Source organism: Schistocerca serialis, chromosome 3, assembly GCF_023864345.2.
Source record: "Schistocerca serialis cubense isolate TAMUIC-IGC-003099 chromosome 3, iqSchSeri2.2, whole genome shotgun sequence".
Classification (NCBI taxonomy): Eukaryota; Metazoa; Arthropoda; class Insecta; order Orthoptera; family Acrididae; genus Schistocerca; species Schistocerca serialis.
This window is the reverse complement of record NC_064640.1, coordinates 646,467,695-647,044,410: the sequence shown is the minus strand read 5'-3', so window position 1 is coordinate 647,044,410 and position 576,716 is coordinate 646,467,695. Positions and strand designations below refer to the sequence as shown.

Below are 576,716 nucleotides of genomic sequence, written 5' to 3'. Positions count from 1 at the left end.
ATTTATGTGTAATCAGTGAAGAGCGACATTTTGAACTGGCGGCAGTTGAAATCAGGGACGAATACAGGTGTAGGACTTTGATTATCTAATGTATATACAGATCTCCTAGTGGAGACTTCAACATCTTTTTCTCCAAACATAATCATGTTCTTGACAAGATATCCACTCCAAAGAACCACATTCTCATATGTGGAGACCTAAATGTAGATAAACTGAATCCTGATTCTACATGGGACTCATTACAAAGTCTTGCTCAAAGTTTCAATCTAGTTCCAATGGTTAACAGTGCAAATACTCAAAGACAGCTGTTGATCAGGTATTAACAGATTTAGGCAAAGAAAACTCTGAGGTGGTGGTAGCAGAGCTAGGATTATCTGATCACTCAGGCCAAATCAGTAATATAAAAGTGGCTCCAGAAGAAAGAAAGAAAATGCATATTTACAGACGAATTTTTTCTAAACAAAGTAGACATGAGTTTGCCAAAGAGATAGCAGGACAAACATGGGACTCAGTATACTCAGAGGTAGATGCAAATGAAACAATGCAAATGAAAAATTCAAAAATTTCATCACATTGTTTAAATTAAATTTTGAAGAAACATTTCGTAAAGTATTATGTCCATTATCAACAGCAGGAAAAAACAAGTGGGTCACAAAAGCCATCAAAAAATCGTCTGAAATACTAAAGTACCTGAGCTCCATTAAACACAGCCAAACAAATCCTGCTTCTCACTCTTTTATAAAAGATATAGGAATACATATAGGAAAATATTGCTTGCAGCAAAGAGAGCTCATAACTCCAAACTGGTGCTCTCTGCTGAAAACAAAAATAAGGCAGTATGGAAGATTGTGAAGCAGGAAACTAGTACCAGGAAAATGAATCTGTCAAACTGAAAATCAAAGAGGAAGGGTCTCTAATAAAAGACCCAATATATTTGGCAAACTATATAAATGATTATTTTAGTAGCATAGGAATAAAATTACACGAATATTTTCTAACAGCCCCTCAGGTCAAAAAGTTAAATAATGGTGTATCACACTCAGTGGTGTTATTCCATACAACACAGGAAGAAGTCTATAAAGCAGTCAGCAAACTGAAAAACAAAAACTCAGCTGGTTTGGATGAAGTCCCCATTTTTAAAAATAAGGACTGTATCAAGAGCCTACTTCCACCTTTAGTTAATATTATAAATCAATCTTTCAAGCAGGGCTACTTTCCGGACTATTTAAAATATGCGAAATTACTACCTCTCTTCAAAAAAGGTGATGCAGGAAATATTGAAAATTATAGGCCAATTTCTCTACTGTCATGCTTTGCAAAAATATTAGAAACTATTATGAAAGATAGGCTAATGAATTATTTAAATAAATGCAACTTACTGTCTGTTGACCAGTTTGGATTTCGATCAGGGAAAAGCACAGAATCAGCAACAGCACACCTCACAAAACACATTCTAGAAGCATTAGATAAAGGGAACTACACAACAGGTATATTTCTTGATCTAACTAAAGCATTTGATACAGTAGACCACAATATATTGTTAAATAAGTTAGATGAACTGGGAATAAGGGGACTTGTGAAAAAGTGGTTCCAGTCATATCTAAAAAAAATAGAAGACAGATAACTGAAATCTTACATATTTCAAGTTGCTCAAACTATACCGTAAAGTATACTTCAGACACAAATTATGTAAATATAGGTGTCCCACAGGGTAGTGTCCTTGGCCCAATACTATTTCTCATTTACGTAAATGACTTCCCACAGAGCATCAAGCATGGACAAACAATATTGTTTGCAGATGACTCAAATGTTCTAATCAGTGACAAATCACCAGATGCACTGAAAGAAAAAGCCGAAGAAGCACTAAACAGTGTATGTGAGTGGGCATCCAATAATAAACTAACACTAAATTTAAAAAAAAAACAAATGCTGTTAACTTCTATGTCTGCAAAAAACCACACTATAACAACTTTAAGCTAAACAATAAAACTATAGAGTGTGTAGACTACACAAAATTTCATGGTATGCATGTTGACAGTCAGTTAAAGTGGGAAGAACATATGAAAATACTTAGTAACAGAATCACTACAGCATGCTATGCTCTTAGAATTCTGACTGCAGTGTGTGATACTACATGTGTCAGATCTGTATATTTTTCTTATATCCACTCTGTTATTACCTATGGAATAATATTTTGGGGAGTCAACAGTAAAAATATTCAAATAGTTTTCAAATTACAGAAAAGAGCAATTCATGTAATAACCAAGAGTGGCAGTAGGGCTCACTGCCTTGAACATTTCCAAAAGCTGGAAATCCTAACTGTCCCCTGTGAATACATTTTTCAAAGTATTATCTATGTAAAAAAAATATTGACTGCTATATGAAAAATTCTTTAGTACACAGCTATGAAACTAGAAACCAATACAACCTGCATCTAGAGAGGAAAAATAAAGTTAAAACTCAGCAGAGCTTGTTGTACAATGCCGTTAAATTATACTGGGTGGCCCAAAAAGGATGGTCGGATTTGAACTGCGTAGTACCATTGAAAGGTGAGGAGGGGGGACCACTGCCGGCCGTCTGCAAGTCGGCCATTACACCCAGTTTGCCACGAGGTGGCGCAGTGGACGGTCGAGCATCGTGTTTTTGCTGTGGAACAGTTTTTCAGAAATGATGAATCGTTTATTACTGTGCAACGATTGTTTCGACAACGTTTTGGTGTAGCGCGTGATGGACCCATTCCAGATCGCAGATCCATATCACGTTGGGTGACTGTATTCCGGACAACAGGGTCTGTCAAAAGTGGTAAATCTACAGGGCGTACACGTACGGCAGTTACTCCACAGAACATTGATGATGTTAGAGCGTCAGTGCTGCAAAGCCCGCGTCGTTCAACTAGGCGTCGTGCTCAAACTTTAGGCCTCAGCCGTAGTTCGTTGCAGCGTATTTTAAGCCGTGAGTTACAGTTTCACCCATACAAAATTATGATCACGCAAAAGCTGTATGATCGTGATTTTGAGCAGCGAAGACGATTTTGTGAATCAATGCTTGACATTTTGTACTCTAATAATGATGTTGTGCTTCTTATGTCAGATGAAGCCCATTTCCATTTAGACGGCTATGTCAATAAACAAAACTGCAGGTATTGGGCAGCAGATAATCCCAGAGAATTGCACCAAAAGCCTCTTCATAGTGCTAAGGTAACAGTCTGGTGTGGAATTTCAAGATTGGGGATTGTTGGTCCTTATTTTTTTGAGGAGAACAACGCTACAGTCACAGTGAACTCGAAACGTTACGTTAACATGCTACGTAGCTTTTTGGTGCCGAAACTGCGAGAGTTACATGTAAATCGAGATCGAATTTGGTTTCAACAGGACGGGGCCATGGCCCACACAGCCAATGACTCCATGTGTGTTTTAAGGCGGATGTTCCCCCACCACATCATCTCGCGTTTTGGAGATGTCCACTGGCCCGCGAGATCACCTGACCTCTCAGCCTGTGATTTTCTTCTTTGGGGATACCTAAAGTCAAAAGTCTACGTAAAGAAGCCCCGAAACTTAATTGATCTGAAGGAGGCAATCAGTGCGGAAATTATGGCAATTCAAGAAGAAACAGTGGTGAAAGTGATGGAAAATTTCGAGGAAAGACTTGTGGAATGCATCACCGAGGAAGGACACCATCTTCCGGAAGTCATTTTCCGTACATGATTTTTTGTGGTTAGTTCTTGTAATTGGGTGCCTGGGAGCATTTAGTTACGTAATTGAATAAAATTAATTTGTAAAACTGATGGAGTTATAGTTATTTAAAATGTGACCATCCTTTTTGGGCCACCCTGTATAATAATTTACCCCAAACAATAAAAGATATTGACACGATTGGACAGTTCAAAACAAAACTAAAAAATTTTTTATGAAATAAAAGTTATTATGCAGTAACGGACAATCTGAATTAAAACATGTAGTGTAATTGAAGTAGCCTGCATTGTAATACATGAGGAAAATTATAATACGAAATCCAGAATTGTACAGTACTATAAGAAAATTACAAATTACATAAGGATATAAAACTAATTTAAGATACTTCAAAAATGTGTGTAAATACTAATTTTATGTGTATAATTGTAGGTATATTGTATTGTATATGATTTTGCTGACGAAATCCACACAATGTAAATTGTTACATGGATTAATAAAGAAATCAGTCAATCAATCAATCAATACACTAATCATATTTATTTCTTAGAAACGCAGGGCATTAATAATTTCTATTTTATATTAGGTTAATTTTAAACTAACAATGATATATTGTCATTGGTAATTCTAGGTTCATTGACACTAACAATGTCAACTTCCTTCTCTGGTTGTTTAAAATAATCTGCTGCATTTTCTGCCAGATATCTGAGGTCTCTAAATTGGGACGTTGTTGCTTCACACTGAATGTAAATATAGCCTTCATTAAAAAAAAAAATCTGTTGCTTTTTACAAGTTAAGAATGCAGACCATTTCCATTCTCTTTTTACAGGCTCACTATGGATAAATGTATATGCAATCAACATTTTATTTGATTTTGATATATGTGAAGCAATACGGTGCAATATCTTGCTTTTTGCATTTGTGAATAGATTATATATTTGAAGATGGGATCAACAAACAGTATAGTAATATCCTTATCTTGAGGTGCTATATTTCTGAGGTGTAGTATTATTAAAATTATAGAGAGATTATGTGTGGTATGCTATGCCGTATCTTCATCACCACACCTGGAAGGTCAGTGTTACTGAAAGCTATGTTTAGGACTTGAGTTTTATTCCTCATAATGAAAGAAATTTTTTTTTTTTTTTGAGGGGACTTGAATGGAATGCAGTGAGCCTCATCATGCCAACTGAGGAGCTACTTAACTTCTGTAACTGCGGTACAGTTACATAGGCAAAATAGTAACTGCAATATAGAACAAACAGTATGTTAGTGGAGTGTTCTTGATCTTGATAATGGCTTAGGTTGCGTCATTGTCACCATATTAGTTGACAATCAGTGGAACCTGTTTACTAGAGGACTGATTATGAATTCATAAACTCATGTGAGCAACAGGAAACAATTGTAGTTGCTTAAACAATATGGTGGGTCGTTTAAATAAAACATGGTGTGCATGAAGGTTCCACAGTGACATCTCTTTTTTTCCTTAATTTATTTAAGTGGTATAATGTAATGTTCTCATAACTTTAAAAAGGTATTGCATGTATTGTATGTTGACATTACATCAATTGTGTTCAAACACAAAGCTTGGCACTCTAGAGATGCTGTACAACAAATCTGTAATAGTTTTATAGTTGTGCATTTCATCAGCTCAGTGTGTCTTCTTTATGGTGAGTAGAAATTTATTCTTTCTGTAATACTATTGATAATCCGAACTTGATTTAACGTTGTTTAGTGGATTGTCCTCATTAATTATGTATAGATGATGTGATTAGAGATGGATAACACCCACCAGACAGTACAACCTCATCATTGTTATAACATTTTGAGATGTAATTTTATCGTTATTGAGGCAATTATTTAAAATATTCCATGTTGTATACATATCTCCATATGTAATTAGATATTTTGGAAATTTGTGGTAAGGTCTTATGGGACCAAACAGCTCAGGTCATGGGTCACCAAACTGCTGAGGTCATTGGTCCTTAAGCTTACGCACTACTTAATCTAACTTAAACTAACCTACGCTAAGGATGACACACACACCCATGCCCATCAGTGGACTCAAACCTATGAAGGAGGGAGCCGTGCGAGCCGTGACAAGGTGCCTCAGACCGCATGGCTACCCCACATGGCTACGCTGCACGGCTACCCCTCACAGCTGTAAGTAGATAGCATGACAAATCTGTTGTTAATAAATTAGTGGATAAATGTGAATATATTAATTGGAATGAAATGGGAGAAGCTCTGGCAGTGTTCCATGCATGATGGTTCTGAGTCTTAACACTTAAGCAGGATTTTCACATCTCCTAACCATTCTAAGTGAAACAAGTGACAGAGGTTATGTGGTTATATTAAACTGTAGAATCCAAAAGAGAGATGCTGTTCAGCTTCTAACATATCATGCTTTCCTGTGTTGGCATAGATAGTGATGTTTCAGATAACTGAATAAGATGACTGAATCGATACCTGAATTTTCTGTCAAACATTGCCATTGTGCATCTGGAGATCAAGAGGTCATAAAAGTGTATTTTAATGAGTTACACCCTCCTGCTTTCCTGCTTCCTAGTGGCATGCCATCATGTCTGAAGCAACTACAACTATGCAGGTAAATGTAAAACTTTTGATTCCAGAACCAGTTGCGTTTGGCATCATCTAAATGGTCAATAATAAATCAGCTTTTTGGATTTGAAGTGTCATCTGTAATAAACTGGTCTAATAAAACTACATCAGTTTCAATGTTAAATATGAAAAAGAGTCCTGTGCTCAGTGATTTCCAGTGAAACCACTTTAGACAGCATCTCAGAAATTGTAGTAGATTTGCATGAAAATATATATTACAGTGTATCCTCTTGTTCTAAGTGTTTGTTAGGGATAGAACAAGCGTAATATCAATGACAATACAGATTGCAGAAATATCGGTAGTAAGTTGCTACCATTCTATCATTTGTGTCTGTATTGCTATGTTACTCCAAAAAAAAAAAAAAAAATCGATTCTGCATATCCTTTCTTTTCATATCAGTGCATAACAGTCTTCCTTCATATAGAAGCCATAAATTGCCCAATATTCTCCACTTACCTATTTATAAGATAAATTATTGAATGGGTGTCAGACTTAACTCGATCAAGAATGCAGTCATTGTAAGGCAGACAATTCTGTAATATAAAATTTATTTTAACATTCACCTTATATTTACCTAGTTTTATTCTGAGTTCACTTTTGTGACAGTAGATGAACATATGGAACAAATATTACAGCAAATATTTGGTAAACTACTTATATGAGCCTCCTTTTGCTTACTTTTGTGTCTTCACTCTCAGACACTCTACTTGAAAAGTGAATTCCTTTGGTAACAGATGTTTATTTTGTACAACAATCATTTTCATGTGTTGGCAAAACATAACAAAAATTTTTCCTACCTTATATTTCAATTACATTTCTCATAAGACAGATTTCTTTTCATGCTAGTTCACATCCTAAAATTATCCTCTTGCTTCCCAAGGTGCATGAACAAGTTTGCTACATTTTGCAGTGTATGCTGGATACCCATAATTGGAGAGTTGGTTGTTTCGTACTTAGCATCTCAAAAGCATGTATACAAACAAGCCTCTTTCTGACTGCACTGTTTAAGAATACACTTTGTCACTATTGCCTCGTTGCACAATCATCGATGTTAAATATAACTACTGTCTGCTTTTACACATTACCTTGAAGTATGTGAATTAGTGTGGTGTGATAATTTGTCTTTGTCATTTGTGCAGGGATCAAATATTTAAACATGGATGTCAACCACCTATCGGAAAATACCTGATGGTGGTTAATTTGATTTATTAGATGATATGTTGTCAATACCGAGAGGAAGACTTTGTAAAATCTACTGTGTCATATTGTAATCTATTTATGTAGAAATGAAGGGTCATAGCATATCTATTTATACATTAGTGTGTCAGTCTGAATGTATTAAGTGTTTTGGAAATGGAAACACTTGGTCAGCATTCATATCAGTCACTTGTGCTTCTTAACACTAGAAGTGGACCTTTACAGTCCAAAAAACTTCTACATCAGTCCACTTGAACATTAACCTACAAATAACTGTGGACATATTCTTTCACAACTACATGCATCACTTATAACACAACTTCCAACCATGCCTAATATTTGTTTCTTTTGGTAAGTTGAAACTACTTTCTCTCTATTCACTCATCCAGATAGACAGGTAATACCAGCTGTTAATGGGGGATGTAACAAGCTCTTCGTTTGGGTGAGTAGAGATATTTTAATCAAAATATTTCTATTGTCTTACAGACAACTAATGCTTTTAGGTGTTTGGAGAGTTTGTGACACAACAGATCACCGCATAAAATGCTTGAAAATTTGGTCTAGAATATCAGGAGTAAGAAAGATTTCCTGTACAACGTTGTCAAATTTCAGGTTGTAATCAACAATTATTAACTGTTTACAATTATGTCTTGAGATCCTCTGATCCTCTCTTCCATCTCCTGACTATGCTGGTAAATAGCAGTTGTTACTTGAAAAATCAGCATTGTTTAGTGTGTTGTAAATGGTCAATGAGAACTAAGCTTTTGACATTGTTACTATATGATCAAATAGAGAAATGTAAGAAGTAAACATCCTTAGTCATGTTGAATATCTTTGTAAGACTTGAGCTAACTGTTTTCTGGTGTCATACAACTAAACACAAAAATATCAGAACTTCTGTGAATTTCCTCATGAAGAGGTTTAGTATTTTGTACCCTGTCACTGTATAAGTCTGATTTAGTGAGAGCATGAGTACAACCTTTCTATGACTTGTGTTGTTATTGGTTAATTAGTATAACAAAAGTACTATGACACAATTATCATTCCCTCATTTTTCACATCAGAACATAATAGTATTCTCACATGCAGAAATCACAGATTTTGTTATAGGCTCCTGTAACCTACTATTCTGTTGCACTGTTCCATTTGTTTCAGTCTGAAGTATCACATGATTCCAGACTGTGTATGGCACTAATTCCATGTTATGAAATTGTTAATATGAGCTTTATATGTAATTTATTGTATTTCGAGTTCACTCTATGTTGCCATGGGCAATTGTTGTTAGTATTGGATACAAGTGTCAGTATGTGTGAACCATAAGCATTAGTTCCATCTAAGTCCTCTTGCATGCTCACTTGGAGGATATTTGTGAGGCTCTTATTGCTTCATAATTAGTGTAACTATAGTGTTAACCCAAACCATATCCTATTTCACTGTACAAATTGAAAATGCACACCATTTCCATTCTCCCCTTGCAGGCTTCCCATGGATAAATGTAAATGAAATCTGTTTTCTTTATTTCAATGTGTTAAATGTGAACTAATATGGTGCAATATCTTGCCTTTGTCATTTGTCAGTAGGTGAAATATTTGATGATGGGTTTTACAAACCGCCAGAATAAACTCCATCTTGAGATTCCATATCTCTTAGGTAAAGTGTTATTAAAATGTAGAGAGACATTATGTACAGTCTGCTATGTCTTATGCCCATCACCATGGCTGAGTGGTCAGTGCTGGTAATAGCTATGCTTAGGTTTCACGTTCCATTCCTGATACTTCTAGGAATTTTTTCTTGATGACATTAATTGAATGGAGTGCAGTCATCCTTGTCATGCCAACTTTGGAGCTACTTCATTTCAGGAAGTTCAATAGAATTAAATAGGCAAAATAGTAATCATTTCTGTATATCATAAAGTTCCTTCTGTTTCATATCAGTACATAATGATATACCTTCTTGCAGAGGCCATAAATTGCCTAATATTCTCCATTAACCTAATTCTCAGATAAACCATTTAATGTGTATCAGACTTAACTATATTAGGATGCAGTCATTGTAAGATAGTGAATACTACATTATAAAATTAAGTTTAATATTGACCTGATGTGTGACTACTTTTAATTTGAGTTCAGTTTATGAAGCAATAGATAAACATATGGAAGAGACCATATGACAAAGATGTGTAACCACTTACCTTAGTCCCCTTCTGCTTACATTTCTGTCTCCAGTTTTACACTCTCTTCGCAATAGGCAAGTCTTTCAGTAACTGATCTTTATTTCTTACAGCAGTACTTTTAATTTCTTGAAAAAACAGGGTAGTAATGTTTCCTGCTTTATATTTGGATTTCATATATTATAGGACAGATTTATTTTTCATGCTGGTTCTATGTTCACAGACACTAACATTATCCTCTTCCTTTACTAAGTGTTTGAAAAAAGTTTCTGTTTCTTTGAGTGTATTCTCCATATGTGTATGTGTGGAGGTTGTTGCTATCTATTTAGCGTATCATTTGCATGTATCAAAACCACTACATTCCTCACTACACTTCTTAATAATACATGTGGTTATTATTCTCCTATTGTATATCCATCAAGGTTAAATAAACATGTTGCCTCCTGTTACACTTAATCGTGAAATGTGTGAAGCAATAGAGTGAGTTAGTTTTCTTTGTCATTTATGCATAGGTGAAATATTTAAACATCTATATCAACCATCTATCAGAAAAAACCCAGTCATGATGAATTCAATTTCTGAGATGAAATGTTATGAACAATGAAAGAAAGATTTGGCAAAATCTGCTGTGTCATACTGTAATCTGTTTATGTATGAAGACAGTGCAATGGATGAGGGATCAATACGTTAGTGTGTAAGTCTGATTGTAGTAAGTGAAGAGCAATTATGAAAACGTTGTCACTGTTGTATATCAGTGACTTGTACGTCTTAATAATGAACCGTGGACGTATCATTGCACAAACACAAATATCACTGCTAGCACAACTCACAACCATGTCTTATCGTTTGTTGCCTTTCATTGACTGAGACGAAATGGTCTCCATTCATTCACCCACACAGATATGTAATACCAGCTGTTGATGGAAGTTGTAACAAAATATGGTAATACGTGAGTACAGATAAGTTAATCAAATGTTTTCTTCTGTGTCAAAGATAAGTATCACTTTTATGTGTTTGCATATTTAGTGACACTTCAGATCACTGAATAAAATACTTGAAAATTTGTCTAGGGTAGCAGTAGTATGAAAGATTTCTTGTCTCATATTGCCAACGTTCATGTTGTTGTCAGCTGTTCTTAACTGTGTACATTTATGTTTTGGGCCCCTCTGATCCTCTCTTGCCTAGTTATACACCATTGCATTTCTAGATAACTATGATATTCTGTTAGATAGTCAGCTTTTGCTTGGAAAATCAGTTTCGATTGGTGTCTTCTAAATGCTCAGTGACAAGTCAGCTTTTGATATTTTAACTATCTGACATAGCTAACAGGTGTAAGGAGTGAACATCTGTGGCTATGTTGAATATCACTGGAAACCTGAGGTAAGTGCTTTTTGTTGTTACACATCTAACAAAAAAAATCTTAATACTTCTACTGGTTTTTGTGTGAAGAGCTTTAATAATTTGTACACTGTCATTGGATAAGTCTTAATTAGTGACAGCATGATAATAACAGCAAAACAATACCAATTTTAGATACAACTTAATTTTTCACCGCTCTTATACGATATGTGTTATCACTGGTAGATCAGTATAACACAAATATTACTACATACCAACAATTTCCTTATATTTTACATCAGAAAATAATAGTGTTCCCACATGCAGAAATCACTGAATTTGTAATAGTCTCCAGTACACTACTTTTCAGTTACACTGTTCAATTTGTTTCAGTCTCAAGTGTCTCATGTTTGCAGACTGTGTAAAACAGTTATTCCATATTATAAAATTGTGGAAACTTCCTGGCAGATTAAAGCTGTTTGCCAGACTGCAGGTTGAATTCAGAACTTTTGCCTTTCACGGGCAAGTGCTCTACTGTCTGAACTACCCAAGCATGACTCATGGCCCATCCTCACAGCTTTACTTCTGCCTTTACCTCATCTCCTACCTTATGAGCATGAAACGTATATTAGATCCCAGGGTTATTCGTGGCAGCTCAAAGGGGCACTGTCACATGGTCCTTCTGATGACAGACGGCAAGAGGATAAGAGAGTGCCGATGAATAGGTGATCAGTAAAACTATCGGTGGAATCGGAGGCACAATGATAGCAGCTGGAAATTGGGTGATGAGCCTCTGAAGACACTCAGACCTAAAGTGGTCTTCTTTGCCTCAACTGGAACAGGTCTTGGGTTGGCTATCGTGTATAATGACTGTGCAGCACCTGCTGATTTGTAGGTAAAATGGCACATGTCACAGAGATCAATGGTGATCTGCCGTTCATCGTTAACAACGGGATAAATTTGCAATTGCGCCCAGCGCTCAACAACGTGACCATGTACAGTGACATGGAAGAGGAAAGCAGTGATAACATCTTCCGCTGGGAGCTCAAGTGGTAGTTCGAAAAGTCATACGGTGCACATGCCCAAGCCAATGTAGTTGACAGTGACCGCGCCGACATTACCATCGACCTGGAAAAAGCGTACACCTTGACTGGTGTTATTAAATCATTGATGACTTTGAAGTGCACCATACAGTTTAAGATGGACAAAAGTATGCGCAAAATCTCGGAAGCTGGGATTTTAGCTGTGGCGCGTGGGAATCGTTCCACTTCCAAAGCCTTTGGACGGGTGTAGGCCTAATGACTGCAGAAGGTTAAACGCAGAGCGGATTTTCAGAAACGGTTGGTCATGCTTTACCACTCCTAAATGACACGTAAGTGGTGGTCGCTAATAGTAAACAAAAGCGAGTGCACGCGCCCCACAGGCGGAAACACAAATCACGTCCACACTTCATGGCTGCGAAAGCTGGACCCAGTGCCCTTTAACCTCTACGCCATTCTACCAATAATGTACGTCTCATTTACTAAATGATATGATAAGGTCTGTGATGCCATACCTAGTGAAAGCCTCGCAGGGCGCCTTCGACGGAAATTCCATGAAAGGGGTTATGAAGAGCATAATTGAAAGTGATGCGGTAGGTATTCTGCTAGATTTTATCAAACCTACGTATTTTGGAGACACATTGTGTGGGTGAGGTTGATAAAATTAATAGCTGCTAACGCAAGTGTCTTACAATTTCGTCACAGTAGCTACGAAGTTACTCATGTAGAATGTGCTCATGCAGAAAAAGGCTTGAGAATCTTTGAAGCATGTAGTCTACCATTACGCTTGAAATGTACAGAAGATGCAGTTAAATTATACACTTTCATATCTATCTTACAACGAAAGTTTTAATGTAATGGAAGAAAACTCTTTCTTTCAGTCACAGTTGTGAAATGATTTAAGTCAAACACAAAGTAATTAAAATGCATATTTACAAGGAAAGAGTTCCTCTTCTGATGCAGATACATAAAAAAGAGGTGAAAAATCTTGCAACTTTGGTATACAGTATGTTGTCACTTCCATATTTACCTGAGTATTCATTGCCCCAGCAACGTTTGTCCAGGATGATGATCTCCTAAATGACTAACAACACAAAAATTACTGTCATTTAATAGTCCCGTGGAGCCTTTTCTGCACCTTTCTTGTGCTGTTTCTCAGTATTTCCTAAATAGACACTTCTACCCACTCATACAATGTACTGAGTAGATGACGGGCTTATAATGAAGAGCTTGTCTTAGGATTTGGTTACTGAATTTCATTCTGGCCAGTTACAGATCGAATACTGAAAATGAGAAAAAGAGTTACAAACTATACTGTTGCTCGAGCAAGATCCAAACCGACTTGTACATCGACCAGCACATTGGAAATCGAGTGCGTTACCACTGAGCCAAAATGATACTCTTGTGGTATACTTATTTTCATTATGTCCATCTTTCCTAATGTAGATGAGGCCTTCTCGGAACTTGACAGAAGAGAGCAGTCGAAGCTTATGAGCCAAACGTCAAATCTGGATTCAAACAATGAATTTCACTTACTCAGTATCACATCTGAAACGGAAGCCGTTCAGAATATTTCATCTAAATGATAAGAAAGTACATTATCAGACATAAAACGTGGCTGCTGGCCGGCCACCACAGAGATGAAGTCCGAGTCGTCCATTTAAGGCGGAAAATATTCCCGGCCGCCCATCAGAATTCTAAGTCCCGCCATACGCACGATCTGGCAACACTATGGGATTCGGAAATTTATGGAAGAAGCCTTCTCGAGGAGTTACGGAAACGTATCTGCTAGTGGTCTAGTGAGGAACAAGAAGATTCGACGAAGAAGAAGAAGAAGAAGAAGAAGAAGTGGTAAGTTTCTTGCTCTGTACATATGAAGTCGTGCGCTCGGGTCCACTCGATTCCCTAGATTCTTTAAATCGCAAATTGGATATCTGCCAAGGTTATCAGTCTGATGGAACCGCAAACATGATTCGTTTCATTTTCTAATCCACCAAAAATGGCAATAAGTTACAGAAACATGTCCAACAGACAGCTCGTTGCTGCATCAAAATCAGCACAATTTACGCTCGAGAGTTTCCTCGCCCCACAGCAGCTACTGGTTACCTGCCATACGCAGCCCGCCGCCAACATTAGACGCTTCCGGCCAGGTGAACATGGCGGTGCGCTACGAGTGTATTTATCAACGGTCATTTTCTTGTTTGAAGTTATCCTATTTACCACCCCCTCCCAACAGTTGTTGTTGTTGTTGTTGTTGTCGTGGTCTTCAGTCCTAAAACTGGTTTGATGCAGTTCTCCATGCTACTCTATCCCATGCATCCTCTTCATCTCCGAGTAACTACTGCAACCTGCATCCCTTTGAATTTGCTTACTGTATTCATCTTTTGGTCTCCATCTACGGTTTTTACTCCCCATGCTTCCCTCCAGTACTAAACTGGTTATCCCTTGATGCCTCAGAATGTGTCCTACTAACCAATCCCTTCTTTTAGTCAGGTTTTACCACAGTTACGATTGGGATTTTGCGTATTTGAAACTTATGAACGTTGTTTAAGTGCGATGAATTAAAGTTGCAAGTGGAAAAAGTTCTGACATCTGCGACATATTGTTCGATTTGGCTTTAGCAGAGGGGTGAAGGCAGCAGAGACTGCTCTGAATCTTGATATTGTGTGTGATGCGACAGCTTTTCGGCAAAACACATTAGCAAAACATATTTTTTCTTCAAGAAATATCGTTCTGGCAGGAATGATTTTGCACATTCAAGAAGCCCCAATAACAGAGACCCATAACGAAGTGCGACCATTTTACCGTCGTGCGACATTTTCACTCAATAGACAAGGTTCAAAAGTCGGGAGCATGAGTACCGTATGCTCTAATTTAAGATAACAAAAGCGTTGACTATTAATATATTTTTGATCGATCGTCATTAGCTGGCTCAGTGAGGATTGCAACGCAATATTCTTATTGGTGACTAGTTATAATGCCTTTACAAAAACATCTTAAGAAGAATTAATGACCGAGTCCTAATAAAAGACAAATACTCGAAAAAAGGCAGTGTGGACATAATATTTTTCCTTTGGCGACTCGAAAAGTCTGTGGTGCATTCTGAAAACCTCCCCAGGGTTGGTTATACTGCAGCTGGTATTTTTTGCCAACGACTAAAACAAGTAACGATCTCTGTGTAAGAAAAACGGCGTACAAAAATTCATCACTTGTTGGTATTACGCGATAACGTGGTCTGCCGGCTTTACTAACAAAACTATCCAGGAGTTTCAAAAGTGATCCACCACGCACTTATTCTTCTGACCTTACGTCCTCAAATGTTTATCTTTCTAGCGCCTTATCGATAAACAGTTGTCTCTGGTTTGACAACATCTTTAACTGGGATCTATTAGGTTTCTACACGCGGGGAATCGGTAAACTGCCTTAGCGTTTAAGACCGTTTTAAACAAAGCGAGAGAAGATACTGTTGATGATTAATTTCCCTCTGATATTTACTACTGTGTTCAATTAAGTAACGGAAAACTCTTTTAAAATATGCGCCGTGCTAATTCACATGAAATTCATATTAGTCCGATATCCGTAGGATGAAAGTCTATTCCAATAAAACATAAGGTATCTGTAACAGGAGAGTGCCTAATCACCACAAATTAGAAAGATAGTACTCATTCTGGATTTCGAAGCAGTCTATGTTTACCTGCTGTGTTCTGTCACAATGAAGTAGTATGGAAATAGGGCATTTCATAAATAAAAGAAACGAAATTTCCTTACTGATCACTGATCAGACTGCTTGTAGCTCTGTCTCGAAATGGCTAAAAATGTATTGTTCAGCGAGGTTGGAAGGAGGAACAAATGCTGCCCCCACTTTACAGACCAGGTTCCTCACGTACTGCAACGATTTTGTTCCAGTGCTGGCTACGACAGATAAGGTAGTAACGTACGCTATTAGATTAACTATAATTTCGAAGTCGAATGATTTGATTGGCTTCAGAACCTTAAATTGATAACTTTATTTCACAGCTTATATGAAAAATCAGTCAGATTGTTTAATGGAAATAATGCAAATACATAAAATTAATTTTATTGGCTAATTCTTCGTCATCCAGTAAGAAACTCGTCGTTCACATATTTGCCAAACATATCCTGAATTTGCTTGATAGGTTCCCGGGAATTACGCCGGATAATATTGTAGAAACCGCACAATATTTCAGCGAGACAACTGCCCGCCATCTTCATTTGCTACTGTCGCGTAGCTTTTTTTTTTTTCTTTATTGATTTTCAATTCCCCCCGAAAGGGGCCGGCTGGCAGCAGCTTAGTACGCTGCTCTACAGCCTACAGACTTTTTTTAAAAACGCTAGAAGAAAAGAAACAAGAAAAACAGACGATAAAACGGTGACTTAAAGTGTAAAATGGCGGAAAAATGCGGAAAGTTAAAACAGAAAGCAAAGGTGGTGGCAATGTTAATAAAATACACAGGAAACAGACAAGTAACATAGTTGACACCCAATTAAAAAACATGGCGACAGTCTGGTTTCTGTTCACAGGAGATAAAAAATCACACCCAGTGACAGTATGATGGCCCTTCGCAACACTTCCCAAAAGACACAACACAGAACACTCACTGTAAAACACTGCACGAAGATGGCGGCATAAAGATGACACTTCAAAGGTAGATGGGGGGGGCACTTGGAGGAGGGGGAAAAATAAGGAGGGAGGAGAGGAAAAACGAAAGGGGGGGAACCAAGGAGGGTGTGGAATCATAAGGGGGGAGAGGGGCAAGGCAGACATGAGAGGGAATGAGAAGAGGCAGAGGACAGAAATGCAAAAGGACTCGGGGGAGAGAAGGGGGCAGAGAGAGAAGAGGTGGGGGAAAAAGAGGATGGAAGGGGGAGACAGGGAATCCAGTAAAAGGACAGAGGAAGGGAGGGGGAGTGAGGATCACAGTTGATAGGAGGGATAAATGGAGGGAGAGAGGGCATCATCTGGGAGGGGGAGTTGATGGAAGCCACCTTGGGAAAGGAGATGAAGGGTGTAGAGATGGAGGGTAGGGGGGACACAACAGTGAAGACGTGGCAGGGGGCGGCGATGGGAGAGGAGAGGAGCAATCAGGGGGTGAGGGGGATCAAGGCGGCGGGAGGTGTAGAGGATGCGGATTTGTTCCTTCTTTCCTGGAACATTTGAACTCCCTCCATCCAAGCACCTGTTTCACCATGGAGGTAGAAAATGATGGTGAGCTACCGTTTCTGGATGTTTTGGTTCGTAGAAAAGGAGAGGGCTCCTTGGGTCGCAGTGTGTTCCAGAAGTCTACGCACAGACTTGTATTTATAAGCTACGAGCTGTCGTCATCCATCACAGCGCAGCAGTGTATTACGGACGCTAGTGCATAGGGCTAGAGCAATCTCAGATCAGGACAGCTTATCGGCAAAGCTTAGCCATCTCCGCTCTGTGTTTGCCCAGAACAGGTACTCCGAGAAGCAGATCCGGAATGCATTTCGACCAGCACGCTCCAAACCTCAAGAACAGCCTGAAGAAACAGAGAACACCACAGGGTTGGTTTTTCTACCGTATGTCGGTGGCGTGTCTTTTAAGATGGGCAGAATTTTCAAGAAATACCGGATTAAATGTGTTTTCCGGCCTCCAGCACGAGTGCAATCAATGCTGGGCTCTGTTAAAGACAACCTCGTCCTGAGGGGACCAGGAATATATAAAATCCCGTGCCAATGTGGGAAGACCTATATTGGCCAGACATGTCGTACGGTCAGAGATCCGACGAACATAAACGTCACACGAGATTGGGTCAGCCAGAGAAATCTGCGGTTGCTGAATACTGCCTTGACACGGGACACGGCATGAATTATGAAGAAACCAAGATCCTCTCGCATGCTTCCACATACTGGGACTCTATCATCAAAGAGGTGGTCGAAATACGTATAAGCAGTGACCTAATAAACAGAGACACGGGGTTTCACCTGAGCAAAGCCTGGGAGCCAGCCTTGGCGGCACTAAGGAATCGTCAGCCACAGATTAGCAACCGCACCGACTCAACGCAGATGGGAAGCCTTAGCGCAGATACTTAAATCGCGCGCCAACACCTTGCGCGCGCGGGCGGTTTCCGTCGTTCCCGGCCGCATTTCCCGCGCAGCGGCTCGCTTCCGCAGACCGCGGCCCATTTCTCCAGCAGAGGTCTCTGGTATTCGACGCTGTCTACGATTGGTCTTCGATGACGTTATGCCCCGCTGGCTCCTGTGCTGTTCTAGAAAGCCAGCATATAAATTGGCGAGCTTCTCAGCGACGCGACAGTAGCGCCTGAAGATGGCGGGCAGATGTCTCGCTGATATATTGTGCGGTTTCTACAATATTATCCGGCGTAATTCCCGGGAACCGATCATGCAGATGCAGCGCCGGGAAAGCCTCAAACAGCACATATGCTGCATTGTTGACAAGATTCAGTTATACTTCTAGCAGGGAGTATACCAACCTTGGGAAGTCTCGAAAATGTGGCGGCCGGGGGCTGAAATACCCAAAGTAAATGTCAATGAGTCTTATCTGAGTTTCTGTAGCTGGGTTTACGGACTAGAGTGTTGGTACTAGAACATCTCCAGCAGTTACAATGTAAAATTTATGAGTAGGTAAGAAACCTTTTTTATAGTAATTGACTTGGAAAACATTTTTTGAGGTCGATTTCAATGACACTATCCATGGAAGATAGGCGCACAAATGAAGACACAACCACAGAGCATCGATTGTAAAACGCAACATCCACGATGAGCCTATGTATGCTACGAATAACGTGAAGTTCCAAATTAAGAAAGGCTTTTCATATTTTTCTTTTTGCATCTGTAGCAGAAGAGATACATTTCCTTGTAAATATACATTTTGATTACTCTGTGATATACTGGAATCATGAATCATATCCAAACTATGCCTGAAACAAACAATTTCTTTCATTTCATCAAAACTTTCGTCGTAAGATAGATATCGTAAGTGTGAAATTCAACTGCATTTTCTGGTACATTTCAACCATGTTGACAGAATATATGCTTAAGAGACTCTCATACCATTTTCTGCACGAACAGATTCCACATAAATAACGTTGGTTTCACCGTGTCGAATCTGTGTGGCATCTGCGTTGGCAGCTATTAAGTTTCTCGCACTTTGCCACACGCAACATCTCCAAAATAAGCAGCTCTGATAAAACCTAGCAGATCACCGTTCGTGTCACTTTCAGTTATCTTATATTCTTCATAGCTCCGTTCATACAATTCAAAGTCAGATGAACAGTCTGCATTTCCGTCGAAGACGCCCTGCGCCACTTTCACTCGTTGCTTCATTTATTTTTCATGGAAAACGTGTGACATCACAAAGCATATTACACCATTTCGTAAATGAAACGTAAGCTATTGGTAGAATGACATAGTGCTTTAGGTGACCAGTTCCTACTATGCAGTAAGTGATGCGAATCCTGTTATTCTCATGATTTTTAATTCGTGGTAAGAGTTATTAATTTAGCTGGACAACGATAATTATGAAGAATTCATAATTTTAAAGTATTCATAAGCATATACCTGAGGATGTAGAGGACTGAAATGCTCGACTTTACGTCTACCCGCTGGTCTTGCATCACTCTTTCTCCTCATGATTTGAGTTTGGCGTTAAATGGAAATGACATCTCCTTTGTGTTTTCGTCGGTATTGTTATTCTGCCTGCATGTAGATAAAGAGAACACAAACTAAAATGACACTTCTTCTCGACGGAAAAACCACTAAGTACTTTCTCTTTGATGCCTTCATTAACACTGACGTCATGTGTCATGGGACAAAACAAAAACAGTTTCATGTTTCTCTCAGTCTTTTTGATCAATGGTAGTAAAAACATTTGAAATCAAGAGTCTATTGAGAAAATAGAGGTATAGAGGAGGGGGGGGGGAGAGAGATAGAGATAGAGAGAGAGAGCGCTAAGACATACGAATTTCCCTCTTCTTCGAGGGAGTACAAAACGTTCATTTTCCGTAAACAAAATTTTCTCGATAGCAACACAATAATTCAGTACCGTGCCCAGTTTCCACCCTGCTCTACAACTGCATTTTGCTGCCGGAGAATGGAGATAAAAGTTTCTGGACGAGTTGTTTTTCTGTGACAACACTTTCCTCGCGTCACGAACTATTTCGGACAGCTCCGGCATGGTAGACGGTGCTGGTCTTCCGCTCCTAATAATTTTCTGCATACATGCTACATGCGACTGAGGTCTGCATCTTGGGAGGCCAGTCCAACAGCTCGTCTACATTCATTTGAAACCAGTGTGTTACACAGCTCGCTGCGTGAGCAGGAGAATGTTCATGTTGGAAGATTATTCAGCCTCCGAAAATCTCTGACGAACAAAGAAATCATTACGTTATACAGTATTTCGTAGCAGTAATAACTAGAAAACGGACGGCCCAATTGCCACAAAACGCCGCAACCACTAGCTGATATCCAACACCAAATTGTGACAACAGTTTGGTCATCCCTTCGCCGATTATCGTCCATACCGCCCTTTCTCGTTGAGACGACGACGAATCGTGACCTGCTCACACTTAGCTAGAGGATGTTCCTAATTTCTGTGCTAGTCGTGAAAAGGTCTTCTTTACTGCAGTGGACTACACTATTGACTTGATCCTCTGTGGTAGCCTCTGTACGTCCAGGGCGACAAAGATGGTTGACGTTGCTTTCCTCCGCCACCCTCTTCACCTAGCGATATATCGTCGAATTGGTGTAACCTACGGCACAGGAATGGTGCTGATACAGTATCTATCTTCACAAAGCGCAAGAATGCGACGTTTATGAAATTCCTCGAACTGTGACGTTAAGCAAGTAAGAACCCATGACTGGGCAGGGGGAAGAGAAGTGCAATAGAAGGCGAAGAGCACTTTCTTCGCCTAAGAAGTCAAAATCATTCCCGATTACATGCTTTGAAAATAGATCTAATGAATTAGTTCCTTGTGAGTATTGTTTAGAGGATGATGTAAATGTATGTGTCTCTACACATCATATGTAGTGATAATAATGACACCTTTCCCAGAGATTGAAGGTAAAATTTAGATTCACGTTGTGGTGCGGATCATGTTGCTCTGGCTGGAGTATTTTATATTATTAATCGTTTTGTATTTTTAGCTGTGCAATACCTTAAGAGGTTTAACTCAGATTCAACTTACGATTGCTACAGTTTCAGGAACACAACGTGTGATGCCGAGTTCGTGTCTCCGTCCGGCACACGGTTTTAATCTGCCAGGAAGTTTCATGTGCAAATTTTGTTTCTCAAACCTTTTCCTACCTGGACAATAACCTTTTTTTATTCAGTAAATTTGCGAGCGTTACTGCTTAAGTTGTTTTAAGATTAAACTAAATTCCTCCACCTACAACAAAGTTAAAATAAATCATCTTAACAGCACTAAATAGCAGTTTATGAAGCGATTAGTGGCCACATTTTGCTGCATTTCGCTGATTACAATGGGAAAAACTTACTACCCAGAATACTCATCTCCCAGAACGAAAGGATCAACGAAATGAAACCTCTAATGTTGCGATCATGCGACTTTCATTTCAGTAATTGCAAAATCACATTAAAGAAACTACGAATTTTGTAGTACGCTCACCTGTTGCTGTCAGTAAGGCGATGCAGTAACCGGCGTTTGAAATGACGCGGAGCCAGTTTAGGTCGAGAATTTATAGAAATGGAAGCCATGGCACAATTTAATACTGCGATTCGTAAGCATTGCTTGCACACGAAATTACTGTTGCAGTATACCTATGGAGTCGAATAAATCAATTACGTATTTCCCGGTGAGAAAGACCAGTGGTAAACAATCTTCGCAAAAGCACTTTACTGAAACTGGTGTTCCACAGAGCTAGAATTTCAGGTTGGCAACTAAGTATAAACTCTCTCAGTCGGACGTGAGTTTTGCCACAATGAAATGCTTTTCCGCAGTGTTGAAGTGATATTACAATTAGAGTAATTCTGGGAAAATATGAATTTGGGCCACGTAGAATGAGTGTATTACAACGAAAAACTGTTGATCTTCTGCAGTATTTTTTTCTTTCCTCTATTTGAAATAGGTGGCATCGACCATATGGAGATAATGAACAGAAGATATGAATTAACAGAAAATACGAAAATCCTCTGGCTTTGAAAGTGGCGTTTACTGCCAGTCTTAGCAAGCGTCGCTGCTAAACCCAAGTTCTTGAAGTAATACAACGCAATTTGTCTTATGAAGTACCGTGTTCATCAGCTAATTTAATTTTAATGTTGTCTAAGAATAACTAGAGACGTCCGATATTAACTTGTAAAGTCTTCACTAACTATTTGTTACGGTACAGTTGTCACACAACGCCGCATCCATTTGCTGCGAACTAAATATTCACCTATTTTTTGGGAACTGCTTGTAAGAATAACCAAGAAGCATTACATTCTTTCTCAAGTACGCGGATAGCAGCAGCAGAATTAAAAATTTAATTGCGATAACGGCAGTAATAATAAACGTATTTGTTAATTCATACGGTGCAATGGTATATCTCGACCTAAGAAATTTCTTGAAACAGTTCCCGGATTCCGCTTAATATGTCAGGCGTCCACTATACACAGGAAGCGGCTACACGTGTAGCGGGGGCACTGTGGAAGGGACTATGAGTTTTTTTAGATTAGAGGGTCTCAGGAAACCACAGAAAGGGCGTCTCCCTAGGGGGCAGGTAAAGCACACTAAGGTATTTGTAGAAACGATCGGTATTGCAGTTGTAAACGTCGTAGCTGTGTTGGAAAACAAGAGCTCCAACCCTTATTAGAGAGCTCAAATAGTAATAGGTACAGCAAGCTGGCTAATGCCAGAAATAAGTTTAGCCGAAATTTTTTCAAACGATCTAGCAGTTTTCAGAAAGGACAGATTAAATACAGTTGGTTGTGGAGTATTTATTGCTGTCAGAAGTAGCTTACCTTGTAGTGAAATTGAAGTGGATTTTTCAAAAATGGCTCTGAGCACTATGGGACTCAACTGCTGAGGTCATTAGTCCCCTAGAACTTAGAACTAGTTAAACCTAACTAACCTAAGGACATCACAAACATCCATGCCCGAGGCAGGATTCGAACCTGCGACCGTAGCGGTCTTGCGGTTCCAGACTGCAGCGCCTTTAACCGCACGGCCACTTCGGCCGGCTGAAGTGGATTTTTCCTGCGAAATAGTATGGGTAGAGGTTATCCTTGACACTCGCACTAAACTGTTAATTGGATCGTTTTACCGGCTTCCTGACTCAGAAGGTATAGTTGCTGAACAGTTCAAAGAAAACTTGAGTCTCATTTCAAACAGGTACCCCACTCATTCAATTATAGTCGGTGGTGACATATCTACCCTCGATATGCTCGAAAAATTGTACATTTGAAACCGGCTGCAGGCATAAAACGTCATCCGAAATTGTACTGAATGCCTTCTCAGAAAATTATGTTGAACAATTAGTTCACGAGCCCACTCGAAGCGTTAATAGTTGCGAAAGCATAGTTGACCTCTTAGCAACAAATAATCCTAGACAAATAGGGAGTATCGTGACGAATACAGGGATTAGCGATCACAAGGCAGTTGCTGCTAGGCTGAATATCGTAACACCTACAACTATCAAAAAGAAACGCGAGGTATAAGTCTTTAAAAAAGCTGATAAAAATGCTCTTAACGCCTTTTTAAGAGACAGTCTACAGTCTTTCCGATCTCATCATGTAAGTGTAGAAAAGATGTGGAATGGTTTCAAAGAGATAGTATCGACGGCAATTGAGAGCTACATATCAAATTAATTAATAAGTGATGGTACTAATCCCCCATGGTAGGCAAAACAGGTCAGATCGCTGTTGCAGAAGCAACAAAAGAAGCATGCCAAATTTAAAAGAATGCAAAATCCCCAATATTGGAAAAGTTTTGCAGAGATTCGAAATACAGTGCGTACTTCAATGCGAGATGCTTTTAATAATTTCCACAATGAAATTCTGTCCCGGTATCTGGCAGAAAATCCTAAGAGATTCTGGTCATACATAAAGCACACCAGTGGCAAGACGCATCAACACCTTCACTGCACGATAGCAAGAGTGAAGTCACTGATGACAGTGCCAATAAAGCAGCGTTATTAATCACGGTTTTCCGAAACTCCTTCACCAAAGATGACGAAGTAAATATTCTTGAATTCCAATCAAGAACAACTGCCAAGATGAGAAACATAGAAGTATATATCCTCAGTGTGGCAAATCAGCTTAAATCACTTAATAAAGTCAAGGCCCCCGATCCACATTGTATACCACTCAGGTTCCTTTCAGAGTATGCTGATGCAATAGCTCCATATTTAGCAATTATATAAAACCATTCGCTCACAGAAAGACCCATACCAAAGGACTGGAGAACTGCTGAAGTCACACTAATACCCAAAAAGGGAAATAGGAGTAATCCGCTAAAGTGCAGGCCCATATCACCAACGTCGATTTGCAGTAGTGTTTCGGAACGTATACCGTGTTCGAACATTATGAAGTATAAAGTAGAAAACGATTTATTGACACATAGTCAGCACGGTTCCTTCTTGTGAAACACAGCTAGCTTTCTATACTCATGAGATAATGAGTGCTATTGACAGGGGATGTCAAATTGATTCAAATTTTTAGATTTCCAGAAGGCTTTCGACACCGTTCCTCACAAGGGTTTTCTGACCAAACTGCGTGCCTATGGAATATTGTTCCGTTGTGCGACTGGATTCGTGATTTTCTGTCAGAGAGGTCACAGTTCGTAGTAATAGATGGAAAGTCAGCGAGTAAAACAGAAGTAATATGCGGAGTTCCCCAAGGAAGTGTTATAGGCACTCTTTTGTTCCTGATCTACCTTAATGACATAGGAGACAATCTGAGTAGCGCTCTTAGATTGTTTGCTGATGATACTGTCATTTACCGTCTTGTAAAGTCATCAGATGACCAATACAAATTGCAAAATGATTTAGATAAGATATCTGTCTGGTGCGAAGAGTGGCAACTTACCTTGAATAAAGAAAAGAGTGAAGTTATTCACATGAGTACTAAAAGAAATCTGCTAAATTTCGATTACGCGATGATTCACGCAAATCTGAAGGCTGTAAATTCAATTAAATACTTAGGGGTTACAATCACGAATAACCTACATTGCAAGGATCACATTGATAATATTGTGGGTAGAGCAAACCAAAGACTGCGATTCATTGGCAGAACAATTAGAAGATGCAACAGATCTACTAAAAAGACAGCTTACACCGCGCTTGTCTACCCTGTTCTGAAGTATAGCTACGTTATGTAGGCTTCGTGGAAATCAGGTCTACAAGTTTATGGAAGGCCTAATATGTAATTCTGGGAATATGTGGTACATAATGTTAGAAAAGAGTGATATAAGTAAAAGGACCACATGTGTTCTAATGGACGCACTAACTAAAGTACGATAGTATCAGTCGGCACAATCACAGACAGGGAACATCAATCGAACGAGGTTGTGCTGATTAAAACAGACTGGGATTCTGCCCTTCAAAAAATAGTTTTTCCGTAGTGTAAGTATTTATGCATTCGAATTGTGTTGTTTTGGTTCTTATGCCATAATACTATGAAACGTCCACTACCCCTGCAAATGAGGGACACAGGTAAATAAAACTGTTACTGCTGTTACCTTTCGAATTTACAGCCACCACAGACTTAGAAACGAATTACATTAAAATCTCTGCTTTTTACTAGGTTGGTAGTCATTGGAAAGACTGTGTATTCGAGTAGCATGTAACAGAGCTTTACGTGTATCAGTAGTTGAACACAGTTGATTTATATCTCCTTTAATTCTTTCTTGAACGTAAAGACGACGATGTTTCCCATTCTGTTCAGGTCCACGGTTTGCCTAGTCGAGCAATTCATTCGATTCATTATTGCGTTAGTCGGAGCACGATGCAAAACACACGTCTTCGACAAGCCATTAATAACCATCGACGACAACCGTGCGGGTGTCTAACATAATATTTTTTTTCTGATTTCGCGTGAAGTACTGACGACACACAAATACCATCACTTTGCTCATGATTTCATGCTTGATCTATGTTCAGTTTATGATGGGCTATCAACTGGGCATTGTACCACTAAACCTGAAGCGGGTGCGATGGCCTGCGTGGTGACGTCACGGGCTCTTTCCGTCCGAGACTACTGAAGCTCAGTACGGAGCAGTGCGGCGCCCGCTCGTTAGACGGGCCGCTTTGCGGGACTGTGTTCAGAGCATATCCCTAGGATGCTCAAAACTAAATTCTGGTGCCCAACAGAAAGAAGAACCACTCCAAATGATCACGCAAATTATTGATAACAACTGTATTGTCACGCAACGGAAAATGTCTTATTTAAATTAATATCTATAGGGGCGACCCAATTGAGCATGATATAAATAGATACCGCACCACTCATATAGAAAAATTAGCTACGAATGGAAACAAGTGGACACTATACAAGTAGATTTATTGATTTTGAAAATGAAAGTTAGGGAACTGACGTCTTAAAAGAATCATTAATAATTGGACAAGGGAATACAACTCTAAGTATATCCTCGGCACATGTGGTTAGGGACGATAAAACAGAATCAAGTTAGGACTTAACAGACATGACCAGTGACTACGTAAGCTATTAATTAGATGCAGAAAGTACACTGCAAGGTAGGAGCAAACACCATTAGATTCCAGAAAATGTGCACTGAAATCAACAAGCTGGATATCTGATTTTAAGATTGCATACTCGGCTCCTGAAGGGGGCGGGTTAGGTTTGTTTCTAAACTGCTTCGGCAGCCATGACGATGTGCCATCTTATCAATCGGGCAAGGCGTAAATAAGCGGCCTGCCCGCAGCAGCAGCTGGAAGATGTGATGTCGGCTCCCCTTCTGCACTTAGTGTAGGGTGTCCATTTCATTTTCATTGAAAAAGGGGGCATTTGAAAGAAATTAGAGAAAAACCTGGGACAATGAAGGAAAAAAAACGGGACATAAATACTGCATTGACTAAATTTAATACACATACAAGTTTACCTTTACAACGTGCACTCAGATGATCCCAAATCACTTTTTACAATTATTCTGCCACACTATCACCGTACTTTTCACTTTCATGTACTTTATCAAGAAGTGCATTTTCGTTTGAAATTGTATCATAAAAGTCAGTACACAATACACCATTAAAGTGTGTTTTGACAATGAGCAAGGCCCTCACTGTTTCAACTTTCATTCTGTTTTTTTCATCTGACACTAACGAAAACACACGTTCCACAGCAGCATTTGACCCAGGAATTGCCAGACAAAACTCCATAAAATGAATCATGTTTTTCATGTTAATGTTTTTACTTTTTAAATAAGCAAATATTTTACACCACGTTGCACTAACACTTTCTTTGTCTCCTTCTTCACTCTTTGTGAAGTTCTGTGCACATGAAAATTCATCGAACAGTTCGCCTTCATCAACAGGAAAACTTGGTACAATACTTTTAACAAAAACAAAACAGTCCTGAATATCGTTCCACTGTACTTTCTCCTTTTCAGTATTAACCCAGTCAAATACTTTAAAAGGTGTGAGAAATGGTAAACACTATTCTTTAATATACTCAGTGCAAGACTCATAGAAGATGTCAGCATAAATATGAAATTGTTCTCGGTAATTTCACCATCTTCTTCCAGCTTCCTTAGAGCCTCATGTACAAAGGATGTGAGAAACCTTCCACATTTTCTACATTGTAATTTGCCCAATAATTTGTTTATTTCTTGATAAACTTCCACTGTTGTGATTTCTTGTTTCTCAAAACATTTAATTGTTGTGGAGAAAGGTTTTAGCTGGCTAACAAGAAAATGTAGAAGGAGAATAGACAAAGGGTTATCAAACAATTGTTTAAGGATAACAGGACACTTATCAGGGGATATAAAATATGATTTCAAAGCAGGAAATATCTCTACAATTCTTTTCAATGCTGGTAGCAGAGATAGTCACCTTGTCTTCCTGTGCCCAAGTACAGTTTTGTATTCAGTTTCAGTAAACTTACAGAATGACTTCAGAGAAAATGTGGAAGTGCTGGTAGATTTTGTTTACAATTAATTGGCTGTCGATGGGTAGGCAATCTGAGCCAGTTTGTAAGGAATTGTGCACCACATGTGCTGGACAGCCAACACCTACTATATTATTCACTGTGTTCTGTTGCAGTTTATAGAACAAATCGTTTTTTCCTTTCCTCTGCTTACCACCAAAACTGGTGTTAGTGTTGTCTGCAGAAACTGCAATCACCTTTCCCTCAAGATCATATTTCTTTAAAACCTCCAGCACGTGATTCTGAAGTAAATCTGAAGTTTCTCCAGCTAAATTAAGCAATTCGAGCACTTTCACCGTGATGCCATTTTCAGGGTGAAAATACCTGATAAGGAGAAGAACCAACTTCAAATCCAGATGATTCCATGTATCAATCATTACAGAAATGAATCGAGCACTTTTCAGTTCATTTAAAACATGCTGAGCTGCATACGGTGCAATAACATTTGAAATGATTGCATTACATTTTGTGTGTCCACATGTGAATTTAGGATTGAAAAGTTTTTTAACAACTGCTGTAGTACAGTCCATTGACTTAAAGCTATGGTTATGCATTGCACTGTGGTATGCAAACGTAGCTTCTTGTGCTGCCAACAGCCTGTCCATTTCTGTTACTGATTTTAAGTATACATAGTAGTCACTCACGCATTTATTTGCTCTTTTCGTTTAATCACTCATGCGATGTTTCTTCGTCTTAATGTGATTCACAATGTCAGACCTTCCACCATGACCAATAGCAAATTTTGATCTGCACAACGTACATTCTACAGTTTCTCCACTACCAGTGATAAAAGGAAACTCGCCTTTTATATTGCTGTTAAAATTACACTTTCGTTTTGGCATAATGAAACTGATTGCACAGTGCAAAACATTAACAGTGTGGTGACGAAAGCCAGAGAGCAAGTATCAGTGGTGTAGAGTATCTCTGGACCGAAAGGACGGATTCAGTGGGTCGATTTAGAAGAGAAGAATCTTCGTTGTTATTCGTAGCCTATAGTGCGTTCAAAATTACTTGCGATTTTTGACAGTTCGGTACATGTTTGGGGTATATTGAAAGTCATCACACGCTTCCTAGCGCAAATAATTGCGCAGTTAATAGCAAGTCAAACAACCAGTAGCGTAAAATACTCTAGCCAAGCGGAATCATAAAAAACGGGACATTTGAGCATCCCCAAAAAAACTTTCAGGACAGCAGGACATTTTGGTAAAAAACGAGACTTTCCCGGGAAAAACGGGACGAATGGACACCCTAACTTAGTGCTTAAGCATAGACATCTTTTCTGCGGTAGAGAGGTTCGTTTCGTTCATCATCTCTCCTAACCTGAAGTGTTTATACTCTACAAGAGCATGATAGGTGTTTTTACTCTACAAGAGCTTGAGAAGAAGTATTTTACAAAATCCTAAGACAAAGTGAGTTCCCTAATAACTGTATGAAACTCAACTACCTTGCCATTAGAACTTGGAATCGCCGTCAATGAGCACAGAGATTCCGAGTTCCGAGGAATGAAATAGTGTTAAACAATCTGCTACCCTTCTCTATTTCATTTTGCTGTAGCCAATCGCTCAGAGGTGGTTAGAGCCTTGAGTCTACTCCCATTCTATGACATGATTCTGAAAAGGAAGAATGAAAGTCTCCGCATGTAAACACAGCGCAGAAGTGCGGGTTCTGCCGAAAATGACAGCGGAGGTTGAACTCTGAAGTTTAAACTGGACGTTCCTCCGAGGAATCGAAATGAACATTCACCCACCTCAAGAGAAACTACAACAGGATAAAAGAGCTTTCCGAGGAATTCGGGCTGGCCGTGCGGTTCTAGGCGCTATAGTCTGGAGCAGAGCGACCGCTACGGTCGCAGGTTCGAATCCTGCATCGGGCATGGATGTGTGTGATGTCCTTAGGTTTGTTAGGTTCAAAGTTCAAAGTTCTAGGCGACTGATGAAAAATGGTTCAAATGGCTTTGAGCACTATGGAACTTAACATCTATGGTCATCAGTCCCCTAGAACTACTTAAACCTGACTAACCTAAGGACATCACACACATCCATGCCAGAGGCAGGATTCGAACCTGCGACCGTAGCGGTCGCGCGGTTCTAGACTGTAGCGCCTAGAACCGCTCGGCCACTCCGGCTGGCATTTGTCAAGAACATTATTTTCACACGGTGAGGTTTAAAAATTTTTGCGACCGTTCTCTAGAATGTTCCGTATTACATTGTAATGGTTCAAATGGCTCTGAGCACTATGGGACTCAACTGCTGAGGTCATTAGTCGCCTAGAACTTAGAACTAGTTAAACCTAACTAACCTAAGGACATCACAAACATCCATGCCCGAGGCAGGATTCGAACCTGCGACCGTAGCGGGCTTGCGGTTCCAGACTGCAGCGCCTTTAACCGCACGGCCACTTCGTCGGCTTACATTGTAGTGACCTGTTATAATTTTTCCTCATTAAGGTTACTGTTTCTGTTTGTAGTACTTTCACGCAACAATTTATTAATGATGTCTACTCTGTAACCATTATTAACCGCTGTCTTCTTAATTGTGTTAACTTCGTTTTCTTTATTCTTCTTGCTCATTGGTCCATTGACTGGTCTGTGTACTGAGGTACGAAAAGTAACCTCTTTATAAGTCTGTAGATGGCATTAGTGTATCGGGAATTAGAGTATTCGTCCGTATCAGCTTCCTTTAGACGGTAGAAGCATACTTATTCTGCACTGCCTCTTAATGTTCAACTCAAGGAATCGTAATTTGTTATGCATTTCGCACTTCGTGGAAAACTCAGGTTTTCTCTGGCACTCGTCAACCACATTTATTATTTCTCCTATATCTTCCTCCCCCCCCATGAACCATGGACCTTGCCGTTGGTGGGGAGGCTTGCGTGCCTCAGCGATACAGATAGCCGTACCGTAGGTGCAACCACAACGGAGGGGTATCTGTTGAGAGGCCAGACAAACGTGTGGTTCCTGAAGAGGGGCAGCAGCCTTTTCAGTAGTTGCAAGGGCAACAGTCTGGATGATTGACTGATCTGGCCTTGTAACAATAACCAAAACGGCCTTGCTGTGCTGGTACTGCGAACGGCTGAAAGCAAGGGGAAACTACAGCCGTAATTTTTCCCGAGGGCATGCAGCTTTACTGTATGATTACATGATGATGGCGTCCTCTTGGGTAAAATATTCCGGAGGTAAAATAGTCCCCCATTCGGATTTCCGGGCGGGGACTACTCAAGAGGATGTCGTTATCAGGAGAAAGAAAACTGGCGTTCTACGGATCGGAGCCTGGAATGTCAGATACCTTAATCGGGCAGGTAGATTAGAAAATTTAAAAAGGGAAATGGATAGGTTGAAGTTAGATATAGTGGGAATTAGTGAAGTTCGGTGGCAGGAGGAACAAGACTTCTGGTCAGGTGACTACAGGGTTATAAACACAAAATCAAATAGGGGTAATGCAGGAGTAGGTTTAATAATGAATAGGAAAATAGGAATGCGGGTAAGCTACTACAAACAGCATAGTGAACGCATTATTGTGGCAAAGATAGATACGAAGCCCACACCTACTACAGTAGTACAAGTTTATATGCCAACTAGCTCTGCATATGACGAAGAAATTGAAGAAATGTATGATGAAATAAAAGAAATTATTCAGATTGTGAAGGGAGACGAAAATTTAATAGTCATGGGTGACTGGAATTCGAGTGTAGGAAAAGGGAGAGAAGGAAACATAGTAGGTGAATATGGATTGGGGGACAGAAATGAAAGAGGAAGCCGCCTGGTAGAATTTTGCACAGAGAACAACATAATCATAACTAACACTTGGTTTAAGAATCATGAAAGAAGGTTGTATACATGGAAGAACCCTGGAGATACTAAAAGGTATCAGATAGATTATATAATGGTAAGACAGAGATTTAGGAACTAGGTTTTAAATTGTAAGACGTTTCCAGGGGCAGATGTGGACTCTGACCACAATCTATTGGTTATGACCTGTAGATTAAAACTGAAGAAACTGCAAAAAGGTGGGAATTTAAGGAGATGGGACCTGGATAAACTAAAAGAACCAGAGGTTGTACAGAGATTCAGGGAGAGCATAAGGGAGCAATTGACAGGAATGGGGGAATTAAATACAGTAGAAGAAGAATGGGTAGCTTTGAGGGATGAAGTAGTGACAGCAGCAGAGGATCAAGTAGGTAAAAAGACGAGGGCTAGTAGAAATCCTTGGGTAACAGAAGAAATATTGAATTTAATTGATGAAAGGAGAAAATATAAAAATGCAGTAAGTGAAACAGGCAAAAAGGAATACAAACGTCTCAAAAATGAGATCGACAGGAAGTGCAAAATGGCTAAGCAGGGATGGCTAGAGGACAAATGTAAGGATGTAGAGGCCTATCTCACTAGGGGTAAGATAGATACCGCCTACAGGAAAATTAAAGAGACCTTTGGAGATAAGAGAACGACTTGTATGAATATCAAGAGCTCAGATGGAAACCCAGTTCTAAGCAAAGAAGGGAAAGCAGAAAGGTGGAAGGAGTATATAGAGGGTCTATACAAGGGCGATGTACTTGAGGACAATATTATGGAAATGGAAGAGGATGTAGATGAAGATGAAATGGAGATATGATACTGCGTGAAGAGTTTGACAGAGCAATGAAAGACCTGAGTCGAAACAATATTCCATTGGAACTACTGACGGCCGTGGGAGAGCCAGTCCTGACAAAATTCTACCATCTGGTGAGCAAGATATATGAAACAGGCGAAATACCCTCAGACTTCAAGAAGAATATAATAATTCCAATCCCAAAGAAAGCAGGTGTTGACAGATGTGAAAATTACCGAACTATCAGCTTAATAAGTCACAGCTGCAAAATACTAACACGAATTCTTTACAGACGAATGGAAAAACTAGTAGAAGCCAACCTCGGGGAAGATCAGTTTGGATTCCGTAGAAACACTGGAACACGTGAGGCAATACTGACCTTACGACTTATCTTAGAAGAAAGATTAAGGAAAGGCAAACCTACGTATCTAGCATTTGTAGACTTAGAGAAAGCTTTTGACAATGTTGACTGGAATACTCTCTTTCAAATTCTAAAGGTGGCAGGGGTAAAATACAGGGAGCGAAAGGCTATTTACAATTTGTCCAGAAACCAGATGGCAGTTATAAGAGTCGAGGGGCATGAAAGGGAAGCAGTGGTTGGGAAGGGAGTAAGACAGGGTTGTAGCCTCTCCCCGATGTTGTTCAATCTGTATATTGAGCAAGCAGTAAAGGAAACAAAAGAAAAATTCGGAGTAGGTATTAAAATTCATGGAGAAGAAATAAAAACTTTGAGGTTCGCTGATGATATTGTAATTCTGTCAGAGACAGCAAAGGACTTGGAAGAGCAGTTGAATGGAATGGACAGTGTCTTGAAAGGAGGATATAAGATGAACATCAACAAAAGCAAAACAAGGATAATGGAATGTAGTCTAATTAAGTCGGGTGATGCTGAGGGAATTAGATTAGGAAATGAGGCACTTAAAGTAGTAAAGGAGTTTTGCTATTTGGGGAGCAAAATAACTGATGATGGTCGAAGTAGAGAGGATATAAAATGTAGGCTGGCAATGGCAAGGAAAGCGTTTCTGAAGAAGAGAAATTTGTTAACATCCAGTATTGATTTAAGTGTCAGGAAGTCATTTCTGAAAGTATTCGTATGGAGTGTAGCCATGTATGGAAGTGAAACATGGACGATAAATAGTTTGGATAAGAAGAGAATAGAAGCTTTCGAAATGTGGTGCTACAGAAGAATGCTAAAGATTAGATGGGTAGATCACATAACTAATGAGGAAGTATTGAATAGGATTGGGGAGAAGAGAAGTTTGTGGCACAACTTGACCAGAAGAAGGGATCGGTTGGTAGGACATGTTCTGAGGCATCAAGGGATAACCAATTTAGTATTGGAGGGCAGCGTGGAGGGTAAAAATCGTAGAGGGAGACCAAGAGATGAATACACTAAACAGATTCAGAAGGATGTAGGTTGCAGTAGGTACTGGGAGATGAAAAAGCTTGCACAGGATAGAGTAGCAGGGAGAGCTGCATCAAACCAGTCTCAGGACTGAAGACCACAACAACAACATATCTTCCTCAGAACCTTGGTTAACTTCACACACTTGGAGACCACATCGAAACAAGAGGACACAGCCCGATGTGGTGTGGGGTGTCAGATGGGACGACTATTGACTGCAGTCGAGGATTTTAATGGAAGACGTGGGCTCACGTTCCTACGTACTATTTTCTATTTTAATTTATGAACGCCGCAAATGTGTTGGTAAGCTTTTCAGCGGTTAACTTCGTGAGCTACGTTTGAAAATATGAAGGTAGCATTGTCTCTCAAAAGGCGTTATTGAGTCGTGTGTAGGACAAAAAACGGTTGAATGCTAACTTTTATAACTGCACGTATTTCGTACTAAAAATGCGCAGTTGATTTTGGTGCCACATGTAGCAGATATATTGATAAAGTGGAGCTACTTAACGAAACAGCTACTACCAAGTTCCGTTGAGACGGCTTCCCATTACGATACAGGTATGAGAATATTTACGATAATGCCAGTGATTGTACAACCTATTGTGAACACAATTTCGGCAAATCGAAGATCATAAAATACTAGTTAAGGTCGAGTGTGAGTGAAATCAGAGAGTCCATTTAGATTTCTTAAGGACAGAATACGAAGCAGCTGAGTAGCTGGGCGTAATGACGTAATCAATGAGTAGGCTTCGCTGAGAGCAGCCGCGCGATCTGAGCGCCTTAGCACGGTTCGCGCGGCGCCCCCCCCCCCCCCCTCACCCTTTCGAAGGTTCGAGTCCTCCCTCAGGCATGGGTGTGTGCCTTGTCCTTACTGTAAGTTAGTTTAAGTTAGATTTAGTAGTGTGTAAGCCCAGGGACTGTTTCACTTCAGCTGTTTGGTCCCACAGTAACTTACCACAAATTTCCAGTTTCCGCTCAAAGCAAGAAAATGCAGAGCAAAATTATAATAAAAACACGCTTTCGGGAAACTGATACATTATTATATTTCTAATTACTAATGTACAGGGTGTTTCGCAATTCTGATCGAAAAAGTGTTCAAATGTGTGTGAATTCCTAAGGCATCAAACTGCTGAGGTCATCGGTCCCTAGACTTACACACTACTTAAACTAACTTATACTAAGAACAACGCACACACCCACGCCCGAGGGAGGACTCGAACCTCCGGCGGGAGGGGCCTTGCAATCCGTGACACGGCGCCTCAAACTACGCGGCTAATACGCGCTGCCACAATTCATGTTACATTCTTCTAGAGGTTGTAGAGGGGACTTAGATCAAGTTTTACATGGGAAGCGATATCGAGAAACGTCATCCAACGACGCTACAGAGCAACAATTTTACACGTGCCGGCGCCTGTAGATGTATGCATATACAGGATAATTCCATGATGATGTTACAGACTATGAAAGATGATGGAGAAGGGTAAATATATCAATTTGAGACAAGGAAACCTGTGCCAGAAACGAACCATCGAAAGTTACAAGCGGAAACCGTTCTGATACCTCTGATACTGGAATAGATGTACTGATACTGTTGTTGCAACATTCATATGTGGTGGTATAGACCAATATAAGAAAAAATAGTAAATATGGGCCTAAAATACAAAGCTGAGCAACTAAGAGCACTTGTTCATCTTCGCTAGTGTGAAACGTGTCTGCTCTATTGAACAAGTGCTCATAACTCTTAAGCTATGCATTTTATAGTCCATGTTTACTAGAGATATTTTCTTGTTTTGGTACATACTATCACCTCTGAAAGTTGCCTATCCTACAACCTTAGCAATGACAGTACCAATACATGTATTCCACTGTATGAGGTATTAGAATGGTTTTCGCTTGTAACTTTTGAGTCGTTCGTTTCCAGTACACGGACCCTTACTTCAAACTGATACATTTATTCTTGTCAATCATCCATGAAAGTGTGTGACATCATCATGGAATCACTCTGTATATACACACACTTACAGGCACCGGCGCTTACAGCTTTGGCGCTCTGTGGCGTCGTTGTATGACGTTTCCGGATATGGGTTCCTACGTTAAACTTGATCTACTAAGTCTCCTCCCAACCTCTAGAAGTGTGTGACATGAATTTTAAAACACTCTGTATACACTTCTACCAATTTATGAGCAAATAAAAACTGTTCTTCGACATACTTCATACTATTATCAAGGTAAAGTAGCTTCTATGAACCATAATATATAGAATTTTTACTTTTAATTTTTTCAGACTATCTATACAATTTCAAATTTGTTTACTACAATAATACATTTTATTTGTTGTGTTCAAAACATCTTGTCAGTGTACTTCATTCTGCAATATTTTCCTGTAAGGTCTGATTTTTTATTACATCTTCTGACAGGGCGAGAGGAGGGCCGCCATTATGACATTTCTGCCAGGGGTGCAGGTTAACCTCAGTATACTCTGCAAATAATTAAAACATTAAATCCGTAAATTTTTTTCGAGCTTATAATTAAATTTTTAACAATGCCTGCGACGTTTGCCCGAACCTATTTCACGTTGGCCGGTTTCAGTACAGTGTGACGCGGAATCAAATAGCGGACTATGGCGCCGCTCAGACCACACCCTCGGCACGCCTTATTGATCCTTTCGCGGCCTAACATTTGAGATTACCCTTTGGGATTCGAAGATGTATTTTGGCCACTTGCAGCTCACATCTGTGCAAACTGACGTTAGTTACTATACATTAAAAGAGAGAAGGTCAAAATAAATTCGTACAATTTTCATTCAAATACTTTGTTCTTACTTCATGCACTGTTCATGCCTGTGCTGCGATCTATTGTTGGCGCTTGCACAGTCACCACACCCTAGTAGCTCAGTAGATATTTTAGGAAAATCACCATACTTTTTTGCCACAGATTGTGGTTAGCCCACAAGATTTCCAACTAACGCTCTTGTTCTTCAACAACAGTTTCACTCGCATACTCTATGGATGGCTGTTCATTTCCGCATATGGTGTTACATTGACGTTTCTAACATACAATGAAGCAACGTTACATCGCTTCCTTTTCCCACTTTTAGCTATGTAAGAACAACCCATTCGAAATCGAGATGCACAATTTCGAAATCTGTCACGTTTGCAAATGTCCTTGCAATGGCCGCCGAAATATAATTTATTGTCTCCTGAAATCTCACAAACATTGTTATGTCGAAGAAAATCTTGACATTGTGACTATCACTCACGTCAGTCTGAGTATTCTGAATGATAATATGAACCTATGCAACTTTTCGTAATCTGATAGCAAAATAAAGGTCATATATGTTATTTTCTGATCACTTTTCCTTTCTTTTTCTCTTAACGCCATCAAACTGTTCTTACATTTGTGCAAGGCCAAATTTCAGAGTGTTTTGTTGCCTGTCCTTCACCACAGTGTTGAGAGCGTTCTGCCTATATGCCATCACGAGTGACAGAATTCATTACATCCTTTGTATTAAACTAGTCAGTGCCGTTTGGACTTTTTCATTAAATCTTCTAACAAAATTATATAATTTGCTATATCTGTGGAAAGAGTTGTTACTATGATTTTACGAGAAAAGTTCATCGGATAATAAGTCAAAGTTAAGGTTTTTGTTGTCAGCCTGGCTGAATAATAGCATACAATGTAGTAGCATGTAATTGGGTTGCGTGGGTTTATACAATAGAATTTGTGGTGCCTTAGTTACTGCCAGGGTAGCGGCTAGGTTTGACTGCTCCTTGTGTCTAGTAACCAATTTGTGCTGGACTCAATTCCTCAGTTCCTCGTATTGTTGCATTAGTTCAATAGCTACATTACGAATTTGTCCGGTGGTAGACAGAAGATTGACCTCAATTTGCGCGATCCACACACGCTGGCGTGCAAGGGTTTCATGGTGTTGGCCAGTAAAAGAATAGACTTGTGGAAGAGTTTTATCCCAACGACCAGCGTCAGCTCGGTCGGAGGTGCCGGATGTTATGTTCATTACAGCCCTGCCCTCGTTGAAGCAACCTGACTTTGTGCGTTGCAGCGGTACGGCGTCCGAAATGCTTCACAGCTGTCCCTGGGTGGTAACAAGCACCTGTTTAATGTGCCTTATGTGAAGCGTTTCGGTTTAGCCCTAGCTTCGCAAAATTGTTTCGCATGCCATTCATCGATTGGTGATTTTTTGTAGTGCTACTTCTTCTTCTAAAACGGCCAAGTCCAAGTCAGCCACTATATTGACCTAGTGAGCAGTGTATAGCTTATTATCCAACGGCTCAAACATTAAACCTGATGACGATGGGTGGTTTTGGAACGGTGGGGCACTTGCAACACTGGTAAGTAGAGAAACATAATACAGCACCTGTCGGTAAGAATCTCAGCAGCTGATTTAGAGCGCAACCGTGCTGAAGTGTCTCGGTGAATGTAGCTATCACTTGTTTATGAGGATTTAGTTACAGCACCGTCTGATACTAGTCAGGATGCCTACGGTAGTACACACCGTGTTACGTTAGTTCTATTATTATTTCAGTTAATTAGCTAATAGCGCAGAAGATTTACTTCACATAAGAGCGTTGCTATGTCGTTGAACGAATTGGTGAAGTATGCTGTGTGGACTGTGTCATCGTGAAACGCTGAACTTGGACAACAGCCAATAGAATGAGCCACGTTCATGTGTTAACGATAATACTTCCAGTCAACCCAGAAGTGGAAAAGAGGGGGCATTATATGGTATTGTGCGGATCTGAATGCTTACCAATCACATGATTTGGTGTTCGTCTGTAAGCAGGTGTATGCTGCATATGAAATTTGCTAACAAATCAAATGGTTCAAATGGCTCTGAGCACTATACGACTTAACTTCTGAGATCATCAGTCGCCTAGAACTTAGAACTAATTAAACCTAACTAACCTAAAGACATCACACACATCCATGTCCGAGGCAGGATTCGAACCTGCGACCGTAGCGGTCACGCGGTTCCAGACTGAAGCGTCTAGAACCGCACGGCCACACCGGCCGGCAAATTTGCTAACATATTGAAGTTTTCTATAGACCTGTCACCAATCTCGAGAAAACTGATCTGACGTAGTGCATTTATTTGCGATCGCACCGCGCCAGCGATAAAGACAGAGTGAAATATCCACAACATTTCTCATATTTCATAAAAGGGTTGAGACATCGAAATGAAATTTTGGCAAATGATATCACAAAAAGAGGATATATTTTGCCGTATAGTTATTGTGCAATACTTCATTATCTACCGTGTTATTCCACTAACTACAGACTTTTTTGATGAACGAATGCAATTTTTAAGGGCTATCGATAGCTGGTGTTACGAGAAATGCTATTAGTTTTGGAATAACGTAAATGAAGTCACTGCATGTTTTATTTTTCATAAAATTCTGACGGTACTTTTCCTCAATTCCTCACCTGATGCCAGCCGCTGTGACCGACCGGGTCTAGGCTCTTCAGTCCGGAACCGCGCTGCTGCTACAGTCGCAGATTCGAATCCTGCCTTGGGCATGGATGTGTGTGATGTCCTAAGGTTAGTTGGTTTAAGTAGTTCTAAGTCTAGGGGACTGATGACCTCAGATGTTAAGTTCCATAGTGCTTGTCGCCATCTGTTTTGAACTTCACCTGATAAACTTAATAAACCACTGTTTCCGAATTCTCTCGTAACTGCGTCTGCACAATGTGTTAGTGAGGTGAGACTATAAAATCCTCTGAGGTTTGGCAAAAGAAGCAAATTTTAACATGGCAGCAAGAGAAACATGTAGGTTTTACTCGAAATTGCCCACATGTGACTCTTCTCTGAAAGTTATAAAATAGGAAACTAGGCGAAAATAAATCACTGGATTTTCGGCAGAGTTCTTTTTAGGTGCTAACCAAAGAAGAGACGACAGATTTTTCTGAATGGTCACTATGCAAGTGTGGCTGTGCAGGGGTCCTACTTAATATTTACCAAAAATGCGAATATAGGCTTCAGTTAAGAATGGCAATTCCCTCCAGTGCTAGGCATTTCCCCTACAACGCTCTGAGCGACCCCCACCACTGCCGCTCTCCCATGCTCCCCCGGCCGACTGTGCATCTAGTGGCCACGGCATTTTGCGTGCACTGTAGCATGGGAACCCATTATTAGATGTGGTGTAACCCTGAGGAGCCAGAAATTCAATTTTATGTACCATTAGCGGTAGAATTACAGCAACAAAGCCAAATTATTTTCTCTGATCAAAGTTGTTAGTGTAAAGCGTTGTGCTGTATACAAAGCATACTTGGTAGGGTACTAAGAAGTTAAACAGTGATGTTATTAATAGGATCACTCATTATAGACTTCTCTTGTCGCAGGTGACTACTACCAGTTCTCATGGAAATAACCTACGCTAAATTGCGCTCAATTAGAATTGTTGCTGTAACCCAAATCAAAGGGCAATATGGCAATTCGCGTTAGAGTGCGCGTATTCCATCTCAAATGCACCTCCACGAGGGAAAATAGTAAATCACTGAATCAGTCACAGCAATGGAAATGAAGCTGGCGTTAGAGGGAAGCTTTCCCTTAACAATGTTATTAATAAATGAACCAATATGAATTGCCAGACTTTACATACTTTCATCAAGACATGTTCGCTCATACTAATCATATCTAGCTGCATTAAGACAGTTCCCTTATTTCATTATCGGCATACTCATGACAAAAAATGTACTTAAGTCTATGGCTAAGCTCAGAGGGAATGAAAAACTGTCACTCTTTATATAACAAAATAATAAAATCTAATATACATAAGAACTGTGGGACGGAGCTAAATAACCTTGTGCTAAACGCAGTCTACATCTACATCTACATCCATACTCCGCAAGCCACCTGGCGGTGTGTGGCAGAGGGTACCTTGAGAACCTCCATCGATTCTCCCTTCTATTCCAGTCTCGTATTGTTCGTGGAAAGAAGGATTGTCGGTATGCTTCTGTGTGGACTCTAATCTCTCTGATTTTATCCTCATGGTCTCTTCGCGAGATATACGTAGGAGGGAGCAATATACTGCTTGACTCTTCGGTGGAGGTATGTTCTCGAAACTTCAACAAAATCCCGTACCGAGCTACTGATCGTCTCTCCTGTAGAGTCTTCCACTGGAGTTTATCTATCATCTCTGTAATGCTTTCGCGATTACTAAATGATCCTGTAACGAAGCGCGCTGCTTTCCGTTGGATCTTCTCTATCTCTTCCATCAACCGTATCTGGTACGGATCCCACACTGCTGAGCACTATTCAAGCAGTTGGCGAACAAGCGTACTGTAACCTCCTTCCTTTGTTTTCGGATTGCATTTCCTTAGGATTCTTCCAATGAATCTCAGTCTGTCATCTGCTTTACCAACGATTAACTTTATATGATCATTCCATTTTAAACCACTCCTAATGCGTACACCCAGATAATTTACGGAATTAACTGCTTCCAGTTGCTGACCTGCTATTTTGTAGCTAAATGATAAGGGATCTATCTTTCTTTGTATTCGCAGCACATTATACTTGTCTACACTGAGATTCAATTGCCATTCCCTGCACCATGCGTCAATTCGCTGCAGATCCTCATGCATTTCAGTACAATTTTCCATTGTTACAACCTCTCGATATACCACAGCATCATCCGCAAAAATCGTCAGTGAACTTACGATGTCATCCATAAGGTCATTTATGAATATTGTGAATAGCAACGGTCCTACGACACTCCCCTGCGGCACACCTGAAATCACTCTTACTTCGGAAGACTTCTCTCCATTGAGAATGACATGTTGCGTTCTGTTATCTAGGAACTCTTCAATCAATCACACAATTGGTCTGATAGTCCATATGCTCTTACTTTGTTCATTAAATGACTGTGGGGAACTGTATCGAACGCCTTGCGGAAGTCAAGAAACACGGCATCTACCTGCGAACCTGTGTCTATGGCCCTCTGAGTCTCGTGGACGAATAGCGCGAGCTGGGTTCCACACGACCGTCTTTTTCGAAACCCATGCTGGTTCCTACAGAGTAGATTTCTAGTCTCGAGAAAAGTCATTATACTCGAACATAATATGTGTTCCAAAATTCTACAACTGATCGACGTTAGAGATATAGGTCTATAGTTCTGAACATCTGTTCGACGTCCCTTATTGAAAACGAGGATGACCTGTGCCCTTTTCGAATCCTTTGGAACGCTACGCTCTTCTAGAGACCTACGGTACACCGCTGCAAGATGGGGGGCAAGTTCCTTCGCGTACTCTGTGTAAAATCGAACTGGTATCCCATCAGGTCCAGCGGCCTTTCCTCTTTTGAGCGATTTTTATTGTTTCTCTATTCCTCTGTCGTCTATTTCGATATCTACTATTTTGTCATCTGTGCGACAATCATTATTAGTAGCTAGAGCAGCGTGGACATAGTCAACTCTTCCATTATTAATTCTGATGTAATCTCCAATATTTTTTATTTCTCAAACTCTCGAACTTGTGAAGGTACTTTGAAAATTCTGCCTCCTGTGAGGGTACTGATTCAAGTCTTTTAATCTCGTGTTATCATTGCTCCTTGAGTCCTGTTCAAAAAATGGTTCAAATGGCTCTGAGCACTATGGGACTGAACACCTATGGTCATCAGTCCCCTAGAACTTAGAACTACTTGAACCTAACTATCCTAAGGACATCACACAACACCCAGTCATCACGAGGCAGAGAAAATCTCTTACCCCGCCGTGAATCGAACCCGGGAACGCCGGCCGCGGGGGCCTTGCGGTTCTAGTCGCTCCAGTCCGGAGCCGCGCTGCTGCTACGGTCACAGGTTCGAATCCTTCCTCGGGCATGGGTGTGTGTGATGTCCTTAGGTTAGTTAGGTTTAAGTAGTTTTAAGTTGTAGGGTACTGATGGCCACAGCAGTTGAGTCCCATAATGCTCAGAGCCATTTGAACCCGGGAACCCAGGCGTGGGAAGCGAGAACGCTACCGCACGACCACGAGCTGCGGTCTCAGTCTTGTTACTAAAGAAAAACTGTTTCCTTGCATCGGTTTAAACTATTACTAGCTCTCTAATGTGCTTACTTCTGGAACCTCCTATCGTCGTCAATGGTACTTAGAGTGCCATTATTTCAAATGTGAACCCTCGTTTGTTTTGGCACTTCAGTCACTTGTGTTCAACTTACCTGCAACTATAACACACGGCTGTGCTGGATCGACGACTCTCGTAGGCACCATCGAAAGTCCTTCGGTGACGAGTTTAAGTGTGTAGATGCGTCCAGCAATGGGGTCTCAGCAATAAAGGTGATATACGCAGTAGTATTAGACCGGCTTGGTGCGAAATATGTAGGTTTTATCTGTCTTTAGGCGAATAAATCAAAATAACTTGCTTCATGAATATGTAGTTCGTAATTCGTGTTCAAGTGTAGAGTGTGTCATGGTATTATCAATAACATGACAATCAGTTTTTCACTATTGGGTTTACGTGTAGTGCTGCAACATATGATTCATCCTCAGTGTTTGCAGTAGATTTATAGCTCTTCCAGTGTCATATTGTACGATGTAATAGGGCAGAATGTACAAACGTAAAGTGTATCTCCAGTGTGGTCGGATACAGTGCTAATTATCAATAATTTGTAACAGCTTTAGTACTGTGTTTCATCGCTAAAGGTCAACTATGTCTCCAAATTCGTTACTCCAGTGTGTTGTACTAGTGTCCTTTTGTTCAAAAGGTCGATTAGCCCAACGAGATTGTCCAGTAGGGACTGAGTAATTCCAGCCGTAGGGTGCAGGTTCGCTATGGGCTTGTAAAACCTTGTAAAACCTCTTTAATCGCGGTTTCTGCTAGTAAATCCACTACTGTAGCCGGCCGCGGTGGTCTCGCGGTTCTAGGCGCGCAGTCCGGAACCGAGCGACTGCTACGGTCGCAGGTTCGAATCCTGCCTCGGGCATGGATGTGTGTGCTGTCCTTAGGTTAGTTAGGTTTAAGTAGTTCTAAGTTCTAGGGCACTGATGACCACAGCTGTTAAGTCCCATAGTACTCAGAGCCATTTGAACCATTTTGAACCACTACTGTAAGGCGTGTAGCAGTAAGCATATTAAGAATGAATGTTGCATCACTTGCGTATTAAATAGTGGATAATGGCTTATATTATCAAAGTTCTTAAAGTCGATTGTAATGTGTGGCTAGTGCGCTCTATAGCGTCTGGCTCGTGGAGCAGTTTGTTGCCTATCGGCACCTGGTATGTGCCATCGTTGCGGGGTCGAGTTGCGCACCCAACCAGGCGGCTTGGCGCGGTGCGTCGTTTCGACTCCTCAGATATTAGTCACGATGAATATTCACGGCAATATTCCATTTTATTAGGCGGCATCAACACCTATATTGATTCGCAGTACACGCAATAGGTATGCGTGGAATTCCTGTGTGTGCAAATACAGAAAGATACAATCAATATTTAGTAATTTCTAAGCTGAAAGTCGATAGTCTCAGTGGCTTCGTAGACTGAATACACAAAATTAGTTCCGGAAGTTCAGGGTTTTAGTATGGAACTAATCAATACTCAACTGTTTCATCTTGGTTTGATCTCGAAATTAGAGATGGTAGTCTGGAATAAGTACTGGTTGGACTGTAGCTCGAACAAGATTTTATCATAACCGTAATTTTACTTACAATGCTGTTAAGGTCAACTATTTCATGCATGGTTCGGATATTGGCTTATCTTTCTCTTAATGGGTGAATCACGAAGATGCACACAGTAGCAGGGCCTTTGGCAATATATGGACCTCTATTAATCACCTACGTCAAGATGATAGGTAATAACAACCAAGCCAATCGTTGGGGTGGCAATCAGATGTCCTAGCAGGGAGGAAAAGGTATGTATAGGCAACAACTAAATTGACCACAGTATTAGTTCCTGGGATTAAATCGCGAAATCAAATTACTTGTGGAACCAAATAAAATCTTTTCAAAGAGGCTTACAAGAAAGTCTAGAAAGAGTACTGAACGTTCCCGGAAATGAGTCATGAATAGTTTGTTCGGTATACGACAATGTAACAAGCTATTAATTTGATGCCTAAGTGTTGAACATAACTTTAAATTTGTGACTAGTTCAGAATTAAATATTTACCTTTTACTATTTGTTTTCTATTCTTTTCTAAGAAGAACGTTACGATGTAACTGTAATGGAATCAAAATCGTGTTTTTCCTATAGGGTGGTAGTATTAGCCATGGATGACAGGGTGAAAAAAAAATGTCTCTGAGCACTATCGGACTTAACTTCTCAGGTCATCAGTCCCCTAGAACTTAGAACTACTTAAACCTAACTAACCTAAGGACATCACACACCCCCACGCCCGAGACAGGATTCGAACCTGCGACCGTAGCGGTCACGCGGTTCCAGACTGTAGCGCCTAGAACCTCTCGGCCACCCCGGCCGGCTGATGACAGGGTGACTTAAAAGTTTCTTCACAGTTTGTTTTCCTCGTAGTCGCACATGTACGAATTTACGGCGTGACCAAACAAATACGCGAGCCCTCCATTGTGTGGAGATTGACTATATTCCGAGTGAAGAATACACGCTTCATGATGGCCGACTTGCGATAGAGAAGGGGGAAAAAAATGAAATGATCGTATGGCAATGTAGGCCGGGAGGCCCCATCCAGGGAACTTCGGCCACCAAGCGCGAGTCTTATTTCAGTCGACGCCACATTGAGCGAGTCTCGTGCCGGTGATGAGGATGAAATGATGATGATGACAACACAAGACCCAGTCCATGAGCGGAGAAAATCTCCAACCCGACTGGGAATCGAACCCGTGCCCGCTGCATAGGAGGCAAGCACGTTACCATTTTTCTTTTTTTTGTTGACCTAATTTTCTTCATGATTGTTTGTTCTACTTGTACGGGGCGGTTGTCCTATAACGCTTGTTCAAGTTCATCGCCGTTCCATTAACTCAGTTTATTTATTTATTTTTTTTATCACAGAGGGCGGCTAACCCAACATCCAGCTAAGCAGACGGACGGGGAAAGGGAGAACCCGCGCAATAAAAATTCTCGCTCGGTGTGACGTACCTGTGTGGCGTCCCTCACGAAATTTATTGGTATTCTCAGCATATAACTAGGTTACTGTGTCCTAGTGGGATATCATTATGACGTTCTTTAGGTAATCCATGGGTGAATAGCACGGACACATATTCTCGTAAAATTCCTTATGGTACTTTACTACATCTCTAGGACTGGCAGAAGTAAACTTACCTTGGTTGACTCCCTAATTCAAAAACATGTTCCTATTATTGCAAAGACATGGATTACTGAGTGTGGAAAAATTGATCAAAATTGATTCCTTGCAAAACAACTAGTTAAAAGAGTGTAAAGTGGTTGACAATTAGGTCACCCTCTTCACAATAGGTTTTCTAAATAATTTGAACAAGTGTAATTACTTTACCTAGCATTACTTGTTTCAGCGACTGTACTTCGATTTAACTGTAAGTCTTCCTAACTGACGCTGCCATTTAGATGTTGCTATCTCCATATCCGATTAATGAAATATACCAATTCAGCAATGTAATCCTATTTTGTCGACGTTCTACTGTATCCAATGGGTCGTTGCTTGGCTGGGTAGTCCATTAACTGGGAATGAAGACTTAGTGTGCAGTGATATAGTATCAAGCTTGCTATATGTCAGTGGAACCAGTGTGGAAGCTCAGCATCCTATCTTCCTGGATGAGTCTTATTCAACCAGTTCATTATAATAAATTCGTTGGGTTTCACTGAGAATTACATGAAACTTAAAATGGGTACACTTCCTACCAGAAAATAATTAATATCCTCTGAGCGTACACAGTTACTTAGGTAACGCTCATATAGGACCTAAGTGTTACTGTGAAATAAATTACTGGTAAGCATGTGGAAGGCACTCCGTAACATTTAAGCAATCAATCTGTTTTGATTATATTCAACAACTCTATCTAATGTTTGTCTGTAACAAAATTGTATTGTGTTCAATTCAAAGTTATTTAAACCAAACGGTAAAAACGCAGTAAAATTTGTAAAAACCTATCTTCCTCAGTACGGAGCTTTGCTGCATACAGTCTAGGTCATTCATAGTTTAACAGTTGCTATCCGTTTGACTCAACAGCTAATGTTCCCAAGGGCCTAATATTACGTTCACAGTTTTTTCTCGACTACTTGGTACAAATTGCCACAACTATAACAAATGTTGTTGTTCAGTAGATCGTCACTTTACTCTTTTTCTCCTTTAAAACAGCACAGAGTATTTATCACTGCTCTAGATACTAATTCTTAAAACTACAGCTTATTCTACAGTATAGAGCACTTACATGTGATAAAGTGGCTAAAGCGTCTTTTTCTATCATTTTAGGGGCGGAATGCTTCTCTATTGCAGTTAAAACTGTCTGTCTGACACATTTTTGTACACATAATTCAAATGACAATGCTTTCTGGTACTCCAGACTTCCTCATACCTATACACAAATTATTCCCTTCGTCATACCTGTACACAAATTATTCCCTTCGTCATACCTGTACATAAATTATTCCTCACATTTTTATTCTCTAATTAATCTAACAATGTATTTTCTTTTCTGCTTACAGAACAAACCTAGTCCCTAGACCTTCTGGCATAGGGGTGCCTATTTCTTAATGCGTAATGAGGAGACACAGGCAGTGGTTTTTCCTTCATTTTATTTACATTTATTGCAGTAACACGTTTGCTTGGAGCAGTTCTAGGTGGTACAGCTGGCGGTGGCACAGCTGGGCCTTGGTACGGCTTAAGCCGGTCAAAATGAACTACCACAGTAGGATCAGACAATTGAATCTCCTCGTTTACGGGGGATGTCACTCGTAATACAGGGTAATGGTACTCATACTGACGAGTGAATTGTTTAGTTCTTCCCTTTCTTACTGCTAGATTTCAGAGCAACACAGGATCATCGGGTTTTCTCTGCGGAAGTGTAGCACTGTTGTTAATTCACTGGAACTTTGTTTGAGTAGCTTTACATTTTCCTGCTTAACCTATTTCCAGATTGACTTAAGACTGCAGATCAATCCCTTTACCTCACTCATATTTACTCTAGGTGGGGGTTTATCGAGTTCAGACGGGCAGTTCATGTGCCTTCCATAGATTGCCTCGCAGGGCGTATACCCAGCTGATTCGTGCATAACTTCCTGCGACAATCTGATAGATGGGGCACTGCTGAGGCAGTGTGTTATTTGATTATTGTCGACTGTTCCGCTGTGGACCTAGTCTGTATCTGCGTCCCGCTTGCAGTGCATCTGAAGCTTCTCTACTGGTTTGAAATCACCCTGCGTTTTTGAATGTGTTAAAGTGTGTTTTTACTTGAATTGTGGTGAAAAGCAGTATCAGTTCCAAAGATCCGGGTATGTACCGTTATTTATAATTACTTTTATACATATTATTTATTACTTGTGTCAGTAATCATTATTTTTGTTATACTTCAGGGTGTTTCCTTACAAATGTGTTAATACAGTGTGACAGAAAAATCATTCCTCTACTGGAAATTTAAAAAAGCAGCCGCTGTGTACTGCAATTTGAATTTCTACAATTCTTTTACGTTAATAGCTTACCACTTCTAAAAAACGTCATCTACGAAATGAATTCTGAAAGCATTTTGTTTTTATCCTAGGTCCTTCAAAAGTCAAAATTATGATAAGAAAGCGCCTCTATGACCTTATGAAGAGATGTTCTGAGGAAGAGTTTCTAAAAAGTTTGGACTTTATGGAAAATTGTATATCATCAGTTCCTGCCTTCCATGATTATGAAAAGAATGGTTTTAAACATAAACTGTCTTCACCAAAGACCCAATTAAAGAAATGATAGCTTTGTTTACAGAAAGTTGATAGCACTTTCTCAAAAAATAACCATAATTAGCTGCAAGGTACCATTAAAATCCCATGTTGCATAACTTCAGCTTCTAGGCCATCAAAATCGTTAATAGAGTTGAGCGAACGCAGTTAAATGCATAAGACACAGGTACTGCGAAAGAAATTTGGAATCGCAGTATTAACGTATGCAAGTGAAATGAAGCTCCGAGAATCTGGAAATGGTAAGGTTTTCAAAGTAATTGAAGACAGTACTTCATCTGCTACGCGGGGTGCTAAATACAGACAAGCCCTATATCAGAGTCATAGAAACTTACAAGAAGAAAAAGTACTTCACATATCCAGGCCTTGTCAAACTTTGTGGAAGCTTCGCTGCCAAGAAACAATACAAATAATCCGAACAACTGGAAAGGAGGGCTGTCCCTGTTACAGCATCCTTCAAGAGCCACCCTGTGACTGCCGCATGAGATTCAACTGCAAGCCTTGACTAATCACAAATGCGAAGGATTAATATTAAATCTGGAAGAGGATTTAAATGATCTTCCAAATGATTACTTATCTCTTATCTCTAAACGGGGTTGTGGTGGATCACAGCGAATTCAGTTTACACAAAAGTTTGAAACCACACATTGCCGATTACTATGGTAGATGCAAAGGTCTGTAATGCAGCAAGAGAGTCAGCATCGTGAATGAGATGCTACATTTACAGGGCTGCTTCAAATTCAGCAACCAAAGTGGTAAATACAGAAGCTCTTCAGCTGCATCTGTCTGTACTCCATGCCCGAATTTTCGGATTGTTGTTATAATTTCCCTATAAAATAAACATCAAGAAGTGGCAAATCAGCTCAAAAGGGAAAAAGAAACTTGCTCAAGATAGGAAAAAAGTCACACGAGAAACGTTTGGAAATCGATTGGGATTAACTATATATGTTCCCAAGCAAGACAATGGAAATACCAATGATGGAAATACCAGTAGAAGATTTTTTTGAAGACCTCGAAACATGAGCAGAAATAATAAATATAATTCTGCAACTCATCTATCGATTCGGGTATATTCTGAAAGCTATTTCCAGTGGACGTAAGATAGACAAATTTTCTGCGTTTACTGTTTAAACAGCAACACTATATGTTGATGTATATCTCTGGCATGCTGTGTCTCCCACTATGTACAAGATCCTTATCCACAGGCAGTTTATCAGAAGAAGCAGCTGAGGTCGAAAATAAGCAGACAAACAGACCAATGTTTGCCAGGAAATTGTCATAAGAAGAACGCAGTCTGGGCATAATAAATAGACTACTACTGACAACTGATCCATTAATAACAGGTATTAGACAGAAGCCGAAGAAAACCGGCGAACCTTTGTTAAAACAATCGTTACACTTACTTATATGAATGTGTAGCGTCTGTTTTTCGAAATTGTCCGAAAGAACAGACACCACGCATTCATATAATTGATTCACCTAGATGGGCAGTGAATCAATCTACTTCAGTGCAAATGAACAGATACGTCCGACCACCAGCGAGAATCTGAGAGTAGCGAACATGGAGGAAAAGGGCAGAGACTGTGGATAGGTGGCGCACAGTGGGAGTGTGAATCGGCAGACAGACGTGGCAAGATAGTTTACGAAGGTGCGAACGTCATTGTGTTACGTGTGGAGCCGTTGTTAAAGCACCTGCGTACTATGCAAGGACTCGGTGGTTCGAATCCTGGTCCGGCACGTATTTTCACTCGTCGCCGCTGATTCTGTGTAAAGTCCCGCTGCAGCTGAGATCAGCAATTCCTTTCCTTTCCTTTGCTTTCTCTCCCCTCGACCTTAAATTTAAATATAATTGCATTTACTGCCCTCAAGCGAAGGATGGATCTGGCTGATCCCTCAAGCTTAAAATTACGGTGAAGAGGGGTCTCCAACAAAGCCAGACTGCTCCGATAAACAAGACTGGGAGGCATCGAGTGAATTATTCATATTACTGTCGCTAAGAAATAAAGAATGTAATAAAATGCCAATGACGTAATTGGAAAATATGGAACTCGAGATACATATTTGACGTCGTGTTTTCATTCATTTCAATCTCACATACATGGACGAAATTTCACTAAAATAGGAACTACGTATTGTTGTTTCAGAATAAATGACGCGATAGTGTACTATGTACGACATAGATAAGCATTTGAACTGATAATAAGGTACTACACTTAAGTTGTTTTTACATATGTCACTGTATAACATGAACAAGAAAACGACATTTTTCATATTTGACTATTAAATAGTCGTTAAATTTAAAAGTAGCATACTCAGATCGTGAAGCAGAAAATATATATTTATTCGACAATTACAATTAGTTTTTCAAAGCAGCAGTACACTTTAAAGGTATTCCTGAAGGCACTACGTATACCAACGAACATAACACACCATAAACCTAGTATTAAAATAATCATTTACAAAGTGAGAGAAATGCATTTATTCAGTTACAGGCGTATATAGAACACAACACCGTACTCAACAACGACCTGCAACAGTCTATGAGTGGTTACGACTGATCATGTGTTTGTTTCGCATCCTGGGAAGTCATTGTCTGTCGCAGATGCATAACCATCAACTATATTCTTCAGCATTTCTGCATTGTTGCCTCGAAGGAACTTCAGTAGTGCGAAGATACCTTTCTTCTTCGCATCCGTAACCCCAGGACGAGACGTCTTCGTCGTCGCCATGTCCGTCTTCCACACTGGCAGTGTACATCCTCGTTTCTTTATTTGGGAAGGACTCAATGTTCCTGTATAAGTTAACGAGTCGAAAAATGCGTTTCCGTTATCATACAAAATGACACATTTCTATCTTCCAGATAGTGTCTTTCCTTTGGGTTCTGTGACGTAATATGGTGATAAAGGTGATGCCCAGTCTTTCATAAGGTCCACTCCTTTCACCACCTCAAAGGGTGCAGGATTCTTTCTGCAGCTCTGAAGCACTGAAATATATTGGCCCACATTCTCAATGTTTTCAATATTGCTTAGCATTTTTCCATATAAGACGAAGTTACGGTCGCATTTGAGATACGAATTCTATGGTTACGTTGTTTGTTTTTGAAAGCTAAGTACAAAATCGTACAACGCTCATATTTTATTTTGTCCTTCATACCCATCCAATAGAAGTATAATAGTCTTAATATGGTTTGGCGCCTAGAGTTTTCTACTTATGAAGTCATATAAAAAGGAACAAATAGAATTTGAACTTTTTCCGCGGATCCTTCAAGATACCAATAAAATGTACTTGACTGGTCATTGTGACAGTGAACAATTAATACATAGAGCCACAGTAGTCTTTTATAGAATTGCGCAGTAATACTCGCTTTAGACTGTGGAATGTTCCTTGCGTAATCAAACTCTAGCACTAAGGTATCTGTGTTGTCAAGTTTGGCCTACCTTAAATACTTGTCCTTGGGTTTATTGTACTCCGCAGCGTTTAGTTTGTGTTCTTCACAAACGTGTTTACTAGAATCATTTGCACTGACATTCAATATAGCTCCACACTCCCGACAAAAATCACAAGTATCAGTTTTTGACTTTCGAAACGAATACAGACTATTTTCCCTAACGAATTTATAATAAGTTTTATACTTGATATGAAGTACCTATTCATTTCATGGAGAAAATGATCTCTGAACGAAGTGAATAACTTTGTAACACTAAGGTAAGGGTTATCAAAATATTTCCTTTCGGGCTTGCTTTGACAACCTTCCCTCTTTTGTCTTCTACTGTAAGAGCAGTAGCATTCATCGCCTTTAGAACTGTCTTCAAACGATCCTCGGTAGCTTACAAAATACTTTGGAATATGGATTTAGAGGATACTGTCTTATTATTGTTGCATTTTGGATGATATATCAATGTGGATTTAGGATTCCGACAAATCTACTGTATTAGATGTTCTGGACGGTGTTTTCTCTTCAATTAAACTTAACACGAATGTATCTTTTGTGTTCTTGTCACCTAAAGCCCAAAATCGTTCATGGATCTCTTCTTAACCTGTTGGGCATATTATTAGATAAGATTCCTTTGCACAGCATTTCTTACTGACTCTAATATTCTTACAACAGACTTCCTTGCTGATTTTCGGCGAAACATAACACTGTCCTGAATTCCACTTCTTCTTCGCGACCTCTTTTTTTCCGCTTCAGTTCCTGAATTTTTCGTTTCCTTCCAGTTAGGTGGCTCTCATAATCACACTCCGTACTGGATATACGATCACAATCACTTCCCATATTTTGTTTACAGTCACTGTTTTCTTTCTGTGTGACGTTGGAAAACGTAAATTCCACGTTACAGATATCCCGTCTCTGACAAATACGTCTCAGCACATTGCACGGTGATACAGTGATACGAGCGGCGAGGAAGTTGTCTAGTGGGTATGGGGGTCGCTGGAACAACGACTTGGAGCAGCACGGCCGTCAAATCATTCTAGGGAGCGTTGCGTCTGTCGGAGACTAATAATAATTTGTGAGCACAAAGACTATTCGTACACATGCAATTACTGCAGGAAACAGAAAATCGACTTAATGTACGTTAATTCGTTTTTCCAGGGCACGTCTCAATTATATAGTTTCATTATCAACCTACAAATATGTTCTCTAGGACCACACAGACAGAAAACACCAAAGAGTAATTTTGGTCAACTTTTAGCATGAAATATCCCTTTGTAAGTCTATGGATCACTACCATAAAATGTTGTGCTCCAAATGTATATTGTCAGAAATTTCTTCCTCAAATTAAGGCCTACGCTTGATACCAGTGGACTTCTCTTGGTCAGGACTGCCCTCTTTGCCTGTGCTTGTCCGCATTTTATGTCCTCCTGGCTTCGTTCTTCGTAGGTTATTCTGCTTCCGAGGTACTTCGTGATCATCAATTTTGCTGTAAAGTTTCTCGCTGTTCTCATTCCTGCGCTTCTTTATTACTTTTGCCTTTCTCCTGTTCACTCCAATTTCAAATTCTGTACTCAATACACTGTTCATTACATACACCATATTTTTACATCCTTTCACCTTGAATTTTAATCTCACTCTTGAACCTTTAGTTTATTTCCGTCATTGATTCTTCGATATGTGAACTGAACAATAGTGGTGAAAGACTGCATCCTTTTCTTACACCCTTTTTAATCTGAACACTTCGTTCTTGACCTCCCAGTCTTATTGGCCCTCTTGATTCTTGTACATGTTGTTTGTTACCTATCTTTTCTTATAGTTTACTTCTATTTTTCTCAGAATTTCGAACATCCCTTGCCATTTTATATTGTGAAACGCTTTTTCTACGTCGATAAATTCTTTGAGCATGTCTTGATTTTTCTTCAGTCTTGCCTCCATTATTAAGAACAACGTTGGAACTGCCTCTCTGGTCCCTTTACCTTTCCTAAAGCCAAACTGGTGGTAATCTAGCAGATCCTCAACTTCAGTTTCCGTTCTTCTGTACATTATTCTTGTCAGCAACTTGAATCGACAGCTGTTAAGCTTATTGTTTGATATTTCTCGCAGTTATCTGCCCTTGCCATCTTCGGAATTGTGTAGATGTTAATTTTTTGAATGTCCGACGTTCCGTTGCCAGAAATTCAGTTGAAATGTTATCTGCCCCTTCTATCTTATTTGGTCTCAGGTCCTCTTGATCTCTTTGAGCTCTTCAAATTCTGACTCTAGTACTGGATCCGCTAAGTTTTCCATATCGATTACAATTTCTTCTTCTATCATTTCATCAGACATTTCCTTCCTATCATAAATGACTTCATCTTACTCTGTTAACCTACACGCTCTCTCCTCTGCGTTTAACAGAGAAATTCACATTTCGGTCATAATGTTACCACTCTTTAATTTCACAAAAGGTTCTTGTCACATTTCTGTATGCCGAGTAAGTCATCCTGACGATAATTTATTTTTTGATTTCTACACATCTTTCCCGCAGCCATTTCACCTTGGCTGGCCCGCATTTCGTATTTATTTTATTGCTAAGGGATTTATGTTCTTGTATTCCTGTCATTCCCTGAATATTATTCCACTTCCTTTTTTCGTTGAGCAACTGTATTTCTTTTGTTGACCATTGTAACGGAACAATTACATCCAAACACATTAAAAATATTTCTTTTTAAAATCGCTTTCGATACAGCTATTGATTAATCTTGAGACAATGTGTCGAGGTTCACAATAGATGCATCTTTGCATTCTTGTAAAGTGTATTAATTTTTACATTTGCTTTTATTTAAGATCATGAAAAGATGCAACATCTATTCTCTAATTGTAAGCGACGGCCCTACTCCAAAGATTTAGACACCAAGTTAATTAAAAATAAAATTAATACCGCAAAATTGAAGTAATCGGATAGAACGATAGGCTTGGTGTGTACCGTTGTGACATGCACAATAGGAGAGGGAAGGCAGACAGTTACGAGGCCTTGAGTAGTGAAGGCGCTTTGTGGCTGCCGTGTGTGTAAAATTGTTGTGGTGCTACATAGTGCGTCTAACCTTCATCTAAATGGTGTGACTTTTCACTTACACCCTGTGCAGACGTCTCTGAAATCATAAAGTCGTGCATAGAATAATTTCCGGACTTATGACGCTGTGAAGACCTGTGAGCCATGACTGCTGGTGCAACAATGGCTCTGGCAAGTGTCATGTAGCTTGGCATATTTTAACTTATCAGACACGTTAAGAGGTCATAGATCGCGACCGTTCTGATGACGCAACCACCATCAAAACATATGACGACATAAGCTATCACAAGGCAAGATTTTCATTTTTTTCAAATGGCTCTGAGCACTATGGGACTTAACTTCTGAGGTCATCAGTCCCCCAGAACTTAGAACCACCTAAACCTAACTAACCTAAGGACATCACACACATCCATGCCCGAGGCAGGAGTCGAACCTGCGACTGTAGCGGTTCCAGACTGTAGCTCCTAGAACCGCTCGGCCACTCCGGTCGGCTCATTTTTTTCAGTAAAGTAAAATTCTCAATGTAGTAACACTCAAGAAAGGGCAAAGTGAAATAACAGAAATTAATTGTACATTTCAGTTTACTAGTAAGAGCGATCATACTTTTAGTTTATCACTACATCACTATTCTACACCAAAAACTGTGTGACTTATAGCAGATAATTACTTGTATAAAAACTACGATCTTTTGAATCGTAGTATTGTTTCCAGAACATTGTACTTCAGAATACAAATGCGGAACATTTAAACATGAAAAATTTAAGCTCTACGCTTTCGTCGCCTTTAGTTTTATATTTGTTGTCGAAAATTTTCTAATTGTGAGTTGACAATTCAACTAAGAATTTCAGTCATTAATTACGTAAAACAGTTCAGAGATAGCTGCCACAACATGGTATTAGGATTAATACGGGTTACTTCCATCTTAGAGTTTTGAGGATAAGTCACAGTAAATAGATTAGCTTTTAAATTCACAGTAAACTTCAAAGTTAGTTATAACTGAAGTAGAGCCTTCAGAGTTTGGTGACCGTGAGAATCTAGACATAATATTTCTTTACTAAGGTGAGACACAGTCATCTCTTTCTCTGCGCTTGCGGCATAAGTTGTTCAATAGATGGATGTATTTACAGAACCAAAACGATACTGAATTTAGGCAGGGCTATTTTTAAGGTAGGGGCTTTATAATAGTGCGTGATTTTTACGGTCGAGTCCCTGCGTCCATCAGTTACTTCGGAAATAGTAGACGATCCTCTTAATTGTTCAATAACAATCCATTTAGTGAGCTCACAGTTCGGTTCATAAAGAAAGGTTTTATTAATTTTGTTATTTGTACAAATAAATAGAAGGCAAATACTCTAGTGAGTTATAGGCCGAATCTTTTGTGTACAGTGATCACTTTTCCGAAGGCCAAAAATTACGATCTGTGCTACAGTCAAGGCCACTGACCACGGCTGTGCAGATGACAACTACAGTGTCCGTTTGCGCGTACAGCAGCCGATGTCGCAGTACAATAATTTCCGTAATCGAGTGTAAAAGTTTTAACCACACAGGTTGAATTTAAACGATATTAATATATCAGACACACATTTATAAGATTAACTGTTCCCAGAACCATGAGTTCTTTGTAAGTGTCAAACAAGAAACGTGAAGCGATTTTACGCAGTTAGTTGCCACTTAAAAGGACAAAGTGAATTTCCGTAAAATCTCGAGGGTTCCGTCACACATAGCTCTCTCATGACAGGACTTACAAGAAACTGTGAGAAAAAGTCCAGTTGCGCGATTTGCCCGTGACAGGACTTCCCTAAATTTTGATTGCATGAACAGACTATGTTTCAAAAAATTCCAGTCACATAGACTGACGTAACGGAAAATTTCGATGCAAATCATTCGCACAAAAAAGCGTGTATTTAAACAACATAAAATGTTTACGCTAGATTTCGATGAAGTCTAAGGACGTGAAGTTACAAAACAGTGACGGAAAATTATTCCAAAACGTAGCGAAAATATTTATTGGAGTGCATTCACGCAACAACGCGCAGGAAAGAGAGTTACGAAACAGGATGCTAAACCGTGACAAAGACGTACGAAGTCAGAACCATGCATTCCACGTCCAGTGGATATGCAAACGGAACCTGAAACTCGCGAACCAAAAAACAGTTTACTAGACCAGAGCGTAATAGAGGGGCAACAACCTTTCAAGACCAAAATAAGGGAAATGTTTAGGCACCTCAAGGGTAATATAGGTGTGTTAAACAGTAATTTGCGTGGTTTGCATAACTATTTCACAACAAACTTAATAGAAAATAACAAGGAAATGAAGGTTAATCTGAAAGAATTGTAAACTGATTCTTCTAGTTAGTTTAAAGAAAATAGTAAGAAACTGGAAGACAAACTGAGGACGAAATTACCTATTTTGCCGCAACAAGGCAATAACCTCACACACCTTGAAAAATCTATGAATTCAACGAAAATATAATACACTGGCGGAAAACAATTAGTACACCCTCTTAAAGACTTCCAGTTCACTCAAGATTTATTGTTGCAACAGTGTATATGGAGTACATGAAATGATAGTGTATACAGACCGATACCACAATCTGTTCTTGAGTAGCAGGTGTCGACCTGTGTGGTAACAACCACATTAATGCGTGGTGTAGCCTCGAAAGGCGGCAATACAGGCCCTGACTCCGGCATCGGATCGATCGTACGGACGGCAAATACTGTCCTGCGATACGTTATGCTACGCCTGCTCCACATCACATGCTGACGTAGTTCTGTAAGAGTCGCTGTTTGACGAGTCTCAGAAATCACTTCTCAGTCTATCATATCCCACACGTGTTTGACTGAAGACAAGGCTGGAGATTGTGCTGGCCAGGGAAGTTGCGCCACATCTTGCACAGCACGTTAAGTTTCACGGGGATAGTCCTACTCTTAATAACCGCTTCCTTACGACTCAGAACGTTATGTCGGGAGTAAACGTAAAAAAATTCGACGAATTTTTGGAAAACTAGATAATGAGGAGCAGTGGCATGAAACTCTGGGCAAAGTAATTTCAGGCAAGTGAATGTGTCTGACGGGGTTGGCCGAAGTGGATAACAAATTAATACCGTAAGAATACGCAGTAGAAGTAACTTCGCTAATCATGGAAGAGGTAACTTCCGCAGTAACAGAACGCACAGTGATGAGGAAAACTAACTTGCATGCAGGCCGAGGGCCAGGTGGGTGCTGGTTAAAGTAGTTAGGCCAAACACGACAGGAAACTTACAATAAGGTGACAAAAGTCACAAAAGTGGCCATTAAGGAGCCATTATCAGCTGGCACAGTAGGGCTTCCTGGGGTCTGCGCCACACTCTAACCCTACCATCAGCTCTTCTCAACTGAAATCGGGACTTCTGTGTCAAGACCAGGTTTTTCCTGTCATATAGCGTCCAGCAGTTATGGTCACGAGCCCAGGAGAGGCGCTGTAGACGATGTCGTGCTGTCAGCAAAGGCACTCGCGTCGGGCGTCTGTATCCTGAACCCATTAACGCCCAAATTCCGCTAACTGTCCTAACGGATACATTCGCCGTGCGTCCCACTTGGATATCTGCTGTAATTGCACTCTGTGTTACTTGTCTGTTAGCACTCACAATTCTGCGCAAACGCCGCTGCTTTCTGTCGTCACGTGAAAGGTTCTCGGCCACTGCGTTGTCCGTGGTGAGCGGTAATGCGTGAAATTTGGTATTCTCGGCACAATCTTGACATTGTGGATGTCAGAGTATTGAATGCCCCAACTATTACCGAAACGGAACGTCCAATGCACCGAGTTCCAGGTACCGTACCGCGCTTAAAGTCTATGACTTCCTGTCGTGTGGTCATAATACATCGGAAACCTTTTCACATGAATCACCAACTCGGTCAGATATACGACGTGTTTCAAAAATGGGCAAACGAAGAAGATAGTAACATGAAGGAGGCTCTTCTGGCAATGTAAATAGGTAATGACGGAGAGGGGCATAGCGCAGAGACGGTGGCAAAGATGACGTACACAAAATAAGCCCATTCGCAGATTCTGCATCTGCATGACTACTCTACAGTTCAAACTTAAGTACCTGGCAAAGGAATCTTCTAATCATCTTCAGACTATTCCTCTACTGTTCTACTCACTCACAGTAAGTGGGAACAATGAACACCTAAATTATACTGAACGAGCTCTGATTCTTCTTGTTTTGTTATAATGATCATTATTCTCTAGGTATGATGGCGACAATAAAATATTTTTACATTCAGAGGAGAAAGTTTGTGATGCAAATTATGTGAAAAGATCTCGCCGTAACGTAAAACTTATTTGTCCTAATGATGCCATCCCAACTCACTTATCATATTCATGTCACTGTCTCCCCTATTTCACGATAGTACAAAACGAATTCCCCTTCTCTGAACATTTTCGATGTTCTCCGTCAATCCTATCCGGCAATTATCCCTTTCAGCACAGCAGTACTGTAACAGACGACGAACAAGCGTAATGTAGGCAATCTCATTACCTTTTCCGCCAATAAAACTTAGTCTTTGGTTTGCATTCCCCATAACTTTTTCTATATGTTCATTTCATCTTAAGTTGTTCGTAATTGTAAATCAACTATATATATATCCAAACTAGCAGCCTTTCAGTTTGTGTAATTTATAGTCTAATCGATCATTAACGGATATCGTTTTGTATTCATACGGATGACATCACACATTTTCTTATTGAGAGACAATTTCCACTTTTCCCACCATTCAGATATCGTGTCTGAGTTGTTTTGCAATTAGTTTTGATCTTCTTATGACTTTACTAGACGGTAAACGGCAGCATCATCTGCAAACGATCTAAGAGGACTGCTCAGATTATCTCCTAAATCTTTTATCTAGATTAAGTACAGGAGAGGCCCTATAAAGTTGCTTGGGGAATGCTGGATATCTCTTCTGCTTTACTCAATGACTTTTAGTCTGTCACTACGTACTGAGACCTTTCCGAGAAGAGATCTCAGATGCAGTCACACAACTGAGGCGGTATTCCATAGACACGCAATTTGATTAGAAGGCTCCTGTGAGGCACAATGTCAAAATCCTTCTGGAACTCTAGAAATGTGGAATAAATTTGAGATCCACTGCCGATACCAATCATTACTTCGTGAGAACAAAGAGCTAGTTGCGTTTCACAAGAATGATACTTTCTCAATCCGTGCTGGTCCGAATCCTGATCCAGTACAAAAATATTCATAATTTCATTTCAAGCCCTATCACGTGCACACCGGCCTGCTAGTGAAAATTAGCATGCATTTTTAATGTCTGTTCATGTGTTGCCAACAATCGCAATAGGTGTCGTCATTTCTGGTCAAACACGCACACATCTTACTGTTGGTGAGTAAGCAATTGATATTTAAGCTTTATTCATGAATGATAAAGAAGGACGGTAGGTGTGCGGTTCGATTGTCGCTCAGGCACAAGAATTTGTATCCTTATTTTGGATTCAAACAACTAGCAGCTGGTAAGAAAAACCGATATGAAACATTTGATTTTACTTAGTTAACAATCCTATTACGTGTTGGGTTCGTATCTCCGTCACAGAACTTCACATCATGCGCTTCATCTTTAAATGCATGCACACTTTGTTATTTCTGAATGGAGGTATATCAGACATCTTGCGTTGTTAGTCAACAGGGACGAAAGGGTCTTGACAGGAGTCCTGGTTTATTACAAAAACTGTCGTGTTTTATTTTCAAGTTTACATTTGGTTACTGATATTGGCGAAAATTTCGGTAATTCATGACTCTTCATGGCTAGTGTAACGTTCCCTGGCAAACTCACATTATTAAAAAACAAGAGTTTATTTGTACCATAAACGCCGCTCTGGGCAAGTTGTATATATCGTAATTATTGAACAAAAATATTACTGAATGTGGTGTAAAAGACATTTGTTATTCTCCTTATATTTTTTGGTTGTAATATTTCTCTGTATTTAGGATAGGAATTTTTCTGTATTTATTATGTGATTGTAAAATGTGTCAGTATTTGCGATAGCAGAGATATGTTGCCAGAAGAGAATAATATCGTCAATTTGCAAAGAAATGTTAATAGTCAGCAATACTATTTAAGCACAATGCATTATGTATTCTTTGGTCTTCTCTGTTCAGAAGTCATTGCGGTAGGACACTGTGAAAGAGTTTTTTACGAATGAGTAGACTTCTTTTGTCTCTGTCTGGACTTAGCCGCCATTAGACGATGCGTTACGAATTAATGTGAGTTGTATTGTTGTTTGATCTAAATATATTAGAGTTTATCAAAAGTGTGAATTATTTATGTAAATTAGCTTGCCCACGTCATCTATAAAATTTCTTTAAGAATTTTTCAGCATTTTTTTTTAGCGGTGTTGCTGGGCTGTGCCGCGACCAACAATACAAGCGGCGGCATATTTAAAACATTATCAAACCCGTAAATCGGGAACAGATGCATAAAAATCAATAGTGAATTAAGAAATTGTTCTTCTTTTTCAGTGATCCTGTGGCTGATAAAATTTGAATTAATTATACGTTTGTGCATTCGTAGCCGGATAGCTAATGTTAGTTAACATTGAAATTTAAACAGTTTGGTTCTTTCAAAATATCTTAAATGTGTAATGAAGTAGGTTTGATCAGTGATAAATGTCGGCTTGACAATAATTAAAACATTTTCTGCTAACAGAGGTAATCTTGTGTTCTATGGCTAGTGCCGGGATAAAATTCAGTAAAAATATTTAACAAAAAACCCACTGCATCTGGAAAGTGTATGCCAAGGCCGAATGATTTAAAGGACTCAATTCTCAACCTAATATTCTTAACCAGTTCATATGAGTTCACGTAAATATTATTTTTCCTTTAAATGTACGTAATAATTAAGTAAGCAAAAATTTTTATTACCACACGAAAATAAGAGAGTGGTTCTACAACAAAGTTCGCACGAAAGAAAATTAACTTAAAAGCAAAAGATAAAATTTATTATTCTTCTTTAACGAAATTTCAAATCAATCCCATTCATTACGACGATTTCGTTAAATTGGCGCCCAACGTGGGGCTCAAATATGCAGTGGCCACTAAATACCCGTGAGATAACTGGGGAATTAATATAGTCGAACTTTGTTGCAGAACATTTAATAATTTTTCTATGTATTGTATGTATTGCATAACCAATATTGTGTGGTAATACCTGTGTATGATTTTTTGCATGAGAACACTATGTACCCAGAGGCAAGCTGAAGAAGAGAGCTCAATATTTCGAAAAATTAATTACCTACCACAATATCAGGGGGCAGCTGCACCCAAGATAGATCACCAAAAGGTAAAGCTACAGTGTAGTTGTCCTGTGGGTAGTAAAGTAGCCGCAGTGCAGTGTTCTCCGATCATTAGTGGTGTGCTTGTTGTTAGTACTTTGTTTTAAAATAACAGGACATTTAGGTAGTTAGTCATTGTAGTATATAGTAAGTGTGTATTAGTTAATATCCATTTCTTGTGTGATTATGTCAGTGAAACCTGAGTGTTAGGATATTTAGTTCAGATTTTATTTCTTTTGTTTACTATGGTTAGATTGCGTAGTCAGAAAGATATCAACAGGGATAATGAGCAACAGTCAGTAAGTAGTGATACTGAGTTAGAAAGTGGGACACAAAGTAATGTTAGTGACGTAGTTCAGGAAGTACAATGTGAGAATCTGGGGGCAGAAGGACAAGAAATGTTGCCACTGCCACCCAGTGATTCAGTTGATAGCGGAAATACTGTGCCATCCGCAAGCACTGGACACGGACCAGAGAGTGGTGTGATGTCAGAAGTGCAATCATTAAGAGTTATGTTCGAGCGCATGCTCAATTTCCAAGCTGAATTTGTACATATGCAAGCAGAGCGTGACCAGAGATTGGTAGCTGAATTTGCATGCAAACAAGCAGAATGCGATAAAGAACGTGATGCTAAACAAGCAGAGCGTGATAAAGAACGTGATGCTAAACAAGCAGAGCGTGACCGACGCCTGCATGAGAGGGACTTGCAGTTGATGCAAACTTTAGAAGTTATGCAAAGTGAGCTTGTTAGTTTGAAACAAAAATATGAAACCATACCCAAAACAGTGCATGAATTAAGCGAAAGAGTAGATAGTGTTCAAGTGGCTAACGCCAATATCGTAGAGGAAATCAGTGTCCTGACTAATAGGGTCGAACAACTAGAAATTGACACAATTCAAGTAATTGAGAACAAAGTGATCGAACAAGTGCACAAAGTAGAAAATGAAGTCATAAAAGAAATAGATCAGAAAGTGCACGCCGCAATTGAGGCCAGAGATGTGGGCTCAAGGGCGGATGTGCAGGATCTAAAAAAGATAGTGCACAAAGACATTCCGCTGTGGCAGCGGAGTGTGGACCGTCGTCTTGCCGAAATGGAGCGTAGCTTGCGGCATGACGAGGCGCAGGCGTATGTCACGCCAGCCAGGTCCAACAATGATAGGCATATAAATACTGCAGTAAAAAATTGCGACTGCGAGACAGAACAGGCAACAAGTGTAAGCGAAACAAATAAATGTCATTCCAAAGTAGTGATTGAAGAAAGCTTGATTAGGAACCGACAGTTTCAGATCTTTACAACGGAGAAGAGATCTGTTCACCCTGTAGTGTTTATCAAGGGATTTAGAAACATTTTGCCTAGCGTTTGGAGTCATACCCAGAAAATACAGTTCGTTATGTCTTACATACAAGGAGATGCTGCTTTATGGGCAACCGAAGCAGCTGACACTTGTGATACATATGAGCAATTTGAAAAAGCATTCTTGGCCAAATATTGGTCAACATGTATCCAGGAGAGATTACGGAAGGAGGTATATAATCCAGAGCCGTATTCTCCACGACTAGGCAATTTGCGAAAATATTTCGAGAAGTACATTAATAAGACCCGTTACTGGGACGAACAGATTTCATCCCGGGATTTGATCAGGCTTTTGAAATCACACTTGCCGATACATGTAAAGGAAAAGCTTATACACGTGCCTGAAAATGATATGGAACATTTCTTGTCTGTTCTGGACTCAATTGACCTGATTCAGGAGGACGTTAAGGCAGCCTCTGAACAGGCTAGAAGTAACGGAAATGGTTATAGAAATGGTAGAAATAACACGCCTCCACCAAGTAATGGAAACGGCGGAGGTAATAATAGGAGACAAGAGTATGCACAAAACGGAAATAGAGCTAGAGACCGGAACGGCAATAGTCCGCCGGTGAATAATGACCGGAAAAGGAGGTTCGATGACCGGTATGAGACAGGCCCACCAAGCAATAATAGATGGAAAAATGCCAGGGGGCCGAGCAACACTAATACTTATAATGATGCAAACCGAACTTGGCCGCAGAACCAGAGGCCCAGTCCGGACCGGCAAAACAGTGATAGGTATGACAATAACCGACCGCCACCACAAAATGCGCCAATTGCGCAACCGTGGCGGCCGACGCAACACAACGTGCACATAGTGGAGGTTAGTGACACAGAGCAGCCACACCCATCCACTAGCAATAATTCAACAAACTAGATGCAGCCGAGATACGCTCTCCATCGTCGGCTGAGGTTTGGAGTGAGAGCAGCCCGACACAGAACAAAACACCGAACAAAATCTGTATCCTTAGGTATAATGAAGGGGTACAGATGGGAGATGAATTAATAACTGAACCATCCACGTGCGTAAAGGAGCACAAAGACAAAGTACAAACGATAATAGAGATCAAAATTAACAATATTGATGTGCAAGCGGTCGTAGATACAGGTGCTACTGTCAGTGTTATGAGTATGGACTTATTCAAAGTACTGGGAAAGGAAAGGCGTATGCTGACTTTTCCAGTGAATAATTGTAAAGTCACTGGAGCCATAAGTGCACAGCGACAAATAATTAAACTCCAAGTGCGGGTAGAGATGTATTTAGGGGATGAAGCCATAGCGTGCTCATTCCTGGTAGTAAAGGGTTTAAAGGTAGCCTGCATTTTGGGGGTAGATTTTTTAAGAGAAAGGGACGCAATAATCGACCTTTCTCGGGGAAAATTAAGCTTGATGAATGCTGGTAGGAGAATAGAATTGTCCATGCTCAGATCTGAAGAGGTACCTGTACCTAATTGTAATGCTATTAACGTAAAATGTAGGAATCAGTCGATACTACATTTAGACAATCATTGTCTAGCACAGAATCTCTATTATCCTGACGTACAATGTGATCAATCAAAAGCAAATGTGGACGCATTAGTGAACAATGTATCACAGTCCGAGAATTTGAACTCTATGCAACAGCAGGAGTTGGTACAGTTATTATTTAATTATGCAGATGTATTTTCTGAACGACCAGGAATTGTTAAGGGATATCAGTACAAGATCGAGGTAAAGCCTCACAAAACTTACTGTCGAGCCTCATACTCCATTCCTTGGCCCAAGAAGGAAAAAGTTTTTTACGAACATTTGGAGAGTTAAATAAATTTTTCAGGTTATACATTGTATATAAGCACACAAGATAAGAAAAGCAGGGTGCAACCTTACCAGGTGCGCTCAGAAAAGGAAAGAAAAATATAATCGACATGTGACGAATAACCAAAAATTTAGTGTTGGGGACTTGGTACTCTTACGCAATCATCCTAAGTCCTCGGCGTCCTTGAAACAGAATAGCAAGTGGCAATTGGTGTACAATGGACCTTTTAGAGTAGTAAGTGTGCCACATGAGTGTAGCTATCTCTTAGCAGATCCCCACTCAGGGAGAGTACGGGGACTGTATCCGCGTAAGGATGTAAAAGCATTCCTACAGTAAAAGACTAATAGTCCTATGTGGACACCATTCTTTTGTAAATAATGAACATTAATGATGTGTGATCTTTAGAGATAATGTACTAGTGTAGAAGTGTTTAGTTATAAGAATATGATTGACTTTCTCATGTGTATGGATATTTGTGTTATGTACTCTTTTAATTTGTGTTATCTAGAACATGCTCTAAATGTTTGCACAGATAATCTGATTAGTGCAATTATTTGTAGTGTTAAGCTGTGACAGAGTTCAATCAAAAAGAACATTTTAGTAATGATTAGTTAGTGTACTACATATTTTCTATGTGCCCAAATTTGAAATATTTCTTGGCACAATCTTTTCTATTATGTGTGTGTATGTATATATGTGTAGCTGTCAGGTTGACAGACTCGAACCCAGAATAATATCAATAATATGAGGCCCTGAGAACTTTATTATCTCACCAATGTTATTAGAGAAAATAATGCACCCAGTAGTGACCCGAGGGCACCACGGGAGGCAAACTTGCTGCAAATTTATGTAATGCAAAGTTACGCACAAAGAAGCTTCAATTGAAGCATGTGCAGATTCAAACAGTAAAAAAGAGCTAGCCAGATACAGTCCAAGTCAATTTTTGCCTACAGAGACTACACTGTAGTTACGTAGGACGTTGATAGTAAAGTGTGACATGAGTTCAAAGGAGTTATTGAACAATATGCCTGAATCCGGCTGGAATGCACAAATAAAATCTACTCGAACACGAATATAGATGACTTTTGGGCAAACTAATACCAAATTTTAATATTTTGTTACCATGTACGCAAATATCACACCTTGGTAAAGAGTTACGAATGTGCTATTACAAAAAAAAAAAAAAAAATTGCACAGCGGACATTGTAAATAAAAATAAAGGAACTTAAACAAAAGTGCAGTATTGTGCGGCAGAGACAGACAGTGACTGTTAAACCTGCAGCAATACGTCACGGAGTAGTTGAGTATAAGTAATAAAAAACTGTATCATCGCCGTGTGTGCAAGTGGACAAGGAACTAGCACGACACGAACAGTGAACCGATAACGGACGGTGGATCAAGCTAGTGTCAAACTTTAACTCTTTGTGTGTCAAGGGACGTTAGGAAAGCGCATTGACTACAGAGATACATTTTGTCCAAAGGTGAAAACTTGCGTGTGACTAATGACAAGTCATGACATGGTGAAAAATATTGTATGCCCATAAAACGTGTTACTGTGACAACGAAACATTGTGCAAACCAGACTAGTGAAGGCCTACTGAGTAATAACTGCCACTAACTGTGTGCGTTCTTTCCCACAGCAGGAAAAATGCCTATAAGGATAGTACACTGTTTCTGAACTTGCATGTTTCCTGGAGCACTGCAAGAAGACGTCGCACGGGCGAGCGGATATCCAACGCGCATCCGGCTACATCAGCTATGCAGCGGCCGCAGCAGCCCGTAGCAGACCAGACAGACAGACACGCCCCTCCGCGCCGTAGCTGTCAACGCCGGGGGCGGTGACCTACACGGAGTCAGCGCGCCGTGTCGAGCGCCGCTCAACAATCACTCCGCACCGCTCACCAAATACAGCATTATTGATTTTTTTTTATGTTCACATAAACTGAATAACATGTCAATGACTTCATTTCGATAAACATTGAACATTTACTACGTAGGACAAGTGACCTTGTAGTGTATCACAAGAATAATAGTATCACACACAAAAAACTTCAGTCGAACTGTATGTGACTGTGATATTGTGTAATTGTGTAACCATTTGTGACGAACTGCATTTAATTCAAATGAATAACTGCTAAAGAGACAATATTAACCATGAACCAACTGGGATGGCTGGGCTCCGGCACAGTTTTGCCCAGGTTTCCTGTTTGCCTACGCCCAAATGGGGGAGCCATGAACTTATATAACCCTGGGACTAAATAAAAGAGCCATTCCGTAAAATATACAAGTGTAAAGAACGTTACTGGCACCATTGTGTCAAAGTGTAAAAACTCTTTGCCAAATGCTGCCAGGGGGCAATGTAACGTTCCCTGGCAAACTCACATTATTAAAAAACAAGAGTTTATTTGTACCATATACGCCGCTCTGGGCAAGTTGTATATATCGTAATTATTGAACAAAAATATTACTGAATGTGGTGTAAAAGACATTTGTTATTCTCCTTATATTTTTTGGTTGTAATATTTCTCTGTATTTAGGATAGGAATTTTTCTGTATTTATTATGTGATTGTAAAATGTGTCAGTATTTGCGATAGCAGAGATATGTTGCCAGAAGAGAATAATATCGTCAATTTGCAAAGAAATGTTAATAGTCAGCAATACTATTTAAGCACAATGCATTATGTATTCTTTGGTCTTCTCTGTTCAGAAGTCATTGCGGTAGGACACTGTGAAAGAGTTTTTTACGAATGAGTAGACTTCTTTTGTCTCTGTCTGGACTTAGCCGCCATTAGACGATGCGTTACGAATTAATGTGAGTTGTATTGTTGTTTGATCTAAATATATTAGAGTTTATCAAAAGTGTGAATTATTTATGTAAATTAGCTTGCCCACGTCATCTATAAAATTTCTTTAAGAATTTTTCAGCATTTTTTTTTAGCGGTGTTGCTGGGCTGTGCCGCGACCAACAATACAAGCGGCGGCATATTTAAAACATTATCAAACCCGTAAATCGGGAACAGATGCATAAAAATCAATAGTGAATTAAGAAATTGTTCTTCTTTTTCAGTGATCCTGTGGCTGATAAAATTTGAATTAATTATACGTTTGTGCATTCGTAGGCGGATAGCTAATGTTAGTTAACATTGAAATTTAAACAGTTTGGTTCTTTCAAAATATCTTAAATGTCTAATGAAGTAGGTTTGATCAGTGATAAATGTCGGCTTGGCAATAATTAAAACATTTTCTGCTAATAGAGGTAATCTTGTGTTCTATGGCTAGTGCCGGGATAAAATTCAGTAAAAATATTTAACAAAAAACCCACTGCATCTGGAAAGTGTATGCCAAGGCCGAATGATTTAAAGGACTCAATTCTCAACCTAATATTCTTAACCAGTTCATATGAGTTCACGTAAATATTATTTTTCCTTTAAATGTACGTAATAACTAAGTAAGTAAAAATTTTTATTACCACACGAAAATAAGAGAGTGGTTCTACAACGAAGTTCGCACGAAAGAAAATTAACTTAAAAGCAAAAGATAAAATTTATTATTCTTCTTTAACGAAATTTCAAATCAATCCCATTCATTACGACGATTTCGTTAAACTAGTCAGCAATATGATATGATTAGATTAGATTAGATTAGATTAGATTAATACTTGCTCCATATATCATGAATACGACATTTCGTAAAGATGTGGAATGTGTCATTTTAATGAAAGATTTCTTTACATGCCATGATTCAATTTCTGTACAACAATTTTTTACTATCTCTCTCTCATTTTTTTTATTTTTATCTCTCTCTCTATCTCTCTCTCTCTCACACACACACACGCACACACACACACACACACACACACACACACACACACACACACACACACACACACATTCGTTTTTTAATTTTATTTATTTGTTGACTATCGGCGAGGCACGAAAACGTCCGTGAATGAGTTTCTTAGTTTTGAGTACACTTACGAAAGACATATAAAAGCAACTATGAGAGTTACTGATTTATGATACCTAGTTTGCAGTCAGTTCTGAGTATTATTAGTAACTACGCTCCAGTCCCTAAACCTAGTTACAGTAATGCGAATCAGACGCTGTACAGCCCGCTGTAGGATCGCATCGGTACGTCTTCTTCCATCTGGTACTGTATCTGAGATTTGGCAACAAGGCCAGGTATGTTTGGCAACTCTGTGATCGACAAGTTACTTCCTGGCATGCACGGAATTAAGCCTCAAGGTTCACTTGATTTTTCCTGTCTCTTCCATTGAATAATCTGAGTTATTATCGCTTGAGGTGTAACAAAAATTTCTAAATTTACGGTTTTCAGCCCAGTAAAGTCGTTGGACGTGGAAATCGCAACTAATCTCTTCCTTTAAATAGCGGTTTACGAGTTCTAGCCACAATTATCATTGTAAGAGCATGCTTAGACACATCCCTCTTCGCTAGCTCTGTGGTAACGTGCTGACCTGTGATAAAGCGTCTATTACGGTTCGCAGCAACCACCCCCCATTAACCATGGACCTTGCCGTTGGTGGGGAGGCTTGCGTGCCTCAGCGATACAGATAGCCGTACCGTACGTAGGTGCAACCACAACGGATGGGTATCTGTTGAGACGTGTGGTTCCTGAAGAGGGGCAGCAGCCTTTTCAGTAGTTACAGGAGCCACAGTCTGGATGATTGACTGATCTGGCCTTGTAACATTAACCAAAACGGCCTAGCTGTGCTGGTACTGCGAACGGCTGAAAGCAAGGGGAAACTACAGCTGTAATTTTTCCCGAGGGCATGCAGCTTTACTGTATGGTTAAATGATGATGACGTCCTCTTGGGTAAAATATTCCGGAGTTAAAATAGTCCCCCATTCGGATCTCCGAGCGGGGACTACTCAGGAGGACATCGTTAGCAGGAGAAAGAAAACTGGCGTTCTACGGATCGGAGCGTGAAATGTCAGACCCCTTAATCGGTCAGGTAGGTTAGAAAATTTGAAAAGGAAAATGGATAGATTAAAATTAGATATAGTGGGAATTAGTGAAGTTCGGTGGGAGGAGGAACAAGACTTCTGGTCAGGTGACTACAGGGTTACAAACACAAAATAAAATAGGGGTAATGCAGCAGTAGGTTTAATAATGAATTAAAAAAAAGCAGTGAGGGTAAGCTACTACAAGCAGCATAGTGAACGCATTATTGTGGCCAAGATAGATACGAAGCCCACGCCTACCACAGTAGTACAAGTTTATACGCTCCGCAGATGCCGAAGACATTGATGAAATGTATGATGAGATAAAAGAAATTATTCAGATAGTGAAGGTAGACGCAAATTTAATAGTCGTGGTTGACTGGAATTCGATAGTAGTAAAGGGAAGAGAAGGAAATGTAGTAGGTGAATATGGAATGGGATTAAGGAATGAAAGAGGAAGCCGCCTGGTAGAATTTTCACAGAGAATAACTTAAGGATAGCTAACACTTAGTTCAAGAATCATAAAAGAAGGTTGTATGCATGGAAGAAGTCTGGAGCTAGTGGAAGGTCTCAGTTAGATTATATAATGGTAAGACAGAATTTCAGGAATAAGATGTGGGCTCTGACCACAATCAATTGGTTATGAACTGTAGATTAAACCTGAAGAAACGGCAAAAAGGTGGGAATTTGGGGAGATGGGACCTGGACAAACTGAACGAACCACAGGTTGTAGAGAGCTTCAGATAGAGCATTAGGGAACGATTGACAAGAATGGGGGAAAGAAATACAGTAGAAGAACAATGGGTAGCTTTGAGAGATGAAATAGTGAAGGTAGCAAAGGGTCAAGTAGGTAAACAGACGAGGGCTAATAGAAATCCTTGGGTAACAGAAGAGATACTGATTTTAATTGATGAAAGGAGAAAATATAAAAATGCAGTAAATGAAGCAGGCAAAAAGGAATACAAACGTCTCAAAAATGAGATCGACAGGAAGTGCAAAATGGCTAAGCAGGGATGGCTAGAAGACAAATGTAAGGATGTAGAGGCGCATATCACTAGGGGTAAGATAGATACTGCCTACAAGAAAATTAAAGAGACCTTTGGAGAAAAGAGCATCACTTGCATGAATATCAAGAGCTCAGATGGAAACCCAGTTCTAAGCAAAGAAGGGAAAGCAGAAATGCGGAAGGAGTATACAGAGGGTTTATACAAGAGAGATCTACTTAGGACAATATTGTGGAAATGGAAGACGATGTAGATGAAGATGAAATAGGAGATATGATACTGCGTGAAGACATTGACAGAGCATTGAAAGACCTAAGTCGAAACAAGGCCCCGGGATTAGACAACATCCCATTAGAACTAATGACAGCCTGGGGAAAGCCAGGCCTAACAAAACTCTACCACCTAGTGAGCAAGATGTATGAGACAGGCGAAATACCCTCAGACTTCAAGAAGAATATAATAATTCCAATCCCAAAGAAAGCAGGTGTTGACAGATGTAACAATTTCCGATCTATCAGTTTAATAAGGCACGGCTGTAACATACCAACACGAATTCTTTACAGGCGAATAGAAAAACTGGTAGAAGCCAACCACGGGGAAGATCAGTTTGGATTCCGTAGAACTGTTGGAACACGTGAGGGAATACTGACCCTACGACTCATCTTAGAAAATAGATTAAGGAAAGGCAAACCTAGCATTTGTAGACTTAGAGAAAGCTTTTGACAACGTTGAGTGGAATACTCTCTTTCAAATTCTGAAGGTGGCAGGGGTAAAATACAGGAAGCGAAAGGCCATTAACAATTTGTACAGAAACCAGATTGCAGTTATAAGAGTCAAGGGGCAGGAAAGGGATGCAGTGGTTAGGAAGGGAGTGAGAGAGGGTTGTAGCCTATCCCCGATGTTATTCAATATGTATATTGAGCAAGCAGTAAAGAAAACAAAAACAAAAATCGGAGTAGGAATTAAAATCCATGGAGAAGAAATAAAAACTTTGAGGTTCGCCGAAGACATTGTAATTCTGTCAGAGATAGCAAAGGACCTGGAAGAGCAGCTGAACGGAATGGACAGTTTCTTGAAAGGAGGATATAAGATGAACATCAACAAAAGCAAAACGAGGATAATGGAATGTAGTCGAATTAAATCGGGTGATTCTGCGGGAATTATATTGGGAAATGAGACACTTAAAGTAGTAAAGGAGTTTTGGTATTTGGGGAGCAAAGTAACTGATGATGGTCGAAGTAGAGAGGATATAAAATGTAGGCTGGCAATGGCAAGGAAAGCGTTTCTGAAGAAGAGAAATTTATTAACATTGAGTATAGATTTAAATGTCTGGAAGTCGTTTCTGAATGTATTTGTATGGAGTGTAGCCATGTATGGAAGTGAAACGTGAACGACAAATAGTTTAGAGAAAAAGAGAATAGAAGCTTTCGAAATGTGGTGCAACAGAAGAATGCTGAAGGTTAGATGGGTAGATCACGTAACTAATGAAGGGGTATTGAATAGAATTGAGGAGAAGATAAATTTGTGGCACAATCTGACTAGAAGAAGGGATCGGTTGGCAGGACATATTCTGAGGCATCAAGGAATCACCAATTTAGTATTGGAGGGCAGCGCGGAGGGTAAAAATCGTAGAGGGAGGCCAAGGGATGAATACACTAAACAGATTCAGAAGGATGTAGGCTGCAGTAGGTACTGGGAGATGAAGAAGCTTGCACAGGATAGAGTAGCATGGAGAGCTGCAGCAAACTAGTCTCTGGACTGAAGATAACAACATCATGTAATTTAAATTTGATATTTGCTAACTGGTACTGTCTAAAATCGAGGTATATCCCTCTCTGTATGGCTAGTCAGGAATGACTCTTAGTTTCCAGCAGTCACGAAATCTTTGGGTAGTCTGCATGACCTGGGTTTGAATCCATATGCAGAACAAGACGGTTCGTCGTGTCATTTGAAGTTCATACATATGTTCAACCAGCTGCTCGTGATTTAATTAAATTTTTAATGTCATTTTGTGGTAAATAATAAGTACGGCATGTTACTTTGAAGAGGAAACCATGAATATGACGAACTTACTACATGCATTACCTATTTGACGTAGTAATGTGATTGGTAACATTTCAGGTTTATTGTAATAAATGTAGCTTACAGGCCTTAAGGACAGTCTTATCTGTGATAAGGTGTTCCCTGATATTTTTAATATCGTGGTACTACTTTACATCTTGAGTTATTGCGATACAGAGTAGTGTTTTCTAGTGGTGACTTGTTGGAACCATTCTCATTAGTCAAACGACTGTACTGAGGTGCGATTAGAGGACCTGCTAGACATCTGTGTTATGCAGGTTGCATGTGAGTCAGGCGAAATACAATTCTGGTCTTTCGGATACTTTTTGAGCACTGCTGTAGTTGTACACCATAATTACTGTACTATGCAGACATTTGGGAATACACACGTCTGGTGTGAGGTGTGAGACGTTCCCAGGGGGAGGGAGGGGAGTGGGTACTGGGTGCCGAACAGCACAATAACCTTGGGTTCGGTACTGGGTGGCGGTGAGGTGAGTGGACTGCTGTAGCCCGTTGTGAGGTTATGAACCACTGAGTGCTACGGCGGGGACGAAGCGTCTCCATCATTTCTGGGTCTCCAGTTCAATAAAATACAATACAATACAATGTACACGACAAATTATTTTATCTATAAATACGAATCTTCATGAACATCAAAAATTAATTAGCCAGGCAGATAAAAGTAAAACTTCCATGATAACACAAGGGAGCCATTATATTGAATAATTGCAATAGTTTTTAACTGAAAATCATATCCTAAAATGTAAAACTGACTTTACCGTAGAAAATGTAGTTAATTTAAAGAAGGTACACAATACTTTTAAAATTTTCCTTAAAGAATTTCAGGAAAAGAGACTTACCCAGACACCCAAACAGCCCATAAGTTAAGAGAACAATTTAGCTACATAAGTATAATCTGCTGTCAGACCTTTAAGTAATCCAGAGAGGTTAGGAAATTACATAAAAAATTCCTTTGCCAAATACCTTAATAAACATTATAGACTTCCTGCAATCTGTTATGTTCAGTACAGAGAGAATCGTATTGAAAAAGTAGTCAATTTATCTATTACGACAGGAACTTATGTCACTGGACGTTCAGAATATGTATCCCAACGTTCCCTTAGACGAAGTACTGGACATCATTATTAAAATTTATGAACAACACTAATTCGCTTGCAGATGAGATGAATGACCTTCTCACGCTACTTGATACTGTTTTGAAATTTAACTATTTTAGTTTACGTAATTATGCTTAGATTCAGAATTAAGGAATGGCCATGTAATCAGTATTGGCATGCTATTTGGCCAATATTTTTATGACTACCTTTGAATATGACGTTATGACAAATTTTCCAAGTCATCCAAAAAATATTGTAGAGTAGATGTGTGGGCGATATACTGGTTTTATACAAAGGGAAAACGGATGATTGTTGCAATGTCGTGAATCAGTTAAACTGTTTACATCGGAAAATCCATTGCACAGTCCGGTATAACGGGAATGAAATGCTTCCTTACTTGTATCTTTTGACCACTACAAACAATTTTAACCTTAATTCGATATACACAGGAGAGCAACTACTACCGATCTTGTTATTCACAACACCTGTAATCATCAATCAACATACAAAATGGCTTCATTCAGGCCACTGCTTTATATGATGTAAAACTTTCCCTTGAAGAGGAACGCCTTAGGAAGAATATATGATTTCATTCAATGCAAGGTGTACAGCACTGGCTAAATGCTAATTCTGAGAATAACATTAATAAAGGCATTTTTAAAAAGGTAATGCCACCCACCTTCCGTCGCTCTAGGTGAGATTATGTAACCCTGATTAATGCAGACCGTGAGATTGAGGATGAAGATATATATTGTTGGTTTCCACACTTCAGAAGAATATCGGAGAAGATAGCTCCAACCATTGTGCTAAAAATATAAAATACTCCTGTTCCATACCCGATAATATCAGTAGCAGATACAGACACAAAGAATGTACCGCGAGCCGAAAGTAAGGTCCAAGACGTACACTGACCAAACGGGAAGGGATTTTGACATCAGATTTCGAGAAAATCTAAATTTAACCGATTCAAAATCGGCTTCGAGTGCGCACTTCCATGGACAAAGGCCTTATGTTACCAGTCTGTCGAATAATGTAATCATTTTATACAGTGAAAGTAAAAGTAAACCCTAAGTATTTTGGAAGAAATTGAGATAGTACTTTTCCACAACATACACTAAATGGTCAAACTGATATGAGACATCGCAATCCTCTTGCAAATTTTGAGTGCCTAAATATGCTTACTTAACTTTATTCATATTTTTTCTGTTACAGTACTGTGTTTTATGTTCCGTATTTTGGCCCTATTTTCTATACCTTTTGTTTTCTCCCTCCCACGTACATTTCCCTCAATTGTCTTTCCCTTAACAGCATTATCGAATAACAGTTTTATCCTCTTCCAGTTCTTGTGATGTCCTTTGCGTTTATTACCACCTTAATCTTGAGTTTTCGTCATTATTTTAAGCCAGTGACTATTGACTAGTTGTAAGTTTTATGTTGTACGTACATTGTACATGTCCCACATATTTTATATTTTGCTGTCTTTGTGTTAGTCAGCTATATAAGGGTGCCACTTAACTTTCTCTGTCCCATTACATCATAGCAGTTACTGCATCTGCCACGCTTATGTACTGTCGCCTATTACCTAGCCTGCAGGCGTTGGCCTTCCCATTCAGCTTCTTGCCCCAAACCCACTCATTGTTCCTCCCACTCTCAACTAAGTTTGTTCCGGCTAAGTGACTGCCTGGAATTTGCATTTTGGAAATTTCTTTAATACCACCCTTCTTCAATTTTTCAGTGTGTGCTTCCCACAGCGCTGCGAGATTCCGGGTGCAGCGACAGCTGTAAGTATGGCTCCGACAAATTGACCTTAATATAAAAGAAACCTATTGTAACTTGTAAAACGCATCTTCTGGGTGGGGAATGGGAAAATGTCGACGATGACCTGGGCGCTAACAGCGTTAAGTTCACCACTTAGCGGGAGGAAGCCGTCCGGGCCTTTTTACGACAACAAGGAGTGAAGCCCATTCGATCAATTATACAGGGGTGATAATCTCGAGGGCCTACAATCTGTCCAGGTTCGCCTTAACTACGTCCCATAGGACGCGTAGAACCGGCGGGCCCGCGAGAAGCGAGGCAAAGGACCCGGTTTCAAATGAACTTTTCTAGCTACATTCGCTGCCCCTACTAAATCAGGGAGGACCAGATCTAAATATGAGGCAATTATGTCACCAGTGGAATCACCATGGAAAACAAACACGTATTGTTTCAGATGGAAAAGGCCAACTGTCTGAGTGCAGCGAACCGATACTTATTTTCCCCATTACCAGAAGTAACAACCAATACTGAATGATTCCTTGAAGTTCTTTTATGGGACACTTGCACAGCATAAACACGTTTCATGTGGCTGTCATAGCCACCACATGCCGTTACTTTCCGACAAGAATGCTGTAGCGGAAGATACCCTCACACAACACAGGTAATACTATCCATATAAGAAGCAGATGCGCCAATATCCACCTGAAATAGGTTTACAAACCATTCACTCGCAAGAAGATTATCAGGTAGACAGGTTGGTCTGTAGCAGGATGAGCGAACTCTTGAATAGAATGCACTGTTCCAGTTACAAGAGTTGTGACGAGATCCCACGAGAGACGAGCTGGGAGAAACAGCTTCCACACTGTACCCATAGTTGCAGGCATCGGACGACCAACGCACACCAATAATAGAACCCTAATGCCGCATGCGAAGCAAGTAGCCAATCGATGTGGTCAGAGTGAACGATGGTGTCGGTGGAAGCACTTCTGACAGGAAGGTAGATGACATGGATTGGACTTCTGTCCGGATGGAGAACCTAGATAGGCTTCTGATATTTAGTTACTAGAGAGAGATCGTTTGGAGACATCTGGAGTGTCATTGCCCTATTCGCGTGCCTCTGAGCCACTGCGCTGATATGGCATGATGTGTATATTAGAGCGGTCAATATGAGCGAGTGACTTCCTCGTGTGGCTACAAGTGTTAACCGCTGCATGTAACGACAGACGCTGAGAATTGAGCCGCCCACTGCATTTCGGTTTCGTGCGAGAATTCGAAAGATTGAGCACTTTTAAAGACTTCATCGAACGACAGATCCGCATGCTATAAGCCTGTGAGCGGACAAACTTGTTAGGCGAATGTTGGAGGAGCAAGTCCAAAATCAAAGAGTTGGCATATGGTCAGCGACGTGATTCTACTGAGAACATAACAGCACAACGTCACTGATGGTCAGTGACCCAATCTTTGTAGATTAGCGGCGGATGCTTACCAAGCCAGTAAAATTTCAAGTGAGCTAATGCCACAGAGGTTTGGCAGACATAATGATCCGACAGCAGATCACGAAGTTCATGCAAAAGGCTAACTATCAGGGTATTTCTTGGGGGACAACTTATGAAGTAAAGTCAGCACTCTATGTGAAGACCACAAAAGATAAAAATGACCGTTTCCTATCTGAATAAGTTACCGTGTAGGAAGTGAAATGATGGTGGAGGCGTAGTAAGTACGTTTCCCAATCGTCAACGCTGTCCAGAAACTTAGGAAATGGTGGAACTAAGGAAGCCGTCTCATTCGTGATAGATAACGCCGTAAGCAGTCGTTGCAGTAAAGCCCACTACTGTTGCTGGTTTTTCAGTAATTGGAAATCAAGAAGGCGCTGTCACTGCTGTTGCTGGAGCCACTGCTTCATAAACTCGGATTCCATGTTGTCTACTGAGAGTTCGAATAGACTAGTCGCCACTGTGAAAGTCTGCAATTATGAGCACAATTTGTTTGGCTTATTACACTGACACAGTAGAAAGACGCAGTAAAGACAAAAACATATAAGTTCGATGTCACACGAATAGAAGATTGCAAGCCTATATTAAAGTCCATATGGAGTCCAAGATCAAGGAAAAAGTTGTCAACAGACAGCGACCAGTGCAGTGAACATTCCATCAAGCGAATACACAAGAGAGAATGAGTCCTCTGGGCGGCAGGGGCATGGTTATAGCCGATCAGAGGTCACAGAGCCCCTCCAGGTGACGTGACTTGAGATCCAGGGGGTGGTCTGTTCCCAGGGAGAGGGCTGGAGATACCGTCGACCTACAATAGCTGTGACACCTCCATGTCGATGTTGGAGACTGTTATTACACGTAGGCTGGGGTTAATCCTGCAAGATAATTGTTCTCTGAGCTCGAAATACTTGGGCTGAGTGTTGCTGTTCTTTATAGTGACAACATTCCAAGGACCTAATAGTAGGAGAGTTATGCCTTATACCAACAGGTAGTTAAATGTCACGTTTGTGGGGGGCTGTTGGATAGAAAAACGGAAACTCCACGTCGATACCACTGTCATTCAATGGGGATGTCCTGTGGTGCTGCTCACAATGCATGTAACTTGAAGTTCAAGGTGCGATGTCGCATGCCCGTCTTCTTCCATAATTGAGGTGGGTATGATGTTCACTTCCTTGTTGAGTACTTGGGTGATTTCGAGGTCAAGGGTAATATGGTCAGTGTCCTTTTTCGCAATTAAAAGGACTACGGTTCGTTCTCCAAAGGAATCAAGTGCACAATAACATTCCATTCCATCAATTCATGCACATATCTCTTCAGAAACTTGCTGAGACCATGTGCCAGGAGGGTGTGAACATGACCAGAGACGCATATCCTGGTGATTTAATGTTTTAGTTTGTGGCGAAGGAGGGCTTTATCCTTATGAATACCTGCATTACATCGAGAGGCACCCCAAAACCACATTGTCTGATATGACTGCGTGCACCAGCAAACTTACAGGCACTGCCATAATCGATATAGAGTATAGGCAGGAGGTTAATGTTTGGCAGGAGTTCAACATCTGTGATTTAGAGGACATCCTAAATTGTACATGGAGACAGATGTGAGCTTATTCACAGCTGTTTCTGAGAAATTCTGAAGTGTATGCCTTGACACATATTCTCTGGATCCAGCCTCCTATTGCTCTGCACTAGAGAGTTCCTGTGACACAATGTTAAAAAAGACACACATCAAAATTGAACAGTTCACAGACCGACCATTAAATTTCGGACATGCAGCCGCGCAAATAAAATTTCCTCCACTGACATTTCGGCCGCGTATCGTCCGGCCATTCTTAGAGTGAGTCACAAGACTGACTACAACATGCGGAACGCGGCCTTAAATACTCCACCGCGGCGGTACTGCGTATGCGGGTCACAGATGCTGGTAGGCAGTACAAAAATACGCTTACACATGCGCCGCCTGTGGCGAAGGCGTACAGACATTCGATTCGCTTATTGATGTATGTTTGGCGGTCGTGACACCATGACGACTTCTCTGCAGTTTAATTACCCCGTTAACCCGATTCCATGCTTTGTCCAAATGAAAACCATTACCTCTATTTATTAAATTATTAGGTAATCTAATCTCTATAGCTTCCTTGAAGACAGGTTCCAAAAAAAAAGAGGTGGATGTTGAAACCTTCACATTACTGTAATTCATTGAATGCCCTGTATCAATACAATGTTCCGCCACAGGTGACTTGTCTGGCTGTGATAACCGTCTGTATCTTCGATGCTCCACACATCTCTCATGAACGGTGGGCGTTGTTTGACCTGTGTATGACTTCTCACAATTTCCGCAAGGAATCTGATACACACCCGCTTTACGAAACAGTAAATCGTCCTTTACAGATCCGAGTAAAGCTGCAATCTTCATGGGGTCCGCAGCTCGTGGCCTTGCGGTCGCGTTCTCGCATCCCGAGCACGGAGTCACGGGTTTGATTCCCGGCGGGTTCGGGGATTTTCACCTGCCTCCAGATGACTAGGTGTTTGTGTTGTCCTCATCATTTCATCATCACTCATGAAAGTGGCGAGATTGCGTTGAGCGGAGTTTGGGAATTTGTACGGGCGCTGATAACCGCACAGTTGAGCGCCCCTCAAACCATACATCATCATCATCATTCTTCATGGAGGGCTGGAAGATCACCTTCACACCGTGTTCCTCAAGAATACGGCCTACCTTCGAGGAAAGAGCACCCACATAGAACAAAAACGCACTTATTCTGAAGGAATTACTGTCTTCATCTGCATCACATATCTGCATTCTAGGTTTTGCATTGAATGCTCTACGGATCTGTTGTGGAGAAAATCAATTCTCTTTAAAATTGCTCTTGAGGTATGTGAGCTCTTCTTGCTAATTATCGGATATACAGTGCGCCGTATGTATAAGCGTACTTCTTTGCCGTCGACCAGCATATCTGAGACGCACGCTCAGTACCGCCACGGTGGAGCATATAAGGCATCTTGTCGTCAGCCTTGTGACTCACTCTGAGAATGGCCGGACGGTATACGGCAGAAATATTAGTGGAGCAAATTATTTTATTCCCCAAATTTGATTGACTATTCATTACGCTACGAGAAGTTGAAAATGCACAGTTTATTGATGTCATTGCATACACAGATGTGCTAAGGGGGATAAGACATGAATGAATAATGAAGAATAAAGGCCATCTGGGGATTTAAGTTTACATCCTTTACTTGGATGTAAATAATCTCTGCAGGCAACCCTTTAACAAACTTACCCATTTGGAGAGCTTAGATGGCTGTCAAAAGAAATATTTGATAGAATGGAAAAAAGATCCATCGTATAGCTGTGGGTGTTGGTGAGAGGTATGTCCTGGAGGAAGACGTGGAATATGTCACTGGTTTTCATCTCGTACACAGTGACTTGGTGCTGTACTTTGAGTGCACGCTCATGCAAAATGGGACCCCTCCCCCCCCGCCCACACACCCCGCAGCTTATGACAGAACTGTGGAATACATTCTTCGCTACAAAAACCTCCAGCAGTGTCTCAGGTTATGCATGATGCTTATTAAAATCACCCATGGCATGTCCTTCAACCAGTGTCCTGGCTGGAGTACACTTATATTAATTCCAGGAAAACGGCTCTTGGGACACTTGTTTCTGAAAACGATTTTTATAAATTACTGAGTAATTCCGTTTTTGACAGAACCATCGAAAATGTTAGAAACCATCGTGGAATTCGTTTAGTTTACCACTGAACTGAGCATGTTGGGGCAAGAGATTACAGCTCTACGTAAAGTTATAAGTGGGTTGTAATCGTCAATGAAATACCAGGAACTAATGAAAAACAGGCAAATGGCTTGCAGATTGTGGTGTTTTTTGGGCTCACATCTAAAATGTAATCACACCGTATGGATGCAGGAGCCAACCAAAAGGGGGCTAAGGATGTGAATCATGCACCCTTTCCGGCTGTCACAATTGAGTGCCTGTATGGTGGTGATATATCTCCGTCTATGTTATACCAAGTAGTCTTCCACTTGCATGGCTATGAGGTAATTACTGAACTGCATCTGGCAGTTGGTCTGTCGAGACTGATGAGAAGTGTTTCATTTCTAGGTATTTCCCAAACACAATGTGTGCTTGCTAGTTGTATGTATCATTACGTATAGCGAGTACCAGTTTTTTGCAAATTATGTGTCCTTATATGTGTTCTGTATATGTGTGTGAATGTGTGGTCCCTTCTTTCTTGACATGCAGCGCCTCGATCCCATACTGTATAAATATAGAATATAATAACACATAGTAGTAGTATTAGTACAATTCACCTCAGTATATTAGTAACAGGTTACTGTTAATTATATAAATATTGCACAAAACAATAAAGTGTATTAATGTGCTGCATCTTAGCATATACAAGTAATCTGATGAAGCTAGTCATGTATATATTGTAAATAAAATAATGAGTTGTCTATGAAACGTGTCTCCTTTTCTCTTAGTATAAGCGTGATATACCTCTTCATCCAAGCAATCTTTTAAAAACTATTAGTAAGTGTGTTATGTCGCTGCCATTATTTATAAAAGACGACCATCATGAATTATTGTTGCTATGCTAAGGTAGGGTTGAAAGAAATAAGGAAAGCTTTTATTTATTCTACAATTTTTATTTGACATGTATAATAACACAGTTTTACAGTATTTTTCGATCAACTGTCTTTTGTGCGCCTTGAATTCAGTCTTAATTGTATAGAGACTTATAGATGCAAGTAGATACATAGGTATTCCTTCGGCTGTTTCGGTCTCCATAGTTTCAAAGCTTATAAGGATTTCAGGTGCATATTCTTGTGTTGAATGAATACAAGCATTTATGCACTGATATAATTTATTGAAATCCACTCTGTGCTCACCAGCAACATCACTTCTAAGGCTATTTTAATTTTTATAGTTCTATAGCATGAGTATTATCATTTGCAGTCTCCACTTTGTAGTGGTATGATCAGCATGAAATGCTGCCACCAACAGTGATCAGGTAGAAAGAAAAAGAATATCTGGAAGTATTTTGTCCATCCATCCCGAATTATTATTTTTATTATTGTTATTATGAAATAAATCTTTCTAGTGCTATCAGTTAAGCTGTTTAAATTCACCAAACTTGAATATTTAATCTACCTGACAGCACCCCCCAGATTTTAATTCAAGCACTACCTGTCCATATACGTATTAACAGTTGGTGCCGCACTCTGTAACATACAGGTGTTAACCGGAATATATAATGGGATGTATTCAGTCGTCATATATATCTACATGTAGTCTATCATGCTACACAGACAGTCCAATTTCTGTAATACATGCAGCAATCTGCTATCAAGATGTTGAAGATTTTCTAGTCCAATCATCACATCCAACTCATCATGGGGTGCTAAGCCTACATTCACATGCTTAGATCCACTTACAGTCAAATTGTACATATTGGCAAAAAATTGCATTTTGCTAGTATTTAACTGAGACTCAAGTTCTGGCTGCATTAGTGCTATGGCGCAGTCGAATGACATGAGGTCGAATGAGTCTGGAAAACGTCCTGCAGAGACGAACTGCTGCTATTGAAGCCCGAGTATTGAATCAGGAGTCCATTGGGCTGTGGCCAGTTGCTGCTGCGACTGTGGTACTGCATAGTTGAGCAACAGCAGGTCCGATACGTCAGGATGCCATCCTGCGGAAAGAGCCTGCTGCTGCTAAGGCAATAGTACATAGTGAAACACTTTTGCATCCTCGTTTGTGACAATAATAACACACACAGAAGAACGTATTAATAATAACAATAATAAAAATAATAATTCGGGATGAATGGACAAAATACTTCCAGATATTTTTCTTCTTTCTACCAGATCACTGTTGGTGGCAGCATTTCATGCTGATCATACCACTACAAAGTGGAGACTGCAAATGATAATACTCATGCTATAGAACTATAAAAATTAAAATAGCCTTAGAAGTGGGTAGGGGGCCGCCAGTGGCTGAAACCTCAATCATTCAGTGCTCTTCCGCCCCTGTGATTGGCTAAGAACATGATGAGACACATATCGAGGTGGTGGGGAGATGGGAGTGGAGGAGGGAATTCCGTGGATACTGATACGACATTCATAATTGCATCAGCTGTAATATGACACCAGATGTAGAAGTCTTGATGGATGCTGAGTTACCTATTTTTGATAGAACTCCCGTTGCTCTCCTACGTATTCTTAGCTCCTGCAGTTTAGTGTCAGTCATCACGTATTTCAGTGACCTAGTTCTGTTTCCTCCTTGGAATTAAGGTGATATTATGAGTGCTTTGATAAGTTGTATATTTTGTCATGAGAAAGGGGTATTATGATCTGAAAATTTTCAGGCAGTACGCCAGTACACACAGATTGTAGATCACGACAAAGTTTCAACTTCACCATGGTTTCCATCAAAATACGTAAATAAATTTTATTGTCTATTTTTTAAGTAATGAGGTAACTAACACCTAACACCTAACTGTGTCTTGGTAACTCCTTTGTAAGATATGAGCAATACAACGCCATCACAAAAGTTCATGATCACCAAAATATAACTTCATAGCTGTCTCGTACTAAATATTGCATTGTTATCTGAGGTACGGACGGCTTTTGTATGTAGTGGAAAGATAATAGAAAATAAAACTGTCACTGATCCTTTTCGAAAATTATGTTTAAAGAGTCTTTTCAGTTCATAAAATGCTTCTGCATTCTTTAAGTTTTTTTCTGCGCAGTCAATGTGGCTTTATCACAAGGGCTAACAGTATATAAACTCTTGCGTTACTGGTGTAAGAAGTGATTTGATGCTCAACTACAAAAATTCATCAATTTTCTTTACAGTTTAAGACAGGTATCTCTTGGGCGAATACGGAATGAATAATGAGAAACCTTTGGTTAAAACATGGTTATGTGATGTTTAGTTAGGTATGTGAGTGACCAATGAATTGCACGATGCTGCTTCTTGTTATTTACTCCGTTTTTCACTGGACAACTCTCGTTTCACATCAGATGCTGCTGTGCAGTGCAGAGTCAAACTCGAGAGATTGCATGAAAGTGTCTCTCTAAAGACAGGTACCTATGCTATAGTAACATCAGCAGTCACTAGAGCTTTATAATAAAATTAGATGTTGTGTGGGAAAGATGTGCTGGATAGTTAACTTGCGTCGTCATCTACATTTTCTCCTTCTGCGCACACAATTTTGAGTGTTCTCTGTTGGGTTATATTATCAACTGTGATGCGATCCCCCAAATAGGAATTTAGTGAATTTTTCACTCCAGTATATAGAACTCTGAGGAAAGTTGCTCCTATGTGCAGCTGTTGTCGACTGAACGCGATGCAGCCTTTTGCATCTAGGTACGCACAATCGAGAATAAAGCATTTTAGGGAAAACATAAATCACATTTTTCTTAACTAACTGTACTCTGAAAGCAAAGGGATACCAGTGCATTCAGGCTTTTACAAGTTGTGATACAAAACTGGTCATTTACACTAACCTGTTGTTCCAGCACGTGGACAGAAAATGTTAAAGAGTATTTTTATGTTAAATATGTACCAAAAATTGAAGTTACATTTTGCAATCTCAAGATAATTCGGAACACTTCTGAACTTTAAATTCAGTTTCCTTCAAACTACAAGAAGTGTGGTTATATCCTTTTGCTTCTGACCCACTCAATTCCCCTCCCTTAATATAGCAATTAGGTAAGTCTTCTTTTTGTTCAGAGCATTGCAGAAAAATGTAGATAATTTGTAAAGCAATGTATAATAGAGACAGACAAAATTGTTCCTTTCCGAGACTGGATCATAACTGGTCACTCATGGGAATGATCTAGTTCTTTTTCATAACTCACCACTCAAACATTCATCCACAAAAATAAGTAAAATGAAGGTACACTGACTTTTTAACATATGAAGAGGAGCAATAATTTTGTGTTGTGTCCCTAGTATTTTTCAGATTTTCAAACACAAAAGTTTTAAATTTCGTCTACTAAAAAAGTTATAAATATACAACAAAATTCTAAACACCTTTCATCAAGTGGAAAAATTGTACGAATGAAGACTGATTCTTGTTACAATTTGATATTATTCTTGGAAAAAACATAATATAAGAATTATAACAACTGTAATTGAAGTGTATCTGTAGTCATCATTTACAGTCAGTATTACCATAAACGTATGTTCCGTTAAAAGAAAAATTAATCAGTATTGGTATTTATGAATAAAATTTGACCCAGTTTAGTCAATGTGAATCTCTTTTTCTTCTCGGACCATATTGGCCCTGCTTTTGAAAATAATCGTTCACAGATCACTGATGTTGCTGTGATGCATAATAATTTTAGAATTAACGGATACAGCGCTGGCCATAATTTATTTGTTTCCAACCAGTTTGAGGGATCGCTGTTTCTAGCCAAATATCCCTCCACTAATTATTTGTCTAATTCTACAACTGCTGCATTTTCTGGGTTGTGACTTGCTGGAAGTTGACTAATAGTGTCATTGAACTCCTACTAGTTTGAAGAGGTTTCAGGTGTGACGGTTTTAACCGGTTCAGACAGGAGCTCTGTTTTTCTTATTGAACAACTAAAGCTTTCATTTCTGTAACAGCCCTCATGTAGCAGTCCTGAAATGTTTTGTCATTTGAAAATCCTTGCATTTGAATCAGGGGTCCAGCAATGTTGCCTGACTAATCATTTCGTTGCTGGAGATAACATGAAACCACTCTGATAGTCCTTGAAGCAAATTATCAACGAATGAGTTTGTTTCTGGAGGATATTCTTTATTTTTGTCTTTAAAAGGTTTTAGTTGCCATTCGATTAATCTTCGCAAGATTTTCATTACTGAAATTGAGACTGTTTTCTGTGAGGGCACCTCTTCGATTAAGTCATCCGGTTTCCGACCTAAAATAACGAGGAAAGAAAGTATGGGATCTTTATTTAAAGTAAATCTTTTCAACATTTCGGAAGTAGTTCCATCTGGTTGGGACATAACGTTTGAATTTTAGTCGGTATTTTCTCAAATTTCCTTGCATTTCAGCAAGTTTGCTTGTAGCAAAGGGTTTCTCATTAGGAAAAGCAAAAACTCATTTGAACTCATCTACTGGTTTCTGTATGAACTTGTGAATTGCGCGTTGTGCAGTAGGGGTTAAAGAATGTGCAAAACAAGGGATATGTGGAAGTTTTAAAAGCATGGCAGTTAATTTCGTATTTGACGCATTTTCTGATCTTATGGAAGTGATTTAACAATTGATATTTTATTTGGAATAACAGACTTTACCCAGTTTGAAATGTTTTCAGCAATCTGTCTGTCTTCGAATTGTGAGCACTCTAAAAGGTATGACTTTAGTTCACTCTTCTCAGACTAATCTTACTTACACTCGCCCACGGATCAGACATACGGCAGACTGCCTTTCCGGTGGCCGAAAAATTTTTAATTTTTGCTGGAAATCATTTTTAGTAGATGTACATCTAATAGCATAGATTTACTTAATGTGAACGGCTTTATAATATAAAAAAAATTACTTATTTGTTGTAAACGAAAAGCAGTTGAGGGTGAGGGCGTCAGAAAGGAGACAGATCAGTACTTGGTCCAGAACCAGACGGCATTGATGGGCTGCATAGCGCCGGAGACTCAATTTGCCTTTTTGGGAGAATACGGTCACCGAGGTGGAAGCAGCCGTCGGTGACGACAGTTCACGAGAAATGAGTTCTCGAATTTCTCCATCGATTAATGGCGATCTTGATCGGCTTCCTGACCCAAATTGTTCCAGATGGTCTTTAGGATGCTTTGATTTTAGATGTCTCTTCAGGTTTGATGATGAGCCAGAAGCCATGTCAATTATCTGCTGACAGTAGCGGCATTTTCATTCTTCTTACATTTTGGTAAAATGGTACCGAACATCGCTCGTAATTCTTCTAGGCGAGGACAATGTGGATGACATATTGTTGTGGAGCACTGAAAGAACACTGGTAAAATGAAAACATTTGTTATTATCATAGCAATTTTACATAGTAAAAGCTTAAAGTGAGAACAAATATGCATGCAGCACATTCTATACTCAGAAGTTATAGAGTAGTATGTGGGAAGTAGTGGTTCTCGAAACCTAGAGCCACAATCGTGAAATTTGTCTCATAACGAAAAGATTTGATACAGTCACAGTGATTATGAAACTTACAAAGACAAACCTGACAATATAGGTGGAATTCAATGCTGAAAGATGAAAATTTTGAATAATGTGTATTCAAATTTGTGCTACGTGGCGTGTGAACAAGAGATGACAGGATAATGGTGCGGATAAAGGCTGGAAAAAAGCGGTGCAAATGAACTCTAAAGTATGTGCTTTATAAGCTACGAACTTGTCCAAACATGCAGACACTATTTCTACCATCGTGTTGGTATTGTTATTGTAGAACATAGTTGGCAATCACTTTCAACTTATTTCGACGAACTCCACCATATATTTCAGAATGTCGACATCCCTGTCTCTCTTCTAACGAACGTGGACACTTGGCTCAAGCCGAGCGTGCTGTCCAGTTTCCTAAATATAGAATTCACTGTCCTAAGACATAACAGGAGTAACAGATGAGGAGATGTAGTAGTGGTATACAAACACTTCGACTTTTTACCGACCATGCTACTCACATCCAAAACTAATGAAGACAAACAAGATAAATATATGTTCGTAAATATCCAACCCCATAAAGAAATTGCCTAATGTGCGTCCTCTAAAGGCCTCTGGAAGTAGGTGGGATAGCCTACTTCAAAATTGACCATTCAAAATTCAATTCGACTTAGGAACATATAAATAATGCTAGGAAAACAACATAAATATTCTGCCCCTTCACTGTGAAATTCAAGTGTCTAGTTTCTCATTCAAATCCAACAGTATTTCAACTTTCACCTGCTCATAACGCAGCCTATAGTCCGGCCCCCATACATATATTTGCCACGAAATCCACAAGCACAGAAATTCGTATCTGGAATATCAGCTCACAACATCATTACCAAACTAACCTTGTTACATAATAAATATGCTCCCCAAAAGACTGGAATCCTGTATGGAAAACCTGCACCTTGGCAAACGGAAGAGCTAAAACAGTCCATGAATGTGCGAGACACTGACTATCGGACTCACAAGATACCTCCTACCATTGAAAATAAAACTGATTACATGCAGAAAGCAAACAGAATCAATCAAACTGAGAGAACCGATAACTAAGAGATGCCAATACATTAATATAAAACATAAAGACCAGATACTCTATGGAAAAGTTTGTGTGATCTAGGGAAGAATAGGCAAAGTAGAACTTGCAGCTGACCCTATTGTCCCAACCAAGGAAGTAAATCATTACTTGTTGTGTGTGTGTGAATTCTTATGGGCTTAACCATTAAGGTCATCAGTCCCTAAGCTTACACACTACTTAACCTAAATTATCCTAAGGACAAACACACATACCCATGCCCGAGGGAGGACTCGAACCTCCGCCGCGATCAGCCGCACAGTCCATGACTGCAGCGCTTAGACCGCTCGGCTAATCCCGCGCGGCGAATCATTACTTGACTTTAGCGATAATCTTCATTTAACCGTAAACGAAACATAGACTTACTGATTATTTTGCGTAGGTAAAAGATGGTAGTTGCGAAAGATGCTTTCTTGGGCAGACAAGACTATCGAAAACTCCTTCAGCTCATCATTTACTGTATAGGACGGTGTCGTAGTCAAAATACTCAAGCTTATTGTTGATCCACTACTGCTCTTAATACATACTGCTCCCCAGACCTTGAAGTTCTTTTCTGGACAACACAGTAGAAATACTTGTTATCATCAGAATACAAGCACTAGAGATCCGATTGCTAAGAAGAGTAGCTGAGTACATTCTGTCTGAGGGGAGAGTGAATGTAGACATCAGAAAACAACTGAGAGTGAAAAACCTAAATGAGCAGGTTAGAGAATATAGAAACAACTGGAAGGATTGTGGCAAAAGAATGGAAGACGACAGATTACCAAAACTACCCATTGGGCAGAAGATATTGAGGAAGCCGAAGAAAAATCAACAATTTCAGCCAAGAGGACGTAACAGACAAATGCCTTCTACCTGCAGAGAGAAAAAGAAGAGATATCATAAAAAAATATGATAATTTCTTAAGTAACTGTGATTTTAATAAGTTTTGTAATTACATATAAAACTCTGGTCTGCTGTAAGAGGACTCGTGAGGCGATTAATTTGTTCATGTTAAATGAATAAATAAAAAAATAAACAGAATATACAAGTAGTCCCTGGATGAATGGTCAGCACTCAGGGACATGACAGGAACGATCACTTGAAGTAAAAACTTTATGTCCACATATGCACTCTTTTGAATGGTTTCCGAGATACATTGTACATTTTTACCTATTTTCTTTATTATTCAGTACATTGTCGTTGTTTACAATGTAACTTAGTAGTGTAGGCGAATTCGACAAGAATAATTTGATGTAGGACACTTGGTCCATCAGGTCGAGAAACTATCTCAAACTGGCTTACCTACATCTCAATGCATGCGCGTTGTGCAAGAATTTCAAAACTGTCTAGCTCTCTTCATGAAACCTAAAAGTCATTGAGAAAAAACGAATAGGAACCTTTTAAAGGAAATTTAATGTAGTTTAATCTTGTACTATGACAAGTTTCCTCTTGAGGCTGCAAATTTGGTGTTATTCAAGAAAAACATACACAAGTATCTTCAAATAATGTTTCGTCTCAGAAACTATTTGGAATAGGACATATGTCCATATTTACTTTGTTGCTTCAAATGATCGTATCTGTCATATCTCTGAATATTGACCATTCCTTCTGAGACAAAATGTGTACATGAACAATCATGTATGTCACAATAACTGTTGCATTTACTATTCTATCCATCCAGAGTAATTAAAAGGTGCATAAACGCTTCCATCACACCAAAAGGAACTATAAATGCAAGACACATAGAAGAAGACATAATAGTACACCTAAGAAGAACACTCACCCAACAATAAAACAGAAGAGCACCAACACAAGAAGATGACGATTAGAACACATCAAATAAGGATACTATAAGTATTAAGTGCTGAACTCGGATAGAGACATGCTCAGTCATGAAAGAGAGGGCAGAGCACAGAGTGACCCATAATGTAGTGTTGTGTCTGGTGCTGTTCTCCTCTGCGTCGAGAGGTGTGATTTTAATTGCGTGTCGCGCGGGATTAGCCGAGCGGTCGAGGGCGCTGCTGTCATGGACTGTCTGCCTGGTCCCGGCGGAGGTTCGAGTCCTCCCTCGGGCATGGGTGTGTGTGTTTGTCCTTAGGATAATTTAGGTTAAGTAGTGTGTAAGCTTAGGGACTGATGACCTTAGCAGTTAAGTCCCATAAGATTTCACACACATTAATTGTGTGCTGGACCTGTACATGGTATTCCTGTCAGTGATTGTTGTGTGCTACGCCGTCTGTCTATACTTCTGTGCTCCAGTCATCCCTCGTCTTGTGTTCTTTTAATTGTCCCAGTGTGTTGTTTTTGTGTGTGTGTGTGTGTGTGTGTGTGTGTGTGTGCGCACTACTTTTCATGGTTTTTATCTCCATTTTAAAAATGGTTCAAATGGCTCTTAGCACTATGGGAATTAACTTCTGAGGTCATCAGTCCCCTAAAACTTAGAACTACTTAAACATAACTAACCTAAGGACGTCACACACATCCATGCCCGTAGCTGGATTCGAACCTGCGACCGTAGCGGTCGCACGGTTCCAGACTGTAGCGCCTAGAACCGTTCGGCCACCCCGGCCGGCTCCATTTTACAGTCGCCTCTTTTTGTCTCTTGTCTTCCATAATGTTCCCCCATTTTTTATATCTATGTACACCATGTTTTGTTCCTTACGTTATTTTTAAATGTCTATTGTATGTTTTATGTCTTTCGGCGGAAGAGCAGCGTATATGCTGCTGCCAGCCCACCCCGATGGGGAATTGCAATACAATTAAAAAAAAAAAAGAAAAAAAAGAACGTTTTCGCCAGTCTGCGAAGGCTCACCAGAAGATGACTGGTAGGTGCCCAGTTGAAATATCGTGCGAGGTTGCAAGCCCGAAATTTGTTTGATAAGATCACGTGATGAGGATGCCCAGGCTGTAGGAGAATGGTCGCTGATAATTCTAGAATTTCCGAAATGGCCTGTTAGCAGCTCCTTAACTGGATTTGCAAAGTGTGGAGTTGCGCAATCTTGCATAAAAATGATCCCATCCATACATTCACGCTGTTGGAGAGGTGGAATGACGGGGTTGCGCAAAAGACACTCATAGCGCTTAACAGTGACGGTACAGGTAACAGGACCGGAAGCACCTGCCTCTTCGAAAAAATATGGCCCTATTATAAATGATGCTGTAAACTCGCGACGCCGGCCGCGGTGGTCTAGCGGTTCTAGGCGCTCAGTCCGGAACCACGCGACTGCTACGGTCGCAGGTTCGAATCCTGCCTCGAGCATGGATGTGTGTGATGTCCTTAGGTTAGTTAGGTTTAAGTAGTTCTAAGTTCTAGGGGACTGATAACCACAGATGTTTAGTCCAATAGTGGTCAGAGCCATTTGAACCATTTTTGAAACTCGCGCCACACAGTGACCTTTTCAGGTAATTCTGTGTAATTGAAACATGGCAATAGGCTGTGCACGAATGACCACGCAACAGATAAGCAATAGTTTTAAGAACTTCATTAGATAGCTAAGAAATGAGGTGGATTCAGAAAGAAATCCGGTTGTTGTACGGGCAATGAAACTGAAATTGTAGACTTCTTAATTAAGCGAGCGCCGATTAGAATGCAGCGGGATAGCAGACAGCCATCCGGCCAGAGCGGGGGTGGTGTGTACGGATCGCCAGCATTTGCACTCCCGCTAGATTACAAAGTAAGCTTTGCTTTTTGGCTAAATCTGAATAAGACCGTGACAAAATAACGTTCATGCAGGTGGTGAAGTTATTTGGCCTGTGAGTGAATGTTTATCTTAAAATGTGACAACTACTGAGGCACAGACGCAAATAGGTACTTGAGCAAAGCTTAGTGCGTGCAACAACATGACAGTCACTGAAAACAGTAAGTCAGCTACTGTGCTCACTCCTGCTGTTGCAGTTCTGTTTTTGTTTTCTGCCAATGATCATTATGACCAGTTGGTTATGATCATGCTTATTTTTATTTGGCGTATCAAGTGTAAGTAAAGACTGAGTTCCATGGCATCCTGTAATACAGGATCCTGGCCTTGTGCATTAAAAGATCCACATGGCAGCTGAGTGAATGATATTATATGATCACAACTGGGATTACCCTAATTGAGACAACAACCAAATGCAGTCAGTAACCGACAGTGGTCTTGAACCCACTTAATGGGGCATACCCGTCTGATCACTATTTGGCAGGATTCTGGCGTGTAAACTACGAATTTACAATTATTTTTTGTAATAAATTATATCAAAGGAGTTTAAGGCCAACGCGTCTCTAGAATATAACTGCTTTTATCAGAGCTTTGTTGCATTATTTAGCAGCATCGACATTCCCTCCAAACCTTAGGTCCACGTTTTTGATAAGTCCAGAGTCAGAGGGTGCCGAATAACGTATGAGGGGATGAACTGCAGGCAAGGGCAGGTAAGATTACAGGTCGAGAAAGTGAGGAGGCTGATTACTCTGCCATCGTGCAGGTAGGTCACAAAGAGGACTTGCCATGCACCTCTATAAATCTGCCGCTTACCATACCAGACAGTCCAAGGGGTCCAGTACGTTATAAGTTAGGGTTTGTCATTCCGCAGGCGGGATGTTACAAACTGGTACATCAAACGAGGGAATGTCACATATTGACATGTCCATTTCCATTTCCATGCGAGCAAGAAATTCTAAAGCTAAGGTCTCTCTTGCTGGCAGGTCATGGGTAATAATGTTTCATAGGATTTTACGCACAGTGCTGAAGGGGATGTCCAGTGTTCGACAATTCTCCGTGCACTACATGCTTGCATATCACTACTCGTTTCCTCCGGCATTGCTGTCGCCACTGCTTCTACTGACGTCGAATCAGTTCGTTTCCTCCCTCTACCAGGTTGCAGACCAAAATAACCCATCTTTTAGAATTTCTGAATCATTTTCTCCAGACCAACGGCAGCCATCAGACCAACGCCTTTTTTTTTCAAACCCTTCAGTGTCCGGAACTTCTCCAGAGCGACGTGTACACAGTCATCATTCTTGTAATACAGCTTTACAAGCAGAGCGCGATCCTGTATCGAGACAGTCATGGCAAACGTGGCAGACGCGACAGTAGGAAAAGCCGCGTACATGGCGTGTTTATACCAACTTCAAGGGGGCGTGTGCATGACAAGTGTTTTCATTTACATATTCTGACACATACAGTGCATCTATTGATCAATTTTCACACTATTTTTTTCTCCTGCCATACTTTTCCCCCTTCTCCGATAATATTCCGTTGCAATTTGACGTCATTCTCACCAGTGGTGTTATTTCTACAGCATTTTGAAAGTTTAACTTTAATTATAACCACCCTGTGTATCTACCACGTTCTACAACCTGTGTAGAGACAAGCTAAGCTGAGTTAGCGTGACAGAAGTGTGGTTTGACCCTTGGGAGGAAACTTGAACATGTCCTTGCTCTGCCAATCGTGTAGGATGTATAAGGTCAGTGCCAAACGAAGCCCACTCTTGCAACACGAAGTAGTACAAAAGACAGTACAAAGAGTTATGGTGGTGTTTCTTATTGGGAAAATTAGAAAGACTCAACATCACACAGGTACGGCAATCCAAAGCGAATCCGCATCCTTCTGGGTCCATTCACATCTATCACTCCAACATTCTATCATCGTTATTCTGTACCATCCAACAGAGAAAAATTACGAACTGTAAAAGCTCCGCTAACTTAATCTCACAGAGAACTCGATAAGATTTTGACCGCACCTCTCTCTTCCAATACATTGAAAACAAACGCCGCCGCTGTGGCCGAGCGGTTCTAGGCGCTTCAGTCTGCAACCGCGCGACCTCTACGGCTGCAGGTTCGAATCCTGCCTCAGGCACGGATATGTGTGATGTCCTTAGGTTAGTTAGGTTTAAGTAGTTCTAAGTTCTAGAGGACTGATGACCTCAGATGTTAAGTCCCATAGTGCTCAGAGCCATTTGAACCATTTTGGAAACAAACACTGTATGTGTGCCGGTATCGAGAACATGCAGCGGTCCTATTAAATATACGGGATTGATCATTGCACAGACCTGCGTAAAGTGTCAACAACCGTGCTGAAGGAGAATGAGCCCATCCCACAGACTATACTATCAGTCGGAAGAGAGGTTCCCTGTGTTGTTGTTTGAAACATTGTTTTTTTGGAGCAATACGTTTTTTACACTGCCATACGTTTTGCTTTTTCTACCAAGACTTCGAGGTCTTTGTCAGTTTTCAAACTGACATTAACACGTTGTGATCCAGTGCCTCTCACAGAAAATTAGACATCGCATGGTGTAAATCACGTTGTTGCTGCTGATACCACAACGCACACACACTCTGGATGATTTTAAATAAAAGACAGTCACAACGTAAGAAAAGTGGAAGTGTTTTGCGGCGTTGAGGAGCGTTTCCAATCTGCTGTCTGAAGATGACTGACGGCCTCTATATTTAAAGTCATCTGTCACAGTGACAGGATAGTTAGTGGCTCTGTGCTGTGTTTCGAATGATTCCTCATATTGCAGTCACGTGCGCTGTCGCTATTTTGGTGCTAGCCATACCCAGAAGGTGTTGCACCTCAAAAAATGGTTCAAATGGCTCTGAGCACTATGGGACTTAATATCTGAGTTCATCAGTCCCCTAGAACTCAGAACTACTTAAACCTTACTAACCTAAAGACATCACACACATCCATGCCCGAGGCAGGATGAACCTGCGACCGTAGCGGTCGCGCGGTTCCAGACTGAAGCGCCCAGAACCGCTCAGCCACTCCGGCGGCTGTGGCCCCTCCACCAAGAGTCTTTCTACATTTCAAACAAGCGATATCAGTCAGTCATTATGTGGTAATCAATAGTGTACTGGTGAACAGATGGGATGGAAAAGACACCGTTGATGTACTGTAATAATAAGCATCACAGTTGATTGTGCAAACAATTTTAGAAATTTTACCGTAAATTCAGCATCGTCCAACGACGAGGCAGCATGCTTCCCAGATTCTGTATCATCGCTAAACCGCTCCTCCTCTACTTTGCGAGTACCACTGAAAATGTAGATAGGCGATTGTGCAGTACATCTATTCATTGTTAATTCTCGAACATACACATCAAAGTATATCACACAGCGATCTGCGTAGTACTAGCACTTCGAGCACAGTACGTAATTTATGATCATTCTCTATGCAGATGGGAGTCACAGGGCATTCTCGCATTCTTAGGATAAAGTCAGAAACTGAAACATCTCCTCGCACTGTCTTTGACCAGCCCGCTCTGCATCACTGTGACTGATTTAATCTGCAGCTGACCAGAAGTAGACTTGTAGATTCAGCGTCTCGTGTAATAATGGAGCCTACCGAGTCTGTAACTGCTGTTCTGCACCCATCCAAGTGCACAACATTTCTCCAGATGTGCATATGTCGAAGGGTTAGTACCCCTTATTGGTGTATAGTAGTATATATGAAAGTGTTGTGATGTAATAGAAGACAGTTAAGAAGAACAAGTAACGGGTGGTTTTTATGCATAACGGTGCTTCAGACAGATGGCGTTCTAAGCATTTTACATAAATCAACTACGCTATTAATTCTAAAGTATTGTTCTAATGCCTGGTAACAGAGAACATGAACACATGCAGTCCTAGGGCTACACGATTCTGCACTTAAAACGCGCTATAATGTTAGACTGCAGCAGTTTGCGACCTATTAGTCATGTGGAATGCAATACTGATAATATTTCAATGTTAGAATATACACTCCTGGAAATGGAAAAAAGAACACATTGACACCGGTGTGTCAGACCCACCATACTTGCTCCGGACACTGCGAGAGGGCTGTACAAGCAATGATCACACGCACGGCACAGCTGACACACCAGGAACCGCGGTGTTGGCCGTCGAATGGCGCATTTGTGCACCGCCGCCGTCAGTGTCAGCCAGTTTGCCGTGGCATACGGAGCTCCATCGCAGTCATTAACACTGGTAGCATGCCGCGACAGCGTGGACGTGAACCGTATGTGCAGTTGACGGACTTTGAGTGAGGGCGTATAGTGGGCATGCGGGAGGCCGGGTGGACGTACCGCCGAATTGCTCAACACGTGGGGCGTGAGGTCTCCACAGTACATCGATGTTGTCGCCAGTGGTCGGCGGAAGGTGCACGTGCCCGTCGACCTGGGACCGGACCGCAGCGACGCACGGATTCACGCCAAGACCGTAGGATCCTACGCAGTGCCGTAGGGAACCGCACTGCCACTTCCCAGCAAATTAGGGACACTGTTGCTCCTGGGGTATCGGCGAGGACCATTCGCAACCGTCTCCATGAAGCTGGGCTACGGTCCCGCACACCGTTAGGCCGTCTTCCGCTCACGCCCCAACATCGTGCAGCCCGCCTCCAGTGGTGTCGCGACAGGCGTGAATGGAGGGACGAATGGAGACGTGTCGTCTTCAGCGATGAGAGTCGCTTCTGCCTTGGTGCCAATGATGGTCGTATGCGTGTTTGGCGCCGTGCAGGTGAGCGCCACAATCAGGACTGCATACGACCGAGGCACACAGGGCCAACACCCGGCGTCATGGTGTGGGGAGCGATCTCCTACACTGGCCGTACACCACTGGTGATCGTCGAGGGGACACTGAATAGTGCACGGTACATCCAAACCGTCATCGAACCCATCGTTCTACCATTCCTAGACCGGCAAGGGAACTTGCTGTTCCAACAGGACAATGCACGTCCGCATGTATCCCGTGCCACCCAACGTGCTCTAGAAGGTGTAAGTCAACTACCCTGGCCAGCAAGATCTCCGGATCTGTCCCCCATTGAGCATGTTTGGGACTGGATGAAGCGTCGTCTCACGCGGTCTGCACGTCCAGCACGAACGCTGGTCCAACTGAGGCGCCAGGTGGAAATGGCATGGCAAGCCGTTCCACAGGACTACATCCAGCATCTCTACGATCGTCTCCATGGGAGAATAGCAGCCTGCATTGCTGCGAAAGGTGGATATACACTGTACTAGTGCCGACATTGTGCATGCTCTGTTGCCTGTGTCTATGTGCCTGTGGGTCTGTCAGTGTGATCATGTGATGTATCTGACCCAAGGAATGTGTCAATAAAGTTTCCCCTTCCTGGGACAATGAATTCACGGTGTTCTTATTTCAATTTCTAGGAGTGTATTTCCACCGATGACATACATCCTTCTTGAAGGTTTATCTACGATAAACTGTGGTTACAAATTGTAAATTCCTTAAAACATCGATTATGTGTGATACATGCAGAATATAGTTTTCCAGAGGTGTATACCGTCCACTGTTCACATCCGATCACGGTTCAGAATTTGTGCTTCGCTTGCATCAGTCCTACAGATTATGATCGTTAGTGATGGAGAATACCTCTTACAAGAAAACAGATAAACGCATTGCAGTGGTGTTTGGCATGTGAAATTACACATCACGCCACTACTAAATCTGTAAACAGACAATCTGTCAAGCAGATGTATACGTGAGGATTGCAGTACCTCACAAACACCTGTCGCTAACTTAGAATCATCTTAGTTATGAAACTGAAGTCTCGATTTTATATCCAAGATGTGACAGGAGGATGGAGTACGTCACATTAACCTTTGTTCGTTTAGAGGGATGTGTCGAAACGAAATGGTCATGTTTCATCACACATGAGATGGAAGTCGTCTGATGACCGGGAGGTTTGCTGTTAACAATCGCAAGCAGACAGTGCTCTAAGTCACAAACAGAACATGCGGTTGTATACTAGTCGAAAGCAGACTGTGTCACACAACTGATGCATCCTGACAGAACAATGGGAAATAATGGTCAAATGACCTACAACAACATCTCCCTCTCTGTCTATAATGCATTCTCAGTCTACCATTAAATCGTACCTCGTTACATCTCCATCTCAACCAATCACTCCATCCATTTTCTGTCATCCTTTAACCCAGATGCAAGTAAGTTTAGAGGCAGATGGTTCTCTGTTTTCCAGGAAAGCATCAGAGACAGCAGTCAACTCGTGTGTATCACTATTACCTCAGTAAACATACCGTAGAATGTGCCTCGACGGAAAAAGATGACTTTCTCTGGTTCCCGATGCTTCCTGAGAACGTTTTCTCGTTTTCCTCTTGCTGCCGCATACTTGTTTACATGTACAAGAATTTTTCTGCGCCAGCCAGAACACACGCAAGTACTTTCTCAATTTACCTGCTTTCTGGTATATTTTCCCTCAATTTATACGTATTTTCCGTAATTTTTCGTAATTCTATCGATTTTATGTCACTTCTACCCATGGGACCATGACATCAGTTCTCGTTCCGTGTTCAAAAATTTCTTGTAAATGTTGTACAGATGCCAAAACCTAGTGCAAATGAACAATTTTTCTGGTCTGGCGGCATAGTATAGCACTGTACTCGAATGCATCCAGTCACCTCCACCCACATATTCTACAGCTGCTGCGCGTTTGCTCTGTTTCCTGTGTGCTTGTGTCTGTGTGTGTGTCACCGATGGCCCCCGTGAAGAAGTCTTCCCGCTGGTGGACCAAATTTCGAAAACAGAACGCGACCTCAGACGTAACGCGTGGTTGGTCCACCTTCGAGCCTTCTTACATATGTGACTCATGGTGGATTCGCCTCTGAACATCGCTCTGGACATTATGTATGGCGGACCCACCTTCAAACCATATCCCGGATGTGGCATATTGTGGATACGTATCCCACCATCTCTCTGGATATAACGCACAGCGGATCCACATTTGAACACAAACTCAGGTCTACTGTGGGTCCTGAGAAGTTTCGTCTGCAGAGAAAAATAGCGAACAGTGCTCCCACATTGGCAGCATCAGTCTGGATATAACGCACAGCGGATCCACATTTGAACACAAACTCAGGTCTACTGTGGGTCCTGAGAAGTTTCGTCTGCAGAGAAAAATAGCGAACAGTGCTCCCACATTGGCAGCATCAGAAATTTGGCGGGTAATTTCAGTAAGAGTGAATCAGAATGCTCCATTCATTCAAAAGACACCATTAACGGTGATTTCACAGTCTTGCACAGATATGGTGAAGGCTTTCAGTGAGGAGAGTGTTTACCGTTTCTGAGACATATGTAGATAGCAGGACGTTACGATTTCCGGGAAGGGTAACACGTGATGGACGGGGTGCCTCTTTAGAACCTTGAGGAAAGATGCTGTCAATGTTATTCTGGGCTATTTTCGTAAACAAGTCCTGTTAAGACAAGAATTTCCACGCAGACGAGCTTAGACATCACGAAAGATCCTACAACAACAAAAGCGACTATTAACTGTTTATGTGACACTTTACGATTTCCAGGAAGATTGATTTGTAATGGCCAAGCTGTCGTGATAGGATCGCTAGGAAAAATGCATCCTGTGTTATTCTGGGATATTTTTGTAAACAGTTTCTGAAAGCATTGCAACAGATTTATATATCGCGTCCAGAGGGAGACTCACCTGTTATTTACATAGACTTGTGATGTTAGTATAACACTGACAACCTTTAAGCTGCACCTGCAAGAGTGAGGCGCTTTGCAAACAGCAGGTACAAAGGCTGTGTGTCAGCCACAGTGGCTAGGTAAATACTTGTTACGACAGAAATTACTCAGGTGTCAAGAATGAAAAGGATGCCACCACCTCATCCTTGTGGGACCCAAATGGACAGTTGCAGGTGGCTCAGCAGGTGACGGCCTCATCGTCACTTTGTGGGGCAGGCCGACCTGGCGTGTGAGCACCGCCATGGTTTGCGCTTTGGAGATCTGTAGGGAACTATTCGCTGATATGTTGAGGTCGTATTTCTTAATGATCCTTCGAAAGCTTTTTTGTGTGCAATCAGTGTTTGTACACTACATTATTTTCGGCTGTTTAATCGTTGCAAGTGTATTTGCATAGCGTTTTACATTCATTATTTGTTGACAATTTTATGTGCGGTGAATGTGTCTGCACATCAGTGTACTGCATTATTTTGGTAATTTGCGAGCAGTTTGCGAGTCTGTAGGCTATGTATTGTGACCCCATGCACATCACTGCGACTGTTTTGTATCAGGATACTAAATAAACTACAGGAAATTCATTCCTAAATAAATTGTTCCAGCTTTCCACGGATAGTAAATGAAGTACACTTTTTTCTCTCCAGCAGCTGGACACAGAGTGAGTCTTTTCCCACCATTTCTCCCCAGAACTCAATCTTGGATTAAGACGCAGGAGGGATAAAAGTACCCTCTGGCGGTGGTACAGTGTACTAGGTCAGTTTGACTCCAGACCTCATGTTGAACAGACTGGATGGAGCTACTGACTGCTACAACTCCATTTGTTTAAATAAACACTGCATGCAAAACAAAGACTTATTTCCATCCTATCCAGCAGCCCATCACAGGCTGTGTCCTTTTTCCACCAATTCCAAGGAAGAGGTGGTGGCTGGATGACTTAGGTTAGTTTAGGTAGCCCAAGTGACCTATTTTCCCACCATTTTCTGAGGCTAGTGGAAGTAGTCCAAGTGACCTATTTTCCTGCCACAATTTGAGCTTCTTGCTATTATCTTGGGGGTGAGAGGGGATAGGAGCAGGGGGTTAGCTTAGAGGAGGTAACCCAATTGACCGATTTTCCCACCAAAATTTGAACTTCCCACTATGACACCATTGCGACATTGTCACATCTATCGCCGCCATCGTGGATACATTTGGCAACAGTGCAAAGTGGGGTGACACCAGCCTTGCCGTACTACTAACATTAACTTTTAACACAGTTCTTGCTGTTGTTTTTACTGGACGGCGTACAAGATAAGCCTGGTGCAGAGTCATCTTCACCTAAGTGATGTTGTTTCGAAGTTACTTTATAAAAATAAATTGTGTGTGGCAAATGAAATATGTTTCTTAGAAACACAGCAAATACAGATCTACATCAACGACAAAAACTACAATTTGACCACTATATCAAACTTCACTCGCAAATTAACTTTTACCTCTAGTCCACTAACAAACATAACAACAAACACTACTGCAGTACTATCAAACTGCCATCACAGAGCCGCAAATCCACACATGGCAAGGTTCGGTTCTTAGACAAGTGCAATGGGTACCATTTTGCCACACGAGTATTGATGCGATCGAGCTGTTGACGCGTGATCCGAAGCGTGGCTGTAAAATGCCAGTATACTGCGGAAATGGTAATGTACTGGACTCTGTTGGTTCAGTGCAGGCAACTGCCCAAGCATTTCTTCCACACAATGATGAACACTGAAAGGTGTGTAGCTCAGATACAGTAGTAGAAGTGGAAAGAAGTGCTGTGGAACCCAAAAAAAGTTCAGCACCACAGTTAAAGATGTATGGAAAATTAGTAGTGAAGAAATGCAGATACCAAAACGAAATCAGGTATCCATTCTCTTTAGATCGGTTCGATTGTTGAAATCAAGAGCCCGCAACTAGATAATGACATATGAGTAAAGTTTCTCATAGTAGCTCCCAGAGTCATAAATGCTGTATCATGCATTAGTCTGTTTCCACTTCGCAGTTATCAGGTAACAGTTGTTTCATCCAGTAACATACCTCTCTTTTTGGCTTATTTCTGTTTTTGATTACATTATACAACATAAAGAAGGCAGCTGATGCACGTGTACTATCTAATTTCTATGCTGTACAGGTGTGGCGAGCTGACATATGAGCAGGCGATCACGGGGCAACACAGTGGGCGCATCACGCAGCAGAGACGAATGTGTATTGGTCTGCTGTGCTCTGTGAGTGAACTTCATTACACAGGGAAACTGTGTGCCGTTGACATGCAGAGTATGTCCCTACATGTAGGATTTCCTTTTCACAATGCATGGATGAATTTCTGATTTGATTAGGATACGTGGAGACCTTTTAACTAAGGAAGAAAAAACACAAAATAGGTAAATAAAGAAGTTAATCTTTTATAAATTTTAAATGTTGGCTACGTTATTCACTCTTACAAAATCAACAATCGATCCCTTACAGAAATGGTAGCTTCTTCGTTTCATTTCTTATTTCCGTGACAGAAATTGCATTTGCGTCTTTGGTTCGGCAATGTGTGTTCATCATTCGGTTAACATAAAATAAAAGAACACCGCTAAGAGTCGCTTACTGGCAACAGGAAGAAGAGATTTGCAACGCCGCCGTGGAGATGGGGTGACAATACAAGAGGTAAACTGCAACGTGAAACAACAGCTGAGTTCTGCATTGTCAGCGGTATCGCTGGCGCTTCTGCTGCACAAAGTGAAAGTTAAGGACAGTGAGTGATATACATATGAAGGCTTTATTTGTTGAGAAAAATGGGCATAAATCATTGGTTCCTATCTAGTGTGTCCATAGCACACAAAGAAAATAGCGCCATGCTAGGATATGAAGAAGGCGTTATTTCTGATATGCCATGACCACAATATATACCTCAAAACGAGCAGCTTTGAAAGAAATTTCGTGAATGGTAGCGAAAAGTATAGGCGCTGCTGGGCCGTCACATGCTGACATTTATTTTTATTTCTTTATTATAAAGTGACGCAGCTCCACTGACCATAAAATAAGTATTATTATGACTTTGAATTTATTTTCGGTCTTTGGTGATAGGGCTCCTAAGCGATCTCCACTTGTTACTGCCGTATCGGATTTGTTACTAATTTCTGCAGACTGGGTTCCTTTTTATTAATAATGAGTCTTTCCTTAAATCTGTTTTCTAACTGTGGACTTCTTTTAATACAGTTATATTTTTGCAGTTCGGAAGCTGTGGCGACTGCTCGATTTGATCAGCACGTGCTTCTCTTAGCATAGTTTCGTACATTGGTCATCTGTAATTACAGCAGGTGCTCCGTCATGTGTTTTCTAACACACAGTGTTTTAATGATTTGCTTGGTTTGGCGGAAGGCTATTTGATCCAATCCTTTTAACAAAAGTGATCGGGTAACAGAGTGTTGGTTCTGACAGAAACATTAGTGTAAGAGACGCAGGATGAAGACTTCAGTCCATTGTTAGGATATTAAGAAAATACAATCAGTCCACGAAGGAGTCTTTTCTCAAAACGCTTGTGCGACCCACCATTAGGTCACAGAGACTTCTCATTATGTTTTTCCTGTACAATTATAAAACAGATCGTTTAGCCTGAAATGTCTCCTGGACTGGCTTACTGCTTGGTTGTGTGTATGCACATTTTATTATACTTTCTATGTCTGCGTGTTAAATATCGTTGCACCGGAAAAATATATTTTACTTTGGTGTCAAGTAATTCACTGAGGTATAAAGAACAAATACATTGCAAATTTGGGGCATTACTGCTGGAAATTTGTTCTGAGTGGTGACTCTGTGACTCATTATAATTTTATTTTCAATTGAGAACAGATTTTTTACCGAATTTGCTCCCATATGCAATTCTTCTTTTCTTTTTACATGTTTCATTGACTGCACTGTATAAAATCCAATTACTTATAGCTTCTTAGCCACTTGGAGCACAGTATAATTTCTAACGACAATAATGGCAATATTATCTGAGTTATCAATGGATTGAGTATGGCATGATCCTGGGAACAGAAAGAAAGACTTAAGTCTTTACGATACTATGACATAGCTAGTTATTATTTCCGTGGTGATAGTAGAAGAGGCTTTCTTTATTCATATGGCTTGTTGTATTGTTATTATTGAGGACATTATAGCATCACGTTTGCTTCGAAGGAATTCGCTCTCTGTCCCAGATGATGTCATATCTGTTCGAGAGTCGTAGCCATTCTTGTGATTTTATTTGAGTGCTGCTGTCCACTACACAGAACGCTACTAGGGAGAACATCCAGTGTGCGGTCACCTGTATGAACATATTGCTAATAACAAGTATTACAAGCCACTACTTAGAGAAAATGGTAATGGCTGTAACACTGCGATGGATACCATTTAGTTTCAAGTTTCTATTATTTGATATCGTAACAGTTGCAGGGTCACAACGTACTTAATACTATTCAGAGATGGAGAAGGCACTGTGGGCCCGGAAAACTGCTACTGGTGTGTCCTCAAAGTAAATTTGTCGTAACTTCGACTACTAGTTTGAGAAACACTGTGATTTGTGGCCACAGTCCTGTTGGTGTATGTCTTTTCCTTCCTCCAAGTTGAAGAAAATCTTATCCAGCCGATTTCTGATCACCACGATATTGACCATTGGGCGTTAGTAACTGCTGCTGAGTACTCAGCTGTTCAACCTACAAGACACGGCAATCTCGTTTCACACATCAATCCCAACACGTTCCTTGTATTTCCTTAGCAGTGATGTGTGTTTCTCTTGAACCTATGAGCTGTGGGACAGCTGACACCTTTGGCTTGAGAATAAAATATATTAGCTGGTCTTTATTAATACAAGCACTGATCTGCTACAAAAGAATATAGTTGCCAACTCACACTAGTATATCATACACATGGAGTTCAGAATAAACATCATGCCAGGATTTCTTTCATTACTGAGAATAAGAATCAGGAATATTGAGACTAGATATATGGAAACCTAAGGGCAAAGGGAGGTTGGGGAGGGGGTAAGAACATTTTTCATGTCTCTCCAAGAGGATGTGGACTGCTAATTCGGCGCAGTGTGTAGCATGGTTTTAAAAATGGCCGTGGGTTTTTCTTTAGCACCTCTCAACTTTTTATTTGTTGGTGACGTACGACAATTTTGAGCAACTATTTCCTTACTTCACTGTTTATTAACATGCGTGCTTCCACGTTGAAGTTGAGTGTGACAAGTTTTCTAATATCTCCTTCTCACATGAGAGCAGTACTTTCAATTTGAGAAAATGTCCCACACCTTGTTTGTAGACTTCAGGAATGATCTAACAAAATGTAAAAGTTTATAATTTGGGTCAGTTTCGTCTCTGAAAGAACATTAAATCATTAGACAACGAGTAGTGTCTGTGCAACACTTTGGGTGTTTCTGAAACGCGCTATTATGTTTCCAAACATACACATCAATGTTTTTAATCGAGCAACAAATCGAACATCCAGCCTGTGGTTGTTTTCGGTATTCAAATTTGTTTCTGTTATGGCCTCACCAGCATTTATCTCGCAGGCGACTTGAGTGGAATTTTATCATGATGTTCGAGGACACACCTTTCCGCTACAGGTACGACTTCACATCCCCTAACGTTGTTTGCAAAATTTGTTCTCATATATTTGCAGTTCTTCTTGGGTGACGAACTGTAAGTAGCTGGTTCGGATTCTGTAGGTGGGAGAAATGTATCTTACCCATACTTGGCCAGCGTCATAAGGGTAGTTAGCGATGTACGATTCCAGATTACCAGGCTGTTCGCCAATATCCTAGGTTAATTTTTAAACCTGTCTGCAGTGTCTTCTGAGTGAGGATAAACGTTGATGGTGACACATCCTCTCAAAGGGATAACAAGCTCGATAACCCTATTGCTGCCATTCAAGAGGAGCAGGCCATATGTTGGCCCAAGGTACGACCGTCATATTTCCTTGTAATCCCGTAATCATCCACAACAATACAAATGTAATCTTGAGCTGCACATGCACACATGCCTAGCACCATATAACAATGTTAAACAATAGGAATGTTGCGCTGAGAAAAAAATTATTCTGTGTTTCGTCCTGAGAACTGACTAGGTGTATTGCGCAACACCAAAATATGACAGTCTCACCAAATCTGCTGTTTATCGAAATAATCTCAGGCAACCTTCCTGAATAATCAGAATTTTCAGTAACCACTCAGTTGGTGTTCATTCCTTCAGAGGGAGAGAACTTTTCATTTTCTATTACATCTTCAGTTTCTGTGTGATGATGTAATCATCAAGGAAATCAAGCTCTTTTTAGGAACAACAAGGTTGGAATAATTCTAATCATCATACCCCCATCTAGAATTAGACTAAATGTGAATTTCCTAATACTGTTCAGCTGAATACGGAATTAATTGATGGCGAGACGGAGTTCAAAGCCAAACTTGAGCCTACCTGGTCTATTGCTCCGTCTCTAATGACTTCAGTGTCGAATGCCACTCCAACTGCAACGCAAATTAATTTTTATACGGAAGATCACGAAAGAATTCAGGTTTTTGAGTAACTAAAATCAGTTAGTCAGGTTATTCCTTTACTTTACCTTCTCCTTCCTTTAGTAGTTCAAGGCTGAACACGGCAATGACAGCTGAATTATTTCGTCTTCCTGCGTGTTATTGCAAACAACTAATGTACGTGGGGTGCAGCACCTATTCGCAGCTGCATGTTCTAGATTTCGAAGGTGGCTCTCAGTTAAGAGCAGATGTTCGGTTTAGTACTTCTCTGACGGTGACAAGTCGTCAAAAAATTATAGCAGTGGACTTGAGCACATGTAACCCTTTCTAAATCTCACTGATATAATGCCAGGACACGTGGACCGCACACTTGTACACTGCTGATACTTAACACTCTCTCTCTGTGGCCCTATTGCAACAGGAAACACGTCTGTAATTGTGAGGTGTAGTGCCTGCAATTAACTAAGTAGACACAAATAAAATGAGACTGCTCATATTATTATTTGTTGTGGTATGATAGTATGCCACTACTTTTCGAAACTAAACCATATCCTTACGCAGTTTCATCACACGACCATCGCAGGTACTGTACGGCAGCCGTGTTCCCGCTCGACGCTAGACGGTGTAGTGCTCGAGATCTGTCACGACAGGAAAGAGACTACTGCATCTAATTTGCATATTTGTCAGATATGTTCATTTTGGTAGCCTTATTCAAAGTAAAACCCATTTGAGTCTAGTAAAACCCATTTTATCACTGGTTAACAGGCTGCAAGAACTCACATGTAGCAAAGTCCTCATTCTTAGCCATTGTGTAGCAAAATTATTACGTAAACTGTAACAGCGAAAGCACACAGATCGAGATCGAAAAACTGCGGTACACCAACACGGCATGACAAAGAGTCACAAAGGGCGTTTATTTGCATGTCTGGTAACATCATGTGACCCAGTGAATGTCATCATAGCAGTCCACACAGCTGTATGCGACTGGTGAAGTTTGAAACGTTTCCAGGCACCCATATGGCTTTTATTATAAAAATATGGCATTACATTGTGGACTACATATACTAATACAGAAAATAGTACTCAGTTTCGTTATTAAGCCCATGTACAGTGAATAAGTGAATCAGAGCGTCATTAATTACTCTTCCTCCGGTGGCAATTCTCCTTTTTCTTCGGCCAATAATCTGGAATGAAAAAGAAATACAGAGGTAGATAGTTTTATGATATTTTTTTACATATTACTATGTGGCAAGTTGAATTGCCTCTAACTACCCCTACTGATATTAATGTCACATCTGTTATTCAACATTATCAGTCAATAATATGTCAGAAATCACAAAACTAATACCAAATGCTGACACCAGTTTCATCAGGTATCCAAAACGTTTGCCAGCACTGAATTTATACTATGCAGTGACTCTAAATTACTAGCAACGCTAATTTCAAGAATTATTCCCTTATTTAAAATTTTAGTTTTTGATATATAGAAAATATCTGTGTAATGTCAGTTGCCCAATGTGTTTCCAAAATGTAACAATAACAAATACGCATATCAATAACTTCTGGAGTTTTGGCAACTTTTCATCAGTAATCAGTATTGTTGAATAGATATTAGAAATCAGGGAAATAACTGATTATTGTTCCTGTGTACCTTCTGTTGACTACTTTGCTGTCGATCATAAAGATACTTCACACTTTCTGAATTTGATTTTCAAGAGCAGTCATTCCACTCTGTTAACTGACCTACTCTGAAAGCAAATATACAAATAAAAACAAAGTCATCAACATAGATTTTAATGAAGTTCAAAAACTGGAAGTGCAGTTACTGGCAACAGTGAAGACATATATACAGTTTTTAAACAGGAGTAATACAAGAAGTATAGGTACACTTACACAACACCAGATATAATATGGTATATTGTAAAATTAAGTAACAGAATTTGGAACCAAAATAAATTATGGGAATACGGAAATGTGGTTTTGCGTCATATTTACAAAAATAAGACGATTAGTTCAAAAAATAATCTACTGCCTTATCATAAATGCAGTGCTGATAGGCATAAACTGAAGAATTTAATCAGCACACAAAAGAGGGTGTCTAGAACTTAAATTTAGACTGAATCGTAATATTTGTGGACTCATATTGTTAAATACTGAAGCATTTAAAAATTGTGACGTTCCAGTAATTTTAAAAAATCTCCTATTTTTCCATAGCAAAACGGTTGACATTATTACCAATGAAATCAGATTACTCATTACAATAGATTGCAGGGATGTAAAATTACTGGTGTATAAAGATTCAGATCAAAACTTAAATACTGCTAATTTAATACAAAATAGTTAATACCTCTGCAACTGAGCTCAGAAAATATTTTTAATATGAGTCACTCAATGCCTTACGATTATTCTCGCTAGACTCTCTTTACTTAGGATGTCTCAGGAGGGATGGTCAATATCCAGGGATATGAGTGGAAAGATCATTCGAAGCAACAAAGTACAGTGAACTGTCAGTGTGCTCTGTGGAGCTCTGCGTCTCCACAAGGCCTCTCTGCCAAGATAATATCAACTTAACTAACTAAGTGTTGTCATACATACCGTAGAAAACAACTGTTATAAATATCGTATCGATGTTGATTTTATGAAAGCTACTTTTCATCTAAGTGCCTAATAGCTGAAAATGACTTGGCAAGCAGCACAATAAATCTATAATAATGCTACAAACAAAAACCATAAACAAAAGAATTTAGCTGATACAACAAGGTATGTGGCGACTCAAAACACATCTCTACACATGCATGTAGTGGCCACGCTGACACTTTCTCCCTCATCTCTTCCACCCCCCCCCCCTCCCTCTCTTGCCGCAGACTGTTTAATTTACACATGCCACGAACATTCCACTGTGATTTATCTACCTCTCTTTCATCCAAAAACAAGTCGAATCGCCTCAAAGGATATCGTGACTTTACTGACTATGCTTCAATGCACAGGGCTATATACTCATAAACCTGCACCGAACAGCACAAAGTACAGTTCCAACTCAAGTTTGAGCTTAGAGCACACAGTTCAATTCGCCACGGCGAATTCGCGGACCACTCTCGGACAGCATTATATTCACTCCACGTTTCTTATTCAACGTAGTTGTAAAATTCAATACTCTCGGTCGATATTATTTCAGGTTTGCTATAAAATCAAATAAAACTGTTGTTTCTAAAAGGCAGCATCGAAGTTCAAAGATGGAGCATCTGGAACATGTCCCATAACGCTCAAGGATTTCCGATTAAGACAACGAAATTCACGAAGGCGATGTAACGACTTCAGGCTCCACGTCTTCAAGCAGTAAGATACATAACAACTCACTAAAGATGAAAAAAAAAGTATGCCGAATTTTACAGCCATCTCGAATTTGTTGACTCTAACTGCTCACCACTCTGCAAACTACATAGCAAGCTACTTCCGAATATTTCCATCGTACTTGCTAAGATTCAGCGGTATTTAGAATCAGTACTGCCCGACTGTATTGTCAATAATGAAGAATTTTTTATACGTTAAGAAAGAACAATTATTAAGACGTCAAAAAAGTATTAAGTCTGTGATTCAAACTGTGAATGAAGAAGTCATGGAGGAATCGTATTTGGTCAGCTACTGTTCTTCCCATGTGGGCGAAGTGCACAATATCGCCGAGAATTTAATAAAACCATATGTGAAAGACAAAACTCAGAATATACTCGTTTAAAAATCTGCAAAGCCGTTTCCTACAGTTGCATTTTCTAGCGACATTGTTTTCGTCGAATTAACGATGTCGCAGGTTACGTTAAACAAGAACTAAATGCTCCACTGCCACACAACAAATTCGTCTTGCAAATGGGCAAATTGTCTGATGTTGGTGAACTGGTCATCTTACTGACAACTATACGTATCCATACAAACATTCTGTCGAAGACGACTTATATATCAGTGCACAGCTGCGACTGACCCTACAAGATATGACATTTTTTACTCAGTTAATGGTTGTCTGAAATAAACAATATCGACTGCAACAAGTGTGTCGACATTTCTATAGATGGCGCCAAGGAAATGCCTGATAAAACAACAGAGCGGTATCACTAGGAAAAAGTTAACTGTAGTTCAGGCATTGTGTCATGCAGAGACCAGAACCTCTTTGTAACACATGCGTCTTTTGAGACGTATTTTCCTGAAGACGTGAACTGAATTTATGGGTTGATATTGTCTTTAACCTGGAATTTCAGAAGCTAGAAGTTGTGCCAAATGAATTTTTGAAGTGATATCAGATCCAAGCATAGAATCACTGTTCAAAACAATGTCAGTGATGCTTTTTGCTGCAGGGTTTGTGATGGATATCCACAACCTTCCACACAATCTCTGTTCTTTTCCTGTTCCCAAGTAGTAAGGCACTGGGCTTCTGGTGGGAATGTTACTGACATCAGCATCAGCAGTTTTTTAACCGTGGGACAAATCATAGCTGACACAATTCCATATGTTATGTTTCACTAACAGCATCATTCAGCACTTCCATATCATTCCAGTAACTATTTCCCAAGGCCAAGAAGGGGAGGGGAGACATCCACACCCCACCCCTCCCACACCTGCTCAGTAGCCAAATACGATTATGTATATGAACTGCCAAACATTTTGTCAAATATGTTTGCATTACGGACTGATCAAAAATTCTCTTAAGCACCAGCTCACAAGTCACATTGATAAATTTCTCTTGAAGCTAAAAATAATTTTCCATGGAATATTGGAACAAGTAGACAACATATTTTTCTACGAATGATTAAAATCAAGTACTTGCTTGCAAAATATAAGTAACGAGTTAGGAATTTGTTTTTAAAACATGAGTTTTACCTTAAATACTATTCGACAAACCCTGATACTGCAAAGTAAAATCAAGTGTTGGTTCACATCACAGTTGCTCTTGTCACCAGCAGACGGTTTCATTGAATAAAACAAGCAACATTCGATATTCGATCCACTATTTGTTGGAAGCTATTACTGCCACTAATGGATGCTTGCGCTGTAGAAACGTGGGTAGTTCATTCTTTGAATTATGGGTAGTTCGTAGTATCACCGTCAGATGGTACCACAGTTAAATAACGCAGCAGAGCCGTAAACTAACAACTTTAAACACCTTAGATCTCGAAAAATTCTAAAATGTATGGAAAGTACGTAGGTAGCGCAAACAGTATGATGTTTACACCGATTATCCAACACATGGAAAGCACATGAAACAACAATGAAAGCCTAAAATCAAGTAACGTGACGTCATAACATACATATTGCAAAAGTACATGTCCATCTGCAGTTTCAAAAAAAGTGCAAGTTAACTTCCACATGTAAACATATTCGCCAAATTAGTGTTCGCAAATCTAAAGTATGCTAGATTTTCATCCCTAGTAACAGTTGACATTTTAGGAAGTATGCCTAACGATTAGGCTTATAATTGTAGAAAAATATGTGATATATAAATTATTATGCTAAGCAGGCAATTGTGGGGCTGGCTTTCTGAAAAGCATGCAACGTTACCGGTAGATGTGTGGCTTCCTATCACAAAGGTGAGAAAGATTATTATGCCTTATGGGCAGGGAAACTTAAAACCTACACCCAAAGATGCTCACCGTCTGTTATCGATCGATAATGGTCATTTAACCATCTTGGGATGTGTGTGTGTGTGTGTGTGAGTGTGTATGCATGTGTGTGTGTGTGTGTGTGTGTATGTATACATGGTGTTTCCATAAGAGCATAAAAGAAATTAACAAGGCATAGAGGATGCTACACTGAACAATTTCAGGTAGGGAACCTGGGGACAGAGTAGCCAGATTAAGGAGGTAGTAGGAATCAAATGACATTACTGTGTACTTTCTTATTTGCATTACTTACAGTTAGTTGCAAATACCATCGCTGAAACAATGAATGTACCATCTGTACTGTATTTTAAAAAAATGTCAGGTGATTTCGGATGCCATATAATAGGATCTCCCCTTCCAATCCAGCGACCGGGAAATACATAACTGAGATGGTTGCAGACATCCACTCTCAAACAAGCACCCATCGTGACAGATGATGCCTGTTAGGAAACCACTGCCTGTATAGCCTTTCAGCAGCGAGAGAATTGCAACACACTTTCCCATACACAAGGTGCATGTCAGTGAGCTCTGCGAAACGGTACCGGTACTGCTCCATCGCATCATACTGTATGTCTCTGAACAGCACTGAGTAATGAATGGATCTGCCGTTGATTCATAGCACATTATGTCATGGGACAATGTAAATATGATACAAGAGAGCCATCATATGGACAAGTAAAGTAAACAAATCCTGCATCATGACTTGCTAGTGATCACGCTCGTCCTCGTTGTTTCCTTGCCAGAAATAAATAATGTACATGTAAATAAAGCGCACAGTATGTGCTAACTTGTATTCATGTTAGTTGTAAATAAGCAGGGAAACAGTAATACCAGACAAAGCGGTAGAAAAGTTTAATACCTCTTTAAGCTGGCTTCTCTGACTTAAGGTTCCCTACCTGACATTGTTACATTTTGAACACTTGTGTAAATACCATGTATATACACTCCTGGAAATTGAAATAAGAACACCGTGAATTCATTGTCCCAGGAAGGGGAAACTTTATTGACACATTCCTGGGGTCAGATACATCACATGATCACACTGACAGAACCACAGGCACATAGACACAGGCAACAGAGCATGCACAATGTCGGCACTAGTACAGTGTATATCCACCTTTCGCAGCAATGCAGGCTGCTATTCTCCCATGGAGACGATCGTAGAGATGCTGGATGTAGTCCTGTGGAACGGCTTGCCATGCCATTTCCACCTGGCGCCTCAGTTGGACCAGCGTTCGTGCTGGACGTGCAGACCGCGTGAGACGACGCTTCATCCAGTCCCAAACATGCTCAATGGGGGACAGATCCGGAGATCTTGCTGGCCAGGGTAGTTGAATTACACCTTCTAGAACACGTTGGGTGGCACGGGATACATGCGGACGTGCATTGTCCTGTTGGAACAGTAAGTTCCCTTGCCGGTCTAGGAATGGTAGAACGATGGGTTCGATGACGGTTTGGATGTACCGTGCACTATTCAGTGCCCCCTCGACGATCACCAGTGGTGTACGGCCAGTGTAGGAGATCGCTCCCCACACCATGATTCCGGGTGTTGGCCCTGTGTGCCTCGGTCGTATGCAGTCCTGATTGTGGCGCTCACCTGCATGGCGCCAAACACGCATACGACCATCAATGGCACCAAGGCAGAAGCGACTCTCATCGCTGAAGACGACACGTCTCCATTCGTCCCTCCATTCATGCCTGTCGCGACACCACTGGAGGCGGGCTGCACGATGTTGGGGCGTGAGCGGAAGACGGCCTAACGGTGTGCGGGACCGTAGCCCAGCTTCATGGAGACGGTTGCGAATGGTCCTCGCCGATACCCCAGGAGCAACAGTGTCCCTAATTTGCTGGGAAGTGGCGGTGCGGTTCCCTACGGCACTGCGTAGGATCCTACGGTCTTGGCGTGCATCCGTGCGTCGCTGCGGTCCGGTCCCAGGTCGACGGGCACGTGCACCTTCCGCCGACCACTGGCGACAACATCGATGTACTGTGGAGACCTCACGCCCCACGTGTTGAGCAATTCGGCGGTACGTCCACCCGGCCTCCCGCATGCCCACTATACGCCCTCACTCAAAGTCCGTCAACTGCACATACGGTTCACGTCCACGCTGTCGCGGCATGCTACCAGTGTTAATGACTGCGATGGAGCTCCGTATGCCACGGCAAACTGGCTGACACTGACGGCGGCGGTGCACAAATGCTGCGCAGCTAGCGCCATTCGACGGCCAACACCGCGGTTCCTGGTGTGTCCGCTGTGCCGTGCGTGTGATCATTGCTTGTACAGCCCTCTCGCAGTGTCCGGAGCAAGTATGGTGGGTCTGACACACCGGTGTCAATGTGTTCTTTTTTCCATTTCCAGGAGTGTATATAAAAGAGTCTTCAAAAATGGAACAATCTGAGGTAGAGAACCTGAGGTCAATGAAGCCAGTATACAGCTAGTCCCATCTAAACTTTCCACTGCCAATAATATCTCTGGAACCACAATAGATATTAGCAAACGGCTTTCACAGGAAGTAAATATGAGACATTCTAAACAGTGTGCAAATATCGGTTTCAACACAAACTTATGTTTTTTTAATGAACACCCCACATTAGTCCAGACCCAATCAATAACATGAGAAATCACAATTATAATGGTGTTATTTGCATCGAAATACATCAATTACATCCCAAGAGACTGGATCTCAGAGTCAATTCGTGAAATGAACTAAACACGCCGCTATTGCACTTCCCTCACATCGTTTGTAATCAAGATGTGGTTGATGTATATATTCTTATTGTCACTGTTATCATGAGGGCTGAAAGCAATAATAGTGATTCCTGCCACAAATTTTGATATAATATCATGGTGTCCTCGTACATGTTGTATTTGTCTATGTACAGACTACCGATCAGTACTGACTGGTGTATGCTGCTCCATTACACTGTCCAGAAGAACTCTTCACCTCTGCAATTGTGTATTTGTGAAATGGAGAGACAGATGGGAATTCTTCAGACAAGTATGATGTGTATCCAGCAAAGGCATAGATACCACCATTATCACATGGCAGAACATCAAGTCCTCATGGCAACGGCTTTCACAATACCCTGCAATACTGTCAATGGGTTCTGTGGTGAGGCCATTATTTTATGTGTAAGATACAGTTTACCAATGACCACGCATTTACGAATCATGGGAATGTCAACTTACACAATATGCGCTACTGATCACCAGAAAGCCCACACTAGATTCGCCAGGCTGAACATCAATGTCAATAGAATGCAAATGTAAGGTGCAGTATTGTCGGATGCCACATCTTTGGTCCATATTTCTTTGGCACTCTTAATGGGCAACAGTATTAGTGGTTCTTGAGATGTGACTTAGCTGGAGTGATGGAAAACCTACGACTTCATTTGCATCATATAATGTTGTATCAACATGATGGATGCCCTGTGCACCAACAATTGTCACATTGACGGATTGGATGGGATAGACTGATTCAGGTATTTCCAACATGGTTGCTGGACCTCACCCCTATGCATTTTTTTCTCTGGGGATTTGGGAAAGATGTGGTGTCTCCTCGATGGAGCATGCACAGTGGTGTTGGCAAGCAAATGGCTATCTCTTCGAACACTCGTTGTAGCGTTTCGACTGTGAGAAATGTGATTGCACTTCAGCATACATTTTGTCTATTACAGAGAAGAGCTATGTTTGTTTTGTTGGTACTATTGTACATTTATGTATGCATTACACCATTAGCTGTGTCGCAGTTGTTTAAGATTTTCAGTGACATGCAGCATTATGTAATTCACCTATAACTTGTTCAGATAGCATGTATCCATCTGTGAGATTCTTTGACAGCCATTAATTTTATTTACTCTGGCCAGAGGTCAGGCGTATTTCGTTACCATTATATACCTTTTAGTACTGCTGAAAAGTTCAGTAAAGCACGTATGAGTAAACTGTGTCCTTGTTTTAATTGTGGGTGATTGGACATCCATATTTTTCTCAGGCCACCTACTAACAGTGTACATAGTAATATGTAAGTACAGTGTTTGTTGCATCACAGTATGTCAATCCCGTTGTGATAACGAGCAACGTGAAGATCACTCTTCAATTGCAGGAAGTGTAATAGTGACTTGTTTTGTTCATTTCATGTGTCAACTTCACATTCCAATTTCTTCGGATGTAATTGATATTTTGTGACGAATTCAATGCCATTATTAATGGGATTTCTCATATTATTGATTTCATATGGAATAATATGGGATATCTACTTAACCAAAAATAAAAAACATAAATTTTTGATGAATTGGCTGTGTGTGTGTGTGTGTGTGTGTGTGTGTGTGTGTGTGTGTGTGTGCGCGCGCGCGCGCGCGCGCGCGTGTGTGTGTGTGTGTGTGTGTGTGTGTGTTCCAGAACAGATCCCTCAATACAGTTCAGCTGCAATCATTCAGCGATCAGTGTGGCCTAAATATATTACACATGAGGCTAGATCAGTATCATTCTACATCTACATTTACATCTACATGGATACTCTGCAGATCACCTTTATGTGCCTGGCAGAAGGTTCATCGAACCACCTGTACAATTAACTATTATTCCAATCTCGTTTAGTGCGCAGAAAGAACGAACATCTATGTCTTTCTGTACGAGCTCTGATTTCCCTTATTTTATCGTGGTGATCGTTTCTCCCTATGTAGGTCGATGTCAACAAAAAAGTTTCGCATTAGAAGCAGAAAGTTGGTGATTGGAATTTCGTAAGAAGATTCCGTCGCAAAGAAAAACTCCTCTCTTTCAATGATGTCCAGCCCAAATCCTGTATCATTTCTGTGACATTCTCTGCGATATTTCGCGATAATACAAAACGTGCTGCGTTTCTTTGAACTTTTTCGATGTAGTCCGTCAGTCCTATCTGGTAAATATCCCGCACCGCGCAGCAGTATTCTAAAAGAGGGCAGACAAGCGTAGTATAGGCAGTCTCCTTGGTAGATCTGTTACATTTTCCAAGTGTACTGCCAATAAAACGCAGTCTTTAGTTAGCATTCCCCACAACATTTTCTATGTGTTCCTTCCAATTTAAGTTGTTCGTAATTGTAATACTTAGGTATTTCGTTGAATTTACAGCTTTTAGATTAAACTGATTTATCGTGTAACAGAAGTGTAACGAATTCCTTTTAGCACCCATGTGGATGAACTCACACTTTTCAATATTTAGGTTCAACTGCCACTTCTCTCACGATTCAGATATCTTTTCTATATCGTTTTGCAATTTGTATTGATCATCTGATGACTTCATTAGTCGATAAACGCCAGCTTCATCTGAAAGCAACCTAAGACGACTGCTCAGATTGTCTCCCAAATCGTTTGTATAGATAAAGAACAGCAAAGGGCCTATAGCACTACATTGGGGAACGCTAGAAATCATTTCTGTTTTACTCCATGACTTTCCGCCAATTACTACGAACTATGACCTCTCTGACAGGAAATCACAAATCCAGTCACATAACTGAGATGATATTCCATAAGCACACAATTTCACTACAAGCCGCTTGTGTGGTACTGTGTCAAAACCCTTCTGGAAATTCGAGAAATACGGAATCGATCTGAAATCCCCTGTCAGTAGCACTCAACACTCCATGTGAATAAAGAGCTTGTTGTGTTTCACAGGAACGATGTTTTCTAAACCCATGTTGGCTGTGTGTCAATAGACAGTTTTCTTCCAGGTAATTCACAATGTTTGAACACAATATATGTTCCAAAATCCTGCTGCATATCGACGTTAACGATATGAGCCTGTTATTTAGTGGATTACTCCTACTACCTTTCTTGAATATTGGTGTGACATGTGCAACTTTCCGGTCTTTGGGTTCGGATCGTTCGTCGAGTGAACGGTTGTATATGATTATTAAGTATGGAGCTAATGCATCAGCATACTCCAAAAGGAACCTGATTGGTAAACAGGTCTGGACCAGAAGACTTGCTTTTATTTAGTGTAGTTCCTTCACTACTCCGAGGAAATTTACTTCTATGTTACTCATGTTGGCAGACGTTTGCGATTCGAATTCTGGAATATTTACTTCGTCTTCTTTTGTGAAAGCATTTCGGAAGGCTGTGTTTAGTAACTCTGCCCTGGACGCACTGTCTTCGATAGTATCTCCATTGCAATCGCGCAGAGAAGGCATTGATTGTTTCTTGCCGCTGACATACTTCACATACGACCAGTAGCTCTTTGGATTTTCTGCCAGGTTTCGAAACAAAGTTTCGATGTGGAAACTGTTGTAAGCATCTCGCATTGAAGTCCGCGCTAAACTTCGAGCATCTGTAAAAGATAGCCAATCTTGGGGATTTTGCGTCTGTTTAAATTTGGCGTGTGTGTTTCGTTGTTTCTGCAAAAGTGTTCTAACCCGTTTTGTGTATCAAGGAGGATCAGCTCCGTCGTTTGTTAATTTATTTGGTATAAATATCTCAATTCCTGCCGATACTATTTCTCTGAATTCAAGCCACGTCTGGTCTACACTTACATCGTTAATTTGCAATGAGTGGAGATTGCCTCTCAGGAAGGCATCAAGTGAATTTTTATGTGCTTTCTTGAATAGGTATATTTTCCGCTTATTTTGGAGGATTTTGCGATTACAGTATTCAATCTCGACACGACAACCCTGTGTTCACTAATCCCTGAATCGCTGTTGATGCTCGTTATTAACTCAGGATTATTTGTTGCTAAGAGATCAAGTGTGTTTCCACAACCGTTTACTATTCTCGTGGGCTCATGAACTAACTGCTCGAAATAATTTTCAGAGAATGCTTTTAGCACAATTTCGGATGATATTTTATGCGTACCTCCGGAACTAAACATGTATTTTCTCCAACATATCGAGGGTAAATTAAAGTCACCACCAACTATGATCATTCCAGGAGTGACCTCTTGCTAGTCAGCAGCAGCTGGATGAGCTAAGTGAAATGTAGTACTTTTACACCAGTAATGGTGACAATGGTGACGAAACAGTGTGTCTTCATTATAGTGGTGGTTTGAAGCACTGACATTAAAAGGATGGTCTATGGATAGCACATTCTGTGGTTCTTGAAAGGCACGTTTCTGATTCGTCTGAAGGACACTTAATTTGGAATACTATCTGTGGACAAAAACTATGATATTTACAGCAAACTATTAAACTTGAGGATGATATTGCGTACAAAGTAGTATCATCTGAACAGCACGTAGTAGAGGGTACTTGTCCATGTAAAATTTGCTTACTGGATGAAGTGGCGCAGTATTCCATCCACGTAGACCCCTCAACCTGCATTAAATGTGCACTCCCCATTTCCTCGTGTGTTGCACGCTAGGAGCCAGTTACAGTATTCGTTCAACATACTCAAGACAGTAGCAGCAGTATATTCTTGCCATTCCTTTGCAACATGTGAACTCCACAGTTTACATATCAATATGTATCTGTTGTGAAGCAGAATAAAAGTTCTTTTGTAATATATGTACACACACACACACACACACACACACACACACACACACACACATATATATATATATATATATATATATATATATATATATATATATATATATATATATCCATGCGAACTTTATGGTATATTGGATATCGAAAGCCATGGCTTGAGAACACTGTGTCAGTAGTAGCGACTTATTGTTGATCACTAACATCTTTGCAGTTCCACCTAACAGGTACAGTCACATTGTTTGCAGCAGATGAAAACTGGACGACAGATGGTGAATCATGATGCTCTCAGAATGAAATTTGCCCTCTGCAGAGGAGTGTGCACTGATATGAAACTTCCTGGCAGATACAAACAGCTTTAATCTGTCAGGAAGTTTGATGATGCTCTCATTTGTATGATATTTTACACTCTCTCAATTATAGCAGTTTCCACTCATTGTAATTGAGCACCCAATCTGGTGATGTGTCTCCTACACTTGAATGCTGCGACTCCATCAGTTCTGCTAGTACTGGATCTCCAGTCCCTTGGAATATGATGGGTCAGGCAGTATTATGTTGCGACTTGATAGGGGCGAGTCCTGATTAGAAGTACTACTCCTCTCTGCCAGTTGATTCCATGTGATGTCAATTAACGAATAACTTACAGAACAGTCGTTGTGTGGCGTTTAACAACATTTCTGCTGAGAAGAAGTACTAGTCCTCTCTGCCAGTTGCTTCCATGTGATGTCAATTAACAAATAACTTACACAACAATCATTGTGAGGTGTTTACCAACGATTCTGCTGTTTGTATACTGGCGTACAGGTAGAAGATTAACTGCAAATCTTGTCTGCATATGGTTATAATAAGCTACTCTGACACTGGCAGAAGAGCTACATTAAAACTGGGGATGGCGGTGGGGGATGAAGGGAGAAAAGGTAGTTCTCGACAATGCCATGAGTTGCATGCTCTGTACATCACGATTTGGCACTCTGTCACACACAAATTGACCATTAAAGTATCCTGTTACATTATTACTCGTTGCCATTTTTCTGGAATATGCTACGACATCATATTAATTTATGAAAAGTGCATGTGGGATCAAATAAAATTCTGCCTCACTAAACTACACCATACATCTATATTAATGGAACCAGCCATCCTCAGTAGTTCTATAAAGTTTTTCTAGGTGGAATGTATTGTCTGATTCGACATGATATCTCGCATATACAGCAACACTGGGAGTTATGTTGTATAGTATAAGACAGTTATTGTAGACTGTTTAGCATGGATGACCTTCAGTTGTAGAGTAAAACTCATATAATCTATTATATACGCCAATCCCAAACCCAGTCTAACGTTATTGGTAGCTACCTTACAGATTTTGTAAAGTATCAAGACATGTGAGTACAGGAAATATTTTACGTCTTCCTTGGCCACAGAATATGGTATTACCAGCCGGGAAATTACCATAGAAAATGTTCAAATATGTGTGAATCCCTAGGGGACGAAACTGCTGAAGTCATCGGTCCCTAGACTTACACACTAACTTAAACTAACTTACGCTAAGAACAACACACACACCAATGCCCGAGAGAGGACTCGAACCTCCTGCGGAAGGGGCCACGCAACCCATGACAAGGCACCTCAAACTGCGTGGCCACCACGCGTGGCAACTGCAGAATGAATTTTGTATTTTACCACTCTGCAAAACTCTTCAGGTACATAACGAGTTGTATCTTTCTTTTTGAATACTCTGTTGTGAAATATAATTACATCACGTCGACAGTTATTGGTAATTCCTCGTCGCTATACCTGATGTAATCACTTTATTTTGTCTCTGTTTTTTGTGTATTACCGCGATGATATTTCCGTCTCTGCAAACTGGCAGTCATGATGAGGTACCGTACATTGTAATATTTACAGCCACTTTGTTTAAGCTTTGATTATTGGAAGTCCGAACATGAACGATTTGGTTGAGGGCCTTTTATTACTTGTATATTTCAGCTCCGGCAGCGTCATAGATTGGTAGCATCTTCAACGTCATTCCCGCTTATGACCCCCTAAATTTTGAGCATGTCATCTTCCACATCTACCTCTCCATATCTGTGCGTTTAAGAGAATAACATCAATTTGTGCTGCGATATTTGTTTATCATTTATAGCAATGGAGGTTGGTCGTTCAATGTCTTGTGTTAGGCGTTAAGTGCATTCCATGGCTAATTATGCTTTTAAGGTGCGTGAAATAGAACTTTCGTGGAGGTCTTGCTTATATTATGATAAGCATGCATTTTAACGAGTAACAAAAATAGTTTGAATGAAGCAAAATTTAATTTTTGGTGCTTCATACTTCTTGCAGAGTGTGAGAGACGTCTCGCCATAAATGGTGAGTACTTTTATTTATTTTCGAGATATTGCCTTTGTCATTGCCTTTGGAAATGTTATATCTCTTACAGCTACCATCTTTGGTCACATGTTTGTAGATTGTTCCGTAATAAATCACCTTATTCCTTCTTTCCCTAATAAGACAAACCTGTGTGTGTGTGTATTATTTTCACGAGCCACTGTTTCCCACAATTGCAGTTGCACTGATTCAATACATATTTTACGTAAATATTGCTACAATGTAAGCATTACAATAACTAATATTTTCTAGAATATTGTGCCATATTGTATTGGCATAATATCTGTGGAGAATAATACAATCTATGAACCTTTTAAATAACATTCCAACTGTAGGTCTGACAACAAGCTGCCGTTATTTTACATACCCTTCAGAAGGCCACTGTCATTTCTAATAACAGCGACAATGGCCAATCAGTAGCATCGATTATGTTTTCTTTCCAGTGAATAACCTGAGGCATTATATTTCTTCCTCCTAAAATGATATCTCAAAACAAATTAAATGTGTAAATACTTAACTTGAGAGCGTATTATAACGTGCATGAACAGTAGGCGTAATTAGTTCCATTCAGATGGTGAATTTGCTTCCATGCACGCCTGCGTAGCGTAGGAATTTGGCTAACACGTATTTTTCTTCAGTTATTAGCTCGGCCAGGTTACGTTTATATCAGATCGTTACGCATACTTTCTAAAATGCCAACTGTTATTAGGCATGGAAATCTAGCATTAATAGAAAATACTTTAGAATTTCGGTTACTAATTTGGCTAATATGTGTACAAGTGGAATTGACTTGACACTTTCTTTTGCATTGCAGACTTTGATGTATTTCTGCAATATGTATATTATGGCGTCATATTACTTGATTAAGTCTTACATTGTTGTTTCTTGTGCTTACCCTCAAGTACGCCTTGGATAACCGGTGTAAACATCGCACTGTTTGTGCTTCCTACGTATTTTGTATACATTGTAAAATTTTTCAACACCTTACATGAGGAAAATAATTAATTTATTACTCTGTTGTGTTTTTCTAACAGTGGAGCCACCTGATACTGGCAGTGAGAACTACTCATGGCTCAAAGATCGAACTACCGACGTTTCTACAGAGCAGCCAGCTCTTGGTAGCAGTAACACTCTCGAAGAAATTTTAGTACAAGGATCGAAAGTTGCTCGTTTTCTACAGTGTAGCCAAGTGCCAGTGACAGGAGCTCTCGTCTTCTACAATGGCAGCCAGCTGCTGGTGGCAGAAGCGACTGTGATGGTAAACAAGAATTGATTTTGTTTGACGTTTTCAGGGTTTGTGGATTAGTATTTAATATAAAAATCATTTTCAACAAATACGAATCCTAACTCATTATTTGTATATTATAAGCAATGTTTGGTTTCATTTATTGATAGAGAAATATGCTGCCAGTTAATTCCAGTATTCTATGGGGAATGATTTGTAGTCTGAAACGAAATTTACTAATGTGACTGATGTGCTAGTCTTAAACTACGATTTAAGTCCCAACAGCCCAGGCCCAAAATGGAAACATAACTGCTAGGTTTTTGAGCCATTCAGTGGCCCAGAAAACTGGTACGACATTGTATCAATTGCGCGTGGCTTACGGAATATAAATACATGTGTCATATTCTGCCGGTTTAATTCTGTGAAATATTTTAAATGTAATGAGAAGCTCATGTAATAACTGTGTTAAAAATACCACAAAAAATTTATTATCAATCACTACATTATAATATAAATCAATACCATTCATATATAATTCCTGAAAATGCTCACAATTCGCATAATTAGCACTCTTACAAAGAGCAACAACAGAAATCAGTTAATAGTCTTCAAGGGCGTTATACCGTTCAAAACATATGGGTACTTGTAATGGAACTACGTGTCTCTTGCAGTCTCACATTGTTTCACTACGTTTTTTGTTCCTCATGTAAACTTTACCTCACTGAAGTACCACAAGCCAGATGCATGCAGTTTACATTTCGCCTGACCGATGTACCACGGGCCAACTTATGACTATCACATTTGGCCCGAATACTGGACCAAGTGTCTCACACATGGTTATAGGCTAAGTATCTAAACCAATATTTGGGAGTCAGTAATGCAAACACAGCTGACAAAATTTCAGCAGTTCAGATACGTTATCACATATGCTTGTCAAGCAGGGTGGCAGAGCGTGGGGGTGACGTGGATTCCTCCTCCTTCTTCCCCCCATGGGGAGAAATGACAGGAAAGTGGTGATGCTGCTGGCAGCGAAATATAGCATGCACAATTGTCTCTGCCACAATATGACACCACAGATAAGAAAGTCCTGATGCTAATGTCAGCAACACTCCTGCCGGAATGCCCAGTGCCCTGGTATTCATACTTCTGTGGAATAGGAGTCTTAGCATAGGGTTCTCAGACTATAGAGACAAAGAAAAAATTCAGGAGTAGACAGGATGCTGGTGGACCTGACATACGTCTTCAACTCTCTTCTATCAACCTTCACATTAAACAGTCGTTGAAAAATTAAAAGAACTTTATACCTCCCTTTAACTGGAAATCACTTCATCAGCTTACAGTGGATTCAATACAGTGGTAACTTATGTATTATATAATTGTCTATTGTTTTGTAATTTTGTTGTAGAAGTCACTTGTGTGTACTGTACCTATTTTGTATGATTTTCATTAAATAATTATAATTAAAGAGGGAATATAAAACCAGAATTTGCTTATTTTAGGGCACTGTAAAATATTTAGTATTTCAAAAGTCTTTCAGCGCAAAAAAGTTTGAAAACCGTTGGTTTAAGAACTATGAGCGGTTCCTCTGCTTCCATACCGTGAAACAAATCTCTTGTACTGCAAGCTCTTTGCATTCCATATTATGGAAGACGGAAAAACGGGTGAAAACAAGAAAAAATTACCGATAAATATTGGCTCTAAAGTGCATTCCTTAAGAGCTATGAGCACTTGTTCAGTAGAAGGGAAGTGGTCTACAGTAGCGAAGATGAAGAAGTGCTCATAGCTCTTAAGGTATGCATTCCAGGACCCATGTACACTGGACAGCTTTGTATGTCCATTCTGCCTCCCCTCAAAATATGGAAAGCAGAGAACTTGCAGTAACAGACTTTTGTTTCACAGTATCGAAGATGAACATGTGCTCATAGCTCTTAAGGTATGTGTTTTAGAAACCATGTTTACTAGACTAGTTTGCTTCAGATGATCGTTCATGTCTTATCCCTGAAAATTGACTACTCCTCCTGGGACACCCTGTGTACAATCTTTGTTGAGCAGTAGTATGTGTAGAATTTGTTCAGCACATGTGAATAACAACGAATATGGGACTGATTTGGATTGCAATAAAGATTTTGTGTATATTATCTGATGGAAAATATAATAATGATAACTGTAGAGACAAGAGGGTGTCATGAAACTATTTAGTTGAGTTAATACTTGAAATATGTGAGAAACATGGAAATCCTCTTTGCAGCAGAAATCATCCTACTAGACAGCTGAGCTGAACTTGACAACAAAGAGGAATCATGAAGATAAAAAATGATAAGTAGAATGTTAAAAACTTAAACTAAATTGGGGATTTCAAGTATCACTAAATTCTTAGCTTTTTCCCTTTTCAAAGCACTAAGTATAGACCAGAAACACACCTTTCAAAGCGGCACTCTGAGGTTTGCTGACTTAATATGAGACCTTTAATTTTCATATACTTGTAGTAAGGGAGTGGTAACTTGACACAGAAATAAGTAAAAAGTTGGCTTCTCCTGTTGCCATGGGAATCACTACTGAGTCATAGGTGTGGCTGAAAACTGCTTTTCAGTTAACTGAAGGAGACTGTTCCAGTAGTTCTACACCTGGATATGCAGTTAGATTAGTGAAGCGGAAATACCGATTTAGGATTTCCGAGGTTTCCTTAAATTGCTCAAGTTCGATGCTGACTCTGAGTGATATTTCTTCTCATGTGCATACTGAACTGAAGACACATATCATAGTTTTCGAGTACTTGGTGTTACCACGGAGTTATAAACGTGAACCGAGCAGTAGACCAGGCAAAAACTGTGAAAAACATACAGGATGTTCTGTATTCCCTGATAATCTGAAACCTTAAAAAAGTTCCATAGATCTATAAATAGTGCTTTGAAAAAAAAAAACTGTGTCAGATAGGTAAAATAGAAACGAAAACTAAATTATTTTATATCGTTATTACGGAACATAATGATAATGTTTGGAGTAAAGTGGACAATTGCAAAACTTAGACCATAGGTATAATCTTTGAATCTCATATATTCTTCACCGCGCTTTTATCTTATTTCAAACGTTCAGAAGGAAAATACCACCGATAAATGAGTTAAATGGATTATCTTATAACAGTGTATTAAAGAAATACAACTGAGTCTCCAAGGTTTCATTTATGCACAGGAATCACACAAAAATGACAGTGAAAAAACCTGTTGTTATTATCTGAAGTTAAACGAAATATACTACTAACTGCACACGAATCTAGAAATAGTTAATTTGATTCAAGTAGTACATAGCTCTTAGTGTTTTTTGAGAGCTGCTAGTTTTCTGCTTACTTACATTAGATCCTCTAGCGGTATCTCGTCCTCAAGTTGTCGTGGTCTGCATAACATGCGAACCCAGTCAAGATGAAAATAAAGAAATGCCATGACGGTGAGTACTGAAACAAAACACATTTATTTTATACCTCATTTATCTTATACATTCGCTCTGCAGCTACTCTATATAGAAAGAATCAAACAATAAAACAGTCAGGCTAAAGCTGCCTATCTTACAACGGATATCAACAAAAATTGTGATTCACTAACGAAAACAAATCATTACGTAATGTATGACATGGCAGAGGGATGCGTGGAACAGTTCTTAGTGTTTTTTGAGAGCTGCTAGTTTTCTGCTTACTTACATTAGATCCTCTAGCGGTATCTCGTCCTCAAGTTGTCGTGGTCTGCATAACATGCGAACCCAGTCAAGATAAAAATAAAGAAATGCCATGGCGGTGAGTACTGAAACAAAACACGTTTATTTTATACCTCATTTATCTTATACATTCGCTCTGCAGCTACTCTATATAGAAAGAATCAAACAATAAAACAGTAAGGCTAAAGCTGCCTATCTTACAACGGATATCAACAAAAATTGTGATTCACTAACGAAAACAAATCATTACGTAGTGTATGACATGGCAGAGGGATGCGTGGAACAGTTCTTAGTGTTTTTTGAGAGCTGCTAGTTTTCTGCTTACTTACATTAGATCCTCTAGCGGTATCTCGTCCTCAAGTTGTCGTGGTCTGCATAACATGCGAACCCAGTCAAGATAAAAATAAAGAAATGCCATGGCGGTGAGTACTGAAACAAAACACATTTATTTTATACCTCATTTATCTTATACATTCGCTCTGCAGCTACTCTATATAGAAAGAATCAAACAATAAAACAGTCAGGCTAAAGCTGCCTATCTTACAACGGATATCAACAAAAATTGTGATTCACTAACGAAAACAAATCATTACGTAATGTATGACATGGCAGAGGGATGTGTGGAACAGTTCTTAGTGTTTTTTGAGAGCTGCTAGTTTTCTGCTTACTTACATTAGATCCTCTAGCGGTATCTCGTCCTCAAGTTGTCGTGGTCTGCGTAACATGCGAACCCAGTCAAGATAAAAATAAAGAAATGCCATGGCGGTGAGTACTGAAACAAAACACATTTATTTTATACCTCATTTATCTTATACATTCGCTCTACAGCTACTCTATATACTGTAGAAAGAATCAAACAATAAAACAGTCAGGCTAAAGCTGCCTATCTTACAACGGATATCAACAAAAATTTTGATTCACTAACGAAAACAAATCATTACGTAATGTATGACATGGCAGAGGGATGTGTGGAACAGTTAGTTCTTCCCAATATTTACATATGATTTTGCAGATAACTTCAATAAACTGCGTAGGATCGTTGACAGGCTATGCATTGATCTCTTAAAAGAAATGTTGTCAATCGCAGGTTGTGATTCGCGGCACAGTTAGTAAAAAGATTAGTGACTGGCACCACTTACTGGGACAACATATTATGAACAAATTTTCGAAATTGTCTTACACTATAGTATCAGTGGAACATGATTATAGTCAATGAAATTGTTTAAGTAGCTAGGTGTTACTACGACATATTATAAGGAAAGAAAAAATGTGCCAATCTTATGAGACAAATTGAATGGTAGGTCTTTGGGAGATTTTTGAAACAGGTAGCTCGTCAACATAAGACATTTATTTATTTATTTATTTATTCGCTTCTGTAGATCCAGTATACAAAAGAACTGCATGGATATGGAACAAGTCACAATATAAATTAACACAGTAGCCTACTTGTAAATGCTAACAAATGTAAATTGCAGTTGGTGTATAAGAAACTAAGTATGTTAATAGTTACAGGCTAAAGCTTTTTCTATAGTAAAACAGAGGTATAAAACTTTAAAATAATTAATTACAGTTTTCCATATTATAAACTATATTTTAGCAGGAATTTGATAGTGCCAATTGCCAGAACACGAATTCCCATACTGTTGTAAGATGTAGTAAGTTACAAAGTGGAAATAGCAGATATTACAAGTAAAGTATTACATCTAAGTCAGAGTGTGCCATTAAAGAATTGATGAAGAGAGTAAAACGCTTTTTCCAGAAGATATTCCTTTAATTTACTCTTAAATTTTGGAATTTCACTGGCAAGACTTTTTATAACAGACAGGAGTGCATTAAGCACCTTTATGCTCGAGTAATATACTCCCTTTTGTTTCAGAGTCAAGTTTTTTCTGTCAACATGAAAGTCATGTTTCGATCTTCGTCATGATAAGAAGTATTGGGTTTGTACATGTGTAGGTTCTTAGCTGAAAATCACATAAGGGAAACGATATATTGTGAAGTCACTGTTAGTATTCTGTGTGTTTTAAAAAGATTTCTGCATGAATGATTCCTGTTAACTCCACTTATAATTCGAATAGTTCTTTCCTGAGTTACAAATACTGTATTTGCCATTGATTGGTTACCCCAGAATATTAAGCCGTAGGATAGCTATGAATGGAAATAGCCAAAATAAGTAGCCTTAACAGCGTTAAAATTAGCATTTGTTGCTATAATACGTAGAGCATAAGTTGCTGAACTAAGTCTTTTTTTCAAGTCCCAAATATGGCAAGACCAACATAATTTATTGTCAATGTGGAGGCCTAAAAATTTTGTCGAATAAACTTGACGTATATCTTGAGCATTACAGCTAAAACTTCTGCCATCCTGAACTTGGTGAGACTCATGGAAATGTATGAACTGTTTTTTTTTTTTTTTTTTTTTTTTTTTTTTTTTTTTTTTTTTTTTTTTTTTTTTTAGATTTAAAGTTAGACTGTTGCATCTGAACCACTTATGGAGGTCATGGAACACCAAGTTGGCAGATGATGAAATATCATTTTCAGGTGTTTTTTCAGTTACAAAGGATGTATCATCTGCAAAAAGAGTAAATTTCCACTGTGTCAGTTAAACCATAATAGGCTGCTTTTGAAAGGACGATTTCATGCCTCACACAGTCAAAGGCTTTGGTTAGGTCGCAAAAAATACCAACTGAAGCCAATTTATTGTTCAGTGCATCTAGAACATTATTAGTAAAGGAGAATATGGCATCATCAGTTGACAGGCCTGTTTGGAAACCAAACTGGCGTTGACTAAGAGCCTTGTGGGAATTCAGTTGTTCTACAATTCTCCTATGATCAGTTTCTCGAGAACTTAGGAGAAGCATGTTAAAAGGGATATAGGGCGGTAGTTAGAAGCATCGGTTTTTCCCCCTTCTTGAACAGTGGTTTCACATCAGCATACTTCACTGTATCAGGGACAATACCTTGTCGAAGGGATTCATTTAATATATGGCAAAGTATTACACAAATGGCATTATGACAATGTTTAAGTACCTTAGTGGAGATATTATCAACGCCAGATGACATTTTGGTTTGCATTTTAGTGATGATCTTTTTTACTTCACTGACTGTAACTGGGACTACGAGTATTTGATTAATTTTGCAGGGAACAGATCCTTTCAGAAGGTCCATAGCCTCATTGACTGAACACCTACAGCCAGTTTTCTCAGACGCTGTTAGAAGGTGCTCATTTAAGACTGTTGCAACTGCATTTGTTTCTTTAATTAAATTACCGCACTGTCTTATTTCTATACTGGATGCACTCTCCTCTTTCTTTCCCAGCTCCATTTTCATGACATCCCAGATGGTTCTTATTTTGTTCTTAGTGGCCGGCCGGTGTGGCCGTGCAGTTCCAGGCGCTTCAGTCTGGAACTGCGAGACCGCTACGGTCGCAGGTTCGAATCCTGCCTCGGGCATGGATGTGTGTGATGTCCTTAGGTTAGTTAGGTTTAAGTAGTTCTAAGTTCTAGGGGACTGATGACCTCAGATGTTAAGTCTCATAGTGCTCAGAGCCATTTGAGCCATTTGTTGTTAGAGTTGTCTATTTCACTTTTAGTATGTAAGGTTTTGGAGCACTTTATAATTCTTTTTAGGATTTTACAATATAATCTGTAGTGTTCTTTTACTGCAGGATCTTCAGAACATCTTTGTTACATGTATAACCATTTTTTTGTATTACATGATATTTTTATCCCTTTTGTAATCCAGGGTTTGACTATGCAATTCTGAGGGTTAATTTTAATACTTTTCTTGTGAAATGCTGCTTCTAAGAGGGACATGAATTCATCTGTGAATAGCTTGAATTTAATATTAACATTTCTTTCTTTGTGTATTGGGCTCCAGTCAGTCTGCTGCAATAGCTGATTGAAATTTTGTAAAGCGTCCACATTGATTGTTCTGAAGGACCTAAAAACTGGTTTATATTTTTTAATGCCAGCACATAAGTCATTAACAGTTAGCAACTGCCCAGCATGGCCTGACAGACTATTAAGAATTTGATGTACAGTACTAAGACTACTACTAAACTTAAGAATAAAGATGTTGTCGATAAGGAAATTGAACTATTGGAGTTAAAGTAAAGGTTTCCAATAAATGTTCCAATTCTCTTCTACTGTGTTGCCTGTAAGGAAGTTTACTTTAAAGTCACCCATAATGACTAACTGCTTAGCCTTTGAATATGTATTTACCAAAACTGATTCAAGCTGTTTTTAGAAAATACAGATTTTCCCTACGGGAACCTTATAAATTGTTACCACTACAATAGACTTCTTACCAGCAAAAATTTCAGATCCACATGCTTCAAAATTAAAATCTTCACAAAATGTACTTAAGTCAAGTGATTTATGAGGTATAACCTCTTTGACATAAGTTACATATCCACCTTTCTCTCTGTTCGATCTACAGTAACTATCAGCTAAAATATAACCTTCCAGATAGAGCATCAGCATGGAAGACCTTACATGGTGTTCTGTAAAGCACAATATATGAAGTTGGTTTTCATTTAACATGAGACCCAAAAGCTCCAATTTTCCTCTAAGGCTCATAATATTTGGTGGAATATACGGAATTTATCTTTCAATACAGATTTAAAGTTGCAGTTTATGGGTGTTAAGGGGCCTGCTTGTGCACACATTACTTACGGTTTGACTCGTGCTTTGCTCTGTTTCTTGATGCAGCACTGATCCCATAAAAAATAGTCTTCGTGAACAGCAGGTCTTCTACTTCTATGGGTCTTTCTAGGATATGTGGAAGCAGACATTTCAGTGGACAGTAGAAGCTTTGAAAAAGGTGTCTCATTGTTCATCTCTTCTTTTTCTCTTCCTTCAGGTGATGCTGGAGATGGGACCTTGGAGACTGTGGTCGTGGCCTGTTGAGATGTTGATGGTGGGGTAAGGAAGTCTTATATTGGTGCTGATATTGCTATAGTTTCTTCTTCTACCAAAGTTGTCGAGGCTGATGCTTCTGTCATTGGTGATGCTGGCATAACATCTGACTCTGGTAATAGTAGTTGTGATGTTTGTTGGGGTGACAATAGTGGTTCTCCTGTAATTACTGTTGTTTCTAGAGAAGGTAACGTTGCTGTTGGTGTTGGTGACATCTGTGTTTTATCAGTAGATATTGTCGATTCTGCTGCTACAGTTGGTAAGGTTTAATGAGCTACTGTTTGTGGCTGGCAAGGTAAACGTGGTTCTCCTGCTATCAGCACTTTATTAATATTACTTCTGTGAGCTGCAACCAACAATTTAATAATTTTATAACTGAGAAGTTTCTTGCCCTTACCGTTAAGGTGCAGTCCATGTCTGGTAAAGCATTTTCTCTCCAGATAGTTCAGAGGCAAGAACTGGGTGTTTTGATGCATTGTACAGAGCTTCTCAAACTGTGTGTTGGCTTCATTGATTTCTTTATTAACACACGAGTCATTTATAAGGTCGTGTCTATGAGGTATTCCAATGATGATGAGCTTGTTTTTTGTATTAGATTCCAACACTAACTTTAAGTTATGAACAGCACACGATAATTCATTCTTGTAGACATCATTGGCACCTCCCATTATTACTGTAAACTCATTACCATTTAGTGAAGTTCCAGCTTTTATATTATTTGTGACTTCGCACATAGGTGCTCCAGATTCAAGATTGCTACAAGAGTTAAAGCCATAATCCGAACGTAGAACTTTCGCGAGTCCGCGTTCGTGACTATCCGAATGAATTTTTACATTAAAAGATTGCTTTCCTATAATTCTTGTCACTTCCGTTGACTCATTTGTATTTGTAGTTTCATTTGCACACTTATCTTCTGCACTTTTGATAGTCTCAAAGTTACTGCGAATGTTTATTGGTGTATCGGTAACTTGAAACACTGTTTCACTTTGAAATAGGCGAGTGAACTTTTTAGGCCTAAAATGATCGTCATAATAACTCTTGTTTGTTACCGGTACAGCTTGCAAAATATTTGCACAGTCTGAAGAATCCAAATAAACCAAGTTCTTTTGTAGAGTGTGTTGATTATTTTTTCTTTTGTAGCTAATTCACAACGGATTTCTTCGCTGCAAGGACTCGCGTCTGCAAGTTGATATGAGTCCCTTGTACTTACATGTGGTTTATCCGGTACTTCATCTTGACTTCCAGTGTTTCTTATTAAAATATGGCACGACACACACAGATTATCATAAACAGCATTATATTTCTCACACAGGGAACATTTAAATGCGCAGTTTTTTCCGTTAAAAGCGGAGCTTGCGAATTGTACACCTTTAATGGCCGCCATCTTAAACTTATTCAAACAATGCATACAAGAAATTGGTGTTGCCAATTCTCGTAGGTTGTGCGCCTAATAATGATGCTTACTATTTAACATACATATCCACACTTATTATAAATGTGTATGTATGTACGTATGTGTGGACATTTTCTCCTACACCACTGGAACGGATTCAACCAAACGTTGCATACACATCACTTCTGTCTGGAATGAACCACTATGTGTGTGAGAACTACCTACCTCTCAAATGGGTGGGTGCAGGATGAAAAAGTAGCCTCCCTTCCATATAAAATTATGAAAGGAAAATAATTTATCTCTTACTAAGTTTTTTCTTTTCATGCAGTAAAGCTGCCACATCAGATATGAGATATGTGTTAAATATGTGAAATATATGTCACAATTACGCATGTTGTCAAAGCTGCAAGTAAGGATCTACTTCTAAAATCCTGGATCGATTTCAAACATACTTCATACACACATTACTTACTACCTGGAAAGAAATACTGTGGCGGTGAGAACCAGCAACCTCTTTTCTTGGGATGTGGGGTGATAAAGTCGAGAGAGAGAGAGGGGAGGTGGAAGGGCTGGATAGAAAGAGATAGGGAAGAATCAAATAGAAATGGATACATATATGGTGCAGGAGACGGTGATGGTGATGTTTGATTTGTGGATCACTCAGTTACACGGTCATCAGCACCCGTACAAGTCCCAATTTTTACACAGTCCTTTTTTTTTTTTTACAAAGTCCAATATGGCCAGTGTCACGAATGATAATGATGAAATGATGAAGGCAACAGAAACACCCAGTCCCTGGGCAGAGAAAATCCCCAGCACAGCTGGGAATAGAACCCAGGGCCCCGTGATCCAGAGGCAGTAACGCAAGCCGCTAGACGATGAGCTGCGGACCAGGTAGAGAGGCAACAGGAGATCGACAGGGAAAAGAACAAGGAGGCGGGAGATGGAGAGAAGGGGAGGAGGAAATGGGCAGAGAAAGGAATGAGGAGGAGAAGGATGTACAAGGGATTAGGAGGTGGTAGGTGCGGCAGGAGGAATTAGAGGGGGGAGGAGAAGGTGTACAGAGTGGGGAAGAATAGATGGACAGAGATGGAAGGGGCAAACAGACAGAGAGAGAGAGAGAGAGAGAGAGGAGGACCATCTGGATAGCGAGAAATGTAGAGTAACTGATACAGTTCCGCACTGTCGCCTGATAAACAAAGTAAGAGCCTACGGAATATCAGACCAGCTGTGTGGCTGGATTGAAAAGTTTTTAGCAAACAGAACACAGCATGTTGTTATCAATGGAGAGACGTCTACAGACGTTAAAGTAACCTCTGGCGTGCCACAGGGGAGTGTTATGGGACCATTGCTTTTCACAATATATATAAATGACCTAGTAGATAGTGTCGGAAGTTCCATGCGGCTTTTCGCGGATGATGCTGTAGTATACAGAGAAGTTGCAGCACTAGAAAATTGTAGCGAAATGCAGGAAGATCTGCAGCGGATAGGCACTTGGTGCAGGGAGTGGCAACTGTCCCTTAACATAGACAAATGTAATGTATTGCGAATACATAGAAAGAAGGATCCTTTATTGTATGATTATATGATAGCGGAACAAACACTGGTAGCAGTTACTTCTGTAAAATATCTGGGAGTATGCGTGCGGAACGATTTGAAGTGGAATGATCATATAAAATTAATTGTTGGTAAGGCGGGTACCAGGTTGAGATTCATTGGGAGAGTGCTTAGAAAATGTAGTCCATCAACAAAGGAGGTGGCTTACAAAACACTCGTTCGACCTATACTTGAGTATTGCTCATCAGTGTGGGATCTGTACCAGATCGGTTTGACGGAGGAGATAGAGAAGATCCAAAGAAGAGCGACGCGTTTCGTCACAGGGTTATTTGGTAACTGTGATAGCGTTACGGAGATGTTTAATAAACTCAAGTGGCAGACTATGCAAGAGAGGCGCTCTGCATCGCGGTGTAGATTGCTCGCCAGGTTTCGAGAGGGTGCGTTTCTGGATGAGGTATCGAATATATTGCTTCCCCCTACTTATACCTCCCGAGGAGATCAAGAATGTAAAATTAGAGAGATTAGAGCGCGCACGGAGGCTTTCAGACAGTCGTTCTTCCCGCGAACCATACGAGACTGGAACAGGAAAGGGAGGTAATGACAGTGGCACTTAAAGTGCCCTCCGCCACACACCGTTGGGTGGCTTGCGGAGTATAAATGTAGATGTAGATGTAGATGTAGACAAAGAGGGGGCGGGACGAGTTGGACAAAGAGTGGGCCTATCGGAGTGGCCGTGCGGTTCTAGGCGCCATAGTCTGGAGCCGAGCGACCACTACGGTCGCAGGTTCGAATCCTGCCTCGGGCATGGATGTGTGTGATGTCCTTAGGTTAGTTAGGTTTAATTAGTTCTAAGTTCTAGGCGACTGATGACCTCAGAAGTTAAGTCGCATAGTGCTCAGAGCCATTTGAACAAAGAGTGGGTGTTGAGGAGGTGGACATATAGGAGGGAGAAAGAAATGGACAGAGAGAGAGTGAAACACAAGATAGACTAATAGAATTGGAATAAATACATACCCTGGCTACGCTGGGTATGCACCTAGTTTGTATGTATAAATAAAATTGTTCACTGTAAAGTAGTGTCGTTTACAATGGATGTATTTGAAGGCAAGGCTTCTGAAACTATATCATATGTCCTTGTTAATAAAAATGCAATGTATTGTATGATGAGCTGTTTTTAAAATTTCGAAAAGCTGACACTGCAGATAGTATAACGTAATATAACGCTCCAATATACAGAGTGTTTCCAATTCCCAATAAACACATAATGCCTCCCAGTGATAACGAGTATGTATCATTCAGAATAGGAATTCGTGCCCAGAAACGCACAGTTTCCATGCTGCGGAACCAAAGAAGCAAAACAATACGAGTTATTCCATTCCGTTGAATGAAAGAGGGATGATAATTTTCTGCACATCTGGTAATTACTAGACATGGACATGGACCAACCGACCTTATATGTTAACAATGCTCATTGCTAACTATTGTTATTCTCGTGTAAAAGCATGTGGACAACCAGTAGATGACAAGATTCTTAAATGAGACACTTGCATACTATTCACATAGTTTGCTCCTTTGTATTCGAAATAACTACCTATTAATTATGTGGTTGCATACGGTTGTAGAGCTATTTTTCATGTCGAAGACATGGTTATGTAGAATATATTATTTTATATGCCGTTTGTTTAGAAAAGAACTCCTGTGTAAAATTTTAAATATGTTACACAGCGATCTCACGGTGTAAAAAGCTATTGTCATTTTCACATTCATGTACGACTGTGAAACTTGGTGCTCTATCGCCAAAAACTTGAGTGCTTCTACCAGTTAGATACGTCTTAAACATCAAACGGGATAAACCATGTAACCAACACTACGGTTCTCGAGGAAAAGCTTGTAAACGGCATTGAGACAACAATCATCGCTAACCAACTGAGATGGTTTGGCCATTTTCAATGCCTGAGTGATACCAAGCTTCCCCAACACATCCGTTATGGTGAAACCTCCTCTGGCAGTAGACCTTTTGACCGCTGTAAGGACCAGCTAAAACACATTATGAAAACGACTGTTATAAACGTGCAAACATGGAAAGAATGTGCTGTGGACAGCTTATTGTGGAAAGGAAACGCCGCAGAGCCGGCCGAAGTGGCCGTGCGGTTAAAGGCGCTGCAGTCTGGAACCGCAAGACCGCTACGGTCGCAGGTTCGAATCCTGCCTCGGGCATGGATGTTTGTGATGTCCTTAGGTTAGTTAGGTTTAACTAGTTCTAAGTTCTAGGGGACTAATGACCTCAGCAGTTGAGTCCCATAGTGCTCAGAGCCATTTTTTTTGAAACGGCGCAGACATGAAGAGGCCAAGTGACAAGCAAGAAAGCCCCGTCAATTGCAATCCCGCCCGCTTCCAATCATTTGTGTGGACTCATGTTTTACGCCAAGATTGGTCTGTTCAGTCTTCGGAAACACATCGATAAGATGAGCTGAAACGTTCATTCTATGCAGGAAGACGTTATGCATACTCGGAATGGAGTTGCAGACGACGACGACTTTGTACCTACTATAATCTTTCGAGAGTGTTTCGTACATCACGTATGCATATATCATGCATGAACATCAGTGATTACTTTGAAAAAATGAGGATGTACACTGAAAAGTACCAGAAGAGCAATTAAATTTCTTCTTTGAATTTAATAAGATGGAAGAGAAATTTCGTACTTGGTCAGGTACTTCCCACCACTTAAACATTAGGATATGACTTGGCTACAGTGCATTTCTTAAATGGATTTAGCCTTTGTAATCACACACATTTGTCTCCTGAATCTCAAGGAACAGACTGAATGTGGTTGCGGAGACACTGATCTCCAGAAAACACAGTTCTCTACCGCACAAACAGGTAGGAGTGCCCGAGCAACTGGTAGCACAAGATGGACTACCTTCACCAATACATGAGCGAGGAAAATCAACAGATTCAACCCAATTGAAGGCAATATATCAGAGAACTGTAGAGAGAATGCAGACAAAGGAAAGACACCAAAGACTGTGAAGAAATGTAGGTAACATGCAGATTGAGAAAGATCAAGTTAAACACAAGTGATAGTGAAAATTATACCTAAAATAGCTTGTATAACGTAGTTTTTCAGTAACATGTGTGTATACATTTCAGATAGCAAAAGATAGTGTACAACAAAGATAACTCGGAAAAACATTGAGCTTAAATACTCAACCCTACAAGACCTGTTGAAAAAGAAAGTACCGACAACCACACTAAATGCAAAACTAACACCAACGAAACAATTAACAACGTCATACTAAGTCCCATAGTAACATGATAAAAAAAAGGTAACTTAATACAGACGAACATCTGTAACAGCTGCTCATGAAGGACTCTTATGAGAGTAAAGTGGTCTAGGGAGCAGGAGAATAATACAGATACCAGAATGAAGTGTTGCGTGTGGACGCACTGCTCGTAATCTGTTCAGAACCCCGGCGTTGCTGGAACGCTCTCAACCTCTGTATCTTTCTTATCCGTCCTCCTCTGCAGCGTTTGTAGATTTAAAAAGAAGCTTTTGGGAGTGTTTAAATGAATATACTCTTTGAAATTCTGAACTTATCAACACTAAAATACAGTTACGAAAGGTCATGTACAGTTTCTGCAAACACCAGACTCCAGTCAAAGAACTGAACGACATAAAAAGGAGAAATATCTGAACGGGGAATGAGACAAAGTTGTAACCAATTTCTATGCTATGTACTCTGTGCACAGAGGCGAGAAATTTTTAAACAGAGCTAAAGTTCAGGAGGAAGAAATAACAACTCCAAGGTTTGCCAATGATGCGATACTGTCGAGACGGTCATGGACTCAGAAGATCAGTTCAATGGAATGGATGAAGTTTTAAAAGAGGTCAGAGGATGAACATCAACTAAAATAGATCAAGGTAGTGGTGTGTACTAGAATTAAATCAGTTGATACCGAGTGAATTGTGTTAGGACATTAGCCTCTAGGAGCGGTAATAGAGTTTTGCTGTTTAGGGAGCAAAATAACAGATGATGATAATCGTAAAGAGCAGACTGACAGTAGGAAGAGTGGCGTATCTAAAGAAGAAGAATATTTTCAAATTGAAAAAAAAGTGTTTGAAGATATTTTCTGGAAGTAATTGTGTGGAGCATTGAAACATGGACGATAAATAGTACATACAGGAAGGTAGCACAAGCATTAGAAATGTGGCGCTATAGTAGAATGCTGAAAATCAGTGTGGTACCTAGAATAATATACAAGTACAGAATCGAATCAGCGAAAACATACATTTATGACACTACTTGACTAAAAGAAGGGACAGGTAAAGGGATTGGGAAACAACATGGAAACACCGCGAGAAATTCACGCTTGAACATAAATGCAGTTGCTAGCCAATCCTGCAGGTCATTAAGACAACTACCAGTCGTCTCAGAATGGATCAATACGGATCCTGTATGGTTTTCAAGCGACCACAAACGGCATATGAACAATGTCTTCACTACCGTACGTTTCAAGTGCCATTCGTGGTCAGAGCGGTGTTTGTGTAGTTGTGAGTGCATTATGTCGTAGAACGTGGGTAAAATGTTGGTACTCGTATGTGGGTGTGTCCATAACCAATGTAGCCTAATTGTTCTGTGTTTCAAGAGGTTCCGTATCGCAGATTTATGTTGCTTACTGGAAAAAAGGAAAAATATCGTCTTCTAATTCATAACGGAGACGGGAGTGTATGTTGAGTGATTTTGATAGATGGCCATTGAAGAGGATTGCGACGAAAAGTAAGAGGATGAACAGATGCAAAAGTCACTGCAGAACTGAATGTCGCACCCGTGAACACTGTCACCACCAGGGAAAACAGCCAGGGAGCTCAATCAGCTGGGAACTGTTGGCAAGCTTTCTTCCAAACATCACATACCAGACAAGCAAACGCCTGTAACAGTAAAACGTGTTGCTGAAGCCATCAAACCTGGACTATGAAGCAATTGAAGGAAGTCATTTGGTGGGATGTCTCTTGTTTCACACTGTTTACAATTTCTGGCTGAGTTTTCACCCCAAGAGTGAAACATATTGGGGTTCGTGATGATTTTGGCAAGGATGTTATGGTGTTTCTCTGCCAAGGATTTTCCCAAATTGAGATGTGTTCACATCGTCCAGGTCAGGTGGCACCATGAGGAAGGATTGTCACAACCAGCTGGGCATCACAGTCATCAGGTCGGAATATTATTGAGCCTTTGTGGTGTAGTTTAGAGAGAACAGTACGTATTCACTATCCATCTCCAACATTACCTGGTTCAAATGGCTCTGAGCACTATGGGTCTTAACTTCTAAGGTCATCAGTCCCCTAGAACTTAGAACTACTTAAACCTAACCAACCTAAGGACATCACACACATCCATGCCTGAGGCAGGGTTCGAACCTGCGACCGTAGCGGTGGTGCGGTTCCTGACTGTAGCGCCCAGAAGCCCTCAGCCTCTCCAGCCGGCCCAAAATTACCTGTTCTTGCTATTATTTTGCAGGAGTAATTGTATAATATTCGCTTGAAAACCATACAGGATCCGTATTGATCCATTCTGAGACGACTGGTAGTTGTCTTAATGACGAAGATTTTCCTAAACGGTATTAGAAAAGGTAATGCGTTATTTTGCTTAATTTTGCACCCTCTGTACATACAGGGCTATTACAAATGATTGAAGCGATTTCATAAATTCACTGTAGCTCCATTCATTGACATATGGTCACGACACACTACAGATACGTAGAAAAACTCATAAAGTTTTGTTTGGCTGAAGCCGCACTTCAGGTTTCTGCCGCCAGAGCGCAGTGAGACAAAATGGCGACAGGAGCCGAGAAAGCGTATGTCGTGCTTGAAATGCACTCACATCAGTCAGTCATAACAGTGCAACGACACTTCAGGACGAAGTTCAACAAAGATCCACCAACTGCTAACTCCATTCGGCGATGGTATGCGCAGTTTAAAGCTTCTGGATGCCTCTGTAAGGGGAAATCAACGAGTCGGCCTGCAGTGAGCGAAGAACCGGTTGAACGCCTGCGGGCAAGTTTCACGCATAGTGATGTGAAAGATTCAGTGTTTAAACCTCCTCTACCAAGAAACGTGCCAGAAATGCGAGCTCGCATCAACAATGCTTTCGAACTCATTGATGGGGACATGCTGCGCCGAGTGTGGGAGGAACTTGATTATCGGCTTGATGTCTGCCGAATCAGTAAAGGGGCACATATCGAACATTTGTGAATGCCTAAAAAACTTTCTGAGTTTTTGTATGTGTGTGCAAAGCATTGTGAAAATATCTCAAATAATAAAGTTATTGTAGAGCTGTGAATTCGCTTCAATCATTTGTAATAACCCTGTATTTCAAATGCTGAAGCAGCAATAAATTGTTATGTTCTTATTGTATGGAAGTGTATGATGTAAAAATTGTAGGAGAACAACAAAGCTTCCCTACAGTAGACATTTTCAAGTGGATGTAGGTGTAGGCCACAGCAGTCATGCACAGATGAAGAGTTTAAACAAACGTTGAGAGACACATCAGAGTAGTCTTCTTTCTGAAGAGCACAGCAACAACACATTTCGATATCCTTTAATTTAAAACTTATTTATATGTTCGTACTCCGCCTAAAAGCTCTACAAAAATTGTTCAGGTAACACATGTATCACTCCTGTTGTCACACCAGAAACATCTATTAAATGGCTTTCTGAAGGAAACAGGAAAGAAGGTCATACAAAGTGACGCTTCAAATTATTTAAATAATTATAATAACACCACTTCTTGAGCCACATAGTGACTTTTCGAGTATCACTGTAGATAAAGATTTTTTAAATAAATTGGAAGGTAGTATGCCTTGAAATGGATAGCATAAAATACGTAATTCATTCGTTAAAGAGAAAGAAAATTTGTGTATAACAACCTAGCAGGGAAATATAACACAGTGGTTTCCATAAATTACGCAAAAATCGTAAAAACACTAATAGCTGCAAACTGTTGAAACGAAATTAGTCTAAAGTGCTATAATAGTAGTTTTTGAAAAGACTCCAGCCTGAAAATTAGCACACCTTCCATTATATTACTTCATTTCTCCATAGTAAACAACTGTATGTTTGAGAATAGGATACATGCTGCTGCAGGTGGAGTAAGAATATGCAGCTGAGAGAGTCGACTTACTCTCATGGCTACAGGCATCATTCTAAGGAGGCATACGCAGTACAATTAATTTCTAAGCAAAGGTCCAGTATCCACAAGGTTAAGGTTTAGAAGGTCAAGATTTACGACGCGCGCCGATGGCTCTCCCTCACCAAAACTACAGGCCTCTATTGATGCAACTAAATGAAGTCGGGAACATTAAGTACTGAATACAGAAAGTTTCAAGGTGGCTTTATGTATGCGAGGCATTTAACCACGTGTGTACGACTTAGAGGGGACACAAGCAAGTCGTTGAACCACAGAGCAATCCTGGTTTATTTCTCAAAGTAACAGCAGAAATATCCTGAGTTGGTGTGAAGCCGGAACCTGTAATCATCCAAGAAATATCTGGGAGATAATGTATTCAAAGGGGACAGTATCTGTGTATAGGGTGCAACGTTTTCAAATGGGGGAACGGACTATCATATATTTACATACAGAACTGTGAAGCACGAATTAAGACTCCTTTCCTACCGCACCCATTCTTAAACAACCACAGAGAAAAAAAATTGTCTAAAGAATCCTCATTTTCTACTTAAACTCCAAAGGTACATACGTCCAATCAAATATTTCGGCTTGATTGTCTCTTACATATTTCTTCGCCCTTCCTATCTTATTGAAACTCCTACCACAACCAGTAGCTTCCACCCACTCCTATACTACTAAAACTCCTACTCAAACCAGTATCTTCCATTCATCATCAGGACTGCACCGAGGTTCCCTTCTCTACACAGGAGACCTGCCCTAGTAACTGCTGATATTCTCTGCAGTCTACCTTCCCCATTACACTAATGCATAGCCTTCCTTGCCTTCTGGCGTTCAACAGAAAACGAGTCATCTTCCTTCTCTGATTTCCACTGAACCACATTCAACCATTCCATCTGATTAACTAATACATTAAAATAAACTGCAGGAAAAAAATCACAATACCAAAAATAATTAAAATAGAGAAAATATGGGGATACTTTTTCTAGATAACATATTTAAGTGATTAACACAGCAAGATCAGAGGTTAGTGTAAGAGCGGGATAAGCCATTGAAAATGTGAAATGCTAGTACATTGATAACTGGTATAACTGCCAGATGTTGAATGCAAGCGTAAAAACGTGCTTTCGTTGTGTTGTACATGTCCCAGATGTCAGTTTCTGGAATGGAGTTCCATTGCAGTTGGACTTATTCAATACAGGGACGGTTGATGCTGTTTGTGGATGACAATGGAGTTGTCGTCTAATCACGTCCCGTACGAGCTCGATTGGAGACATATCTGGTGATCGAGCAGGCCAAGGCAACATATCGACACTCTGTAAAGGATGTTCGTTTACCACAGCGGTATGTGGACGAGCGTTACACTGTTGGAAAACAGCACAACAAGTCGAATCACCAGACTGACGCACCAATTTGTAGTCAGGGTGCGTGGGATAGGCACGAGAGTGCTCCTGCTGTCGTACGAAATCACATCCCATACCATAAATCAAGGTGTATGTCCAGTGTGTCTAGCACTCAGACATGTTGGTTGCAGACCTACAAATGGCCCGCTAATCAACGTATGTCCATCACTGACACTGAGGCAGAACCAGCTTTCACAACAGCCCTTTACCCTGTCCCCAATGAGCTCTCGCTTGACGCCACTGAAGTCGCAAACGACGATGGATTACCGTGGTGCTCAGATTGCTGCTGCAGACGTAGTTCGATTCACCAAAGCCGTACGTCAGACATAACGGTCTTTCCTCTTGGTAATGCCACGTGGCTCTCTGGAGCCCAGATTTCTTGTGACTGTAGACTCTCATGAGCACCGCTACTGGCAATCATGTACAATGGCTACGTTCCTGTCGAGTCTTTCAGCAGTATCTCAAGAGGAACATCCATCTTCTCGGAGCCCTACTACACGACCTCGTTCAAACTCAGCGAGTGTGTTGATAATAACGTCTTTGTCGACTTAAGGGCATTCTTGACTGATATCAACTCATCACGTCCAATATCAAACGTAACTAACACTCACGACAGTTACAGGATGCATTTAAGCAAATCTGATTTCCATCCTCATAGTGGAGCTAGTAGAGCCACTCTTACGCAACTGAGGCGAAATCTGAATAGACGTCGTCTTTCAGATATGAGACATGCCTACCAACTTTCGTTTATGTCACATATCTCCTTCTTGCTATTGCGATTTTTTTCCGTAAGTGTATATGGTACGAATTTTAGAACTAATATTAGCCAAGAATCCAACACACAAAGTGTTCAGAAGAAAACTCAAATTAGACCAAGATTACTAACGCTGATAATCCAAAACAAAAAAAGATAAAGGGCATATATACTTCAGCTGAAATTCACACTTATAGCAACCGTATTGTATATATACATATTTCTACCAGTTTTTGTTAGATCTCATTGTGCAAGTTACTGATGGTCATTCTCTCTGGCCATCTATCCACTTCAGTCCACCCCTGTGCAACACTTGTCCTTTACTCTTTCTTAAAGTTATAGGCCAACTCCAGAAATCGATGTACCCCGTAAATGTGAGCAGCAGATTCCATAGTTTGCCATTTCATTGTTGAGTTCGAGCTACTGCTAAGCTTGTAGCGCCACATACCTTGGCAACTATTTATTTCCACATACCGTACAGCCTATCTGTAGGTACAGAACAGACTCCCAGTTTCTGGTCACAAAAATGGTAAAGACATACACCCATGTTATCAGATATATTGCCTCCTCTGCAAACCACGGCGATGTCATACTCTACCCTGTAATCTTATTCTGTACTTATCAGCCACATCAATAAGATCTCACTCTGTAAAATCCACCTTGTTTCTCAACCGCATTCACAGAGTTCTGTTCCACACAGAGTAAATGAATTCTCTGTTTTTAAAGATTTTTTAAGGATGGAAGAAGTATCTTAGCTGTAGAAATCCTAAATTGTAGCAATGCTCCTGAAGTGCTGACATTTGATTCAGCACTGTGAGCATGAAGTTTCTATCGGGGCAGATAATATCAATACATCATAATAATATTAAGCCTAATACTAATATTAATAACAACGATATTAATAATAATAATGATAATAATACAGATTAGTACAAAACAGAACCGAGAATCTTTAATTTTAATTTAGAGATTCTATACTCACTTGCCAGTCCCTGCAGTAAGCACAACATCGTATCATTAGTAGTTAAAACACACGTTACCACGAGAAATATCACCTGTGAAAGAGGAAAAGTAATTACTCTCTAATGAGTGGTACAAACAGCAGTTAAAAAGAAAGTAAGCAGCATCAGTTACTCAAACTGAGGCTATGCATAGGTTACCCATGGGTCAACTACACAGTATGTCTGTAAACAAAAGCACACTGTTTCAGAAAATTACGTCATCATTCATAACAAGCCTACAGGGTATTTAAAGCTGAGTCTGACATGTAACGGATTATAGTTATAGATCGACAGCGCATGTATGAGTTAGGCAACGGATCTAACAAACCGCAAGGGGACCAACATATCAAAAGGAAATTAAAACCGTACACAAATGGGCGATTATTTTGACATATTTTTACTAATTATAACTTTTTACATATCGAAATATTGAAATAAACATTTTTTTGTCATATTACCAAAAGATGTATCTAGCAGTCTGTGAGTGATTAAGATAAGCAGTGTGCAGGGAAATTGCATGTCCATGCTCAGGGTGGATCTAAGCGCGAAAACATGGGGAACTGTGCTTAACTTAAGGCCACACAGCTTAGGATTAGCAAAAGTAGATGGCTTGTACTTGCAGCTACACTCTTACTATCGAAAGTATGATCGCAAGGGTAACACGAGAAATTTTTGACTAGATTGATTATTTCTTTGCAAGGGGGGACGCACAATCTTCGATGGAGAGACATAGGCAGATGTATAACTAACTGAAGAGTGTGCCCCAGGGTAATCTGTTGAGACCCTTGCGGTTCATGTTGTATACCAATGACGTTGTTAGCAGTAACCACACATTTTTTAAACACGATGTAGTTATTTATTATAAAGTAATGACTGACGAAACTGCAGATATGTTCACTCAGATCTTGATTACATTTTTACGCCACGTAGAGATTGGTAACTTGCGTTACATGTTCAGGAAGAGAAAATTGTGAACTCCGCAAAATGAAAATAGTAGTATCCCATTACTGCAATATAACTGACAAGACGACCTCAATGCACTCGAATATTTAAATTGTTCTTGTATTTATAGCAACTGAAGTTCATAACTCAAAAATTAAACTCCCACAATAGTTCAATGCAACACTCAAAAACTCCCGACAAAATCGACTAAAGCAAGGTCAACTTTTCTCGACAGGTCGTGTGGCTGTGAGGTAAAGTGTTCACCTATCACGGGTTTGCAGTAGGTTCACTTCCTAGCTTTCCAAAACTTTAAGTAAAGGTGCAAGTTCCGTGAAAATCTGCGTACAGCATAAATACGTACGGCTGAAAAAGAATTTAATTTGTAACGTTTTTTAATACGAAAAGTCTTTCATAAAAGATCGATGAATAAGAATTTATATTTCCAATGAAAAATGGATTTTTATGTGCGATGTGTAATTAGAAATAAGAAAACGTGTATACAGGGTGGTCCATTGATAGTCACCGGGCCAAATACACTCCTGGAAATGGAAAAAAGAACACATTGACACCGGTGTGTCAGACCCACCATACTTGCTCCGGACACTGCGAGAGGGCTGTACAAGCAATGATCACACGCACGGCACAGCGGACACACCAGGAACCGCGGTGTTGGCCGTCGAATGGCGCTAGCTGCGCAGCATTTGTGCACCGCCGCCGTCAGTGTCAGCCAGTTTGCCGTGGCATACGGAGCTCCATCGCAGTCTTTAACACTGGTAGCATGCCGCGACAGCGTGGACGTGAACCGTATGTGCAGTTGACGGACTTTGAGCGAGGGCGTATAGTGGGCTTGCGGGAGGCCGGGTGGACGTACCGCCGAATTGCTCAACACGTGGGGCGTGAGGTCTCCACAGTACATCGATGTTGTCGCCAGTGGTCGGCGGAAGGTGCACGTGCCCGTCGACCTGGGACCGGACCGCAGCGACGTACGGATGCACGCCAAGACCGTAGGATCCTACGCAGTGCCGTAGGGGACCGCACCGCCACTTCCCAGCAAATTAGGGACACTGTTGCTCCTGGGGTATCGGCGAGGACCATTCGCAACCGTCTCCATGAAGCTGGGCTACGGTCCCGCACACCGTTAGGCCGTCTTCCGCTCACGCCCCAACATCGTGCAGCCCGCCTCCAGTGGTGTCGCGACAGGCGTGAATGGAGGGACGAATGGAGACGTGTCGTCTTCAGCGATGAGAGTCGCTTCTGCCTTGGTGCCAATGATGGTCGTATGCGTGTTTGGCGCCGTGCAGGTGAGCGCCAAAATCAGGACTGCATACGACCGAGGCACACAGGGCCAACACCCGGCATCATGGTGTGCGGAGCGATCTCCTACACTGGCCGTACACCACTGGTGATCGTCGAGGGGACACTGAATAGTGCACGGTACATCCAAACCGTCATCGAACCCATCGTTCTACCATTCCTAGACCGGCAAGGGAACTTGCTGTTCCAACAGGACAATGCACGTCCGCATGTATCCCGTGCCACCCAACGTGCTCTAGAAGGTGTAAGTCAACTACCCTGGCCAGCAAGATCTCCGGATCTGTCCCCCATTGAGCATGTTTGGAACTGGATGAAGCGTCGTCTCACGTGGTCTGCACGTCCAGCACGAACGCTGGTCCAACTGAGGCGCCAGGTGGAAATGGCATGGCAAGCCGTTCCACAGGACTGCATCCAGCATCTCTACGATCGTCTCCATGGGAGAATAGCAGCCTGCATTGCTGCGAAAGGTGGATATACACTGTACTAGTGCCGACATTGTGCATGCTCTGTTGCCTGTGTCTATGTGCCTGTGGTTCTGTCAGTGTGACCATGTGATGTATCTGACCCCAGGAATGTGTCAATAAAGTTTCCCCTTCCTGGGACAATGAATTCACGGTGTTCTTATTTCAATTTCCAGGAGTGTATCTCACCAAATAAGCGTCAAACGAAAAAACTACAAAGAACGAAACTAGTCTAGCTTAAAGATGAAAATCAGATGGCGCTATGGTTGGCCCGCTAGATGGCGCTGCCATAGGTCAAACGGATATCAACTGCGTTTTTTTAGATGGGAACCCCAATTTTTATTACATATTCGTGTAGTACGTAAAGAAATATGAATGTTTCTGTTGGACTACTTTTTTCGCTTTGTGATAGATGTCGCTGTAATAATCACAAACGTATATGTACGTGGTATCACGTAACATTCCGCCAGTGCGGACGGTATTCGCTTCGTGATACATTACCCGTGTTGAAATGGACCGTTTACCAATTGCGGAAAAGGTCGATATCGTGTTGATGTATTGCTATTGTGATCAAAATGCCCAACGGGCGTGTGCTATGTATGCTGCTCGGTATCCTGGACGACATCATCCAAGTGTCCGGGCCGTTCGCCGGATAGTTACGTCATTTATGGAAACAGGAAGTGTATTTCATACAAATTACAATTATTTATCTGTCACTTAGCATATATTTGATGAATTCTATATTTAAATGATGAAGGAATTCGAAATGAGTGGGAGAAAAACGAAAAAGGTTCAAATTGTTCAAATGGCTCTGAGCACTATGGGACTTAACATCTTAGGTCATCAGTCCCCCAGAACTTAGAACTACTTAAATCTAACTAAGCTAGGGACATCACACACATCAATGCCCGAGGCAGGATTCGAACCTGCGACCGTAGCAGTCCGGCGGTTCCGGACTGCAGCGCCTAGAACCGAAGGTCACCGCGGCCGGCAACGAAAAAGGATAATGACTGAAACGAGACTCGAACCTTCTATCAACGCCATTAGTTCTGTGGCACTGTTGTGAGTCACTAGTCGACTGAGCAGTTTAACTACACTCCACTGCCTCATTCCGTGCTCACCATTGGATACCTCCGGTATTGTGATTAGCAGCCAATGTTGTGGTTGCATGGTAGATAGTATGTGCAGTGTCGAATGCTGTAGGCATCATTGGCCTTTTGCGATCTCACACTCGTGGGCTTCCTTGTCATATATTTAGTGCTTCCCAATGTCTTACCCACTATGGAATTTAGGGAGATACAGTGTATAGGACTGAAACTACAGATGTACCACCCTTCTTTTAAAAGGGACAGCGACAGTCCCCTGATAAGTTACAGACAGCGAAAGCTGTCATAGATGGATTGTTAACAAAGGTCATCATAAAACATTCCAATAGCCCATGAGCTTTCCTCACTCATTTCGTTGAGAAAAAGATGATATATTACGGATGTGCACCACAGTGAACATACAGGACTTCTCACATTCTTTATCAGGTGCTGTCGCCTTCAGCATTATAGACTGCCAATAGGTTTAATTAAAGACACCGCTGGCATTAGATGACTTTCTAAAGACTGCTACAACTACCCCATTTGGATCTTCGAATTTTTGAACTTGCTATTCGTTTGAAAAACACAGCACAGACTGACAGCACTTCACTGATTCTACTCTGCGGAAGCTTCCCTTACTTTCTGTACCTTTATAACGAGCTACATGACATGTTCGCCACCAGAACATGAAGAACATCTCCAGCATGTTTTCAATATGCTGGATAGTTAGGTGTGTTGACGAACCATAAAAATGTCAATTACAGCAACAAACAATGACATTTTTTAGTCATTCCGTGTTGCCAGCAGGGATCAGACTGACGGAACAGAGAACTGAGCTACTGCAGTATGAGTGACACCTACATCTACAAAGGCTTTCAGGTATGACAAACTTCTATTGACGACATGTTCAACAGGCTGCAAAAATCCAGGCATCACTAACCATCACCCTGACTAGGAAGTATACTTAGGTGAAACCAACTGAATGTGCCACTGAAAAAAGTACGCGCCGACAAAGGAATAATGTGTCTAAAAAGTGAAACAGTTTACCGCCATACATGTGTAAACGTAAATTCAAAACGAAAGACTTTGTACTGTTTGAATTGCTGCAAAGGCGAAACGCACGAAAATGTAAACAGCAAATGCACTAAAGACGATATTATGGCGTTCCTATTACATGAAATTCGTGGATTAAAACTAAAAAATGATGAACTTAAACAACAGTGCGAATCTCCATTGTACAGTGATGTGGTAACAAAAAATATGATTAGTAAAAATACAGGGGACGGGTGCAATACACATTGTCGAAAATGCCAGAAAACTGCGAGAAGTGATGTTGAGTGCACGGAATGTGGAAACGTATTTAATTTTCGATGTGGAAAAGTAGATCCCTCACTAAAGGGACAGAGATAACCATAAAAAACTGGAACTGTGACGAATGTCGGTTGAAAACTATTAGGCCTAAAGTATGTAACATACCCGATTATAATGGATCTGAGGATAATGAAGTTCACAAAATCACGTCTGAAGCCAAACACACGAAGCAGAACAATATAGATTGCGGCACAAAAAGCACAGATGTATTAAAATCATCGAAAAAAACACAGCAAAAAATCTTGCAGCAAAGCAGATTTGATGGTGCCTGTATTGAAATTGAATAAAACAAACAATGTATCAAATGCAGCAGATAAAGAACAAGATGGAGCACAGAGTCAAGAAATACGAAGAGAAAAACAACACACATTAGAATCTACTCTGATGGTTTTGGAAGATGGATCGCTACAAAAACAATGTGTGATCTTTTGAATGAATTGAGAGGAAGGTCAAAATGCACAATAGTTATTGATGACTTTAACCTTAATTTTAGGAAAACTAATAAGAACAAGGTACCTACAATTATTAAATCTGTTTAATACATACAACATGCAGCCTACTGTGCAGGAAATTACCAGATATGCAGAAGGGTCTGAAACAACATTTGATCAGATATTTACCAACAAACAAAGCTGTGAGTACAATATTGAAGTAACAGATACAGTCTTTTCTGAGCATATGGCTTGAAAAATGATGATAAGGAATGAGAACAATAAGAAATGCACAGTCACTGAAAAATACGTACAAAGAAGACTTATTAATGCAAACAATATACGGGTATTTAATAGTATGCTAAAAAGGGTGCAGTGGTCCATAGAACAAACTGATGATGTAGACAAAAAGTATGACAGGTTTCTCATTGATTATAAATATTGTTACGATGTAGCGTTCCAGGTAAAAAGAATTTAAGTCAGTGAGAAGATAAACATGTGGGTAACACAAGGGATTTAAAAATCCTAAGCAAAAATCCTAAAACAAAGACAACAATAAAACCATACTATAGGAAATATAGAAGGGCCTATAGGAAAGTTTTACAGGCAGTAAAAAGACTAAGCAATGATTCATACATTAACAAGGGAAGCAATAAATCAAAATCGATTTGGAAGGTTATAAACAATAGCATAGGAAAATGTAAAATGAAGCCCCGTAATTTCAAAATTAAAAGTGAAGGTATAATGATAGTGGGTAGCCAATATATTCAATGAGCATTATGTGAAAATAGCACCGAACCTAATTAAAAGTCTGTGCAATTCCTGTAACAAAAACAAAAAGTACCAACTTGTGAAAAGAGAATGTTTTGTTCCCAGTAACAGAATGTGAAGTTACAAATGCTATTAGCAAACTAAAAATAAAACGTCTTGTAGTACTGACGGAATTCCAGACAAGGTAATCAAACATAGTTCTATCAGTATATATACTCGCCTAACTGACATTATTAATACTTCATAAGGACAGGGGTGTTCCCATCAAAACCAAAACTCTCCATAATAAATCAACCTTTACAGAAAGGATAGTACAATGGACATAAATATTTATAGGCCAATGCTTATCATTATTGTCAGGTTTCTCTAAAGTAATTGAAAGAGTAAAGTATGTAAGGCTAGCTGACTTCCTGAATAAAAATAAAATACTGACTAATGCTCAAAATGGGTTTAGAAAGAACAGATCCACAAAAACAGCAATCTTCCAAATCACGAAAATGGTTCAAATTGCCTTGGACAAGAACGAATTAAGGTGTGGGATGTTCTTAGATTTATCTGAAGTGTTTGATTTAATCAGCCATGACTTATTGCTTATGAAACTTGAATTTTATGGGCCCTGGGGACTTGCCTTCAAATGGTTCAAGTCTTATTTCTCTGATAGACAACAGAAAGTACAAATAAGTCATGGAGGCAAAGAGTATCTTTCAGATTTAAAAAAAAAAACTAGCTATGGAGTGGCCCAGGGTTGTTTCGTAGGCCCTCTGTTGTTGGTGGTGTACATAAACGATTTGCCAGACCATATGACAGTTGCAGAAACGGTGATATTTGCTGATGATACAAGCATTTTTTTTAAGGGCATCCTGAGGAAAATCTACAGCAGAGTGTCTCTAGGACAATAAATGAGACAGGAAAATGGTTCAGCGATAATGCTTTGATCATAAATACGGATAAAACTGTAGTGACGAATTTCAGTAATATTAAAAGTAAAGCTAGAAGATGAGTAAAATCTGAGTTAGGGAAGTATGTTATTGAACAAGCTCCATACACAAAATTGCTAGGTATATGGGTGGATGAGCACTTGAGATGGCAAAAGCATCTAGAGGTTTTGAGTAAAAAATTAAGTAAATGCTGCTATGTGCTAAGAATGCTTCGAGAATGTTGCAATACTGAATCATTGCTGCATGCCTATTATGCTTACATGAACAGTTTGCGTAGATATGGTGTGATCTTCTGGGAAAATACCGGTATGACAAAACAAGCTTTCAGACTTCAAAAAAAAGGAGAAATAAAATAATGAAAGGAGTTCCCTGCAAAGTGTCATGCAGGGAAACATTTAAAGATTTTAAAATAGTGACTCTTCCAGGCTTATATATCTATGAATGTGTATGCTTTCTGAAAACTCACCAGGATTTTCAACATTAAATAATCAGATTCATAACCATGAAACAAGGAGCAGGGATGATATTGACAGAGATACCCACAAAGCAGCACTCTACCAAAAAAGTGAAAACTACCAGCCCAAAATACTTTTTATTGCTTTTCCTTCTACAATAAAGATTATTAAAGAATCTCATAAATTCAAGGTAGATCTTAAGCAATTTTACTAACATATAGTTTTTTTAACACTCAAGAATATCTGAATATGGAATAGTAATGTTACTTATATATACTGATTTAAATATTTGTATTTATTATCCATGTTTTTGAAACAAATTAAATATAAGAAACTACAATGTAACTGACTATATCCATACAATGTATATTGTTAACACACGAATAAAGAGATTGGATTGAATTGAAGTCACTTTTTGGGGTTAACTGAGATATAACAATTTTCGGTATCCATGTACATAGACACACATTCTCAACAGAAAGGTTCCTACATCACTGATATTGTAAGAGTGACAAATTCTATACGAAAACAAGCTGCACTGTAGAATGTTTCCTAAATCACTGACTTACGTACTTTCATGCTTTCCTACACGTGAGCATTAGTATCACCAAAGCATTCATAAAGGTGTATAATGGCGGAACACGAGACTGTGCTTCAAGTTTCTTCTGAGAAAAGGAAGAACGGCGTTGTAAGAAGTGAAGAATCTAAAGGAAATACTATTAAGAAAGCATGTGTAAGTGGTGAACCATACATTTACTATATTGTAAAGATGGTGCCTCATCGATAAATAAGGTCAAAATGCAGGTAAATATCAAGATGTTTGAGTTACTGATTTATCGCTTCAAATTGTAGGTGCAATAAATAATACGTTTAGGGAGCAACAAATGTTTTTTTTACCTCTAAAACTAAATAATTTAAAATTCAGTAGGAAATAATTGAGAGACATTTTTCAAAGGCCGACATTTCATATTGTTTTTTGGGTAGACCTATTTGTATGTCTTTGTCTGTACAACAATGTTTAACTGTAAATGTTAATATTGGTAGTTGTGGCAGCATTCACTAGCTAAAGGCACAATGAGAATAAACAAATTAAATTTAGAACCATACTACATTTGACTTCTTTGCCCGAAGCAACAACATGATGTCACAGCTTTTTACTTTTAGTACGAAAAGCTATGTATGACAACTGATTTTATAGGATCATGTTCGGTTTCTTAAGTCACAAGTGCCATAAGAAATGTTATACGGTTTCCTCTGAAGAGGAAGAGGAAGATATGTTCTTAACTGTCTATAATATGAACATAAAGGATGAACATGATCGTCACGTGTATGAAATGATTGAAGTGGCGGATATAGAACAATACAGACCACACAAAAAACACCCAACTCTGAGAGCCAAACAATTTAAATACAATGTATTGTTTCGCGAGGAGAAAGTGCAGATTTTCGGTGAGGACTTCTTCTCCTTATACAGTACGTCTGATAAACGCATAAGAAGTCTTCGCAGATCACTACATCTGTGACAGTCATCACATGATGCAAGGAGCGAGGGATCCTGCAGGAATGTTATAAAGGCAGAGCAACTGAGTCTTTTCCGGGAATGTATTGAAATGGTTGCAGGCTAATGTGAGCAAGACGGCCACGAGTCTTAAATCACTATGTAAATTATGATCATATTCCGTCAGTGAAATTGTGTTAAAGGGATTAAGAATTTGTGCCTTCAATCACAAATGGTGCCACAGCCATTGTTTCTCACGGGTGGAAGTTCAGAATAAGTGCTACTCTGGTATGGAATGTAACTATCGGTACAAGGCCATTGAAATGTACAGTGCAGGTTTGTAAGTGAATGTAGAGAATGAACTTATGACAGAAATTGAATTTCTCATAAAATACGCTAAAACGCTTGAAAATTTGGTAAGAATAGTGAGTAATTCTTCAAATTCTAGCCAACATGAGTTTTCCAGTGTCAGACTAAAAAACAATGCATGACCTATATCAAAAACTGCAGAACTTACCACAGAACTAAGTAATAAATTTAGTGTGCTTGAAAACAACACAGAGAAGGAAGAACTGTCGAACTGTACTACCATCCATATGGACAGTTTTATGATCAACACTAAATTAAGTCTGCAAAACAAAACAAATAAGTCCTATCTGTAAACAAAACAAAAAATACACACTGGAAAACAGATATGAGACCTTTATTCTCTCTGGCAACCATGGAGAAGGTATACCTGAAATTATGAGTACTAATAAAACAGGATTCAAGGTAATAGGCATAAGTCAACTAGTGGCTCCACTACGTGAAGTTTTAAACAGCTGTAAAAAATCTCTGGCGAGTGGTTGCACATCTGAGATAATTGGAGGTGCCAAAGATATTATGTCCCAATGAAAGTAGACGTGCTACGAAAATCTTAAAGGAAGTAATCTGCAAAACACATTTTCGTTGTCAGTATTCGTCAACGGTATGATCCCATGGACAACTCGTGCATGACTACTGAGATTATTACTGTCAACAGACTTTTAGCCAAGATATGTTGAGGTTATCCTAATGCTATATATGTAAGGGTAAATAGTGATTGCAGAGAGCATTTTACAAAGCATGGTCTTCACAGAAACATGAAAGGGAAAAAAGCCATCAGTGCTGAAATACTGAATGCTATCACAGACACTAAAATAATGCAGCGCACTATCACACCGTCTGATAAAGAACTTAGTACAGTATCAGCGTCAGTGGAATCAGAAAGTGTTAATGTTCCTCAATCACTGGTAAGAATAGATGAATCTTCTACATTAAATGAAGTAAAACAATCTGTCTCTGCAGCTGAAGTATCTCCCAGTACAGCAGCCTCAACAGGCAACTCGTCAGTGGTGTTAAAATCATAAATAACAGCAGAACCATATGCATGAGCGGCAGACTTATCACTCTCTCCAGCAAATTCAACTGCAGGCCTAATTTCAGTGACTAGTCCAGCAATCAGAAGAATAGAGTCAAGACCAGTGCCACAAACTACCATACAGACATCAGCCACAGCAGAGGCCTAATCATGATTAACACATCAATTATCACCTTCAACTGCAGCATAAACATAATTTGAAACTCCAGTGGCATCTACAGTTGAGGCTGTCAATGAAACTACAGCTTAAGCAAAAGTTCCAGTATCCACCAAAACATTAGCTGCCATAATGGATTCAACATCAAAACTGGCAGCATTCCCAGCATCCAGTTCCATATCCACGGAAACATTAGCCACAACATGAGATGCAACATTTAGAATGTCAGCACCTCCTGGGGTAAAAAACACAAGGAGCAGGAAACACATAATACTTAAAGATTTTTTGGGCCCAGCCTCAGCAAGGAACAGCCGGTAATATTGGATAGCTCCTCTCAATCTATTTCTGATAAATTTAGAATAATGAGCCTCAATATACAGGGTATTAAAAATAAAATATTAGAACTTGCGATTGAGTGAAGCTAGCATAAATTGTATTTGTGTTCAAGAACATTGGTGCAAGAGTTATGAACTAGTTAACATGAGTATTTCCCCATATAATTTAGTCAGTCATTATTGCAGGAAGGAAACAAGACGTGGTGGTATTTGTGTTTATGTAAAACATAGAGCAAAAGTTAAAAACTTTTCTGTAGCTGAGTCTATGAGTGAAGAAAAATATTTTGAGGTTGCAGTAATACATCTGAATAAGAAAAAGAGTAAATTAATAATAATGTCAGTGTACTGATCACCATCTGGTGATCCTACAGTTTTCATAAATAAGTTAGAGGCATTGCTCAACATATTATATGATAAAAAACAACAATAACTATAAGTGGAGACTTTAATGCCAACTTGTTATCTGAAAGCACCTCTAAAGATCAGTTCCTGAATGTTCTACAGAGCTTCAACTTGTATTTGCATATAACTAGGCCTACAAGAGTAACAAGCTCTTCAGAAAGTGTCACAGATAATTTCTTTGCAAATATAGGAGCCATAGATACAGATGTAAATAATGCCAACCTTGGAATATCTGACCACACTGTACTAATCCACAAAAGTCTCACAGCCCCAGTGACTAAAAATGCTTCACATCAAATGTACAAAAGAACTTTATCCTCTAACAGTTGCAGTCATTTCGTAAATACACTGCTTAACCAATCATGGGCTTGTTACAAATAAGCACAAGTGCTGCATATAATATCTTCTCTTCTGTCTTTATGTTAAAAAATGTGTTTTCCAAAGAAAACTTGTCACAACAAACTAATATGGGTATTTACATACTAATTCCTGGATTACAACAGGTATTAGAAATTCCTCCAGGACAATGCTTAACTCTACACTTTAAAGTTGTACTGACCCCAAAATGACATGAAATAAACAACAAAAAATATGTAGAGAGGTAATTACAAAAGCAAAATTACTAAGTTATGATAGATTAATAAGAAAATCAGGCAATAAATCAAGAACTACTTGTAAAATAGTGTGACGGGAAACAGGAAGAGCCTTGTGAATCAGGAAATAGTATTAAAAAATACTGAAAATACTGAATGAAAAGATGAAATTCTGGCAAATGACATTAATGACAATGTTTTAAGTTTATCTGTGTCGTTAACCAAAAACCTTACCAAACATGAGAAATTAACTGCTTCAAAAGTAGACAGTAGTATGATTGTAACACCCACAAATAAAAATGAAGTATTATAGGTGATAAAGAGTCTAAAACCAAAAATGTCTGCAAATGTGGATGAAGTTCTTGTGTCACCAATTAAAAAAGTTGCCCAACAGATTATAACGAACCTGGTACATACTGCCAATTTGTGATTGAGCGAAAGTATGTTTCCTCAGAGGTTGAATATCTCAAAGGTTAGACATCTGTTTAAAAAAGGAGATCCATATAAGGTAGAAAATTATAGACCAATTTCCCCACTCCAATCATTTTCCAAAATTTTACACACATTAATGAAAATCAGACTAATAAATTGCTTAAATGCATACAAACTTCTGAACTGCAATCAACATGGCTTCCGTTTAGGCCACAGCACTGAATCAGCCATCTGTGCCTTTATTTAAGGGACTATAGGAATCCTCACAATAAAAACTGTTTAGTGCGAATTAACTATGAGATTTTTCGACAGTCTTTGATTCAGTAAATCACCAAATTTTGTTATACATGGTGGAGGCAATAGGAGTAAGAGGGGTCATTTGGAAATAGTTTGGATATTACATCCAAGACAGAACTCCGGTTGTAGAAATCACCTCAGATCATAATAACCAGAAAATCAAGGGGTTTCAGATGCAAAAAAGTGGATAAACACATCCTGCAGGGCAGTGTTTTTGGTAGTTTATCATTCTTGCTTTATATAAATGACACAAAGAATCCAAATATTGCTACCAAAATTATGTTGTTCGCAGATGACATCAGCGTTATTATAAGTGATGATAAAAAGTCACTATGTACCACAATGGAAACAGTATATGCAGTATGGAAAAGCAACACAAGGAAATGACCTCCAGTTAAAACTGAGTGATAAAGAGATGGAAAATGTCCAATCTACAAAGTTTCTGGGCGTGCATATTGATCAAAACTTAAGCTGGAAAGACCATATCAAGTATTTATGCCACAGGCTCAATTCAGCAAGTTTCGCATTGAGGATAATATTTAGGGTATGCAGCATAGAGTGTGATAGATTAGTGTATTTTGCTTACTGTCAGTGTATTGTGTCTTATGCTATAGTATTCTGAGGTAAAACTAAATCATGCTTAATAGGTATCTTCAGACTACAGAAAAGAGCTATTTGATTTATAACATATAATTCTCCGAGTACTCACTGTAGGCCCCCTTTTCAAACAATTACAAATACTCACAATACTATCACTGCATATATTTAAAAGCATTCTATGTACAAGGGCACACCTGAACAATTTACATACCAATGAGGACTGCCACAATAATAATACATGTAGAAAGAGTAAGGATAACAATCCCAAGAGCCTGAAAGTTATTTCCGAATAAAAGTTTGTACATGAAAGAAATAACAGATGAAGTAAAATTTGAGACTGAGCTTAAAAATCACCATTTAAGCAAAAGCTTCTATGACATAGATGAGTAATTTCAACATCTGTAAAATTTTGTCTTAACATTTCTGTACATGTTCATACCAAATGTTGTATTCTAAAAAAATAAATTTAAAATATCTATTTAAGTGATATTCTGTTATTAGGTTTGTATTACACGTAATTTGCATGTTAATTACAGTTTTAACAATTCCTACAACATTTAAATGATTTACAAGAAGATAATAAAATGAAATGATAATTATTCTGGAAAAGTAATATACTCTTTAGATGCATCCTTGTCTATTAACTAACTGTAAGTTTTATATCAACTACTTCAATGAAATATTTGCATTGTGGTTTGAATGCCCTCAAGTAGATGTGTCTTGGGTTTTTGAGGTATTAAACAATAAAATTAAAGACCCAATGTGAATTAAACAGCCAAATTAGCAGCAGTAGCTGAACTAGTAGCTCAAAAAAGGAAAAGCAATAAATTTTACAGTGATTTAATGGAAAGCGAGGAAGAATGTATGAATAATGGAAACACTGTGACCTTAACGTTTCACTTCATGCAAAACCTATACCTGCCACGAATACCACTTCTTCTGATTTCCTACTTGAAGCATTTATCCATCAGTGTGTTTATAATTTAGAATCTGAAGACAGAAAAAAATACATTTCTATGTGTACCACTAGGGACATAGGAGAAAAGGTGCAGATGAAGTGGCGTCATTTCTTAATGATCATATTGACAAACTTGTCCCAAAGAACCTATCAGAAATACACTTATTTAGCAAGAAATGTAGTGGATAAAATAACAATAACACACTTATAAGGTTTTCTAGGATTCAACCAATACGAATCGGTGATGATGATGTTAGGTTTATGGGGCACTCAACTGCACGGTCATCTGCGCTCGTACTGAGTCCCAATTTTTACACAGTCCAATTTGCACACAATCCAATCTAGCCACTGTCACGAATAATGGCAATGATGATGAATTGATGAGGATAACATAAACACCCAGTTCCTGAGCAGACAACATCCCCAACCTGGCCAGGAATCGAACCCAAGACCCCGTGATCCAGAGGCAGCAACACTAGCCACTAGACCATGACCTGCAGACATGAATGGGTTTGGTACTATGATCCACTTCTGTCCACTAAGTGGACATTCATTGTTACGATGCACTTGGAAGTTTGGGATCATAAAACATGCTCTTAAGAAAGGAGACAGGATTTACACACCCTATGAATATTGCTAGCTTATTGTTGCATCTTCAAAAACTGCCGCACTTATTTTGAAAATTGATGAAACAAATTATATTAAGGATTTTACCACATACTGGCCTCAATTTTATGGAAAGATGATGGTATCCCTACAAACATCACAAGCTTCTAGGGAGAGAAAACAGCACCTGAGTGTATCTCATTTAGTAATTTCAAGTATTCAAAAAAGAAAGTGTGTATTGTAACAAGCACCTGGATTGGAGGGTAGGTCAAACACACATTTCATCTGTCTCATTCAGGAAGTGCTGTTCCACACAGGTTTCTCACTCGAAACAATAAAGTTTCTATAATACTGAGTAGGATGGAAGATGCCCGCCCGGCTAGCCACACGGTCTAACATGCCGCTTCCTGAATGGGAAGGTGTGTTGGCGCGAATCCACCTGGCAGATTAGTGTCAAGGTCCGGTGTGCCAGCCAGGCTGTGGATGGTCTTTAAGTCGGTTTTCCATCTGCCGTGGCAAATGCCACACCATAATTACTGTGCTACGCAAACTTTTGGGGTTACACTCGTCTGGTATGAGATGATGAGATGTTCCTAGGGAGGGCGGGGCGTCCACTGGGGGCTGTGAGTGCTGAACTGCACAATAAAACCCTGTGTGGAGCGGCGGTGGTGGGGTGAGTGGACTGTTCTAGCCTGTTGTGGGGTTGTGGACCACTGAGGGCTAAGACATGGACAAAGCCTCTACGTCGTTTCTAGGTCCCTGGTTTAATTCACATGCAATACACAAGATGGAAGATGTTCGGGAATTCATAAGACATATTCCTGAATAATGTATTAACTTTTATGAACAGATTTTATCCTGGCCGCATCTTGACTCTTAGGTATTTTGCAAATGACTAAACACAGGTATTAGGTTTAGTATACACACAATGTTATCAAGGAAATGCAAAGTCAGCTTATCTGAAGTTTCGATTTTGCGTGTAAAGCAAACAAAAATAATATTTTTTGAAATTGTTTTACTACCTGAGATGTTATCCTATTAATGTACGAGGTGCATTCAAGTTCTAAGGCCTCCGATTTTTTTTCTCCGGACTGGAAAGAGATAGAAACATGCGCATTGTCTTAAAATGAGGCCGCGTTCATTGTCAATACGTCCGAGAGATGGCAGCACTGTACGGCAGATGGAATTTTACCGCCAGCAGCGAGAATGAGAACTGTTTTAAATACTTAAAATGGCGACGTTTTCCTTACTTGAACAGCGTGCAATCATTCGTTTTCTGAATTTGTGTGGTGTGAAATTCATCGACAGTTGAAGGAGACATGTGGTCATGGAGTTATCGATGTGTCGAAAGTGCGTTCGTGGGTGCGACAGTTTAATGAAGGCATAACATCGTGTGACAACAAACCGAAACAACCTCGGGCTCGCACAAGCCGGTCTGACGACATGATCGAGAAAGTGGAGAGAATTGTTTTGGGGGATCGCCGAATGACTGTTGAACAGATCGCCTCCAGAGTTGGCATTTCTGTGGGTTCTGTGCACACAATCCTGCATGACGATCTGAAAATGCGAAAAGTGTCATTCAGGTGGGTGCCACGAATGCTGACGGACGACCACATGGCTGCCCGTGTGGCATGTTGCCAAGCGATGTTGACGCACAACAACAGCATGAATGGGACTTTCTTTTCGTCTGTTGTGACAATGGATGAGACGTGGATGCCATTTTTGATTCCAGAAACAAAGCGCCAGTCAGCTCAATGGAAGCACACAGATTCACCGCCACCAAAAAAATTTCGGGTAACCACCAGTGCTGAAAAAATGATGGTGTCCATGTTCTGGGACAGCGAGGGCGTAATCCTTACCCATTGCGTTCCAAAGGGCACTACGGTAACAGGTGCATCCTACGAAAATGTTTTGAAGAACAAATTCCTTCCTGCATTGCAACAAAAACGTCCAGGAAGGGCTGCGCATGTGCTGTTTCACCAAGACAACGCACCCACACATCGAGCTAATGTTACGCAGCAGTTTCTTCGTGATAACAACTCTGAAGTGATTCCTCATGCTCCCTACTCACCTGACCTGGCTCCTAGTAACTTTTGGCTTTTTCCAACATTGAAAGACACTCTCCATGGCCGCACATTCACCAGCCGTGCTGCTATTGCCTCAGCGTTTTTCCAGTGGTCAAAACAGACACCTAAAGAAGCCTTTGCCATTGCCATGGAATCATGGCGTCAGCGTTGTGAAAAATGTGTACATCTGCAGGGCGATTATGTCGTGAAGTAACGCCAGTTTCATTGATTTCGGGTGAGTAGTTAATTGTAAAAAAATCGGAGGCCTTAGAACTTGAATGCACCTCATATTGCTATGTGGCTAATGACAAGGTTCTTGAGATAATAAAGTTAATCTGTAAAAATAATTTCATTTGGGAATGGCATCTAATACTTTCAGTGCCAGAAGTAACCTGTCAGCCATTTTCCATATTTTTGTACACTACACTATTTCATTAATGAGCACTTGTCTATACAACATCTATTCCATTTTATTCGAAAATTAACTAGTAATTTATTGTCGTTGTATATTCCTTAGTATTGAGGTGAACAGTATTTTGCTGTTCCTCAAAATTTGTTTCAAGTGATTTAAGTACATTTCTACAGCGGCAAGAGTCTCCAATGTAAATGACAGTAAGTTATAACATTAGGTTTTCAACAAATCACTTCAAATGAACTGAGTGTAAGAAAGTTGTGCTATTGAGTTACCTCACCTTTAAGGGTAAAAAATACCTAGATGAAAAGTAAACTGGAGAAAAGTAAATGCAAAGTCAGGAAGCTAAGAGATTAAATGGAAGAGCTATGTATGGGAATGTTGTTAAAAACACTTAACATGGTGCAATAAATGTGTAACAAACCACAAACAACTTATAATGCTCTATGAAAATCAGTTACTGTTGTTGTTAAAAGGTGGGGTGGGATAGGAAAAAAAAATATATACGCATTTAACTAAGACAGTAACATAAATGGAAACTCACAGAAAAATGTTATGAATAATGCTTTTCCTTTATAGTACTGATTGCTTTCTGTTGCTTCTGCATACCATCATGAAATGTGAATATAACAGGTATCAAAACAGTTTACTGGCTGCACAAAATGACAGTAAAGTTAGAATCAGAAAGTATAAAACAAACTCTGCAACCATTCTGAAATTATTCATGTAAGCACTCGACTCTTAGCTGTGGCATAATTTTTGTGGATCTTGTAAACAAAACATGGATATAGTCCACAAACTGCAGAAAGGAGAGCTGTTACAGAGTAATAACTAAAAATACTACTGAAATCCCTGTAAAGATCCATTTAAACAGCCAGGGATTCTAACTGCAGCTTATTAATGATAAAGAAGATCAGCAGTTCTCTAATAAACTGTACACTTTATGACTGTGGAACAAGAGCCACACTAAACTTAAATTACATCGAGTGAACAAACAAGAAACACAATACAGGATTTTCTACAAGAAAATAAAATTATGCAATAAATTTGTCAAGGAGATTAAAGGGGTAACTATGATCCACATATTAAAAAAATTAGATCAATCATCCTTCTTAAGTAAACTGAGGTGACAAAAGTCACGGGATAGCAATATGCACATAAACAGATGGCAGTAGTATTGCATTTGCAAGATATAAAAGGGCACTGCATTGGTGGAGCTGCCATAGGTACTCAGGTGATTTATGCGAAAAGGTCTCTGACACAGTTATTCCCACACAGTGGGAATTAACAGACTTTGAACACAGAATGGTAGTTTGAGCTAGAAACTTGGGACTTCCATTTTGTAAATAGTTAGGGAATCCAATATTCCAAGATGCATAATGTGATGAATGTTCCGAGAATACCAAGTTTCAAGCATTACCTCACACCACAGACAAACAGTGGCTGACAGCCTTCACTTAATGACTGAGTGCAGTGGCATTTGTGTAGAGTTGTCAGTGCTAACAGGCAAGAAACACTACATGAAATAACCACAAGAATCAATGTGAGATGTATGACAAAAATATCCATTAGGACAGTGGGGAAACATTCGGTGATAATAAGCTGTGGCAGCAGATGACTGTCACTAGTGTCTTTGCCAACAGCATGACATCACCTGCAGTGCGTCTCCTGGGTTCATGATTTTATTGATTGGATCCTGGTCAGATGAATCACACTTTCACTTGGAAGGAGCTGATGGTAGGGTTTGAGTGTCATGGACTCCTCAAAGTTATAGACACAAGTTGTCAACAAGACACTGCAAGCTGGTGGTGGCTCCAAAATGGTATGGTCTGTATTTACATGGAATAGATTGGGTCTTATGGTCCAACTGAACTGATCAGTGACTAGAAATGGTCGTTTTTGGCTACTTGTAGACCATTTGTAGCCATTCATAGATTGCATGTTCCCAAACAATGATGGGCCATGTCACCAACCCACAAATGTTCACAATTGGTTTGAAAAGCATTGTGAACAATTCAGGCAAATGATTTGGCCAATCATCATCACCTGACTTGGAACCCATCAAACATTATGAGACTTAATAAAGGAGTCAGTTCATGCACAAAATCATGCACTGGCAACACCTTCACAATTATGGAAGACTAGAGGCAACATGGCTCAATATTTTTGCAGGGGACTTTCAGCCACTTGTTGAGGCCATGCCATGAGTCGCTGCACTATGCCATGCAAAAGGAGGTCTGACAAGATATTGGGAGGTATCCCAAGACTACTGTAACCGTAATACGTACTAATAAGTCAAAGATTATATAAGCAACACAGAACATGGAATGGTCAAAAAATGACATTATTTAATAGTAAAGAACTGCCCTTCTGCAATAAAGTGTCACAGATTAATGAAGCTTACTGAAAAATTGTATGCCCGAGGTTTGTGTTGGAAAATTCTAACTTTGTTCCATTCTCTTGATCAGATTATCTCATCCTTTGGGTCAGGTGGTTACTCAACTTTTCCTTAGGAGTCAGGAGGACAACATGAAGAATTTGATAAAATGATAGAAGCATCGTCAATGTCCTGATACCAACTGGAAGACAGATTTGTGTTTGTGTGTAGTGATACAAGCAGTGACAAGTGACACACATTAATAGTGAAAACTATGTTTCCGTAAGATGACAGTACTCCATAAATAAATGAGTTAAACTTTTAAAAACTCTTTTCCTTTTTACGTAAGATGATATGTATGAAACCATTCATTTGGTACATGATCTATGGATGGATAATTAACTGAATAAATAATCCCTCAATTTAGGAATCAAAATATGCACTCAAATGTTGTTAGCATCGGGACTGGCACTATCTTGACCACATACTCACCACCCGCAGTCTTGCTGATAACAGAGTATTCCTTTCCCAACTTTTGACAACAAGTATGATAACATCACTCCAACAGTCAAACATAGGGGTATTTGAGCTGGTGCTTCATAAAAATCTTTGTTGTGAAGTAAATAAGGTGTGATAATACAAAAACTGTAACCTTTTCTAATGGTAAAAGTAGTATATGAAAATGTTAGGACACTAATGAATATTAAGTGCATTTAAGTTCAATAAGAAGACAAAGGCAAAGGAAGAAGCATGTGTGAACTTCTTGTAACAGAACTGCTGGAAACTTAAGTGATGATACTATGCTGCAGGACCCTGTTTCCAAGATTCAATGTTGTGACACTGAAAGTTCATTTTAAATCATCATGTACATTTTATAACTAATAAAGGTATTCCTGAAATTTCACTAGTTTTAAATAAACGATTCCTGTATTAGAGAAATTTAAATAAAACAATTCACACCTTTAAAAATGGCGACATAAACTATTGTCACTAGGTTAGGTGTGAGTGTGGAAATTACTGGCTTTTAAGAGAGATTATCAGTGTGGTCATCAAGAAAAGGTTGATTTTAAATCCAACATTTACCTGTTTGGGAGGAAATAATCTTGCCTTCCTTGTACATGCAAACCATCTGGTTTTACTTGTAGGGGACATGCAGTTCGGTTTTCTATCCAAATCAGTGTCGAGTACATGATGTGGTAGGGTACATGACATGTAGTGTACTAATGTAAATGGCAGTTAGTGTAACAACTTGAAAATATTCCATTTTAACACCCACTGATGTACTAATGATGTAAAATCTCATTTACATTCCCAATATCAGTGTTACTCAATCTTTGCATTGCCAGAGCTGCAGCTGTATGTACCTCTTGCCATCTTGCATTTACTGTAAGAGTGGCAGTTTAGCTTCAGAAACCATACATACAAGGTTATTTTCAGAATGAAATACTGCTTTATAATTTGTAAGCAATCCTCTTTATACACTGATAGCATTTGCCCAGTCAACTACAAATAAACCAAAGTGTATGAACTGCTTTACCCACAATTTCACCAATGTAACTGTTTTAAAGATCACTGAGTGTTGAATACTAGTGCCCAGATATTACAGAAAAGGTTCCCTGTTCCCTCAACAGTACAAGTTGCAGGCAATGTGCTGACAATAATAATAGTAAACTATTTTCTTCCAAGCAATGATCACCAAGGTACACAGAATTTATCAACATGGAGAATGATTTCCACAGCTTGGTTTACTTTTCCCTTTGTTAGCAAATTCTGAAATACAGTGATATTGGATTCACCACACTATCTATGAGAAATGACAGCTCTGTCAGAGTACAGATCTTCTGCACTTCTTCAAAAAGTGCTACCATAACAGCGAAACATAAGAATAGGAAGCTATAAGTTTCTAAATTTGCTAGTGGATACTGACACCCAACACATCATTGTCAAACTAAGAAGCAAAGTGAGGTATAGAGATTTACACATGAGGTGAACTAATAGCTTCATATTGTGGCTTCATTTCAGTTGTGCTCAAGCCTATGCTACTTTTTGAAGTACTGAACAAACAGAAGTCATGTACTGATTTCCTCTTTTAGTTACAGGCCATATTCATGAAAGCCAATAATAATAACAGAGGTATGGGGATAACCAAAGTGCTTGCTCACGACTGAATAAATTTTACCTATCACTTCTCCAAGCACTCACGAAATGCATTTGTCACCAATGTATGTTACACAGTGTCCACCTCTGCTATAACTTACTTAATTACCTTTCATTTATAGGGCCTAATACATCATTGTGAATAATGGAAATTCTGTGATAACTGATGTGTCATATCTTGTTGAAATGCCGTCATTGGTCTATTTCCTTCTTGTATGATTCATTTTTCTACGTTTGTCCAACATTTTTCCTTAATGCAGGGTCTTTACTCAATGAGGGAGACATTTTTATAGGTCTACAGGAGCCTTTTGCCCTGTGATAAGTCTTCATAAGTCTGGGGCAGCTCATGCAAAACTTTACACATGTGCTACAATATCTCAAAAATATACAGACTGTGTTTTACTATGGCATCATGACAGGTGCAACTTAATATTATTGTGATATTAGCTTTAAATAATGCACTAAGCTCAAATATGTTGTTTATATGTTTATGACTTGTTCTTTATTAAGCATTAATATGTCCTAGTTCTTTTACTCCAGCTGTACCCGAAACATCACTGTTCCAAATAACAAATTTGGAAAACAAAACTGTGCATTGCAAACATCATACCCATAGATCCCACTCTTTTCACACATTTTCACACTAAATTTCCTGGTACAGTTTCCATTTTTACAAGCACCTATAGCCTTTTGACTTACAAGGTTGGTAATCATAACTAAACTGAATATTAAAACTCGAATGGGTAGTATTAATGTTGCACAATAATTGTGGCACATTAATGTTGTGTAGACAAGTTTTTAATATGTCTATGTCCCTCCAAGAACCAATGGACTATTCCATAAATATTAAATTGAATGTATTAGATTTAGGTATATAAACTGAACTTTTTAAATTTTATAATTAACTGTTTATCATTGATAGAATAAAAAAATGAAAAAAAAAGGCTGTGGCAGCAGGAATTGAACCCAAGCCAACAAATTGCCAGTCAGTGTTCTTTACCATCTCTCATACTCTAAGCCTAAATCTTTAGAGAGCATTTTATCTTTTTGTATGGCCCAGTCATGTGAAAATTTCTAGGAACTAGAAGGGCATATCTACCCACCCCTACACAATCAGTTTGAGCCAAATTGGTGAACGCTATCTCACACCCTCCTGTTCTTAGATTTAAATTTGGGGCAGATCCACCTAACTTTTTAACTGTCACTCTCTCCTCCAAAGATATACTGAAAAAGTACCTTAACAGATCATTTACTCAGACTTTATAGTTAATAGATCAACGTTGTGTAGAAAAAAAAGGAAAAAAATTATGGTAGCTGCATGAACTGAATCTAAACTGATGAATTACCAGTTGGTTTTCTTGACCACAGTACCAAAATATCAACCATTCCTCAAAACTCCCACATATTCCATGCTTGTATGATACTTTATGTGTAATTTCAAAGAAAAATATTGACCTGGTGCTGTGAACAATGTAGCACTCATAATGGCAGAAGGGATGATGCCAAATCAGAGCTGCATCCCTTCTCTGAATTGATCGTAGCAAGTCTGACCATCATTTCAAAGATCAACACTGGTTTTTAGTTACTGTGGAGAGTGTGCTATAAAACATTTTTTCATCCATTTTATTTCCATACCACCGTGCATTCAGAGAGAAATGGCATGCTTTCAAGGTAATTCCCTGCTTGCATTTGAAGAGAAATGGCATACTTTTAATGTGATTTCCAGCTCGCATTTGAAGGGAAATGGCACAATTCAAGTGTGACATTTACAGTATGTGGAAGCACATTAGCACATGACCACCAGCTGCCACAGTGAACAATGCAAATTTAGCTGTAAGCCATGGCAATAAGGAATACATCTAAAACAATGTGCATGAATCACATTAAAGTGGTCACTGTTTTGACTATCAGTAGTCAGTACTGCTACACAGCTGAAACAAAGTTGATGGAAAAATAGACTAAAGGACATTAAAAAATGCAATAATACAGCAAAGAAAAATATGGAGGAGAGACAGAAGTGGAGCTTTAGAGGAGACTGGATTACTAGATTAAGAATTTAAAGAATCTAAGTTGATTGTAACAAATAACATGATAGTGGCAATGAAGAAGAGGAGAACACCTACACCCTGTAAAATCATACTGAAAGGAGAGAACGTTAAATGTGTGAAAAATTTCAATTATCAGTGTAGTGTTATATCAAATGATGGAGGTGTCCTACTAGAAGATTTATATAGAGTAATGAAAGGATCCAGCTTATTCTACCACATAAAAAACCTAATCTGGGCCAACGGAGCCCTATAAGAGCTAAACAGACCACTTATAAAAACTATCTCCTTCCAGTCATGATGTATTGTCTGGAGACCTGTGTCATAAATAAGAGAAAAGGGTGTCAGGTAAAAGCATGTGAATTGAAGATCCTTAAGTCAGCCCTACAAAAACCAGGAGAGAAAGAGTCAGGAATGAGAGATATGCAGGTGACCTTGACAATGGAGAATATAATGAGCACTGTGAGATTGAAGTGGTTACGTCATTTGAAGCGGATGCACCTGACTCAAAATTCCATGTCAGTATTTGGGGATGTACGTATCAGGAAAAAGACCGATTGTAGGGCGTAGGAAGAGATGGGAAGACCAGATTAATGAAAATCTCAAGAGCAGAGGAATAACATGGGATGCAGTTTAGAGATAAAAGCTAAAGAAGGCCACAAGAAAATCCTGACAATAATGGTTATGTACATTTTGTTCAGAGTTGTGTACGATTTTTGAAAACAGTTATGCATTTGTGCCATGACCATGGAAGTGCTCTGAACAAGCAACACTGTTCTGACATTCTCTAAAAATTACAACAAGAAGTTAATATTTTTTTCCTGATCTGACTGACTGTCAACTGTAGTGGGTGACTGTCCAGTGACCACACTAAAAAAGTTCCCCTATAGCTATTATCAAGATATTAAAAGAAATAATTAGAACCCTCAGAGCAGTCAAATAACTATGACGTAATACTTAATTGTATGAAGTTCCTAATTTTCACCAAACATCAACCCTACACAATTCCAAAAATATTGAAGCAGTATTTTGTTGACAACATACTTAACACTCTGTACAGTGGGGGCAATTACTGAGTGGATTTATCATTATAAAATTTAATTTTTATTTTTCACTTGATGTTCGCCAGTGCCTTCTGCCTGGCGGCCAGTTGCAGTATCACAGTCACGTTGCCCAGAACAGGATAGACCCCCTCTGAAACTCACATGTTGAGCCATCAGCAGCTAAATTCTCACGTTGCTGATGAGGTAATGCTATCGAACTGCCTCCAATAGGGAGGCTTGCAGGCAGTCAAGTGGGGATGGAACCGCGGCCAGCTGCTGGGGGCGGACAGGTTGTTCGCTCTCTTCTGCTGGCAGCTTCCGACCCGACCCGACGTTGCCTTCTTCTGCTCTTTTGGGCAGCTGCCCATTCAGTCTCGGCAGCTTGTCTATGACTGCCTTTTCTTTTTACTGCAGTAAACATTCATACAATAACAACTATGTTTGATTTTTCACCACAACGGGTGCCAACTGCTTCCCCCCCCCCCCCCCCCCCCCCCGACCAATCCTGACACATTAACATCTGATGTCAGGAGTGGGATAGCTCACTGTTAAGCCTGTCGCATTTGAAGTTAAAGCAGCCGTACCTAATGCAGCTGCCAGCAGTACTTCATGCTTAATGCACCAGATGCACCACGCGATAACAAGCCACGCATTTGTGGTTCGCCACACAGCGTTCCGCCGTATCGGTGCCTTTTTCCAAGCAGCTGCCGCAGCAAATGCCAGGCCATGTGGAGACGCACCTCGCCACCAGTTGCCGTGCTGCTGCCAAACCAGACTGTCCAGTAGACTTGGCCACTGTTTCTATGTTTCGATACAGAGTATCGATACGTGGAACTGTTTCAGTGTTTCGGAACGGCTGCAGTTCACTGTTTCGAAATAGTGGTTTTTCATTCCGCTCTGTGTCGGACAAGATTCGGGCTCGGCACAGATACTGAAACACAACATGCCACTTCATGAAACACTTTCAAGAGTGTCGAAATATTTTTGACAAGCGATAGCATGAAGCTAAAGATATCCGAAAATAAAGCTTCGTTTCTAGCTGACTGTCCTATTTCGAAATGGCGTAACATCTGCTTTATAAACACTAACGAAACAATAAAACAATGCATACTATTCACATTCAAAATAACAAATATGTGAAAATCATTCAGTTAAATTACTCTTTTTTTTTTTATAACTTACGCTTCTCTGTTCATGTACAGTAATCATATTAAGAAACGCAAGTAAGCCTACAACAATTTGAATAAAAAAAGGCGTAGAGTGACAGTTATTAGACATATACATAAATTTGATGTAGGTATAATTGCAAGCAATCTGTTTGACCTAACACTGATAGTGTAATGGTGAATGGGAAGGGCTGGGAAGCATGGTGAATTTATAGTAACGGTTCGAAACACCTTGAAAGACAAATTTTTTTCTGTTATACTTTGTTAATTATTCGAATTATTTGGCGTTATTTGTGAGTCTATAGTCACTGCGCCTATTATCCACAATGATTCCCTTTGTGCACATGGAAATTAGCATACTAACGGAATGTGTCCGCAGCTCGTGGTCGTGCGGTAGCGTTCTCGCTTCCCACGCGCGGGTTCTCGGGTTCGATTCCCAGCGGGGTCAGGGATTTCCTCTGCCTCGTGATGACTGGGTGTTGTGTGATGTCCTTAGATTAGTTAGGTTTAAGTAGTTCTAAGTTCTAGGGGACTGATGACCATTGCTGTTAAGTCCCATAGTGCTCAGAGCCATTTGAACCATTTGAACTAACAGAATGTGGGAATCCCAGTAGCATATCCGTTGTTTCTGCAGTTTGCTCCCAGCTCCACTTCCGTTTGTGGTGGTTCTTCTGTCTTCAGCTATGGCTGTCCTCAGCCAAATGAAAAGTATGAAAGTCACACGACACGAAAGCAGCGCATTTGCTGCAGGAAATACGAAACTGCCAGACTCCTAAGTGATAGTTTCATGCTTTCTGCGATATGATTATTGCTCTCACACCTCATTTTTGTTTGTATGGACATACTTATACAGTAGACATTCCAGATGATAAAATGTGTAGGTTTATTAGATTACAAAACACAAACTGTCTCATTGTTTTGAAACAGCGTATCAAAGCACTTCATTGTACTGTTTCATTTGTTTCGAAACAGTTACGTGTTTCAGTTTGCCCATCTCTACTGTCCAGGACTATGCCACACTGCAGAAAGCTGCCTTCCGCACCAAGCCGCAGTATGGTCACATGCTCCAGCTGGTTAACTGGGATACAGTGCCCAGCTGTTGACACCGCCAGCATCACCTTTGCTGCCGATTCCTGCCACCATCACCCAATGCAACACCGCCGCAACTTCTGTAAGTTCAACGCTTCATTTTTCCATGCCGTCACCTCCATGCTGTCAGCTACACTGTCGTCCCATCCAATATAGGCCCTTTCTTTTCTTTTCGTTCTCTAATTGTAAAGTTTCCAGCGAGCACTAGGTGCCCTAACATTGTAACCATGCCTCAGACCTGAAGTACTGCCACTGACAATGACAACTCCCTACCTACAGGAAAACCAGACTCAGTAGCTATTCTCCAAGCAGAAATCAATAAATTACTATTACAGAAGATAGAATTAACGGAAGAATGCCACAAATTGGCTCAAACCCAGTCTGACAATTTAAGTGTGCCAGAAACTCACCTTGCTGCACTGCAAATGACAGCTGAAAGCACCTCCAGTAGCATAGTACCCCAACCATACATTGCAACCTTGGCTAACAGTTTCCCTGCAGTCAACTTTATCCCAACATTTTCCAGGAAATCCAATGAACAAAATACACTCATTTTTGCAAACTGTCCAAGATGTAGGCTCTGCTTGCCCTTGGCCAGACGATTTCCTGTTGAATGTACTGCACCTTAAATTGTCAGGCGATACCCGTACCTATATTGAATCAGCGTACACCCTTAGGGACACAACTTCTTTCACCACGTTAGAAGCTGGGTTGAAAGAAAGGTATTTGGACAGATGTGACACCCGCTATTACAGGGACAAGTTATCCACCCATCACCAGAAGCAAGGGGAGGACATAGAAATATTTGCTGACCGAATTTGCATTGTGGCTTGCTGCACTGACATGCTGGGTTTGGATCCCGCAACTAATGAGATATTAATCAATGAAGCGGAAGCCCGCTTGATTGATGTATTTGTACGTGGAATCGACCCGTATGTGAGAGAGGAGGTCAAAATAGCATCACCTGCATTGTTGCATGATGCCACACGACTTGTGATGATGCAGGAGGCGGTAGCACATTCCATTGCCAGTTCGGCATGCCCAGATAAACAGCCACATCCAATTTTTAAATATGAGCAAGCATGTCAACACTGTTCAAAGGCAGGCCATGCTGTCACACAGTGCCATGCAACTTATTGCTCTCAGTGGGGAATCATAGGGCACATGAGTAAAAACTGCCCACAGAAGTAGGGAAATGGGGGCCCCTTGTACAACCAGCAGAGGGAACAATTCACCAACAATCCACCCTGACCACAAAGACAGCTGGGAAATGGTCGAGCATCAAGTCATGCTGCCAGACCATGCCCCCTGCTTTTTTAAAAATATAATTAAAACAATTTAATGTACTTTATACACAATTCATACACAGTAAAGAAGATACTTTAATAATAAGTATGTGTTCCCTCTCACTCAAATTTTAAGACTGTCCTACATCAACAGTTCAATTGAATAATAATATTTATGTACCAGTTCCCTATTTAAGTTTCTTCATCAATTCTGAATCAACTTTGAGTAGTTATGTTCCTCTTATGTTGCAATAAATTGTCGTACCCCTGCAAATATAATGGGTCTAGTGGCAACAAATAGACCTGACCTTTTTGAGGATGTCCGTATTAAAACTGGTATTACTGACCATAACACAGTCGTGGCAACAATGATTACCAAACTACAGATTCTAACTAAAACAAGCAGAAAGATTTATATGTTCAGTAAACTAGATAAAACAGTTAGTAGTGTCATATCTCAATGAGGAACTTGAAACTTTCAACACAGGCAGGAGTGTGTAGAGTAACTGTGATGCAAGTTTAAAAGAATAGTTGACCGTGCACTGGATAGATATGCACTCAACAGAACAGTTCATAATGCAAGAGAACCTACCTGGTGTACTGTCGCTGCAAGGAAACTTGTAAAGAAACAGAGATTACTGCATGTTGGTGTAAAACAAAGTGTCGGGCTAAAGGTACGGATATGCTGAATGAAACATGTCTGGCATTCAGGAGAGCAAAGCATGATGCCTTCAATGATTACCAAAGCAGAATATTGTGAAATGATCTTTCACAGGAAGCAAAGAAATCCTAGTTGTATGTAAAGGCTGTTAGTGGCACCTAAGTTACTGTCCAGTCCCTTGCAAATGAGACGTGAACTGAAACTGAAAGTAGCAAGGCAAAAGCTAAAATGCTTAATTCGATTTTCAAATGTACTTTTACAATGGAAAATTCAAAATAATTGCCCCAATTTAATCTTTGTACCACTGACAAGGTGAATGCAACAAGTATTAATGTCAATGTTGTTGAGAAACAGCCGAAATTGTTAAACTGAACAAAGCTCCAGGGTCTGATGGCATCCCTTCAGATTCTATACTGAATTTATTAGCCCCTCTTCTAACTATAAACTATCATAGATTCCTTGAAGAAAAACCATGGCCAGTTATTGGAAAAAAAGTACAAGTCACGCCTGCGTGCAAGAAGGGTAGTATAAGTGATCCACAAAACTGTCATCCAATATCCTTGACACTGATTTGTTGTAGAATCATTGAACATATTCTGACCTCCAACATAACAAGGTAATTTTAACAGAAGGACATGCTCAATGCCAGCCAGGATGGATTCCATACACATCTATCATGTAAAACCCAATTTGCGCTTTTCTCAAATGACATACTGAAAGCCTTGGATCAAGGCAATCAGGTAGATGTAGTATTTATTGATATCTGAAAAGCATTTGACTAAGTACCATACCTATGCCTATTGTTAAAATTATGATCATATGGGATATCAAGTGAAATTTGTGACTGGATTGAGAAATTTTTGGTTCGGAGGACACAACATGTGATCTTTGTTGAAGAGTCTTCATCAGATGAACAAGTAACTTCAGATGTGACCTGGGGAAGCATGTTGGAACCCTTGCTGTTCAGATTGTATATTAATGACCTTGCAGACAATATTAATAATAATATCAGTCTTTTTGCAGATGATACAGATATATATAATGAAGTACTATCAGAAAGAAGCTGCATAAATACTCAGTCAGATCCTGTTAAGATTTCAAAGCAGTTCAAAATTTGCAGCTTGATTTAATTGTTCAGAAATGTAAAACTGGGCACTTCACAAAACAAACAAGCATAGTATCCCACAACTATAATATCAATTAGTCGCTGTTGGAATTGGCCAACTCATACAAATACCTGGGTGTAACACTTTGTAGGGATATGAAATGGAATGATCACATGGGCTCAGTCATGGGTGAAGCAGGTGGTAAACTTTGGTTTACTAGTAGCATACTGGAGAAGTGTGGTCAGTCTACATAGGAGGTTGTTTACAAATCACTCAAGTCACCATTTCTAGACTACTGATGAAGTGTGTGGCACTTGTACCAAATAGGACTAACAGGAGAAACTGAATGTATACAGAGGAGAGCAGATAGTCACAGGTTTGTTTAATCCATGGGAGAGTGTCACAGAAATATTGAGGGAACTGATGTGGAAGACTCTCGAAGAAGGATGTAAATTACCTTGAGAAAGTCTATTAACAATGTTTCAATAACCAGCTTTAAATGATGTCTCAAGAAATATACTATAATCCCTCACATATTACTCACATAGTGATTGTGAGGATAAGATTACAACAATTACTGTACATACAGAGGAATTCAAGCAATTGTTATTCCTGCCCTCCAAATATCAATTGAACAGAAAGAAATCCTAATCACTAGTACAGTGGGATGAACACTCTGACATGCATCTCATGGTGGTTTGCAGAGTATAGGTGTAGATGTATATACTGTAGAATGTGACGATAAAGATTAAAATGATGTACGGGTGATACAGAATTATTTTGATTCCTCATGATGTAAACATGTTGAAATTGATTTGCTACAGATAAATCATGGTACTATGCACAAAGTTAAATCAGTTCACATATGTACATAAATATTTAGATGCGGGTGACATGATATTCTTCACTTCTCATTGTGGATACATCAAATGATTATTTTATCTTATTTAAGTTTCATTATTGAAGACAGATGGTTTGAGCTACCCTAAAAAATAATTCTGTACCCTATTACTGTTTAGAAGTTGCTGTGGTACACTGCTTGCCATATGTTCATGCTATTAGCATTGTATGCTATCATTATTGCAAATTTCAGGCTGTTCCATTTATTTGCAAACTGCTGTATAAGCAAGGCACATGATAAATTTTTGTCAAAATGGATTCTTAGAAATTCGACACAACTAGCTTCATGCCAGTCCTGGTTTTTGTGATGTATTTCTCCATCATTTAACTTTGCTTGGTTTGGTTTGATCTGCATTAGCTGAGTTTTTTCCATTTTTATTTTTAACCTATTTGGATTAAATCTGTTATATAATTTTTGTGTAGTACTTATGACAGTTTGCAAAAACTGGTCAGTACTCTTCTTCTTTCTTTCTTCCTAGGCTAAAGGGTCTTTCCTTCAGCACCCTTCAGTCTACCCTCATGTTGTCACTCCATCTTTTACATGAATGGCCAATATTTCTTTTACCAGCTGGTAATTTATCTCTTATGATATTTGAAATCTTCTGTTCATTCATCCAGACTATGCTTTATCTTATGTGCCCACCCATTAATGGAGTATACTTTACATCATTTTCTAATTCTTGCACATCTCTCTCTATCTTGCAGTCTTTTCTGTAATCCTTCACAGAATTTTCATTTCCATGGTTTCCAAAAGTCTTTTTGTTCAGGATGTATCTGATCTTGTCTCAGTTGTGTATATCATAACTGGTCTCACTATTGTTTTGTGTATTCTTGCCTTTGCAGCTTTTCCTATGTTCCTGTTTCTCCAAACAATATTATTTAAAAAACCTTCCACCTTATTTGCTTTTGTTACTTGATCTGGTCTCACTATTGTTTTGTGTATTCTTGCCTTTGCAGCTTTTCCTATATTCCTGTTTCTCCAAACAGTATTATTTAAAAAACCTTCCACCTTATTTGCTTTTGTTACTTGATCTCTAACTTCCTTTTCGTCATGTCGACTGCTGGCCAGTTCATTACCAATATATTTAAATGTTATTACCTGTGGAATAATTTTTCCAGCCACTTCGAGGTTGCAACTAATTTGTTCCAGAGATGTGGTCATACATTTGGTGTTTTGAGAGGATAAGACCATATTTAGGTTTTTGGATGCCAGTTTATGAGTATGCCAAAGTTTTTGTAGGTTATCTTCACTGTTTGCCAGCAGAACTACATTGTCAGCAAAACAAATGATTTTTATTTCTTTGCCCACCATTCCATAATGACTGCCAGCCAAATCCTTCTTTATCACCTCATCCATGACGATATCAAGAAGTAGCTGGCTGAAAGAGTCACCTTGTTTAATACTACTATTAACTGCTATGCAGCTAGTTAACCTGGAACCAATATTTGCCTGGATGTGGTTATTGGAAGAAATATCTTCATTTGTTTTTATTAAATTGTAGAGCAGTTTTAGCACATCTGTATCCTACGAAAAGCCTTCTGTAAATCAATAAAACAAAGATAAGCCGGTCTACTGTATTCAATGGACTTCTCCACTACCTGCCCATGCGTGAATACTGCACCTGTGCATGACATATCATATCTAAAACCATTCTGCTCCTCTGTTAGTGTGGTAATGCTTCTTATTTTATTTCATTTTTTTTTGTTATGTATTTTAGAACTGAACTTGATAGATTTATTCCTCAATAGTTGGATGAGTCATTCTTATCTTCTTTTTCGCACATGAGAATTCAAATACTAGTTCTCCATTCTTTTGGAATTTCATTACCTTGTGGCGACTATCGACCAAGTCGCGGGTAATATCTTTGTTTTTGGCAAGCTCTTTGCCCCAGTCTGTGGTCGCGCGTGAAAGTGTACGGACGTGTACCGAGAATTCAGAATGTAAACAACTGTATATGTGTGCTTACGAGAAATAAAAATGGTGTTTATTACACGTGGTGTAGCATGCATCATTGGATTCGGCAACCCTACCACGCTAAACCCATACTGGTGACCCCGAATTTTGTTCGCGAGTGCTACAACGAAATCTTATACCATCGAGCAGTACACAATGGATCGCTTGCCGCCTGCTACACCGAACACGTGCCAACTAAGTGTTCCAACGGACGCTTCGGCATGGTTTTACTATTATCCACCGGGCGTCCGCAATAGTTCTACGCAGTTTCCGAACGCATCGACTAGCTGTACTCAACAGGACAGTGTTTATACAATTCCACAGCCACGTGTTCCGAGTGCTCAACAGCCGACGCAATGTGCTCAAACCCCAGTGACTATGTTTACAGGTTTCCCAAGTGCAAGTGTGAATTTTCCACCCGAATCAGTGACTGTACAAATCGAGCCGGACGCTCAAGACAGGAGAATTCATATTTCTGCCGGAACTCCGGATTTTGCACCAACCCCCCCTACACCACCAGCGTCTGCTTTACGAGTGTTTCCGACGGCACACGCCGTTCCTGCCGCGTGTGTTCCACAAACATTAGGTGATTTTAACTATTTTAATGCACCTGTAGGGGAGGGGCCCGGAAACTGTATTCCGTCGTTCGCCGCACATCGGTCGACTATGGTCAATTCTACCGCGCCGGCCCATTCTACGCCCGTCGGCGTTACTCCGTCGACCGCTCGATTCGTTGATTTCTCGACCAAGGTCGAGCCAGCCGCGCCTACCGTGCCGCGTGCCACTGACAGTGGCGGAAGCTGGTGCACCGCTACTGCACCCGAGACAATTACGTTGCAGAACTATGGACAGGGAGAGACAGTTTCTGATAAACATTTATGTCAAGACTTTCCCACCCGTTGGCCGAAGCTACCACCCCTTCGCAAGGATCACCCACGCACATGGTTTGCCTTGGTCGACCACGTCCTGCAGCTACACGGCGTCGCCGACGACAATTCGAAGTTCCTATGGTTACTGTGTCACCTCCATGACGAACTGGATCTGATCTGCGACATTGTGGCTTCGCCCCCCGCTACGGACAAATATGCGTTCGCCCGACGCACCATCCTCGAGCGACTATCCACATCGACAGAGGAAGCTATCCGCCTCATCAGTCAGGAATCGCTGGGATCCAGGTCCCCGTCGCAACTCTGGCGTCATCTCCGCGCTATGATTGACACGCATCACATGCCGGACATTACACTTTGGACCATCTGGTTGCCGAAACTTCCCCCGCAAGTTCAACTTCACCTTCTACATGTAACTTCGGCCCCACTAGATGCCAAACTGAAGATCGCAGACTAGGTTTACAACATTCTGCCCCCCCCGCATACCCCCCAGGGTGCCCTCAGGCCTCAGGGATTGGCACACCTGCGCGGCAGTTCCCATCCTGCAGTACAGAGTGCGCACGACTCGCTCCACGCATGCGCGCGGAGCCAACGCCGCCTGGCAACCGCCGCAGTAACTCCTCTCCTACCAGCACTGCTGCAGCATCGCCATCGGAGGGAACTACAAACAAGTCCCCCTCCACTGCCGCTTCGACCTCAACCAGCACGACGGGCGACGCCACGCGCCGCCCCGCTTAGTGTTATTTCCACTCCCGCTTTGGCGACGCGGCTAAGAAATGTCGTTCTCCATGCGCGTTCCCAAACTAATAACGCGTCCCAATTCAGACGCTATGGGCCGCGTTGCACCGCACAGACGCCTATCACTAAATACTTCTTCTCCTCACGCGCCAGGACGCTTGTACGTGAAAGATGCAGTGTCTTGCCTTTCATTTCTAGTCGACACGGGGGCCGAGTTTAGTGTGATACCTTTGTCCGCAGGTATTAAATTCGAGCTTCAGCCTTGCCCCCCGCTTCGAGCCGCCAATAATTCCCTGATCCGCTCTCATGGAATAACGAATTTAAGCCTTAAACTGCAGGACATTAATACGCCCTTACAGTGGACTTTCGTTATCGCGGATGTGGATGAACCCGTGCTTGGGGTAGATTTTCTCTTAGCCCACGCACTGTCACCCAACCTACAACGAGGTACACTAACCTTTAACTCGGGAGACCGTACCACCGGTTCAGATATCTTACCCCTCTCATCCGAAAGCGCCATTCTGCTGTGTGAGCTAGCGGAAACTGCTGTTGCAGTGCTTTCTCTTAGATCACACAACGACGAACTTCGGGACAGCAATGGGGCCCTCCGCTTACGCATCGCCGCCGTGCAAGCCAAGCTCACGGACGCGCGTAAGCAGACCGCCCAGCTGTCGCACACGGCCACGCCCCCAACCCCCGCACCACTTCCTCGCACCTGCAGCCGACGCCGCGTGACATTTCTACTGCCGGACGGAAGCCGTACCCGCGACGCTACCAGGTACCCCACCGAGCTCTTCGACAAGAACTACCAGTGGATCACCGCCACTGCTGCTGAACTGCCGGCCTTGGACACACACACGTGTGCATTACAGGTTAGTCACAGTGCAACGGGTGCTGGTCCAGCATCCCCATCGGTGTTCGCGATCAATAACGGTACTGTCCACAGAATAAATACCACAGAAGGCCCACCGGTACGTGCAAAGGCTAGGCGTTTAAATCCGGAAAAACTTAAACACGCTAAAGCTATTGTTCAGGAACTTTTAGATAATAAGACTATCCGCCCTTCTTCTAGTTGTTGGTCGTCACCCATTCATTTGGTGCCCAAGAAAGATGACACTTTCCGCCTCTGCGTTGACTATCGGGCGCTTAACGCCAGAACAATTTTAGATAATTATCCCGTCCCAAATATTCAAGACTTTGCTTCCCAGCTGCATGGGGCACAAATTTTCAGTGTAGTCGATTGTCATAAGGTGTACCACCAACTGCCAATGGCACCTGAGGACATTGAAAAGACCGCTATCATCACCCCGTTCGGGTTGTTCGAGTATTTGTTTATGCCATTCAGCCTTAAAAATGCTGCACAGACGTGGCAACGGTTCATCGACTCGCTGGTTGGAAAACTGGACTTTGCATATGCGTACCTGGACGACTTGTTAATTTTTTCTTCCTGCCTCGAGGAACATGAACAACATTTAAATACAGTGTTCCAACTATTAAAAGCAAACGGTATCGCAGTGAACAATACTAAGTCACAACTCCGCCGCACCAGTGTCACTTTTCTGGGCCACAGAGTTTCTGGCGACGGCATCCGCCCCCTAACTGAACGGGTGGAGGCCATTAGTACGGTGCCTTTGCCCAAAGATTTTCAGGGCCTCCGCCGCTTCCTTGGAACGGTAAATTACTACCGTAAACATATTCCCCGCGCCGCCGACATACAAGCCCCACTGACGGATGCCCTCGCAGGAAAAAACACATCAGGGTCTCGGGCGGTCACGTGGACTCCAGATATGCGTCGCGCATTTGATAATCTAAAGTCAGCCTTACAGACAGCTGTTACGCTTGCTCACCCCATTCCTGATGCTCCCATCTCGCTTACTACAGACGCAAGTGATACAGCAGTGGGGGCAGTACTTCAGCAATCCGTGGGTTCTGTTGTACAGCCGCTCAGATTTTTCTCCCACAAACTGACCGCTTCCCAACGTAAATGGTCGACCTTCGACCGGGAACTGTTTGCTATTTACGCTGCTATCAAATATTTCCAAGACGATATCGAAGGTCGCCATCTTGTGGTATTTACCGACCACGAGCCATTGGTTTACGCTTTCCGTAACCCAGGTAAGGACTCATCCCCGAGACGTTTTAGGCATATGGACCTTATATGTCAGTTTATGAATGACATACGTTACGTCAGAGGCGCAGACAATGTCGTCGCTGATTTTCTGTCTCGGGTGTCGGTTTTATCTTCACAACTGGACCTCAGTGAGCTCCCTAAATTGCAGACAGAGGATACTGAACTCGCAGCATTGCGTTCCGATATCAAAACAGGACTCAAACTAGAGTTACGGACACTTCCTGGGTTTTCATCACCCATCTGGTGCGACATTTCAACAGGACGCATACGCCCGGTGATTCCTGCACCTCTCCGCCGGGACATATTTAATAGTATCCACGACTTGGCACACCCTGGCATTCGCGCCTCCGCACGTCTGGTATCTGAACGTTTTGTTTGGCCCGGGGTGATAAAACAGTGTCGCAGTTGGGCACGAGCATGTGTGGCTTGTCAGCGCGCAAAAGTAGGACGTCATGCACAGCCCCCCATGGGCACGTTCGATGTGGCAAAAAGAAGATTCCAGCACATACACATCGATATCGTCGGGCCCTTACCCCCCTCAGGCCCCTTCCGTTACATACTGTCCACAATTGACAGGTTTACCCGCTGGGTAGAGGTAATTCCTCTCACTACTATCACAGCCGATGCAGTGGCCCGAGCCCTGCTGTTAATGTGGATCTCGCGCTTCGGCTGCCCAGTCTCTGTCACCACCGACCAGGGCCGCCAGTTCGAGTCTGCCCTCTTCCGACAGCTTTGTGAACTGTGTGGGGTGAAACGATTTAGGACTACAGCATACCACCCCCAGAGCAATGGGCTTGTGGAACGCTGGCACCGAACGCTTAAAGCTTCCCTGATGTGCCACGGAGGTGAGTGGGCCGATGCCTTACCATGGGTAATGTTAGGCGTTCGGGCCGCGTACAAAGAGGACCTTGGCGCATCCCTGGCAGAGGTACTGTATGGAGAACCCCTCACACTCCCAGCAGAGTTAGTCGAGCCTTCACTTCCTCCAGATCAAATCTGCGACTCGACATTCGTCGGGCAGGTCAACGAGCTAATTGCTAACATCTGCGTGCCGCCTCCCCGACCACACACGCCCCCTCCCGTATTTCTGCATAAGGACTTGGCGTCGTGCACTCATGTCATGGTGCATGATGACACCATCCGACCGGCACTCAGACCTCCATATACGGGCCCGCACAGAGTCATATCACGGCGTACCAACACGTTCGAAGTGCTCATTAACAGCACGCCTCAAACGGTATCCGTCTGCCGCCTCAAACCTGCATGGACTCTGGGAGAACTGCCCGATACCCCACCCAGTCAGACCCCATCCCCTGCTGCACCCACCTCGCATGAGGCATCTACCGACAGTCCATGGATGAGCGACGCCCATTCCCACACGTGTGACGTTCCCCACTCCCAGTCGTGTGACAGTGCTACAGGTGCGTGTGACATTCCTATGCAGAGTGGTGCGTGTGATGACTTACCCTCCTACAGGCAGCCCCTCGCCTCTCCCCTGTTAGGATTCAGTGATGTATCAGGGACCAGCCTCAGAGCGTGTGATGTCACCGATGACGACTCGTGTGGAGATTCTGTCAACCCGTATAAGGAAGTGGTAGTGAATGTCAACACAGATCTTATTTGCAGCTCTAATGTGTTTTTTGTTATGCAGCCGGGTAATGTGTACATCTTCTATGAACAAGCCAGCTTCCCCAGTGACAACTTAACTCACATTCATCTCCTCCAGTCTGTCCCCTTGCCTGTTGGTACTGACCCATCAACGGTCAAAGTCCTACGTACCGCCACAGGCACTCAGATCCGCTATCCTGGCCCCTCACAACCCACCATCCCCTCCCCAGATCCCTCAACTGCTGTACGAGGATTCACCCGGTCAGGCAAGACCATCCGCCCCCCTCGCTGGCTCGAAGACTTCAATTACTAATGTAATGTAATGTAAGGTATGGTTTCTGATTAAACACCCTCTCCCTCCCCCCTGGGTGTTCGCTTTACATGTATGCCCCAATATTTATGTTTGTGTTCCACACTCTAGGGGGGGGGCTAATGTGGCGACTATCGACCAAGTCGCGGGTAATATCTTTGTTTTTGGCAAGCTCTTTGCCCCAGTCTGTGGTCACGCGTGAAAGTGTACGGACGTGTACCGAGAATTCAGAATGTAAACAACTGTATATGTGTGCTTACGAGAAATAAAAATGGTGTTTATTACACGTGGTGTAGCGTGCATCATTGGATTCGGCAACCCTACCACGCTAAACCCATAACCTGTTATAACATTATCAACCAGCTTGGTTAGTTGTTCAGTTAGTGGATATCTTCTATATTTCAGTAATTCATTGCAGGTTCTATATTTCCCTGGAGACTCCCTATCTTCAACAGACTGATAGCTTCTTTTGTTATAAGTTTGCGCATTGAACAAATACATCATCATTTACTTATATACTGATCTCTTCTCCCTCTTCATTTTATGATAAAATTTTACCTTTATACAACTCTGTCAGTACTGTTATTTCAAATTATTATAGGGGTATCATCTACAAATAACTATTAGCTACAGTCATTATTAAGCAGTAGATCATTTATACAAAACAGAAATGGAATGGAACATAAGACCAAACACTGGGGTTCTCCTTGTAAAATGGTTTTCAATTTTGAAGGATGATTTCCTTTCTGTGGTGACATAATCACTCCTTGATACCATGCAGAAAAATTCTTAGTCCATGTTTATGAATGATGATAACGACAGATGTCAGGTCTGGATTGGAAGTGTAGTATTCCTGTTTCATGCAGAGAATGAGACTACAGATAGCTCATAATTCCATAGTGTCTCAAATCATAAATTATACACCTCATCATAGTTATTCCAAATTGACAGTCACTGCCTGGGACCAAGCTACTACTTGTTTATCTTTGAGGATTGGAAAAGCGCACAGGTCATCCCCATTTTCAAGAAGGGACGTCGAACAGATGTGCAGAACTATAGATCTATATCTCTAACGTCGATCAACTGTAGAATTTTGGAACATGTGTTATGTTCGAATATAATGGCTTTTCTGGAGACTAGAAATCAACTCTGTAGGAATCAGTATGGGTTTTGAAAAAGATGGCCGTGTGAAACCCAGCTCGCGCTATTCGTCCACAAGACTCAGAGGGCCATAGACACGGGTTCACAGGTAGATGCCGTGTTTCTTGACTTCCACAAAGCGTTCGATACAGTTCCCCACAGTCGTTTAATGAACAAAGTAAGAGCATATGGACTATCAGACCAATTGTGTGATTGGATTGAAGAGTTCCTAGATAACAGAATGCAGCATGTCATTCTCAATGGAGAGAAGTCATCCGAAGTAAGAGCGATTTCAGGTGTGCCGCAGGGGAGTGTCATAGGACCGTTGCTATTCACAATACACATAAATGACCTTGTGGATGACATCGGAAGTTCACTGAGGCTTTTTGCAGATGATGCTGTGGTGTATCGAGAGGCTGTAACAATGGAAAATTGTACTGAAATGCAGGAGGATCTGCAGCGAATTGACGGATGGTGCAGGGATTGGCAATTCAATCTCAATGTAGCCAAGTGTAATGTGCTGCGAATCCATAGAAAGATAGATCCCTTATCATTTAGCTACAAAACAGCAGGTCAGCAACTGGAAGTAGTTAATTCCATAAATTATCTGGGAGTACGCATTAGGAGTGATTTAAAATCGAATGATCATATAAAGTTGATCGTCAGTAAAGCAGATGCCAGACTGAGATTCATTGGAAGAATCCTAAGAAAATGCAAACCGAAAACAAAGGAAGTAGGTGACAGTACGTTTGTTTGCCCTCTGCTTGAATACTGCTCATCAGTGTGGGATCCGTACCAGATAGGGTTGATAGAAGAGATAGAGAAGATCCAACAGAGAGCAGCGCAATTTGTTACAGGATCATTTAGTAATCACGAAAGCGTTATGGAGATGATAGATAAACTCCAGTGGAAGACTCTGCAGGAGAGATGCTCAGTAGCTCGGTACGGGCTTTTGTTAATGTTTCGAGAACATACCCTCACCGAAGAGTCAAGCAGTATATTGCCCCCTCCTACGTATATCTCGCGAAGAGACCATGAGGATAAAATCAGAGAGATTAGAGCCCACACAGAGGCATACTGACAATCCTTCTTTCCACAAACAATACGAGACTGGAATAGAAGGCAGAACCGATAGAGGTACTCAGGGTACCCTCCGCCACACACCGTCAGGTGGCTTGCGGAGTATGGATGTAGATGTAGATGTAGAGATGTAGAGGTTGATTTTGGTTATCGGCCTGTTCTCGACACACATAAAACACCACTCATGTTACACTGACAATTCAGATAAGATTCTTTCTGGTTATAATACAGGTAACATAACAAAATAAACCAATCAATGATAAATTAATTTTTAGAAGCCATTATTGGCTAATTTTTTTTTTAGTTGTCTTCTTATTACTGCAGCCAGTCACATAAAGCACTAACATTATGCCTGCATTCTTGGGTTTCTAGGGGCTTGACCAGAGGCATTTCCTCACTATAGACACTAGCTGCACCCACACCCTGGCCCTACATTGGGTCCATCCCAGACTGCAAGAGCCTCTAATATTGTCATAGATAATGTTCTGAATAGTTAACCATTGTGCAGTACAGTTTTGTAGATATCAATGGGAACTGCTGTTTAATTTCCTGTTTCCATGTTGTAGTGCAGGGATAGAAAATTTGTTAACTTAGAAAAACACATTTCATTCAGATATGAACTATTCAGAACACAAAATTATCAATAAGCAGTGGCAGCTGCTGTGTAAGAGCACAAAAGCACATGAAAACCATGATGTTTGCTCCTTGCAGCTCTATTGGTTATTTTTCATCGAATGCTGTTAAATATAACATAGATGCTGTAATCTAAAACATACGGCACTTAAATCCAATGTGTTGCTGCTCCTCTACACTCTGTTAAAGTTGGCATCAAGGTTGTGAGCACACCTGCAGTTGCGCACATTTCAAGGAGCTTTTGCACATGCACAGCCTGCATGACATAATTGCCTTACGGGCCAAATACATACGGATTTGCTAAACAATGTGCGCAGTTCAGAATGTACATAGCTAGTCCTTACCACTCAACTAGAAGTTTACATCAGTACCACCAGTTGGTAGCACACTGTAGCAGACATTTATCCCCATTTTTCCGGCATAAGTCTTGCTAGATGATAGCACATTCGTCAGATACACTAATTCACTCACTATATATGGTAGTAATATTAAATCGGATCTCAGTCTAAGTTAAAGTTATATTGACAGTAAACCTGTTTCATGGGTTTCTGAATGAGTAATAGTATATTAAGTTATGAATTTTATCATATAGTAATCCATTGGAGTTGCCGAGAATATTAATGGCCTAAAGCACATCACTGTCCATTGAGAGATTGTAGCATTTACTCATGCTTCTGAAATCTGTTGATCTTATGGTGCTGTATGCTCACATTGTATATATGAAAATTAATGGAAAGCTGTATCACTGGTTTCTCTGATATTCACTTTAAATGTGGGATCAATGGTAATGTGCCTTAGGCCCTTATGGATTTCAGTGCCTCATTTGATTTCTAGTCAAGTGACCATGTTGATAGACATTACTACTTGAGTTTAATCACTTCAACAAAAGGCACTTTGTGTTTGAGGATGGTTCTCTACTGTGCAGGAATTGGTTTTCATGTGCTGTGTAAACATGAACTACATTGACTCTATTTTAAATGCTAACAGGAAAGTAAGCCTGTGAGGATGAGTTTTGAGTCATGCTTGGATAGCTCAGTCAGTAGAGCACTTCCCCATGAAAGAAAAGATTCTGAGGTCGAGTCTTGGTCCAGCACACAGCTTTCATCTGCCAGGAAGTTACATATCAGTGCATGAACTGCTGCAGGGTGAAAATCTCATTCTGGGAACAGAAAAGTAAAGTACCAGGAAAAGTTAGCTGCAAGGGAACTAGGGCCTCTGAGAACAGATCCTTTCAATGAGAGATTGACAAAATCAGATAAGTGTGACTACAAACATTAACAAACAAGTGTACAGTTAGCACAAGTTGCTGTGTGGCTGCAGCATTAGAATATCTGATCTTCTGCCAAGAAGTGAATTCAAGGACTCATACATCTGTCAGGTATCTTGTACATTTGTTCAAAAAACGGAAAAGCATGAAGACTCCCACTTATACAAAAATGCAAAGTGGAGAGTTGCAAAAGGTTACGCATTATTTTGTTATTGCCCTAAACTGTACTTCATTATGTACAAAACAACAGAATTCCACAAAAAATTCTTTCTTTGTCATATATGTTACGCATCTTATTATTATTATTTCTTCCCTTTCTCAGACGTTATGTCTGGTTAGAAATGGAAAGTGACGTGGACCTTGATCAAGCGTGACTTCCTTTTAACGGTACAGTATATGTTACATTGCATTTAGGAACTTTCGGGTAATTGAACATGTATCAATAATTACAGATTTTTGTAGTTGTATATATAAGTATGGATGTAGCTGTATTGCGTTCATGTACTGGTGGAGATTGTGTGGTATGACTCCTGTAGTTGATATAATTGGTATAATGTCAACTTTATCCTGATGCCACATGTCCTTGACTTCCTCAGCCAGTTGAATGTATTTTTCAATTTTTCTTCTGTTTTCTTCTGTATATGTGTAGTATTGGGTATGGATATTTCGATTAGTTGTGTTAATTTATTCTTTTTATTTGTGAGTATGATGTCAGGTTTGTTATGTGGTGTTGCTTTATCTGTTATAATGGTTCTGTTCCAGTATAATTTGTATTCATCATTCTCCAGTACATTTTGTGGTGCATACTTGTATGTGGGAACATGTTGTTTTACAAGTTTATGTTGTAAGGCAAGCTGTTGATGTATTATTTTTGCTACAGTGTCATGTCTTCTGGGGTATTCTGTATTTGCTAGTATTGTACATCCGCTTTTGATGTGATCTACTGTTTCTATTTGTTGTTTGCAAAGTCTGCATTTATCTGTTGTGGTATTGGGATCTTTAATAATATGCTTGCTGTAGTATCTGGTGTTTCTTGTTTGATCCTGTATTGCAATCATGAATCCTTCCGTCTCACTGTATATATTGCCTTTTCTTAGCCATGTGTTGGATGCGTCTTGATCGATGTGTGGCTGTGTTAGATGATACGGGTGCTTGCCATGTAGTGTTTTCTTTTTCTATTTTACTTTCTTCGTATCTGTTGATGTTATGTGATCTAAAGGGTTGTAGAAGTGGTTATGAAATTGCAGTGGTGTAGACGATGTATTTATATGAGTGATTGCTTTGCGTATTTTGCTAGTTTCTGCTCGTTCTAGAAAGAATTTTCTTAAATTGTCTACCTGCCCATAATGTAGGTTTTTTATGTCGATAAATCCCCTTCCTCCTTCCTTTCTACTTAATGTGAATCTTTCTGTTGCTGAATGTATGTGATGTATTGTATATTTGTGACATTGTGATCGTGTAAGTGTATTGAGTGCTTCTAGGTCTGTGTTACTCCATTTCACTACTCCAAATGAGTAGGTCAATATTGGTATAGCATAAGTATTTATAGCTTTTGTCTTGTTTCCTGCTGTCAATTCTGTCTTCAGTATTTTTGTTAGTCTTTGTGTATATTTTTCTTTTAGTTCTTCTTTAATATTTGTATTACCTATTCCTATTTTTTGTCTGTATCCTAGATATTTATAGGCATCTGTTTTTTCCATTGGTTCTATGCAGTCGCTGTGGTTATCCAATATGTAATCTTCTTGTTTACTGTGTTTTCCCTTGACTATGCTATTTTTCTTACATTTGTCTGTTCCAAAAGCCATATTTGTATCATTGCTGAATACTTCTGTTATCTTTAGTAATTGGTTGAGTTGTTGATATGTTGCTGCCAGTAGTTTTAGATCATCCATGTATAGCAAATGTGTGATTTTGTGTGGGTATGTTCCAGTAATATTGTATCCATAATTTGTATTATTTAGCATGTTGGATAGTGGGTTCAGAGCAAGGCAGAACCAGAAAGGACTTAATGAGTCTCCTTGGTATATTCCACGCTTAATCTGTATTGGCTGTAATGTGATATTATTAGAATTTGTTTGGATATTAAGTGTGGTTTTCCAATTTTTCATTACTATGTTTAGGAACTGTATCAATTTAGGATCTAAATTTGTATACTTCCAATATTTGTAGTAACCATGAGTGGGGTACACTATCAAAAGCTTTTTGGTAATCAATGTATGCGTAGTGTAGCGACCTTTGTTTAGTTTTAGCTTGATATGTCACCTCTGCATCTATTATCAGTTGCTCTTTACATCCTCGTGCTCCTTTGCAACAAATTTTTATAACTTTGTTCTGTGTTGTATGTCTTCAATTTCTGTGTAATGACTGAAGTTAATATTTTGTATATTGTTCGTAGGCAGGTTATGGGGCAATATTTAGCTGGGTTCGCTGTGTCTGCTTGATCTTTAGGTTTCAGATAAGTTATTCCATGTGTAAGTGTATCAGGGAATGTGTATGGGTCTGCAATGTAACTGTTAAATAATTTAGTTAGATGTGAATGTGTTGAGGTGAACTTCTTTAGCCAGAAATTTGCTATTTTATCTTTTCCAGGGGCTTTCCAATTGTGAGTAGAATTAATTGCTTGGGTGACATCATGTTGCAAAATTATAACTTCAGGTATTTGTGGTATCATCTTGTATGTATCTGTTTCTGCTTGTATCCAGCGTACATGCCTGTTATGATGTACCGGGTTTGACCATATGTTGCTCCAGAAGTGTTCCATGTCTGTTATGTTTGGTGGATTGTCTATTTTAATGTGTGTGTTATCTATTGTCTGGTAAAATTTCTTTTGGTTTGTGTTGAATGTTTGGTTTTGTTTTCTTCTATTTTCACTTTTTTTGTATCTTCTAAGTCGTTTGGCCAATGATTGTAATTTCTGCTTCTTTTCATCTAATTTTTTTTTTTTTTTTTTTTTTTTTTCCAGACATTTCATTTCCTATAAATTGTGTTAGCTGTCCAATGTCTTTTCTCAGTTTTTCTATCCTGATCTGTAGCCAGTGTTGCTATGCTGGTTTTGTGGGTTTCTTCTGTGTGTTGCTTGGTTCTGATCTCTGCCCAGTGTGTATATTTAGTGTAGTGAGTGCTTCTATATAAACCAGTAGTTGTAATTTTTCCATAGTTGTGTTTTCATTTATTTTGTTGTGTATGATTGTGTTGATAGTTTTTTTTGTTGTTTTGACTTGTGAGTTATTTGGCGGTCTATGCAAGAATGGTCTAATGTCTGTATTTGTGTCTTTGTATTCTATATATGTCAACTGAAATTTTTCTTCTATATCTAACATGTGTGTTATTTCGAGTTCTATTTGTGCTTGTTTTGGTGGCTGTCTTAAGATTTAGTTTTCCTCTGATTGTTTAATTGATGGGTGTTGTTCTTTGTTTGTTTGCTCTGGGATGTTTGAGTCTATTACTTTATTTTCTTCTTCTTCTGATTGCACATTATTTTGTTCCAGTATTTGTTGTACTTGTTGTTTGATGTTTTCTAATTCTGACTGGGGTATCCTGTTATTTTTTATTACTACACGGATCTGATCAGTTAGTCGTTGTTCTGTTAAAAATTTTAATTCTGGGTATCTGATAATAAATGTTGTGTATACTTGTAATCTGTATCCTGTTGTGTTCGTTCTTAGGTTTGTTGCTTGGTAATAACAGAACAGGAGGTGTCGATTAACTTCATCTGACCATCTCATCCTCTGTCTTTGTTTTCCTTCTAGGGTGGTTGCAGGAAGCATATCCTGAAAAACACCTCTATTTGGATTTAAATAATTTTCCGGTTGGCTAGCAGTGTCGTTACTATTGTGGGCGGGCATAGGGTTCAAGGGTCGTCGTCGACCATGACGGCGCTTGTCCGAGGCTTCTTTAGTTCTGTCCAAAACCAACTAATCACACTAAAAGGGGGGTTAGCCCTATTAGTGGTTTGTTCTTTTCGTCACCTTTTACGACTGGCAGAACATACCGGAGGCCAATTCTTTTCCCGGGCCTCCATGGGGTTTATTATTATTATTTCCTTCACTTTCTCAGACGTTAAGTCCGGTTAAAAATGGATTGACACGGACCTTGATCAAGCGTCACTTCCTTTTAACTGTACGGTATGTGTTATATTGCATTTAGGAACTTTCGGGTAATTGAACATGTATCAATAATTACGGATTTCTGTAGCTGTATATATATGTTTGGATGTAGCTGTATTGCATTGATGTACTGGTGGATATTGTGTGGTATGACTCCTGTAGTTGATAGTATAATTGGTATGATGTCAACGTTATCCTGATGCCACATGTCTTTGACTTCCTCAGCCAGTTGGATGTATTTTTCAATTTTTTCTCCTGTTTTCTTTTGTATATTTGTTGTATTGGGTATAGATATTTCGATTAGTTGTGTTAATTTCTTCTTTTTATTGGTGAGTATGATGTCAGGTTTGTTATGTGGTGTTGCTTTATCTGTTATAATGGTTCTGTTCCAGTATAATTTGTATTCATCATTCTCCAGTACATTTTGTGGTGTATACTTGTATGTAGGAACGTGTTGTTTTAAAAGTTTATGTTGTAAGGCAAGCTGTTGATGTATTATTTTTGCGACATTGTCATGTCTTCTGGGGTATTCTGTATTTGCTAGTATTGTACATCCGCTTGTGATGTGATCTACTGTTTCTATTTGTTGTTTACAAAGTCTGCATTTATCCGTTGTGGTATTGGGATCTTTAACAATATGCTTGCTGTAATACCTGGTGTTTATTGTTTGATCCTGTATTGCAATCATGAATCCTTCCGTCTCACTGTATATATTGCCTTTTCTTAGCCATGTGCTGGATGCGTCTTGATCGATGTGTGGCTGTGTTAGATGATACGGGTGCTTGCCATGTAGTGTTTTCTTTTTCCAATTTACTTTCTTCATGTCTGTTGATGTTATGTGATCTAAAGGGTTGTAGAAGTGGTTATGAAATTGCAGTGGTGTAGCCGATGTATTTATATGAGTGATTGCCTTGTGTATTTTGCTAGTTTCTGCTCGTTCTAGAAAGAATTTTCTTAAATTGTCTACCTGTCCATAATGTAGGTTTTTTATGTCGATAAATCCCCTTCCTCCTTCCTTTCTGCTTAATGTGAATCTTTCTGTTGCTGAATGTATGTGATGTATTCTATATTTGTGGCATTGTGATCGTGTAAGTGTATTGAGTGCTTCTAGGTCTGTGTTACTCCATTTCACTACTCCAAATGAGTAGGTCAATATTGGTATGGCATAGGTATTTATAGCTTTTGTCTTGTTTCTTGCTGTCAATTCTGTTTTCAATATTTTTGTTAGTCTTTGTCTATATTTTTCTTTTAGTTCTTCTTTGATATTTGTATTATCTATTCCTATTTTTTGCCTGTATCCTAGATATTTATAGGCATCTGTTTTTTCCATCGCTTCTATGCAGTCGCTGTGGTTATCCAATATGTAATCTTCTTGTTTAGTATGTTTTCCCTTGACTATGCTATTTTTCTTACATTTGTCTGTTCCAAAAGCCATACTTATATCATTGCTGAATCCTTCTGTTATCTTTAGTAAGTGGTTGAGTTGTTGATATGTTGCTGCCAGTAGTTTTAGATCATCCATGTATAGCAAATGTGTGATTTTGTGTGGGTATGTTCCAGTAATATTGTATCCATAATTTGTATTATTTAACATGTTGGATAGTGGGTTCAGAGTAAGGCAGAACCAGAAAGGACTTAATGAGTCTCCTTGGTATATTCCACACTTAATCTGTATTGGCTGTGATGTGATATTATTTGAATTTGTTTGGATATTAAGTGTGGTTTTCCAATTTTTCATTACTATGTTTAGGAACTGTATCAATTTAGGATCTAAATTTGTATACTTCCAATATTTGTAGTAACCATGAGTGGGGTACACTATCAAAAGCTTTTTGGTAATCAATGTATGCGTAGTGTAGCGACCTTTGTTTAGTTTTAGCTTGATATGTCACCTCTGCATCTATTATCAGTTGCTCTTTACATCCTCGTGCTCCTTTGCAACAGCCTTTTTGTTCTTCATTTATAATTTTGTTCTGTGTTGTATGTGTCATTAATTTCTGTTTAATGACTGAAGTTAATATTTTGTATATTGTTGGTAGGCATGTTATGGGGCGATATTTAGCTGGGTTCGCTGTGTCTGCTTGATCTTTAGGTTTCAGATATGTTATTCCGTGTGTAAGTGTATCAGGGAATGTGTATGGGTCTGCTCTGTAACTGTTAAATAATTTAGTTAGATGTGAATGTGTTGAGGTGAACTTCTTTAACCAGAAATTTGCTATTTTAACATTTCCAGGGGCTTTCCAATTGTTTGTAGAATTAATTGCTTGGGTGACTTCATGTTGCAAAATTATCACTTCAGGCATTTGTGGTATCATCTTGTATGTGTCTGTTTCTGCTTGTATCCACCGTGCATGCCTGTTATGTTGTACTGGGTTTGACCATATGTTGCTCCAGAAGTGTTCCATGTCTGTTATGTTTGGTGGATTGTTTATTTTAATGTGTGTGTTATCTATTGTCTGGTAAAATTTCTTTTGGTTTGTGTTGAATGTTTGGTTTTGTTTCCTTCTATTTTCACTTTTTTTGTATCTTCTGAGTCGTTTGGCTAATGCTTGTAATTTCTGCTTCTTTTTGTCTAATTGCTCTGTCGCTTCTTGTTGTGAGATTTTACCTAACTTTTTTCGTTTTTTTTCCGAGATTTCATTTCTTATAAATTGTGTTAGCTGTCCGATGTCTTTTCTCAGTTTTTCTATTTTGATCTGTAGCCTGTGTTGCCATGCTGGTTTTGTGGTTTTCTTCTGTGTGTTGGTTGGTTCTGATCTCTGCCTAGTGTGTATATTTAGTGTAGTGAGTGCTTCTATATAAACCAGTAGTTGTAATTTTTCCATATTTGTGTTTTCATTTATTTTGTTGTGCATGATTGAGTTGATAGTTTTTATTGTTGTTTCAACTTGTGGGTTATTTGGTGGTCTACGCAAGAATGGTCTAATGTCTGTATTTGTGTCTTTGTATTCTATATATGTTAGCTGAAATTTTTCTTGTATATCTAACATCTGTGTCACTTCGTGTTCTATTTGTGCTTGTTCTGGTGGCTGTCTTAAGATTTCGTTTTCCTCTGATTGTTTAATTGGTGCATGTTGTTCTTTGTTTGTTTGCTCTGGGATGTTTGAGTCCATTACTGTATTTTCTTCTTCTTCTGATTGCACATTATTTTGTTCCAGTATTTGTTGTGCTTGTTGTTTGATGTTTTCTAATTCTGACTGGGGTATCCTGTTATTTTTTATTATTACACGGATTTGATCAGCTAATCGTTGTTCTGTTAAAAATTTTAATTCTGGGTATCTGGTAATAAATGTTGTGTATACTTGTGATCTGTATCCAGTTGTGTTGGTTCCTAGGTTTGTTGCTTGGTAATAACAGAACATGAGGTGTCGATTAACTTCATCTGACCATCTCATCCTCTGTCTTTGTTTTCCTTCTAGGGTGGTTGCAGGAAGCATATCCTGCAAAACACCTCTATTTGGATTTAAATCATTTTCCAGTTGGCTAGCAGTGTCGTTACCATTGTGGGCGGGCATAGGGTTCAAGCGTCGTCCCCGACCATGACGGCGCTTGTCCGAGGCTTCTTTAGTTCTGTCCTGAACCAACTAATCACACTAAAAGGGGGGTTAGCCCTATTAGTGGTTTGTTCTTTTCGTCGCCTTTTACGACTGGCAGAACATACCGGAGGCCGATTCTTTTCCCGGGCCTCCACGGGGTTTATTATTATTATTATTATTACTTTTGTTATTATTATTGGTAGTGGCTGTAGCTGTATAATCTTGTTGATAAGAGTAACTGTTATACATCAGAAGCTATTATTCTCACTCTTACAAATTTATCAGAATCAAAAAATTTGTGGACACCCAGCATGTATACTCACAAGCCACCTCTGTCAATAAGAATAGGTAACAGCAAAAGCTAAATACCTAAAACTAAATATTCCAATTCCTGGGTGTGCATAATGATAACTTCTATTGGGTGGTTTTCTCGACATGGTCATTAGGAAGATAGCTGAGATTGTATGTTTCTATCAAATAATCTCATATGAAGTAGTACTCTGATTATTACACAGTGGTATGCTGTAACTGTTAGACTTTGGGTATATTCTTGAGCCTCAAGTTGGTAATTATTTAAAATACTTCTAACAGCCTCATAAGACATTTGCCTCTGTGTAAGACTTGTGTTACTAGTAAATTACAAATTTAAATAATACTAACACTCATACATATAAAACTAGAGAAAGATGGTGTGGACTACTTATAAATTTACAATACTGCTGTTTTAAAAACAAATTAAAAGATGTTTTAGTAGACAACACCCTCACAGCCTTCAATGCCTTTATGAATGTGTTCAGTTAAAAATATATGATATGTTGTCATATTTTGGTAAAAAAATGTAGGATAAAAACAGACAACCAGTTGCGCAAATTTTATTACATGGACCAGGTTCTGATAATGACTATGGGTATCATCAGAATAAGTTATAGTTACCTACAAAAGTTTTTTTAATCAACATGGGAGAATAAACAAACATTCCCAAATGCTTTAGTAGTATATTAAAAACGGAATGGATATTACTTACATAGGTTCACATTGCATGGAGAGGCAGTGAAACTAAATGAGCTGAAGTGCTCAAGTAAAATTTGTAGAAGTTATCTTTTAAAGACAACATTAACAATAAAAGCATAGTCAACTGCTAGAAATGATGACAGACTGAAAGATTTGTTAACTGATCACTACTATATGGAAACAGCACAATGTGCACCACCTATATAAAGACGGGTAGGTTTGCTGAAAATTCTAATTCACACTTTGAAATCTCCAGTTACCCTTTTGCATAATTCAGGGATCTATAAAATAAACGATGACACTTGTCCGGTTTATTATGCAATTCTGGTCAGAAGAGCTATGGGTATTAGATGTAAAGAGAATTTATTCAGAAGAAAGAGTACTAATGTGCATAATACACCCTCTGCAGATCATTTGCTTGTTACAGACCTCAAACCCAAGGGAGCAATGCAGTTACTATCATCCATAAAGAAAGTAAAGGTCATAGACATGATATACTTGATGAACTTAAACATTTTAAGCATATGCCTATTAATGATGGTCTCATTCTTACTGAACAGCTACAATTGTGAAATAAAAATTTCTTTAATGGCTTGAAACAGATATTTGCAGCTTTTTGAGATACTATCATTCTTTGTCTGGAGGTCTTTATGCACAGTTCACGAACACACAGTACTCAAACATTGTTTTCTTCTTCTTTTAATTGTTTTATTGTATTCCACAGATGTTATTTCTACTATGTTAAATTATATTGTTGTTGAGCACTTTGATGCTTTCTGCACTGGTCGGATGGCAGGAATCAACTGCTGTGTAATTTCCAGCATTTACTGTATATTTCATTTATTACCGATTTCTGTATTTCTATTATTAAGCTTGGTGTCTTGTTATAACTATTTTCATTTATAATTTAACTGTTTTGATAATTAGTGCTGCTATATGCCTTTCATGCTCCATAGGTGATGTGCGTGGTGCTGTTCCCATATAGCAGCGTGATTTGTTGACAAATCTTTCAGTGTGGTGTTAGTCCTATCAGTTTTCTATGCTTGTGATTTTAATTTTGACTTAACAGGACGCTTTTTACTTATTTGACTTGAGCACTTCAGCTCACATGGTTTTATAACATCTCTATGCAATCCAAACCTATGTAAGTAATACCTATTCTATTTTGAATATTTCTTGTGCAGCTTAAGGTTTTTGAAATGTTTGTTGTTCTTCTAGGTTGATTTTAATAACGTTATAGGTAAGAATGACTTACTCTGATGAAAATAACCTTTGTCAGCATTGAAACCAGGTCAATGCAATACAATTTGTGCAACAGGTTGGCTGTTTTATCCTTAACTGAAAACAAAAAAGTAAAGTATATTAAACTTATACGAGATACATGAATAGCCAGTTACACATTGCATCAGTCATTATATTTGTCTCCTTTATATTTCTCTATAACGGTTTTAAGCTTGTTTGAGAATATAGACCATGTTTGAAGTCTGCCATCTGAATGACACATGAACTATTTTGTTTATTTATTTTGTTGCTCATCCAGGTGTTGTCCACTACTGCCCTTGATACGAAAACTCATAAATTGTTTCTGTGACTTTGGTACTAAGGTGTAGCATTCACTGTTCATGTGCTGCTTATCCATGGTTTTAGTCAATTTAAAACTGTGTTTCAGGCAATTTCCTCAAACTGCCACATTAAGTTCTCTACATTTTTTAAAAAAACATTATGTAGCCAGAGGAAAAATTTGAAGATAGTTGTGGTGCTGGTATGGTTCATCAACACATATTTCAATTTGTTTCTACCAGTTTATGAATGAGAAAACCTCCTCAGGCCTGTGCAAAAAGTTATGATGCTTAAAATCATATCTACTGGACTCCACTTTCAGTGGTGAACTTTCCCTTTGATGAAATGGAGTAAAAGGTTCCTCTGTATCTATTAATCCCTGACAAAGATATGATTCATGCACTCAGAACAGTTCTATAATATTGTTCATGCCTTGCTAGTTGTCGATTACACTATATCCATTTCTAAAGTGGGCATTCTACTATATTTGGTTAAAGTCAGTGTTTTTACACTAAGCTGTTGCAGCTTTAGTTCCAATACAGAGAGTACACTGATGGGTCTGTATGTTTTTATGTCAATGCAGTATGAATAGCAGATGCATGAAGTCAGCAGGTACACACAAAAGAGAAACAAAACTTGCTAGCTTTTGGGAACTCACATGGATTGCCATGCATCGAAACGTGAGCATTGGTGGGATTTGGAGTTATGCTGGCTCCAGATCAAATTCACCTGACAGATTAGTGATGATGGGACAATATGCTGGCAAATGCAGGTGTGGTTTTTAGGTGGTTGCCTACATCCCACTAACTGCAACCGGACTGGTACCATGTTCCACCTCAGACACCCAAAAGCAAACATCTAGAACACTTTCTCTTTCGCACACTTGATCACAGGATTTACTGTATACGCAGACAGGTTAGCTGCATTGCATCTATCCAGGTATGTATGTGTGTGTGTGTGTGTGTGTGTGTGTGTGTGTGTGTGTGTGTGTGTGAGAGAGAGAGAGAGAGAGAGAGAGAGAGAGAGAGAGAGAGAGAGAGAGAGAGAGAGAGATATTCTGAAAGCTAACAGGTTTCCTTTCTCTTCTGAGTGTACCTGTCAACAACTCAACACTTCTGCTATTGGGTAACTTGCTAATATTGTACATAACATCACCAGCAGTAGAAGAGGGCACCAGAAATGCTGACTGGATACAAATTGATATGCAAACAAATACCATATATGGTAACTGAGATGATATAAAATTATAATTCAGATGACAATGCTTAAAAATATGCTTAGTAGTAACTATAGGACATGTAAAAACTATCTGACAAGAAGAATCATTACTGAAAAGAAAAATGCGATTTTCAGTTGCATTCTACAAAAAATAACTTTCAAAAAGGTCTCCCAATATAACAACAATAAAACATTGTTTTGATGTTGCAGTCTTAATGGAGAAAAGTTAGGATGAAGTAAAATATGTGAATGACATAGATCATGACAGACAAATCTGAAACTTCTGGAGAGCTTAATATAGAAACAAAACAAAAAAACGCTCTGAAACAGTATGTAAGAAGGTACAGGGAAAATGACTCAGTAATCACATACAGATTGCTGCCATATTTAAAGAACATTATGATCACATGGGTTACTATTATAAATTTTCTCCCCAAGAAGTCCTCTACAACCACACAAAATTTGGCAGCATGGCTTTGCATGTATTCTGTTTTTCAGCATTAAACAGCCAAGTTCACTCTCATGGAATGAAAATTGTGAAAATTTTCAAAGAAAAGTACATACAAAACCCTTATGCAAGTATGCTTACATTAAAGTAAAACAATCTTCTGTAAACTGCCTGGTGAAATTAAGAACACAAACGCTTTCTGTATGTTGAAAAATGAGTTCAAAAAGATTCCAATATCTTTCAGTTCTCTTGCATTGTGGAACACATAAATTATTCATGTTCACTCAATGCTGTCACTTAGTTAAAATGTATTTGACTGATTTACTATGTCCTAAGCTTCAAGAATATTTCTGGTGTTTGTTGAGAGTGGGGGAATCCTTCTGTGATACATTAAGACAGCACAAAAATGCAGCAGAACTATTAGTGGTAAACAAAACAAGAATGGATAAGCACAAAAATTTAAAAAGCAAAAGAATAACTGATTATGTTCTATGAAAATACTAGAAAGACAAAGGACAGGCCAGTGCAAGCCAATTTCTCCCAAATCAGGACTTCTGACTGCTTTTAGCCAATGTATTTTCAACTGCCTTGTTCACACAAAGACAAATCAGTACTACAGAAAGAAACACGAAGTTCTGCAATACATCACTCACTACAAAGACAGTATAGACAGTCCAAGATGTTGATTAACTAAGATGCAGAACAGCTTCCCTAAAATTATTCAATGCTCTACCCAAGGACATACAGTCACTACCAACTGAACAATTTAGGTCTAAAATTATGTTAATACTAAAAGAGAAAACTCTGTAGAGTACAGAAGAATACTTCTCTGGTGGCAGAGCAGTGTCTATCTGAGCTGCAAATCAGTTTCAATGACAGCAGCAACAACTCTGCTATTTTATTACATAATTATCTTATTATTGCAATTTATATTGTAATCTATTTCTTAAATATATGTTTTATAGTAACCACTTTAGTATCATAGTTTACATTGCAATTTTTTGTTAATTTGATGTGGTAATATTATTGTAACATTAATGCTGTCTGTCCAGCAATGGCTGGTGAATGAGAAAGAACTGGTAATAAAGGCAATAATTTAATAATAAAGTGATAAACAGAAGCAAAGGCTAGTCCTCAGAAATCTGAAATAAAAGCTTCTTCTAACACCCCTAAAAGAGTCTGGAATTATGTAAATGATAGCAGAAAAGAGTTATACATGTTAAATGTTACAAATCTAAAATTGATGAGGGAGGGCAAAGAAGTGATAGATCCACAACAGGGGTATAATAGCTTGAATCAGCAGTATACAGCTGTAATGAAGAAACTTATAAAACAAAACGTAACAGTACCAAAAAGTGTTGTAAGTCCTGAAAGGGTGGCTGAGAGTTTATATCTGTTACCTACAGCTGAACTGAAAGTTTCAAAAGTAATTACAGCATTAAAAACCAAAACCGTGTGACATTCTTGGATGGCGCCGTATATAAAATGAGGGAAAGGTAAACACCTATATTGGATTGAGGTATGTAGCACAGGAAACCATGGGCATAGGAGTGTGTGTTTGGATCTTCTCTCTCTGTCTCTCTCTGTCTCTCTCTCTCTCTCTCTCTCTCTCTGTGTGTGTGTGTGTGTGTGTGTGTGTGTGTGTGTGTGTGTGTGTGTGTGTGTGTGTGTGTGAATGCTGTTACCTGTTATGAGTTTGTGTGCTCAAAGCATAGATAAACTATAGGTGAGTGTCAGAATTTCCCTTAACATTCTTCATAAATTTAGTACTGCAGCAATGAGAATTTTCAAAAAATGTTGAAAAATGAGTAAGGTTGTGACAGAGTAGAAAGGAGGGGGTAAAGGAGAACCAGGAAACTATAGACGTGTAACAATCATAATTTTTCTTCCTAAAATGATGAGACAGTGATCTTCACAGAGAAATACTTAACATCTTAAATGATGCATGGCATGGGTTCAGAAAGAGGAGACTTACTAAGATTGGAGTGGCAAAGTTCATAACACACATAACTGACAACCTGGGTGATCAATGGAGGGTGTCTGGTGTATACCTTTGCAAAGTTTCTCACTGTGTCTGCCATAAAATTTTTCTTGCGAAACTGGACTACTCTGGTATAAGTGGGAAAGCTGTGGATATCATAAAAAACCTCTGTTGATGACAGGCCATAGTGTTTTGAAATAAAACAAAACCCAGAAGTGCAGAGAAAAGTATCTACCCAGATTTTCTGCAATTAAATATGGAGTAGCTCAGGATTCAGTAATATTACCTCAATCCTTTATCTTGTATATAAATGCTATATCTGTAGCAGTGAATGAAAGAGTCATTATGTGTGCCAACTACACTACCTTACTAGTATGTAGAGTATCAGCAAAATACCTGGGAAAAATTTCCAGTGCTAGCAAATGGCAAAAAAGTGCTTTGGAGAAAATGATATATTGAACAACAGGAAGAAAACAACATGTTCAAAATCTGAAACGAATGGAACTAATAGATCAGAGGAGTTTATTCTCAGGACGAGTGTTACAGACTTAGATGAAGTTGACTGCAATAGGTTTCTGGCAATAGAGGTGAACAAATTTCTGATGTGGCAAACTTGACAGATAAGATCTGCTGAAAAAAGTACAAATATATTCTTGAAGAAGAAAATCTCCTATACAGTGGACAAAACACCTTGTTAAACTTCTACTATAGACATATTTTCACACACATATTGTACTGCATATCAGTATGGGGAGGTGCAGCAGATGTACAAAGTCAGATATCTTTAAAACTCCATGGGAAAGCCATCTGATGCAAAGTAACACTAACATAAAGGGAATCCTGCAAAAAAATTTAAAATATTAACTTTGGTGAGTTACATATATGAAACAATACTTCTTTCAATAGTAAACTGATTAACACATCTAAACAGACATTTCCATGACCGCAACACAATGTAATGTATCTGCAGCAAATGGCTGAAAATGACAGGTCGTGAGCCTACATATACAAGCAGCTTATCAAATAAGGTACTGTCACTTATCATAGAGAGCATAAAGGGAGGGAGCACCTTCAAAAGATAACTCTGATTGCTGGTGTAAGCTGAATGACTCCTAGCCGAAAAATTCATAGAACTAATGTAAATTTAAAATTAGGAGTATAACAAAATACTTCTTTTTTCATGTGACAACTAACTTAATGACAGAAGGAAAAAGGAAGACAAAGTTAATGCTGAAAATACAGAAGAGAATGTATAGATGAAGTGGAAAATTGTGTTCCCAATTCTGTAAATTAGTGCAAATTTAATTTTTAAAAGTTTTCAGTACGTGTAAATGTCTAAATATTTTCTGTGGAAAGGGTATATATATGACTTAAAAAATTGTTTATAATTTGTGTGACTGTCCTAGTATTTTCTGCAGTATGCCATAAATATATATCTTTGTTGACTTTTGTCATGTATGCAACATTTTTGTGTAAATTAATGCAGGCTGTTAGTATTAATCATTACTGTGTGTTGCTAAGAATTTTTGGCTGTAGTATCTACAATAGCTGGCTACTGCTGATTACTTGTTATCATTATCAGTACTCAAATATTTTGTTTTAATATGTCAGTGATAAATCTGTAAGTCATTGTGTTTATTCTGTATAAAACTAGCAACATGGTATGTCTAATATCATTGTAAAATATGATCTATGGATAAAAATAAATTAAACTGAATGAAATTAAACAACCTAGCAAGCTGTCAAAGTAAGCTTGGGTGAAGAACAACAACAGCTGTGTGATGCAGAGTATATGATACGATGTCAGTTTGTGTGTGTGTGTGTGTGTGTGTGTGTGTGTGTGTGTGTGTGTGTGTGTGTACATGCACGTACCTCAAATAGCTTTATACACCTGCCATTTGGAATAATTTCTACACAAACATCTACATGTATATCCACACACAGCAAATTACTGTGAAGTGCATTGCAGAGGGTACATCACATTGTACAAGTCACTAGGGCTTCTTCTAGTTTCATTCACATATGGAGCATGGGAAGCATGACTGCTTAAACACCTCTGTGTAATTAATCTCCTCTTGTCTTCAAAATCCCTACTTGAGTGTTATTTAGGGGGTTGTTGTATATTACCTGATTCTTCAATTGAAACTGTTTTATTCAAAAATTGTAAGTAGACTTCCTCAAGATAGATTGAGTCTGTACAGTTTTTCACCATCTCCCCGGTGGGTCAAACGAACCTCTGTCACCTCATGCTGCCCTTCTTTATATACATTCAATTTCCCATGTTAGCCATATTTGGTGTGAATCCCTCACACTTAAATGATATTCTAAGATATGTTTTACCAGTGTTTTATAGAGTTATAGCATTTTCATAGTATTCTACCTATAAATCAAAGTTTGCCACCTGCATAAAACTCAGGCATTTGTATGAGTTGACTGATTCAAACTGTGACTCACTGAGACTATAGTCATGAGACATTAATTTTTTTCCCTTCGTGAAGAGCAAAATTTTACACATCTGAACATTTAAAGCAAGCTGATAATCTTTGTACACTTTGAAGTCTTGCCAAGATATGACTGAAAATGTGTGCAGTTTTTGAAAGACAGTACTTTGTGAGAGCAAACTGCATTGTCTTACAAAAACTCTGAGGTGATTAATAATATTGTCGCAACATCTTTAATATGCAATAAGGACAGCAATGGTTCCAATACACTTTCCCGAGGCATACCTGAAACTACTTCTACATCTATCAATGACTTTTCATCAGCACTAACAAGCGGCATCCACCCTACTAAAAAATCCTCAGTCTGGTAAAAAAAATTTCCTTTTCAGGGAAAACGTATCCTGAAAGCTACGCAATGTATAATACTAAGCTCTCATCCTCTTTCTGAGCTGAACATCTCACTTGTTACAGAGGTATGCTGACTCAGCTTTTTAGGATAGCAATTGGGAATTGGCGGTGCACAAAATGGTCCTGATGGCAGCTGATAGTGTGTGTAGTGTTATTAAACTATCTGCATGTAGTAAGTGCAGTGACTGGGAGTGATAAGTGAATGAACAGTGTAGCATTAGCCTTCTATGATTAGCAAATAACTTAGTTTTAGACCAGCATTTTACACTAGGGTAAACTAAATGAGTTGGCAGTCTTTTAAATAGAGTGATTTGGTATTCAGTAGGGTAAGGGTTCCAGTTTTCATGCAGTCATCATGATTTAGGTTTTCAATGGTTTCCCCAGATTATTTCAGGGAAATGCTGGGATGGTTCCTACTATAACGTCACAGTCCCAGCTTCATCACATAGCCTGTAAATGTCTATATATGTGAGTAACCTTGTTTTTATTGTTCTTAACCTGTAATACCAAGACATGTCCAACACCAATGTAAAAGAGATCTATGGATAAATAATACTACTACTACCACTACTACTATTAAATACCACAAAATTTAAAGAAACCTTCTGTAAATTGTTATCTCTGTTGTTGTTGTTGTGTTGTCTTCCTACTACATTGATTAAAAATGATGTCTATCCTCCATAACACTGTATTGTGTTTTGGTAGTACTCCTATTGTTCCTCTTACCAAATTTTCATTGCATCCTCTCACATCCTCTCAAACACATTTCCGGACAGTTTTGTCGCATTTAGTATCTTCTGCCATGAACCTATTATTGTTTGCATCAAACACTCATCCTCTCTTCAGTCCAATGGAATCAATTGCATGGTGCATTGCTACCTAATAGTGGTGAGTAACCCCTTTCACCATTACAACAATAGAAATACACTATGTCATAGATTTCACACTATACCAAAATCATAGGGGAACCATTGTGATCCACTACACCTCAAACAGCACTAATCAGTCCTGGGAATTGCTCAAAGATCAGTCTTACTCAGTACGATCAAATATCAAACACTAGGCCTACTGAAGTCAGTTAGCCTGAAGGACTACAATCATGTCTGTATAGTGTTTTTCTGAATGTAATGACACCATTTGGGAGTGAGGCAGTGGAGTATTTCTCATATATGAGTAGGTAAGATCACCAATGGGATACTGCAGGTTAACAAACACATGCACATGGTTAGAAAGTTGTTTTCTGTATCATTTGTATATGACAGATGATGGTTAATGCATAAGATACCCATCCTCACTCAAACTGAAGATCCCACATATGGGAATACATCCACCTCCTGCATTAACAGTGGTCTTCTAGCAATCAGGATGAAATTGTTCTTATGGTTTGGATGAACTGATATCCTGCCTCAATGTATTTCAACAAGTACCATGATTCATTATTCCAGATGACCTTTTTCTGTGCTCTGAGCACACAGTCGTTGTGTCCTTGCACCACTTACAAACTTTGTGCACATAGACGTGCTGTGAGCAGTCTTACAAGTATGTGGCAACAGCTTGTGTCCACATAAGATATGGTTGTGATTCGTATGATAACTCACATTTTATTGTTATTGGTCATCACTGAATGGGAGAGTGATATGATGCAGTGCGGTTCACCTTTGCACTGCTATAATCTGTGATAGTCTAGCATGAACCTGTCACCATCCCATTACTTACTCTATTGGTATTGATTTCTCCCAACTGGAGTGTTGGTAGTATATTTTTGACCATGCACAAATAAAAAGCTAAAAGTGTGCACAACTTCAAAAGTGTTGTGTCCATTGCATTGGGTTCCAGCGATATGATTGAGTTGATAGGGTGTCTTGCCTGTTCTTTGTGTGATTTATGGACAATGCAAGGATGGGGAAAAATAAAATGGGGAAAAATAAGTTAGCTCCTCTATTAGCAGAAACTGTAAGGGGGTCCACAGTCACCCAAGGGGTGAACCCTGTGGTTAATAAGTCCAGGCAGACAGATTTTTTTAGGTTGAAACCAAAGTCGAGACAAATGACAATCAAGATAAATAGTATAAAAGAAACTTCATGTACAGTAAATAGAAGTAACGCTAAGGGCAGTATCAACTTACTTCATCAAAATATCAGGGGAATAAAAAATAAAGTAGATAAGCTACTGGTGTATTTAGATGATCTCAAAAATAAGAATGAGACTGATATACTATGTCTGTCTGAACGCCACGTAACTGTAGGCATGGATAGTGTCAGTATAAGTGGGTATAATTTAGCATCTTACAATTGTAGATCTAGGATGGATAAAGGAGGAGTTGCCATTTTCATAAAACAAGAGTATAAATGCAAAACTGTACAAGTAAGCAAATTTTGTGTTGATCAGCACTTTGAGTTTGTGCATGTGAACTTCAGCTATATACTGTAGTATTGACATTAGCAACAGTGTACAGGTCCCCATTAGGAGACTGGGAGCTATGCATAAAAGAGTTTGACTCCCATTATGTTGTCTGTCAGACAAAAAGAAGAAGTTATTAATCTGTGGTGATTTCAATGTAAACTTTCTTAATAATGCTGAGAGGAAAAGTGAACTAGAAGTGTTTTTAACAACAGATAACTTAGAATCAGTGATCAATTTTCCTACACGTATAGCTCAAGACAGTAGAACACTAACAGATAATGTATTTGTACAGAAAGAGGATATAAAACAAACACATGCGTTCCCTGTGGTAAATGGATTGTCAGACCATGATGCACAACTGATTAACTTACAAAACCTAACAGGGTGCGCAGTTCGGAAACCATTAAATAAAAGTGTTAAGTTGCTCAACCCAGTATCTATAGTGTGCATCAAAGAAAGCTTAAGAAATGTTAATTGGGGAGATGTATATAATGAGCCAAATGCTAATGATAAATGCAACATATTTCTTGATAAATTTATATCCCTTCTTGAACATTGTTTCCCAAAGAAAAGTACTAAATGTAACACCAAACAATTTTCAAAGAAACCTTGGATTACTACAGGTATTAAAGTGCCTTCAGAAAGAAAAAGAAAACTTTATGAGACAGCAAGAACTAGTAAAGATCAAGAAGTAGTTTTACACTATAAAAATTATTGTAACGTACTGAGAAATGTTATGTTAGAGAAGAAAGTAACAACTCCGGCAATAAAATCAAATCAATATGAAATGTTGTTAGAAGGGAGACGTAACCACTGGGGTAGGTAGTATTACTAACAGCACACAAGTACCTAATGTATTTAACAACCTTTTCTTAATTGTAGGAGAAAAAATGGGTGTGAACACTTCGAAAGAAAAAGCCAGACAGTACATGGAAGAGTCTGTTTTGAAAATTGTAGTCAGAATAAGTTTCACCTAACAACCTCTTGTGAAATAAGTAAAATAATTAAATCTTTGAAAAATAAATGTTCTGTTGGAGTAGATGACATCTCTTATAAGATATTAAAACAATGTGGAGCAATTAAAGCTAATGTTCTGAGTCACATATGTAATGCATCACTAACTCAAGGTATTTTCTCAGACAGGTTAAAATATTCCATTGTCGGGCAGTTCTACAAAAAGGGGGACACCACAGATGTCAATAGTTATCAGCCAGTATCCTTTCTTACAACATTTTCAAAAATATTTGAGAAAGTAATGTACTCAAGAGATGTTAGCCATCTCAACAGTGATGGATTTCTAAAATGCTGTTCCACTGAGACAGCAATATACAATTTCACTTTCCACTTAATAGAGTCTTTAAATAGTAAAATGTCACCAATAGGAATTTTCTGTGACTTGTCCAAAGCATTTGATTGTGTGAACCATGACATTATGTTACAGAAATTACAGTTCGATGGTGTTAATGGAATAGCATATGAGTGGTTTAAGTCATATCTACAGAACAGGAAGCAAGAAGTTTCCTTATATGGGTCAAGTGATTTAAATAAGTTTGCCACTTCATCTCACTGGGGTGAACTTACATTAGGTGTTCCACAGGGTTCAATCATGGGCCCCCTTCTGTTCTTGATGTATGTGAACAACCTCCCTTCCTATCTGAAACAGGAAGCTGAACTGACACTAGAATGAGATTTTCACTCTGCAGCGGAGTGTGCACTGATATGAAACTTCCTGGCAGATTAAAACTGCGTGCCGGACCGAGACTCGAGCTCGGGACCTTTGCCTTTCGCGGGCAAGTGCTCTACCATCTGAGCTACCCTAGCATGACACACACCCCCTCCTCACAGCTTTACAACTGCCAGTATCTCGTCTCCTACCTTCCAAACTTCCAGAAGAGCACTTGCCCGCAAAAATCAAAGGTCCCGAGTTCTAGTCTCAGTCCGGCACACAGTTTTAATCTGCCAGCAAGTTTCTGAACTGACACTGTTTACTGATGATACAAGCATCATCATTAATCTGGTAAAAGAAATTCCAATTGATAACGATACAAAAAAGGTCTTTGGAAAAGTCATTAATTGGTTTTCTGCAAATGGGCTTGCTCTAAACTTTGAAAAAACACAGTACATCCAATTTTCTGCTGCAAAAAGTACAGCTCCTTCAATAAATACAACACACCAACAGAAGTCAGTAGACACGGTAGAGCATACTAAGTTTTTGGGTGTACACATAGATGAGAATCTTAATTGGAAAATTCATGTTTTGGATCTTCTAAAGTGACTAGGTTCAGGAACTTTTGCAATCAGAATAATAGCTAATTTTGAGGGTATAGAAATTAGTGAGCTAACATACTTTGCATACTTTCACTCTCTAGTGTCATATGAAATAATATTATGGGATAACTCAACATTTAGACAAGAAGCATTCACTGCTCAAAAGAAAGTGGGTAGAATAATGTGTAGGGTTCATAGTCACACATCTTGAAGGTATCTTTTTAAATGATTGGGAATTCTTACAACAGCCTCACAGTACATTTACTCACTAATGAAATTTGTTCTCGACAACATGAATCAGTTTAAAAACAACAGTGGCATTCATGATTGTAATACCAGAAAAAAGAAAGACTTACACTATCCTTTACTCAACCCATCTTTGGCACAGAAAGGGGTAAAATATTCTCCTATAAAAATTTTCCACAAATTACCAAATGAAACAAAATGTCTGACAGACAGCAGTACTAGCTTCAAAAATAAATTGAAATCATATCTCCTTGACAACTCCTTCTGTGCCATAGATGAATTCTTGAATAGGAATAAATATCACTATAAATATAGTATATGCATTTTGTGCCATTTAAGGGAATGAGGTACATAATTGACATATTAATCCTTAACTCTGTATTGTACTACATATATCTTAAAATATCTTGTTTCATATGCACTTTTCCTGTGCACTTGACCCGTTCCACATCATAATGGCTACTGCACCATGCAACTGATCAATGGAACACACAACTAACTAAGTAATTAGCTAACTATGGCACCACCATAGTCATGGGAATGTATAAATTATTCCATTTTCTGTGGTGGCAATAATGCTCTTTGGCTTCAGCACAGTAGCTTTGTACATTGTAATTGTTCATCAGTATAGTCGGCATGTTCAATATGAGACTTTCTTTCTTTTGCTATGTTCTGTATCTCAGTATGCAAGATTTTCAGATGTTAATGGTGTCCTGAGCACGCTTTGTTCATTCTTAGGAATAAATTTCTCTTCATATTTTACCACATTTCAATCTCCAATTGTCAAGTGCTACATTTCATGCTCACTGTAGTAGGTCTTAGAACCTCAAGTACATGAATAGCTGAGTGAATAAACATAACTACTGTCTTCGACCTTTAAGCTTTCAGGTTTTCAAATCTCGTATGATGCACTCCCCAACAATGTCTTTCCTTCTCATCCCGTACGATAAGTCTCCCCTGACCATTAGTTCTGGGTCACTTTCCTGAAATCTATCCCTTTTCCAAGGCCTCTTCGGTCCTTTTCCTTCACCCTTCTTCCTTCCCCTTCAAGCCTTCTGCCTGAAGAAGGAGCCACTTGCTCTGAAAGCTTGCCAACTGTAACGGCCTTTTAGGTGTGTGTTCTACTGCTGCTTGGTGAGCAGATTTTTTATCTATCCAATTGAATAATTCAGTGAATAAACAGGCTAGGGAAAAGAGTGTCCCATAGATAAGCTGAGATACATCATGATCAAAGTTGTCACAATGAGATACTGAATTTTTAGGAGTACTGTTAAGAATTAATTGCAGCATATGACAACTACAAATGGAAATATGACTCAATTTCGAAAAATTAACACAAAGGTGTTGCATTGTACAACAAAATGTGTGCTTGGTAAGAGGAAAACATGACAAAACTTTGGATGAAAGTATACCTTAATACGCACCATGTAGCAACATAAATTTCACAACATATGGCATTTGTAGGATAGAAAAATTTATCATAGGTTAAACAGACACTGACATGCGAGTATAATGGAGAGATTTGTAGTCGGTTGTCGCTAAATAAATATATCTGAGATGTATGCCATTATTTAGTGTTTTGTTATCCATATGAATTATCATGAAGATCTTTCCATATAAAATAATTTAAAAATATTCTGCATCCGTATAAAGCATCTTCAGCTTCCTTCCACATATTCAATAGTATGTTCATAGAATTTATGTCTCACCTTAGACATCTTAATAGGAAACAGGAGTAGATTCATGAAATGTAATAATTTTCAGAGGTAAATTCAAGAATAAAATCCATTAGAATGTCTGAAATTCCTGGTCAGGTTTTGTAATATGGTATTAGTCCCCAAGAAATTACTACATGCCAGATAAACACTCTTCTTTAACAATATTATCATTTGGAAGGGAAACTTCCAGCACAACAAATGCCATGGAGCCCATTGCATTAAACTGTATATATGCAAGAGAATACGTAGTTTTGGGTTTCAGTTAATACTGTATATGTAGCTTGGAATACATAGTTGTTGATCTATGTGTCATCACATATGAACAATAAATATATTCTTTTACAGTGCCATGGTTTTTTGTGAAATTTGTGAAATGAGAACTTTTACATAATTCATTATATAATCTGTTCTGAAATGTATTTGTGTGTGTGTGTGTGTGTGTGTGTGTGTGGAGGAGGGAGAGAGAGAGAGAGAGAGAGAGAGAGAGAGAGAGAAAGAGAGAGAAAGGGGTTCATGAAACATGTATGGTACCTTAATAAAAACCATGTCATGTACTAACATTAATTTACTAATTCAGTCCAAAAACAGTTAGTGCAGATATTCATTCTGCAAAAGCTACGAAGGCGAAGGTGAGAGCAAAATCGTTTAAATCAATTATCTACAAATTACTGGTTAGTGTGTTTTTTATATATCTGTAGTTTGGCAGAAAACACATTTACAGGCGTGACTGATGGCTATATGTGCATCTTAACAAATGATGATAAAAATGTAGTTTGATATTTTTCACATGACAAACAGTTATCTGAAGATCAAGGGTAATTATTGTTTCCAAAATATGCAATCACACAGAAGGGGCACACATTTCTTCAGAATATAATTCCTGTCTTCGTTATTTGAATGTTCACCCTTAATACAATTCTTCTAGTTACATGTTGGTAGGTTCCATTTTTTAGGTGACAAGGGAAGATGCTAAGAAATAAAATAAAGTTGTGTTCCAAAATCAAATAATTACCTGAGACACCACATGTTTCTTGTCTGGTACATATTATGCCAGTGAAAACACTTTCAGTTCTTGGAGAAGCATTTGCACAAAAATGACAGAGAAGTATTACATAGCTGGAAACTAATTTGTAGTGTGAGCTGCGGTACTGGCTTGTCAGTTGCAGATACAGATAAGAACTTTCTAGACTGAGATGTGGAAAAGAAAAACCTCTCACTAAAGAAGCGTACATTGTCCAATAGAAATTGCCCACATACTTCCTCTGGGCTACAGCAACTACCATACCGGGATTAAAGTACAGTCTACAGTGTAAGTACACAGGAACGTTATAATGGTTTGCTTATTCTCTTGGGAAACTCCCCAGATTGAGACTGAGTTCAAGTTTTATGATGTGTCAGATATAGACCTACTAAAAATTTGTGATGTGTCCACGAGCTGCAACATGATGTTCAACAGCTCCTGGAAGCTTTTGTGTCTATTCATAGTTAAACACATCTGCGTGGTTCAAAATGAGGAGAGTTGTTTACAGTAATAAGGTGAAACTAATTTACTGTCACTTCGTTAAAGAAACCAACTGTATGTCAACTGTCCCTGAATTCACTGATTTGGCCAGAGTCTAATGTTTCAAATCTCTTAATTCAGAAGTGACACTGAAGAATAGCTTGCATTTGGTGTCAGTATGACGAAAAATTGATGGTGTGTGTGTGTGTATGTGTGTGAGAGAGAGAGAGAGAGAGAGAGAGAGAGAGAGAGAGTAGAGAGTAGGGTGAGGAGTGGGTGAGGGATTAGAGGAAGCATACCCCACGTGCTAACATGCACGGCCTTTAGTACTGAAGCCTTACTAGAGACATGTTGAATGGAGTTTCTCCTCGTGTTCTTCAATATAAATACTTTTAGTTAAAAGTTGTGGTTTGTTGGTCATATCATAGATGTCCACAAAGGATATGGTATCAAGAGTACAGAAGTTATTCATTACAGAATTTTCACCAAATTGTGGAAACCGTTGTCTGTGACTGTACCAAAAGCTTTGGCATTACCAAATGCAACAAGAAACGCTGTCCGTTTCGCACACACTACTTAACTTCAGTTTGTTTGCTAGGCTGGCTGTTCACAGTAAATTTTACCGTATTCATGTTGTGGCACTGTTTCTCAGCCCTGACAGATGCGTACCTTAGCAGAAAATTGCAGAAATTCGGTCTCCAGTATATCTCTGTGTATTCCTCGTACACCTCGGTCAGGTCCACGTCAATGCCCCTCCCAAGGTAAACAGTGCCCCAGTTACCCATCGCTTGCTGCACAACTTGATCACAACCGCAGTTTACTATTTGTATGTGGACAAAGGAGACCCTTCAAGGCATGTTGAGACTACATTCACTGCAGAGCGACTGTAGAAGTCACTGAAGGATGCAACCACGTTATACTGTAGCTGCATTCATCTATACTTCATCAATGGATCCAAATGAAACACTCGAATGCAAGAAATACCATTTTTTGCTTTAGAATTGAGGGAAAAACTGTGAAACTTCAAGGATGAATAGTGTGCAACACAGCACATCATACAATCATATAGCTACGAATTCTACAATACATATGGCAAATTACATGTAGAACTGGAAAGATAAGTATCATCTACGCTTAGGCCTAAGCTGCTAAGAGTCGCTTCTTACTGTTTTTGAAAATTTACCACATTAATCTATAAATTCTGGTCCCAGGTTAAAATTCACTCAAACAACTTTCAAAAAAAATAATACGAGAGGTTTCAAAATACATTTTATTCAGCGTTTATCGTGCCGGACACCATTCATAAAAAGAAGGCATAAAAATGATGCCTCGGTCTAATAATGTTAAATTTTGAAAGAAGAAGGATGTAATAAAGATTGCATCAAAATTTTTTAAAAGTTTCCTGTTTCTCCACTCTGACGAGAATTAATCATTTGCATTTTTCGAGGACGGAGGACTCTTTTCGTTGATATCAAGTACTATTTCCTCAGCCGTTTAGAATTTACTTCTATTTCAAATTTTTAATTTTCAAAAGCAACTCAGATTATTGGTGTATAACCAAACATAACTTTTCTGAATTTTTCTGTTTACTAATTCGATGGATAAGCATGCTTAACTCATTCATATAAAGCTATAATTTCAGACTTAGTTAAAAAGGCCGTATCAATATTCATATTAACAATAAAAAACGATGTACTTTGCATAAGCTACGTAAGTACGCTTACCTTTTTAAGTATGAAAGTAATTACCTTAAAAATGTTTGATAACTATTAAACATTTGTGATATACTTTCTGTTGAATTAAGTTGTTGGGGCATAATCCATTCTCAAGAATTAATAACAAGCATACTATTCAGTATAGTATTGGGCCTACTTGGGTTATGCAGTAAATATGTTATTAATTTAGCGGAACAGAGGGATAAACACGATCAAGAAGAGGTAGCATGTCACATTTTCCGCACAGTCTGCCGCCATTGTTTCCGTGAACAATCACTTTAAACTGTTCTTCAGTACTTCGCATTTAGTTGGCGACCAGCAAATTCTTACTTGTTAGTTCCTAGAATTTTTCTTCAACTTATTGTTGTGAGCCTCGTACGTAAGCTACATTTTTACACAAGAACTATAATTGGACTATTTTAGCATGAATGCTCTTTTCAGTACACCAGTTACCTGATTTCATTTTATAGTTGTTTATTACGTCAAACAGTGACAAAAGTGCTACAGCTATCCTCCTATTTAAGAGAGAAACAATTTATCTGATCAAAAAAAAAAAAAGAACACTAAGTTTTCTAGAGGTTGGAAGTGGATGCCTAACAGCCATGTAGGCTAGTAGTGCTCTAACGAAAGTAAATTGCGCGCAGATCAAAGCATGCGAGAGAGACAATCTGTTCCCTACTAAAAAGAAATAAAAATGTATTTAACCAAACGCCAACGGCATAGAACTCTCACTAATTTAAATAATATATTGCCTGATTTAAAGTAATTACTTATGTGTAGAACTCTTAAGTACCGTTCATTAAATGACCAGAAAACGCGGTAGAACATGCAGATACTGGTACGTCCAGAAAACGCGTGTAAATAAAACACAGTTACACAACAGTTACTTACCATAACATACCACATCGTTTCTTGTGGAGGTTGCAGAAGCGGTATCTCGATGACCTGTAACTCAAGTGCACCAAATAACGGAAGGCGCCAATCATGCGAGTTTATCACCTTTGACATCAGAGATTAATACATTACGTCTTTATAGTTGTATTTAGCTGTTGCGCCTCCATATATCAAGACAGTGAAATAGATAGCGTTGATCTCTCAAAGCGTTCTTCTACTCCACAACAACAATATACGTCAATTACGACGTTAAAAGTGATACCTTCGAATAATAATTTGAACAATTGTAGCATGTTGCAGCCTCTGCAACTCAATAATCGATCACATGATACTTCGATATGAAAAATTTTTGTCCAAATATAAAATACTACCGTTGTCTTCGAAGACTAGCAAGACGGAATCGAATAAATTAAGGTTCAAGGTGAAGGGTAATGTTCTTTAATTTTATTCCAAGATAAAAATTTTAAGTTCAAGTGGATAGTCAGCGAAGAAGCTTTTTTGTGATTGAGCAACTATGGTTTGTGTAACTAGAATACGCCCAGAACAAGTAGCATCTTTGTGACAAGTGTTTCTGATTTTGTTAATGTGTTGCATCTAAGATAATGAGATAAGCCTGATGCTCTCATTTGTAAACCCAGAATTTACGAAATGATAATTATTGAATATTTCATGTGTTTCTTCTATACTTCTCACCCCAAGCTGCGAAACATTGTACACGTCAGAGATCGCGTATTTAGGTATAATACGAAATGTGAACGTATTGGAAATTTACGTTTGGGGAAATATGCACGGTATCAATCGATTCCATAAGTCTTTATGCTTGAATGTCGACAAACAAAGACCGAAAATGAGAAAATAAGCATCGCAACAGTATAGTTGGGATTTATATTCATAGAAACGTGTAATTTTCACTTTCCAAGGAACGAAAGTTCTCTTAGGCATGACAATTAGCCGGCCGCTGTGGACGAATGTTTCTAGGCGTTTCAGTCTGGAACTGCGCGACCGCTACGGTCGCAGGTACGAATTCCGCCTCGGGCTTGGATGTGTGAGATGTCCTTCGGTTCGTTAGGTTTAAGTAGTTCTAAGTTCTAGGGGACTGATGACATCAGATGTTAAGTCCCATAGTGCTCAGAGCCATTTGAACCATTTGAACCATGACAATTATAGCCGTGTTTCCGGCCACGTATGCGACTAAATAGCATAACTTAAAATGCTGTTTATGTGTGGCTAGGGCTTGATAAACTTAAAGGGTGACCATATCTTGGATACGCAAATGAAAATCTAATGCAAAAATATGCAACATTTTGTTAAACACATGGTTTTAAATATTTCGTGTTTATAGAAACACGAAGGTTATTCGGAAAGTGGAGTCCGACAGGGAGCGAAATGGAAACCACAGTGAAAATCAGATGAAACTTTGCACAGATGTGTTGCACAGTGTCTTTAATTGCCCGTCGATCGTGTCACGTCGCTTTTTTCAGTTCTGACATCACAATGAGCACGTAAAGACGCGTAGAAAATAGTGTCTCCCACCAAGTACGAGGGCCTGGTGAGAGATTTCATCTGATTTCACGCACCCCACATAACATAACTATCACACGTTTCCTTCTTTGTGATAATAATTCTCGGCCAAACTCTGCAGGGGCAATAAAGATGATCTTGCAACGTTTTAGAAGGGAACGATTTGATAACCCACTATATAACCCGTAATTGGCTCTCACTGAGTTTCATCTCCGCTCTCATGAACCGCTGCTTATGAAGCCAATATTTTGCCTCAGAAGACGAGCTGTAGACCAGTGTAGAGAATTGTCTGAAAGCACAGGCAGCTGTCTCCTATGACGCAACTGTTGGAGTGTTGGTACAACGCTCCGACAAGTCGGGCGCTAATGACCATAGCAGTTTTGCGCCCTAAAACCAAAACAAAAAAAAAAAAAAAAACGCTCCGACAAATGTCTAAGTCGGAGCGGAGACTATGTGGAGAAGTAGCTGGATGATGTAGCTAAATGTTGCAAATAAAACGCTTTTCATTTTCACTGTAGTTTCCAATTCGTGACCGATCGGACCTTATTTCCGAACAGCCCTCCTATGGTACCTTTTGATAATTAATATGTCTGTACAAAGTATGGAATGCAGAGCACACGAAATGAATTATAATTTCTGTTAACACTGTTGATCCTGGTTACAGTCAAAGTCTAAATCAATGAAATTGTGTATCACATCGAATTTCGGAAACATGCCCAATTTCACGGGAGCAATTGGAACTTTAGTGGCACCGAAACAATTTTTAGGGCTAAATATGTCATGTTATAAAGAAAAACAACTTTAGTTTATAATACTGACTAAAATGATTTCAGGAAAAAACAGTGTAGTTAAATTACTTGTGCTACTGGAATGTGCAAAACTAAATTAAATGAAAATAAAAGCCATCATAGTAAGGAAACAGGGGATATTGGGTACTAGTACCATAAACGATGTTACGCTGCAAAATTTATTATGTATTTTAATAACATTTAGATGACACTTAGCTATGTTGATTACTAAGTTAAATCATGAATCCTGCAGTATGTTATTTACCGGCATGTTCAGCATCAAGAAAGTAGTGAGACAATTGTAATTTGGGAATGCTATTGTGCAGCCGTAATTGATACATACATGGGCTGGATAAAAGTGGTGGTAAGACTATTACAACTCATGGCAGGCTTAATTGACAGGCGTTCACTGTATTTCATGCCTTCAGTATAATTGCCCCACATCTCGATCACCTTCCCCCACACACGTGGAAGGTGTTGTACATCGTCATCGCGTCCATTTCTGTCAACATTTCATAAAGACTGCCCTGTGCCATGGATGATGTCTTCTCTTGTGTTGTAGCACGTGGCATGAGGAGTTTCCTTCATTTTGTCGAACATGTCGTAATTGCATGGACTCATATCGGCTGAATACGGTGATGTTCCAGTATGTTCACACTACGTACGCAGGAGTCATGCCCGAGGTTCACCGTGTAGAACCAAGCATTATCGTGATGGATGATGGGATGTAGTGCCAGAAGGTGCTGTCACTTTCTTCTCAGTATAGGACGATGGACTCATATTGGGTGAATACGGTGATGTTCCAGTATGTCTCACCCTTTATACGCTGGAGTCCTGCACGGAGTCCACTGCGTAGAACCGAGCATTATCGTGATGGCTGATGGGATGCAGTGCCGGAAGGTGTTGTCGCTTTCTTCTCAGTATAGTACGAGCGCGATGTCACAAGAAACAGCAGTAGTAGGCTGCAGTGATTGTCTGCTGCAGTACAACATGATGCAGGATTTAACCTATGCCTATCGCAAGCCACAACAACCATCACTCTGGTACGAGCTGGTTCACAGCGCGCGTTCTGTTGTCGAGAAGAACCAAGACATTTCCATCCTTTGGGCCGATCTTGAATAACATGTCTGCCATCCCGAAACACTTTCACCCATCCAGCTGCCGAACGATATGGCAATGCTGCTACACCTGTCGCAGTCCCTTAAAATGTTGTCGTCCACTCACACCACGTGCAACTTCAGTCTTGATGCTTGTACGTTTTTCACGTTTCTTAAACATACTGTTAGGGTGTTTGAACGGACCTCCCGCATTTTCAGACAGTACATTCTGCAACTGCCTCAAATAGAGCCGTCGCCACTCATTGCACAACTTCATCTGACCTTCGCTGTCAGCTACGTACAGCGCGAATGCCATTGGACAACATCCCCCATGTTATGGCAATGTTGCTATTGTATTTTGGCTGGTAGGTTTTGGGCGAGGGGATAAGATAGCGAGGTCATCAGACGTGCTTTTTCAAGGGAACCATCCGGGTATTTGTCTGCTACTACGTTTTATCCAACCCTAGTATTTTGCTATTATGTTAGCCATCAAATTAGTATACAGTTTGTTTGGAATGTTGTAAGTGATGATGTATGTGATAAATTCAGAAAGATAATAAAAAAGTTTTCACAAGTGGAGCAAGAATTCAAAAACAGAAAACGTAAGTATTGAAGTGAAACATCGTTTAAAAAGTTATTTACTTATTTTTTAAATTCATCATATAAATACACTGCCAAGTTGCTGAATCGAATGTGGATTAACAATTTGTCTTCGAAGAGATCGTCATATATGTACCAAGAGAATCTCCTGAGTAACATCGAATTAGTAGTGCTGAGCTCTCGCCAGTCATTGAGGGACATAACGAACTGATCTCGCTGAGATTACGTGGGGAGATCAGAAATGCAAAGAACGTGGAAGTTTTAAATGCGATATCATCGATTTCTCGGATGTGAATAATTGACTGTATTATTTTATCAGCAATAGCTGTTAGCGTTGAACTGCTTTAATTGTACTTAAGATAAATCAACAACGTGTTTTGAGAGATAAGGAACTCATCAACACGTTGTCAACATTCAACACAAGTTCTGGGACAAAATAAAATAGTGTCAACATAAGGGGACGTACAGGTCGTTCAGTTGAGTGGGTTTGAAGTAACATGTATGTTGGGTCTTAATAACAAGATATTAATTTCCAACATTTATCGAACATAACACACAGAAAAACGAGAGTGAGTGATATTTCTGGATAGGCATAGCAACCACGGAAAAATAAAGAATAAACAACATAAGCGGTCACCGAACGAAGCGACAATAATAATTCGTGACTCCCAGAAGCCGAAGTAGCTTGCGTATTGTTGCCGGCTATAGGTAATGGACCACTACCTCGGCCCTCTCCTGTGGAGGTCGTGTTCCATGGACGTCATTGGTGTGGTCCAGAAAGTGCACCCATGTGGCAAAGTCTAGTACTCTGTGTAAGAGGGCAATTCGGAAAGTAAGATCCGATAGGGTGCGAAGTAAAACTACAGTGGGATTCCTTTGAAGCTTTGCACAGATGTGTTGGACAGTGTCGATGACGTCACGTCGCTCTTCTCAGCTCTGTGCACACAGTGAGCACGTAAAGATGCCTAGGAAATCGTGTCTCCAGCTGGTGAAATATTCTGCCTGACGTTTGCAGCCCGCGTAACATAACTGTCATTGGTTTCCTTCTTCATTTCATGACAATTCTCGACCGCACTCTGCTGGGGCAATGAAGATGCTCCTGCAGCGTTTTCGATGGAAAGTGTTTGATCACACACAATACAGCCCGTAATTGGCTCCACCTGAGGTTGTTCTCTGCTCACATCAAGCGCTGGCTGTGAAGCCAACACTTTGGTACAGAAAACGAGCTGTAGGCCAGTGTAGAGAAATAGCGGAAAGCACAGGTGGCTGCTTCCTCTGATGAGGGTATTGGAGAGTTGATGCAAACCTATGACGTATGTCTAAATCGTGGCGGTGATTATGTATAGAAGTAGCTGGAAAGTGTATCGAACAGTTGCAAATAAAGCATTTTTTATTTTAACAATGGTTTCCATTTCGCTACTGATCGTATCTTAAATTCCGAACAGCTCTCGTAAATCACATAAGAAACACATGGCGCGGCTGGGCTGCTGTTACACCTTCACGTTGCGTCGCGGTAGAGCCTTGATCACATCGAGCGGTGCCTGTTATTTCTTACTACTCACGTTGTATTCGGTGCGATTATCTTATGATTACACTGAAATCACAAATGAACGTTCGGTCTTAATGACAAGATATTTATTTCATACATTTGGTGAACGAAGTGTACATGAATACATGAGTTAGTGATATCTCTATATACACAAAGCGACCAAGAAAAAAACAAAGGATGAAAAACATTATTGGTCAGAGAATAACATGCATTACACATCTCTGACTTGGAATACTCTGTGTCACGATAATTTTCACTATGTGCACTGTCACTACACATACATTAACGGGCAGCCTCTGAAGCACGTGCCGTCTTTGGGCGTATCAAGTCATGTGGAAATTCGTGTGAGACGGCACCTGCTTCTCCAACTTATCACAAGAAATCCATGGAAACGAACACTCAATCTGTCTAACACTTCCAGGTACTTCTCTCCAGCGATACCAAGTATAAACAACAGAGTGAAACTCCTTGAGATATAAATGATGAATAAATTTGCTACCAACGGTAAGAAAACCAAGATTTATTGCCGGAATACATTACGCAGTCAAGAAGAAGTTGATTTTAATACGCAAGATCCATCTATTTTCATCTCAGCTCTCTCTCCACCATTCTCTCACAGAATCCTGAGGACCTGTAATCCACTATAGGGTTACTATACAAAACCACACTTACACGTCTCTTTATGTCTTCACACAACTGTCGAGATTGTTAAAGGTGTGCTGGTTGGCTCTGAGCTCTATGGGACTCAACTGCTGTGGTCATCAGTCCCCTAGAACTTAGAACTAATTAAACCTAACTAACCTAAGGACATCACACACATCCATGCCCGAGGCAGGATTCGAACCTGCGACCGTAGCAGCAGCGCGGCTCCGGACTGGAGCGCCTAGAACCGCACGACCACCGCGGCCGGCAAGGTGTGCTGTATCGTGGCTGATAAGCACAAATCTTAACACCCGGCTGCGTTTTTCGCTGTGCGCTTTGGGGCGGTGATGGTGTCAGAGGGGTTCTTACCCATTTTAATAACTAAAAGGATGCATGGCAGAGGTATACAGCTGGCTTACTTATGACCTTCCATCTCGACACAGGAGTTATTGTGTGCTTACGTAATGATCTCGACTTGCTCGTTTCTCTTGCTTAAACGTGCTCTGGTAACCAGCGTGATGCTCATTTAAGTGAAAGATACTGAAGTGGATATTCTGAACACGTTCTTTGTCGGGAACATCCTCTGAAGATTATGCTGAAAGCCTACAACGCACTACACCAGATTAACGAGGAGCATTATTACATATTTTGAGTATATAGGTGTTAAATATGTGAAAGTAAGGGAGATATGTGGTTCTCTGAATGTCTCTCATTTCCTTTACGGTCCAAGACATTGGGGAGAGGTTTTCACATGTAAGAGAATATTTTGCAGTGGATTATTAATGTATTTATTTGTCAAGATGTGAGTAGCATTTTCTAAATGAAAAGATGTCTTGTTCTAGCGACATCTGATACATCTTTAAACACCGAGTAAAGCTGAAAAACGCTTGTCGGTGTTAGCAACGAAAGTTTTTGAAAAATATCCCATGGGATGTGGTAAATATGAGTCGAAAGTGAAGGTAGGTGCAACCCTACAATACGATTCAACAGCGGAAAGTTGGGTGAGATAGTCGTTTGTACAAAATTTTACGTGCAACATTAATATTCTGTGATCACTACAAATGGTTATGAACCTTTTACATCTGTACGCGACCGAGCGAGGTGGCGCAGTGGTTAGCACACTGGACTCGCATTCGGGAGGACGACGGTTCAATCCCGTCTCCGGCCATCCTGATTTACGTTTTCCGTGATTTCCCTAAATCGCTTCAGGCAAATGCCGGGACGGTTCCTTTGAAAGGGCACGGCCGATTTCCTTCCCCATCCTTCTCTCACCCGAGCTTGCGCTCCGTCTCTAATGACCTCGTTGTCGACGGGACGTTAAACACTAATCTCCTCCTCCTCCTCCATCTGTACGCGTTTGCAAAAGCTGTTGGATGTGTTCAATAACCGTTGAATTCAACGGCCAGACTCCACACTCTTGATAGTTCGGGGTTATATAGCCGATATCACATTGCCACATTTAAAATACTTTTATCTGTGTTACGCCTTTTTTTTTTGTATACGTACAGCTTGATTTGATTTTGTGGGATTAACAGGAAATAGACTTGTAATGTTTCATTAACATTTGAAGGAGTTTATTTTCTTTTCTACTTGACTGAAAAGTGCGTAATGTTTTAATTCTGTTAACTTCATATAGCAATTCGTGTGAGCGACTACGCCCTGTCAACTTCCTTCTGGCCAAGTGCAGCGATATGACGTAACAGATGACACAGCGAAACAAACATACACTGCCCATCTTGCGGCGTTTTGCCACTTCCTACAGTGCATTAGAATTTGTTTTTAGTTATTTTATTAACAATGAGACGTAAATTTCAGTAACTGCATTCATGCCAGCTATCGAATATAAATTTTTCACTCTTTGCGAAGTAACCTCTGTGACTTGTTTTATATTGTAAACTCTATGGTTGTTACAAGTAGTAATGTGATGGTGACTTCGATAAACTTTTCTTATATTGGTTACTTTGGTCCACTGAGGTCACTGGCCTAGCGACGTCATCTTCCTTACCAACATCACCACTGATACCTTCACTATTATCAGTGATGTCATCATCCTTATCAGCGGGAAGTCACACCCATTTCCGCTTACTCTACCTTCTCCTTATCTCTAGACAATGATAACATAGTATTAAACATGCAAGATGGTGGAAATAGTCAATTTGTGTTAGTGGGAAATTAAAAGCCATATCCTCCCCTCCCGTATCTCTAACCAATCACCGTGCAGTACTCCATTTCTCCAATCAATCCTAGTCAGTATTAAAATTCAAGATGGCGGAAAAAGACCAATTGAGAGTTTTATATTCCCTCCGTCTTCTCTTTCTAACCAGTCAGAGCCCAATTGTGTTAATCAGACAATAAAACCCTCTCCCCTCCCCCTATTTACAGCCCAATCATAGAGAAGAATTAAAAATCCTAGATTGGGAAAACAACCCAACTGTGTTAGTGGAAAATTCAAAACCCAAAAAATCTGAGGTTAGTATTAAAATGATGCATAAAGAAGGTGTAAAGTTACGTATTTTCTTGCGTCCACGTCAGGTCACGCTCCTTTCTCCCTTTTCCCCTCCTGATCTCCACGCATAGAGCAGTGTTAAAAAATTCAACATGAACGAAACAGTCCTCTTGTGTGTTTTATACATCACCTACCTCCTCTTTCCAACCAATTGAAGTGTAAAGTTAGAAAATGACGCCAGATATTCTATAAGAAAAGTATGTAGCCTCAGTCTGGAAGTCAAAGGCATGCATTTTACAGGGTGTTTCAGAAGTGATATTCAATAACCCACACATGGAAAGTGAAGGCCAAAAGCAGCTAAAAGCTCCAATAAACATGGATCAGCAAATCAACCGTTGCTGAGGTAGCGCACTAATTCGAGTTGGGAAACAACCTTAAATGCCCCTGGATACCGCGGTATTTACGTTGGTATCTCAAGGTTTGGAATCGACTATCTGTTTGTTAACGCATGCGCAACTACTTCCGTTTTCCCCCCTCCGTGCACTGTGCCATACCAGCCTCACAATCAGTTACGAACGTGAAGATAGCATTGACGGAGGTTACACCAATGAAGAGTACGCTACCATGCCATATATGGCAAAGCGAATGGAGTGTCATTAAGGCTGCACGATTGTACGGAGAAGCTTTTCCTCTCCGCAGGGCCGCCTGGAGTGGCCGTGCGGTTCTAGGCGCTACAGTCTGGAGCCGAGCGACCGCTCCGGTCTCAGGTTCGAATCCTTCCTCGGGCATGGATGTGTGTGATGTCCTTAGCTTAGTTAGGTTTAATTAGTTCTAAGTTCTAGGCGACTAATGACCTCAGAAGTTAAGTCGCATAGTGCTCAGAGCCATTTGAGCCATTTTTGAACCTCTCCGCAGGCAGCCTGACAGGCGTACAATTAGCCGATTACATCAGCACCTTAAGAGGAACCGGGAGTTTCACACACCATATACGAGAGGTCGATCCAGATCCATAACACCCGATGTTGAGGAAAGAGTGTTATGCAATGTACACTAACGTCCGAGTACTTCAACAAGGGGGATTGCTACACAAGAGTGTGTCTTGAGTCATAGCAGTATGTGGCGGATTTTGCATCGACAGGTACTCTATCCATATCATCTCCAGCGAGTGGAAGCCCTCAACAATGCACACCTACATCCTTGACAGGATTTCTGCCAATGGATGCAACAACAGTGTACCCTACTTCCCTGTTAGTAAGCTGTATTCTGTTCGCAGATGAGGCTGGATTTCCCACTGACGGTCTTTTTAACTGCAATAATTGTCACATTTGGGCTGATGACAATCATAATGCAACACAGGTATCACGGCATCAGTGGCGTTATTCGTTGAACGTCTGGGCGGATCTGCTGGCATAACTGGACCACTCTTCTTACCACAGAGAATAGCCAGACTGTACTGTACTGTACTTCCATATGTACATGACGATGTTCCACTGAACCAACACCTGAACATGTGGTTCATGCATAATGGTGCTCCAGCACATTTTCATTTACTAGTGCTCCGGCTTCTAACTCGGACGTATGATCAACAGTAGATAAGCAGAGAAGGGCATGTGCCATGGCCTCCAAGGTCTCCGGATCTACATCCCATGTATTTCTGTGTATGGCGTAATGTAAAACGCCTGCTCTATGCTACTGAGGCCAACTCTTTTGCGGAATTACGCTTTCGGATTGAAGCAGAATTTATAGAATTCCGCGGGACTGCGTGAGAGGATTCGCAGCTAAGAAATAAAAAAAAAGCTAGCTAAAAAAAACGCAATTAGCATTCCAATCAGAGTTTTGTATTACACGGTCGAGTCACGTTAATACGACCACCGCTCATATTCGACGTCATCGTGCAATAACAAGTCGAAGACGTCAGGTGCCAGAACAACTAACAGTGGAGGGCATATAAAGAGTGTCGGAAGTACGTGGAAACGGTGCAGTTGTTATCGTAATGCACAAACGGAGCGATGTGTCTGACGTTCAGAGGGTTGTGATTATTGGATTTTGGGTCAAGGGTGGAAGCTTTTCTGAAACAACTAAGCTAGCACATTGTTCGCATGCCAATGTGGTTAAAGTATACCATGCATGGTAAAATGGCGCCATCCAAAACTAGCGCCGAAGCAACTGTGGTGCACAACGAGCCATCGATGACAGGGCTGAAGGACGGCTGTGGAGATAAGAATGGGCGAATAGATGTGCAACTGTTGAGCAGCTGATCGCCCTTATGAACAAAGGGGCTACCAGCAGCGTCTGCTCGTCGACCATTCAGTGAAAAATGCTGCGACAGGTGGCCTTTTCAGATGAATTACGTTATATGCTCCGTTAGCGTGGACGGCATGATATGTCTGAAAGCAAACCTGGAATAGTCACTGGAAGGGTCTAGGCCAGAGAGGTAGCGTCATGGTCTGGGGAGTGTTTTCATATTCCCTGGGTGATATCGTCATTCTGGAAAGTGTAATGGATAAACAGAAGTATGCGTCTACCCTTGGGGCCATGTCCACCCCTATATGCTGTTTCTCTCTCCTCAGTACAATGACATACACAAACAGGACAACGTAACGTGTCACACAGCTCACAGCGTACGTGCGTAGGTTGAAGAGCACCATGATGAGTTTACCGCACTCTCCTGGACATCTAACTTACCGGATTTAAACAAGTGATACCATCTCGTTGGGGCCGTATGCTCCATGGATCCGCAACCGAGAAACCTAATGCAGCTGGCCACCGTACTGGAGTCGGAATAGCTCCACATCCCTGTCAGTACCTTCCAGAAGCTCACTGACTCTCTTCCTGCATGTCTCGCAGTTGTTAGAGTGGCGAAATCTCCTTATTCAGGCTTCTGGCAGGTGGTCACATTTACGTTACTGGTCAGTGTAAAGTAAAAGTGCGAATTACAGTCCGGTCTCATCTGGACTGTGCTCAAATGTAAACGAAATACTTATCGAAGGATACGTCGAAGTATCTGAATTGCGTAAAAAAGACAAACAATGTTTTCATTACTGATTTCCTAATGAATCGCTTACGCACTGGCTCACATGTGACCTCAGTATATTTCATTTGAAGCGATACACAATTTGCTATGGTATAATGGAGCGAGAATATAACATACTTGTTGTAAGTAACTAAAAACCAAATTCTACTTGTAACAGTCAATAAAATATGATTGTGTACTCTAAATGTGAGTCAGGGGAGGGGAGAGAGAAGATAATAAATCACTAGAAAAATATAATCTATAACAAGTATTGTAAATGATTGGGATCTATTTGAGTTTAAATAAAACAGTTGAAAGGCTTAAATTAATTACTTTTACCTCATCTACGATGTTTTTCAAACGCCATAATGTTCTAAAATGTGTCACAAAAAGCAAGAAAATATAATGATTACGTTGCCATAGTATCTAAATATGTAACGTCTATTCAGTCTGATAACGTGTACTGTCATCACCTAACGTGTTTTTCATCACCAGTTTAGGAGAGGACCACAGATAATACATCACAAGAGAAAATACAATCGACACAAGTGTTATACAAACCGCTGCTGCATTCGAAATTATGTCTCGCTATAAACCTGTAATCAACAACAATGTAAAAAGGTACCACCGCGTGCACAATACAATTTTTTAGGGAAGGAGGAAAGGAACCTGTTCTATTTTAGGGAGGAATAAGTGATTTTATTACGATATATCCTGTCCAGTCACATTATTGTGACCACCAGTAAAGCTCTGAATGACGTAGGCAGGGACATGTGTGGGCACATAACAGTTTTCTGTTTTTCACTTCTGCTTTTCTGCTTATATGACAATGAAAATTGTACGTAATAGACCTTGGATCATACTTTAATGCTAACTCAAGTTCCAAATTGATTGTTTAATGTGTTAAAGTTATATTTAACAAAACGTTGCATGTGAAGAAAATGGATATTTGCTCTAGGCTTGAGGTGAAATCACATTATCATGGAACAATATTCCACAAAGATGAAATTATTACACTTATAAAAGCCTAAAGGAGAATTGCAGTATTTGTTACGTACCACCATTAACTTGTAGTCTACTGTTTGGAAAAAGTGACACACCAAGACCTGGAGATGTGAACACAATAAAATTTATTCGCCGCCGGCCGGAGTGGCCGAGCGGTTCTAGGCGCTACAATCTGAAACCGCGCGACTGCAACGGTCGCAGGTTCGAATCCTGTCTCGGGCATGGATGTGTATGATGTCCTTAGGCTAGTTAGGTTTAAGTAGTTCTAAGTTCTATGGGACTGATGACCTCAGAAGTTAAGTCCCATAGGGCTCAGAGCCATTTGAACCATTTTGAAATTTATTCGCCGGTCTGAGCGGCCCAGCGGTTCTAGGCGCTACAGTCTGGAACCGCGCGACCGCTACGATCGCAAGTTCGAATCCTGCCTCGGGCATGGATGTGTGTGATGTTATTAGGTTAGTTAGGTTTAAGTAGTTCTACGTTCTAGGGGAGCGATAACCTCAGATGTTAAGTCTCATTGTGATCAAAGCCATTTGAACCATTCGAAAATTTATTTCACCGATTACGGACACAACACTATATAAATTATTAGAATTATAGACGTGTATATGCACTGTGAATGTGTACGGAATAATGCCACTATGCACTGTGGTCAGACACACTAGACATAGTGGGGTGGAGTCAAACAGCACCTCAGTATGCTGCTGGGGAACAATCAGCCATGTGGCCTGTACATGCGTCCACAAAGCGTCAACAGTGGCCGTAGGAGGACCTTAGCGAACTAAGATGCCGACCAACCACGTCCCAGAAAGGTCAAGAGGCAGGCGAAGGAAGCAGTGGTACCTCCTCCAGGAGTTCACGGATAAAGCCGTAGAATACCTCACACACTTAACGAATGCCATCCTGACACACCAACACTTCCCTGACTTTTGGAAGGCGGCCAAGGTCCTGATGTTCAGGAAGCCAGGGAAAGACCACTCCCTCCCACAAAATTACCTACCTGTCAGTCTGCTGTGCTCGCTCAGCAAGATTGTTGAGAAGGTAATACTAAAACGTATCACTAGGCATTGCATCGCCAACGACACCCTAAGACCGGAGCAATTCGGCTTTAGGAATCACCACTCGACAACACAACAACTCCTCCGCGTAGTCGAACATATAACACACGGCTACAACATGAACAAAGCCACAGGGGCCGTGTTCCTAGACATCGAAAAGGCTTTCGGTCGTCTCTGGCACAACGGACTCATACGCAAACTAAGCGAAGCTGGTTTCCCGGAAGGACTTGTGCGTCTCATACACTCATATCTCACGAACAGATGTTTCAACACTAACGTGCAGGATAAACAATCAACACAACACGGTATCCAAGCTGGAGTACCCCAAGGAAGCATCCTAGGGCCCATCTTGTTTAACCTGTACATTAATGACTTCCCAGCGACACGAAACACGACGTTAGCCGTCTACGCGGATGACACAGCGATCCTCGCGCAAGACTGGAAACCGTCGAACATCAACTCACGAATACAGACAGCACTCAGAACAGCTGAGCCTTGGCTGGAGAGATGGCGTATTAAAGTAAACGTCGACAAGTGCGAAGCAGTTCTGTTCACACGCAGACCGAAACTACTGCGCAAACACCAACACTGTAGACCGATAACACTACATACACGCCCAATACGTTTCCGAGAGAAAGTCAGATACCTTGGTGTCTGGCTGGACCGGAAACTTACATGGGGGGACCACATCGAATACGTTGCCAACCGAGCGCACGCGAGGCTCAAACAGCTCTACCCAATGCTCAACAGGGCAAGCACACTGAATAGGAGGGTGTCGAGGTCCTTATACATGACACTGATTAGACCTCTGATGACGTACGCAGCTCCCGTCTGGGGATATGCAGCTCCCACACGACTGCGCCGCCTGCAGATCATACAGAACAAGGTGCTACGAATCATCAGCAATGCTCCACGCTACACACGCACCGTGGATCTTCACCATGAATACCGCCTTGATACCCTCAAGGAAGTATTCAAGAAACACGCCTCACGACTATACAGGAACTCGAGACACTCGAACAATCCTTTCATCCTCACTCTGGGAAACTACGATCACAACCACAGGTGGAAACACAAGCGGCCAAAGACACTGCTAGCTAGGGCATAACCACCTATGGTAAACTAACATACGCAAACAGCGACAAACGCCGGTAAGCCCCTGCATACCAGCAACACTGACTGGTAACTACCAGCTGCTATTAGAGCCGACCAACAGGCCACAGCAGGGACACCGACGAGCTCGCCCACAGACGCACGAACAATCTGCCAACACTCCCTCACACTGTGCCTCCGGTATATGACCTATCGGACACAAGACCGATAACAAACCTAACTGTTGCAGGTTGCAGGACGCTGAACGAGGACTCTGTACCAGCACCCAGCGCCAGCCGCCGAGCAGCACAAACGCACAACGTCAAGGTATCGACATGCATGATACCCACTACTAACAAAGCCTATCCTTGCACAACCTATCGCAGGCAGCAAAACAACCGCTACTGCTCTTGCCGCCCGACCTAACTTTCGCAGAGGTTTTTTTCCCTTGGCTCTTGCTTTGGCACTTTTTTTCCTGCCCTTCGTCAGATTTCGACCAATCTATCTCCAGATGAGCGCGTATTAATGGTTAATCTTAACCAGACGTACGCAAACATCGCAGTACCCACATCCTGCGACACCTCACTTTGGTGAATACTAACCCTTATGCAGAGATGGCAGTAGACCTTTTGTGTTGGCCATCATGCCGTTGTGGGCGTGGAGGGGCTCCACCTCTTGTAAAAAAAAAAGTGGTACCTGTCGTTCCTCGAAGAAGACTTGCAGAGTCCTCGTCACATGCTGCTGGGCGTTGTCCTGTTGAAATATGGCATGTGGAACGGCTTGTACGAGGGCAGTGCCTTGGGGTCTAAGACATTCCTGATGTAGCGGTTGCTGTTCAAATTGCCCTCCAGACGTAGGAGGGGAGATCGTGTGTTATAGGCAACAGCACCGCAAACCATGACACTTGGCGTTTGTCAGCTATGCCGCTCAATAATGTAGCCTGCCCGATTGCGTTCAGAACGGCGTACTCGGCCTTCACTGTACAACTAGTTAAAGCAGAACTCGTCCGAAAACTACGTTTTGCCAATCACCTCGTCAATGTCCTCGTTCTCGTGCCCACTGCAGTCTGCAGCGTTGATGGATTCTCGTCAACCGACGCAAGTGCGATGGCATGGGTACCACCACTGCAGCCCGCAGAAGACAGATTAGAGCCGTCAACGCAGGTATGTCCACACCCAACCTCGCGCCAGCACTGTGTGCGAAGCCGGTCTCTCCACTACGGCCAAGCGAACATGGTGGCGGTCATCTTGTACTGTGGTCATTTTGTGTCGTGCAGTACCCAGTCGGCGCTGCGTACAGCCCTCTTCTCTCCACTGGTTCTACATATGCCTCACTGTTGAAGCAGTGTGCCCTGTACGAGCCACAATGTCATGGAACGATCCGTCTCCGGAAGACTAATCAATTCATTATGCGCCGTACGAACGCATTCACATGCCGATTTTCCACTGGTGATGTCGGTGAGTCATAGTGGCACGGGGTTACACGTTCCCACTTCGTGTGGCGGCTCCGCACCGCACCGGCTGAGTATTGCGTTACACTGACCTGTCCGGTCACACGAAAGGGAACTCTGTTGGGCCTACATGCACGCCACCTCGCCGCCCTTTAAATAATTTATTGTGGTTGTACACGTTCCCTTGTTATGCCGTGTTACAGACCATTGCTTCTGAATGTTTCACTTTTTACAAACAGTAGTGTATAATGTCTTGCTATATCATAATCATCACCATCATAATCATCAAAGTCTCCTTCATCGCGATCGTATTAATGATCAAAACTGGACACTAAAATATCATTAATTTGAAAGTCGAAGTCAAGTCCCAAAAACATCTGATTCAAAAAGTGATATTAATTTAAACATAAGGGAAACACTTTAGAACTAGAAAACACAAGACAAACTAAGTTAATGACAAATAACTGTAAGAAGTAAGTTTTACACAAACAAATGAAACTCTGAAATGCTGGGAGAAATATCTAATGCCAAAAATAAGTTTATCATACCTTTTATATCTAAGATTTCATATTATTTCTATTTTTGGTTGTACACAGACCATAAACGAAATCGTCGTACTTGTTTGCTGTATATTCCTCGTGCCATCAGTCATGGCATTGGATGTACCCTATATGGCCCTGTGGATGTTCATACTTCCCGTCACAAGCTGGAAGGGAGTATTATTTCTGTTCCTGATCTATTTTTGGATGTTGTTCTTGTCCATTACACATGAGTGCCTGTAACACTTTTAACATATTTAATGTTTGTTGGTGGTTAGAATAGTAGATGTCATGCCCCTGTTCTGCCTCTTTTCCTGTACTGCATAATTCCGAAGAGGATGAAAATCAGCAAGTGACGTTCTTATAGCAGGAAGTTTACCACATGTATCGTCTCTCATGGGTCCCAATGGAATGTTAATTTCGTCTGCTGAATGTGCAGGTATTTCTGTATTAACACTATGTTTATTCTTGGAACTGTCATTGACGGATTCAGCGCTTACTTGGTTGTTGTTGATACCAGAAGTAGTTGGGATGGGTTCACCTACCACTGGGTTGTTGATCGCATAATTAGGAGTAGATGTCATAGGTTCAGCTGCTACTGGCTTGTTGATACCAGGAGTAGAGTACATGGATTCAGACGCTACTCAGATGTTATTAATATATGATGACAAGGATTCATAGAGTACTCGGGTGTCCCTGACAGAGGTAGATATCATCGGCTTTGATGGAGTTTCGTATCTGGTTCATTCTCTTTATGGTCAGCTTTTGGCTGGTTAATCAGCTGCGACCGCAGAAAATGTTATTCTGTGAAAGCGAACTTGTTTACTGGAACAATTCCACATTTCCTGAAAGCAACAATGGCTCTTCCCATAGTTGCTACTCTTGAAAATATCTGAGAAAAAGACTAGCCAATTCATATATTGCACAGTTTCTCATACATTGACTTCAATTGCTTGAAAAAACAGCGGTCCAGCGTTTGGATCTCGCTGCTGCTGTGTGGAGGCAAACTGAGTGAGTGAATGTTATTTTCTTTAGAAAAAGTTATAGTCTCCACTGACAAATGTGAAATGCAACTACCCACAACTAGTAAAGCAGCATTTTTGAAGTAGCATTCATGTATTTCTGGAAATGCTGGAGCCATTCAATGGAATCGGCCGTTGCCATGTATCCCTTCTCTGAAAACTTCATTAGTGAACCTGGAGAGATTCCACTGGTTAGCACATTCTTCGTTCTTTTTCATTTGAAGATGTACGTCGGTGGTAGGTAATGTCATGTGGCGCTCAAGCAGCTAGCCACAGAAACGGTTTCACCATTGTCGGTCGCAACTGCTTTACTTACACATTTTTGACCTTTTATTGCTATATTTGGCAACAGTTTTCCCGGTACAATCTGTATTCCTGTTTCGTCTTCATTATAGACTCGTGTGTGCAGAAAATTATATTTAAATTGCAAAATATCCTAGTTGCTAAAAAAATTTCCATTTTTCTGTGTTATCCTCCCGACACTTGTTTTCTCCCGTTGCCTCAAACTTAAATTATGACAATCGATGAACGAGGGAGCCACTTGGGTTTCTTAATTAAACTGATGGTTAACTCCGTCACTTTCCGTAAACCGATATGCTAAATGTCTGGAGTGTTTAAACGTTAAAATTTGTAAAATAAACCTACACGTTAAGTATTCAAAACTATGAAAGAAAAGACAAATGTTCTGTGGCAAAGGTATGCATCCAGACATTTCCCCAACTAATTCGTTATGTCTTTGCCTGGTAGCGTTGATTTATGAACTTTTGATATTGACTGCCAGCTAAAGCAACTTATTAAAATAATAATTAAGCTTAAATAGCAACTTAGGTTGTGTACTGACGTACGAGGTATTGGTAATTCTTTGGGATTTTGTTATAGCAGGCAGAAAGCTATCAATTACATCGTAAATACTTAGATCGAAAGATCAAAAAAAGTAACTCACCTCATATCTCGAAAACTTCAAAGCGCAAATCACTAACATAACACATCTGACTATTCCACCACAGCAGCTCTCAACTTAAGATGAGAGGCTGTCATCGGAAGTAGGAATAACACTAGACTCTGATATTTACAACGTGGGCACATTTGCTCCTGCCTACCCTAACCACCTTTTGCAGCACGGACCGTTGTGAGACGTACAGGAAGAGAGTCATTGGTGTTCTGGAAGGTCCCGACACGGATGTGGAGTCACGCCCACTACACTACTGTACCATCTGCTCTAGATTTTCTCGGTTGAGGAACCATGGCTTATGTAGCCCGAACGGGTTGTTCCCACAGATTCTCGATTGGATTCAAATCGGGATATTTTGGAGGCCAGTGGAATACGGTAAACTCATCCTGGTGCTCTCCAACCTACGCATGTACACTGTGGGCTGTGTGTCACGTTGCATTGTTCTGTTCGTGTATTTCATTGTGCCGAGGAAAAAGAAACAGCATATAGGGGTGAACACAGCCCCTAGGGTAGACGCACACTTTTGTTGATGTGTTGCGCCTTCCAGAATGACGGCATCACCCAGGAATACGAAAACGTTCATCAGACCATGACGCTCTCTCCTCTGGCCTCCCAAAGGTTGATGCAGGATGTTTGTTTTGAGACGTATCATGCCTTACTCGCCAACGGAGCATGTAACGTAATTCATCTGAAAGTCCACGTATCGCAGCAATGATCACTGAATGGTAGTTGAGGAGACACTGTTGATAGCCCCTTGGTTCATCAGGGCGGTCAGGTGCTCAACAGTTGCACGTCCATTCTCCCATTCTTATCTCCAGATTAGTCCTTCAGCACAGCCATCGATGGCCCGTTGTGCACCACAGTTGCCTCCGCGGCTGTTTTGGATAGCACAGTTTTTCCATGTACGGTATATTTCAACCATGGCGGCAAGCGAACAGAATACAACATTAGCCGTTTCGGATATGTTTCCAACCCAGGTCGAAAGCCAGTGACTATATCCTTTTGGAGGTCAAATAAATCGCTCCGTTTCCGCATTACAACAATAACTGAACTGTTATCCGAATTCTCCTAACATGCTTTATATTCAGCCACTACTAGTGCTGACAACTTCCGCCTGTGAGTGGTTATTGCAGCTTGACACCTAACGTAGGCAGTGGTCATATTAATGTGACTGGACGATGTATCACTTAACTCCAAAATGAGATGCATTTTTTGTAGACACACTCACGAGACATCCAAAGATGGCAAGAGTGAGAGATATAACGTCTCCAAAGACAATGGCAGAGTCGGTACCCCGATAATTATCATTTTTATGTTACACGTGAGATTTTTCACACTTTGCACTGGCTCTAAGTTGTCTGCATTAGTTATTAAAATACCCACAGCAATCTTATTGGCACTACTGACAAAAACTTTTAGATTACGCAGCACTTGTAAGGGGCACGTAAGTGTGTTATATCTAAGTCTGCTAGTAAAAAACAATAAGTTGACATTCTTTTAACACTAGTGATTTCTTTCTCACAGATAAAAAGAGACAAAAATATATATTAACAATCCACTGTCAGAACTGTTCATTGATACTGAATTTATTACGAGGATTATTCTCTTATCGTAACTAAAGAAGGATTTTGACACACAGTACATGAGCAAAGGGAAAGTGCACATTTAAAGCAAACAGCGATGTGTGTTCACGGAAAGAAGATTACTCCTATTTCTTCTTGGAAACAAGTTTTACGCAGGCCGGTATTCTCAGAACCCCTCAACATTTTATGGTGCGTGTTACAAGCTTCACCTCCCAATATACTAACGAGTCTTGATATGACTTAATGTTTTTATATGAAAAATCACTTCATTTTTCCCTCCAACTTCGGACGATAATCGATATTTTTGGAAGTTCCTCTTCAACAGGTAGTATTTCATTATCATGGGAACTATTGACAAACGCTTTCGAAGCCATCAAGGAGAGTAATCGCTCTACCATCTCATTCGGCTTGATATCTGCTAGCGACTTGCACGAGAACGTCTTCCGATTGTGAACGACATCTTCTCCTTTGTCTTCTTCTTCTGCTTCCTCTTCTTTTACCTCATCGTAATGATCACTATTTTCCTCGTCGTACTCATCTTATTCTTCTTCTCCACCCTCTGCTTCCGTAAATGTAGCGTTCTGAACATATTCGTCTATCTTCATTCGGAATAGTCCTAATTGTTGGGAAGTAGGTATGTTGGAAAATTGAAGTGCACGCTCCTTGGACCTCATCTCCATCTCCTCAGATAAAAAGTGACGAGATTTATTTTAAACAACATTAGGTACTTCTGAGTTAGAGAAATTATGGAAAACCTAAATCAGGATGGCCGGACACGCATTTAAACCGCCGTCCTCCCGAGTGCGAGTCCAGTGTGCTAACAACTGCGCCACCCCGCTTGGTGGATTATGGTCTGAAATTGACAACAATGTGTCATTACAATCCCTGTTAAGTAATGATGAGATACAATATAAATAATGTATTAATATATAAATAATGGTATTTTTTATTTTTACACACTGAGTTCGATAGGAAGTAAAATAGCTCACATCTTCTTCTCCTCTCCGACAAAACTTAGTGAGATATTTTGAATCCAACGTTAGGCAAAGGTATATTAAAGTGCGCATTATTTATGACGGCGGCCGAGTTTAGGTTCGTTCTGCGCATCTGACGTCACAAAACACAGTCAGCCAATGAACAGAGAACGACGTTGCCAGAGCTCGACTGCAGTACAGAGCACGGACGAGTTCCTTTGGTTTTAGAAACGTTCAGTCATAAATAAAGTAACTGAACGAAAGCAATGTCTTGATAGCAGAATTTCTTTTATAGAAAGTTTGGAAAAAGCATTCTTTATACCAATTGCTTCATATTCTATTAATTAATTAAACCAAACAAGCAATAAGCCTCCTAATTCAGGCGATAGCATGGAAAGGTGTTTGTATCATTCTCGCTAACCGCTTTTTCGCAATAAAGAACAGCGGTAATTGTTTATTTCCTATTGTACTTCGACGAAACGTGAGTAATTCACAGTCATGCCAACAGTGTTTGTCGGTATTTTGCGTCCCAGTTTAAAGTCCTTCAAGAAATATACTGAATGACGAGCTGCGTTAGCGTAATGGTGAAAGTGTTTGGATGCTAAGTGGAAGGTTCCGAGCTCAAACCTTGTTCGATGCTTAATATTTTCTTTATTTAAAAACAATATCGAAGTGTTGTGCCTAGACAAGACAGCCTAGACAGAATGAGAGGAAGCCGAAAGGCACGCGTTTAGCTAAAGCTGGATGGCGTGAGGTCTGAAACAGGATACGTAATGAATGCTATAAAGAAAAGTACGTAGCTGCTGGAATACTTAACTTTAATCCATCCTTTTGGTACATCTGGAGATTGTGGCGATACAAGTGAGACTCTTTAGATACATGCAATGTTACTAATGGCGCCTTGCTAGGTCGTAGCCATTGACTTAGCTGAAGGCTATTCTAACTATCGGCTCGGCTAATGAGCAAGGCTTCGTCCATGTAGTCGCTAGCTACGTCGTCCGTACAACTGGGGCGAGTGCTAGTCCGTATCTCGAGACCTGCCTTGTGGTGGCGCTCGGTCTGCGATCACACAGTGGCGACACGCGGGTCCGACATGTACTAATGGACCGCGGCCGATTTAAAACTACCACCTACCAAGTGTGGTGTCTGGCGGTGACACCACACGAAGTGTCTTAATTCATGAATTTTATTGGTTTGTAATTTTTTTGAAATTTCTAGTGGCAACTGAAATCAACCATACGGAAAGTATACACTATGGACTTTTACCTCTGCAAACTCTTCAAAATTTCGTGCAGTGGTTTACTAGATTTAATGCTGCACAATAACTGCGTAGAACATCGAAACAAAATTAAGTCATTTATGGGGGGGGGGGGGGGGGGATATCAGTCAAGAAGATGTGTAAAAATAAAATTTTTGGGCCAAATACTTTTTGTGAAATCGAATGATAAGTGTGTCAAAGCAGTCGGAACACCATGTGTCTTCACAGGCGAGCAGTGCAGTCATGACAAAATCGTGCACAGCGCGGAATGCGGGGAGCACGTCTCTGTTGCAGCGAAAGGGTTAATGCGGCCGTGGTGGCTTTACTTCATAAACTGCGCGCTCCTCCCTAAACCTAAGTTTGCTTGGCGCATGCAACTGGCAACGCAGCAATCTCCCGCGTCTGGGCGGGCATGCGCGAACTGCCAAGATAAAAGAATTGAACTATGGTGTCTGCAAGTGAGAATAATACACTGACGGAAAAAATCGCAACACCAAGGAGTTGTGCAAAATAAACGAAATTTTTTGGTGTGTTTCTACATCTGAAAGATGATGTCTATTCAAATATCGCACCAGTCGTATAAGCATGGCGCTGGTAGCGCTACTATGAGGATGCCAATAGGGTTTACTTTAGATACACACTGCAACGATCGTGAGCGTTAATTACCTTTGAGAATGGTCGTTGAGCCGTGCTGTGGCTCGCGTTGGTGCTGTTTGTAGGTTTCCGCCCTCTGCTGGAGGCCAGACGGTATCGTTTAGTTGGTATGGTTCCAGTTATTTGTCTTCTTCTCGTGTTGACTGGTGCCACTCGGTTTTGCAAGCGTTGCCTGTCCGCTAGTGGAAACAGCGGCGGTTATCGATATGTAGTAACTGGTTGCCCTATCTTGGAGGCGACGTCGTTGCTTTTCTGGATCGTTTGAGTGGGCGGAGTTCGGTTGGGGACTCAGGAGGAGCCAGGTCCGCGTAATGCGAGAAACATGTCAGGACCGCTGGCGACACGCATGGATTGCCGGATGGAAGAGCTGTGGTAACGAGGGTGCACGAGCTCGCCGTAAACCGGATCCACCAAGCCTTAAGATGAGTGCATTTCAATCCAAGTAGAGAAACGTCCACCACTGTGATATGTCGCGATTCTCCAGTGACTTGCGTTCGTGTTGCTGCTCGTAGTGTAGCCGAGTCGAAGAGCAGCGAGTGGAGTGCTTTGGGAAGGCGGATCTGATTAGCTTTCCTCGACTTCTTATTACTATTTACTGCGTTCAACTTGTTACAATTTGTTAAGTTCAACCAGAGGTAAGCTTTCTTGCCTGGTGGCCGCTAACGCCCCAATTACCTGCCCTGGGGGTTAGTGTATGTAATGGCGGTGTACGTTTCCTCGCCTTGGCGCTACTGTCCAGTAAGGGGTGTAGTTTTGAAAGCTTTCTTCATTGTAGGCCGGTTGGTGATTCTTCTACTCTGGTGGTAGTGGTTCCTTTCTCGTTCTGGGCGCTCTAAACACAGGATTCTGGGGACGTGGTGCAGACCGCCGGCTCCGGCTTTGACGTATTGTTCCATCATAGCATTTGGTTTATCGGACGTCAGGTAGCTTCAGCAAGATTATCATTAGTCATTCGTTAGACTGCCAGTAGTCTGAGTTACAATCTTATGAAGTCAATGCAACACTTGGCTGCCTATCTCATCGATCGTGGAATTGTTTGTTGCCGGACCTTCTCAGAGGTCGATTCCTGGAGCACCGTCTGTGGCCCCTTGGTTCTTGTAAGACATGTGTGTTCTAAAAGGAGGTCTGATGGCCAGTAGTTCTGTGTAACGCTCCTTCTGCGGAAAAGGAATCCTGTTGAGAGCCTGCAACCAACCTGTCTGCATGCTAGCCACTCTGGACCTACACTAGTAGTTATGGTTTGGGGTGTGATTTCATATGACACCAGGAGCACCCTGGTGGTTTTCCTAAGCACCCTGACTGCAAATTTGTACGTCAGTCTGGTGATTAGATCTACTGTGTTGCTATTTATGAGCAGCAATATGTGTGTGAAGTCTTGTGGGACTTAACTGCTGAGGTCATCAGTCCTTCACCTAAATTATTCTAAAGACAAACACACACTCATGCCCGAAGGAGTACTCGAACCTCCGCCGGGACCAGTCGCACAGTCCATGATTGCAGCGCCTCAGACCGCTCGGCTAATCCCGCGTGGCTATGAGCAGCATTCCATAGGGTGTTTTCTAGCAGGATAACACTCGCTCACATACTGCTGTTGTAACCCTACTTGATCTACAGAGTGTCAACATGTTGCCTTGGCCTTCTCGATAGTCAGATCTTTCTCCAATGAAGCACATATGGACACCATCGCATGGCAACTGCGGCATCATCCACAAACAGCGTTAACTGTCTCTGTGTTGACTGACACAGAGCAACAGGTATGGAGCTCTATACCATAAACTGACATCCGGCACCTGTACAACACACTGCATGCCCGTCTGCATGCTTGCAACCAACATTCTGTTAGTTACGCCGGTTATTAATGTACCAGCATTTCATATTTGTAATGCTTTACTCGCACTTACGTTAACCTTTGATCTTGCAATGTTAATCACTTCAGAATGTTACCTAGACAAATGTAATCTCAGTATTTCATTATTCTACATTAATTATTTTTTGATTTTGCGTATTTTCCCGTTAGTGTATATCTGTGTTAACTAACGGTAGCAAATTACATAAATATTTCCCTTTTCTGCAGCTTTTTTCACTGAGTCTGAGGGGAAGTTCGTTCTTTGAACACACTGTTGTTTCAGGTGTCTTAACATGATGTGCACATTGCTTTCTTAAGCTTGATTTTGATCCATTTCCACTTCTTAACCTGATTCACAGTTTGCTATGAGGCATTTTAAAAATTTCAGCAGCCTTACTAATTGACAAACCTTCAACAACAGCTTCTTTTAATAGCTTCAAATCTTCTGTACTTCATTATTTTAGCTTCGTTTGTTCTTATATTATATACTGTAGTCATTTTACACGGTGGCCACCACTCACCCCCTCCCCCCGCCCGCCCCCCTTTGGATGGACATCATCATCTTTTGGGTGGCCTATATTCCCCTAGGTAGTCATAATTTTTCTACTATGTGGTTATCAACTAGGTGGCCACCATTCCACCTAGGTAGTCACTAATCTCCTACCGTTCTTCTAGGTGCCCACCTTTCCACCTCTGAGAGGTTACCATTCCTGGCAGGTGACCACCATTCCCTTTTCTGTAGTCACCATTCCTACATTATGTGACCATCATTCCCCCTTTGGATGGTCACCATTCACTTTAGAAATGTGCATACGAGTGAGTCAGTTTACACGGTGACTGCCATTACTCTGCATGTTTCAAATTCTTAATAAACAACTATGTGATACAAAGCAGGGCTTACCTTAACGCTGTGTAATCAAAAGCATGAGGCAATTAATTGCGAACTGTGCTAACACTATTACTAGTTTGACATCCAAACAACATATAACAAGGTACATCACACTCTGTCTCTTAAATACAGAAGACCACTGCGCTCACCTCCCGCCTGACGGGGTAGGCAATGTTATTTCCCAAACACATTAGTATTGTATTGTTCTTTCTTGAAGTCATAACATGTGTCTTTCTGGTATTTCGTATGATAAATGCAGGTGTTATTATGTGTTTTTCTATGGCTAATTTTTAATGCAGCACACCTCATCTAAGAGCTTGATCACGTGAAACAGCGCTTTCTTGGAAACTGGTAGAGATAAGAAAATCCAGTGGGAATCCCTTCTCCCTGCCACTGTTGACTAGGTTGTCTAGTACTATGACTTACAGTATTTCCATATCAATTTCATCATAAACGTTTCTCTGATTTATACAAGACAGAAAATCCACAGGCAGCAAAATATTACAGAGGGAAGACAGTTTTTCATCCTGGTTGAAAAGTCTCAACTGCTTTTGCTTGTGAGACCAAGTCTCTACTTACTTAGTTGCTGATGTGTGAACATTCACATTGGCGCAATCTCCAAACATGCTGTACACTGTTCAGCCAGAACATTATGACCACCTACCTAATAGCCAGTACGTCCATTCTAGGCACAGATATATGAGCCGATGTGTCTTGGCATGGAAGTAATGATACCATGGTAGATCGCTGGCGGAAGTTGGCACCACATCTGCAGACACAAGTCACTTAATTCCCGTAAATTCCGGAGAAGCGGCGATGAGCTCTGACGTCACGTTCAATCACAACCCAGATGTGTTCGATCGGGTTCAGATCTGGCGAGTTAGGGGGCCAGCACATCAATTGGAACTCGCCACTGTGCTCCTCGAAGCACTCCCTTACCCTCTTGGCCTTTTAATATAACATATTATATTGCTGAAAAATGCCACTGCCATAGGGAAGAAGCATGATCGTCATGGAGGGGTGTATGTGGTCTGCAACCGGTGTACGATACTCACTGGCCGTCATGGTGCCTTTTATTAGCTCCACTGGACGCATGGATGCCCTCGTGAACGTTCCCCAGAGCGTAATGGCGCCGCCGCCAACTTGTCTCCATCTCGTAGTAAAGGTGTCAAGAAACTGTTCTCCTGGAAGACGACAGACCCGCGTCCTTCCATTGGCATGATGAAGAAGGGATTAATCACATCATGCAACGCTCTGCTACTGTGGCAACGACTAGTGCCAATGGGCACGTACACATTTAAGTCGTAGTTGCCGATGTCGTGGTGTTAACATTGGCACATGCGTGGGTCGTTGGCTGCGGAGGCCCATCATTACTGGTGTTCGATGAACTGTGTGTTCAGACACACTTGTTCTACGCGCAGCATTAAAGTCTGACGTTAATGCAGCCACAGTTCGCCCCAGCCTACGACGTCTGACACCTACAATGAGGGGTGGCCGCCAAACCCCACGATGTCTGGGCGTAGTTTCGTCTTGTTTCGCCACGTGGTGAAGGCACTCACCAAACCACTCCTCGAACGCCCGGCAAGTCGTGCAGTTTCCGAAACTCTCGAGCCGAGCCTCCGGCTCTTCACAGTCTGCCCTTGGTCAAACTCAAATAGATCGTGAGCCTTCCCCATTCTACATAAGACAGTACTCTCACTGATACTACATGCACTGTGCGTCTTTCTAACTAGCAGTCATTCCTCGCCTCATGTCTCCTCTATCGTCTGGACGGGTTTATATCTATAGTAGGTCGATGGTCATAATGTTCTGGCTGATCATCTCCTTGTTGTACAGATCAACACTTGATGTGGGAAACATCCTCATCTAGAACGGAGATATGCCTACATTAATCTCCTAAACCAAACCTTCACTGCATAAGTACTTCAAGTTCCTCCTCCTTTGAGTGTGGTATATGCAGAAAGTCCGTCGTAGGAGTAATGTTTTATTGTGTCACACATTTTGGTTAGCCTGCCTCCGTAGGTGACTGTCTAGTGTCTATAATTAATTAGCGGAACTGTGTGGAGCAGTGGAAAAACGTTGGACTCGTATTCGATAAAACTACGGTTCAGATCTCGATCCGATGTTCGAGATTTAGATTTTCCATTATTTCCCTAATTCGTTGAACTTAAATGTTGTGATGCTTCCTTTGGAAGGGCACTGTCAACGTAGTGCCTATTTTCACCATTTCAGACCTGTGCTCCACCTCTAATGACCTCGTTGCCATTGAAACGTTAGATTCCAATCTTTGTTCCGTCATCTTCTCTCATTACTATGTGGGCAGTCTCCATTGGATTCCAGAAACTGTCACGGATTCATTCTTTGTAGGTGGGATGAATCTGGGAGCGCTAACGAGGAAAACACGGCAAGTGTCATAACCTGATTTCCAAGAAACCTCTCGCAGTAAAACTGCAGTAAAATAAGCGAAAGCGTGTCTCGGCATACCCGTAGATACTCGACAGGTTCTGAGAAAACGAAGGTCACAGTTTTCAACGTAATCTAGATGCCCTCTAGCGCGGCATAATCTCAGCCGATATGGTGGCACAGTGGCTAGCGTCGCGACGTATCCATTTTGCTCATCTGTTCGAGTCGCGATTATTGTTTGTATTTATTTTATTATATTTTTTTCTTTCATTTATCTATCCATGTCTGTAGAAGGTTACTACGCGAATGATTCGTACGAAGTTAAGGGACACAAGGGTGTTATATTACTTATAAAATTACAACTGGTTTTCACAATAAGTGTCGTACGTTTATTATATAATATATGTGTGTATGGTGTTTTCAGGCGATACAACCTTTTTAAAATCTTATATTCTTCTATTTCATTCTTATTTCAATTCTTATAGTTTATTGTTATGTTTATTCTTTAGGAAGATTTGATGCTTTCCCTTGGATGATAGCAATCGTAGAAACATTCGAAACATAGAAATTGTGAATACCACCAGCATCGTGCTAAGGCAGATTTACCACAGGGGCATTTGTTCGTATGAATCTCATTCGGGTAAGTAAGGTCGTTGAGATTGCTGAATATTTCACACGCCGGGAATAATTTCACGGCAAATCACGCATAACGGATCATATTACAGAAAATGTGCGCTTGCAATTGACCATGAATCAAGATTCACTACAGAAATTTCACCGGAAACAGTTTCAAATAATTTTCTCATTTTTTCTTTCTTTTAATTCAGACGCCCAGCTGGAAGACGCATAAGAACAACGTTATTTCAATATAAAGTGGAAAACATTTCTGTAGTAATCTTCTATTGACATGGGTAGATAGATGAAACACAAAAGAATCTTAACCATGGCTGCAGCATCAACTGTACAAATGTAATACGAGGGTCACTCCAAAAGAAATGCACACTACTTTTTTTTATACATCTTTTATTCTACATGTCTGAAAGTTTTACAGCGTGTAGATACATCCTTTAGGAACAATATTTTCATTTCACCACGTAATTTCCATCCCTCTCAACTGCCTTACGCCATCTTGGAACCAGCGCCTGTATACCCGCATGGTAAAATTCTGGACCAAGCTGTTGGAGCCACTGTTTGGCAGCGTGCACAAGGGAGTCATCATCTTCAAACCTTGTTCCACGAAGAGAGTCTTTCAGTTTCCCAAAGAGATGATAGTCACTTGGAGCCAGCTCAGGACTGTAAGGCGGGTGTTTCATTGTTGTCCATCCGAGTTTTGTGATCGCTTCCATGGTTTCTTGACTGATATGTGGCGGTGCATTGTTGTGCAACAGCACATCCTGCTTTTGCCGATGTGGTCGAACACGACTCAGTCGAGCTTGAAGTTTCTTCAGTGTCGTCACATATGCTTCAGAATTTATGGTGGTCCCACTTGGCATGATGTCCGCAAGCAACAGTCCTTCGGAATCGAAAAACACTGTAGCCGTAACTTTTCCAGCAGAAGGTTTTGAATTTTTTTCTTGGGTAAATTTGCATGATGCCACTCCATTGATTGCCTCTTCGTCTCTGGTGAAAAATGATGGAGCCATGTTTCATCACCTGTCACAATTTTTCCAAGAAATTAATCTCCACCATTCTCGTACTGTTCCAAAAGTTCGCTGCATACCGTTTTCCTTGTTTCTTTGTGAGCCACTGTCAACATCCTGGGAACACACCTGGCACAAACCTTTTTAACGCAAACATTTCCTTCCCCTATCCCAACGTAGCGGGACAATTCGTTCACTGTGATGTGTCTGTTAGCAGTCACCAATTCGTTAACTCTCTGCACAATGTCTGAAGTGTGTGCAGTACGAGGCCTCCCGCTGCGAGTACAATCCTCAATATTGCCGTGCCCCCTTTCATCACGTAATCTGCTTGCCCACCGACTAACTGTACTGCGATCGACAGCAGCATCTCCATACACCTTTTTCAACCTCTTGTGGAAGTTTCCCACTGTCTCGTTTTCACAGTACAGGAATTATATGATAGCACGTTGCTTCTGACGAACGTCATGCTGTGACGGCGCCACTCACGGGAACAGGTTGAACTAAGTTTGAAAACAAGTGGGAAGGATGTATCTACATACTGTAAAACTTTCACATATGCAGAATGGAAACTGTATTTTCACAAAAATAATGTGCATTTCTTTTGGGGTGACCTTCGTATATGGAATAAAAACAGCCACCAGTTATGGAAGGTGTTAGTCAAAAGCTCTTGACCTAGGTCTCAACCAATATAAATAGGCCTTCTGCAGAAGTTTCACTACGTTTTACATGCTGATCAAGCCTATTGGCGTCAAATCATAATCAGCATGTAAGACGTAATAAGACTTCTGAAGAAGGCCAATTTATATGGGTTGAAATCTAGGTCAAGAGCTTTGACTAACACCTTCCGAAACTGTGGCTGGCCGGCCACTGTGGCCGAGGGGTCCTAGGCGCTTCAGTCCGGAACCGCGCGACTGCTACGGTCGCGGCTTCGAATCCTGCCTCGGGCATGGATGTGTGTGATGTCCTTAGGTTAGTTAGATTTAAGTAGTTCTAAGTTATAGGGGACTGATGACCTCAGATGTTAAGTCCCATAGTTCTCAGAGCCATTTCAACCATTTGACAGCGGGACACATACGCGGCCTAGTCACAGATTTATGTGGTGTTATTGCTGTTAGAATTGTATTTACGGACGGAGAGTGAGAAGATTGGCTTCATATTAGGCGCTGTGCAGCCTGCTATTCACGCTATCTGGTACAAATGCGCTTGGACGATATTTGGAAGCACACGCCTATATTTTCATAACTGTACGCAGAATAGCTCCCTTCTGGCCAGTACATCGGCTGGGTGCAGACTGGCACAGTAGTCTGCCACAATACCTGCTAAATCCTTGTTCCCATTTTGCCGGTTTCGAGGTGTGAAAAATTGGGCGCTAGGGCCGACACACCACTCTCCTTGCATGAAGAAATAAACAATAATAGTTATCATGAAATGTATTCGAAAATTGCAAGTACGGTACCACTGGAAAATAGTGAGAATTTGAGCAGGATCAAGACTCGAACCCGAATTTTCTACTCTACACGAGCTATGGCCTTAGCCGCTGCAGCTATCCGAGCACGCTTCCCGAACAGGCCCAAACTTCCCTATTGTCCCAGCGTTTGCTCCCCATAATGCTCGCACAATTAGATGGTTCAAATGGCTCTAAGCACTATGGGACTTAACATCTGAAGTCATCCGTCCCCTAGACTTACAACTACTCAAAACTAACTAACCTAAGGACATCACACACATCCATGCCCGAGGCAGGATTCGAACCTGCGACCGTAGCAGCAGCGCGGTTCCGCTCGGCCAGAGCGACAATTAGATGATTCCCGTACATGAAAAGACGTATGTAGTTTTCTTGTCAGATTATCTTGGCTTTGATATGAAATATATTAGTGCAATGTCTATATTTGACAGTGTCTGTAAAGATCGATGCATTGTTCGGAAGAAAAACTGCATCGAACTTCACAGACACTGTCAAATATAGACACAGCGCTAATATATAATTGTTAGTATACTAATCACCTGTGAGTGCAGGCGGCCTCATACTCGCCGACCGTATCGTATCACCACAGTTGCATTATCATCATCATCTTCTTCTTCTTCTTCTTCTTCTTCTCTAGACGTGTGGCACGACACAACACTGGTGCCTTGCAGCGGCCTATGTCTGAGCTGCTGATTGTCGGGTTACACAGTGGGCATGTGGTAGTGGCTGGTGTTTCAGCGATGTCTTCAGTATTCCGGTATGTATTTGTTTCTCCGTTTACCTGAAGATTAAGCTCCCTGTCATCTGGTTCCATGAGTGGTTAGGGATCGTGGTAAGGCGACTTCAAAGCTTTATGTAAGGGACCGCTGAGCAGAAATGCATGTTTCATCGTGGCCAGACCGTGAAAACTAACGCCACTAGTTTGTTATTATCCGAAGCAGGTATCGATCTCAACTCTTCCATGTTTTTCCGGACGTTAAGAATCTAGGGAGTTGTGCAGGCAGGTATGGCGGACGGGAGAAAGATCTCACTCGTCAACTGCAGAGTTCACCATATATGAGATCTGCTGCAGCGACTGACAGTCCTCCAGCAGCATGCTGCTTATTCCTAGCACTATTAGTGGGAGTGTGTCCACCAACACATATGATAACGACTAAGAGAGATGGATGATAGCATTACGCTACACCATTTGAAGTTGCATGATGCGGTGTAATTCTTCAGATGTGAATGCTGGACAGTCACATCATGGAACGGTAGACCTCTACCTCCCATTGGCGACCTTGATCGATTGTCAGCTGTTCTTGGCAGCCGAAAAGCAAAAGAAAATGCGTGCACCACACTCTCTTCAAGATGTTGAAGTAATACACTGTCCAGTCACTTATTGTGACCACTTGTCAAATGCTTGAGTAACCATCTTTTGCAGCGTGATCCGCTGAGAGACATGTAGGAAGAGAGTCAGTGAGGTAATGGAAGGTACTAACAGGGGTGTGGAGGCCTGCTGAGTCCAATGCGTTGGCCATCTGACCAGGTTTCTCATTTGAGGATCCGTGACGCGAACAGGAAGATCGAGGTGGCCTCACAGATTCTTGACTGGGTTTGAATCCTGGGAGTCTGGTGTCCAAGAAAGCACAGTAAACTCATCCTTTTGCTCTTCGAACCATGCACATACACTGTGAACCGTGAGAAATGATGCATTGTCCTGCTCTTAGATGCCATCGTGCTGAGGCAAGTAGGTGTGAACATAGGCCCTAAGGATAGATGTATACTGGCGTTGATCCAGTGTGCCTTTCAAGCTGACGAGTCACCCAGGGAATGCCACGGAAACATTCCCCAGACCATAATACTCCCTCCTCCGATCTGAACCGTCTGCTTTCAGAAGCCATACATGCCAATGCCCATCTGTCCGATGGAGCATAGAACGTGATTCATCTGAAAAGGTTACATATCACCACTCAGAGGTCCAGTTGTGGTACTGGCGTGCAAATTTCAGCCTTCTTCAGCGATGAACAGCTGTCAGCATGGATGCATGAACCAGGCGACTACTGCAGAGGCCAACACACAGCAACGTTCATTAAACAGCCGTTGAGGAGACGCTATTGGCAGCGCCTTGGTTCATCTGGGAGATTAGTTGTCAACAGTTGCTTGTCTAGCGTCCGTACACATCTCCGCAACCGTCCTTCATCCCTCTCATCTATGGCCTGTGATGCACCATACTTTCTTCTGCGCGGTTTTGGATAGTGCTATTTTGCTATGCACGGTATACTTTAACCACGGCGGCAAGCGAACGGTTTACTAACCTAGCGTTTCGGAAATGCTTCCACCCCTGGCTCCAAAGCCAATGATCATTCCCTTCTGGAATTCTGATAAATCACCCCGTTTCTGCATTATGACAATGACTGCACCGTTTTTCACTTTCTCTGCGCTTGTATACCGTCCACTGCTAGTGCTGCCATCTGCCGTCTGTGAGTGATTACTGCACGTTGACGTCGATCATAAGCGATGGTCACATTAATATGACTAGACCATGTAGAACTTCTGGCCACCTCTTGAACGTTTCGGTCACTGTCAGACAATAGTGGAAATTGTAAATAACAAGTAGGGTGCCGACAAGATCCATGTGCAGTGCCAATGTTCCTTCCAACAAGTTCTCTAATTATGCATCCTTCAACTACGTTTTTGCCAGCTCGTTGAAATGTATTGGCTGATATATGACGCCAACTCTGGAAAGTGTGTTAGAAATCACGTTTTCTGTTCTCAGCTTCTCCTTGTACAGATGCTGCTATTATCATTGTGTGCTTGCGTTCGTGTGTGTGTGTGTGTGTGTGTGTGTGTGTGTGTGTGTGTGTGTGTGTGTGTGTAATAGCCACCAAACAATATCTCCTTCCAGACTCTCGTTGCGGCCAGTCGATGGAAGTTTCATTGTTACATCGCTGACTGCGAGCTCAGTTCGGTTGTGTAAATATGCCATGATGAGGTTACACATTGTTGCATGCCTTCGACATGACTGAACCGTAGGCTGGGCATTCAGTCATGAACAGCGGTGCGTTGAAAGCCATATGATGCACTTCCGCACCTGAATTATCAGCGCGAGCAAGTAGCGGACAGATTGCTGCGACTGATCTCTCACCTAGCGCGCCATTTTGTTGCTGGCTTCCATGCACCAGGGTGTGTTACACTGAAGAAATTTTTGTGTGCTAGCGCACCGGTGTTATATGTTAGTACTGTTGATGTTTGCTGTGTAAGGCGGCGACCTGCTCATGGTGGAGACATTCTCATTAATTTAAACCGGTTTCGTGCTCACTGGAATAGCGTCATTTACCTACACACTCATGAAGTTTCTTTTCGTTTACTCTTCCACTTATGAGTGCATCACTTTTCGTCTGGAACTGTATATTTTACTTTAGTTCCAACTAATCCGCTTGATATACACTCTAAGGAAATGAAGAAAAAGAAAGATGCACTTCAAAGGAATTATCCGAACGGGACGGAAATCGGTAGATGTGATGTACATCTAGAGACGAACAAATGATTACAATTTCAGAAAAATTTGATCATTTATTCAATAGGAAGTGCTTCACTACTCGAAGGAGTGAATAACGCGTTGGTTCACCTCTGGCCCTTATGCAAACAATTATTAGGCTTGACATTAAATGATGCAGTTGTCGGCTGTCTTCCTGATAATTCTGTCCAGCTAGTGCGTTAGATCTTTAAAATCCCGAGCTGACTGGACAGCGCCGCTCGGAGTGGCCGTGCGGTTAGAGGCGGAGTGTCACAGATTGTGCAGGCCATTCCGACGGAGGTTCGAGTCCTCCCTGGAGTATGGGTTTGTGTGTTGTTCTTAGCATAAGTTAGTTTAAGTTAGTTTAAGTAGTGTGTAAGACTAGGGACCAATGACCTCAGCAGTTTGGTCCCTTAGGAATTTACACACATATACATATATAATTGAACAGCAGTGCCCACAATGCTCCCGATGTTCTCAGTTTGGGAGAAATCCGGCGACCATGCTGGCCAAGTTAGTTTTGACAAGCATGAAGACAAGCAGTAGAAACTCTCAGCGTGTGCGGGCGGGCGTTCTCTTGCTTTCTTGTAAGCCCAGGATAGCATGTCATGAAGCACAACGAAACGGGGTGTAGAATATCGTCGACACACCGCTGTGCTGTAAGCGTTCCGCGGATGACAACCAAAGGGGTCCTGCTAAGAAAAGAAATGGCCACCCAGACCATCACTCCTTGCTGCCGGGTTGCATTGCAGGCGACAGTCAATGTGTTAGCCCAACACTGTTCTGGGCGTCTCCAGACACGCCTTCACTTATAATCGGGACTCAGTTCATCTACATCTACATCTACGTGATTACTCTGCTATTCACAGTAAAGTGCCGGGCAGAGGGTTCAATGAACCACCTTCAAGCTGTCTCTCTACCGTTCCACTCTCGATCGGGACGCGGGAAAACGAGCACTTAAATTTTTCTGTGCGGGCCATGATTTCTCTTGTGTTATCGTGATGATCATTTCTCCCAATGTAGGTGGGTGCCAACAGAATATTTTCACAATCAGAGGAGAAAACTGGTGATTGAAATTGCATTAGAAGATCCCGTCGCAACGAAAAACGCCTTTGTTTTAATCATTGCCACTCCAATTCACGTATCATGTCTGTGGCACTATCTCCCCCATTTCGCGATAATACAAAACGAGCTGCCCTTCTCTGAATTTTTTTGATGTCATCCATCAGTCCCACCTGATGTGGATACCACACTGCACAGCAATACTCCAGAATAGGGCGGACAAGCGTGGTGTAAGCAGTCTCTTTAGTAGACCTGTTGCACCTTCTAAGTTTTCTGCCAATGAATCGCAGTCTTTGGTTTGCTCTACCCACAATATTATCTATGTGATCGTTCCAGTTTAGGGTATTTGTTATTCTAACCCCTAAGTATTTATTTGAATTTACAGCCTTCGGATTTGTGTGACTCATCGCGTAATCGAAATTTAGCTGGTTTCTTTTAGTACTCATGTGAATAACTTCACACTTTCCCTTATTCAGGGTCAATTGCCACTTTTCGCACCATACAGATAGCTCATTTAAATCATTTTCCAAGTCGTTTTGATTATGTGATGACTTTACAAGACGGTAAATGACAGCATCATCTGCGAACAACCTAAGACGGCTGCTCAGTTTCTCTCCTATGTCGTTAATACAGATCAGGAACAATAGAGGGCCTATATCACATACTTGGGGAACGCCGGATATTACTTCTGTTTTACTCGATGACTTTCCGTCTATTACTACGAACTGTAACCTTTCTGACAGGAAATCTCGAATCCAGTCGCACAGCAGAGGCGATACTCCGTAGGCACGCAGTTTGGTTAGAAAACGCTTGTGTGGAACGGAAATCTAAAAATATGGAATCAATTTGACATCCCCTGTCGATAGCACTTATTACTTCTTGAGTATAAAGAGCTAGTTGTGTTTCACAAGAACGATATTTTCTGAAACCGTTCTGACTATGTGTCAATAAATTGTTTTCTTCGAGGTACTTCATAATGTTCGAATACAGTATATGTTCCAAAACCCTACTGCAAATCGACGTTAGTGACATAGGCCTGTAATTCAGCAGATTACTCCTACTTCCCTTTTTGGGTATTGGTGTGACTTGAGCAATTTTCCAGCCTTTGGGTACAGATCTTTCTGTGAGCGAGTGGTTGTACATAATTGCTAGATATGGAGCTATTTCATCAGCACACTCTGAGAGGAACCGGACTGGTGTACAATCTGGACCGGGGGTCTTGTTTTTATTAAGTGATTTAAGCTGCTTTGTTACACCAAGGATATCTACTTCTATGTTTCTCATCTTGTCAGTTGTTCTTGATTGGAATTCAGGAATATTTACTTCGTCTTCTTTGGTGCAGGAGTTTCGGAAAACCGTGTTTAATAACTCTGCTTTAGTGACACTGTCATCAGTGACTTCACCGTTGTTATCACGCAGTGAAGGTATTGTTAGCGTCTTGCCACTGGTGTGCTTCATGTATGAGCAGAATCTCTTTGGGTTTTCTGCCAGATTTCGAGACAGAATTTCGTTGTGGAAATTATTAAAAGCATCTCGCATTGAAGTACACGCCATTTTTCGAACTTCTGGAAAACTTTGCCAATCTTGAGGAGTTTGCGTTCTTTTAAATTTGGTATGTTTTTTTCGCTGCTTCTGAAACAACGATCTGACCCGTTTTGTGTACCATTGGGGATCAGTACCATCACTTATTAATTTATGTGGTAAATATATCTCTCAATTGCTGTCGATACTATCTCTTTGAAAACATTCCACAACTTTTCTACACTTACATGATCAGATCGGAAGGAGTGAAGACTGTCTCTTAAAAAGGGGTTAAGAGCATTTTCATCAGCTTTTTTAAATAGATATACTTTCCGTTTCTTTTTGATGGTTGTAGGTGTTACGGTATTCAGCCTAGCAGCAACTGCCTTGTGGTCGCTAATCCCTGTATTCGTCACAATACTCACTATTTGTCCAGGATTATTTGTTGCTAAACGGTCAAGTATGCTTTCGCAACCATTTACGCTTCGAGTGGGCTCAGGAACTAATTGTTCAAAATAACTTTCTGAGGAAGCATTCAGTGCAATTTCGGATGACGTTTTATGCCTGCCGCCGGCTTTAAACGTACAATTTTTCCAGCATATCGAGGGTAGATTAAAGTCGCCACCGTCTATAATAGTATGAGCGAGGTACTTATTTCAAATGAGACTCAAGTTTTCTTTGAACTGTTCAGCAACCATATCTTCTGAGTCGGGGGGTCGGTAAAACGATCCCATTAATAGTTTAGTCCGATTGTCAGGTATAACCTCTACCCATACTATTTCACACGAACTATCTACTTCAGTTTCGCTACAAGGCGAACTAACTCTGACAGCAATAAGTACTCCACCACCAGCTGTATTTAATCTATTCTTTCTCAACACTGCCAGATCGTTTGAAAAAAATTCGGCTGAACTTATTTCCGGCTTTGGTCAGCTCTCTGTACCTACAACTAATTGAACTTCAGTGCTTTCTATTAGGGCTTGGAGCTCTAGTTCTTTCCCAACACAGCTACAATTTACAACTACAATACCAAACGTTTCTACAACTACCTTACTCTGTTTTACCTGCCCACTTTTAGACGGATGTCCCTTCTGTGGTTCCCTGAGACCCTCTAACCTAAAAAATCGCCCAGTCCCTTCCACACTGCCCCCGCTACCCGTGTAGCCGCCTCCTGTGTGTAGTGGACTCCTGACCTACTGAGCGGAACCCGGAAACCCACCACCCGATGGCGCAAGTCAAGGAATGTGCAGCCTACACGGTCACAGAACCGCCTGAGCCTCTGATTCAGACCCTGCACTCGGCTCTGCATCAAAGGACCACAGTCGGTTCTATCGACGATGCTGCAGTGGTGAGCTCCGCCTTAACCTTGGAATCAAGACTGGCAGTCTTTACCATTTCCGCTAGCCTCCCGAAACCAGACAGAATCTGCTCCGATCCAAAGCGACACACGTCATTGGTACCGACATGAGCCACCACCTGCAGAAGCGGTGTTCATCACTGAAGACAATTCTACTCCTGTCAATGAGATTCTAGACCGAAGACGTGCCTGGAGACGCCTCGGACAGTGGTGGGATACCAACCCGACTGTGGGCCAGGTGTGATGTGCCGTTTCATAGCAGTACCCCTTTCGTTGTCATTTGGGGCACCCTTACTGCACAGCCGTACTTCGACGACATTCAAACTCCTCGTTTTGTGGCCGTTCATGGCAAGCCACCCTGGGCTTAAATTCCAGCAAGATAATTCCCGCCCGCACACTGCGAGAGTGTCTACTGCTTGTCTTCTTGCTTATCAAACCACACCTATGGCCAACAGAGTTGTCAGATTTCTCCCCAGTTGGGAACGCCTGGAGCATTATGGACAGGTCTTTCCTGATAGCTCGGGATTTTGACGATCTAACAAACCAACTGGACAGAATTTTGAGCGATATCCCGCAGGAGGACATAATGCAACTGTATCAATCAATGCCAAGCCGGATAACTGCTTCACAATGGCCAGAAGTGGACCAACGCTTTATAGTCTTGATCAGTTTCTACAGTTCTTTCACTTGAGTAAATCAGGCAATTTTTTTTCTGAAATTGTAATCATTCGTATGTCTGCACACGTACATCACAGCTGCCGATTTCCGTCCCATTTGGATAATTTCTGCAGGGTACGTAGTTTTTGCGCGTGTGTATGTCTCAGTGTGTATAAAGGAGAAGTTTATAGTATTACGAATTTTATGCACAACTGTTATGAATATGTTGTGAATTGTGATCTTGTGATTGAGTATCATATGATTTTCAGTTGTAAAGAGATTGCGATATTGAGTTTACCTTCATAAGCATAACTGTTTTTCTTATACACGTTTCATTAACTCAGCTGAACAAAATCACTTAGGACACGGTATAAGGTTGTAAAAGAATAATTGCAGTTTTATCTGAGTTGTCACTGGATAGAGTATGGCATGATTTTGAGGGTAGTAGGACAGACTTGATCTTCAGGATACGATGACATTGCTAATTATGGTTTCTGTGGTGAAAGGCTTAGGAAGCATTCTTTTTCACGTCATACAGTATTGTAAAACGCTTGAAAGCGTCAAGAGTAGTTCAAAGCAATTCCCTGACACATCCGAGATGATGTCATATTGACCAGGCTATGTCAGAGGCGAAAGTCATATCTGCCAAGATAAATCCTAGCAGCATGCGGATATCGACGCATGGAATGTAGTAACTGCACTGAGCACTCCCCTTATGCGTCAATCCTATCACGTTCCTTGTGTTTGCTTTGCAACGACGCATTTTTACCTTAACGGTACGACAGCTAGACCCTTAAATTCATTTCTTTGACCTGTGGGAGTCATGTTTCAGCCTACACAAAGTGCTGGTTTCCATTATTGCTATACATGGCCCACTTCCAAAGAGAACAGGTTCCGGTTTACACTAATAAATCACACGTATCGAGCTAAGAATAAGCATCGTGAAGGAATTTCCTTCGTTCGTGAGAACGGGAAACCAGAATGTTGAGACTAGATAGATGAGAAGCTACCAGCAAGGGGTAGTGGGCGTTACTGCACATTTTGTCTGAGAAAGTGTGGATTAATTGAGAGCACTGTGTGCCATTCTTTTAAAAACATGGAGGTCCGTTTCCTTTTGCACTATTTCGCTAATGCACGACATTACTGAGATGTTAATTCACCATTTTACGGTCATTGCTGCAGTCAGGTTAATTTTGAGCGTATAAGATTTTCTAGTATATCTCCGTCTAGTGGACTGTGTGTGTGTCACTGAATGGACTACTTCATGTCTGGGTAACTCCTCCACATCTTGCTTACCTTAAATGCACGAATTGCTCCAACGAAGTGTAAAATTTAATATATGTATCAGTCTCCCATCTTGTAAAATATTAAAGCAGTAATGACTGATCATGACATGCGCAACACCTCATATATTTCTTAACGCACTACCATGTTTCTAGGCGTGTACTTCAGTTTTCCTAACTTAGCTACAAGTGTATCTAGCCTGTAATTGTTTCTGTTTTTTATCTTTGTTACCTCACCTGCACATGCCTCGGAACAGACTTGAGCTGAATTTCGTGATGGCGTGGGTGCAAACACGTCATGAGTTTTCAGGGATAAGCAGTTACACGTTCCCGCCACAGAAACGATTTCACATGATTTTATGTTGTTTGAAAATGTTTATCACATTGGTGCTGTTTTTATAGAGTCAGAAGCCTGTTGGTGGTAGAAATGTTCGTCACCCGTGCTTAGCAGGCATGGTGAGGAGAGGCTGCAGTATTCAGTTCCAGATTACTAGACTGTTTTTCAGTATCCTGGGTTAATCATCAGATCAGTTTGCAGTGCTTCCCGGAGTGAGGGTAAGTGTTTATGGTGTCACGTTCACTGAAATTAGCTATCAATTTCTATGGTCATTTGTCATTATAGAGTAGTAGGGTATATGTTGGCACCAGATATAAATAACTCTTATTTTCTTGGAATCTCATAATAATCCACAAAAACTCAAACGCAACCATACTCCACAGATACATTCATCCCTAACAACCATAGCAGGAGGCATGTTACGTTTAGAGAAAATGGACTCTGTTTTGGTAGTTCGGTATTTTTCGTTGAGGATTAATTGTGTTTACTATGGAACATCTAGCTGTTCTGATTTTAGCCATTTTTAGGGAATCTCTTTCTGTCTCTCCGCTGTGGAGTTACTATAGCTGTCGCCGGATCCCACACATACACTATGTGATCAAAAGTATCCGGACGCTTGGCTGAAAATGACTTACAATTTCGTGGCGCCCTCCATCGGTAATGCTGAAATTCAATATGGTGTTGGTCCACCCTTAGACTTGATGACAGCTTCCACTCTCGCAGGCATACGTTCAAACAGGTGCTGGAAAGTGTCTTGGGGAATGGTAGCCCATTCTTCAAGGAGTGCTGCCCTGAGGAGAAGTATCGATGTCGGTTGATGAGGCCTGGCACGAAGTCGGCGTTCCAAAATATCCCAAAGGTGTTCTATAGGATTCAGGTCAGGGCTCTGTGCAGGTTAGCCCATTACAAGGATGTTATTGTCGTGTAACCACTCCGCCACAGGCCGTGCATTATGAAGAGGTGTTCGATCGTGTTGAAAGATGCAATCACCATCCCCGAATTGCTCTTCAACAGTGGGAAGGAAGAAGGTGCTTAAAACATCAATGTAGGCCTGTGCTGTGATAGTGCCATGCAAAACCACAAGGGGTGCATGCCCCCTCCATGAAAAACACTACCACACCATAACACCACCGCCTACGAATTTTACTGTTGGCACTACACACACTGGCAGATGATGTTCACCGGTCATTAGCCATACCCACATCCTGCTATCGGATCGCCACACTGTGTAACGTGATTCGTCACTCCACACTAAGTTTTTCCACTGTTAAATCGTCCAATGGTAATGCTCCTTACACCAAGTGAGGCGTCGTTTGGCATTTACCAATGAGATGTGTGGCTTATGAGCAGCCGCTCGACCATGAAATCCAAGTTTTCTCAGCTCTCCCCTAACTGTCATAGTAGTTGCAGTGGATCCTGATGAAGTTTGGAATGCCTGTGTGTCTGGATAGATGTCTGCCTATCACTATTACAACCCTCTTCAACTGTCAGCGGTCTCTGTCAGTCAACAGACGAGGTTGGCCTGTACGCTTTTGTGCTGTACGTGCTCCTTCACGCTTACACTTCACTATCACATCGGAAACAGTGGACCTAGGGATGTTTAGGAGTGTGGAAATCTCGTCTATAGATGGATGACACAAGTGACACCCAATAACTTGACCACGTTTCGCGGAGCATCCCATTCTACTCTTTCACGATGTCTAGTGACTACTGAGGTTGCTGATATGAAGTACCTCACAGTAGGTGGCAGTACAATTCACCTAATATGAAAAATGTATGTTTCTGGCGGTGTACGGATACTTTTGATCACATCGTGTATGTCGCCATCTGTTATTGTCTTCCAGTGCTTCCTCGTATTGTTCAATTTCTCTTTTTCTCATGGCCTCCTGTATCACATCTTCTCTTTCTTTGGTCATCTGACATCTGTTATTCGCATTGTATGTCTATGCCAAGCGATGTGCCTTCTTCTGTTCTATATCTGGTGCTTTCTTGAATCTGGGACATTTTCCTAATCGTTGTATTTGTAATTTTGAATGGCTGTGATGAAATTTTATTCCCCACTTTTCTGACTACACACTCTGCAGACTTTTATAGGTCACATTATTTCTAAAATATGTATTTTCAAGCTCACTCCCCTTAGGATTTCAAATAGTTCTTTCAGCGGCACTGTGTCATACGCATTCTCGAGATCTATGAACACTAAATGGCTGCTCAGATTTCATTACTGCCTCCTTGCCATTACTTGTCTTAATACAAAAAATATTGTCGTTAAAACATCATACCTCTGGAATTCACTTTGCTCTTCAATGTCCAACAACATACCCTCTGTCCTGCTTTTACGATCCGACCATACAACCTACCAATATAGTTTGTAACACCGACTCCACGGTAATATCCACATACCTTCTTAGCAATTTGTGGCTGAAATTATCACTTTTACTGCCTCTGTCCAGAATCATCATTTTCATCGATGTAATATCTCACCAATCCTGCTGTTTATCCAAATGATGTCAGGGACACTTCTCGTGTATTCAGAATTTGTAATAGCCAAACTGCTGGAGTTAATTAATCCTAAGACAAAGAATATTTCTTCTTCTATTGCACCTTAGACGTTCGAAAATTTGTAAATTCGTTAAGGCCCTGGAGCTTTATTCAAGAATGGCAGAATTCGCACCACCATCCAGATTTACAATTCATGCGGCATTACTTATTCAGTTGAGGTGCATACGAGGATGATCTGTTGATGAAGCCGCGCCCTTATAAAGCAATTCCTTAGAAGTAGAAATGACAAACGTATTTCGAATTTGTGCGTTACTGCTGCGAATATTTTTTGAGATATGATTCTGTAACTCAGTATCATTTGGTTTTCAACTGAGAAGAGATTCTTTTTATCGAGGTTACCTTCATATGCGTCCTTGAATTCTTTCTACATGTTTCATCAACTGTATTAGATAAACTCCAATCACTCGTAGCACTTGGAGCATAGGAGAGGGTTGTAATAACAATAATGGCTATATCATACAAGTTATCACTAGTTGGTATATGGCGTTATAATGAGAGCAGTACGATGAATTTTATGTTTGGGATTCAATGACATTGCTAGTCATGATTTCCTTGGTGAGAGTAGAGGAGTCATTATTTATTCATGTCACTTGTGGTATTATTTTGAAACACATACGGGACACTACAGCATCAGGTGACTTTGGTGACATTATCTCTCTATCCCAGATGTTGTTGTAGGCCTTCGGGAGCTGCAGCAATCCTTGTGATTTTTTTTGAGTGCGGGTGTCCACTGTAAAATATCCTAGAATGGAGCACATCCAGTCTGAGGTCATTCGTACGTTCATACACGATAATAAAATGTTCTAGAAGCCACAACCTTAACAGAAAAGTAGTAGTAGCTGTAACACTGAGATGTATGTAGTTTTGGTTATTTTTTTTGTTTTATTTGTTTCTGGAGCAATAGGCTATTTTCCTACGTTAAAAATATGGTTCGAATTATTGTCATTCTAGTTGTTCATAACATTTAAATAGCATTTACGGTCAAGATTCTGACAAAATATGTGTTATTTTTAATTAATTAAAGCTTAGAAATCATTAAATATCAAGATTTGGTCACGTGATCGAAAACGCTCTGTTACTGGCTGACGCTCTGGTGACGTCACAGGCTAGAGTAAAAACGAAGCTGTACGAGTGTTATAGGAATGTTAGACGAAGTGACGGTGTTTTTACGTACTTTTTCTACAAACAGTTACGCTATTTAATGATGGAAAACGCAACTATAGCTTTTAAGTAAAAGTAGAAAGGAATTTTCTGAACGCTAATAGTGGAAACGTAGCGAAAGTTGATGCTTTTATATTCCACTCACTTAGAGCGGCGATATGTGCGACAGCGAACATTTTTTTCCTTGCTCCCTGCAACATCATTAAACTCGCTCAAAACTGAGGAATTGTAAAACTTCTGAAATTGGTCGGTATATTATAACTAGATTGTCGACTGTCAGTCATGAGCTACGACTAAAGGCACAATAAAATTATTCTTGGCAAAGTTAGTGCTGGTTTCCTCTGTAGAAGTTACTGAGCATAGAGAGACTACCCAGCAAGCGCTCTGTGACGCAACGGATAGCGCAGCTGCCTGTAAGTAAAGAGGTCACGTGTTATTAAAAGTTTTAGACGAAATACAAGAATAGCGATAGCAAGAACTCATTGTAGTAGTTGCTTCGATGGTGGGATATTTTATATACAGCTTCACATTAATCTTAGTCTGAGAAATGGACAACAGAGGAAAAATACATTCACTTCGCGAAAAAACAGTTGACTTTTTTGGTAAGCACTGCTAATAGTGAAAATATCACGATTCTTCCACGGTACAAAGAGGTGTAGGACGATTAGGTTCTCTATACGGACGGATATAAACCATGTGCAACATGCAGGTAACATACACGTAAGGGCTGTGATGTGTTTGTGAGTATAAACTTACGTCAGTGTCCAAAGCAAACTTACTTCATCTTTAAGTAAGATGATGATACTTCAAAAGTTTGCACAATAAGGATCTTAGCTGGACAGTACAAAGATAAAAAACATTGTTTCCAATAAAGTAAAATACGTGTGGTTACATTAACTGGAAAATATCTTTCTGAATGCGGCGTGTGTGAACAGCGACTGTAAATGTAACCTCATATATACAGCAAGAAAAACACAATAATATTCTGTTTCTGATCGGTGTGGTGAAGGACCTAATACCATTCACAGATGAAGGATGCTTTGTAACCACCGAAAACTGCTACAGGCGTGTGCTTCATAGTACTGCTGTCAGCACTTCGAAGAGTGATCTGAGAAACAATGTGCTTTGTGCCCTCGGTCCTCATGGCTCACTCCTTCTATTCTGTCGAGGAGCTGCTGGAAGAGATAAAAAAATTAAGCAAATTCCAGTGTTACATTCTTGATTTTCTTTATTTAAACTAACGACTTGTTTCATTTTATCTGTTTCTACAATCGTGTCATAATTTCATGTACTGACTCGTTCCATGACCATGGAGACTTCTCCTAAATGTGGTCCCACGGAACAATAAATAAATAAATAAATAAAATAAATAAATGTATTTGTACAGTATGGTACTACACACTATTTGTAACCCATTTTCCGAAATGTAAATTCCAAAACAAGACATCGCTGTGAATGAGCTTTATGACAGCAGGAGCAGCGAGCTTACTCGAATGGAGCGTTTTAGCGAGCTTTCAAATTATTTGAATTTCATTTTCGTTTTTATATATGAACACTGAAATTCAAGAGGAAAAAAGCATGTTAGGAGCGTAAAATGACATAATGAATCATTTAACACAATTTCCAGAAAACAATCAAATATCCTACTATTATAGCTGCAGGGTCACAAAGGACCTAATACCATTCACAGATGAAGGATGCTTTGTAACCACCGAAAACTGCTACAGACGTGTGCTTCATAGTACTGCTGTCAGCACTTCGAAGAGTGATCTGAGAAACAATGTGCTTTGTGCCCTCGGTCCTTTTGTTGTTATTCGTCTTTCTCTGAAGACCGACTTATCTAGACGACTCCCTTCTCACCCGGCTCTGCCAGAGATAAAATACATATCTGCCAAAGTAAAACCCATTAACAACTGCGTACCGACCTCGGAACTTGGTAACTGCTATCGAGCACTCATTTGCCCAACCTACAAGACGTATTAGTCATATTTCACACATCAATCTCATCACGTTCCGTGAGTTTGATTTGCAGTGATGCATGTATACCTCGAAGCTGAGAGCTGCGGGACAGTTACCCATTGAATGATACCTTTGGGTGAAGAAAGTAATGTATCAGCTTACACGAACGGCTGGTTTTCCTTGTTACAATCCGTAGTCAGCTACGAGAGTGGATAGTTGCTTACTCACCCTAGTCAGTCACACCTATAGAGTTCGGAGTCAATATCTTGCAAGGATTTCCTTTCTTGACGAGAATAAGAAACGGAAACATTGAGACTACATTTATGGAAAGCTATGAGCAAGTTGAGGGACGCCTGAAGAGAGGTGGATATTGTGTTTAGCTTTACCCTAGAGGATGTAGAATGTTAATTTAGTGCGCTGTGCTCTACTGTTTTAAAACTGGACGTGTGTGTCATTTAGTACTTTTCTTACTTTTATTTTCCGATAATGTACAACGTTATTGAGCTGCTGATTCCATATTTCTCTGTTTGTCAACCTGCGAGCATTCATTACTGTAATCAGTTTAATGTTGATAGTGTCAAGATTTCTAGAATACTCTCGTCACGTCAATTTAATGTAGAGAGTGTCAAGTTTTCTAGTATACGTTCGTCACGTGAGTGCAGTACTGTACATATGGCAAGGTATTCAACTTTTTTTCTTTAAATATAAAAGTTTGTTTTCTGTATCAGTTTCCTTTGTGGAAAAAATTAAATAATTAAATAACAATCAGGGCCTGTGCAGCACCTCAGGTAATTTGAAACCGCTAATCATTCACTTTAGTTTCTCTAAGAGAGCTACAAATATGAGTAGCCTGTTGTTTTCGGCATTCGGGTTTGGTTTCTGTTGTGGCTTTACCTGCACTTGTCTCGAAGCAGACTTGAGCTGAATTTTGTGATGGTGTACCTTTCAACAACCTGAGGGTAATTTTCTGTCCTCCATATTGACTCTACTGACGCCAGTGTCACCTTTGATGAATCGCTCGAAACCACATTCTGTCGATATTCGCGTAATCCTCTGCTGTTGCTGGAGAGTTGCTTTTTATCGTAATTATCCATTATTTCTATTTCTTTACCGCAGGACCGGCGACGGCATACCAAACTTGACGCGTGCAGCGTGTGCGGGCCCGGGCGTGGCAAGCCCCGGCCTGTCCCTTGGGTTTGCTCGGTCCTTCTCGGAAGTTCACGGAACAGCGCAACATGTCATTTAGTAATGCGGTGCGGCATTTTTCAGTCGGGACAACACTCCTGAGTTCGGAAGAATCGTGGTGTCAGCGCTGTTTAACTCTCGCTATTTGTTCTGATATGAAGTATGTTCACAGGTCCAGTGGCTTTCACGCAAAAAGAGGCAGTGTATCGATCTGTCTACACAACCCTTTAAAATGGATGGGAGTGACAGTAGAGAGGGATGAGAATTCGCATAAGCGATGGGTACTGCTAATTTGCTGCCAAAGACATGCAGCGGGAATTTAAACTTCTAGATAACAATGAAAGAGCAAGAAATTACAACGATCGATAGACAGGATTCATTGTTCTGTACATCAAGACGTATTTTGTGCTAAATTTGGAGCAGTTGAAGAGATTGGTGGTATCACAGTAAAATTTCTGAAGTCGCACCCATTAGTCCACTGTCAGTTGCAACAGTTTTCAATGGAAATGAACAAAGAGTATGGAAGACTTTATATATTACTGCAAAGTAATGTTGGTTAAGTCAAGGGGTATGGCTGGAACGATTTTTCGATTTAAAATTTGCTATTGTTGAATTTATGAAGGAAAGTGAAGTGCAGGAACGAAAATTAGAACATCCTTCGCATTTTAAGTGGATTGGACTGCACACTGTCCACAGTAAAACATTGCAAGGTAATTTCTTTATGATTTGGTGGGCATGCATTTAAAAAGAAAATCGCGCTGTAGAAGGGACACACTCTGGCAAGGACGGTACTGTTCCCTAAGCTTACTGGCATTAGAGAAACTGTGAGCTTTGAAGACTTTATTGTGGCCTTACAATAATTAAAAGGATATTTTTATAAACGTTTTGAAGGTATTGTCAATCTTAAATCTCTTTTCGAGGTGTTTTCGAGACCGTTTGCTGGTTCAGTTGAAATCACACTGTACATGTGCAGACATAAATGAGTGACCTGGAAGACAGATGCAGTTTCAATTACAAATATTTTACATTAAAACTGTCCACGATGTCTACTTACTTTGCTCAGGTACATTTTTCAAGTCTCATCGATGATCTTGCAAAAATGCTCCAATATTTCGATCGTCATATTTGTATGAAAGACCTTTTTCGATTATGAAACTAATTAGGCCACGATTATGTGGCAAATTCTGTGAGAAACTATGTGAAATTGTCTGCGTCTGTTCGTATGCTGGTAGTTTGTACCAGATAAAAATTATATAATATCTTCAGCACGCCAAAGATAATTTATTAATATTGAAAATTTGTTTGGTTTTGATCAATGTTGCTGAGAAATGTAAAATATAAAACCAAGTCGCATTGCGACTGCACTGCTATTTAAATGCGACGCACTCTCTGTTTTCCCCTGTTCCCTCTCCTTGCACTCAGACAGCGTGGTGTGGTTGTGGGGGAAATGTGAAGCAAGGCAAATTGGCATTCAGTCTCGTGGATGGCCTGCAAGCCAAAATCTTGGCTGCCCCTGCTTTACCATATTGTATAGTTATGAAAATATTCGGTATGCTTTTCATACAAAAATATTTGCACTCTAACAAACTGGTCGTGCAGACATTCTTACGGTTAATTCAAACAGCACAGGTCAAAATATTATTTCTAAATATTAATGCAAATTATACTTTGTAAAAACAGCTGAAATTCAGATTTTAAATGTACGCGAATCAATGTCACAGTTTACATTTTAATATCAATATAACACTTTTCAAAATTATCTTTGTATCTTGGTTGTCTTTGGTAATAGGCTGGCTACAGAGAGTTGTTGTATGGAGTTGTGGTGAAGTCATGAACTGCGTTGGCATTGTAATGGGCTTGGAACAACCAGCTATTAATGTACCTTTTCAGGATTTTACAAGGTTATAAGCGAAGTTTTGTGAGGTTTATGGATATGATACTGAAGTTCGTAATAAGAAGTGTCGGATTTCAAGAAAATTATACCCTTCATTTTGCAACAAACTTCATTTTAGGAATACCTGAATGTAATTTAGCTCCCGTGGATATTGATACAGCAGCGTGAGACACTGAAGTGATCTTCTATTTTCCGCAACTGCTACTATTATAATATTCACGTCTCTGGAATAATTGTGGTATACACAATGGTAATAATTCATTTTCACAATTCATTCTTAATAACTGCTCGAAAGAACTAGTGGTATTAGAGCTTGGACATCATCCCATGACTTTTTGGGGAACAGCTATTTTACGTCTTCATCATAGGAACAATTGCGCAATATTTTACATTATTTCAAAATTTGTTCTCATATTTCTATGGTTCTTTTTGGATGAAGAATCATATATAGCCCCTTAGAATCCTGTTGGTGGGAGGAATGTCAATATCCTGAGTTATTTATCACCAGACTACCAGGCTGTTTGTCAATATCCCAAGTTAATTATCTGACCTCTCTGCGGTGTCTGCTAGAGTGAGGATAAATGTAAATGGTGGCACATCATCTGAAAAGAGATAAAAGACTCAGTGGTCCTCTTGGTGCCATTAGAGAGGAGTAGGCTATATGTTGGCACCAGATATGAGAGCCTTATTTGCTTGGAATTCCATAATCATCCACAACAATACAAACGCGCACTCATCCCTAGCACACATATAACAAGGTTACTTCTTTTCAGTAGTTCCACTTTTCGTACTGAGGTACGACTGGGTGTAGTATTCGACAAGTTTTGCTGTTGTTAGACAGTTTTGGTTAGTAGTTCCTGACTGAAAATATCACTTTTACTACCTTGGTGTTGCAATCGTTACGTCACTGGAGCTACATTCAGGAACAGCAGAGCCACGTCCGAATTCCAGTCCCATCTTTATCCTATCAGATCTGCTACTCCGTCTCTAATGATGTCAGTGTTGACAGTCATTCTATAACCTCAACCATATTATTCTGTTCTTCGCATCATCAACAAAGAACTGCCGCTACTGAGTCTCTGAAAGCAGTTAATCAAATTACTGCTTTATTTTACCTTCTCTATCCCCTCATAAAGCAAGGCTGCAACACGACAATGATAACTGAATCATCTCGCCTCTTGGTGTATCATTTTACGTCTGTATGTGAGGTGCCACCCAAAGTAGTTGCAGTGATTCGTAAGAAAGTCTGACACCTCCAAATTTCGACTTTCCCTATCAGTTAATACCAAATATTAGATATAAAATGGTTCAAATGGCTCTGAGCACTATGCGACTTAACTTCTGAGGTCATCAGTCGCGTAGAACTTAAAACTAATTAAACCTAACTAACCTAACGCCATCACACACATCCATGCCCGAGGCAGGATTCGAACCTGCGACCGTAGCGGTCGCTCGGTTCCAGACTGTAGCGCCTAGAACCGCACGGCCACTTCGACCGGCTATTAGATATAATACTTCTCTGATGTTCACATATCACCCTTAAGTCATGACTGTGACATGAGCACATGAATCCTCTTCGAAAATCGGATATCCGAACGTGTGGGTCCCATACTCATACTCTGCTTGAACTTAACGGACTATATCCGTAGCCTCATTCTGACAGAAATAAGTCTGTATTGTGAGGCATTATGTCTGCACTAAACTATGCAGACAAAAAATGGAATGTGACTGCTAGCATTATTATTTATAGTGGCATATTACCACGAGACTAATTTTCGTTGATCTGGCTACACGGTGAAAGTTACCACAGCAGTCCTCACTGTTGTATGTGATTAAGTCTCAAAAAATCTATGGAGGTGTGTGGGGGTTCATGCTGTACCTTACTTTTCTAGGCGTCCATATGCTAGGAGATGTACAAAATGTAGTACTACACAGTGGAGGATGTACATTGACACAGCAAATGATAATCTTTAACAGTTTATTACAGTTATAAATCGTATCCCAAGTAAGACAAAATATACTTCATAGATATCACGCATCAAATAAATAATACAAAAATGACAGCGTAAAGTTTGTAAATTCTTATCATAACACACGCAGTATATATATTTTTTGCGAGTTGTGAACACCTCTTGCTGCATTTTCTCGCAACCTCGTTACAAGTGACGCAAAGCTTAATCAGTTACCCTGCTCCGGTATATTTGCTCCATCATCAAGCAATAACCTGAAATTGATAGAAAAATATGAGTACATATTTGTATAATTTTTCACATTTTGCTTAAAAAGGCAATTTGCATAGTCTCTGCTACTAATATTGCTACTGCTACTAATAATTTTATGTTATTCGACGTAATTAATCAGTTGTGTGACAGAAATCGCAAAATAAAACTAGATGTTGCCGTCAGTTTAATCAGACAAATTACGCGTTAGGCCCCTTAGAATTTGGTACTTAATGATATTGTATTACCCGAAATGACAATTGCAATAATCACATCATTATTTAGAACTGCAGTGAGTGCTAATCAGAGAAAAAAATTATCTCATTTTCATTGCCGAAGTAATTCCCAAAATGTAATAGTCATAAATATATACACTGTCCAGGTACACTAATGTGACCACCTACTAAAGGCTGAAATTGCCAACTTTTGCAGCACAAACAGCTACGAGAAGTGCAGAAATAGAGTCAAGGAGGTTCTTGATGTTATCGACACCAGTGCGCGAGCCAGCTGCCCTTGGTTTCTCAGTTTTGGATCTAGGGCCCGATCGATGTGGTTCTACAGACTCTCGATTGGGCTTAAATCCGTTGAGTTTGGTGACCAGGAGAGTACGGTAAACTCATCCTGGTGCTCTCAGAGCCACGCACGTACACTGTGGACTGTGTGACATGTCGCATTGTCCGACTGGTAGATGTCGTCGTGCCGAGGAAAAACAAACTGCATGTAGGGGTAGGCATGGTCCCCAAAGATACATGCATACTTTTATTGATCCATTATGCATTCCAGAATGACGGAATTACTCAGGGAATGCCACGAATGTATTCCTTGGGCCACAACGGCCCCTCCTGCGGCTGACGATTGTTGTAAGGTGTTTGGTTCCAGACGTTTCGCGCCTTTTAACACCAAAGGCCATCTGTCAAATGCAGAATGAAACGTAATTCACTTGAAAAGGCCACCTGTCTCCATTCAATGGACGTCCAGTTGTCGTGTTGGCGTGCAAAGTGCACCCTTCGTCGCCAATGAAAAGCCGTCAGCTTGGTGCATGAACCAGACGCCCGCTGCGGAGGTCCATATGCAGCAACATTCGTCAAACGGTCGTTAAAGAGAGACTGTTCGTAGTCCATTAGTTCATCTGGCTGTTCAGTTGCTCAACAGTTGAACACTTATAGGCCACTACACACTCTGCAGCTGTCATTCACCCCTTTCATCTATGAATCGTGGTGCACCACAGTTGATTTGGCGCCGGTTTTAGGTAAATCATTTTGCATTGCACGTTATACTTTAACCACGGCAGCACGGAAACAGTTTACAGACTTAACCTTTTCGGAAATGCTTCCACTCTTGACCTGAAAGCCAAGATCATGCCCTTTTGGACGTCAGATGAACCGTTCCGTTTCAGCATTATGACAACGTCTGCACTGTCTTCCGCGTGTCCCCACACACTTTATATACGCTCCGCTGTTAGCACTGCCTCCTGCCGCCTGTGAGTGATTGCCACACATTGACTTCGAACATGGGTAGCGCTCACATTAATGTGACTGGACCGTGTATATATCAGTAAGCATGTAGAGGTCAGTTATCAATATTGTTGACTGACTGTTGGGAATTAGGGAAATAAGGTAGTGTTATAGGCCTTTTGCTGTTCCTTATCTATATAAACGATTTGGGAGACAATCTGAGCAGCCGTCTTCGGTTGTTTGCAGATGACGCTGTAGTTTATCGACTAATAAAGTCACCAGAATATCAAAACAAACTGCAAAACCATTTAGAAGAAATATCGAAATGGTGCGAAAAGTGGCAGTTGACCCTAAATAACGAAAAGTGTGAGGACATCCCCATGAGTGCTAAAAGAAACTCGTTAAACTTCGGTTACACGATAAATCAGTCTAATCTAAAAGCCATAAATTCAACTAAATACCTAGATATTACAATTACGAACAATTTAAATTGGAAGGAACATATAGAAAATGTTGTGGGGAAGGCTAACCAAAGACTGCGTTTTACTGGTAGGACACTTAGAAAATGTAACAGACCTAATAAGGAGACTGCCTACACTACTCTTGTCCGTCGTCTTTTAGAATACTGCTGCGCCGTGTGGGATCCTCTCCAGATTGGACTGACGGAGTACATCGAAAAAGTTCAAAGAAAGGCAGCACGTTTTGTATTATCGCGAAATATGGGAGAGCGTGTCACAGAAATGATACAGGATTTGGGCTGGAAATCGTTAAAAGAAACGCGTTATTCGTTGCGACGGAATCTTCTCACGAAATTCTAATCACCAACTTTCTCCTCCGAATGCGAAACTATTTGATTGACACCAAGCTACATAGGGAGGAACGATCACCACGAAATCAAACTCTACTGTTCCATAGGGTATATGACGTTATTGATGACATAACCGAGTCAGAATTACAAACAACTTGACAGTATGAGCCCCCTTGTCAATGTGATGTGCCTCCCTCTCTGACCAGGATGCATGCACAGATTAGATTGGGAAGGGAGTCGTGATGAAGTTGTATCATCCCCTAGGGTGAGCTGGTCGACAACTGTTGTAACTGGTCCTTGATATCCTGGATACTGGCAGTGGGACGGAGCTGGCTGGCACCATGGAAGTATCTCAGCATCACGCAGAAAACTCGTAGACACCCACGCCACGCGCGGACGAGCATTGTCCTGTTGAAAAATTGCACTATAGTACTGTTGCATCAAAGGTAACACACCAGGACTCAGGATATCCGTGACGTACTGTTGTGCCATCAGTTTCCCTTCGGTCACTATCTGCCTTGAGCTGAAGTCATACTCAATGGCTAACCACGCGACTATATCAGGCGTAACACTGCCGTGTCTCTCCAAAACACTGGAAATCAGGAAATGTGGGACCACTCGCGAGGGCACCTCCTTATTCGCCAGTAATGGTCATCCGGGGTTGTGCAGAACGGCCATGCGTCGGGGAACGCAATGCGACGCAATTCTTCAGCAGCGCATGTTCCACTGTCACAGCACCACTCCAAACACAGCCATTTGTCTTGTGGTGTTAACGGCACCCTATGCACGTCGCAGTAGTTCCATGTTCCGGCTGCTGCTAGTCTACACCCAAAGAAGTAGGGTGAAACAAAATGTTGCAGGGAGCCCATTATTTTTTCTCGGATGGCAGGCGCAGGTGTGAAACAGTTACGATGTACTTGGTGCACAATAAAGAGATTCCCTTGACGTTTTTCATTTGGAGTAGCTGTATTTTAGTTACAGGCGTTGAAGACGACTTTTTGGCTGTGTTGGTGTAGATGAACGAACTTTGACAACTGACTGCGGCCAAAGGGCTGCAACGATTTTGAGATTTAAGTAGATGAAGGACGCAAAATTTAATGTTCCTTCTAAGGTTAACATTTTCAGTAGGATACATAGTTCTCAAGTAATATGCGAAAAATTGAAAAAAGTGCCAAAATTTCTTGGTGTTTTGGCCACAAAAAGTTGTCCCGAGGGGTTTGGAGGTCGAAAACTTGGATTCAACATATTCCCAGATATATACACAAGGCAGAAAATAAAATCTTATACCCCGTGTTTTGCAAGGAAAAGGGCCTATAGGGCCTATTTTGTGACGCCCTTACTGGACTAAAGTGGTAGTTTCACTATCTTTCTACCTGTTTCCGTAGATGCTCACGACAATAGCCGTTTTCGAGGTACTCGTTCACAGTCTCTGCCTAATAATAATCTACCACTTGTGAATGTCTTATCTCAGTGGATTTCTCCATTTGCAACCCATATCTTCGCTAGGGTGATCCCCCGTCCGTGTCTGCCCCGCTTACATATTTTTATTACCGCGTCACGTGCCCGCAACGCCAACTGGCGGCATCCAACGACACGATGGTCAGTGTTCATAATGTTTTGGTTTTCTGGTGTATAACAGAAAGAGAGTATTACAATACTCGCACTACTGGCCTCGGATTCTAGACGAGCTGAGTTCAAATCCAGATTAGGGATTGTGAGGTTTTCTTAAATCGCTCAAAGAGAATGTTGACACTGATGGATATTTCATTCCGTATACAGTATGAACTGAAGATCCCTACTACGGTTTTCGAAGACCTGGTGCTGGTACTGAATTCAGTATCAGAGAGAGCAGAAGACCGAAGAAAAAACTGTGAAAAACATACAGGATGCGCAGAGCTTCAGCATATTCTGAACCTCTAAAAAGATTACATGGACTTATGAATCGTCATTCCCATCTCACATCGTAATCATAATGGTTTAATCTATAAAAGTCTCAAAAATTAAACAAACTTGGTGCCTAAAATTGTTTAAAACAGACAGGTACATTTCCTGTGTAGCATAATAACATGGGTCAATGCCTTTTAAAAGCATAAGAACTTGTGAACGATCAAACTCACAATATCGGAATCAATTAATACTTGCCCCTTGTGTAAATGTTAGTGTAAAGCAGATTTATTATTCTAAAGGATGTTTATAAATTAATTGTATAAAAATAACTAATACTGAAAACAGTAAAAAACTTATAAAAAGTTTGATATAGCGGTGAATGCCAGTGTATCTTCAAGTTTTATTTCCGCTTACCACTATTAGTTTCCGACGTTCCCACTAAGTGACACACGCAACTGAGTTATTCTAACAGTCATCATGGAGTCGTACAACGGTGCAGTGTGTGCACAGTGTTGCTTATGGTTTCATGAATCCAAATCCGCTATTGAATTTCAGACATAATTCAGGACTAAACACTGCAAGCCATCACCTTGATACAAACTGTTGTTAATTGGTACAATCGTTTCACCGGAACTGGCTTTGTATCACATAGGACGCCGGGTCAGGGTGGGCCAGCAGTCTCTGATGCAGCAATAGAACCAGTCCGGCAGTGATAGATTCGTAGTCAATGAGACGTGCCATCTTAAAATTTAAGATGCCTAGTGCTACAATCTGCAAGGTGTTACAGAAAGGCCTGTCACTGAAACACTAACAATTGAATTGTTGCAAGCTGTAAGAGAAAGTGACAATGAAAAATGAGCTGAGTTTGATATAGAAATGTTTAACAAAACGCAGACTGAAGATGATTTTCTTAATAAAATTGCGTTCAGTGACGGAACCTCCTTCCTTACCTGCGGCAGTGTGACTCGGATATGGGGTGAACAGAAACTACTTCACATAGTCGAACATGAAACCTGAGGTAAATGTGTTTTGCGCTGTAGCAAGATTTACATTTCTCTCTTTTTTGCCGAGTTAACTGTAACGGGCATATCGTACCTGGACATGCTTGAACATTACCTATTGCCTCAACTACAACAGGATATGGTCACAGAATTTATTTTCGAGCAAGATGGCGCACATCCACATTATCGTCGTGAAGTTGTCGCGTACCTCTATAGGAATTTGGAGGCCTGCATTGGACGTGGTGGAACAATATACCACCCACCACGATCACCTGATTTGACCTCATCGGACTTCTGTGTATGGGGTTACATTAAAGACAGGGTGTTTGTTCCTCCACTTCCAGGAAACGTCGACGAGCTGCAACAACGGATGACACAAGCAGTTGCTACGATACATCAAGATTTCATTCATAGGATTTGGCAGGAAACTGATTAAAGATGGGACATTTGTCGTCTTACAAAAGGTAGCCACATTGAATCTGTAAATAAAACTTGAAGATATACTGCATTCAGCGCTGTATCAAACATTTCTGCGAATGGATTAACTTTTTCACAAAAAATGGTTACTTTTGTATAACTGATTTATAAACACCTGTATTTCCGGTATTCCCACTTACACTATACTGTTTCGTTCCCACTTTTAAATTAAAATTAGTATAAGACAACGCATATAGTTTTTCTCACAAAAACAGGCTGTGGAAAGAAACTGAGTTGCAAAATAACAGTATCGGACAGCTGAAATAGTAATTGTAACAAACCTTTTTCATATTAATGCACATAATATTAATAGTAACTATAATTTTTAAAGTACAAAAGATGAGTGTAAAATGTAACCAATCGTTTCACTAAAATCACTGAATTTGATATTCTTCACTGAATTTGCAGTCAATTTAAATCATTACAAGACAAATGCCAGCAATAAACCACTTGAATTTTTTATACAATAACAGAATATTAATAAAATACAACTGAACACCTCTAAAGTTCCATACATGAAGATGAAACACAACAAAATTCTTGGTCATGACAATGGAAGAAAAACTGTTAGTTGTTTTTATTCTATACTACTCCAGGTAACTAATCACAGCACGTAAATATAGGAATAGATAACTTGATTTAGGCAATGCATACTTTTAGTAGTTTTTGACAGTTTTAAGTTTTCTGCTTACATCATTTGCTCCAGTGGAATTTGGCCTTCAGGCAGACGTGGTCGTCTGCGAAGCAGACGAATACATTCTGTATGCACATAAACAAATCCCATGGCGCTGGTCACTGAAACAAACCTCAGCCATCTCATACATTCTCTCTAATAAAATACACTTTCTTATTGTCAGTTTTGTCATACATGATTGGATAAAGATGTCACAGATATATATTTACGAATTAAAACGATGGATAGTTGTCGAAATTAGCCATGAGCAAGCTGTCGTTAATTTAAATGGTTCATTATATTTAGCTACTGTGCAGATGCAGAATTTAGCTGTATTATATATCAGCAAAAACACAATGTTCACAGAGTCAGATTTCTTGTTCTTACGTGAGACCAAATTTATGTTCAGTTATAGGTCTGTATTAATCGGCCATTGTTAAGAATCAGACACACTGTACCACTATGTCATGATTTCTGTGCCCCCTCCCCCACCCTCTGCAAGTTTTCTACTCTCCCTCACTCTCCTACCGCTGTCTCTATCTCACTCCCTCCCTCCTTCCATCCCCTCGCCACCTTCTTTCGCTCTCTAACACAATGCATTAACAAACTCAGCTAACTGTTACCTTCAATTTCATTCAAGCAGAAAACTGCACTCGAATATGCGGAATACGTGTCTCTCACCGGAGACAACTATTAGTGCTGATATGGACTAATATTACGAAACCAGTGGTCCTATGACATTCAACTCTCTCTCCTTTCTTTGTCTAGAGACAAAGAAGCGGTTAGGTGAGTGTAGTTTTAGTCTTTAGTTACAGTTCAACACTGCTGCTTAGTTAGAAAATTATGAACATAAGAATATCCGATCAAATGTGCCACGAGCACGAGATTTTTTTTTTTTGTTCGTGGTAACCAAAATTTCACTTTAGATGGAGATTCACTATTGCAGAGGAACAATTAAATAATATCAGACATGAGAGAGGGATGTTTGAAAGAGTTCACAGTATTTGCAAATGATTTCGAAGATAATTCCAGCAATTTATCAAAGATCGTTCACAGTCTTTGAAGTCATCTCTTACAGCAAAAGTTGTGACTCACATCAAACTTAGCAACGAGATTAGTGTCTGGTGCCACTTACAGGTCAACGATTATGTTCAGGTAGCTTGTCGTGACTCCGAACCATTGCAAGGAAAAAGGAATATGCCAATCACACGAGGCAAATGTCAGGTGTAGGTCGTTGCAAGGAGTTTTGAGAGAGGCAGTTTCTCAGCGTATGACGCTGCATACCAAAAATTTGTGTGGAAGCATCTGGTATGTCAATCGTTTGATTGAGATGATTATTACGTCTGAATTATTGTAAAAAACGAAATTGTTCACCAAAAAATAGTGACGTCTGTTATGGATCTTTTTGTTGGGATGTGAGGGCTACAAGTCTTCAGAAACTGCGTCAGATTCCAGTGTTAATAAAGACGCAGCTTATCGTAGAACGAGCTGTTTCTCAACTTTAGAGAACGTTACAATGTAGAGCGTGTAAAATAATATTATCCTTATTAACACAGTGTGCTTTTAATTGTACATCACGAAAACAGGTAATAAAGTGAACACCAACAAAGGTAAAAGAAGGTTAATGCAGTATGGAAACTACGTTAGATATCAATGTTAATAAAGAGTGTAAAGGATATGAAATACTATTACCCTTCTTAACACAGGGCGTTTTAAATTGAACGAAATTGATGTTTCGAAAGGAGGTAATAAGACGAACATCAACAAAGGTAAAACTAATCAGTTGATTACGACGGAATTTGATTAGAAAATGAGACACTAAAAGCAGCTGACGAGGTTTGCTATTTTAGCAGAAAAACTGCTGAACATATTAAATAGACTATAAAATGCTGACTGTCAGTACTAAAAGAAACGTCTCTGAAAAACAGAAATATTTCAAAATGCGATAAGTGTTAGGTCTTTCCTGAAAGTATCTGTCTGAAGCGTAGTCTGTTATGGAAGTGAAACGTGGACGATGAACTGTACAGGCATGAAGAAAACAGAAGGTCTGAAATGTGGTGCCACAGAGGAATGTTGAAAATCGGTGGAGTTGCTTGGATGACTAATGAAGAGGTACGGAACCGAATATGCGACAACTGATATTCATTACAAAAAAATGGTTCAAATGGCTCTGAGCACAATGGGACTTAATATCTGAGGTCATCAGTCCCCTAGAACTTAGAACTACTTAAACCTAAATAACCTAAGCACATCACACACATCCATGCCCGAAGCAGGATTCGAACCTGCGACCATAGCAGTCACGCGGTTCCAGACTGAAGTGCCTAGAACCGCTCGGCCACCGCGGCCGGCGAAATTCATTACACTACATGACTAAAGAAGGTATAGGCTTGTATGACAAATGCTGAGGCAGGTACGAATTGTTGATCTTAGTAATGAGATGAAGCGTGTGAGATAAAAATTGTAGGGGGTGATCAAGGTTTCCCTACAATAAACAGTTTCAAGAGAATGAAGGTTATAACAGTTCTGCAGAGATAGACTTGCAAAAGATAAACTAGCGTGGAGAGGTGCTACAAACTAGTCTTCAGACTGAAGATCACAATAACAACAAAATTCAGTATGCTTTCCGCTTATATTTTTTGATACACTTTATAATACGCCAAGAAACAACATGAAGATTGTTTATGTATCATAAGAATAACTCCAGTTGTCGCGCCAGAAACCTATAAAGAATGGCTTGCAGTAGGAAACAAGAAAGCAGGTTGTGCAATGTAATGGCTTCAGATATATAAAAAAAAAAGAAAACAAGAATTTCCTCCTCGAGCTATATATCGACTTTTGGAGTATTGCTGCAGTTTGGAAATTAGTACGTTGTCAAATGGATAGCATGAAATACATAATTTATTAGTTAAAGAGGTAGAAAAATCATATATAGCAACCAAGCAGGAAACAAAATACACGGGTTTCAATAAATTAGGTAAAAACCACTAAAACACCAGTAAGTAAAAATTGTTCAAATTAAATTAGATTGTTGTGTTGCAGCAGTAGTCTGCAAGAGAATCTCACTTGAAAACTAGAAAATTTTCCCTCTACTTTCTTCCTTTTTGTATGGCAAACAATTGCATGTTTAGGAGTAGAATGCATGTTGCTGCAGGCAGAGCAGGAAAAAGCAGCTGAGAGAGTAGAGTTGTTCTCACAGTTACATGCATTACAGCCTGGGAATTGGCAGATGAAAGTCTTAAAGTGTCTGCCGAGTGGTAAACTACGGTTCTTCTCTACTTCATGTAGAGAAACAAAACTACTATACGAAGTCAAGCACCCAGAAAGTTCAGGTGTGCATGGTCAAAGCCAATATTACGCGCCTATGTCTTGTATTTGAGACCGCACAACAGCAGAAAGTAGCCACATCCTCTGCATAAAATACAGGCAGCTATTACTGTAACTACCTGATGGAATACACCATCAGGTACAGAATACAGAAAATGACAAGAAGGCTGAATGTATGCAAGGCGGTTAAACACGTTGAGTACGACTTACAAGGGGACTGCGCCTACCCGTCATCACTGACTTCGACCCAATTTATGGTAAATGCAGGGCTTGGCCCGAAATAAAACGGGCAGAAGTGATAGCTCCATACGGCCAAACGTTTAGAAAAAAATGACGGGTCAGGCTACGCATGAGACATTTTCGTTAGTGTAATTTCAAGCAATCTCTGGCACAACCGAAAGAGTAGGGAACGCTCAACCGAGCGTCGTGGGCCGAATCCCTCTGGGAAAACATTTTCATGTTCAGCTTTTACATTACTTACACTGCAAATAAATCGAAATATGAACAAAATAGCCCACTCATATACAGCGCTACATGTTACAGCCCTTTCTGGAAAATTATTGCGAACAGTCTACATATGGCTACAAGAGAGCTCTTTTGGAACGAAGATGGGCACGTGGCAAAATATAGTAATGTCGTCAATACTTCATCAAAATGTGAGAGGGTTTCATCAGCCTTACACAAAAAAAAAAAAAATTGTGTGTAACGTGATGAGGCGCTGTGTGTAGGAGGCCAAATTTCTTCTGTTAACTGACTCGTGGAACGGACAAACAAATCCCCAATTATACGACGAGAGTTTTCAGGATGAAGAAGGATTGTCATCGTGCACAACTAAAGTGACTTCACTCAAATGCACTCCGTTAGTGCAACTCGGTGATATCCGTTTTTATCGTCAGGTACAGACTTTGATTAAAAATCTTCAAAATTGCTACTATGTGACCGAGAGAGAAAAATACATCACATCCCGAGAAGAATGCATCAAAATATAGTCCATTGGGCATCAGCACCTATCCTCGTCAATATTTGGCGAAATCATGTGTACCGCGTGATTTGCTGCCAGTCTCTGCATCTCTGCAATGCGGGCGAATCTTTTATATATGTAAAAGAGGTTTGATTTTCTTTAGAAGTTTTCAAACAAACACGTAATTCTCAAAATTCGGCGTTTATGGCGTGCGCAAGATGCCGAGAAAATTGCTACTTTCCCTGTTTTTGCGATGAATATCACCCCAGCAGGTGTAAATTGGGTGTAATGCTCACCGCATCCGTGGTGTTTTCGATAAGGCCACATGTGTTCCCCGGTTAGTTCTAAATGGTGAGCACCTCAGGGAGCTCAGTATTCGTTTGCTGGGTACAGACATGGCGAGCCCAGGTTTACTGAGCTGGGGACTGGTGATCGTCACCAGTTTTTTGGCATGCTTCAGCGACCACCGTGTGGCACGGCGGTGGAATCTTGTATGTCGCAGGGAACGGGGCTCTTGGCTTGATTGCCTTGACTTTGAGAATAGTAAAAACCTAATTAAAAAAGCAAAAGAACTTCAATCTCAAATTGTGCTGCGTGCCGATGAGATGCATGCCAGTTGAGACGGAACAGTCGTTAGCGGGCAGCCTCTGGGGAACCTGCTGCACCGAAGTTGTATAAGGCGTACCCAGGCAAGCAGGGCTCTATTTGGGTAGATGCTTTGTTCCCTAACTGTTTGCTGGACTTCCGTGAAGTCTAAACCTCTTTCCTTTACTCCCAGGAGTTCGTGTCTATTCCACCTGAGACATCTGTGTTGTAAAGGACTTGTGAGATGCCAGAAAATTATCGGTAGGGATACCAAAAAACTGCAACCGGAATGAGGAAGCATGAGGATCGGTGAAGTTCAGAATGTCATGAAACGGGATGAAGGCGAACTCCCAATGGCAGCGTCTGACATTCCATTTACCAAAGTTGCCCGAATGTGTTGTGGCCGACCTTCTCCACGTTAACGTTAGGCCCTATGTGCCAAATGTAACGCTCTACTTTAAGAGTCAACACTTTGGTCGTACCACCATGGGTCATAATGGTTACGCTATCTATGGAAGATGCAGCCTTCACTGCCCACGACTCCAGCATCCAACGTACTACCCAGCCCATGTGTGTCAATTGCTCCAAAGTCCATCCTGTTTTGAGCAAAGAATGTCCTGTCTTTGCAAAAGAGAAGAATATCCAGGAAATTAATGTGACACAGCAGCTCTAATATACGGACGCGAAAAAGACGTTCAAGGCTTCGGAGACACCAACTTCTGTGCAGTCATTTGTTCAATGTTGAAGCAGCCTGTGCAGAAAACTGGCGTTGGCAGCTGACCATTGCACCTCCACCTGCACCTGTCAACCGCTAGTCCAACAACAACCAAGCCTATCCACCACGGCAGTAATGGTGGCTGGGGAACATACTCTTCCAAAAGGTAACAAACTCTCACAACAGATGATATATGAGTCCCAAAAAACTGTTTGTGTTAAAATGGCCTTGCCATCATCCCTGAAGTCCAAGCTGTGGTCGAAAACCATCAAACCAAAATGATCAGGTCCGAAGACATCAGACCACGCAACCTTTGTCCTGTCCGATCGATCGGACGATGGTGCAGGTGTCGACGTCTGCCTGAGGGAACCGACGAGTCCTTCACGTTACCATCCCCACTCCCCTCTGATACAATCTCCTCACCACGGAGGTACGGAAAGGGGAGAGATAGAGGAAAACTTTACCGTTTAGATGGCTTCCTACTGCAGTGAAACTTGAATGGTTTCAGGATACATGTGGAGGAACTACGTCTGTTAACTCAGGGTACGCCAATATGTCTCTGTCTTCAAGACACACATTTTAAATTCTCCGATGCCCCTGAGCTATGTGATTATTTTCTCCAAAAGGATGACCTTAGTGGAGAGAGAGCTAAAGCAGGAGTGGCTACTTTCGTCAACAATGCCTACCATCTCTCGCTTCTCTCCCTCACAAACAGCATGCTATTATGTGATGACTAACTGAAACCCTCAGCTGCCGACAGGTGTTGTTGATATACCTCGATGCGGACAGCTGAAAATGTGTGCCCCAACCGGGACTCGAACCCGGGATCTCCTGCTTACATGGCAGACGCTCTATCCATCTGAGCCACAGAGGGAATCGCCAAAGCGTGAGCGAGTAATGAGCGGATGGGCAAATGTCTATAAGGTACATTACATATGTAGAATTGTGGACAGTTGGGAATGGTAGTCTCACGGGAACGCGCAAGGGATAAGTCCCTGCAGTCGCGCTATTCATCTGTGTCCTAGGTGGCTCAGATGGATAGAGCGTCTGCCATGTAAGCAGGAGATCCCGGGTTCGAGTCCCAGTCGGGGCACACATTTTCAGCTGTCCACATCGAGGTATATCAACAACACCTGTCGGCAGCTGAGGGTTTCAATTAGTCATCATTTATTCCAGGGAAAAGCTGCACGGTCATCAACAGTATTCTGTTCTTTCGAGAATAGTTACTGTCTTCATATATATAGTTAAGGGCTACCCAGCCACTGACCTTCGTCTGTGCGAATGCGCACAGGTTGCCCAAACTCTTACGGGAATCGCCAAAGCGTGCGCGAGTAATGAGTGGATGGGCAAATGTCTATAAGGTACATTACATATGTAGAATTGTGGACAGTTGGGAATGTGAGTCTCACGGGAAGCGTGCAAGGGATAAGTCCCTGCAGTCGCGCTATTCATCTGTGTCCTCGGTGGCTCAGATGGATAGAGCGTCTGCCATGTAAGCAGGAGATCCCGGGTTCGAGTCCCGGTCGGGGCACACATTTTCAGCTGTCCACATAGAGGTATATCAACAACACCTGTCGGCAGCTGAGGGTTTCAGTTAGTCATCATTTATTCCAGGGAAAAGCTGCACGGCCATCAGCAGATTTCTGTTCTTTCGAGAACAGTTATTGTCTTCATATATATAGCATGCTATTAGTCGCTGTATTGGTGCATGTGCGTCATCAGTTGACAATATGTTCGTTCTACCTGCTCCCAAATGAGTGCTAGATGAAGAGGCTCCCATGGCATCCTTACTCAGCTCCCAGACCCTCTCAACCTGTGTCGTGATTGTAAAACAACATAATGTGCTTTAGGGCTCTGCGGCAATCTTCCCCCTGGGTAGAGCAGCTGAGAACCTTCTCTTGTTCTCACATGCGTGTATGCTGAACATGGGGCAGAGCACATACTTCAACACTGCTACAGTGTCGTTTACTGCTGTCTCTCTCGGTATGCTCTCCAACACCTGCACACACTGCTCAATGGTAACTGGTTGATGACTTGCACTCAAGTGACGATTTCCCAGTCTGGATTCACCTGCCAGACAGTGTGAAACCTGAAAGACAACCACCATGATGGATGCTTCGAAGGGCAAACTGGATGCTTTACAGCCAACATGATGTGTTTGATCACAGTAACAGTGTCCAAGAATGGGTTGATCATATTACCCAAACAATCTGCCATACTGCTGAAGCATCCATTCTGCAGTCTTTAGGCCAGCTATAAAGGCAGCCTGTCTCTTGGTGTAGCGACCAATGCTACTCTGTAATCAGGTCCAGGTGGGCAGTTCTGCGTAGGTACAAGCGCCAGTCAACTGGAGAGAACCACACAGTATTTCGGGTAGCGAGAGCGAAATGTTGCCGAATTATTGAGGAGAACAGTTCCTGACCACCATAAACTGTTTCACTGAAAGTACAGTCGTATGCGAGGCCATCAGGAGGATTTCTGTAAGAGGTGGGAGGTGACGATTTGATGCTGCAATAGGGAATTGAAGTCTGAATACCACCCCATGAGACAGTGTTCAGACCTTGGTGGTCTATTTTCCCATAGCCACCGCCACAGCCCATCAGGATTTAGATTTCTAGCGTTAGAGAGTGGCTGCTGGGAGGGTCAGTTGAGATTCAGTTTCACCACGGGTGGAAAAGACAACTGCCGCATCCCCACGTTAGAGCTGAATACTGCATTATTTGCAGCTCGTGGTACATCATCTGGTCACTACAGGGTCCATTATAGTGTGTTACAGCACCTCACGGGGCACAGAAAGGGAATACTTCTCGCCACTTTTAATCTCATTTTGACATTAGGTTACTTTCCTAATTTGTGTAGAAGTGACATTTTAATTCCACTCTTAACACCTGGGAAGGACCAAATATACGTGAGTAGTTATCGTAATATTGTCCTCAGTAGTTGGGTGGAAAAACATTGGACTTGCTGCCCTGTTTTGATCCTAGAATCCTGACTGCTCCTTGGTCGCTTTCACTATGGGTTCATGAGGTATCGCTCCCCTTTGATGACCTAGCCTTCCTGCAAGCGGCTATACAACAGGCTTTCCTGTACCGGCATAATCTCCTAGGTATATTTTTTGACATTGATAGGCGCGGGATTAGCCGAGCGGTCTCAGGCGCTGCAGTCATGGACTGTGCAGCTGGTCCCGGCGGAGGTTCGAGTCCTCCCTCGGGTATGGGTGTGTGTGTTTGTCCTTAGGATAATTTAGGTTAAGTAGTGTGTAAGCTTAGGGACTGATGACCTTAGCAGTTAAGTCCCATAAGATTTCACACACATTTGAACTTTTTTTTTTTTTTTGACATCGATAAGGCCCAAGATATTACTTAGCAGCATAGCGTTCTCGGGCAGCTTGGTGAATGGGGTTTTAGAGGGTGTCTTCCAGTCTTCAAATAGTCTTCTGTCGCCCAGTCATTTAAGGTATCAAGTCAATGATTCCCTCTCTGATCACTCTGAGCAGGAGAACGTTGTTCCTCAAGGTAGTGTTTGAAGCGTGACTGTCTTTGCAATAGCTATTAATACTATCTCGTCCATTGTTACATTTCGTGTCCAGTGTTCTTTGTTTGTTGATGACTTCCCTGTCTTTTGTTTCTTTTCAAGTGTTGCAACAACAACTCATCAGTTGCAACTGACTCTTCAACAGTAGTGAATGGACAGAGGAGACAGGTTTTTAATTCTCATTTGAGAAATCTGTGTGCGTCCTTTTTAGTCATTCCTGTTCGGTTTTCAACTTCCCTGAGTTGAGGACGAAGGATTCTTAAACTTAAAGACATGGTGAAATTTCTGAGTCTGATATTTGACTCTAAACTTACATCGTTGCCATACCTTAAAAGGGCCTGAAAAGACGCTCCATGAAAGTACAGCATTTCAAAATATCTTATACACAATTCACGAGGAGCAGGCCTGGTTTGTCTGTACCAGTTTATCAGGGCCTTAGTGCGATCTCGGCTTGATTGTGGGTTCCTGGTGTATGGATCTGACGAACATCTTATTTAAAAATGTTGAACGTGGTGTACCATGAAGGACTTAGGCTCGCCACTGGGGCCATATTATTTAGCAAATGATTTTTAAACGTTTTTTTAAATTTAACTTTACCCTCTTTGGATGTACAAATCATTTTGATTCCTATCACATTTTTAGCAAAGAGGCTACGACTGACAGTGTAATCCACAGCTCATCGAACCACTCACAAAAATATAAGATTGCTGCTTCACGTGCAATGGTGCACCGAGCTACCAAAGTACCCCTTTACGAAAAGGAATATAAAAATGAACTTGAAATTATCAGGTACATTGCAAGCTCCAGCAGCTACACAATTCAGGCTGTGGACACCCTTATTCAGCAAATGCAACATAGAGGAGTTGATGGTATTCACCATCGCATTACCCTGACACCCACCGATGAGTATATTCCGTGAAATTCAATCAGTAAGCTACTCTATTTAGGTTAAATTTCGGATCAAGCTGGCCAATGACTCAAAACATTTGGAGTCACAGTGGCATGTTTTATACCGAGTGGTTCAAATGGTTCAAATGGCTCTGAGCACTATGGGACTTAACTTCTGTGGTCATAAGTCCCCTAGAACTTAGAACTACTTAAACCTAACTAACCTAAGGACATCACACACGTCCATGCCCGAGGCAGGACTCGAACCTGCGACCGTAGCGGTCTCGCGGTTCCAGACTGCAGCGCCCAGAACCGCACGGCCACTTCGGCCGGCCTATACCGAGTGGAACTGGTCTTCAGTACCGGCACCAAGAAGCTAGGACCCACAACCGCCACATGGGCTCCGGTATTTGTCAAATTAAGTACGATGATTGCCAATGCCTCTTTATCAGACAGGCATGGCGCACTTTTAACATCGTATTCAAGGAAAATCGGGACCTTAATTATTCTAAGTCCATTCCGTCCAGTCATTTGAAAATCAATGGGCACTCTGCTGGTGATATATATACCAATTTGAGTATCCTTCATCGTCACCACAAAGGTCACTTCATTAATTTACTAGAGGGAATAGAAATTACGCACAGCTTAAATAAGAACCCATCAACAACCCTAAAAGAGGAAACCACGCTGAAGCAAATGTATCTTCTAATTAATTATTCTTTTTTTGAAATCGCGCTCAAACCTCACCAATATTCCTTTCAAACTCATTTCTCAAAAATTTTAATCTTCTTTTCATCCCTTTAAATTCTGTCGCCAACTGGTACTATTTCTCCTTGTGGTAGCAAGGGACAGGGGCCACAGAAAGAGAACAGTATCTGACAGTTTCGTCATTGGCACAAACATCAGATTTGCCTCGCTGCCTCAGGTAACTACGGAAGAGGCCCAGGTAGATGTAAGTGTAGTCAGGACTCAACAGACTTTCACCAGTAAACCAACTGTTTAAAAAAAGTAGAAAGTAGGAGGAAAGTTCTGTTGTTAGGTAGTAACCATGGAAGAGGTGTGGGCCAGATCTTGCAAAAAAAATTAGGTGACAGGTTACAGTTCACAACTTTTTTCAAGCCCAGTGCATGTCTTAGGCAAGTGATAGAGAATGTTGGATCATTGTCCAAGGGTTTTTCAAAGCAGGATCATGTTGTGATAGTGGGTGGTTCGGGAAACACTATTGATTTGGATCAGGGCTACAATATTGAGTGTGACCTGGTAAAAGTGGCATCTGTAACAAACAACACAAATGTTGGCTTGGTTCCTGCTTTTATGCGGTGTGATCGGTCCCCAATTGAACAGCTCTGTCAGGAGTGTCGATATGGAGCCCTGCCATGCGGGGTAGCTGTGCGGTCTCAGGCGTCTTGTCACGGTCTGTTAGTTTAAGTTTGATAAAATTGTGTGTAAGCTTAGGGATCGATGACCTCAGCAGTTTGGTCCGATAACAGCTTACCACAAATTTCCAAATTTTCCTATGGAGCCAAATCAGCTGCTTCAGGAAGCTACTTTTCAGGCATAGGTTTGGTTCTTGTTGATGGTATTGATAGGTGGGATTTCAGAAGACATGACCGGCATCTCAATAAGGATGGGAAGGGTAAATTGGCTGGGATGATAGTAAAAGCCTTAAAGGGGGGATGGGGGGGCGGGGGCGCTCTAAAACTCGTGTGAGTACCTCTTTTGTATGTTAAGATCGGTGTCCAATAATTCAACATTGAATGAAATTAAGCTTAATGAGAAGCTCACACAGACAGGTACTAGACATGTTGAAATATGACAAGATTCTAGTAAAAGTTCAGAGAAAAATAATGTTGTATATCGCAAGATTGTCTTTAAAGGCACAGCGAAAAATAAGTTAGTTATTGCATCAGAATATCAGGGGATTAAAAAACAAAGTAGATGGGCTCCTTGTTTGTTTATAAGATTTAGAAGCTGACAGTGGAAAGATGTACGATGCCTGTCTGTACATCATATAGTCACAGATATAGAAAAGGAAGATTAGGTGGAAATAAGCTTTCAGCACATGAAGGGCTTATTTCAATAGTGGTACAAGTCCATTACCTCCACTTTTCTGTCTATAATGCTTCTGACGTTAATGGTCCAAACAAACAGAAAGAAAGGTTCATCGCTAGCAAGAAGCCATATGCTTGCATATTTCTGGTATCTCAACTGCAGATTTTTCAGCGCTCATTTAACTTTAGGACTCTGTATCTCAGAATGAACAAAAATGGACTTCTACCACTATTGAAATAAGCCCTTCACATGTAAGTAGAGACACTCTGGAGACAGGAAGAGTTGCCATATGTATTAAAATATGTTACAGAGTGAAAAATTTAGAAACTAGAAAATTTTGTGTAGAGCAACATATAGAAGCATGTATATGCGAGCTTAAACTGAATAATTGTATTTTTATAATTGTAGTCGTGTATAGGTCCTCAATTGGAAATTTTCAACTATTTGTGAATTACTTGGATTCTTTGTTGTGCTACCTGTCAGACAGAGGGAAGCAAATTGTTGTTTGTGGAGATTTCAATGTAAATCTTCTGACAGTGTCCGATAGAAAGCTTGACCTTGAAGTATTAATTGGTTCTTTCAATTTGAAGTCAGTTATTGATAGATAATGTTTTTATAGACCAAGATAACAATTTAACAATTGAAAATTTTAGGGAAAGCTTGCAACAGTTAGACTGGGATGAGGTACACAGGAAATCTGATGCTAACTTAAAATCTAACCTATTTCATGATGGCTTTATGAGTGTATTTGAAAAGAGGTTCCCTAACAAAACGGTGAAATATAACTGTAATAAACCGTCTAAGAAGCTATGGCTCAAAAAAAGGGATAAAAATATGTTGTAAACAGAAAAGGGAACAGTATCTTACAGCTAGAAGGAGTAAGGATCCAGAAACAATGAAACATTGTAGAAAATACTGCATTGTATTCAGAAAAATTATTAAAAATCCCAGATGTATGTGCAGAATGCCTGATATTAGATCATCTGATAATAAATTTAAAACAATTTGGAATATAGTTAAAAGAGAAACAGGGCAACCGAGATCACAAGAAGACTGCATTTGTATCACACTCAATGAAAATTTGTTAACATAAAGGTCAAAAGTAGCAAACATTTTAATTATCATTTTGAAGCGTTTTAGAGAAAATAGGATCCAGTTATTCATAAGAAAATGCAAGACAGTATACAGAAGAAGCAATACCTATGCAGTTTGATAAAATTTAAATTATAAAAATAATAAAGTCACTCAAAAGTAAAAGCTTACATGGAACTGATGACATTTCCAACAGAGTACTAAAAGCTTGTTGCCATCAGGTAAGTAGGATTATCAGCCACATATGAAGTAGCTCATAACATTTACCAGATAGACTGAAATAAACTGTTGTTAAACCACTACATAAAAAAGGGGATAGGTCTGATGCTAACAAATACTGTCCAATATCACTTCTGACAATTTTATCCAAAATTCTGGAAAAAGTAATGTATTCTAGAGTAGCATCACGTATTTGTAAAAATGAAGTATTAACAAAATGTCAGTTTGGATTTCGGAAAGGCTTTTCAACAGAAAATACTCTCAGTGCTTTTACTGATCAAATATTAAATGCCTTGAATAACTGAACATCACCCATTGGGATATTTTGTGATCACTCAAAGGTTTTTCACTGTGTGAATCATGAAATTCTTCTAGATAAGCTTAATTATTGTGGTATGGGTGTGACAGTGTACAAATGGTTTACTTCATATTTAACTGGAAGAATGCAGAAATTTGAAATTAACAGTACAGATAGTCTGCAAAAATTCAGCAGAGCCCTCTGAGGGGGTATCAAGAATGGTGTCCCACAGGGTTCAGTTTTGGGTCCCTCATTGTTGTTAACATATATTAATGATTTGCCACTCTATATTCGTGAAGATGCATAGCTAGCTCTTTTTGCTGATGATACAAGTATATAGTAATCACATCCAACACATAATGTCTCTCAGAAAATGACTAAGTGGTTTTCTGCAAATGGACTCTCACAAAATTTTGAGAAAACACAGTGCATACAATTCTGTACAGTAAATGGCATGACACCATTGATAAATATAAACTTTGGACAGAAGTCTGTTACTAAGGCAGAATATTCAAAATTTCTGGATGTGTGCACTGACGAAAAATTGAACTGGGAGAAACACATTGATGATCTGCTGAAACAGTTAGCTTCAGCTACTTACGCTATAAGGTTTACCGCAAATTTGGGTTATATACATATCAGTAAATTAGCCAACTATGCCATTCACTGCCTTGATATGGCATCATACACTGAAGTGGCAAAAAAACTGGTATAGGCATGCATATTCAAATACAGAGATATGTAATCAGACAGAATATGGTCCTGCGGTCGGCAAAGCCTATATAAGACAACAAGTGTCTGGCGCAGTTGTTAGATCGGTTACTGCTGCTACAATGGCAGGTTATCAAGATTTAAGTGACTGTGAATGTGGTGTTACAGTTGGTGCACGAGCGATGGGACAGAGCATCTGCAAGGTAGCGATGAAGTTGGGATTTTTCCGTACGACCATTTCGCGAGTGCTTCGTCAATACCAGGAGTCCGGTAAAACATTAGATCTCAGACAGTGCTGCGGCCGGAAAAAGATCCTGCAAGATGAAGAAAATGGTTCAACGTGACATAAGTGCAACCCTTCCGCAAATTGTTGCAGATTTCAGTGCTGGGTCATCCACAAGTGTCAGCGTCAAAATTATTCAACAATACATCATCGTTATGGGCTTTTGGAGCCGAAAGTCCACAAATGTACCCTTCATGACTGCACGACACAAAGCCTTACCCCTCGCCTGGGCCCGTGAACGCCGATACTGCATTGTTGATGACTGAAAACATGTTGCCTGGTAGGACGATTCTCGTTTCAAATCGTATCGAGCGGATGGACGTGTACGGGTATGGAGACAACCTCATGAATATATGAACCCTGAATTTCAGCAGGGGACTGTTCAAACTGATGGAGGCTCTGTAATGGTGTGGGGCGTGTGTAGTTGGAGTGACGTGGGAATCCTGGTAAGCCTAGATGCGACTCTGACAGGTGAAACGTATGTAAGCATCCTATGTCTGATAACCTGCATTCATTCATGTCCATTGTGCATTCCGGTGGACTTGGGCAATTGCAGCAGGACAGTGCCACTACCCCACACGTTCAGAATTGCTAAAGAGTGGCTCCAGGAACACTTCTGAGTTTAAACACGTCCTCTGGCCACCAAACTCCCGAGACATGAACATAATTGAGGATATCTGGCCGGCCGGAGTGGCCGAGCTGTTCTAGGTGCTTCAGTCTGGAACCGCGCCACCGCTACGGTCGCAGGTTCGAATCCTGCCTTGGGTATGGATGTGTGTGATGTCCTTAGGTTAGTTAGGTTTAAGTAGTTCTAAGTTCTAGGGGACGGATGACCTTAGATGTTAAGTCCCACAGTGCTCAGAGCCATTTTTTATTTGAGGATATCTGGGATGTCTTGCACCATGCTGCTCAGAAGAGATCTCTTACGGATTTATGCACAGCCCTGCAGTATACACGATGTCAGTTCCTCCCAGTTCTAATTCGGACATTAGTCGAGTCCATGTCACGTCGTGTTGTGTCACTTCTGCTTGTTCACGGGGGCCCTAACCGATATTAGGCAGGTGTATCAGTTTCTTTGGGTCTTCAGTGTACTGTGGGGTAATTCATCATTAAGAGAAAAAGTATTCATTGCAAAAAAGCGTGTAATCAGAATAATAGCTGGAGCCCACCCAAGACCACGTTGCAGACATTTATTTAAGGAACTCGGTATAGTAACGGTACCCTCGCAATACATATATTCGCTTATGAAATTTTTATTATTAACCCATCTCATTTCGAAATAATAACGAACTGCATAGCTACAACACTAGAAGAAAGGATGGTCTTCACTATTCTGGGTTAAATCTGACTTTGGCACAGAAAGGGGGTAGTTAATGCTGCCACAAAAATCTTTGGTCATATGCCAAATAGCAATAAAAATCTGACAGATAGCCAACCAATATTTAAAAACAAATGAAAAGAATTTCTGAATGACAACTTTTTCTACTCAATAGATGAATTTTTAGATACGAAGTAGAAACTGTAAAAAAATATTAATTATATTGTATAAAGAAAACTTATGTTAAACTGACGCGTTCCATACCATTATGAAAAGTTGTATTGATGATCTATGGAAAAAGTATTAATGTTATTTAATATGTGCTATGTGGATACTCAATTCTTGTTATATTTAGTTTTTATTCAACTTTCCAATGTTGGCTAATTTGTGGCTTTTTTAAATTTAAATGTTACTTTTATATCACTTTTAACAGCTGATTGGGCAATCTCACTGTTTATGCCCGAGTACATAATTTTCACATATTTTTAATATCCTGACGACGTACGTCTGAACATCTTTTGAACAGTAATATTTTATGTGTGCACCATTTTAACGATCGTGCTAGTCTGCTCTGAGGCTATCAGCCACTAAATTGCCTTACTTTTCCTTGTAAAATGACGGTCGTTAGACTTGGTGAGTGGCTGCCTTCTACCGCCATGTTATACAGTATCTCGACTTCACGTGCGGCTGTTACCTGCCATCAGTATGGCGTCCAGTGTGTGGTTTGACAACGCGGCTCATGGTTTAAGTTCTCTTCCGTTGTTCGTTGATATTATCGTGTTTTTTTCTTCTTTCTTCTTCCTTTAACCGCTCATTAGTTTAGATAATTTTTGTTGATTATTTGGTGCAATACCCGTGTTTTATTCTGACTAACCCGACCATACTAGCTTCATATTCACAGCTAGACAGTGGCTTACCACTATTATTATAACAGACAACTGTCAAGTGGTATTATAGTTTCTCCATTTCGTACTGCAGTGTTGTTCACCTGAAAATGGACTTATAATCGTCCGGAGCCTGTCTTGAATGAGCCAATAAAACTATTTACAACTGAAACTGTTTATTATCTAATTGCTTTCATCATCATTATCATCATCACCAACACGTATAAACCATCAACTGTAAAATAATAAAAGTACATAATTTTATATATTAAGTTCTGGTGGACGCTTTATAATCCCTTCCTAGAAATTAATTTTCAATCTTAAATTTTCCTTTGATTTTTCTTTTCGAGGCTTTTATGAAAATATTGATAAGTCCAATATCTTTAACATTATTTAAGATTATTTGCAGTGTACTTAACTGATATATAAAAGAAGTTCCACATAGGGACTCAAGCCCAAGACCTTCAGACCACCGTTGTGTACTCTTTACGCTGCGCCAGTCACTCCATGGAAGATCTGTTAATATAAATGGCTCATGCCTCGCCCCACTCAAGGTAAATATGGTATTTTCTCCAAACCCTTAGCCAACTGGTGCTCCCATTTCTGTCGTTTTCATCTGTGGCAAAGCGCCGCATACATAATAAATTTGGACGAAACCGGTGATTCCGAGTATGCGCGGTCCCCTTGTAAGAGAGGACACAAACAAGCCACTGAACCACAGACAAACTTGGTTGTTCAAAGTGACAGCAGATGTGTTCTGGTTCGGTAAGAGGCCAATACCTTTAACCACTGAACAAACATCTATGGAATGATGTATTTGTACAATGCAATATCTGCATATGAGGTGGCATATTTTCATGTGGGAGCACATGAAAATTCCAAGCTAGAAGTATGGCGCACTCGTTACAGCATTGGACTGGCACTCGGAACGAATGGGATCAGATTACTTTCCGTCAGACCATATATTACGCAGTCGTTAAGGAAATGGGCCATGTATCCCGTCTCTAAAAAGTTTTTTGCTCGCAGTGAGATTACATTGTAATCCTCCTCTCGTGTTAGGAGAGAATCAGCTGTTCATAGATAATATCGTTGAGGGTTATGAACGTCCTCCTGCCAGTGAAACAGGTTATTATGTGTGTATCGTTTCTCCAGTCCCCTAAAAAAATAAAAAGTCCTAAAGTAATGATTAAAATACAGTGAGTCAGTGCTCATTCAGTGAACAGTTTATGTTTGAATGTTGAGTGTCATTGTTTCCTGATTATCGAAAGAGGTGTGGTATCTCATTCCGATACTTTTACTTGAAAGGCAGAAAATACTGACAGATAAGTCAGTTTTGGTGTCATATCTGGGCGACCATGTAATTGTGGGGTAATTCATGTTTAGGGTATGAAACGGAAGTACAGAAAATTATGTTTTGTAATAGAACTCCTTCTCCAACATACCAATAAATGGAAAATTTTCTCAGTATCGTTAGCTTCTGAAGGCGCAAGAACGTGTCCTTCCCCTTACTTTGTGTGATGTGCTGAGCGTGCAGCCTGCGTGAATATGAGATCCGGCAATGTTACTCCAATGGTTGCTGCTTCTTTGTATCAGCAGTCATTTCCCTAGGAAATACTCATGGCTAAAATTTATCAAATTAACGTTATAATTCAAGTGTTCATGGAAAATAATCACTATTCACACTGTAGGGATATGAAATCCTGAAGTTGTCTCCCTCCCCTACACAGGAATATCGGTCAGATATTAAGAATCTAAGGATCAGCATTCTACCTCCAAAAGCCTCTTATTTCTGACGTCCAACTAACCCAGTATGGGAACTTCTTTCTACTGACCCATCGGCATGGTTATTGGACTGATTCGTGCGCTTTAAATGGTGAGCAAGTCGAACGGCATCTAATCCTTCCCACACTCCAATCAGCTTTAACCCCAAATATTCTACTGAAGACCACTTTTTCAGAACTCACTCGTCTCTTATCCTACCAACCGAACGAACAATTGTCGATCGTGTGAAGCTTCCCGGTATTCTCTCTTAACTCCAAACATAATTTGTGTATTACTGAACATCATACTCCCACCCATCTCTTCCATCCGTCGGCAGGAGAGACCTGAGAGTCGGTACTCTGCACATCTGATTTGCCCGCACCACTGCTGGTATTCCGTGAAGACTGATTTCTTAATAAAGCTGACGACACCGTATTATTTGCCCTCTATCAAATATTTTCAATCTTCCCAAACATTCTATCAAATACAGCTTAACAATTTCATGTCAAGGTATAACGTGGGTACCTAACGGTCTATCCTGTCAAAAATAGGCGTTAAACAGAATTCGAGCCATCTACCTATTGTGGCTTCCACAGCACCAGCCACAACCATTCCATCCAACTTACTAATACTTTAAAATGTATGGGACTGGCAACAGAACTAATATGAACCTGGAAATTACACAAACCAAAAAAGGGGATTAAATCCTTCAGACCTTACAAAAATTGTGTTCTACCAAGTGATACTTTTCCCACTTGTTCTTTGATCATTTTGTGTAAGTTATTGCTTGTCACGTTCTTGCTCCTGTTTTCACATCTGCCCGCATTCTGTCATACATAACCTTTACTATTCATAAAACTCACACATTACCTCCAGAAATCGGTACACCCCATAAAAGTGAGCAGCAGTGTTCCATAATATGCGAAGCCTCCAGCAGCATACACCTGATCACTTATTCATTTCCAGACACCCCACAGCCTATCCCATGGTACAGAAAAGACTCTCGCTCCAGATCTTAAAGGGGCAGTAAAATGAAAGCAGAACACCCACCACAACGGGATCAGGGAATGGTCGCCACACGTGTTAAGACATTTGTCCCTCAGGGAGACGACACGATCGATAGAACGCGATTGGCCGCTGACAGATCCACAACCCCACGCACTCTCGCACTTCCTCGTCCGACTGAAACCGACATCCACGCATGTCTTTCTTCAGGCCGATAAAGATGTGAATATCACACTATGATAGATCCGGATTATACGGAGGAAGTTACAATGTTCCCGAAACAAATCGCTGAAGAGTGGTCTTCGTCCGATTGGCAGTGTGGTGGCTGTCAGCAGTCTGATTCCGTCCGACGGCATTACTGGGAATTTTGACTTTATGGCTAATCGCAGTTCCTGTAAGGTGTCTTCATAGCGCTGCGCATTGTTTGTGGTTCCACGCTCCAGAAAATCGGCGAGCAGAGTGCCCCTGCAGCCGAAGAAGAAGGCCGTCATACCTTACCAGAACTTGTGTGAACAGCTTTGGATGTCTCTGGCGGGGAGGTGTGGGATATTCCCGCTGTTGACTTTGCTGTTGCCCTCGATGTGTCGGAATACTGTCGAATGTAATCACCCAGTTGCACGATAACGCCTGCTTCCACACTGCCAATTGGACTACGGCTATGCTTCAGCGATTTGGTTGGGACATACAGCAACATCCCCCGTACAGACCGGATTTTTCATCGTGAAAATTTCACATCTATGGTGACCTGAAGAAAGACATGCGTGGACGTCGGTTTCAGTCGGAGGAGGAAGTGCGAGAGTGGTTGCTGTTGTGGATCCGTCAGCAGCCGACTGTGTTCTACAAAACAGGAATTGACCGTCTCGTTTCCCAGAGGAATAAATGTCGTAATGCGTGTGGTAATTACTTTTCAATGGAACTATTCCATGGTCCTCTTGTGACGGGTGTTCGGTTTTGATTAGACTGCCCCACAAAGAAAAGCGTGAAAATGTCTACCTATAATCCATCGTCAACTATAATCCCTCGTCCTTAAGCCAAGTCGACTTAGCTCGTATCAAGTCTTACTATATTGAATCCAACTTGGTTCTCAGCCACATTCATTATATTCCTACTTCACAGAGAATAAATGAATTCAGTATCTTTAAAGGTGTTTTTTGAACTTTTTCTCGTTGTAAAAATATCAGTATGTCACAATAATATTATAAATAATGATAATAACAACAACAATAACAATAATAATAAACGAAGTATCATCAAAACGAAAGCGACACTTTTTAAATTTAGTATTAGAGTCTGTATACTCACTTAATAGCATCCGCCAAATCATAGTCTGCACCATATCCTTTGGCATTGTCAAACATGCTATAATGTTGATTATGGCCTGTAGAACAGAAGAAATAATGACACTGTAATGCAGTTCACAAGGTGTTACAAAGTAATATAAACAGTAGTTACAAAAAGAAAATAACCGTACAAGGGCGAGGAGGAGTACGCTCTATGGATTCCGCAAAAACTTAATTATATTAACTTAATTATATATACAGACTGTCGAACCCAGCAATAATTCGCTATTGTTAAATTTGTACATTTCTGTCTCCATCCCCTCCTTCCCACTCCCAGCCTACCTCCTCCTTCCCCCTCTCTATGTCCTATTAAGCCCTCTCCCAGGCACTGAGCCTTAGATTTTGTTCTTCCCAATTCAGGTTCCGTAGTAGCATTCTAATCATAAGCCGATAAGTCATAAATAAAACTTTCCTGTTTTCCGTGAAAATCGAATGCGAGGAGGAAAACAAAACAGCCCATTGCTGTGCATACAATTTTTGTTTAAAAAAATATATCGTGAGAATTAATATGTACTGTATAAAAAAATCTATTTAGTGGTTTAAATACACTATTATTGTAGTTAAAACGAAATGCGAGAAAGAAGACAACACCGCACATTTTCACACCGTATCCCTTCTCGCAGTCGGTTTTAAGAGAAAACTGACACATTGTTTTATTTAAAAAGAATATATTGCCTATATCCATGTAAATGTTTATCAAAGTACCATGTAAAACTTGAAGTAAATCGGTGAAGAACTTTTCGAGGTATTTGGTAACAATGTTAAACAACGACTTGTCTTTGTACAGTGTGTCCCACCTGACTTTATCACTTTATCATCTCATATGTTCCCGAATTGAAACAAAATGTGAGAATCGCAATTGGACAGGGATGCAACTATGGGGCTCACATAAAGGGTGGGAATGCACAATCCATAACTGTAAACAAACATAACTTTCAACACGAAGTTACGTTTCTTTAAATGGCGTATGTATGTTATCTCTACGGAAATGATAACTTCAGTTACAATTAGTGACAGCAGACTTACGTTCACTGTTCTAAACCTCATACTTTCTGAAGTACGTAGACTTTATAGGATGGCAACGGCGCCGCAGTTTCTGCCCATTATGCGCGCAGCAAGGATTTCCCACAGCAGGTAGGCTTCAGGTGAGCGTAGGCAACCCGCATTACAGCAGAGGATCAAGTAGGTAAAAAGACGAGGGCTAGTAGAAATCCTTGTATAACGGAAGATATATTGAATTTAATTGATGAAAGGAAAAAATAGAAAACTGCAGTAAATGAAGCAGGCAAAAAGGAATACAAACGTCTCAAAAATGAGATCGACAGGAAGTGCAAAATGGCTAAGCAGGGATGGCTACAGGACAAATGTAAGGATGTAGAGGCCTATATCACTAGGGGTAAGATAGATACTGCCTACAGGAAAATTAAAGAGACCTTTGGAAAAAAGAGAACCACTTGCATGAATATCAAGAGCTCAGATGGAAACCCAGTTCTAACCAAAGAAGGGAAAGCAGAAAGCTGGAAGGAGTATATAGAGGGTCTATACAAGGGCGATGTACTTGAGTACAATATTATGAAAATGGAAGAGGATGTAGATGAAGATGAAATGGGAGATATGATACTGCGTGAAGAGTTTGACAGAGCACTGAAAGACCGAAGCCGAAACAAGGCCCCGGGAGTAGACAGCATTCCATTAGAACTACTAATAGCCTTGGGAGAGCCAGCCCTGGCTAAACTCTACCATCTGGTGAGCGAGATGTATGAGACAGGCGAAATACCCTCAGACTTCAAGAAGAATATAATAATTCTAATTCCAAAGAAAGCAGGTGTTGACAGAAGTGAAAATTACCGAGCTATCAGTTTAATAAGCCACGGTTGCAAAATACTAACATTTACAGACGAATGGAAAAACTGGTAGAAGCCGACCTCGGGGAAGATCAGTTTCGATTCCGTAGAAATGTTGGAACACGTGAGGCAATATTGACCCTACGACTTATCTTAGCAAACAGATTAAGGAAAGGAAAACCTACGTTTCTAGTATTTGTAGACTTAGAGAAAGCTTTTGACAATGTTGACTGGAATACTCTCTTTCAAATTCTGAAGGTGGTAGGTGTAAAATACAGGGAGCGAAAGGCTATTTACAGTTTGCACAGAAACCAGATGGCAGTTATAAGAGTCGAGAGGCATGAAAGGGAAGCAGTGGTTGGGAAGGGAGTGAGACAGGATTGTAGCCTATCCCCGACGTTATTCAATCTGTAAGTTGAACAAGCAGTAAAGGAAACAAATTCGGAGTAGGAATTAAAATCCATGGAGAAGAAATAAAAACACTGCAATTCTGTCAGAGAAAGCAAAGGACCTGGAAGAGCAGCTGAACGGAAAGGACAGTGTCTTGAAAGGAGGATAAAGATGTACATCAACAAAAGCAAAACGAGGATAATGGAATGTAGTCGAATTATATCGGGTGATGCTGAGGATATTAGATGAGACACTTAAAGTAGTAAATGAGTTTTGCTATTGAGTTTCTAAAGAAGAGAAATTTGTTAACATCGAGTATAGATTTAAGTGCCAGGAAGTCCTTTCTGAAACTATTTGTAGGGAGTGTAGCCATGTATGGAAGTGAAAGATGGACGACAAATAGTTTAGACAAGAAGAGAATAGAGGCTTTCGAAATGTGGTGCTACAGAAGAATGCTGAAGATTAGATGGGTAGATCACATAACTAATGATGAAGTTTTGAATATAATTGGGGAGAAGAGGAGTTTGTGGCACAACTTGACAAAAAGAAGGGACTGGTTAGTAGGACATGTTCTGAGGCATCAAGGGATCACCAATTTAGTATTGGAGGGCAGCATGGAGGGTAAAAATCGTAGAGGGAGACCACGAGAAGAATACACTAAACAGATTCAGAAGGATGTAGGTTGCAGTAGGTACTGGGAGATGAAGAAGCTTGCATAGGATAGAGTAGCATGGAGAGCTGCATCAAACCAGTCTCTGGACTGAAGACTACAACAACAACAAAGTCTAAGTGTTCCAGAAGGTATAAGTTTTAGAGCAGTGAAACCAAGTCTGCCATAATATAATTCTAGTTTTCACTTCGATGGAGAAAGCTCACAGGTACCATTTGAAAAATACGTAACTCTGTGTTGAAAGTAATGTTACTTTACAGGGTGATTCAAAAAGAATACCACAACTTTAAAAATGTGTATTTAATGAAAGAAACATAATATAACCTTCTGTTATACATCATTACAAAGAGTATTTAAAAAGGTTTTTTTTTCACTCGAAAACAAGTTCAGAGATGTTCAATATGGCCCCCTCCAGACACTCGAGCAATATCAACCCGATACTCCAACTCGTTCCACACTCTCTGTAGCATATCAGACGTAACAGTTTGGATAGCTGCTGTTATTTCTCGTCTCAAATCATCAATGGTGGCCGGGAGAGGTGGCCGAAACACCATATCCTTAACATACCCCCATAAGAAAAAATCGCAGGGGGTAAGATCAGGGCTTCTTGGAGGCCAGTAATGAAGTGCTCTGTCACGGGCTGCCTGGCGGCCGATCCATCGCCTCGGGTAGTTGACGTTCAGGTAGTTACGGACAGATAAGTGCCAATGTGGTTGATTGTGGAATTTGCAGCTCTCTGCTAGCTCTGCGAGTCGATTTTCCTGGGCTGCGAACAAATGCTTGCTGGATGCGTGCTACATTTTCATCACTCGTTCTCGGCCGTCCAGAACTTTTCCCTTTGCACAAACACCCATTCTCTGTAAACTGTTTATACCAACGTTTAATACACCACCTATCAGGAGGTTTAACACCATACTTCGTTCGAAATGCACGCTGAACAACTGTCGTCGATTCACTTCTGCCGTACTCAATAACACAAAAGCTTTTTGTTGAGCGGTCGCCATCTTAGCATCAACTGACGCTGACGCCTAGTCAACAGCCCCTCAAGCGAACAAATGTACAACTAAATGAAACTTAATAGCTCCCTTAATTCGCCGACAGATAGTGCTTAGCTCTGCCTTTTGTCGCTGCAGAGTTTTAAATTCCTAAAGTTGTGGTATTCTTTTTGAATCACCCTGTACTTGTAGGGATTGCGCATTTCTGCCCATTGTGTGAGCCCCTGACATAGGTACATCCCTGACCAACTGCATTTTCCAAATTTTGTTTCATATCGAAAATATATGGGGTATAGTTAGGTGGGACATCCAGTACAAAGCCAAGTCGCTGTTCAACATTATTACCAAAAATCTCGAAAAGTTCATGGGTGTTTGTGTCAGCGAGTGATTCAATATCTATTGAAGGCTGGCTTAGGTGCACAAATAAAAGAAAAAATAAGAAAAAGTACTCATGAACTACACGTTTAGCTCGTGTTGCAGTACTCCTATTGTGAAGCTTAGTATGACAGTATTGCAATCTTGACACCCACTGACACAGTTCTTCGTCGTGGGCTCTTTATGGAAGACTTCTTCGCCGTATCGCGCAAAAAAACGTGTACACATATTGGTTTGATTCAAGGAAAGCAGAAAGCTAAAAATTGAGTCATCTGCTGCACTGGTAAACTGAACTATCGTATGTTAACGAAGTAAAGTTGTTGCAGTACTTTTTCGGAAAACGTTTTACGATGGGCGTTCAATAAGTAATGCAACACTTTTTCTTCTTGACCAGTTTCGAAGGAAAAAATGTGGAATTTGCAGTGGAACATTGTGGAGTATTTCCGCTTCAGCCTGTAGTGTCATGATGTTCCAATAGGTGGCGAGGCTATACGCAGCTTTCCAAATGGCGTCTGTAATGGAGATGCGTTCCAAGCAAGAGCTGTAATTCAGTTTCTTTTGACGGAAAACCAGAACATCACAGATATTCACAGACGCTTGCAGAATGTCCACAGAGACCTGAAAGTGAACAAAAGCACCATGAGCCGTTGGGCGAAGTGTTTGTCATAATTCATACAAGATCGAACAAACTTGTTCGAAGTCACGGGTGCGGGCCGGCCGCAAACAGCTGACTCCTGCAAAGGTGGAATGTGTGGATACTCTCATTCGAGGTGATAGACGGGTCACAATCAAACACCTCGCTGCTCAACTGGACGCCTCCGTTGTTAGTGCTTACACACTCGTCCATCAGTTGGGGTACTCAAAGGTGTGTTTCCGCTGGGTTTTTCGTCGCCTAACAGAAGACCTGAGGGAGCAACGAAGATTCAACTGTGCGGAATTGCTTGCCAGTTGTGAATCTGATCGTCACAGACGATGAAACATGGGTTGATCACTTCGAACCAGAAACAAAATAGCAATCCATGGAATCGCTCCACAGCATCTCTCCTCCGAAGAAAAAGTTCAAAGCCGCACCTTCAGCCGGTAAAGTCATGGCGACCGTTTTGTAGGACTCTGCGGGGAATGTTCTGTTTGATGTGGTCCCTCATGGTGCAACTATCAACTCTGAAGTGGCGTTGTACTATTCTCAGGAAATTCAAGAAATGACTTCAGCGTGTTCGTCGCTGCAAAAATGCAAACGAACCTCTCCTCTATGAAAACGCAAGACCTCGCACAAGTATGTGCACCCGACAGCAGCTCACAAATTGCATTATACTGTTCCTCCTCCCTCCTCATCCATCCTACAGCCTGGGTCTTGCACGTTCCGATTTCCATCTCTTCGGCCCAGGGAAGGTTGCACTCCTCGGTAAGCAGTACCTGAATGATGGGGAGCTTACTGATACACCAAGACGTTGGCTCCGACGTCGACCAGTAGAGTGCTACCATGCGGGTATACAGACCCTCACAGTAAGGAGGCGTTAAGCCGTCGCATTGAACGACTGCAGAGAAATTATAGGCTAAAAATATTTGATTATTTCAGATTGTAAATCGTACATGTAAGCCTCATGGTGAGATGGTTATCTTTTCGCTCTTGGTAATATTAATTTCGATACTTCAAATTTGAGTAGCTCACTGCCCAATATTCGAAGAATTTGAGGTGAACTGCGACCCGTAATCTGAGGGAACGAAAATTTACAGTTTGAAATTGTTGTCATATTTCGAAATGCGCCCCTTAAAAATCTGCAGAAGTGTTTCGAAATCTTGTTCTTTCATCCGCAAGAAATTCCCGAATTCTTAATCTCGTTCCCGTCAGTGGAGATTCGTTTACAAGTCTTCTTTGTAATTTGAAAGTATCCGCAGAATTAGGATCTTTCGCCCCACTATGCGGAGAATCCTTTTCGCATCTATGTTTGACTCAACGAAAGCAGGGAGCCTAAAGTTGAGTCATCTGCTGCTCTAATGCAAAAGTTTTTCTACACAAACGAAGTTAAGCTGAATCACATGTTACCTTTCACTCTATGCATAAATAATTGAAAAGCACAGGCTGTGGACTCGGATGCCGTTTTTCTAGGCAGTTCTCCTGAAACTGGATATCACTTAGGCGAGTTGCATGTCCCTAATGAGTTATGAAACCAGGAAAATGGCAACTGCAGTGTAACGTGGAATTCTAGCCGCATGCTGGGCTAAGACGCAGAGTGAAAAAAATAGACACGGCCAGAATTCGATCATGTAACTTTTGGTTTTTTGACGCAAAAGTCCCTTTTTTTAATATGTACTTGTCTAATAATGTTTAATCTTAAAAAAATGACACAAAAATTAAAGCTACCCCTACTTGGCACCGCCCCTGTTACCCAACGATAAAAATAATGAACTATTTCTCTGCAGGCGTTTCCCCTAATTATTCCTAAACATTCTCCCAAAATGATCTATAATTTTTACATTATTATAATTAGTAATTGTGTACAAACGAAGCCCTGTAGAACATCCCGTACAAAAAGTGTTATTCAAAAGAAAACCAAAATAACATTCATAGATTTGATTGACTTCAGCTAAAAGAACCTTTCTTCCAGGAATGGTGCAACTGTATGTTTCTTGTGCACTGTAACTGGCGTTTTCTATTTCCAACAACGCTGTGTAAAAATATCTACAACAGACTTATTCTGCTTTGCTAATGCCTCAATTAACGTAGCTTTCCATCAATCAACCAATCTCTTTTCTTTTTCGCTTCTTGCAGTTCAGGACTTTCTGTCTTCATTGTGATGCTGCGTGGAACGTCAGACTGTGCATGTCTTCAACTAGAGGGTGATTAACGAAAACATTGCGAAAATAATTTCCAAAGATCGTACACTACTTAGATATGCATTTGACGGCCATGTGAGAATTTTGCAGGTACCACTAGTAATCAACCGCCACTTTCTCCCCTTTACCGAAGACATAGTCGATGACCATTCCCTTAAATCATTTAATTACATGGTACTTTGCAGGTGGAAAGTAATAGTCATCTGGATAGGAGAGGGTCCGAGGTTCTTCCACGTCGGATGTGACGCGGAGTTAACAAGCTAAGATTTTCTGTGCCAGTCACCAAAAGCCGGAAGACGATGCGCACATGCAGCGATGTTCAGCTTAGTCCAGAAGGTGACAGTCACGAGAAAGGGGGGAATCCATTAATCTGATAGCATGGAGCCAATGTCTCATCGCATACCTTTCTGTTGGTGACTTCGTACCATGTCACGTGCACAGTGTTGGCATACAGTTGTGGTGTATCGTTTTCGACAGTTGGGTACTTGGTATGTACCACATTACACGGAACTGCCTGTCTAACGGTGTATTGCGGGAAACTTCGAGATCACATAATTGTATCCAAGAAAGAATATCGATACATGGGAGAGCTGTGATGCAACGAGCATCACCGACACCAGCAAGACGTGAGAGACTGGCATCAAAACCTCCAATAGACGATCTAGGAATGAAGTATTTTGATCGGTCCATCGTCTCATCATCTTGCTAATATAGAGGGTAGCTGCCTGTGCCCAGGTGTTAACCAGGCCCAGCCCTTCATCAAACAGATGGAGGGTGAGAGAGTTTTGTAACGTACTTGAAACCGGTGTCCTGTTGATAGGTAGTAACCGAAGGCTGCCTGAAGTCTGCGTCCTATCATCATAACTAGGGGGAGGACTGTGCCACGTGATGGAGTTTTGACGCATCATAGAGATTCAGGTATTACAAACCTTACAGCTGGTTCAAGTTCCAGAGCAGGTTCTCGTGCATCATCATGTGTATGGTCAGTAGTAAGTGTCGATAGTTTTCCATGGCCATTCTGGGCACATCCTTCGTAAACGTGACTCCCAAATATCTCAGTTTAGAAACTGGCGGTAGGGGGCCAACAGCACCTGGCCAGAGACCACGCCTGATATCCATTGCCGTTGACTCGTTGATATTCAAAAGACTGCCCATGGCCTGTCTGTATCGCTCGATCCAGTTTAGCACACTGTGGATTTCACTGGTGGAATGAACCGGCAGTAACAGGGCGTCAGCGTACACCCTATAGCGGAAGGTGATATCCCACAGCGTGATGCCAAATAGCCTAAGGCTGAGTGAGACATCCGAGGAGTCCCTCGCGTGCAGTTGCATAAAGGTAGGTAAAAAGGGAGTAACCTTGTCGTAGAGACCTCTTAATGGGTATTGGGTCCAACTACCGTCTGTTGACCTGTATCTGATAACTGGCTGTTTCAAAAAAATACCACAGGGTGTCGCTGAGTCTTGAGGGATATCCTATATGGTCCATCACCAGGAAAAGGAGGTTACTGTGCTCTCTATCGAAGAACCGATCGAAATCGATGGAGACGATCGCCGTTCTCAGGCGATAATTTATTAAATACATAAACAAATTAAATAAACATACGTCAAAGGAATAGCCAGCAAAAGTAGGTCTGTAGCCTAATGTCTCTGTGCTTTCTAAAACACAGTAAATATTTGACCAATTTCTTCATGAATAGAATACATTGGATATAAACAAAGACAGAGACGAATAAATATATTTATAAGCATGCTGCAACCGTTTTTTCGTGCAACTATGGAGTACTTATGGCCTGACGCGATCGATAGTAATCGGCCACTTTGACCTCCAATAACTCATGTACTATTCAAGGTAAATGCCTGTAATTTATACCAATTTAGGTTTACACTAACAGCTTTCTAAAGACAAGTCGATCGAGAAAATCGGATGAATCGTTTAGGTTTTGGAAATTCGTTGCTGGCGTTACTTGTACAATTTACCATCAGATACTAAACTTTAAACTAATAAAGATATTGAAAATCTGATTACACCATCAGAATCGTCGTGCAAGTAATGGTAATGTACATGTTTCTTTTTGAGGTATCATCGTTTATCTGGCTACTTTTAATTTCTATACGAACTGTGAAATATCTGCTATTATGGTTTCACAAAGTCCGCCATCTTTCGCACTCCTGGCATAGACGTCTACTTCATCGACACAAAGCACCGTCCTCGTCACAGTGTCAACATGGAATTCCCAGCCATGCGATCAGGCTGGACCCCTCTTGCTTCGGCCAACGTCTGGCACCACGTGGTCGGCCTGCTCAGCGGCCTGCGCCTGCCGAGCGGTCCATGCGACCATGCCAACTCCGAACTTAGAATATTTTCAGGGCGCCACAATTCGCCCATTACCTCACAGGCTTGTACTGTTTTACTCAAGAGTTTGATCTAGTCAGGGGAGGTAACCATATTGACATTGATTGTGGCCAAGTGGTAAGCCTGGCGGTGTGGTTGTTGAGGAGGCTTATCCACAGTGATGGTGGAGAGAAGCCTACATCGAGAGTGATGTCACACATAGACGACCATGGCAATCATGGCATTGTACAATCTCAGTGGGCCCTGTACCGAAGTCCTGCCACACATCCACGTCGTCAGCCCACGACGTGGGCATGGAAGTCTGTTCATGTTCCACAGGGTTGTAGTGGTTGATAGGAGTGCACTGAAACCCTCCTGTTGTTTACCGACCGCCGCAGAGGGTTAGGGCCAACCATCCTGCGACCTGTTCTGCAGGAGTGTAGTCGGTATTAATGATGTCAGCCTCGTGGTTGGCGTCCTGAGGGTTCAGTTCTTCTTCCTTTGAGGAATAGGAGCGGCCAAGTTCCGATACGGTAATGCGGCCCCATTTCGTCGTTTCGGTGAACACGTGTCTTCGTGTGTGGCTTTCCGTGTTGGACAATGGCAGTTGCACACGCATCGCTGGTACAAAGGTACAATAAGTGAATCGAGATAGTCATCCTGGTGGTGGTGGTGGTACCTGCAGTGTTCCAGTGGTATGCTTGGCATAGTACATAGTTCTGTTACTGGCCAGGCTGACTGACCGGCCGGGCGTCAGTCCGTGGCAGGTTGTTGTATGAACAGGTGGAGGCGTCGTGAGCACTGCCGAGTACGACGTCTACATCTACATCTACATCTACATCTAGATTTATACTCCGCAAGCCACCCAACGGTGTGTGGCTGAGGGCACTTTACGTGCCACTGTCATTACCTCCCTTTCCTGTTCCAGTCGCGCATGGTTCGCGGGAAGAACGACTGTCTGAAAGCCTCCGTGCGCGCTCTAATCTCTCTAATTTTACATTCGTGATCTCCTCGGGAGGTATAAGTAGGGGGAAGCAATATATTCGATACCTCATCCAGAAACGCACCCTCTCGAAACCTGGCGAGCAAGCTACACCGCGATGCAGAGCGCCTCTCTTGCAGAGTCTGCCACTTGAGTTTGTTAAGCATCTCCGTAACGCTATCACGGTTACCAAATAACCCTGTGACGAAACGCGCCGCTCTTCTTTGGATCTTCTCTATCTCTTCCGTCAACCCGATCTGGTACGGATCCCACACTGATGAGCAATACTCAAGTATAGGTCGAACGAGTGTTTTGTAAGCCACCTCCTTTGTTGATGGACTACAGTTTCTAAGCACTGTCCCAATGAATCTCAACCTGGTACCCGCCTTACCAACAATTAATTTTATATGATCATTCCACTTCAAATCATTCCGCACGCATACTCCCAGATATTTTACAGAAGTAACTGCTACCAGTGTTTGTTCCGCTATCATATAATCATACAATAAAGGATCCTTCTTTCTATGTATTCGCAATACATTACATTCGTCTATGTTAAGGGTCAGTTGCCACTCCCTGCACCAAGTGCCTATCCGCTGCAGATATTCCTGCATTTCGCTACAATTTTCTAGTGCTGCAACTTCTCTGTATACTACAGCATCATCCGCGAAAAGCCGCATGGAACTTCCGACACTATCTACTAGGTCATTTATATATATTGTGAAAACCAATGGTCCCATAACACTCCCCTGTGGCACGCCAGAGGTTACTTTAACGTCTGTAGACGTCTCTCCATTGATAACAACATGCTGTGTTCTGTTTGCTAAAAACTCTTCAATCCAGCCACACAGCTGGTCTGATATTCCGTAGGCTCTTACTTTGTTTATCAGGCGACAGTGCGGAACTGTATCGAACGCCTTCCGGAAGTCAAGAAAAATAGCATCTACCTGGGAGCCTGTATCTACTATTTTCTGGGTCTCATGAACAAATGAAGCGAGTTGGGTCTCACACGATCGCTGCTTCCGGATTCCATGTTGATTCCTACATAGTAGATTCTGGGTTTCCAAAAACGACATGATACTCGAGCAAAAAACATGTTCTAAAATTCTACAACAGATCGACGTCAGAGATGTAGGTGTATAGTTTTGCGCCTCTGCTCGACGACCCATCTTGAAGACTGGAACTACCTGTGCTCTTTTCCAATCATCTGGAACCTTCCGTTCCTCTAGAGACTTGCGGTAAACGACTGTTAGAAGGGGGGCAAGCTCTTTCGCGTACCCTGTGTAGAATCGAATTGGTATCCCGTCAGGTCCAGTGGACTTTCCTCTGTTGAGTGATTCCAGTTGCTTTTCTATTCCTGCGTCAACGTCGATGGAGGTACTACATCCTACGGTGGAAGTTGTGTGGTCCGACGCTGGCGGCATTCGAAACTAGGTGACCTTCCTTGACGCAACTGGAACACGTTTCAGGCTGGCCGTCATAAATAATTATCGCTCAGCAGCCCCCTATTTTGAGTTATGATGGTATGTTCAAATGGCTCTGAGCACTATGGGACTCAACGGCTGTGGTCATCAGTCCCCTAGAACTTAGAACTACTTAAACCTAACTAACCTAAGAACATCACACACATCCATGCCCGAGGCAGGATTCGAACCTGCGACCGTAGCAGTCCCGCGGTTCCAGACTGCAGCGCCTAGAACCGCACGGTATGATGGTATGTGTCAGTGGACTTCAATGTGCACTTGCGTACTCCGTTGAGGACTGGACACTTCTTAAATTGGGTCCACTTTTCTGCCACGTGTTCTTTTACCGTGCTGTAGGAGCAGAGCACTGTTACCGCGTCTGCCGCCGAGAATTCGAAGGGTAGTTCGAATATGCAAATAATCTGCAGGCCCAGAACAGCAAAGTCAGCCTAGAAGTTGTCAACATTTCTGTGTGCGTAGTAGAAGAGGAGTTCTTGTTTCATTTCTTGAAGAATCTTGTCACATGTAATGTACGTTTCACATTGACCATGCTACTTACGATCTAAAAGTGGATGCTGACGATATCAGCAACCGGGCTCTTGGCGTCTTCCTTTAAAAGGCGCTCGACTTCGAGAGCTTTTGGCATAGCAAGGTCGTTTCGAAATGCAAATTTCAGTGCTGATTTCCTGTATTGTTTCGCCATGATCTTGATCCGTTACAGCGTTACGTTAGTGTCAGCCAGAGGACATAAACAAGGCGAGCGTCTTCGCGCTGCAGGCAGAAACACACAGCAGGTGCGCTCTGCTGTCGGGATATGGCCGTTGTTCGATAGATGGCAGTGGCCTCGTTTTTAAAAACAAAACTTTAATTTATCATAAATCAGACTGTTTGTACGAAATGTTTATAAATTATATACAAAAAAATTCCTTACGCATCATCGAATCAGCTGGGTGGTTTATCATATGGCAGCTAAGCTTGCTAGATATGCAAATGCGTTTATGTGGAACCGATTTATGCTGGAAAAAATATTTGTTCCAATTTTGATTACCAGGTTCAAATCTGGCGCGTACACTGTTAGTATGACTGTATGACATCCACGTTATCATTTGACGAGTCACGACGTGAGTGAATAGTATGTCTATCTAGAAAAGAGACTGTGCACTGTTAGTGAAACTGTTTTATGTGAGCAGCAGTAGTTACAGTGCTGCACTGAGAGAGTGTCTCCGAATGAAAGGCCTGAGGAGAGGTATGATGCCTTTAAATTGTTTAAAGAAGATGATAATAAGATTCTAAAACACGGATGAGCTTGGTGTGGCATCTGCAAGAGGAAGGTGTTACGAGGTTACTGTTGCTGTAACTTACCATGCGGCATGTGCCCTAGGCGATGCTAGTGCTCGTGCAGTGTCACGAGAATTGTACATCCCATGGACAATAGTACATGAAGCTGTACAGTCTGTTTTACAATGGTACCTGTACAAAATCCAGGCGGCGCAGAAAATGGAACCCCATAATCCACAGCAACGTTCTGAATTTGCTCTTAAGTTTTTGGCACGGATCGAAGTTGATGACATGTCGCTGTGCAATATTCTGCAGAGTGACGAAGCACATTTTGTACTACAGGGTGCTATGAGTACACAGAACTGCCGAATTTGTCGTATTTTTAACAGGCGTGTTCTTTACGAAGGGCTACTGCACTTGCCATATGTTACTGTGTGTTGTGGAATCACAAGCACCTTTATTCTCGGTCCGTTCTTTTTGGAAGAGAATACACCAATGGGGTCTGCCATATATACCGTGACGTCTACACGATATCGAGACCTCCTTGTACAGCATATTATTTCTGCTCTGGAAGACCGCAACTATGTGGAAACTACTGTATTTATGCAAGAGAGGGCCAAGCCTCATGTCTCTCACCCAGTGAATGATCAGCTTAATGCAACCATCCACGAACGTATTATCTCCAGAGATTTTCCAGATGGACTGCTGCAAGGTCATCTGATCTGAATCGATGTAACTTTTGGCTCTGGGGTATGTAAAAGAACGCGTTTACTTGGAACGCGTTCGGTCTCTACCTGATTTGATGGGCATTACACAGGAATACCTTGTTCAGATTCCACTGGAACTGCTGCGAGCAGTTGTTGATCACGTCGTTTTACGGATGCAGCATCTCGTCGACGTCAGAAGCACTAGTATTGAACAAATTTTGTAATAGGCGGTTAATAATAAAGTCAACACTATGCCTTTGTCACTTGATTGACGTTTTCTGCACACCTCCAGCAGAAATCCATTACATATGGAAACATTTCTATACGTCTTTCTTACATTCCCATCGCCATATTTGCACCTGGTGGCCAAAACAGGAAGAACTAACTTTTTCCTAGCGTAAATCTGTTCTGCATTAACGCATTAGAATGTTTACCAAGTTTCGAGGCATTACAATAATTACAGTCCACACTGGACCTCTCTGAATAGCTGCACTGTATTTAATACCACCGGTATTAGTGAAAACCGGATCAAAATCCCAGTTCGTGAAAGTAGCCTGCACATACCAACAGACGCTAAGTGGCGACTTCTGTTATTCATATAGAGAAGAGAAGAGAAGAGAAGAGAAGAGAAGAGAAGAGAAGAAGAAGAAATATATAACTTTGTATACATACACTATGTGATCAAAAGTATCCGGACACCTGGCCGAAAATGACTTACAAGTTCATGGCGCCCTCCATTGGTAATGCTGGAATTCAATATGGAGTTGGCCCACCCATAACCTTGATGACAGCTTCCACTCTCGCAGGCATACGTTCAATCAGTGGCTGGACGGTTTCTTGAGGAATGGCAGCCCATTCTTCACGGAGTGCTGCACTGCGGACAGGTATCGATGTCGGTCGGTGAAGCCTGGCACGAAGTCGGCGTTGCAAAGCATCCCGAAGATGTTATGTAGGATTCAGGTCAGGGCTCTGTGTAGGCCAGTCCATTACACGGATGTTATTGTCGTGTAACCACTCCGCCACAGGCCGTGCATTATGAACAGGTGTTCGATCGTGTTGAAAGATGCAATCACCATCCCCGAATTGCTCTTCAACAGTGGGAAGGAAGAAGGTGCTTAAAACTTCAATGTAGACCTGTGCTGTGATAGTGCCGCGCAAAACAACAAGGGGTGCAAGCCCCCTGCATGAAAAACACGACCACACCATAACACCACAGCCTCCGAATTTTATTGTTGGCACTACACACAATGGTAGGTGACGTTCACCTGACATTCGCCATACCCACAAACTGCCATCGGATCATCACCTTGTGTACCGTGATTCGTCACTCCACACAACGTTTTTCCACTGTTCAATCGTCCAATGTTTACGCTCCTTACACCAAGCGAGGCGTCGTTTGGCATTTACGCGCGTGACGTGTGGCTCATGAGAAGCCGCTCGACCATGAAATCCAAGTGTTCTCACCTCCCACCTAACTGTCATAGTACTTGCAGTGGATCCTGATGAGTTTGGAATTGCAGTGTAATGAGAAGGTCCCGAGTTCGAGTCTCGGTCGGGCACACAGTTTTAATCTGCCAGGAAGTTTCATGTAGTGTAATGGTCTGGATAGATGTCTGCCTATTACACATTGCGACCCTCTTCAACCGTCGGCGGTCTCTGTCAGTCAACAGATAAGGTCGGCCTGTACGCTTTTGTGCTGTACATGTCACTTCACGTTTCCACTCCACTAACACGTCGGGAACAGTGGAGCTAGGGATGTTTAGGAGTGTGGAAATCTTGCGTACAGATGTATGACTCAAGTGACAGCCAGTCACTTCACCACGTTGAAGTCCGTGAGTTCCGCGGAGCGCCAAATTCTGCTCTCTCACGACGTGTAATGACTACTGAGGTCGCTGATATGGAGTACCTTACAGAAGATGGCAGCACAATGCACCTAATAGGGAAAACGGTTGTTTTTGGGGGTGTCCGGATACTTTTGATGACATAGTGTATAGATCAAAAAATGAGTAGCCTGTGTCCGTCCGAACGTTTAGTTAAAGTTTCGTGTAAAGATTTTATGTAAATCAGTCCAGAACTTTTAGAGATATTTAGTAGCAACGTTAAACAACGACTTTCCTTTAACTATAGAGTATCTGTTCTGCATTAACGCATTAGAATGTCTACCAAGTTTCGAGGCATTACAATAATTACAGTCCACACTGGACTAACTGGAGAAATTTCGCGTGGCTCAATGGCTGAGTGCAAGTCCTAATATTGGACGCCACCTTGGCCACTTGCGTGTCCCTAACCCACCCAAGTTATCCAATCGGGGAAAGGTGACCTACAGTTTATTGTGGAATACTAACCACGTGCTGCTTCTGGCAACTCCTCACATCGCTGAGAAGTGAAGGCAAAGCTAAAACGAAAACTGAAAAATCCATCGTCCGACCTAGATTAGATCCCACGACTTCGAGGTTTCCAGGCAAACTCTTCACTGCTAGACCACCAGGTCCGAGTTATAGAGACAAGCTGGCCAGAAAGTGTTTGATAAGCTTGCAGGCGTGTTCCAGGGGAGGCTGCGCTAAGAAATAATTCCTAAGAAAAATGCGATAAGTTGCACCGTTTCCTAATTAATTAACACTGAATTCGTCCAATCAGGCTTGTGTGCGCGCAAATTCAAGCGGCCTGCCAGTTGTCTTCATAGCGTACATGATGGCACTCAAGCCTTTGGCTCGGGTTCCATCCACACCGTCGTCCTATGCCCAATTTCTGTATCGATCTCTTATTCAGTTTTAGGAAACCAAAGGAAGAGCACGTTTGGCGACACCGTTACTGGTGGGCTCCTAGAATTTGTGAGCGCAACGGCCTGATTGGCTAACTCTAATCCTAATGTATCGAATTTTTTTCTTAACTATTATTTCTCTGCACAACCTACTCTGCAATACCCTTACAAACTTTTGAGACTGTTTCTGACTACCCTGTAGATGATTCATCTATAGGTTTGCGAGTACAAAAATATGAGAGATATATGGCCGTATCTTTAGCTTACATTGACTTGGAAGCTTAAATTATTTACATTGCCAAGGGACTGTAGAGCTTTGTATTTCACAAAAATTTCAGCTTCATACCACTACCCGTTCCTAAGGAAAAGGTTCTTAACAGAAGGTCAGACGGGCAGACGCACAACAAATGGCAAAAAATACTTTTATGTAATATAAATAAAAATAACAGTTCCCCGATTTTTTCTCTTATTTGTACCGTGAAACCTCACGTCTTGTCAAATTTCATTATTCTAGGTCAATGGAAAGTTCCCTATAGGTTTTGATGAATAGGTTTACGAGTGTCGAAATATATGACATGAATGGCCATATCCTTTAATTACATTGACTTAGAAGCTGAAACTGTTCACACCGCCAAGGGACCACACACATCTTACTATCTGTCATACATTTTAAGTTGATATCTCTAGCCGTTTCTGCGAAAAGGGGATCTTAACAGTCAGACAGACAGACAACAAAGTGATTCTATAAGTACTCCGTTTTTACCGTCTGAGGTACGGAACCCTAAAAAGGAAGTAGCATCAGTTACTCAAACTGAGGCCATACATGTGTACATAAGAAACCTTCAGTGTAACGAAAGCTAAATATGGCATGTAATCATGTCACCGATTGCAATTATAGATCGAGAGCACGTACGTGAATTGCGCAACGCATATAACGTCAAATAAAGCGTTCAACGATTGAAAAGGATTTGCAAGACAAGCGGGACAGTATTTTGACGCATATTTTATATTAATAACGTTTTACCTACCGGAACATCGAAACTCTTTCTTTTCATTTTTATTTTACGGAACGATGTATATCTAGCGATGTTTGAGCAGTCAAGATGAGAGATGTCCAGTAATATAGTACAAGTCTATGTTCACTGTAGAACTAAGTACCTAAATATCGAAAACAGTGCTGAATGTGACGCTGCATAGCATGGACCTAGTTTTGTTATGCACAGAAGGAACACAAAGATGCCTTGTGTCTGCTGTGTTTGGGAATCATACTTCGTGCTATTGGAAAAGCTTTCCTGGAACACTGACATCTTTTAAAACCGCGAAGAAACTCGCGACGGTTTTCTTTTATAATATACTCTCTGTGAATATGTTGCTTTCAACTTGGATAAAATTTCTCGGTGGTCTACGCCAGGACCCCATTCTCCTCTATGGATTTGGTAGCAGCTTATAAAGTTGTCTCACTTCCTCAGACAGCTAGAACAACTTATTCTGCTCTAAATCTCAATGCGAGCTTCAGTACCCAATTGTATTTATCGTACATGGGAACTCTGATTTGTCGAGACTCTTATACCTGAATTAGCACATCACACCTCCCTTTCACCTTCGCCGGCCGGTGTGGCCGAGCGGTTCTAGGCACTACAGTCTGCTCTAAATCTCAATGCGAGCTTCAGTACCCAATTGTATTTATCGTACATGGGAACTCTGATTTGTCGAGACTCTTACACCTGAATTAGCACATCACACCTCCCTTTCACCTTCGCCGGCCGGTGTGGCCGAGCGGTTCTAGGCGCTACAGTCTGGAACCGCGCGACCGCTACGGTCGCAGGTTCGAATCCTGCCTCGCGCATGGATGTGTGTGATGTCCTTAAGTTAGTTAGGTCTTTAGTAGTTCTAAGTTCTAGGGGACTGATGACCTCAGCAGTTAAGTCCCATAGTGCTCAGAGCCATTTGAACCATTTCAAACTTTCACCTTCCAAAACCACTCATCCTTACCTAGATCAATTTTAACTGCCTCCCTCTGCATGTTCATTAAATAAATTCTGACATATACCCGAACTACCAATTGTAACGTAGCTCATCCGTCCAATTCCAAATGAAGGCTCGAACTCCCTCTCATCCTGTCTAATTCATATCCTACCATGTCCTAATCCCTATTTCTCAACTGTCAGTACATTCTTCCATTTACATTAATTTTCATATAACATTCGCTCGAATACCTTTCACACAAAAGTTCCCTACCTAGAGTTACCAAGACCGCCCAACACATTCACTGACAAGAATGTACCTTATCAACATCGTTAAAATCATGTCATTCATCTTTATCGTCTATGTATTACAGTTCTAAAAGTTATATGTATTTTCATTTTTATTTGTAAATCAGGGCTTGAAGGTGGCATCCTGAAAACGTGGATGTAGCCAGTCGTTTACACGCAGTACGTCTTGACTTTCTAAGAGTATCTGATTCGGTACCTCAGGTCCTCTTACTATCGAAAGTACCAATCTATAAGGTATCAAGCGAAGTTTGTAGCTGTATTAATCATTTCTTGGTAGGGAAACCGCAAGATCTTCGATGCTGAATCATCGACAGATGTAAAAGTAACTTAAGGGTGTATCCCAGTGAAGTTTGTTGAGTGCCTCCCTGTTTAAGTTGCGTATTAATGACCATGCAGGCAATATAGTAGAAACCTCAGACTTTTCGCAGATAATGTAGTTATCTGTAATGAAGCACTGCCTGAAAGCTGAAGAAATATTAAGTCAGATCTTCTCAAGATTTCGAAGCGGTGCAAAGATTGGCAACTTGCTATAAATGTTCAGAAATGTAAAACTGTGCACTTCAAAAAACGAAAAATCGTGTCGAGATAAAAAGGAAATAAAGACATTAGCTTCCAGTGACCACTGATTTAAATCAGTGGGGAAAGCTGAAAATTTGAGCCGGACTGGGATTCAAACACAGCTCTCCTGTTTCCTAGGTAAATGCGCTGACCAATGCGCCGTCCGGAACCATGGTCATCGCAAGTCCACGGAATACCCTAGCACACCTCCCGTCAGACCCAAATTCTCAACTTATTCACACACTGCTGCTGTAGTACTCTTTCCCCATTATCTTCATTGCTCGCGGTATCTCGCCAATTCCCGTAAGAATTCAAACTTAATGTATATCCGCACTGGAGGGATCATTGGCATCCTCGCCTGAATTATAAATATAGAAAAAAATGTATGACTATAGTATGAATGAATCACAAATATACTCGCTCAACTCATACAATACAGAAGGGTAGCACAGATGGTCACAGGTTTGTTTGATTAATGGGAGAGCGTCATGGAGATACTGAAAATCCTAAAGCGGCAGACGCTTGAAGATAGACGCAAACCATCCCGTGAAATCCTACTCACAAAGTTTCAGGAACCATTTTAAAGTGAAGAGTCTAGGAAATGCAGCCATCTACGTATCGCTCTCGCAGGCAAGATTAGGTTAATTACAGCGCACACACAGGCGTTATAGCCATCGTTCTTTCCCAGCTTCGTACGCGAATGCTGCGATAAGAATCCCTAACAACTGGTAGAATGGGAAGTAGCCTCTACCAAGCACTTCACACTGGTTTGCAGAATATGGATGTACAGTCGTGCTCAAAACTATCCGAACGACCTCAATTGCGTTTCGCCTGATTCGCATGCAACCCACATAACTCAGCTGTTTAGCAGGTCCTCTAATCGCTCTTTGGTAAAGTCGTTTGACTATTGAAAATGGTTGCAATAAGTCACCACTAGAAAACACTGCTGTGTATCGCAATAACTCAAGATGTAAAGTAATACCACGATACTAGAAATATCAGGGAACACCTTATCACAGATAAGACTGTCCTTAAGGCTTGTAAGTTCACTTTTATTGCAATAAATGACATACCTGAAATGTAACACTCTTATTATTACGTCAGATAGGTAATGCACGTAGTACGTTCGTCGTATTCATGATTACCTCTTCAAAGTAATGTACCGTACTTGTTATTTAACACAAAATGACATTAAAAATTTAAGTTATTCACGAGCAGCTAGTTGAGAATATGTATGAACTTCAAATGACACGACGAACCGTCTCGTTCTGCATATGGATTCACACCCATGTGATGCAGACTAAGATTTAGTGACTGACGGAAACTAACAGTCATTCCTGACTAGGCATACAGACAGTTATATACCTCGATTTTAGACAGTATCAGCAAATATCAACTTTAAATTACGTAACGTAAACATTTTTAACGGACGCGAATTCTCACCCAGCATCGATTGTCCCTGTTAACGAACTACGAGAGATGTTAAATATTGCTTCTTCACAAGTAACGTACTTGACATGCCGTGGGATAAAGCTTTGTGTTGAACAGGGACTCGAACCCAGAACCTAATCGGATTGTTATCGAAGCACAATCATCTGTGATATATCGGATTTTCTCGGCAGTAGCTAGATGTTTTAACTGAAATGACGAGACGAAACATTAATTTTTGCCTTCGCAGGACTCCAACCCGGCACCTATCACTGTTATATTCTAGAGAAAACGAACGTTAAATGTGGGTTTGTTACACCAGCAGCGACATGTGAGCATGTTTGAACTAGAAATAATATGACGAAGAGTTCAGTGCTGACTGGGAATCGAACCCCACACATATCGTTGTTGACTACGCACAAACAGACGTCAGATACGGAATGTTTCTCCACCAGCAGCTCGGAATAACATCCTTGAACTTACAGTGATCTCGCAAATAGTTATATGTCTCACCGGGAGTCAAAAACGTCAGATATCGTTAATGTTGACAACGAATGAAAATGCATTAAAAATCGAAATTATTATCCATCAGCAGATAGGCGTTCTCATGCTAAAGCTTGATAATTCATAATGAAACCCTAAGTGCCGGGCCAGGATTCGAACCCATTCACGCGCAATTTGTCTAGATGTTGAGGAAACTGCAGTTTTGAACTAACAACAAATTGTAGTCGAGCTGTATTGTAGCGAAGGGATAAAATTCCGCGTTAAGGGCGGTCTGAGTTGCATTCCCAGTTCAGAACCAATTTTATCGGCATACAGAAGCTCAAATGAAAGATGGAATAAGTGTCCTGTGACCCTACATAGCGTTTGTTTCGTCACTATTAATAAATAACTAGTATAAGAAAGGATACTGGTGATAGAGCTTCTACGTGTCTCCTCTCCTGACTTTATTGTGGTTCAACCTAACGTCTACTTGGTAGAGAAGAAATATCATGTTTGATGTGAATTTCAGACCACAATGCCATTATACGTTCTTCACTTGGCGTAGAAATAAGCGAATAGAATCTGTCTCTCCCTGTCAAAAAGCATCGGCAGAAGTTGGAATCGAACCTAGGCCATCAGTATATGAATCTATCATCAATCCAACTGACCACCAAATCATCTTCTCTGTGACTTACTTTTCTATCGTAACACCGATGCGACACACTTGATGAGAATTCTGCAACACCGGCTCCCTGTCGTGGTTTGCAGCATGTTCAGTATATTCAGTTACTTGGTTGACCGAATCGCCATGAACTAGCTGCCTCGGCTATCCAGTGCATACATTCCATTCTATTTTGTAATCACCGAAATAAAATAACGTAACTGCCATCCACACAGAACTGCCAACAGTGTAGGATGCAGAAATTCAAATAGGAAGTGTTCCTTTCCATTTGAGCTACTCTACTGCACGATCTTTTTGTTGAAACTGTCGTGCAATGCAAAAGAAAAGCTGTAACTGCCTGTCTCTCAGGAGTCTAGATCCTGCCATATGCACTATCTCACAGTACTGTGGAATGCGGAAGTTCTGGAGGAACTGTTGTTGACTTCTGGAAGTGCTGTAGCTCTGTGATGGCTAGTAGCATGACGTTAGGCATCACACACTGTAGATGAGATGTCGCGAGTTCTATTACATTCGCGGCTACATTTTTTAAAATGCAATTCTGCTGTCTACTGAAGCTATCAAATTAATGGAACTTTGCACTTAATTCCCTTCAATACTCAACCCAAAATAGTCGCATGTGGAAAAAAGGCTAACTTCTGTGACTTTTTTTGTTTTCAGGTTCAATAGACGGCCAGGAAGCAGATGCATCTCGAAGCTTTTGTATTATGTATGGGGAGAGCGCATCGTGCTAAAATAGTCAGAAAAGTATTTTCCACATGAGTTTTCGTCTGGTAGTGGTATTTTATTCTGCTTAAAGCCTTGTTTGTCAGCTTTAATTCAGAAAACGTTTTCTACATAAATGTAATCAATAAACTGCATTTGCATTGTCAGACTGTTATAGGCAACAACAGAGAATTCGCATGTTTAGTATTGGTTTACCAACACTAAAAGAAACCTTACGAAAATTGTGCACTGTATTATAAGAAATGAAATGAAACTATCCACGATAATCTTACGACGAACGTTTGTTTTAATAAAACTGAGTATCTCAGTCGGCACGAATTAGTAAAATACTACTCACTTAGATTTCGATTGGGTCTATGTTTAATTGGTATGCTGTGTGATACTCAACAGGTATGCAAATGTGGCATTTCATAAATAAAGGTATGTGTTCCTGGAAACCCTAAATTTGCTTGTCAGCTGCGGAAAGAGGCGTTACCTGTGGTGCAGCATTGTAAGTTTTTCACCATTGCACTATGAGCTGAAAGTATTTTCTTGCGATTAGCTTATCAATTCATTTCCTTCATAGTTATCACCCTGGCATGTGAGTCTTAAGTGAAGAACAATATTGAATTTCGTACCGTTGAGGGTCGATTCGAATTTCTTGAGAGACGCTTGTATTGTGAAGCAGGTTGGTAGTCAGAAAGCTTAGATCTATGACCATTAGCACAACTTACTGAGTCGAGCTACCAAGAGGACTTGATGCGTAAAAGTTTTCTTCTGATTTCGTTACAGATTTTTTCTGGAAATTCGAAGTTGCATAAAATAAACCACAAAAAAAAGCTCACACACGTTAGCCCATATGACGGTTAGAACAGACGACTTCTTGAACCGTTGAAATACAAGACACGGGTGGTAACACGGGGCTACGGACACACTGCTGCCAGCACGCCACTCTCCTCATGGTATTGCTCGCTCAGCCTCATAACGCATCGTGAAAGATAATAAAAGTTGTCACTTATGTGAAGAATAGCATTTCTTTTGCGAAAAAATTGAATTTTCTGTCTGTGTCTTAGTTTACATGAGGATTACATAGCACGAGTCATTCAAATGGAAAGGGAATATCAAGTGAATTTAGCGAGTCAATTCAGTACCATACGTGGAAGTGATTGCATTGTCACAGTGTTGCCAAATGTTTGTGACGATGTTGCCAATTCTCAGCTGTGCTAGGAAGAGCTCTGTAGCGTTATAGGAGGAGAACCCCGTTCTTATGTCATAGGAGGATACGGAGAAGAGGCGCGGGGTTTGGTTAATATGCAGCGTTTTCTCCTACCAGTTGTGTCAAATATTCTCGTGTGTAATCTTCCATAACGATTACAGTTTCCCACAAAATATATACTAATAAAACACTTAGCTTGTTGCCGGTCGTGGTGGCCTAGCGGTTCTAGGCGCTACAGCCTGGAACCGCGCGACCGGTATGGTCGCAGGTTCGAATCCTGTCCCGGGCATGGATGTGTGTGATGTCCTTAGATTAGTTAGGTTTAAGTAGTTCTAAGTTGCAGGGGACTGATGACCTCAGAAGTTAAGTCCCATAGCATTTGAACTTACCATGTTAGTTTGTGACAAAAGATTATTTCAGTACAATAAAAAGTCTTTGGAAATCAACTTTGCCCACCTGTCACGAAAAGTAAGATAACAAACACTTTGCACCCCGAGATCGATTACACCTATGTGCATTCTTGTGATCATACAAGTAGAATTTCATGAACTGAACGAGAATGTAGAAAAATGTTGGTGCGAATGGAAGCTGTAAGGAAAACAGTTAACTAATTATTCTGTACCACGTAATAATCAATTCATTTGAAAATTCAGAAGAGAAGAAACTAAAATTATGCCCATTAAGAGAGAAACTAAAGTGCAGATGCGGGCACTGTGAGGATCTGCGCTTCTTCGTCTTCAGATCTATACAAATAATGTATACTAACCAGCGGCCGGCCGGAGTGGCCGTGCGGTTCTAGGCGCTACAGTCGGGAGCCGAGTGACCGCTCCGGTCGCAGGTTCGAATCCTGCCTCGGGCATGGATGTTTGTGATGTCCTTAGGTTAGTTAGGTTTAATTAGTTCTAAGTTCTAGGCGACTGATGACCACAGAAGTTAAGTCGCATAGTGCTCAGAGCCATTTGAACCATTTAAACTAACCAGCGTATTAATTGCTTTCGTAATGTTTCCCTCTTGTTTAGTATTCTAATGATGAACTGGATCCACACCCATGAATCTCATTGTTTCTTTGTATCCTTCCATCTACTATTTATGTGTGTTATTGGTCGGTGTTCAAAAAGCAAAATGTTATGCCTGCTCCCACGAGGTATTAAAACGATGTCGCAAGAAGGATAACGAATTATAATTAAAATAAAGTGAGACGCCAGTTTGTCTGTCATCATGGTGTTAAGTCGACCAAAATAGTTGGGTGTTATTGCCTGCATCATCGGCATCCCGTTGTCGTCTTCTCTTATTGAGATTTTCATATCACCCTGAACACAATACGCCGAGATAAATGTGTATATTCCCCGTGACGAAACATCCCACATTCCATTCATCCTGATCCATTCGTTACGTGCATCGGCAGCAATGAGTGAGAGGAAAGCTGTTGTGAGGTGACGAATAACAATAACAATGGTAGTAATAACAAATCAATAGCCGGCCGAAGTGGCCGTGCGGTTAAAGGCGCTGCAGTCTGGAACCGCAAGACCGCTACGGTCGCAGGTTCGAATCCTGCCTCGGGCATGGATGTTTGTGATGTCCTTAGGTTAGTTAGGTTTAACTAGTTCTAAGTTCTAGGGGACTAATGACCTCAGCAGTTGAGTCCCATAGTGCTCGGAGCCATTTTTTTAACAAATCAATAATCAAAGATGTTTACTGCATTACAGACGATTAACAAAATAACCAAGAAAGGGTGAGTGTTTAATTGGCGCACTGCGTAGGTATTCTTACCACTTTGTTACTGAATTCTGTTCTGATTGTTTGCTGAGAGAAAAGAAAGAACCCTGTAGCCATATATATCGCTAGTACAACAAGATATTACCTATCAACTATCCTTGCTTTACATCACGAGACGATCATGGCGTCACTGAGCTGATATTTGGAATTCATTTCTGTTTTCTCTCTGTGTGTCTCTCTCTCTTTTTATTTTTATTTTTTGAGGAAAGGATCGAGAAGCGCGAATAATAAGCAAGTAAGCATATTATCTGTTTACAGTTATTTTCATCGGGATACATAATGCAAAAATACAACTTTTAGGTGTAATATTGCGGAATTCCAGTAATTGACAGTCTATTCGTGAGCTTGCTCGCATTCAGTGGGGTGAAACCTATCACAGAAATAAGCAAAACACAAATATTTCTTGCACCATGCGCAATAGACAAACGAAATCTCGCTGCACTGACGTGTTGTCCGATATATTGCACGGAAAACATATCTGATTCATGAAACTTCCTGGCAGATTAAAACTGTGTGCCCGACCGAGTCTCGGTCGGGCACACAGTTTTAATCTGCCAGGAAGTTTCATATCAGCGCACACTCCGCTGCAGAGTGAAAATCTCATTCTGGAGATATCTGATTCATGTTGCTAAATACAACTCTATCAGATATGAATTTGGATGCGTACCTAGTGTATAAAAGTATATCTTGAAATACGCAGAAAGGCACATAGAGGTATTCAACTGAAACATAGCTATGACCAAGATTGTAACTGGGGTCGACAGCATCGTCGTCTATCACCTTGACAACTCGAACGGTGACAGTGTTCGGCCGGTTTTACGTTTACTGGTATCAAAGATACAGCATGAAAACACAAAAATGTTAATAACCCGAAAATCATTAATTTTGGAACCCACAGAAGGTAAAGCAGTCATTAGCCGGAAGAGTGGTTTGAACACTACAGTGCTTTAATAGGCACGGTCTTGTTTGAGGTGGTATGCCGTTGCTTTCCTCCAACCTTTCAGTCGACTTATCTAGCCAGTTAATAGGGGAACCTACAGTTTAACGTGGCTTTCGGAACACAGTGCAACTCGGCATTTTTCACATCAACAAACACGGCCCGAGGGGAAATAAGTGTAAAATGGCACATAAGAATCGTGGGATTGACGAGGTATCGAACCTGAGGCCTTCGTATCCGCAGTCTTGTTCTTTATCACCTTGCCACCATGCAGCCAACATTGTGGTTTCTGCTTGGCATTAAAATTAAGGTTTCTCGTTTGTGCCTGCGTTGGCACTTGCGTATCCCTTAGGATATCTTACCTTTGGGATTACCCTCGTATACGTGTGTGTAAACGCCTTCCAATGCCCACTCAAGGAAGACAAGGATACACAGCCTAGCTTCTGTATTACAAATACGCCTCAGTTTGTGGATGAACGAAGACTTAGGTTGATAATCATTTTGAATATTTAGCAGCACTGTACCCAGTGGTGTTAAACTCGTTTTCAAACAATGATTCCTACAGATACAGGAACACTACTTGTGATACCTCTTAGACAAAATACTTACACAGTGCTATCAGACGAAAAGATCAATCTGACACGAACTGTGGGAAGTTTGTTTTAGAACCTTCGTACCTGGATAAAGAGCTTTTCCTTTTTGACATATCTGTGAACGTTGCTGCATAAGACGATTTAAGATAAAACTAGAATCCTTCAGCTACGCCAATGTTAAAGAAATCGTCTTAACGGCACTAAATCGTGTTTTGTGAATTGTTTACCGGCAGTACTCTGCCGCATATCGCTGATTGGAAGGCAAAACGCTTACTGACAAATTTCACAGAAGGAAAACGGGGACGAAATGTCTCCCACTGGAAGGTCATATTGCTTTATTTAAATGATTACAAAGTCAGGTAAAACAAACAGTGAGGTTGTCAGTATTAGCACATTACTGCTGTCAATACGATGTTGCACCGCCCAGGGCCTGTAACGACAAAGAGCCCCTTTAGGTCACGCATATGGTATACAGAAGTGGAAGAGAGAGCGCCACTAAATTCTACGATCCGTATGCATTGCATACACACAGAAATTACGGTTACAATGTACTTATGGAGCCCAATGAGTGAATTGCATATTTTACGGTGAGAAAGAGCACTGGCAGACAGTCTTCGCTACATTAGGTTACTTAAACTGGTGTCACTCTGGGCTAGAATTTATGGTCAACGACTAAGTGTTAGGACAGTGAGTCTGACGCGGGTTTTGCAATTGTGAGATACTTTCCTACATTATAAAAGTGAATATTAAATTTGAACTAATATTGCGAAAATTTTGGACTTGGACAGCTTAGAATGAAAATCTCTCTGTTTATTGCAAAGGAAAACAATTGATTTTCTGAAACATTCTCTCTCATACACAACTTGAAACAGGTCACGTCGACCAAATCATATGGAAGAACTGACAATGACGTATATCGGAAGGCTTTTGGTTGGGCAGTATTCGACAGCCATTTCTAAGCGCAAGCAAATGAAGAAAGGCCGCGCGTTTTTGTTATCAAGTAAGTCTTCATCAATTACTTTAGTTTTAATGCGATCTAAAAGTAACTGCTCATGTTTGATATTAACATGAAAAGGATTCTGTAGACAGCGAAAGAACCTGTTCTTGGGCAACTACTTCTATAATGACCAAAAGGCCTTAAACGATGTTCAGGCACATGTGTTCCAGCAGCGGTATGAAGAAAATTATAGTAATAATGGCGGTAATAATCGAATTATCCGGTAACTTCACATTTCACAGTGGATTTTCTCGAACTAAGAAATTTGCTAAATTAGTGAAAATTTCAAAATGGCTTCACATCGAGGCTATGATGCCTAGAAGAGTCTTTACATCCGGCTGACATGAGAATAGCATAATCTTCACGTCAGAAGCTTGCTTCTACTTTACCATTTAATAGACTCGCATTTTTTCCACCGTGACTAATTTTGTAAGCTAAGCACATCATCCATTACAGCACACTCCTGGAGCTGGGAAATGTGGCCACAATGGTCTGGTGGAACGAACTATCACAGGTGCAATGCGTGGGTTCAGACATTCACTTTTAAGAGGCACAAAAAGACTTACTTTACCTCTGGTAACTTCAAGAGAAAGATGTTATAATCCAGAATACGCATTAAACATCACGTTCCTTCATTCCCAACTGGGCACAGCCGGTTTACGTTGGGAAATGACATAGGTGGAGGTCATGGTAAACAGAAATACTATCGCCAGTAAACTTACTTGCATTAGAAAATTTTATTTTATTTGATGAACCGATAGCCATTTAAAGGAATAGGGCTATTATTTTACTTGTACTTGATTGAACTAGAGACGTTGAAAAATTTGGTGCTGGACTGTGATTCGAATTGGTATCTCCTCTTTCGAGGATCTGAATCTCTCGGAACAGTATAGTTCAATCATTTCGTTCCTTTCCCCATGAATGCAATCTTCTCTAGGTGTATGTGAATCCCAATCCTGATCCAGAACAAAATACTCGTCATTTCATTTCAAGCCCTATCACGTGCACACCGGCCTGCTACTGAAATTTAACGTGCATTTTTAATATCTGCTCATGTGTTGACAACAATTTCTGGTCAAACACGCAGACATCTTACTGTTGGTGAGTAAGCAATTCATACTATTCATACTTAAGCTATATTCGTGGACGATAAAGAAGAACGATAGGAGTGCGGTTCGATTGTCACTCAGGCACAAGAATTTGTATCCTTATTTTAGATTGAAACACCTAGCAGTTGATAAGAAAAACCGACACGTTACATTTGATTTTATTTAGTTAACAATCTGATTACGTGTTGGGTTCATATCTCCGTCACAGAACTTCACATCATGCGCTTCATCTTTAAATGCATACACACTTTGTTACTTCTGAATTGAAGTATATCAGACATCTTTCGTGGTTAGTTAACAGGGATGAAAGGGTCTTGATAGGCGTCCCAGTTTATTACAAAAACTGTCGTCCTTTATTTTCAAGCCTAGATTTGGTTACTGATATTGGCGAAAATTTCGGTACTTCATGACTCTTCATGGCTAGTCAGCAATATGATATGATTAAATTAGATTAGATTAGTACTTGTTCCATAGATCATGAATACGAAATTTCGTAATGATGTGGAACGTGTCATTTTAATGAAAGATTTCTTTACATACCAGTATTCGATTTTTTTACAACAATTTTTTACCCTCTCTCTCATTCTTTTTTATTTCTCTCTCTATCTCTCTCTCTCTCTCTCTCTCTCTCTCTCTCTCTCACACACACACACACACACACACACACACACACACACACACACACACACACACACAGATTTCCTTTTCATTTTTATTTGTTTGTTGTGCTCGAGTATCGGCGAGGCACAAAAACGTCCGTGAATAAGTTTCTTAGTTTTGAGTACACTTACGAATTAAATATAAAAACAATTATGAGAGTTACTGATTTATGATGCTTACTTAACAGTCAGTTCTGAGTATTATTAGTAACTACACTCCAGTTCCTAAGCATAGTTACTGAAATGCGAATCATACGCTTTATGTATTCCAGGCCGTAGCAGCCGTGTCTTTGAGACGCCAGCTATGGTCGCTTCCCAGCCCGCTGTAGGATCACATTGGTTCGTCTTCGTCCTGCTGGTACTGTAACTGAGATTTGGCAACAAGGCAAGGTATGTTTGGCAACACTGTGATCGACGAGTTACTTCCTGGTAAGCACGGAATTAAGCCTCAAAGTTCACTTGATTTTTCCTGTCATTCCATTGAATAATCTGAGTTCTTATCGCTTGAGGTTTAACAGAAGATTATAAATTTACCGTTTTCAGCACAGGAAAGTCTTTGCACGTGGAAATCGCAACTAATTTCGTCCTTTAAATAGCGGTTTACGAGTTCTAGCCACTATTGGCCATGTAAGAGGAAGGCACAATACATATCTCTTCGCTAGCTCTGTGGTGACGTGCTGACATGTGAAAAAGCGTCTGTTATGGTTCGAGGTTCCATTATCGCTGACTGTAACGTTATTATCCCTTCTGTGAAAGAGCTGCAAGCAGTCGGATCAAACATCGATAAGCAAATCGCAAGAAAATACTTTCAGCTCATAGTGCAATGGTGAAAACCTTACAATGCTGCGCAACAGGTAACGCCTCTTTCCGCTGATGATAAGAAAATTTTGGGTTTCTGGAATAAATAACGTTATTTATGAAATGCCACATTTGCATATCTGTTGAGTATGAAACAGCACACCAATTAAACATAGACCCAATGGAAATCTAAGTGAGTAGAGAAATTAATCATCAATGATACCGTATATGCGAATTCTTTGCTGTTATCTATAACAGTCTGACAATGCGCATGCACGTAGAAAACTTGTTATGAGTTAAAGCTGCGAACAAGGTTTGAAGAGGAATAAAATGCCACAACAGACGACAGCTAATGTAGAAAATACTTTTCTGACTATTTTGGCACGATGCGCTCTCCCCATATATAATACAAGAGCTTATCTGCTACCTGGCCGTGTATTAAACCCGAAAAGAACAAAATGTCGCAGAAGTTAGGCCATTTTCCACATGTGACTATTTTGGATTGAGAAGTGAAGGGAATTATGTGCAAAGCAGCGAATGCAATACAAATCGCGACGTCTTATCTACAGTGCATGACGCTTACCGTTATGCTACTAGCTATCACGTAGCTACAGCAACTCCAGAAGTCAACAACAGTTCCTCCAGAACTTTCGCATTCCACAGCGCTGTGAGATAATGCATATGGCCGGATCTAGACTTCTAAGAGACAGACAGTTACAGCTTTTCCTTTGCACTGCACGGCGGTTTCAACAAACAGATAGGGCAATAGAGTAGCTCAAATGGGAAGGAACACTTCCTGTTTAAATTTCTGCATCCTACATTGGTGGCAGTTCTATGTAGGTGGCAGTTACGTCATTTTATTTCGGTGATTACAATATAGAGTGGAATGTATGCACTGAGTAGCCGAGGCTGCAAACCACGACAGGGAGCCTGTGTGTCAGAATTCTCATAGAGTGTGTCGGATCGGTGTTACGATAGAAAAGTAAGTCACAGAGAAGATGATTTGGTGGTCAGTTGGATTGATGATAGGTTCATATACTGGTGGCCTAGGTTCGATTCCAACTTCTGCCGATGCTTTTTGACAGGGAGAGACAGATTCTATTCGCTTATGGCTACGCCAAGTGAAGAACGTATAATGGCATTGTGGTCTGAAATTCACATCAAACATGATATTCCTTCTCTACCAAGTAGACGTTAGGTTGAACCACAATAAAGTCAGGAGAGGAGACACGTAGAAGCTCTATCACCAGTATCCTTTCTTATACTAGTTATTTATTAATAGTGACGAAACAAACGCTATGTAGGGTCACAGGACACTTATTCCATCTTTTATTTGAGCTTCTGTATGCCGATAAAATTGGTTCTGAACTGGGAATGCAACTCAGACCGCCCTTAACGCGGAATTTTATCCCTTCGCGACAATACAGCTCGACTACAATTTGTTGTTTGTTCAAAACTGCAGTTTCCTCAACATCTCGACATATTGCGCGTAAATGGGTTCGAATCCTGGCCCGGCACTAAGGGTTTCGTTGTGAATTATCAAGCTTTAGCATGAGAACGCCTATCTGCTGATGGATAATAATTTCGATTTTTAATGCATTTTCATTCGTTGTCAACATTAACGATATCTGACGTTTTTGACTCCCAGTGAGACATATAACTATTTGCGAGATCACTGTAAGTTCAAGGATGTTATTCCGAGCTGCTGGTGGAGAAACATTTCGTATCTGACGTCTGTTTGTGTGCAGTCAACAACGATATGTGTGGGGTTCGATTCCCAGTCAGCACTGAACTTTTCGTCATATTATTTCTAGTTCAAACATGCTCACATGTCGCTGCTGGTGCAACAAACCCACATTTAACGTTCGTTTTCTCTAGAATATAACAGTGATAGGTGCCGGGTTGGAGTCCTGCGAAGGCAAAAATTAATGTTTCGTCTCGTCATTTCAGTTAAAACATCTAGCTACTGTCGGAAAATCCGATATATCACAGTTGATTGGCTTCGACAACAATCCGATTAGGTTCTGGGTTCGAGTCCCTGTTCAACACAAAGCTTTATCTCACGGCATTTCAAGTACGTTACTTGTGAATAAGCAATATTTAACATCTCTCGCAGTTCGTTAACAGGGACAATCGATGCTGGGTGAGAATTCGCGTCCGTTAAAAATGTTTACGTTACGTAATTTAAAGTTGATATTTGCTGATACTGTCTAAAATCGAGGTATATCACTGTCTGTATGCCTAGTCAGGAATGACTGTTAGTTTCCGTCAGTCACTAAATCTCAGTCTGCATCACATGGGTTTGAATCCGTATGCAGAACGAGACGGTTCGTCGTGTTATTTGAAGTTCATACATATTCTCAACTAGCTGCTCGTGAATAACTTAAATTTTTAATGTCATTTTGTGTTAAATAACAAGTACGATACGTTACTCTGAAGAGGTAATCATGAATACGTCGAACGTACTACGTGCAGTACCTATCTGACGTAATAATGAGGGTGGTAACATTTCAGGTATGTCATTTATTGCAATGAATGTAAGCTTACAAGCCTTAAGGACAGTCTTATCTGTGATAAGGTGTACCCTGAAATTTCTAGTATCGTGGTATTACTTTACATCTTGAGTTATTGCGATACAGAGCAGTATTTTCTAGTGGTGACTTGTTGGAACCATTTTCAATAGTCAAACGACTGTACCAAGGAGCGATTAGAGGACCTGCTAAACAGCTGAGTTATGTGGGTTGCATGCGAATCAGGCGAACTGCAATTCAGGTCGTTCGGATACTTTTGAGCATGACTAAACATGGTGAATATAAATAACAAATAAATAAAAAAATCATGATGAAAACAACTAATGGTCAAGGAAATGACAAGCATCACCAGATGGAGTAACGCCCCTTACAACGGAGACTACAAAAACTATGCTTCACCATGACGGTAGCCAAGACGTATCAAACTGGACGTCGGTGTAGCTGGGGGCATGCTGACACCATCTACATCTGTCATTTCCCTACAGTTCTTTATTTTCAGGAGCTAGACAATGGATAGTATAATCGAGAGCCTAGAATTTTATCCAAATGTTCTCACAAAACATTTTATACATTCATAGTTACTGTATTAACGTGCTCCTCTAAAAGTTTCTATCGACTGATGAAGATAAGTAAGACAGTTCTGTGAACGTTACCGGTTTCAGCTTATGTTGGTCATTTGCGGATATTTCAGTGTAATTATGACTACCAGAGTGACACTGCTTGTCTGTTTGTGTGTACGTAGAGTAATTGTCATGCATTCTAATGTCGCAAGAAAACGAGATTAGGTTCCAATGCCCCGTCGATGATAAAGTAATTGCAGATAGAACAGTGTGGGGAAGGATGACTGACGGCTGTATCCTTTGCAAAGGAACTGTCCCGGCGTTTGCCTAAATCGATTTACGGAAATCACGGAAATATTCAACCTACAGGATTTCAACTCGAACCGGCTCCTGATTCAAAGGTAAAGAAGATCACTCGTCTGAAGCAGTTGTGTGTTGAGAAGTTCCGTGTGTAATTCATGAGGGTGTTATTTTGACATAGGTCTTCATGGTCGAATTTAAAGACATCTTGATGCTTATTGGGCTCTTTATAGCTCTGATAACTGTAGCGAGGCAAAGAAAATGTCGGTCGTACTCCAGTACAAGTTCGAATTAGAGTAACCACTCCACAAGAAACTCGATACCTGTACGACGAAATCCAAATAGGTTTCCGAGACACTTGTCTGCAAAACTTTCAGATTTCTCGGAGATTGTCAGTATTCCTACTATCAGCGGCTGGTGTGCAGTACAGGCAACAGGCAGACTACGTCTTCAAACTTCCTGGCAGATTGAAACTGTGTACCGGATCGAGATTAGAACTCGGGACCTTTGCCTTTCACGGGCAAGTGCTCTACCCACTAAGCTACCAAAGCACGACTCAAAACCTGTCCTCAACAGCTTTTCTTCCCCCAGTACCTCGTCTCCTACCTTCCAAACCTCACAGCTGCTCTCTTGCGAAACTTGCAGAAGTAGTACTTCTGGAAGAGAGGATATTGCAGGGACATGGCTTTGGCACAGCCTGGAGGATGTTTCCTGAATGAGATTTTCACCCTGCAGCGGAATATGCGCTATTCTGAAACTTACTGGCAGATTAAATCTGAGTGCTGGACCGACGCTTGCCTCGCAGGATTAGCCGAGCGGTCTAGGCGCTGCAGTCATGGACTGTGTGGCTGATCCTGGCGGAGGTTCGAGTCCTCCCACGGGCATGGGTGTGTGTGTTTGTCCTTAGGATAATTTAGGTTAAGTAGTGTGTAAGCTTAGGGACTGATGACCTTAGCAGTTAATTCCCATAAGATTTCAGACACATTTGAACATTTTTTTGGACCGACTCTTCAACTTGGGACCTTTGCCTTTCTTCCAGGAGTGCTAGTTCCGCAAATTTCGCAGGAGAGCTCCTGTGAGGTTTCGAAGGTAGGAGATGAGAGATACTGGCGGAAGTAAAGCTGTGAGGAAGGTCCGTGAGTCGTGCGTGGGTAGCTCGGTCGGTAGAGCATTTGTCCGAGAAAGGCAATGGTCCCAAGTTCGGGTCACGGGCCGGCACACAGTTTTCATCTGCCAGGAAGTTTCATAACAGCGTACACTCCGCTGCAGAGTGAAAATTTCATTCTGGAGACTACGTCTTATTCACAGCCGTGCAGGAATGGCTCGCCTAGATAATGCCAAAACTGATGACTGTTTTTTGCAGAAGAATTCTTCAGCTTACTGAATTAATTTCGCCTCTCTTTAGTCTGGACAGATCGGAGGTACCTATACAATCAGAGAATTTCAGGAAAAAGAGGTGTGGGGTGTTTATCAAAGTTGGTGAACGTATGGGACTTTACATCTTAGTTAGTGACTGGTTGAATGCTGGTAACTATTATGGTACGGAGATGAGATATTGCATGCTCATGTACGACGTCTTTTATGAGATTAAATCGCTTTACACTCATTATGGAGAAAAATGTGTATTCCCACATTTGCTATTGAGTGAGCAGACTGAATTGAATTATTCACTCCATTCAGACAACGTTACAACCTCTACAAATAAGCGAAAGCTGGGTGCTTTCATTCATAAACAGATAATGAAACAATGCCCTGTGCACATAACTTTACTCCAGTGTATGTTATTCATAGCTATTGTAAATCCTGTCTTAGCGAACGTTTTGGGACACAAATGTAACTGTGTCAAAATATTCATCTGACATAACCTTTATATTTTAAGTCAGAAATCGATAGATCAAGATGTTGGCTTGTTTATCTTTACTTGATTGCCATCTTTCTGATCAGTTGTGTACTAGACTATTGGTTGATAACCCGAAACCTTGTTCTCACAATAATAATATTTTTTTTTGAAACAACACCAAATAAGAGTTTCGTTTAGTTAATACAAACTCCAAAATGATCTCTCTAGAATGGCATCGACTGGCAATACAGTTCCTGCATCACGTTACATAAAGTATGTCACTAAGTTTTCAGGTAACTAAATCAACTATATGCTACTCTGGCATAGTAGCCGAGGTTTGTAAGCTTTAGTTCATCTTGAAAAATATATATCGTGTGTTTCTGAACATTTCTGATTTCTTTAGGTACCTGCTATATTTTAAAAATCTTGAAACAGAGCTGTAACTTTGTCAGTGAGCCTTCCGACACCCAGTTCAGTAAATATAAACCGATTTGTTAATTACGCAAAACGTTTAGTAGTTTACTTCTTACTTGTTAAATTTCGGTTACACGATAAATCGGTCTAATCTAAAAGCCGTAAATTCAACTAAATACCTAGGTATTACAATTACGAGCAACTTAAATTGGCAGGAACACATAGAAAATGTTATGGGGAAGGCTAACCAAAGACTGCGTTTTATTGGCAGTACACATGGAAAATGTGACAGATCTACCAAGGAGACTGCCTGCACTACGCTTGTCCGTCCTCTTTTAGAATACCGCTTGCGGTATGGGCTCCTTACCTGTTTGGACTGACGGAGTGCATCCAAAAAGTTCAAAAAAAGGCAGCACGTTTTGTATTATCTCCAAATATGGGATAGAGTTTCACAGAAATGATACAGGATTTGGGCTGGACATCATCAAAAGAAAGGCGTTTTTCGTTGCGCCTGAATCTTCTCACGAAATTCCAATCACCAACTTTTTCCTCCGAATGCGAAAATATTTTGTTGGCACCGACCTACATTGGGAGAAACGTTCACCACGATAAAATTAAGGGAAATGAGAGCTCGTACGGAAAAATAAAGGTGTTCATTCTTTCCGCGCGCTATACGAGATTGGAATAATAGAGAATTTTGAAAGTGGTTCCATGAACCCTCTGCCAGGCACTTAAACGTGATTTGCAGAGCATCCATGTAGATGTAGATGTAAATGTAGATGAGCTAGAGGCCGCAACGAACTGAAGATAATAATGCCTTTGCTTATGTACTATGTCCTCTTCATCACATATAAACAATGAACTATTATCATTAGCGTATATTTAACAACAATAAAAAATTGGAGCTCTATATTCAGTGAGATATAGTGAAATATACACTTTTGTTACGAGTACGGAACCATTCCGTCAATTTAACAGTTCTGTTTGCAGACGCGTCGCTGTAGGATGATTTCTGTTATTAATTAGCAGCTACTTACGACGGACACAATGTTAACACATACAAAATACAATTCATAAGATTACGTTATCCGACTATTATGACATTAGCAGCAAATTTCCTATACTGGCGAATGCGCCTTCATTCTCCAGTATATAATCAACTGCATTTGCCCAAAGTTTTGAAAATAATACATTCTATGGAAAATAAAAATGAGGGAGGCGTACTTACCCACTTGAAGCGGACGCATCTGAGACTGAAAAAGGAGATTGTCAATCCAATGATGACTACTATATCTGGGTACCTGTAAACATAAGCATAGATATCGATTACATAATTACATCATTTTCCTTCGTGTCAACACCTGAGGAATAATTCAATACCGGAGAACTAACATAGTCATCTAGGACATCTAACAGGGTTCTCACTCTGCTCTAAGCAGATACTTTTCTCTGCGACTGTGTAGAATAACTACTGCGGAAATAAAAAATTATTCGTTGTTGCAGCAATTCATCTCACAACTCTAAAGAAAAAATTGCCTTGTAAGGCAAAAGCTAGTAGTTCCAGGACGATGACTAGTCACTGCTAATGTACGCAGTGAATGGTTTGAAAACAAATTGTTTATGTTGTATTATGCGGCCCGCCTACTACTACGATTACAAGTACTCATTACAACATACTCATAATTGATGGTTACTGTTAAATGACACATTCAAATCACAAGTAATATTTGTGCTAAAGCGCAGGAAACACTAAGATACGAATTACTTACTGGAGATGGTTCCAGGACGATGACTAGTCACTGCTAATGTACGCAGTGAATGGTTTGAAAACAAATTGTTTATGTTGTATTATGCGGCCCGCCTACTACTACGATTACAAGTACTCATTACAACATACTCATAATTGATGGTTACTGTTAAATGACACATTCAAATCACAAGTAATATTTGTGCTAAAGCGCAGGAAACACTAAGATACGAATTACTTACTGGAGATAGATCTCCTGGATGGCGAATGCTATTTCACTCAGCATCAAACGTAAGCGTTGATCTCGAACCCCTGGAATGAAATGTACCAGTCATTCAGTTTGTAGATACTGATGTGGGATTAATACTGTAAATAAATACTCATTCGAACGCGTTCCAGGGAAAATAAAAGTATCTATGACACCAGTAACAATGAGTTACTGTACTGCTCACGCGACGAACATCGCTGTTTTTGCGTAGCTACATGGCTTGGAATGTCATTTTTCGGCAACGACTGCTTATCTAGCGTCCCATTATCACGTTTTCACTACATTTGACTTTTGGCGTACAGTCATTTACAAATACATCCATGATTGATATGTATTAATTCTGTTATGACGTTGGCATCTAGTGAGGAGCACTCTTAATAACAGCACTGAATAAGCCACACAGCCATGGCCTTTTTGGAGCTCTGCTTTTCGGGACAACTGACTTGCGACCACAGGGCAATCCCCATTACACTAACCAACAGTGCACGTTTATAGTACTGTTGGTCTATGTATCGTCTGAGCAAGTGCGATATTACTTAACACCTCAAAAACAGGTCGAATATTTCTCTTTGTATGAAAGAGTCATTTAGATTCGTTACATATGAAAGCTCCAGTACTCCCGCTGTAGGACGAGTGATTGGAAAACGAAACAGTGTATCATATGCACAAGTGTCTTAAGCTAAGGATAATTTCCTGTATAATACAGGAAACAAAGATAGAGAGAGAAAGAGAAAGAGAGAGAAGAGAGAGAGAGAAAGAGAGAGAGAGAGACATTAAGGAGGAATTATCCGAATGGGACGGAAATTTGGTTTATTCAAGAGAAAGAGCTTCAACCATTGAGTAAGTCAATAACGTGTTGATCCACCTCTGTCCATTATGCAAGCAATTGATAAAGTTGTTGGATGTCCTCCTGGGAGATATCGTGCCAAAATTCTGTCAAATTGGCGCTTTAGATCGTGAAAATCCCGTGCTGACTTGAGGGCCCTACCCACAATTCTCCAAATTTTCTCAACTGGGGAGAGATCCGGCGACCTTGCTGGCCAAGGTAGCGTTTGGCAAGCACGGAGACAAGCAGTAGAAACTGTCGCCGCGTATGGAGGGGCATTACCTTGCTGAAGTGTAAGCCCAGGATGGCTTGAAATGAAGCGCAACAAAACGGGGCGTAGAATATGGACGTGGTACCACTGTGTTTTCAGCGTGCCGCAGTTGATAACCAAAGGGGTCCTGATATGAAAAGAAATGCCACCTCAGACCATCATCCCTAGTTGTCAAGCTGTAAGGCGGGCGACAGTCAGGTTTGTATCTCACAACTATCCAGGTCGTCCCCAGACGCGTCTTCGGCCTGGAATCTCATTGATTGGAGTGTAATTGTCTCCATTGATGAGTCCAGATTCGAACTGAGCCCAGATGACGAGCGAAGACGAGTCTGGAAGTGCCCTGAGCAGCGGCGAGGTACCAACCTGACCGCCAAATGGTCTAGAAAGAAGGAATGATGGTCTGGAGCGTTATTTCATTTTGAAATGGTTGTCATCTCCGGCACCCATGCAGCGCAGCGCTAGGTCGACGATATTCTAAGCCCAGTTTTGTTGCCCTTCACGGCAAGCCATACTGGGCTTAAATTTCAGCAAGATAATGCCCATCCACACACGGCGAAAGTTTGTACCGCTTGTATTCGGGTTTTCCAAACCCTGCTTTGGTTAACAGGGTCACCGGATCTCTCCCCAGTTGAGAAAGTTTGGAGTATTATGGACAGGGCCCGCAGACCAGTTTGGAATTTTGACGATCTGACGCGCCAACTGGACGGAATTTGGCACGATATCCCTCAGAAGAAGATCGAACAACTGTCAATCAATGGTCAAACCGAGTAACTGCTTCCAAAAGGGCCAGAGGTGGACCACAGCGCTACTGACTTGCTCAGATTGTGATGTTCTTCCTCTTGAATGAATGAGCAATGTTTTCTGAAAATGAAATGATTTTTTTGTCTGTACATGTACATCACATCTACAGATTTCCATCCAATTCAGAAAATTTTTTCGTGGTGCACCGTTTTTTTGTGTGTGTGAGAGTGTAGAAATGTGCTATCTTAATCGAAAAGAATTGTATACTACTTCGAATACACGTATGGATCAAAGAGAATGGAAAGCAGTGCACTAGGCTGGTAACGTCCCAGTCGTGGGCGGGGTAGAACCCCCGGAAACCTTGTAGCTTGTCAGAAGCTAATCTATTTCTCTTTAAGTTTTTGTGAGTTCCAAAGAGTAATTTTAAGGCTTGGCGGTTAATCCACAGCAGATAAAATATTCGTCAAAGACCAGTGTAGCATTTTCGAGTACTATCACTACAGATCTGATTCGTGGACTTATCTTCTCTCGTTCTGTGTTGTATCCTCCATTTCGAATATTTTAAAGGTTTTTGCAAGGTATATTTTCAGTTCAGACAGACTGCCTCAAGCATAAATGTGTGTGTGTGTGTGTGTGTATTAGCGCATTTTTAGGAAATTATTGGCACGTATGTTTTGTCGAAAGCCTTTATTTTTTGTAAAGAGTGTCATTAAGTTCTCGTCATGGTTTGCTGATATGAGATCTAATGAATCAGCTACTGAGAACTGTCTTGATACCCTTCAAAATAATCATTACTATTCATCACCGATATAGACACGAAAGAAGGGGGTTTTGGGGTTGGTATACCGTCACGTCCATAGCATGCCTCTTGGGTCCTGTCAAATGGTAAGCACCTCCAGGTAGAGATGGGTAGGTCCAAGACTTTAAAGGAGTTGGGTCCGGATCTGCATCCGGCTCTGCGGACATGCATCCAGGTTCCGTGTCCACTGGACCTGTATGGATCCGGCTCTACAGCCGGTTGGACGGAACGTATCTGTGAAGTGAATCCGTGTCCACTGGACCTGTATTGGTCTGACTCTACAGCCGGCGGACGAAGAGTATCTACGAAATGAATCTTCTGTGACCGAGAAGGATTGCCGTTTTGTTACAAACGGGTTATATAATATGCAGTCAATAACTTAGTACTGATTTTTTTTAATAAGAGGATGTTAACTGTGATAAAATTACATCTAATTACACGAAAATAACAAAAACTTTGTCGCATTATAAAGTCAGTCATCAATTATTACACGTCACCCAAATCACATTAGTATTTGCCTAATTATTTCTACAAAACTAAATTCTTTGTTAACTACTACTTCTTACTGTAAAAACAGTTTTAATGAATCAATATTTTTAAATAATTAGGAGTATTGGCTATGTAATAAATTACATTCAGACTCAGCAATGTTTCATGCAAATAGATATAAACTTGTCCACAAGCATGTATAGCTCAGTTATTTTAAATTGTGAGCAAGTAACATTATTTGGTATAATTTTTTAGGCTTCAGTCTGTTCCGTCGCTCACTAATTATTTGGCTCATCTTGGAAAAAATCTCACATGGCACAGGGGTGACAGTAATATACAGCCGTTTTAGCATCACTTCAAAGAGATGTGGATAAATATGTTTTCGTTGTTTCCACTAGATAAGAGGATCTTGAATCCTGTCAAGTAATTCTTCAGTAATATAATTATCTATTTCCATAGCCCTCGATGCAGAAGGATTTTGTGTAGCAAGGAAATTCTTTAACTTGCTGGTCAAATTTTCCGCAAATCAACGACTGACATTCATGTTGACCTGGGAGAAACTCTTCATTGTTTCTATTAAAGTCTTGATGGTTTTGGTCAGTATTTAACTTAATTGTAGCACATATCTGCTTGAGGTCACCTATTGCTTTTTCTGTGTTTTTAGACGCTAGACCATGAGGCTTGATCCTTGGATCTAGCAACGTTACTGGAGCAATTAATTCTTCTGTTTCAGCCCCACCTAATTTTGCATTTATCTCGCGCTTAGTCTGGCATGGTTCTTCACTGCAACTTTTATCTTGTTTTGTAAAGTATCCATTTAATTTGTCAATCATGGCACATACATAAACGGATGCTATTGTGGAGTAAACATGTTTTTCTGAGCAAAGAGACTCTGTAATAACATGAAATATGCGTAAAGGGTTGAGTTGGGTTGTTTTGGGGGAGGAGACCAAACAGCGAGGGCATCGGTCTCATCGGGTTAGGGAAGGATGCAGACGGAAGTCGGCCGTGCCCTTTTCAAAGGAACCATCCCGTCATTTGCCTGAAGAGATTTTAGGGAAATCTCGGAAAACCTAAATCAGGATGGCCGCACGAGGGACTGAACCGTCGTCCTCCAGAATGTTAGTCCAGTGTGCTAACCACTGCGCCACCTCGCTCGGTGAAATTTGTGTAAAACTTCTTTGCATTTTGAAATAATTTTCCATTTCTCAACAGACAAATTATTGAGCTGTGGGTTTTCAATATCTAGAATAGTTATCATAACAGGCTTCATTAGATGAAATCTACTAATCGCATCATCTGTGGAGCTCCAACGAGTTACACAGCCCTGTTTCAGTTTCAATATTGGAAGCTTTAATTGTTCTTGATTATCCTGTAGCCCTGATAACGCTTATGAACTTTGCTAAGAACATTCGACAGTACTTTTGACTTTTGTTATAACTGATCTGATTTCTTCTTATTCCGGACTACTATTTACTGCCAAATTTAAGGAGTGTGCAAAGCATCTCACTCGTCTCCACCCTGCGATTGTGACAGCCGTTAACATGTTGCTATCATTATCCGTGACCATGGCAATAACATTATTCTGTATACCGCATTCGTATACGTATCCAACCATTTTTGCTATATTGTTAGCTGTGTGCCGGCTTTGATAGTGAATACAATCCAGCAGTACATATTGCAACATCGTGTTTTCATCGATGAAGGGGCTGTGATGACGTAGAAATGGTTTTCATTATTCTGAGATGTCCATCCATCAGCAGTTAAACACACATCTGTTCCTCGCCTAAATAAATTTCAAATTTCTCCCTTTAGTTCATTGTGGATAGCAGGCAATAAACTGCAAGATACTGCTTTTCTTGTTGGTATCTTATATACTGGACAAAGTAAATTAAGCAGTTTTCGGAATTCATGAGCTTCTACAATTTTAAATGAGTGGTATTCTTTTACAATAATTTTTAGTAGCTGATTATCAATTTGCTTGGAACGATGAATTGGCGGGGATCTTGTATTAGTCGTATAACTTGTAATTAAATTTGATTTTGGTGTTTGACATACTGCTTGGAGTTCTTGACATACTCTAATGCTGGGCTGCAAGACTGCTGAAGTGGACGGTAAAACTTCTACTAAACGGGAAGGTACAGATTTAGATACAGAATTGTGATTAGTACTATTAGAATTGGTCCTGATATTGGTAAATTATTCATTAGAAGATAAATTTATTTCGAGTATTTGACGCTGTAGAGAAACACTGTTGTGTTTCTTCTTCATATGTCGAACGAGATTTTCCGTTCCAATTCTAGGATTGTATGCAGGATTTAGAGAACAATATCGAAATTTAGCTTTATTTTCTTGGTATCACGTGGACACACACATTAGGCAGGTGTCACTAAAAAGCTTAACTAGTTATCGATTATTAAATCAGTGGACAAGATGCTGTCAAAACGTCATGTGGTCAATTAAAATTGCTACATTTGATTGACGGACAGCAGTGAAAATAAATTAAAACTTGGAAAAATATGATAATTAAAAAATCATAAAAACAGAAAATTTGGACTGTACCTTCCTATTTACCACGAAAAGATATCCATACCTTAAAATCATATCATAAAATACACCAAAGCCGAGCAATAAAACGTTACTGCAGACTTTTTAGTCACACACAATCAATAGTTAGTATAGTTCGAAATAACTTTTCAGTAATAGCCTCACCTTTCAACGGAACTTAGACAGTTGCGCAGTGAATAACAACACAAATCCAGGAAACGGTCGGGCGGGGCTGCATTGAACAAAATGACTACTACAGGAAGACGGGACGGACAGCGGCCTGCCGGTCGGGCCTGAGCCACCTTCTCACAGAAGGCAGATTCGCCGCCGGTCACAGCGGCTGTGTGGACCTGCTGGAGCATATAATTACCGTAGCCGGCCGGGATGGCCGAGCGGTTCTAGGCGCTACAGTCTGGAACCGCGCGACCGCTGTGGTCGCAGGTTCGAATCCTGCCTCGTGCATGGATGTGTGTGATGTCCTTAGGTTAGTTAGTTTTAAGTAGTTCTAAGTTCTAGGGGACTGATGACCTCAGAAGTTAAGTCCCATAGTGCTCAGAGCCATTTGAACCATTTAATTACCGTATTGCCGTTACAGTAGACTCCTCATCTGGCGCGGGCTTTACCAATCGATCTCCCTTCCATTCCACCACTGTGTTTCCAACTCCGGCAGCGCGTCACATGTTTGCTAGCCTGGATACACAATCGATGGGAGTCCAAGGATGAGTGTCCGAATTGCTCTCGGATTTACATCCATCACTAGCTCACCTCGTCAGGGCATGACATTAAACTGCGACCAAAACCGAGTGACCACCGGTATAAGTGGTCCCCTTCTACCAATTTCCAACGTCCTCCTTGGAGGGCGCCGGCCTGTGTGGCCGAGCGGTTCTAGGCGCTTCGGTCTGGAACCGCGCGACCGCTGCGGTCGTAGGTTCGAATCCTGCCTCGGGCATAGATGTGTGTAATGTCCTTAGGTAAGTTAGGTTTAAGTAGTTCTAAGGGACTGATCACCTCAGATGTTAAGTCCCATAGTGCTGAGAGCCATTTCAACCATTCCTTGGAGGGCGGATGAGCAGGTAAACGATAGGTCACTCCGTTGTCCTAGGGATGAGAAATCGTTCCTGAAGGCGGAAAAACCAGATTGGTCAACAGAATGTGGAAGGCAACGAGAAACCACTACATTAAAGATCCTATGGATTTCTCTAGTTACACACCATAGCTGTGTTCAAAACAAAATTTTCCGGAATTTCAAGTCCCCCCAAATTCGATCTTCTAAGGAGGGGGGGGGGGGGAGGGGGCGGAAGGACAGTTTTGAGCAACGCTGTCACAAAGAAGAGAGTATCATTGAAAGATAGTATAACGATAAGCACATGGAATGTGAAGGCGATGGCTCACGCTGGAATAATCAACAATGCAATCCAAGAAATGGGAAGAATGAGCATTAAGATCATGGGCATTAGTGAAATGCGATGGCCAGGTTCAGGTTGTTGTAACATCAATGAACACAGAATTTACTACTCAGGAACATCTCACGGACAGTATAAGTCTGAAGTAGGATTTATAGTATCGAAAGCAATCGCAGAATGTGTCACTAATTGTGTAACTGTCTCAGAGAGAGTGATGTTACTCCAAATAAGTGCTCTACCCGCACAACTGAACGTTATTCAGGTCTACGCTCCAACAACAGACCATAGTGATGAAGGAGTTGCAGAATTTTATTCCCAAATCTCAGGTGTTTTGCAACAACTACCGAAAAAGATCTTACAATAATTATGGGAGATTTTAATGCAGAAATAGGAAGGGGATCCGAAGGTGACATTATAATTCACTATGGACTTGGTGACAGGAATGAGAGAGGCGAACTACTCAGTGCATTTGCAGCAGAGTGGAGATTCATAACAACTAACACATTCTTCACACTACCACCCAGACGTCTCTACGCCTGGAAGTCCCCAAGAGATTCAGACGAAAATATTACCCGGAATCAGATTGATTATGTCTTGATAAATCAAAGATATAGAAACAGCTGTCTCTCAATGAAAACCTATCAAGGTGCCGATATTAGCCCAGACCACGTTCCCCTAGTTGTTGTGTTTAAAATCAGAATGAAGAGAATTCAAAAGAAAAAAGCCAAAATGTATGATGTCCGCAAACTGAAAGAATATTCCATAAGAGAAAATGCAGTAGTCCATCTTAATAAAGTACTAAAGTCTCTGTCAGGTAACTTGTGCACTGAAGAGAAAATTAAAAAGGTAAACTCTATGGTGGAATCAATTAAAGAAGAACCTCTGAAATCCAGTGTCACCAAAAAGAAGTCATGAATGACTGAAGAGATACTTAAAATGATGGACAGAAGGAGGAAAGTGAAAAGTAATCCTGATGGATACAAGAATATCAACAAGTTGATCAGGAAACGGATACGAGAAGCTAAGGAAAGACAAATACGGAACAGTGCAATGAAACAGAGAAGTTACAATTGAAACATGATAGTTTCAATACTCATAAAAAAGTCAGGGAAGTGACGAAATTACATAAAAAAGACATGAAGGAAAAATAATATTTGGACAAGATGAGCTTAAAGAAACATACAAAACATACACAGAACAACTCTGTTATAACAAGCGGACGGAACTTCCTCAAATATATTGCGAAACAGGAGTTAGAATTCTGCTGGGAGAAGTACAAGCTGCGATAAATGGAATGAAAGATGGTAAATCATCTGGTCCCGACAATGTGAATGCAGAAATTCTCAAGCTGCTCTCTGAGGATAATTTAAAATGGTTGACTGCAATATTCATTAACATCTACGACTCTGGTAACATTCCACGGGAATGGCTTAAATCCGAATTTATTACATTCTCCAAAAAGCCCGGAGCTAAGACTTGTGGTGAATACAGGACCATCAGCCTCATGAATCAACTGCTAAATATCTTTCTGAGGGTCATTCACCAAAGAATTTACAAAATCAGTGAATAACAAATTTCGTCTACACAGTTTGGTTTCAGAAATGCATTTGGCATGCGCGAAGCATTGTTGAGTATCCAGGTACTATTTCAAAGGTCCAGAGACGAGAATTGCGACATTTATGCCTAGTTTATTGATTATCAGAAGGCTTTCTACAGAGTAAAACATCAGAAGATTGTTGACATTTTAAGAAGCATTAGTTTAGATGATGAAGACCTACGTATAGCTGTGAAACTATATCGGAACCAGTCGGCTACTGTGAGGCTGGACAGAGAAAATACAGAAGGCGTAGCTTCTACGAGGTGTAAGGCAAGGGTTGTATATTATACCCACTGATTTTCAACATCTATTCAGAATACATCTTTAAGGAAGCTCTTGATGAAGTAGAGATGGGAGTGCTCTTAAACGGAAAATATATCAACAATATCCGATATGTTGACGACACAGTAATATTTTCTGATAGTGAAGATAGTTTGCAGTACCTTGTCGATAGACTTGCACAAAAAAGACTCTGAATACGGTCCAGATGTCAACCATCAAAAATCGAAAACAATGATAATCAGTGAAAACGGAGTCCCTGCATGTCACATTAAGATAGACCAAAATCACATAGAGCAAGTACATAAATAGACGTACCTTACCACTACAATAAATCACCGGTGGGATCTTTCTCTGCCCGCATCTCGTGGTCGTGCGGTAGCGTTCTCGCTTCCCACGCCCGGGTTCCCGGGTTCGATTCCCGGCGGGGGACAGGGATTTTCTCTGCCTCGTGATGGCTGGGTGTTGTGTGATGTCTTTAGGTTTAAGTAGTTCTAAGTTCTAGGGGACTGATGACCATAGATGTTAAGTCCCATAGTGCTCAGAGCCATTTTTTTTTTTTTTTTTTGGGATCTTTCTGATGATGCGAGAACTCGAACTGGAAAAGCCAGTGCTATCTTCAATAAGATGAGTAACCTTTTCAAGAATCATGGCTTAGCAATGATGACGAAGATCAGACTTCTACGACGCTGATACGTATTTTTCACCCTCATCTATGGTGTTGAAACATGGACTCTGACAGAATCGTTCGGTAAGTGGCTGGAGGCTTTTGAGATATGACTGTACTGGAAAACGTTAAGAATACCGTGGACAGCGCAAGTCACAAATGTCGAGGTTCTACGAAGAATGAAGAAATCGAAAGAAGTACTGGTCACCATGAAAGCAAGAAAAATTCAGTGCCTGGGACACGTCATGCGGAACAACAAAAGATACCATCTCCTCCAGATCATCCTACAAGGAAAAATACCAGGGAAGAGAAACATCAGCCGGAGAAGAATATCCTGGCTTAAGAACATCAGAACGTGGACCTCTAAAACATCTACAGAGCGATTTAGAGCTGCAAGTGATAGGAAAAGCACTGCCGAGATGGTTGCCAACATCCGGAACGGATAGGAACCCGAAGAAGAAGAGCTAGCTCAACTGATGCAGGTCCAAGGAACCGATTCCGTCCGAACCTATCCATCTCTACCTCGGGGAACCTGGTTAGCAAATACCAAGCCAGAGGTAGGCGTATACGGATTTTCTGAACTGGAGGTGATCAGCACCGCCAGTATTCCACTACAAGAGCTCGGAACGGGAAGTTGGTGCGAACCTGTATATAATAAATTAAGAAATAGAGAAACCCTGGAGAGCTGCACGCTATGGGGCACATTGCTGCTGAGCGAAATTGGTGATCACGCTCAGGCTGTGGAACATGTAACTTGTAACGCTTTCCAAGTGTTAGGTTTGTTTAACCATGCAGTACTAGTCGAATTCTGATGTCCTACATGTTCGTGGGGACGCAACAGGTTTATCACCTAGTCAAATATGGGTGAACCACCTGGGAGCAATAGCAGTCAGTGGAAAGTGCTGCAGGTGTCTCACCGTAGCATCACCTCAATGACTTAGTTTTATCTGAGACAGACAAATCTTATTGACTGTAAAATAATAATAGAAATATCACCAGAATTACTGGCTCCCTTCTAGATACGGAAAGTTACTCTGTGTATAGCACCATTCTGAATTCGGTAAGGTATACGAGTATAAGAAATGCAGCAGTCTTTGTAGAGGCAGCTACTAAACGTCAGGTTAAACAGAAGCCGAAACGGCTGTGTGAGTAATAAATAGTTACGGAATATTTGAAACCTTTCCACTTGGCAAAGGAGTTTTCCCCATGCAATTACCTAATAAATCTCGATATCAAAGATATAACGTATGAATGAGAAGGGAAAGATGCCACTGATACAAACAATATGATGAGAATCAGTAGGGGACTGAAGTTAATATCCTCATTGCCGTGGTAGTGGTGATTTTGTTGATAAGAATACGAGAACATTTGGAACGCCATTTTATGTAGTAATGACTGAATTTGGCCCCATGTTTGGTAACAAACTTATGTTGACAATATTCAGAAATTATGAAAATTTGGCACTTGAAAGTGGAATTTCCAAACCATAACAAATAAAAGCATTAGAAGTGTCAGCTGCAGGAATGAAAGTGGAGTATATGATCATCATTTTATTTCCACGGAATATATCTTTTTGGGTCCCAGCTAGACTGATGGCAGCGACCCTATACTATACTTATTTTGACACAATTCATGTGTTTCTATCACAGATTAAATTCATATGTTTCTATCACAATAAATCACAAACAATAATCTGCCCATTGTGCTAATAATTATATCAGTTCCACGTTCTACATCTACAGACGTATTTCACAAGAAACCTTGGTGCAAGGCGAAAAGTATCCTGTACCTCTACCAGTCGTTCCCTTTTCTATTCCAGACGCTAATGGGGCGAGGGAAAGACTACTGTCTCTATGCCTCCGTGTGAGCCCAAATTTCTTTTATCTTATTTTAGCTGTCCTACCGCGAAATGTACGTAAGCCGCAGGAAAATCGTTGTGAACTCAGCTGCAAATCATGGCCCTTAAATTTTCCCAATAGTGTTTCGCCAAAAAAACGTCTTCCCTCCAGGGATTCCCCTTTGAGTTGGGATGGTTGTTCCTACTCATCTTCATTGACTTACAAACTTCTACAAAGAGAGCAAGTTGTCGTTCGTCACACCAAACAGAAATTCTGTCGAAATCATTTATTTATCCTCATACAGTCATCAACCTAGACACTTTTCAGAACGCTGAAGCGTCATCAGCAAACAGTCGCCCATTGCCGTTCAATTTATCCATCAGATCATTTATGCACGGTATATAGAGAACTAGAGTGGTTCTCTCAGACTTACTTGGGGCACTCCTGACGATACCCTTGATCTAATAAACACTCGCCGTCGAGGACAACATACTGGGCTCTGTCACTTTAGAAGTCTTCGAGCCCATGACATATCCGGGAACCTATTCCTTATGCGCGGAACTACGTCAACAGTCTGCAGTAGGGCACCGTGTCAAACGCCTTCCGGAAATCTAGGAATATGGAGTCTGCCTCTTGCCCTTCATCGTTGGTTCGCAGGATGTCGCGTAAGAAATAGGCAAGCTGAATTTCGCTGCTTTCTAAATCCGTGCTGATTTGTGGCTAGAAGCTTTTCCGTTTCAATGAAATTTGTTACGTTCGAACTTATAATATGCCTAAAAGTTTGCAACAAATCAATGTCAATAAAGATATTGGTCTGTAATTTGGCGCGTCCGCTCTATTACCTTCCTTATATACGAAAGAGACCTCCGTTTATTCCAGTTGTTTGCGACTTTGAGTTGGGCGAGAGATTCGATATAACCGCAAGCTACGTAACGGGCCAGTGGAGAAGAGTACTCTGTAAAACCGTGTTTGGATACGATCCGTAACTTATCTGTTTTCATCTCCTGCAGTTGCTTCTCAACGCGAGGTATGGCTGTTTCTATGTCCTCCGCACGGGCATCTATACGATCGTCCTGCGTGAATGATTTTTCTAAACGCGAAATGTTACACTCCAGCTTTCGTTTTGCTGTCTTCTGTTGCCTCACCAGACTGTTCAACAGTGGTTTGTGTGGAAGACGTCGACCCGCTTAGTGACTTTACGTAGGAACAGAATTTCTTGGCAAGATCTTTCGCTAAGGTGGAAGTTATATACTTCGCGCGTCGATCTTTTTGTAGATGCACGAATTTCTATTCAGTTTTATCTGTCGACATTTCCACTTTCTCTTTTGAACCGGGAGTGTCTCAGTATCAGCTTCCGCAGAATTTTCTGATTAAATCACGGTGTGTCTTTTCCGTCCTTCATCCACTTACTCGGCACACACAGAGAGAGATTTACGATCAGTTTAAACTTTCCCTCATAATTACGATTTTATTAATCGTAAGGATAAAAAAATGACTTCGAAGAACTTGCACTTTTGTGGGTCCTGTTTTTTAAATAAATACCACAGTTTTTATTCAGTGAAGGCAGCTTTGAAAGAAAGATATTGCAGATTTTTTTCACGAATTTGAAACGAAATTTCTCCGTCCTTCTGGAGCTGAGATAACTTTTTTCTTTAACCTAGTGGACGAAATTTACAGTTTATAGCGATGCGCTTGATGGAGGTTTATACTGAATATTTATATTTTCAAGAAAAAATACTAGTATACGGTTGACTGATTTTTAGTATTGAGTATTGGTAACTGCAGGGGTGAACACAAATTTTTTTTCTGGGGGGGGGGGGGGGGGGGGCGGGCACAATAATCAGAAAGGTGAACATGTACTTATAGGTTTTGTGAGACTAATTTTAATATACAGACACACACACATACACACACACACACACACACACACACACACACACACACACGAAGTGTTGAACTGAATCAATCTCTTCTTCCGGCCTTGTAAAGTTTCTGTAAAAAACGTGACAAGTTTTCAAGAAATTTTTTTCGATCAACAAAATCATACATAAATATCGTTTTACAAAAAATTTTTACTATCATGAAAAACTTTTATATCTTAGTTGCGGAAAAATGTCATCAAAATTTCTAATTTGCAAAAAATTTAATTTTGATAGCTGCAGAAAGTTTTATTGAATTCCAGTAATGGTTACAGGAGTTTGAATCTTCCTCGAAAAGAAATTATTCATATATATTCAACTAGCCTTTAAGTGCGGCTTCATTAGCGTATCAGTAGTATTGTCGTGATGAGTAAACATCGGAGAAGCACAGCTCGCGATGTGCATATGTGCCGCCCCATCCACAACTCCATTGCAGGAATTCAGGTGTTGTAAGTTAAACGTCTTTCTGTCTATGCCATCACAGCTTCAACACGAATGCATCGATTGCAACGCAGTTTTTTATTATTATTTGAAGGCTAGTTCAATCAGAATTGTTGCGACATAGTTTGAAGAATGTTTTTTGAGCCCTTTAAAGGTAATCTGCTATATACAGTAAAGAGTTTGCCGTCAGCAGTACGCAGCCTAATCCATATGTGGTACGTAATTGGACGTCATACTAAAACACAGATCTCAAAAAAATTTACAAAGAAGTCCATGAGAAAACGTTTATCTTTTATGCCTGGGGTGGCGGTATACAATCATATAGTCGTTTCTTAGTTTTAAAGAAGGCACTTAAATTGCTGTGCTTTACACCTTATTTATATATGGATGCAACGGACCGCCAAACGGAACATCTGCTATCAACCGCCTTAGGCACAGGTAGGAACGTTTAAATGACCCCTTTCTCGAACACACATTAATTAATATGTCTGTCGTTTAACGGTTTACAATCTTCTTAATTTTTTCATAAATAAAGTTAAGTTTGCTTTTGCTACTGAAAAAATTTTAACTCGACTGGATTTAAACGCTGTCGGCTAGAATTCTTAGAACGGAATTGACAGTAGAACGTGACCTCTGAACTACCTTTTTAAGATTCCTTGTAATTATTATTGTTTACAATACAGTCTTGGAACTAGATACAGCTGTATTATCAGATTATTGCAAACGAGTGCTGTAAGTAGAACTTTCTGTTACAATGTGGTTTTCAATAAATAACTTGAAACCTAGTAGAGGTAGCTTATTTGTGTCACATGTATCAGGTTTTTACATATATCTGGGTTACGTACGAATTTTCATCTTTCTGAGTCTAATATTTAGAGCATTCAATTTTCCGTAAAAACGTCTATTTCGACAAAAATCAAGTTGGAACTTGTAAGTTTCAGTTGTGACACTTTTGCATATTCTGACCAATTTTTTGCTTTCTGGTCTTATTATTTAGCGTTATTTATTTTTTCTGAAGATCCTATGTTTTGCCTGACATATTAATTTGATCATTCTGAGACATAGCAATGTTAACCATAATATACATAAGTATATTCAGATGAAGTTTGTGGAAATTATTTCAATTTTTAATTTCACTCTTAGATTATGGAGCAGGACTTTGTATGTTAAGCACAGGCACGTTAAAATAACGTGGCGCTGGTAGTAGTGAACTGGGATAAGCCCCGCCACACTAACTTGCCTCTCTATACCTCTTCCAATGATGAAGCGATTGTTTCGCCCCACAATCACTATTTTTATCATTCGGATTAATTACGGTAGGCGCAATGACAAGACAAAATTGATGATTATGGGTGAGCCATAAAAGGCAAGCCTTTGCGCTCGTCGACTTTTGTGTAGATCTTTTTATGATCTACAATTCAGTACTCTCCAACTCGGAGTAGCTCTTATCGCTTAAGCAACGTATTAGGTTACAAAAGAGTGCACTGCCAACAAACGTTTCGCTGCTTTGATTCATTATTGTCGACTATTATCACCTCTTCCTAGTTGTTTTTTTTTTTTTTTTTTTTTTTTTTTTTTTTAACCATGTATACAGGGTGTATCATAATTAATGGCGTAAACGCATACAATTGAAAGTAAACGATACTAGAAGCAAAAAAGTCTCAGTAAACGTGTGCTCTAACGTGCATACCTTGAAAGTTATGAGCATTTGTTCATTAGAAGAGTTATTTTTCAAAGTAGCGAAGATGAAAAAGTGCTCATAGCTCTTAACATATGCATTTTAGAGCACATGTTTACTGGGCATTTTTTTCTTGTTTTGGTCCATACTACCACTTCTCAAAATATGGAAAGCAAAGAACTTGCAGAAGAAGAGATTTGTTTCACAGTATCGAAGATGAAAAATTGCTCGTAGCTCTTATGATATGCATTTTCGACCCTATGTTTACTGAGACTTTTTTGCTTCTAGTATCGTGTACTTTCAACTGAGTGCGTTTACGCCATTAATTATGATACACACTGTATTACTCACTGTGGCTTTCAACAAGAAGTGCTCCATCATGACTGAAATACATCAAAGAGAATAAAAGGTTCTATTTTCTAACAGGATGACTTTGGCGAAATGTGAAGGCACGTAGAACAACAAATGTACTGACTGTAAGAAGCCTAGCAATGGTGGAAAATCGAAACTTGTAGCTTCAAATGAAGCTGTTCATAGTAACTGGTGGCATTTCTGTTTCTTACTGTGTAGGAAAAGAATCCTGCAATATCAAATATTTACCAAAATTATTTGAATTTATGAGCCTGAATACAGCCCCAAAAAGTTATAAATTTTTCACAAAGTAAAAGATTTATCTTTTCTTGCACAGCGACCGATGCAATAGCTCATTTGTCTGTTACGCAATCACGATACGATAAAGGACGTCATATTTTATTGTATTTTTATCTTAAGTTCTGACCAAAACAGAAACGAGAAGCAAACAAATGACGGCATAACACAGGTCATACGTTCTGTTAATTGCATGTTTTTTGCATTTTTTAAAATCACAATTACATGCTGCCCATAAATAAATATTGTGATTATGTCGAGATTCTCTCTCTCTCTCTCTCTCTCTCTCTCTCTCACTCTCTCTGTTTCTCTCTCTGTCTTTATTTCGGACTACCTGGGGGAGAGGGGGTTTACCTGTCCCCATGCCCCCCCCCCCCCCCCCGAATCCGTCATTGAGTAATGGAGTAATAAAATGAAACATGCGGGAGCGTGGTGCGTCACCGGCAGCGGGCAGTGGATTATGGGGAAACCGGTGCGCACTCGCTCTGAAAACTGACTATAAAAGGCTCGTGCTTGCGAAATCTACGCTATCTTGGCTTCTGCACCACTTGCAAAAATCCTTATGTACTTACTCTGGGGTAGCTTGACGGGATGAACACGAATGTTATAGTCATTTTCACTTTAGAAGCAAAAGAGCCCCACAAATATTTAGTTTTTATTTAATTTAGATGCTGTTTACTTTCATTTTAATAACTTGTATTATTACAACAGTATTTTTCATGTAAAACATTAAGAGTTTTGCTTAATTAATGATACGTTACACTTACTATTCGTTTCTTTAACAATTACTTCAGCATGTAATTATTTTTGTTGCAAAATTAAATAAATTCAACATAACAGGATATGTTTAAAGAATCTTATGTATTTAAGCAAGCGAAACCAGCAACAAGTACAACGTAAGTATCATTAATCAAGCAAAAAGGTTTAGGTATTACGTGAAAATACTGCTGTAATAACATAAAGTTTTTATCATGATGGTAAAGATAAAATAATGTACATTCAATGAAATTAAATCTTTCTGGGGCTATTTTGCCAGGTTTATTTCGTCAAGCTACCTCAGAGTGAGTACAAAAGGATTTTTATAAGTGGCCCAGAAGCCTAGATATCAAAGATTATGCAACCGTGGGCCATTTAGAATCAGTGTTCAGAGCATGCAAGCGCTGGTTGCCCCCACTCTGCCACCCGCTACAACTAATGCACTCCGCACTTACAGGCTTCACTTTAATACTAAATTACTAATACTAAAAATAAATGAAACATATCCTAGTATTTTTTCTTGAAAATATAAGTACTCAATATTATCCTCCATCAAGCGCATCGCCATAACATGTCAAATACGTCCATTAGATTTATAGATAAATAAATGAAAATAAGTAAAGAACAAAGTTATCTCGGCTCCAGAAGTTGTAGAATTTTTACTACTTAAATTTGTGAAAAAATGTAGGCAACATCTTTAATTAAAAGTTACTTTCATATAATAAAATTTGAGATAGTTAAAAAAAAACGCCCAACAAACGAGCAAGTTCTTCGAAGCTATTACTGATCCTTACAATTAACAAAATCGTAGAAATTACATAATATAACAGTAGAACACCACTTTGCAAAGATGATAAGCGTCAAACCGACAGTGTAGGGCCATCCTCTGCGAAGATCTAGCCACTTGACGGGAACAACATATCTCGAAAAATAATTAATATTTCCTAATTTTCCAAACAACTATTTTTTATTTACTACGGGCTATACATACAGTAATTAGCAAGTATGGGTACATGAATGTTAATCAGTTATAGAGAACTCGATTTAACGGTTTTTTCGATATATCTCACAGCGTAAGAAAGCAACTGATACTTACAAAAAAGCAGTAGATAGCTGGCTTGAAGCACTACAACTATTTCATCTGACATTTTCTGACGGAGCTGCAGTTTTTCACTTAATAAAGGAAAACATTTTTTGCTACTTTGTGGATTTCTTTTGCCATGTTCGACATCTTGGATCGAGTTTCATGAAAAAGAAACTCTATTTCAAATCTTTTGTTAGGCTGGCCATGCGCAATCAGTGACCCCTACATGTTAATACCAAAAGACTGGGGACATACAGTGGAGTGCCGCGCGGGATTAGCAGAGCGGTCTTGGGCGCTGCAGTCATGGGCTGTGCTGCTGATCCCGGCGGAGGTTCGAGTCCTCCCTCGGGCATGGCTGTGTGTGTTCGTCCTTAGGATAATTTAGGTTAAGTAGTGTGTAAGCTTAGGGACGGATGACCTTAGCAGTCAAGTCCCATAAGATTTCACACACATTTAAACATTTTACAGTGAAGTAATTAGATGAGAAGTACCTTAGGAACACGACACACTTGCTACTATTACAGCTTGTTTCACCTTCTGAAAACACTAATTATAGGGCAGGTACTTGCTCATAAAGGTCTAGATTATTGAATTAGTTTTATTCACTGTCTCTCTGTAGGATGTTATGAGTGTACAGTACTTACACTAATCAGCCAGAACATAATGACCTCCGACCCACTACCGATACAAGGCGATAGGAGCGTCACCTGGTGAGGGATGACTGCTAGTCAGACTCACGTACGGTGCATGAGGCACCAGTGAGTGTGTTGTCCGTGTGTAGAATGGGTAAGGGGAGCGTTCTATCTGAGTTTGATAAAGGCAGATTGTGATCGGCCGGATGCTCGGTACGAGCATTTCGGAAATTGCACGACTTATTGGGTGTTCGGAGAGTGCTGTGGTGAGTGTCTTCAACACGTGGCGAAACCAAGGTGACGTGAGCTTGGGCGGCCACCCTTCATTATGGATGTCGAACGTCGTAGCCTGTGCAGACTGGTAAAACAGGACAGTGCGTCTAAACACACAGTGTCCTGAACACGCCTGATGATGGGCCTCCGCAGCTGATTGCATTTGCCGATGTTAACACTACAATATCTGCAACTACGACTGAATTCGGCATGTGACCACTGGCACTGGACGTTGGCGCAGTGGCAGAGCGTCGCATGGTCTGATGAATCCCGATACCTTCATCATGCCGATGGGAGGACGCGAATCCGTCTCTTACAGGGGAACGGTTCCTTGACACCTGCACTGTGAGACGGGTACAAACTGGTGGCAGCTTGCTCTGGGGAACGTTCACGTGAACATCCATTGGACCAGTGCAAGGCCCCATTACTGCCAAGGAGCATTTTACACTGGTTGCAGAACACGTACATCCCTTCATGGTGATTATGTTTCCGACTGCAGTGGCATTTTTCAACAAGATAACGTGCCATGTAGCAAGGCCAGGAGTGAGATGGAGTGGTTCGAGGATGTGCTGCCCCCCCCCCCCCCAATTCGCCAGATCTGAACCCGATCAAACACATCTGGGATGTGCCTGAACGTGGCGTCAGAGTTCATCGCTCCCATCCCCGCTGTTTACGGGAATTGTTGTGCAGATGTTGTGGCAACTCCCTCCAGCGATCTACCAAGGCCCCATTGCTTCCATACCACGATCCTTTGCCACTGTTATCCGCGCCAAAAGTGGACGTACTGGCTTCTAGGTAGGTTGTCATAATGTTCTAGCTGATCAATGTATACAGTATACAGGTGGTAAGGTAGTGTGCAGAAGTGCTTGAAGTAGCAATTCAAAATCGTTAATTTATGCCCTCATAATATGATAATAGACAGCACTTACCAAAAAATTCCAGGTTCCACTTATACAGTAGAAAGCACGCAAAGGTGAACGCGAACTGGAAGAGTGCCATGGGCTGTAACAATAACACATAACATATAGACTTCGTTAAAAACAATGAGCAGTTTCAGTATATTATCAACATTATATCATGAGTCAGCATAACGCACTACATATTGCAGTGTAATTTTTGTTTGCACTCATTTTATCTCCTAACAGTGACCTACTACAGTGTTATGAATGTCTTCCTTCTGAACTCTGAAATGTTCTTGATGTGCTGCACTGCAAAAGCCGTTTACGTATGTTAAAATAAAATGTGTTTTTCCAACTGTGATGTATTGTATATTTATGTGACCTTCCTCCGCGTTTTAAGAGAAGAGCAAGATACAATGACTCTACATGAGAAGCCATTAACTGAGGCAAACAATTGAAGAGTAATAAATTTCCCTAATTTTTAATTTATTTTATGGTTTCTCCCTCAGTTATAAAAGGGCCGACCATACTGAAATCTCCTAAAGTTTAGCACCACAGGATCTAATATTTTGTGGTCCTTTAGATCCCTTCCTATAATGACTCCCTTTTTGGCACAATAGGAGTTTTTGTCAGATCCACCTCAACAAATGAACAATAATGTAAGATGGCGTCAGTTATGTATTTCTCTTATTTACGTAAAAAGGAACTGTATCATATTAAAATTATTAACCGTAAAGTACGAGTTGTGGCAATAAAGAAACAGTGCTGGTTGTTAAGCATATTTCCGGCTTCGTCGATGACAACGAGAAGATTGGGGAGTGGGGTAATAACCTAGGGACTCTCCTTGGCACATGTACAACATTTCACGCAGCTGTGGTCAGGCTGTAAGCCTTCTCACAAACGGGTCTTGTATCTGAGTTCCTTCGAAATTATGCTACGCTCTAACGTGAACAATATGTTAACATCAAATTCCTTTCAAAACTTGGGAAATCCGCCACAGAAATTAACTATTTGTTGAAACAAGTTTGTAGTGATCAGTGTGTATCTCGTACGCATGTTTTCGAATGGGTTAAGAGGGTCAAGTACGGTAGAGAAAACATCGAACACAATCCGAAATCCACTTCGAAAACTGAAGATAATGTGGAGAAGGTCAGTAGAATTGTTCGAAAAGACCGCCGCCAGAGCATTCGAGCAGTTTCAGAACTTGCCTGCATCAACAAGGGAACCGTTAGACAGATTTTCCCCTATGATCTGGGCATAACAAACTTTTGTGCTAAAGTGATGTTAAGAATTCTCACAAACGAGCAAAAGCAACATCGAATGCACTGTTGTGCTGACACTGTTGGAAACATTGAAATTGACCCTGATTACCTCAGCAAAGTAATTAAGTGTGGTGAAACATGGATATTCCAATACCATCCAAGGACTTAGCGACAATCCATGCATTGGAAGAGCCCTCAAAGCCCTAAGAAGAAGAAAGCGCGCATGAGCAAATCAAAATTCAAAGCAATGATGATTGTTTTCTTCGATATCCGAGTGGTCATCTACATTGATTGGGTGCCTGAAGGACAGACTATCAATCGGGCTTATCATGTAGCTGTTTGGAAGACCCTCCATGAATGTGTGCGACAAAGGAGACCAGATCTGTGGAAGAATCGCTCACGGATTCTTAGTCAGGATAACGTGCCAGCCCTTAGTACGAAGCCTGTGAATAGGTTCTTGGTGAAAATCAACGTCCAATGACGGAACATCCATCGTATTCGCCTGACCTAGCACCATTCGACTTCTTCCTCTTCCTGAAACTTAAGTCTGCGCTCGAAGGAACCGGGTTCAAGTCCGTGGATGCAGTGAAGGACAAAGTGAAGAGCCTCCTGAACAGCATAACAGAAAAATACTTACTGCACTGTTTCCAAAACAGGAAAATTCGCATTGAGCGGTGCAGGGACTGCACTGAAGGGGCCATTTCAGCTGTGTAACCGTTTTCAGTAAAGAGTTAGTGCATGAGCCTGGTTTCTTTATTGTCACATCTCGTATGTTAAACAACACTGCGCTCTGCTTCACATGGTCTTGTTAGAGATGATACAGCTATGCCATCATTAAAACTGTAAGCTGTGTTTCCTATTTACTTGTGAGAGGATTTTTATTTAAATGAGTAATCTAAACGAGCTCCATCTCTGCAGAAATCTAAAATGGCGAGCGAGAGGTTCAGGGGTAGGTGACACTATGCTAGTACTGTGCAATGGGCTGGGAATTTGGGTAGGATTGAAAGCAATCTGGTATGGCCAAAGCAGATTAGGCGACCTCCCATGTTAAGTGGGAGATATGGGTTTGAGTCCTGGTCTGGCACAAATTTTCATCCATTGCCATTGATTCATTCCAGTGCCCAACTCTGGCTAATGTTATTGAAAATCTCTGAAGACTGTATTATATTTATAAATAGCAGTAGTTAATTTCTGTTACAAAATATTTTGCTGCTTCTTTTACATAGTATCTCAGTGATAATACAAAGCAACAGTACTATAAAAGAGAGCTCAATTTCCTGTTTATGTCTACCAGTTCCATTCACTCTCCTTTTGTGTGTGCGTGTGTGTGCGTGTGTGTGTGTGTGTGTGTGTGTGTGTGTGTGTGTGTTTGAGAGAGATTTGTGTGTGTGTGTGTGAGAGAGAGAGAGAGAGAGGGGGGGGGGAGGCGGAAATGTGGGGCACATTATTTATATTCAGCAGGTCTGATAGAAGCTTAATTTAGTTAATAACTGATTGCCTCATGAACTGGAAGTTACGAAATTTACTAAGCTACTTCTCTGACGCTTCAAATGCTTTGCAGCCGTGCCAGTTGTTCTCAGGTGTGGTCTTACATGATGTATGGTCAGCTTCTAATATGCAGACTCACTCATAACAGTTTTGACGTATTTCACTTGAGAGGACTTCAGACACATGTAAGACTTCCTGCATGCCTCTACAGTGTCATTGCCATGCTGAAGGGTATATGACATCATAAACTGTACATTTTCCTGTAATTAATGATTACTCAGCTTTCTTTATTGCATTCTATTGCATTCTTTATCACATTGGGTCATTTCTGTGTGGCTGATATGTTTCTGTTGGAATTACTATTTCAGGAGGCTCATATACACAAATTCTTTTAACATGTATCCATCAAAATTTGTGGCCAAATGTTGTAAACCATTTTCTCTTAACCGCATTGATGGTGTGACTTTAAGAGCTGAAAAAATTTTCTTAATGTGAACTATAAGGATTTCAGCCATGTCCATAATTTCTGAGCTGTGGCCTTTAGTCGCAATATGCTAGTCACCACAAGAGATGAGATTTTCTGAAAGCTCAGTTTGGAGTATTCGGCATTATATTCACCTTTGTTAAAAGAGCAGGAAGCCAACTGCTGATCATGGGAATTTTCAGTACTTAACTCTCCTATTCTGATGTTAGTCTTATTCCAGCAGAGATATCTACAAAAGTAATTGTATATGATATCTTGCTACCTATAGTTGTGTCATAGTCTAATAGTCAATGAATAATCAATAATGAAACAAAATTTATACTTCCAGTAAATAACGGTATGATCCATACAGTCTTGTCAACATCACAAAAATGTCATCAGCACTATTTTCCTTCTGCCAGATACAAGGAGACCTCAGTATGGTACTGGTCTATCGCACGCGCGTGCGTGTACAAACACACACACACACACACACACACACACACACACACACGCACACGCACACACACACACACACACACACACACACACACACACACACACACACACAACAGTGTTCACATATTCACACTACATGCCCCATAGTATTATATGTAGAATGTACTTAATTGTCTGATCACAGAGTAAACAATGTAAAAGAGGACATAAAACGTAAAAATGTTTACTATATTTCTCACATCATCTCATAAAGTACTGAATGTGTGCAGTTAAATTCATGGTCACTACCTATCAGTAAATTAAAATCATCAAGTAAACAATTCAAGACCAACATATGACTCCTCTCACCAGGAAAGATGTGATGTTATGATGGGTAGTAACCTAATTGAAAATAATAAATAATTTCACTTAATATCATCTGGTAGACTGATTTAAAACTAGGAGTTGCTTCACTTTGACACTGAAAGGTATTGTTCTGTAATGTTATATGCCTGAACGGTGCTTCAGAAAAAGCCAGAAACTATTTGTATTTTGTTCCTAAAGAACTGAAAAGAAGCATCCCGAACAATATGGGCCATTTTATTTCCTGTGTAAAAGAGCAGAATAGGTTGGATGTAATGTAGATAATCATAGGTGATGAATAACCACAGCACCTGATAATAATACCAGATCAATTTGGAGCTGCATTGATTTCTGCTTAGGCACTGAATTACTTGGACAGATGATTGTTAAGATGCTGTTAGGAAAAGTGATGGAGCAGGTGAGTGGGGGGATCTCTGCTTGGTCTCATCAGTGTAAACCACTACAAAGCCATAATATTCATTTAATACATTAAAACTATGACATTAAAATGTTGTTTAGTGCATATAATGTATCATAATACTTTTAAATCAATGTAATTCTGGGGTTCATCAACGACCAAATTTCAGTCATGTCCAACACTATATGAATACAGATGAGGGTGTCACTTCCTGTAAATTATTTGTGAAGTAGGTGTGTGTACTTGCCGAGAGGTAGTAGAAGTAGTGACAAGTTTAGGAAGCGCCAGCAATTGTGAGAGTGACAATGTAATTCAGATGTTGTGGACTGCTGAATGTTGATTAGATGGTGGTGGCTCTCCATTTTTCTTATGTTGACTTGTTTCTAGACTGGCAGAGTCTAAAATTTCAAAATATTACCCATACATTACGCACTCATAGTATGCTCATACCCAGTAAAGCTTTTGGGTAATTGTAATCAAGTAGTTCAATGTGTGTCCCAGATTTTTACATTCAGCTATTCAAAATACTGAGTGTCGTGAGTGACTTGTAAATTTAGATTTCTCTGATAGAATAGCTATAGAAGTTTCTCATTGAGTGTAAGGCCAAGTATGTTACTAATTTCTTAAGACACAGAGCAATACCATTCAACTGTTGTTCAGAGAAATTAAAAGTAGTAGGGTCAGGAATAAGATCTACATAGGGTGTTTTACAGGCATTAAAGTAAAATTTACATTTTCCTCCCGGTTTGTAATTACTTAGTAATCTACTATAGGCAACGACTTGCAATAGTGTAGCTAGAACTGCATATGAAACAAAAAATCATTCATAAGTATCATCCCCCCCTCACGCTTTCCCCTCTCCCCGTAAGCTAACCAACGGTGGCTGAGGAGAAACAATGACGCCCACTTCATACCAAGCTTCTATTTAATTTCTTGCTTCCCTAGATACTTCAAAAGACTGGGCAATGTTGCAATGTGGAAGAGAGATTTTCACATTCTAAAGTGCGCTCATGAACTTCCCTATCAATGGCCAAGCGAATTGTAGCATCGCGAACCATCGAATCAGCATATTATTCCTGGCAAGCTGCAGTAACAAACTGACAACAATGGTTAATCCCGTGAAGTTCCACTGCCCAAGCTCTGTACGACTGTTGCGGTCACTTTTGACAACAACGTGCATATGTTTGCAGTGATAAGCAGAGAGCCACTGTCACATTTCGTCAAAAGACAGACTGACGGGTTCCTGAAGAGGAGCTCTCTGACAGAAAAGGTGATAAACATGAGGAGAAATCTATGACAGAAAGAGAGCCTTGCACACGTTGGGGTCGGCGACAACAAAATCTTGGAAATATAACTGAAGGTGTTTCTCGTACGCATCCCAGTCTTCTGCGGACTCATCATAAAGAGGAAACGGTGGGGGCTGTGAGAACGGCGATAAGCCCAGGCACGTTAGTGATGCTGTAAAACCGTTTAGTGCCATGGAGGTCTGCTGCTGGCTGGTAAGACCTCGATGCTGTTCAACAAGAGACTGAAGAATTTCTTCCACTGTCCTATTGGCCATAGTGAGCCATGAAACGAAACACGTGGAATAGAATACTGCACTCGTCGCCAAAAAATTGGAACATTGCACAACCACAATATCAGAATTCCCACTAACAAACTTTTATTCCGCTTCCACATGAAGGCGTACACCAAGGCACCGAATGACGTAGTAATCAATAGAAACACATGTAACCAACCAGTGCATTAAGGTCCAGTCTAACAATGAAGTATACAATTGTCACGTAAACATCAGAATAATCAAGGGCCCGGTTGTTTTTTTTTCTTTATTGTTATTTTTATACCTGTACAATCAGGTAGCTGGCAGCGGCATGCTACGCCGCTCTTTAGCCTTAGTGTTGAGAATTATATAACACAGAAAGAAGATCCAGAATAGACAAGTGACGGGCAGAAAATAGTGGCCACAGAAATACAAAAAACACGGAGCCGTTCACACTCGACGATAACGACACTGGAAACATGTTGACACGGCGCACATAACACTGATGAATTCGACGGCACAGGTGAACGTATGAGCGTGACGGCGGACACTAGAAAACACAAAACGATGGCACACACACGCGAAACTGATGGCGATGATCTCCGGCGCGCGAATGTCCACATAGCGTGTACGAGTCCGGGGACCTGCCAAGAGGCAGCCGTGGATGCGCGTGTTGTTTAATTATGCGCGCTCACTGTTCAGGGTTACAACAGAACAGTTACGAGTAGTAGAAAACAAATTAAAGGACTCGCACTCTTTCAGAAAATATAAATTAATACATTAAAATAAACTGTAGCAGCAATGTGTCCAGGACATAAAGAACTCTTGAAGAAACATGAAATAGTGAGAGAAAACCTATTTGGTGATAGCTTGGCAGTAAGCAATCTTGAGGTTCTTGAGGTTCTTTTGGCATCACAGGAAGAGGAAATTAATGTATAGTACTAAAAGGAGGCTTAGTTTTAATTGGGGTGCCATTTAGACATGACATTCCAAATTCGCCATGTATGAACAAAGGAGTAACTGTTCAAAGGTAGAACTATAAACTGTGTCGAAAATACACTAATAGTACAGCAATTACAACAAGTGAACTTCGCAGGGACATTATATGATATGCGAAATGGGTTTCACTTAAGCAACATAGGCAAAAATGAAATTGCAAATTTCACACTAGGAGCCATGAGGAAAAAAAAAGCACCAAATTCTCCCACCATACCACTCGAATACAGAGAACGAAACATCAGTACAAGTGGTCATGTTATCTCTTGACAGATCACAATTTATAACAAATAAAAAATTGGTACCCAACTACAAACACAGCATCAATCATATGGGCAATGGAAACGAGTGTAGCACAATTAATATAGATAATAACTCAAGGCAAACCGCTCTACAGCAAACAAAACACGACAATCACACCAAAATCCGAAAACTATGAAGCGAGAATCTTCTATCTACGAACTTAATAGACCATATTGGGAACCAAAATACGTGTAGTAATCATCAAAATGGGAATGAGGGAATCCTGCAAGGTGCGCTGAACGATTTGGAAGAGTGGCACCACCAACCAGTTATCAGTAACCCTAACACAGATTGAAATTAATTCAAAAAACTTTCAAAGTCTTAGCAATATGCACAGTGAATTGGATATCACTGCAACGACTGATAACTCTGAAGTTTTACTTATAAGTGAACATTGGTATAGAGATGAGCTAATTAGTGTATGTCAGCCAATCTCCATGATTTTCTGCTCTGCCTTCAGCAGAAAAGAGAAACATGGTGGTTTGCAGCAAGAGGTAGTAACTATAAAGTAATATACACTCCTGGAAATTGAAATAAGAACACCGTGAATTCATTGTCCCAGGAAGGGGAAACTTTATTGACACATTCCTGGGGTCAGATACATCACATGATCACACTGACAGAACCACAGGCACATAGACACAGGCAACAGAGCATGCACAATGTCGGCACTAGTACAGTGTATATCCACCTTTCGCAGCAATGCAGGCTGCTATTCTCCCATGGAGCCGATCGTAGAGATGCTGGATGTAGTCCTGTGGAACGGCTTGCCATGCCATTTCCACCTGGCGCCTCAGTTGGACCAGCGTTCGTGCTGGACGTGCAGACCGCGTGAGACGACGCTTCATCCAGTCCCAAACATGCTCAATGGGGGACAGATCCGGAGATCTTGCTGGCCAGGGTAGTTGACTTACACCTTCTAGAGCACGTTGGGTGGCACGGGATACATGCGGACGTGCATTGTCCTGTTGGAACAGCAAGTTCCCTTGCCGGTCTAGGAATGGTAGAACGATGGGTTCGATGACGGTTTGGATGTACCGTGCACTATTCAGTGTCCCCTCGACGATCACCAGTGGTGTACGGCCAGTGTAGGAGATCGCTCCCCACACCATGATGCCGGGTGTTGGCCCTGTGTGCCTCGGTCGTATGCAGTCCTGATTGTGGCGCTCACCTGCACGGCGCCAAACACGCATACGACCATCATTGGCACCAAGGCAGAAGCGACTCTCATCGCTGAAGACGACACGTCTCCATTCGTCCCTCCATTCACGCCTGTCGCGACACCACTGGCGGCGGACTGCACAATGATGGGGCGTGAGCGGAAGACGGCCTAACGGTGTGCGGGACCATAGCCCAGCTTCATGGAGACGGTTGCGAATGGTCCTCGCCGATACCCCAGGACCAACAGTGTCCCTAATTTGCTGGGAAGTGGCGGTGCGGTCCCCTACGGCACTGCGTAGGATCCTACGGTCTTGGCGTGCATCTGTGCGTCGCTGCGGTCCGGTCCCAGGTCGACGGGCACGTGCACCTTCCGCCGACCACTGGCGACAACATCGATGTACTGTGGAGACCTCACGCCCCACGTGTTGAGCAATTCGGCGGTACGTCCACCCGGCCTCCCGCATGCCCACTATACGCCCTCGCTCAAAGTCCGTCAACACACATACGGTTCACGTCCACGCTGTCGCGGCATGCTACCAGTGTTAAAGACTGCGATGGAGCTCCGTATGCCACGGCAAACTGGCTGACACTGACGGCGGCGGTGCACAAATGCTGCGCAGCTAGCGCCATTCGACGGCCAATACCGCGGTTCCTGGTGTGTCCGCTGTGCCGTGCGTGTGATCATTGCTTGTACAGCCCTCTCGCAGTGTCCGGAGCAAGTATGGTGGGTCTGACACACCGGTGTCAATGTGTTCTTTTTTCCATTTCCAGGAGTGTATGTAAGTACTTTCAGAAGAGAAGGTGTAATACAACTAGCAGCAATTAACAACTATTGGGGGAAAGAGTATTTAAATAGGTCTATTAGAGGCCTATACACACCTCCACGTGGTAACCTATATATTTTATTTGAAGTTCTTAATGACCTGCTTGTTGGCATAGACAAAACAGCACTGCATAAAAATAGATGGTTTAACATCATACTAAATAGAGACACAAAAATTGACTTGATGCCTAATGACTCCAGCTCTAAAAGACCTAAGGCTAGTACTAGGTCAATTTAACTTAACTTATCTGATATATGAGCCCACTAGAGAGGTTAATAACAGCAAATCATACATTGATAACACTATAACTAACATGTATCACTTTACAAATAATGCATCAGTTCTGAAGCTTGCCATTTCTCACCACCATGCTGTTGAGGCGCTGATAGAAACTTAAAATATTTGTATCAGAAGCAAAAAGAAAAATTATGTGATGAATGACATGCGACAACAGTGCTCAAGATCTCAATAGGAAGCTAACAACCTTGCAGTGGTTTGAAAATAAGTGCTTTAGATTCAGAGAACTTGCGTCAGACTTTTATTCTTGTTTTGATGCCTCGCACTTGGAAATGATCTTGCCAGTAGATTACTGGAAAAAAGTACAAAAAAAAAACTGGATAAATCATTATTTGAAAACAGCAAGACAAAAACTTAGACTTTTCCAATTTGCAGTGCTAAAGAATAGCAATAATAATAATAGACTGAAGGTAGAATTTTAGAACTATCATGATCATTACAAAGATCTGCTGTTAGAAACTAGGAGCAAGTACGGAGCCATGATGGTAAGAAACTTGACTAACACTGGCTTAGCTGTTTGGGAAGCTATAAATAGCTTCGGGGATTGCTAGGACAATTAACATAAAAAGTAATTAATATAGATCAATAAAATTTCTGGAATACATCTGCCAAGGTAACATATTTAAGTGATTGACACAGCAAGATCACAGGTTAATGTAACAATGAGATAAGCCATTGCAAATATGAAATGATGACACATTAATAATTGAAGTAACCACTATAATGTTGAATGCAAGCATGTAAATGTGCATGCATTGTGTTGTACATGTGCCATATGTCAGTTTGTGGAATGGAGTTCCATGCCTGTTACACCTGGTCAGTCAATACAGGGACGTTTGATGAGATGTTTGTGGATGAAGCTGGAGTTGTCCGATGATGTGATTTATTGGAGACAGACCTGGTGATCAAGCAGGCCAATTCAGCATATTGACAATAAGTAGAGCATGGTGGTTTACAACACCGGTATGTGTAATACCGTTATCCAGTTGGAAAGCACCTCCTGGAATGCAATTCATGAATGGCAGCAAAACAGGTCGAATCACCATACTGGCGTACAAATTTGGAGTCAGGGTGCATGGGATAATCACGAGATAGTTCATGCTATCATACAAAATCGCACCACAGCCTATAACTCCAGGTGCTAGCTCAACATGTCTAGCATGCAAACAGGTTGGTTGCGGGACCTCAGCTGGTCTCCTTCTAACCAGCACACAGACATCACTGTCACCGAGGCAGAACCAGCTTTCATCAGAAAACACAGCTGACCTCCACCCTGCCCTTCAATGAGCTGTTGCTTGACACCACAGAAATAACAAGCAGCGGGGATTTGGGGCCAGCAGAATGCACGCTACAGGGCTTCTGGCTCAGAGCTATCCTTGAAGTAACTGATTCACAACAGCTCGTAGGGTCACTGTGGCGCCAAGTGCATCTCCAATTACTGCTGCAGATGAACTGTGATGTGCCAGGGTCATATAATAAACACGATAGTCTTCCATCTCCTTAGTCGCACTTGGACATCTAGAGTCTGGTCTTCAGATGACCATACATTCTCATGATCACTACCACAGCTGTCATGTACAGTGGCTAAATTCATAGCAAATCATTCTGCAGTATTGTAGAAGGAACAATAAGCTTCTCGTAGCCCTAGTACATGACCTAGTTCAAACTCATTGAGGGGCTGATAATGGCGTCTTTGTCACCTTGAAGGAATTCTTGACTAACATCAACTCAACACGTCCAATCTCAAAGGTAAATGACGATCAAGACTGTTACAGCGTGTATTTGAAGCAAACCTGACTTTCATTCCCACAGAGCCGCTACTGGTGCTACTCTTATGTGACTGGTGCGAAACCTGTACAGACATCATCTTTCAGATGTAGAATTATGCCTACCAACTTTCGTTTATGTTGCATTACTTCTTCTTGGCGTTGTAATCTTTTCTCTGTCACAATGTATAAAGATAGTATCATCAAATGCCAATATCACACGTCAAATGTACTTGTTTTTTGTTGGGAAGTCGATAAATAGCCATTACAACAATCTGCAGTATAGGTACATGCGTTTTCAGTTAAAAAAAGCACACACGTAGCCCCAAGTAACATCAAGGAAATAAAATAAATAGTAAGGTCACTAAGGAATCAGTTGAAGTTGTAGACTAGAAGCTTGAATATGAAAGGAGCGAGTTTCTTTATACTGAAGACAGGTATACTGCCTATACCAAAGGAGTGCTTTGATTTGTGTTTCTTAATTGTGTTTAGCATTTCACCCCCAGTATTCAGAAACAGGAAGAGAGTCTTATCATTTGATTTACATTCGAACTGATTTATTATTGGACACTGTGGGATTTTCTGTATGGGATTTCCTGCTACCTGTCTTAAGTATGGACTAAATTAATTTGGAGTTCTTCTGGGGTACAATATTACTGCTAAGCTTCCCGTGAGGTTAACATTTAGGAGTTGTGGACATTCTACTACTGTTTCCATTCTTAGAGTATTTCCCATGGCTTTTATTTTACTTTCAGAGATTTTATGGATGTATTACTTGCTACTGTTTTTGCCTGTTTTATGACTCTGCTGAGGATTTTCTTTTAGGATTTATACATATTAAACTCTGAAGATATGTTCTGTATGGTGTACTGTGCAAAAGCCTTTTTTCAGATATTTGTGTTCCAATGGAAATCCAATAATTTTTTTTTTACTTTTCTATTTGAATTTTCTTCTATCTAATGGGGAAACAGTGATCAAAGTAATAAGTAAAGTTGCTAATGAAACTATGAAGAGTGTCACCTGTATCTGAACATTTATATATTTCTTCCCAGTTTTCTTTGCTCAAGCAGTGGCTGTAGCAGTTTGTTGAGTTAAATTGATTTTCTAAGTCAAGAGTAAGATTTTGAGCTAGCTGGTCCCCAATGCCTGTGTTCTGTGTTTCTGTTACTTCATTTGCACATTAATGAATATCTAGTCAAGGCTTATGTTGTTATGTGTAGTTTTTAAGTTGAAGGCTGAAAGCAGGGTCAGTAAATCTGTTTTTTTGCATTGATTAGTTTGCAGAGGCTATACTGAAGTCACCACACAGAATTACGTTTCTGTTTATAATTATGCATTAGTTTGTTGAGCAGTGGTTGTATGCTTTTTAGGAAGTTGTGTAAACAGAGCCTATGACCATCTGGAGGTGTTGTGCAGAAGCATTACCAATGAAATAGTGAAGTAGACCATAATTCAATGCAATCCATTTAAATTCTAGGAAATCACAATACTGGAAATCTCAAATGGAACATGCATACAGATTCCTTATGCTGTAAGCTATTTAGAAACATATTTGCCATAAAAATGGTTAGGAAATATTCTAAGGATATGTGTGTACTAAAAACTCCTTGTCCTACATTATCGTAATTAAATTTAAACTGTGTGGTAGAAATATGGCATGCGACAACACAAGTCAACCTAAGAACATTATTAACTCTATGGAAAAAGCTATCAAAGTTATTTGTGGTGACAAACTTAGAGGATCATGTAGGAACCTCATTCAAAAATTATGTATGTTTACCCTTATAGGTGTACATATGTTACAAGTAATAATGTTTGTGAAATCAATAAATTTTAATTTAAAGTGTAATCTACACCAGCATAATAAAATACAAAAATTAAGATAACCATGCAAATAGCCACAGAACAGCATTATATGAAAGAAAAATGCCCTTTATAATGGGCTGAAGCTAGCCATGTCCTAACATAAGGCCTGACATCTCTTCCTACTAGCAAATTAAATGAACATCTTAAAAATATTATCTGAAAATCCTATTTATTCTCTTGTTGAGGTCTATACCGTTATGAAAAGTGCTTTTTAAGTATTTAAAACTTATAGTTTCAGGTAATTCACAAGCTGTATAATGATAGTAAAAATATCTGTAATGCTGTTATTTGTATATTAACAAATGTAAAATGCATTAAAGTATATTGTTACATACAAATCTTTGGTTTGTAATTTTGTAAACTGATGTATTCGAAAGAATAATCTGCATGATGTCCTGAAACTATATTATTTCTAGAAATGGTATTTGATTATTCAATGCTGAACAGATATTATTATCCTTAAATTGTTTAAATTTGGGCTTTTACTTATGAAGACATTCAGTATGTGGTAGCAGTGTATTAAACTGCATAATGCTGGAAAAATAAACTCTTTCTTGAACCACGTTAAGACTATGTGCTGTACACAAGATACTTGCTGGTGTATTTGAAGAGAGAAAATTTACTATGGGCAAAAGTCAACAGGGAAAAATTATACTGTGAGGTAGAGATAAGGATCTCCATCCTTCAAAACAGGTATCCAAGTAAGCATCTATGATGGATGTTTCAGCCACTGAAGTGTTAATCCATAGTGCAAATCTTTCTGAATGAAGTGTTTTAAAAAGATGAAGATTGTGGGTTGACCAATTACATTTTCTAAGCACACAGGAATTTTGTATTCTCAACTTTCTGTAGTGAATATCCTCTACACTTTATGTTAATTTCTTCAAGTTCTAGTTTTGGTATATGTAAACACATATACTGGTAATGAGTTTCATCTGCATTGAATGGGAGACTACTTGAAGAAATTCTGTATAATATTTCAGTGAAAACTTTATTCTCAGTTTGTTAACTGAGAAGCTGTCAATAAGAATTGTAGTATTGTAGGCAAAAAGGGTTAACCTACTTTTTGTATAGGGACTGTGTCACAGGTCATTAATGAAAATAAGAATGTTTAGATGTTTATCTGTCTCTCATTTGATTTCTATATTCAGTGCACTATTTAACAGATCAAAATGGGCCAATAAATACTGATAATCAGAAAATGAGGATTAGGGCCTAACACCCCATACACAACTATCACAAAATGAACCACATGTGAAGTGTCATAGGAGCATCATGTATTAATAAATAATAATAAAAACAACTAGTAATTAATTAATAGCATTCTATTTACAATTAGTAACAAATCCCTTCAAACTGTGGTAAAATACCCCTAATATGTTCTACTTTTTCAGAGATAATTCCTGTACAAGTTATCTCCCTCTAGCAGAAACAAATTGTGAAGGGCATAACTTCTTAGATCTCACTGTAACAAATGTACAAGAATTTTACATTTCAAGATATTGCCTTGATGTGAGCAAAACATTTGCTTTAGCACTGTTCATATGGAACTGGTTAGATCAATGCTATAGTACCTACTCAGACCAGTGTGATCATTACCAAAGTTTTGGAAAAGGCCTACAATTGCTTTTCTCTATTGACTGACAAAACTTACCTCCACTTAAAATTTGTATTTAAACACAGGGTACAATCATTTTTGACTGCCTCCATAGCTGAATAGTTAGAATTGTTGCCCTCAGTGCAGAAGGACCTAGGTTTGATTCCCAGTACCTCCTCAGATTTTTTGGAGTTCTGGAACAGTGCCCCCTCAGGCATATGATGCCAATTGAGGAACTGCTTCAATAATGAAGGAGCAGAATAATGAGCAGTAATCTACTAATAATAGCATCTGGAGGGATTGGTGACATGCTGATCACATACATGAATTGTATTTGGAGTTGCAAGTATGGACAACCATCAGATGTATAATGGAATGATGACAATGAAAATTAGTGCTGGACTGGAATTCAAACCGTCCTTTCCTGTTTATCGTCAGTGGTCATCTTACCACTAGGCTCTCTGAGCATGCGTGATTTCCAGACCCAAACTTCCTTATACCATCAACCACAAGCCTACAGCCAGCACTTGTACATACATTATGTATATTGCCATACCTGGCAGACATTTTTCCGTTTGTAATCACTTGCCCAGTATTGATGGGTAAGTAAGATATTGCAGTGCTTATGTTATTTAGAAATACAATGCAATGTTCTTTCAGATTGCATTGTACTTCTGAATAACACAAGCACTGCAGTGCCATGTCTTATTGTACAACTACTACAAGTCCCACTATCACAGACTGCTCTTTGTACTGCACTGTAGTGAACAGTTATCCAGTCAGAGCAGGTTTAACAACTAATTCATGATTGGTACTGATGTTTAGAAAGTTTATTTGGATTTTGGGCTGCGAAACTGCAACATCCTTATCTACCACAATGTTCTTTCTTTTATACATTTTTGCTACTGATATCTAATATACATTTTTGTGGTTACTGTAGTCAAGGTATCTCAGACTGCTAAACAGCAGGTTTATACGTACTGATAGTGTTGAATAACAATATTTGTGCATTATTGACATTTTAATTGGGATTTTCTTATTATGTTTGGAAAAATATGAACTTGATTTAGTTAATAATAAGGACGGGGGTGGGGATGGGGGGGGGGGGGGGGGCAATGTCTGCAACCAGTGTATGATACCATTGGCAGTGACAGTGTTTTGCATGAGCTCCACTGAATCCACAGTTGTCTACAAGAATGTTTACCAGAACATAATGGAACTGCCACCTGCTTGTTTCCATCCTGCTGTACAAGTGTCAAGGAGCTATTCATCTGAAACACAATGGATTAAAATCCTCCCATTGGAATGATGAATGATATATCAAGATTCATTAGACCATGGAATGCTCAGACGTTGCACCAGTGTCCAGCGCCAGTTGTCACATGTGCAATTCAGCTGTAGATGCCAAAGTTGAGGTGCTAACATTGGCACATGCAAGGGCCATGAGAAGACAAAGTTCATTGTTAGGAGTATTCACTACACTGTGTGTTCAGTTACACTTGTACCCTACCCAGCATTAAAGACTGATGTTGGTTTCGCTGCATTTGGCTGGCTGTCCTGTTTCACCACTCTGACCAGCCTACAATGTCCAACATATGGAATGAGGGATGGCCGCCCTATCCTACGATGTCTGGATTTGGTTTCACTTTGCTTTTGCCACATGCTGAAGACACTCACCACAGCACTCCTCAAACGTCTGACCAGTGATCCAGTTTCCAAAACTGCTCATCCTGAGCCTCCAGGTCAGCACAATCTGCTCTTGACAAAACTCAGATAGATCATGCACCTTCCCCATTCTACACATGGACAGCATGCTCACTGATACTACATGCAACATGTGTGTGCCTGACTAGTCATCATTCTCCACCAGGTGATGCTGCTATCGCCTGGAGAGGTTTATATCGATAGTATGTCAGCGGTCATACTGTTCTGGCTGATCAGTGTTTAATTTGCCTAATATGGTGTAGGAAACCTGTTGGCATTCAAAACAACTTTTAGTTGTCTTGGAATAGAAAAATACAGTTTCTATATGGTTTACAGTGGAACCTTATTCCATTCTTCCTTTAAAACAGTGGTAAGTTCACATTATGATGTGGAGGTGTACAGTGATTATGCACCTACTCTAAAAAGTAGACAATTAATGCTGAATATTATTGAGATTTGGTGACTGTGGTGGCCAGGGGAGATGTGAAAATTTTTCCTAAACCTCACAAAACCAGTCCTTGATTCTGTGAGTTCTGTGAACAGGGGCTCTGTTCTCTCAGAACACATCCTTAGCTCTGGGGAACAAATATTGTACTATGGGATGGATCTGATCAGCCTCACTGGTCACATAATACTTGGCAGTAATGTGACACTATAAAGTAACCATGAGGACTGTGGAATACCATGATGTGTATGTCTACCCAAATCATCACTCAACACCCACCATGTTTCACACTTAGGGCATAAACTCAGCTATAAAGAGGAAATAAAATGATACAAGACTTATCTGACCAAATGACTTGTTTTCATTGCCTCAATAGTCATGGTTTTAATGCTCCACGCCACATTTTTCTGTTACAGGCATTTGCATTACAGATCAGTGATTTTGGAATTCCAGGTTGCCCTATAATCCCCTGCTTGTGGAGTTATCTTTGTGTTGTTTCAGTGCTAATAGAGTTCCTGAGTGTGATGTTAAGTTCTGCAGTGGCTTTTGCAGCTGTCATACCCTTTTGTTTTGTCACAATGCTCTTCAATGACCATCTTCCATGATCCTTCAACATAATCTTTGTCCATGGTGTGGCTTAGCACATTATGTATTTCCCCTTTCCCTCGGTGTGGTATAAATCTTTGATATAGTGCCTCCTGAAAAACTGAGTGCTTTGCCTCCTGTAGTTATAGAAACAGATGCAAAATGAGCACCAACAATTTGCTCACATTTAAATTCAATTGGCTCTAACATAATTTACTCAAATCTACACAGAACACTTTTCTTGGCACGCCTGTAACTTGCAAAATATTAGCAGCAACACACATGTGCTGTTTGAGGGCAAACACATCATAGCCTGCAGGCTTGGCTGTCATCTGCATTTCTTTTGGTGTATTCATATGTTTATTCAACTCCTGTATTCTGCATTTAGAGTTAACAGTTCTTTTCCCCATTCATCCACATGCACATAACCATTAGGACTATGGACTGATTCCTATTTCTGAATAACAGAGTCATAGTGCAATGTTTAATACAGCTTTATTACTTGGCAAACTCTGCCTATGGTTTAATGACTTTTCTCTAACACCTCTTCCATTCATTCCCAAAAAATTTTCTCCTCTAATTTTAAACAAGGTACCAATCTTGACACACTGAATAATTATGCACAAGGAGAAGTCTGTCCAAATAATACCAAAAGTTGGTCCATCGGTTTTCTGAGATATTGAAATCACTCACAACTGACAGAACAAAAACTAAATATCAGAAATGACATATTAAGTATATTGGCAGGAATAAACAGGGGAATACAAAAAGATTTCTTCATGTCACCACATAGTTTCTAGTGTACCAAACTGCAGAGTATTGTGTATCTTTATTGAGCAACAGTGGCCACACCAACAAAACTGTGTGTACAATAATGAATTATTGTGAACCATAACTGTAACTCAAAGAATGGGAACTCCACAGTGGAATATCAAAAATGTAAGGAAAAGATAGATTACTACTGACATGAAGATGATCCATTAAGCTGCAGATAGGTGCAACTATGAGACAATTACACATTAACTTGCAGCCATAACCTTTGTCAGAAAAAGCATACACATTTGTTCACACAAGCAAGCACATCACATCCACACATGACCACCATCTCTGCCAGCTCATATGGCAATGCATTCCCATCTGTGCTGCCACATATGATCTTCATGTGTGCATGAGATGTATTTGCTTGTTTGAATGAATGTGTATTCTTTTTCTGATGATGGCTGGGGCCAAAAGATAATGTGTAATGGTCTCTTAGTTGTGCCTGTCTACATCTTAATGTGTCATCTTTACAGGAAGTAGCAATCCATATTTTTTGCTATAACTGCAGTAAGTAGCAATCAATATTTTATTCTATAACTGTAATTCTGAAATTCTGACCAACCTCTTGTCTCTATCCGTTGGCAGATGTGCTGCACTGGAGCTGAGGCAACAACAGGCCATCATTAGGAAATGGACCAACCTCCATACTCACAAAAAAATTTCCAGTTAACACGATTATGAATAACCCGTCTCTCCTCCACCTGATGTACCACAGTCCCATCTGGGAGTATTATGTACCATTGCTGCTTTAGCCCATTTTCCTTCAGTAAGTAAAGAAAATGCGATGAAAGTGGAACAAAGGTTTCCTTCATAGTTGATATAAAGACCTCACTGTACCAATACCAGGTTCTTAACTACATAGAATGATTTGGTGTAGGTACACAGAAAGATTTGGTGTAGGCTCAGAGGATCGAAACAGACCATGCCAGAACTAAGGGTACCCTTCACATATGGTTTATAATTGAAGGTCATGGATGCAACTGCAATGCTCTAAGATGTCATCCAACAATGATTGAAGAGAAGATAACCTGGAAAATGGACTGACAATCAGGTGTTTATCGCAGAAGCTGATAATGTGTACCTAATATTGACACAGACTTGTGAAAGTCAATTGCTGTTTCTAAGTGTAATTTGTTTTGAAACTATGATTTGTCCTGTTTTGTATAGTTTGTTATTTGGAGAATGTAGATATTGGGTTCCCATGGAACAAATAAATTCCCAAAATAAAGAACAAGGTACAGAACAACATAGTTCATCTGATGATACCTCTCCTAAAATTCATATAAAATATCTTAGGTGTCATTGTTAATCTGGAAGAGGAATTAAACTAACAGGGAATAATCCATAAATATTGGTTAATTTGGTGATTCAATAACAACAGCTGGCTCTTTAGAGAAATGGACATAAGGCTACTAAATCACAGTTTCAGAACAAACTGTTCACATCAAACATATAAATAAGTGGTCACCAAATGCTGCAAAGTGGTAAATGTTAATGGAAAATTTGCTAAGTGTGGTGTCTGGCAGTAAAGGAGTAGTCATGACAGAATTACACTTATTGGGACATGGTCCTGGATGTGGTTTTATAAAAGCTTGTAGTCAGATGGTAATGTTCCAGCATAATGCCAAGCCTCGGCATGTCGTCCAGGAACATTACAGGAGAGAGGGCACTGAGACAATATCAGCCAATAGTACACTGACCAACTTGTCACTAGGATGACTCCCAGATAGGAGTGGTCACTACACGAAGCGAATATAAGCCCCACTTCGCCTGCCTGCGGCCCGAGTTGAACACAAATCATCCTCTGAATGCTACAGCAGTGACTCATGAACTGTATTGTTTTGATTATATTGGAATTGTATATACCAATGGACTTTGATTATTTGTATGTCACTCTTTGCTTGTGACACACCTTTGTGAATATGCAATGTTAAATAATGTCATTTATCTTACTGTAATAAACTTCATTAATACGATTTGCTTGAATTGTTGTTTAGCTATCCAAGAAAGCACGTTTCCTAGGAACTCTACATTAGACAAATGGGCAGAATGCCACAGCTAATCTGATTCCTGCCTTCCCCCTCACACTCTATATACTGTGTGGTAAGAAACGATCGAAAAAGCTTGGGTGTTGCAGGGGAGGTTATGTTGAAAAATCAATGTTGAAAAAAAAATCTCAACATGGCACTATTTCTGAGATATATAGGACTGAAGTTAGCCAATCAAGCCATTGTGTACATAAACTCAAGTGCTTGCATGTGCTAAAATGCAGCAATGTACAGAAATGTGTGGGTCTGTGCCTTTTTAAGTAGAGATAAATTTAAGATAGAAGAACAAAAGCTTTATTTGTTTGGTTTGAGGAAACCAAGTGAAGGATAAGTTTGGTGACACTATCTCTGACAGGATGTTTCTGTTTGTGTACCTGAAAACTGATTAGCTAACTTTCGTGTTGAAGGTCTTTGAAACACTGCAACATATTGAATTTTTTTTTCATAACAACTATCTCTCAGCATAACATACCCTGTAATGGTGTTAAAAGCTTCTCACACTACAACTTTCCACCCAGCACATTAACATATAGGGATTCAAAGGAAAGGAGCAAGATTAGAATTTGATGTCCCATTGACAGTGAGGCTATTAGGTATAGAGCACAATCTTGGATTATAAAAGGTTGGGGAAGGAAATCAGGTGTACTCTTTTCAAAGGAACAATCCCGGTATACATAAATATGACTTAGTATGCTTTCACTGTTTATAAATTGGTAGAAATGAAGTGAAACTTCTATTGTTCCCAAAGCTTTTGACAATGTTGACTGGAATACTCTCTTTCAAATTCTAAAGGTGGCAGGGGTAAAATACAGTGAGCGAAAGGCTATTTACAATTTGTACAGAAATGAGATGGCAGTTATAAGAGTCGAGGGGCATGAAAGGGAAGCAGTGGTTGGGAAGGGAGTGAGACAGGGTTGTAGCCTGTCCCTGATGTTATTCAATCTGTATATTGAGCAAGCAATAAAGGAAACAAAAGAAAAATTCAGAGTAGGTATTAAAGTCCATGGAGAAGAAATATAAACTTTGAGGTTCACCGATGACATTGTAATTCTGTCAGAGACAGCAAAGGACTTGGAAGAGTAGTTGAACGGAATGGGCAGTGTCTTGAAAGGTGGATATAAGATGAACATCAACAAAAGCAAAACGAGGATAATGGAATGTAGTCAAATTAAGTCAGGTGATGCTGAGGGAATTAGATTAGGAAATGAGACACTTAAAGTAGTAAAGGAGTTTTGCTATTTGGGGAGCAAAATAACTGATGGTGGTCGAAGTAGAGAGGATATAAAATGTAGACTGGCAATGGCAAGGAAAGCGTTTCTGAAGAAGAGAAATTTGTTAACATCAAGTATAGATTGAAGTGTCAGGAAGTCGTTTCTGAAAGTATTTGTATGGAGTGTAGCCATGTATGGAAGTGAAACATGGACGATAAATAGTTTAGACAAGAAGAGAATAGAAGCTTTCAAAATGTGGTGCTACAGAAGAACGCTGAAGATTAGGTGGGTAGATCACATAACTAATGAGGAGGTATTGAATAGAATTGGGGAGAAGAGGAGTTTGTGGCACAACTTGATAAGAAGTAGGGACCGGTTGGTAGTACATGTTCTGAGGCATCAAGGGATCACAAATTTAGCATTGGAGGGCAGCGTGGAGGGTAAAAATCGTAGAGGGAGACCAAGAGATGAATACACTAAGCAGATTCAGAAAGATGTAGGTTCCAGTAAGTACTGGGAGATGAAGAAGCTTGCACAGGATAGAGTAGCATGGAGAGCTGCACCAAACCAGTCTCAGGACTGAGGACAACAACAACAACAACAAGGCAATAGCAGTTGAAGGACCAAATGGAGTTGCTAATAGTGGACATATGAGATAAGAGAAACACTGAAAGATTCTTTCTTTCTCACTGTTTTGTGGAATACAATAGTGATTACTTCAGTTGGGCGTGAGGTGTGTATTTATACGTTTAAGAGATTAGAAGACATCAGAAATCATAACTCTAGGCTGTGATGAATGTTAATTATCATTCCAATGTCAAATTCTTCATAATTAGGAGCACTTTCAATGAAGGAATGCAATTTTCAGGTATGAAAATTCTATGGAACCAAGCTACAGCAGATACCTGTTATTTATTTATTACTGTTTGATAAATAGTTCAGAATACAATTAGAATTATCATAAGTTTCAGTACATTGTGAAAACTGAGATTTATTTGTAATGAACATTGTTATCTAATGGAAGGTATTTCAATCCTTGAATCTATACACTCAAATAATTTTAAGTGCACCTATTAAAACATGTTTAAATTTTTAATTTGTAAAGTTTATCTGTTTTCTACATTATCTGTGCAGTAAACTTAATAACGATTTTTCTGGCACAGGATATATGACATCAGTCTAATCTTAAGGAGATATGTAGAATCTACATGAAAGTAATTCATGTTTATAGAACTGTGGTTATGCATATTGCAGTGCTTTTGAAATTCAATTTCACTAACAGCAGAACTTAAGCAGAATCTGTTCTGGGACTTGACCATACAGACAGACTATATTAGAGAGATATATTTGAATGAATCAAAATTTTTCAGATGCCATCTATTCCACATGAAAAATTGATAGACAGCTCATCCTTACTCACCACATTTTAAATGACTAGTATTCTATTTCAGAGTCTGCTGGAAGACTTTCTGAGCCTTTTGGCAAACTTAGTTGAAACTATCGAACTTGCTCAGAATAAAATTGCTTATGGGCTACCTCCACACATATATAACACTCTTATTACTAAGCTAAAATGAGGAATATTGTCACGACTACCCTTTTCACCTTTCCAAATGTGGTAGGGCATCTCTCAACAAGCCTATGTAATATCTTGTTTTGCACCATATTTTCTTCTGCCACAATCACACATCTTACAGATGGTCCAGAAGTAAAACAGGTTCCATAAATCTGTCCACAACAACCTTCCATTCTAGACCTATGTCACATCCTGTACCAACTTATCTGCAAGAGCTGTGTGTGCACATGACCACAAGAAACCTACCCAGTCCAATTGAATGGTCACAATCATACTATGCCATCTCGGAGCATGCTACTGAGCATGCGATTGACTTCAACAGTTACTTCACCACTTGTGCCATATGGATTCTTCCCACATATATCCTTGTTATATGACATGTCTGACATCACTAAGAGTCACCTCACTATGGATCTTCATTTTATCATTTGTTTAAATTACAAGTCACAAATTATAGCTAGTTCTTCTCATGACAGCCTTGTCATTTTGCTGTTCTGAAAACTGCTGCATGATGTAAAAATTTCAAATAGCTTGGTATTTTGTGTATGATTCTAGTATTCCACTTTCAGAGCACTTCCACAAGGAAATATAAGAATAAAGTTTTGTCTCCATTTACTTACAAAATGATTTTCCTCAACTTCGCACAAATGCTCTCCTAAGAGTGATTCTGAAGTTCAACACTGAGAAAGTGCAAAAGAGTCAGTAGTCTGGACATGAATCTTAGACTAAATGGAAAGTGTACTGAATGCTTGATAACACAAACCATCTATTACGGAACACCCTAAAACCTTCCCCATGGTAAGATACAGTCCTCCTACAAGACTGCACACTCAGAAATCTTTAAGTCCAGGCTCTCATTGGTAGGCATAAGTCTGAACAGAACGAAATTTTAGGTTCCAACAAAATCAGTATAATTTAAAAGTCCCTTCAGTCTTGCCAGAAGAGTCTAACAGTAATAATAATACCACAGTGCCCAAAAATTCATCACTGAACTTAGCTCCGTCTACTAGAGGTGAAGGCTACGTGTGGTCTGAAGTGGTACTAGGTCTGTAGCAGAAGGCATCCATTGACTGGCTGTGATGGAACTGCCTGGATCAGGGCCAGTGTAGTCCTAAATACTTGCATGACGAAAGGTACACTTCCATTTGATTGGTCAGATGCAGAAAAAGGTCCACAGCAGGAGATACCTTTGTTGTAGTTCTGAATGGCAGGATTACATCATACCACTTTATTACCCACACTTTTGGCTACAAAACCCTTTTCCAATATAATCTACTTTCAATGTGTCAGCATTATGCCACCTTACTGGGAGAGCCTGTATGCCCACGTGGTACTACTCTACCAGTCAATGTCTGAGCCAACGTCTTGCCACATCAGTAAGTTCTTCATTATCTACAAACTGCTTCCTGCAGAGTGCATCCTTCAATGGGACAAACAGATGGAAGTTGGAAGGTGCAAGATCCAGAGTGAAGGGTGGATGAGGAAGGAAAATCCAATCAAGTTCTGTGAACACATCTTGGATGTGCAGACTCTAGTGAGGTGTTCAGTTATAATGGAGAAGGAGAAGTTTGTTCACATTTTTGTAGTGATGACCACAATGAAGCCATGCCTTCAATTTCCTGAGAGTAGCACAACATATTTCAGAAGGAGGACCTAAAACAGAATAACCCCAGCAGAGTCCCAGAAGACCATCACCATGACTTTACCAGATGTGAGTGCAGCTTTGAACTATTTCTTCAGAGGAGAGGTGGTGTGGTCCTCCTCCATGGATTGCCATTCCGTTTTCAGATCGAAATGATGAAACCATGTTTCATTGTCTGTAATTATATTTGACAAAAAATTTTCACAATGAGATTCATAATGTGTAAACAATTCCACACAGATTGTCCTTTGTGGCTCTTTATGGTCTTCTGTTTGGTGGTGAGCAATCCAACAGTCACATATGTTTAAGTACCCCAACTCATGGATGAGTGTCAGCACTGCCAACAGAGCCATTCAGCTGAGCAACGAGATGCAAATAATTTCTCATGGAACCAGTATATGTCTTGATAAGTGTGTGAAATGCATTATCATTTCATGCTGCACACTTAGCACCTCCGTTCACAATGGATCACAAGTGCAGGTTGCATGGAATAGCAAGCAGGTTACACTAGAAACCCTACTGTTCAATAATAGCAGAACAATAAGTTCACATTTGATAACAACATTTTGTAGGTCATTCATAATAGCAAATAGCTTGCAGTAGAAGAGATGCATTTCACAGCAATGAATATGAACAAGTTCTCATAGATCTTAAGCTATGCATTTTAGACCTTATGTTCAAAGCATAATTTTTCCTTGATTAGGCCTGTACTTCCAACTTAACAAAGTATAAAACACCTTCTTCATAACATCCTGTATATAATAAAAGCTGGCAGGTGTGATACATGGAAAGATTCTTCACTTGTTTAAGTTTTCAGAGGACTTGTTCTTTGTGTAATATTGAAGGACGAGCTTATGGGTGCTCAAACCTGAGATCAGCAGTAATGGAAAATTGTGGTCTATGTTGATTTATTTCTATTAGCAAACCATGAATAACCTTCCTTCTGCCGCAAACAGAAAGGCTGCTAAAACTCTACGAACATAAATTCAGACAGCTATCTTCTTACTTACACTTCGTGAATGAGGAATTTTCCTGTATTATTTTTGTGAAGCACATTTAGTGCCTACCAAATAATATTGGTTAATTAGCATATTGTTTCGATAACTTCTTCTGGGTTGCATCATACTTTCAAAAAATTGACCAACAGTTCGCCCACTATTGGATGTAGCCTTCATTGGGACTATAACACTTCGAACTACAATGTACTGACTTCTGCATTTCCGCTACAATTCTGTAAGAGGTGCATGATAAAATTCAACACACACACATCAAAAAGAAATTTGCTTCACCTCACCTGTACAGAAAATTGGATTAGAGATGAACATAAACATCACTTGAGCCTATTTATTGCTCATTAAAACCACACATTGCATGTTGTACCACCATACAGCCAGACCTTCAGAGATGGTGGTCCAGATTGCTTTATGCAGGTACCTTTAATACCCAGTAGCACATCCTCTTGCACTGATACATGCCTGTGTTCATCATGGAATACTATCCACAAGTCAATCAAGGCACTGGTGGTCCAGATTGTCCCACTACTCAATGGAAATTTGGTGTAGATCCGTCAGAGTGGGTGGTGTGTTATGTCGTAACTAAACAACCCTTTTCAATCTATCCTAGGCATGTTTCATAGGGTTCATGTAAGGAGACCATGCTGGGCACTCTAGTTGACCGATGTTGCTAACCAGAAGGAAGTCATTCGCAAGAGGTGCATGATGGGAGCATGAATTATCATCCATGAAGACGAATATCTCACCCATATGCTGCCGATATGGTTGCACTATTGGTCGGAGGGTGACATTCATGTATGGTTCAGCCATTATGGAGCTTTCCATGACCACCAGTGGCGTATGTCAGCCCCCACAATACCACCCCAAAACAGCAGGGAATCTCCACCTTGTTGCACTTGCTGGAAATTGTGTCTAAGGCATTCACCCGGACTGGGTTGAATCCAAACTCATCTCCAACGATTGTCTGGTTGAAGGCATATGCAACAGTCTTTGACAAAGGGAAAGTAATGTCAATACTGAGCGGTTCATTTGGCATGTTGTTGGGAACATCTGTACTGCACTGCCATGGAGATCGCGAGTGAAGTTGCACATCATGTAGCCTTTTGTACACAGTTTGAGTCATAACATTATTCAACGTGGAGGTGTTGCTGTCAGCATTCTTCCATAATTCATAGGTAGCTGTCATCCACTGCAGTAGTAGCCCTTGGGGCGCCTCAGTGGGGCATAACATTAACGGTTCCAGTCTCTCTGTATCTCCTCCATGTCCGAACAACATCACTTTGGTTCATTCTGAAATGCCTAGACACTTCCCTTGTTGAGGGTCCTTCCTGGCACAAAGTAACAATACGGGCATGATCAAACCACGGTATTGACCGTCTAGGCATGGTTAAACTAAAGACAACACGAGCCATGTATCTCCCTCCTGGTGGAATGTCTGGAACTGATCAGCTGTTAGACCCCCTTCATCTAATAGGTGCTGCTCATGCAAGGTTATTTACATCATTGGGTGGCTTTAGTGACATCTCTGAACAGTCAAAGGGGCTGTGTTTGTGATAAAATATCCACAGTTAATGTCTATCTTTGGGGGTTCTGGGAACCGGGGTGATGCAAAACTTGTTTTGATGTGTATATTTGGATTTTGGGAGTGGGGAGCTTAAGCTATTTGATCATAATTTATGTAAGAATTTTTGTTTGATAGCTTTGAGAATCAGGAAAGAGCTGCTTTTGACATAATGCTAATCTCAATGTGTAAAGTGACTCTTACGAAAAACCACTACTTCATGTCTTCAAAAAAAGTACTTCTAGCTGTACATGATAGCACAGTCTTGTTAATGCAGTCTGTTAACATTTGGGTAATGCTAGCAACCAAGCTAGAGGTTTGAAAAAATCATTGTGGTTCTTCTCGACTGAACTATGTACTGATCAGTCAATCTGTTTTTTTCAAATGGAAACTGATCCCTATTAATCATAAACTCAAAATTTGTGCAGCAAACTGATGGTATTCTTACTGAGCAGCAGAAGATATCTTATTATGTTGCTGCTACAAAAGATAGGAGTATTAGGCAACAGTGGACATAAATAGGGGAATAGAATAAAATAGAGAATGAACAGGTAGCTTTGACAGATGAGATAATGAAGGCAATAGAAGGTCAAATAGGCAACATGACAAGACCCTTTATAAATCTTTGGAGAACATTCAAGCTATTGAATTTAACTGATTAAAGGAGAAAATATGATAATACACCAAATGAAGAATGCTAAAGGGAATACAGCTGTACAGCTGTATAAAATATGAGCTTTACAGAAATGGTAAATGACAAAGCAGAAATGGTTGGAGGAAGTATGTAAAGCTGTATAAACATTCAAATGTGTACAAAAATTAAAGGAAACTTTGGAGAAAAATGAAATTTTATGAGTATCCAAAGTTCAGGTGGCCAACAGTACAAAACAAAGATGGGGAATGGAAAGGAGATGAATTTATAGGCAATATTATAGAAATAGGATAGGAAGTAAATAATGCCGAGATGGGATATGATACTATGAGAAGATTTAAGATAAAACAAGGCCCCTGGAGTACACAATGTTCAAAAGCACTGAGATCACTGAAAAACTGTCCATGACAGAACTATTCCATTTGCTGTATAAGATATATGAGACTAGCAAAATACCGTTAGATTTAAAGATGTGAGAGAGAATTCCAATTCCAAGTAGGCCAATGTGAATATTATTGGATCATCAGTTTAACAAATCATATGGCAAATTACTGACACAAGTTATTTGCAGTAGAATGAAAAACAACTGGTGGATACAGACTTGTGGAAGACCTGTTTGTGTTCCAGTGCAATGCAGGAAGATGCTAGACAATACTGGCCTTATAACTAATATTACAACATATGCTGAAGATAGGTAATTCTACAATTATGATGCTTGTTAATTTAGAGTGAAGTTTTGAAAATGCTGATTATAATATTCTCTTTGTAATTCTGAAATAGCAGGGATAAAATACTGGGAGCAAAAGGTTAGCAAAAACTTGTACAGAGATTTGATTGTTGTTATAAGAGTTGAAGGATATGAATGGTATGTGACAATTAAAAATGATATGAATCAGTGTTGTAGCCTTTCACTGATGCTTTATTATCTGTACATTGAACAAGCATTAAAGGAAACCAAGGAGAAATTTCGAAAGCGTGTTAAAGATTTAAAGGTCCTCCAGTGAGGTTATAATTATTTCAGGGGTGTCAAATGACATGGAGGACAGTTCACAGGAATGAATATTGTCTTGAAAAGACAGATAAGGTAGAAAATATGATAATTACTAACAGTAATAGACTGAGGTTGCTGGAATGAGATTAGGAAATGAGACAATAAAAGTGATACCTGAGTTCTGCTATTTGACCAGGAAAATAAGTGATGATGGCTGATGTAAATAGGATATGAAACCCAGAGCCTATAGCAAGTAAAGTGTTTCTGACAAAAAGACATCATTTCTTGGCACACAATATAAATGTTAGGAAGTCCTTTCTGAATGTATTTGTTTGGAGTGTAGTGTTGTGTGGACTTTAAATGTGGACAGTAAGCAGTTCAGATAGGAATAGAATAGAAGCTTTAGAAATGTAGTTTTACAGAAGAATACTTAAGATTATATGCATAGACTGGGGAGGATATACAAATTTGTGACATAACTTCACTAAAAGAAGGGATTGCTCGATAGACCATATTTCTCGCCAATAGATCATCACTTTGGTAAGTGTGGAAACTGTGTCTGTGTGTGTGCTGAGGGGGGGGGGGGGGCGAGGAGGGAGAGAGGGTAGGGCAGTTGAGGAATAAAATTGTGGAGGAATATCAAGGCTAGATGGCAGTTAGCAAGATAAAAAGGGTGTGGGTTGCAGTAGTTCTGCAGAGGTGAAGAGAAAGAGACAGGATTGACTAGTATGGACAGTTAAATACAACTGACTGAGGTCAACAACAACAGCAGACAGACCTAACACCAATTTTATGTCAAAAAAAATCCAAGGAGGGATAGATCTTTGTAGTAGTGGTGAATGGCAGGATTACATCATACCACTTTATTACCCTCTCTTTTGCCTACAGAACCCTTTTCCAATATAATCTCCTTTCAATGTGACATCATTATGCCACCTTACTGGGAAAACCTGTATGCCAACATGGTACTACTCTACCAGTCAATGTATGAGCCAACGTCTTGCCGCATCAGTAACTTCCTCATTATCTACATACTGCTTCCTGCAGAGTGCATCCTTCAATGGGACAAACAGATGGAAGTTGGAAGGTGCAAGATCCAGACTGAAGGTTGGATGAGGAAGGACAATCCAATCAAGTTCTGTGAACACATCTTGGATGTGCAGACTCTAGTGAGGTGTTCAGTTATAATGGAGAAGGAGAAGTTTGTTCACATTTTTGTAGTGATGACCACAATGAAGCCATGCCTTAAATTTCCTGAGAGTAGCACAACACATTTCAGAGGGAGGACCTAAAACAGAATAACCCCAGCAGAGTCCCAGAAGACCATCACCATGACTTTACCAGATGTGAATGCAGCTTTGAACTATTTCTTCAGAGGAGAGGTGGTGTGGTCCTCCTCCATGGATTGCCATTCTGTTTTCAGATCAAAATGATGAAACCATGTTTCATTGTCTGTAATTATATTTGACAAAAAAATTTCACAGTAAGATTCATAATATGTAAACAATTCCACACAGATTATCCTTTGTTGCTCTTTTTGGTCTCCTATTAGGTGATGAGCAATCCAACAGTCACATATGTTTAAGTACCCCTACTGATGGATGAGTATCGACACTGCCAACAGAACCATCCAGCTGAGCAACGAGGTGTAAATAATTTCTCATGGAACCAGTATATGTTTTGATAAGTGTGTGATATGCTTTAACATTTCATGTTGTACACGGAGCACCTCCTTTTGCAATGAATCACAAGTGCAGGTTGCATGGAATAGCAAGCAGGTTACACTAGAAACCCTACTGTTCAATAATAGCAGAACAATAAGTTCGCATTTGATAACAACATTTTGTGGGTCATTCGTAATAGCAAAGAGCTTGCAGTAGAAGAGATGCATTTCACAGCAATGAATATGAACAAGTACTCATAGATCTTATGCTATGCATTTTAGACCTTATCTTCACAGCATAATTTTTCCTTGATTTGGTCTGTACTTCCAAATTAACAAAATATAACACACTTTCTTCATAACATCCTGTATATAATAAAAACTGGTAGGTGTGGTACATGGAAAGATTCTTCACTTGTTTAAATTTTCAAAGGACTTGTTCTTTGTGTAATATTGAAGGACGAACTTTTGGGTGCTCAAACTTGAGATCAGCAGTGGTGGAAAGTTGTGGTCTATGTTGATTTATTTCTGCTAGCAAACCGTGAATAACATCCCTTCTGCCACAAACAGAAAGACTGCTAGAACTCTATGAACATAAATTCTGACAACTATCTTCTTACTTATAATTTGTAAATGAGAAATTTTCCTGTATTATTTTTGAGGAACATATTTAGTGTCTCCAAATATTATCAGTTAATTAACAGTAATAAAGTAATGTTAATGGAATTAGATTAGGAAATGAGACACTAAAAGTGGTAGGTGAGTTCTGCTATTTGACCAGGAAAATAAGTGATGATGGCTGATGAAAATAGGATATGACACCCAGAGCCTATAGCAAGTAAAGTGTTTCTGACAAAAATACATCATGTCTTGGCACACAATATAAATTTAAATGTTAGAAAGTGTTTTCTGAAGATATTTGTTTGGAGTGTAGTGTTGTGTGGAATTTAAATACGGACAGTAAACTGTTCAAATAAGAATAGAATAGAAGCTTAAGAAAGAAATATTAGACATAACTTCTTTAAAGGAAGGTTTTGGTTGATAGGTCATATTTCTTGTCACCAATAGATCAGGACCTTCATAAATGTGGGAACAGTGTCTGTGCGTGTGTGGCAGGATGGTCAAGAGGGGGTGGCGTTGGGGGGGGGGGGGGGGGGAGGGAGGCGGAGGCAAATAAGATTGTGGAAGAAGACCAAGGCTAGATGACAGTTAGCGAGTTAAAAAGGATGTGGGTTACATTATATTTGCAGAGGTGAAGAGAAACAGACACGATTGACTAGTAATGGACAGTTAAATACAGCTGACTGGGATCAACAAGAACAGCAGACTGACCTAAAACCAGTTTTATGTCAAATTTTTTAAAAATTGTGAGAAATTATAATAACAAAGTTTTGCAGGAGACTGAAGGAAGTCAGTAAGTCAGATATCAACTTGTATTACACATTTTGATGAAGGCAGGGATGGATCCAGAATTTGGTTGAAATTGGGGTTGTGGTGGACTGACCACAGTTTGCTACTGTCTTTGTTTCCTACCTCCCCTCTAAATACAGCTTACAGTCGCCCATACTTTTAACATACCACAAATGTGTATGGTTTTAATACACTGTAGCGCCAAGTAAACTGGTATAGGAATGCATATTCAAATACAGAGATATGTAAACAGGCAGAATACGATGCTGTGGTCATCAGTACCAATGGAAGACAACAAGTGTGTGGATCAGTTGTTAGATCAGTTACTGATGTTACAATGGCATGTCATCAAGGTTTACATGAGTTTGAATTTGGTTATCTAGTTAGTGCAAAAGGGATGGGACACAGCATCTATGAGGTAGCAACGAAATGTGGATTTTCCCACACTACCACTTCACAAGTGTACCGTGAATATTACAAATCCGGTAAAACAACAATTATACGGCATCGCTGCAGTCAGATAAAGATCCTGCAAGAATGGGACCAATGACAACTGAAGAGACTCATTCAACATGACAGACGTGCAACCCATCCAAAAATTGCTGCAGTTTCAACGAAACATCACTGGTATGGGCTTTCAGGGCTGAAGGCCACTCATGTACCCTTGATGACTGCATGACACAAAGATTTACGCCTCACCTGTGCCTATCAATATGGACATAGAACTGTTGAGGACTGAAAACATGTTGCCTGATCAGACGAGTCTTGTTTCAAATTGTATCAAGTGGATGGACGTGAATGGGTGTGGTGACAACCTCAGGAACCCATGGACCCTGCATGTCAGCAGGGGACTGTTCAAGATGCTGGAGGTCCTGTAATGGTGTGGGGTGTGTGCAGTTGGAATGATATGGGATTTCTGATATGTCTAGATATGACTCTGAGAGGTGATGTACATAAGCATCTTGTCTGATCACATGCATCCATTCATGTACATTGTGCCTTCTGACAGACCTGGGCAATTTGAGGAAAAATGTGACACCCCACACATCCACTAAAGAGTGGCTCCAGGAACACTCTTCTGAGTTTAAACACTTCTACTGGCCACCATTCTCCCCAAGACATGAACATTATTTAGTATATGTGGGATGCCTTGCAACATGCTGCTCAGAACAGATCTCCTCCTCCCCCCCCCCCCCCCCCCCACCCCTTGTACTCTTATGGATTTATTGTCAGCCCTGCACAATTTGTGGTGTCAGTTTCCTCCAGCACTACTTCAGACATTAGTCGAGTCCATGACATGTCATGTTGTGTCAGTTCTGTATGTTCGTGGGGGACCTACACAATATTAGGCAGGTGTACCAGTTTCTTTGGCTCTTCAGTGTAATAATAAAGTATATATGGAATGTTATACTGTAATAATAAATTGCTTGATTAATATTAATGTATAAAAATATCTTTTAATAATAATAATAACAATAATAATTTGAAAGACACTACCATTGTGATCACCGGTCTGCACATAGTGGCTATATGAACGAGTAAATGAGGGAAATGCTGTTTCGTTCAGTTGTTTCCACATATATTTGGATGTGACTATTTTATGTAGAGGGTCTTTTATCTATTCTGTTTCACTTTACTGAACTTCTTGTGTCTTTTTTTTCCACCTGTGCACTCATGATGTGTGTCACATTTTTTATTGACACCAGGTAAGTTGGCTTGCTAAAGAGTACCTTTACCTGCCTCTCACACAAGCTACTCAGAGGAATGCTGTATTAAATGTTGCCTGTATGTTCTAAAGTATCTTGCTATCTTCAAGACTCTTAGTTTTCATGTACTTTATTTTCTGATTGTTAGAAGCAAAATTTGGAAACTGATATTTGTACAAATATAACCACTTCTACTAAAATGTGGGAGGATGGATGAGTGGGTGGGTGGCGTGGGGAGGAGATTAAGATCTCCATGATACTGCCCACTGTTCCACCTTCCTTGGATCTGCACCTGCAATAGCAGCAAAAATATGGGCTCGTCTGTTTAGAGTATGACACAACCAACAAGCAAGAAGAATTAAATGGAAACCGTCTCTCACCATGAAAGCCTATGAAAATAGAATACTCATCACAAATTATGAAATTAGGAAAACTGGACAAAAATGAAAAGTTAAGGTCCACATGAAATTACAGACTAAAGTACTTGAAATACATAACCATCTTAAAAAGTAAGGTACTGATGCATATATAGTAAATTATAAAACACCACTCTCACAGTTGTAATCATTTTATAATCAACAGAATCATCCACGGATAACAACTTGCTGATAAATGTAAATAAATATATCCATGACTGAAGAGTGTGATTTAGAATTTTGGCAGTGAACACAACTTCAGAGTTGATAATATGAATGCTCTACTGAAATAATTATTTGAGAATTTCGGGTATTGTTTGTTCTTCAGTATGTTCTCCCACTCACTTACAAACTTTTCTAGTTATGCTATAAGCCACATATTTTGCTGAAACATCTCATCGAGCCAGGAAAATACGTACAGTAGAGATTAATGCCATATTTAATTAGTTACAATAAAAATGAGTCAAGGCTGTCTTCCATGCTAATTAGTGGTTCTCCAGAATGCAACAAATATTTCTGAGACATTTTGTCTGTGTATTCGTTCTCCAGTGATTCTTGCTGTATATTCTGTCACTCATCCCTTACATGAATCAGGAAATGTATCCTCGAAATATTGTGCAGGACCATTAATTCAGAAGGAATTGTGATAGGGAAAAAGGTGCGAGGAACACACCAGGCATGTCCGACTTGGACAGATAGAGAAATCTGCTATAGCTGAACATAGCATCAAAGAAAACCTCACCTTTGATTTCGAGAACACCAGGGTGCTGTGCTGAGCCGGGAGCTATTTGGACAGCATCATTAAAGAATCAATAGAAATATGGGTCCACGAGAATCTTGTGAACAGGTACAGAGGTTACCAACTGAGCATGGCTTGGAATCCAGCATTAGGTGCAATACGCCAGGAATGCACCAAGAACCGTCCAGCTCATGAGACGATACCATAATGCTCTGACCAAGACACGAACGGTGCACCCGCTTCTCCCTCCACCCTGCCCGCTGGCTCCTCTGGATTCAGCCTCCTGCAGCCAGGTGGTGGGGGGCACACTGCAGGTATAAAGGGACCGGCATCCGCAAAGTCTCGTCACTTCGCCAGAAGATGACGAGTCTGTCACTAATTGAAACGTCGCAGTTTGAAGACACCGCCACCTGGCTGGAAGCCCGAGAACTCTTCACCAGCTGTATACGCCAGGAAAGCATACATTCACAAATTTTTAAAAGTTTTTCATATCTGCCTTTCAACTTCAGTTAACAAAGAAGCACTACTCAGAGCTGGCTTGGTCTGGCTACCCACCATGGTCATGCCATGAGCTTTTCACATGAATAAGATAAAAATGCTGAGTGCATGGTGCTGTTACTTCTGCAGCCCTTCAGGAAGAATCAATAGTGAGTGTGGGATGTATGACATAAAGCCCTGGGGTGACCACCAAAGAGATGTATCCATGATGGCTATGCTCTCTTCTCTGCTGGCTCCCAAACCCAACAGATGCACCTTGTCTCCCTGATTGCTTCTAATCAGCCCCCCTGTATCAACACCTCTGAACTGGTGGTGTCCTCCTGGTGAAGCTGTATACCAAACATCAACAGATTTTCATTAGGGTTTAACCTGAAATTTTACTTCAGAATAAAAGGATGATCAAACCTCACCTGCCTAATCCTGACAACCCTGAACTACATGAAATATATTACTGGTAGAGGTTCTGTAAGATCAGAGAAATTAAAGTACTTATGATGGTAGTACCATTGATAGCAAGATAGGCACTCACGTCACTGGTATCTAGCATGGTTTTTATAATGCTGTGGTAGACACAAGTCTGGTTACCATCTGGATTATATTAACACTGAACTATTTCACAGTAGCATGCCAGTTGATATTGCTGTACCATCAAGTTCAAAATTCACCTAGAATGGCTATATGAATGAGTAACATGCATTAGAACATAGTAGCTGTTTCTCGTTTGGAGCTCATTAGCATGTAATCCTCCCTGTAATACATGTGACATTGTTGTATATTATGATTCTTGTAAACTCATTTTAATATTTGAGAATGTCGTGTTTCACAATAGAAAAGTATTGTGTTCTACAAAACAATAAAAAAAGTAACTTTCATCTTGCATAGGATCTAACTTCAGTACAGGCAGGAAAGCTTATAAACTTAGATTGGCTTTGTCTTGAGGAGACAGTAGTAATCCCTAGTTACACAACTTAGCAGTGATATGATTCTGGGTTACATAAATCATGTTAAAGGAACAAGTGCTGTATTAATACTCTGAATATCCTTGTAGTTTTCATGTATTTCTGACTAAAAATTTATGATATATTTTATTAGTTTTTATACTTAAATATTATGATAATATATACTTAGGGGTCCAAAAAATGTATCCACTGTTTAAAAGTCCATAACTGGCAAACTAATTGATGGAGTTGTCTCATCTTTGGTAGTGTAATAGTTTGTAGTTCTGGCAATTGCCACACAAGCATTGTATTGCGTTGTTTTGTTTTGTCAGATGACAGTCGCCATATAGTTAGTGTTTTGTCTTTAGTTGCAGCTAGTTACTTGAGTAAGCAGGGCTGGCACAAAGCTTACATTCGATGAAAGGAAGTCAGTTTTTAAGTGGTATTTTAAGTATGAAAACATCAATGAGGTTCAACGGCAATGGCAAAATGAGTATCAAACAGAGCCACCGACACATTTAACGTTTCGTCGCATTCGAGACGCTTTTGAAACCAAAGGCTGTGTTAAAGATGTACACAAACAATGATCTGGATGACCTGTAACAGTAACAAGTCCAGCCAACTCCCTTCGTATGTTACAACAATTCACTTGCTCACCACAGAAGTCTGTGAGACCGTGTGCCCATGAAACAGGAGTGAGTCGCTCAAGTGTTCGATGAATTTTGAAGAGAGCAAAGTGGAAGTGCTACATCCCACAATTGCTACACGCAATGAACGAGGATGACCCAGATCATAGAATGGAGTACTGCAAGTGGTTTACTAACATCGTGTGCAACAATGAAGAGTTTGCAGAGATGATTGTGTGGTCTGATGAGGCACAGTTCAAACTCAATGGTATGGTAAATCGCCACAGTTGCATCTACTGGGCTGCTGAAAATCCAAACGTCCATGTAGACAAAGCTGTGAATTTGCGAGGGTAAATGTGTGGCGTGGGTTGTCTTACCGGGGCTCAGTTCAGCCATTCTACTTTGATGGCACAGTTACCAGTGAGGTGTACCTTTAGAAACATCAGACATCCATTTTACCTGCCATCTGAGACTAGTATGGAGATGGAAGAGTTTACTATCAACAATATGGTGCCCAGCCCACTACCGAAATCATGTAAGGGTGTATCTCGACGAAAATCTACCGGGAAGATGGATAGGCCTTAGAGGTGCTGTGGAGTATCCGCCATGTTCCCCAGGCCTAACTCCTCTGGACTTTTACCTGTGGGGAACACTAAAGGACGTCATTTAACAAGAAAAGCCATGCACTTTGGATGAACTTTGAGAATTCATCATACATTCATGTGCAAATATCCAACTAAACACGTTGTAGTCAATAGTTTGTGCTGCAGTTCGGCGGCATCATTTGTGTGTGGATGTTAATGGTGACCATTTCGAAAACCTACAGTGATATCTTTAGGTTGGACTTTAAGCTACACTTTCACCAAAAATGAGACAACTCCATCAGTTAGTTTGCAAGTTACGGACTTTTAAACAGTGGACACATTTTTTTGGACCACTCTGTATAATAGCAGGGCTGAGGCTGAGAGAAAATTTGATCTCTGTAGAGGAAGAAGAATGAGCAACAAGAGTTGGAGAGTATAAGTAATTCTTTCCACAGATAAGGGCATGATTCAAAGCATACAAAGAAGAAGAAATGAAAGGACTTTACATACAAAAATTGGACATTAAATTATTTTTCTGTCATGTGTACATAATACAGTTATCATTTTAGGCCAACTTATTTTATTTGTGGTGAAACTGCATGTGGTTCACATACACAGACAATCTTGAATATGGAGTGGACCTCCAGTAGTGTAAGTAGTGAGTTTCCACAGTTACGTGGTCATAATAATGTTTCATTAATATGTATAATAGCAGCATTTCACACCAATTGTGAACTACATTACTGAAATAAACACACAAATATAAATTTCTGATAAGATTCACTATTGTGGTTTGAATTAAAATGAAAAAGCACTTTAATAGCCTGGTTGTCTATACACATAAGACAGGAAACCATAAAACCACAGAAATTAAAAAAAAATTCAGATCATGTTATTACAAATGCTTTCAATATCAGGAATCAAAGAACGAAAATGTGTGTTGTTTAACTGCAATAACTTTCTTAGTTATGTATTATTTGATTATTCTATCAAAAGTATTGTTTCTCTCCGATGTATAAGTAAACATATGAACCACGTATCTGATGTCCATAAACAGATTGTATCTGGGATGCCAGTACAAAATTTGTACGTGGAATCCCTGCACTGAAATGAGGAAAAAGTCTATGCAGCGGTCTGTCCAAAACTTCTTCAACAGTAAGTTATTAATGTAATTGGTGGCTACTACATTCCATGTAAAACTAAATAACATAATTATGTAATTATTCATTGTAAATCACTTTCTTCAGTAAGGAAAAGACATTACATGGGTTGGGCAAATATGTGAGAACACAGTGAGAAACACACACTACAACACGTGTGCCAATGATAGCCAAGCCTGCAGTCTGTGCTGCTTTTTTTGACTATGAACAACACCTTTCCCATTTTCACAGTATGCTGCAAGTGTCAGTAGTGGTCAGAACAGTGTTCTGTGTGGTTTTGAGTGCATTATGTCAGAGCTAAGTGAATTTGAACATGGGACAACTTTTAACACTTGTATAACTTCTGTAACCAAGGTAGTCAAAGTATTTGATATTTCAAGAGACATCATATCAAAGATTTATACCACACACAGGGAAAGTGGAAAAGTCACAATGTGAACAAACACATGTGTTGAGTGATTGTGACAGATGGCCATTGATGAGGATTGTGATAACAGATAAAGGGATGACAGCTCCAAAAGTCTGAAGAATTGAATGTCACAGTCATGAACACTATCAGCACCATAACAAAACAAATGAAGCTCTATAAGCAGTGAAATACAGAGTAAGATATTTTCTTTTGAGGTCTTAATGACCTGCTTGTTGGCACAGACAAAATATAACTGCATAAAAATTGCTGGTTTAACATCATACTTAATAGAGATACAAAAATTTACTTGCTGCTTACTGACTCCAGTTCCAAGGCTAATAATAAGTCATTTTAACTTAACTTAGCTGATATATGAGCCCACTAGAGGGGTTAATAACACCAAATCGTACACTGATAACATTATAACTAACATGTATCACTTTACAAATAATGCATCAGTTCTGAAGCTTGCCGTTTCTCACCATCATGCTGTAGAGGTGCTGATAGAAGCTTCAAATATTTGTATCAGAAGCCAAAAGAAAAATTATGTGATGAACAACCTGCGACAACAGTGCTGAAGATCTCAACAGTAGGCAAAAACGATTGAAATGGTTTGAAAATAACTACTTTAGATTCAGTGAATTTGCATCAGACTTTTATTCTTGCTTTGATGCCTCATACCTAGAAATGTGTCTTGTCAGTAAATTACTAGAAAAAAAACAAAAAAACAAAAATACTCGATAAATCATGATATGAGAACAGCAAGAGAAAAACTTACACATTTCCAATTTGACGCAATAATAATAGACTGAAGGTAGAATTTAAGAACTATCCTGATTGTTACAAATATCTGCTGTTAGAAAATAGGAGTAAATAGGTAGCCATGAAGGTAAGAAACTTGACTAACACTGGCTTTGCTGTTTGGGAAGCTATAAATCGCTTTAGGGATTGCTAGGGCAATTTACATAAATAGTAATTAATGTAGATCAATAAAACTTCAGGAATACATCTGCCAGGGTAACATATTTAAGTGACTGATGCAGCAAGATCACAGGATAATGTAACAATGAGATAAGCCATTGCAAATACGAAATAATGACACATTAATAACTGAGGCAACCACTATAATGTTGAATACAAGCATGAAAACATGCATGAATTGTGTTGTACAAGTGCCATATGTCAGTTTGTGCGATAGAGTTCCATGGCCACGCGAGATTAGCTGAGCGGTCTAAGGTGCTGCAGTCACGGACTGTGCGGCTGGTCCCAGGGGAGATTCGAGTCCTCCCTTGGGCATGAGTGTCTGTGTTTGTCCTTAGGATAGTTTAGGTTAGGTAGTATGTTAGCTTAGGGACTGATGACCTTAGCAGTTAAGTCCCATAAGGTTTCACACACACAAATTAAGAGTTTCATGCCCCTTACAACTGGTCAGTCAATACAGGGACGTTAGATGAGATGTTTGTGGATGACGCCGGAGTTGTCGTCGGACGATGTGATTTATTGGAGACAGACCTGATGATCGAGCAGGCCTATTCAGCTTGTCGACACTCCATAGAGCATGTTGGGTTACAGCACTAGTATGTGGGTGACCGTTATCCTCATGGTAAACAGGCCCCTGGAATGCATTTCATTAATGGCAGCAAAACAGGTCGAATCATCAGACTGACATACAAATTTTCTGTCAGGGTGCATGGAATAATCACGAGATTGTTCCTGCTGTCATACAAAATCACAGCCCAGCAGATAACTCCAGGTGTTAGCTCAACATGTCTAGCATACAGAAAGGTTGGTGGCAGGACCTCAGTTCGTCTCCTTCTAACCAACACATAGACATCACTTTCACTGAGGCAGAACCAGCTTTCATCAGAAAACACAGCTGACCTCCACCCTGCCCTTCAATGAGCTGTTACTTGACACCACAGAAATAACAAGCAGCGGGTATTTGGGGCCAGCAGAATGCACGCTACAGGGCTTCTGGCTCAGAGCTATCCTTGAAGTAACTGATTCACAACAGCTCGTAGTGTCACTGTGGCACCAAGTGCATCTCAAATTACTGCTGCAGGTGAACTGTGATGCGCCAGAGTCATATAATAAACACGATAGTCTTCCATCTCCTTAGTCTCACTTGGACATCTAGAGTCTGGTCTTCAGATGACCACACATTCTCATGATCACTGCCTACAGCTGTCATGTACAGTGGCTAAATTCATATCAAGTCATTCTGCAGTATTGTAGAAGGAACAATAAGCTTCTCGTAGCCCTAGTACATGACCTAGTTCAAACTCATTGAGTGGCTGATAATGGCATCTTTGACACCTTGCAGGAATTCTTGACTAACATCAACTCAGCATGTCCAATCTAAAAGGTAACTAACGATCAAGACTGTTACAGCATATATTTGAAGCAAACCTGACTTTCATCCTCACAGAGCTGCTACTCTAACGTGACTGGTGTGAAACCTGTACAGACATCATCTTTCAGAAGTAGAATTATGCCTACCAACTTTCGTTTATGTTGCATTACTCCTCCTTTATGTATGTATGTTTTTTCTGTCACAAATGCAAATATCACGCCTCAAATGTTTTTAACGAGTACTTGTCTTTTGTTGGAAAGTCCATCAGTACCCATTACAACAATCTGCAGTATAGGTACAAGTGCATTTCATTTAAACAAAGCATATACATAGCCCCAACTAACAGCAAGGAAATAAAATACATAGTAAGGTCACTAACAAGATACAAAATTAGCATGCTATGATGGATTATCTATCAACACATTAAAAAGGTGCACAGACAACATATGTGATTCCATGGCCACAACGGTAAATGATAGAATTGAATCAGGCAGTTTCCCAAAGAATCCAAAAATAGACAAGTAGCTGCTATTTTAAAGAAAGGGGATAAATCTACAGCTGAAAACAGTCTCCGATATTAATCTTATCTGCACTTTCTAAGGTAACTGAGGAAGTTATTTATACTAGACTAATTACATTCCTGAGGCAACACAATCTACTATTTGAAAATCAGAATGACTTTATGAAAAATAACTTTATATCAGTAGCTGAATTACAATTAACAACAAAATAATAACAGGCACAGAGAACAAGGAGTATGCTACTGGCGTGTCCCTTGATGTTGATACAGTTTTTGATTATGTCAACATCACCATATTACTTGAGAGGCTGTGGAACCTGGGTATAACAGGTACTGGCTATGAACTAATAAATTGTATATGAGGAACCGTTTGTGTTGTTTAAAAGAAACAGGGGGTCTTTCAAATCCAAACTTATGGATATCAAACAGGGAGTGCTTCAAGTTTCCATTTTTTCGCCCTTGCTTTCATGATGTATGTTAATGATGTAAAGTACCAGTACTTGTACTGTTCTACTAACTCTAAAATAATATTCAATGCAGACTATAGATTAGTTGCAGCATATTGTCTTATTGATGCACTTCATTATTTTTATACATAGATACAAACTAATACGGAACAAGTGAGCTTTGTGAGGAGATGAGACAACATGAATTAAGTAATGCAATGATTATAAACTGTATATCTATTACAAATATGGAGGTGTTTACATACAAAAAAACTCTTCATACTTACCTTTTTTCAATTGAGACTGTGATTAAATCTTAAAAAGGAACATGCATGGATACTCTTCAGCAAAACACAAAAGGCAGTAGGATGTTCATCATTCTTACCACATTGTATGATCATATTTTAAAACATAATTTTTCACAAGGGACACAAATGTACTCTCCATCATATTTACAGGTTGTTGCAGTATTTTTTGTCCATAGTTTACAAATACTGCATTTTGAAGAAAAGACACAAATTTGAAAATTACAATTTACTATTTATATGACATCATGACAAAAATGTGTCATATAATATTCTACTTCATTACACTAAAATATTTATTTATCTGTAAGAACATTTACTGGGGAGATATTTGTACACAGAACCTTGAATTTTTAATTCTCTTTTACTTTTTCACACTTAACACAGTCCCTACAATAATGACATGCTTCTGGGAGCTGTCCTTTCCATGGCTCATACAACTCTCTTTTCAGCTGTGAAACAAATTTTGCTAGCACTCAAGTTTCTGCAGAAGATTATGACATATCCCAGTAAAAATTCTGCTTTGGGAAAGCACGCATTTTTATTGTTTCCTTTGATGTGGAGTTGAAAGAATTTTAGGGCAGTAACAGATGATGTTCAGTTTATTAGTTACATACTTTGTATGTTGGACCCACGTCAAATCTCCCTGGATTCATATTCCAAGAAAGTTCATAGCATTTACATTTTGCAAGTTTTTGATGAAATAACTCCACAGATGGAGCTAATGATGCTTATTCTATGTTGTATATGGATTCGTAGTAATTTTTTACGTATATTTATTATTACACTGTTAGCAGAAAATCAGTTTTTAAAGTCTGAGGTATACAGTTTGATTCTTCAGTTGTTCCTTTGATTAACTCATGTGTTTCATCAGCGGAGTTAATGTCCCTATGATATGGGATGGTTGGTTGCAGCTAATTTATGTAAAGCAGAAACAAAACTGGTCCCAGAAAGAGTCTTATGGTACATGATACTTATTACACAGTTTTCCTGAGTAACTAACCATTATCTTATTTTGGATTACTCCCTATGGTTTTGGGTAAGATTTTAAAAGTAAAATGTTGTAGCTCATGACAACAATTACCTTTGAGAGATCTAGAAAAATTGCAGACACATGCTCTTTATTGTCAATTACATTTAAAGGCTTCATTCAGTATTGCAATGATGGCAGTCTAGTAGATCTGGATCTATGAAAACCATACTGAGAGTCTAAGAAACAACTATGTTTTCTGTAAAGTCTTTTTAAATGGCAGATTTTCTTCATAATTTTGGAAAATCGAGATAAGAGTGATATGAGCCTGCAGTTGGATATATTTATTTTTATCCACTTTTTGTAGAGGGTCATTAGTTAATCTGTGTCCAGGGTTTTTTTTGGTGGGGGGGTGGGGGGGGGGGGAAGGGGGGAGGGGGGGGGGAATCAGTTGAAGTTGTAGACTAGAAGCTTGACTATGAAGGGAACAAATTACTTTACACTGAAGATGGGTATACTGCCTATACCAAAGGAGTGTTTTGATTAGTGTTTCTTAATTGTGTCTAGTATTTCACCCTCACTAGTCAGGAATAGGAAGAGAGTCTTATCATGATTTACATTTGAACTGATTTATTACTGGACACTGTGGGATTTTCTGTATGGGATTTCCTGCTACCTGTGTGAAATGGACAAACGTTACTTGGAGTTCTTCTGGGGTCCAATAATACTGCTGAGCGTCTGGGAGGTTAATATTTTGGAGATCTGGACATTCTTTTACTGTTTCCATTCTTGGGGAGTATTTCCCATGGCTTTTACTTTACTTTCAGAGATATTATGTATTTGTCATTTGCTATTGTTTTTGCCTGTTTTACAACTCTGCTGAGGATTCTCGTGTAGGATTTATACATATTAAACTCTGAAGATATGTTCTGTATGGATGTTTTGTGCAAAAGCCTTTTTTCAGATATTTATATTCCAATGGTAATCCAATATCTTTTTTTACTTTCTTTTTGTATTTTTTTCTTTTTAATGGGGAAACAGTGATAAAAATAATAAGTACAGTTGCTATTGAAACTATGAAGAGTGTCATCAGTATTTGAACATTTGTATATTTCTTCCCAGTTTTCTTTGCTCAAGCAGTGGCTGTAGCAGTTTGTTGAGTTAAACTAATTTTCTAAGTCAAAAGTAAGTTTTTGATCTACCTGGTCCCCAAAGGTTGTGTCCTGTGTTTCTGCTAGTTTATTTGCATATTAGTGAATATCTAGTCAATTATCAAGGCTGATGTTGTTATGTGTAGTTTTTAAGTTGATGGTTGAAAGCAGGTTCAGTAATTCTGTTTTTTGGCTTTGATTAGTTTGCACAGGCTATACTGAAGTTCCCACACATATTCACTCTTCTGTTTATATGCATTAGTTAGTTTACCAGTAAATCAAAGCTTTTTAGAAAGTTATGTAAAGAGAGCTTATAACCATCTGGATGTGCTGTGCAGAAGCATTACCAGTGAAATAGTGAAGTAGACCATACTTCAATGAAATCCATTTAAATGTCAGTGTTCCAAAGATTGTGATTATGGAATATAAGCAAATAGAATTTACCATTAAATTATCTTTAAGGACTGACACTTTAAAAAAGGAAAGCTGGCCAAATTCTTGGTAATCACAATACTGGAAACCTCAAATGGAACATGCATACAGATTCCTTACACTGAAAGCTGTTTAGAAACATATTTTGCATAACATGGTTAGTAAATATTCTAAGGATATGGGTGTACTAAAAATTCCTTGTCCTACATTATTGTCATTAAATTTAAACTGTGTGGTAGAAATATGGCATGCAACAGTACAAATCAACCTAAGAACATTATTAACACTATGGTAAAATCTATCAAAGTTATTTGTGGTGCAAACCTAGAGGATCATGAAGGAACCTCATTAAAAAAAAAATGTATGTTTACCTTTATAAGTGTATATATTTTAGAAGTTACAATGTTTGTGAAATCAATAAATTCTAATTTAAACTGTGATCTACACCAATGTAATAAAATACAAAAATTAAGATACCATGCAAATAGGCACAGAACAACATTATATGAAAGAAAAATGCCCTTCATAATGGGCTGAAGCTAGCCATGTCCTAACTTAAGGCCTGACATCTCTTCCTACAAGCAAATTAAATGAACATCTAAAAAATATTAACTGAAAATCCCATTTATTCTCTTGTTGAGGTCTATACCATTATGAAAAGTGCTTTTTAAGTATTTAAAACTTATAGTTTCAGGTAATTCACAAGTTGTATAATGATAGAAAAAATACCTGTAATGCTGTTGTTTATCAGTGGGGGCTACTCTGGGAAGAAGGTGGAGCTGGCAGAGGCTGCAAGTAAGATGGGGCTGGACGTTTTAGCTGTTAGTGACATTCGAGTAAGGGGTGAGAAACAAGAGGAAGTGGGAGGATACAAGGTCTACCTGTCAGGAGTCAAAGCAGGAATAGCACAATGGGGTGTAGGGCTTTACATCAGGAAAGAAATGGAACCCAGCGTAGTTGCAATAAGATATGTAAGCAAATGACTGATTTGGATAGATTTGACAGTGTCTAGCAAGAAAATTAGGATTGTGTCAGTATATTCGCATTGTGAAGGGACAGATCAAGATAAGCTGGATAGTTTTTATGATGCACTCAGTGATGTAGTTGTTAGAGTAAATGATAAGGACAGTGTTCTGCTCATGGGTGATTTTAATGCCAGGATTGGAAATCAAACAGAAGGGTATGAAAAGGTTATGGGTAAATTTGGAGAGGATATGGAGGCCAACAGGAACGGGAAACAACTCTTGGATTTCTGTGCCTGTATGGGCTTAGTAATCACACACTCCTTTTTTAAACATAAGAACATTCACCAGTATACTTGGGAAGGCAGGGGAACCAGATCTGTCATTGACTATATAATAACAGATCAGGAATTCAGGAAGGCTGTGAGGGACACATGTGTATTCAGGGGATTCTTTGATGACACTGACCATTATTTAATCTGCAGTGAAATTGGTATTGTGAGGCCGAAAGTGCAGGAGGCCAGGTCCATATGTAGGAGGATAAGAGTGGAGAAACTTCAGGATAAGGAAATCAGGCACAAGTATATAACAGCGATCTCAGAAAGGTACCAGTTAGTTGAATGTAGTCAATTACAGTCATTGGAAAAGGAATGGACAAGGTACAGGGACACAGTACTAGAAGTGGCTAAAGAATGTCTTGGAACAGTAGTGTGTAAAGGTAGGATGAAGCAAACAGCTTGGTGGAATGACACAGTCAAGGCAGCCTGTAAAAGGAAAAGAAGGCGTATCAAAAATGGCTACATACTAGAACTCAGGTAGACAGAGAAAGTTATGTTGAAGAAAGAAACAAAGCCAAACAGATAACTGCAGCATCCAAGAAGAAATCTTGGGAAGACTATGGAAACAGGTTGGAGACTTTGGGCCAAGCTGCTGGAAAACCATTCTGGAGTGTAATTAGCAGTATTCGAAAGGGAGATTAGAAGGAAATGACAAGTATTTTGGACAGGTCAGGAAAACTGCTGGTGAATTCTGTGGATTCCTTGGGCAGATGGAGGGAATATTTTGAAGAGTTGCTCAATGTAGGTGAAAATAAGATAAGTAATGTTTCAGATTTCGATGTAGAATGGGATAGGAATGATGATGGAAATAGGATCACGTATGAGGAAGTGGGGAAAATGGTCAATAGGTTGCAGTGCAATAAAGCAGCTGGGGTGGATGAAATTAAGTCGTAATTCATCAAATACAGTGGAATGTCAGGTCTTAAATGGCTACACAGGCCAATTGAAATGGCCTGAGAGTCGGGACAGATTCCATCAGACTGGACAAAAGCAGTAATCACACCAATCTTTAAACATGGAAACAGAAAAGATTGTAACAGCTACAGAGGTATCTCTTTAATCAGCGTTGTGGGTAAAATCTTCTCAGGTATTGTTGAGAGGAAAGTGCGAGTATTAGTTGAGGACCAATTGGATGAAAATCAGTGTGGGTTTAGGCCTCTTAGAGGTTGTCAGGACCAGATCTTTAGCTTACGGCAAATAATGGAGAAGTGTTATGAGTGGAACAGGGAATTGTATCCATGCTTTATAGATCTAGAAAAGGCATATGACCGGGTTCTTAGGAGGAAGTTATTGTCTGTTCTACAAGATTATGGAATAGGAGGCAAACTTTTGCAAGCAATTAAAGGTCTTTACATGGATAGTCAGGCAGCAGTTAGAGTTGACGGTAAATTGAGTTCATGGTTCAGAGTAGTTTCAGGGGTAAGACAAGGCTGCAACCTGTCTCCACTGTTGTTCATATTATTTATGTATCATATGTTGAAAACAATAGACTGGCTTGGTGGGATTAAGATATGTGAACACAAAATAAGCAGTCTTGCATATGCGAATGACTTAGCTGTGATGGCAGATTCAATTGAAAGTTTGCAAAGTAATATTTCAGAGCTAGATCAGAAATGTAAGGACTATGGTATGAAGATTAGCATCTCCAAAACGAAAGTAATGTCAGTGGGAAAGAGATATAAACGGATTGAGTGCCAAATAGGAGGAACAAAGTTAGAACAGGTGGACGGTTTCAAGTACATAGGATGCATATTCTCACAGGATGGCAACATAGTGAAAGAACTGGAAGCGAGGTGTAGCAAAGCTAATGCAGTGAGTGCTCAGCTATGAGCTACTCTCTTCTGCAAGAAGGAAGTCAGTACCAAGACTAAGTTATCTGTGCACCGATCAATCTTTCAACCAACTTTCTTGTATGGGAGCGAAAGCTTGGTGGATTCAGGTTACCTTATCAATAAGGTTGAGGTTACGGATATTAAAGTAGCTAGGATGATTGCAGGTACTAGTAGATGGGAACAATGGCAGGAGGGTGTCCACAATGAGGAAATCAAAGAAAAACTGGGAATGAACTCTATAGATGTAGCAGTCAGGGCGAACAGGCTTAGATGGTGGGGTCATGTTACACGCATGGGAGAAGCAAGGTTACCCAAGAGACTCATGGGTTCAGCAGCAGAGGGTAGGAGGAGTCGGGGCAGACCAAGGAGAAGGTACCTGGATTTGGATAAGAATGATTTTGAAGTAATAGGCTTAACATCAGAAGAGGCTCCAATGTTAGCACTGAATAGGGGATCATGGAGGAATTTTAGAAGGGGGACTATGCTCCAGACTGAATGCTGAAAGGCATAATCAGTCTTAAATGATGATGATGATGATGATGATGATGCTGTTTATATATTAACAAATGTAAAATGCATTAAACTGTATTGTTACATACAAATCTTTAGTTTGTAATTTGTGAACTGGTGTAGTCAGAAGAACAATCTGTATGATGTCCTGAAACTACGTTATTTCTAGGAATGGTATTTGGTTATTCAATGCTGAACAAATATTATTATCATTAATTTGTTTAAATTTGGACTACTATTTATGAAGACATTCAGTAAGTGGCAGCAGTGTATTAAACTGCATAATGCTGGAAAAATAAACTCTTTCTTGAACCACATCAAGACTTTGTGTTGTACACAAAATACTTGCTGGTGTATTTGAAGAGAGAAAATTTACTACGGACAAAAGTCAACAAGGAAAATTAATACTGTTAGGTAGAGGTAAGGATCTCCATCCTTCAAAACAGGTATCCAAGTAAGCATCTATGGTGGATGTTTCAGCCACTGAAGTGTTAATCCATAGTGCAAATCATGCTGAATGAAGTGTTTTAAAAAGATGAAGATTGTGGGTTGACCAATTACGTTTTCTGTCTATATAAGCGCACAGGAATTTTGTATTCTCAACTTTCTGTAGTGACTATCCTCTACACTTTATGTTAATTTCTTCAAGTTCTAGTTTTGGTATATGTAAACACATATACGGGTTATGGGTTTCATCTGCATTGAATGGGAGACTACTTGAAGAAATTCTGTATAAGATTTCAGTGAAAACTTTATTCTCAGTTTGTCCAAAATTGTTAACTGAGAAGCTGTCAATAAGAATTGTAGTATTGTAGGCAAAAAGGGTTAACCTACTTTTTGTATAGGGACCAGGTTATTAATGAAACTAAGAAACAGCAGTGGAACTAAATCAGAGCCTTGTGACACACCACAATATAAGGTGCACCAATAAGATGATTTAAATGAATGAATCAAATGAACCATTCAGCATTACAATCTGCTTTCAGTCCTTTAGATATGAATGAAGCCACAAATCAACATCACAACCTAGACCATAATACTCAGCCTTTTTAAAAAAGGAATTTGATGGTTCACTCAATCAAATGTTTTTGAGAGATAACAAAAGTTACCTGCTCAAGAAATATTTTTGGAAATGGATTTCAAAACTTGATTGTTGAAAACAGAATATTGCTTGATGAGTAGGAAGACCATCATCGAACACAAATTGACGTTAGTTGAGTTAGTTGCAGAAGTTTAGATTTTTATCTGTCTCTCATTTGATTTCTATATTCAGTACACTATTTAACAGATCAAAACGGACCAATAAATACTGATAATCAGAAAATGAGGAATAGGGCTTGACACCACATACACAACTGTCAGAAAATGAACCACATGTGACGTGTCATAGGAGCATCATGAATTAATAACTAATATCTTCTGGTAAACCTTCCGGGATGTAAGGTCGTGGTCCATGAAACTCTTCAGCTCCTAACGTTTCATCCAGAGCTGCGCTGGACATCTTCAGAGGTGTTTCTCCTGCAGTGAGTGATGTCCAGTGCAGCTCTGGACGAAATGTTAGGAGCTGAAGAGTTTCATGGACCACGACCTTACATCCCGGAAGGTTTACCAGAAGATATGTCATCCGGTCGTGAAAGCCTTCATACTATAATAACTAATAATAAAAACAACTAGTAATTAATTAATAATTTTCTATTTGCAATTAGTAACACATCCCATCAAACTGTGGTAAAATACCCCTAATAAGTGCTACTTTTTCAGAGATAATTCCTGTACAGGTTATCTCCCTGCAGCAGAAACCAACTGTGAAGGGCAGTAACTTCTGAGGTCTCACTGGAACAAATGTACAAAAATTTTAGATTTTAAGATCTTGCGTTGATGTGAGCAAAACATTTGCTTAGGCGCTGCTCTTAGAGAACTAGTTAGATCAATGCTGTAGTAACTACTCAGACTAGCGTGATCATTACCAAAGTTTTGGAAAAGACCTACAATTGCTTTCCTCTATTGGCTGAGAATACTGACCTCCATTTAAAATTTGTATTTAAACACAGGGTAAAATCATTTTTGACTGCCTCCATAGCTGAATGGTTAGTACTGTTGGAGAAGGACCTAGGTTTGATTCCCAGTACCTCCTCAGATTTTTTGGAGTTCTGGAACGGTGTCCCCTCACACATATGATGCCAATTGAGAAACTGCTTCAATAATGAAGCATCAGAATAATTAGCATTAATCTGCTGATAATAGCAGCTGGAGGGTTTGATGACATGCTGATCGCATACATGAAATGTATTTGCAGCTGCAAGTACAGGCAACCATCAGTTGTATAATGGAATGATGACAACGAAAATTTGTGCTGGACTGGAACTCAAACCCGCCTTTCCTGTTTATCGCAAGTGGTCATCTTACCACTAGGCTCTCTGAGCATGTGTGATTTCCAGACCCAAACTTCCATATGCCATCAACCATAAGCCTACAGCCTGCACTTGTACATACATTATGTATATTCCCGTACCTGGCAGACATTTTGCCATTTGTAGTCACTTGCCCAGTGTTGGTGGATAAGTAAGATATTGCAGTGCCTATGTTATTCAGAAGTACAATGCAATGTTCTTTTGGATTGCATCATACTTCTGAATAACACAAGCACTGCAGTGCCATGTGTTATTGTACACTTACTTCAAGTCCCACTATCATAGATTGCTCCTTGTACTGTACTGTAGGGAACAGTAATCCAGTCAGAGCAGGTTTAACAACTAATTCATGAGTGGTACTGATGTTTAGAAAGTTTATCTGGATTTTGGGGTGGGAAACTGCAACATGGTTATCTACCGCAATGTTCTTCCTTTTATACATTTTTGCTACTGATATCTAACATACATTTTTGCGGTTACTGTAGTCAAGGTATCTCAGATAGCTAAACAGCAGGTTTCACGCACTGATGGTGTTGAATAACAATATTTGGGCATTATTGACATTTTAATTGTGATTTTGTTATTATGTTTGGAACAATATGAACTGGATTCAGTTAATAATAGGGGGAGGGGCAGAGGGCAAAAATATGGAACATCAAAAACCCAATATACAATGATCAGCCAGATCATTATGACCACCTGCCTAAAAACCTGTATGTCCACATTTGGCATGGATAACAGTGGTGAGGCCTTCATAGCTTGCTGGAGACAAATGGCACCACATCTCCATACATGTCACCTGATTGCCGAACGGGGCAGGTGGATGGGGAGGGGGTTGGCAGGAGCTGTTCATCTGATACACAATGGATTAAAATCCTCCCATTGGAATGATGAACGATATATCAAGATTCATTAGACCATGGATTGCTCTGACATTGCACCAGTGTCCAGCGCCAGTTGTCACATGTGCAATTCAGCTGTAGATGCCAAAGTTGAGGTGCTAACATTGGCACATGCAAGGGCCATGAGAAGCCAAAGTTCACTGTTAGGAGTGTTCAATACACTGTGTGTTCAGTTACACTTGTACCCTACCCAGCATTAAAGACTGATGTTGGTTTCGCTGCATTTGGCTGGCTGTCCTGTTTCACCAGTCTGCCCAGCCTACAATGTCCAACATATGGAATGAGGGATGGCCGCCCTAACCTACGATGTCTGGATTTGGTTTCACCTTGCTTTTGCCACATGCTGAAGACACTCACCACAGCACTCCTCAAACATCTGACCAGTGATCCAGTTTCCAAAACTGCTCATCCTGAGCCTCCAGGCCAGCACAATCTGCCCTTGATAAAACTCAGATAGATCATGCACCTTCCTCATTCTACACATGGACAGCATGCTCACTGATACTACATGCAACTTGTGTGTGCCTGACTAGTCATCATTCTCCACCAGGTGATGCTGCTATCGCCTGGAGAGGTTTATATCGATAGTATGTCAGCGGTCATACTGTTCTGGCTGATCAGTGTTTAATTTGCCTAATATGGTGTAGGAAACCTGTTGGCATTCAAAACAACTTTTAGTTGTCTTGGAATAGAAAAATACAGTTTCTATATGGTTTACAGTGGAACCTTATTCCATTCTTCCTTTAAAACAGTGGTAAGTTCACATTATGATGTGGAGGTGTACAGTGATTATGCACCTACTCTAAAAAGTAGACAATTAATGCTCAATATTATTGAGATCTGGTGACTGTGGTGGCCAGGGGAGATGTGAAAATTTTTCCTAAACCTCACAAAATCAGTCCTTGATTCTGTGAGTTCTGTGAACAGGGGCCCTGTTCTCTTGGAACACATCTTTAGCTCTGGGGAACAAATATTGTACTATGGGATGGATCTGATCAGCTGCACTGTTCACATAATACTTGGCAGTAATGTGAACTTATAAAGTAACCATGAGGACTGTGGAATTCCATGATGTGTATGTCCATCAAAATCATCACTGAACACCCACTACATTTCACCCTTAGGACATAAACTAAGCTAGAAATTGGAAATAAAGAGAAACAAGACACATCTGACCAAATAACTTGCTTTCATTGCCTCAATAGTCATGGTTTTAATGCTCCATGCCACATTTTTCTGTTACAGGCATTTGCATTACAGATCAGTGATTTCGGAATTGCAGGTTGCCCTATAATCCCCTGCTTGTGGAGTTATCTTTGTGTTGTTTCAGTGCTGATAGGGTTCCTGGGTGTGACGTTAAGTTCTGCAGTGACTTTTGCAGCTGTCATACCTTGATAGTGATCAACATAGTTCATTTGATGATACCTCTCCCAAAATTCATATAAAATATCTTAGGTGTCATTGTTAATCTGGAAGAGGAATTAAACTAACTGGGAATGATCTATAAATATTGTTTAATTTGGTGATTCAATAACAACTGCTGGCTCTTTAGAGAATTGGACATAAGGCTACTAAATCATAGTTTCAGAACAAACTGTTCACATCAAACATATAAATTAGTGGTCACCAAATGCTGCAAAGTGGTAAATGTTAATGGAAAATTTGCTAAGTGTGCTGTCTGGCAGTAAAGGAGTAGTCATGAGAGAATTACACTTATTGGGACACAGTCCTGCATGTGGTTTTATAAAAGCTTGTAGACAGATGGTAATGTTCCGCCGTAATGTCAAGCCTCGGCATGTCATCCAGGAACATTACAGGAGAGAGGGCACTGAGACAATATCAGCCAATAGTACACTGACCAACACCGACCAACTTGTTGCTAGGATGACTCTCAGATAGGCGTGGCCACTACACGAAGCGAATATAAGCCCCACTTTAACTGCCTGCGGCCCGAGTTGAAGACAAATCATCCTCTGAACGCTACAGCAGTGAATTATGAACTGTATTGTTTTGATTATATTGGAATTGTATATACCAATGGACATTGGTTATTTGTATGTCACCCTTTGCTTGTGACACACCTTTGTGAATATGCAATGTTAAATAATGTCATTTATCTTACTGTAATAAACTTCATTAATATGATTTGCTTGAATTGTTGTCTAGCTATCCAAGAAAGCACGTTTCCTAGGAACTCTACATTAGACAAATGGGCAGAATGCCACAGCTAATCTGATTCCTGCCTTCCCCCTCACACTCTATATACTGTGTGGTCAGAAATGATCGAAAAAGCTTGTGTGTTGCAGGGGAGGTTATGCTGAAAAATAAATGTTAAAAAAAATCTCAACATGGCACGGTTTCTGAGATATGTAGGACTGAAGGTAGCCAATCAAGTCATTGTGTACATAAACTCAAGTGCTTGCATGTGCTAAAATGCGGCAATGTACAGAAATGTGTGGGTCTGTGCCTTTTTAAGTAGAGATAAATTTAAGATAGAAGAGCAAAAGCTTCATTTGTTTTGTTTGAGGAAACCAAATGAAGGATAAGTTTGATGACACTATCTCTGGCAGGATGTTTCAGTTTGTGTACCTGAAAACTGATTAGCTACCTTTCATGTTGAAGGTCTTTGAAACACTGCAACATATTGAATTTTTTTTCATAACAACTATCTCTCAGCATAACATCCCCTGTAATGGTGTTAAAAGCTTCTCAGACTACTTCTTTCCACCCAGCACATTAACATATGGGGATTCAAAGGAAAGAAGCAAGATTAGAGTTTGATGTCCCATTGACAGTGAGGCTATTAAGTATAGAGCACAATCTTGGATTATAAAAGGTTGGGGAAGGAAATCATGTGTACCCTTTTCCAAGGAACAATCCTGGTATTCATAAATATGACTTTAGTATGCTGTCAATTTTTATAAATGTTTAGAAATGAAGTGTAACTTCTATTGTTCCCAAAGAGTCAGATAATTCACCCTCTAAGAAGTTTTATTATAGTTACTTGGCTCAGATGTAACAAAGTGAACATACAGTAAATGCAGTAAAATACGAGTATTATACATGTGCAGAAAAAGTGAGTATGTTTTCCTAAGGCAATAGCAGTTGAAGGACCGAATGGAGTTGCTAATAGTGGTCATATGAGATAAGAGAACACTGAAAGATTCTTTCTTTCTCGCTGTTTTATGGAATACAATAGTGATTAGTTCAGTTGGGCATGAGGTGTGTATTTATAAGTTTAAGAGAAAAGTAGACATCAGAAATCGTAACTATAGGCTGTGATCTACATCTACATCCATACTCCACAAGCCACCTGACAGTGTGTGGCGGAGGGTACCCTGTGTACCTCTATCAGTTCTCCCTTCTATTCCAGTCTCGTATTGTTCGTGGAAAGAAGGATTGTTGGTATGCTTCTGTGTGGGCTCTAATCTCTCTGATTTTATCCTCATGGTCTCTTCGCGAGATATACGTAGGAGGGAGCAATATACTGCTTGACTCTTCGGTGAAGGTATGTTCTCGAAACTTAAACAAAAGCCCGTACTGAGCTACAGAGTGTCTCTCCTGCAGTCTTCCACTGGAGTTTATCTATCATCTCCGTAATGCTTTCACGATTACTAAATGATCCTGTAACTAAGCGCGCTGCTCTCCGTTGGATCTTCTCTATCTCTTCTATCAACCCTATCTGGTATGGATCCCACACTGCTGAGCAGTATTCAAGCAGTGGGTGAACAAGTGTACTGTAACCTACTTCCTTTGTTTTCGGATTGCATTCCCTTAGGATTCTCCCAATGAATCTCAGTCTGGCATCTGCTTTACCGACAATTAACTTTATATGATCATTCCATTTTAATTCACTCCTAATGCACACTCCCAGATAATTTGTGGAGCTAACTGCTTCCAGTTGCTGACCTGCTATACTGTAGCTAAATGATAAGGGATCTATCTTTCTATGTATTCACAGCACATCACACTTGTCTACATTGAGATTCAATTGCCATTCCCTGCACCATGCATCAATTCGCTGCAGATCCTCCTGCATTTCAGTACAATTTTCCATTGTTACAACCTCTTGATATACCACAGCATCATCCGCAAAAAGCCTCAGTAAACTTCCGATGTCATCCACAAGGTCATTTATGTATACTGTGAATAGCAACAGTCCAACACTCCCCTGCGGCACACCTGAAATCAATCTTACTTCGGAAGACTTCTCTCCATTGAGAATGACATGCTGCGTTCTGTTATCTAGGAACTCTTCAATCCAATCACGCAATTGGTCTGATAGTCCATATGCTCTTACTTCGTTCATTAATGAGTGATGATGAATGTTAATCATCATTACAATGTCAAATTCTTTATGATTAGGAACACTTTGAATGAAATATTGAAATTTTGAGGTATGCGAATTTTTTGAATAGAACTACAGCTCATACCTGTTGTTTATTATTACTGTGTGGTAAATAGTTCAGAGTACACTTATAATTATCCCAAATATCAGTACACTGTGAAAATTGAGATCTATTTGTAATGAACATTGTTATCTAATGGAAGGTATTTCAATCCTTGAATCTATACACTCAAATAATTTTAAGTGCACCTATTAAAACATGTTTACGTTTTTAATTTGTAAAGTTTATCTGTTTTCTGCATTATCTGTGCAATAAGCTTGATAAAGATTTTTTCTGGCACTAGGATATATGACATCAGTTTAATCTTAAGGAGATATGTAGAATCTACATGAAAGTAATTCATGTTCATACAACTGTGGTTTTGCATATTGCAGTGCTTTTGAAATTAAATTTCACTCACAACAGAACTTAAGCAGAAACTGTTCTGGGACTTGACCATAAAGACAGACTATATTAGAGAGATATATTTGAATGAATCAAAATTTTTCAGATGTCATCTATTCCACATGAAAAATTCATAGACAGTTCACGCTTATTCACCACATTTTAAATGACTAGTATTCTATTTCAGAGTCTGCTGGAAGACTTTCTGAGCCTTTTGGCAAACTTAGTTGAAACTATCAAACTTGCTCAGAATAAAATTAACTATGGGCTACCTCCATACATATACAACACTCTTATTACTAAGCTAAAATGAGGAATACTGTCCCGAGTACCCTTTTCACCTTTCCAAATGTGGTAGGGCAGCTCTCTACCAGCCTATGTAATATATTGTTTTGCTCCTTATTTTCTTCTGCCACAATCACACATCTTACAAATGGTCCAGGAGTAAAACAGGTTCCATAAATCTGTCCACAACAACCTTCCATTCTAGACCTATGTCACATCCTGTACCAACTTAGCTGCAAGAGCTGTGTGTGTGCACGACCACAAGGAACCTACCCAGTCCAACTGAATGGTCACAATCATACTATGCCATCTCAGAGCATGCTACTGAACATGTGATTGCTTCTGTTCTTCACCACATGTGCCATATGGATCCTTCCCACATATATTCTTGTTATATTACATGTTTGACATCACTGAGAGTCACCTCACTATGTATTTTCATTTAATCATTTGTTTAAATTACAAGTCACAAATTATAGCTAGTTCTTCTCATGACAGCCTTGTCGCTTTGCTGTTCTGAAAACTGCTACATAGTGTACAAGTTTCAAATAGCTTTTTATTTTGTGTATGATTCAAGTATTCCACACTCAGAGCACTTCCACAAGGAAATATAAGAATAAAGTTTTGTCTCCATTTACTTACAAACTGATTTTCCTCAACTTAGCACAAATGCTCTCCTAAGATTGATTCTGAACTTCAACACTGAGAAAGTGCAAAAGAGTCAGTAGTCTGGCCATAAATCTTAGACTAGATGGAAAGTGTACTGAATGCTTGATAACACAAACCCTCTATTATGGAAACACCCTAAAACCTTCCCCATGGTAAGATACAGTCCTCCTACAAGACTGAACACTCAGAAATCTTTAAGTCCAGGCTATCATTGGCAGGCATAAGTCTGAACAGAATGAAATTTTAGGTTCCAACAAAATCAGTATAATTTAAAAGTCCCTTCAGTCTTGCCAGAAGAGTCTAACAGTAATAATAATACCACAGTGCCCAAAAATTCATCACTGAACTTAGCTCCGTCTACTAGAGGTGAAGGCTACATGTGGTCTGAAGTGATACTAGGTCTGTAGCAGAAGGCATCCATTGACTGGCTGTGATGGAACTGCCTGGATCAGGACCAGTGTATTACTAAATAATTGCATGATGAAGGTACACTTGCATTTGATTGGTCAGATGCAGAAAAAGGTCCACAGCAGGAGATACCTTTGTTGTAGTTCTGAATGGCAGGATTACATCATACCACTTTATTACCCACACTTTTGGCTACAAAACCCTTTTCCAATATAATCTACTTTCAATGTGTCAGCATTATGCCACCTTACTGGGAGAGCCTGTATGCCCACGTGGTACTACTCTACCAGTCAATGTCTGAGCCAACGTCTTGCCACATCAGTAAGTTCTTCATTATCTACAAACTGCTTCCTGCAGAGTGCATCTTTCAATGGGACGAACAGATGGAAGTTGGAAGGTGCAAGATCCAGAGTGAAGGGTGGATGAGGAAGAACAATCCAATGAAGTTCTGTGAACTCATCTTGGATGTGCAGACTCGTGTGAAGTGTTCAGTTATAATGGAGAAGGAGAAGTTTGTTCACATTTTTGTAGCAATGACTACACTGAAGCCATTCCTTCAATTTTCTGAGAGTAGCACAACATATTTCAGAGGGAGGACCTAAAACAGAGTAACCCCAGCAGAGTCCCAGAAGACCATCACCATGACTTTACCAGATGTGAGTGCAGCTTTGAACTATTTCTTCAGAGGAGAGGTGGTGTGGTCCTTGCCATTCTGTTTTCAGATCGAAATGATGAAACCATGTTTCATTGTCTGTAATGATATTTGACAAAAAATTTTCACAATGAGATTCATAATATGTAAACAATTGCACACAGATTGTCCTTTGTTGCTCTTTATGGTCTTCTGTTAGGTGATGAGCAATCCTACAGTGACAAATGTTTCAGTACCCCAACTTATGGATGAGTATCGACTCTGCCAACAGAGCCATCCAGCTGAGCAACGAGGTGTAAATAATTTCTCATGGAACCAGTATATATTTTGATAAGTGTGTGATATGCTTTAACATTTCATGTTGTACATGGAGCACCTCCTTTCACAATGAATCACAAGTGCAGGTTGCATGGAATAGCAAGCAGGTTACACTAGAAACCCTACTGTTCAACAATAGCAGAACAATAAGTTCGCATTTGATAACAACATTTTGTAGGTCATTCGTAATAGCAAAGAGCTTGCAGTAGAAGAGATGCATTTCACAGCAATGAATATGAACAGGTTCTCATAGATCTTAAGCTATGCATTTTAGACCTCATGCTCAAAGCATAATTTTTCCTTGATTTGGTCTGTACTTCCAACTTAACGAAATATAAAACACCTTCTTCAAAACATCCTGTATATAATAAAAACCGGCAAGTGTGGTACATGGAAAGATTCTTCACTTGTTTAAGTTTTCAGAGGACTTGTTCTTTGTGTAATATTGAAGGACGAGCTTATGGGTGCTCAAACCTGAGATCAGCAGTGGTGGAAAATTGTTGCCTATTTTGATTTATTTCTGTTAGCAAATAAATGAATAACATTCCTTCTGTGACAAACAGCAAGGCTGCTAAAACTCAACAATTATCAATTCAGACCACTATCTTCTTACTAAACTTTGTAAATGAGGAATTTTCCTGTAATATTTTTGTGAAGCAGGTTTAGAGTGTACCAAATAATATTGGTTAATTAGCAAATTGTTTCGATAACTTCTTCTTGGTTATGTCATATTTTCAAAAGATCGACCAACAGCATAACTTCTTCTGGGTTGTGTCATATTTACAAAAGATAGACCAACAGATTGCCCACTATTGGATGTAGCCTTCATTGGGACTATAACACTTCAAACTACAATGTACTGACTTCTGCATTTCTGCTACAATTCTGTAAGAAGTGCAGAATAAAATTCGACATACACACATCAAAAAAAGTTTTGCATCACCTCAGTTCCAAGAGTTCTGGAACCTCTACTGAAAATTGGAATAAGGATCAACACAAACATCGTTTGCACCATTTTTATTGCTAATGAAAACCACACATTGAGTGCTGTACCACCATACAACAAGACCTTCAGTGGTGGGCCAGACTGCTGTACACAGGTACCTCTAATACCCAGTAGCACATTCTCTTGCATTGATGCATGCCTGTATTCGTCGTGGCATACTGTCCACAGGTTCATCAAGGCACTGTTGGTCCACAATGTCCCACTCGACAATGGCAATTTGGCATAGATCCCTCAGAGTGGGTGGTGGGTCATGTCGTAAATAAACAACCGTTTTCAGTCTACCCTAGGCATATTTCATAGGGTTCATGTAAGGAGAACATGCTGGGCACTCTAGTTGACCGATGTTGCTAACCAGAAGGAAGTCATATGCAAGAGGTGCATGATGGGAGCATGAATTATCATCCATGAAGACGAATATCTCACCCATATGCTGCTGATATGGTTGCACTATTGGTCGGAGGATGGCATTCATGTATCGTTCAGCCATTATGGAGCTTTCCATGACCACCAGTGGCGTATGTCAGCCCCCACAATACCACCCCAAAACAGCAGGGAATTTCCACCTTGTTGCACTTGCTGGAAATTGTGTCTAAGGCATTCACCCGGACTGGGTTGAATCCAAACTCATCTCCAACGATTGTCTGGTTGAAGGCGTATGCAACAGTCTTTGACAAAGGGAAAGTGATGTCAATACTGAGCGGTTCATTTGGCATGTTGTTGGGAACATCTGTACTGCACTGCATGGTGTCGTGGTTCCAAAGATGGACTTTGCCATGGAGATTGCGAGTGAAGTTGCACATCATGTAGCCTTTTGTACACAGTTTGAGTCATAACATTATTCAACGTGGAAGTGTTGCTGTCAGCATTCTTCCATAATTCGTAGGTAGCTGTCATCCACCGCAGTAGTAGCCCTTGGGGCGCCTCAGTGGGGCATATCATTAAGAGTTCCAGTCTCTCTGTATCTCCTCCATGTCCGAACAACATCACTTTGGTTCACTCTGAAATGCCTGGACACTTCCCTTGTTGAGGGTCCTTCTCTGCACAAAGTAACAATACGGACATGATCAAGCCACGGTATTGACCGTCCAGGCATGGTTAAACTACAGACAACATGAGCCATGTATCTCCCTCCTGGTGGAATGTCTGGAACTGATCAGCTGTTAGACCCCCTTCATCTAATAGGTGATGCTCATGCAAGGTTATTTACATCATTGGGTGGCTTTAGTGACATCTCTGAACAGTCAAAGGGGCTGTGTTTGTGATAAAATATCCACAGTCAGTGTCTATCTTTGGGGGTTCTGGAAACCGGGGTGATGCAAAACTTGTTTTGATGTGTATATTTGGATTTTGGGAGTGGGGAGCTGAAGTTATTTGATCATAATTTATGTAAGAATGCAAAAGGGAATACAGCTGTACAAAGTATGAGCTTTACAGAAAGCGTAAATGGGAAAGCAGAAATGGCTGGAGGATGTATGTAAAGCTGTATAAACATTCAAATATGTACAAAAATTAAAGGAAACTTTGGAGAAAAAAGAAATTTTATGAGTATCCAAAGTTCAGCTGGCCAACAATACTAAAAAAAGATGGGGAACAGAAAGGAGATGAATTTAAAGGCAATATTATAGAAGTGGGATAGGAAGTAAATAATGCTGAGATGGGATATTATACTATGAGAAGATTTAAGACAAAACAAGGCCCCTGGAGTAGACAATGTTCAAAATCACTGAGATCACTGAAAAACTGTCCATGATAGAACTATTCCATTTGCTGTATAAGACATATGAGACTATCAAAATACCATTAGATTTAAAAATGGGAGAGAGAATTCCAATTCCAAGTAGGCCAATGTGAATATTATTGGATCATTAGTTTAACAAACCATATGACAAATTACTGACACAAGTTATTTGCAGTAGAATGAGAAACAAGTGGTGGATCCAGACTTCTGGGGAGACCTGTTTGTGTTCCAGTGAAATGCAAGAATATGCTAGACAATTCTGGCCTTGCAACTACTATAACAACATATGCTGAAGAAAGGCAATTCTACAATTACGATGCCTCAATGGCGGTTTGGCGTAGAATCTCAGAGTGGTTGGTGGGTCATGTCATCAATATAAAACCATTTTCAATCTATCCCAGGCAGGTTTGATAGGGTTCAGGTGTGGAGAACATGCTGGCCACTCTAGTTGAGCAATGTCATTATCCTGAAGGGAGTCATTCATATGATGTGCACAATGGGGGAATGAATTGTCGTCCATTAAGATGAATGCCTCGCCAATATGCTGCTGATACAGTTGCACTATTGGTCATAGGATAGCATTCACTTATTGCACAGCTGTTATGGCGCCTTCCATGACCACCAGCAGTGTAAATTGGCCACACACAATGCCACCCGAAAACAGCAGGGAACCTCCGTCTTGCTGCACTCACTGGACAGTGTGTCTAAGGTGTTCAGCCTGACCAGGTTGCCTCCAAACTCATCGCCAACAGTTGTCTGGTTGAAGGCGTATGCAACAGTCATCGGTGAAGAGAATGTGATGCCAATACTGAGTGGTACATTTTGCATGTTTTTGGGCCCATCTGTACCGCAGTGCCTGGTGTTGTGATTACAAAGATGGTCCTCACCATGGACGTGAGGAGTGAAGTTGCTCATCATGCAGCCCATTCTGCACAGTTTGAGTCATAACATTATTCACCATGGAGGTGTGGCTGTCAGGGTTCCTCCATCATTTGTAGATAGATATCATCCACTGCAGTAATAGTCCTTGGTTTGCCAGAGTGGGGCATGTCATCAACAGTTCCTGGCTCTCTGTATCTCTCCCATGTCCGAACAACATCGCTTTGGTTCACTCCAAAATGCCTGGACACTTCCCTTATTGACAGTCTTTCCTGGCACAAAGTAACAATGTAGACATGATCAGACTGTGGTATTGACCATCTAGGAATGGATGAACTACAGATAACATGAGCCATGTACCTCCATCCTAGTGAAATGACTGGAACTGATTGACTGTTGGACCCCCTCCATCTAATAGGCACTGACCATGCATGGTTATTTACATCTTTGGGTGGGTTTAGTGGCATCCCTGAACAGTCAACGGGGCTGTGGCTGTGATACAATACCCACAGTCATCGTCTACCTTCTGGGTTCTGGGAACTGTGGTGATGTAAAACATTTTTTGAAGTGTGTATATTTGAATTTTTGGAATGGGAAGTTGAAGTTCTTTGATCATGATTTATGTAAGAATTTTTGTTGGATAGCTCAGAGAATCAGGAAAGAGCTGTTTTTGTGACATAATGCTGCACTCAATGTGTAAAGTGACTCTTACGAGGATCCACTACTTTGTGTCTTCAAAAATAGTACTTCTAGTTGTAGATGACAGGACAGCCTTGGTAATGCAGTCTGTTCACATTTGGCTAATATAGAGGTTTGGAGAAATCCTTGTAATTCTTCTTGACTGAACTATGTACTGATAAGTCAATCTGTTTTTTCAAATAAAACTGATCCCTACAAACCATAAACTTCAAATTTGTGCAGCATATTGAGGGCATTCTTAGTGAACAACAGAAGAAGCTAAAATGAAGAGAACATCCAAGAAATACAGAAGGTCCATCGATGAGTGCGTGGGCTGCAACACTCTTGACAGGAATGTGATTCTTCTTGTCACCAGATGTTGTAGTAAGTTCAATGTTTTCTATATTTTTGTAAACTGTTGTGTGACGACGACGTCGATATCTTCTGTAAGGCATGTTGGTGGCATTCAATGCATTTGCCTGTGCAGCAGCTAGACACAGAATGAGCAGGGTTAAATCTGACTTTGGCACAGAAAGGGGTAAATTATGCTGCCACAAAAGTCTTAGGTCACGTACCAAACAGCATCAAAAGTCTGACAGATAGTCAACTAACATTTAAAAATAAATTAAAAGAATTTCTAGATAACAACTCCTTCTACTCATTGGCTGAATTTTTAGATATAAATTAAGGAAAAAAACTTAAACATTAGTGTCATGCACAATTTTGTGTAATGTAATATCTCGTACAGACATCTTTTATTAACCTGACACGTTCCACATCATTATGAAGTGTCGTATTCATGATCTATGGAACAAGTATTAATGTAATCTAATCTAATCTAATCCTGATTGTGTTCCTGTGAAATACAGGAAGATGCTAGACAATACTGGCCTTACAACTAATAATACAACAGTTGCTGAAGAAAGGCAATTCTACATTTACGATGCATGTTAATTTAGAGAGAGCTATTGAAAATGCTGATTAGAATACTCTCTTTGAAATTCTGAAATAGCAGGGATAGAATACTGGGAGCAAAAGGTTACCAAAAATGTGTACAGAGATGAGACTGCTGTCTTAACAGTTAAAGGATATGAATGGTATGTGGTAATTAAAAATGATATGAATCAGTGTTGTAGCCTTTCCCTGATACTTTAAAATCTGTTCATTGAGTAAGCATTAAAGGAAACCAAGGACAAATTTTGAAAAGACATTAAAGATTTAAAGTTTCTCAAGTAAGACTATAATTCATTCAGTGATGTCAAAGGATATGGAAGAGAGTTCAAAAGAATGGATAGTGTCTTGAAAAGACAGGTAAGATAGAAAAAATGATTATCAATAACAGTAACAAAGTGATGTTGATGGAATGAAATTAGGAAATGAGACACTAAAAGTGGTAGGTGAGTTCTGCTATTTGACAAGGAAAATAAGTGTCGATGGCTGATGTAAATAGGATGTGAAACTCAGAGCCAAAAGCAAGCGAAGTTTTTCTGACAAAAATACATCATTCCTTGGTACAAAATATAAATTTAAATGCTAGAAAGTCTTTTCTGAAGGTATTTGTTTGGAGTGTAGTGTTGTGTGGAACTTAAACGTGGACAATAAACAGTTCAAATAAGAATAGAATAGAATGTTTAGAAATGTAGTTTTACAGAAGAATACTGAAGATTATATGCATAGACTGGGGAGGAAAGAAATTTCAGACATAACTCCTTAAAAGGAGGTGTTGGTTGATAGATCATATTTCTTCTCACCAATAGATGAGCACCTTCGTAAATGTGGGAACTGTGTATGTGTTTGTGTGGCAGGAGTGTCAAGAGGGGGGTTGGGGTGAGGGGGGGGGGGGGGGGGGGGGAAGGAGGCGATTTAAAATTGTGGAAACCAAAGCTACATGACAGTTAGCAAGTTAAAAAGGATGTGGGTTGCATTAGTTCTGCAGATGTGAAGAGAAAGAGACACGATTGACTAGTATGGGCAGTTAAATACAACTGACTGGGATCAACAACAACAGCAGACTGACCTAAAACCAGTTTTATATCAATTTTTTTTAAATATTGTGAGTGATACCCTATCCTTATAATAACAAAGTTTTGCAGGAGACTGAAGGAAGTCAGTAAGTCAGATATCAACTTGTATTACACATTTAGATGAAGGCAGAGACGGATCCAGAATTTGGTTCAAACTGGGATTGTGGTGGACTGACCACAGTTTGCTACTGTCTTTGTTTCTTACCTCCCCTCTAAATACAGCTTTCAGTCGCCCATACTTTCAACATACCACAAATGTGTATGGCTTTAATACACTGTAGCGCCAAGTAAACTGGTATAGGAATGCATATTCAAATACAGAGATATGCAAACAGGCAGAATACGATGCTGTGGTCGTCGGTGCCTATGGAAGACAACAAGTGTCTGGATCAGTTGTTAGATCAGTTACTGATGTTACAATGGCATGTCATCAAGGTTTACATGAGTTTGAATTTGGTTATATAGTCAGTGCAAAAGGGTTGGGACACAGCATCTATGAGGTAGCAATGAAGTGTGGATTTTCCCATACTAACACTTCACAAGTGTACCGTGAATATTACGAATCCGGTAAAACAACAAATATATGGCATCGCTGCGGTCGAATAAAGATCCTACAAGAATAGGACCAGTGACAACTGAAGAGAATCATTCATCATGACAGAAGTGCAACCCATCCAAAAATTGCTGCAGTTTCAACTAAACGTCACTTGTGTGGGCTTTCAGGGCTGAAGGCCACTCATGTACCCTTGATGGCTGCATGACACAACGATTTACACCTCACCAGGGTCTGTCAACATGGACATAGGACTGTTGAGGACTGAAAAATGTTGCCTGATCAGACGAGTCTTGCTTCAAATTGTATCGAGTGGATGGACGTGAACGGGTGTGGAGACAACTTCATGAATCCATGGACCCTGTATGTCAGCAGGGGACTGTTCAAGATGCTGGAGGTCCTGTAATGGTGTGGGGTGTGTGCAGTTGGAATGATATGGGATTTCTGATATGTCTAGATATGACCCTGAGAGGCGACGTACAGAAGCATCTTGTCTGATCACATGCATCCATTCATGTACATTGTGCCTTCTGACAGCCCTGGGCAATTTGAGGAAATATGTGACACCCCACACGTCCACTAAAGAGTGGCTCCAGGAACACTCTTCTGAGTTTAAACACTTCCACTGGCCACCATACTCCCCAGACATGAACATTATTGAGCATATCTGGGATGCCTTGCAACATGTTGTTCAGAACAGATCTCCTCCCCCTCTACCCCCCCCCCCCCCCCCCTTGTACTTTTATGGATTTATTGTCAGCCCTGCACAATTTGTTGTGTCAGTTTCCTCCAGCACTACTTCAGACATTAGTCGAGTCCATGACATGTCGTGTTGTGTCAGTTCTGCATGTTCATGGGGGACCTACACAATATTAGGCAGGTGTACCAGTTTCTTTGGCTCTTCAGTATAATAATAAAGTATATATGGAATGTTATACTGTAATAATAAATTGCTTGATTAATATTAATGTATAAAAATATCTTTTAATAATAATAATAACAATAATAAAGGTTGCTTACATCAGTGAGTGGTACATTGCTTTAGCGGTATCTCCACCAAAAACTGCAATTAAAAAGAAATGTATGTTCAGAAATTTGAGAGACAGTACCATTGTGATCACCGGTCTGCAGATTGTGGCTATATGAATGAGTAAATGAGGGAAATGCTGTTTCTTCAGTTGTTTCCACATATATTTGGGATGTGACTATTTTATGTAGAGGGTCTTTTATCTATTCTGTTTCACCTTACTTAACTTCCTGTGTCTTTTTGTTTCCACCTGTGCACTCATGATGTGTGTCACATTTTTTATTGACACCAGGTAAGTTGGCCTGCAAAAGAGCACTTTTACCTGCCTATCAGCCAAGCTACTCAGAAGAATGCTGTATTAGATGTTGCCTGTATGTTCTAAAGTACCTTGCTATCTTGAACACTCTTAGTGTTCGTGTACTTTATTTTCTGGTTGTTAGAAGCAAAATTTGGGAACTGATAATTGTACAAATATAAACACTTCTACTAAAATGTGGGAGGATGGATGAGAGGGTGGGTGGGTGGGTGGGGGAGGAGATTAAGATCTCCATCATAATCCCACTGTTCCACCTTCCTTGGATCTGCACCTGCAATAGCTGCGAAATTATGGGCTCGTCTGTTTAGAGTATGACACAACCAACAATCAAGAATAATTAAATGGAAACTGTCTCTCACCATGAAAGCCTATGAATATAGAATACTCATCACGAATGATGAAATTAGGAAAACTGGACAAAAATAAAAAGTTAAGGTCCACATGAAATTACAGACTAAAGGACTTGAAATACATAACCATCTAAAATGTTTACTTAAACAGTAAATGAACTGTTTGTATATACCAGCCTTCCAAAGTGTCTAAAACAAAGGGGGTATGGCACAGGGTGTATGGCACTATATTAGTAAGGTACTGATGCATATATAGTAAATTATAAAACACCACTCTCACAGTTGTAATCATTTTACAATAAACAGAATTATCTGTGGATAACATTTTGCTGATAAATGTAAATAAATATATCCATGACTGAAGAGTGTGATTTAGAATTTTGGCAGTGAACACAACTTCAGAGTTGATAATATGAATGTACTACTGAATTAATTATTCGAGAATTTCGGGTATTGTTTGTTCTTCAGTATGTTCTCCCACTTACTTACGAACTTTTCTAGTTATGCTATAAGCCACATATTTTGCTGAAACATCTCATCGACCCGGGAAAATACGTACAGTAGAGATTAATGTCATCTGTAAATAGTTACAATAAAAATGAGTCAAAAATGTCTTCCATGCTAATTAGTGGTTTGGCAGAATGCAACAAATATTTCTGAGACATTTTTTCTGTGTATTTGTTCTCTAGTGATTCTTGCTGTATATTCTGTCACTCATCCCTTACATGAATCAGGAAATGTATGCTCGAAACATTGTGCTGGACCATTAATTCAGAGGGAATTGTGGTAGGGAAAAACAAATTTTTAAATGTTTTTGATATCTGCCTTTCAACTTCAGTTAACAAAGAAGCACTACTCAGAGCTGGCTTGGCCTGGCTACCCACCGTGGTCATGCCATGAGCTTTTCACATGAATAAGACAAAAATGCTGAGTGCATGGTGCTGTTACTTCTGCAGCCCCTCAGGGGTAATCAGTAGTGAGTGTGGGATGTATGACATAAAGCCCTGGGGTGACCACCAAAGAGATGTAGCCATGATGGCAATGCTCTCTTCTCTGCTGGCACCCAAACCAAACAGATGCACCTTGTCTCCCTGACTGCTTCCTATCAGCCCCCCTGTATCAACACCTCTGAACTGGTGGTGTCCTCCGGGTAAAGCTGTATACCAAACATGAACAGATTTTCATTATGGTTTAACCTGAAATTTTACTTCAAAACAAAAGGATGATCAAACCTCACCTGTCTGGTCCTGACCATCCCAAACAGCATGCAATATATTACCGGTTGAGTTTGTGTACTATCAGAGAAATTAAAGTATTTATGATGATCGTACCATTGATAGCAAGATAGGCACTCACTGGTATGTAGCATGGTTTGTATAATGTTGTGGTAGACACAAGTCTGGTTACCATCTGGATTATATTAACATTGAACTATTTCACAGTAGTATGCTAGTTGATATTGCTGTGCCATCAAGTTCAATATTCACCTCAAACACCAATAAGAAAAACTGCATTGCTGTTTCTGTTACAGTTATTTAAACCTGTGCTATTACTACATTCATGTTCACTGCCATAACAAAGGAAAACAACAAGTTTACTTGTGTTGGCATTTCAGAAATACTGCCCCCCTTGTGCCAAAAGCTGATGATTATTTCCCTGTGTTACTTTATCTCTTTACCAGTGTATCAGAATAATGATTTAACAGCAAAAATATGGTTCAATACATACCTATTTTACCAATGTACATAACATATCATACAGGAATAACACAGTGAAATCCAGAATGACTATTTGAATGAGTAACATGCACTAGAACATAGTAGCTGTTTCATGTTTGGAGCTCATTAGCATGTGATCCTCCCTGTAATACATGTGACATTGTTGTGTATTATGATTCTTGTAAACTCATTTTAATATTTGAGAATGTCATGTTTCACAATAGAAAAGTATTATGTTCTACAAAACAATAAAGAAAGTAACTTTCATCTTGCGTAGGATCTAACTTCAGTACATGCAGAAAAGCTTATGAACTTAGATGGGCTGAGTCTAGATGGGACAGTGGTGGAGAAACATGCAGTAGTAATCCCTGGTTACACACCTTAGCAGTGATATGATTCTGGGTTACATAAATCATGTTAAAGGAACAAGTGCTGTATTAATACTCTGAATATCCTTGTAGTTTTCATGTATTTCTGACCAAAAATTTATGATATATTTTATTAGTTTTTATACTAAAATATTATGATAATGTATACAGAGGGGTCAAAAACATGTATCCACTGTTTAAAAGTCCATAACTGGCAAACTAATTGATGGAGTTGTCTTATCTTTGGTAGTGTAATAGTTTGCAGTTCTGGCAATCGCCACACAAGCATTGTATTGCGTTGTTTTGTTTTGTCAGATGACAGTCACCATATAGTCAGTGTTTTGTTCTTAGTTGCACCTAGTTACTCGAGTAAACATGACTGGCACTAGCCTTACATTTGATGAAAGGAAGCCAGTTTTGAAGTGGTATTTTAAGTACAAAAACATTAATGAGGTTCAACGGCAATGGTGAAATGAATATCAAACAGAGCCAACGACACATTTAACGATTTGTCGCATTTCAGACAAATTTGATGCCAAAGGCTGTGTTAAAGATGTACACAAACAATGATCTGGATGACCTGTAACAGTAACAAGTCCAGCTAACTCCCATCGTGTGTTACAACAATTCACTTGCTCACCACAGAACTCTGTGAGACAGTGTGCCCATGAAACAGGAGTGAGTCGCTCAAGTGTTCGGTGAATTTTGAAGAAAGCAAAGTGGAAGTGCTACATCCCACAATTGCTACACGCAGTGAACGAGGATGACCCAGATCATAGAATGGAGAACTGCAAGTGGTTTACTAACATCGTGTGCAACAATGAAGAGTTTTCAGAGACAATTGTGTGGTAGGATGAGGCGCAGTTCAAACTCAATGGTATGGTAAATCACCACAGCTGCATCTACTGGGCTGCCAAAAATCCAAACATCCATGTAGACAAAGCCCTGAATTTGTCAGCATAAATGTGTGGCGTGTGTTGTCTTACCGGGGCTTAATTCAGCCATTCTACTTTGACGGCACAGTTACTGGTGAGGTGTACCTTCAGAAGCTTCAGATATCCATTCTACCCGACATCCAAGACTTTTATGGAGGTGGAAGAGTTTACTTTCAACAAGATGGTGCCCAGCCCACTACCAAAATCGTGTAAGGGTGTATACGACAAAAATCCACCATGTTCCCCAGACCTAACTCCTCTGGACTTTTATCTGTGGGGAACGCTAAACGACGTCATTTAACAAGAAAAGCCATGCACTTTGGATGAACTTCGAGAATCCATCATACATTCATGTGCAAATATCCAACTGAACACGTTGCAGTCAGTAGTTCATGCTGCAGTCGGCGGCATCATTTGTGTGTGGATTTTAATGGTGACCATTTCGAACACCTACAGTGATATCTTTAGGTTGGACTTTAAGCTACACTTTCACCAAAAATGAGACAACTCCATCAGTTAGTTTGCAAGTTATGGACTTTTAACAGTGGATACATTTTTTTGGACCACTCTGTATAATAGCAGGACTGAGGCTGAGAGAAAATTTGATCACTGTAGAGGAAGAAGAATGTGCAACAGTAGTTGGAGTGTATTAGTAATTCTTTCCACAGATAAGGGCATGATTCAAATCACACAAAGAAGAAGAAATGAAAGGAATTTACATACAAAAATTGGACATAAAATTATTTTTCTGTCATGTGTACATAATACTGTTATCATTTTAGGCCAAGTTATTTTATTTGTGGTGAAACTGCGTGTGTTTCATATACACAGACAATCTTCAATTTGGAGTGGACCTCCAGTGGTGTAAGTTGTGAGTTTCCACAGTTACGTGGTCATAATAATGTTTCATTAATATGTATGATAGCAGCAGTTCATACCAATTATGAATAACATTACTGAAATAAACACACAAACATAATTTTCTGATAAGAATCACTAGTGTGGTATGAATTAAAATGAAAATGCACTTTAATAGCTTGGTTGTCTATAGACATAAGACAGGAAACTATAAAACCACAGAAATTAAAAAAAAAATCAGATCATTTTATCACAAATGCTTTCAATATCAGGAATCAGAGAATGAAAATCTGTGTTGTTTAAGTGCAATAACTTTCTTAGTTATGTATTATTTGATTATTCTATCAAAAGTATTGTTTCTCTCCGATGTATATGTAAAAATATGGACCATGGTATCTGATGTCCATAAACAGATTGTATCTGGGATGCCAATACAAAATTTGTACGTGGAATCCCTGCACTGAAATGAGGAAAAGCCTGTGCAGCAGTCTGTCCAAAACTTTTTCAACAGTAAGTTATTAATGTAATTGGTGGCTAATACAGTCCATGTATAACCAAATAACTTAACTATATAATTATTAATTGTAAATCACTTTCTTCAGTAAGGAAAAGATATTACATGGGTTGGGCAAATATGTGGTAACACAGTGAGAAACACACATTACAACACAAATGACAATGGTAGCCAAGCCTGGGGACTGTACTGCTTTTTTTGACTATGTACAGCACCTATGCAATGCTTTCAGTATGCTGCAGGTGTCTGTAGTGGTCAGCACAGTGTTCTGTGTGGTTTTGAGTGCATTATGTCAGAGCTAAGTGAATTTGAACATGGGACAACTTTTAGCACTTGTATAACTTCTATAACCAAGGTAGTCAAAGTATTTGATATTTCAAGAGACATCATATCAAAGATTTATACCACACACAGGGAAAGTGGAAAAGTCACAATGTGAACAAACACGTGTTGAGTGATTGTGACAGATGGCCATTGATGAGGATTGTGATAACAGATAAAGGGATGACAGCTCCAAAAGTCTGAAGAATTGAATGTCACAGTCGTAAACACTATCAGCACCATAACAAAACAAATGAAGCTCTATAAGCAGTGAAATACAGAGTAAGATATTTTCTTTTGAGGTCTTAATGACCTGCTTGTTGGCACAGACAAAATATAACTGCATAAAAATTGCTGGTTTAACATCATACTTAATAGAGATACAAACATTTACTTGCTGCCTACTGACTCCAGTTCCAAGGCTAATAATAAGTCATTTTAACTTAACTTAGCTGATATATGAGCCCACTAGAGGGGTTAATAACACCAAATCGTACATTGATAACATTATAACTAACATGTATCACTTTACAAATAATGCATCAGTTCTGAAGCTTGCCGTTTCTCACCATCATGCTGTAGAGGTGCTGATACAAGCTGCAAATACTCATATCAGAAGCAAAAAGAAAAATTATGTGATGAATAACCTGCAACAACAGCGCTGAAGATCTCATCAGTAACCTAACAACCTTGCAATGGTTTGAAAATAACTACTTTAGATTCAATGAACTTGCATCAGACTTTTATTCTTGCTTTGATGCCTCATGCCTAGAAATGGTCTTGCCAGTAAATTACTAGAAAAAAGTACAAAAAATAACTGCGTAAATCATGATTTGAAAACAGCATGAGAAAAACTTAGACTTTCCCAATTTGCAGTGCCAAAGAATAGCAATAATAATAGACTAAAGGTAGAATTTAAGAACTATCATGATTGTTACAAAGATCTGCTGTTAGAAAATAGGAGTAAATAGGTAGCCACGATGGTAAGAAACTTGACTAACACTGGCTTAGCTGTTTGGGAAGCTATAAATCGCTTTACGGATTGCTAGGGCAATTAACATAAATAGTAATTAATGTAGATCAATAAAATTTCAGGAATACATCTGCCAGGGTAACATATTTAAGTGATTGATGCAGCAAGATCACAGGATAATGTAACAATGAGATAAGCCATAGCAAATATGAAATGATGACACATTAATAACTGAAGAAACCACTATAAAGTTGAATACAGGTATATAAATGTGTAATAATTGTGTTGTACATGCACCATATGTCAGTTTGTGCAATAGAGTTCCATGGCCATGCTGGATTAGCCGAGCGGTCTAAGGCACTGCAGTCACGGACTGTGCGGCTGGTCCAGGTGGAGGTTCAAGTCCTCCCTCGGTCATGGGTGTCTGTGTTTGTCGTTAGGATAATTTAGGTTAGGTAGTGTGCAAGCTTAGGGACTGATGACCCTAGCAGTTAAGTCCCATAATGTTTCACACACACAAATTAAGAGTTCCATGACTCTTACAACTGGTCAGTCGATACAGGGACGTTAGATGAGATGTTTGTGGATAATGCTGGAGTTGTCTTCGGATGATGTGATTTATTGGAGACAGACCTGGTGATCAAGCAGGCCAATTCAGCATGTCGACACTCCGTAGAGCATGTTGGGTTACAGCACCAGTATGTGGGTGACCGTTATCCTCATGGCAAACAGGCCCCTGGAATGCAGTACATAAATGGCAGCAAAACAGGTCGAATCACCATACAGGCATACAAATTTGCAGTCAGGGTGCATGGGATAATCGCCAGATTGTTCTGCTATCATACAAAATTGCACCCCATCCTGTAACTCCAGGTGTAAGCCCAACATGTCTAGCATTCAGAATGGTTGGTAGCAGGACCTCAGTTGGTCTCCTTCTAACCAACACACAGACATCACTGTCACTGAGGCAGAACCAGCTTTCATCAGAAAACACAGCTGACCTCCACCCTGCCTTCAATGAGCTGCTGCTTGATACCACAGAAATAACAAACAGCGGGGTTTTGGGGTCAGCAGAATGCACACTACCGGGCTACTGGCTCAGAGCTATCCTTGAAGTAACCGATTCACAACAGCTTGTAGTGTCACTGTGGCACCAAGTGCATCTCAAATTACTGCTGCAGATGAACTGTGATGCGCCAGGGTCATATAATAAACATGATAGTCTTCCATCTCCTTAGTCTCACTTGGACATCTAGAGTCTGATCTTCAGATGACCATACATTCTCATGATCACTACCACAGCTGTCATGTACAGTGGCTAAATTCATGGCAAGTCATTCTGCAGTATTGCAGAAGGAACAATAAGCTTCTCGTAGCCCTAGTACATGACCTAGTTCAAACTCATTGAGCGGCTGATAATGGCATCTTTGTCACCTTGCAGGAATTCTTGACTAACATCAACTCAGCATGTCCAATCTAGAAGGTAACTAACGATAAAGACTGTTACAGCGTGTATTTGAAGCGAACCTGACTTTTATCCTCACAGAGCTGCTACTGGTGCTACTCTAACGTGACTGGTGTGAAATCTGTACAGACATCATCTTTCAGATGTAGAATTATGCCTACCAACTTTCGTTTATGTTGCATTACTCCTCCTTTATGTATGTATGTTTTTCTGTCACAAATTCAAATATCACGCCTCAAATGTTTTTAACGAGTACTTGTCTTTTGTTGGAAAGTCCATCAGTAACCATTACAACAATCTGCAGTATAGGTACAAGTGCATTTCATTTAAACAAAGTATATACATAGCCCCAACTAACAGCAAGGAAATAAAATACATAGTAAGGTCACTAACAAGATACAAAATTAGCATGCTATGATGGATTATCTATCAACACATTAAAAAGGTGCACAGACAACATATGTGATTCCATGGCCACAACGGTAAATGATAGAATTGAATCAGGCAGTTTCCCAAAGAATCCAAAAATAGACAAGTAGCTGCTATTTTAAAGAAAGGGGATAAATCTACAGCTGAAAACAGTCTCCGATATTAATCTTATCTGCACTTTCTAAGGTAACTGAGGAAGTTATTTATACTAGACTAATTACATTCCTGAGGCAACACAATCTACTATTTGAAAATCAGAATGACTTTATGAAAAATAACTTTATATCAGTAGCTGAATTACAATTAACAACAAAATAATAACAGGCACAGAGAACAATGAGTATGCTACTGGCGTGTCCCTTGATGTTGATACAGTTTTTGATTATGTCAACATCACCATATTACTTGAGAGGCTGTGGAACCTGGGTATAACAGGTACTGGCTATGAACTAATAAACTGTATATGAAGAACCGTTTGTGTTGTTTAAAAGAAACAGGGGGTCTTTCAAATCCAAACTTATGGATATCAAACAGGGAGTGCTTCAAGTTTCCATTTTTTCGCCCTTGCTTTCATGATGTACGTTAATGATGTAAAGTACCAGTACTTGTACTGTTCTACTAACTCTAAAATAATATTCAATGCAGACTATAGATCAGTTGCAGCATATTGTCTTATTGATGCACTTCATTATTTTTATACATAGATACAAACTAATACGGAACAAGTGAGCTTTGTGAGGAGATGAGACAACATGAATTAAGTAATGCAATGATTATAAACTGTATATCTATTACAAATATGGAGGTGTTTACATACAAAAAAACTCTTCATACTTACCTTTTTTCAATTGAGACTGTGATTAAATCTTAAACAGGAACATGCATGGATACTCTTCAGCAAAACACAAAAGGCAGTAGGATGTTCATCATTCTTACCACATTGTATGATCATATTTTAAAACATAATTTTTCACAAGGGACACAAATTTACTCTCCATCATATTTACAGGTTGTTGCAGTATTTTTTGTCCATAGTTTACAAATACTGCATTTTGAAGAAAAGACACAAATTTGAAAATTACAATTTACTATTTATATGACATCATGATAAAAATGTGTCATATAATATTCTACTTCTTTACACTAAAATATTTATTTATCTGTAAGAACATTTACTGGGGAGATATTTGTACAAAGAATCTTGAATTTTTAATTCTCTTTTACTTTTTCACACTTAACACAATCCCTACAATAATGACATGCTTCTGGGAGCTGTCCTTTCCATGGCTCATACAACTCTCTTTTCAGCTGTGAAACAAATTTTGCTAGCACTCAAGTTTCTGCAGAAGATTATGACATATCCCAGTAAAAATTCTGCTTTGGGAAAGCACGCATTTTTATTGTTTCCTTTGATGTGGAGTTGAAAGAATTTTAGGGCAGTAACAGATGATGTTCAGTTTATTAGTTACATACTTTGTATGTTGGACCCACGTCAAATCTCCCTGGATTCATATTCCAAGAAAGTTCATAGCATTTACATTTTGCAATTTTTAGCTCCACAGATGGAGCTAATGATGCTTATTCTATGTTGTATATGGATTCGTAGTAATTTTTTATGTATATTTATTATTACACTGTTAGCAGAAAATCAGTTTTTAATGTCTGAGGTACACATTTTGATTCTTCAGTTGTTCCTTTGACTATCTCATGTGTTTCATCAGCAAAGTTAATGTTCCTGTGATATGGTATGGTTGGTTGCAGCTCATTTATGTAAAGCAGAAACAAAACTGGTCCCAGAAAGAGCCTTATGGTACATGATACTTATTACACAGTTTTCCTGAGTAACCAACCATTATCCTCTTTTTGTAGAGGGTCATTAATTAATCTGTGTTCAGTTTTTTTTTTTTTTGGGGGGGGGGGGGGGTAGGGGGGGGGGGGGAATGTAAGATATCAGTAGCACAAATGTATAAAAGGAAGAACATAGTGGTAGATAACCATGTTGCAGTTTCCCAGCCCATAATACAAATAAACTTTCTAAACATCAGTACCACTCATGAATTAGTTGTTAAACCTGCTCTGACTGGATTGCTGTTCCCTACAGTACAGTACGAGGAGCAATCTGTGATAGTGGGACTTGTAGTAAGTGTACAATAACACATGGCACTGCAGTGCTTGTGTTATTCAGAAGTATGATGCAATCCGAAAGAACATTTCATTGAACTTATGAATAACATAGGCACTGCAATATCTTACTTATCCACCAACACTGGGCAAGTGACTACAAATGGAAAAATGTCTGCCAGGTACGGGAATATACATAATGTATGTACAAGTGCAGTCTGTAGGCTTATGGTTGATGGCATATGGAAGTTTGGGTCTGGAAATCATGCATGCTCAGAGAGCCTAGTCGTAAGATGACCACAGGAAAGGCGGGTTTGAGTTCCAGTCCAGCACAAATTTTCGTTGTCATCATTCCATTATACAACTGATGGTTGCCTGTACTTGCAGCTGCAAAGACATTTCATGTATGTGATCAGCATGTCATCAATCCCTCCAGCTGCTATTATCAGCAGATTAATGCTAATTATTCTGATGCTTCATTATTGAAGCAGTTCCTCAATTGGCATCATATGTGTGAGGGGACACCATTCCAGGACTCCAAAAAATCTGAGGAGGTACTGGGAATCAAACCTAGGTCCTTCTGCAACAGTACTAACCATTCAGCTATGGAGGCAGTCAAAAATGATTTTACCCTGTGTTTAAATACAAATTTTAAATGGAGGTCAGTATTCTCAGCCAATAGAGGAAAGCAATTGTAGGTCTTTTTCAAAACTTTGGTAATGATCACACTAGTCTGAGTAGTTACTACAGCATTGATCTAACCAGTTCTATATGAGCAGTGCCAAAGCAAATGCTTTGCTCACATCAACGCAAGATCTTAAAATCTAAAATTCTTGTACATTTGTTCCAGTGAGACCTCAGAAGTTACTGCCCTTCACAGTTGGTTTCTGCTGCAGGGAGATAACCTGTACGGGAATTATCTCTGAAAAAGTAGCACTTATTAGGGGTACTTTACCACAGTTTGACGGGATGTGTTACTAATTGCAAATAGAATATAATTAATTAATTACTATTTGTTTTTATTATTAGTTATTAATTCATGATGCTCCTATGACACTTCACGTGTAGTTCATTTTCTGACAGTTGTGTATGTGGTGTTAAACCCTATTCCTCATTTTCTGATTATCAGTATTTATTGGTCCATTTTGATCTGTTAAATAGTGCACTGAATATAGAAATCAAATGAGAGACAAATAAACATCTAAACATTCTTATTTTAATTAATGACCTGTGACTCAGTCCCTATACAAAAACTAGGTTAACCCTTTTTTGCCTGAGAATTAAGTTTTCACTGAAATCTTATACAGAATTTCTTCAAGTAGTCTCCCATTCAATGCAGATGAAACCCATTACCAGTATATGTGTTTACATATACCAAAACTAGAGCTTGAAGAAGTTAACATAAAGTGTAGAGGATAGTCACTACAGAAAGTTGAGAATACAAAATTCCTGTGTGCTTATATAGACAGAAAGTGTAATTGGTCAACCCACAATATTCATCTTTTTAAAACACCTCATTCAGCAAGATTTGCACTATGTATTAACACTTCAGTGGCTGAAATATCCACCATAGATGCTTATGTATGTACGTGTTGGAGATCCTTACCTCTACCTCACAGTATAAATTTTCCTTGTTGACTTTCATCCATAGTAAAATTTCTCTCTTCAAATGCACCAGCAAGTATTTTGTGTACAACACAAAGTCTTAATGTGGTTCAAGAAAGAGTTTATTTCTCCAGCATTATGCAGTTTAATACACTGCTACCACTTACTGAATGTCTTCATAAATAATAGTCCAAATTTAAACAAATTAATGATAATAATATTTGTTCAGCATTGAATAACCAAATACTATTCCTAGAAATAACATAGTTTCAGGACATCATACACATTATTCTTCTGACTACACAAGTTAACAAATTACAACCTAAAGATTTGTGTGTAACAATACAGTTTAATGCATTTTACATTTATTAATATATAAACAACAGCATTGCAGGTATTTTTACTATCATTATACAGCTTGTGAATCACCTGAAATTATAAGTTTGAAGTACTTAAAAAGCACTTTTCATGATGGTATAGACCTCACCAAGAGAATAAATGGAATTTTCAGATGTTCATTTAATTTGCTAGTGTGAAGAGATGTCAGGCCCTAAGTTAGGACATGCCTACCTTCAGCCCATTATGAAGGGCATTTTTCTTTCATATAATGCTGTTCTGTGGCTATTTGCATGGTATCTTAATTTTTGTATTTTATTATACTTTGAACGAGGTTCCTACATGATCCTCTAGGTTCATCACTACAAATACCTTTGATAGCTTTTTCCATAGTATCAATAATGCGCTTAAGTTGATTTGTGCTGTTGCATGCCATATTTCTATCACGCAGTTTAAATTTAATGACAATAATGTAGGACAAGGAACTTTTAGTACTCACATATCCTTAGAATATTTACTAACCATGTTATGCAAAATATGTTTCTAAACAGCTTACAGCATAAGGAATCTGTATGTATGTTCCATTTGAGATTTCCAGTATTCTGTTTACCAAGAATTTTGTCCAGCTCTCCTTTTTTAAAGTGTCATTCCTTATAGATAATTTAATGTTAAATTCTATTTGCTTCTGGATGTTATATTCCATAATCACAATATTTGGAACACTGACATTTAAATGGATTTCATTGAAGTATGGTCTACTTCACTATTTCATTGGTAATGCTTCTGCACATCACATCCAGATGGTCATAAGCTCTCTTTACACAACTTTCTAAGATGCTTTGATTCACTGGTCAACAAACTAATGCATATAAACAGAAGAGTAATTCTGTGTAGGAACTTCAGTATAGCCTGTGCAAACTAATCAAAGCCAAAAAATAGATTTACTGAACCTGCTTTCAACCATCAACTTAAAAACCACACATAACAACATCAGCCTTGACAATTGACTAGATATTCACTAATGTGCAAATTAACTAGCAGGAACACAGGACACAGGCTTTGGGCACCAGCTAGAACAAAAACTTCCTTTTGACTTAGAAAATTAGTTTACCTCAACAAACTGCTACAGCCACTGCTTGAGCAAAGAAAACTGGGAAGAAATGTACAAATGTTCAAATACTGATGGCACTCTTCATAGTTTCAATAGCAACTGTACTTATTATTTTTATCACTGTTTCCCCATTAAAAAGAAAAAAAAATACAAAAAGAAAGTAAAAAAAAAATATCGGATTACCATTGGAATATAAATATCTGAAAAAAGGCTTTTGCACAAAACACCCATACAGAACATATCTTCAGAGTTTAATATGTATAAATCCTACAAGAGAATCCTCAGCAGAGTTGTAAAACAGGCAAAAACAATAGCAAATGACATATACATAAAATCTCTGAAAGTAAAATAAAAGCCATGGGGAATACTCCCCAAGAATGGAAACAGTAAAAGAATGTCCAGAACTCCAAAATATTAACCTCCCAGATGCTCAGCAGTATTATTGGACCCCAGAAGAACTCCAAATAATTTTTTTCCATTTTACACAGGTAGCAGGAAATCCCATACAGAAAATCTCACAGTGTCCAGTAATAAATCAGTTCAAATGTAAATCATGGTAAGACTCTCTTCCTATTCCTGACTAGTGAGGGTGAAATGCTAGACACAATTAAGAAACACTAATCAAAACACTCATTTGGTATAGGCAGTATACCCATCTTCAGTATAAAGAAATTTGCTCCCTTCATAGTCAAGCTTCTAGTCTACAACTTCAACTGATTTCCCCCCCCCACCCCCACCCTGCCCCAAAAAAAAAGAAAAAAAAAAACTGAACACAGCTTAAGTAATGACTCTCTACAAAAAGAGGATAATAATGGTTGAGGTATAAATAAGTTCTCATGGAACCAGCATATATTTTGATAAGTGTGTGAAATACTTTAACATTTCACATTGTACACCGAGCACCTCCTTTCACAATGGATCTAATGGATCACAAGTGCAGGTTGCATGGAATAGCAAGCAACTTGCACTAGAAACCCTACTGTCCCACAGTAGCAGAATATAAAATTCTCATTTCATAAAAACATTTTGTAGATCAGTCGTAATAGCAAAGAGCTTGCAGTAGAAGAGATGCATTTCACAGCAGTGAAGATGAACAAATTTTCACAGACCTTAAGCTATGCATTTCAGACCTTATGTTCACAGCATAATTTTTCCTTGATTTGGTCTGTACTTCCAACTTATCAAAATATAAAACATCCTGCATATAATAAAAATCAGCGGGTATGGTACATGGAAAGATTCTTCACTTGTTTAAGTTTTCAAAGGACTTGTTCTTAGTGTAATATTGAAGGAGGAGATTGTGGGCCCTCATAGCTGAGATTAGCAATGGTGGAAAATTGTGATCTATTTTGATTTATTTCTGTTAGCAAGCCCTGAATAACGTTCCTTCTACCGCAATTGAAAGGCTGCTAAAACTCTGTGAACATAAATTCAGACAACTATCATCTTACTTAAACTTTGCAACTGAGAAATTTTCTTGTATTATTTTTGGGGAGCAGGTTTAGTGTCTACCAAATATTATCAGTTAATTAGCATATTGTTTCCATAACCTCTTCCGGGTTGTGTCATATTGTCAAAAGACTGACCGACAGTTCACCCACTATTGGATGAAGTCTTCATTGGGACTATAACACTTCGAACTACAATGTACTGACTTCTGCATTTCCGCTACAATTCTATAAGAGGTGCAGGATGAAATTCAACATATACAAATCAAAAAAAGTTTTGCATCACCTCAGTTCCAAGAGTTCTGGAACCTGTACTGAAAATTGAAATAAGGATCAACATAAACATCTTTTCCACCCTTTTTATTGCTAATGAAAACCACACATTGAGTGTTGTACCACCATACAGCGAGACCTTTAGAGGTGGTGGTCCAGATTGCAGTACAAATGTACCTTTAATACCTCTTGCATTGATGCATGCCTGTATTCGTCATGGAATACTATCCACAAGTTCATCACTGTTGGTCCGATTTGTCCCACTCCTCAACAGCAGTTTGGGGGTGGTGGGTCACGTCATCATAAGCAATACTTTTCAATCTATCCTAGGCATGTTTGATAGGGTTTATGTCAAGAGAACCTGCTGGCTACTCTAGTTGAGTGATGTCGTTGTCCTGAAGGAAGTCATTCACAAGATGTGTATGATGGGAGCATGAATTATCGTCTATGAAGACGAATGTCTCACCAGTATGCTGCTGATACGGTTGCACTATTAGTCAGAGCATGGCATTCATGTATCAGTCAGCCATTATGGCACCTTCCATGACCACCAGTGGTGTACATCAGCCCCACACAATACCACCCCAAAACAGCAGGGAATCTCCACCTTGCTGCACTCGCTGGACAGCCTGACTGCGTTGCCTCCAAACTCATCTGCAATGATTGTCTGGTTGAAGGCATATGCAACAGTCTTCGGTGAAGAGAATGTGATGCCAATACTGAGTGGTCCATTTGGCATGTTGTTGGGAACATCTGTACTGCACTGCGTGGTGTTGTGGTTCCAAAGATGTATCTCGCCATGGACGTCGGGAGGGAATTTGCTCAACATGCAGCCTATTCTGCACAGTTAGAGCCATAACATTATTCAATGTGGAGGTGTTGCTGTCAGCATTCTGCCATAATCTACAGGTAGCTGTCATCCACTGCAGTAGTAGTCCTTGGTTCACCAGAGTGGGGCATGTCATCATCAGTTCCTGTCTCTCTGCATCTCCTCCATGTCCAAAAAACCTTGGTTTGGTTCACTCCAAAATGCCTGGACACTTCCCTTGTTGACAGTCTTACCTGGCACAAAGTAACAATGCAGACATGATCGAACTGCGGTATTGGCCATCTAGGCATGGTTGAACTACAGAAAACATGAGCCATATCTCTCCCTCCTCGAGGAATGACTGGAACTGATAAGCTGTCAGACCACCTCCATCAAATAGGCGCTGCTCGTGCATGGTTATTTACATCTTTGGGTGGGTTTATTGACATCTCTGAACAGTCAAAGGGAATGTGTCTGTGATAAAGTATCCACAGTCAATAAAGGAAACTTTGGGTTAAAAGAGAAATTTTGTGAGTATCCAAAGTTCAGGTGGCCAACACTACTAAACAAAGGTGGGGAATCTGAAAGGAAATGAATTTAAAGGCAATATTATAGAAATGGAATAGGAAGTAACTAATGCCGAGATGGGATATGACACTATGAGAAGATTTAAGATGAAACAAGGACCCAGGAGTAGACAATGTTCAAAATCTCTGAGATCACTGACAAACTGTCCATGACAGAACTATTCCATTTGCTATATAAGACATATGAGACTAGCAAAATGCCATTGGAATTAATGATGGCAGAGATAATTCCCATTCCAAATAGGCCAATGTGAAAATTATTTGATCATCAGTTTAATAAATCTTGATGGCAAATTACTGACATTAATTATTTGCAGAAGAATGAAAAAAAACTGGTGGATGCAGACATCTGGAGAGACATGTTTGTATTCCAGTGAAATGCAGAAAGATGCTACACAGTACTGGCCTTACAACTAATCTTGCTACATATGCTGAAGAAAGGCAATTCTACAATTACGATGCTTGTTAATCTAGAGAGAACTATTGAAAATGCTGATTAGAATACTCTCTTTGAAATTCTGAAATAGGAGGGATAAAATACTGGGAGCAAAAGGTTAGCAAAAACTTGTACAGAGACGAGACTGCTGTCTTAACAGTTGAAGGATATGAATGGCATGTGGTGATTAAAAATGGTATGAATCAGTGTTGTAGCCTTTCCCTGATACTTTATAATCTGCACATTGAACAAGCATTAAAGGAAACCAAGGACAAATTTTGAAAAGGCATTAAAGATTTGAAGTTTCTCAAGTGAGATTATAATTCTTTCAGTGATGTCAAAGGACATGGAAGACAGTTCAAAAGAATGGATAGTGTCTTGAAAAGACAGGTAAGATAGAAAAAATGATTATCAATAACAGTAATAAAGTGATGTTGACGGAATGAAATTAGGAAATGAGACACTAAAAGTGGTAGGTGAGTTCTGCTATTTCATAAGGAAAATAAGTGTTGATGGCTGATGTAAATAGGATATGAGGCCCAGAGCCAAAAGCAAGTGAAGTTTTTCTGACAAAAATACATCATTTCTGGGCACAAAATATAAATTTAAATGCTAGAAAGTCTTTTCTGCAGGTATTTGTTTGGAGTGTAGTGTTGTGTGGAACTTAAACGTGGACAATAAACAGTTCAAATAAGAATAGAATAGAATGTTTAGAAATGTAGTTTTACAGAAGAACACTGAAGATTATATGCACAGACTGGGGAGGAAACAAATTTCTGACATAACTTCACTAAAAGAAGGGACTGGTTGATAGATCATGTTTCTCATCACCAATAGATCACCACTTTGGTAAGTGTGGAATCTGTGTTTATGTTGGGGGGGGGGGGGGGGTACTGACAAAGGGTGGAAGGGGGTGGGGGGGAATAAAATTGTAGAGGAAGACCAAGGCTAGATGACAGTTAGCAAGTTAAAATGGGCAGTAGCTCTGCAGAGGTGAAGAGAAAGAGACAGGATTGACTAGTATTGACCATTAAATACAGCTGACTGAAATCAACAACAACAGCAGACTGACCTAACACCAATTTTATGTCGAATTTTTTCCAGATTGTGCATGATACCTGATCCTTATAATAACAGATTTTTTCAGCAGACATAAGGAAGTCAGTACATCAGAGTTCAACTTGTATTACACATGTTGATGAAGGTAGGCATGGTGCCATGTTTTGGTTCAGAGGGGGGTTGTGGTGGCCTGGCTTTCAGTCACACCTACTTTTAACATACTACCTATATGTATGGTTTTAATACACTGTAGCGCGAAGGAAACTTGTATAGGAATGCATATTCAAATAGAGAGATACATAAAAAGGCAGAATACGGCGCTGTGGTCATCAACGCCTATGGAAGACAAAAAGTATCTTGATCAGTTGTTAGATCAGTTATTGCTGGTACAATGGCATGTCATCAAGATTTAACTGAGTTTGAATGTGGTGTTAGAGTCAGTGCACAGGTGACGGGACACAGCATCTCCGAGGTAGCAACGAAGTGGGAATTTTCCCGTACAACCATTTGACGAGTGTACCGCCAATATTTGGAATATGGCAAATCATCAAATATCTGACATCGTTGTCATCAGAAAAAGATCCTGCGAGAACAGGAGTAACAACGAGTCGAGAGAATCATTCAATGTCACAGAAGTGTAACCCATCCTAAAATTGCTGCAGAATTCAATGCTGGGCCATCAAAATGAGTCAGCATGCAAACCATTCAATGAAATATCATCAGTATGGGCTTTCAGAGCTGAAGGTCACTCATGTACCCTAGATGACTGCACAGCAGAAAGCTTTAGACCCCACCTGGACCCGTAAGCATGGACATGGGACTGCTGATGACTGAAAACATGTTGCCTGGTCAGACAAGTCTCATTTCAAATTGTACCGAGTGGATGGATGTTAAAGGATGTGGAGACAACCTCATGAATCCATGGACCCTGCATGTCAGCAGGGGACTGTTCAAGCTCTTCCATTTCTGTAATGATGCCTTCAAGTTCATCTCCTTGTACAGAGCCCCTATATATTCCTTCCACCTTTCAGTTTTTCCTTCTTTGCATAGGAATGGTTTTCCATCTGAGCTCCTGATACTCATATGTCTTCTTCTCTTTTCTCCAAAGGTCTCTTTAATTTCCTTGCAGGTGGTCTCCATCTATCTCCAAGTGATATTTGCTTCTGAATCCTTACGTATGTCCTCTAGCCATTCCTAGTGAGCCATTTTGCATTTCCTTCAGTCTCATTTTCTAGACATTTGGATTCCCTTTCATCTGCTTTGTTTGGTGTATTATAATATTTTTTCCTTTGATCAATTAAATTCAATATCTCCTGTGTTATCCATGGATTTCTATTAGGCCTTGTCTTTTTACCTATTTGATCCTGTGCTGCCTTCTCTATTTCATGTCTCAGAGCTACCCATTCATCTTCCACTGTATTCCTTTCCCCGTTTCTAGTCAGTCATCCCCTTATACTCCCTCTGAAACTCTCAACAACCTCTGGCTCTTTCAACCTATCCAGGGTCTATTTCCTTTATTTCCTACATTTTCACAATTTCTATAGTTTTAATCTACAGTTCATAACCAAAAAATTGTGGTCAGAGTCCACATCTGCCCTGAGAAATGTCTTACACTTTAAAACCTGTTTCCAAAATCTCTGTGTTACCATTATATAATCAGTCTGAGACCTCCTAACGTTTCTTCCTCATAGTCATCTTTCATCATTTTTAAACCACACATTAACTATGATTAAACTATGCTCTGTGCAAAGTTCTACCAGGGAGCTTCCTCTTTCATTCCTTTCCCCAGCCAATATTCACCTACAACTTTTATTTCCCTCAATTTTCTTACTATAAATTCCAGTCCATCACAATTAAGTTTTTGTCCCCCTGAATTATCGAAATAATTTATTTTATCTTATCATACACTTGTACAATCTCTTCATCATCTACAGATCTATAATGAAGTGCCAAAGAAACTGTATTCTAATACAGAGATACGTATAGATGCAAAATGTGGTGCTGCAGTTGGCAATGCCTATATAAGACAATAATTGTCTGTTGTAACTGTTAGATTGGTTGCTACTACTACAATGGCAGGTTATCAAGATTTTAGTGAGTTTGAATGTGATGTTATAGTTGGCGCATGAGTGCTGGGATACAACATCTCTGATGTAGAGATGATGTGGGGGTATGAATATCAGGAATCCAGAAATACATCAGATCTGTGACATCGCTGCACCTGGAGAAAGATCCTGCCAGAATGGGACCAAAGTCAACTGAAGATAATCGTTCAATGTGATGGAAGTGCAACGCCTCCACAAATTGCTGCCGAGTTCAATGCTGGGCCATCAACAAGTCTCAGAATGCGAAATGTTCAACAAAACATCATCAGTATGGGCTTTCCGAGCTAAAGACCCACTCATGTACCCTTGATGACTGCATGACACAAAGCTTTATGCCTCACCTGAGCCTGTCAATACTGATATTGGACTGTTGATGACTGGAAACTTGTCAGACGAGTATCGTTTCAAATTGTATCAAGGGGGTGGACGTGTACAGGAATAGACACATCATCATAAATCTATAGACCCTGTATGTCTTGTCTGATCATATGCATCCATTCATGTACATTGTGCCTTCTGACAGACTTGGGCAATTCGAAGGAAAATGTGGCACCTCACACATCCAGAATTCCTAAAGAGTGGCTCCAGGAGCATTCTTCTGAGTTTAAACATTTCCGCTGCCTACAAAACACCCCAGACATGAACATTATTGAACATATCTGGGATGCCTTTAAATGTGCTGTTCAGAAAAGACCTCCACCCTGATGTACTCTTACAGTTTTACGGATAGTCCTGCAGGATTCATGGTGTCAATTCCCTCCAGCACTACTTCAGATACTAGTTGAGTCCATGCCACATTATGTTGTGGTACTTCTGCACACTTGTGGGGTCCTACACAGTGTTAGGCAGGTGTACCAGTTTCTTTGGCTCTTCAGTGTAGTTATCTTACAAATTTGTACTACTGTGGTGGGTGTGGGCTCACTGTCTGTCTTGGCTATAATAACGATTTCACAATGGTGTTCATAGAAGTAGACCCACATTCCAATTTTCTTGTTCATTATTAAACATACTCCTGCATTATCCCTATTTGATTTTGCATTTATAACCCTATATTCACCTGACCAGAAATGCTGTTCCACCTGCTACAGAACTTAACTAATTCCTAAGACAATAAACCTCAGCTTATCCATTTCTATTTTTAAATTTTCTAATGTACCTGCTAAATTAAGGCCTCTAACTTCCCACACTCCAATCCATAGAACACCAGTTTTGTTTCTCCTGAGGATGACATCCTCCAGAGCTATCCCTACCCAGAGATCGGTGTGGTGGACTATTTTATCTCTGGAATATTTAGCTGAAGAGTATCATTATCATGTAACCATAAAGTAGAGCTGTGTGCCCTTGGGAAAAATTACAGCTGTAGCTTCCCCTTGCATTCACCTGTTCTCAGTAACAGCACAGCAAGGGCATTTTGGATGTGTTACATGGCCATATCAGTCAACCATCCAGACTGTTGCTCCTGCAACTACTGAAAAGGCCACTGCCCTTCTTCAGGATCCTCATGTTTTTCTGGCGTCTCTACACATACCCGTCCATTTTCGTTGCACCTGTGGTACAGCTATCTGTACTGCTGAGGCACACAAGCCAAAAGCAGTGTCTATGGTTCTAAGAGGGCAACATTCTTTATTATGCTGCCTAAATAACAAACCTTATCCACTGCTTTTATTGTCTTCATTCCTAATCTAATTTCTTAGGAATCACTTTAATTCACCTACATTCAATTATCTTTGTTTTACTTTTGATTGAGTAACAATTGGGAGAACTAAAACCCTGCCTCATTTCCTTTTCACTGCTTCTCTTTCATATTCTTCCACTCTTTTAACTACAATATGATTTGTGTACAAGCTGTAAATTACACTTCACTCCTGTATTTCATCATTGCTACCTCCAAATATTCAGAGTTTAGTCGATCAACATTGTCAAAATACTTCTCCAAATATGCAAATGCCGTAAACATAGGTTGTCTTTCTCCAGCCTAGCAGCCTTGCATTTGTCCCCTAGCCATTCTAGCAAAGCGATTTTGTATTTTCTTTCAACCTCATTTTTTAAATGTCTGTATTGCATTTTACCTGCTTCATTTGCTGCATTTTTATATTTTCCCCTTCCACCAGTTAAATTCAGTATCTCCTTAGTTATCCATTGATTCCTAACAGGCCATCTCCTTTCACCTACTTTATCTTCTGCTATCTCACTATTACCTCTCTCAAAGCTATCCATTTGTCTTCTGTTGTATTCCCTTCCCTGTTTCTGTCAAATATTGTCTGGTCGTTCCCCTGAAACTCTCAGCAACCTCTTGTCCCTACAATTTATCCAGATCCTGTCTCCTTAATTTAACATCTCTTTAATTTCTTGAATTTTAACTTCTTTACATAAACAATAAATAATGCCTATAGTCCACATCTGGCCCTTGTAGTTTCTTACAGTTTTAAATCAGGTTCTGATACCTTTAACCATTATATAAACAGTCTGAATTCATCTAGTGTCTCTATGTTTGTTCAAAGTATACAGTCATCTTACTTGTTTCTTAAATCAAGTGTTGGCAATGAATAATTTATGCTCTGTGCCATATTCTACCAGGCTCCTTCTCCTTTTGTTCCTCACTCTTAGAGTATGTTCTAATACCTTTTTCCTTCTCTTTATTTTGTTACCATCAAATTCTGAGCCCTCATTGTAATTAAATTTTTTCCTCATTTAACGATGTTAGTAATTTGTTTTATTTCATCACATATTCTTTCAGCCACTTCATTATCTGTGGAGCTAGTTTATGTAGAAACGTCACTTATGAAGGTGGTAGTTGGCTTCCAGTCAGTCTTGGCTATTATAATGCAATCACTATGCTGTTCATACTAATGTACCATGTTTCATATTTCCTTATTTATTATTATACTTACTCCTGCATTATCCCTGTCTTATAAGGTATTTATAACTCTGTACTGATGTGAGCAGTGGATCTGCTCTTCCTGCCATCACACATCACTAATTCCCACTGTATCAAACTTCAATCTGTCTATTCCATTTTCTGAATTCTATAACCTACCTACCCAATTCAGGGATCTAACATTCTATGCTCCCACCTGTAAAATAGCAGTTTTGTCTTCCTGATAATGATATCTTCCTGTGTAGTGGTTGCCCAGAGAATGAAACTGGGAATGTTATTACTTCTGGAATATATTACCCAAGTTGATGCATACAGGAGAGCTGCATGACCCCAGGGAAAAATAATGACTGTAGCTTCCCCTTGCTTTCAGCTGTTCACAGTGCTAGCATGTTAAGTCCATGTTGATTGATGTTGTAAGGCCATATCAGTCAAACATCCAGTTTGTTGCCCCTGCAACTACTGAAAAGGCTGCTGCCCTTCATCAGGAACCACACATTTGTCTGGCCTCTCTACAGATACTCCTCCACTGTGGTTGCATCTCTGGTACAGCCATCTGTTTTGTTGAGCCCAACAAGTTATTGCATCTTAGCAAGGTACGTGGTTCATGACTGAAAATACTCACAACGAATTGGTAGTTTCTAAAACAAATGGTAGTTTCTACAACAAACAATGAGAAAAAGTTTTCCCATGGCTTGTAATCATTGAGTTAAAGAGCCTGCACTTGTTAAATATGATATGAATCTTCTAACTACCCATGAATTGCTTGTCATGTGGTACTATCACATGCAAAATATTCAACATAACATCATCAGTATGGGCTTTCAGAGCCAAAGACCCACTCATGTCCCCTTGATGACCACATGACACAAAGCCTTACGCCTCACTCGAGCCTGCCAATACCGATATTGGACTGTTGATGACTGGTAACATGTGCCTTGTCAGACGAGTATCGTTTCAAAATGTATCAAGTGGGTGGATGTCTACAGGAATGGAGACAACATCATAAATCCATGGACCCCGCGTGTCAACAGGGGACTGTTCAAACTGCTAGAGGCCCTGTAATGGTGTGGGGTGCGTGCAGTTGGAATGATATGGGATTTCTGATATGTCTAGATATGACTCTGACAGGTAACATAAACATAAGCATCTCATCTGCTCACATGCATCCATTTATTTATTTTGTGCCTTCTGACAGACTTGGGCAATTTGAAAGAAAATATGACAACCCACACGTCCAGAATTGCTACATAGTGGCTCCAGGAACACTCTTCTGAGTTTAAACACTTCTGCTGGCCACCAAACTCCCCAGACATGAATATTATTGAGCATCTCTGGGAGCTTTGCAACATGCTGTTCAAAACAGATTTCCACCCCTTTGCACTCCTATGGATTTATAGTCAGCCCTGCAGGATTCATGGTGTAAGTTTCCTCCAGCACTACTTCAGACATTAGTCGAGTAAATGCCATGTCATGTTGTGGCAGTTCTGCATGTTTGCGGGGGACCTATACAATATTGGGCAGGTGCACCAGTTTCTTTGGCTCTTTAGTGTAATAGTAACAATAAAATATATAAAATGTTTTATTGTAATAATAAATTGTTTAATTAATATCAATATATAAAAATATTGTTTAATAATAGTCATAATAATTTGTTTACATCAGTGAGTGGTACACTGCTTTAGCATAATCTCCATCAGAAACTGCAATTCAGAAAAAAAAACGTATGTTCAGAGATTTGAGAGACAGTACCATTGTGATCACCAGTCTGCAGATTGCGGCTATATGAATGTGTGAAAGAGGGAAATGCTCTTTCTGTCAATTGTTTCCACATGTATCTGGGATGTGACTATTTTATGTAGATGGTCTTTTTTCTATTCTGTTTCACCTTAGTGACCCTCCATGTCTTTTTGATTCCACCTGTGCACTCATGATGTGTGTCGCATTTGATATTGAAACCAGGTAAGTCGGCCTGCAAAAGAGCACCTTTACCTGCCTCTCACACAAGTTACTCAGAAGAATGCTGTATTAAATGTTGCCTGTCTGTTCTAAAGTATCTTGCTATCTTCAAGACTCTTAGTTTTCATGTACTTTAATTTCTGATTGTTAAAAGCAAAATTTGGAAACTGATATATGTACAAATATAACCACTTCTACTAAAATGTGGGAAGATGGATGGGTTGGGGGGTGAGGAGATTAAGACCTCCACAATACTGCCCACTGTTCCCACTTCCTTGGATATGCACCTGCAATAGCAGCACAAATATGGGCTCATCTGTTTAGAGTATGACACAACCAACAATCAAGAATAATTATATGGAAACTGTCTCTCACCATGAAAGCCTATGAATATAGAATACTCATCACAAATGATGAAATTAGGAAAACTGGACAAAAATGAAAAGTTAAGGTCCACATGAAATTACAGACTAAAGGACTTGCAATACATAACCATCTAAAATGTTTACTTAAAAAGTAAATGAACTGTTTGTATATACCAACCTTCCAAAGTGTCTAAAACAATGGGGGGTATGGCACGGTAGTATGGCACTATACAGGTAAGGTACTGATGCATATATTGTAAATTATAAACCACCACTCTCACTGTTGTCATCATTTTTATAATCAACAGAATTATTGGTGGATAACATTTTGCTGATAAATATATTTATAAATGATAGTAGCATTGATAGCAAGATAGACTTAGTGGATGATACTTTTCTGCTTTCCCTGTATGTGATATAAATCTTTGATATGATGTCTCTTGAAACATCGAATACTTTGGCTACCTTGGTTACAGAAGCACCCACCATACCAGTGCCAAAAATTGTCCCATGTTCAAATTCATTTAGCGCTGACATAATGCACTCACAACTACACAGAACACCGTCTCACTACTATTGACACTACTGACACTTGAAGCGTACTAAGAGCATTGCATAGGTGCTGCTCATAGTCAAAAAAAGTAGTACAGCCTCCATTCTTGGCTACCATTGGCATTTGTGTTGTAGTGTGTGTTCCTCACTGTTTTTTCACATATTTGCCCAACCCTTGTAATATCTTTTCCTTACCGAAGAAAATAATTTACAATTAATAATCACATAGTTAAGCTATTTAGTTTTACACAGAATGTATTAGCTTCAAATTACATTAATAACTTACTGTTGAAGTACTTTTGGTCAAATAGCTGCACAGACTTTTTCCTGATTTTGTTGCACAGATTCTACATAGAAATTTTGTATTGGTGTAACTGATACAATCTATTTATGTACATTAGATGTGGTGGTCTATATATTTACATACACATAGGAGGGAAACTATACTTTTGATAGAATAATCAAACAATATATAATTAAGAAAGTTATTGCACTTAAACAATAGAGATTTTCATTCTCTGATTCCTGACATTGTAAGCATTTGTGATAAAATGGTCTGAATATTTTTTAATTTCTGTGGTTTTATGGTTTCTTGTCTTATGCCTATAGACAACCAAGCTATTAAAGCGCTTTTTCATTTTAATTCATACCACAATAGTGAATCTTATCTGAAATTTATGTTTGTGTGTTTATTTCGGTAATGTAATTCACATGCAACATTATAAGCTTTCCTGCCTGTACTGAAGTTAGATGCTATGCAAGATGTAAGTACTTCCTTTTATTGTTTTGTAGAACAGAATACTTTTCTATTGTGAACCATGACATTCTCAAATATTAAAATGAGTTTACAAGAATCATAATGTACAACAATGCCACATATATTACAGGGAGGATCACATGCTAATGAGCTCCAAACGTGAAACTGCTACTATGTTGTAAGACATGTTACTCATTCATATAGCCATTCTGGATTTCACTGTGTTATTCCTGTATAATATGTTTTGTTTGTTGGTAAACTAGGTATGTATTGAACCATATTTTTGCTGTTAAATCATTATCGTGACACACTGGTAAAGAGAAAAAGTAACACACGGAGAAAATCATCAGCTTTTGGCACAATGGGGACAGTACTTGTGAATCGTTAACGTAAGTAAACTTTATATTTTCCTTTGTTGTGGCAGTGAATCATGAGTGCAGTAACAGCAAAAATTTAAATAACTGTAAGAAAAACAGCAATGCAGTTTTTCTGATTTGTGTTTGAGGTGAATGTTGAACTTGATGGCACAGCAATATCAACTGGCATGCTACTGTGAAATAGTTCAATGTTAATATAATCCAGATGGTAACCAGACTTGTGTCTACCACAACATTATACAAACCATGCAACATACCAGTGAGTGCCTATCTTGCTATCAACGGTACTATCATCATAAATACTTTAATTTCTCTGATAGTACACAACCTCAACCGGTAATATATTGCATGCTGTTTGGGATGGCCAGGTCCAGACAGGTGAGGTTTGATCATCCTTTTGTTTTGAAGTAAAATTTCAGATTAAACCATAATGAAAATCTGTTCATGTTTGGTATACAGCTTCACCAGGAAGACACCACCAGTTCAGAGGTGTTGATACAGGGAGGTTGAGAGGAAGCAATCAGGGAGACAAGGATAAGTGTGTCTGTTCAGTTTGGGAGCCAGCAGACAAGAGATTTGCCGCCGTCCTAGCTACATCTCTTTGGTGATCACCCCAGGGCCTTATGTCATACATTCCACACTCACTATTGATTTCCCCCCCCCCCCCCCCCCCCCTCAAGGGGCTGTGGAAGTAACAGCACCATGCACTCAGCATTTTTATGGCATTTATGTAAAAAGCTCATGGCATGACCATGGTGGGTAGCCTGGCCAAGCCAGCTATGGGTAGTGCTTCTTTGTTAACTGAAGTTAAAAGGCAGATACAAAAAGTTTTAAAAAAATTGTTTTTCCCTACCACAATTCTTTCTGAATTAATGGCCCTGCACAATATTTTGAGGATATATTTTCTGATTCATGTAAGGGATGAGTGGCAGAATATACAGCAAGACACACTGGAGAACAAACACACAGAAAAAATGTCTTAGAAATATTTGTTGCATTCTGCAGAACCATTAATTAGCATGGAAGACATTCTTGAGTCATTTTTATTGTAACTAATTAAAGATGACATTAATCTCTACTGTACACCCTGGCTTGATGAGATGAGATGTTTCAGCATAATATGTGGCTTACAGCATAACTAGAAATGTTCATAAGTGAGTGGGAGAACATGTGGAAGATCTCAGAATACCCTAAAGTCTCAAGTAATTAATTCTGTAGAACATTCACATTATCAACTCTCTAGTTATGTTCACTGCCAAAATTGTGAATCATACACTCTTCAGTAATTATGGATATATTTATAAATATATTTATCAGCAAAATGTTATCCATTGATAATTCTGTTGGTTATAAAAATGATTACAACAGTGAGAGTGGTGTTTTATAATTTACAATATATGCATCAGTACCTTACCTGTATAGTGCCATACTACCCATGCCATACCCCCATTGTTTTAGACACTTTGGAACGTTGGTATATACAAACAGTTCATTTACTTTTTAAGTAAACATTTTAGATGGTTATGTATTTCAAGTCCTTTAGTCTGTAATTTCATGTGGTCCTTAACTTTTCATTTTGCCCAGTTTTCCTAATTTCATAATTTGTCATGAGTATTCTATATTCATAGGCTTTCATGGTGAGAGACAGTTTCGATTTAATTCTTCTTGCTTCTTGGTTGTGTACAAATATAACCACTTCTACTAAAATGTGGGAGGATGGATGAGTGGGCGGGTGGCTTGGGGAGGAGATTAAGATCTCCATGATACTGCCCACTGTTCCAACTTCCTTGGATCTGCACCTGCAATAGCAGCAAAAATATTGGCTCATCTGTTTAGAGTATGACAGTGAATAGGGAATAGTGTGAATAGTGTTTTATTCGTCTCATAACATACAATTTCTAATCATATGATTAGTGTACAGGAGACAAGTCAAAAAATGGATAACACAACTTAGGCCTAATTGGTACAAAGAATTTTAACATTAATATAAACATTTATTTTTCTTTCCTCCCTTTTGTGAAGGACACCTACATTTACACACAAGACTATATGTAAATTTATCCTGCTCAACTGTTCAGTTCATCCTTCATGAACTCCTCAACAGTGTAGTAGCATCGTTTGACAAGTATATCATATAACTTTGTTTTCAGTGTCTCTAGGTTCATACTCAGAACATTCTTTCCTTTTAGCTTGTTATGAATTTTCATTGCCATATACTGAGGAGACTGTGCACATAGGTTTAAGCGATGAGTGGGAAGCATAAAATTGTCTTTGTTTATCGTGTTATATGCGTGATTGAAACAGTTTTTTCTTGAATAACTCCAAATTGCTATGTAGAAAGATGATAATATCATAGATGTATAAGAAGGGAACTGTTAATAACTGTTGTTTTTCAAATAGTGGGCGACATGATGTCCTTGGATGGGCAGTACACATGTTCCTTATTATTCTTTTTTGTAGCTTTAGTATGCGCAATATATTGCTTGAATTTCCCCAAAAAATAATACCATACCTTACAACTGATTGAATGTAGCTGTGGTATGCAATTTTCCTTGTATTCATATCTGTTGCACCAGCTAATATGTGCATAGCAAATGCAAAGCTACATAATTTGTTTAACAGGTAGTCAACATGTTTATTCCAATTTAAATTTTTATCTAGGTTTAACCCTAAAAACTTTACAGAACCTACTTCTTCTATATCCTGATTTTTACGAGTTATTTTAATTTCTTAGGGCTTTCACTGTTTTCTTCTGAACTGGACCATGTGGGTTTTGGGAATGTTCAACCTTAATCCATTCAGTTGGAACCATGTTTCTAGTTTGTTCATTGTGTTTATTATGTAGAGAGGGATGTTTTCTAGCGCCTGGTTTTCAATTAATACAGATGTGTCATCTGCAAATAAAATCGATGGAGCATTTATATTGTTCGGTAAATCATTAACATAGAACAAGAACAAAATAGGTCCTAGAATCGAGCCTTGAGGGACATCTTGGGCTACTGTTTTCTATTTTGAATAGTAATTTGCTGCATTTGATGAGACAATCACTCTTTGTTTCCTATTTGATAAGTATGAAGTAAGCCAATTCAGAAGATTACCCTTGATCCCATACTTGTCACGCTTATAGATAAGCAGCACATGATTTACAGAGTCAAAGGCTTTTGTGAGATCACAAAAGATTCCTGCAACTTTATTATGGTTGTCTAATGATGTGCTGATCTTGTCGATAATCTTATTAATTGCATCAGTAGTACTTTTGCCACACTGGAAACCAAATTGGTTTTCCGTAATAATATCATATTTCTCAATAAAATTTCGAATCTGCATAGCAGCAGCATTTTCAAAGATTTTTGAAAGGACTGGAAGGAGGGAGACGGGACAATAATACCCCATATCCTCTTTTGACCCTTTTTTGAGCAACAGTTTCACTTCCGCATACTTCAGCACCTCTGGCAAGCTTCCTTGTTCAAAGGATTGGTTTATTATTTTAGATAGTGGGTATCATATTATTTTACACAAAAATTTAAGGACTTTTGCTGGTATTCCATCCCAACCTGCAGAATTTTTGTTTTTTAGTTTTAATATAATTTTTTCTACATCTATTGTTGAAACTGCTTTGAATTTTGTGTTGCATTCAGAATTATGATTTATTCCAAAGGGACATACATTGTTCTCATAATCTACAACTTTAACCTCTGGTTTCACTACATTAATGAAGAACACATTGAAGCATTCTGAAATTTGAGCCGGATTTACAATGATCTCATCTTCAAGCTTAATGGTACTAATTCCATGTCTAGAGGCTTTGATACCTAATTTGTGTTTTACAACTGACCACACTGCCTTTGATTTATTCTCATGTTTTAAGATTAATTTATTATTTTTCATTTGCTTTGCTGCTTTGACAACTTTCTTAAATGTACTTTTGTATTGTTTAACATATTCAAAAAATTCAATTTTTTTATTATGTCTTAGTTCCTTATGTAGCTGCCTTTTCTTAGCACTGGAGATTTTTATACCTTGAGTGATCCATTTTAATTTTGTCATTTTATTAAAATAAGTTTTTTGTCGAAACATTTCATTGAAAACACTTAGAAAATCCCTTAGAAATGCTTCAAAATTTGTTGTGCATGAAATATTTTTATCAATGTGCCATTCTGTCTCCTTGAGCTTATCATGGAATAGAGTCAAAGTTTCTTGGTTGAAGATCCTTTTTACATATGCTTTTTTATCAGTTTCCAAATCTTGCTTCTAACAATCAGAAAATAAAGTACATGAAAACTAAGAGTCTTGAAGATAGCAAGATACTTTAGAACAGACAGGCAACATTTAATACAGCATTCTTCTGACTAACTTGTGTGAGAGGCAGGATAAGGTGCTCTTTTGCTGGCCGACTTACCTGGTGTCAATAACAAATGTGACACACATCATGAGTGCACAGGTGGAATCAAAAAGACATGGAGGTTTACTAAGGTGAAACAGAATAGAAAAAAGACCCTCTACATAAAATAGTCACATCCAAGATACATGTGGAAACAACTGACAGAAAGAGCATTTCCCTCTTTTACACATCCATATAGATGAAATCTGCAGACTGGTGATCACAATGGTACTGTCTCTCAAATTACTGAACATATGTTTTTTTTTCTGAATTGCAGTTTTTGGTGGAGATTATGCTAAAGCAATGTACCACTCACTAATGTAAACAAATTATTATGACTATTAATAAACAATATTTTTATATATTGATATTAATTAAACAATTTACTATTACAATATAACATTTCATATATATTGTATTGTTAGTATTACACTGAAGAGCCAAAGAAACTGGTACGCCAGCCTAATATTGTATAGGTCCCCTGCAAACATGCAGAACTGCCACAACACGACATGGCATTTACTCGACTAATGTCTGAAGTAGTGTTGGAAGAAACTGACACCATGAATCCTGCACGTGACCATAAATCCATAAGAGTGCAAGGGGGTGGAAATTTGTTTTGAACAGCATGTTGCAAGGCATCCCAAGATTATCAATAATATTCATGTCTGGGGAATGGTTCAAATGTCTCTGAGCACTATGGGACTTAACTTCTGAGATCATCAGTCCCCTAGAACTTAGAACTACTTAAACCTAACTAACCTAAGGACAGCACACACACTCATGCCCAAGGCAGGATTCGAATCTGCTTCTGCAGCGATCGCGCCTCTCCAGACTGAAGTGCCTAGAACCACTCGGCCAGCCCTGCCAGCAATGTATGGGGAGTTTGGTGGCCAGCAGAAGTGTTTAAACTCAGAAGAGTGTTCCTGGAGCCACTCTTTAGCTATTCGGGACGTGTGGGTTGTCACATTTTCCTTTGAATTGCCCAAGTCTGTCAGAAGGCACAATATACGTGAATGGATGAATGTGAGCAGACAAGATGCTTATGTACATGTTACCTGTCAGAGCCATATCTAGACATATCTGAGATCCCACATCATTACAACTGCACACACTCCACACCATTTCAGGGCCTCTAGCAGCTTGAACAGTCCCCTGCTGACATGCAGGGTCCATGGATTTATGATGTTGTCTCCATCCCTGTAGACATCCACCCACTTGATACATTTTGAAATGATACCCGTCTGACAAGGCATCATGTTTATAGTCATCAACAGTCCAATATCGGGATTGGCAGGCTTGGGTGAGGCGCAAGGCTTTGTGTCATGCGGTCATCAAGGGTAGTTGAGTGGGTCTTTGGCTCAGAAAGCCCACACTGATGATGTTTTGTTGAATATTTCGATGGGATAGTACCACATAACAAGCAATTCATGGGCAGTTAGAAGAGTCATATCATATTTTACAAGTGCAGGCTCTTTCACTCACTGATTACAAGCCATGGGGAAGTGTTTTCTCATTGTTTGTTGTAGAAGCTACCATTTGTTTTAGAAACTACCAATTCGTTGTGTGTATCTTCAGTCATGAACCACGTATCTTGCTAAGATGCAGTAACTTGTTGGTCTCAACAATACAGATAGCTGTACAAGAGATGCAACCACAGTGGAGGAGTATCGGTAGAGAGGCCAGGCAAATGTGTGGTTCCTGAAGAAGGGCAGCAGCCTTTTCAGTAGTTGCAGGGGCAACAGACTGGATGGTTGACTGATATGGCCTTGTAATATCAATCAACATGGTCTTAACATGCTAGCTCTGTGAACAGCTGAAAGCAAGGGGAAGCTACAGTCATTATTTTTCCCTGGGGTCATGCAGCTCTCCTGTATGCATCATCTTGGGTAATATATTCCAGAAGTAATAACATTCCCAGTTTCATTCTCTGGGCAGCCACTACACAGGAAGATATCATTATCAGGAAGACAAAACTGCTATTTTACAGGTGGGAGCATAGAATGTTAGATCCCTGAATTGGGTAGGTAGGTTATAGAATTCAGAAAATGGAGTAGACAGATTGAAGTTTGATACAGTGGGAATTAGTGATGTGTGATGGCAGGAAGAGCAGATCCACTGCTCACATCAGTAGAGAGTTATAAATACCTTATAAGACAGGGATAATGCAGGAGTAAGTCTAATAACGAATAAGAAAATATAAAACATGGTAAATTAGTATGAACAGCATAGTGATCACATTATCACAGCCAAGACTGGCTGGAAGCCAACTACCACCTTCATAGATGAAGTTTTTACATGAACTAGGTACACAGATAATGAAGGGGCTGAAAGAATATGTAATGAAACAATACAAATTACTAACATTGTTAAGTGAGGAAAAAATTTAATTACAATGAGGGATCAGAATTTGATGGGAACAAAAGAAAGAGAAGGAAAAAAGTATTAGAACATTCTCTAGGAGTGAGGAACAAAAGGAGAAGGAGCCTGGTAGAATATGGCACAGAGCATAAATTATTCACTGCCAACACTTGATTTAAGAAACAAGTAAGATGACTGTATACTTTGAACAAACATAGAGACACTAGATGAATTCAGACTGTTTATATAATGGTTAAAGGTATCAGAACCTGATTTAAAACTGTAAGAAACTACAAGGGCCAGATGTGGACTATAGGAATAATTTATTGGTTATGTAAAGAAGATAAAAATTGAAGAAATTACAGAGATGGTAAGTTAAGGAGACAGGATCTGGATAAATTATAGGGACAAGAGGTTTCTGAGAGTTTCAGGGGAACGACTAGACAATATTTGACAGAAACAGGGAAGGGAATATAACAGAAGACAAATGGATAGCTTTGAGAGAGGTAATAGTGAGATAGCAGATGATAAAGTAGGTGAAAAGAGAAGGCCTATTAGAAATCAATGGATAACTAAGGAGATACTGAATTTAACTGGTGGAAGGGGAAAATATAAAAATGCAGGAAATGAAGCAGGCAAAATGCAGTACAGACATCTAAAAAATGAGGTTGAAAGAAAATACAAAATCGCTTCGGTGGAATGGCTAGAGGACAAACGCTAGGCTGCTAGGCTGGAGAAAGGCAACCTATGTTTACAGCTTTTGTAGATTTTGAGAAATATTTTGACAATGTTGATGGACTAAACTCTGAATATTTGGAGGTAGCAATGATGAAATGCAGGTGTGAAATGTAATTTACAGCTTGTACACAAATCATATTGTAGTTATAACAGTGGAAGAATATGAAAGAGAAGCAGTGAAAAGGGAATGAGGCAGGGTTTTAGTTCTCCCAATCAAAAGTAAAACAAAGATAATTGAATGTAGGTGAATTAAAGTGATTCCTAAGAAATTAGATTAGGAATGAAGACAATAAAAGCAGTAGATAAGTTTTGTTATTTTGGCATCATAATAAAGGATGTTGCCCTCTAAGAACCATGGTCCCTGCTGTTGGCTTGTGTGCCTCAGCAGTACAGATAGCTATACCACAGGTGCAACCACAGTGGTGGGGTATGTGTAGAGACGCCAGAAAAACATGAGTATTCTGAAGAAGGGCAGTGGCCTTTTCAGTAGTTGCAGGAGCAACAGTCTGGATGGTTGACTGATATGGCCATGTAACACATCCAGAATGCCCTTGCTGTGCTGGTACTGAGAACAGGTGAATGCAAGGGGAAGCTACAGCTGTAATTTTTCCCAAGGGCACACAGCTCTACTTTATGGTTACATGATAATGATACTCTTCAGCTAAATATTCCAGAGATAAAATAGTCCACCACACCGATCTCTGGGACGGGATATCTCTGGAGGATGTCATCCTCAGGAGAAACAAAACTGGTGTTCTATGGATTGGAGTGTGGGAAGTTAGAGGCCTTAATTTAGCAGGTACATTAGAAAATTTAAAAATAGAAATGGATAAGCTAAAGTTTATTGTCTTAGGAATTAGTTAAGTTCAGTAGCAGGTGGAACAGCATTTCTGATCAGGTGAATATAGGGTTATAAATGCAAAATCAAATAGGGATAATGCAGCAGTGTGTTTAATAACGAACAAGAAAATTGGTATGTGGGTAAGCTACTACGAACACCATCATGAAATCGTTATTATAGCCAAGACAGACAGTAAACCCACACCCACCACAGTAGTACAAATTTGTCTGACAACTGCACTGAAGAGCCAAAGAAACTGGTACACCTGCCTAACACTGTGTAGGGCCCCGCAAGTGCGCAGAAGTGCTGCAACATAATGTGGCATGGACTCGACTAGTATCTGAAGTAGTGCTGGAGGGAATTGACACCATGAATCCTGCAGGACAATCCATAAAACTGTAAGAGTACATCAGGGTGGAGGTCTTTTCTGAACAGCACATTTAAAGGCATCCCAGATATGTTCAATAATGTTCATGTCTGGGATGTTTTGTAGCCAGCGGAAATGTTTAATCTCAGAAGATTGTTCCTGGAGCCACTCTTTAGCAATTCTGGATGTGTGAGGTGTCACATTTTCCTTCGAATTGCCCAAGTCTGTCAGAAGGCACAATGTACATGAATGGATGCATATGATCAGACAAGTCATGCAGGGTCCATGGATTTATGGTGATGTGCCTATTCCTGTACACGTCCACCCCCTTGATACAAATTGAAATGATACTCGTCTGACAAGTTTCCACTCACCAACAGTGCAATATCGGTATTGACAGGCTCAGGTGAGGCATAAAGCTTTGTGTCATGTAGTCATCAAGGGTACATGAGTGGTTCTTTAGCTCGGAAAGCCCATAATGATGATGTTTTGTTGAATATTTCGCATGCTGAGACATGTTGATGGCCCAGCATTGAACTCGGCAGCAATTTGTGGAGGCGTTGCACTTCTGTCACATTGAACAATTCTCTTCAGTTGTCTTTGGTCCCGTTCTGGCAGGATCTTTTTCCAGGTGCAGCGATGTCACAGATCTGATGTTTTTCTGGATTCCTGATATTCAAATTCCCACTTTATCACTACCTCAGAGATGTTGTATCCCATCACTCACGTGCTGACTATAACATCACATTCAAACTCACTAAAATCTTGATAACCTGCCATTGTAGTAGTAGTAACCAATCTAACAGCTACACCCGACAATTATTGTCTTATATAGACATGGCCAACTGCAGCACCACATTTTGCCTCTTTAGGTATCTCTGTATTAAAATACAGTTTCTTTGGCACTTCATTACAAATCTGTAGATGATGAAGAGGATGAAGAAGTGTATGATAAGACAAAAGAAATTATTTAGATAGTCAGGGAGACTAAAATTTAATTGTGATGGACTGGAATTTATGGCAAGAAAATGAACGGAAGGAAAACTTGTAAGTTAATATTGGCTGGGGAAAGGAATGAAAGAGGAAGTTCCCTGGTAGAATTTTGCACAAAGCATAGTTTAATCACAGTTAACATGTAGTTTAAGAATAATGAAAGATGACTATGAGGAAGAAACCTTAGGAGGTCTCAGACTGATTGTATAACGGTAACACAGAGAATCTGGAAACAGGTTTTAAATAGTAAGACATTTCTCAGTGCAGATGTGGACTGTCACCACACTTTTTTGTTTATGAGCTGTAGATTAAAACTAAAGAAATTGTGAAAATGTAGGAAATAAAGGAAATAGACCCTGGATAGTTTGAATGAGCCAGAGGTTGTTGAGAGTTTCAGAGGGAGTATTAGGTGATGACTGACTAGAAATGGGGAAAGGAATAGAGTGGAAGATGAATGGGTAGCTCTGAGACATAAAATAGAGAAGGCAGCACAGGATCAAATAGGTGAAAGGACAAGGCCTAATAGAAATCCATGGTTAACACAGGAGATATTGATTTTAATTAATCAAAGGACAAAATATAATAATGTACCAAACAAAGCAGGTGAAAGTGAATCCAAATGTCTAGAAAATGAGATTGAAGGAAATGCAAAATGGCTCACTAGGAATGGCTAGAGGACATACATAAGGATTCAGAAGCAAATATCACTTGGAGATAGATGGAGACCACCTGCAAGACAATTAAAGAGGCCTTTGGAGAAAAGAGAAGAAGACATATGAGTATCAGGAGCTCAGATGGAAAACCACTCCTATGCAAAGAAGGAAAAGATTAAAGGTGAAGAAATTTATAGAGGCTCTGTACAAGGAGATGAGCTTGAAGGCAACATTACAGAAATAGAAGAGGAGATAGATGAAGATGAGATGAGAGATGTGATACTGTGAGAACAATTTGAAAGAGTACTGAAAGACAGAAACAAGGCTCTAGGAGTTAACAAAATTCTGTCAGGACTAATGACAGCCTTGGAAGAGCCAGCCATGACAAAACCCTTCCATCTGTTGTGCAAGATGTATGATGCATGTGAAATACCCTCAGACTTCAAGAGGAATGTAATAATTCCAATTCCAAAGAAAGAAGGTACTGACAGTTGTGAATAGTACCAAACTCTAACTTCAGTACATCATGATTGCAAAATAATAACAGATATTCATTGTGGAAGAATGAAAAATTGCTAGAAGCTGACCTCTGGGAAGGTCAGTTTATATTCTAGTGAAAAGTAGGGACACATGAAACAATACTGATCCCACAACTTATCTTAGAATATGGGTTAAGGAAAGGCAAAACCACATTTATAGCATTTATAGACATAGAGAAAGCTGTTGATGATGCTGACTGGAATACTCTCTTTGAAATTCTGAAGGTAGCAGGGGTAAAATACAGGGAGCAAAAGTCTATTTACCACTTGTACAGTAACCAGACAGCAGTTGTAGGAGTCAAAGGATATGAAAGGGAAGCAGTAATTGAGAAAGGAGTGAGAGAGTGTTGTATGCTATTGCCAATGTAACTCAGTCTGTACACTGAACTAGCAGTAAAATAAACAAAAGAAAAATTTGGAGAAGGAATTAAAGTTCAGGGCAAATAAACAAAAACTTTGAGATTTGCCAATGACCATGTAATTCTGTCAGAGAGAGAGAGCAAAGGACTTGGAAAAGCAGTTGAATTGGATGGACAGTGTCTTGATAGGAGGATGTAAAATGAACATCAACAAAACCAAAACAATTTTAGTGGAATGTAGTTGAATTAGATCAGGCAATGCTGAGGGAATGAGATTAGGAAATGAGACACTTAAGTAGTAAACGAGTTTCATTATTTAAGCAGCAGAATAACTGATGATGTCTGAAGTATAAAGGATATAAAATGTTGACTGACAACATAAAGAGAAGTATTTCTGAAGAAAGGAAATTTTTAATGTTGAATATAGATTTGGTTGTTAGCATGAATTTTCTGAAGGTAATGTAGCCATGTATGGAAGTGAGACATGGATGATAAGCAGTTTAGATAAGAAGAGAATGGAAGCTTTTGAAGTGTGATGCTACAGAATAATAGTAAAGATTAGATGGACAGATCATGTAACTAATGATGATGTACTGAATAGAACTGGGAGGAAGAGAAATTTGTGTCACAACGTGACTAGGAGAAGGGATTGTTTGATAGGATGTGTTATGAGATAACAAGGGCTCACCAATTTAGTGTTGGGAGGCAAGGATGTGAGGCCCAAATTGTAGAGGGAGACCAAGAGATGAATACAGCAAGCAGTGATGTAGGATTTAAGTTGCAGTAATTATTTGGAGATGAAGAGGCTTGTACAGGATACAGTAGTATGGAGACCTGCATCAAACCAGTCTTTGGACTGAAGACCACAATAATGATAGCTGATGATGGCTATAGTGAAAATTATATAAAATGTAGACTGGTAATGGCAAGAAAATCATTTCTGAAAAATATGTATCCATTGATACCTATGTTATGTCATCTGTCTATACAAATTCAAACTAAAGTCCCCTGTCATGGCTCTGTCTGTATGTTTAGCATAATCTCAGGAGCTGTTGATGGGATATTCATACCACTTTCACTAATAGACATATTGCACATATACAATAGAACTCAAATTATCCAAATAACTCTGGATTGGACCCAATCCGAACAATCAAATATCCGGATAATTAGATAAACCATGAAAACTGCAATTTTTTTTAAATAAACTTGTGTATACTTACTACTGTAACATTAATTTAATGACTACAAAACAATGTTTTCTTGATTTTGTACAGTACTGTACTTACATACGGTGTCAATTCTTGACCATATCAGACAGAATCAGTTCTTTTTTCTATCGTCAATCACTTTTGTGTAGCTAAGTCTCACATCTGCTTGACAGTGATGAACTGTATATGGTCACACTCAGGCTGCCAGTACATCCATGTTAGTGCAGTGTGAATACAAGCATACACCTCACCAGTTAATGGTTCAGTGACAATGACATCCTCCTGGCCATCAGTTTCTCCTCTCGCATTTTGAATGATTTCATCATCACTGGGACAGGGTCTGAAGAATTCTATGCAAGCCACTTGTCTATATCTACTACACTACATGCAGAACAACCAGGAATTTTCCAAAGATTTCTTCTTATGTCCTCAAGGGATATATTGTCCTCTGCCACTTTTCTTTCTTTCTCTTCCTTTTCATGTTTCTTCTTTTAACCTTCATTTCTCTGTACCTCATCTATGGTTGAAATACCTTTCAGTATATTTTAAGCTCTTTGTAATTTGGTTGCCTTCACCTAATTCCAGGCTTCCAACATCATGTAAGAGCAGTCTTTTAAATTCAATTTTTGTTGATGGGGCACAATGCCTTCTTCATTTCCATCTTCTAACAAAAGCCTCCTCAACAGTTGTCTCCTGTAGTATTTCCTTATAGTTTCGATAACCGATTGGGCCATTGGCTGCAGTACACTTGTTATGTCCATCTTCTTTACCAAGAAGGCTGTCTGTGGATTGGAAGTATTATCCAACGTAAATTGAATTGTACCATTTACAAAATAAAATAACAATAATCCAAATCTTTGGTTGTTTCTTGTAAATTATGCACTAGTTTCCCTTTTAGAAGCTACAATAGTTTCAGGTAAATCCTTCCAAATAAGACAAACTGTTAATATTCTCAGCCAAGAGTTTAGGTTTTTTGCATACAACAGGCCATGAAAGAGGGTTTCCCAATGCTCACTCCTGCAAAAACCACTTCAATAGGACCTCTTCATACTCTTTGTTTTATGATGTTTTCATTGCATTTCTCAACAAACTTCTGTCTCCATTCCCAAAGACACACACAAAGTTTAAAACTGAGGACTTTTTATGTTTCAAAATGTTGATACTCCCATGGTAAACATCTTAACTAACTGCTTATCACTCACACCTTTATCAAATAGTTCAAAGACTTTTATCCTGCCCGCTAATGATAAGACAACAAGATGGAACATATAGTGACAGATCACTGTAAATGCTAAGGTCACACAGAATGGCATCAGCTGCATTGAATGTCGAGCACTATGAACACAGCGATGTGAGTATTGTGCATACAACAATGCACATACTGTATTCAATATTCACTGGAAGATTTTGTCCTTAAATACATTTGCTGTGTACTGATTTTAGAATGATAAAGAAATGTACAGTGTACTGTACACTGTAATAACTATCAAACAAAACTAACACTTTTAGTCACCAGTAGAAATTTCTTTTTCCTCAAAACAATCCGGATAATTGGCGATCACGATGGTTGGAGTTCAGATAATTGAGGTTCTAATGCAATTTACAGCCATTTAGTGGAAATTGTCTGAACTATTATGAATGAAAGCCCCCTGTCAGTGCAAAATAAATGCACTTGCCTTCTATTGGCAAGTGGCAGAACTTCTTGGAATGGAAGTGGCTCATGCACCCCAGCAGTGCATGCTTTGCATTGCAAAGTGTGCTCTGTACCGATGTATAGATTCCTGCATAGACATGTTGCATGACAGAGACTGCTTCATACCAATAATGTGTGACAGAAGATGTTTCATACCAATGTTGCTTGGCACAGGGTGCTTCATACCAATGTTGTGTAGAAGAGGGTGCTTTGTACCAATATAGCAGGGCAGAGAGTGCTTCGTACTGATGTTGTGTGCTAGATGGTGTTTTGTGCTAATGTTCTACGACAGAGGGTACTTCATACCAATGTCATGCGGCACAGGGTACATATTACAGATGTTGCATGGCACAGGATGGTTTGTTCCAATGTTGCATGGTAGAGGGTGTTTTGTAGTGATGTTACATCGCAGAGGGTAACTATACCAAAGCTGCATGGTGGAGAGTGCTTCACACAAGTATTTCTTGACAGAGGGAGCTACAAGCCAAAATGACATGGCAGAGAGTGCTTTGCACTCCCTTTTTATGGCATAGAGTCTGCTATACTAATCTTCAGATCCAGTTTGAGGCCCAAGTATCACAAGCCATTACTTGGGGCACCAAAGTGAGAGGGATTCAGAGGTGATACAACTGTTAAACTCCTATACAGGATGTATCACAATTAGTAGCACCTACTTAGGCTGCAGGTCTGAGAGGAACATCAGGATAGCTCACGTGCAAAATTTGTGTACAGTGCATATCACAATTAGTGATGAAAAGTGATTTGGGCAAAGGTATACAAGGATAAATTGGAGAGGGGGTAGCAGTAGATGGCAGGTTGCTTGTGTCACTCAGTCCCTCACCCCTTCAGAGGTTCGAGTCCTTCCTCGGGCATGGGTGCGTGTGTCGTCCTTAGCATAAGTTATTTTAAGCAGTCTGTCAGCTTAGGGACTGATGACCTCACCAGTTTGGTCCCATAAGACCTTACCACAAATGATCAAAACTGATCCTGCTAATTTTGCATGGCAGAGGTAGCTTCATATTAATGTTGCATGGCAGAGTGATGTGCACCACGTTTTTCGTGGTTCATATCAATGTTCCATAGCTGAGAGTTTTTTGTACCAGTATTTTGAGGCAGAGAGTACATCCTACTGGTGTTTCATGGCAGAGGGTTCTTTGCAGCAATTTTACTCTGGGAAATCAGGAAAACATCACACACTTGATTAAAACTGGAGTCAGGTGGCCACCAAGTGGCCATAGCTCATGCTGAACTCTATTGTGGTTGGGCAGAGGATACTAACCTGGCACCTCAATCTGGTGACCTGAGCTGCATCATACTTTGCATCACTTGTCGCTGCCATGACATGTCACTTCAAATGCCAATTAAATATGGAGCTATAGGATAGTACCATAATACAAGTGGTAATAATTCAGTAATATGCCCATATTGAAATAAACCAGTCTTATTCAGAGGATTATGAAAAAAACATCTTGATAATGGTAAATACACAAGGAACTGTAAGAAAACAGAAAAAATAGAAAACATAGCATGGCAAAGTTACGTCGGTAGACTAAAGAACAGTATATACACTTTTAATCATTGATCCACACACCACGTTTCCCACAGAGTTCCCCCCCCCCCCCCTTCCCTCCCTCCTTGCCCCCCCCCCCCCCCCCCAAAATCACCCGTCTCATCGCAGGTGCCTCTGGAGTCGTTGATGTGGAGTCCCAGGTATTCTTCCAGTGTAAAGGGGTATCTGGTGTCACCAAACTTGCAAGCTTGATCTGCTCCAGTGATACTATTAGTGGTTTTTCATTGGACATTATCTCTACTGTATGTTCACAACATGTGAGTATTTCGATAAGTGCAGAATATTGTGGTTGTGATGATGGGTGCACTGCATTGTCCTTAGCATCACATGTGAGAAAGTTTCATGGTCCTTGGGGACACAGAAACTTTTATCTTTACATGGTGGGACTCTGGAGAAGGGTGTAGTTTAGAGATTTATCACTTGACTTTTGGCAGTAAAAATCGTAGTTCTGGTTCAACTGACCGCTTTATTGCTGAAAAAACTCTGATGGTCGGTGTAATGTCTCCCCCTAAACCATTTCCTCTGCTGATGCTCCAATGTAAAATCAGTGGCAGTGCCACTATCCAGCGGTTCTCATGGCTCACAAGTGCGGCTAATAACGTCCTACGCCAGCACTCTACCATCCCAATGCTTGTGGAATGGTAACTAATGGGATGATAGTGTTGGAACCCTCAGGGACTGTTCAAGGAACAGTGTCGGCTAAAATTTCTGCTCTTGATCTGTAGCTATCAATATATATTGATATCCCTCTCATGGAGGAAATGGGCCCACGAAATCTATGTGTACATGGGAGAAACGGCCTATTGCTTCTGGAAATTCTCCCGCTGGCTTGTTTAGATATCTCCCAGAGTTGCACTGCTGACATGCGACATACATTCTCGACCACTGGCGATAATCATGTTTAATTCTGGGCCACACTGATTTTTCTGTCATTAGCTTAATGCTGGTTTCGGTGCTGGGATGTGCGAGGTTATTAACGGTGTAAAATACTGCTTTACATAGTATTTCAAGCATACACAGCCTGGGTGATGTTCAAGGGTCATCACACAAAATAAAATCTTTGGTATTCATCATTTGGATTTACAACTCTTGTATTTTTCGTGTTTGCAGCTAAAGTTGTTGAATGTAAGTTGTGCAAAACACTGTTTTTTCAAAGTTCCCAAACATGTTTCAATACCTCTGTGCCATCAACAGTGGGTTTCTGTTTTATTTAATCTGTAATGTGAGCATTTTTGCTATCGGTAAATGATTACAAAATTACGGAAATATTTAGTTCAACAACCATTTGTTTCTGTTAGTTAATACCTTTACATTATGTTTGTATGGCTTTGCAGGACCACTTGCGTATTATTTCGTACTGGTAGCTTGTCATCTGCAACCAGACGATGTTGATGAAAAATTTTGTTGGGAGTTAACCTATTATTTAATGCTTTAAACTTTTTTTAGTTTGTCGCGATATTTCGCGCATATATTCGTTTTTACTCACGTTTTTTTTGTGGCAAGCCCTTTTTTCTCAGCTTCCTGATGGGATGTTATGAAGAACACGTAAATATAACACATATTTTCAGAAATTTTGTCGTAAGAAGCACTTTACACTTCACCAAAACACACTGTAATCGTGGTTGTTGTGCGTCTCACCCCAGCCAGTGTGCATTTCTCTACTTGTGAGTTTGGCACCAAACTTTAATTTTGTTTACATTTTATCTGTGTATGTGTGTGTGTGTGTGTGTGTGTGTGTGAGTGTGTGTGTGTTCTGTACGCTTCTTAGCTGTTTTGTATTTTACATGGTGTTCCTTTAGTGTGGAAAATGGAGAGCCTTTGCAGAGTTTAGTGTATTCATTTATGACATGTTTTCCTTCTGCTATTGCCTTCTATATGTGGAAGTTTTCCGCACTGGTCAGTTTGCTGTATAGGCTTTGGCTCGGTTTTCGTAGTCTTAAGTCTGTTTCTATTGTAGTTGTGTGGTGATTGTGGGCTATTAGGTGCTCAGCAAATATGCTGTGGGAGCTGTTGCTTTTTAAAGCTCTGAGATGGTCTGAATATCTGGATTTGAAGTTTCTGCATGTCTGTCCAATGTATTCTGACTGGTAAGTGTTGCATGTGAGTTCATATATTCCTGATCCGTTAAATCTATCTGTTGATGTTTCTTGTGTTCTGGTCTTTTCCTGTGTTGTGGTCTCTGTCCTGTATCCTATTTGAAGTTCATGTTTCTTTAATATGCTACCTGTTCTCTGAACAGTTTTGTAATTGTAGGTGAGAATGTGCCATTTCGTTTTGTGTGTGTTTTTGTTCTGTTGCATCTTGCATGTGGTCATTCTTTGTGTTGTTCTGTGTTTGGCGAGGACTAGTGTAGGTGTGGTATGTTTATTTCTGTGCTGTTTACATATTTTTTGGTTTAATTTGTCTACCATATGGGTATCATAACCATTTTCCACTGATATTTCTTTTATGGTGTTTAGCTCTGTTTGCTCATGGGTGTTCTGTTTAATCTATGGAGCATGAATCAGAAGTTTCCCTGCTTACGTATCAATGGGTGGTTCTACATGTTGTGAATGGTGGTGCTTGTGGTTGTCGGTTTAAAAATGGTCCAAATGCCACTGACAAATAAGGGACTTAACGTCTTAGGTCATCAGTCCCCTAGACTTAGAACTACTTAAACCTAACTAACCTAAGGACATCACACACATCTATGCCCGAGGCAGGATTCGGACCTGTGACCTTAGCAGCAGCGCAGTTCTGGTTTGAAGTGCCTAGAACCACTCCACAGCCGGTTGTCGGTTTCCTGAATATTGTGAAGTCATTGTGTTGTTTGTTTTTTGTATGAAGAGATCTAGAAAATGTAGTGTGTAATTTGTTTCTGTTTCTAACGTGAAGTTAATTTTTGGGTTTGAATTGTTTCATTCATTGTGTAGCTGTTCTATGTGTGTAAGTGGTTCATCAACTAGACATATTATGTCTTCGACATAACGGTACCAGCATACAACTTTGTAGTTTTTTGGTTTTATTATGTGTCTGAAGATCATGTTCTCCAGGTTGTTCATAAATATGTTAGCTAGGAGGCCACTAATTGGTGATCCCATTGACAGTCCTTCATGTTGGGAATAAAATTCTTTGTTGGACACAAAACAATTTTGTGATGTTATTGTCTTGAGTATTGTTGTTATTTCATTTTTTTGTGTTTTGGTGAAGTGAAAAGTGATCCTTACGACCAAATTTCTGAAAATATGTGTTATATTTACGTGTGCTTCGTAACACCTCATCAGGATGCTGAGAAATAAGGGCTTAGGCTACCACACAAAGAACGCAAGTAAAAACGAATTTATGCGCAAAATATCTCGACAAACTAAATTACGTTCAAAGCATAAAATGATAGGGTAACTCCCAACAAAATTTCTCATCAACATCGTCTGGTTGCAGATAACAAGCTATCAGTACGAAATAACACGCAAGTGGTCCTGTAAAACCATGCAAATCGAATGTAAAGGTATTAACTAACAGAAACAAATGGTAGTTTGAACTAAATATATCCGTAATTTTGTAATCATTTAGTAAAAATTTTCACATTACAGATTAACTAAAACAGAAGCCCACTGGTGATGGCACAAAGGTTCTGAAACATGTTTGGGAACTTCAAAAAGCACAGTTTTTTCATAACTGGAGGACCTTACATCAAACAAAGTCTTTGGTACTTGTTAAATGTGTTCGACGATTTCTCTTGTTCATAGTGCACAAGGTACTCAGTCTCAGTCTAAGGGTAATGTTAAAGTGCATAGAAGCAGTGCTCAGATTAGATTAAATGTAAAGGAAAAACATTTCATTTTAATTTAATCAACTGTGGGTTCTTGGTGAAACATTGTAAACTGACTAAACAAACACTGTTTTTAGGATTTTTTCTTAATTTATTTTTAATTTTATTGCACAATCTAGGTTTCGGGTTATAAGCCAGTTTTCAAGTAGGCCTACATTTCTGATTCCTAAAGATGATAATGCACAGATAAACATGATGACAAGGCAAAGATAATCATTTCAACTTCTTGAGGTTTCGATCCATAGCTTAATGCACAATTACGTCAATGACCATTTTTAACAAAATACATACATTATTTTACATAATCACCAATTACACTACAATGACCGGACTAAAGTGATGCATCAGGCAAGATATCTCTAACTACAATGGGCTGGGGCCCAAAGTTTTGCTTCTATCCGGGGGTTATTATCTCATCTGAAAGAGGTGAATAACTTAATTGGGTTTGCTCGTTTAATAATAGGTGTGGGGATATACTCATCTGTTTTTTAATTTCTAAAATTTCTAATTGGTTGTGTTTGGGCCCCTTTTCCTCTGTGTGTAGGACTTATACATCTATTGTGTATCTGTGGTTATCGTTCAGGCAATGTTCTGCAACGGCTGAATCAGACTTCCTAAATCTCCAGCTTCTGTGGTGTTCTTTAAGCCTAGTACATATTGACCTCTCCGTCTGTCCAATGTAGCAAGACTGACACTCTCGGCATATGCTTTTATAAACCCCACTTTTGGTGATAGCTGGCTGTTTATCTTTTGCAGTGAACAAGAAACCACCTATTGTCTGAGGGACATAGAAAACAAAACATTCCAGTCATGTGGTGCATGAGGTGTACTTCATAACAAGGTGAGGAAATCTCGTCGGCACCGTTCTTCAAATCGTGATAGAACAGCTTGTCATTGCCTTGATGAAAAGAGTTTCCAGTGTGGTAAGCAAGGTCATGCCAAGATCATCTCTTTACAAAGCAGCCAGGGTTGTCACTGGTGTATCGTGCGACTACAGTATGGCTTTCAGGAAGTAAATGTGTTGGCACAGTCATTGCAGCCGGCGCAAAAATAGGCTCACTTTTCTGCTTCACAAATACCTTCTGCTGCAGTAGAAAAAAGTGTGCCCCTTATTTTCCGACTTCAATATTTTTGAGCGCTCACCGGCCAGTATTGCTTGAATGACTCTAAAAGTGCCCACTTCAGCGCAAATGTTCAGATATGTCACGCTGATGACACCTGAGCTTTCCAGTTAATCCAGGTGGAGTGCTGTCGGTTGTTTGTTACCGACGTTGTCGCACGCATTTTCCAGTCGCTATTTACGATGTCACATCAATCACGCAGTGCAAAGGAACATGTGTTTTTTAGGAGATATAAAACACTAAATAGCTGTACGCAAATTACCATCAAACAGACAACTGCTGGAAATTTTGCTATACCATACGAGAACTAAAATTAACAGCCACTGAAAGTGCTAATCTTGTGGTTCGCGAGTACATTGTATTTTGGGAGAATGCAAGAATACCGACTAGAGCTATTCAGAATTGTTCACAAAAGGTTAGTAACTGGCATTTGGAATGGAGAAAATTAAAAAATAAATCGCAAAAATGTGTCAAGATATGTCTAAGCGCCGTGAAGAGAAGTTTGTAAATAATTTGGACAATTTATTTGCTATCGCACATGCCAATCCTCTACAAAGAAAGAGAAAATCGGAAGAAGAGAAAAATTGAGAGAAACAAAAGTGCAGAGCATCTACTTGTACATCTACTGCTGCATTTCTTTCATCATCTAAAGAATAAGATAGGGAATTTCCAATTTCAGTTGAAAATAACATTGGTGACGGTGAGTTCGTAGAACGTACTTTTGAGAGTAGCTCATTTGAGAATGCTGCAAGGCGGAGGGCCAAAGATTTTATTACTGAAAACTTAGCGTCTGTCTCGGATAGATGCCAGCTTTTTGTAAGACATTTTGTATACAATTCTTCAGGCGACAGTAGAGGCAATTGGTCATAATACTGAAGAGCTCTGTGCTAATAAATCATCTCTTCGCAATATCAGACATAAGAAGAGAGGAAAACGGTCCGAAACAATAAAATCAGCTTCCAAGAATGAAACCCCTGCAATTGCTACTGTTTCGGATGGTTAACTGTTGCCAGTTTTAAACGCCACGGATTTAAAAGAAGGAAAACTACCAATCATTTACATTTGGTGACAGCGAACAAGTCATTGGCTTTCCAGAACTACAGAATAGTTTTGGAAAAGAGCAAACGAATGTCCTTTGGAATACATTAACATATTGGGGCACTGACGACAGTGAACACATTCTCTGCTGCGGCCAACTAATTCAAACACTGGCCTTCTTAACGGGGCATGAGTCTTAAGTGAACACAAATCGGATCGGGAGTTGTATTTCCCATGTCGTCACACATATATAAACTTATTTTAAAAAGTGTGTTTGAATGTAAGGTGCCGTGGTGTAACAAGTAGTCCTGATATACCAGTTTTTCGGCATCTGAGATAAAACTGGAAAAGTATCAATGTCTGTAATTTTCACACTGGTAACAAGATTGTGGATGTGTTTCTTAATTAGACAGAAATTAACGACATTTAAGACTTCTTTGGAAGTGAATGAGATTAACCAACAGTGACAAGTGATACTTTGAGCTCACAAAGATCTGTCTAATGTTTTGGTAGGATGCTTTGGAAAAAGAACCGGAAAATATACCCTCCTGGAGCAATGCATCAAGTAAGATGGATGGCAAGGGAAATATACATCTACATCTACATTTATACTCCGCAAGCCACCCAACGGTGTGTGGCGGAGGGCACTTAACGTGCCACTGTCATTACCTCCCTTTCCTGTTCCAGTCGCGTATAGTTCGCGGGAAGAACGACTGTACGAAAGCCTCCGTGCGCGCTCTAATCTCTCTAATTTTACATTCGTGATCTCCTCGGGAAGTATAAGTAGGGGGAAGCAATATATTCGATACCTCATCCAGAAACGCACCCTCTCGAAACCTGGCGAGCAAGCTACACCGCGATGCAGAGCGCCTCTCTTCCAGAGTCTGCCTCTTGAGTTTGTTAAACATCTCCGTAACGCTATCACAGTTACCAAATAACCCTGTGACGAAACGCGCCGCTCTTCCTTGGATCTTCTCTATCTCCTCCGTCAACCCGATCTGGTACGGATCCCACACTGACGAGCAATACTCAAGTATAGGTCGAACGAGTGTTTTGTAAGCCACCTCCTTTGTTGATGGACTACATTTTCTAAGGACTCTCCCAATGAATCTCAACCTGGTACCCGCCTTACCAACAATCAATTTTATATGATCGTTCCACTTCAAATCGTTCCGCACGCATACTCCCAGATATTTTACAGAAGTAACTGCTACCAGTGTTTGTTCCGCTATCATATAATCATACAATAAAGGATCCTTCTTTCTATGTATTGGCAATACATTACATTTGTCTATGTTAAGGGTCAGTTGCCACTCCCTGCACCAAGTGCCTATCCGCTGCAGATCTTCCTGCATTTCGCTACAATTTTCTAATGCTGCAACTTCTCTGTATACTACAGCATCATCCGCGAAAAGCCGCATGGGACTTCCGACACTATCTACTAGGTCATTTATATATATTGTGAAAAGCAATGGTCCTATAACACTCCCCTGTGGCACGCCAGAGGTTACTTTAACGTCTGTAGACGTCTCTCCATTGATAACAACATGCTGTGTTCTGTTTGCTAAAAACTCTTCAATCCAGCCACACAGCTGGTCTGATATTCCGTAAGCTCTTACATTGTTTATCAGGCGACAGTGCGGAACTGTATCGAACGCCTTCCGGAAGTCAAGGAAAATAGCCTCTACCTGGGAGCCTGTATCTAATATTTTCTGGGTCTCATGAACAAATGAAGCGAGTTGGGTCTCACACGATCGCTGTTTCCGGAATACATGTTGATTCCTACATAGTAGATTCTGGGTTTCCAAAAACGACATGATACTCGAGCAAAAAACATGTTCTAAAATTCTACAACAGATCGACGTCAGAGATATAGGTCTATAGTTTTGCGCATCTGCTCGACGGCCCTTCTTTAAGACTGGGACTACCTGTGCTCTTTTCTTATCATTTGGAACCTTCCGTTCCTCTAGAAACTTGCGGTACACGGCTGTTAGAAGGGAGGCAAGTTCTTTCGCGTTCTCTGTGTAGAATTGAATTGGTATCCCGTCAGGTCCAGTGGAGTTTCCTCTGTTGAGTGATTCCAGTTGCTTTTCTATTCCTTGGACACTTATTTCGATGTCAGCCATTTTTTCGTTTGTGCGAGGATTTAGAGAAGGAACTGCAGTGCGGTCTTCCTCTGTGAAACAGCTTTGGAAAAAGGTGTTCAGTATTTCAGCTTTACGCGTGTCATCCTCTGTTTCAATGCCAACATCATTCCGGAGTGTCTGGATATGCTGTTTCGAGCCACTTACTGATTTAACGTAAGACCAGAACTTCCTAGGATTTTCTGCCAAGTCGGTACATAGAATTTTACTTTCGAATTCACTGAACGCTTCACGCATAGCCCTCCTTACGCTAACTTTGACATCGTTTAGCTTCTGTTTGTCTGAGAGGTTTTGGCTGCGTTTAAACTTAGAGTGAAGCTCTCTTTGCTTTCGCAGTAGTTTCCTAACTTTGTTGTTGTACCACGGTGGGTTTTTCCCGTCCCTCACAGTTTTACTCGGCACGTACCTGTCTAAAACGCATTTTACGATTGCCTTGAACTTTTTCCATAAACAATCAACATTGTCAGTGTCGGAGGAGAAATTTTCGTTTTGATCTGTTAGGTAGTCTGAAATCTGCCTTCTATTACTCTTGCTAAACAGATAAACCTTCCTCCCTTTTTTTATATTCCTACTAACTTCCATATTCAGGGATGCTGCAACGGCCTTATGATCACTGATTCCCTGTTCTGTACATACAGAGTCGAAAAGTTCGGGTCTGTTTGTTATCAGTAGGTCCAAAATGTTATCTCCACGAGTCGGTACTCTGTTTAATTGCTCGAGGTAATTTTCGGATGGTGCACTCAGTATAATGTCACTCGATGCTCTGTCCCTACCACCCGTCCTAAACATCTGAGTGTCCCAGTCTATATCTGGTAAATTGAAATCTCCACTTAAGACTATAACATGCTGAGAAAATTTATGTGACATGTATTCCAAATTTTCTCTCAGTTGTTCTGCCACTAATGCTGCTGAGTCGGAAGGTCGGTAAAAGGAGCCAATTATTAACCTAGCTCGGTTGTTGAGTGTAACCTCCACCCATAATAATTCACAGGAGCTATCCACTTCTATTTCACTACAGGATAAACTACTACTAATAGCGACGAACACTCAACACCGGTTGCATGCAATCTATCCTTTCTAAACACCGTCTGTACCTTTGTAAAAATTTCGGCAGAATTTATCTCTGGCTTCAACCAGCTTTCTGTACCTATAACGATTTCGGCTTCGGTGCTTTCTATCAGCGCTTGAAGTTCCGGTACTTTACCAACGCAGCTTCGACATTTTACAATTACAATACCGATTGCTGCTTGGTCCCCGCATGTCCTGACTTTGTCCTGCACCCGTTGTCGCTGTTGCCCTTTCTGTACTTGCCCAAGGCCATCTAACCTAAAAAACCGCCCAGCCCACGCCACACAACCCCTGCTACCCGTGTAGCCGCTTGTTGCGTGTAGTGGACTCCTGACCTATCCAGCGGAACCCGAAACCCCACCACCCTATGGCGCAAGTCGAGGAATCTGCAGCCCACACGGTCGCAGAACCGTCTCAGCCTCTGATTCAGACCCTCCACTCGGCTCTGTACCAAAGGTCCGCAGTCAGTCCTGTCGACGGTGCTGCAGATGGTGAGCTCTGCTTTCATCCCGCTAGCGAGACTGGCAGTCTTCACCAAATCAGATAGCCGCCGGAAGCCAGAGAGGATTTCCTCCAATCCATACCGACACACATCATTGGTGCCGACATGAGCGACCACCTGCAGATGGGTGCACCCTGTACCCTTCATGGCATCCGGAATGACCCTTTCCACATCTGGAATGACTCCCCCCGGTATGCACACGGAGTGCACATTAGATTTCTTCCCCTCTCTTGCTTCCATATCCCTAAGGGGCCCCATTACGCGCCTGACGTTGGAGCTCCCAACTACCAGTTTTGCTTAATGACATTTCTTCTAAGATCACAACCTCAACTATCCACTGAAAATAAAAATGCATCGAGAGATGTCTCTCTCTTCATTGTAAGTGGTAATGTCGATCCGTGACTTCAATGCAGTGGAGCTGCTCCTCAAACGATCTGAAATCATATGAAAAGATGGATGCCACGATTTTTAGTATTTATCTGAACAGTTATATTTCTTATCGCCCTTTGGTGATGAAGTAGACACACAAACCTAAGTCAAAATTATAGCGAATCTGGACAGAGAGATTCTACAAATTTAGGAGGTTTTTCTTTTTTCTGGAGAATTGGATAGACCGTAATATGGTAAGTTTAATATTATTCTTACTGCAATTTATTATTGATTTTTATTGATTCTTAATCGTTAATTCACGTCTTCTAATTTAATCTAATCTTCATTACAAAGAGAACATTAACCGACTTCGTGTCAGGCAAGAGCAATGATCCGTTCACAGGCCTGAACATTATGGACACCAGTTTTATTCAAGAATCCTCTTTTGAATGGACGACAGGCACTTCATACTTCACGCTAAAGGATAGTTAAGGAGTTAAAAGCTGTGAATGACTGTTGAAAGGTGTGTTAGATCAATGCAAGATTTCCATTGACTATTGACTATAGGAGAGGAACAAAAGGAGTTTGTGCTGTGTCGTACCCAGAGTGGAAGAAAGAGAGGGAGTATTCTCGACAATATTAAATGCATCCTAACAAGCAAAAAGGTATATAATTTTGATTTTATGAGGTCCTTAATAACTGAAAACTACTAAACACAAAATTCCCAATGTTAAAATTTTTCGCTCTAGTCGACATGGGTTAACGTCATCCTACTGACATGAAATTTTTTTCCACATTAAATCTAACCAAATGGAAAAAATTGAAGGGGTGAGCGTAAAAGTTTTCGAAAAAAACTTTTGAGGCAAAATAAGGGGCATCCTAGTACACGGACGCAGGAAGAAACTTTTTGTCCAATTACGAGTGTCTCAAAGATATTTAAATTTCAGTTAGACGCAGGTCTACATCTACATCTACATTTATACTCCTCAAGCCACCCAACGGTGTGTGGCGGAGGGCACTTCACGTGCCACTGTCATTACCTCCCTTTCCTGTTCCAGTCGCATATGGTTGGCGGGAAGAACGACTGCCGGAAAGCCTCCGTGCACGCTCGAATCTCTCTAATTTTATATTCGTGATCTCCTCGGGAGGTATAAGTTGGGGGAAGCAATATATTCAAATCCTCATCCAGAAACGCACGCTCTCGAAACCTGGGCAGCAAGCTACACCGCGATGCAGAACGCCTCACTTGCAGAGTCTGCCACTTGAGTTTGCGAAACATCTCCCTAACGCTATCACTCTTACCAAATAACCCTGTGACGAAACGCGCCGCTCTTCTTTGGATCTTCTCTATCTCCTCTGTCAACCTGACCTGGTACGGATGCAACACTGATGAGCAATACTCAATTATAGGTCGAACGAGTGTTTTGTAAGCCACCCCCTTTGTTGATGGACTACATTTTCTAAGGACTCTCCCTCTCTCAACCTGGGAACCGCATTACAAACAATTAATTTCATATGATCATTCCACTTCAAATCGTTCCGTACTCATACTCCCAGATATTTTACAGAAGTAACTTAATCATACAAGAAAGGATCCTTCTTTCTATGTATTTCCAATAAATTATATTTCTCTATTTTAGGGGTCAGTTGCCACACCCTGCACCAAGTGCCTATCCGCTGCAGATCTTCCCGCATTTCGCTGCAGTTTTGTAATGCTGCAACCTCTCTGTATACTACAGCATCATCCGCGAAAAACCGCATGGAACTTCCGACACTATATACTAGGTCATTTATATATACTGTGAAAAGCAATGGTCCTATAACACTCCCCTGTGGCACGCCAGAGGTTACTCTAATGTCTGTAGACGTCTCTCCATTGAGAACAACATGCTGGTTCTGTTTGCTAAAAACTCTTCAATCCAGCCACACATCTGGTCTGGTATTCCGCAGGCTCTTACTTTGTTTATCAGGCGACAGTGCGGAACTGTATCGAACGCCTTCCTGAGGTCGAGGAAAATGGCATCTACCTGGGAGCCTGTATCTAATATTTTCTGGGTCTCATGAACCAATAAAGCGACTTGGGTCTCAAACGATCGCTGTTTCCGGAATCCGTGTTCACTTCTACAGAGTAGATTCTGGGTTTCCAGTAATGACATGATACGCGAGCAAAAAACATGTTCTAAAATTCTACAACAGATCGATGTCAGAGATATAGGCCTATACTTTAGCGCATCTGCTCGACGACCCTTCTTGAAAACTGGAACTACCTGTGCTCTTTTGCAATCATTTGGAACCTTCCGTTCCTCTAGAGACTTGCGGTACACAGCTGTTAGAAGGGGGGCAAGTTCTTTCGCGTACTCTGTGTAGAATCGAATTGGTATCCCGTCAGGTCCAGTGGAGTTTCCTCTTTTGAGTGATTTCAGTCGCTTTTCTATTCCTTGGACACTTAATTCGATGTCAGCCATTTTTTCGTTCGTGCGAGGATTTAGAGAAGGAACTGCAGTGCGGTCCTCCTCTGTGAAACAGCTTTGGAAAAAGGTGTTTAGTATTTCAGCTTTACGCGTGTCATCGTCTGTTTCAATGCCATTATCATCTCAGAGTGTCTGGATATGCTGTTTCGATCCACTTACTGATTTAACGTAATACCAGAACTTCCTAGGATTTCCTGTCAAGTCGGTACATAGAATTTTACTTTCGAATTCACTGAACGCTTCACGCATAGCCCTCCTTACGCTAACTTTGACATCGTTTAGCTTCTGTGTTGTCTGAGAGGTATTGGCTGCGTTTAAGTTGGCAGTGAAGCTCCCTTTGCTTTCGCAATAGTTTCCTAACTTTGTTGTTGAACCACTGTGGGTTTTTCCCATCCCTCACAGTTTTACTCGGCACGTACCTGTCTAAAACGCATTTTACGATTGCCTTGAACTTTTTCCATAAACACTGAACATTGTCAGTGTCGGAAGAGAAATTTTCGTTTTGATCTGTTAGTTAGTCTGAAATCTACTTCCTATTATTCTTGCTAAACAGATAAACCTTCGTCCCTTTTTTTTATATTCCTATTTACTTCCACATTCAGGGATGCTGCAATGGCCTTCTTATCACTGATTCCCTGTTCTGCTCTTACAGGGTCGAATAGTTCGTGTCTGTTTGTTATCAGTAGATCCAAGATGTTATCTCCACGAGTCGGTTCTATGCTTAACTGCTCGAGGTAATTTTCGGATAGTGCACTCAGTATAAAGTAACTCGATGCTCTGTCCCTACCACCCGTCCTAAACATCTGAGTGTCCCAGTCTATATCTGGAAAGTTGAAATCTCCACCTAAGACTATAACATGCTGAGGAAATTTATTTGAAATGTATTACAGATTTTCTCTTAGCTGTTCTGCCACTAATGCTGCTGAGTCGGGAGGTCGGTAAATGGAGCCAATTATTAACCTAGCTCGGTTGTTGAGTATAACCTCCACCCATAATAATTCACAGGAGCTATCCACTTCTATTTCACTATAGTATAAACTACTACTAACAGCGACAAACACGCCACCACCGGTTTCATGCAATCTATCCTTTCTAAACTCCGTCTGTGCCTTTGTAAAAATTTCGGCAGAATTTATCTCCAGCTTTCCGTACCTATAACGATTTCAGCTTCGGTGCTTTCTATCAGCGCTTGAAGTTCCGGTACTTTACCAACGCAGCTTCGACATTTTACAATTACAATACCGATTGCTGCTTGGTCCCCGCATGTCCTGGCTTTGCCCCGCACCCATTGAGGCTGTTGCCCTTTTTCTACTTGCCTGAGGCCATCTAACCTAAAAAACCGCCCAGTCCACGCCACGCAACCCCTGCTATCAGTGTAGCCACCTGCTATGTGTAGTGGACTCTTGACCTATCCAGTGGAACCCGAAACCCCACCACGCTATGGCGCAACTCGAGGAATCTGCAGCCCACACGGTCGCAGAACCGTCTCAGCCTCTGATTCAGACCCTCCACTCGGCTCTGTACCAAAGGTTCGCAGTTAGTCCTGTCGACGGTGCTGCAGATGGTGAGCTCTGCTTTCATACCACTAGCGAGACTGGCAGTCTTCACCAAATCAGATAGCCGCCGGAAGCCAGAGAGGATTTCCTCCAATCCATACCGACACACATCATTGGTGCCGACATGAGCGACCACCTGCAGGTGGGTGCACCCTGTACCCTTCATGGCATCCAGAAGGACCCTTTCCACATCTGGAATGACTCCCCCCGATATGCACACGGAGGGCACATTAGTTTTCTTCCCCTGCCTTGCAGCCATATACCTAAGGGGTCCCATTACGCGCCTGACGTTGGAGCTCCCAACTACCAGTAAGCCCACCCTCTGCGACTGCCTGGATCTTGCAGACTGAGGGGCAACCTCTGGAACAGGACAAGCAGCCGTGTCCGGCTGAAGATCAATATCAGCTGGAGACAGAGCCTGAAACTAGTTCGGCAGGCCTTCAATCAGCCCTCCAGGATGTCTTTCGCCCCCTGCCACACCTCGAGACGACCTCCCTCTCTACCACGAGTGAGGGGTCAGCCTCAATGTGGACAGTATCCCGGGCAGCCACAGCCGTAGTCCGATCGGCGGATGAGTGGGACGAGATGGCTGTCCTCATTAAACCCCCGTCCGGACCCCCACAGTGATGCCCATTGGCAACAGCCTCAAGCTGTGTGACTGAAGCCAGCACTGCCTGAAGCTGAGAGCGAAGGGATGCCAACTCAGCCCGCATCCAAACACAGCAGTCGCAGTCCCTATCCATGCTAAATATTGTTGTGCAAGGAACGTCTGCACTAATCTACAGAGAGCACAAACAAAGCGACACAAAATTTTAACAGTTATTAAAATACAAGACTGCCTAGTAAATGCAGTAATGCTGCGTTTGTTTCCCTGATTAATAAAGAAACCTAAGAAGTGATCGGTAGCCCACAACCACAAAGCCTACTTCTATTTTGCCTGCACATAACGGGCATGAATTTCTAGTATTTGGCGTGTGCAGTTTGCCAGCAACTTTTCGTGATGTTGCAAAGAGTGGTTTGCTGCAATTATTACTATCTAGCAACAGTGCGAGCATTTTTTGCCTTAGACTTATGTGATTTGTTCAGCCTGTGCATTCAACACAATGCGTTACAAATCAGTGTTTCAGTGCCCCATAATAACGTTTCTGAGTATTGGAATACGCAATCCGACAACATTAATGTAACCACCAGCTATGTACGATATCACCGTGCAGTAACCACTCACAGACGGCAGGTAGCAGCACTAGCAGTGGGACGTATATAAAGTGAGTCGGGGAATGCCAAAAACAGTGCAGTCGTTGTCATAATGCAGAAAGAGAACGATTTATCTGCTGGTCAAAAGTGCAAGATCATTGTCATCTGGGCCAAGGGTGGAAGCATTTCCGAAACCGCCAATCTTTAATAGGTCGCAACATTTCTTTAATTTTTCTCGATGGTCGGATGGTTGGTCGGATTTCTTGCCTATTTTGGACTCTTAACTGTCTTACTAGTTGTTGCACCAACCAATAGAACCTGCGCTACGTGTTAGTCCTCGTGGCCTTGTTAAATGGCATCGCGTCTTGGCTTCCTCTAAAGCTTCGACCTAACAACGTGGATAGAATTCTCGTTCCTTCTGAACAACGTTGTCAGATGATTAATTTTGGAGCCGAGACGTTACTTGTCCGAAGTATTCATAGCTCTTTGAATTAGTGTCTTCAAAATAGTTCTCTTCTGAATTGAATGATTAAAGCTTGTTGAGATATGCTGCTGTATGCATTGGTTTTTGATATACAGAATGGCTAAGCCGTCACTCTGGTTTCCGTTCGACCAACACATCTAATAAAAGTAACTTTCCGCCCCTCTCCATATCCACTGTAAGTCTTAGGTTTGGATGTATACTGTTAATATGGCTGATGAACTGCTGCAGCGCCTCATTGCCAAGTGACCAGGTCGAAACTGTATTTTCGACATGTCTGAAGAAACAGAAGGCAGCACTGTTCATTGCTAATTCTTCAAAATTCTAGATGATTAAATTGGCATGGCTGGTAACAGTGGCGAACCGATGGCTGTTCCATTAGTCGTTTCATAATAATTTCCACCATACAAAAAATATTTGGTCTTGAAGGTGTGCTGAAGAACAAAATTTCACTGGGGAAACGAGCAGCCAATAGTTTTAATGTAACTCCTGCCGGAATCTCCGTAAAAAGAGACCACGTCAAGGAAGCTGTTCTTACTCGTGTGGCAGTAATTTGAAAATTTCTCTAAATATCATTGTGGAATAAATGTGTGGGGACTGATGACCTTAGATGTTAAGTCCCATAGTGCTTAGAGCCGTTTCATATTTTGCCCTCATGTATGTGTGCTAATTTCGTAGTAAACAAGTCCCCACTAATTCTGACTAGTGCTGAGCTGTTCCGACGTTTTCAAACCTGTTCCAACAGACAAAAAACATTAATCAACAAGTTGTGAGTAGTGCAGTTCTGGGAACACCGAGACCTTCGCGAGGTCGAAACCTCTCGACGTCCCAGGGCGATGATCTTTGGACGAGAAAAAATGAGAGACTAGTGGTGCGTTCTTGACGTTATAACGGTGCGGAAGCTCTGTAAATTCGTTTTATACAACAAAATTATTCATGTATAGCCGTGTCGTACGTAATTCGGTAGTTGTTCTAGTACAAAGTAGCACCCTACCTCCACACTGTCTTGTCGACTTCCGCATTCCGGGAATCATTACATTTTACTGAAGATACTCGAATTGAAGCTCGCGATTACATTTCATGGAGCAAGAAAGATAATCTCGAAGGAAGGTGTGCCCTTCAGGTATGCACATTCGTGGAAAATGTAACACAGTTTCGAATGCGGGTACCAGTTTATCATTTTTGTGCTAAGGGCTTGTACTGACTGATTTTATTGCAATCACTGTAATTTTCCAGGGAATATAAACTTGTGCTGTCTAAGGCACAAACACATCATGATAAACAGGTCTTGTGAGCACTAGTAATAGGCTCGTATCGCATGCCGCTGACTGGCGCTGTCCCAGCCGCCTTGTGCCAGCAGAGGAACCGTTCGGTATTGTCTGCGAGGGAGAGGGCGATGACAAAGACTTGTCTGGTGATGTAAGACAAACAATACAGTGTTATTATTCCGTGGAAATCGTGCATTAGTTTGTCAGTGTAACTGCTAGCTGGAGGAAGTATCCTACTGGCGAGATTTGTTAAGAAGGGACTGAAGTGCTTAACTGTATACGAGGTCTGTTCAAAAATTGCGGAACATTCGTAATTTCGCGCCAATGGTGTGTTCGACCGAAATGCGGTTGGCATCGTTTTACATACCTGTGGTTAATGTGTTACTGCCGGATGTTTCATTGTTGTATGTCTGTTAGTTATTGTTCAATCCTGTATTGACTAGAACATTGTGTCGCATAGTTTGCGATTTTGGAGATGGCGGAATTAGAGGAGCAGCGCGTCAGCATTAAATTTTTCGTGAAACTCAAGGAAAGCTTTACAAAGACACACCAAATGATGCACGAAACCTACGGTAATGAGTGCTTAAGCCGTACTTGGTGTTATGCATAGTTCACACGGTTAGAACATGGCCTGACGGTAGTTGAAGGTTATTCTCATTCAGGACGCCCTTCGACGTGTACCGACGACGCTCAGGTCAGGAATGTCAACGAAATTAAGAGCGCCAATCGAGAACTGACTCTCAGAGATATTTCAGAAGGATATAAAATTTCAATTGGATCATGTCACGAAATCCTGACACAGCATCTTAAAGTGAATCGTGTTGTTTCCAAGTTCGTCCCACGGCTCATGAGTGATGACCAGAAAGACCTACGCCTCGCAATCTGTGAAGAGCTTTTGGATCGCACAAATGACACGTTCCTAAAGAGAATCATAACTGGTGATGAGACGTGGGTCTACGGATATGATGTTGAGCCCAAAGTTCAATCGTCAGGTCAGGTCAAATGTCAAAGCGATGCTGATAGTTTTTCTTGACTTTCAGATATTAGAGGATTAGGTCTTCATGAATTCGTGCCACAGGGACAAACTGTTAATCGATGGTATTATCGCGGCGTGTTGCGACGCCTGCGAGAAAATGTGGGAAGGAAACGGCCTGAAATGTGGCGAGACAATTCATGGCTCTTGCATCACGAGAACGCACCCGCACATTCATCCCTGTAAGTGCGTGGCTATTGCACAAAAAAAATAATAAAAAAAAATCACTGTGCTATCTTATCCTCCATACTCTCCTGACTTGGCCCATGCGGACTTTTTTTTTATTTCCAAAGTTGAAGATCCTGTTGAAAGGACGAAGATTTGCAACAGTAGACGAGATAAAAGAAAATTCGCAGACGACACTTCACGCGATCCAGCAAGAAGCGTACCAAGACTGCTTCCGGAAGTGGAAACGGCGTTGGGAGCGGTGTATTAGTTGTGGAGGGGAATATTTCGAAGGAGACCACACACAGTAAGTAAAAGGTAAGCGAATAAAATTTTTGTGGACAAAGTTCCGGAATTTTCTGAACAGACCTCGTATGTGGCTATCGTACATTTGACGTATTATCCGAAGACTTCACTTTTCTCAGATTCCGAAAACGTCTCTGGAGATTACTTTTCGAGGGTAAATGAATATTGTTAGCGTATTATGCTTTCCTGTCCCGATTTGTGAGAATTTTGGATTAATCTGACAACGGGAAGGCGTTCTGATCTGCTCCGTTCCGTATTTTAAGGGTATGGATGAATGAAATTCCGATCCTTCTCGTTCTATTCTGCTTTTTGTAGACAACTGACTGTCATTGCCCTATGGATGACTATGGTCGCCCTGTAAACTGATCATCATTACTCTCCAAGAATAATGGTAGTCACCCTGTAAATTGACCATCATTGCCCCAGGGGTATTGGTTGTCACCCTGCGGGTAATAGTGGTTCTACTGTAAATTGGCCAGTATTCCCCCTAGGGGTAATGGTCGTCACACTGTGAATTGACCTTGGCAGATTTCTTTGGATGTTGACTCAGATAGTGTTCTTTCTGAGCAAAGACACAGCGCAGATCACAATTAATTGTCTGTTTCACTGCTTCTGCTGGCATACTAATGATTACCGGCATCAAGGTAAGCCCTACTTTTGTACCACATAGTCGTTTCTTAAGGAGTTTAAGCACATTATTTCGTTAATTAATAAACAATTCGTTTGGGGTAATGGCACTCTTGCTGTAAAAAGACATAACTGTCGTAATAGTATAACTTTTGATATATTTCTTATGTTTCAGAGGATTTAAAAATGTATAAGGAAGGTAGCTAGAGAGCTAAATGGACAGCCGAAGATATGAAGAAAATAAAACAAAAGAAAGCCTGCTGAGAGTTTTAAAATACCTTTTAGCACAAAGCAAATGAGACTAAAGAATGAAAATGACCACAATGCGAGCTTTGGAAGGAAATATCCAGGCAACGTTAAAACACCTGCAGCAGCAGTGTGTTTGAAGAAAAGCGTACAGTTCAGTTTCCCATTGGATCCCTTTTTCACTCACTACCGAAATTGATTCAAGAGGTGCAGCTTTTCGAAAAGGAGAAGAAGACAGGTCAAGACAAAGAGGATGAACTCAAAAAAATCAGTGTACACTGATGGAAAAAAATCGCCACACAAGAAGAAGTTGCTCGATAGAAACGTAACTTGGTAGGTGTGTTTCTATACCGCAAAGATGTTTATTCAAATTTCGATCTAGTCGCATAAGAGTGGCGCTAGTAGCATCACTATGAGAATGCAAATCAGGTTTGCTTTAAATACACACTATAATAGTCAAGACAGTTAGTTACCTTTGAGGTAGGACACGATGAGTTGATGTTAGTCAAGAATGCTTTTAAGGTGACAAAGAATTCAGTAACAGCACCACATAGAGTTTGAACAAGGCCGTATAACAGGGCTACGTGAAGCTGGATGTCCCTTCTGCGATAATGAGGAAAGACTTGGCAGGAAACTAGCCACTGTACATGACTGCTGAGGCGATGGTCACGGGACTGTACAGTCGCAAGAAGACCGGGCTCTGTACGGTCATGGCACTACCGACAAGAAAGACTAATGTGTTCAGAGTACGGCTCTGTCGCATTGTACTGCATCTGCAGTAGAAATTTGAGCGGCAGTTGACACCACAGTTACATGAGAGCTGTTTCTGCCTCGGTTCCAGTGACGACCAAATGTTGGATAGAAGGAGGCCAGTTGAGGGCCTCCAAACAACCTTCCTGCGTGCTAGACACACTGGACCTGCACCTGGAGTAATAGCTGGGATACGATTTATATGAAAGCAGGAGCGCTCTAGTGGTTATTCCACTCTCCCTCACTGCAAAATTGTACGTCGATGTGGTGATTCGAACTGTTATGATGCCATTCATGGTCAGCATTCCAGGGTGTGTTTTCCAACAGAATAACACTAGCCCACTTTTCGCTGTTGTTCTATAGCAGGGGCGACAAAGATTTCCGCTAGCAGGTCATGCCCGAGCATGAGTGCCAAAGTGCTCAGCCACGATGCACAGTTCCTACACCGCCATAAAAAAATAATAAAAAATAAAAAATAACAATTCTTATATCTAAATGTAGTTGCATTTGTAGAACTAAAAATTTCGGTAATATTAATATTATCATTGTTCATGTGTGTATATACAGGGCTATTACAAATTATTGAAGCGATTTCATAAATTCACTATAGCTCCATTCATTGACATATGGTCACGACACACTACAGATACGTAGAAAAACTCATAAAGTTTTGTTCGGCTGAAGCCGCACTTCAGGTTCCTGCCGCCAGAGCGCTCGAGAGCGCAGTGAGACAAAATGGCGACAGGAGCCGAGAAAGCATATGTCGAGCTTGAAATGCACTCACATCAGTCAGTCATAACAGTGCAACGACACTTCAGGACGAAGTTCAACAAAGATCCACCAACTGCTAACTCCATTCGGCGATGGTATGCGCAGTTTAAAGCTTCTGGATGCCTCTGTAAGGGGAAATCAACGGGTCGGTCTGCAGTGAGCGAAGAAACGGTTGAACGCGTGCGGGCAAGTTTCACGCGTAGCCCGCGGAAGTCGACGAATAAAGCAAGCAGGGAGCTAAACGTACCACAACCGACGGTTTGGAAAATCTTACGGAAAAGGCTAAGGTAGCAGCCTTACCGTTTACAATTGCTACAAGCCCTGGCACCTGATGACAAAGTCAAACGCTTTGAATTTTCGGCGCGGTTGCAACAGCTCATGGAAGAGGATGCGTTCAGTGCGAAACTTGTTTTCAGTGATGAAGCGACATTTTTTCTAAATGGTGAAGTGAACAGACACAATGTGCGAATCTGGGCGGTAGAGAATCCTCACGCATTCGTGCAGCAAATTCGCAATTCACCAAAAGTTAACGTGTTCTGTGCAATCTCACGGTTTAAAGTTTACGGCCCCTTTTTCTTCTGCGAAAAAAACGTTACAGGACACGTGTATCTGGACATGCTGGAAAAATTGCTAATGCCACGACTAGAGACCGACAGCGCTGACTTCATCTTTCAACAGGATGGTGCTCCACCGCACTTCCATCATGATGTTCGGCATTTCTTAAACAGGAGATTGGAAAACCGATGGATCGGTCGTGGTGGAGATCATGATCAGCAATTCATGTCATGGCCTCCACGCTCTCCTGACTTAACCCCATGCGATTTCTTTCTGTGGGGTTATGTGAAAGATTCAGTGTTTAAACCTCCTCTACCAAGAAACGTGCCAGAACTGCGAGCTCGCATCAACGATGCTTTCGAACTCATTGATGCGGACATGCTGCGCCGAGTGTGGGAGGAACTTGATTATCGGCTTGATGTCTGCCGAATCACTAAAGGGGCACATATCGAACATTTGTGAATGCCTAAAAAAACTTATGAGTTTTTGTATGTGTGTGAAAGCATTGTGAAAATATCTCAAATAATAAAGTTATTGTAGAGCTGTGAAATCGCTTCAATCATTTGTAATAACCCTGTATATCTTGTAATCTGACTTGTCCCACATCATATCGATAAAATAATCCTGAAAATGATATACGGAACTAAATTAAACTGACTAAACTGTCTGAGCGTGAGGAAGTGGAAGAGGGGAATACTGCGAACGCGCTACATTCAAATGGCTGTGCAGTCGCACTGCATAAGATTTCGTTTTATATTTCTCATTTCTCAACAACACAGATCGGAAACAAAACAAATTTTCAGTAATGTTTCATTATTTTGGGCGTCACACTCAAGTTGCCACATAATCGTGACTTATTTGGTTTCATAATCGAAAAGGTCTTTCATACAAATATGTCGATCGAAATATTGTAGTACTGTTGTTGTTGTTGTTGTTGTTGTGGTCTTCAGTCCTGAGACTGGTTTGATGCAGCTCTCCATGCTACTCTATCCTGTGCAAGCTTTTTCATCTCCCAGTACCTACTGCAACCTACATCCTTCTGAATCTGCTTAGTGTATTCATCTCTTGGTCTCCCTCTACGAGTTTTACCCTCCACGCTGCCCTCCAATACTAAATTGGTGATCCCTTGATGCCGCAGAACATGTCCTACCAACCGATCCCTTCTGCTGGTCAAGTTGTGCCACAAACTTCTCTTCTCCCCAATCCTATTCAATACTTCCTCATTAGTTATGTGATCTACCCATCTAATCTTCAGCATTCTTCTGTAGCACCACAGTTCGAAAGCTTCTATTCTCTTCTTGTCCAAACTATTTATCGTCCATGTTTCACTTCCATACATGGCTACACTCCATACGAATACTTTCAGAAATGACTTCCTGACACTTAAATCAATACTGGATGTTAACAAATTTCTCTTCTTCAGAAACGCTTTCCTTGCCATTGCCAGCCTACATTTTATATCCTCTCTACTTCGACCATCATCAGTTATTTTGCTCCCCAAATAGCAAAACTCCTTTACTACTTTAAGTGCCTCATTTCCTAATCTAATTCCCTCAGCATCACCCGACTTAATTAGACTACATTCCATTATCCTTGTTTTGCTTTTGTTGATGTTCATCTTATATCCTCCTTTCAAGACACTGTCCATTCCGTTCAACTGCTCTTCCAAGTCCTTTGCTGTCTCTGACAGAATTACAATGTCATCGGCGAACCTCAAAGTTTTTATTTCTTCTCCATGAATTTTAATACCTACTCCGAATTTTTCTTTTGTTTCCTTTACTGCTTGCTCAATATACAGATTGAACAACATCGGGGAGAGGCTACAACCCTGTCTTACTCCCTTCCCAACCACTGCTTCCCTTTCATGTCCCTCGACTCTTATAACTGCCATCTGGTTTCTGTACAAATTGTAAATAGCCTCTCGCTCCCTGTATTTTACCCCTGCCACCTTTAGAATTTGAAAGAGAGTATTCCAGTCAACATTGTCAAAAGCTTTCTCTAAGTCTACAAATGCTAGAAACGTACGTTTGCCTTTCCTTAATCTTTCTTCTAAGATAAGTCGTAAGGTCAGTATTGCCTCACGTGTTCCAGTGTTTCTACGGAATCCAAACTGATCTTCCCCGAGGTTGGCTTCTACTAGTTTTTCCATTCGTCTGTAAAGAATTCGTGTTAGTATTTTGCAGCTGTGACTTATTAAACTGATAGTTCGGTAATTTTCACATCTGTCAACACCTGCTTTCTTTGGGATTGGAATTATTATATTCTTCTTGAAGTCTGAGGGTATTTCACCTGTTTCATACATCTTGCTCACCAGATGGTAGAGTTTTGTCAGGACTGGCTCTCCCAAGGCCGTCAGTAGTTCCAATGGAATATTGTCTACTCCGGGGGCCTTGTTTCGACTCAGGTCTTTCAGTGCTCTGTCAAACTCTTCACGCAGTATCATATCTCCCATTTCATCTTCATCTACATCCTCTTCCATTTCCATAATATTGTCCTCAAGTACATCGCCCTTGTATAGACCCTCTATATACTCCTTCCACCTTTCTGCTTTCCCTTCTTTGCTTAGAACTGGGTTTCCATCTGAGCTCTTGATATTCATACAAGTCGTTCTCTTATCTCCAAAGGTCTCTCTAATTTTTCTGTAGGCAGTATCTATCTTACCCCTAGTGAGATAAGCCTCTACATCCTTACATTTGTCCTCTAGCCATCCCTGCTTAGCCATTTTGCACTTCCTGTCGATCTCATTTTTGAGACGTTTGTATTCCTTTTTGCCTGCTCTTCCAAGTCCTTTGCTGTCTCTGACAGTTTTGTTTGAAGCTTATCTCTGACTGAAAATAAAATAGCAACATACAGTGAGATAGCAAATGTCATGGGACATCCTTAGTATTGTGTTGGACCTCAGTTTGCCCAGTGTAGTGCAGTAACTAGACGTGGTATGGATCAAAAAGTTGGTGTAAGTCCGCTGCAGAACTACTGATCTATGCTGCCTATGCAGGATGTTGTGCACGAATTAACCTCTCGATTATGCCTCATAAATGTTAGATGGAATTCACGTCGTTCGATAAGGGTAGCCAAGCCATTCGCTCGTACTGTCCAGAAAGTTCTTCTGCAAACAACTGTGGCCTAGTGACAAGGCGCACTGTCATTCATAAAAATTACATCGTTGTTTGGGAACGTGACGTCCAAGAACAGCTCAAAATCGCCTCCCAACATCCAGAGCACCCAGTCTGTTCCATGTAAACACAGTCGACACGACTATGGCGCCACCAGAAGCTTGCACAGTGCCTTGTTGAAAAGCTGGGTCTATGACTTCCTGAGGTCTGCGCCACACTTGAACCATACAATCAGCTCCTAAAAACTGCAATTGGGAGTCATCTGACTGTGCCAAGGTTTTCCAGTTGTCTAGGGTCCAACTGAGATTGTTACAAGCTCCGGAGAGGAGCTAAACGTGATGTTATGCTGTTAGCAAAGGCACTCGCCTCGGTCGTCTGCTGCCATAGGCCATTAACACCGAATTTCACCACACTGTCCTAACTGATATGTTGGTCGTAATTGACTCATTGATTTGTGCAATTATTTCACGCAGTGTTACTTGTACGTTAGCACAGACAACTCTACGCAAACGCCGCTCCTCCACCAGAGCGCTTCACGACTGTTGGATGGTCGCTGGTGCATGTAGCCGTGGTGCAGCGCGTCTCCCAATTCACCCCACACATCTAATCGAAAAATATATAATAAAAAGTGGCAAATGAAGTGTAACATTACTGGGAGTTGTGCAGCACTGCAACAATACCACACACCACTACCGCAGTCGACGGGGTTTAAGTAAGGAGAATGGGTAAGCCAGTCCATTCGGCACACATTCTTTAGTTCTAAGAGCTCCTCCTTCTGCACAGTTTGACGCTGTCATGTATTGTCATCCACAGAAATGAACTAGGGGGTGAATGTAGCCTTGAAAAGACGCACACTGGGAATGAGTACAGTGTTATGAAAGAACGTTGGCCAGTGAGCTTACCATATTCAAAGATTTCGAGACCACTACGCCCACCCAACATTACACCTCCTTTCACTGTAATATTTGGACCATCAAAACGATCATGTTCGACAGTTTTCGTTCATGCATTGCATGCAGTCATATGGCGAGAGCTGTAACAAATAATATTCCCAGGTACATTGTGGAACATCATCGTTTTTTGGTTCAGGTGTTATTGTGCGGGGAAGCGTAACGTCGCGTGGGCATACTGACCTCCAAACCTTTGAATTCTGCACACTCACCAGGCTTTGTTGTTATGACTCTGCACTGCTTCCCCACGTGCGTCTTTTGAGAGATGTTCAAAAAATGGTTCAAATAGCTCTGAGCACTATGCGACTTAACTTCTCAGGTCATCAGTCGCCTAGAACTTAGAATTAATTAAATCTAACTAACCTAAGGACATCACACACATCCATGCCCGAGGCAGGATTCGAACCTGCTACCGTAGCGGTCGCTCGGTTCCATACTGAAGCGCCTAGAACCGCACGCCCACTCCGGCCGGCTTGAGAGATGTGTTCGGTCCAGGCGTCATTTTTATGGATAACATTGTGTGACCACATAGAACTGCACAGGTAAAGGAACTCTTGGAACAAGATATTTGACGAAGGGACTAGTCTGCCTGTACCCCTGACATAAATTGCATCGACTGCATGTCGGATGCATTTGGAGACGTTTTGCAGCATGTGTATGTGTGTGTGTGTGTGTGTGTGATGCTATTGAATCTTAGGTAATTTTGATAAATAATGCAGCCATTTTAGATGTGGAAATACAATGAGCTACACCAGTGCTGTGAAAAGCTTTAAGTATTTTTGATAAGCCATTCAGGTGGTTCAAATACGCATCAATTTACACAGTTCAGATGATTCAGATACTTCGGACATGGCACAATCTTGGCTCTTGATGTCAGAGAGTTTGCAAAGCATAACTGGGCTATTTCCGCTGTCTTTGAGCTCTTTTTAAATGTCCAATTTGCTCAACTGAGCTAGTCCAGCCATATTGTATTTTTTAAATTCCCATCATGGCCATCTTAGATTATTCCGACTGCATCGCAGACTAGCCTAGGCTTCCTGAAATCGCTTTAACTACAGTCGGCCGCAGTGTCACCAAGCGGAGGCTGCCTAAACTTGTTGAGTGAGATGGAAGCCTCATAGTTGTACTGCTTACCTACGCAACAAGCCACAAAGCGAACATGTGGTGCTTGATGAAGAACACTGATTGGCTGGCGGATGGCTCCTACCACTCGACTCGCTCAATAGACAATCATAAAGTTGTATCGTTTTTTCTACATTACTTACACACAAACTGTTGATGTAAGATACTTGTACCAAAATTTAAAAAAGTGAACTCAATCCACACGTATCACGAAAATGGATGTACTGGTATATATGTATGTATGTATGTTCCACACCTCCTCCTAAGCCACTAGACCGATTTCAACAAAACTTGGTACACATATCACGTACTGTCAGCAAGTAATCTCTGTAGGCGTAAGAATCACCTACCTATCAACGTGATGAGGAGCGGGTGGAGGGGTGGAGATGAAAAAGTAGCGTAGTTCCTAACGCGCAAATAGCCAGACTATATTTATCCAGTATTTGAGAAGGAGAGCACTTCGGGACATGTAAAAACTTTACACCTAATTTCACATGTATAATTTCTAAACTTTACGAAACTTTTTCTCGGTGGCAAACGCCACAAAATGATGAAAGGAAAAAAATTATTGCTCACTAAATTTTCGCTGTTCATGCAGTAAAACTACCGCATCAGGAATGGTGTTATAATTTATTACTTCTTTACTACTAACTGTATTAGCAACACATTTTGTAAACGGTATTTACATGTACCACTGACTGTACCCGAAAAATTTTATCTTTGTGCGACACCGAGTTCAAGAGATATGATATCATAACACTGAGATGCATGAGGAACCGCCACATCATGCATGGCGTTTAAATTTATTATTTCTTTGCTGCTAATTCTATTCCCAACTCATCTCGCTGACGGTACCCAAATATACGGTTGAATATTTCTACAAAGACATAAGATTGTATTGCACACAGTTCAGGAAATATGACGTCAGTAACACTTAGATGCGTTAAAAACTGCCACATCATGCATGATGTTTTCATTTATTGCTTCTTTACTACTTGTTCTATTACCAACACATTTCGCAGAAAGTATTCAAAAATATCCTTGGACGTACCTGCACAATTATATCTTTGTATGACACATACTTCACGGTATATGACATCGCAAACATTGAGCTGCGTGAGAACGAAACTGCAGCACGAATTTCGATCCACAGCAGCACCTTCTAAAGCCCCGCATTGATCTAACCTGACTTAACCTAACCTAACCTAACCTCAACTTGGTATACATATTACTTACTATCTGTAGAAGAATACTTTGGGAGCAAGAACCACCAATTTCTTGGGGGTGGGAGTGAAAACTAGGAGGGGTGGGGGTGGGGGAGGAGGAGATGGATGTAGAGGGACGGAAGGAGGGGATGGACTTAAGAGAGGGTGGAGGATACATGGACAGGTGGGGAAAGGAGCAGATGGACCCAGAGGGATGTAGGAGATGGACAAGGAGTGGGGGTGGAGGAGATGCACAGAGAGAGGGGATGGATGAGATGGACAGGGAGTGAGGGTGGAGGAGATGGACAGAGAGAGGGGATGGAGGAGATGGACGAAGGGGGATGGAGAGGGATACAGAGAGAGTGAACAGTGAGTGGGTGTGGAAAAATAGACAGAGAGAGCGGTTGGAGGAGATGGACAGACAGGAGGGGCGTGATGAGGTAGAATAGAATGGGGAAGCAGGAGATGGACTAATAGAAGATTGGAATAAATAAATACTTAAGCAAAGCCAGTACTCAGCTAGTTTTCCATAAAATGAACAAAAATATGCAGTTTAGGAAAAAACTTGGATCAAAACATACGTGCAGTACATGCTTAGACAATAATCAAAATGTACTTACAAATATCTGGAACATTTTCAGTAAAAACATTTCCATTGTAGCTCAGGACCCACTGCAGTCGTGGGTATCGAAGGCCCCAAGGATTCGACTTTAACACCTGTAACAGCACAGATAACTGCGTTATGTCCTTGGTGAATAAAACAATACAGATATACATTTGTTCCTTTACCTACTTAAGCAGTGAAACAAATAACGCCACTTTATCAAAGCGTCTTCATCTCCAAAGTTACAAAATTTGTCAATAATGATGGAAAATATATATACAGCAAAAGAACATATCAATGTCATATAGACTATGTTACATCTTTTGAAAACTTCATGAAGTCAGAGATCGATCTCGAGATACTACAATATTACTACATTTTAAATCAGCAAGAATCTCCATACATTAAAAGATACCCTATTTACCCGATTTGTTTCAGCAGTGAACGAAAAGTGTAGTTAGTTTTACTTCACAGTCTTTGAAAAGAATCCGTACCAGGGATCAAGTTTTTAACCCTTTGCTAAAAGAAATATTATGTAATTATGCTGTCAAAGTTCCCATACCACGACCCTATTTTTGTAAGGAGGTTTTTGAATTACTCTGAATTTTTACTGATGTTGGATACTGAAGAAAATGCCATCTTTTATTAGACAAAAACAAGCAGTGGAATGATCTCTATTTTGTTTTCAACATTTTACACCGCAAGCTGTGTACGTTTGAAGGACAACTATTACACGTGATCGTGGAATGCTCTTGGCTTAACGCGAGGACGGCAGAATCGTTCAAAATGGTTCAAATGGCTCTGAGCACTATGGGACTCAACTGCTGAGGTCATTAGTCCCCTAGAACTTAGAACTAGTTAAACCTAACTAACCTAAGGACATCACAAACATCCATGCCCGAGGCAGGATTCGAACCTGCGACCATAGCGGTCTTGCGGTTCCAGACTGCAGCGCCTTTAACCGCACGGCCACTTTGGCCGGCGCAGAATCGTCTACGACAACTTGAAAAATGAAATAGCGGAAGATTAACGTGAGGGACGCCCTGTGAAGGCGCTTGGATGTTCGGGTGAATCGTTGTTACTGGACAGTCTGTGGAACAGCTGTCTCATTACAATTCCATTAAATATTTATTTGCCTACATCACCGAAACGTCACGGAACTTAAGTCCATATTTTTACACCTCATTGACTTAGGTGTAACCACGTGCGTTATTAGCACCTATCCAACAGATATATCGGGGGTAATTAGAATATTTGAGATACTAACAAGAAAAAATGATATCGATGAAAACACAACACAAACTGTTTGGCAAAATGTGTTGGTCACTTTGAACGGCCAGTATTTGAGCCTCTTCATTATTTTGCTATAAAATAACTTCATTTCCATACCTCTGGCGCCTTAGTTCTCGGTGCAGTTACTCAATTCCCTCCGATATAAAAAAGATGAGCAGCTGATGTGTATTCATATCTGTCACAATTTACATACCCGTATATTCTGTATTTCATATTATATTCGTCCGCTAACTGTCCGACCAAGATGAAAAGTGAGAAGTTCACTAAGTTACCGCCGAGCCTCGGACGCCCACATACATGTCCTTTCTTCTTCTTACCTGAATAATTTAGCGTATGAATGAGTGTATAAGTAAGATTTCAGTACGTACATTCGCGGGAGTAAGGTAGGCTGATACTTTGAGAGTATACTGTAGGAGAACGTAGTGGGTAGAAAACAGGTTTCAGTTTGCCTTGGTCAAACCTTTTGTGTAGGATGGCAAAATGCAAAAGGCTGGTCACTTCAGTTGACGACAGAGCCCATTATTTGGGGCGCGAGCTCGCCACTCTTCCGTGGGATGGTAAATGAGTGAGGTCGGTTGCGCGTCCTCTTCAGTACTAAGTTAATGTTATGTTTTATCCAAGTTTTCACATCTAATAAAAGTTAGCGATTCCTTTCATCGTGCCGCGCGGGGTAGCCGAGTGGTCTAGGGCGCCTTGTCACGCTCCGCGCGGCTCTCCCCGTCGGAGGTTCCAGTCCTCTCTCGGGCATGAGTGTGTGTGTGTTGTCCTTAGCGTAAGTTAGTTTAAGTTAGATTAAGTAATGTGTAAGCATAGGGACAGGTGATCTCAGCAATTTGGTCCCATAAGACCTTATCACCAATTTCCAAATTTCATTTCATCGTTCTTAGTTTATTACCGTGTGTGGAAATATTACTTTCTAGTTAGCGAGTGTTAAATGCATTAGAATCCAGGTGCAGTGTAGGCTATTGTTCAGTTGAACCGTTTACTCAAACATGTTGAGCCTTGTAAAGTGTATTTGTGACACTGTTCATTCAGTTTATTGTTGCTTCCGTGACCGGATCTATATTGCTGATGACTTCCGTCGTCTTGTGACTGAATTTTCTGCCTCGAGTCTCATCTGATAATTTTCTCCTTCGGTATTTGCTTGTTCTTGCTACCACGTGTCAGTGCTTAGATCTAAGAGCGTCAAGCTTCCTTATGGTGAATTCTGTGCAAACTCATTCCTTCATACAAATTTCCAAACTCATGTTGTGCAAGATTTTGTTTGTGAGGATCATGTGGTCGTCCTCTAATGAAAAAGTCTATAGTACCCTAGCATCAGTGATACAGGGTACATCTTACTGCATTCCTTTTGTGCTACAATTGCATTGATGCAATAGTTTACCATTCATAATTAATTGTAAATATACCGCTTATAATAGTCTACCTTTCATATTCGAGATTAAGTATAAGGAAACCTTTCAACTTACAGACAGAAAACACAATTCTTGATAACTCAAGTATTGCGTGATACAAGTTACAGCGATATCCGCAAAACGATTGCGAAGTGATACTCACTAATGAATAACATTTTATTAAAAGAGTTTATATTTTCGAATATATTACTAAAGCTCACTCTTGTGTCTGTAACTAATCAGGAATAAAATTATTTTTAGATCGGTTCTGCTTTGAGAAAGCACATTTTTTTTTCTTTTTACACAGACGTATTTCGCTTAAGTTACAATATCTTCAGTGGGTTTATTAGTTTTTAATTTTCTTTCTATTGAATAACACGATTGAATAACACGATTGGATAACATGGAAACTGCTATTTATTATCTGTACATGTTAAGGTCAAGCCTGTGAGTTGGATTTTTGATGTCCACAATAAAATGATGTCGGCTGTCAGTAAAGGGTCTCCAGTAAACGACCACATTTACTAGATGATTTTCGACGCTAAATCATATAAAATCTTCTTATTCAGCTTGCATGCTTCATCAGAGGATGCAGATGAAGAATTATAGTACAGTTTCTACCTTGAGCTAAAGATGCAGTGGATGGGCTACCAAGACATTCAATTCAGTTGGTAATAGGACACTTCAATCCCCAAGTGTGAAGAGAACTATCGTCTAACAGTTGGTCCTGGCAGTGGCCATGAAACAAGCAACATGAACGTTATCTGGCTCATTAACCGCGCCGATACAAAGAGAATCACCAGTAGAAGCACATACTTTCCCTGCAAAGTTGTCCATAAGTTTATCTGGGTATTCGCAGATCGAGGTACGACGAACCAAATCGACCTCGTTCCAGTTGACCTAGGACGACATGGAAATGTCGAACGTGTACGAACATTCCGTGGGCCAGATACGAACTCCGATATTTTTCTGTCGTAGTCAAAGTATATCTGAGACTGTCTAACAAGTGGCTAGGTAATGCTATAAGAATGGTCCGATGTGACATGGATAAATTAGAAAACACATAAGTCAGACAGAGCTATCAAGATAATATTGCTTAACACCTCACAGCATCGGAGGATCCTAACAACGTGGAAGGGGCATGGTGGGCGTTATGGAATGCTGTGTCGCTGGGTGCAAATGAAGATCATGTTTGCATATAAAACGCAAAAGTAAACCTTTGTTCGATGAAAATGTCGGGTATCTGTAGGAACCAGGCCAGCGAAGAGGTAAAATGCAAATGTCATGTGACTTGGGCCTCCCGTCGGGTAGACCGTTCGCCGAGTGCAAGTCTTTCGATTTGACGCCACTTCAGCGACTTGGACGTCGATGGGGATGAAATGATGATGATTACGACAACACAACACCCAGTCCCTGAGCGGAGAAAATCTCCGACGCAGCCGCGATGACCACTCAGCTACCGGGGGCGGACAGCGAAGATGTTAGCATGACTAGAATAATCTTCGAAAGATGTAAGGGTTGGTTACTGCGACGCGAGGTGTAACACAGGCCCGCTAATAAGGAAGAAGAAATGGGAATACCATAAAAGTCACGATCCTTTTTCGAAGTCGTAAGATTTGCCATAGATATTTGTTGATAACATACATTGGTTCTAGCGAATGAGACTGGTGAAGTAGTACCACTATTAGAACAGGCAAAACTATTTAAAAACATTTTGATAACTTACTGAATCATGACAGTTCAGCAGCGGTGACAACACAGATGCGGGCCCAGTTTGATAGAGTGTAAGGCCTTGAACGATCAGAGACCCCAGAAGATAGTGGTATCACAGTTGAAGTGCTCCGCTTGGGAGGTGAAAGAGTGATGGCTGCTTTGAGCTGTTCTACAGCCGAAATAATTCCTCAAGAATGAAGAGGAGCAATATACCGGGTGAACAAAAAATCAGTCCAAATTTAAAAATTTAATAAACCACCGAATAATGTAGATAGAGAGGTAAAAATTGACACACATGCTTGGAATGACTTGGGGTTTTATTAGAACAACAAAAATAAAAACAAAGTTCACAAAATGTCCGACAGATGGCGCTGGACAGCAAAACTGCTACCGTGACGGGTGAGAGGTACGCCGATATGTTACAGAATCGCATCGTCCCCAGCCTGGCTGATAAACACCCGCTGGAACGTACGATGTTTATGTAGGATAGCGCTCCACCCCATATTGCTAGACGCGTGAAAGATCTCTTGCGCGCGTCGTTTGGTGATGATCGTGTGCTCAGTTGCCACTTTCGTCATGCTTGGCCTCCCTGGTCCCCAGACCTCAGTCCGTGCGATTATTGGCTTTGGGGTTACCTGAAGTCGCAAGTGTATCGTGATGGACCAACATCTCTAGGGATTCTGAAATACAACATCCGACGCCAATGCCTCACCATAACGCCGGACATGCTTTACAGTGCTGTTCACAACATCATTCCTTGATTAAAGCTATTGTTAAAGAATAATGGTGGACATACTGAGCATTTCCTGTAAAGAACACCATCTTTGCTTTGTCTTACTTTGTTATGCTAATTATTGCTATTCTGATCAGATGAAGCGCCATCTGTCGGACATTTTTTGAACGTTTGTATTTTTTCGGTTCTAATAAAACCCCATGTCATTCCAAGCATGTGTGTCAATTTGTACCTCTCTATCTACATTATTCCGTGATTTATTCAGTTTTCAAATTTATACTGACTTCTTGATCACCCGGTATGTCTCGTATTCAAGAAGGGTGATGCTGCACAGTCAACTAACTACCGAGGTATTTCATTAATTAAAAATGATTATAAAGTCTATACAACGTTGGTGATAAACCGCGTAAAACCACTGTCTGGACGGTGGACTCTCAACCTTATGGCTACCTGGAGGCAGCTGATAGAAAACATTTACGAGTTTCATTGGAAATTACATCTTTACTTCATTATTTTCGACCATCTTATGGCAGCACTGATCGCTCCATGTTATGGAAAACGTTGGAAATCGAAATTTATCCAACTAATTGCAGCTTTCTAATCTCAGTTAACTTCTCAAGTATGGGTCGGCAACCAACTATCGCCACCATTCAGTGTTGGAAATGGGCTGAGGCAAGGAGATCTACTATCGAATTGGCCGTGGAAGTAATAATAGAAAAACTGCTTGAACGTTTGTATGGCAGTTTGGATTTTAATAATAAAAATAGTTGTGAAGCACGGACTAAAATGTGTTTTAGGGTATATGTGTTATGTAACAACGGTAACTTATCAGTAAATAAGAGTTTGCAATTGCTTTTGTGTCAAATTCTCGAGTAATCCCCCATCCCACGATTTAGTGACATCTGATGGAACCATCTCCAAGAGGGATACAGCCGCTGTAATTTATTCTCGCGACAGGGGTTTCAGTTACTATACCACGACCTATTTCGTTTGTCAAGCATTTAATTTTTCATTAGTTTTCTTCGTTGTTCTATTTGAATGTAGAAATTTCAAGTAAATCGCCCTAGGACTTAGAAGTAAATCGGCAAGTACTTTTCGAGATGTTTCCAGAATGAGATTTTCACTCTGCAGCGGAGTGTGCGCTGATATGAAACTTCCTGGCAGATTAAAACTGTGTGCCGGACCAAGACTCGAACTCGGGACCTTTGCACTTCGCGAGCAAGTGCTCTACCACCTGAGCTACCCAAGCACGACTCACGCCCCGTCCTCACAGCGTTACTTCCGCCAGTACCTCGTCTCCTACTTTCCAAACTTCACAGAAGCTCTCCTGCGAAACTTGCAGAACTAGCACTGCCGGAAGAAAGGATATTGCGGAGACATGGCTTAGCCACAGCCTGGGGGATGTTTCCAGAATGAGATTTTCACTCTGCAGTGGAGTGTGCGCTGATATGAAACTTCCTGGCAGATTAAAACTGTGTGCCGGACCGAGACTCGAACTCGGGACCTTTGCATTTCGCGAGCAAGTGCTCTACCACCTGAGCTACCCAAGCACGACTCACGCCCCGTCCTCACAGCGTTACTTCCGCCAGTACCTCGTCTCCTACTTTCCAAACTTCACAGAAGCTCTCCTGCGAAACTTGCAGAACTAGCACTCCCGGAAGAAAGGATATTGCGGAGACATGGCTTAGCCACAGCCTGGGGGATGTTTCCAGAATGAGATTTTCATTCTGCAGCGGAGTGTGCGCTGATATGAAACTTCCTGGCAGATTAAAACTGAGTGCCAGACAGAGACTCGAACTCGGGATCTTTGCCTTTCGCGAGCAAGTGCTCTACCATCATAGCACACTCCGCTGCAGAGTGAAAATCTCATTCTGGAAACATCCCCAAGTCTGTGGCTAAGCTATATCTCCGCAATATCCTTTCTTCCAGGAGTGCTAGTTCTGCAAGTTTCTCAGGAGAGCTTCTGTGAAGTGTGGAAAGTAGGAGACGAGGTACTGGCGGAAGTAAAGCTGTGAGGACGGGGTGTGAGTCGTGCTTGGGGAGCTCAAATGGTAGAGCACTTGACCGCCATGGTAGAGCACTTGACCACCAAAGGCAAAGGTACCGAGTTCGAGTCTCGTTCCGGCACACAGTTTTAATCTGTTAGGAAGTTTCACTTTTCGAGAAGTTTGGTAACAACGTGTCTTCTTTATATATTTTATACATATACATATTTATACGTTGTGTATATTAAAAATATATATAGCCCATGTTCGCCCAAACGTACATTACGCGATTGTGTAGAAATTTTAAGTAAATAGGCCAAGAACTATTAGAGATTATTGGTAACAACTTTTCCTCTTTATATATTACATACATAAACACTGAGGTGACAAAAGTCATGGGATAGCGATATGCACATATACAGATGGCGGTAATATCGCGTACACAGGGTATAAAAGAGCAGTGCATTGACGAAACTGTCATACGTACTCAAGTGACTCATATGAAAAAGTTTCCCACATGATTATGGCCGCACGACGGAAATTTTGACTGAGAAACGGTAGATGAACTATAAACATGGGACATTCCGTTTCTGAAATCGTTAGGGAATTTAATATTCCGAGACGCACAGTTTCAGGGGTGTGCTGATAATACCCAAATTTCAGGCATTGCTTCTCACGACGGACAAAACAGTGGTCAACAACCTTCACTTAACGACCGAGAGCAGCGGCGTTTTCGTGGAGTTGTCAGTGCTAACAGACAAGCAACACTGCGTGAAATAACCATAGAAATCAATGTGGGGCGTACGACGAACTTATCCTTCAGGAGAGTGCGGTGAATTTTGGATGGGCTATGGCAGCAGACGACCGACGCGAGTGTCTTTGATAACAGCACTCCATCGCCTGCAGCGTCTCTCGTGGTCTCGTGACTGTATCGGTTGGACCCTAGACGTTGGAGATCCGTGGCCTGGTCAGATAAGTCCCAATTTCAGCTGATAAGAGCTGTCTGTAAGGTCCGAGTGTGACGCACGATTCCACAAAGCCATGAACCCAAGTTGTCCAGAGGGCACTGCACAAGCTCGTCGTGACGATGATGTTTGGTTTCTTGGGCGCTCAACTGCGCGGTCAAAAGTACAAAGTACAAAGTCCCAGTTTTTTCAAAGTCCAACTTTTTACGCAGTCTAACCTAGGCACTGTAAAGAATGATGATGCTGTTGATGAAATGATGAGGACAACATAAACACCCACTTCCTGGGCAGAAAAATCCCCAACCCGACTAGCAATTGAACCCGTGACCCCTTGACCCAGAGGTAGCAACGCTGACCACTAGACCACGAGCTGCCGACAAAAGCTGGGGGTGGCTAAATAATGTTGTGGGCTGTATTTACATGGATTTGACTGAATCCTCTTGTAGAACTGAACCAGTCACTGACTGTAAATGGTCATGTTCGGCTACTTGGAGATCATTTGCAACCATTCATGGATTTCATGTTCCCAAATATGTCACTAGGCAGCAGTTGTTCACGATTGCTTTGAAGAACATGCTGGACAAATCGAATGAATGATCTGGCCACCAATGTCGCCCGACATGTGTCCCAACGAACATTTAGCGGACATAATCAGAGCAGTTAGCTCGTGCACAAAATTCTGCACCGGCAACACATTCGCAATTATGGACGTCTGTAGAAGCAACATGGCTCAGTATTTCTGCAGGGGACTTCCAACGACTTGTTGAGTCTGTGCCACGTCGAGTTGCTACACTACGCCGGGCAAAAGCAAGTCCGACACGATATTAGGAGGTATCTCATACTTTTTAACCTCAGTGTTCTCAAGGCGTTCGAGACCAATACATTACTGTAACTAACATTCAATTCGGGACCTCTTATGTTCAGTCCTGTTTTAAGGGAAACATACGCGGGTTGAATTTGTCAGTTCTGCAGTTGATGAAGAAATTATATATTTTCAATGTCCTTTTGAGGTATAGAATTTTCTTGCTACTATCTCCGAGAAATTATGTACATCAGAGTCAGTATTTTTAAATCTTTTTTAGCCGCTTGTTTATATTTTGTCTCAGTAACGTTTGCCTACTAGTTAAAAGCAAATGTATTATTTGTAGTTAGGACTTTTGGTCGATTTCACAGAGATGATCTGCAAGTACTCGCCTTCATGATTGCTAAGCTAAAAAGTTATTCAACACTGTCTCCCGCTGACGCTTATTTCTTAATTCTTGGATGCATGATGGGGGCCTTTCAGGCCAGGAAGTGAATTAATCACCCATTTAATTATATTAAAATCACATGTAATTGGACCTTAACTTACGTAATCCTTAAAAATACATTTACGATTAACTAACACAATAAAGTTGTATTTAATGTCATAAAGATTTTATAAAATCAGTGTTTTCTTATTGCTATGTGCATAATGCACGAAGGGGGCCTTTCAAGCCTCATGTAATCTAATGCTTTAGCGAGTGTTTTTCTCCCAGCTTATGAATGTTGGTACCTGAGATATTTTTATACTAGCAGTTGTTGCACGGGTCAAAATCCAACGACAACAATAATGGACTTACTACTCATTGTAGAAGTTGACCTCAGACATGAAAGAAGTCGCTCTCATAGCTAATGTAAGTAATTGTGTTTGTTATTCTCCCTGTTTTCCTTTCTTCTCCCTTTCTCTGACCAAGTAATTATGTAGACTCTCTTTCTAACCTAGGAACGTTCGTTTCTTACAGTATGGAATCATCCAGTACATCTGGAAAGGGAGAACGTGATTATGTTTTAAATGCAGATGATCCAAATGCTTCAGTGATTATTTCTGAATGCTTGGACGAATCTTAATCTAGTATAGCTTCCGAAGATGAAACTGATACTGCGTATACTTCTTTGTCGGACAGCTCAAAATCTGAAGAAAGTAGTAACGAATATTCCGATGTAAATGAAGTAGCCTTACCAACGAAAGTTTGCCCTGATAGCAGACAGCGGCCGGCAAATTCAAATAATGTAGCAGGTACACAACAACCTGCAAACTCTTTTATTGGGTTCGATGGAACTCAGTGGAGCAAAACACCGCCCTCTTCTACGTAGCATAACGCATACGCATGATATCATGAAAATTTCTCCAGGTCCTGTTAGGGAAAGTCACACAAAAATACCAAAACATGCTTGGAGGTACTTCATCACAAATAATATTGTGGATGAAATAGTTCATTGCACAAATCTGAAAGAACGACGCTCAGCAGCTATAAAAGGTCAAACATGGCGTAATGTCACAGACGACGAAATGAATGCATTTTTTTTGAATTCTCCTAATAGCTGGCAGTTACAGAAACTGGGATGTTCCTATAGAGAATTATTGCAATACTCCTCTGGCAACACTGCTTATACGGCAACTTTATCTATAAACAGGTTTGAAGAAATAAGGAGAGCCATAAGTTTCGACGATAGACGCACTCGTCAAGCTAGGGGCCAAGACAGTAATATGGCATCTTTTCTCAATGTGGGGGAACTATCCATAAGCAACTGCAGGAAAAGCCTTCATCCAGGAGGGAGCTAGACAACAGATGAACAGCTAGTGTCTTTCAGAGGGCGTTGTAAATTTCTACAGTTTATTCCAAGGAAACTAGGAAAATATGGAATAAAGATATTCTGGCACTGCGACTCTTCTACATCATACGCTATACATGGAAAAACTCCAGATCGCCCTCGTGAAGCTAATGTTGCAGCTCTTGTGGAAAAGACTCTGGCAAAGACGCTTAGAGGAAACTCAAACAGCATCATGATGGGCAATCACTTTACCAGTGTTTCCCTGTTTCAAGATTTATTGAAGGATTACATCTACAGCTACATGGATACTCTGCAAATCACATTCAAGTGTGTGGCAGAGGTTTCATCGAACCACCTTCACAATTCTCTATTATTCCAATCTCGTATAGCGCGCGGGAAGAATGAACACCTATATCTTTCCGTACGAGCTCTGATTTCGCTTATTTTATCGTAGTGATCGTTTCTCCCTATGTAGGTCGGTGTCAACAAAATATTTTCGCATTCGGAGGAGAAAGTTGGTGATTGGAATTTCGTGAGAAGATTCCGTCGCAACGATAAACGCCTTTCTTTTAATGATTTCCAGCCCAAATCCTGTATCATTTGTGTGACACTCTCTCCCATATTTCGCGATAATACTAAACGTGCTGCCTTTCTTTGAATTTTTTCGATGTACTCCGTCAGTTCAAAAAATGGTTCAAATGGCTCTGAGCACTATGGGACTTAACATCTGTGGTCATCAGTCCCCTAGAACTTAGAACTACTTAAACCTAACTAACCTAAGGACATCACACACATCCATGCCCGAGGCAGGATTCGAACCTGCGACCGTAGCGGTCACGCGGTTACAGACTGAAGCGCCTAGAACCGCATGGCCACACCGGCCGGCACTCCGTCAGTCCTATCTGGTAAGGATTCCACACCGCGCAGCAATATTCTAAAAGTGGACGGACAAGTGTAGTGTAGGCAGCCTCCTTAGTAGGTTTGTTACATTTGCTAAGTGTCCTGCCGATAAAAAGCAGTCTTTGGTTAGCCTTCCCCACAACATTTTCTGTGTGTTCCTTCCAATTTAAGTTGTTCGTAATTGTAATATCTAGGTATTTAGTTGAATTTACGGCTTTTAGATTAGACTGATTCATCATGTAACCGAAGGTTAACGAGTTCCTTCTAGCACTCATGTGGATGACCTCACACTTTTCGTTATTTAGGGTCAGCTGCCACTTTTCGTACCATTCAGGATAAAATTACAGCAGTCGGCACCTTCGCCATGAAAAACCACAAATTCCACCTGACATGAGACCATGTAAGACATGAGAGGTTTTATCTTCAACATTTGGATTCAAAGATGATTAGACTATTGTGAACCGCGTACCAAAGAAAAATAAGAATGTAAAGTATTAGGTTCCATGCATCCCGACGCCACAGTTGACGAGACTCTTAAAGAAGAACCAGAAATTATTCTATTTTATATAAAAACAAATTCAGGTGTAGATTCACTTGATCAAAAGGTACGTACATACACTTGCAAAAGACAGACAAGGAGGTGGCCGTTCGTATTATGGGCTAATGTGATGGATGTAGTAGCTATAAATACTTTCTGTTTATTCACAAAACAACATCCTGAATATCAGAATGGAAAATCACATAAAAGGGGGCTTTTCTTGAAAGACTTGGCTATAGAACTTATTCGTCCACTTATGCAGTCCAGAGCCAAAACATGAAATTTGCAAATAACTGTCATACAAGCGTTGGCTAGATGTGGCGTCAAAAGGTGCCAGGAAATGGATATCAACCACCAAAGAAAAAGGCCCAGAAGAAGATGCTTTTTGTGCCCACGTGAAATGGAAAGGAAAATTGCTCAGTGTTGTTCAAAATGTTCTAACAATGTATGCAATGAACATAGTGTGCTAGTTTGTGAAGATTGTTTCCAGTAATGTGTTAAACTTAGTGACAGGCAGCCTAATCTTTATTTGTATAATATGCTGCGTGTCTCAATTTTGGTGTGCCCATGCCATTTTTTTATTTCTATTTTGTATTTGGATGCCTTATGCATACTGATTTGCAATGTACCTCTCCAATGTACAACTCATAGTTAATATGAATACTAATAAAAGTTATTGTAAACAATAATAATATAATAAGTATTCATTAAATAAAACTTATTCCGTTGAAATTATTGTCCACACCTTTTATTTAATATTTTTGTAACTAAACTAACTACCGACATGTTTTATAACAGTAAGATTTCGTAATAAATAATGTAACAAGGTTGGGAAATAAACATATTTATGGAAATCTCAAAGGGGGCTTCTGAGGCTCCCATCATGCGTTAACGTCAGTCCGGACACGCACGCATCCAAGGGTTAATTAGTAGGAACATATCCTGCAGGATCCGGAGTAAAACTGCCATTTTGGTTTTCACGGTGGGGACTGTTTACTCCTTCCGCGAAACTGTCAATGTCGTCCACATGCCACTCGTTACTGGCTCGCATGATAAGGTAAGGTTGTATCCTTCAACTTGTTCTTCTTGGGTTGGCTGGAGGTATTAACCATATATTCCCTTATACTGAGTGTTTCCGTAAGAGCGTGTAAAAATTTAACAGGACATAGAGGATGCTAGACTGAACAATTTGAGGTAGGGAACCTGGGGTCGGAGAAGCCAACTTAAGCAGATAATAGGATTAAAGTCATATTACTAAGTACTTTTTGATTTACATTAGTTAGCAGCAAATACTGTCATTGAGACAATGAACGTACCATTTGTACTGTATCTTATAAAATGTGCTGAAACTGACGGCCATTAACCTCAATGCAAGCGTGACATCGGGGAACAAGATTCTGACGCACGCTGACAAATATCATTGGTGTGTTTCGAATCACATCACAGGCTGCTATAACTACGGCAATTAATTCCATCTCCATATCCACTGGGGTCTCATACAGCAATGACCTTAAATACCCCCGCGGGAAATAATCAAGGGCATTCAGATCAGACGACTTCGCGAGCATGGAATATGACCTCCCCTTCCAATCCAGCGGCCAGGAAATACTGTACCGGTACTGCTCTATCGTATTGTACCGTACCTCTCTGAATAGACTGAGTAATGAATGGGTCTGTCGTTGACTCATAGCAGGATCTGTCATAAAACAATGTAAATACGATACAACAGAGCCACATTATGGACAAGTAAAGTAAACAAAACCTGCATCTTGACTTCCTGGTTATCACGCTCGTCCTCCGTGTTTCCTTGCAGGAAATAAATAATGTACATGTAAATAAAGAGCACAGTACGTATAAACTTGTACACATGTTAGTTGTAAATAAGCTGGAAAACAGTAATGCTATACAAAGCGGTATACAAGTTCACTTCCATATCTCCCTAAGCTGGCCTCTCCGACCCCAGGTTCCCCGCCTCAAATTGTTCAGCGGAGCATCCTCTATGTCCTGTTACATTTTTTCAAGCTTTTACGGAAACACCCTGTATGTTTACCCTATTTACACCGTAAGATACGTTATTTTGCAAGGTGTAGATTAAGTCTCTTCTCCATCAGTATGTTTGGAAGATATAGAAATTAACGGGCAAGAGAAAAACTTATCTTGAAATACACTCCTGGAAATTGAAATAAGAACACCGTGAATTCATTGTCCCAGGAAGGGGAAACTTTATTGACACATTCCTGGGGTCAGATACATCACATGATCACATTGACAGAACCACAGGCACATAGACACAGGCAACAGAGCATGCACAATGTCGGCACTAGTACAGTGTATATCCACCTTTCGCAGCAATGCAGGCTGCTATTCTCCCATGGAGACGATCGTAGAGATGCTGGATGTAGTCCTGTGGAACGGCTTGCCATGCCATTTCCACCTGGCGCCTCAGTGGGACCAGCGTTCGTGCTGGACGTGCAGACCGCGTGAGACGACGCTTCATCCAGTCCCAAACATGCTCAATGGGGGACAGATCCGGAGATCTTGCTGGCCAGGGTAGTTGACTTACACCTTCTAGAGCACGTTGGGTGGCATGGGATACATGCGGACGTGCATTGTCCTGTTGGAACAGCAAGTTCCCTTGCCGGTCTAGGAATGGTAGAACGATGGGTTCGATGACGGTTTGGATGTACCGTGCACTATTCAGTGTCCCCTCGACGATCACCAGTGGTGTACAGCCAGTGTAGGAGATCGCTCCCCACACCATGATGCCGGGTGTTGGCCCTGTGTGCCTCGGTCGTATGCAGTCCTGATTGTGGCGCTCACCTGCACGGCGCCAAACACGCATACGACCATCATTGGCACCAAGGCAGAAGCGACTCTCATCGCTGAAGACGACACGTCTCCATTCGTCCCTCCATTCACGCCTGTCGCGACACCACTGGAGGCGGGCTGCACGATGTTGGGGCGTGAGCGGAAGACGGCCTAACGGTGTGCGGGACCGTAGCCCAGCTTCATGGAGACGGTTGCGAATGGTCCTCGCCGATACCCCAGGAGCAACAGTGTCCCTAATTTGCTGGGAAGTGGCGGTGCGGTCCCCTACGGATGTAGTCCTGTGGAACGGCTTGCCATGCCATTTCCACCTGGCGCCTCAGTGGGACCAGCGTTCGTGCTGGACGTGCAGACCGCGTGAGACGACGCTTCATCCAGTCCCAAACATGCTCAATGGGGGACAGATCCGGAGATCTTGCTGGCCAGGGTAGTTGACTTACACCTTCTAGAGCACGTTGGGTGGCATGGGATACATGCGGACGTGCATTGTCCTGTTGGAACAGCAAGTTCCCTTGCCGGTCTAGGAATGGTAGAACGATGGGTTCGATGACGGTTTGGATGTACCGTGCACTATTCAGTGTCCCCTCGACGATCACCAGTGGTGTACAGCCAGTGTAGGAGATCGCTCCCCACACCATGATGCCGGGTGTTGGCCCTGTGTGCCTCGGTCGTATGCAGTCCTGATTGTGGCGCTCACCTGCACGGCGCCAAACACGCATACGACCATCATTGGCACCAAGGCAGAAGCGACTCTCATCGCTGAAGACGACACGTCTCCATTCGTCCCTCCATTCACGCCTGTCGCGACACCACTGGAGGCGGGCTGCACGATGTTGGGGCGTGAGCGGAAGACGGCCTAACGGTGTGCGGGACCGTAGCCCAGCTTCATGGAGACGGTTGCGAATGGTCCTCGCCGATACCCCAGGAGCAACAGTGTCCCTAATTTGCTGGGAAGTGGCGGTGCGGTCCCCTACGGCACTGCGTAGGATCCTACGGTCTTGGCGTGCATCCGTGCGTCGCTGCGGTCCGGTCCCAGGTCGACGGGCACGTGCACCTTCCGCCGACCACTGGCGACAACATCGATGTACTGTGGAGACCTCACGCCCCACGTGTTGAGCAATTCGGCGGTACGTCCACCCGGCCTCCCGCATGCCCACTATACGCCCTCGCTCAAAGTCCGTCAACTGCACATACGGTTCACGTCCACGCTGTCGCGGCATGCTACCAGTGTTAAAGACTGCGATGGAGCTCCGTATGCCACGGCAAACTGGCTGACACTGACGGCGGCGGTGCACAAAAGCTGCGCAGCTAGCGCCATTAGACGGCCAACACCGCGGTTCCTGGTGTGTCCGCTGTGCCGTGCGTGTGATCATTGCTTGTACAGCCCTCTCGCAGTGTCCGGAGCAAGTATGGTGGGTCTGACACACCGGTGTCAATGTGTTCTTTTTTCCATTTCCAGTAGTGTATTCATCCAACACCAAAACTGTTTGGAACTTATTGAGTACAATGCTTTATACATCTTTTTGTAGCTATCAAGAAGGAATGTATACTCGCCAGAATAGCAGCGCGCGTTAGCACGCCACTACCGGGATTCGAGGAGGAGCGCCAGCCCCAGATCGAATCTGGCTGGCGGATTAACGAGGGGCAGCGTGCCAGCAAGCCTGGATGACATTTTTGGGCGGCTTCCCATAGGCGACGTGGTGAATACTAACTTGGTACCCACGTCCCGCCTCAGTTGCATGATTCACACGTTTTCGAGAACGTTCTCACACTTTTCCATGGGATAACGGTAGACGCACACAGATGAGTACACGATTTAGGCCCAAGGGAGGTCGAGGTGGAAGGTGAAGGGTTACCAACAGGAAGGACAACATGCTACCTTCTACCATTAAAACTGCCAAATCCATGTTAACATGCCGACGCTGTCAAGATATGGGATAAAGCCAGGAAAAAAAAGGAAAAAGGACCAAAACGAAATTTATGCTTTGGTTTCATAGTCCTTTGCTCTATTTTGCCCGGCGTATCAAGGTGCTCAGGTGGCTGCCTACACATGAAGCTTTGCCATTAAAATATCAACTCTGTAATTCCTGACTGAGATGTAACTTAGGTTCGTACATTAATGTGATTATACCTATCACGCGTTTACGGTTGAAATTTTTTCTCTCGTATCTCGCGTATTCCATGGAAAAGTAGTTGACATAATAGCAGCTATCTACTACGGAACTGCGTTTTCCAATAGAAGAGCCCTTCTTCTACTTTGCAATTTGATATGTGAGCTTCGTTTCTTACTCAACCATTCCACTGGCCTTCAGTGCACGCCACCCCTCCCCCTCCCCCGGTACAAATCAATATAAGATATAAAAAAGCCAGCAACAGACAGACTCAGAAGAGGCACATAGAAATGATAGAGTGGAAACAACGTGGCAGCCGATGTAAAAACTCAGCACGCCTTGAGAATGACTGAAAGGAATCCAAACACGGTACGCAATGTATCACTAGTCCACGGTTACTATAAGGGACGATCAAAAAGTTTCCGTTCGAAAGTCACACTAACCGCTTGCCTACATGTCGGTGCTTACATACCCGCTTCGGAATCGAGGTGGGTTGATTACATATACCCTGCAGCATTGTCCTCAAATGGAAACTTTTTGATCACTCCTCACAGAATACCGTCGTAAAATATAAAACTGACAAAAAACGGCGTGAAAGTCAACGAAATATTGTTTTTGTGAAGTTACAGAATAAGTAACTCAAGAGCCTATTTAATGTAAGGAATGCTTTTGTTCACAAGGGGTGTTGATTCATTTACATTTACATCTACATGATTACTCTGCAATTCACAGTTAATTGCAAGGCAGAAGGTTCATTGAACCACCTTCAAGCCATTTCTCTACCGTTCCACTCTCGAATGGCGCCGGGAGGAACGAGCACTTAAATCTTTCCGTGTGAGCTCTGATACTTTATAGTGATGATCATTTCTCTGTATGTAGTTAGGCGGGAACAGAATATTTTCGCAATTGGAGGAAAAAGTTGGTCATTGAAATTTCACGAGAAGATCCTGACGCAACAGAAAACGCCTTTATTTTAATGATTACCAACCCATTTCAGCTATCATGTCGTGGCACTCTCTCCCCTATTTTGCGATAGTAAGAAACGGGTTGCTCTTATTTGAAATTTGTCGATGTCCTCCGTCAGTCTCATCTGATGAGAATCACACATCGCACAGCACCACTCTAAAAGAGGGCGGACAAGCATAGTGCAAGCAGTCGCTTTAGCGGACCTGTTCCGTTTTCTATGTGTTTTGCCAATAAATTGCAGTCTTTGGCTTGCTTTCCCCACAACACTATCTATGCGATCGTTCCAACTTAAATTATTCATAATTGTCATATTTAAGTATTTAGTTGAGTTGATAGCGCAGATTTGTCTGATTTAACGTGTAACTGAAATTTATCGGATTTCTTGTAATACTCATATGGATGACTTCACAATTTTCATTATTTAGAGTCAACTGCCATTTTTCACACCATACACATAACTTGCAATTGGTTTTGATCATCTGATGACTTTACAAGACGCTAAATGACAGCATCATCTGCAAATAATATAAGACGTCTGCTCATATTTTCTCCTATGTTGTTTATGTAGGTCACGAACATCAGACAACCTATAAAACTTCCATGGGGAACGCTAGATATTACTTCTGTTTCATTCAATTAATTTCCGTCAAGTAGAATGAACTGTGACCTTTCTGAAAGGAACTTACGTATACTGTCGCACAACTGGGGCGATACTCCATAGGCACGCAGTTTAATTAAAAGACGCTTTTAAGGGACGATGCCAAAAGCTTTCTGGAAATCTAAAAATATTGTATCAGTTTGACTTCCCCTGTCGGTAGCACTCATTAGCACGTGAGAATAAAGAGCTAGATGTGTTTAAAAAGCACAGTGGCTTATGATTCCATGCGGACTGTTTGTCAATTAATTGTTTTCTTCGAATTAACTCATATTGTTCGAACACAGTACAATTAAGTTCCAAAATCCTACTGCAAAATCTATGTCCATGACATGGGCTTGTAATTCAAAATGGTTCAAATGGCTCTGAGCAATATGGGACTTAACATCAGAGGTCATCAGTCCCCTAGAGCTTAGAACTACTTAAACCTAACTAACCTAAGGTTCAAATGGCTCTGAGCACTATGCGACTTAACTTCTGAGGTCATCAGTCGCCTAGAACTTAGAACTAATTAAACCTAACTAACCTAAGGAGATGACACACATCCATATCCGAGACAGAATTCGAACCTGCGACCGTAGCGGTCGCGCGGTTCCAGACTGTAGCGCCTAGAACCGCTCGGCCACCATGGCCAGCGCGCACTGAGTTCATGGCAAATAAGTTCAGGAAATTGACATTACATTTCAACTTTTGCCCGGAATATGCACAACCGAAAGCCTTAGATGCGGAACGTTTCCTCCTCGAGGAGGCGAAGAGCCCGCCATCAGAACTTCTGGGTATCCATCTCTCGATTCTCAGTAACACCGTTTACGTTAAAATGATCAATGACGCTGCATGCGAGAGCGTTTTGAACGCAGTCATACAGGGACTCCGTTTCCGTCACGCTGACGGTAACGTCGGCGTGGTCAAAGTCGAACATGCGGGATTAGGCTCGCGTGCTCGAATTGCCATTCAAGGTACTTGCAGAGGACGTCATAGCGGCTTTCCAGCCGCTGTTCGTGATCTTAAGACAGTACGCTGGGTCCACTTCCGCACATACGGGGTGCGTGGGCTCACAATTGATCTGGGCAGTCATGTTCCATCTTATCTATCAGCGGATGGCGAGCCGTAATCATGTACGATGGACAGCCGCGTACTTGTTCTGGGTGTGGAAAAGAGGGACACATCAGATCTGCATGTCTGCAGCGACGGATAACGCAGCTGCAAACTGGAGGCGTAGTACTTCCCTCGTCGTCTACGGTACTTCCGATCACATAAACGACGGCGCTTAAGTCGCCGCCGGCCACCCGGTGGCTCTCGGGATCAAGTGAACAGCTGATCGATAGTGTTACGCTCCTTCCTGAACCGGATGCGGACGAGGTGACTGACAGTGTGACTTTCGCCATGTCCCAAGTTCCGGGGGTTGCTACGGCTGCGCACGTCGCCGACGCTGATGTCGAACGTGACTCTTTGGTCGACTATATGGTTGTACCGAGGCTGCGTTCCTGCCTGATCGCCGCGACCCCTTCCAGTCTTTGGACACGGGAGGACGCCTCTGTAAACAAGGCTCCCCTAAACGACGAAAAGGAGCCGAACTCTTCGCCCTGTCCAAATGGTACAGTACCTGTTGAGGAAATCAACGGTTCAGCATCTGGGACCGTGAACGACGGCGTCGTCAGCGCGTCTGTGGAACGGCGGCCCTCAGTTGCTCTCGCATCGACGGAACGGAATGTTCCTGCATCTGATGGCCCTACATCTAATGGCCCTACAGAAGAAGGAACGATACCAGCCGATCTGGCAGTTTAGGCAGCCGTTGAACATATGGATTCCGTAGCGATGGAGCCACCACGGGCGTGGAGCGAGGATTTTGAAGCAACAGCAGATCCCGTACAGGAATCTCCACCGTTTGGGGAGGCGGCCTGCCGATGTCAACTTCTGCGCTGTGCGACGGGCGCCGGCAGCCCCCCAATCTGATACGACACAGCTCCACGCATACCCTATCGCGACACTGAATGTCAACGACGTCCCCGCGCCGTTCAAGGTACAACTACTGAAAGAAGTGATATGGGCTTCAGATATAGACATTTCATTGTTACAGGAGGTGTATTTAGTAGCGGATAGCAGGATACGACTTCTATGCCTCTCATGGCGATCATCTTGGTCGTGGCGTGGCGGTCTATGTACGAGAAGGCATCATGATTTACGAAATCATGTATCTCCTGTCTGCCAGAAGTATGGCTTTTACGATTCACTCCACGCTTGTCATTTATGTATGCGCCTTCTGGTACTGGACGTCGACGTGAAAGAGCACGGTTTTATGTGGAGGAGAATGCTCCACTGTTCCTGAGTCGACATGAATATCTTCTCTTTGAAGGGGACTTTAACTGCGTTTTCGGCCGGGAAGATCAATACCCACCATGCCAGGAGCTGTGTCTCATTGTTTGTGATCCAACCCTAAGGGATACCCGGGAGGTACGGCGGGCCAGCGACCTGGGATTCATGTTTCATACAAGCCATTCGGCTAGTCGGTTAGACAGCATTTATGTCTCCTGTAGGCGGTTGAAGCAGTGTTCGATGTAGAGCACTGGTGTTTCGTGTTCTCTAATCACTGGGCGTACGTATGTACATTGCTCCTTCCCCACCAGGATGTTTGGAGGGGTCGAGCACCATGGAAACTCAACACTCACCATCTGCCAGATCCTGACTGTGGCCAAAGTATCACTGAGACGTGGAAAAGATGCGAACAGCGTCTCCGTTCCTACGCATCCGTCGTTGACTGGTGGCTGAAATACGCCAAACAGATGCTCCAGCGCACATTCATCAATTATAGTAGGGAGGTTTCTGCCTGACACAGGCACACTACAGACTTCTACTTCAGCGCCCTCCGTGACCTAGATGGCCAGCCATCCTCCCCTGCCGGCCGCGGTGGTCTAGCGGTTCTAGGCGCTCAGTCCGGAACCGCGGAACTGCTACGGTCACAGGTTCAAATCCTGCCTCGGGCATGGATGTGTGTGATGTCCTTAGGTTAGTTAGGTTTAAGTAGTTCTAAGTTCTAGGGGACTGATGACCACAGCTGTTAAGTCCCATAGTGCTCAGAGCCATTTGAACCATTTGAACCATCCTCCCCTTGTGTACAAACTGAACGCAGCATGTCTAAGGCGAAGCTACAAGTTATTAATCACCGGAAACTACAGGGGGCTGTGGTGCGTGCCCGCCGACCTGATATGGTGTGGCGGGAGAATCCCTGCGTTCATCATATTGTGCACTATCGCAGATAAAACTTAGTCACCGAACTCATAGGTCATGTTGCGCAGCGGGTCACCTGCCAAACGGGCATCGTCGATAGCTTTGTCGAACATTACCGCCAAGTCTGCCGAGCCGATGATGGGGCCGTACTGGACTACGGTCCTATCGCCACGGACGTTCCGCCCACCCTCACGCTTGAGGAGAGGTTAGGTTAATGGAACCCTTCACCTCCGAAATCACTACCGCTATCTTTAGGGGTGCACTAAGCCAGTTACCAGGCATCGACGGGCTCCCTACTGAATTTTATCTTATGTTTTGTGGAGAAGTTGACATCAGCAGGCCGCCTCCCCAAACGGTGGAGATTCCGGTACGGGATCTGCTGTTGCTTCAAAATCCTCACTTCACGCCCGTGGTGACTCCGTCGCCGTGGGATCCATATGTTCAACGGCTGCCTAAACCGCCAGATCGGCTGGTATCGTTCCTTCTTCTGTAGGGCCATCAGATGCAGGACCCTGTATACAATGTCCATGTAAGCATTCACACTCGCTAATAAGTCACTGTTATCGTTAATATCACTGCTCATCTAGGCCTCTCTGCTAGTGTCCGTCATCTACTGCCCGCTTACTGTTTCCGAGACTGGCAGGAGCGGCGCTTATATTCTCTTCGTATAGAGGCCGCACCTGTCGTGGTGCGGTCCTAGTCAGCGGGTATTGGCTGACGTCGTCTCACATCCTTCTCTGCTCTTGCTTTCTTCATCTTCGTGCTGGCACTTGTCGATACGCCGGAACAAGTTCATTCTACATCTCCGTCCATCGTGTAGCACGAAGATGAAGAAAACAAGAGCAGAGTAAGATGTGAGACGAAGTCAGTCAATACTGGCTGACTAGGACCACACCACGACAGAAGAGAATACAAGCGCCGCTCCTGCCAGTCTCGGAGACAGTAAGCGGACAGTAGAAGACGGACGCCAGCAGAGAGGCCTAGATGAGCAGTGATATTAACGATACGATAGCAATGACTTATGAGCGAGTGTGAATGCTTACATGGACATCGTATACAGGGTGAGTCACTAACTATTGCCACCTAGAATAACTCCGAAAGTATGATAGTAGCTGGAAAGTTTGTGGAACAAATGTTGCTTGGGACAACGGGGGCCATAAAATGGCATTGGTTTTTTGTTGCTAGGTGGGGTCGCATCAGAGATATGAATGTCAATTTTGTTTTTTTAAATGGGTTGCTATAGTTTAGTACTTACTTTTTGATAGAGGCTATCGAGACGAATCCAGTGATGTGTAACAGTAAGGTCTTTGAAGGTCAACGAAGGTCAAAAAGGTGGCATGAACGTCCATTTAGAGAAGGTGTTCGAAGTGATGACCATTGGTATCAACGCAGTGCTACAATCTTCGTGTCATGGATTGAGTGGTATTCCTTATCACTTCGGCAGTTATCAAAGCACATTCTGACAATTCTCTCTCGTATATCGTGCAAATAGTAAATATTCGCTGAATACGGCGTATCCATTTAACGTGCCATAGACATGGAAACACCATTCGTCGGTTTCGCAATACAACAGTAATAGGAACGGTAAGACTAGTATCGTCGAATCAAGCGAATGTGAATGATGTATTCCTTCGAAAAACAAGTCGATATGCTTCTGATTGAGGGATAATGTCAACGAAATTCAGTGAGAGCTAGAGACTTATACGCTGAAAGATATCCCCAACGTACTCACCCTACATGTCGTACATTTAAATATGTGTATGTTAAATTGAGAACACCTAGGTCTTTAACGCATCGGAAAGATATCCGACAAAGGAAAGTTACTAACGAGGAAACGGAAATTGGTACTCTTGCCGCTGTGGTTCGAGATCCTTGTGTTAGTTCGCGTCAAATCGCAAGGGAATCTAGCATGAGTGAGAGTAGTGTTGTTCGTGTTCTGCATCGCCATAAATATCATCCTTACCATATCAATTTCCACCAAGAAACAACTGATACGGATTGTATGCGTCGCATTGAATATTGCAGATGGGCCCAACTTCAGACTCAGAGTGAGGATACATTTATTAATCTGATGTTATTTACTGTCGAGGCTACATTCACTAACCATAGAAATGTTAATTTGCATAACATGCATTATTGTGCAACTGAAAATCCATGTTGGCTGCCGCAAGTTGCACACCAAAAACCGTGGTCGGTGAATGTATGATGAGGGATTCTTTACGACAGAATTATAGGCCCCTGTTTCATCGAAGGAAATCGTAATGGTAGGAAGTACACCACATTCCTGCAAGAAACATTATGTCTGTTATTGGAAGAAATACCTTTAGGAACAAGGAACAGAATGTGATATCAACACGATGGGTGTTCCGCACATTTTTCGCTGATGGCTAGAAATGAGTTGCAGGGACAGTTCCCAAATCGTTGGATTGGACGCGAAAGACATGTGGTGTTCAAAAATGGTTCAAATGGCTCTGAGCACTATGGGACTTAACTTCTGAGGTCATCAGTCCCCTAGAACTTAGAACTACTTAAACCTAACTAACCTAATGACATCACACACATCCATGCCCGAAGCAGGATTCAAATCTGCGACCGTAGCGGTCGCGCGGTTCCAGACTGTTGGCACCTAGAACCGCTCGGCCACCTCGGCCGGCGACATGTGGTGTGGTCGGGTCGTTCGCCAGACTTGTCGCCTCTGGATTTTTTCTTTTGGGGTTCGTAAAAGACATTATTTATAAACAAGTTTCAGTTACACCTGAAGACATGCGACAGAGAATTGTCAGAGCATGCGCTTCGATAAGTGCCGATGTTATAAGGAATACCACTCAATCAAATTGGCTGTAAGCACTATGGGACTTAACATCTGAGGTCATCAGTCCCCTAGACTTAGAACCACTTAAACCTAATTAACCTAAGGAAATAACACACACATCCATGCTTGAGGCACGATTCGAACCTGCGACCGTAGCAGCAGTGCAGTTCCGGACTGAAGCGCCTAGAACCGCTCGGCCACAGCGGCCGGCATCACTCAGTCCATGATAAGAAGACTGCAACACTGCATTGACACCAATGGTCATCACTTCGAACACCTTCTGTAAATGGACGTTCATCCCAGTTTTGTGACCTTCGTTGACCTTCAAAGAAATTACTGTTACACATCATTGGATTCGTCTCGATAGCCGCTATCAGAAAATAAGTACCAAACTATAGCATCCCATTTAAAAAAATAAAATTGACCTTCACATCTCTGAAGCGAACATACCTAGCAACAAAAATCCAACGTCATATTATGGCCCTCCTTGTGAGAGGCAACTTTTCTCCCACAAACTTTTCAGCTCCTATCATACTTTCAGAGTTATTCTAGCTGGCAATAGTTAGTGACTCTCCCTGCATAGTGAACAACACTGACTGGCTACATGTAACCTATCGCTTGCGACAACTCGTTGTAAATCCAAAGTTAAGTATTGTCAGTCTTGGTTCAAATGGCTCTGAGCACTATGGGACTTAACATCTAAGGTCATCATTCCCTAAAACTTAGAACTACTTAAACCTAACTGAACTAAGGACATCACACACATCCATACACGAGGCAGGATTCGAACCTGCGACCGTAGCGGTCACTCGGTTCCAGACTGAAGCGCCTAGAACCGCATGGCCACACAGGCCGGCATTGTCAGTCTTCTTTATTGTAATAAAAACTATTAGTGTGATTTGTTTGAATTGTTGTATACCTATCCGAGAAGGCAGCATCCTTTAGGCACCCTTTAAGAGACGAGTGATCAGGACCCCAAAGAACTGATCACGTCTGATTCCACCTTTGTCGAGGGCATTATTGTTCCCGTTGATAAACAGACACATAGAATTACAACGGGCCGCTACCGCCCTATCACCTTATTAAATAATGATTGAAATATTTTTGTGCGGTTGTTAGGGGCGTGCTGCAGATCCCTCTTACCACGTGTCCTCTCCACCGCGCAAACTAGCTCAGGTGGCACAGTTAACATCCAGACAGGAACTGGAGACTGTTGTGATGTGACTGCGGTGGCAAAGGTGTGCAGATTTCGTGCGGCGATTGTTGCCATAGATTTCGACAGCGCGTTTGACAATGTGCGCCATGTCCTCCTATATTCTGTCTTAGAACGGATGAGCTTCCCTGCCCGATTCATCAGGGTCCTTCGGCGTCTCTTTTGCAGCGCGCGTTCGTTAGTCCAGGTGAATGGGCATGTGGCGGGTCCGATACCAATTCAACGGTCAGTCCGAGAAGGCTGCCCCTTGTTGAAAGGTTGAAATGGCTCTGAGCACTATGGGACTTAACAGCTGTGGTCATCAGTCCCCTAGAACTTAGAACTACTTAAACCTAACTAACCTAAGGACATCACACACATCCATGCCCGAGGCAGGATTCGAACCTGCGACCGTAGCAGTCGCGCGGTTCCGGACTGCGCGCCTAGAACCGCGAGACCACCGCGGCCGGCGCTGCTCCTTGTCCCTGTACCTTTACGCAGTGGCGCTGGAGCCTCTCATAAACCTGCTGATAACGCCCTTGTCTGGATTCTCCTTACACGGCTACACCTTCCGATGTCGCGCATATGCAGATGACCTCCAGCTGCTGGTTCGTACTCGGGAGGAGGTCGTACGGATCCTCGACACCATCACGGCTCTTGGGAGAGTGGCTGGAAGTGTGATGAATGTGAACAAATCCGTGGCGCTGTCTATTGGTCGCGGGCTACGCCGGAAGATTTGGCACCCCTGCCCTGTGTCCAACATATCCGCATTCTTGGGATCACCTTTAGCTCGTCAACGCACGGTACAATGGAAATCAACTTTCGTCATGTTTTGAGAATTACACGTATGATGATCAGTCACAGCTCCCTACGCCGCCTCGATCCCTTGTAGTGTGTTTCCTGCCTGAATGCCTATGTAGGATCCAGTATGGTTCACATTGCGCAGATAATACCGTTGCCGATTACGATAGGACGCGGTATTCAAGTGGCATTCAGATATTTTCTGTCGGCTGGGTCCTGCAGTCCTTTTGCAGTATCCCTCTCCCCGCCGGTCCCGGTCGGCAGCATCAGGCCCGCGTTTGCACACTTCAGGTAGAAAATGAGGATAGCGTGAAGGACGAAGAACTCGACAAATCTTCCACATTCCCTGAGTCTTATATTGACGAAAAAGCTGAAAAACTTCACTGGCAGAGTCATGAGGATTTGAGTGATCTCATTAAAGACCTTGATTTGTCGAAAGGGAAGGCAGAACTTCTAGGGTCATAGTGTAAAGACGAAAGCAATGGAATCTTCTCCAACACAATCTCGGGGTCTTTTTCTTTTTTCTTTTTTATAAGGGAAAGAGTCTTGTTCAAAAATGGTTCAAATGACTCTGAGCACTATGGGACTTAACTTCTGAGGTCATCAGTCCCCTAGAACTTATAACTGCTTAAACCTAACTAACCTAAGGACATCACACACACCCATGCCCGAGGCAGGATACGAACCTGCTACCGTAGCGCTCGCGCGGTTCCAGACTGTAGCGTCTACAACCGCAAAGAGTCTTGTTGTTTCCTGCGACGTTAATGGTTCGATAAAATATTGGATTATAAATCATGGTCCATCAGATTGAAGGCATCTGATATACTTCTCCAAGTTTGCTTTGAAAGCTGTATTACTTCACAACAGCTAGGCTGCGTGTAACTATGCTTCAGATGTCACTCACAACGCGAAAGCCAAAAGACAACGATCTCAACACCACGCAATTCTGTTTATAATCAACCAATTATAAGGCATTCTTCCATTAATTTAGAACCCTCGCAATTTAATTGTCATTAACAAACGTGAAACTGATTTTCAGGGTTGTCCGCTTATACAGTTAAAATGTATACGTATCTCTGAATCCGTTACAATAAAATATTTGCTCCTATTGTGTATCACAGAAACTAGAGCTAATAAAAATTTTTCTTCGTCACATTTGTTTTTCTCAAACAGAAATTAGGAAGATTTGACATATTATGTGAAGGAAAGATTGAAAAATGTTTTTTGTTGGACAGTGCTACTAATATCAACAGTATTTTTTTAAATCGGCAACTAATGATACAAAATGCATTAATACATCTTACACAACATTACTTCCCGTCAATGCAATTATTTCTACTATTAATAAAACAACATTTACTTCTAAATATAACTAGGTCTATTATTATTGTTTCACCCCTGTCTGTTACTAGTATACACTATACATAGTTGAAACATGTTAAACAGTGATGACACCAGTTCTTGTATGCCATATTCCACAATACGCTCCATCGCTGCCCGGTAAGCCTTGCTGGTTACTTAGTCGCTGCGGAGGGCGTTGAGTTTGGATTTGCGTTTCCCGACAACCGTCGCTTTCCTGGTGGCAGGGGACGACTCGCGTGTTCCGAGAAAGCATCGTCGGTGCGTGGGAGGAATGCAGCCGCGTGCTGGCCCACGCCACCCCGGTTCTAGTTCCTCGGGTGTCGAGACATGTCGAAGCCTACGTGAATGGAGGCCTGCGACTACTTTAGTGACGTCACGGCTGGAGTGCTACACACAGGCACGGACGCGACGAGGCTAGCAGCTCGCTGTGCGGCTTCTAGTGTGAAATTTTGGTGCAAACGTTTAAACCATCATACATTGTACAGCTCACTCACATTACATAACAGCTGTTGAAGAACTGAGAAAGAGGAATTAAAATTATAACTACTTTTACCGGTATCAATACAACGTAGCTCAAAGGGGATTACTTGAAAATTTGTTCCATTTGTGAGCTTTCGTGAAATATGCAATCCTGAAAATTGATTCAACGTCAAAAATACGACTTTTATATCACGTGACACAGAGAAAATCATTAAAAAAGGAAAAGAAAACACATACCACTCCACTTGAAATCTATATATATTTGGAAAATTTAAATAACTTACCACACATTTGTTAGTATTGTTTTAATGGCCTTAAAAGTAAGACCTCTCAGTTTACCTGCATGGCGCATCTATGAAGGAAAAAGGCCAATCACATTATTATTGGAAAATAAAGAAGCCAGCATGTAAGAATGGATTTTGGTAACAATTTCATTGTTTTCCGAGATTCACCCTAAAAGCCCACCTCTGTTAAGTCGCTTTTCGCAAAGTATGTATTTCATCTGAAAGGACATTCACAGTTTTCTCATGTGGATGTAAGCGATTACATTTCTCTCTTAAATACGCGACTTGGTCCCATATTAATCCGGCTTCACTCTTCATGTTACCTGAAAGTTTTCTCAGATACGACGGATGCTGTAATGGTAACATGCACTAATTACTAATATGGTTGTAAGGACCAGGAAATGGACAAAAAAACCACTGAGGAAACTCGCAGAATAGTTTCTGGGAAGTATCGTCGAGTAAGTAAACTATTTTCAATTTCCTCCTCCATAAACTATAGCTTTGTTGTAAAACTTTACTGATCACTGTAATTTTTGAGTAACTAACGCACTGACCCATTGTGGAGCAACGTGACCTTAATATTCACAGAATCACCATTCTGAAAGCTACTCATACAGTATAGTGCAAAGTAAAGTACCACTTAAAATCCTCTTGTAGTTGCTGGAAGGCACCTTACAACTATTGAGACATATTTATACATTGAAATCTCTTAAAAAGTCTATAGAAAACAAAATAAATGGGATGTCTTTGACACATGCAATCTGTGGAAATATTGTAGGAAAAATCGCTGAAACGTAGTTCTTTTACTCCATTAGTGAAAACATCATGGTTTGTAATCTCGTCCTGCTCACACCTTCACTAAAATTTCGTTCCTCTCGACACAACAACATTCTTGCTCTTTCCTCTAGCGATTCCGTTTCAGCAGAAAGATAAACAGGCTTGCAGGATGTCAGTCCAGGAGAGAAAGAAGGAACAGCGTCTACTGTTAACTTAGAAAGTCTTGCGAACTGTTAGCGCAGAAACAGCTGCGCTTTTCATTTTATCATTAGTAAAAAAGTCATTTTCGGCGAAATGCTTAGCTTAAAATACAGAATGTTTTCAAGGGTCAAATCTGCTCGTAACGACTTAGCCCGAATGTTGGCGTGTTTTGGAAATGAAAAGGTTGAAATATTTCTACCCTTGCTCATATTACACATGGTACGCAACAAGAACACCACATTTAGAGCACCTACAATAAGTACCAGAGCGATATATCTTTCTCGGCAGCAAGAAAAACATACTATTCACGATTAAGCAAAGATCGAATGTACTTACTTATTATCTCCGTCAGTTTGTGGAGTATTTCCTAATATCAAGAGGAACAAATCTTGAAACAAATTCAACTCAAGAAAAGCTCAGATGCAGGAGATGGTCCTCACAGTGTCACTGAAAGCATACTGAACGCACGCGTCCGGAACTGGAAGTGTAAGAGATTACCCCACAGCTCGACACTCACTGAGGCCCACGAGAAGTAAGGGCCCCGCAGCGAACTTGTGACATCACGGAAGTCGACCTGTCCGTCACACTTCGTGAACGTTCGGCTTCATGCAGCGCCCACAGGAAGTCAATATGTCAATAAAAAGGTACCTGCTAAATGTCATAATTTTGTTGTGTGCTATCGGGAGGTTGCATGCTTTTAAATGAACAGTTAAGAATTATTAAACTTGTCTGAAATACACTAGTGTCTAACGATCAGTTAAGAATTGTTAAACTCGTCTAAAATACACTGGTGTCTAAAATTAAAGCAACAAAAGGAAATTTTCTAAGACAGCGTTTTTTTTGCCACAAAACAGTATAAACAGGTGATAGTAAAGTAGAAACAATATAAAGAAATGTAAAGAATACATGCATAACGGTAGACAGAAATGTTCTTCGTTTTTTGCAACTTAGCGGATTTGCATACACATTCTGACAACTGATTAATGTGCTCAGAAGTGGGTGTGTCCACCTCTGGCAGCAATACAGGCCTGACAACGACGAGGCATGCTGTGAATGATGTCATCAGTCTCCTGTTGAGACAGTAACGCCCATTCTTCCTGAAGAACTGCTCGCAGTTTTCGAGAGTGATTGGTGAATGCTGACGTGATGCAACCCATCTCCCTAGTTCATCCCAGACATGCTGTTGTTGTTGTTGTGGTCTTCAGTCCTGAGACTGGTTTGATGCAGCTCTCCATGCTACTCTATCCTGTGCAAGCTTTTTCATCTCCCAGTACCTACTGCAACCTACATCCTTCTGAATCTGCTTAGTGTATTCATCTCGTGGTCTCCCTCTACGATTTTTTCCCTCCACGCTGCCCTCCAATACTAAATTGGTGATCCCTTGATGCCTCAGAACATGCCCTACCAACCGATCCCTTCTTCTGGTCAAGTTGTGCCACAAACTTCTCTTCTCCCCAATCCTATTCAATACTTCCTCATTAGTTACATGATCTACCCATCTAATCTTCAGCATTCTTCTGTAGCACCACATTTCGAAAGCTTCTATTCTCTTCTTGTCTAAACTATTTATCGTCCATGTTTCACTTCCATACATGGCTACACTCCATACGAATACTTTCAGAAATGACTTCCTGACACTTAAATCAATACTGGATGTTAACAAATTTCTCTTCTTCAGAAACGCTTTCCTTGCCATTGCCAGTCTACATTTTATATCCTCTCTACTTCGACCATGATCAGTTATTTTGCTCCCCAAATAGCAAAACTCCTTTACTACTTTAAGTGCCTCATTTCCTAATCTAATTCCCTCAGCATCACCCGACTTAATTAGACTACATTCCATTATCCTTGTTTTGCTTTTGTTGATGTTCATCTTATATCCTCCTTTCAAGACACTGTCCATTCCATTCAACTGCTCTTCCAAGTCCTTTGCTGTCTCTGACAGAATTACAATGTCATCGGCGAACCTCAAAGTTTTTATTTCTTCTCCATGAATTTTAATACCTACTCCGAATTTTTCTTTTGTTTCCTTTACTGCTTGCTCAATATACAGATTGAACAACATCGGGGAGAGGCTACAACCCTGTCTTACTCCCTTCCCAACCACTGCTTCCCTTTCATGTCCCTCGACTCTTATAACTGCCATCTGGTTTCTGTACAAATTGTAAATAGCCTTTCGCTCCCTGTATTTTGCCCCTGCCACCTTTAGAATTTGAAAGAGAGTATTCCAGTCAACATTGTCAAAAGCTTTCTCTAAGTCTACAAATGCTAGAAACGTAGGTTTGCCTTTCCTTAATCTTTCTTCTAAGATAAGTCGTAAGGTCAGTATTGCCTCACGTGTTCCAGTGTTTCTACGGAATCCAAACTGATCTTCCCCGAGGTTGGCTTCTACTAGTTTTTCCATTCGTCTGTAAAGAATTCGTGTTAGTATTTTGCAGCTGTGACTTATTAAGCTGATAGTTCGGTAATTTTCACATCTGTCAACACCTGCTTTCTTTGGGATTGGAATTATTATATTCTTCTTGAAGTCTGAGGGTATTTCGCCTGTTTCATACATCTTGCTCACCAGATGGTAGAGTTTTGTCAGGACTGGCTCTCCCACGGCCGTCAGTAGTTCCAATGGAATATTGTCTACTCCGGGGGCCTTGTTTCGACTCAGGTCTTTCAGTGCTCTGTCAAACTCTTCACGCAGTATCGTATCTCCCACTTCATCTTCATCTACATCCTCTTCCATTTCCATAATATTGCCCTCAAGTACATCGCCCTTGTATAGACCCTCTATATACTCCTTCCACCTTTCTGCTTTCCCTTCTTTGCTTAGCACTGGGTTTCGATCTGAGCTCTTGATATTCATACAAGTCGTTCTCTTATCTCCAAAGGTCTCTTTAATTTTCCTGTAGGCGGTATCTATCTTACCCCTAGTGAGATAGGCCTCTACATCCTTACATTTGTCCTCTAGCCATCCCTGCTTAGCCATTTTGCACTTCCTGTCGATCTCATTTTTGAGACGTTTGTATTCCTTTTTGCCTGTTTCACTTACTGCATTTTTATATTTTCTCCTTTCATCAATTAAATTCAATATTTCTTCTGTTACCCAAGGATTTCTACTAGCCCTCGTCTTTTTACCTACTTGATCCTCTGCTGCCTTCACTACTTCATCCCTCAAAGCTACCCATTCTTCTTCTACTGTATTTATTTCCCCCATTCCTGTCAATTGCTCCCTTATGCTCTCCCTGAATCTCTGTACAACCTCTGGTTCTTTTAGTTTATCCAGGTCCCATCTCCTTAAATTCCCACCTTTTTGCAGTTTCTTCAGTTTTAATCTACAGGTCATAACCAATAGATTGTGGTCAGAGTCCACATCTGCCCCTGGAAAAGTCTTACAATTTAAAACCTGGTTCCTAAATCTCTGTCTTACCATTATATAATCTATCTGATACCTTTTAGTATCTCCAGGGTTCTTCCATGTATACAACCTTCTTTCATGATTCTTAAACCAAGTGTTAGTTATGATTATATTGTGCTCTGTGCAAAATTCTACCAGGCGGCTTCCTCTTTCATTTCTGTCCCCCAATCCATATTCACCTACTATGTTTCCTTCTCTCCCTTTTCCTACACTCGAATTCCAGTCACCCATGATTATTAAATTTTCGTCTCCCTTCACAATCTGAATAATTTCTTTTATTTCATCATACATTTCTTCAATTTCTTCGTCATCTGCAGAGCTAGTTGGCATATAAACTTGTACTACTGTAGTAGGTGTGGGTTTCGTATCTATCTTGGCCACAATAATGCGTTCACTATGCTGTTTGTAGTAGCTTACCCGCATTCCTATTTTCCTATTCATTATTAAACCTACTCCTGCATTACCCCTATTTGATTTTGTGTTTATAACCCTGTAGTCACCTGACCAGAAGTCTTGTTCCTCCTGCCACCGAACTTCACTAATTGCTGTATGGGATTCAAATCGGGAAAGCGAGCAGGCCACGCCATGCGTGCAGTATCTTCCGTTTCCAAGAAAACATCAACGACCCGTGTTCTATGAGGTGGAGCATAATCGTCCATCAATACGATGTGTGGGCCCACAGCACCTCGCAACAACCGCAGATAAGGTCCCAAGATCTCGTCACTATACCTGACAGCAGTTAAAACTTGCTGATTCACCTTCCCCATTTCATGAAAATGGGTTCGGGTTCGAGTGGTAAACATAATCCCTGCCTACACCGTGAGGAATCCTTCACGATCTCAGTCTCTCTCCACAATGTTTGGGCCCCGAAATCGAGTTCCACGTTCCCTCAAGATGTGAATCCATCGAGAATCACTCTCCAGACTAAATTGAGCTCATCTGTGAAAACAACATTTGGCGACTGTTCGACCGTCCAGGTGGCACGTTGATGACTCCACTCTAGACGTTCCCTTCTGTGAATACGCGTCAGAGATACACATGCAGGAGGTCTCCGACAATAAAGGTCACTCTGCCGAAGCCTTCTGCATAGCGTTTGCCTCGATAAAACACGTCCAGTGGATGCTGCGAGGTCAGATGCCTGTTGCCTGGTAGTACTAAGACGGTAATATCGTGCCCTTACAGCCAAATAATGGTCTCTCTTCTGAAGTTACACGTGGTCGATCCTGCACTGATCTTCGGGATAGAGTTTCGGTCTCTATAAACTGTCACCACATCCGAGAAACAACAGAACGATTTACGTTAAGCCATCGGGCCAAATCAGTTTGCGACTGTCCTGCTTCCCTTCTTGCTATTGCCTTCCAGTCCATTGTCTGGTAGGCATCTTCTCTGTGCCGTACTGCACCGTCTGTGACTGTGTTACACAGAGACTGTGAATGTGGGGCTACCTAACAAACACTACATCGTTTCATAGGTGCACTGACATTGTCGTTGGCATCGTTTTACGTTGGCCGGAATGCCATCTTCCGTGCAGAACACGATCATACGGACATCTGGTTGACAGTTTGCATCAAAATATCGTGACGGGGAAATAGCAGTTTGTTGCTTAAATTTTGGACAGCAACGTAGTTAATCGCTCCCCGTCGGAGACAGCCGTCGGCGCACGTAAGACCTGCAGTGTCACATGCTTCTGTTCGTCTTCCGCAACTGTTGATCTCAGACGTCCCCGCGGAGTTGCTTATCGATTTTTTGTCATAACCACCAGTAGCCAGATGTGAGAGATCTCCATCTGTCCCACAGAGGCTTCTTAGTAATGGGAAATACTTTCTAATAGATCAAGTATTGCTAGGACCGTTGTTACAAACTAAGTGGACATCTAGAACGCAACAGTGTTTCACCAGACATCGTTTTTGTGACGGGTGATAAGCTGCTGTTTCCCAAGAATCATTTTAACGATGCCGTAGTTTTACTGCATGAACAGCGAAAATGTAAGATGCGATAAACTTTTTTCTTTTTATCAATTTTTTGTGGTGTGTCAGGGAGAAAAATTTCGTAAATGATGTAAATTATGAGTAAAATTTGTTGCAAGTCACTAAGTGCTTTCAGTCTCAAATACTGGAGGAATAAGATCAGGGTATTCACCTACGGCCCCAGCCCCACACCCTTGATAAGTTCTTACCCTCCCCCCCCCCTTCCCTCCCCAAGTGAACATTTCTATACTGGAAGTGTTATGTGTGCCAAGTTTCGTTAAAATCGGTCCAGTGGTTCAGGAGAACATGTGGAACATGGATACATACATATACACATAGATACATATAAATCATACGTACACCCATATTTGAGTAGCCCACATGCAAAAGCTGCTAAATGCATTTTTTGTCGATTTTGAGTTGAGCGCCGGCTGGAGTGGCCGAGCGGTTCTAGGCGCTGCAGTCAGGAACCGCGCGACCACTACGGTCGCAGGTTCGAATCCTGCCTCGGGCATGGATGTGTGTGACGTCCTTAGGTTAGTTAGGTTTAAGTAGTTCTAAGTTATAGGGGACTTATTACCACAGCAGTTGCGTCCCATAGTGCTCAGAGCCATTTTGAGTTGAGCACAGTGATGCATAGATTTTTTCAGCGCCTACACGATAGAATAGGTTTCAGGGTGCAAACCCGCAACAAACCGCTGAAACTAACTAGAAAATCGTGTTCGGTTGCAAAAGCCGCTAACTGCACGTTGTCATCGGGTGAAAAGCCCGCTAAATATCCAACGTTTATAAAACCCGCAAAGTTCAACATTCATGGCTGTCGCCATGCCATGTCCGGATGCAAAGCACGTCATCTGACATCAGACTTACCAGTCTAGACGTTCAAAGATACCTTTCAGTTTGCTACGATTGGAAGGGATATTCTTCTTATTCAGAGTTAGTCTGGCTACACTGTAGGGAACGTGTACGCAACAATGAAGCTCTCGCTACAGATGCATCCTCGAAATATACGCCTGTAAGTACAGTTCAGCTGATCGGTAGAATGATTGTTGACATATCTGCGTGAGTATTTTGATGAAAAGAAGTGATTTTGTGGACGGTTTAAGTACAGGAGAGGGTACAAACGAAGTGGGAGTAGCTGAAATACTAGGAATTGTATAATAAGTTGTAGTTGCAAATGAGCAGAACGAGATCGAGGGCGACGGTCCCTCCCGGAAAGGGAAGAGGCCTCGTAATCAGTGGAAAAGAAATTTTTCCAAAACAGAAAGGTAAGAGCATTGCTATGACATATGTGGAAGGATTAGTGAAAGTTATTGGTAATTGGCATTTCCATATTCAAAAAGCCAAAAATATCGTGTTCATGAGAAGCAGAAACAAGAAGATTTGTCTAGTTCGTGGAGAGTCCTTCTACAGCTTCGAAGCTGGAGAGGGGAAGATCGTCCTGGAGAGGGGAAGATATTTCAGCAAAGGAAACGGCCCACCACCAATTCCAGCTGGTGTACGTAGAACTTTCAGAAGCCGAGTGGTCTGAGACGCTGCAGTCATGGTCTGTGCAGCTGATCCCGGCGGAGCTTCGAGTCCTCCCTCGGGCATGGGTGTGTGTGTTTGTCCTTAGGATAATTTAGGTTAACTAGTGTGTAAGCTTAGGGACTGATGACCTTAGCAGTTCAGTCCCATAAGATTTCACACACATTTTTTGAACAAACTCGGGGGCGTTAAAAAGTTTTCTGAGCTCCACTTTGGTGAAGATGGGCGACCAACGACAAACTCAGAGTCGACACCGAGGTGTCAGACGAACAGGGAGGAACTCCTAGAGTCGCTCCTGCCAGTGCGAACCATTGGAAGAAGGCGGAAGTGAATTTGAGTTGATGGGCAATGTCGAGGTTGATATCACTTAAAAGCAATTTTCAACTAACTTCATTTTCTAGGAGTTTTTGTCACTGTTTTAACTAAGAAACCACTTTCAGTCAGTTTTATTATTTTGTAAAATTTTGTCGGTGTTTTACTAAAATGCAATTTGGAGCTTGTTTTATTTTCTACAATATCTTTTGATATCAAAAATGCAATGGTGTATTTTTTAAAAGAAATCTAGTGTTGAATATTCATATTTGTTTTCGTTTTGATGTTGAGCAAGTTAGTTTTCACTGGTAAAATAATGTCACTGTCGTATTTTTATACGCCAATTTTGTAGAATTTTCAGAATTCTCTTTGAAATGAAATGTGTTCTGTTTGTATTTGCAATCATTAAATTCCAGCCGGCCGTTGTGACCGAGCGGTTCTAGGCGCTTCAGTCCGCAACCGCGCGCAGGTTCGAATCCTGCCTAGGGCATGGATGTGTGTGATGTCTTTAGGTTAGTTAGGTTTAAGTAGTTCTAAGTCTAGGGGACTGATGACCTCAGATGTTAAGTGCCATAGTGCTCAGAGCCATTTGAGCCATTAAATTCCATCTTCATGTCATTACTAAGATATCACCGAATAGCGGGTTTTGAAACCGAATGCTTGTTTTGTAATTGGATCGATACGTTTGCAAATCTCGTCAAATGTACAAATCGTGTGCAAAAACCGCTAAGTCTGTATTTCACTTAAGATTTTAATGTATAAAATATTATAGCAGATTCAGCCATTAATACCGCGTAATTAATTATTTTTTTACTTATTTTTAATAAAGAAATTAAGTCTTTAATAGTTTGGATGGGACGAGTTTTTCGCGATTATCTCAGTTTCGCTTATCAGGCAGTTAGCAGCTTTTGCATCTAGGCTGCTCATTTATATTATGCATGGATTTTCTGATTCGTCTATGATCAGGGCTTAAAGCTCCCACGAAAAGCACGACCCGTTTGTTCCAGAATATTCCTCAGCCGAAATGTGCTCATTGAGGCTATCCTTATCTGAGCCCTTCCAGAAAGAGCAAGTCGGATCGTTCTCCCAGGAGGGCTGCGCGCATCAGCTGCCCTCGTGATTTTCTAGGAAAAATATTTCTGTCGTCGCTGAGCATGTAAAACGAGTCCGAGCAGGCGGTGGTGAGCCCCCTCTTTCGCAGTACGGCGAGCGGCGGCGAGCTGGCGATAAGGGTTCCGACTACCCAGTCTCACGTAGCGTGACCGGCGGAAACTTCTGCTAGCCGACGAGAAAGGACGCGCCGCTTGCGGGAAACAACAAAGGCTTTCGCCGTAAAAAGGCCCGCTCTTACAACCTTGGAACACTAAGACTTGTATCGGAAATTGTTTTGGGTTGTTTTCCACTGGTAGTAAATTTCACAAAATTTCCAAATACAAAATTCAGCTGACGAGCTGAACTGCAAGTTATTCAATTATTTGTCAAAGAAGACATTTTTCACTTTGTTTTCACGCTTTAAACTGCCTCCTATAGAGGCCTGAATTCTCGCGATGCGCATTGCGGTGCTTCCTTGTCACCCGTTCAATTGGATAGCGGGGCGAGTGTTAAGTCGCCGACTGATAGTGTCCGAAAAGAAACTAAATAGGCCTATTTGTAGAAAAGTAAAACTTAAATTTTTTCCAAAGAAAATTAGTATATAATATTATATAATATTAGTATAATTAGTATATACAAATAAACATACAGTTTCCAACCCGTTGAAATTAATTTCTTCCATAAGTGTATATATATTACATATTTATATATCTGGCCACAAACATAATTTTTGTGCACCATAGAAATGCAGTTACGGACGACATTTTACAGTCCGCAGTCTCTCAGAGGCATAAGATTTTGTTTTTTATCCTTCGGCGTCAGTACACTTTTACATCTTCAACGATACCCCTATTTAATTATCAGCAATCCCAAACTTTGAAATTTTCTTAAATAAAAGTGAACATGTTGCTTTTATGTAATCTTCATTATAAGGAAAAATCTTCTTAGTTTGCAAAACCAAACAACATTTCTTCACTTTTAGCAAAATGCGAGAAGTTTCATATCTAGAACAGAAGTAATAATTATATTTTTCTGTACAAAAGTGTTTTTAAACAGGTATGTAAAGTCATTATTCTTTGAGATACAGTTTTTTTTAATTCATCACTAAATAAAATGGATATCACATCTTCTCTGCAGGTCTGTGGCCAGATTTTAAAACTGGTAACCAAAATAAATCTTTTGAGACACCTAAAAACTGTTTTATTATTCTTTAGTGAAAGATCGCAATACTTGTTAGGAATAATAGATTAATATTTCTCAATTTTGCAAGGAACCGTTCTCTCTGGTGATGGTACTTGGAACAAGCGAAGACATCTCCAACGTCTGAATTCTTGTAATCAGAAGTGTCTGAATTTCTTAGTTTTAAGCTATCCAGGCGAACAGGGCAGGTGTGATTGTCTCACACCCGATTGAGGTAGCTCCACGGTATACTGACAAATTGTAAAACCATAGAAAACGACATATGTGGGACTGAACCGTTCCATAATACTTTCCTTTATTTACGGTTGATATTTCTCATTCGTTTTGCCAGTGGAATCTGCGTTCCATTTTTACTTGATCTAAGAAGCGAGTGAAAAGTAACTGACCAACAAAGTAAGCAGCGGATTTAGTAGCTTCCTTAAGTGGTCTGCTGTTTCATTGTACAAAATGCGTGCGTAAGCTTTCTTTGTCAGCAAATTAATACATTTATTTCTTCGAGAGCCTTCCTTTACATCGTGGGTAATAAAACGGGGGACGGACAAGACTGCATCAATAAAAAACAGGAGAGCAAATTTTCAGTAGAAGTGAAGTAAGAAAAAGTGCACTTATAATGTCTAATTCGTCTCTTATTTCTAGATTTTTAAAAGACGTATGTATTTCAAATGTGAAGGAGTGTCGCAGAATGACTAATTTTTTGTGGATCTATATTTCGACTAGAACATAGTCATCATGGGTGCTAAAACACAAAAACAGAATGAATCAGGAACGGGTACAAAATATGTATATAACGCAGTTATACGAATCCATATAAATGAGAACATAGCAATAACATACCATTACCATTGGCATATGAAATTTCCGCATTGAGCCAGCAAAAGAGAGTTTATGGACCTTTCGCAGTAGGTCGTGATGTTTTGCCATCATAGATCTTCTGGCGTCAACGTGCTTAGTGAGCAAATGTTAGTGAAAATTATCCATTTTTGGGAGCCGTTTGTGGATCACATTATCAAAAAGAAAAGGCGTCTCGACAGCCATGCCCTTATGTATCAGACCAGTAATTTACTATTTTACTTTTGATTATGTCTTCCAAATAATAGTTCCGTTATACTCATTACTGGTTCTAACCTCATTTGACATGATAAACAATGTAACCTCATTTTTCTATTTGACTGCATGGTTCCGATGTAACGTCTTAGTAGATGACTTGATATTATGCCACCAGTGAGGTGTGCAGTACTATCGAAGATAAAAAGTTCCTTAGCTGTTATTGTCAATGGTTTATGCATCGTCTTATCACGACAGCCTTCTTCAAAAAAATTAAGTTTTTATAAAGTTTGAATGGCTCTTTTCGTAAAATTCTCTTACATGACATGTAAACATAGTTCTTAGTAAAATTTCAAGTGCACGTTTGTGAAATGGTTACATTCTGAAGGGATGATTTGATATACCTGTTAGCAATACATTTATAGCTGTTAACAGACATAAATATGCACGTGTGTGAATGGAAATTACTCTAAACATTAGGTTCTTTAACATAAACTGTTTCTCAAATGTAATTTCAGAAATGCCTTTTATGGCACCATCTTACGCTATTTTATATTACTGTAAATTTTTCAGGTTTCATCCACAATGTTACTTAATACCTTTTGAAATGAATTGATGAAATGTGTTGTATAAGACTTTTGTAAATGTATTTTTAATCCATTAGTGTCATAAAAAATTCTCCATGGCTTTTTCGCATTGTAATCCCACAGGGGACGCCTTCTGTCTCTTTTGAGTCTATTTGCATTTAAATTCTGTTCCATTTCTATAAATTCACCATGTAATTGGCATATCCGAGATGTACTATATTTTAAGATTCAATTAACGATTATGATCTTCAATAAAATTGAGCTATAGCTTCTCGCATGTATACTCCAATAGTCGGCACCCTAGATCGTCGATGACGCATATTCTTGTTGTGTGCGCAGATTGTAAGCAATAGCTTCGGTTTTGTTTTTTCTATTTAAATGCTACCTAGCATCAACTGTGACATGTTTATTCTCTGGCATGGTTATGCCGGTATGACACTTGCTAATGATATGTTATCGCCATGTTCCCACTTATATGAATACGTATAACAGCGTTATATAAATATTTTGTACCTGTTCTTGAGCATTTTGTATTTTAGCACCGATGATGACTACGTTATAGTCGAAATCTAGATCCGGTATAAATTACGGATTCTGCGACTGACTGCAACCCTTCTTTGAACATTTAACCGCAGCTGTGCACCAACGATATCCAATGGACCCCAATGCAGTTAGAAAATATTTCAGTTCTACTAGGAATGTAGCTCATTACGTACCGATAATTGTCCTTGTGGGCAGTCAAAAAATTGTAGCATGCTCTTTTCTGCGGATATTTTTTTTTTTTTGCTATAAATATACCTCTAACTTTACGCAGTATAGTAAACTGGATTTAAAAAATTGAATTTTGTAACCTTCATACACCATAAATTCTACGGGTGTCTGCATAGTAAATGCCGGGAAGCCAGGCGTCGAGATAAAGAATTTTCTCATTTGTAAGCAAGCGTCTCGTATAAAATGTACCGTTGAAACATTGTGGAACTACCCATCGTAACACAACGTCGGCCACCACTATGCGTGGGATCGTCTGGGGAGACATATTGCAGCTCGTCCACATTCACCAGCGACCATCCAGCAGTCGTCAATAGCGCTGATGGAGGAATGGGACGCCCCACCACGAGAACTTTTGACGAGTAGGGGAGCACGTTTCACAGTATGCATTGCCGTCCGTAGCGATCCACACCCTATTAAGAACTATGTCTCGCTCTTTATAATGATCAGATGACCATTATAATTAGCGGTGACTTCAGTGTAACTGTTGACTTTGAATAAAAGTGTCATTTTTGTTCGTCTCATTGCGTCTTCTTGCAGAAGTAAGAAGTTCTTTCTACGTATGGTCCAAGTTGCATCAAGCAATGTTAATTAACAGTGATATATCGTTCGAAAGTTCATTTCGTCTTTAAGTTTTCCACACCAGTGGACATACAGTTACAGATTTCCAGAATGATTAAAACACCTACACAAAACTAAGGATATTTTCGTCAGACATCAGTTTGTGGTAAAATTAGGGGACATGATATGTGCTCAATGGGCTGCATTCTAATCACCGTCTGTCCGTCCTGTCAGAAGTATACGGTGGGTTTCTAAATGCCGGTTTCGTTTCTTCGTAATAGACACGCCTATTTCATACTTTTCTATTACGAGACTTACACTGTAACATTTACCTTCCATGTATATGCCTTTTTGGAGATCCATTCACACTTGGTTTCCGCAAAGTACACACGGATGACGCTTTCTATGTCTGTTCATGCACGAGGTCAAGAAGGCTGTAGACAGCTGAATCCAATGTATTTTCGCGTCCAACTTCTGATAGGTCTTCGGTATGATACCACCGGGTCACCTAGCAACTAAATCACGTTCCTGCCGAAGATGGGATCAGATTTTCGATTACGCTTTATAGTTAATAGAATTCAGTACTTCATTTTTAATGGGAATACGTTTTCAGAACCGAAATTAGTATCAGACAATCGCAAGCGAAATACACTCCTGGAAATTGAAATAAGAACACCGTGAATTCATTGTCCCAGGAAGGGGAAACTTTATTGACACATTCCTGGGGTCAGATACATCACATGATCACACTGACAGAACCACAGGCATATAGACACAGGCAACAGAGCATGCACAATGTCGGCACTAGTACACTGAATATCCACCTTTCGCAGCAATGCAGGCTGCTATTCTCCCATGGAGACGATCGTAGAGATGCTGGATGTAGTCCTGTGGAACGGCTTGCCATGCCATTTCCACCTGGCGCCTCAGTTGGACCATCGTTCGTGCTGGACGTGCAGACCGCGTGAGACGACGCTTCATCCAGTTCCAAACATGCTCAATGGGGGACAGATCCGGAGATCTTGCTGGCCAGGGTAGTTGACTTACACCTTCTAGAGCACGTTGGGTGGCACGGGATACATGCGGACGTGCATTGTCCTGTTGGAACAGCAAGTTCCCTTGCCGGTCTAGGAATGGTAGAACGATGGGTTCGATGACGGTTTGGATGTACTGTGCACTATTCAGTGTCCCCTCGACGATCACCAGTGGTGTACGGCCAGTGTAGGAGATCGCTCCCCACACCATGATGCCGGGTGTTGGCCCTGTGAGCCTCGGTCGTATGCAGTCCTGATTGTGGCGCTCACCTGCACGGCGCCAAACACGCATACGACCATCATTGGCACCAAGGCAGAAGCGACTCTCATCGCTGAAGACGACACGTCTCCATTCGTCCCTCCATTCACGCCTGTCGTGACACCACTGGAGGCGGGCTGCACGATGTTGGGGCGTGAGCGGAAGACGGCCTAACAGTGAGCGGGACCGTAGCCCAGCTTCATGGAGACGGTTGCGAATGGTCCTCGCCGATACCCCAGGGGCAACAGTGTCCCTAATTTGCTGGGAAGTGGCGGTGCGGTCCCCTACGGCACTGCGTAAGATCCTACGGTCTTGGCGTGCATCCGTGCGTCGCTGCGGTCCGGTCCCAGGTCGACGGGCACGTGCACCTTCCGCCGACCACTGGCGACAACATCGATGTACTGTGGAGACCTCACGCCCCACGTGTTGAGCAATTCGGCGGTACGTCCACCCGGCCTCTCGCATGCCCACTATACGCCCTCGCTCAAAGTCCGTCAACTGCACATACGGTTCACGTCCACTCTGTCGCGGCATGCTACCAGTGTTAAAGACTGCGATGGAGCTCCGTATGCCACGGCAAACTGGCTGACACTGACGGCGGCGGTGCACAAATGCTGCGCAGCTAGCGCCATTCGACGGCCAACACCGCGGTTCCTGGTGTGTCCGCTGTGCCGTGCGTGTGATCATTGCTTCTACAGCCCTCTCGCAGTGTCCGGAGCAAGTATGGTGGGTCTGACACACCGGTGTCAATGTGTTCTTTTTTCCATTTCCAGGAGTGTATTTCAGGGTCGTTAATATTCACTATATACACTGCTTGATAAGAAAAAAATGAAGCACCCATATAGGGAGGAAGAAACGAAACGATTTATCAGCGGTTGAGAGGTTCTGTGATGTTGTTGCTGTGATTACAAAATCCAGTCGAACTAATTAATAACTTGGCGGTATGAACCCACTTATCAGTATAACGTTGCACCCCTTCCGGCCTGGATGCATGTACTGCTTCGGTGAGAAGGGTGTCATAAAGTCCCTGAATCCTCGTCTGTGGCATGCTGGCTCACAACTATTTTCATCGGTCCTTCATATCCCGATTACTTGCACTGGGACGGAGTTGCTGTATAAGCTGGTTACCACATGATCTATTGGGGACCGAACTGGGGTTGTTCTTGGCCAGCGAAGTAGCTCAACATCACGCAGGCATCTAATAAGACAAGTGCCATGTATGGGCGAGCATTGTTCTGTTCAAAAATCACACCACGATACTGTTTTATGAGAGGTAGCGCGGGAGGACACAGGATGATCGTAATGTTATGTCGTTAGAGTTCTCTCATCTCCACGAACCGTGACCCGAAGCATGACCGATAGAACACCAAATCATGAATAGTACCGCTGTGCCTCGCCAAAATAATAGAAGAATGTGGCCTCTCTCCATGTCGCCGCCATACTCGTCGACGACGGTACTCCGGGGTAATGCAGAAACACGATTCATAGCTACAAATAATCCGACGCCACTCATCAAAATTCCACGCTTCTCTAGTCCGATTGCTGCTTGGCTCCGAACAACGACGCAAAATGACAGAGAATGTTATATGGAATCCATTATTTGTTATCGGATGGCAGACGTCTTTGTGGAGGGGTTACAATGTGCTTCGTACACAATACGGCGATCCTCCCTTGCAGTGGTCAGTTGTGGTCGACTGAACCTTAACAACGAGTATGGATGCGCTCACGCTTCCAAGCAGTACAGCATAGGGCCACTGTCATTCCCGAATACCCTAGGAATGTGGATATTTCACTAATCGACCTGCCGCCCACTATGAGCACTCCATCTTCAGGCCACAAGTGGCCCATCTGGACCAGCCGACCGCCGTGTCATCCTCAGCCGAGGATGCGGATAGGAGGGGCGTGTGGTCATCACACCGCTCTCCCAGTTGTTATGATGATTTTCTTTGACCGGAGCCGCTACTATTCGGTCGAGTAGCTCCTCAGTTGGCATCACGAGGCTGAGTGCACCCCGAAAATGGCAACAGCGCACGATGGCCCGGATGGTCACCCATGCAAGTGCCGGCCACGACCGACAGCGCTTAACTTCGGTGATCTTACGGGAACCAGTGTATCCACTGCGGCAATGCCGTTGTCGGACCCACTCTGAAGCCCCTTTGGAACTCTGTCAGGTGCTGATAACTCAGTCCCACACCACTACACGGCATCTTTGCATCTACATTTGTATCTACATACGTACTTCGCAAGTCTCTGTACGGTTCTTGGCGGAGGGTACCCTGTTGCACTACAATTTTCTTTTCCGCTTCCGTACGCAAACTTAGCGAGGATAAAAGGACTGTCCGTATGCCGCCGTATGAAGCCTAATTTCTTGTATCTTATCTTCGTGGTCCATATGTGTCAGCGACAGTAGAATCTTCCAGCAGTCTGCTTCAAATGCTAGTTTTCTAAATTTTCTCAGTAGTGTTCCCCGAAAAGAACGTCACCTTCCCTCCAGGGATTCCAGTTTGAGTTACCGAAATATCTCCTTAATACTTAAGTGTTGTTCAGACCAACCGGTAACAAATCTAGGAGCCCGCCACTGAACTGCTTCGATATCTTTCATTAATCCGACCTGGCGCGGAACCCTAACACTCGAGCAGTACTCAAGAATGGGTCGCACTAGTTTCGTACAAGCGGTCTTCTTTACAGATGAACCACACTTTCCTAAAATTCTCCCGATCAACCGAAATCGACCATTCATCTCCCCTGCTATAATCTTACGATTTGTTCCATTTCATATCGGTTTGCAACTTTGCGTATACATATTTAATCGACGTGGCTCTGTGAAGCACCACACTACTAGTACTGTATTCTAACATTACGAATTTGTTTTTCCCACTCATCTGCACCAAAATACATTTTTCTTCATTTGGAGTTAGCTACTATGCATCACAGCAATTAGAAACTTTGTCTAAATCATATTGTATCCTCCTACAGTCAACGAAGATACCTTCCTGTACACCAAAGCATCACCAGCAATCAGCCGCAGACTGCTGCTCACCCAGTCTACCAGATTATTTATGCATATAGAGAATAAGAGCGGTTCTACCACAGGTACTTAAGACATCTTCGAGCCACTCACGTATCTGGGAACCTATTACTTATGCTAGTACCTTCGCTAACAGTTTGCAGTGGCGCACTGTGTCAAAGGCTTTTCGGAAATTTCTCTGTTCTTCACAGTGATCGCTCAACATCTGAAGCTGTTCCACTGTTCAGGCTCCTTGTATACCTCACTAGTCTTGGTTATAACACTAAACACGAATAACAGTAAGGCACTCTGATGACCGTTCTACCGGCCTAGAGAATTGCAACTCAAATCATTTACGTTCAAATGGCTCTGAGCACTATGCGGCTCAACTGCTGTGGTCATCAGTCCCCTAGAACTTAGAACTACTTAAATCTAACTAACCTAAGGACATCACACACATCCATGCCCGAGGCAGGATTCGAACCTGCGACCGTAGCAGTCGCACGGTTCCGGACTGCGCGCCTAGAACCGCGAGACCACCGCGGCCGGCATCATTTACGTACCTGACTGTGATGTGCACGTGTACAAAGCGACATCGTCATCCGACAGCGTCTGACGGGTGCTACAATTTTTATGTTAGGTAAGGTGTCTACGTAGCCTGACTGATATATAGCTCTCTGAGGTTGTTCACGTGCAACACTGTTGTGTAGAGGGGCTTCTTTTCGTTATACAAGTGTTGCAAAACGCAGTAAAACCTAGAAACAAGCCACTTTTGCTAGCGGCTGAACCTAGAAATAAGAAAATGTGATTTGATGCTCGTAAGAAGGTAGAAAGACTAGATACTTTTCGATTACCTTAAAGGAGATCACCCAGAAGAAACAGTGGAAACAGTCGGTAGTCAAAGACTACCCAAACAGTTCTTGTGGAACCCTACATTAATCTAGTTGTGAGAACGGCTAACAATGACTCTCAGAATATTAGGAAACTGCAATTGAGGTATGGATGTTGTTGCTCAAAAAGACAATCGTCCGGCCGATTCTTGAGTGTTGTTCGTCTATTTGGGAAAGTTTCCAAGTTGGATTGACGGAGGCGATTGTGGACGTTCGAAGAAAAGCTGTGCTATTTTTCAACGGTTTGCTCAGTTAGAGCGAGAGCGCCACAAAAATGCTCACTAGGAGACAAAACAACGTCACTTTCAAACATGCTCTTAAATTTTCGGTAACACTCGTTCCAAGAAGAGACAAATAACAAATTACTCGGAAGAACATACATTTTTAAAAGTTTACACGAAAGCTGCTAATTATCTATTGACCGACTAGTTTCACACTTTTCCTGTTTTCATTAGCCACGTATTTTGTGTTTAAATTTGTTTCAGACAATTATATTACATGCGGTCCACGTGACAACGGTATTTTATATCCGGTGGGCAATCTCTTCTCACTGGATTTCACTGCACGTCACGCTGCCTTATTTTTCGTAGGTGTTATCCTAATTACGGAAGGGTTATCTCATAGCTGTTACAAGTTTCTGTTAGAGTTCCCAAATGTGATCAGCACGATTTGTTTCCAGAGAATTTTGATCGAGGTTGTAGAATTAAGTAGTTGTAGAAACGTCGTAGTCTGTAGCTTTCACAGCGTTATCTGTAGCAACGACACGCCCCAGGAATACTCACTACCGCATCTGTCTGAGCCGCAGGCGGTGAAGAATGCGGAGCAAGGTTCTATCGCTAAGCAGCGTTCCTCGATACGATCGTCTACATGAGGTAACAGGAGGCGTTTACTGCGCATTGTGAAACTCCACTACTATGAACGTGCGATATTCATAACTAGACTGGTTTACAGAGCAATGAGCTTTTGACTCCACATTCTTGGATGAATCATGGAAGTACACCGCCCTGTAATCTACTAGCTTAACGATTTGCCCTTGTTCTACTGTAATAATAACAGAAGCAGAAGAAAATGCGGCAAGCCTTTTGTTTTCCACGCTAACTGTCTCCTGTTCTCAGTCTCCTCAGTAGGAAAGCGTTTTTCACCTCGAGGATAGCGTACCTAGGAGCATATGTTTTCTGGTCGGTGTTCCAGTCTAGTGGTTATTTTAGAATCACTTGAATAAATATTACGAATTCAATATATTTAAGTGCTGTATAGTATAAGTGCATTAAGCTTATTTGGAGGGCATTGTTAATTCTTCGTAAGAGAGTTTTATGTTGAGTAAAATTCAGTAGATTATTAAAATTAGCAACATAGGGTGTTGAGGGTTGAGTTGTATTTCGTCGGTCGTGCATCAACTTGCACCTTGAAATGGAAGAGGATTTTGTACCATGGAACAAGTGATAGTTGCAAATGTATTAAGTTTCTTTAACGTCTGAACAATTTTCCCTGTCTTAAAAATGGCAATTTGTGTTAGTTACCAATAGCTTCTATTTCAAAATTTTTTTAACTGGCAACTGGTTTTTAATATTACATTTTAATATGATTTCACTTACCGATTATTTGTATGTAGTACATTAATAATGTAACACACGAACTATTAGGTACAGTATTGACAAGATATTCTCGATTCAAGCACTTTTGCCCGCAGCTCGTGGTCGTGCGGTAGTGTTCTCGCTTCCCACGCCCGGGTTCCCGGGTTCGATTCCCGGCGGGGTCAGGAATTTTCTCTGCCTCGTGATGGCTGGGTGTTGTGTGATGTCCTTAGGTTAGTTAGGTTTAAGTAGTTCTAAGTTCTAGGGGACTGATGACCGTAGATGTTAAGTCCCATAGTGCTCAGAGCCATTTTTTCAAACACTTTTCAATTTGAATAGAATAACTGTTCATAAGTCATTGTTGCAAAATACTAACATGAATCCTTGCAGAAGGATAGAAAAACTGATTGAATCCGACATCGGGGAAGAACAGTCTGGATACCGATGAAACGTAAGAACACGGAGGCAATACTGACCCTTCGACTTGTGTTAGAAGATAGGTCGAGAAAATGCTAACCTACGTTTATAGCATTTGCAGGCTTAGAGAAAGCTTTCGAACATGTGGAATGGAATATTATCTTTCATTTTCTGAAGGTACCGAGGGTAAAATACAAGGAGCGAAAGTCTGTTTACAACTTGGACAGGAACCAGACGGCAGCTATAAAGAGTCGAAGGACACGAAATGGAAGCAGTCATTGCGAAGAGAGTGAAACAGAATTGTAGCCTATCCACTATGTTATTCAGTCTGTACGTTGAACAAGCAGTATAGGAAACCAAATGAAAATTAGGAGGAGGAATGACAATTCAATAGAAGAAATAAAAACTTTAATTTTTACCAGTGACATTGTAATTCTGTCAGGGACAGCAAAGGAGTTTGAAAAGCAGTTGAACGGAGTGGACAGTGTTTTGAATGGATGATATAAGATAAACATCAACAAAAGCAGTACAAGGATAATGGAATTAAATCAGGGGACGCTGAGGCAATTAGTTAGGAAACGAGTTGCTTAAAGTAGGAGATGTGTTTTGCTATTTGGGGAGCAAAATAACGGATGATGGTTGAAGTAGAGAGGACATAAAATGTAGACTGGAAATGACAAGAAAAGCGTTTCTGAACAAGAAAAATTTATTAATATAGAATACAGATTTACGTGATGGGGAGACTTTCCTGAAGGTATTTGTATGGAATGTAGCCATGTATACAAGTGCAACAAAGGATGAAGTACTGAATACAAATGAGGATAAACGAAATGTTTGGCAAAACGTGACTGAATGAAGGACTACGTTGACAGGACACATTATTAGACAGCAAGGGGTCGCCAGTGTAGTATCGGAAGCAAGGGGGAGTGCGGTAAATATCATAGAGGCAGATCAAGATACGAAAACAGTAAGCAGATTCAGAAGGAAGTAGGTTTCAATAGTTATTCGGATATGAAGAGGCTACAGGCTACAGTGGCATGGAGAGCTGTACCAAATGAGTCTTGGGAGTGAAGACCACAGCAACAAGGTACGTGACCATATTGTACCTTGGAATAGTTTTTCGTATTTGGAAAAATCTTATTTCTATGGAGTAATATTTGTAATTTCAGAAAAAGACTGCAGCACCCATAAAGTGAGTGGTATCATTTCAAAATGAAATAAGAAAATATATTAAACATCTATTACAGGGATGGCTAGAAGTGAAAGTCTGAAAAGTGTTCTAAGTTAGAATATTACGTCATATTTTAATGGTCGCCTGAAACTAGACGGGTCAAGGTCATCTGCATCTACCTACATCTACATCCATATTCCGCAAGCCACCTGACGGTGTGTGGCGGAGGGTACCTTGAGTACCTCTATCGGTTGTCCCTTCTATTCCAGTCTCGTATTGTTTGTGGAAAGAAAGATTGTCGGTATGCCTCTGTGTGGGCTCTAATCTCTCTGATTTTATCCTCGTGGTCTCTTCGCGAGGTATACGATATACGTAGGAGGGAGCAATATACTGCTTGATTCCTCGGTGAAGGTATGTTCTCGAAACTTCAACAAAAGCCCGTACCGAGCTACTGAGTGTCTCTCTTACAGAGTCTTCCACTGGATTTTATCTGTCATCACCGTAACGCTTTCGCGATTACTAAATGATCCTGTAACGAAGCGCGCTGGCCGGCCGGAGTGGCCGTGCGGTTCTAGGCGCTGCAGTCTGGAACAGGGCGACCGCTACGGTCGCAGGTTCGAATCCTGCCTCGGGCATGGATGTGTGTGATGTCCTTAGGTTAGTTAGGTTTAATTAGTTCTAAGTTCTAGGCGACTGATGACCTCAGACGTAAAGTCGCATAGTGCTCAGAGCCATTTGAACCATTTGAAGAGCGCTGCTCTTCGTTGGATCTTCTCTATCTCTTCTATCAAACCTATCTGGTACGGACCCCACATCGGTGAGCAGTATTCAAGCAGTGGGCGAACAAGTGTACTGTAACCTACTTCCTTTGTTTTCGGACTGCATTTCCTTGGGATTCACCCAATGAATCTCAGTCTGGCATCTTATTTACCGACGATTAATTTTATACGCTGATTCCATTTTAAATCACTCCTAACGCCTACTCCCAGATAATTTATAGAATTAGCTGCTTCCAGTTGCTGACCTGCTATATTGCAGCTAAATGATAAAGGACCTTTCTTTCTATTTCTCCTTAAAGCTCTCATTAACAATACCGAAAAAATTCTTAGACGTCTCTGTGATTAGTGTAGAATATGATGGATTACTTTCCAAAAAGAACTGTTGTCAGTCGTTACGAAAAGAAACTAAAAACTATCGGCACAAGAAATTTTCAGGAAAAATTATTTATTTCAACCTGTGGAATAAAAACAGAAGCCCAAAAAAATTTGGTCTTAAAAAGTGTATAAACTTTCTCCAAGTTTTATAGATGCGTGTGATACATATTTTACGTATTCCGAGATAAAACATAAAATACCATAAAAGGTGTGAAACTGCTTCGCGCGTGCAAGATGAAATGTCATCGCTGATGAATTTGCAGTGTGTTGGACCTCGTGGAAACTTACAACTAGAAAATTGTTAAGAAAATTATAAAATTAATTTTGGTAACGTCTGAGACATCATTATTGTAATGGGTTACCTATGAACGTAATTTATCTATGAGAGGCATCGTGCGAGACCTTGCAAGCCGCTGCCAGGTCTTTTGTTGTGAACACTCGCTTTAATACGACCAAGAATATCCCCCCCCCCCTCCTGAAATTTTTTTATTTGCAACTGTTACAAACCTTTCATCATTGCACACATCACCCAAAACGCCGATATGCGCTACAGAAAAGTAAATGAAGGCCACTATTTCCGTTTAAATTGAGCAAAATATGGTTTTTCGTATGGTTTTGTGAAACTCGAGATTTATTTAAAGGTATTACAAGCCTCATTGTTCTCAGCAGGCAATAAGTGCATTAAACGCTGAAACATCGCTCTTACAGTTAGAATGTATCTGAATTCCACAAAACATTTTCGTTCATCATTACAGTTTCTGAACCGAAAACCATGTGAACAGATAAGGCGAAGAACGGAGGCCTCTGAGCCTGAATAATTATTTTTTTTTTCACGAAGATCGACCTTATTTTTTAACCGTCGGATTCTGTCATAATAGCCAACTTTTTCTTACACTAACTTATTATTGAAGTCGTCAGTTTACGTAGATTTCTGTTCTCGTTTGTGTTTATTTATTGGAGAATCCAAATACATAGACACGTCTGGAGATTCTGTAGATGTTACTGCACTATTAATACGGCAAACAGTCGCTTCAGGAATACGACAAGCTTTTGCAATCACTTTATGAATATGAGCAAAATTTATATTGTTCCTGGATTCTTCACTGTTCGCCAAATCATTAAAGAAACTTCAGTACCTTCAGTTAGGCAACTTTGAACCGATGCGTAAAGGGCGAAGCCAAACCAAAGTTACCTAACTGAACGGTGTAGCACTACACGTAGACCCCTGCACCTCCATTACGCTCATTACAAGACTCAGGTCAACTCACCCTTCTAAGGAAGACTAAAAACCGCATGTGAACACATAATATTGCACAGGAATACCCAACAGGCGCACAGGAACTACTAACAAGCGCTGGTCTACTTTACTGTTACAGTTTGAAAATGGCAACGAAGCTGTGAAGCGGACAAATCACAGCGTTTCGCGCCTGAAGACGTGACGCAGGCATGATCTTGAGCCGCCTATGTTGGTGACGGTCACCATAGTGACAGTCAGACCACGGGTTTTACACTGCTGGATATGCTTAAAATGGTTCTCGAAGTCTGCAAATCCTAATATTCATCTTTCTCTGTCTTTTATGAAACTAATGTAGACGAGAGAGATTCTCCTCGCTCAGCATACAAATTTGAGTTATCATTGTGTAACTTGGTATATTTGTGATATAACGTGTCCCTTGCTCCTTAAGTGAGCCAGTTCTGCCCATCTATCCACAGCAGAAGTATGTGTATGTGTGTTAGTGAGAACGGTGATGGTTGCGTCTGTGAGAACAAGAGAAGACAAATGAGCTTCAGAACTTGGTTGAATGACAAACTGCGATAGTCACTACCGGTAGGTAGGAATGGCTTCAAACTCGCGTCGAGATATCCAGCTGATTTAATAATGATAAGTTTGTTGATCACAGGCTGTGGAAACAATTTCTAACCAGAGCTGCTTCAACTCGGATGTTCAACCAATGAAGTCCAAGACTTAAAAAGCACGCCGTTCCTGTTACACAAGCTAAGGATGAAGATCATCAGAACGTTCGAGCTGCGGTCTGCCGCTGTTCTCCGCGCAACGGCATAATTCGGGAGGGGCGATTCGAGTACATTGGAGCGCTTTCTTTGAAAAAGACTTCAGCAATTTCCGTCTCCATCTCTCCTCAGCTTATGCAACGTCGCTAATGATCTAGCTGTCGACGTGACGTTACATGTTAATCCTCCTTCGCTCACTGCTTATCGCAGAAGGAAGAAATTACAGTTCAGAAGGCAATCTCTATACATAACAGGCAATGTCCCAAGTGACTTACTCACTGATGCATCATCGCCCAGCCTAAATCGCTAAGGATACAAACTTGAAATTTGTAGGGGGTGTTTATCTTATACTGTAGGTGTCGTTTAAGAAGGGATTTTTCGAAATTGCACCCCTAAGGGGTGAAATAGGGAATGAAAGTCGCTAATAAATCACTTTTGAACCTAGACCTGCGACGTTTGGTATTTTATTTCTCGGTCAGAAATAAATAAACACGTATTTCAACATTTTTGGAAATGTAACCACTGTGGGGACGAAATAGTGGGTGAAACCGAAATCACAACTAGTAATAAAAAATGCATTTTACTGTATTATTCGAAATTGAATCCATAAGGGGGTTTCTATGGAAATATTTCATTAGCAATAATTTTTGAAACTAAATACGTATATTACAATTTGTATTTGTCTTCTCTGTCAGAAATTAAATAAATTTGCCTTTCACTGCTGTGAAAATTCAGTCCCTAAGGGGGTGAAATAGAGAGTGAAACGTTTTAGTAAAATATTTCTTTCCGAAAGCATTTTTGAAGCCAAAGCTTTGAAAATTAGTGTTTGATCCTCGGTTAGGAATGAAAAAATACGTGTTTCACTGTTTTTGGAAATTCAAGCCATAATGGGGTGAAATAGGGCCAGAGTGCTTCACTGACTTATCATCGCTCAGCCCAAACCGCTAAGGACAGAGACTTGAAATTTGGAGAGAGGCATCGTTTAAGAAGGGATTGTTCAAAATTTCGCTCCTAAAGGGGTGAAATTGTGAATGGAAGACATTTTGAAAATGTGTCGCCATTAAGGCAATATTGAAGCTAGAACTACGAAAATTGGTCTTTGGTTTCTCAATCAGAAATAAAAAAATACGTGTTTCAGCATTTTTGTAAATTCAACGACTAAAGGGGTAAAATAATGGGTGAAAGTTTTTTTAAAAATAAATCATTATTAAAGAAGCTTCTAAATCTTTTTAAACCTACGTCTATAAAAATTGGTATTTGATTTCTCGGTTGAAAATAAAACAAGATATGTGTTTCAGTGTTTTTGGAAATTCAACCCCCTAAAGGTGTCAGTAGGGGATGAAAAGTTTTACGAAATTATTTCATTCTGAAAGCACTTTCAAAGCTAAATCTATGAAAATTTCTATTTGGATCCTCTGTTAGAAATTTTAAAAAAATGCGTGTTATAGTGCTTTTGAAAATTCAAGGCTAAGGGGATGAAATAAAGGATGAAAATTTTTAAGAAAATATTTCTTTATGTTAAAAAATTTTAAAGCTGAATCTGTGAAAACTGGTATTTCACGTCTCGGTTAGATATAGAGAAATATGTGTTACGGGATGAAAGTTTCTATGGAAATATCTCCACAAGAACGCAAAACGCATGATGAACAAAAACTTTGGACTCCAGCTACAAGACTCGCTTTTTGGTCAAAAGTACATTCGTAAAAGACCATGCTTCCATGGTCTTAATTAGCGTGAAAATTTAGAAGGTGTTTTAATTTGTAAACGACACAAAAATTCTATTAAATAAAAAAAAAATCTTGCATACCAGACAGTATACGTGAGAGCAGTAGTGATGCTAAGCCGGTATGTATATAGTGCATTGGAGAACACCTTCCTTTGCAAGGTGACAGACAACGTGTCCCAAATTGTTATTTAGGTAAGAATTCGCACACACGCTAAGCATCATTCTTATTGGTGTGAACAATCAGTTGTGTGTGCATGAATTTTGCACAATGAAGGAGATACAGTAGTCCCACAGATCACAGAAAGGCGACTGCAGGGGAAGAGAGGCAGATATCACGTCCGGTACTAATATAAACTTCCACAGCACTTGAAAATGGGAATAAATTCCTGAAGTGAGTCATACTACATACCAAAAATCGTAACTTATGCAATACTTTATAATTTATATCATTAAGATGTAGAATTTCTGGATTCAGCTCTAGTACGGTCATAGGAATCGCGCTCATGAAAGTGGACGCTAGAAAATTCGAAGACGGAAGTTTAGACTTATAGAGGTGGAACATAACATCAAACTGGAAAAAAATGGAAAAGTAAATCGACTTGTCGTTTCAAAATAACCTTTCCAGCAGCCGTCTTAACCGATTTATGGAAACTAAGTGAACGCTGACTCTGTTCGGTCGCATGGGGCTTATTCCTGCTCTGAGCCATCTCGCAACCTCGCTCAAATAGAAAGAAATCACGGTAGTTTGGAGCTGACAAGCAGGTTTGTGTGAACCATTACTGTCCATAGTCGGAAGGCAGGTTCAAGAAACGTGATAGGATGGAAGGTTAGATTTGAAAGTCCCATCTACGCCCAGATCAATAGGTACCGGAGAATTAGGAGATGCAGTACTGATTCCGTGGTGTGGACGATTGAGAAGACGAGAGTGAAGCATAAACCAGCCTTATGTGCTATGGATGAATTGAGGATGTATTGTGTGTGGAAGGCAACCTCAACAATTAGAAATTTATTTATTAACATACTTAAGAAGGTACTGCAGAGATTAATAAAATAATTAAACAAGTTGAAAAGTAAGTGGCTCGTTTTAGAGATTCACTAGTACCATAGTTTTGCGTTAATGATGATGGTATTAAGGTCTTTGGTGCTATCAGAACAGCAAAAAGAAGTCAGTTTAAAGATAGTCAAAATTTGTCCATTACATGGAAATGGGGTTTCCTGTGGAAGTAAGACTGATATCAGGGCTGAAAATAGTAGTGAACTCTGTCTCGTGTGCAGTAGTGTGACTGCCGCTCCGATTACCGGAAGCAACAGCGAAGTGACTCGGCCGCTGAAGCCCTACAAACTGGTGTCGCGTGAGCGCGACTGGGCGAGGTTAGTGGTGGATACTTACAACGCTGTCATCGTAGGGACGAGGCAGCAACACTGCTACTGCGGCTCAGAGAACATTATTGCACAAAGCTTACCACAGAAGTTTTCCACCGACGTAAACGTTATTTAGCGAACGAATCTACCTAAAGACAGGGCCCGCGTGAGGTGGGCCAGAGGATTCGAAATGCAAAAATTGTGTACAGTCGAATCACAATTACTGATTAATGAAAGAATATGACGGAAATGGGTGGGGGGTGGGGGGAGGGGGCAGAGGCCAAACGGTAGTCGTCTGTGTGTTCTTGAGCCGGCTCTGTTAAGGTATTCACCTTCTGAAGACGAAGTTTTCTTGCAGATGGGCTGCAAGTAGGTAACCTGAATATCCTAATACCACTAAGAAGTCAGAAGTTGCGTTATCAGAATAGTTGTCATAGCCATCTTGTGTTGTGTGTATAACATCGAAGCAATTTTTGCAGTAGCATTCAGTGACAAAATATAATGTGCAATAGTGTAATGTCAATCAACAGCTCCGCTATTACACCAATGATACAAGTGAAGCAGCAAGAGGATGTAACTGCTGTGATATACATAGTCAACAACAAGGAAGAAAACCAGCAGAAGACATCACTGACTTCGATCTCTACATATACACGGCCCCCCTCCTTCCCCCCAAATGCCACACCAGCAGCTACAGTAAAAAACGAAGTGTTCTAGATTAATCTAGTTTAAAACTGCATATTTTTAAGTAACATTTCTCGATGTATGTACAGACTCTTGAAAATGAACAAAACATGTTTGAAACGCGTTGCATTATGTTAGATTAAGCATAAAATAAAAAGTGACTTGTAGCTGAAACTTGAAATAGATAATCATTGTCAGTTGTCGGATTATTTCTGGTACTTTGCTAACAAACAGTTTGAATTTAAGAAAATAATGTTAAAGCTGAATAATCCACTCGTATAGTTTAACACCCCCCCCATCAACCATGGACCTTGCCGTTGGTGGGGAGGCTTGCGTGCCTCAGCGATACAGATGGCCGTACCGTAGGTGCAACCACAACGGAGTGGTATCTGTTGAGAGGCCAGACAAACATGTGGTTCCTGAAGAGGGGCAGCAGCCTTTTCAGTAGTTGCAGGGGCAAAGTCTGCATGATTGACTGATCTGGCCTTGTAACATTAACCAAAATGGCCTTGCTGTGCTGGTACTGCGAACGGCTGAAAGCAAGGGGAAACTACAGCCGTAATTTTTCCCGAGGAAATGCAGCTTTACTGTATGATTAAATGACGATGGCGTCCTCTTGGGTAAAATATTCCGGAGGTAAAATAGTCCCCCATTCGGATCTCCGGGCAGGGACTACTCAAGAGGACGTCGTTATCAGGAGAAAGAAAACTGGCGTTCTACGGATCGGAGCGTGGAATGTCAGATCCCTTAATCGGGCAGGTAGGTTAGAAAATTTAAAAAGGGAAATGGATAGGTTAAAGTTAGATATAGTGGGAATTAGTGAAGTTCGGTGGCAGGAGGAACAAGACTTTTGGTCAGGTGATTACAGGGTTATAAATACAAAATCAAATAGGGGTAATGCAGGAGTAGGTTTAATAATGAATAAAAAAATAGGAGTGCGGGTTAGCTACTACAAACAGCATAGTGAACGCATTATTGTGGCCAAGATAGACACAAAGCCCATGCCTACTACAGTAGTACAAGTTTATATGCCAACTAGCTCTGCAGATGATGAAGAAATAGATGAAATGTATGACGAGATAAAAGAAATTATTCAGGTAGTGAAGGGAGACGAAAATTTAATAGTCATGGGTGACTGGAATTCGTCAGTAGGAAAAGGGAGAGAAGGAAACATAGTAGGTGAATATGGATTGGGGGGAAGAAATGAAAGAGGAAGCCGCCTTGTAGAATTTTGCACAGAGTACAAATTAATCATAGCTAACACTTGGTTTAAGAATCATAAAAGAAGGTTGTATACCTGGAAGAATCCAGGAGATACTAAAAGGTATCAGATAGATTATATAATGGTAAGACAGAGATTTAGGAACCAGGTTTTAAATTGTAAGACTTTTCCAGGGGCAGATGTGGATTCTGACCACAATCTATTGGTTATGAACTGCAGATTGAAACTGAAGAAACTGCAAAAAGGTGGGAATTTAAGGAGATGGAACCTGGATAAACTGAAAGAACCAGAGGTTGTAGAGAGTTTCAGGGAGAGCATAAGGGAACAATTGACAGGAATGGGGCAAAGAAATACAGTAGAAGAAGAATGGATAGCTCTGAGGGATGAAGTAGTGAAGGCAGCAGACGATCAAGTAGGTAAAAAGACGAGGGCTAATAGAAATCCTTGGGTAACGGAAGAAATATTGAATTTAATTGATGAAAGGAGAAAATATAAAAATGCAGTAAATGAAGCAGGCAAAAAGGAATACAAACGTCTCAAAAATGAGATCGACAGGAAGTGCAAAATGGCTAAGCCAGGATGGCTACAGGACAAATGTAAGGATGTAGAGGCTTGTCTCACTAGGGGTAAGATAGATACTGCCTACAGGAAAATTAAAGAGACCTTTGGAGAGAAGAGACCCACTTGTATGAATATCAAGAACTCAGATGGCAACCCAGTTCTAAGCAAAGAAGGGAAGGCAGAAAGGTGGAAGGAGTATATAGAGGGTTTATACAAGGGCGATGTGCTTGAGGACAATATTATGGAAATGGAAGAGGATGTAGATGAAGACGAAATGGGAGATAAGATACTGCGTGAAGAGTTTGACAGAGCACTGAAAGACCTGAGTCGAAACAAGGCCCCGGGAGTAGACAACATTCCATTAGAACTACTGGCGGCCTTGGGAGAGCCAGTTATGACAAAACTCTACCATCTGGTGAGCAAGATGTATGAGACAGGCGAAATACCCTCAGACTTCAAGAAGAATGTAATAATTCCAATCCCAAAGAAATCAGGTGTTGACAGATGTGAAAATTACCGAACTATCAGTTTAATAAGTCACAGCTGCAAAATACTAACGCGAATTATTTACAGACGAATGGAAAAACTGGTAGAAGCGAACCTCGGGGAAGATCAGTTTAGATTCCGTAGAAATGTTGGAACACGTGAGGCAATACTAACCTTACGACTTATCTTAGAAGAAAGATTAAGAAAAGGCAAACCTACGTTTCTAGCATTTGTAGACTTAGAGAAAGCTTTTGACAATGTTAACTGGAATACTCTCTTTCAAAATCTGAAGGTGGCAGGGGTAAAATACAGGGAGCGAACGGCTATTTACAATTTGTACAGAAACCAGATTGCAGTTATAAGAGTCGAGGGGCATGAAAGGGAAGCAGTGGTTGGGAAAGGAGTGAGACAGGGTTGTAGCCTCTCCCCGATGTTATTCAATCTGTATATTGAGCAAGCAGTAAAGGAAACAAAAGAAAAATTCGGAATAGGTATTAAAATTCATGGAGAAGAAGTAAAAACTTTGAGGTTCGCCGATGACATTGTAATTCTGTCAGAGACAGCAAATGACTTGGAAGAGCAGTTGAACGGAATGGACAGTGTCTTGAAAGGAGGATATAAGATGAACATCAACAAAAGCAAAACGAGGATAATGGAATGTAGTCAAATTAAGTCGGGTGATGCTGAGGGAATTATATTAGGAAATGAGACACTTCAAGTAGTAAAGGAGTTTTGCTATTTAGGGAGTAAAATAACTGATGATGGTCGAAGTAGAGAGGATATAAAACGTAGACTGGCAATGGCAAGGAAAGCGTTTCTGAAGAAGAGAAATTTGTTAACGTCGAGTATAGATTTAAGTGTCAGGAAGTCGTTTCTGAAAATATTTGTATGGAGTGTAGCCATGTATGGAAGTGAAACATGGACGATAAATAGTTTGGACAAGAAGCTTTCGAAATGTGGTGCTACAGAAGAATGCTGAAGATAAGGTGGGTAGATCAAGTAACTAATGAGGAGGTATTGAATAGGATTGGGGAGAAGAGAAGTTTGTGGCACAACTTGACTAGAAGAAGGGACCGGTTGGTAGGACATGTTTTGAGGCATCAAGGGATCACAAATTTAGCATTGGAGGGCAGCGTGGAGGGTAAAAATCGTAGAGGGAGACCAAGAGATGAATACACTAAGCAGATTCAGAAGGATGTAGGTTGCAGTAGGTACTGGGAGATGAAGAAGCTTGCACAGGATTGAGTAGCATGGAGAGCTGCATCAAAACAGTCTCAGGACTGAAGACCACAACAACAACAATAGTTTAATATGCTAGTTTGAGAGACAAGTATATGGGTTAAACCAAGATCGAAAAAAGAAAAAAATCCTCGCGGGACTTGATGAACGTTGGTCTGGTAACAACAGTCAGCCCGAGTGTGACTTTTAGATCGTTTTCCACGTTCTTTTAGGCAACTGCTGGGCGGTCCCCGATCTCTGTTTCAAAAAACACGATACATAAGCTGTTGAAAGGTGGGAGCGTACAGAACAAAATTGACACGCTTCACAGACAGACGAGGCACACGACTTCCCTCCCTTAGATTCAGTGATTACTGTTGCAACAGAAAGCGCATACGGCGAAGAAAGTTAAAATATAAAATAATTTTGCCAACTCGTGAATCGTGAACACAGCGGACCCTTGACTACACGATAAACGATAAGAAAAAGATATAATGCCGAAGTTTTAAAAGGACATGGATCTGCCACACAAGCCTGCCCTTACAATAGACCGTGCAGACACTTTGCGACAGCAAGGGAAAACGGGAGAGATTGAGGTTCGCCCATATATTAATGCTTCCCTGTATCCCCAGTTTTTCCCTAGATGCCAATAGCATCAAAAATACTCCAACGTACCAGAATACGCACAAATAAGCCTTGATGAATCACAGGAAGGTAATGAATATGGCTCAGCCTCTTGCATGTCTCTGATTAACATAAAGTGATGGTATGTCAACTGGGAAGCATATTACGATCGAAATAAAGGTACTTAATCTAGGATGAGCAAATGCTACCGAACGGGAAATGCGCAAAATTGATAACAGCGTCAATGTAATAGAAGAAATAGAACAAGCTCCAGAAATGGCCAGAGCTAAAATCTGAACTGCCAGCCATGTTAAGGATGAGCCAGTCACATTACAGGATTACAGTACTATTCATAAAAGGTAAGGCACAGTTAAAATTATAAACTTAAATGAGGTATTAACATCTTCTTGAAACACAGCATAAGGACGAAGCCTTCAAAAATACAAGAAAATTGTTCCATGTCATTCATGGGATTACAGATCTAGGAAAATAAAGATATCGTGAGGCGGAGTCAGGGGTGGATCACTGGTCAGATATACCTCAAAGTGGCAATTGTTGATACACGTCTTCGTAGTTGGGTGCCGTAGTTGACAGGTTGGAAAGTAGCCGCATGACTACTGAATTCGGTTTGAATTTATTCACAGCAAATTTCCTTGTTTTAATATGCTATTTTGCTTGGTTTGTGAAGAAAGGAAGAAATTATCAGAAAATTCATTTCACAGTTCTTAACAAGATATTTTCGGCCATTAAAAGGGCACAATATATAGTTTCTTCACCACTTAATATCCCATAAACTGCTTTCGACTTTTAAGACCATCTGTATACCGCAAGGAAGGAAGCCTATAAGGCCGGTAAAAATTATCTCCTTTTCGACCATCTCTTCCTAGCCAGAGTGAAATCAAAAACGTCTCCTTGGCCACTTTTCTCGCATTTCCTGTTTCGTCTCTACCCATACGTTTGCAGTGGGACTGAAGTCTGTGGCGCGAGGAGACCAGTCTAGACGAGAAATCTCGTTCTGTTCTGCAAACCATTCACGTACTTTCCCTGACATGTATGTAAAAGACTGATCTTGCTGGAAGAAGATTAATCCCTGAGGGTATAATCGTTGTTCTGCTGGTATCACAATATTACTCGCAATACGGATAGATCGACCATCTACCTTGTGAAGTTTCCCAATTCAACAGGAACTCATGAGCCCCAAGCTGCCAGTGACATATGGCCACTCTCTGAAGAATCGCGGAAATATTTGGGCTGAAACAGACATTTTGCGGTCTATGTGCTGGGAAATGAAAATGAGCGTTTGGCGTCATTGGCCGGGAGGCCCCTTGCGCGGCAGGTCCGGCCGCCTTGGTGCAGGTCTTATTACATTCGACGCCACATTGGGCGACCTGCGTGCCAGATGGGGATGAAATGATGATGAAGACAACACAACACCCAGTCCCTGAACGGAGAAAATCTGCAACCCAGCCGGGAATCGAACCCGGGCCCGTAGGACGGCAATCCGTCACGCTGACCACTCAGCTACCGGGGCGAACTATGTGCTGGGATTAGACTATGATTCTCTGCGCACTTACTGGTTCGTCTCGAAATGTTCCTTTCCGTCAGTCACAGTTCGTTCGGTAAACAATAATCAGTAGTGCCGATGTTCATCACGGAATCTCGCATCGGTGGCTGCATGTTTGCTTTGCAGTCTACTTTTAAAAAGGATTCTGCTGTGATGTACTGACAAGTTCACTATCTTGAAATAGTTTTGTTACATGCCGAAATCCAGTCCGCACACAACAGTCTAATTATTTATAATTGCTTACAATTTCGACACCAGCCACCGGGAACCTAAAGTAGATCTTCTTTTCACGTAACTCCATAAAGTTGTATTCATTTGGTCGTATTTCCACATAACTCCCGAAAGTTGTATTCAACTGTGATTAAGCATTAACTTCAAGATTAGTAACAAAGTTTAAACATTTCCAATAACTGGTGAATTTAAATTTAGAGAATTCTCAAGAATATATATAAGGTGATTGAAAAAACGTTTACAAACTGGCATGGCACATCGCGCACACAATAAGGATCAGTTTACACGGGAATCTGGGTCGCAAAGGCCACGAGAGGGCGCTACACTCACGAGAGGGCGTAGATGTACAAACACGGACGGAGCGCACGGAGATCGTCACTATTCACGCTGTGGAAGCGTTGGGAGAAACGTGGCTAGCTACACTCACCGCGAAATGGCTGAGATGCATTTGATTTATGCCGCGGTCAACTGCAGTGGACGAGAAGCCGTGCCATAGCATCGAGCGAAATATCCCGATAGAAAGGTGCCATGCCACACGTTATGTGCGAAACCGGCTCGTTCCATGTGCACAAGCCGGATGCTGGTAGCAAACGAACAACACGGACAGTTCGACAGGAGAAAGCGTTCTGGAAAGCGTGCAGCGTACACCGCCAGTGAGTACACGAGGTGTACCCGTGCCACTGTTACCTCTCAACCCTCCTTATGGCGCATTGTACACGACTAAGGACTGTATCCGTTTCATATCTAACGCATCCAGGAATTGAAACTGGGGGACTGCAAAATGAGCACGAGATTCGCGAGGCGGTTTCTGCAGGAATCCGCTGCAGACCGAAGCTTCACAGCGAATGTCCTCTTCGCCAACAAGGCTGCGTTCTCTCACGAGGGTGTGATGAATCTTCACATCCTGCATACGTGGGAGGATGTGAACCAACATGCTACGCGTACATATGCTTCACAACGCAAATTTGCCCTTAACGTGTTGGCTGGCATGATCCTAGACTGTTTAATTGGGGCGTACATTCTCCCGGACCGACTTAATTTCCGCACGTATCTCGTACTACTGACAGTAGTTCCGCCGGACATGTTTAACGACGTTCCAAAATAGTTTAGTACCTTCAACTGTGTGTATATAGGGGGTGTTCGGAAATTCCCTTTACAAACTTCTAGGACTTATAGAGGAGACTGACTACGTAATATCTGAATAGGAACCCATGTCCAGAAACTTCATCCAACGACGCTACAGAGTGTCGAAGTTCTAGGCGCCGTCACCAGTATATACAGAGTGATTCTGTGATGATGTTACAAACTTTCAAGGATGGTGGAGGAGGATAAATGTATCAACGTGAGGTAAGCGTCCCTAACCAGAAACGAACTAATCGAAAGTTATAAGCGAAAACCGTTCTGATACTTCTGGCAGTGGAACTCATGTACCGGTACTGTTGTCGGTAAGACGGTATGGTAGTCAACTTTCAGAGGTGGTAGTATGGACCAAAACAAGATAAAAGTCTAGTAAACGTGGGCTCTAAAATGCATGGCTTAAGAGATGAGCACTTATTCAATAGGGGAGATGTGTTGTTTCACGCTAGCGAAGATGAACAAATACTCATAGGTCCTCAGGTATCCGTTTTAGAACCAATGTTTACTGCACATTTTTTCTTGTTTTGGTCCATACTACCGCCTCTGAAAGTTCCATATACTACATTCTTAGCAACAACGGCACCGATACATGTATTCCTCTATCAGAGGTATCAGAATGAATTATCGCTTGTAACTTCCGACTCGTTCGTTTCCGAACCGGGGACCCTTACCTGAAATTGGTACATTTATCAGTCTCCATTATCTTTGAAACTTTGTAACATCATCACGGAATCTCCCAATATATTCATACTTCTACAGGCGCTGGCGCCTATAGCTATGACGCTCTGTAGCATCGTTGGATAACGTTTCCGGACATCGGTTCATATTCAAAATATTACGTACTCATTCCCCTCAGAAGTTTGTAACGATAATTTCCAAACAACCTGTAGAGTGACAAGTAATGATAGAAGGTAAGAGTGGAATCTTCTTTTCTCATTCTTCGTATCTCGAAATGTGTGCACATAGAGCGACAAGTAATAACAGAGAGTAAGAATGGAGTGTCTTCTTCTCATCCTGGTAACGGGCAGTTATTTGCATAGTCATAGTTTCTTAGGCTATCTTATTACTAATATGTCATCTGTTACTATTACCGTTATTAAAAGACTATTTTGGAACATCATGAAGAGGTCTGAGACCAAGAACAGTTATTCTTCCTATATTTCCCGGTAGTCTCAATTGTCATGATATCAGAGTCGTCCTACATCAGTGACTAGAGACAGAAGATGCTGCAACTGAGTTTCTAGATTGTTGTGAGTACTATCGTACTTATCACCAGACTAACCATCTTTGACCTACAACCAGAGCACTGTCGCGTCTACTGTGGGTTATTAATTACGCGGCGTTTTATAGACGAAATGTGGTTCATTTATGACAGTGGAAGCCATCATCAATGCCGACGCAAAAAAAGAGGGAGTCTGAAATAGAAGAAAGTATTGTCCTCGAATTTTACGTCTTTGCATACCCCGCTAGTAGAATTAGGAAGAAAGTAAGGACTCACCCACATGCAACAAGGTTAGCAGAACTGAGCCACAGTACTACCGCCAAATATCCTCAGAAATTATTCTTAGTTCAAACATAATGAGGTATTTCGAACAGAAAGACCTCTCTGCCATGTCAACCAGCATGCATTTCGAAAACATCCATCATGTGAAACCTTTCTCGTGCTTCACTGAGATGATATACTGAAAGCTTTGGATAAAGGCAGCCAGGCAGGTGGAGTGTTTCCCGATTTCCGTAAAGCATTAGACTTAGTACCACACCTGTTCTCATTACCAAAAGTACGATCATATGTGGTATCAAGCAGATTTTGTGACTGGTTTGAGAAGTTTTTGGTTGGGAGGATTCAGAAAATTATCTTGGATGGAGAGCCAACGACATACGAAAAAATATAATCAGATGTGCCCCAGGGAAGTGTGTTGAATCCCTTACTATTCATGTTGTATATTAATAGTGTTGCGGTCAATACTAATAGTAACCTCAGACATTTCGCAGCAATGAAGTTAGGAGAGTCATGCTATCAAAACTGGCTTCATCAGTCACCTACTTAAACCTAACTAACCTAAGGATATCACACACATCCATGCCCGAGACAGAATTCGAACCAGAGACCGTAGCAGCAGCGCAGTTCCGCGCTGAAGCGCCTAGAACAGGTCGGCCACAGCGGCCGGCGGTGGAAGAGAAAAATTTGACAATGATCACTTTTTGCAGTCAGAAAATTCCAACATTACAAAGAAAGCGGGAACGGTTTACATCCACGCGCACTTATAAATCAATTCCAGATCGGGTTACCAGAGCATTGGCCATTTTGACATAAATGAGCAATTTAAATCCGCACTCTTGGAGCGATACTGGTCCACAGAAACCAAAAACAGAATAAAGTATGCGTTGTTACAGAAAGAGTTATTCGAAAATTCAGGTGAAAAGAAACCAGTTAGATTTTTCGAGAAAATGACAAAAAAGAATTAGTGTTTAGTTAATCGATACAGTGATGGGGAACTGATACGAATGTGCACAATGAAGTTACCGTTACGTTATCAACAGTCATTGGTTGGTGGGACAGGAGATAATATACAAGCATTTAAAGGAATGTTAAGAGAACCTGAATTCATTTTAAGTGAAGACGATGCGAAGAAACTACGTACTTTGAGAGAAAACAATAGTACGGGGAATAACAGCAACCGATTAGGCTTTAATAATACTTATGGTGGCAGTAATAACGTAGGAAAAGATAAGCGTATTAGAAGGAGTGGTAATCGCCGACGGGATGACAATAATAATTATGGTTTGGGAAACGCACAAAGGTCTAATAACAATTATGGTTTTGGAGGGCCGCGGAATTACAATAGTGGATTTGGTCCTAGAAACTATGGTGGTAACCATGATCCGAGCTACAGCCCCCATGGAAACGAAGCTGGAAGGTTTAGAGGGTTTCAGCAGCAAAATTCAGGTTATTCAGGTGGAAATGGAATGGTCAGAACGCAGAAAGGTTGGGAAAATCAAGCTTCGGTACGACACGATACGCGAAATGAAGCGGTACAGGAAGTCGAGTTGAGGCCACCAAATCCAGGTAAAAGACAGAACTGACGAGATGAACGGTACGAAGACCAGTCACAAATGATTCAGTCGAAAAATGAAGTTAATTACATAATTAAACATGTGAATAGACTTAGTTCTGATCAGCAAGATTCTGAAGTATTTTTAGGGGGAGATCTAATACAAACATCAGAGTACTGGCATTCAGCTAACTGGGAATCGACCGATGATGAGGAACATGAATTATTAACGGTGACTATAGACAGTAACACAAAAACTGATGAGGACAAAATTGTCAAAGATGTAGCTCAGTTAAACGAAAGAGAGAGAGAAATAGCATGCCAAGAGGATAATGTACCATTGGCAACACCAATAGTGATATCTAAGGCAGATAACATACATAAGACAGGAACATATGAAGAAGTAATACAGGCGTTTAATAAAGATTATGGGCAAATAACTTAATCCCAAAGCTTTCAGATGACAGGTGTTAAAAGTAAGGAAAAGAATATAGTAATGGTAACACAGCAATTTGAGAAACTGGCCAGACATATCGACAGATTAACCTATGACTCGATCGAGGAGGCATTGATGCATGAAAATGAAGCTAAAGCTCCACATGAGGTGCCACCTATCGTTCGGATTGAGGTAGGTGGCATACTTGTAGACAGGATTCTTCATACGGGAAGCGAAATGACGGCGATTTCGGAAGAACTTTTTAAGAAATGTAATTCTTAACAGGCTCTACCAGCATCACGAACAAAACGTGTTAAAGTCAAAGGACCGATCATGGGTGCATCAGAGGTAATTAGTAGACAAACTGGGGTAACTTTTTCATGTCAGGGGCATGAAATAGAAGCGAACATGGTAATTGTGCCAAAACTTTCCAAACCCATAATCACTGGAGCCGATTTCATGGGTCAAAATCGTGTCACACTTAGTATGGACGAAGGGTATATGATGCTCGGGAAAGTGTGTCTTAATTTTGAAGGGAAACTAAGACATGAAGAGATGCCAGGGGCTTACAAACAGTTGACTATGCAACTGGATGTGTATGAATCGGAGGAGGAACATCCACGATATACAAGGGCGAATAAACAATACCTTAAATAACGGGGTAATGGTGGCAATTCATCAAGAGATAGATGATAAGTTGAGACAAGTGAGGGATATTTCAGAAAGAGTATTACGACAAAATGACGAGGTGTTTACCAAAACCCGGTGCCATTAAGAATTTTCAATTCGAATTCCAGGTTAAAGAACACAGGGCATTTAGGGTACCACCTTACATTTTCCATTGTGTTACAGAAAACAAGTATTTTCAGAACTACACAAAATGATAGATGATATTATTGAAACTTCAACCTCAACATATAACAGTCCCTTGCAAGTTGTAGATAAGAAGGATGGGGGTATTAGGATTGTCATTGATGCAAGACAGCCGGCCTGTGTGGCCGTGCGGTTCTAGGCGCTTCAGTCTGGAACCACGTGGCCGCTGCGGTCGCAGGTTCGAATCCTGCCTCGGGCATGGATGTGTGTGATGTCCTTGGGTTAGTTAGGTTTAAGTAGTTCTAAGTTCTAGGGGACTGATGACCACTGATGTTAAGTCCCATAGTGCTCAGAGCCATTTGAACCATTTGGTGCAAGACAGATAAATTCCATTATCGTTCCTGAGTACGATCGTCCAGAAAAATTGGAAGAGCTACTACAAAAGTTCTTTGGAGTTAAAATTTTTTCTTCCCTTGATTTGAGAGATTTTGTTAGAAAGAACTAACACATGAATGCAGAAAGTATGCGGCTTTTATCGCATTCGGATGAAGTTATCAATTCAAAAGGGTGCCTTTCGGACTAAACATATCCTCTGCTGCTTTTATAACAGGTTTAGGGACTGTGTTAGACAAAGAACTCCACCAGCGTCTCACCTGTTATGCTGATGACATTTTAGTAACTGAGCCATCATGGAACTTCATAATGAGGCGTTTGATAAATTGCTAAGGACGTTAAAAGAATTTGGAGCAACAGTAAACATAATAAAATCCAGTTTTGGAAATAAAAAAGTTGAGTTTTTAGGCAGTATTATCACTAAACAAGGGATTGAACCTAACCCTAACAAACTACAAGCGATACAGAACAGGGTACGCCATATAATAAAAAGACGTTGCGTAGCTTCTTGGGACTCATTAACTTCTATAAAAGATTCATTGGGATAGAATCCCTTGCTATCCCACGTTTATGTGTGTTGACTAGTAAAAAGATGCCGTGGGTCTGGGATGACCAAGCAGAACAGGAATTCCAACTACTAACAGGGTAACTAGTAAAGGCACCACGTTTCGCGCATCCCGATTTAACGAAGTAATTCTGTATGGCAACCGACAGTGCGAAAACAGGCTATGGTGTGGTACTCTTTCAACAATATGAGGAAGACCGACAGCGGATAAGAAAAACAATAGCTTTCGCTAGTCGAGTCCTTACTAAATGTGAAAAAAAGATATTCACTCACGGAATTAGAAGCGTTGGCATTAGTATGGGGTTTTCGCAGATTCAGATACTTTGAGTTTGGATGAAAAACCAATGTGTTTACAGATCATAAGGATCTAGAATTAATCTTAAGTGCAGAACTATTGCCAGGAAGACTAGGTCGGTGGATGTTAACGCTGCAGGAATATGATTTTCAAATCACTTACGTGCCTGGACCATCAAATGTCTTTGCTGATATCCTCTCCCGGTTGCCAGAAGGAATTGACAAAAGCAGAGTGAGCAATACAGAAGAAGAGGAAGTACTCATGTATTACCTGAAAAACGTGCCATTTGAAAACTACGCCACCAGTACCTTAAAACAGTTAGGGTGGGAACAAGACAAAGACCCAGACCTAGCCAAGATTAAAATTAAGTGGAAAAACAAGAAATCACGAGACATTAGACAATTCTATCTCATAAGGGACAATGTCTTATTCTACAGATTAATATTAAGTGGAAAAACCAGGAATCACGGGACATTAGACAATTCTATCTCATAATGGACAATGTCTTATTCTACAGACGCAATACAAATACAAGTTCGTGTGTCGCATGTATACCACAAGAACTAATAAATAAGTACATTTGGTACACTCATTTGAGTATCAGCCATTTTGGGTCTAAGAAATGTTTTTTAAAATTAAAGATGTCGTGTCACTTCACATATATGGAGCGAAGAATCAGATAGGTTCTAGCTAAATGTACAAAATGCTAGAGGGCTAAGCATGTAACCTTTCGATCGAGACCACCAATGTTCCCTATCATTCTGGAGAAACTGAGACACATAGCAGCAACAGATCCCATGGGTCCATTACCCCGTACACAGAGAGGTGATGTACTAATTTTCGTGGTCCTAGAAGTAACTTCAAAATACGTGACATTTACACCCTTGAAGAAAGCAATGGGGAGGAGCATAAGCAACGATCTGACATGAGATTTCCTTCGACAAGTTGGTCGGGTCGATAAAATACTATCGGGCAATGGATCACAATATCGTTCAGGACAATGGCAAAACACTCTGCGGCGACATAAAATTAAGCCTATTTATATTTCCAGATACAAGCCAAGCGCCAACTCAGGTGCATGAACGATGAAAGATTTGGGAACCCTGTGTTGTTTGTATTGTAGCAAGCAGCATAATACGTGGGACAGACATTTGTCTGATTTCCAAAATGTTATAAATGAAATGCCACATAACAGTACGTTATTACCTTCAATCACCATTCTGAAAAACAAACCAGCACCAGATAAAATCTGAGAAATAATTAAATTCCCACCAGTACCCCGAGAACAATATCAGCATTTTGTAAAATTAGCATTGAGCAATTGGAAAGCTGCTCCGTTATAGAGAAAGAACCGAGCGGACAGAACAGCAAACACACGAGTATTTTCACTAGGACAAAAGGTACTAGTAAAAACCCACCATCTCTCTAGCAAGAAAAACAACCAAAACCATAAATCCTTCTCTATTTACAGAGGCCCCATGGAAGTTAGTAAATTAGTCCATAATAATGCAGTAGAACTGATTAATCCAAAAACACGAAAATCATTAGGTTTGCACCATGTGAGTAATTTAAAATTATATAAAGGCTAGACAAAATAAAAAAGATTAACTCCACACGAGAATTTAGTTGTATTAAATGTCCATAAATCAAAGAGCATGAAAGATAAGAAAATGCACCCAGGTAAAACTTTTAACTTGTACTTATCTCAGTTAACTAAATAAAAGTGATTTGGTAGGAAGGTAAAACGAGAATGAAGAAAAGAAAAGACAGGAAAATAAGAACTAAAAAAAGCAATTCTTCTGCAGACGAAATGTGTTCTGGGGAAAGAACAGAAAACAAAGAAGGAAGATAGAGATCAGCATGTGGATAGTTTGACGAAATAATTGTAGGTTCTCTCTTATAGACGCAGTGCGAAGGAGGAGGAAACTGATTTTTGTGGACAAAAGGAAGTAAATATGTAAGAAGGAAATATTTAATTAGGTGAGAAGCAGATAGTCATGTCTAATTTGTTCTGTCGAGCACAGTGAACAAATAATTGAGGAGATATTGTGAGGGGAATATGTGAAGCATACATGATTTCTGGAAGGTACCACAAACTGATTATGAAATAAGATATAAGGGAAATAGATATAAAAATTCGTTAAGAGGTAGTAATTAGGAAAGAGAATCGAAATATTAAGCTAAGAAAGAAACATGTTATATCGTGGAAGGAGATAAACAGTAGGAAGTAAGATTAACCCAGAAAAAATGTCAATAAGGAAGAGTATGATGAGGGAAGAAAAGAATACAAAAGTTTACTATCGAGAAAAAGGGGAAATGGATAAGTACAACTGAGAAAAGAAATTATAAGCTTTAAAACAATGCAGTAAAACAATAGAGAAAATTTTGGAAAAGGGAAAAGAGATAAATTGTATTTTGTTACAGCTAATACCAAAAAAGGAGAGATTGCAGAGAAAAAGACGCGAGAGTCGGAGTCAAGGTGCGAAGTTTTCAAAATAACATAATGTACTTGTAGTTAGAAAACTAAAAAGAGAGGTAATGGCAGAAATTCACTAACTTAATAACCTTCATCACCATCATTTTCACTCTTATTATCCATCGTGATGAAGATGAGGCGACCATGACCTTTATATTAACAAAATAGAATGGGGACAAAAGATAATGAATAAGTAAAAATAGTGAAAAGAAGAGTATTTTTTTATAATGTAAATGATAACATTTGTAAAGTTATTAACGTTTTTAATGTTTGTAAAGTTTGTAGCGTAATTTAAGGGAGTAAGGGTTATAATAAGATATATAACGATATCAGAGGAAATAGAGAATAGGGAAGGGTGTAAGGAAAGTAAGATTATCAAATCAGGGACAAACATTATATTAGATATGAAGTCAGCAGACAAAATGCAGCATCATTGGGGCCAGATCGACCTCAGGACTGAGGAGAGCGGTTAGGCCCCTATAGGATAACACCTCTGTGGAAAAGTTTGGAGAGCTACAACAGATCCTGGATACACTCAACATGTACCATGAAGTGAGCTTTACTTATATGTAAGCCACATACAAGCTTCATAACAATGGTTCTGCAAAAGTATTAGATACTTGGCACATCTATCAAAACCTGTCTAAAAGCAGCTTGTGGAGAAATAAAGGATGTCCACCGAACCGGAATGGAGGCGGACATAGTACAGCATGGACGAGTGGGTGCTTAGATACACCACAGAAAGAAGAAAAAAACGCATTTCTGTAACTCAAAGTACAGAATAGCTGAAACTATCTTCAGACCATATGGAATTCAACTACTGTGAAACAATCCCTGAACACTCATGGGACGGAGCGAGAAAACGAGTAAAGGCTGTCTAATCTATCTAGATGAACAACCGATTACAATAAAGAGTATACAACAATTTCAAAGAAGACGCCATAAGAACGGATTAACGATAACGAGAGGTTAAACAGGTCTTCAATCCCAATTCCCTGTCCAGAAAAGAACGGAGACACATGTGAGAAGACAGCAAGCTGCACCAAGAACAGAAGATGCAACACAGGAGATTTGGAAGAAGGAAGAGCCTGGACCAGAGGAGTTCAAGAAACCTTTTTAAATCCCTTCCCATACGAGACCGTTATTGTATTTAACCACCAACGAGAATCCACTGTTCCAATAGTGTAAATATCCGATACTCCTTATGGCAAACTGCAACACCTTCAAATGTCACACCAAGAAAGGGGAGATGACTACTCGTATAGAAACCTATAGATGAATTGACCAGTGGTGAACCAGCATAAAGAGTCGACAAATGGTGTGTTTGGATTCTGGCTGAGTTGGCATCCCTTTGCTCCCAGCTTCAGGCAGTGTTGGCTTCGGTCACACAGCTTGAGGCTGTTGCCAATGGGAATCACTGTGGGGGTCCAGATGGGGGTTTGTTGGGCACGGCCAGCTCGTCCCATGCATCCCCAAATCGGACTATGGCTCTGGCTGCCTACATTGAGGCTGACCCCTCACCCGTGGTAAAGTGGGAGGTCGCCTCGAGGTGTGGCAGGGGACGAAAGACATTCCGGAGGGCTGAACGAAAAGCCTCTCCAGTTTGTCTGACTAACCAGTTTCAGGCTCTGTCTCCGGCTGATACTGATCTTGGGCCGGATATGGCTGCTTGCCCTGTTCCAGAGGTTGCCCCTCAGTCTGCAAGATCCAGGCGGTCGCAGAGGGTGGGCTTACTGGTAGTTGGGAGCTCCAACATCAGGTGCGTAATGGGGCCCTTAGGGATACGGCTGCAAGGGAGAGGAAGAAAACCAATGTGCACTCCGTGTGCATACCCGGGGGGACTCGTTCCAGATATGGAATGGGTCCTTCCGGATGCCATGAAGGGTACAGGGTGCACCCATCTGCAGGTGGTCGCTCATGTCGGCAGCAGTGATGTGTGTCGCTATGGATCGGAGGAAATCCTCTCTGGCTTCCGGCGGCTATCTGATTTGGTGAAGACTGCCAGTATCGCTAGCGGGATGAAAGCAGAGCTCACCATCTGCAGCATCGTCGACAGGACTGACTGCGGATCTTTGGTACAGAGCCGAGTGGAGGGTCTGAATCAGAGGCTGAGACGGTTCTGCGACCGTGTGGGCTGCAGATTCCTCGACAAGTCGTGACTTGGAGAACGAAAGAACCCAGGTGGGGAGACAGTTCGGCTATGAGAAAGACAAGGCATAAATTTTCAGGGACTCGTCTCTGAACTGGCGACTAATGCAGAACGGGATATGTAACGCTCTGTACGACGCAGAGGGGAAATTTGTGTGGACACTGCGTTCACAGCGGCTGACATCCAGCTAGAAATTAGCTGTATTGTCATTGAGCTCCAAGTCTGGAGAAACGAACCAGCCAGTTAGTTAATTGTTCTTCCGAGAACTGAGAGGGCATTGTAATATGCACGATGCTCCAGCCATGCCCGTGTATATGTCCACAGCCTGAGACAAAGGATGAGTTCATGTTTTCTTGCACATCGAGAAAGGTAGGGAGATTTTCTGCTGTAAAATTCAGCAAAGGTTTAATTAGTTTTATAGGAATTTCGAGGGCGAAAGCAGCCAGGCAGACGACAGCTCATTGCAGCTAAGATAAATACCACGTGCACAAGCGCAAGGTTGTTGGTTCACCAGCTTGCATCCACTGTAAACTCTAGCGACCTTGGGTAATCTTTTGATCAACTTGTCACAGAACTAACCATCCTTCGTAGACTTGAGTGTCATCCTAAAAATAGTATCGAACATTGGACCAGAATCGGATGATTTATCGTAGTACTGGCCAACATCATAACGTAATCATAAGAATAACTTTGTAAAGAAACTTCTACTTAAAATTTAATATTGTTGTGTTTAGAATTATTTAACTTTCTGAGATTTAAAATTTAAGAGTGTTGCGTTTAGGATTAGTTCACTTTCAGAGGATGAGATGCGTCATTTTGACAACTGTCTTAACATTGTCACATTGTAAGCCGTGTAAAAGCGTGTATTTCCGTGACAAGATTGCAATATTAAACAATGTCATTACAACTTACACAATTGTGTTCAGTCATAGAATAAGAAACCACCTAACCGTAACCTTACAACTGGAGATGGCCCCTAAAAGAGATGAGACGATCGAGGAAGTGTTCGCGCAACATGGTCATCGATGTTCGTACCGTGTTAGCTGTAGCGCCATCTTGTTGGAACCAGACATCACCCTCATCCATGTTTTCAAGTTCTGGAAGACAAAACTGTTCAGTCATCTGAACATAACGCTCAGAAATGACAGTCACTGGCTTATCGTTTTCTTCGAAAAACCATGCCAACTTTAGATAGTGCACACCAAACAGTCACATGTTTTGTATGAAGGGGCTGCCCATGAAGTTCTCGGCGGTTCGTGCCACTCTGATACCATATATTTTCTTTATTCACGCAGCCAAACAACTAAAATGTGTCTCGTCGTTAAAGAACACTAAGGCGTCATGATGCAACTCATCGATCAAGAAATCACACACATTTTTTCGTGAAACAAAATCGCGTGGGTAATGTGTGTACAACTCTGACAGTTTATTCGGATGAAATTTCAACTCTTCATGAAGAACTCGTCTCACGGTGTGTTCAGAAATTGTAAGGGCAACTGCATGTGTGCGTGTAGATCGCTTGGGGGAATTCAAAATAAACATCCTTCCCCTCTCGATGTTTTCAGGCGTTCTGGTGCTTCTCGAAGGTCCTAATTTCTTTTTCTGCAAACTTCCATTATCCATAAATGTGTCTACCCACATAACAATTGATTTCCCATCAAGAACACGACCTGCTGGCGCGATGTTGGACTGTTTCCTGATTGCACGCTCAGTTCCGATGGCTGAAAGGCGAAAGCGCGCTCCTCTCTTCACCATTGCATCGTCGCTTCTAAACTAAACTTTAAAAATGTATAAATCTCGCACTTTTGATTGCACTGAAACCCACGCAACAATGAGCAACAGCCGTTGTGTGCCGCGCGTTTCAAATGAGGAAGTTCCCGCGCCGCACTCTGTATAAACTGCAGAATATTTAAGTTGTTAGCACCAAATATTCTGTGGTGAGGACGAAGATGTTGACTACATATGAAGAAATTCGAAAGCATTGTTCAATATGCCATAGACAAGTATGTACTGAGCAAAGTCTTCAGGGATGGGGAAGATCCACTACGGTTTAGTAGCCGCCTTAGAAAACGGCTCCATAAACAAAGAAACCTTCATTTCAGATACAAGAGAAGTCAAAACCTAGTTGACAAACAAAAGCTAAACAAAGTGAAAATGAGAGTAATGAGAGAAATGAGAGAAGCATTCATTTACTTTGAAAGTAAAAACCCTAAGATGATTTAGTCATATGTTAAAGCGTTCATTGACTTTGAAAATAAAAACCCTAAGACGAGTTAGTCATACGTTAAATCGGTAAGTGGTTCGAAATCGTCTATTTATTCACTCAGAGACTATTCTGTCACCGAAACGGATGGTAAAGAAAATGCCGGAATACTGCATTTGCGCCGGCCGGTGTGGCTAAGCGGTTAAAGGCGCTTCAGTCTGGAACCGCGCGACCGCTACGGTCGCAGGTTCGAATCCTGCATCGGGCATGGATGTGTGTGATGTCCTTGGGTTAGTTAGGTTTAAGTAGTTCTGAGTTCTAGGGGGCTGATGACCTCAGATGTTAAGTCCCATAGTCCTCAGAGCCATTTGAACCATTTGAACTGCATTTGCCCTTCCGAAATTGTTTCACTGAGGAAGATCGCAACACATTTCCTCCTTTCAAACATAATTCGAAAGTCTAAATGGCAGATATTGAGATAACCGATCGTGGAATAGAAAAACAACCACAAACTTTTAGTAGTGGAAAGGCATCAAGACCAGAAGAGATACCTATAAGATTCTACAAATATTATGCAAATGAACCTGTTCCCTTAGAAGCAGCAGATTATCGTAGATCGCTGGAGCAACGAATGTCTGACGACTGGATAAAAGCGCAGGTCATTTCCATTTTCAAGAGGACCGCCGGATGGTTGCACACAATTGTAGACATTATAGTTGACGTCAATCTGTTGTAGAATTCTGGGTCATGTTTCATGCTCAAGAATTACGACATTTTAGGAGAATGAAAATCTCCCCCATGAAAATCAACATGGATTTCGCAAACAGAGATCTTGCGAAACTCTGCGCGCTCTGTTCCTCCATGAGATCCGTAGCGCTGTACACAACGGCGCTCGGGTTGATGCCGTGTTCCTTAACTTTAGGAAGGTATTTGTCACCGTTCCACATTGCTGCTTATTAAAAAAAAAAAAAAGAGCTTATCGAGTATCGGGCCACATTGTTCACTGGGTTTAAGACTTTCTGGCAGATAGAACTCAAAAATTCTCTCTTGAGGGAACAAAATCAGTGTAAAGGTAATTTTCGGAGTACACCAGGGAAGTGTGATAGGGCCGTTAGTGTTTAAAATGTCTATGAATGTTCTAGTAGAAAGCGTCGGATGCTGTTCAAGACTGTATCTATAAGAAAGTAGGAACGTCAGAGGACAGTATAGACTTACAGAACGACACGCAGAAGATTGATGAATGGTGCATGGACTGACAGTTGACTCTGAACACAAATTAATTTAACATATTGCCCATACAGAGGAAAGAAAAGCCACTAGTGTACAATCGTACTATTGATGAGGAAACATTGTCTACCATAATATATCTGGGAGTAACTATTCACAACGACCTTAAGTAGAATGACAACATAAAACAAAAAGTAGGAAAAGCAGATACAGACTGAGATTCATAGGAAGAATCTTAAGAACATGTAACTCATCCACGAAGCATATGGTTCGTAAGGCGATTTTCGACCGAGTCATCAACACGAAATACTTACCAGGTATAACTGATAGAAGAAATAGAGAAGATCCAAAGAAGAGCGGCGAATTTCGTCACGCAACCGTTTAGTTGGCGCGAGAGCGTTACCGAGATACTCAACGAACTCCAATCACATGTGTTGTGCAATGAGGGGAGGTTTACTATTGAAGTTTCGAGAAAGCACTTTCCGGGAAGAGTCGGACAACATATCACTTCCTCCCACATACATTTCACAAATGGCTACGACGAGAAAATTCGGGAAATGAGAGCCAATACAGAGGCTTACCGACCATCACTCTTCCCAAGAGCCATCAGGATTGGAGCAGGGATGGGGGATCAGTAAATGGTAACAGAAATACCCTCCGCCACACCATTGGGTGGCTTGCGGAGTACGATGTACAAGGAGAAGCACGGTGTGAAAGAAGTATCGTAAATATTAGTCAGATCTTTATAAGATTTCAAAGTGGTGCACAGATTGGCAACTTGTATGAAATGTTCAGAAACGTCGAACTGAGCATTTCAGAAAACAAATAAAACGTTTTATCTTATGACTATAACATCAGCGAGTCAAAAATGGAATGGGTAAATGTATACAAATAACTGGGTGTATCACTTTATAGGATCATAAAATGGTACGATCAGATAGGCTCAGTCATAGGTATAGCAGGTATCAGACTTTGATTCATTGGCAGAATACTAGGGAAATGCAGTAAGTCTACAAAGGAGATTCCTTACAAGTCACTCGTATGAAACATCCTGATATGTTGGTGAACTGTTTGGGACCCGTACTAAATAGGACTGACAGGGGATATTGGGCGTATACAGAGAAGGGCAAAACGAATGGTCTCCAATTTGTCTCACCTGCGGGAGAGTGTCACAGAGGTGTTGAAAGAACTGTAGTGTCAGACTCTTAAAGACAGACGTAAAATATCCCTCGAAATCCTGCTTACAAAGATTCAGGAATGAACTTTGAATGGTGACTCTTGGAATGACTACAGGACAAGATGTGACTGAATGCAGCACGCACAGGGGCATTCAGACAATGAGTCATCCCGCGCTCCATACGTCAATGGGACGGGAAAAAGCCCTCATTACTGGTTCAGTGGAATTTACCCTCTGCATTGCACTTCACAGTGGTTTACAGAGTATGGATGTATTTGTAAACGCTTGCGGCAGGGACAGGCAGTTGATTCTCAACAGATACAAATGTGACATTTTGTGCAAAAATTTGCGGCAATGCTTGTTAATTATTTCACTAAACGAATACCGACCATTCACTACAAACAGTAACATGTATTAAACAACCGGGTGCGTGCGTATGGAGCGATTTAAAATCGTGAGAGCGCATAAAACTAATCGCAGGAAAGGCAGATGTCAGATTACGACTCATTCAAGAATCCTCATGAACTGTAGTTCAACCACGATGGTGGTAGCTCACGGAACAGTCTTTCGATCGATAAATCGGTATGAGCAGCGCATTTCGTCGCGGGTTCGTTCAGCAGTCGCGAAAGCATCGCGGAAATTCTCGTCCAACTGCAAACGCAACAGAAGAGGCGTTGTGCGTCATCATGTGGTTCACTGCTTAAATTCCTAGAAGACTCAACCAACATATCACATACCGCTTTCTCTTAGATGTGTATGTCTCACGAAAAGACCACGAAAGTAAGCTTAGAGACATTCGAGCTCAAACGAAGACTTACTGATAGCCAGTCATCCCGCGGTCTATTCGGGACTGGAAAAGGAAAGGAAGAAAGTGTCAGAGGCACACGAAGTCCACACTGACGCGCGCCAAAAGATGATTGGTGTAGTATAGATGCAGATGTTAATGTAATGCATAGACTCTTATGCTAATAGCTGATTTTGCAAAACATCCATGAAGAAAAATTCGATTACTGACCATTGCTTAAAAGCAAAAAATACCACAATAATATATCACGAAAACGCAATATATCAGTATAACAAACACTCTTAAGATATTAGAGAATAAAATGACTTACCCGGTAGTAGTTCTACTCAGCAAAGTGTCGCGGCAAAGTAGGAACACCCAAGTAGCTTTCCACGAATGCGACCTGCCCTCCGCGAGCGAACTGACCAACTGAGGCTAGTTTGGTTAAGTTGACGATTAGCTGGTCTGCTCTGCTGACGTATGTGTCTGTCGCTTCTTGAGTCACTGTCATATCCGCCCAGACGCAACCAAATCTGCGCCAGTTACATTAATTTCGTACTCGTGCACTTCCGCCCATTCCCTCCCTGAAGTCATTTTGGGTACGAGGGAACTACTTACGTCAAGTACAATGCACTGAGCACGTGTTTCTGACCTTACTGGAAGCATGTCGGTTGATTCACATGACACTAGCATCGAGAATATTTCTGAAAATAGATGTGCGATCAATATTCTGATTCGACACATTGAAAATACACACAGTACCTACAAAATTGACCTATTTAGAGAACCTTGTACTTATGGAAAATATGTGTCATGGAACCACCTGTATATTGATTTTGTTTAACAGGGAAATGGCTATTATTATTTCGAAACTTACAGCAGATGTGAATCACAATTAATTTGCCATGGTCTGGTTCAAATAGCTGACACAGCGTCGTCATACTCAAAGGCTCTAGATCCGTCCCTCTATGCGTCCCACAACAGTGTGCACCGTTTTACCAGTCGTGTTAGGTGATCACCTTAACTCATATGTATGTTACCCGTCTTGAACATAACGCTCGGTGCGCAGTGAGCGTTATCTCAGACGAATTGCCGGGTTTCTCATCATTTAGCGACTTTAGTATGTCCTTGTAACCGGCAACCTGCAGATTCCGTTGTCAGAAACATTCGTTCAGACAGACTGTGGAAGCCTTCCGCAGCATAAAGAGAGGTATCGCGCAGACTATGATGGAACATTTCGCTCAATTTACTGTCACCAATGTTCGGATTTCCGAAGCTACCAAGTGATTTTGAAGAAGTAACATTGGGGGTGCAGTTCCACCAACGGTGTTTACAACTGTCCTTGTCTTTGAGGAGCTTGGATCCTGCATTGTTTACAGTATGTGACATGGCACCAGGTCATGACAGAATCCATTATAAGACGTTATAGTACCTCACCGGATATTTAAGGAAGTCATTCTCAAATTTTTAATAGTGGAAACTGAGCAATTTTAGTACTCATGTGACTTTCTTAGAAAAATATTTCTTGACAAAAATAGTTTAGCACTCAGAAGAGGAAGAGGAAACGAATTAAAACTTGACGGATTGAGAGAGTATGTCATGTTACTTCGATGATTACTGAATCGAATCAAATTTACAAAGGACTAGGCAGTATGAGCCTAATTTCTGTATGACGTTGCACTCCCTCTGGCCGTGAATGCACGTACTGATTCTGTTGGGAAGTGTCATAAGGCTGTTGTATCGGCTCTTGACGCATGTTGACCCATAGGTGTTGTAACTGTTCCGTGATATACTGCATACGGGCACTGAGACGCAGTTGATATACAACGCAGTCGCCATCTGAGCTGATCGCACACATATTCTATCTTCATAACCACGGAAATACCATGGCATAAGGCGTATAATTCATAGAGACACGTGCCATGTGTAGATAAGCATTTCCCTATTGACCAATGGCACTAAGATAGTGTTGCGTGAGAGGTAAACCCAGAGGACGCAGGATGTCCATGTCCCATAGTCATATCCGATGCCTCGCCATATTGTGGCACCGAAAGGAACACCACTGCGCTTCTCAAAAACATTGGAAGAATTGGACCTCTCCCACGTCGCCACCATATGCGCAGACGACGGTCCTTGAGAGTTAGTGCAGAAACGCGATTGATTGCTACTGTTTTATAGAATATTACACCAGTGTCGTGTGTGTTTTTATTCATGATCACATTTATATCTTTCTGTCAAAAACCTGCAAATTTACGGCCGTTCTTCCAGCCTAATACTAGTCGCATACAGTTTGCGTGTACTAACATCAACACTAGAGCTTAAACTAAAAATGGAAAATGAATTTTATCCATAGTGGATGCTGTCGAACTACGTGACTGTTCCTTTATGAGGTGTAGAAAATTATCTGCTACCAGTCACAATAAAGGGTTATTTATTTTCACATGACCGGTTTCGGGTTTGCGCCCATCTTCAGGTCTTTATACATTCTTGTACATGTTTGTCCTTTTGGAGATCACTGTATAAATTATGATTTTTTTTCTTTTTTTCCCACATTTTTGTGTATCAAGAAATGTCGCAGTCTATAATAGCTTTTAAATTTCTATTTATGCAACACCCTTGCACCTACTGTGGCTAAGATCTTTGACAATAACCTACAAGTTTCTGTATGAGCAACATCTTTACATCTGCTACATCTAAGTTCTTTGACCACAGCCCACATGTTTGTATGTAAACATAGTGTATTTCACGAGTGTACATCATAATAGTGTAATATGAAGCCATACTTGGTAAAACTGAAATATGGACGTGAAAATGACCATAAGTGTGTAACTAAGTTGCAAAACTATCACCACAGCATAACTGTAATAATGATGCTTCATCTTCATGTAAGTACAGATATATTTTCGTCAAATGCTGCCTTACCACTTACAATTGTCCCACATGTATCTGTATAGTCACCAGCAAATAATTTTTTTGTATTTATACAGTGATCTTCAAAAGGACAAACATTTACATGAACGTATAAACACCTGAAGATGGGCGCAATTCCGAAACCGGTCGTGTGAAAATAGATAACCTTTTATTGTGACTGGTTGCAGATAATTTTCTACACCTCAAGAATGGAAAATTTGTCTATAAATAAAGAGCACTGAACACGGTACTTTACAGCTGAAATAATGCAGCCTGACAAAAGAAATGAAACTCCCAGTACACTTGGTGGGACATAATGGCGAAGCTAATAGATTAATTGAGGGAAGGTTTACCTTCTATCTTTTTATTCATGAGATCCATGTGTCGATACTTCTTGGTAACGGACTTACCAATCAAGTTATCTACAAATATCTGACCACACATAAGCTATATAATCAGATTTCTTTCTAAGGTAATTGTGCAGAGAGAACATCACTAATCATTTGTCACTGAATAGCGTAGATATTTTTAAATTATTTATGGTTGGTTTGTTGATTTCGGGGAGGGGACAAAACAGCGAGGTCATTGTTCCCTTTGGGTGAAGGACGGTTGGGGAAGGAAATCGGCCGTGCCCTTTCAATGGAACCATCCCTACATCTTTCTGAA

General features: G+C 40.6%; 1 protein-coding gene and 1 non-coding gene across 2 annotated transcripts; one reads left to right on the top strand and one right to left on the bottom strand.

Annotated features, from left to right (window-relative positions):
* Positions 1 to 268,789: 268,789 nt before the first annotated feature.
* LOC126469550 (uncharacterized) lies at positions 268,790 to 573,550 on the bottom strand. Its single transcript, XM_050096668.1, has 8 exons — positions 573,472 to 573,550; positions 493,004 to 493,100; positions 354,484 to 354,556; positions 334,641 to 334,710; positions 333,880 to 333,952; positions 296,126 to 296,201; positions 275,210 to 275,312; positions 268,790 to 268,895 (listed from the first exon to the last, which is right to left on the bottom strand). Exons 2-8 carry the CDS (start codon positions 493,037 to 493,039, stop codon positions 268,850 to 268,852), a joined length of 477 nt encoding a protein of 158 aa, XP_049952625.1. The 5' UTR covers positions 493,040 to 493,100; positions 573,472 to 573,550; the 3' UTR covers positions 268,790 to 268,849.
* Positions 282,236 to 282,309, top strand: Trnat-ugu (transfer RNA threonine (anticodon UGU)). Its single transcript has one exon. It is a non-coding gene; the product is annotated as a tRNA-Thr (tRNA).
* Positions 573,551 to 576,716: the final 3,166 nt, after the last annotated feature.

Excerpts from the sequence above, each read along its gene's own strand:
- LOC126469550 (XM_050096668.1), bottom strand. The coding sequence starts at position 493,039 with ATGGAAATGTTTTTACTGAAAATGTTCCAGATATTT. Across the intron at positions 333,953-334,640 it reads ATCCAGGAGATCTATCTCCA|GTACCCAGATATAGTAGTCA; the intron begins GTAAGTAATTCG and ends TTATGTTTACAG. Across the intron at positions 296,202-333,879 it reads GATGCGTCCGCTTCAAGTGG|GCCATAATCAACATTATAGC; the intron begins GTAAGTACGCCT and ends TCTGTTCTACAG.